At 39.3% G+C, this 466,728-nt stretch overlaps 2 protein-coding genes and 1 non-coding gene across 4 annotated transcripts; 2 read left to right on the top strand and 1 right to left on the bottom strand.

The window, feature by feature from the left end:
• Positions 1-18,100: 18,100 nt before the first annotated feature.
• On the top strand, positions 18,101-18,184 carry Trnap-ugg. The gene has a single exon. It is a non-coding gene; the product is annotated as a tRNA-Pro (tRNA).
• A 1,435-nt stretch (positions 18,185-19,619) lies between these two features.
• LOC124594095 lies at positions 19,620-69,687 on the top strand. Its single transcript, XM_047132446.1, has 4 exons — positions 19,620-19,884; positions 20,006-20,571; positions 21,322-21,523; positions 69,347-69,687. Exons 1-4 carry the CDS (start codon positions 19,620-19,622, stop codon positions 69,685-69,687), a joined length of 1,374 nt encoding a protein of 457 aa, XP_046988402.1.
• A 5,697-nt stretch (positions 69,688-75,384) lies between these two features.
• On the bottom strand, positions 75,385-270,305 carry LOC124594756 (arrestin domain-containing protein 17-like). 2 transcript variants are annotated; one of them, XM_047133140.1, is made up of 8 exons: positions 269,943-270,305; positions 231,892-232,029; positions 127,832-128,043; positions 108,517-108,699; positions 99,051-99,239; positions 98,278-98,632; positions 83,153-83,279; positions 75,385-77,606 (listed from the first exon to the last, which is right to left on the bottom strand). In XM_047133140.1, exons 1-8 carry the CDS (start codon positions 270,271-270,273, stop codon positions 77,591-77,593), a joined length of 1,551 nt encoding a protein of 516 aa, XP_046989096.1. In that variant the 5' UTR covers positions 270,274-270,305; the 3' UTR covers positions 75,385-77,590. The 2 variants fall into 2 exon arrangements, with proteins under 2 accessions (XP_046989096.1, XP_046989097.1); XM_047133141.1 differs by lacking the exon at positions 269,943-270,305 and adding an exon at positions 252,155-252,277.
• Positions 270,306-466,728: the final 196,423 nt, after the last annotated feature.

Here is a 466,728-nt window from a genome sequence, read left to right as displayed (position 1 = left end):
ACAAACCTTCACCGATTTTATTTATCTTTCGCACTATTATAGTACCGTACACACATACATCGAGGTGAACATCTACATCTATACTCTGCATCTATACTCGGCAAACGACTCCGAAGTGCATGGCTGATAGTACGTCTCATTGTACCAATTATTAGGTTTTGTTCCCGTTCGTTTCACGTGTGGAGTGCGGGAAGAATGATCGTTTAAATGCCTCACTGCGTGCTGTAATTAATCTATCTTGTCCTCACGATTCCTATGTGAGCAATACGCAGGGAGTACAGTTTAGGTCTGTCTTCGAGAGTCTGCCAGTTCAATTTATTCATCAAACAAACCTGCGACCATTCGTGCTGCTCTTCTCTGTATACGTTCAATATCCCCTGTTAGTTCTATTTGGTACGGGTTTGAGCAGTTTTCCAGAATGAGACGCACGATTGATTTCTAAGCGAGCTCCTCTGTGGACAGATTGCACTTCACCAGTATTCTAGCAATAAACTGAAGTCCACCACCCACTTTACACACGACTGAGCCTACGTGGTCATTCCACTTCATATCACTGCGAACTATTTCATCCAAGTATATATAATTTTTTCGTTTTGTGACATGTACAATTTACGTTCCTGATCATTTAGGGCAAGATGCCATTGTTTGCACCACTTTTAAATATTATCAAGATCTGAGCGCATACGCAGCTTCTTTCACACATGTAGATAACTGCATCATATGCAGAAAGTCTGAGTTACTGTTAATATTGTGCGCAAGGTCAGTAATACACTACTGGCCATTAAAATTACTACGCCACGAAGATGACGTGCTACAGACGCGAAATTTGACCGACAGGAAGAAGATGCTGTGACATGCAACAGAGCATTCACACAAGGTTGGCGCCGGTGGCGACATCTACAACGTGCTGCCATGAGGAAAGTTTCCAAGCGATTTCTCATATACAAACAGCAGTTGACCGGCGTTGCCTGGTGAAACGTTGTTGTGATTCCTCGTGTAAGGAGAAGAAATGCGTACCATCACGTTTCCGACTTTGATAAAGGTCAGATTGTAGCCTATCGCGATTGCGGTTTATCGTATCGCAACATAGCTGCTCGCGTTGCTCGAGATCCAATGACTGTTAGCAGAATATGGAATCGGTGGGTTCAGGAGGGTAATACGGAACGCCGTGCTGGATCCCAACGCCCTCGTATCACTAGCAGTCGAATGACAGGCATCTTATCCGCATGGCTGTAACGAATGGTGCAGCCACGTCTCGATCCATGAGTCGACAGATGGGGACATTTGCAAGACAACAACCATCTGCACGAACAGTTCGACGACGTTTGCAGCAGCATGGACTATCAGCTCGGAGACCATGGCTGCGGTTACCCTTGACGCTGCATCACAGATAGGAGCGCCTGCGATGGTGTACTCAACGACGAACCTGTGGGCACGAATGGCAAAACGTCATTTTTTAGATGAATCCAGGTTCTGTTTACAGCATTATGATGGTCGCATCCGTGTTTGGCGACATCGCGGTGAACACACATTGGAAGCGTGTATTCGTCATCGCCATACTGGCGTATCACCCGGCGTGATGGTATGGGGTGCCATTGGTTACACGTCTTGGTCACCTCTTGTTTGCATTGACGGCACTTTGAACACTGGACGTTACATTTCAGAAGTGTTACGACCCGTGGCTCTACCCTTCATTCCATCCCAGTAGTGTACATTGTGCTTAGTAGTGTACATTATGCTTAGAGATACAAGAACGAAAGCCACAAGCAATGCAGAAATGCAATGCCGCAGCACTGAGAAGGCAAGTTATACAAAGTAAATTAAATTATGGCTAGGTGACAAAATGAGATACAAGAAACATGTGTAACTGTTGACAGGCCTACAAAGTTTGAGTAAGTGTGATTATATTTTCGTATTGCTTAGGGATAACAGTAATACTGAAATAGTATATGCCGTTGAAGACATGTATAGTCTACTAAGAAATGTTGTGTTGTGCTTTGATAATCCTGGTTTGAAAAATAATCTTTCAAATTTAAGAAGTGAGTAAAAAAGGGGAATGAAAACTGTTGAGCACAGGAAATAATCTGGGGCATATTTAAATAATTTTCATATTTAAATAATTCTCTAGTCAACACTGGTTTCGACGGCCAGAGTGGCCGCGCGGTTCTAGGCGCTTCAGTCTGGAACCGCGCGACCGCTACGGTCGCAGGTTCGAATCCTGCTTCGGGCATGGATGTGTGTAATGTCCTTAGGTTAGTTAGGTTTAAGTAGTTCTAAGTTGTAGGGGACTTATGACCTCAGATCTTAAGTCTCATAGTGCTCCGATCCATTTGAACCATTTTCTTGAACACTGGTTTCTACAATTTAGGAAAAACCATAAAAATACAGCAATACCTTGGGTAAACATGAAGCTGTTGTAGAAACCTGAGTATGTAGTTGCGAATGTTGTACGGAGCAAAACTAGCATATGCTAATTAACGACGTTATAAAAAGCTTGCGTGTGTTACAGTCAGTGCTTAATTTCTAAACTTTTAAGTGCCGGAACACGCCCCCTTCTACCACTTTCCTCCCCCCTCCCTTCGCTCCCCCCCCCCCCTCCTCGCCGGCGACAGAGACAGACTTGTGATAGACTTACAATGAGAAATCATTTTTTAGAAAGTACTGTTCTGAAATTCAGGTTTTTAAACCATAATATCTTATAATCAAAATCATAACACCACAAGGTTCCAATATAAACAACAGCTGCCACTGCCTGCCGCCGTACCAGTATCACTTTACTCCATAGTTCTGCTTCATACGTATTGGCACAAGTCGGTAGTCTTCGTGACTGTGACATCATGTTTTCAAATGCTGCCAGCCGCAACGTTCGAACAGTTGCTTTGTAGCTGCTCTATGAACGTGTGTTCAGTATTAATCAACAAGGCATTTAGCGGTTTTTGACGACGAAGATATTCCTGCTCCATCTGGGTCTCGTAATTCCGATTTCCCACGACTCCAACGAAACGTTAATTCCGTGTGCATTTTGTACCATGGCAGCTGATCGTTGCGTCGCGCCTGAGTTGATCGTTGCGTGGCGCCTGAATTGATAACAATGCAAGATAGAGATAAACCATCCCGCCTCCCCCCTCCTCACCCTGAGGCTGTCATAATCTTCCTCCTCTCCTCCCCACATCATGTTACACTGCCATGGGGAAAGACTATATGGAATGTTCTTCAGTCAGATTTTGTCATTTGAAACTTTCACGATAGTGAGTGAAAAAGAAATCACAAGTTTTATTTATACAAGTAACAAAGAAATTCGTTTCTAAATGTAAAATGTAACTAATAGAATAAAAAATATCTATGACTTACTTTTAGGCTCGTAAAATAATTAAGTAGTATCTATGTTACTAGCCAAAGAGAGAGGTCTTTACCATTTAATTAACACGAGACTCTACGTGTACAGATTGAACTGAAAATAACCACTATTGTTGTTTGTAATTTTTGGCGGCCTTGACACAACTCTACTCCGTGGCGATGCTGACCGGGCCAAGCAGCTGGTCGCCGCATATGAACAGTCGGCACGTAACTTCAGCATAGTAGTAACAATGGCGGCAGCATCAAAGCTGGTCGCGGCGGCACTAAAACCGCTCACAGGAACAGCAGCAAATGTTGCCAGTGGTGGCATGCTGAAAAGAGCCTTTTGAATGCTCGGGCGCGCAGAGAACCGTTTCTCGGTGGTGTGTGGAGAGGCCTTTTTGCACTTACCTCACAACGTCAGTTCCGTCTTTTTCTTTCTGCATCTACTGATTATTTCTCTGTAATCAAACTAACCCTCAGACTTCAAGAAGAATATAATAGTTCCAATCCCAAAGAAAGCAGGTGTTGACAGATGTGAAAATTACCGAACTATCAGTTTAATAAGTCACAGCTGCAAAATACTAACGCTAATTCTTTACAGACGAATGGGAAAACTGATAGAAGCCGACCTTGGGGAAGATCAGTTTGGATTCCGTAGAAATGGAACACGTGAGGCAATACTGACCCTACGACTTATTTTAGAAGAAAGATTAAGGAAAGGCAAAACTACGTTTCTAGCATTTGTAGACTTAGAGAAAGCTTTTGACAATGTTGATTGGAATACTCTCTTTCAAATTCTGAAGGTAGCAGGGATAAAATACAGGGAGCGAAAGGCTATTTACAATTTGTACAGAAACCAGATGGCAGTTATAAGAGTCGAGGGGTATGAAAGGGAAGCAGTGGTTGGGAAGGGAGTGAGACAGGGTTGAAGCCTATCCCCGATGTTATTCAATCTGTATATTGAGCAAGCAATAAAGGAAACAAAAGAAAAGTTCGGAGTAGGTATTAAAATCCATGGAGAAGAAATAAAAAATTTGAGGTTGGCCGATGACATTGTAATTCTGTCAGAGACAGCAAAGGACTTGGAAGAGCAGTTGAACGGAATGGACAGTGTCTTGAAAGAAGGGTATAAGATGAACATCAACAAAAGCAAAACGAGGATAATGGAATGTAGTCGGATTAAATCAGGTGATGCTGAGGGAATTAGATTAGGAAATGAGACGCTTAAAGTAGTAAAGGAGTTTTGCTATTTGGGGAGCAAAATAACTGATGATGGTCGAAGTAGAGAGGATATAAAATGTAGACTGGCAATGGCAAGGAAAGCGTTTCTGAAGAACAAAAATTTGTTAACATCGAGTATCGATTTAAATGTCAGGAAGTCGTTTCTGAAAGTATTTGTATGGAGTGTAGCCATGTATGGAAGTGAAACGTGGACGATAAATAGTTTAGACAAGAAGAGAATAGAAGCTTTCGAAATGTGGTGCTACAGAAGAATGCTGAAGAGTAGATGGGTAGATCACATAACTAATGAGGAGATATTGAATAGAATTGGGGAGAAGAGGAGCTTGTGGCACAACTTGACTAGAAGAAGGGATCGGTTGGTAGAACATGTTCTGATGCATCAAGGGATCACCAGTTTAGTATTGGAGGGCAGCGTGGAGGGTAAAAAACGAAGAGGGAGACCAAGAGATGAATATACTAAGCAGATTCAGAAGGATGTAGGCTGCAGTAGGTACTGGGAGATGAAGATGCTTGCACAGGATAGAGTAGCATGGAGAGCTGCATCAAACCAGTCTCAGGACTGAAGACCACAACAACAACAATCAAACTAAAGCATGAAGCGCGCTCCGGTGCTGAACTGTTAAAGAAGAAAAAATAAAGGGTCTCTGGGAGGTGCCGGAACGCGTTCCAGCCGAAATTAAGTCCTGGTTACAATATGAGAATGAACTCTGAAAACCTGTTTGATCGAATTACATATAGCATCAGTTACCAATCGAAATGTAAGTGAGAGCAATTGACTGACTATTTGTCCATTTCATAATGATTGACCGCTGACTTCGAATTCATATTCTACTTAACATCACATAGCAGACGTCGAAGCTTTGTGCCTTGCCGGCATGGTGGAAAATTCTAATTTTAATTAGTGTGAGACTATTGCATTTTAGTTGTAAAGTCTCCGACATACGCGGTAATATTTAAAAGAAAGCATACTTTTTCTAGAATTTTTTGACGAGGGTCCACTTTGAAGAACCATAGAAGCCAGACTGTAATTAAGAGAAAAATTTCCCTTCGCCAAATTAAAGGTACAAAACCTTTTTCCTTTTGCAAGCGGATTTTCGTTATTTTCTGATTATTCTTTTCATCACTAGATTCTCAAACATGAGACGCTGTGATTGAGATTGTCGTTATAGCTATTATGGCGTAAAATGCACGAGTGTATAGCTTGAAAGTTTGTTGGTTACATCGCATGATTACAACCCGTGTTTGTCAGTCAAGGCTTTGTGAAGCAATTGCGTTAGTAGCTGCAGTCAGTGTAAGGCTGTGGCGATGCGTAGTTGTCATACGAGCGTGCTGACACTGTTGTGCGCGATAAGCTATCTGGAGAAGCGCCTAACGCTAGCGAAAATTGACAGCTTCGTAATTGCATTCCAGTACCACATAGCCGCGTTCAAAAATGGTTCAAATGGCTCTGCGCACTATGGGACTCAACTGCTGAGGTCATAAGTCCCCTAGAACTTAGAACTACTTAAACCTAACTAACCTAAGGACAACACACACATCGATGCCCGAGGCAGGATTCGAACCTGCGACCGTAGCGGTCGCACGGTTCCAGACTGTAGCGCCAGAACCGCTCGGCCACCAGCGGCCGGCTAGCCGCGTTCAGTTATTGTTCAATTCCGTGATACTAGATTTATGATCATGTGATATGAGGTTTGATCTATAATAATCGGAGATCTGTGGGGTAATTTTTCCAGAATGCTCATAAACCACTCTTCGTAGTGTCTGGCCTTCATCTCACAGTGATAGTCTGAACCGACTTTTTGCCCAATAAAACATAAGCCAGTATTTTCCACGAACTCATCTCTGTTCCCAGCGTGGCTCGTTGTGATGTGTTTCCCAGAATCTGGCGGTGCTTTGAACTGCTCCTTTTAGCTACTCCACTCTTCCACACTTCTTCCTCTGTCATGATCGTATACATTTTCTGATACATATGGTATTGTTTGTGCCTGCCATCCAGATTTTATGGAATTATTTGCACCACAATAAGTCACCGGTATAATAATTAGTCGATCCAGTGTTTCACAAGTGTCTTATTTCCCACAAGAACGCGTATCACTATCTTGCTATTAGGCTATTTTCCATAGTATGGGCTTTTGCTGAAGCCCAGTTTCCGAATAGCACGCATAAGTCGTGGATTTTCCTTATGATTCCATGCAAAATTCTATCACCTGCCAGAACTTTTTTTGTGAGACAAAACATGTAGTTTCTCTGTGTTCTTTCGAAATTCTATTCACTGTACAGTCACTAATACTGAGACATTCAGAAGTTCTTTCTACTGGCTGTGACATGGAACTTTCAGGACTCGCACCCGTAAATGATGCGTGGTTTCGCACAGTACAAGGCAGTTAATAACAACACGAGGACTGTCCCACTCGAGTACACAACTACGAATGACAATACGATTGTTTCCTGGCTGACAGGAAGCTCCGATGTAAACACCGCAACAACGAACAATTAAATGGAAATACTGTTCAGAAGTGCAGCAACACAGCATCCGCGAGGACGCGGTGCATTAAGACGCAAAAGCAAGTAAATTACACGCCTGCCATTAGCGCTTTTTGTAGATTTATATGCATCAAGACTTAACTGCTATAGAGGTGTGAATTCGCATTTTTCTTGTTCATGCGAATCACCACTAGTCGAATAGCTGCAATCTACGTCCTCCTTCATTACGACAAAACGACTAAACTGAAAACGAAAATCCGTCTGTAAGCAGAAACTGGTTGTATCTTTAAACGGTGCGAAGGAAATTGTGAACGTAAAAAGCTGACACTCGCCAAAAAATGCTAAAAGAAGCACGCTTATGTCCCCCCCCCCTTTTTAACTAACTTGAAATGTTCATAGATCAAATAAAAGTAGACATTTGAAGCATTCCTACGAGGTACAAACACATCAGTCTTCGTCATGCGATGTAGTAAGAACAGAAGCTGGAAGCGAAGGGGTAATTCTCGAAATGGATCAGCAGCTGCCTCAGACTGAGGCGAGGACGCGGTTTAATATTAATTTTTCTGTTGTTGATAGGGTGTGATAATGAGTGCTGACTCGCAGTTTACAAATAGTTTAACCTTATTCGTCCAATTGCTACAAACGCCATCGGCGATGGAAATCTGATGCTATGCTTTCGAAGAAATAGAATTATGACGATATTGGACTTGGTGCGCCTCGTCTACTGTCGCATATAGGAAATCAGCCGGGGCCACATAAAATTATCGCTGTACCCGGGTTTATCGTTGTATTGGTAATCGTTATACAGAGTTTGACTGTATGTGATGATAGATTTTTAGTGGATGAATAGATATTATGCAGAACTACATCCACTTGTACTGTAACTACGCAGGGCTACAGATACAATTATGTTTATACAGGGTGTTACAAAAAGGTACGGCCAAACTCTCAGGAAACATTCCTAACACACAAAGCAAGAAAATATGTTATGTGGACATGTGTCCGGAAACGCTTACTTTCCATGTTAGAGCTCATTTTATTACTTCTCTCCAAATCACATCAATCATGGAATGGAAACACACAGCAACAGAACGTACCAGCGCGACTTCAGTCACTTTGGTACAGGAAATGTTCAACATGTCCTCCGTTAGCGAGGATACATGCATCCACCCTACGTCGCATGGAATCCCTGATGCAGCCCTGGAGAATGGCGTATTGTTATCACAGCCGTCCACAATACGAGCACGAAGAGTCTACATTTGGTACCGGTGTTGCGTAGACAAGAGCTTTGAAATGCCCCCATAAATGAAAGTCAAGAGGGTTGAGGTCAGGAGAGGGTGGAGGCCATGGAATTGGTCCGCCTCTACCAATCCATCGGTCACCGAATCTGTTGTTGAGAAGCGTACGAACACTTCGACTGAAACGTGCAGGAGCTCCATCGTGCATGAACCACATGTTGTGTCGTACTTGTAAAGGCACATGTTCTAGCAGCACAGCTAGAGTATCCCGTGTGAAATCTTGATAACGTGCTCCATTGAGCGTAGGTGGAAAAACATGAGGCACAATCAAGACGTCACCAACAATGCCTGCCCAAACGTTCACAGAAAATCTGTGTTGATGACGTGATTGCACACTTGCGTGCGGATTCTCGTCAACCCACACATGTTGATTGTGAAAATTTACAATTTGATCACGTTGGAATGAAGCCTCATCCGTAAAGAGAACATTTGCACTGAAATGAGGATTGGCACATTGTTGGATGAACCATTCGCAGAAGTGTACCCGTGGAGGCCAATCAGTTGCTGATAGTGCCTGGACACGCTGTACATGGTACGGAAACAACTGGTTCTCCCGTAGCACTCTCCATACAGTGACGTGGTCAACGTTACCTTGTACAGCAGCAACTTCTCTGACGCTGACATTAGGGTTATCGTCAACTGCACGAAGAATTGCCTCGTCCATTGCAGGTGTCCTCGTCGTTCTAGGTCTTCCCCAGTCTCGAGTCATAGGCTGGAATGTTCCGTGCTCCCTAAGACGACGATCAATTGCTTCGAACGTCTTCCTGTCAGGACACCTTCGTTCTGGAAATCTGTCTCGATACAAACGTACCGCGCCACGGCTATTGCCCCGTGCTAATCCATACATCAAATGGGCATCTGCCAACTCCGCATTTGTAAACATCGCACTGACTGCAAAACCACGTTCGTGATGAACACTAACCTGTTGATGCTACGTACTGATGTGCTTGATGCTAGTACTATAGAGCAATGAGTCGCGTGTCAACACAAGCACCGAAGTCAACATTACCTTCCTTCAATTGGGCCAACTGGCGGTGAATCGAGGAAGTACAGTACATACTGAAGAAACTAAAATGAGCTCTAACATGGAAATTAAGCGTTTCCGGACACATGTCCACATAACATCTTTTCTTTATTTGTGTGTGAGGAATGTTTCCTGGAAGTTTGGCCGTCCATTCTTGTAACACCTTGTATAAACGTCACAGATGCTTGAGAGAAGGGTTGCTAAAGCAGCGTGGGAAATATCCCGACCGCACCATGCAACTTGTTGCAGTCATACTGGGAAACGCCTCGGCCTAATAACCGTGAGATTGTTTTTGTGAATCAAACCGTCTAGATCGCTATCAAACTTTTCTTTACTTATTACGATCTTTCGGCTACTGCCTTCATCAGATATCAAAGGGCTTACAACTTCCGGAGCAAGGTTCAGTGTCAGTATTTGATACTTATTCATAAAATATTTGCAATGATCACGGACTCGGAGAAAGTTCATTTCCTTTATTAATAATCGCCGAGATTGGGTACGCTGGAGAACTATGTCTATGGAACTGAAAACCCTTGTACAGTTGAAATCCTTATAGTCCGGAAGTTGTGTGAACGAAAAACAATCAGGAATGAGAACAGACTAAGCTGCTGTTGTATGGGAGGTGGCACTTGAGAACTTTTGTGACCACGTGAAACTACATTCGTTTTGCCCCAATTGTGGGTTCTTTCTTTGCTCTGAGAGAAGGCTCATCATGCTAGAACACATGACATATTAGTTCGCTATGTTACATAAAAGAATAAAAAGTTTGCTTAACTTTGATACATGCTTTTCTCAGGATTATCTGATAATTTACACCTGTCATGGACTAGGAATGTATTACTTGATACACTAATTAACAAACTCTTCTCTTGAGGTACAATAATCAACATTAAAAACACTACAAGTTCATCTGAAGCTTTAACGACTCGTTGGTCCTAAACGATCTAAACGATTATGTTGACTGCTGTAGCTGAGTGCCTGGAACCATACATTTTCAAATAAGAATCCACTCACTCTTAGGGCCCGAACGCTACATATTGCTTTGCAAGTTTCCTCGGAAATTTTATTGGAGATCTTTATAGTAATGGTCGCCAACCTCACTTTGTCCGGCGTTGAATAAGGATACATTCAATACTACTGCAAAGTTACTAATGTGTGCCGTTTAGAAATCGAACTACAAGTACTTCCAGAGGGATTCCATATCTAGCAATTGAACCGGTTGTTTCCTAGTACTGCTTATGTTCCTCGAATAACATCAATAATTACTTTTGAATAAAGAGATGAGTGCAGATCATTATCTAAGCTCTTCCGACCAAATTTAAATTCATTTGCTCTCTTGGCAACAGTTGAATATGTAGGAGCAGAGTCCCCCAGTGTATTCTGGAAACCGGCATGCATGTCCTTTGCTTTCATACCTTTCTTTACGAAGTACTTCATCACTGCTCGAACCTCTATTTTTTCCATCTTCGCAAATCACTACGTGGGAACAACAATAGAGCCACGACACCGGCACAGCTCTCTTCCAAGACCACTGACATAGCACGTGTTCACAGGTAACAATCCAGTGAATATCATGTGAACAACTCGTAGCGCTGACCTCTCATGGTGATTCCGAGAACTGTTCAAACCACCCTCGTAATAATTAGATTTTGGACCCAGCTCATGATTTTCTAACATAAAAAAATAAAAACTTGGTTTGGTATCCACGCCTCCCGATAATACCTTGGCAACGAAGGACGTGGAACCAACGATACCCGGCAACCAGCGAACTGCTCACTGCGGTCATCGATGGGGCACGCCCGTGTCATGTCTGTTGGAAAGGCTCATTTCACTTGTGTTTTCGCCAATTCCGAAGCCAGACCTGCGAACATTCTGCACACTTTGACGGTTTCTTGTTTAGGGGCGTATCTCTCTTTCGTTTTGCTCTCTTGTCGTATTAAGTATGCTGTTGACGTTCCTGGCTTGTGTACGGTTTCTTCGGACGTTAAAACACACGCTGTTGACAACTAGATAAGCCCCGGTCAGCGTGCGGTGTATTCCCCAGTTTGCGAGTGTATGCATTTAAACTCGTACAACGGGCACGAGATGTACAAGTGGGGTCGAGTCTGACTCACATGTGCATCGGTAGTGTTGCATAATCATGGGAAACCTGTTTGCGGAATTACGGCATCCGCGGCAGCTGCGAATACAGCAGCAGAAATAACATGCTGAGCTTCTTTCCAGAGCAAATGCAGCAACAGGTGCCATCGAGCTTCTTCTTAACAAAAAATTGTTAGTAAACACTAGAAGACCTGACCTTTAACAGAAATATGTTGTATATCTATCCAACAAAGGAGAGTTTTGTTTAACTTAGTATTAGGAAAACAGTCTTAATCGCGTTTATTTAATTATTTAGTGCCCACCGGTTTCAGCCCATCGCAGGGGCCATCTTCAGGGTGACCAGATTGTAATATTACAACATATATCTTAGACAAAAATACTGGCAACCATCTTATGAGAGTGGATTACGTAAATACACTCCTGGAAATGGAAAAAAGAACACATTGACACCGGTGTGTCAGACCCACCATACTTGCTCCGGACACTGCGAGAGGGCTGTACAAGCAATGATCACACGCACGGCACAGCGGACACACCAGGAACCGCGGTGTTGGCCGTCGAATGGCGCTAGCTGCGCAGCATTTGTGCACCGCCGCCGTCAGTGTCAGCCAGTTTGCCGTGGCATACGGAGCTCCATCGCAGTCTTTAACACTGGTAGCATGCCGCGACAGCGTGGACGTGAACCGTATGTGCAGTTGACGGACTTTGAGCGAGGGCGTGTAGTGGGCATGCGGGAGGCCGGGTGGACGTACCGCCGAATTGCTCAACACGTGGGGCGTGAGGTCTCCACAGTACATCGATGTTGTCGCCAGTGGTCGGCGGAAGGTGCACGTGCCCGTCGACCTGGGACCCGCAGCGACACACGGATGCACGCCAAGACCGTAGGATCCTACGCAGTGCCGTAGGGGGCCGCACCGCCACTTCCCAGCAAATTAGGGACACTGTTGCTCCTGGGGTATCGGCGAGGACCATTCGCAACCGTCTCCATGAAGCTGGGCTACGGTCCCGCACACCGTTAGGCCGTCTTCCGCTCACGCCCCAACATCGTGCAGCCCGCCTCCAGTGGTGTCGCGACAGGCGGGAATGGAGGGACGAATGGAGACGTGTCGTCTTCAGCGATGAGAGTCGCTTCTGCCTTGGTGCCAATGATGGTCGTATGCGTGTTTGGCGCCGTGCAGGTGAGCGCCACAATCAGGACTGCATACGACCGAGGCACACAGGGCCAACACCCGGCATCATGGTGTGGGGAGCGATCTCCTACACTGGCCGTACACCACTGCTGATCGTCGAGGGGACACTGAATAGTGCACGGTACATCCAAACCGTCATCGAACCCATCGTTCTACCATTCCTAGACCGGCAAGGGAACTTACTGTTCCAACAGGACAATGCACGTCCGCATGTATCCCGTGCCACCCAACGTGCTCTAGAAGGTGTAAGTCAACTACCCTGGCCAGCAAGATCTCCGGATCTGTCCCCCATTGAGCATGTTTGGGACTGGATGAAGCGTCGTCTCACGCGGTCTGCACGTCCAGCACGAACGCTGGTCCAACTGAGGCGCCAGGTGGAAATGGCATGGCAAGCCGTTCCACAGGACTACATCCAGCATCTCTACGATCGTCTCCATGGGAGAATAGCAGCCTGCATTGCTGCGAAAGGTGGATATACACTGTACTAGTGCCGACATTGTGCATGCTCTGTTGCTTGTGTCTATGTGCCTGTGGTTCTGTCAGTGTGATCATGTGATGTATCTGACCCCAGGAATGTGTCAATAAAGTTTCCCCTTCCTGGGACAATGAATTCACGGTGTTCTTATTTCAATTTCCAGGAGTGTATAATGTTTTACCCGCTGGTCGAATGCTGGTGGCGTCACGTCTACCAAGGTGTGGCAGGAGACTGTAAAGAATTTGCCTTATGCCTGGGTTTATACAGGGTGTTACAAAAAGGTACGGCCAAACTTTCAGGAAATATTCCTCACACACAAATAAAGAAAAGATGTTTTGTGGACATGTGTCCGGAAACGCTTAATTTCCATGTTAGAGCTCATTTTAGTTTCGTCAGTATGTACTGTACTTCCTCGATTCACCGCCAGTTGACCCAATTGAAGGAAGGTAATGTTGACTTCGGTGCTTGTGTTGACATACGACTCATTGCTCTATAGTACTAGCATCAAGCACATCATTACGTAGCATCAACAGGTTAGTGTTCATCACGAACGTGGTTTTGCAGTCAGTGCGATGTTTACAAATGCGGAGTTGGCAGATGCCCATTTGATGTATGGATTAGCACGGGGCAATAGCCGTGGCGCGGTACGTTTGTATCGAGACAGGTTTCCAGAACGAAGGTGTCCTGACAGGAAGACGTTCGAAGCAATTGATCGGCGTCTTAGGGAGCACGGAACATTCCACCCTATGACTCGAGACTGGTGAAGACCTAGAACGACGAGGACACCTGCAATGGACGAGGCAATTCTTCGTGCAGTTGACGATAACCCTGTCAGCGTCAGAGAAGTTGCTGCTGTACAAGGTAACGTTGACCACGTCACTGTATGGAGAGTGCTACGGGAGAACCAGTTGTTTCCGCACCATGTACAGCGTGTCCAGGCACTATCAGCAACTGATTGGCCTCCACGGGTACACTTCTGCGAATGGTTCATCCAATAATGTGTCAATCCTCATTTCAGTGCAAATGTTCTCTTTACGGATGAGGCTTCATTCCAACGTGATCAAATTGTAAATTTTCACAATCAACATGTGTGGGCTGACGAGAATCCGCACGCAAGTGTGCAATCACGTCATCAACACAGATTTTCTGTGAACGTTTGGGCAGGCATTGTTGGTGACGTATTGATTGGGCCCCATGTTTTTCCACCTACGCTCAATGGAGCACGTTACCAAGATTTCATACGGGATACTCTATCTGTGCTGCTAGAACATGTGCCTTTCTTTACAAGTACGACACAACATGTGGTTCATGCACGATGGAGCTCCTGCACGTTTCAGTCGAAGTGTTCGTACGCTTCTCAACAACAGATTCGATGACCGATGGATTGGTAGAGGCGGACCAATGCCATGGCCTCCACGCTCTCCTGACCTCAACCCTCTTGACTTTCATTTATGGGGGCATTTGAAAGGTCTTGTCTACGCAACCCCGGTACCAAAAGTAGAGACTCTTCGTGCTCGCATTGTGGACAGCTGTGATACAATACGCCATTCTCCAGGGCTGCATCAGCGCATCAGGGATTCCATGCGACGTAGGGTGGATGCATGTATCCTCGCGAACGGAGGACATGTTGAACATTTCCTGTAACAAAGTGATTGAAGTCGCGCTGGTACGTTCTATTGCTGTGTGTTTCCATTCCATGATTAATTTGATTTGAAGAGAAGTAATAAAATGAGCTCTAACATGGAAAGTAAGCGTTTTCGGACATAACATAGTTTCTTTCTTTGTGTGTGAGGAATGTTTCCTGAAAGTTTGGCCGTACCTTTTTGTAACACCCTGTATACGCTATTGTGCTATACAATAGGTAAAGATATTATCGTATAAAGATATGCGCAAGAGCTCAGTCAAATGCGCCTCACGATATGCTCTAACTTGAAGTAATTGTACGGGGGGCGTTCAATATGTAATCCAGCTCTTTTTTTTTCCTCGGCCATTTTCGGTTAAAAATGTGTAACTTGTGGATTATCGTGGAATACTGCCGTCTCAACGCCTATAGTTTTATGAAGTTCCGATAAGTGGCGGTGCTATAAATAGCCTATAAAACGGCGCCTGTAATGGAGTTTCGTTCCTAGCAGAGAGTTGTCACTTTTTTTTTCGTAAAACCAGAGCAGCGTAGATATTCACAGGCGTTTGCAGAACGTCTGTGGGGGCCCGGCAGTGGACAAAAACACGGCCATTCGAGTGGACAAAAACACGGCCATTCGTTGGGTGAGGAGTCTGTCATCATCGCAACAAGGTCGCACAGACCTGTCCGGGGAACAATATGGCAATCCCTGGAATCGCGCATCACCTCTCCTCCGAAGAAGTTCGAAGCCGCTCCCTCATCCGGTAAAGTCACGGCGATGGACTTCTGTGACTCTGAAGTGGTTATTCTTTTTGATGTCGTCCGTCATGGTGCAACGGGCAATTCTGAAGTGTACTCTCAGGAAACTGATGAAATGAGTTTAGCGTATTCGTTGCCACAATAATGCAAAAGAACTTATCCTTCTCCATGACAAAGCAAGGCTTTCCGCAAGTATGAGCTCAGAGAACTTAATCGGACTGTTCTTCCTCATCCACCCTACAGCTCGGATATCGCGCCTTCCGACTTTCATCTGTTTGGCCCTACATGCTCCTGAAGACCATTCTCCCCGCCCCCCCCCCCCTCCCTCTCAGATACCGGTGCCCTCACGCTCAGGTCAATATAGCAAGACCTCTGACTACATTCTCAGCTACAGCAGTCAACACAATCGTTTAGGACCAACGAGTCGTTAAAGCATCAGGTAAACTTGTAGTGTTTTTAATGTTGATCATTGTACCTCAAGAGAAGAGTTTGTTAATTAGTGTATCAAGTAAAACATTCCTAGTCCATGACAGGTATAAATTATCCGATACTCCTGAGACAAAAATATGTATCAAAGTTAAGCAAATTTTTTATTCTTTTATGTAATATAGCGAACTAATATGTCACGTGCTCTAGCATGTTGGTCCTTCTCTCAGAGCAAAGAAAGAACCCACAATTGGGGCAAAACGAATGTATTTCACGTGGTCACAAAATTTCTCAAGTGCCACCTCCCAGCCGGCCGGTGTGGCCGAGTGCTTCTAGGCGCTTCAGTCTGGAATCACGTGACCGCTACGGTCGCAGGTTCGAATCCTGCCTCGGGCATGGAGGTGTGTGATGTCCCTAGGTTAGTTAGGTTTAAGTAGTTCTAAGTTCTAGGGGACTGATAACCTCAGATGTTCAGTCCCATAGTGCTCAGAGCCATTTGAACCATTTGAGCCACCTCCCATACAACAGCAGCTTAGTCTGTTCTCATTCCTGATTGTTTTTCGTTCACACAACTTCCGGACTATAAGGACTTCAACTGTACACTGGTTTTCAGTTCCATAGGCATAGTTTTCCAGCGTACCCAATTTCAGCGATTATTAATAAAGGAAATGAACTCTCTCTGAGTCCGTAATCATTGCGAATATTTTATGAATAAGTATCAAATACTGACACTGAACCTTGTTCCGCAAGTTGTAAGCCCTTTGATATCTGATGAAGGCAATAGCCGAAAGATCATAATAAGTAAAGAAAAGTTTGATAACGATCTAGACGGTTTTATTCACAAAAATAATCTCACGATTCTTAGGCCGAGGAATTTCCCAGTATGACTGCAGCGATTTGCATGGTGCGATCGGGATATTTCCCGCGCTCTTTAAGCAACCCTTCTTCCTGTTGGGCTGAACTTGGAGAGGCTGTACAGAGAATGTAGGATCTCTAGGCTGAACTGGAGAGGCTGAACTAGAGGCTGAACGCTCTCTGTGGGCCACCTGCCGGAAGACGTCTTAACGAGACAACTTCTGTTACATTGCAGTGCGTCTGAAACAGTTGGTCTGCAATAATGTGACCCAGCTTAACTACATCAGTGATTCACTTAGCACACACTTGTCTTTGGGTACATTGTTGTAATGGATGATCCACAATCCATTGACTGTTCATTGCAGCTGTAAAGCATAGAAATTGTGACAGCTAATTGGTGTTCGAAATTAAAAAAAAAAAAGTTAAATAATGCATATCCCAGGAAAACATTGATTCCTTTGTACCACTATAGAATACAATGACGGAAAAAAAATCGCAACACCAAGAAGGAGTTGTGCGGCATAAACTAAAGTCGGCAGGCGTGTTTTTACCCCTGAGAGATGATGCCTAATCAGATTTCGCACCAGGCGCATAAGAGGGCCGCTAGTAGCGCCCCTATGAGGATGCACATCAGGTTTGCTTTAAATACACGCTGTAACGGTCGTCACCGTTACTTACTTTTGAGATAAGACGAGGTGAGTTTGTTTACGATAAAATACATTTTGGTTCAAATACCTGCTTTTATCGCCTATTGATCTTCCTGAATTAGAAAAATCACAATTATAGCTTTGATTAATATCACTTTGTAAAAGAATGTCGATTGTTGATTCATTGACTCACCATTCTGAAGTATCACCACTAACGACGTTATTTCTTTTTGTAATGTCTGACTCGACGCTTAGTTTTTCGTGAAACTCGAAATCAGGAACAATTTGCTTTTATTCATTTTTTAACTTTTGTTTCATCTTTATTTACTTCTTTTACAATAGCTGCAGTGCCAGAAATATCATCTGTACTACTTGAACTCGAAGTCGAACCAGCAACATTGTATGCAAACAATTTATCTACTCTGCCAAGCGTTTTTAGAACATTGGCTTGTCGTTCTCGCCTTTCCTTCGATAATTTCATAAATGACGCCCCACTTAATTTTGCACGTTTGCTTTTTTCACTGTTATTCATGTTAAGGCACTTATGAAATTGTAAAAGGAAAGAAAGAAACTCTGTATCCAGTACCAGTCGTACTACACCGCACATAAGCTTTATACGTTAAACACGACACACGAGCCGGCCGAAGTGGCCGAGCGGTTAAAGGCGCTGCGGTCTGGAACCGCAAGACCGCTACGGTCGCAGGTTCGAATCCTGCCTCGGGCATGGATGTTTGTGATGTCCTTAGGTTAGTTAGGTTTAACTAGTTCTAAGTTCTAGGGGACTAATGACCTCAGCAGTTGAGTCCCATAGTGCTCAGAGCCACGACACACGACCACAAAGACTTTTCCTTTAAACACGGAGCGATGAACTGACCAACTCGGATTACTCGACGTAACTGTGCTATGAAAGAACTACAATGCAGAATAATTTAATTTCATTGTCGCCTGTTTCTCTGTTCAGTGAAAAGCAGAGGCACAACTGCCGGCTGGAATTCGTCTCGTAAAGAAAACGGGACAGTCCCCCCCGCCCCCTTTTGTTTCTTTTTTTTCCCACGTCGCCGGAATTTTAGCTGGAACGCAAATATGTTCTGAATATTCTTGACACTGTCTTTCTAATTTAAAAAGCAAATAATTTTTGCAATTTCTTGCAGTGAGGTGTGCTGGATCGACTCTTATCCCACATATTCTTATAACATTTTAGCGGTTTCTGTGGGCAGAGTAGACCGACCGCAAAGTTTAAGTAGTCTTGTTGGCAGTTGATATGGTGTGTTGTCATTTGTGTGAACACCACTGTTATGCTTACACGCAAATGCTCACTTTGTTCCAACATAAAATAAAAATGTTTTCTCGAAGATATTCGATTGCACAGGCTGCAGCGCAATGATTGAGACAAACGAAGGTTGGTTTTTTCTTCTTTTTTCGCCAAAAAACGGGGGAGTGTCTCCCGACAGTACGCACTTGGCTGTTTTGACGTTTACTGACCGGAAGTTGCTTTCACGTGACGAGGCATCCTGTTCGAAGACGCCATTCATGTTGATGTTTGCCTTGCGCTCCATTTAACTGCTTTCGTTGTTTGTTGCTGCTTCTTGTTATTTCGTTGCTGCTGTTCCGTTTTGTTATTGTTTCTTGTTATTGTTTAGTTTGTTTTAGCAAACATGAGTGACTCCCAAGAAACGCTCTATAAGTGTGAGGAATGCAGTTCAGAGTTTGAAATGCGAAAGAACCTCTACGCCCATATGAGGAAAGTTCATGAACTTCATATCCATGTGTCTAAAAAAGGAAAAGGCAGTGAATTGTGTCCCCAGTGCGGAATTGCATTTATGAGATGCAGTTCATTAAAACGTCATCAAATAACTGTGCATGGCATGAAGTCGGAGGAAAACAGTCGGAAATGCAGCATTATTTGCCCACAGTGCTCTCTCCCGTTTCTCACCTATGACACACTGAGAACACATGTTCAAGAGAACCATGACGTTAGTTTTGAGTGCCAGGAGATTTGGTTGTCTTGCAGATTTGTTTTTTATATTTATTGTGTTAGTCACGTTTTAGTAAATTTTGTTGATCCCAAGTACATGACTTAAAAATACTGCCTTAACATTTTTTCAGACTTTGAAGAGTGGAAAATTTCTTACGAAAAAGTAAACCATGTTCGTTATGTAATGAATTGTTCGGAGCAGGAGCGACTAGAAAAACGTGTTCGATATTACCACTGCCATCGCTCTTTCAATTTCAATTCTAAAGGAACAGGTGCCAGGCGTGTCAAAAGTATGGGCACGAATAAAATAGGCAGTACTTGTCCATCCAACATGCAAGTGACAATAACAGAGGACAAATGCTGCTTAAAATTTTTTCCAAAACATATGGGACACACCCAAGATGTTGGAAGAACATTTCTGCATGGGAACGAGAGGGCAGAGTTGGCAGGTAAAATGGATTATGTTACACTTATGTACATGAAACATGAAATTATCAAATTTATTTGTGTGAACAGACGTAGGGTCTATCAATGTGCTTCATTTTTATTTCCTTTTTTTTCTTTTTTCAGGACGGCTGTCACAGGGTGTTCCTGTTGGACGAGTCTTACAAGATGTCCGAAGTGCACCAATCGCTGCAAGTGTGGAGAGAATCCATCTCCTTGAGAAAAAAGATTTGCATAATATAAAAAGGGATTTTGATATTGGTTATGCAACGAAGAAGCATGAAAATGATGCAGTGAGTGTGAAATTGTGGGTTGAAGAAATGAAGAGACAAAGTGACAACCCAGTACTGTATTTCAAGCAGCAAAAACAAGTGGATCCTAATTTTCAAGATGAAGACTTCATTCTTATTATCATGACAGACTTTCAGGACGAACAACTTCTAAAGTATGGAGAAGATAAAATATGTGTGGATGGCTCTCATGGCATGACTGCATACGATTTTCAACTTTTTACTATTGTCGTTGTTGATAGGTATGGTGCTGGAATGCCAGTTGCATTTTGTTTTTCAAATAGGGGAGACATGTGCTTACTGTCTTTTTATTTCAAATGTGTGAGAGAAAGGGTGGGCACTGTAAAGACCAATGTGTTTATGTCTGACGATGCACCAGCATTTTATAATGCATGGTCAGCAGTAATGGGACCTGTGCCAAACCAGTTGCTGTGTTTCTTGGCATATACAACGGAACTGGTCTCAGAATTTAAGGAGAATTTCTGGGGGTAGTGAGAAAAAATCAGCAGTGTTTAGTTCACTAAAGCGACTTCAGACTGAACTGGATATAGATGTTTTTAGTTGTAGTCTGGAGAAAGTGGTGGAAGACTTATTGAATGATCCGGATACTGCAGAATTTGGCAGGTACTTTCTTAAGATGTACTGCCAGCGAGTGGAAAAGTGGGCGTATTGTTTTAGCCACCGATTGGGCATTAATACAAACAATTACTTGGAGTCCCTACATAAAGTTATTAAATACAGTTATCTAGAAGGGAAAAAGTGCAGAAGGCTGGATAAGTCATTAAATGCTTTGTTATGTTTAGTGAGAGACAAAGTATATGAGGGCTTAGTGAAGCTCTCAAAACGTAAACAGTGCTCTAGGGCGTCAAGAGTGAAAGCAAGCCACAACGATAGCTCAGCTATAACAAATGGGATGATTTTATGCAGGGGTGAAGGGTTGTGGGAAGTGCTTTCTTCCACTGGTTGTGAAGTGTATGTTGTTGTAAAAAATTCAGAACTGATATGCGAAAGAAAATGTTCACTTAAGTGCAATACCTGCAACATGTGTGTACATTCGTATAAATGCAGCTGTTTAGACAACATTTTAAATTTTAACATATGTAAGCATATACAGTACATGCATGTGCCAAATCATTGTCTGGTGCTGTCCAGGAGAGTGAACAGTGTTCCTTGCCCTCTAGTGCAGACAATGAATATGTGTCAGCATTGCTTTCTGGCAATTCAGAAAAATCTGCTGACACATTTGAACAGGATGTGATGTCTCACTGTGAAACTATAGTTGCACTCAGCAAAGGAACACAGTGTGGACAGGAGACTAAGGCCAAAGTATTGAAGGATCTGAAGAAGATCATTGGTAATCTTAATAAAGATTTTTCTTTCTCAGAAGAAAACACAGTAAATGTGAATGCCAAGATTGAATCTCAGGCTAGATTTTTTTCCACAAAGCAGAGAAGGATTTTGTGAGGGGTGATTAAGTGTTTAAAAAAAAAAAGTAAACTCCAGGTTGGAATATCAACAATATTAGGAAAAAAATAGTTTGCCACTCACTGTAAAGGTGACATGTTGAGTTGCAGACAGGCACAATGTAAAGAATGTTACACATTTAGTTTTTGGCCAAAGCCTTCTCCAGAAAACAAAACACAAACAGATTAACACTAGCAAGCACACATGACCAATATCTCCCACTGCAGATAGTGGAGATGTGTGCAGGGAGTGTGCTTGCGTGTGTAAATCTTTTTGTGTTTTCTTTTCTGAAGAAGTCTTTGGCCAAAAGCTAAATGTGTAACAGTCTTTACATTGTGTCTGTTTGCAACTCAACATGTCACCTTTACAGCGAATAGCAAACTATCCTTTTCCTAATATTGTTAATGCATATAAAGGTGGTCTTGTACATTTGTTAATGCACATAAAGGTGGTCTTGTACATTATGTCAATTTGTGTGTGTGTGTGTGTGTGTGTGTGTGTGTGAGAGAGAGAGAGAGAGAGAGAGAGAGAGAGAGAGAGAGAGAGAGAGAGATTCCATGTAGTTGAAGGTTAAAAATTTAAATTTACTTGTGCATTTTTTGAGTTTTGTTAATCATGGTATACTAAAATAATGCTGTCCCACCATCTTGGCTCATTCAAACTGTATTCTATAATTCAGTGATATCTAATTGTGTAAATAAAACTGAATTGCACAATGAAACATTATAATTGGTCTGTATCAGTGTTTGGTAAAGGATTTGAGATAACAAAAGACAACAAAGAAAGTAATGGAATTTGTCATGATTTTACTACTGTGTTTGAGCACAAAAATCAAGGATTTAGTGTCACGCTACAGCAAGTCTTAGTTTCTATGTAAAAGAAAACTGGCTGAAATTCTCAAAAGTGTTTAAATGTCATGTCTGTTATGACAAAATACTTTACCACACACAGAGTTTGCCTGTGTTGCGACATTTTTTGGTCTTCTGTGGATAGCTATAATCAAATTTGGTTTTGATGGTCTGAAATAACTCTTTAAATGCATTAATTACAGCCATTTCTTGTAATCCCACCTGTGAGTCTACTGCAGTTAGCGCTGTTTGAAAAGAGTTTAATGTTTCCTTGTTAATCATCCTTTTTGTGAATACATAATTAGAATGCTAGGAAACAGCTGGTTGATTATTAGTTCTCTTTGTATAAAGTCCCATGACTAGTGCTCTGTTGGCAGACGTCATTGGGTCAACTAAAGTCATCTCATAGTCCCATGTATTTAGATTTGGGATAACAGTGTCAAGGCAGGCATCACCTCTGGTTGGTAAATGACATGCTACAAATAGTCCATAAATTGTTAATAGATTCATAAATTTTCCTCCTTAGAACTCTCCTTGCAAAAGTGTACATTGAAATGAACACCCAGTGCAATTTCTGATTTCAAGTGCATAAAATAGCACAGCCAAGATTCTATTTAGATGAGAAAATTTTCAAAGTTGCCATCTGGAGAATGGTATACTAGACAACAATTATTATAATAAGATTTAATAAGTCCGAAGCAGCCAACTCAAAATCTAGGTCCACACAGTAGCTTTTTAAATCAATTTCTTTAACACTAGATTTTCTGTTGGTATATTTAGATACATCACCGAAGGAAGCAGGTGTTCTGCACCATGCACTTATTGAATTTAGGCATTCAATTCAGTTATACTACCCTGCTTTTTGTGCTGATAACCAATGTTTACATACACAGTAAAATTGGCTTCACTTCTATAAAAAGTGATAACACATTAAGTTTAGTTCTAAGATACAGGCATTATGGGAGTAACTTTCTGAGCACTATGTGACCCGTTTACACTTAATTCTTCTTTCTGTTTGTCACAGAAAAGATTATTTCACAGGAATATTGGCGACACTATAGAATAAAAAAAACGATACATCACAATATTTTTGGGCCATGTATCATTATCCATTACATTATATCTAAGATCAGGGTAAACACTTTCAAGATTTTCACCCCTTTTTTTTTTGCTGGAAGCTAAAGACGTTTTCTAGAGTTGTACAAATTATGACTCTGTTCAGGTCTAGCCATGATCTTTTTTCACCATACAGCATTCCTTATGCAGGTTTTCAACAGGGCTGGAACTATACTATGGCTACTTAAAAGCCGCTTTTCGTCGTCCAAAATATTAAAAATACTTCATATTCCCCGGTTTGGTCCCCCTACATGCGAATTCGAAATAAACCGAGGTAGCAGACTTATGAGCAGTATAGCCTTGTGTTAACCTTTTAACCACATTTATTTTCCATATTTTACGCACATTTCGTTATAACAACTAAGATCCACTGAAAGAAAGGGGGAAAAAAAACCTGACACTAATCGGCAGAATATTTCGGCGAATCTGTACGCACATATATCAATTACGTAAATTTCAGTATGGGCCTACTGCGGAAATTTTACACTATTCTGTTTATTGAAAATGAAGGACTAAATCATAAGATGGAAATTACTTCGTGCTTAACTAATTCCTACAGTATTCACGTGTGCAACTCAGTGATCTCCATACTGATGCAACTGCACTGCATGAAAACCGTCCTCGTAGCAAAGTGTTTAGTGAAGGGACAGTCACGCGACTTCCGGCAGCCAAACGTCAAAACAGCCAAGTGCGTACTGTCGGGAGACACTCCCACTGCACTGCATGAAAACCGTCCTCGTAGCAAAGTGTTTAGTGAATGAAAACCGTCCTCGTAGCAAAGTGTTTAGTGAAGGGACAGTCACGCGACTTCCGGCAGCCAAACGTCAAAACAGCCAAGTGCGTACTGTCGGGAGACACTCCCCAAAAAACGGTAACTAAGCAAATAAATAAATAAAATTTTTAAATTGTTGTGAAGTGTATTTCACACATTATTAGATATTCTGCTTGTGTTCTTTTCGTATAAACATGGGTTTAAAAATGTAAAAAATTCCAGTGTCAACATGTTTTGTTAAACGGGTGTCATTAAATCAAAGCTCAGATATTGAAAGCCACAGAGCTTTCACATTAATTACAGTAATAGAGTGTTGACTTTGCCCCGTAATTTTTACAAAAAATTTAAGCAGAGTCAGGTTTTACATACTGAGGCCCACACATGTTACAGTAATTAAGAAACTGCTGATTAGTTCATCACAGCTTTTCAGGGGTCCCGGTATTTTCACGGTGAAAATATGGTAGGGTTAAGTAGAAGCCGACATCATTTTCGGAATAACAACGTTTCAAAGATTGTATTGTAGATCATCATTCTCAGAGTAACAACGTTTCAAAGATTGTATTGTAGATCGCACGTCCTGACTGCTTACTTCACAATATTTTGAACAATCATGGATACCAGACAGAAACGCAATCTTAAATTTCCATTCAGTCACCATGTAAACTATGTATATTTACAAGCTTGTATTGTTGAATTTCGTTCTTAAGGCTTATTTAAACGAGCAAATTGTTTAACAATATTAAAATTTTTTGTCTATTGTAAGCGCAGTTATTTTAAAATGTAAAAGGTTAAAATGAGTACAAAATGCGGCACTCCCTTAAGGTGTCGCCCCTAGGGCTGTGCCTAGTGGGCCTATATGTAAATCCGCCACTAGTGGCCACTGTACACTGCTGGCAGCGATGGTCACGAGAATGTACTGTCGCAAGAAGACCGGGCTCCAGAGGGCCACGTGGCACTACAGAGAGGGAAGACCATCGTGTGTGGCGTACACCTCTGGCGCATCGTACTGTCTCTGTAGGAGCAATCTGAGGAGCAATTGGCACAGGGACACAACGAACTCTTACAAATCGGTAACTTCAGGGACAACTCTGAGCCAGACGCCCTGTAGCACGCATTCCACTGACGCCAAACCACCGCCATTTGCGACTTCAGTGGTGTCAAGCGAGAGCTCATTGGGATGCAGGGTGGAGATCTGTTATATTTTCTGATGATAGTTGGTTGTACCTCGGAACCACGATCCAGTATCTGCGAAGTTCCGTTAAACATTCTTAATGAATTTGGGATTGACCTTAATCAGCTAGCAAGAATTAGAGCCACCCTGAGGATACAAGATAAAGTTCCCACGATGCTTCTCAGATCCCTTTGAGATCAAAACAGGAGTCAATCAAGGCGACGAGCTCTCGCTGATGCTTTTCAACTGTGTTCTTGAAAAAATCATCACGATCTGGCGAACGAATACAGCCCGGTGAGACTTGGAATTAAATCCAAAGGTAATCACGGTAGACTGCCTAGCTTTTGCCTGTGATATCGCCATTCTGCCAAACGACGTATAAACTGCAAATCGAACTGTTAAAGAAAACCGCCAATCAAACTGACCTGCAGATAAGTGGTGACAAAACGGAAGCAATGACTAATATCAGAGATGCCCCCCCAAAACTCCAGGTGAAATATGAAGACATCAGCAGAGTACATGAAATAGCATACGGAGCGTCGCCCACGATCTACAACAGAAAATGCCTTTCACGAAACACTAAAACACTTCACAATAAACGGTTCTGAAACTAGTAGTTACGTATCCAAACGTCGTAAATGCAAGACAAAGGCTTCCTCGTAGAACTGGGGAATAGACAGCACAGAATCATTAGGACAATCACAAGAATGGCATCCTTCGGAAAAGATCCAACAAGGAAGTCTAGGGCAAAACACAAAAACAACAGACTCAATCCGCGAAAGACGTGTACGATTTTACGGTCACCTTAAATGGATGAACGGGAAGATCTTCCACTTCTATAATTGAAACTCCAGAATCGCGATGCCTTGGTTTGGAAATACGAAAGAAAACCACCAACTCACGCAAATCAAACCCAAAGACGTCTGTGACAGGGATCTCTCCCGTAAGACAACAGTGACGAACGGGCTGCACAGAGCTGAGAAACCAAAAAGAAGACATGGTCCCTTGGGCGGAGGAGCGTAAGCGAGCTCACTCACGAAGAATGAAGGAAATCTGGGCGCCAAAGAAAGCAAAGTTCGCTGCAAAATGTAACAAGACTTAAGGTGGTCCTAGATAGCCCCAGCGAAACAATAATAATAATAATCAGCAGAACAAACTTCTGGCACTTGCAAGATAGCAGGCCCTCTGGCCTCTTCATACACTTAATACGGGCCAACAAACTAGCCTTTCTTGCATTTCTAAAATATGAATTTGCATTCATGCAAATTAATTTCAGTTCGCTACCATATTATACTGTCATGCAAAGTAGGGAATCGGATGCTCTGTACTGGCATGTACATGACCATGAGTAGGATGCATACTTTTCATAATTCTGTGCACCTCTCGTAAGAGACGAGCGGGAACTTTTGGACTGGATGGCTGATGCCAACCGCTCACAGTAGCAGGAGGTGGGTGGACATTCGGTCTCTGGGAATTGCGGACAGAATCCCGACCCACGACTAGGCGGCTTTCTTTTTTGATGTCGGGTCTCAGGGGCCAGAGCGACGGACGCTCACTGTTTTTACCGTGGCTCGGGGCAGTTCGATGACATCTGGCCGAGTTGTTGCACAAGTATAGTTCTCGCTCTCTGGGCGCGGGGCAGAAGAGATCTGAGGGAGTTGGCTCCTGGCCGCTGCAGGAGTCGGTCCCATACTTTGCTGCCCTTGCTGCAGAATAATTTCATTCGCAGTTTCACTTGTCCACGGACCGGAACAAACACTCACTCTTTCCGCGCTCGCGCTTCGATCGGTCTTCAAGGCGGAGCCCATCTGCATGCAGCAGCCGACGACGAGTGGTGGGCGCCATCAGCACGCCTCCTTGCGCCGTATTGTCTGTAATATGCGCAGATCTCAGAGTTCGAAGTGATGTTTCTCAGCCGTGGCGTCCGTAGAGCCAGTTTGCTTCCTTAGGTGATTGCATCCTATTACTCACTTGTTTGTCGGTATTATACATGTCACCTGTTCTCTTTGCTCTCTCTTCTAGCAGTGTAGAAACACATTAGATTGCTTGCAGTGTCGTTTTTACTAGGTTGTTGTCGACACTTACATCAAGTGAGGCCTATTTATATGTTTGATTTACGTTAATATACATGATTTTCCTTGTATTGCTTGCAGTGTCGTTTGTACTAGGTTCTTGTCGACACTTCTGTCAGGTGAGGATTATTTATATGTTTGGTTTACGTTAATATACATGATTTTCCTTGTAGAAATTCTTGGTAGATTGTGTGTTCCATTTAAAGAAAATAAATGTAATTGTACATTTTTAGGACGGCATTTGTCAGTTAAATAGTCACAATCACCAGAATCCTTTCCCATCGTCATTTTTGGATGGGAACTTCAATCAATTAATTTAGGTAATAAATTATATGAGAGGCTATCCACCCCACATAGGATTTACGTCAGGACCATTATAAGATTGTGTTATACACCTTGTGCAGATTCAATATAAACCAACTTGGGTGTAATTTGCATAACATCGCAATTCTGTTCCTAGATTAATACCAGTTAAGGATCCCACGATAGCAAACAGATGGCTAGTTTCCATATTGGCGGCCCTTGCCTTAGGATTCGTACCCTACTTTAGTTTCTTTTCCTCTCCCTCATCAATTACCTGAAATTGTTTTTAGACCAGCGGTAGATCTCAGTTGGCGGCGCCTATGTGCTAATCCGCATGTTTTCTTTATCTTTTATTTAGCGAGTTACCGTCCTTAGTGACTCAAGGCTTTATGTTTCCTACAACACATTCATAATAACTGTCGCAAATCAGCATTCTGAACAGCGTCGTTAACTTGTATAAATTTTTTTGGGTATTTGTTATTTTTGGAATGGAAAAGTTATTTCGATTAATGTCTCCAGAGAAGAAAGGCACATTATTAGATCCTTTCTTTTTTCAATTACTGTCTTTGTTGTTATGTCATTCAGTTCTGAATGCGGACAAGGAGTAAGGCGAGGTTGTTAGGCTACGCGAATCGTACGAATTCTAATTACACGATGGAGTAATTTGACGGCAAGGACGGCGACTTTTCGGCGGACGAGATGGTGTTCGTGAAGACGGAGCAGGCAGGTCCAGATTCTAGCGTTTTTCAGCGCTTTGAGATTGATCCTGAACGAGGATCACACTCAATTCAGGATAATGCGGATTCCGTCGAGCCACTTCATAAGAAACTGTTGAAGCCATTGCAACAAACCAGAACACGTTGCGAAGAGACAACTCGTCAGTTAGTGGTTACCAGCATAACAGCGCGCGAGAATCCAGAGTAGTGTCCCCTGATATCAGCATGGCGTGTGAAACACCGAGGATCCTATTTTAGCTTTTCTTAGAGCGATGGAAAGAAAAAGAGAGCAAACAGATAAAAGAAGGTAGGAAGCAGGAAAAAGAGGTAAGAGAAGGCCGAAGAATTTCGAGAGGAAATTCTCAAGGCAGAGAAGAGGCGGCAGGAGGCTGAAAAGTGATGAGATGCAAATTTTAAAGAAGTTACGAAGCGAATTTCCGCTAAAATTAGTCAAATCGGGGAAGAGATGTTGAAATCAGCAAAATCGAGCGCAGAAGCGAAACAAATTGCAATGGGCGCAAAAAGAGACGCGCGATTAGCTAAATTTGATGCTGCAGGACCTAGAAGACAGCCATTACTGCAGCCAGGAGAGCTGTGCACGCGAATCAGACAGCGAATCGGAACACAAAGACCTTCACCAGCCGGCCGGAGTGGCCGAGCGGTTAAAGGCGCTGCAGTCTGGAACCGCAAGACCGCTACGGCGCAGGTTCGAATCCTGCCTCGGGCATGGATGTGTGTGATGTCCTTAGGTTAGTTAGGTTTGACTAGTTCTAAGTTCTAGGGGACTAATGACCTCAGCAGTTGAGTCCCATAGTGCTCAGAGCCATTTGAACCATTTTTTAGACCTTCACCAGTCGAGTAGAAGAAGATGAGATCATGGTCGAGCGTCACAAAAATAGATGATAGCGACTCACCCTAAGCAAGCGTTCAAAACAGGCGGTGCACGGGAAGACGTATAGGAGTCTGTACGGTTATGTGGGTCACCATCGGTTCAGTCTTTACCGACATGTTCCGGTTTGAGCGTCGGCCTGCATAATCGGAACAGAGACACGAACATTGTGCGCCCAGAGATCCATTCCGCGAGAAGCAACACCAGACACCGGTAACGGTAAATGAGGTCAGTACGAGGGCCGCTGTACACATGATTTAGCACATCATGTCGAACCTGTTCAGATATCGGAGTCGATGAGATGCTCAAGTGTGAAAGGAACACCGTTGTTCTATCACAAACATTTCCTGCCCGTCATGAAATTGCAGAAGCAAGATTTGCCTTGGACAATTTAGCGAGTCACTCCCCTCTTCGTGGCCAGTGAATGCGAAGCTGGAACTTATTTGTGCTCACATGAAAGGTGCCGCTGCGGAAAAAATGAGACGTTGCAGCACGCTGCAGTTCGTTCGGCGAATTTAGTGACGCGTTTCTCACCGCTTGCTGGTCGCGAGAAATGCAAGACCCCAGTAAGCAAGAAATAATGATGTGGCCAGATATAGAACCATCCAGATACAAAAGCCCTACGAAAATGCTGGACGCGCTGCTTAGGAAAAGTCAATTCCTAGACTCCCCATGTTCCCCATACAGCGCGTCTGAGATAATTCGGATTTGCTTCAGCAAAGTCCACACCCACTACCAGCAAGCGATAGTTGGAAAATGCGGTGACAAAACTGAATCGTTTAAATGTTCGCTGTTCAAACTGGAAATGGTGTTTGAAAAACAAAACGCCGGGGAAAGAAGGAGGGCAAACGAAGCGACTAATCAGCAGCCTCACATGAATAGCGAAAGGAGCAATGAGCAAAATGAACTGGTAGTTGTGCGACAAGAAGCAGTAGCACTTCCAGACCGTATCTGATAGCAAATGGTGCGAACAAGGGAGACAACAGACGGGGCAGACAGAACCATAATTATTACAATAGCGACAAAATCTAAATTAGAGGTTCGAGCCCGAACAATGGCAACAGAATGGGTATAGGTTAGGAACACGTGGATTCCTCGTGGAGAGGGGATGAATTGGGTCACGTTCCACACCCTAACCTCACCTGCAAGTCACGCATGAAAAATAAATCAGTAGTACAGCAGATACAAGAAAATGACGACAAACATCTGGTGTCTGTCTTGAAGATCTTGAACTCCCTAAGGATGCGTTTAGAATGCTGGAACGAACAAAAAATAACAAGGCAGTGAAGGGCTTTGCGATGTCGCTGTTCGGGACTGCTCTTCTGTCCACGTAATTTACCCTGGAAGAAACACACATCAAGGATTTAATGAATGGTTAATTTGGGTCTGGGAAATGATGACGAGGAGCCTCAGGCTGCAGAAGAAGAAAATGTGCATGATGAACTGCCACCAGTTGAAGGTGACAGTGAAGGTGCTACATGTGTGCTACTGCTAAAGACTGAGTATCATTCCTCATTCTATGAATGCTGTAATTTATGAGTGCAATTATCTGTCACCTTATTTATGTCATTTTATTGTAAGCTAGGCATTTTCGTTACTGTTTTTGTGGAATTAAAAAAAATGGGCTACAACAACGAACTGACAATCATAGCTGACGCCAGAAACGTGCGGGTGCGGTTCACAGTAACTCTGTATCAACTTTCGGTCAGAACCGCATAAATGTAAACGGTTATGAAGACATGCGTGAAGTGCTTATGGAAGAAAAAGAAGTGGTCAGCAGGGAGGACTTGCACCCAGTAATTACGGTTACAATATCGAATGACGAGCAGCGCGGGATTGTTGATACCGGGAGCAATATTACAGCCATCTCAGAAAATGCGTTCCGTCGATGTGCTGCACACAGGAACTGGCCGCAAATCTTGACCCGGGCAGAAGCCTGGTTACCCTTAATGAGGAAACCGAGATGAGTATAAAATCTGAGGAACAAGCCTCAGGCTAACCTACCGGCTGCGTCACACAAGTGGACAATAACAGATTCGATAGAGTGGTCATCCACTCTGAATATGTTCATGAGGAAGGAAAGGTCCGCATAGAATGACAAATTGAGGAGATCTTCAAGGAGAAAGTGGTCTCGGTCCTCAACGTAGGGGTTACGGAACAAAAAGAACTCCTAAGTGTGCTCATGGCAAACACTAAATTGTTTATGCCAAAGCCAAGAATAACCAAAAATTAAATTTTGTGTATGAATTCCAGGTCAAAATGCACACATAGTTCTTCGTTCCGTCTTACGCCATCCTGCAAGTGTATCGGAGTAACATTGCGTCTGAAATCTCAAAGATGTTGAAAGACGAGGTGTTAAAACCTGGGAGATCTACTTACAACAGCCCCATCAAGACAGTGAAAAAGAAAGACGGGTCGATTCGCCTTGTCAGCATGATGGTCGATAGTCTATGACCAGAGAGGCTGGAGGAACTGCTCGAGAACTTCCACAAACTGCTGCCTCAGTGGTTCCGACATTCTGCGGGGATGCAGCTGTTACCAGCCGCCCGGAGCGTGGCAAATCACTAAGGTTCACAAGGCCCTCTTGGAAGAATGCACGTCACCTAGAGACATTGTTACAGTCCATACAGTCGTCCCCATACACGCCACGCTTGTCCCTGTGAATTTCACTTGGGTTATAACTTTTGACCCACAAATATAGAACTACTCCTCGCTGTTCTTAAGAAGTTGAGGACGGCAATATGGCTGCCAGTTTTGTTTCGTAGTTCAGGCTTCTCTCGCTAGACTTGCACATGAAAACAAAATACGCTCTGTTGAGCAAACTTCAAACTATACCGTCGTGAAATTTCAACATTCCAGCTGAAATATCCGGGGAAAAAAATATTGTACATTACATTCCAATCCTCCATCGTACAGTGGGCCGTTTCATTTGTGGAGGATTGCTCACGCAAACTCGTCAGAGCTGCAGTCGTTAAGGTCGAAGAAGTCCACCTTGTGGGTCATGTCAAATCATTTAAAGAATAGGAACTTTGTCATTTGTTGTGTCTATTTCTTCATTAGTATTAGGTTTGATCCTCTGATTTTTGTGAATTTTTCTTCATTTGTTACTGCGTGGAATAGGGTTCAAAATGGTTCAAATGGCTCTGAGCACTATGGGACTCAACATCTTAGGTCATAAGTCCCCTAGAACTTAGAACTACTTAAACCTAACTAACCTAAGGACATCACACACACCCATGCCCGAGGCAGGATTCGAACCTGCGACCGTAGCAGTCCCGCGGTTCCAGACTGCAGCGCCAGAACCGCACGGCCACCGCGGCCGGCGAATAGGGTTCAAAATGGCTCTGAGCACTATGGGACTTAACATCTGTGGTCATCAGTCCCCTAGAACTTAGAACTACTTAAACCTAACTAACCTAAGGACATCACACACATCCATGCCCGAGGCAGCATTCGAACCTGCGACCGTAGCGGTCACGCGGTTCCAGACTGAAGCGCCTAGAACCACACGGCCACACCGGCCGGCGGAATAGGGCCTATATTAATCTCTAGAATATCTGTTTTTGTTGTTGTTTTGTTCGTTTCTCTAGGTCTCAATTGCTCGTTTTGTGGATGTAATCCAGTTCATATATCGGGTGATTATAATCAAAATGCAGCTACTTACAGAGGTCCAGTGTGGGCTGTAATTATCGTACGGCAGCGAAACTTGGTAGATATTCTAGTGAGGTAATGGGAAATCAATTTACGCTGGAAACAAATTAGTTCCAATTTTGGCCACCAGGAACAGTTGTGGCGCTGTGAATGCAAGAATGACGTATATAAATGTTTCCATATGTAATGGATTAGAAACGGGACGTGCGCAGAAAGAGTCAAACAAGCGAGAAGGGCAAAATGTTGATTTTATTATTAACCACCGCTTACACAATTTGTTCAATACGAGCATTGAAGACATCAACAAGTTGCTGCCTCTGTAAAACGACGTGATCAACAGTTGATCGCAGCAGTTCCAGTGGAATCTGAGCAGTCTGTTCCTGTATACGACCCTCAGATCAGCTGGAGACCGAACGTGTCCCTGGTAAAAGCGTTGTTTTAGATATCCTGAGAGCCAAAAGGGAGATGGATTCAGATCAGGTGATATTGCAGGCCATTCACCTGGGAGACCTCTGAAAATAACATGATCGTGGAAGGTTGCATTAAGCAGATCTTTCACTAGGCGATCGAAATGAGGTTTTGCCCTGTCTTGCAGGAAAACAGTGGTTTCCACATAGTTGCGCTGTTCCAAAGCAGGGATCACATGCTGTACAAGGGAGTCTCAATAACGTGCAGACGCCACGCTACACCTGATGGGCCCTCTGGGTGTACTCTCTTTAACAAGGAACTGACCTAGAACACCGTGCGTAAGTCAATGAACGGCGCATCAGCCTGGGTACCGGTATCTGCTACACTCTGCATCTCGTGCGCGAATAGAATGAGCGCGGTTTCACTCGATCGTCGTTTGAAGAATGTACGAGGGTCACTCCAAAAGAAATGCACACTATTTTTTTAAAAATCCATCTTTTATTCCACATGTTTGAAAGTTTTACAGTGTGTAGATACATCCTTTAGGAACAATATTTTCATTTCTCCACATAATTTCCATCCCTCTAAACTGCCTTACGCCATCTTTGAACCAGCGCCTGTATACCCGCACGGTAAAATTGTGGACCAACCTGTAGGAACCAGTGTTTGGCAGCGTGCACAAGGGAGTCATCAACTTCAAACCTTGTTCCACGAAGAGAGTCTCTCAGTTTCCCAAAGATATGATAGTCACATGGAGCCAGGTCAGGACTGTAAGGCGGGTGTTTCAGTGTTGTCCATCCGAGTTTTGTGATCGTTTCCATGGTTTTTTGACTGACATGTGGCCGTGCATTGTCGTACAACAGCCGATGTGGTCGAACACGACTCAGTCGAGCTTGAAGTTTCTTCAGTGTCGTCACATATGCATGGTTCCACTTGGCATGAAGCAAGAGTCCTTCGGAATCGAAAAACACCGTAGCCATAACTTTTCCGGCAGAAGGTGTGGTTCTGAATTTTTTTTTCCTTGGGTGAATTTGCATGATGCCACTCCATTGATTGCCTCTTCGTCTCTGGTGAAAAACGATGGAGCCATGTTTCATCACCTGTCACAATTCTTCCAAGAAATTCATCTCCACCATTCTCGTACTGTTCCAAAAGTTCGCTGCATACCGTTTTTCTTGTTTCTTTGTGAGCCGCTGTCAACATCCTGGGAACCCACCTGGCAAAAACCTTTTTTAACGCCAACACTTTCAGTATTCTGCAAACACTTCCTTCCCCTTTCCCAACGTAGCGTGACAATTCGTTCACTGTGATGCATCTGTCAGCAATCACCAATTCGTTAACTCTCTGCGCATTGTCTGGAGTGTGTGCAGTACGGTGCCTGCCACTGCGAGGACAATCCTCAACATTGCCGTGGCCGCTTTCATCACGTAACCTGCTTACCCACCGACTAACTGTACTGCGATCGACAGCAGCATCTCCATACACCTTTTTCAACCTCTTGTGGATGTTTCCTACTGTCTCGTTTTCACAGCACAGGAATTCTATGACAGCACGTTGCTCCTGACGAACGTCAAGTGTAGCAGCCATCTTGAAGACAAGCTGTGACGGCGTCACTCACGGGAACAGGTTGAACTAAGTTTGAAAACAATCGGGAAGGATGTATCTACACACTGTAAAACTTTCACACATGCAGAATGAAAACTGTATTTTTACAAAAATAGTGTGCATTTCTTTTCGAGTGACCCTCGTCTGTTGCTTCCTACAGAGGAAATGTCTTGATTGTCAAAGTTGTATTGTGCAATACTCTTGAACTTTATCAGTTTATTCCAACATTTTCATTCTCAGAGATGAATATTTGGTGTTGACTGTTGAAGTTATCTGGACTCTGTTTCTTTTCACACTCACTAAGCAGAAAGAAGCTTATTTACATTCCTACTATAGTCGGTGATGCTACAACGGTATTATAATCACTGATTCCCAACTAACATGTAATCGATCTACGGAACCTCATTTTTTTAACTATATCGTAGCGTATTGCTTCTCCAGAACCTATTGATTGCTGTTTTCAGATTTTCCTTCAACCGAGCAGACTTTATTGCTCGCTCTCCCAAGTGTTTCACCGTCTGTGAGCACATGACGCCCCTCGTGGAAATGTACTTCCTTCAGGAGCGTATTCTGACTATCAGTGATTCATCCGCTTCCTCGTGACGAGATGTTGCCTCGCGTCTGTCACGAACGCGCCTCTCGCTAACATCTTTCGCTAACACATGTGGCGTTGGTCGCGTGGGCAGCGTATTCGCACCTCATTTTAAACCTCTTCGCCCCTATTGTTTAGGACTGGTTCTATGGCAATACCCCGGAAAATTGACCCACAGATTGGCCTTGTGGGGGCATCCTTTACTTATTTTCTTGATAACCTTTTGTGTTCGCACTTGCCACGGAGCCACCCTATCTTTGCAGTATTCAAGTAAACTATTGTTTGGGACTGTTCGTGTCTGCGTCTCTCGTAGCCTTGCGAATAAGGCAGGCCACCAGAGATTGTCGAAAGCAGCGGCTGTGTCTGTTGCTGTTGCGTATTTTCCTTGTGTGTCCTGTATCATTTCCAGAGCGTGGTTAACTGCATCGTCTATTGAGCTTTTGGATCTAAAGCCATATTGATGTGGACTAAGGCCGAAGAGTCTTCTTTGTGACTGTAGTCGATTACAAAGGAACCTCTTCTGCAGCTTAGCCAAAGTGTTCAAGAGGTAGGTGAATTCCCTGATCTGGGTTGTAAGGAGGGGAAAAAAATAGTTCTCCAGAGAAGATTCTAGGAGCAGATGGACATTCTCCGAGAAAGTTCTCAATTCCGCATGAAAAAAAAAAAATGAATTCGAAGCATATTCTCTGTCGAGGTTCCTTCTTATTCTAATAATTTCCGGGTATGCAGCCGGATCCCGTCGACATTCTGCCACGATATTTCGGCCCAGACACGTCCGGCTATCATCAGGTGAGTACACAACTACTGTAGTCGATTACAAAGGAACCTCTTCTGCAGCTTAGCCAAAGTGTTCAAGAGGTAGGTGAATTCCCTGAACTGGCCGGACGTCTCTGGGCCGAAATATCGTGGCAGAATGTCGACGGGATCCGGCTGCATACCTAGAAATTATTAGAAGAAGAAATACGCTGGGAAAATTTCAGAAGTCACTTCCTTCTTATTACCTGTCTCGCTTTGTGTCGCCTGCCGTGTCCGGCGCAGAACATACAAGTAACGTTACATTCCATTTACCTCGCTCAGACAGCCGAAATGTTGAGGGTACAGATATGGAACTGGCGTCAGTGTTTTCTGGAAGAGTGCACTATTTTTCGATTTCACTCTTCTTTGCGGCTACAAATTATTAAAGACATTACGGATAGTTTACGAAAATGCATTTTCTTTCGATGTTACCGAATATTCGACATGCCGGAAACTTTCTTGTTGTTGGAGTTAGGTGAGCACATTACGCGAACGAAATCTTAAGATTACATGACATGTTCATCTGCTTGAAACCAGAACTCTGTCAGAGTTTTCTAACGCGAGATAATTTTGGTTAAATACGACGGATAATGGCCCGCTCGCGCGTCAAGTAGCAAGCGGTTGCCTATGCGGTGCGTTGCGAGAAACAGATCGCTAGATTTGTAATAAACCAGTTATTAATTTTTCTGATCCGTCTACGTATTTCTAACATATTTATGCTGTGAGAAAACCTGATGATGAACACTTGAAAATGTCAATGACACAGTCGTCTGGTGCATAGTCTTCTCGTACATCACTCTGAAAACTTGGGTCTGCTAAATAGCAACAAAAATGTTTTAATTTTCATTTCGTTTGAAAGCCCATCCCCTCTTCCTTCTTGATTTTTGGAAAGGAAGTTCGCCACGCACATAATGTTATTATTGTTAAATCTGTAGAAACTTCTAGTTTCTCTCTTCAGTATTTCTTCAAGTTATGTATTTATTTATTTTTTGCCTGCCAAGTAAAACAGATTCCACAAAAAATCGGTAACACTTAACCTCGACGAAACTTACTAAGCTCGAAGTGCGCTACAGAGCTCACTTCAGAAAACGGAGAACGTTCTCCGCTTGTGAGAAGTTCGTTTAGTTTTATTCATAAAAAATCACAGAATCTTCTTTGATGCGAGCAACTTCCCCCACCCTTTTTCTCACGCTGAGAACATTGTCGGGTGAAGTCTTCAACTCGCTTTATTCATGCGAAACTGAGAACGTGCTCCGAAATTTCGAGTATACAATATATCCTCAGTTTTATTCACGCGATCCATTGACTCCTCTCGAACAGACCTCCACTCCTTTTACCACATCACTCGCTTCCCCTATTACACGCGTTTTTCAACTTCCACTGACACTCGTCTCTTCTGCCTCCTCTCTCTCTCTCTCTCTCTCTCTCTCTCTCTCTCTCTCTCTCTCTCTCTCCCTCTCCGTCGGAACAAGTCTCGGAAGACGCTGTCGTCACCGGAGCCGCTACTTCTCAGTCAAGCAGCTCCTCAATTTGCCTCACAATTTTCCACCCCGCTTGCCCACAACGCGCAGCAGATTGGACGGTCACTCATCCAAGTTCTTTAGCCAAGCCTGACAGTGCTTAACTTCGGTGATTTGACGGAAACTGGTGTTACCACTGCGGCAAGGCCGTGGGCTCTCTATGCCCTACTAACTACCAATCCATATTGCAGCTTATCCTTTTACTCCCTTTTCAACCCTCAAAAGTTCCCTTCGCCATTATATACGATGAGTACTACATTTTATGCCGCTTCTTTATTTTCTGACACGACTTTTTACTTTCTTTGAAGACCTGGCAAGCACTGCAGCTCTATCCGCGAACACTTCGCTGCCGATAATCGCATGTAGCGACAGCCTACCGGTTACAAACACTTGGTACCCGAAGTTCTCTTTTGCCGCCACTCAGCGAAGTTAGTAACTGCCTACCGATTGTACTTCGACGCTCGCCGGACGCTGGCACCAGTATCACGCTCGCCAGAGATAACTTAAGCGGCTTCTTTTGTTCTTTTATTTCCTGTGAGAGACATGTCGACACGTTCGAAGCTGCTGACCTCAGTTTGCCGTCGACGGATACTTTGATGACGGTGCACTTGGACTCTAAACAAACAGAGCAGAGGGTGTTATAAATTTTCGCGTGACATCGTGTTGTGCGATAAACTGTCGGGTCCTGTCCTCTAGTTCCGTTATCTCTCGGTTAACTCCATGATACGTTTGGGTGTAAATAATGAATAGAATGGATCGCTGATCTACAAATCTTTCAAGAGCTGATAAGAATCTATCCATTGTTTCGTTGGTGGTTAATTCCAGACGGACAGCTCCACTGACTGCTAAAGTGAATGAGACAGTACAACGTTGGTTATGACACTGCCTATTTTTAAGTATAGGTATCCAGAAAAATCTGTTACAGAGACTTCAAACAGCTTGCGAGTCTTGACTCTATCGGCTGCCTGTTGTGCTTCTCTGTTGGCCAGCAATGCTGTGTGCAGTTTTGTAGGGAAGACAGCGTCATAAGACAGGTTTGATGACACGACGGGCGTTTAATATCCAGAAAGATCCTCTTAGTTGCAAAAGAACCACTCGCATTCCAAGATGATGTAGGTTCATATGAGTCTACACGATCAAGAATTTAACGAATTTAAGGATCCCTTCTAGAATAAAGGGGTGATATTCTTCATTAGACATCTGACCGTACTATAGGTGGCTTCCCAAATGTGGTTAACTTTAATCTCAGCAGTGGTTGTAGCAATTCATCTTCGACATGTTGTGTAGTTGTATGCGTTTGATTAAATGTTTGAATCCCGGGAAGAAGTATTCTTTCTGCCTGACCTTACTCAAACAGAAACTAGCCTCTGCTACATCTCCGACAAGGAATTCTCGGTGTGTAATAGTTTCCAGAAGAAGCTGAATCTGTTTACTCCTTTTTGCTGCTGTGGAGCCTGAATGACAATAGTCTCAGGAGAACTAAGTAGCCTGCTGGCTTCCGTGAAGGGAGAGGTATAATTGGGCGAGATCACTACTTGGCTGGAACTTACAATATTGCGAAACCGACGGCGGTCAGTTCCACAGCGAGTCGGATGTCCAGTCGAATGCGTCTGAGGCGTGACTCCGCTTGTCAGTGAATCCACAGGGTTGACTTTGTACAGACAGTACGTCCACTGAGACGGCGACGCGAATGATCGAATTTCTACAACCCTGTTGAACACAAGTTTCCAGGTTGCGGTATCGCCTTAGTTATCCACGGGCTACGGCATAACCAGTCCGTATTGTTGCCCGTCGAGGTAGGAGGTAGTGGCTTGCAGTTATTGCGTAGCGGTCTGACACCTGTAAATGCAGCTATCGATTCAAGTCAGGAGAGTGTAAGTCTCTTTGCGGGTGCTAAACATGTCTTGCTCCATATTACTTGTGGACTGTTTACCGCACCAGTTACGTATAAGGCAGCGAATTATTCTGACTGCGATGCATCACACAAAACATGAATATGGGAACTAGCTTCGGCCGAGCGCTTCTAGGCGCTACAGGCTGGAACCGCGCGACCGCTACGGTCGCAGGTTCGAATCCTGCCTCGGGCATGGATGTGTGTGATGTCCTTAGGTTAGTTAGATTTAAGTAGTTCTAAGTTCTAGGGGACTGATGACCTCAGCAGTTAAGTCCCATAGTGCTCAGTCATTTGAACTAGCTTCCACCGTTATTTGGGCGCACCTAGGAACAGTAACGTTAGTTAGCTTAGGAAAGGCTGACATCCAAGAGATTCAACTAACAGCTGGATTGCGGGCAGCAGCTCTTCCCATCCTGTGGCAGATTAAGAGGGGTCGGAGGGGGCGGACTGCCCCAAATCAAAATCACGAGGGCCTCGAGAGTTGGAGCCGCCCCCCCCCCCCCACCCTCTCCCCCCCACCCCCTCCGCCCTTCCGCCTAAGGACCAGACCATTGTCACGTGTAATCAGCTCCCAAACAAGGCCAAAATATGTTCAGTAAATAAGAGACAGTTGGGAGTCCGAGGTCCCACAAATGTACAAAATGTAAACATAGGTACCCTGTAAGTTATTATCGGGCCGTGGAAATTGTCGATGGGTGTGTGCAGAATTTTTGGAATTATTTTAGAACTTTGAATAAAATTTAAAAACTGTAGAATAACAACAAGCTGTCTGATAGACGCAATTATTCTACATGAAACGTATTTAGATTTCATGCCAGCTACGCAGGTGTACTACAAGTACAGTAAACAATACGTGCATAGGTACAATGAAGAGCTTACCAGCGATTTATTAATTTTCAGCTAAAGTATTACATTCCAAAAATTAATTTTCTAAAGGTAATGCATCATTATGATGTAGTTTGTTTTGGGTACAGTGAAGAACTTACCACCGATTTATTAATTTTTTAACTACAGTATTACATTAAAAACTTATTTTTTCAAAGATTCTACGTAATTATTATGTAGTTTGTTTTACGAATATGAAAATCCAACTAAATGAAGTAGAAGATATGTCAAAAGATATTCAACAGTAGTCGGAAAAAGATGGGCTGTATATTTCATTGTTCAGAGCTAGAGGTTATGACAATGCCAATGTCAGGTGTACGAGGAGGAATATAGTGAAAAATTCGAAAAGTCAAACCAAAGGCTCTATTCAGTCCTGTGCTGATCATGCCTTAAATCTTTATGGAGTTCATGCATTCTCATGAGCGGCACCTGTTTTGGAACTGTAGAGAATTTGTATTCATTCATCTCCTCTTAAGACATATAGACGAGAATTACTTGTAGATGGAACAGGAAAAAGCTTGAAACGGTTGTCTGATAGTCACTGAAGTGCTGATTACAGTTTACTTAGAGTCATAAAAGAAACGTGGAAGCACTTGTGAGCCCTTTGGAATATATAAAAGATTCATTCACGGGAAAACCTGACGTAAGACCTGCAGCAAGCTTGCTCCTTCCAGCTATATGTGACTTTATACTTATAATCTACGAGTACATCAGCTTTTGGCACACAATGCTGGAGGAAGTAAATTTTGTCCAACAGTATCTCCAAAAACGACTTTGCATAAAGGAGTAGCGAAATTAAAAACCCTGAATAAGGTTTTAGTGACGGAGCGAACTACAATTATAGACAATGCTGTTACTAAAAAATTCAATGATACGGACATTACCAGACCGACGAGGAAGAAGGGTAAATAAAGGAGGTTCGAGTCCTCCCCAGGGTTCTAGGCGCTACAGTCTGGAACCGCGTGACCGCTACAGTCGCAGGTTCGAATCCTGCCTTGGGCATGGATCTGTGTGATGTCCTTAGGTTAGTTAGGTTTAAGTAGTTCTAAGTTCTAGGGGTCCGCCGCTCGTGGTCTCGCGGTAGCGTTCTCGCTTCCGGAGCACGGGGTCCCGGGTTCGATTCCCGGCGGGGTCAGGGATTTTTCCTACCTCGAGATGACTGGGTGTTGTTGTGTTGTCTTCATCATCATCATTCATCCCCATTACGGTCGGAGGAAGGCAATGGCAAACCACCTCCACTAGGACCTTGCCTAGTGGAGGTGCGGGTCTCCCGCGTCGCTCCCCCACGCTCTGTAAAGAAGTATGGGACTCACATAAAGTTCTAGGGGACTGATGACCTTAGAAGTTAAGTCCCATAGTGCTCCGAGCCATTTTTTCGAACCTTCCCAGGGTATGGGTGTGTGTGTTGTCCATAGCGTAAAGTTAGTTTAAGTTAGATTAAGTAGTGTATAGGCTTAGGGACCGATGACCTCAGCAGTTTGGTCCCGTAAGACCTTACCACAAATTTCCATTTTAGAATTAGTAGCTAGTAGTGCACATGCATTATAAATAGATGATTTTTTGTCGGCCGTTACATCCATATCATTCATTTTTCAGAAAATGTGCATTACAAATATATTTATTTTGTAAGGGGACCGCGGGTCTCATTTAGTTTCGTAGTTCCGAGCCTCCGAGAGGCTTGTCCGCCACTGGTCCCACCTAAGCCCGAACAGCTAAGTGTCTTGAAATATGATTTTTTCTACACTAAATATTTATGTCAATAACCTACTGAGTCGTAAAGACCTGCAGTGGCTTGTAACAGACTGTTAGCCCCGGAATATACAGGGTTATTACAAATGATTGAAGCGATTTCACAGCTCTACAATAACTTTATTATTTGAGATATTTTCACAATGCTTTGCACACACATACAAAAACTCAAAAGGTTTTTGTAGGCATTCACAGATGTTCGATATGTGCCCCTTTAGTGATTCGGCATCAAGCCGATAATCAAGTTCCTCCCACACTCGGCGCAGCGTGTCCCCATCAATGAGTTCGAAAGCATCGTTGATGTGAGCTCGCAGTTCTGGCACGTTTCTTGGTAGAGGAGGTTTAAACACTGAATCTTTCACATAACCCCACAGAAAGAAATCGCATGGGGTTAAGTCGGGAGAGCGTGGAGGCCATGACATGAATTGCTGATCATGATCCCCACCACGACCGATCCATCGGTTTTCCAATCTCCTGTTTAAGAAATGCCGAACATCATGATGGAAGTGCGGTGGAGCACCATCCTGTTGAAAGTTGAAGTCGGCGCTGTCGGCCTCCAGTTGTGGCACGAGCCAATTTTCCAGCATGTCCAGATACACGTGTCCTGTAACGTTTTTTTCGCAGAAGAAAAAGGGGCCGTAAACTTTAAACCGTGAGATTGCACAAAACACGTTAACTTTTGGTGAATTGCGAATTTGCTGCACGAATGCGTGAGGATTCTCTAGCGCCCAGATTCGCACATTGTGTCTGTTCACTTCACCATTAAGAAAAAATGTTGCTTCGTCACTGAAAACAAGTTTCGCACTGAACGCATCCTCTTCCATGAGCTGTTGCAACCGCGCCGAAAATTGAAAGCGTTTGACTTTGTTATCGGGTGTCAGGGCTTGTAGCAATTGTAAACGGTAAGGCTTCTGCTTTAGCCTTTTCCGTAAGATTTTCCAAACCGTCGGCTGTGGTACGTTTAGCTCCCTGCTTGCTTTATTCGTCGACTTCCGCGGGCTACGCGTGAAACTTGCCCGCATGCGTTCAACCGTTTCTTCGCTCACTGCAGGCCGACCCGTTGATTTCCCCTTACAGAGGCATCCAGAAGCTTTAAACTGCGCATACCATCGCCGAGGTGGATCTTTGTTGAACTTCGTCCTGAAGTGTCGTTCCACTGTTATGACTGACTGATGTGAGTGCATTTCAAGCACGACATACGCTTTCTCGGCTCCTGTCGCCATTTTGTCTCTCTGCGCTTTCGAGCGCTCTGGCTGCAGAAACCTGAAGTGCGGCTTCAGCCGAACAAAACTTTATGAGTTTTTCTACGTATCTGTAGTGTGTCGTGACCATATGTCAATGAATGGAGCTACAGTGAATTTATGAAATCGCTTCAATCATTTGTAATAGCCCTGTAGTGGAGAGCGCAACTGAGCAGAGCGTGGCTCCATGTCGGGGAGCTGCCGCTGCGCTACTTAGCGCCCGGGTACACTGGGGAAGAGCGGCGCAGCAGCAAGCGGCTCGCTACAAAGTAGGACTACTGATACTTTTTAAAATATCGATAATCCGATATATCGATGTTTTATAATGTCATCAAAGGCTGTCGATATACAGGAAAAATTATCGATGAATATGTGGAAAAAATATCGGCTGCACACTGTAAACATATTGCGGCTTTTAGAGCTTATATTCAAATACTGATTTATTAGTAGATATTCTGTACATCAATCATGGTAACTGCATGAAGTGGCACAATATAAGATGTTCGATCGGTCCGTTGTTCGATTTCATCACATATCGGATTTGTCCGGAACACTTCACGTCGACTTACCTGTTCTTTTCATTTCTGCAAACGCCAGCCAACTAGCAATTGTAGTGTCAAAAGTTGCATGGTGAAGGTAAATATTGCAGTTGCTGTTCGTAGCACTAAGAGCTAATTACATCAGCATTCCCCCTCACGCGTCACCGCCTACCACGAAGACCAATCTTGTCACTTAAATTTTTATTCATTAGTTTGAGCAACTGTTTTTGAAGAATGCCAATGTGAAGAAACAGAACACTAATTGCATTAAAAATTGCGTTTTTAGGGAACTGGTGTACTATTTCTCCACACTGAAAATCTTGTTATTCGATTCATACCGCCGCCTCCCCACTGCTATCGGACTTCTTTGTGCCACCTATACATGGTTCACACAGTAAAAGAGAAAGAGTGGATGTGATGAAAGCTCAAAAAGTTGTAAGACTCCTTTAGACAATGAAAGCATAATTATATTCTCTACAATTTCAAGAGAACAATTCCAAGTATTTACCGAAAATTGCGAAAAAATATAATATAAAATAAAAATATCGTCACTCGATATTGCCATTTCGATAGACCAATGAAAATAAATGGCCGACGTATATTGGTGCTTTTGGAAAACTATCGAATTTAATCAAACAGCCCTACTTCGCAGCGTGGAGGGCAAACGCACAAGCCGGCCGATGCAGCCTTCCTCAAACGATTTTAAAGTAAGTACTTGGTAGAAAAAAATGATTCTCGTGCATCTTTTAACTTTATTCGACAGCTTCCTAATGAAATGCTTATTATTTCATTAATCGTAACAGTTATTGTGATATTTCAAAATTAAGCAGGTTTCTGCAAGAAAATCAAATAGTTTGCAAAGAAAAATACAGGTCGCTATGAATTTGTGTTTGGTGCATGTTAGGTAATATGTTACTGCGTACCAAATGTAGTTAACATATTGAACTATTCTTTAAGCTTGGTATACGACCTACAACTCTCTCATTTCTCGAGAAAATGGACCGTATAAAGCGCACCACATTCCACTCACGTGACCAGACTATAAAGCGAGAGAGAAGTATTCGTAACGCCCTCGTATCTAACAAATTATTTTAGATATCAAAACAAGACTTTGACAAATGATAGAAAGAAAGAGGAGAGTAGGTTGCTATACGGTTACTGTGCGAACTTCTTTATCTAGAGCGATGTACTGTTACCTAGTACGATGTACAAGTAACTTCCGGTTTTTTTCAACAGAAAAATGTAGTTTTTTAGGGTCCTCGACAACTGGGGAAACGAGAACTGTTGCAGATTCGTAGAAACAAGAAACTTTCCAGACATGAGACTGACATTCACAATAGATTCATAACCATTGTAACAATTGTGAAGTTAACTACCAAGGTGTTGTGGGACTGCATCCTGTCACAACACATGAGTGCCTTCTGAAGACGATTTTCTAAACACTGTAAATGATTTATACAACATACAGAACTTTCGAAATGTAGTCGATGAAGTTGACAGAAAAAACACATTCATCTAAAATGATCAGAAAATTCTGGTGCGAAGGCTACAACTATAAAACTTTCTCATTCAGTCATGCTGCAAGTAGTTGCAGACCCTCACAAAAAGTTCATTATAATCGCTGTAGGGTGATATGGAAAGGAAAGCAATAGTGGTAGATTTCATTCTTCTAGTGTATTTCGAATCATTCGGGAAGGGTGCTTCATATACCACCAGACACCTCACTACCAAAGACATCAGTTGTGTTACCTTTTGTGTTCATTGGAGATGAAGCATACACATTGTTAAGGCATTCAAATGGTTCAAATGGCTCTGAGCACTATGGGACTTAACATCTATGGTCATCAGTCCCCTAGAACTTAGAACTACTTAAACCTAACTAACCTAAGGACATCACACAACACCCAGCCATCACGAGGCAGAGAAAATCCCTGACCCCGCCGGGAATCGAACCCGGGAACCCGGGCGTGGGAAGCGAGAACGCTACCGCACGACCACGAGATGCGGGCGTTAAGGCATTTTACCAACTCTTACAGTCGATGAGTTTTAGATCCGGAGAAAGAATGTTTCACTTTTGCAGATCACGACGATTAATTGAATGTGCTTCAAGAATGATGAAGATTAAGTAGAGCATATTTGGAAGTCAATAAAAACCTCACCAGGATTTTCTGATGGTATTGTGAAATAACGATCCCTCAATGTCGATGAGCAACGTATAGTAGAAATGGAGCAATCTGAACAAGGCTTTTATCAGACAGGACGAATCTATAGACAGAGCCTCAGATCGAGCTTTCCAAATGAGATGGTTTTGAAAACATTTTTTCACACAATAAAACGTGATTGTGTTGTGTTTGTCAGCTATGCTACTGCACCTTCATGGGCGTACCCAGCTGCCGTCCCCTCCCCTAGAAAATATTCGCAGTTTTTTTTACTAGTTTACTGTTTTATTTAATAAGAAATGCTGCATGTTTCTCGGATTGTGCAAGTGCATTATTGTATTTAAAATGTTTATTAAAAGTAGTTTTTCACTGGTTTACTGTTTTGTTTAATAAGAAGTGCTGTATGTTGTCTCGAGTCCTTGTTTCCTGAGACTAGTATGAGCTGCCCCCCCCCCCCCCCCCCCCACTAGTTCAGATCCTGGGTACGCCCTTGTGCACCTTTATTAATCCCCTATCGTTTTCAGATTATGAAAGAAATAAGAGAATAAGGAAATGAATTCTGTCCTTGTAATTTCCGTGGTCCTATAGTGGCAGCTGAATAAAAAACAGCTGCTATTAAGGCGTCCGCCGATGCCACGTTTCCAACAGCAGAACAAAAGAAACAGAAGAGCCAGCAACGGTAATGACGCTGCTACCCGCAACATCCGCCGAATGCTGCCGGCGTTACCCGAACGCAGCCGGAATCACTCGTCCGCGCTAGTCAGTGCTCAGCGCCGGTCTTCCCCGCTGTGCTTCGCGCCCCTGTGCATGCAGCGCTACGGTAACCTCGTGCACTGAGCAGCACATGTTTGGTCCGCCACCGCTGCTGTGCTCTTAAAATGATGATGCTGATCATGTCCCATACTCCGAGGAGCGTAGGGGACGATGCGGGAGACCCGCACCGCTGTACTAGGCAAGGCCCTAGTGGAGGTGGTTTGCCATTGCCTTCCTCCGACCGTAATGGGGATGAATGATGATGAAGAAGACTACACAACACCCAGTGATCTCGAGGCAGGAATAATCCCTGACCCCGCGGGGAATCGAATCCGGGACCTCGTTCGCGGTAAGCGAGAATGCTACCGCAAGACCACGAGCTGCGGACCTTAAAAAGATAGGCAATAATAAAGTAGAAGTAGCATAGCTGACAAACGCATGAAAATCGCGTATTGTTATGTGATCTCACTAGGACAGTGTGATTTGAGCTCTGTTCAAGTTTCTTCCTGTCAAATAAGTGCCTTACATAGAATGTTCGATTTCTACTATACGTCGTTCATCGACACTGAGAGTTCCTTATAAGCCAATGACAGTGTTGTGGAGAACTTGTACATTTCACAATACCATCAGAAAATTCTGGTGAGGTTTTCATTCGCTTCCAAAATATTCTCCACTAAGCCCTCATTATCCCTAAAGCACATTCAGCTAATCGTCGTGATCTGCTAACAAAAATGTTCAAATGTGTGTGAAATCTTAAGGGACTTAACTGCTAAGGTCATCAGTCCATAAGCTTACACACAACTTAGCCTAAATTATCCTAAGGACAAACACGCACACCCATGCCCGAGGGAGGACTCGAACGAACCTCCGCCGGGACCAGATCTGCAAACCTGAAATATTGTTTCTCTGGATCTAAAACTCATCGACTGTGCCGGCCGAGGTGGCAGAGCGGTTCTAGGCACCACAGTCTGGAACCGCGTGACTGCTACGGTCGCAGGTTCGAATCCTTCCTCGGGTATGAATGTGCGTGATGTCCTTACGTTAGTTAGGTTTAAGTAGTTCTAAGTTCTAGGGGAGTGATGACCTCAGAAGTTAAGTTCCATAGTGCCCAGAGCCATTTGAACCATTTTCATCGACTGTAAGAGTTGATAAAATACCTTAACAGTTGGTATGCCTCATCTCCAATAAACACAAAAGGCAACACAACTGATGTCTTTTGTAGCGTAGTGTCTGGTGGTATATTAAGTTCTGCTTCCTGCATTAAACGAAATACAGTAGAAGAATTAAATATACCATTTTTGCTTTCCTTTCCATATTACCCTACACCGATTATAATGAACTACCTGTGACGATCTGCAACTGCTTGTAGCATGATTGAATGAAAATGTTTTATAGTCATAAACAATGCACCAGAATTTTCTGAGTGTTTTAGACGAATGTGTTGTTGCTGTCAACATCATCGGTTACATTTGGAAAATTTGGAAATTTAAGATCTTACGGACCAAACTGCTGAGGTCATCGGTCCCTAAGCTTACGCACTACTTAATCTAACTTTAACGTACGTTAAGGACAACACACGCACCCATGCCCGAGGGACGACTCGAACCTCCGACGGCGGGGAGCCGCGCGTACCGTGATAACACGCCCTAGACCGCGCGGCTACCCAGCGCGGCTCGATTACATTTCGAAAGTTCTATATGTTGCATAAATCATTTACAGTATGTAGAAAATCGTTTTCAGAAGGCACTCTGTGGTGTTGTGACAGGATGCAATCCCACAAGACTAATCAGATTTGCTACAATGCGTGTGAATCTGTTGTGAATGTGAGTCCCATGTTTCGAAAACTTCTTATTGTTTCTAGGAACCTGCAACAATTCTCGTTTCCCCAGCTGTCGAGGACCCTTAAAGAGTTACATTTTCCCATTGAAAAAATCTGTAGTTACTTGTTCATTGCACTAGATAAGGAAGTTCGCACAGTAAGTATATGGCAACCTCTCTCCTCTTTGCGTCTATCAATTGCCAAAGTCTTGTTTCGATATCTCAAACCGTTTACAAGAGTGTGTTATTCTCGCTTTATCATCTGGGCACGTGAGTGGAATGTAGTGCGGTACATACGATCAATTTTATCTAGAATGGAGAGAATTATAGATCCCATCTCAAGTTTAAAGAATACTTTAATGTGTTAACTATATTTGTTATCCAGCAACAGATGATCAAAGGTGCACCAAACGCAAGTTCATAACGACCTGTATTTTTCATTGCAAACTGCTTGATTTTCTTGCAGTACCTTGGAAGCTTCGCAGTAACTATGGCAATTAACGAAATGATGAGCAGTTCATCATGAAGCTGACGAATAAAGTTATAAGATGTGTGAGGATAATAATTTTTTCTAGTAGTTTGTTTAAAATCGTTTGACAAGAACTGCAGACCAGCCGACGTGCGCATTTGCCGTCCATGCCGTGGAGCAAGCCCGCCGCGCAGCCGCGCTCTGGTCTGTTGCCCCCTTCACCGCAATCCGGGAATTATTTATGACGCATGTGTTTATTGATCCTCGTTATCACGCGTTTCGGCCTCAGCCATGATCATATATAAGAAAAGAGCAAGACGTGTACAATGTTTCTCCTCAAAAATTGTACTGAACATCCGGTGGTTAAGTGCCACATTTGAGTTTTAATAGTAGTAAGGATTAATAAATACACAGGGTGCTACAAAAAGGTACGGCCAAACTTTCAGGAAACATTCCTCACACACGAAGAAAGAAAATATGTAATGTGGACATGTGTCCGGAAACGCTTACTATCCATGTTAGAGCTCATTTTATTACTTCTCTTCAAATCACATTAATCATGGAATGGAAACACACAGCAACAGAACGTACCAGCGTTACTTCAAACACTTTGTTACAGGAAATGTTCAAAATGTCCTCCGTTAGCGAGGATACATGCATCCACCCTCCGTCGCATGGAATCCCTGATGCGCTGATGCAGCCCTGGAGAATGGCGTATTGTATCACAGCCGTCCGCAATACGAGCACGAAGAGTCTCTACATTTGGTACCGGTGTTGCGTAGACAAGAGCTTTCAAATGCCCCCATAAATGAAAGTCAAGAGGGTTGAGGCCATGAGAGCGTGGAGGCCATGGAATTGGTCCGCCTCTACCAATCCATCGGTCATCGAATCTGTTGTTGAGAGGCGTACGAACACTTCTACTGAAATGTGCAGGAGCTCCATCGTGCATGAACCACATGTTGTGTCGTACTTGTAAAGGCACATGTTCTAGCAGCACAGGTAGAGTATCCCGTGTGAAATCATGATAACGTGCTGCATTGAGCGTAGGTGGACGAAACTAAAATGAGCTCTAACATGGAAATTAAGCGTTTCCGGACACATGTCCACATAACATCTTTTCTTTATTTGTGTGTGAGGAATGTTTCCTGAAAGTTTGGCCGTACCTTTTTGTAACACCCTGTATGGAGTCCAGGGCTTAATTTCGGACGGAACGTGCCGGGGCAGCCTTCCTACATCTCCACGGGATTATTATTACTATTATTATTGTTTTTTTTTCGCTGGAACAAGTCGACATCAGAGATTTAAAATAGTGTACTTGCATTAAATCGTAACGTAACTACGATTTGCCGCTGCGCTGGCACAAGTTGACAGTGTGTAACCAACGTGAAGCGATGGGAAGGGGCGCGGGGGCGAAGGTACTGTATGTATGTAGTGCACCCAAGCTAAGTTGAACTTATTTCCAAAGTTGTGATCGGTAATTGTCGGTAACCTTCGTGTCAACCGTCTTTTGAAATAAATGTCTCGAAGTCCGTCATAAGTTGCATCAAGAAGAATCCTTTATTTATTAGTTGTGGCAAGTTTTGGATATTATGCTTGGGAAAAGCCACAGCGGACAGTCCACAATGGCTCTACAGATAGTTCAACATACAATAAACAACTGTCTTTTGTTTACGACTGCCAGCAACCTCAAAAATCTGCAGTATACCGAAGATAAGCTGACCGTCAACAAAGCTCTTCTGGGTCTCTGACCGCATTGTCAGTGTGTAAAGCTTCCGACGTTTCGGCCACAATTGTAAGCGACCTTCCTCAGGGTATCTCCATCCGCTTTTTCCGCAGCTAGAGGAAAAAGACGCCCTGAAAAAAGCCACTTGCAGTAGAGGCCGAAACGTCGGAAGTTTTACACACTGACAGTGCGGTCACAGACCAAAAACAATTTTATTGACTGTGACAATAGTCGCGGAAGCCTATGCTTCCAAGATAAGCTGAACTTCGTTGTGAAGTTGTGATCAGTACATATCACCTTTTGTTTACGACTGCCAGCAACCTCAGCAGTCTAGTAGCATGCCGACAAGTCATGCTGTGAAATTAGAATTATATTAATACCTTCAGCTGCTGACGGGCGTTGTTATATATCAACGGGAACAGGTGAAAATGTGTGGCCCGACCGGGACTCGAACGCGGGATCTCCTGCTTACATGGCAGACGCTCTACCCATCTGTGCCACCGAGGGCACAGAGGACAGTGTGACTGCAGGGACTATCTTGCGCACGCCTCCCGCGAGACCCACATTCTCACCTTGTTCGTCTACACACTACATTCGTAGTGTCCCACCCCAACACACTCATTACTCGTGGAAGACATTCTTATCAAGTCCCGTAAGAGTTTGGGGAATATGGGTGCATCTGCACAGAAAAAGAAGGTCATGGCCGGTATTGCCAGAACTATGTACTTCCATGGTTATGATGTCTGTTATTTCGGACATGTCCCAAAGAACAGACACCATATCCATATATATATAAGTATCTCGTGTCGTGTGTCAATAAGAGATAAATAATGTAAGAAGTGAAATTTCCTGGCAGATTGAAACTGTGTGGCGGACCGAGACTCTAACTTGGGACCTTTGCCTTTCGCAGCCAAGTGCTCTACCATCTGAGCTACCCAAGCACGACTAACGACCTGCCCTCACAGCTCTACTTCCTCCAGTAGAGCTGGGTAGCTCAGATGGTAGAACACTTGCCCGCGAAAGGAAAAGGTCCCGAGTTCGAGTCCCGTTCCGCCACACAGTTTCAATCTGCGGACACTCCGCTGCAGAGTGAAAAAATCTCATTCTGGAAATGTAAGAAGTGTTCGAACACGAGCGTGTGTATAATGTGCTCTCACGAACTCTTTTGCGTCGTAATTTATGACATAGCTGCTGATCAACAGCGCGCACGGCCCACGCATGGTTAAAAGTTGCCAGCTTTTCGAGCTGATAGGTACCGTGCAGAACTAGGGACCAAAGTGACTTTCCTATGGGGACAGACAGGTAGCATCTCTTCCCTGAAAGAAATCTTGAGAATTTTTCGTTTTGATTATAAGAAAACTTTGAGGTTTCCTGATGGCATTGTATTTTTGTCAGAGACAGCAAGGGACTTGGAAGATCAGTTGAAGAGAGTGGATAGTGTCTTTACAGGAGGTTATAGGTTCAGGAAAATAACTGATGATGACCGAAGTAAAGAGAACTTAAAATGTAGACTGGTAATGGCAATAAAATCATTTCCAAATGAGAGAAATTTGTTAGCTTCGAATATAGATTTAAGTGTCAGGAAGTCTTTCCTGAAAATATTTGAGTGTAGTTTGAAAGTGTGGGGCGGGGAGATGGATGTCACGACGCCTCTGCTTGGGGACGAGTGCTGCATTGAGGTCTTTGCTATTAAAAGTACGTCGAAAGCATGTGTATGAATGAGCTACATCTGTCTCGAAAATAACGTGGAAAGTAGATTCGTGGTGACACTGAAAAGCAGGATTACAAACACTGCGCAACTTCAAATAAATTTAGCAGATCTGACATGTGCCAGTTCACCTTCAATGACCATCATTCAGCATGCTCGTGAAAGACAAACACAAATTTTAGAACTAGATACTCTCAACATCTAAAGCACTGAAAGCTGAAAAACATACAGCACTTTCGCAGACCACCTCATACAACAGAATCACCACCCTACATGCATAAAAACAACCGCAACTAATAACAATTCTTAGACAACTAACGCCCGCTTACCACAACGTAAAACGATCCACTGCAATAAAATGTGTCACCTTTTTCACTTGAACAAATTATTTTTTGAAATTATAATGAACACCTAAAATTTCCGACAAAGATTTTGCCTACTTCTTGTTTCCAATAGAGCTGTGATTTCAATCCATAGATTCCGAGCTATCGCAAGATTACGATATTTTTCAGCGTCAGGATGCCAAATACTCCTTTCTTGGACTAAACTTGCCAGTGTCTCACAGCCCATGTATCATGTCTGAGATGGTCGGCAGCTTCAACGGAAGAAAACAAACTGATTTGAATTTCACCAATGTTGTCCGAAGTCTATACATTCAGACGATAAGATCGGCTGCGTTGTGGCCGCTTACGTAATGGCGTACGGGCTTGAAAATTCTGGCCGTCTTTGGCCAATGACGGTTGATGGTAAAATGGACTGATTCCATACAATCGACTGGCACATACGCGTCACTTCACTGCCATGACTTACATTAGTGATGGAGGGTCACACGTTGGTCTGGTATCAGTACGGCACTATCTACAACACTCCCAAATGAGAAGGGTGCCCGTTTAATACGGTTTAAAATATTTTGTAGGGTGAACCTGTCGTACGAACGTACTTGTATTTTCAGAATGAGATTTTCACTCTGCAGCGGAGTGTGCACTGATATGAAACTTCCTTGCAGATTAAAGCTGTGTGCCAGACCGAGACTCGCACTCAGGACCTTTGCCTTTCACGGGCAAGTGCTCCACCAACTGAGCTACCCAAGCACGACTCATGCCCCGTCCTCAAAGCTTTACTTCTGCCAGTATCTCGTCTCCTACCTTCCAAACTTTACAGAAGCTCTCCTGCGAATCCTGCAGAACTAGCACTCCTGAAAGAAAGGAGAGGTGTGAGTTGTGCTTGGGTAGTACAGTTGGTAGAGCATTTGCCCGCGAAAGGCAAAGGTCCTGAGTTCGAGTCTCGGTCCGGCACACAGTTTTAATCTGCCAGGAAGTTTCGTATCAGCGCAAATTCCGCTCCAGAGTGAAAATCTCATTCTGGAGACATCCCCCAGGCTGTGGCTAAGCCATGTCTCCGCAATATCCTTTCTTTCAGGAGTGCTAGTTCTGCAGGGCTCGCAGGAGAGCTTCTGTAAAGTTTGGAAGGTAGGAGACGAGATACTGGCAGAAGTAAAGATGTGAGGACGGGGTGTGAGTCGTTCTTGGGTAGCTCAGTTGGTAGAGCACTTGCCTGCGAAAGGCAAAAGTCCCGAGTTCGAGTCTCACGCTTTTAATCTGCCAGGAAGTTTCGTACTTGTATTTTCTTTGCTAGTTGTCAGTTCGATTTGAATCAAAATACTTTAGGAAGACCAGAAACGCTGTATCCACCAAGTTATCGCCACAGTCATGTTAGACTGTGTTATCGCTTCCATGGCAATAAAAGATATTGAGCGTGAAGGGAGCGAGATGTGCTTCATTTTACCGCCATTTTCGGAGTCCATGCTAGTCTTCATGGAGGTTACTTTTTTCCAACTAGTTCATTATGTTTGAACTATGTCCCAGAATTCTGTAAGAATACAGAAGTGCTCTCCAACTGAGCTACCCAAGCACGACTCACGCCCCGTCCTCAAAGCTTTACTTCTGCCAGTATCTCGTCTCCTACCTTCCAAATTTTACAGAAGTATTATGGATCAGTTTTTCGGACTCTTCTTTTTTTATTTTTAGATGGGTGTAACATGTCCTCTCTTCGATTTTCAGGGAACAGTTCTCTGCTTTTGAAGTTTTCGTAAAGAATCGAGCCGAGTGGAGGTAGTTCACTCACAGATTCCTTATGGAACTCAACATGGTTGCCAAATGACCATGAGTGTTAGTGTATTTTAGGGGACATCCATTAATTATATGAGCTCAAAATGGGGAGTGCAAGCAAAAAGTTTATCATTTATGGAAGGCAGCTAAGATGAAGTTTACCGACAAGAATTTGCTTAGTGATCAGATTAAACAAGAGACTGGAAAGCTACGTAATCATACAGTTCACAGGAATGTATAAAAAATGTTGTCTTTCATCTATCAAAGTAAGTTTAGGTTCAGTGACATTTAATGTATATAATATACCAACAGAAAGGTCAATTTTTTACGGATGCTTGAAAGCGGTTAATACGACTTTCGTGGAACCTTTTTGTCTGTCTGTCTGTCAATACGAATACTACTCAGGGTTGGCAAGTTTAAAATGAAGTGTTCTTAATCCGTGTTAAAAACATTATTTAATACACTTTATCAATAAAACATTGTTTTAATGAAGTGTTTTATCAATGATTAAAACAAATGAAGAAGTTCACTTTTACCCGCCTATGGGGTAAACATCAAGTGGGGGGGAGGCGTGTGGGATCCCATCCCAGCTCACCAGATCTCACCAAAGGGGGTAGGGCGCCCTAAATTTTAAAGAAAACCCCTCACATAATTAATGCTCATCCATTTAGCGGTTCAACTGATTTGCGACAATGCCAGTACTGATTGCTACAGTATGTCATTCGTATTTGGAGATATAATCAAAAATTTCACTTTTTGATTTGGCTGCAATATATTACGGTCCTTATTCTGTCTAGTTTCTGGACACTCATTTTCGTGCCTTTGTCAGCTTTTGGCCTTGCTATGTGTCTAGTGCCGTAGCCGTTTCTTAAGAAGCTTACAGAAATTATTTTTATACCACGTGGGGAAGGATGCGGTTCTCTATCGTCTACAATATTTTTATACAATTTGATCGTCCATTCACTGGAGCCACAGACATTCCATATCTTCGCTGTGCGAATTAAATGATTCTAGACCTGAGAATTTTGTTAACTTCTTACGTAGCTGCCACTGTGTTTCACTGCACAAAGTATTGCCACTTACTTGGATGACACACACACCCAAATTCTTTTTTCTCCGTCATCGTCTTATTCATGTGCCATTTTTTGTCCTCTCAGCACATAGCTTAGTCACAAGAAAAGTCGTAGCATTCCTGAAAAGAGGCGCATCGCTACCAAGCCAGCAGTCTGACGTAAACACATACTTCCTGACCAGAACAAGGAAAACACCGATTCCACGAAGCTACTGTTAACAGTAAAAAACACTAAAGTGGAAATGTTACAGCAAACAGATACTACTTACATTCTAGTGAGAAAACAATTTTCCTAATATACAAACTGTCATTCTAGCAAATATTCAATATTAGAGCCACATTTTATGCCTAAATTTCTCAGGACTTCCAACCTTCTTATCACACCATCATTCAAACATATCACTGCATCTAGTACACCAACTATTAATGTATTTAGCCCTACAAAAACATTCTTGGGTAACCTTTCCCACATGCAATGGTTGAAACTTTCCTTTGTATTCTGAGTGCCCCCATGAGGACATTTACGAAGCGAAACAGGGTCACTCAGGTCTCTAAAAATTGGTTTTATTTCATTCATAACAGACTCAGGAAGAGAATGCATATGATGGTATATTTGACCACTTTCTTTTGCAACCATACCATGAATCTGCTCCTTTATGCTCCTTTAAGGCAAAGTCCTTGAACAGTGTGGTCATCTGTGGACAACATATGAAAGTACGTGGCCCATACAGCTTTTCTCATTGCTGTAACATCATTCAGAGGTGCAGTTCATCTAATGGCCAGTCTATAATAACTCTGAAGAAGGTCTATTTCAGTTGCTGTTAATCTGCCTCGACCAGACAGAGATTTTCCACCAGATAGCAACTTTCCTTTCATTTCTCCTCCTAGCTTCCCCAATCTAGCACCCAACCTCTTTTGCACATGTCCACAACACTCCAGTTTTGTTACCAAGGTATCACCATAAACATCTTTTTGAAATAAAACTGGTTTCTGTAACAGAAATAAAGGGGATATAGCATCATACATGACCATAACTTTAAAATTTGGTATATATATGTAATTTTTCATTTGGAACGCTATAATGTATATATCAGTGTATCAGGAAGTATCAGGAAAGACTATAGAATTTAATAAAGTCATAAAAAAATTTCCATTTTTCTACCACTTATAAGCACCCTGTATCCTTAAACTAGCTTTTATGTATCTCACAGTGTTATGCCAAACTTACAAGGTGTATTTTTTTAAACAAGGTGTAGGTTGCTACGTTTGTTGACTAGGACTCATGATTACAGCAGCTTACCTTTTGGTAATGCAAGTGAACCCATGATATTTAAATGCTATTTAGAGCAGCTGATATACAATACTCTCCAGTGTGCAAATTATATTGATGATATCATAGCGGGTTCAACTCATGGAAGCCATGTGATACCTCCCAATAGTATGTCAGACTTCCTTTTGCTAGGTGTAGTGCAGCAACATGACATGGCATAGACTCAACAAGTCGTTGGAAATGCCCTGCAGAATTATTAAGCCATGCTGCCCCTATCGCTACCCATAATTGCGAAAGTGTTACCGCTGCAGGATTCTGTGCACAAGCTCACTTCTCAATTGTTGTGTTATTGTTGTTGGTTGTTGATGTTGTGGTCTTCATTCCAGGAACAGGTTTGATGCAGCTCCCCTTGCTACTCTACCTTGTGCAACCCTCTTCATCTCTGAGTAACTACTGCAATTTGCATCCTTCTGAATCCGCTTACTGTATTCATCTCTTGGCCTGCCTCCACGATTTTTACCCCACACTCTTCTCTCCAGTACTAAATTGCTAATCCCTTGATACCTCGATTGTGTCCTACCAACCAATCCCTTCTTCTATTTAGGTTGTACCACAAATTTCTCTGCTCGCCAATTTTGTTCAACACCTCCTCATTAGTTACATGATCTACCCATCTAATCTTCAGCATTATTTTGTAGCACCACATTTCAAAAACATCTATTCTCTTCTTGTCTAAACTGTTTATCATCCATGTTTCACTTTCATGCATGGTTACACCCCATACAAATACTTTCAGAAAGGACTTCCTGATATTTAAATCTATATTCGATGCTAGAAATTTCTCTCCTTCAGAAACACTTTTCTTGCCATTGCCGGTCTACATTTTATATCCTCTGTACTTCGACCATCATCAGTTATTTTGCTGCCCAAATAGCAAAACTCATCTACTACTTTGAGTGTCTCATCTCCTAATCTAATTCCATCAGTAGCACCTGATTTCATTTAAATATGTTACATTATCCTTGTTTTGCTTTTGTTGCTGTTTGTCTTATATCCTGTGGTATTGATAGCAACGATGCTATGGAATAGTTTCTCAAGTAGGCACTATGAGAGACACAGATGACAGCGCCCTCTAGCCTGTGCTGTCGAGGTCTACGAGCTCCGCGACTGCTTCAGCCCATTTGATCAGGTGCAGCCAGCCAGAACACTTTGCTTCAGCATTGCACCTACGTACAAAGTTATGTAATCATTTATCACCTTGTTTTTCCACCAGTAAACCACGTTCTTACAGTACCGACTTGTATTACCTTTTTCCGTTCCTATCCACACGCCGCCTCTCAGGCAGGATACAAAATTTATTTAAATTTTTTAACCTACCTGCCCAATTACAGGATCCAATATTCCACTCTCTGATCCATAGAATGTCAGTTTTGTTTCTCTTGGTAATGACAAGCCTCCCGACCAACTGCAAGGTCCATGGTTAAATTATGTCCCATACATGTTCAATGGGATTCATGTTGAGCAATTTTGGCAGCTTAATCATCTGCTTGGCCAGAGATCCAAATGGGGGACTATTTTATCTTCGGAATATTTTACTCTAGAGGATGCGATCATTATTTAACCACACAGTAGAGCTGCATGCCCTCGGGAAAAATTACAGCTGTAGTTTCCCCTTGCTTTCAGCCATTTGGAGTACCGGCACAGTAAGGCCATTTTGGTTAGTGTTACAAGGCCAGATCAGTGGATCATTCAGACAGTAATCTGTAACTGCTGAGAAGGCTGCTGCCCCTCTTCAGGAACCACACGTTTGCCTGGTCTCACAACAGATACTCCTCCATTGTGGTTGCACCTATGATATGGCCAACTGTATTGCTGAGGCACACAAGACTCCCCACCAACAGCAAAGTCCATGGTTCAATTATGTCCCATAAATGCTCAATGGGATTCATGTTTATCAATTTGGGCAGCTAAATCATCTGCTTGAATTGTCCAGTATGTTCTTCAAACCAGTTGCAAACAGTTGTGGCCCAGCAGCATAGCACATTGTCATCATTATAAATTCCATTATTGCTTAGGAATGTGAAGTTCATGAATGTCTGCAAATGGTCTCTGTTGGCTCAGTTGGACCAGAGGACCCAGTCCAGCCCATTCCATGTAAATACAGCCAACATCGTTATGGAGCCACATTGCCTTGTTGACAACTTGAGTCAATGGCCTCATGGTGTCTGTGCCATACTCTAACCATACCATCAGCTATTACCAATAGAAATTGGGACTCATCTGAGCATACCACAGCTTTCCAGTTGTCTAAGGTCTAACTGATATGGTCACAAGCCCAGAAGAGGCACTATAGCAGTGTCATGCTGTTAGCAAAGATACTTATATTGATTAGAAGTAGGTTTACATTACATAATTGTGTACCTGTAATTATGAAGTGTTTATTCTTTGATAGTTAAGGTCATTGATTTATGATAGGAAATTAGAGTTCTGCAATGTATATATGGAAAAAGGTAAATGATTGTTTAAAATAATGAAATTTTATAATATGTGTATACTTTAAGAAAAACAATGTGTATTGGAAGCTGGTTCATGCTTGGGGCACTGTATTGTGAAATGTAAAAGATGTAGGGAGGTCCCTTCACAATGGAAGTGGCATTGCGTGATGTAAAAGGTGGTTTTGGTGGCTGAACTGGGTGGCTCCTTGGTTTGAACGGTACACAGTCAGTGACAAGTCGTTGCACGGTACACATTGTCGGTGCCAAGGGAGGCAATTGGAAACCACTTTGCAAGGAATTTTGCCTCGGATGTGGATTTGGCTGTTGCTTGGTATTCTTGGCAATAAGGAACAGCTCTAATAAATTAAAAATTCATTGCCAAGAAGAAATTCTATAGAGCATTCAAACATCAAGAAGCCGCCATGTCGCTTGCCACCACAACTTTGCCACTGCTCCACTAACTTCATGCATATAGTTATGTATCAGAGCATGGACCAGTTAATTTGTGTGAGTGATTTCAATAATAATTCAAATTCTATAAATCTGTGTTTGGTACCATATCTTCTAGCCTGATCACGAACCTATGCAGCGTCCACTCCTAAGTGTTTATAAAACTGAGTATCCTGTTTCAAATGGACTAGTGATTTATTTATGTTTGTCAAATGTGCAAGGATTAGCAAAAGTTGAAGTTAAAATCACAAAAGTGAAGTTAGTTAGAATTTTGCTAAAGTACTCTCAGTTTAGTGCAAAGTATCATTTTGCAAAAATACAGTGCAAGATTGTATAAATGTTACTGTCTAAAATACCTGCTTCACAGGTGATGGAAAAGGCAAATAAGTAAAACTCATTTGAAACATAATTTAGTGTTGATTACTATCATGAATGATTGTTTTTGAAGTTAATGCAGCTCAGTGTTGAATAATTTGTCTTGAAAAGTAAAATATAAAATATCCTAAGTGAATTTAAGAAGTGACTTTGTTTGAATTAATTTTTGCTACTGAAATGATCATAGAGCTTGAATAGTGATACTATATCAGTTTATGCCCCCCCCCCCCCAATATTCTTCTCATATTAGAAAGATAAATGGAATATTATTGCTATTAAGGAAATCTTATACATTTCTTTAAATGGGAATGTTAACAGTGTAATTGTGATACTCTTTGTTTTTTTTATTAGTGATTGTTACTTGTCAGTTAAGTCAGAGGCCCCATGCCTAAATCTAGTTCTGCACTTCTTGCAGTAACATTTCAGTACTGATTCAAGTAATGATCTTGAGTATAGCTGTTATTAGTATGGGTTTGGAGCATTTTTGCTTTCTATGATTACTGATTTTTGCATATTGGTAACTAATGCTACCCACAGCTCAGAGTGCCCTGTGCCAGTTTGTATCCTGTGTGCTATTCAAAGGGAAATATTAATGAAAGTAACTTCAACAACTAATATTCAATTTTCTTAAACATATATTTCCGAATTATTGTGCCTAATTGGGCTGGTGTCCGTTCATTTTTTCATTCTTATATGAATTTTACTACTTTCATGAACCCCAAAGTTAAAGTCTGTTTAGTTTTCTGTTAACTGCAATATATTCAATATTACAGTCTGACACCTTCATCCATTAGACCCACACATGGTCAAAATTCAAAATTATAAATCCTCTTAGAAGGTAACATTAGCTCCTGCCACGACAGGTTAGTGTTATACGTGGCTTTCCCCATGACAGGACTTAAGGTGAGGTTGTTAGGGAAGAGTGATGTGTAACAAGATAGTGTTATAGGTCGTTTGCTGCCATAGCCCATTAACAGCAGCTTTCACCACATTGTCCTAACGTGTCTGTGGTCATGAAAGAACAGAGTGAAGTTTCTCAATCTTAAGAGCAACATGCTATTTACAAGGAACTCATTGATCCTGTCGTAAATCTGATGCAATATTTCATATTTTTCTCATGTGGCAACATCATGGATCTTTATCGAACACTGACCAAAAGCCAAGGCCTCTATGGATTAATGAATGTGCAAAGTGACCTGGATTTCACCCAGTCAGCAATTGTGGAAAGGGTATAATACACGACCATAAGACATCTTCCATATCCCACAGTTGGTTGGTGTTAGTTATATACACCTATAGTCGTGTACATCAACTCAGCGACAGTTCTTCAACATGGAAACGTTTGCTTAATCAGTGAAGCTGACCCCGGGGGTCACAGGGTGACTTTGGTGCAGGATTGTGAGTAGCAGATGATTATGGCATTGATGCTGGACAGTGGTGGCCCAGAGAAACAGGGCCATTGAAATAAGAGCTTTATTTTAGTCAGACATTTGCATTTTGCTAATGTGGGGTAGCGACCACGCCCCTCTCCACACACGTCGGTGGTCATGTGGCTAGCAAGATGACAGCTATTGTCTGGGTGGCTGACTGTGACACTCACTCCTACCATTGCTGACACCACTGCCTAGTATGTGGCACATGGCCTGAATAAGTGAATTGTGCCACAAGCACATGGTATCAAAGGTGCTTGGCAACAGTCATAGTTCTTGCATCAGTATCCAGCTCCTCGGTAGATGGTGGGCAGGAGTCAGCCTCGCTGAGGGAATGGGTCTGTGACAGACCTGGTGCACTGTGGCACCAAGTCCAGAAGGTGTACTTAACATGGGGTGAACTTGTGGCTGCTGTTGACAACTCCATGTCATCCCCTCACCCAGTGTAGCATTCAACTCCCTTATAATATTACTGGGCTGTGAATGAATCTGACCCAAAATGACAACTATATGTACTGGATAGCAGTTGACCTTTTATGCAGTGTGCTGTTTCCAGACACATTCTTGACAACACCGTGAAGCTCACTGGTGGAAAAATCCCATTGCCTATACAGCAAGATTCATATATCACCGCTGTGTTGCCAGGTTTTGCAGAACCCCCATCTCACAGTTGATAAACAGCCCTGTTACAATAATTAAAACACCAACACCATACACTAACCAGCTGCCACAGCTCTTGCAATGCTTTTCCACCACACTCCCATATATTTGCCCCCAAAATAGTAATGGCCTTACAACAGTGTGTTGATCACGATTTATGCACCCAGTGCAGTGTCGTGATTCTATATTTCGTATTTCATGGATTGAACAATCATTCATACTGATGATCATCATTGTTAATTTAAACTGAAGGGTTAAAGGGGCACTTTCTACCAATTTATATGTCCCTTCCCCCTTTTATCTTCTTACCCTCTTTCTGTATCCCTGGGGCTATCCTTCATTTTTCCTTTTGCTGAAGAAAGGTCATTCACTGAACCCTTCCAGCAGTACCAGTTCAATATCTCATCCTCCCAGCCATTATTACCGAGGCACTGCACTTCCCTTCTTACAGCACTTGACTAGTGCCCTCTCTGAAGCTCTGTAGCTGGGGTGGAAATTTTCTTTTCATACATAACCAGTAGTCTTATCATTTTATATTGTGTTTACCTTGTGGTCAGATCCTTCTCATGTTTAAGACCCAGTGACCCATGAAATTAGACTATATTTATTGATTCTTGTACATTTTCTATTAACTGCCAACAGAAAATTGTCAAGTAAGATAATACATACTTATTTTATTTGTAAGACTTCATCTTTTTGTTCTGAACCTAAGCTCCCCTTACCTTATGATACATGATGGACTTTTCATTTTTCATTACAAGTTAACTTCCTTTATCCCATGAGCTAATTATGCAATATTTTATAGTAACAGGAAGTGATGTATTCAATGTAAGCTCAACCCCCTTACACTGGATTTATATGTGCATAAGATGCACTGTCATAGCTCCTGTAGTAATACCATTTCAAATTAAGTATGGTTACAGGACTTACATGAGTTTCAAGGTTCTGTACAATTCTCCAGAAGCACTGGAAAAGTTATATATGGTTAAGAAAAAGCTTTGATGTTTACATGTTGCTGTGTGACTGGTGTTGTTGAGTTGCATTTCATGTACAATCTGTCATCCAAATGTGTGTTTGTGAACGCTTTGCCTTATAAATAACTTGCACTCACTGTTCCTGAAGTTGATCACTTTTGTGGACCAGCTAGGCAGCACCACTAGACCATAATGTGTGTTTTATTCACCTTCTGCAGTGGGGTGGGTCCAGAAAGAGAGCTCTGATCCATTCAAGCTACTAAATGATAAACAGCTTTGCTGTAAATCTTCTTTATTTTAAACACAATGTTTTATATGAACAACTCCAATTACAACTATGGGTGAAGAGATCGCTCTACTTCGTAGCTCATAACAAATTACAACACATATTCATGTACTCCTTTTACCTTATAGGACAGCACATAAATGAATAACAATTTTTCAATGGTTTTTTGGCAATGACATTATCAGCAGTGTTTTTGATCCTTGGCTTTCAAGGCACCACCAAGCCACAATGCTGAAACATAAGCAGATCTCCACAACAGGTGGTCAGGTGGAGAAGCACATTCGCCGCCATGATTTGTCAGTATGCTGAGATGACTCCCTTTGTGTATTCCATAAACTGACTTGTTCAGCATCATTTCAATAGAGATGTCAAAGATGTTTTATGGAAAGGCTAGCAGACATACAAACTAGATAACTTAAAACATCTGAAAAACTGAAAAATATGAACTACATGGTGTTGTTGTTGTTGTTTTGTTGTGGTCTCCACTCTGAGGACTGGTTTGATGCAGCTCTCCGTGCTACTCTATCTAGTGCGAGTCCCTTTGTGTCCGAATAACTACTGAACCTACATCTTTCTGGATCTGTTTACTGAATTCTTCTCTCAGCCTCCCTCTATGAGTTTTACCACCCACACTTCCCTCCAATACAAAACTGGTGATCCCTTGATGTCTCAGAAAGTGTCCTATCAATCCATTCCTTTTTCTGGTCAGGTTGCACCACCACCAATGTTATTCAGTACCTCCTCATTAGGTATGTGATCGACCCATCTAATCTTCAGCATTCTTCTGTAGCACCACATTTTGAAATCTGCTTTTGTCTAAACAGTTTCTTGTCCACGTTTTACTTCCATACATGGCTACACTCCAGACAAATACCTCTAGAAAAGACTTCCTAACACCTAAATCTCTATTTGATGTTAACAAATTTCTCCTCTTCAGAAATGCTTTTCTTGCCATTGCCAATCTACATTTTATATCCTCTCCACTTTGGCCATCATGAGTTGTTTTGCTGTCCAAATAGCAAAACTAATCTACTACTTTCAGAGTCTTGTTTCCTAATCTAATTCCCTTAGTGTCACCTGATTTAATTTGACTACATTCCATTACCTTTGTTTTACTTTTGTTAATGTTCATCTTATATCTTCTCTTCAAGACACTGCCCATTCTGTTCACTGCTCTTCCAAGTCCTTTGCTGTCTCTGTCAGAATCACAATATTATCGGCAAACCTCAAAGTTTTTATTTCTTTTCACTGGACTTAAATTCCAACTCCGAATTTTTCTTTGGTTTCCTTTACAGCTTTTTCAATATACATGTTGAATAACATCAGGGATAGGCTACAACACTGTCTGACTCCCATCTCAACAACTGCTTCGATTTCATACCCCTCGACTACATGCTTACACAGTAAAAACAATAAAACAGATATCCACAGATGATAATTATGTGTGAAGAGATACCTGCTTACTCAAATCAAATCAAATCCTTGTTGGCACATAGCATGCTTCATGAAACCAAAGATTGTGACATCTATGACCTGTCAATTCTAAGAATATACAGGGTGATTATAATTAAACTTTGAAACTGCCGTATAAATAACAACACTGATGAGAATGACATCAAATTAGAACGGAATATTATCAGAGAAGGAGGAAAACATATCACAGAAGAAAAAAAAGTAGTGTGAAAATTGATCAAAAGATGGCACTGTATGTGTCAGAATATGTAAATGAAAACACCTGTCATGCACACGACCCATTGAAACTGGTATAAATATGCCACGTACACTGCTTTTCTGCCTTTCATGTCCGCAATGTTCATCATGACTGTCTCAATGCAGGATCATGCTGTGCTTGTAAATCTATATTACAAGAATGATGACTGTGCACATGTTGCTCTGCAGAAGTTCTGGACACTGAAGTGTTTGAGAAAAGGCGTTGATCCAATGACTGCCATGGGTCTGGAGAAAATTATTTGGAAATTGGTGAAGATGGGCTCTTTTGGTGTGCAGCCTGGTAGAGGGAGGAAATGAATTGATTCATCATAAGTGAAAGCAGTGGCCACAGCAATGCAGGAGAAGACGAGTGGTGGTGTGCAAATGTGTAGTGCACTGAGAATTGCCTGAAATTGGACATACCTGTGAGCACGGTGCATAAAATCTTATGAAACACCCTTCTTTGCTATCCGTTCAGAGTTACTCATGTGCATGAGTTGCTTCCTGTTGACATGCACGTGAGAGAGATCTCTGCTTTAGAATTTCTTGTTCGCATGGAAGTGGACAATGATTGGCCATGGAAGATTTTATGGACAGATGAAGCCCACTTCCATCTGATAGGATATGTCAATACACAGAATTGTCAAAAATGGGCAACGGAAAATCAACAAGCAAATCAACCAGTACCACTTCATCCTGAAAAGGTCACTGTCTGGTGCGGGTTTACGGCATCGGTTATCATAGGGTCACATTTTTTCGAAGAGACAGGTGCTTCTGGTCCTGAACCGTCACTGGTAAGTGCTACGAGTGTCTTTTGCGCAACCCTGTCATTACAGCTCTCCAACAGCATGGGTGTGTGGATGGGAACATTTTTATACAAGATGGCACACCTCCGCACATTGCAAATCCAGTTAAGCAGCTACTGAAGCACCATTTTGGAAATGCTAGAATTATCAGCCACCTTTTCCCTACAGCCTGGGCATCCCAAACACCTGTGTGACTTCTGACGGTGGGGCTATCTGAAAGATGTTGTGGCCAGTGTTCCAATTGCAAACTTAGCTGCATTGAAGGCACGCATTGCGCAGCACATTCTGAATGTGATCCCAGAAACACTTCAATCAGTTGTGGAACATGCTGTTTTTCGATTTCAACTTGTTGCAGAAAACTGTGGACAACATATTGAACATGTTTTGCCCCAGTCACATGGAAATTAGTAATCCAATTTGATTCTGATTGATGCATTTTTATGCAGTTTTTGGCCTCAGGACAATTAAAAGCCAATGTGATTGATGCTTTTTATGCAGTTTTTGGCGTCAGGACAGTTAAAAACTGATGTGATTGGTGCTTTTGACGGTTTTTGGACTCAGAACAATTAAAAAATGACTTTTCCCATCTGATGTGATATGACCTTGCCAAGATGAATCGAGTTAATAACTAACAGTATCACACCTGTACACCCATGCACACTGAGTAATACAGTTAGTTTAACATCAATTATACATCTTAGGCATTGTTGTATGATTTATTTGTGATCTGTAGCCGACCACTATTAAACTATGATGCTTACAGTGCCATCTATTGGTAAATCTTGTAACTATTTATGTTTCTTCTGTCATACGTCTCCCCACTTCTCCAATAATACTCCATTGCAATTTGCATTATTCTGACCAGTCGTGTTATTTCTACAGCAGTCTGAAAGTTTAACTTTAGTTATAATCACCCTGTGTACATATTAATAAAATTAATCTAATATTATAATACATATGGTATCATTTCTTCACCCATGTGCTATTTTACATGGTTATCATCAAAGAAATCTTCCTACAGTATAACAGCATTTACTTATCAGCTATTTCTAGGCTTCTTCAGCACTTTTAGATTTGAGTCACTCCTCCACTTCCTCATTTTATGTATAAAATTTCATGTCCTCGTAATGAGGAATTTTATCATATATTTTTAGTTTGTGGCTTGGTACATGTAAATTGCTCTATGTCTACTCTCATATTGATGCAAGGAGCAAATTCCCTCAAAAAGTTGTGGGTTTCTCTTGTGAAATTAGAGTTTCATATATATAACCTCCAAATTGCGGGCTCCTTTCAATAGCAGACATTTTAAAATTACACTGCAAAATATCACTATCGCTTATGGTTAAATTCTTCTGAGAACCAGACATTCTCAATAGCGCTTGCCAACCACTGCTTCCCCCAAACAACAATTAAGATGTACTAAGACTGGACATCGTGAAAGAAAAGGATGGTTGTAAATTAAATGGCAACAGTCGTTACCATGTATTTCAACATTATGTAAGTTAAAGAGCAAGCTGTCTTCAAGCAAGAGAGCTTACATATGTAATGATAGGATCTCTCAAAAATGGAAATGGTTAATCTGAATGGACAGGCCGATATCATCACTGTTTATGAAAAGGAAAAGCTTAGTGCCAGAGATATGGCCATGAGGTCTACTGTTGAAAACCACAGATCAGTGAAATTTTAAGAAAAAACAAGGACATTCTGAAATCGTGGACCGCAAATCAAAACTCTACTGATAAACATGCTTTTACCAGCACATCAGGCTTAGAAGTTGACAGTTTGACTTTTGGATGGTTTGCTATGCTCGCAGTAATAACTTGCTAGTTAGTTGATCTGTGATACATGAGAAAGTACTTGCAGTGACCAAGGAGATAGGACTTAATGATTTTAAATCATCTGTAAGGTTGGTTTGACAAACTGAGGCATAGATACAACATCTCCTTTCTAACGGTGAGTGGTAAGTCCAGTGCAGCAGACAAAAAACCTTATGTCAGACTGGCGAAAAAGTGTAACAGAAAATTTTGAGGGCTATGAAGAATGAAACATTTTAACTTTCTTCAGAAGTCTTTCCAGTGAAACAATGGTCTTGAAATGTGAAAACTGTTCAGGAGGCAAAATTTGAAAAGAATGACTCAATGTCCTACTGTGTGTCCTACTATGTGTTAATATGAAAGGTGAATTTCAAAAGCTTTTAATTATGGGTAAGGCTGCAATGCCTACATGTAATAAGGCTACTGACTTGAGTAAAGTAACATAGAATAGTGTGCTAATAAATGATCTTGGATGATGAGGGCAATAATGATTGAATGGTTGCTGGCATTTCATAGCATAATGGAAAGACAAAGGAGGAAATGATTTTGTTTATGGATAATGCTATTTCCCATTTTGATGGTACACTAAAAAATTTGAAAATAGTCTTTTTGCCACCAGATTCAGCTTCACATTGCCAGCCACTGGACAAGGGGATTATTCAAAATGTCCAATTCTTTTACAGGCAAAAAATGTTGAGACATATTTAGTCTTGAATGGGCAATGTTGAATCTGGATACAAACTCAGAAAATCTCTCAGTGTACTGGATGCAATTCTGTGGATTTCTTTAACTTTAAAACAAGTAAAATCCAGTAATCAGTAACTGTTTCAAGAAGGCAGGGTTCATTTTTTAATAACTGCGCTTCAGCAATTGATGATGGTGCTGAAGAAAATGGCTTCAAGGGATGTGAGCATGAGGGTTCATTTTTTAATAACTGCGCTTCAGCAATTGATGATGGTGCCGAAGAAAATGGCTTCAAGGGATGTGAGCATGAGGGTTCATTTTTTAATAACTGCGCTTCAGCAATTGATCATGGTGCCGAAGAAAATGGCTTCAAGGGATGTGAGCATGAACTTCAGACTTTAGTAGAGAAATTTAGTGGATCTGAGGGATATGTCAATATCAGTGATGCACTGTTCACAGAAAGTGCATCAACTAGCATAACTGAAGTCGAACAAGAGCTTCAGCAAGAAGGGCATCAAGAATAGACAACAGGATGAAGATGGAGATGGCATAACTGAACTGGACTTACTTAACATTCAAGTAAGCAGGCAGTTGCAAGGTAAGAAAAGTGAAACACTACTTTTAAGCAAAAAGGAATGAAGAGGGACTCAGCAGTTTAACATTAGAAGCTCAAACACATATTGACAAGACAAGTATAAATGACTTGGAAAAAAATACATGATTATTTCAAATGAAACTTGCAGAATGAAAGAAAATTTAATACTGTTTTATATTGGTGCATGGGGATTTGTTACTGTAGTACTGTACTTAAATTTCCATTACTTTACTTTTACAGTTTACAGTGGTATAATACTTTTCTATCTACAGTACTTTGTATGTACTGCATTGTGTAGTTATTATATTTTTATCTGTGTTTGAATTGTGGACACTTCTTAAAAGCAATAGATGTCTGTTATTCAGAAGTTTTACTGTTCATGCCTGGAGTAGACATTAGATCTAGCTTTTCAAATAAAGGTTTGCAATGTTGTTTCTCTTTAGTTCCCATCTTGGCCCAGATGACCTTTTTGTGTAATCTAAAAGCTTTATGTAGATTAGCTTTCTCAGACCCCCAAAAATTATAGTATACATAACAATTAAAACAAAATATGCATAACACATAGATGTTATACAGTTAAATTAGTGATATTATATAAGACTCCCATTATCAAGACATCTACTAACTTATGTGACCACTTTATTTCTTGCCTGAGATGTGCTGCAACCTTTTGTGAAACCATACTGATTGCATCACATACTGCTGTGGGATGAAATGCATTTTTCATTCTTAATGTCTCTGTAACAATAAGTAGGCTTATAGTTTCCCATTTCATATTGTTTGCATTTTTTATGAACAGGTTGATCTTTAGCATATTCCAGCCAATCTGGAAAACACCCTTATCAAAAGACTGGTTGATTACGAGGGATAATGGATGTGCAATACTACGACAGACTGTTTTTATTATTCTACTGGGAACCTCATCTCAGCCCAGTGATTTTAAATTTTTTTGGGACACAACATTGTAGTTCGAAACACGGAAAAACTTAAACCTGTGCAATTTCTCTCTGTCATACTAGGAATTTTACTCTGTGGTGAGTAGCCATCAATGTTATTACAGTTTCTGAAGAAGTCATTGAAGGTTTCACAATTGACGCTGGGATCCACAACAGCACCAACATTTATCACTAGTTTAGAGGGGCATTTTCTCACCATTGCACTGTCTACTTCACTTCTTATAATAGACAAAACTGCTTTTGATTTTTTTCCCATTTGAAATGAATCTGGTTTTTAAGTGCATTTTGTTAGTTTAACTACTTTGTGAAATGTTTATTTTTTTGTAATGGTCACATAAGGGCTAAGTATAGCTGAAAAAATAATCATGAGAAAATGTAATGACATGCACTGGATATGAATGGACAGTAATGTTCAAATGAAAAAGAAAGCTTTTTAGTTTACATATAAAAGGACAGATACTTTATATAAACTGCTGCAAACTAGTTATATATAACTGACTGGTACATGACAGTTCATAAATTCTCTGAACTGAGTGTTGTAGTTGTAATAAATATTTAGAAATAAAGCCCTTAGATGTCAAATTATTGGGAAATTTTGGACATTACTTTCATATATTTTTATCTTGTTACATATTAATGTGACGCTTTCATTTTTGTCTTCTCTATTAATTTACTATTAAAAATTGTGTTAATGTACCTGCCAACAGTGTGTTAGTAGGACGCTGTGGTGGAAATGAACAGCTATAATTACAGTTTGCAGACTGCCTTAAACTGTAAGACACATGCCATTAACACAGAAGCGATTAATACTGTCTTGATTATTAATCAGATGAGATATTGTATTACTGTTCAGGCTATCTGCAGTTAGTATAACAGACCTATATAACAATAAATTGTTCCACTATAGGACTCACTGTCACATCATTTTACAATGTCATGCATTTTGCACACAACTACATACAATGTATGACAATATGAGACAGCTGTTCAGAGTATCAACTATATGATAAAAATAGATGCAGAGAAGAATCCTTATGTATGAAAACAATTTCAGAAAAAAGCTATTGTTTTACTTGAGGTACAACTGTGACTATTATTAATATTTATTTCAACTCAGATATCCAAGTAGTCACAGAGTCACTGTGGTGTTTCTAGACATTTGTTTCAGTTGTCTAAAATTCAAAAGAAACTCATCATCATCATCATCATCATCATCATCATTTAAGACTGATTATGCCTTTCAGCGTTCAGTCTGGAGCAAAGCCCCCTTATAAAATTCCTCCATGATCCCCTATTCAGTGCTAACATTGGTGCCTCTTCTGATACTAAACCTATTACTTCAAAATCATTCTTAACCGAATCCAGGTACCTTCTCCTTGGTCTGCCCCGACTCCTCCTATCCTCTACTGCTGAACCCACGAGTCTCTTGGGTAACCTTGCTTCTCCCATGCATGTAACATGACCCCACCATCTAAGCCTGTTCGCCCTGACTGCTACATCTATAGAGTTTATTCCCAGTTTTTCTTGATTTCCTCATTGTAGACACCCTCCTGCCATTGTTCCAATCTACTAGTACCTGCAATCATCCTAGCTACTTTCATATCCATAACCTCAACGTTGTTGCTAAGGTAATCTGAATCCACCCAGCTTTCGCTCCCATAAAACAAAGTTGGTCGAAAGATTGAACGGTGCACAGATAACTTAGTCTTGGTACTGACTTCCTTCTTGCAGAAGGGAGTAGATCGTAGCTGAGCGCTCACTACATTAGCTTTGCTACACCTCGCTTCCATTTCTTTCACTATGTTGCCATCCTGTGAGAATATGCATCCTAAGTACTTGAAACTGTCCACCTGTTCTAACTTTGTTCCTCCTATTTGGCACTCAATCCGTTTATATTTCTTTCCAACTGACATTACTTTCGTTTTGGAGATGCTAATCTTCATACCATAGTCCTTACATTTCTGATCTAGCTCTGAAATATTACTTTGCAAACTTTCAATCGAATCTGCCATCACAACTAAGTCATCCGCATATGCAAGACTGCTTATTTTGTGTTCACATATCTTAATCTCACCCAGCCAGTCTATTGTTTTCAACATATGATCCATAAATAATATGAACAACAGTGGAGACAGGTTGCAGCCTTGTCTTGCCCCTGAAACTACTCTGAACCATGAATTCAATTTACCGTCAACTCTAACTGCTGCCTGACTATCCATGTAGAGACCTTTAATTGCTTGCAAAAATTTGCTTCCTATTCCATAATCTCGTAGAACAGACAATAACTTCCTCCTAGGGACCCCGTCATATGCCTTTTCTAGATCTATAAAGCATAGATACAATTTCCTGTTCCACTCATAACACTTCTCCATTATTTGCCGTAAGCTAAAGATCTGGTCCTGACAACCTCTAAGAGGCCTAAACCCACACTGATTTTCATCCAATTGGTCCTCAACTAATACTTGCACTTTCCTTTCAACAATACCTGAGAATATCATACCCACAACGCTGATTAAAGAGATGCCTCTGTAGTTGTTACAATCTTTTCTGTTTCCATGTTTAAAGATTGGTGTGATTACTGCTTTTGTCCAGTCTGATGGAACCTGTCCCGACTCCCAGGCCATTTCAATTATCTTGTGTAGCCATTTAAGACCTGACATTCCACTGTATATGATGAGTTCCGACTTAATTTCATCCACCTCAGCTGCTTTATTGCACTGCAATCTATTGACCATTTTCTCCACTTCCTCAAATGTGATCCTATTTCCATCATCATTCCTATCCCATTCTACCTCAAAATCTGAAACATTACTGATCGTATTTTCACCTACATTGAGCAACTCTTCAAAATATTCCCTCCATCTACCCAAGGCATCCACAGGATTCACCAGCAGTTTTCCTGACCTGTCCAAAATACTTGTCATTTCCTTCTTACCTCCCTTTCGAAGAGTGCTAATTACACTACAGAATGGTTTTCCAGCAGCTTGACCCATAGTCTCCAACCTGTTTCCAAAGTCTTCCCAAGATTTCTTCTTGGATGCTGCAATTATCTGTTTGGCTTTGTTTCTTTCTTCAACATAACTTTCTCTGTCTACCTGAGTTCTAGTATGTAGCCATTTTTGATACGCCTTCTTTTTCCTTTTACAGGCTGCCTTGACTGTGTCATTCCACCAAGCTGTTTGCTTCATCCTACTTTTACACACTACTGTTCCAAGACATTCTTTAGCCACTTCTAGTACTGTGTCCCTGTATCTTGTCCATTCCTTTTCCAATGACTGTAATTGACTACATTCAACTAACTGGTACCTTTCTGAGATCGCTGTTATGTACTTGTGCCTGATTTCCTTATCCTGAAGTTTCTCCACTCTTATCCTCCTACATATGGACCTGACCTCCTGCACTTTTGGCCTCACAATCCCAATTTCACTGCAGATTAAATAATGATCAGTGTCATCAAAGAATCCCCTGAATACATGTGTGTCCCTCACAGCCTTCCTGAATTCCTGATCTGTTATTATATAGTCAATGACAGATCTGGTTCCCCTGCCTTCCCAGGTATACCGGTGAATGTTCTTATGTTTAAAAAAGGAGTTTGTGATTACTAAGCCCATACTGGCACAGAAATCCAAGAGTTGTTTCCCGTTCCTGTTGGCCTCCATATCCTCTCCAAATTTACCCATAACCTTTTCATACCCTTCTGTTTGATTTCCAATCCTGGCATTAAAATCCCCCATGAGCAGAACACTGTCCTTGTCCTTTACTATAACAACTACATCACTGAGTGCCTCATAAAAACTATCCATCTTATCTTGATCTTTCCCTTCACAATGCGAATATACTGACACAATCCTAATTTTCTTGCTAGACACTGTCAAATCTATCCACATCAGTCGTTCATTTACATACCTTATTGCAACTACGCTGGGTTACATTTCTTTTCTGATGTAAAGCCCAACACCCCATTGTGTTATTCCTGCTTTGACTCCTGACAGGTAGACCTTGTATTCTCCCACTTCCTCTTCTTTCTCACCCCTTACCCGAATGTCACTAACAGCTAAAACATCCAGCCCCATCTTACTTGCAGCCTCTGCCAGTTCTACCTTCTTCCCAGAGTAGCCCCCATTGATATTAATAGCTCCCCATCTCATTACCATTTGTTTGCCAGGTTGTATCTTAGGAGTCCCTGGTTTGTCAGTTAGAGGTGGGACTCCGTCACCTCCAAAGGTCCGAGGCATTTTGCTCTGATTGTTGCCAGCATCATGCATCATATTTAAAGTACCAGGGAAGCAGGTTGCTAGCCTTACTTGCCCCGAGTCCCATTGAGTTTTACGCCTAACGGTTGAAGGAGGTGGATTTGGTAGTCTTTGCTGTATGAGCACAAAGGTGACCACGACTCAGAATATGTCCGAGATGCCCAGCCTTCTTCCAAAGTAACTGGTATCCCGACTGTCGGGACCACTTACTTGGCCACTCATATGTTGCCCGTGGTTCATGAACTAGGACATGACTACAGGAACCCACACCATGAACCACTCAAAAGAAACTAGGATGGAAAAAAATGATACACAAAATAAGTATGTAAATGTAACATCTTGCCATTTTGAAAAGTCCAGTGTGCATGTGTCCCCTCAATGTGGTAATCTCATTGGCAAAAATATAAAACCACTATCCAGAAAATTACTTCCTTCTTTATTTATATGAAGTACATATTCAGTATAAAAAATTCACAGGAAACTTTTACTCCATATAAAATATCCATAGTATAACAATACACACTATCAAAAATATAAATTCATACACAAGAAAACAGTATATTGTCACAGTGACGAACTTGTTTAGTATTGATACTGAGTGTAGATTTCATAAAATTTATTACATGCATAATACATATGTAAAAACAGATATTCTTGAATATTTATTTTTTCACACAATGCTAATACTACATACAATGCAACATATTATGATGAGGTTAGAAACAGTAACATAATAAGTAATTGAAAGAATAACAATTCTATATTATGCTCTTCATGGGCTTCACCTTGCTAAAGATGGGTATTTTTGTACTGTATCATATGTATATCTCTGGTTGTTAAATATGTTTGATGTGTGTTACTTCCAAGTGTGAACAAATTCAGTAGAGCTAAATTTCTGTGATGTATGTATCTGGTGCTTGGAAACATGATTTGCTACAAAGAATATCTATCATTAATAATATGTAACTCATGTGAAAAGTGCTCTTAATGAAATATGTAGCCTGGTGGTCCAAGAATGACTAGTCTCAGTATAAAATGTTACGGAATAAGATGAGGTAAGTGAAACAAAACTATTCCAGGAATGGCACTTTCTCAATGAGAAATGGGCAAATCTGAGAAAAGCAACCCAATTTAACCTTTAGACGGTGCTAAATTAAGGCAGTAGAAAATCTGTGTCACAGTGAGACATAAAACGTATGAACTCATACAGTTTCTGACTTTTTTTATTGTGCTTGTCTCTAGTGTCTCATGATGAGACTGCCTGTTTTTAGCATTAATTAACTTTACTAGAATTATTTTTTGATACGGTTAATGCAGATACTAAAACCTGTAGTACAAAATAAAATAAGTTGATTGTAATATGACAATATCTATCTTTACACTGAATGATATTGGATGAAACCATTACTCTAGAGTCTAGACAAAAGTTTACAACAATATCCCAGTACCAATGACTTTTTGTGCGAAAAAAGGTTAAAGACATCTACAAAAATGCATTTTTAATTACTTAAAATTGACTTCAATTTTTTTTTTTTTTTGTAATTATTCTTGTCCCATTTCTTATTCATTTATCTTGAGGGAATAAACAGAACAAGATTATGTGTGGGGATATTTCTTTTGAAAGCATTATAAAACTTAATGACCAGTCTAGTCATAAAATATAAGCAGTATATGATATTTGAGAAGTATTTTGTTACATGGAAATCTGAAATTACAGTGGTTAATGAACTGTAGTCAGAATGTTTCCTCTATAACCAGATACCAAAGAATGCCCTTGTTGAAAAATTTGCTTTATTAAGTACTAAAGTAGCCAACTTTTGTTTTATTATAGTTGTTAGGAATGCATCAGCATAAAAACACTCTATAGTAACAGTTTAGCAACACACTAAACTCATGTTATTGCATGGATCTAATTCAGTTGAGGGTTGTATACAGAAAATAGTGACAAACAGGAATCACTTAAATTATACAATTATTCATGATGTCATTTAATAATACACAGAAAGAGAGTGTGCAAAGTAATCAGCTACAGGCAAAGAGCTAACTGGTCAAATGGAAAGAAAATTAAAAAAGCTTGAAAACTGTTCACAGTTGTAAAGTTAGAGCTCACAAATTACAACAATGGTGCCCTTCTCTGTGTGAAGTCTGCCAACTAAATTTTCCCAGTCACATAACTGGAAATGTATTTGTTCCATTCATGCCCATAAATTCTTCAAGAAAAACTATACAGACAAAATACTATTGGGCTGATTTCAACAGTCACACCACAAAAATTAAAATGTGCCAGTATAGTCATTTACAATTATAATAAATGTTAACAACTTCTGTATAATTCAGTATAATACTGAACTTCCAATATTAGGCTGTAAATTAAATGAGTATAATTACATGAGAGAACAAGAACAACCATTGCCTTACCCTTGTAAAAAGCATGACAGACAAGCAGATACATGCTTTAGCCAAACAAGGAATGATATTTCATGGCCCTGTAGGATGGCTGCACCTCTATTGTGATCATAAATTGTAGTTTATAGGAAAATGCAGACATTCAGTATTTCTTTCCTCTAGAACATTAGTCCAGAAAGCCTTGCATCAAAAGCACAATATGATCAGAACCAAATTCTCATGATCCAGAGTACCTAAAAAATTAAAAAATTCTCAAGTTTTTCTCTGTAACACATAATATGCATGTTATGAAATTGGTTCTCTGTTTATATTTTATATTATAAAGTTTCAAAAAAATAACATGTGAATTAAGTATATTTCCAGATGAAAATTAAGTGCTGCCAACACGAGCTTCTCTACTATAACTGAGTTTAAGTCAACAATAATAAATCAAAACTTGCTGATAATTTCCTGTAGTACAGGTTTGGGAAGAGTAAAATTTGATTTTGAAAAGACTGTAAAAATCCAACCAATTTTTACTAATTGTATTTTTAGCACCATAAAGTACATAAAAAAAGCATTTAGAAGTAGCTCAGATTTAGAAATAACTCAAGTATGATGACATCCATTCAAATGTAGAACTCACTCTTTACTCTATCCCATCATGTATTTTGTAAATATAAATTCCATACATAAATCAAAAAAAGTCACTTAGAAAAATAAATATCTTAACATCCGATGACATTCATAGTCTCTGATTTTGTAATGCAAAATAGAAATAAGCACTTCAATGTTGGATCTTTAATAGGCATATTTAAAAAATACTGGTTATTACTATAAGTGTGTCAAGCCATTCCCAAAAGTCATCATCCTACTATGATTGTATTAATTCCAAAAAGAAAGAACAGAAAACTGAATGCAGTTTCAAATTCACAAACATCTGTCAGTAAACAGCAGGCTCAGTGATTTTTTGCAGTGGACTTGTAGTAGGAGGTAGTGAAAATGTGATTCATTAGTCTGAGGTAGTGAAAATGTGATTCATTAGTCTGATTACATACAGTGTACAGATCATTAGATCTGCTGTACAGGAGACATGCCAAGTTTGAAAAGAATATAATATCTTTTTACACTGTTTTGACAAAGTTACGTGTTACAGATGAACAGTTATGCATGTGCTTCTATATAATATTTGTTATACATTAATAGCTACAGATAACAGTCTACATCTTTCTATTGTTCCATGAATTCTCAATGGAATAGTAACTTTTACTGCTAAAATATTATGAAGTAGCCTTTTCAGAGAGTAAAGATCCATGTTTAATTTTTTTCTACCTTGTAGTTTGTTACATATTTTAGCCCCATGTACAGAGGTGTCTGAGGATAAAGCTTTAAGTGATGTGAGGAAAGTTTGAAGTTCTCCTTGTGATGAGTAACATAGCTGTGCTTAAAGTGGTATTTCAGTTTAAATTGGTTATTGTAAACAAAAATCAAAATTTCAAAAATGTACAATGAAGGATTGGTTAGTATTTTTAACTGTTTATATAATGATGACATAACTCATTTTTATGGACAGCATATGTGTTCGTAACAATATACTTCTTAAGAATTAATGGTCTTGTGATGCTTCTAGAATTTCCCCAGAAAATTATCTCATACTGAATAACTGGTGAGTATATAGGGCATCTCCTGTACCTGAGTTATCCATGGTATGCAGTGCTGGGAGCAAGAGTGTCATAGGGATTAACTTGGATATTGTGTAGGTTGGATGGTTGACAGTATATTGCTCTGGGGCATGAAGGTAAAATTGTGGTTGGGATATAAACCACCTTAGAGTGTGATCAAACAGTCCATGCATGTAATGCTGGTTCATGGTATCCAACAGGCACAATATTTCAGCAATTAAACATGTCGCCATCATCAGGTGCACTGATGAAATGAGCTCCAAGAGGTGTGTGACCAACTTATATCCTCTCCCCCTGCGAGCCATTCGCTGTACAGTCTGTGCCCAAGGGAGTGCATCGGCAGCTGCGGAGGTGATGGTGATGGAGTCCGTGGTAGCATTCCATTCATTCTGGCTGCCAGATCATTGTGTTTGCTACAGCCAGAGTCCCAGTTGATTAGATTATCCTTGGTGCAGATTTCAATAGTGTTTCTAATGGCAATGCCACATTATTTTGAAGTCTATATCAAAACCTTGGTATGTTTATATTCCACTGCATGATTCTCAAATAAACTGTGGTCTGTCACTGCCAACTTGGTGGGATACATTAATTGAGTACCTATGTCATTGGTTTTCTTGGCATCAATCTTTGATGCCGCATGCTATTTGTTCAATACTTGTCTTGCCACATCTACATAGATTCTGATATAACCTGGCCTACCACAAATGGAGATCATCTTTGACACCCAGCAATAATGCCCATGTTTTCTTGGGTGGGCAACATAAAGTTTATACTCAGTGTTTTTTCAGTATGTTTCTGATTTTTCCTGACAGAGCACTGGTGTACAATATAAAGGCACCGGCTACATCTTCCTCTGTGACTTCTTGAATCTCCATACCTTGTACTATGGTGGGGCAGAGAACATGTATAATATGCTATTCTGAGGAACCATTTTTTCGGAACACAGATCTGAAGTGTTCCAGATCCTGGGCAGTCTCTTTACATCTGGGATAGTGCAGGCTCTGTATGCAAGCATTTTCAGTACCCCATTCCTCTGCACAGGGTGGTGTCAGTGTCTGCATGCAAATACAGGTCAGTATGTCTTTTCTTCTGAGACACACAATGGCCCAGGATGTCATGAGCTCTTCTTTTGAGTATGGTGTTCAGGAATAGTAGTCTTTCTTCTGCTTCAGTTTCTGTAATGAATCTGAGGTTGAGATGTATGGAGTTCAGATGTACAAAGAAGTCAATGAGTTTGTCCCTTCCATGGGACAGGTGATGACTGTGCTATCTACATAAAGGAAAAAGCAATTAGGTTTCCTTTTGGATTATGTCAGGGCTTCTTCCATGAAGTGCTCCATATACAAATTCACAACCACAGGTGAGAATGGGCTGCCTATTGTGATTCCTTCCATTTGTTCATAGTATTCTCCATTAAAGCCAATGATCTTGCCACAGTGGTAGCACCGGTTCCCATCAGCTCACCGTAGTTAAGTGCTGGCGGGCAGCACTAGCACTTGGATGGGTGACCATCTGGTCTGCCAAGTGCTGTCGATAAGCAAGTTGCACTCAGCTCTTGTGAGGCAAACTGAGGAGCTACTTGATTGAGAAGTAGTGGCTCCAGTCTCATAAACTGACGTACGGCCAGGAGAGTGACGTGCTGACCACTTGTCCCTCCATATCCACATCCAGTGACACCTGTGGGCTGAGGATGACACACTGGCTGGTTGGTATGGTTGGGCCTTCATGGTCTGTTTAGGTGGAATTTAGTTTAGTTTTCATTTTATTCTCCATTAAACAGAAAATGTGTGGAGGTCAGAACATGTCTGAAAAGGATGGTGGTCTTACCATCAAATTTCTGACCAATAAGTTCTAGTGACTGTCGTAGTGGCACCATGGTGAATAATGAAATGAAGTCAAAGCTCATCAGGATATCTGAGTCCTTCAACCTGAAGCTGTTGAGGTGTTTCACAAAATCCACAGACTTGCAAAAGTGATGTGGGCATTTACCCGCAGAAGGGCTTAGTATTTCTGTCAGGGATTTTACCACCTAGTATCAAGGAGCCCTGATATTGCTGACAACAGGGCATAACAGTGCTCTATCCACAAAGTCTTCATTGTACAGTTCTATGTGGTAACATTTTTTGATGACCACCTTTGGTAAATCCAAGTTGTTGTTCTCCACCTTCTTGGTAGAATCAGTGTTGATCTTCCTGTAGGAATCATCATTTACCAGGATCAGTACCAGCAGCATATATTCGACTAATGTATTCCAACAATAGCAGTTGGAGAACACTGTGCAGTGAAGAATAATGTGATGGAATATGAACATACCAGGATTTTAGCACTGTCTCCAAAATACTGGAACAAGGAAAATGTCATTATAGAGGCCATCAAAATTCACACCAGGAACAATCTTATCAACTGGGGCTGCAGCTGTAGTCTCAGCAAGGCTTGGGAATTGGCACTGGGTTTAATTAAGCAGACACTCACTAAACACAATGATCTAGTGCCCAGGGAATATCGAGTAACTACACCTACTCCATGGCAGATGGTGAAACCATCCCCTCCATGGCTGTGAAAGTGTGACCTCAGGTGCGGATCATGTAGGGAACTGATCGTGGGTTGGAGGTGACATAAGTCAGCCATGCACCACTACAGCGTTCAGTTTGTAAGCACACCTGATGGTGGCTACATGTCTGATCATCAAAATATTGTGTCCACTGAACACTACGAACCAACAGTACACCCCTAGTCTGTTTAGACAACAAATATGCTGGGAGAAACTGAAAGATCACATCTTAGAGCTTGATGAGAATTACCTGGAGCGCTGACTAAGGTTGTGTCTTGTTTTATTTAGGCTTGGGTAATAAAGGTAGAGCTGCTCAACAGCCAGTTTGCAATTATCATCTACTTTTTGGTGATAAGTACTAATTGAAAGATTTTATCTTTCACTTAATTATTTTGTACTAGTTGAACAGGATATGGTCTTCCTTCAAAGGCTCTGACAGGTTTATTAGTATATTTAGATAACTCTTGTTTACCACTATAGCTGCAATATTTACTATGTCAAGACTTTAGGGAAGGAACAGGTCAACATGGAAATGTGCCAGATGCCATCCTGTCTCTGTTTCTATTTTTGTTTTCTTGCCTAGAGCTCATCATCCAGTCTTTGTTTCTTCTTGTTTTCATTTTTTGATACTTCTTTAACATACATGTTTCGTCATTGTATAAAGGATATCCACTGTCATGCAATTGGAATGCCTCAACCTTAACATAGGCCGTGGAGTGGCAGTTACTCATTGCTAGTGCTCATGTCACATCTTGTTAGTTTGTCTTCCTACATCTGAGACACTAATCATCTCCTCTGCTCCTTCCCTGAGGTACCTGCCCCTCTACCACCACCAGACTCCTTACTTGTCACTGTGGATGCCATATTCCTATACAACAACATAACCCATACCCATGCCATTATTGCTATGGAACATTTCTGTTTCCAGTGTCATCAAGACACCAATTCTATCTGCTCCAACCTAATCTCTTTGGACACCTCTTTTTCACCCACCTTTACATCTTTTCTGAAGGGCAAATACATGAACAAATCTGCAGGGCTGTTCAGGAGATTCATATAACACCTGCTGTATGGAAATCTAGATAATCTGTAATGCCACTCATTCCACAGTATCAGTCTCATCATCAATCAGATACGTGTGTGCTTATGTCTGTTTAATTTCCTTCACTGAAGAATGACAATGTAGTTTGAATCAAATAAGTGATTTGATGTACCTTTCCATGCTCATCTGTCCTGTGTGAGCCTCTTCAGCTTGAAACACACCAAGATGGGATAGCTCCACTTGGCACAATTCTATTCCTTAAATATTTCTTTTTTCCGTTAATGAATAAACCATAGTTACATAAACTAACTGAAACTGTAATGGAACTGTTCAACATAGCTCATTTTTATTGTAAAGTATTGGAGAATCTGATTCACTGTAATTGAAAACACACACCAAAGAGATGGAAACCACAAGTTGTATAATTTTCCAGACATTTGAGTAAATGTATGTTGTAGAAGCATTATTTTATGAGAAACAGAATTATTTTCATATTACTAATATACAGAATATAACAGTACTTACTTTTCAAAATGTAGATTGTATGTGGGATACCTTGGAACAAATCTGTTATCATCCTGATAATGTCTTGCATCTTCTTCGTCATCAATATTACTGGCTCCATACACACATTCTTCATAAGAAGGAGGCGCTGCAACGAAACACACATAAAGTAGTAACACAGAATATGGCGGCATATATGTTTCTTCTTCTTGCAATACAGAAATACAGTCTTCTTTGTGACAGATAAACCTAGGTATACTTTCTGCAAGTAGTCCTCAACAGCTCTTAAATGATTCTGGAAAGACATCATAAGGTGGACAACAGCTATCATTTTAATAATAATTAGTGTTACTTACTAATTACTAATTTCAGTCTTAAATCATCAGCACAATGCAGAATACTTAATAACATGCTGGATAGATTTTTTGACCATACTCCTAAAGAATGATAGAAAAATAGTAGTGATATTCTGGTTATTGGAAAACAAGTAATTCAAAGAGAATAATCAATTACATGTCATATTGAGAGAGAAAAGTAGATCAGCTAGATTAAGGGGCACAGAAACAAAATGTTAAAATGGGTTTAGTTAACTGCTGGAGCATGCACAGCAGTCTTTGTATTAGTCTCACTAAGGTTATATTTCACTCTTAGCACTAGGAACAGAAAGCTGGCTGAAACAAGAAGTGAATATGAGTGAAATCTTAAATTCACTTGGATAAGCCAGTTGCCATTTGTATGGTGTATTTCTGTATTTGCCTGAAGGTGAGCAATTTCTTTTGCATAGCCTACATACAATAATGCAGGTATCTCATTAAGGACAAGTTCTTTCCTTTATTGAGTAAATTATTTTATTTTCTATTCAATGAATACTTGTTTCAATATCTGTCCTTTTAGCATCATAGAATGAGTGAAAGGAGGAAGGATAACACAATCTTTCACAGTGAAACAATTTTGGAAGACAGAATTCAGTATTTTGTACCTTTCTAGCTCCTCATCCTCTGTATCACTCGTCAGCAAAATATTGCATTTGGCTAATTAATGTGTATTGCTCATCAATATGGAATGGGTAGGATTAACAGAGGAGATAGACGAAAACCAAAATACAACAGCTAATTTCATAATGGGTTTGTTAAGAAAGTGTGGAAATGTCTCAGAAATACTCATCCAACTTCATAGCTACTGTAAGTGAGGTATTGTGCATCACTGTTTAGTCTTAAAATCTTGAGAACACTTTTTGAAAAGAGTCAAGCAACATTTTACTTTCCTCCCAGGTATTTCTTGAGAAATGGCCGGGATGTAAAAATCAGAAAAAATTGAGCTCATACAGGGACTTACCAACAGTTATCTTCTGTGAATAGAAAATGTAAGTGGAAATGATAGTGGTATATGAAATATACTCCACCTAACACCCTAAGGCAGCATATGCAGTATAGTTGTGGATTATAATAAAATGGCTGGGACTATAATAATTCTAACAGCATATTCAGGGATATGAATTTAAAAATAAAAATGTAATAGTCTACTCAATTCTCAAACATATCTTTATCTTGAGAAAGCTAAAGAAAATATATTTAAAAATATGTAAGAGAAAGGAATGATGGTAAAGAGGGAAGCTCAGTCCAAACACAGATGAACAGAGTCATACAAGATCCAGGAAATTACAGGGAAGCAATGTGTAATTATTATGTAACTACAGAATATGCAAGTAACTGCCACTCAGAAATATTTCAATCTGGGATCAACATACATGACAAATGCTGAAGCATTGGGCTATCAAGACACTAGTGGTATCTGATGAAGAATTTAATGAAAATCAGTTTTTGTTATGTTGTAAATTGGATGAAATAATCACTAGAGCAGCTCAGATTTCACAGACTAATCAAAGACGGTAAGATGTTATTTAAATGATGAGTAACACACTTTTATAAGTTATGGATGCAGGACTTTAATATCTATATTTAACAAGGAAATTATAAAAGCTAAGTCAAAGTGAAATGGGCACTAACAGTTAATACAAAATTGGAATGAGACGCACCAAACTGTTAATAAGTCATTCCGTTTTGCAATAAGTTCTGCAACATAACAGCAGAGCCTCAGGTTATGTTGGTGATACAAGGTAGGGGCAAGTGTTTTGGGTGGACCTTAGGCTAGAGACCAGTTGTATACACAACAGAAGGGTCATATTTTTATTCAACAGGAGGAACATCTTAACTGTAGCTATCCTACACTACAGGATCAAAATTTGAATATTATACACTTCCTCCAGCTTAGGCAAATGAAATGGAGCAAATCAGTTGGTTCTTTCCACATAAGATCGAGTATATGATGTGCCTTAAGGGGCTTAATGAAGCACTATTTTGTTCATGGGTGGTTCCTGTCAGCAGCACATATCTAAATAACTAACTGCAGCATATTGCTCAATATTGTAAGTTAACACATTTATGGGTGTGCACATCCACAAAGGTGTTAACTTCAAAATTCACACCAAAAACATAGGACAATTTTGACATGCAAAAGCATACAGCACTGGAGCAAACCAATAATGGATACAAAATGAGGCCCCAGCAAAAATACAAAATGGAATGTGTACACCTGTCTGAAGATGGATTTGTAAAAAATCCAAAACCAGTCATGGTTTGATCCAAATAAACATTATTAAATTATACCTGTGGCTGGTTGCTTTTACAATTACAAAGCCTATAGTATTACAGCCACAACCTCAAAGTGCCAGTTTTCAACAAAATAGTTTCTATCAGAGGCATGCTCTTGTTTAAATGAGTATGACTGAACAGTGAGGTACCAGATGTCTCATACTACCTTCCTCAGCACCTCTAAAAATTTTCCCAGAAATTTTGGCATTCGAACATATTCACTCTGTTTATGCTGAGTAAATGGAGACAGTGGAAGTGGGAAAGGGACAGAAAAGTAATAAATACTGAAAGATAGAAGACAGTGCTTGTGGTACAGAAAGAGTGAGGGAGCCAATTGCAGTGTGAGAGAAAGACAGGGACACAGTGGCAGTGAACATAGTTGACAGAGACAGAACAGTGCTAAGAAAAGAGGGAAGGAGAGAGTGCCGGTGGGAGTGGAGTAAAGAGAAAGAGGAACTGGATGTGGGTGAGAGTCAGTGATAATAAGAGCAAGTCCATGAGAATGACAACAAGGAAGAGAGAGATAATGACAGTGAGAAGAGACAGCAGTAGTAGCAGAGAGCAAGAGGGAGACAGTAACAGTGAGAGGAGACAGTAGCAGTGGGACAGAACAAAGGAGACTGTGGCTGTCAGAAAGGAGACAGTGACAGTGACTCAGAGATAATGACAATGATTTGTAGTGAATGTGTGAGAAAGGGCAAGTGAGAGCGAATGGTTTTGGTGACTTAAAGCAATAGAATAGTGCATGTGAATGAGTTACAGTTAAGGGAGCTTGTGGCAGTTAGATGTGAGTTGCATGTTAAAAAGAGTGTGATATGTTTGCATGCTCAAATTTTTGGGAAAATTTTTAAAGATGCTGAGGGAGGTAGAATGAGGCAGCTAGTTCCCCACTTTTCAGCTGTCAGAGTGTTTTAAACGGGAGCATATTCACATTTTTGGGCTCCGATGGGACCATTTTTCCACTGGTACTTCATATGAACCTCTTTCACATACTTTCTTATTATTTTCTCTCTCTCTTTTCCTGTTATTACTTCTTCTGACTCATGAAAAAGAAAAAAAAATATTCTTGCTTTATTATGTGAGCTGTGCAACTATTTTTCCTACTGTCAGTGATTTATCTGATTACTCTATTTTCCAAAAAACTTTGGTATACAATCAAGTTGCATTAGGAAGTCTGCTTTATTTGCTAGTGGTGATTGGTTTCAGGCCTTCATCCATTTTCAAACAGAATACTGTAGTGTATGCATGTCTGAACAACCATAGCAAATAATCCAAATTGCAATACAAATACTTAAGCATACAGTAGACAAGAAACAAAGACTAGTGCAAAAAGAACTTCTGCTTTATGTATTGCTAATATTTGTGTCTTAATTTCATACTTTTAACTTTCAATTCACTGTGATGGTAATAGTACAAACTACCAAAATGTTCCTGAAGGTTGTGTTCATATATTTTGTACACCATAAAGAGTAAAATGACTGTTAATATTAATAAATTGAATCCATGTGAAATAAAATTGATACTGGAAATGTCTAATGGAAAGAAAAACTTATAAACAGGTCTGGCCCATATAATTGTGATTGTGTGATTGTGATTTTTAATGATCCCATAAATTACCTTTCGTACAGTTATTTACTTGTAACATAGCACAGATCATTAGACTTACAATCTAGATAATATGAAATATAAAAGTATATAAAATAGCTTACACATTAAATATGCATAAGAGCTTTCACAGTATATATATTGGAGGGGAGGCTTGCGTGCCTCAACAATACAGACAGCCGTACCATAGGTGCAACCACAATGGAGGGGTATCTGTTGAGAGGCCAGACAAACATGTGGTTCCTGAAGAGAGGCAGCAGCCTTTTCAGTAGTTGCCGAGGCAACAATCTGGATGATTGACTGATCTCGCCTTGTATCACTAACCAAAATGGCCTTGCTGTGCTGGTACTGTGAATGGCTGAAAGCAAGGGGAAACTACAGCCATAATATTTCCCAAGGGCATGCAGCTTTACTGTATGGTTAAATGATGATGGCATCTTCTTGGGTAAAATATTCCGGAGGTAAGATAGTCCCCCATTTGGATCTCTGGTCGGGGACTACTCAGGAGGACGTCGTTATAAGGAGAAAGAAATCTGGCGTTCTACGGGTCGGAGCATGGAATGTCAGATCCCTTAATCGGGCAGGTAGGTTAGAAAACTTAAAAAGGGAAATGGATAGGTTAAAGTTAGATATAGTGGATTAGTGAAGTTCGGTGGCAGGAGCAACAAGACTTCTGGTCAGGTGAATACAGGGTTATAAATACAAAATCAAGTAGGGGTAATGCAGGAGTAGGTTTAATAATGAATAAAAAAGTAGGAATGCGGGTAAGCTACTACAAACAGGATAGTGAACACATTATTATGACCAAGATAGATACAAAGCCCATACCTACCACAGTAGTACAAGTTTATATGCCAACTAGCTCCACAGATGATGAAGAGATTGAGGAAATGTATGATGAGACAAAAGAAATTATTCAGATAGTGAAGGGAGACGAAAATTTAATAGTCATGGGTGACTGGAATTTGATAGTAGGAAAAGGAAGAGAAGGAAACATAGTAGGTGAATCTGGAATGGGGGTAAGGAATGAAAGAGGAAGCCGCCTGGCAGAATTTTGCACAGATCATAACTTAATCATAGCTAACACTTAGTTCAAGAATCATAAAAGAAGGTTGTATACATGGAAGAAGCCTGGAGATACTGACAGGTTTCAGATAGATTATATAATGGTAAGACAGTTTTTTAGAAACCAGGTTTTAAATAGTAAGACATTTCCAGGGGCAGATATGGACTCTGGCAACAATCTATTGGTTATGAACTGTAGATTAAAACTAAAGAAACTGCAAAAAGGTGGGAATTTAAGGAGATGGAACCTTGATAAACTGACAGAACCAGAGGTTGTAGAGAGTTTCAGGGAGAGCATTAGGGAATGATTAACAAGAATGGGGAAAAGAAATACAGTAGAAGAAGAATGGGTAGCTTTGAGCGATGAAATAGTGAAGGCAGCAGAGGACGAAGTAGGTAAAAAGACGAGGGCTAATAGAAATCCTTGGGTAACAGAAGAGATACTGAATTCAACTGGTGAATGAAGAAAATACAAAAATGCAGTAAATGAAGCAGGCAAAAAGGAATACAAATGTCTCAAAAATGAGATCGACAGGAGGTGCAAAATGACTAAACAGGGATGGCTAGAGGACAAATGTAACGATGTAGAGGCTTATCTCACTAGGGGTAAGATAGATACTGTCTACAGGAAAATTAAAGAGACCTTTGGGGAAAAGAGAACCACTTGCATGAATATCAAGAGCTCAGATGACAAGGGAGATGTTCTTGAGGACAATATTATGGAAATGAAAGAGGATGTAGATGAAGATGAAATGGGAGATATGATACTGTGTGAAGAGTTTGACAGAGCACTGAAAGACCTAGGTCGAAACAAGGCCCCAGGAGTTGACAATATTCCATTAGAACTACTGATAGCCTTAGGAGAGCCAGTCCTGACAAAACTCTACCATCTGGTGAGCAAGATGTATGAGACAGGTGAAATACCCTCAGACTTCAAGAGGAATATAATAATTCCAATCCTAAAGAAAGCAGGGGATGACAGATGTGAAAATTACCGAACTATCAGTTTAATAAGCCACGGGTGCAAAATACTAACGTGAATTCTTTACAGATGAATGGAAAAATTGGTAGAAGCCGATCTCGGGGAAGATCAGTTTGGATTCTGTAGAAATATTGGAACATGTGAGGCAATACTGACCCTGTGACTTATCTTAGAAAATAGATAAAGGAAAGGCAAACCTATGTTTCTAGCATTTGTAGACTTAGAGAAAGCTTTTGACAATGTGGACTGGAATACTCTCTTTCAAATTGTGAAGGTGACAGGGGTAAAATATAGGGAGTGAAAGGCCATTTACAATTTGTACAGAAACCAGATGGCAGTTATAAGACGCGAGGGGCATGAAAGGGAAGCAGTGGTTGGGAAGGGAGTGAGACAGGGTTGTAGCCTATCCCCGATGTTATTCAATCTGTGTATTGAGCAAGCAGTAAAGGAAACAAAAGAAAAATTCAGAGTAGGAATTAAAGTCCATGGAGAAGAAATTAAAACTTTGAGGTTCACTGATGACATTGTGATTCTGTTAGAGACAGCAAAGGACTTGGAAGAGCAGCTGAACGGAATGGACAGTGTCTTGAAAGGAGGGTATAAGATGAACTTCAACAAAAGCAAAACAAGGATAATGGAATGTAGTTGCATTAAATCGGGTGATGCTGAGGGTATTAGATTAGGAAATGAGATGCTTAATGTAGTAAAGGAGTTTTGCTATTTGGGGAGCAAAATAACTAATGATGGTTGATGTAGAGAGGATATAAAATGTAGACTGGGAATGGCAAGGAAAGCGTTTCTGAAGAAGAGAAATATGTTAACATAGAGTATAGATTTAAGTGCCAGGAAGTCTTATCTGAAAGTATTTGTATGGAGTGTAGCCATGTATGGAAGTGAAACATGGACAATAAATAGGTTAGACAAAGAGAGAATAGAAGCTTTTGAATTGTGGTGCTTTAGAAGGATGCTGAAGATGGGTAGATTACATAACTAATGAGGAGGTACTAAATAGAATCAGGGAGAAGAGAAATTTGTGGCACAACTTGACTAGAAGAAGGGATCAATTGGTAGGACATATTCTGAGGCATCAAGGGATGACCAATTTAGTATTGGAGGGCAGCGTGGAGGGTAAAAATCGTAGAGGGAGACCAAGAGATGAATACACTAAACAGATTCAGAAGGATGTAGGTTGCTGTAGGTACTGGGAGATGAAGAAGCTTGCACAGGATGTAGTAGCATGGAGAGCTGCATCAAACCAGTCTCTGGATTGAAGACCACAACAACAACAGCAACGACATATTCACAATATTACACGGTACAAAATGACTTAAGATAATAATAATAATTTTGTGAGATCTAATTAGCTTATACTATACATCAGTGGTTCCTAATTATAGTTAATTTCTTTAACACCAATTTCTGTTGCCTGGTCTTTTTATGATGTGCGAGATTTATCACTCACAGGATGAACTCTTGATCACTGTTTGCCAATGTAGTCAGCTACACTATAAAATTCTCCTTGTGTTAGAAACTGTTTTAGAGTTGTGGGGAACGTTTTCTCAGTTTTGAGGTCTTGTAATTCCCTTGGCATTGCTTGTATTAACTTGCTGCCAGAGTATTTGGGTCCTTTTTCAAAAATCTTAAGTCTATGTGGAATGCACCGGAGTTGTTTTCTGTTCCTTGTGTTGTGTGTATGAACAGTCTCATTAGTCTCCAGTTTGGTGTGATCACGTAATGCACTCACAATGGTCTTGAATATATACAATGATGGAAACGTTAGAATGTTTAGTTCTTTGAAACAACTTTTACATGATTCTTTTTTTTTTTCTTTTCTTTTTTTTTTTTCTCAATATAATTCGAATGGGTTGCTTCTGTAAAGTGAATATTTTCTTAATTCCCGTGAAAGTTGATTTCCCACATACTGTGATTCCATATCACATGTATGGTTCAAAAAGTCCATGATAGACAATGCACTAGAAGTCTCACTGAGTATATTGAGCCAGTTGTTTCATTATAAATATCACTGAGTTTTACTTACTGGAAACAGTATTTATCTGCTGTTTCCAATTTAGCTCACTATCTATTGTAATTCCCAAAAACTTAACAGAGGCTACTTCTTCCAGTCCTTTTCCATCTAAGAAAACATCCATATGTTCTTCTTTCTGTTTATTATTGAAAACCATGTACATAGTTTCTTTTTTTCAGATTAATAATTAATTCCTTTTCAGAGAGCCATTGTGTTGTACTACTAACTGATATGAATGTATTTTGACCAAGTGCCTCCAAATTTTTGGAAACATTGTCTTGTCTTATCAACTACCTATATTTCTTCTGGTGCTGCCTGTAGGCTTCAATATTTATTCTCTGTTTCATTTCTCCTAAGGTAGCTCTCTGTTCTATTATTTCCTTCATGATCCACTGCTTATTTTCGAGATTTTTGTCATTTTGGAAATGCTAAATTGAAGTAATGTGTTACGGTGTCTTGGAAAGCATTGTATTTTTCTTCTGTTCCCTGGGCTTGAAGTGTGTCCATCCACTGTTCTTTTCTTAACATCACTTTGACAATGTTGATATTTTGATGACTGATAAGCGTAACATCTCTTTCTACACTTTTGTGTTCCTTTTGTGAGTTCAGATTTCCGTATAATTCACAAAGCTGTCCAAAATGATAAGAAATTCCTGTTAGCAGAACCTTTGTTGTATATGCTTCGCTATCTATATTAGTGATAATATTGTCAATAATTGAATCAGTTACCAAAGTCGCTCTTGTTGGTTCCATAACAGTTGCCTTCATGTTGTATTGTTGTAGCAGCTCCTCAGATTTTTGTTTCTCTGTCTCTCTTCCCAAATCAATGTTAAAATCACCACATATTACACAATCTTTCATTTTGTTTTTTTTTTCTACTAGAATTGGCATTTTTTTGAGGAAAGGATTTATTTTGCCACTTGGTGATCGGTACACACAGAATACTCTTAACTCATTGTAGACCATACCTGTAATTTCAAAATCTTTTTCTTTGCAATTTGGTAAGGTTTTGTAAGTAACTACTGGCCATTAAAATTGCTACACCGAAAAGAAATGCAGATTATATATGGGTATTCATTGGACAAATATATTATACTAGAACTGACATGTGATTACATTTTCATGCAATTTGAGTGCATAGATCCTGAGAAATCAGTACACAGAACGACCACCTCTGGCCATAATAGCGGCCTTGATACACCTGGGCACTGAGTCAAACAGAGCTTGGATGGCATGTACAGGTACAGCTGCCCATGCAGCTTCAACACGATACCACAGATAATCAAGAGAAGTGACTAGCGTACTGTGACAAGCCAGTTGCTCGGCACCATTTACCAGATGTTTTCAATTGGTGAGAGATCTGAAGAATGTGCTGGCCAGAGCAGCAGTCGAACATTTTCTGTATCCAGAAAGGCCCGTACAGGACCTGCAACATGCAGTTGTGCATTACCCTGCAGAAATGTAGGGTTTCGCAGGGATCGAATGAAGGGTCGAGCCACGGGTCGTAACACATCTGAAATGTAATGTTCACTGTTCAAAGTGCCGTCAGTGCGAACAAGAGGTGACCGAGACGTGTAACCAATTGCACCCCATACCATCACGCCAGGTGTTAACGCCAGTATGGCGATGACGGATACACGCTTCCAATGTGCGTTCACCACGATGTCGCCAAACACGGATGCGACCATCATGATGCTGTAAACAGAACCTGGATTCATCCGAAAAAATGACATTTTGCCATTCGTGCACCCAGGTTCATTTGAATACACCATCGCAGGCACTCCTGTCTGTGATGCAGCATCAAGAGTCACCGCAGCCATGGTCTCCGAGCTGATAGTCCATGCTGCTGCAAACGTCGTTGAACTGTTCGTGCAGATGGTTGTTGTCTTGCAAACGTCCCCAGCTGTTGACTCATGGATCGAGACGTGGCTGCACGATCCGTTACAGCCATGCGGATAAGACACCTATAATCTCGAATGCTAGTCATATGAGACCGTTGGGATCCAGCACGGCGTTCCGTATTACCCTCCTGAACCCACTGATTCCATATTCTGCTAACAATAATTGGATCTTGACCAACGCGAGCAGCAATGTCACGATACGATAAACCGCAATCGTGATAGGCTACAATCCAACCTTTATCAAAGTCGGAAATGTGATGGTACGCATTTCTCCTCCTTACACGAGGCATCACAACAACGTTTCACCAGGCAACGCTGGTCAACTGCTGTTTTTGTATGAGAAATCAGTTGGAAACTTTCCTCATGTCAGCACGTTGTAGGTGTTGCCACCGGCACTAACCTTGTGTGAATGCTCTGAAAAGTTACTCATTTGCATATCACAGCATCTTCTTCCTATTGGTTAAATTTTGCGGTTGTAGCACATCATCTTTGTGGTGTAGCAATTTTAATGGCCAGTAGTGCATGGGCATATTTCATTTGCCTGTAGTTCTACTTCTAGTTTTTTATTACTCATGTATTGCAGATTTTGATACAGAATTATGAGCTTAATTTCTTTTTGCTTACTAATAAAGTACTCAGTCTCTATTTGATTAGCATGTTCATGTTTCTTGCCATTAATATTTAACTTCCAGTTTTTTGCTTCCCTTGGCTGTACCATAAAAAATCGTCTCCCGAACATTGAGACATCATCTTTCTTCTTACTAAAGTTCTTGTGGGCACTGATTCACTAGGCTTTCTTTTTTTTCTTTGTGCAGCAGTTTGCTGCTGTTCTTCATCTTTATTACTTTTGCATTTTGGACTTAGTTCCAGTAATATATGCTCTTCTTCTGCAGTGTGTTTTGGGTTTTTATTTAGTGTCCTTGTTTCTCTTGTGGCTATGTTAAATTCAGCTCAGTCTCATTAGGCCTAGCTATTTTTTGTTGCTCTTCATCAATAGTTTTGCCTTTCAGATTAATTTGCAATGATATTGCTTTTTCTGGTGCTGGATATTTTGGATTTGGAATGGTTCTATCATTTCTACTATGGAGCTATCAAAATTCACCACTTTTTGGTTTTCAATTACTGTCTTCATTTCTACTGTGGATATGTTGCAATTCAGTCCAGTCTCATTAGACCTAATTATTTTTTGTTGCTCTTCATCACTGGTTTTGTCTTTTGGATTAATTTCCAGTGACATTATTTCTTCTTCTGCAGCTTATATTGCATTTTGATTTAGTTTCATGACTTCTTCTGTGGAGATTTCACAGTACAGCTCACTATTGTCAGATAAATTTTGGGTAACTGTTTTGGTTTCAATATATTGTTAGTTGCTGTTGAAGTATTCCTATTTGCCTCACTTATCACCTCTCTTTTCAATCTTTTACACAAAGCTGTTTTTACTGTCAACACTAAATGCAGCCCATGCCTTGTAGAATCATTTCTGCTCAGAAAGGTGTTAACATCAATTACTGTAACATGATCATGCTCAACTGCAGCTCTCATTGTTTGATGGTTTAATTTATAAAGTGAATTGTTTTTGCTGGGAATGTTGTACCTGTGTGGGATTGTACACAATATATGTAACAACATAACAGCAGTTGCATCCAGTTGCAGAACAGAAGTCTACATAATATTTGCAAGTTGCAGAAGCCATTACAAATTCACTGCCTAACAAAATAAGCAGAGCACCCAGAATACATGGTCACATGCCAGTGTAATTTTGGACAAGTACACACTATCAGCAGCTATGTAAATGATCTGAATCAATTCTCTGTGTGGAACAGCAACAACAGTGTATTAGTGTTGTTCATGTTTTGTGTTGCTGCTGGGTTTGGAAGGTTATATAGGGGGCATGAACAGCTTCAGATGTTCAGTGAACACTCTGAAGGTTAGAGCAATGCTGTGTATTCATTTTAAACACTGCTATCAGCATGTGGCACAGTTTGAAAGGGGCCTCACTATGGACCTCTATTGCATCACCCAGTTTAATTATCATAGAGATTTGTGGGGAATTTGGATGTGACAGTGGCCCAGTGTCGGTCTCCATGAGAATTTGAGGGTAGGCATACTTGTTGTCAAGCTCCCAGTTGACCCAGTCTATCCATCACAAGGGAGGGTCAACACTTGTGCACTGGCATGTAACAGCGCATGTTTCATACAACTTCAAAGCTAATTTGGATTGTATGGTTAACTGTTATGCCATTAAGTAGGCCCCATATAAATAATTTTGTCTTCTGAGCTGCATAAAATAATTTTCAACAACTTCCTGTCAAAAGATTCGCTAATATTACTTCCATCTGTTTGTAGAAACATGTATTATCAATTCATTTAATTGTAATTGAGTTACTAAAGAGATAGAAAATATATTGTAATTATAATGTTTCAAACCTGTAACAACTCTGTTTCTCATACTGTCAGCTTGCTATGCTATTGGTTAACATAACAAAGACTTATTACCTCATAATTATGGTAATTCATAAAATGAAACCAGATTAACAATATGAACAAAGTGTTTATTTGGTCTACTGTATTATATATTGAAATTCCATTCACACTAAAAAATGCACTCAGTTTTGAAACAGGAAACATGGGAGGAATACTTGGGATAATGCAGTTTCACTGTAATAAACAAAAATGTAATCATCATTTATTTGAATCATTTCACTTATTTTTCCATGGAAACAAGAGATATGTAATCATATTTTTATCAGTTTCATGCATTTCAATTGTAAACACTGTATGATGACATTTTTTTGTAATTATGAAGAACTTCTGTAATTGCAGTTAGTGAATTCACTATATGCAACAACACATCGAGTGTTAGCAAGAGATATAAGACCCACAAGAAATCATACAGGAAGCCCAGTATGGTGCAAGATCTTGAGCAGCACTTTATGATGTAATAAATTGTACACTCGAAACAATAACTGACTTTCCATGTCTTTTGAGAACCATGGTGTTCTCTGACCTGTTTTGACTTAAGAAACTTACAAGAAACATCAACTGCAATGAAGCAACCAAATGAAGATGAGTTCTGATCAATGTTTATTATTTTGAACAAGCCGAGTTATATCCCACAAGTTGTAAGAACATTTATTTCAACTGCCATCGACAAAATTAATATTTCGTGAAGATTTTTACTTTGAATTGATTTGTATTGAGAACATTTACCCCCAGCAAGGTGGTTACACATCATAACCTTTTCACATCTGTGCATGCCAAGCAAGAACAAGTGATGGACTCCCTGTAACACCCTGTGTCATCCTGGACCATTGGTCAGAGACTAGCAGCAGTCGGCTGAGGGAATTACTGCCCCAGGCATAGACTGCCATTAACACCACAATACAATGGCTGTGTTTGGAGTGATGCTATGCCTGGGAATCATGGACTGCTGTCGAATGCCATAACATTGTATTCAGTAATGAATTGTAGTTCTGCACTACCCCACATGACCATCGCCAGTGAGTATGTTGGTGTCCTGAGGAGAGGTCTCCCTCTTCTAATGTTTTCGAGAGGCACAGCAGTGTCACTCCGGGTGTCATGATGTGGGGAACCATTTGGTATGGTTTCAGGTCACAGTTGGTAAGGGAACTCTTGACAGCACAATGGTATGCATGGACATTCTGTGCCCTCATGTGTTATTTCTTAGGCAACAGTAGATGCACTTTTTCAATAGGGCAGTGTTCATCTACAAATGGAATGTGTCTACCAACAGGCCACCTGACGCTAAGCTACTCTCATGGCCAGAAAGGCAGCCATATCTGACCTCGATAGGACATCTGTGGGACCAGCTGAGGTGTAACTTCATCACAGTGCTTCCATCCAACCAGTGCATGCACTGAGGCCAGAGGAGGTGAATGTTTCTATATTCTGGTATATTCAATGTTGGTATAAAACAGCATTCTGGCTGCTGCTTGATATTTGTGTAAATTGCTGCACTCTCCATCCAGGAGTTCAGTTCTGCTCTGAATGTACATTAGGGTCAATAATAAAAATGCTTCCAGTTCTAAGTGTTTTACTTCAATGATGACCCTGCTTCAGATTTGGACTCAATTACATTTCCAGCCCAGACAATATTGTTTTTGAACATCTACGTATTTTGTGTTATTTTTATTCTCCAAGATGGGCCACAGAAATTAGAAGATAATACAGTTAAAATTATTATTGAGAACTATCATGTCCCTTCTTTACATTAGTTCCTAACTTTCATGTAATACAAACTGACAGCCCACTCCACTATCAGAAGAAAGAGTTGTTAATTTTGTAGAACCGGATTTAAATGATGTGGTGGGGTATACAGAAATGGTCTAGAGATGCTATAATTTTCATGAGAGAGTGATATTTATTACTAATAACAATGTTATTGTAATGTTCACCCAAACTACACTGCATACTTTTCATCCGTGAACATGACCAGAACATGCAGCCTTGACTTCTGACTTCTGTTTTTCATTCACGAAAATGAAAAACTTTTTTTGTTAATTTCTGATTTTACAAATCGGAGAACAAATATGGAATTGGTAATTAAAACTGAAACTAGAATCACACAGTATGAGAGTGAATAAGCTCTTCTTCCACGAGACAAATACGAACACATTTACAAACTACATAACAATATAAGTGATTTTTCCATCTCTGTAACTTTCCCAATTACCACCAAACACTCATCTGTATACTTTTTGTACCTGTTGCTTATACTTTTATTTTTTTGAAATAGCATTATTTTGGAAAGAGCATATTAAGCAAATTGCTAGTGTATATACAAAAAGTAGAAAACATCTTTCTAGTAATTTGTTGTCCCATCTGTACACACATAATTGTTTCGTACAGATTAAGTACAGGTTAAAAAGGAAACAAGAGAATATGAGAATACTTACGAACTTCTGGGTATGGCAGGGGTGGCGCAGATGGAACTATGTTTAACTCATTTGACAGTCCATCTGTCATACCCTGCTGACTTGTGCTGGGTGGCATGACAGCTGCAATATTGGAGGAACATGGTGCAGTAGAGTACTGTGTCTGAGGTGGTGGACATGGTGCCGAAGCTGCGGATGACTGTGGAAATTTGACAGGGGCATCTTGCAAGGAGGGGAGTTGAGGAATCTGAATGGTGGAGCTCATTATCTGTTTGGATAATGGAGGTGGTATGTAGCTCAAGAGTGGAATTGTTCCTAATTTTATTGGGATGTTTACATGTAAGTTTCTGTGGGGCCCATTGATAACAGCTTTAACCTGTTAACAGGAAAAATGAGAAGTAATTTCATATACAGTTTACAGATCATCAGGTTCTAACAAAATATGGCACAAATACTGTTAAAACATGACACTTCATAATTTATGATTATTGAATAAAAAATAACACGCAATTGTGATAAAAATTTAGTGTAACATTTATCTGCAACAAAGGAACACAAAGTCATAATTTACTGCACACACTTATCTCTATTTGAATGAAATTTTCTTGAAAAAATGTATCACTAATAATAGTGAGCTCCACATAAGTATTTCTTGATAAATGAAAAGCACCAGTTTACTTTTGTTAACAAACTGGTGCTTTTCATTTATTATAATGTTGTTCTACCATGAACCAATGGAAGATTCTGTTAACATAAGTATTTCTTCATTATGAAGTCAAACTTAGAATGCTTACATGCAAAAAGTAATCAAGATCAATGATACTGCAGTTATTCAAATTGGATGGAGGCAAACTAGGAATTTTCAACTTTCTGGTCCAAGTTCTAGATGCATTTGGCCCCACAGGTTCATACACAATAGTCTCCATTTTGTCTGTTATTCTCTTTGTTTCCTTACGAGGTGAATGGGCAGTGAAACACACATTCTGAAAAGAAAAAAATGTATTAATTATTATTTGCAACAATATTTATGAAAACCAAAGTAAAAATTCAAACAGTGTAAAGAGTAAATGTAGATGCACTTTGTGAACAAACCACTTCAGTCATTCAATCAGTAATATGAGTGTAATTGATAATTTAATACTGAGCATGAACTTGATGAGCAAACAGAATTTATTATAGAACCATGACTTTTTTAAAGGAATTCACATGAATGCCATACATGCTCTACAGTTCACTGTACTTTTCTTGTAAGTTTATCTGCTAAATAGTGGAAATAAATGACATCCATACAATGAAAATTTTCTTTCTTATGCGATTCTGTCACAACCTACTCACAAATCCATTCAAATTATAAAAGTGTGTGTATGTATGTTTCACATCTCCTTCTAAACCACTGGATCAATTTCAACCAAACCTGGTGTGCATATCATTTACTGTAACAAAAGAATAACTGTGTGTGTAAGAACCATCAACCTCTGAAAGGGGTGGGGCTGAAAAAGAAGCATAGTTTATGATACACAAATAGCCTGACTAAATTCATCCAGAATTCGAGAATGAGAGCACTTAGTGACTTGCAGCCAACTTAAGACATAATTTAAAATTTTTATAAGACATTTTCTTGCTGACAGCCCCCACAAAATGATGAAAGGAAAAAAGTTATTGGTTACTACATTTTTGTTGTTCATTTTGTAAAAGTGCTGCATCATGTGTGATGTTTTAGTTTACTACTTCTTTACTACTAACTCTATTCACCACACATTTTTCAGGCAGTACCCACAATTACCACTTGATACACATGCAAAATTACATCATTGTGTGACACATAGTTCAGGAGATATGACATCACAAACATTGAGCTGCATGAAAACAAAACTGCAGGGCTAGATTTGCTAGAGATGCAGATAAAATATGTGTATACAAACGTGACAAATACGTTAAATATATGTGACATGAGAGCGTATGGTACAGCCCTCCTAAAACATTGATTTCAACCAAACTTCATACACATATTACTTACTTTCTGGAAAGAAATACTGTGGGTGTAAAAAGCAGAAACCTCCTATTGAGGTGAAGGTGATAACATGGGGAAAGAAAAGAGGGTAGGTGGAGATGGACAGAGAGAGATGAGGAAGGAGGAGGTGCACACAGATAGGGGAGAGGAGGAGATGGACAGAGACAGGGGAAAGGAGGAGATGTGCTAATAGAAGATTAGACTAAGTACATACCCAAGCAATGTCAGTTACTCAGCTAGTAAACAATAAGTAGAGGTGTTAATTGTTTGCATTTCATTCGCATACCTTTTCTTTTAGCTTATCTTAGGACTTCCTATGCTTCACAAAAATGTATTCACTGTTTATTTTTTGCCTTCTTTTATGACTAAATAATAGTAAACGCACTCATAATTTTTTTCAGACTGAAATACAAACTTTCATATGTGTTCATGGAACAAGATGAAATGATTAGATGGAGCATTTTCTTTCTCCAGTCCAATTTAATATGTGTTTATCACAAGGATGGCTGTGACGATTATGTCAACAGAATTGGTCAACATTAACCATTTTCATCATTGTTCTTACACCATATTTCAGTAACTTAGCTCATAACCTTCATCAGGTGTGACCTGAGGCTGCTCCTTGAGTGGACCTGGTCCAGTATTTATGTCAGTGGCCTTCCCCTCCACTAGCGGTTGCAGGCGTTTCCTCTGCAGTCCGCACCCACTCGCTGCGACCTGCTGGAGAGCTGCTGTTCCGTTTTCTGTCAGCTGCAGTTCTGCACCCACCAGACTTGCTCCTGGGTGTTCCATCTTCTGCATGGCATGTTTGGAGTTCTATCTGGGTTGCCAGCCATTCTCCATGTGCTCTTCTCCCGCTCACTGCAATTTTCTGGAGCATCACCATTCCAGTTTCGGTCCGCTGTGGTTCTGAGTGTTCCTTCTGCGGTCCGTGCCTATCAGATCCACTCCTGGATGTTCTGTCTTTGGTCCGGAGAGCCTGGCACTCTGTTTGGGATTCGTTTTCTATATCTATGCCTTCAGTTCTTCTGTTCACGGAGTGCTGCAGCTGTCCCCGTTGCTCCTTTAACAATTCCAGAGCAGGATCCCGGGCTCTGCTTAGGTGGTAACCCAGGCTGCAGTTCATGAGATTGTCAGTTACTTTTATCTCTATCAGTTCCCTTATAACACTGTCCCAAAAGCTGGGTGTCTGTGCTAGAATCTTGGTTTCATCATAATTCATGGCATGTTCTAGTTCTAGACAGTGTTCAGCAATGGTTGATTTCGTCACCCGTCTTAATCGGGTGTGCCTTCGATGTTCCTTGCACCTGATATCCACTGTTCTTGTCATCTGTCCAATGTAGGACATGCCACATTGACAAGGTATATTGTAAATGCCTGGTTCCCATAACCCCAGCTCATCTTTAACATACCATCCCACCTGTCCCCCATTCTTGCTGGATGGACAGAAAATACACTTAATGTTGTGTCTATGGAGAATCCTACTGATTCTGGCAGAAATAGAACCAGCATAGGGCAGATATGCTACCTTCTTTGCTTCATCTTGCTCTGCTTCTGGAGCCTGTGGTGTAGTGGCTGGTTGGAGTGCCATCTCAATTTGTTTGGTAGTATATCTATTTTTGCAGAGACTGTTTTAAGATGCTCTATTTCCATTTGTAGACTCTCTTGGTCTGACAGGATATGTGCTTTATGGACCAATGTCTTAAGAACCCCGTTCTTCTGCACAGGGTGGTGACAGCTGCTGGCCTGCAGATATAAATCAGTGGGTGTGGGTTTTCAATACACTCTGTGACCAATGGATCCATCTGCTTTCCTTTTAACTAGTAAATCCAGAAACGGCAACTGGGCATTCTTCTCCAGTTCTATGGTAAACTTGAAATTTGTGTGGCAGAAGTTAAAATGTTCAAGCAACTCACTGAGTCTGTCCTTATCATGAAGCCAGATCACTAAGGTGTTGTCCACAATCATACTGCCCTTCTCTGTATATGTTCAATATCCCCTGCTAGTCCTATTTGATATGGGTCCCAAACACTTGAGCAGTAGTCTAGGATGGGTCACACAAGTGATTTGTAAGCAATCTCTTTTGTAGACTGATTCCACCTCCCCAGTATTCTGCCAATAAACCTAAGTCTACCACCTGCTTTACCACATTCCATTTCACACCCCTACAAAGCATGTGGGTCTATATACTGTTGTCTCTAATGCCCTCTCCTCAAATCTCTCCATAAACATGTTGGCAACCACAGGAGACAGTGGGCTGCCCATAGCTACACCTACAGTTTGCTCGTAATATTGGTTCCCATACAGGAAATATGTGTACACCTGAACAGGTCCAACAGAGCACTGTCAAATTATTCTGCAATCAGTTCTAGTGATTCTTTCAGTGGGACCCTAGTGAACAGAGATACCTGATCAAAACTAACCATGATGTCTGAATCTATGATGTATAGTTGCTTGAGGCATTGCAGGAAGTCTTCTGAGTTTTGGATGTGGTGAACACATTTCCCCAAATATGGAGAAAGCAGAGCTTTCAAATACTTGGCTGTTGCATATGTAGGTGCCCCAGTATTACTGACAATTGAGCATAAGAGCATGTCCTCCTTGTGCATTTTAGGCAAACCATTTAATCTAGGTGGTACTGGTGCTTTTTCCTGGAGTTGTCTGATTATCTTATCGGGCATCCCCATCTCCTTCAGAAGAGTCCTGGTCTTCTTGTCCACCTTGTCAGTGGGGTCACACTCCAAGGTTCTATATGCAGGGTCCCTCAGAAGTTGGCGTATTTTCTCATCGTAATCCACCCATTGCAGAATCACTGTAGAATTCCCTTTGTCTGGTGGCAGTACTACAATACTGTTGTCTTCCCAGAGCTTATTGAGTGCACGCCTCTCCTCAGTTGTGATGTTCGATTTTGGAGGCCTGGCATTGGTGAGAGCCCTGCAAGTCTCTTGGCGGACTTCCTCTGCCACATTAGGTGGAAGTGTGGGTGCAACTTGCTCTATTACACTGATGAAACCAGAGATGGGCACATTCCTAGCGGTTGTTGTGAAGTTGAGACCCTTGCTGAGTAACTTTAAGGTTGTGTTATCAAACTGTATGTCACTTAGGTTTGCCAGAGTGTGAATCTCCTCCATCTGCTGTGCTTTCTTGTTCATGCAGTCAAACTTTGCAGATTGGCAAGATGAAGCAGTCCTTCAGGCACACTCTGCTAAAGACCAGGAGGCATGGTCTACCCAGTTCCAGTATTCCTCTGTTAAGGAGGCTGTCAAGTACAGATGAAGATGTGACAGCTCCCTTGCTACAACATCTAATCTGTGGCTCATATCTCAGGTCCTCTCTCTCACCAGTGCCATGCTTGCTCTGCGTTTTACCTTGTTCACCACTCTGGAGTTGATGTGATGTTTTAATTTTGGGAAATACTGGTACCACTTTTCCATCTCGACATCTCAGCAAAAAACTGAGAGAATTCAGCATCCTCCCTTTCCTCTGTCGAAGCTTGTCCAGCTTCTTGAGATTCTGGTACATCTCCTCCCCATAGAGTCTTCTGATGTAACTCTTTGGGCTTTCCAGGTGATCTAATGACAGCTTGGGTTGTCGGATGTTCTACTGGATATCAGCATTGTTCTCACATGATATTTTGGTAATGTAACCTGTAACCTATATCAGGTGCTCCTCAAGTGGGCCTGGTCCAGTATTTATGTCTGTGGCCTTCCCTGCCCTGCCCTATGCTGGTTCTATTTCTGCCAGAATCAATAGCATCCTCCGTAAACACAACATCAACTGTGTTTTCTGTCTATCCAGCAAGATTGGGGGACGGGTGGGATGGTATGTTAAAGATGAGCTTTGTTACGGAAAACAGGCATTTACAACATGTCCGACATTGGCCAGACGACAAGAACAGTGGTTATCAGGTGCAAGGACTATCAAAGGCACACCTGATTAAGACAGGTGACTAAATCAGCCATAGCTGAACACTGTCTAGCAATAGATCATGCCATGAATTATGATGAAACAAAATTTCTAGCACAGACACCGAGATTTTGGGGCAGTGTTATAGAGATACAAGTAACTGATAATCTCATGAACTGTGACATGGGTTGCCAGCTAAGCAGAGCCTGGGATCCTGCTCTGGAATTGTTAAAGGAGCAACAGGGACAGCTGCAGCACTCCATGAATAGAAGAACTGAAGGCGCGGATATACTATATGAGCCTCAGACAGAGTGCCAGGCTCTCCAGACCAAAGATGGAATGTCCGGGAGGTGGTCTGAGGGGCATGCACCACAGAGAGAATACCCAGAACCACAGCAGACCAAAAATGGAATGGCAACACTCCAGAAGATCACAGTGAGCGAGAGAGGACCACATGGAGATCGCCTGGAAACACAGACAGAACTCCAACTGCACCAAGCAGATGATGAAACACAAAGGAGTGGGTCTGGTGGCCGCAGACAGAACTGCAGCGGACAGAAAACAGAACAGCAGCGCTCCAGCAGGTTGCAGTGAGCGGGCGCAGACCGCAGAGGGAACACCGGCAACCGCTGATGGAGGGGGAAGGCCACAGACATAAATACTGGACCAGGTCCACTCGAGGAACAGTGTCAGGTCCCACCTGATGAAGGGCACACACTGTGTTACCGAAATATTGTGCAAGAACAACGCTGATATCCGGCAGAACACCCGAGAACCCAAGATGTCATTAGATCTCTGGGAAAGCCTGAAGAGTTACATTAACTGGTTGGCTGCTACAGATATGCTGAGTAAGGTGTCATTACACCCTAAGCCCACTACCTACACCACGACATTTCCATTGGTGACAACTAAATGCCTGCTGTATTACCTGTGCTTGTCTCCTGGCCATGTGCTGAACATTTGTCATAGCTTGTGAGGTACACACTGTAGAATCCGTATGCCCACACACTGTAATTTATCTGTGCTCTTGGTGCATGCTAACACAATAATTCATTCAAAGGCAGTTTACAAAGGAAATAAATTCCTAATTGGAAAAACTTCTGTTGCATCTGTTTTAAATACAAATTCTTTCCTCTCTGTCAGAATAATTTCATCACATCATAAAGAGAAGAAGCTGCATGATTTTTTATTAACTGGTATTATGTGTGCTGTGTATTTACTTTGTGCTTTGAACAGATATTTTTGCATATGAAGACTCAGGTCCATCTGTTGCTAGCACACTGTTTCATCTGGAGAGATGGTTCAAACTTGAAACCTTTAAGTTTTTTAATTCCTTTTACAATGTGCAGTATGTTGTTTCAGCCCTTTTATATGTCCGTACAGTATGTTGTTTCAGCCCTTTTATATGTCCCTAGACAACATGGAGATGCAATAATCATGATACCCAAATATAATCATCTCTGTTAAGTGGTAATAATTTTAGTGTATCATTAGCAGATAGATACGTACAGTTTTTGTTTTACTACTGCAATGTATGCTGTGTAATTACCTCATGCACAGATACAGTGTAGCATCATCTGAAACAGCAAGCCTGTTTCTTGTGAGCACACTTCTTCATTTGGAGACACAAAGCCAAGTGAGGAAACTTAATTGCTTGAATACTTTTTACAATACTTCGCATGTCTTTCATCCTTCCTTATGTCCTTACATTGTACCCGAGTACAATTGTTTCTGCTGTGTTGCAATAAATTCATCAGATCATAAAGTAATGAATATGTGTAGTTTCAGTTTAACTGGCAAATTGAATCCTCTGTATTTATTTCATGTAAGGTATAGATACTGTAGCAACTGAAATATCATGTCTGTTTGTTGCAAGCATATTCTATTATCTGGAGAGGGATTTCAACCTCAGGGACTTGAAGCATTTGAATACTTGTTTCAATGTCAACTATATATTTTCAGTTTTGCTCTATGTCCCTGTGTTAATTTCAGCACCAAGTAACATCCAAATGCAGTTGCCTACATTACATGGTAATAATTTGGGCATGTTATAAGTAGATGTACATGTATGAGTTTCGTTTTACTATCACAATGTATGCTGTGAAATATCATTAGGTACAGAATATATATAGTAGCATCTGAAACACATGTCTGTTTGTCTACCAGTGAATGACTTCATTTGAAAGAACTGTTTGAATATTTTTTATACTCATCGTATCTATTTCCCATCCTTCTTTTTGATGCAGGCTTTGGTCTGACACTGACAAAATTAAAAATAGGGTTTTGTATTGTCTCTCTCTCTCTCTCTTTTAATAATTTTTTTAGAAGTGTCAAATAATTTCTATTATCAATTTTAGTTCCCACTAATTAGTAATGTTCCTTTGTGTGGCAAATCTTGAAACAAGGTACAAGATGTAATGGTCTGTCGCAAGTTTTGCATTAGTGTACAGTTCCTGGTGCACTTTCTGTTTTGTGGAAACCATACATTTGCAGATTAGCAAATTTTTCTTTAAATGTACACTCACAGTAACATCAAGGAAATGCCTATCTGTAAACATAGAGGATTCTTGCCATTTGATTGTTTTCTCTGCCAGATTTTCTCCAATCCATTACATATTTTTCTACAGTTTCTACAAGTGCCATTTTTCACCCAGTAACCAAACTGAGGAGAGCATGAGCATTTAAAATGCAGTAATCCAGAATGTGAAAAAATATTTCTTATACCATTTCCCAGTGTTACGCACCAATCTTACTGAGCTCAGTAGCATGTCGAAAATGCAAACTGCACTCAAACTTCAGTTTCAATTTGCAAAACATTGGGGTTTATTGCTTTTCTTGCCAGTACTTCCATTTCCCTTCTCCATTTCAACCTTTTGTGTTGTGTTATATGTGGTCAAACATCTGGGCTTCTGTTTTGTCACACTAATTGATAGCAATCCTTTCATCTGTAAAACTTCAACTCAGTTTCTCCTTGTTTCAGTTATCTCTGCACATTACACCTCTCATTATGAACAGCACCACATGATCGTTCAGTGGTTGTGAAGACAGGAATAGGTCTGGAGTGAAATACCATTATATGTCCCTGTTCCAAATAAGCTCTCATCAGTGTTCCCACTACATCCCTACTTTTCTCAACTGTGGAATGCAATTCCTGTTGTTGTGCCAGAATATACAATGAATTCCAAAATGTACCTAGTCTGACTGACGCAGCACCAATGTTTTTATTCTGAATTTATTTAATTTGGATGGAATATACTGTTTAAAAGATAATTGTCCTAGTGCAAAAGAGACTTTTATAAATGCAAAGTTTCTGATGTGGACTATATATGTCGAAAACATCAAACAAACAATATCAACACAATTTCTAATTTTAAGCAAACTGTTGCTTCCATTTTCTGCGCAGTTGTCACTAATCAATAGCATTTTCAAGAGAAAAATAAAACTGTCCTGGGGCACAATTTTGCTGAAAACTGGAATGCTAAAAGAAAGTCAACAGACCAAAAAAATCACTTATTTTCAACTTTTATCTTGAGCCATTAGAGGACAAATAGCAAAAGAAAACAATAAAATTTCTCAAAGCCAGTATAATTTCCCCTTGACCACTGAGAATGCACACTTTCAAGAGTATTTGCCATGGTGCATACGTAAAAGTGATTCATTTCATCAACTATAAAATAAAACATGTCTCCTGATGGGAATATCATAGCAAAAGGCAGAATGTGTGAGTCATTAATCAATTAACATTGATTCTCTGAAGTCAAATTATCAAACATATGCTTTAATAGTTAGAAATCCAATCAAAAGTGTCACTGTGGCGTGCTCTTTTTCAGAGGGTTTTGCTATCATTTTGTGATTCTTTGCATCCTGAATATCTCCAAATTTCAGCTATTATAGAAGCATTAAATTGGTGTGATGTACCAGCTGATGTATAGGGCTCAGGACTATTTTTGAGATTCCATTGAGGACTAACCACTGTTATGGAGATCAAAGAATTCGCACTCACTGTCACTCCTCATGAGTATCTGCATTATATCTGTGTTTGTGGAACTACGGTGATGTGAAATTTCTCTAGTACAACAGAAGACTACAAAGTTAATATTGACAAAATCATGCAAAGTGAGGTTGAAATCTGCAGTGACAGATCACATCGGCAAATGTGAAAATGTTACAGACCTAAATGTTTGAGACGATGCAGAGATGTTTAGTTTTTGGTCCAGTTTCTTTGTTTGGTTTTTATTCTTTGTTTATTTTATGAAATTTTGTGAGGTATATTCTTTTGCTCACATTAAAATTATTCAAAACTGAAATTTGCTGATTGGAAACAAGTTGTTATTGTATAATACCTTCTTTAGAGAACATGTAACAGCACTTATTGTTTCTTCAGTTGCATTATCAACCTCTACTGTCACAGGTATTTCTTGTCCAGAGACAAATCCTGTAGCTGGAACTTTAGCAACTAATGTTAAAGGGCCGGATCTGCACCAGCAGCAGCACAGAGTTTTCTCAGTGACTTGAGATACAGGTTCCTGAAACATTGTGGCACAAAATGTAGTATTCTGTGGACAAAAAATAGAAGCCACTGAATATGCTAATCTACATATGTAATAGCTGCTGTTATATGAAATTTAACATTGTAAAAAGCATGCAAAAGAGTTTTGATCCATATGGGCAAGTCATAGCTTGCTTCTACAGAAATTTAAATTGTACTTTTTAGCAGAAGCTTAAGCTCTTCCTTGCCTTTTTTCTGTATCTGTTTATTAACTAGTGATACTGTATGAAAAAATGGTGAGCCTTTTTCCAGTACAGATGACCATGGAAAAATGTTTCATGGATGTGCCTCCCACAACTGGATAACACATCCATACAGCTTTGTCATATTAAAATGAAGTTTAGTGTTTCTGAAGGTAATGACACCTTAAATGATGCTCTGTGCTTAGCTAGATATCATTCATTGGCCACTGAAGGCAATATTGCAGGAGTATAGGGAATAATGCAGCCAGAGTAATGTGACTGTCACACCACCAGACAGAATATTTTAGGCCTTTTTGTACCAGCAAATCCCAGCACCATTCAAGGTTGCAATAAACAAGAAGTTTAGTTTATTGTGGAAGCAACACACCTAGTGTGACAAAAAGATGGAACATCATGTCACTGTACAGACACTTGTTTAAAATCCCTCATGTGGTGCACCTCACAATTTGAGTATGCCTCTTTGATGCAATGAAACTTGATTTCATTGTTATAATGCTCTGACCATATTGCAAAACAAGTGGGTGTTCAAAGACAAAGATTATTTAAAAAAGACAAAATTATTTAAAATCATCTACTCAAAATATGCTTTTATAAAAATAACATTTCAGTGTATTAGCTGTAGTATGGTTGCAAAACATTGGATGCCTTTGATATAGCACTGGTATTACTCTATATGCACTTGTGTTACTATATGTGACTCTCAAAAATAAAGACCTGAGTATAAGGAGGGAACCTTGCCATGGTTAAAATACTTCTGTAGCCACAGGACAGTAACTATGCTCTGCTTTTAGAAGGTGAACATTAAAGAAAATGCGATTGGTTGAGGGTTTCTAGAGAATGAAGGCATACAGTTATTGGGCTGGAAATTATTTGGCGCAAAAATGAAATATATAAGGCTTTATTTCATACTTTTTCCATGACCATTTGTATTGATATTTAAACTTTATATTACCTATTATTAAGACCTCATACAAAAAATACACACATCTATTTGCATGGATTACAAACAAGAAATGCCTCCCCCTTCACCTCCATCACACACACACACACACACACACACACACACACACACACACACACACACAGAGAGAGAGAGAGAGAGAGAGAGAGAGAGAGAGAGAGAGAGAGAGAGAGAGAACATTTATGGAAAAGCTCATCTGCATTATTATCTAAATTCTCCTCCCCAACCATCCCTGCAGGAAAGGTACATGTCCAAACAAATGCAGCCAAATTATTATGTAAATACTTTAAAAGTAAAGGAGACCACTCACCAAATAGCAGAAGCATTGAGTCACTGATAGGTGCACACAAAAGAGACAGAGAGCTTACTAGTTTGTCAGTCTATAGCACAAATACATACACATATGTATATGGTCAAATCAAATCCTTGCTATAATACTATTAATATTTGCAGTTATCATTGCTCAGCTGCCTGTTTCATTTGTGTTTATCCTACAGATAAGAACCATACTGTCTTCAGCAACTGAATGTTTATTTTGTTTTTAACTAAACGTATTTTGCCCATTCATACTAGGCATCATCAGTGATCTATAATATAATGAATATTATTTAATGATTATTGATTGTAGATAATTTAAATGTCCTCCCAGGTGATGCAACAGATCTCATGACAAAATACAGGGGTCCAGAAAAACATGAAAATATCCCAACTACAACATATTACCATGCCTAATACATGCTGGCACTCAAAACAGCTTCCAGTCATCTCAGAATGGATAAATACAGGCCCTGTATGGTTTTCGTTGGAACCTTATACCAGTGTTCTTGCAAAATAGTGGCAAGTTCAGATAATGATGATGGATGTGAATAGTGATCATACATCCTTTCCTATGAAGCAGGCCACAAAGGTTCAGTAATACTGAGACTGGTGACTGTAGTGGCCAGGGAGATGTGACAATTCATCCTCATGCTCATAAAATCATCCTTATGCTCATAAAACCAGTCCTGGATGATATAAGGGGGCCTGTCATCTTGGAACAAACTATCAGCATGGGGAACAAACATTGTACCATGAGATGGACTTGATTAGCCAAAATGATCACATAATCCTTGGAAGTGATGTGATCTTACAGAGTAACCATGGGGCCCATGCAATACCACACAATGATTGCCAAAATCATCATTGAAGCCCCACCATGTTTCACTTTCAGCAGGAAGCAGTCTGCATCATATGCTTGGGACAGCATATGCTAGATATAAACTCAGCCAGAGGTTGTAAACAGTGTGAAAGAAGACTCTCCTGACCAAATGACTTACTTCCACTGATCCATAAACAAAACGTATATTTTCACATAATTTCAGGGCCTGTAGTCACAACAGCATATACCAAACACATCACATATTAGAGCTGAAATGGCCTATATATAGCCCACAGTAAACAATTCAAATCTTAATCTCACCAGTTCTTGTATTACGCAATTTCAAACAAGAAACAATGGCCTGATGGCATCAGAAATAGATATAAATGTTCATACACTAAATGATGTGCTATATGTAACATTCCTTTGTACATCAGCATTAAAATAAATCATTGTCATTGTGTTGACATGAAGCTTAGGGTGCTGGCTTAATTTGCAGCCATTTACTTGCTTTTTGTTTGTGGAATTATTTTGTGGAAGAACGTACCAAAATAAAGTATTCTTGCCGCAAAAATGAACAATAAAATCAAAATATATGTAAGATGATGACATGTCTTGCAGAGATCTCTAAAAGTGCCTTTGTAATCTTATATTCACTTAACAGTGTACTCTTATTTGCTATTTATTGATAATAAGAAAAACCATGTTTGAATGATCTATGATTCATTCATAATTAATTTTCTCATTCACATTACTCTTTTTTTCTATAACATTCTACGAGATTACAGACTACAACAAATGAAAGTGAAAATTTTACTTAATGGTCCTTAATTTATGAGGAATAAAAACTGAATTGCTGAGTGTTAATAACAGGGAAAAGATAAACAGTACCTAGACTACACAAATCTTTATTTATTTCTTGTTCACGATTTCAAAAAGCATCACATTTCCTGTACAAACTTCTTATGAAACCACTATACAAAGATTACACAGCCTGCTGAGATCTTCATAATTAAAACATAAATTGTACTTTAATTTGCCTCTCTTTCCTTTGTGGAATATTATCCATTGCTGTAATCACGTATGCTAAAATTTCTTGAGGTGGTGAACATTTGTCACATTGTACCAGCAGAAAATGATGACACGCCACATGCTGTGTAGGTAATGGGAACAACTTTCGTTCTAGAAAGCAAGTGTCTTTCACATTTCAATGGGAAGATGTTGAACTTCAAAAGCAACAAGTGCTCACTATACGTTTCAGTAAAGTGTACTTAGTTTTAATTTAAGTACATTACTAGATATTTATTTTATATGAAAAACAATGTTGAAAAATAGAAGAGTGTTCCACCAAATGACAGAGATTACAACAGCTGACTATTGTACCTACAATGTCTTATTTACTGACTACAGCTTCTTTACTGGCACCTCTAGTGAAATCTTATGTGACATACTTAAGTTAAAAAAGCAGCTCACAAATTTTCAATGTGTAATTCATCATTCCCTGCATCAGAATATGCTAATATTATTGGTATAGTATTTCTTTGCAATTATGGATAGTCAGTTTATTTTATGTTGAAATTCTTAATGTATAGTTTGATCACAGGAATTAAAATTTGAGCTCAAATCTAAAATTCAGCGCAGACTGTAACACACCTCTTCCAAATTTATGCAATAACTTCCTCATGGTATGGATGATAGTTATTTTTTAACTACATAGACAAGATGTGCACACTGTACTAAATTATTATATTTGTACTTAGATGACTGTCTTGAATTTGGCTCTGTTGTCTCTTCTCAGAGGTATAACAATGGTTACAGGTCCTATTTGTATGAAGAAATTATACTATTTTTGGGACTGTAACCTTTGAGGATACACTAACTACCATATAAAACCAGTTTACTCTTTCTATATTTTGTATTCTTAATTACTTAGTTGACTGGTTCACAAAATATATGAGCTATAAAGTTCTGATCATGTGTTACATCTGCCTAAAAGATATCTGCTCCTCACAAAAGATTTCACAAGACTGCCTTTCACAACTGCTTTCTGCGATAACTCAAAACATTACTAACTTTCCACAACATCTAAAATGGAACTGCCTCTTACAATAAGTCAGACATGACTACTCTTAGCAACTGGTTTTCCAACACTCCATCTTACAACTGCTCTTCCCACCAAGTGCAAGGGAGGTCAAAGATTACATATAAATTCAAAGAAATTAATTGTGTACAACTTTGATAACATCTTATTTAGCTCAACTGTTATATTTAACAAAACTCGGTGAAAATAAATTTACCTTTTTTCAAGTTAAAACTTCAAAATTATCTTAATAACATGAAATATAAAAAGGCAGGCATGAAATAATGTATTTTTGTAAACACAGGATTTATACAGAAGTCTTCACCTAGAAATGAAGGCAAAAAATTCACTGGTATTGTAGAATTAAAAATGTGTATCAAGCTTGATCACATCACAAGCTGATTTAAGAACACCCCTGAGACATGACCTAACATCTATTTTAGAGGTTATTAAACTGAAGAGACAAAAGTAATGGGATAGCATTATGCACATACACAGATGGTGCACACAAGGTATAAAAGGGCAGTGCACTGACAGAGCTGTCATTTGTCTCAGGTGATTCATGTGAAAAGGTTTCTGATGTGATTGTGCCCGCATGATAGGAATTAACAGACTGAACGTGGAATGGTAGTTGGAACTAGATGCATTGGACATTCAATTTCAGAAGTCATTAAAGAATTAAATGTTCTGAGATGCACAGTGTAAATAATGCGCCAAGAACATCAAATTTCAAGTGTTAAATCTCATAACAGAAAATGCAGTGCTAACAGACAAGCAATAAAGCATGAAATAATGGCAGAATACAATGTGGCACATACGACGAATGTATCCATTAGGACAGTGTGGCAAAATTTAGCATTAATGAGCTATGGCAGCAGATGACCAATGTGGGTACCTTTCCTAACAGCATACATCACATGCAGCACCTCTCCTGGGCTCATGACCAAATCAGACAGACCCTAGATGACTGGAAAATCATGGCCTAGTCAGATTAGTTCTAATTTCAGTTGCTAAGAGCTGATGGCAGGGTTCATGTGTGGCACAGACCCCACAGAGCCTTGAACCCATTATCAACAAGGCTCTGCGCAAGGTGTTACTGGTGGGTCCATAATGATATGGGCTGTGTTTACATGTAATGGAGTGAGTCCTCTGGTCCAACTGAACTGATCAGTGACTAGAAATGGTTATGTTTGGCTACTTGGAGATTATTTACAGCAAACAATGATGGAATTTTTATGGCTGACAATGTACCTTGTCACCATGTCACAACTGTCCACGATTGGTTTGAAGAAAACTCTAGACAATTCAAGCAAATGATCTGGCCACTCAGATTGCCTGACATGAATCCTATCAAACATTTATGGGACATAGTAGAGAGGTCAGTTCGTGCAAAAAATTCTGCACCAGCAACATTTTTGCAATTATGGGCAGCTATAGAGGCAGCACAGCTCAATATTTCTGCAGGGCACTTCCAATGACTTGTTGAGTCCATGCCACATCTTGCTGTTGCACTGCGCTGGGCGAAAGGAGGTCCGTAAAGATATTATGAGGTATCCATTACTTTTGTCACCTCTGTGTAATGATGCACGTGGATTCCACAAAAAGAATGTGACAATTAATTGTAAGTTTAGAAGTTAATATGTCATGCAAATACCATTGTATTCTCAGAGAGTATTTTTCTAAGACACACCAAATGAAAAAAAAGTTATTAAGTTAGGAAAAGCATCTTGTTACATTACATTATTTGTATTCTATGGGTCCTTAGGACATCCTGGAATTTTGAAAAAGTAATGATATACATTTATTTCTAACTTTACATCTCCATCCACACTTAACAAACCACTGTAAAGTGCATGGCGGAGGATACTTCGCATTGTACCAGTTATTAGGGCTTCTTCCCATTCCATTCACGTTTGGAGCATGTGATGAATGCCTGTTTAAATGCCTTTGCATACATGTTCAGTAATATAATCTTGTTCTTGCAGCCCTTATTGGAACAATTCATAAAGGATAGTATTATATTCCTACATTTATCATTTAAAGCTGTTTCTTGAAACTCTCTATGTAGGCATTCTTGGGATAGTTTGTGTCTATTTCCAAGTGGCTGCCAGTTCAGTTTCTTTAGCATCTGAGTGATGCTCTCCCACAGGTCAAACAAATCAGTAACCATTAATGCTGCCCTTCTCTGTGTATATTCAATATCTTCCAGTAGTCCTATTTCATACAGGTCCAGTATATCTCTGCAATATTCTAATGTGGGTTCCATATAATGATGAATGTTTTCGTAAGAAATTTCATTTGTAAACTGACTGCATTTCTCAAGTACTCTACCGAGGAATCGGACACTGAAAATAATCATTTTTTACAATATAATGTAATTGGATTGACAAAGAAATCTATTCACCAAATAGCGGCAGGAGAACAAACTTGAAAAAAGGTTTTAATTATGCAACCTTTGGAGCCAGTGGATCCTTCTTCTGGCAGAAGGGTTGAAGAAGAAGGAAGAGGGGTGAAGGAAAAGGATTGGAGAGGTTTAGGAAAAGAGGTAGAGATCTGAAAAGTCACACACAACCCTGGGTCAGGGGAGACTTACCGGATGGGATGAGGAGAAAAGACATCACCTTCTCATTCTGTCCAGTAAGTCTCCCCTGACCTTGTCCTGGGTGACTTTTCTGAACTCTACCCCTTTCCCTAAACCTCTCAAGTCCTTTTGCTTCAACCCTTTTCCTTCCCCTAGAATCCTTCTTTCCATTATAGATAACTGCATCATCTACAAAGAGACTAAGGTTACTATTAATATTATCTGCAGTCATTAATATGCAACATGAAAATCGACGGCCCCAACACGCTTCCCTGGGCACATCTTATGTTACTTCTGCACCTGTTTGTGACTTTACATCCAAGATAACATGCTGTGTAATCCCTACCAAGAAATTCTGATTGCCTTGATCCATGGCTTTCAGGGTATCATGTGAGAAAAGTGTGAGTCAGGTTTCACACAATCGATGTTTTCAGAATCCATGCTACTTGGCTTGGAGGAAGTGATTCTGTTCAGCATACCTCATTATAATTTCTCAGAATATGTATTAGGAGGATATTAGAGATTTGAAGGATATTGGAGAGTAGTTTTGTGGACCACTTCTGCTATCCTTTGTATAGATGGGTTTGACCTGTGATTTCTTCCAATTACTGGGCCTAGTTTTTCATTTGAGGGATTTTCAGTAGATTATAAGTAAAAGAGGGGCTAATTCAGCTGCAAATTCAGTATAATATCTGACAGGGATTCCATTGGGACCTAGGCATTTGTCCAATTTTAACAATTTTAGTTGTTTCTCAACACCTATGACACTAACGTCTATGCCACTTGTCTTTGGTGTCATGTGAGAATTAAATTAGGATAGTACTCCTGGGTTTTCATTCATAAAGGAAAATTTGAAAACAGAGCTCAGTTGAAGGTCTGGACATTAACTTTGGTATCACTAAGAATCTTTAAATACAGCCAGAATTTCTTAGGGTTTTTTGGGAGATCTTTAGATAATATTCTGCTGCAATAGTCAGCAGAGGTTGTTAACAGAAATTACGTCAGGGCTGTCAATGACTGCAACTTCTATGTTAGACATTGCAGGCATTATGCAAATGCTTGTTTGACAGTCAAACACATTTCAGTCAGCATCCTCCTATCTACAGCCCTATGCCATAGCTTTCTATATGATCCTCCGTGGAATGTTTCAAACTGCTTCTTTATCTAGTTTGCTGAACACACAAATACTTGTACTTTTTTTAGTTGCTCTTCATATGTTGGAAATCATTGTTAATACAGTTTTCACATGGACACTGATATCAATATCAAAGTAGATATCCTCAAAAAGGCCAGGTCTGTTTGTTGCTATTATATCCAGTACATTTCCATTATGACTGTATTTTTGAACAATCTGTTCTAAGTAGTTCTCAGAGAAGGCATTTAGTAACGTTTCACAGGGCATATTGTCACTCTCACCAGTTACAAACTGTAATTTTCTCTATTGATTGTTGAATGATTAATGTCTCCTTTGATGAAATTATGACTGAGGAACTTACATACTGGTGAATTTAAGATTTCTCTAAAGATTTTGGTTACATCTGAAGGCAAGCCTAGCAGCCCATGGAAAGATCCAGTTACAAGTTTATGCCCACCCTTGATACTGAGCTGTGCCCACAAAATGCAGTTTCAGTTTCTGCCACATTGGGTTTTAGTTTCTTATCTACAGTCACAAATGCACAATCTCCATTTATCATTACCCTACCCATTAGATACACACTCAGATTCTCCTGAAAAGTATCACTCCTGTCTCTTTCAGGTTTCAACCAACTTTCTGCACTTAACTATTTTCTGAGCTCCACTGCCTCTCAAGTGTGCCTCAAATTTTGGCACTTTGTTGTAAATGCTCCAACAGTCAATTGCAATTGTTTTCAGACTCTCAGCTTTAGTAGGCATTTCTTTGAATCTCATACTGAGACTTATGAGTCCCCTATAGTTATCATGATGGACTGGATGAAGAGTCATCTAATCTAAAATACCCTTTTCATGCTGAAACTAAGTATAAAAAATGATTATCATATAACAATGTTAATAGTGATAATAAAATAACCTAAAACATTTATTTAAAGAGTTTCTGTGAAGGTACTCTTCAGTGGTTTGGAATGAATTTTCCAACAGAAAGTTCTCTAATTCAGTCCTGAATTCCAGTACATTACCTACAACACATTTAGCTAATATGCTCCAAAAAGTTACTGAGCACATCTGAACCCATGTATCTCCCTCCCGTCTGTAATGTTATATAATAAGAGAAAGGCAACTACTCACCTATAGCAGATCAATGCTTGGAGCACAGAAACAAATAACAGGGAACAATAGTGTTCAAGAACTAGCTCTTTTACTAGCAGAAGTACACACATTCACAAGCAGAACCACACTGACACCCAAATATAAACTCCTGTGACCTCAACAAGACTGATAATTATTGATACTTCATTATTGAAAACAGTGCCTGAGCTGATGGAGATGGGGAGTCTGTAGGGAAGGGCACAAGCAGGGGTTAGTGAGAAAGAGGCAGGTCTTTGGATAGATGACTCTGCAACTGCACAGCAAGATGGAAAGAGTACAGAGGGTAGAGTAAAATGGAATATAGGAAGATGGAGGGGGAAGAGAGGGGGGAGGAGAGGGAAAGGTGAAGATGAAGAGGGAGAAATGGAGGTGAGAGAGAAAGGGGGGGGGGGGAAGAAAGAGGGTAGGAGAGGGCAGTTCATGATTTGGCCAGAGTAGAAGTGGTGCAGACAGAAGTGAGAAGGGAAAATATATGGTGAGGCAGTGGGAACAGGTTAATGAAGCCCGATGGCAGGGGGACTGTGAGAGTGCAGGGTATGTTGGAAAGACAATTCCTATCTGAGTAGTTCAGAGAAATTTTCACTGTAGCACAGTACTCAAAAGGCCTTGATAGTGAAGCAACTGTTGAAGTCATTTTTGTTGTGGTATGCAGCATGTTCAGTAACACAATGGACAAGTTTGAGGTTTGCCACAGTTTGGTGGTGGCCATTCATGTGAATAGACAGTTGTTTTACTGGTCATGTCCACATAAAATTGGGTACAGTAGTTGCAGCATAGCTTATATATAGGATGGCTGCTTTCACACATGGCCCTCCTGTTTATTGGGTAGGAAATGCCTGTGAGTGGACTAGAGCAGGAGTAGATGGGTGGGTGCACAGGATAGGTCTTTCATCTGGGCCAACCACAATGAAATGACCCATAGGGTGCACAATTGGGAGGTTTGGAACAAGGATGGATAAGGATATTTTGTAGGTTGTGTGGGTGGTAGAACACTACTTTGGGAGATGTGAGTAGGATTAAATCAGGATGTCCCTGATCCTAGGGCACTGCGAGATGTAGACAAAGCCCTGGTAGATGATGTGGTTGAGCTTTGCAAGGTCAGGATGATACTGGGTGATCAGAGAAGCGCTGGTGGTTAGCTGGTTAACAGGTTTACTGGTGTCAGAGGAGCAGATGGCATGGGAGACCTGTTAATGTATGAGCTGTATATGATATTGTGTGTCAATAACAGCTCCGGCAAGATTAATGGTATACTTTGACAACTCCTGCTTTCCACTGCATATGTGGCATATGGAGAAGGAGAGGCTGTAAGGAAGAGACTTTTTGACGTGGAACAGGTGACAGCTGTCAAAATGGAGGTATTTTTGGTGGTTGGTACACTTGTTGTAGATGGTGTTATTTATGGGGCCTTCTGAGAGGTGGAGATCAACATCTGGAAATGTGTCTTGATGAGTTGAGAAGGACTAGGTGAAGTGAATTTGAGAATAGGTATTGGGGTTAGGCAGGAAACAACAAAGGGTGTCATCATGGCAGTAAGTTTCACTTGCCCGCGAAAGGCAAAGGTCCCGAGTTCGAGTCTTGGTCTGGCACACAGTTTTAATCTGCCAGGGAGTTTCATATCAGTGCACACTCTGCTGCAGAGTGAAAATCTCATTCTGGAAACATCCCTCAGGCTGTGGCTAAGCCATGTCTCCGCAATATCCTTTCTTTCAGGAGTGCTAGTTCTGCAGGGTTCGCAGGAGAGCTTCTGTAAAGTTTGGAAGGTAGGAGGCGAGGTACTGGCAGAAGTAAAGCTGTGAGGACGGGGTGTGAGTCGTGCTTGGGTAGCTCAGTTGTTAGAGCACTTGCCCACGAAAGGGAAAGGTCTCGAGTTCGAGTCTCGGTCTGGCACACAGTTTTAATCTGCCAGGAAGTTTCAGTAAGTTTCAATGTTGTGACCTACCTGCAAATCAAATTATATTGTAATAACCAGAATCAAGTCAAAGTCCAAAAGCAGGGTTGTCCATGGGTACAAACAAGTAGCACTGAAAACATGTTCATTGTAAACATCAATGTACAAACAGATCAGAACAGACTGAACTCCTGCATGGAGAGTGCTGCTATTTCAAAAGTATTTTGTGAACCTTCTTGAAATTATAAATACTAAATAACAAATAAGTGGTTCTTGGGTTTCAACTGGTGACATGCAGCATGCCAGCCAATGACACTAATCACTATACCACACTACATCCACCACAGCCTGCAACATGTATTCCTCAGAAGTTCTCATTGGAGCTCACTACACCCTGGATCTAGATCTTGCCAATGATCCTCTGTGCAACAGTGTTGAAGGGTTCTTGCATTCTGGTTGTATAGTTACATACTCTTCACCATAAAAATAGCCTCTCCCATCAAAGTGCATGTTTGATGAGTGGATCTTTAATTTGCTTGAACCTTCCATTGTTGATCTATGCCTCTGGAATGTAGCAGGTTTTCATACGAAGGAAAGTATATACAAAGGAAAGTATAACAGCTCTGCTCTTTAGTCTTCTTGATGAAGCGTCATAATCCGCAACTCTATATGTGTTTAGAAAGGTTATGATATGACCAAAAGTAGCTCTTTACTAACTTTTCTGGCAGTCTCACTTTCTGCATAGGCTTAAAAATTGGTACAAAGTTTCCTGGGCTGTATCTTACTGGCCAATGCATGATGTTATAGTGCTTGCATTCTTTCTCCTGAGCATCCAAAGACTTTAGATGATTTAATTGTCTTGCTTATTAGACACAGGTGGTGATATTTTTCATGTAGTCATCCCGAGTATTGTCCAGTTGAAACAGGAACATTGTACACATTGTTGTTTTGGCCCCACAATCTTGGAGCAGAAGGAAAAGTGTGAAGCCTATAGTGTCTTACTTTGCTGTGTTTTATGTTAATGTCACAATGACAAGTATTGTAGGCCAATTTATCTGTTTGAAATCAGCATACATTGAAAGACATACTTGCCAATGTCTTATTAAAGTGTTCTGTGGAACTATTTATTTGTGGGTGGCTGGCAATTGTCACCCTGTGGGTGATTTCACAACTTAAAATTACCTTTGATATTAGTCTTGACTGCAAAACCTTTCCATGGTCAGATATCATCATACAGAATGCTGCTTCAAAATGATGTCTTCTACAAGGAGCCTTGGAATTTCTGGAGCTTTGGTGACAGTGTATCAGGTGAGGTGGACAGAGCAGACTGTTATCAATCAATTCTCATTTGTCAACTTTGGGAACATCCCCAAGAGGTCGATTCCAATTTGGAAGAGCAGTGTGCCAGAACTGGAATTGGTACCAGGTGTTCTGGAGGTAACTGCAGCACATACTTCTGCCACTGGCATTCCTCACTTACAGTGTAGTGGATTGGTAGGGCCACATTCAGTGATACTTGCATCTGAAGCTATCTAGAGTCTTCATGAATCCCAATTGATCACAAGTTTGAGTGCCATGGAAAAACTTCAGGATAACTGGACATAGATGAACTGGGATGGTGAGCTACCCTCTCCACCCCATTGGATCACATTTACTCATATACAATGTTCCATTTATTAACTGAAATTCTCCTTTTTCCATTCCTCATTCTTCAAGGCTACTATGGTTTTCAGCTATGCTTGATCTCTTCTCTATTCAGAAGTAATGCCATTTAATGCAGTGATGACTGAGATTTTGTCCACACTGCTATGTTCTTCAAAGGATTCCCTGATAGGCAGTTGACATACTTGTGTTTGTGTCCACTTTTGTGTACCACTGAGACATCATACATCTGAAGCCTCTGTGCCCATCTCACCAGTTGACCCAATGGATCTTTCAGGCTAATGAGCCAGCACAGAGAATGATGCTCTCTCACAGTGGTGAATGGTTTGCAGGAACTTGTTGATAGCCCAACAACTGCAAAGCACCCTTTCTCAGTTGTAAGGTCAAGTCAACACATCCAGAAGGTACCCCGGAAGCATAAGCTAACACACTTTCAGCACCATGCTGATTTTGTACTAGTACTGCACCTATCCCACAACTACAAGTGTCAGTGTGTAATTCTGTCTTGGCATTATTGTCATATGATGCTAGAACTGGAGAAAATCTCAGGACAAGGAAAAATCTTTCTTGCATTTCATTCCATGAAACTTTGGCATCCCACTGCAATAGTCCATGCAGGGGATGTGTCTTCGTACAGAATCTCTTGAGCTCTGATCTTCCACAGTTTATGATTGCTTGTGATGTCTGCAAGAAATCCCATCCAAGAATAACATTGTTATCACATTCTAATAAAATGAAAAATTTTAAGGGCTTTGTTCAATCATTTATAATTATTCTTCCAATATATGCTCCTGCTGGCTGGACAGATTTCCCATTTGAAACTTTCAGCACAATCAGTACCACATCCTTCTTTAGCTAGCAATGATAAGCATTTGATATTACAGAAAGAGAAGTCCCCAAGTCAACTATTTCTTGGACAGGTTGACTGTCGATGAGATTTCCTGACGTCTTGGTGACTACTGTTCATGAAATATTTTCACCTGTGATGGACTCACAGCCACAGATGGTCACCTCACTTAGTTTTCTTTAACTCAGTGGTTAGGTGTGGCTGATAACTCAGTAAAGTGATGGGGACTGGCTACGCCATGTTGGAGATTGACCTCATCCATGCTGTGGCTATGGGCTTCATCTGACACTACAGTTGACTGGCATGAATAGAATTGTTGTGATTGTTGATAATTAGAGTCATAGTAGTTGTCAAAAACTCATCATCTTTCTCTGGACAATGTGTCCAGGACGTCAACAGTGGATAGATACTGCCTTGTTGTCCTCTGTCCTCCAAATTTCCCTTCTTCTGCAGGGTATTGTAGTTGGCAGAGGAGCTGATGACACTTGAGATGATTGGGTGCTGGGTTGTCATCTGACAGCTGTGGCATAACTCCAAATTCTCAAAGTATTTTTCATTTGGCAGGTTTAACTGGTAGTGGAGATTTGTACTAAAGGGCAATAAATCCATCTTTTTCAAAATTCTCTATTATCTTCTGCCATGTGGGATCAATGTTTATGGCTGCTATCTCTTTCTTACTTAATCTGACTGTTCTGTCTGCCACAAAATGCTGTACTTCTTCTCTTACAACCCAGCTTAAGAAAGAGGTGAAGTCATGACAGACTTCCACAACTGCCATAGGGACCACATTTGAGGGTCATCCTCTTAGATCCAGTTCTTTTTCTGTTGCATTTTGTTGATGTACTGGCACTGCTTGATGAATTTATCTCTTGTTGTAACATCCTTTACCAGAAGAACTTGGTACATGTCTTCTGTGACTCCTTTCATAAAGTGTTAGATTTTATTGGCTTCTGTCATATTCAGGTTCTCACTGCGGCACAGGCCCAAAACATTCTGTAGGGCTGCAATGTTTCTCCATCACATTGGACCCTGTTCTTCAATTGTTCTTCTTCTCAGCAGACTTGCTGCTGATTGACATCAAACATTTTCTTCAGTTCTGCCTGGAATTTATTCCAGCTACTGAGCTTCTCTTTGTTGTTCTTGAACAACTGCCAGGCTGTGCCATCCAAGTTAAAGTACACATTTGGCAAACACGCCATGTCATCTCTCCTCCTGCATTTGGCAACTCAGTCAGTTCCTTAATTTATGAGTCTCCTGAATACACAGTCTCTGGTAAATGTAAAGGTCATGTGACTAGGGCCTCCCATTGGGTAGACCCTTCGCTGGGTGCAAGTCTTTCGATAAGACACCACTTTGGCGACTTGCGCGTCGATGGGGATGAAGTGATGATGATTGGGACAACATAACACCCAGTCCCTGAGCAGAGAAAATCTCTGACCCAGCAGGGAATTGAACCTGGGCCCTTAGGATTGACATTCTGTTGCTCTGACCATTCAGCTACCAGGGGTGGACACAGACTCTGGTAATGATGCACTACTTGTATCCTGGTTCCTCTCTGTGTAGCGATGGATTTTACATTGCCTAGTTGGAGCCATGGTGATACAGAAGGCTGAAAGCATCCAGCAGTTCCAACAAATAGTGTCATATCATAACCCCAATAAAGTCCAAATATGAAAGCACAGTTATTATGAAGTACAATACTTAGAACTGAAAGCACATTTATTGTGAATCCTAATGTCCAGCTGGAACAGATGGATGGAGAGTGCTGCTATTTATACAAACATCAAATAATACATAATATCCTAACATAATACCTCTCAGGAACCTTCCAGAAATTATAAATACTGATTAACAAATAATTGTTGGTGGTTGGGCTTGAACTGGCAACACTGTCCACTTTGCTGACTGCTATGCCACACCACATGCCCCACAGCTCATGGCAATATATATATGCCTTTTTCTATTTTGCTATTTTTCAGAGGATAATATGTATTAATAATTTTCATTATTCTGAGTGGAAGTGACATGCCTGGCATGAAATGGCAGTCATTGCAGTACAGATACTTAAAGTGTGAAATTTTCAATTAATATCACACTTAGAATGAGATTTTCACTCTGCGGCGGAGTGTGCGCTGATATGAAACTTCCTGGCAGATTAAAACTGTATGCCAGACCGAGACTCAAACTCGGGACATTTGCCTTTCGCTGTAGAGCACTTTCCCATGAAAGGCAAATGACCTAAGTTCGAGTCTCGGTCCGGCACACAGTTTTAATCTGCCAGGAAGTTTTAATATCACACTTACTTCTGCAACTGCACCAGAGCTGATATTTCGTATTGATTTGCTGTAAGTCTCACCCACTCAGTGACTTCATCTATTAGTCAACAACCAACAATAATATCAGCTGAATGAAACTTTTGATATCTACATTGTAAAAAAAGTCCTTCATTCCGTATTCACTGAAGCACCAAAGAAACTGGTATAGGCATGTGAATTCAAATACAGAGACATGTAAACAGGCAGAATGTGGTGCTGCAGTCAGTAATGTTGATATAAGACAAGTGTCTGGCACAGTTGTTAGATCGGTTACTGCTGCTACAATAGCAGTTTATCAAGATTTAAGTGAGTTTGAATGTGGTGTTATAGTTGGTGCACGAGCAATGGGACACATCATCTCTGAGGTAGTGATGAAACGGCGATTTTCCCGTATGAACAGTTCACAAGTGTACAGTGAATACCAGGAATTTGGTAAAATATCAAAGCTTCGACATCACTTTGGCCAGAAAAAGATCATGCAAAAATGGGACCAACGATGACTGAAGAGAATCATTTATCATGACAGATGTGCAACCATTCTGCACATTGCTGCAAATTTCAATGATGGGCCATCATCAAGTGTCAGCACACGAACCATTCAATGAAGCATCATCGATATGGGCTTTCAGAGCTGAAGGCTCACTCACCTTCCCTTGATGACTGCATGACCCAAAGCTTTATGCCTTGCCTGGGCCCATGAGGACTGACATTGAGCTGCTGATGACTGGAAACATGTTGCCTGATTAGACAAGTCTTGTTTCAAATTGTATTGAGCAGATTGATGTGTACGGGTATGGAGACAACCTCATGAGTCTGTGGACCCTTCATTTGAGCAGCAGACTCCTCGAGCTGGTGGAGGCTCTATAATGGTGTGGGGCATGTGCAGTTGGAGTGATATGGGACTCTTGATATGTCTACATACGACTCTGACAGGTGGCACATAAGTAAGCATCCTATCTGATCACCTGCATCCATTCATGTCCATTGTGCATTCCAATGGACTACAGCAATTCCAGCGGGACAATGCGATACCCCACACATCCAGAATTGCTATAAACATTTCCACTGGCCACCAAACTCCTCAGACATGAACATTGTTGAGCATATTTGGGATGCCTTGCAACATGCTGTTCAGGAGAGATCTCCCCCCACTCCCTACCCCTTCGTACTCTTATGGATTTATGGATAGCCCTACAGGATTCATGGTGTCAATTGCCTTCAGCACTACTTCAGACATAAGTTGAGTCCATGCTACATCGTGTTGTGGCACTTCTGCATGCTTGCTGGGGCCCTACACAATATTAGGCAGGTGTTCCAGTTTCTTTGGCTCTTCAGTGTATATTTTTGAGACTTAATGAGCAATTTTTTCCAAAATAGAAGGGCTCTTCTTCAGTCATCTGTAGATATATATTTCTGATTATTCCTCATTTTAAGCAAACTTGAGACCATTCATGCCATCCATATTTGAATACACTTGATAATTCACTTTACCTCAACCTCATATCAATCATACTGTAAATTGTTATTGAACAACATCTCAGAAAAAAATTCAATGAACAGTATCTTTCACTAAGAAACATCCCAGTAGTCTACCCATTAAACTGAGTGTACCATCTGGCTTTTCTACAGGAATTGTTGTTGTTGAAGAAAAACTTTCAAAACATAAAATGGTAGTTTGATAAGTTCTGTTGAACTAATTTCAAAAATTGTTCAGTTTATCTGAAGTTTGAACATGTTGAGTTTTTAGGTTGATGATTACAGTTCAGAAGTCGAGCTCAAACAACAAAACTGTTCCAGATTCATACAATGTACATTAAATTCATTATTTGTGAACAATCTAAATCATTGGATGAGATCCACAGGTGCATATACATTTGGCAAATCATTGTAAGGGATGTGAAGGATATTAGTTTTTACTGTAGGGTACCATATATAAGGATTCCTTTGTGTTCGACTCAGATGTGAGTGCAGGTTTACTAAATGTTCTTGTGTTTCTGTATAAGATGTTACTTGTCTGTTGATTTTCTTCATAGTTTAGTAGACACAGCAAGTATGAGCTGGAAGTAAATCAATTTCCATGGTGACAACCACATTTTCCTCTCTCCCATTTGTCAAATAGTACTGTGACTTGACACTCAGCTTCATTGTATACACACTTTCTGTCACTTGCTAGTATAGCCCAGTATGGCTCCTAAACACTTCTGCAATGAAATTCACAATATGGTCTTATAAGTAAATATCCTTTGTAAATGAAATCTAGTTTCCAAGCATTCTACAGATTAACAGTAGCCTGCTATTTGCTTTCACCAAAAAGGAAGTTATTTAAGCTTTACCCAAAAGTGAAGCTATGTAATCATTCTCTGTCATATATCCTTCCATTATTAGAGCCTTGTGTTACATGACAGATGTTTTTCAAAGTTTTCTGTCAATAAACTCAGAGTATCTTCTAAAATTCAGGAACAAACAGAATGACAGTAACAAGGACAAATTCTGCTGATCTCATACAAGTGTGTGATTCACACTCCTCCACAACACTAGAACTAGTTTACTGATTAAAGAATTTCTTGTAGATTATTGCCAAGAATGCTGTTGACTCTGCACCTAATTCTCTTCACACACTGAAGGCTGTAGACAGTTTTCGAAATTTTGAGTTTTCCATCATTTTAATCATCAGCCTTCGAATCTATACCATTCAGATTTGCAATCATATTAACGTTAAAATTCCATGTCAATGAAAAACTGTTAACGTAAGCAGACAGTTTGTTGACAGTTGTGTTATCATTTTTGAATCCTGGTGCATTACAATTCTCTTACCTTTTTTTTTCTAAGCAAAACTCAAATAACATTTTATAGTTAACAAAATGTCACAAAATGATTTCATTAACAGTCGGTGTAATGGATTACAAATAGACACAGAAATTAAAGAAAACATGAACAATGTAGATTGCTGCTTAGATAAGAAACTATCATTTTCATATGAAACTGGTCTTTAACTTGCATCTTTTATCATCATCATCATCACCACCACCATCAGTTGACATAGTGGAATATTCAAACACAGGTCATTCTTATATGCAGCACAATGGAATATTAGTAAATCAATGATACCATGTCCCTCTTATGTGTGCAATACTTCATAATAACATACCTTGACCAAAGGATCTGTATTCAGATCTAAATGTGATAACACAGTGTAGAAAGCTTTGACTTTTTCATCAAATGCCCATGGACGGTTCATTTTTGCTTTGATTGTGTAACGAATATGGCCGTATGTGCCTTCAAATGACGATGGTAAATTTTCTGGGAGTTTGACAGAAAAATTATATACATGCTCTCCTGGTGGAAGTATGAGCTCCTCAGCTGAAACAGACCATATTTTGAATAAATTTGTAAACCAAAATGGGTATACCTGCAAGTAAAGTAAGTACTTTATCAGTGGTTCATAACCTTTACAATATTTACATTTCTCCCAGAACCAGAACTGTAAAGAAAGTAATGTTCATCTGTAATTCATTTTGTGAAAATAATTTCTTGCTGATAGTCTAGAAAGTCCTGAGGTACCATGTCATGGGTCAAATTTCCCACTTCCTTCTTGATATTCACAAACAATTGCCATGCCTGTTACCTCATTATAAACTACGCAGACATTTCCTAGCACCTTTAATATTACATGGAAACCTAAATCTTGTGATACACTCATATACAGTAGAACATTAAAAACCATTCCGAACTCAAAGCTAATGAGGTATGTCTAACAGAATGACCTTGTCCATGAGACCAACATGGACTCTGAAAGCTATGCTCTTGTGAAACCCAACTCAAGCTTTTCCCACATGACATTCTGAAAGCCACATTCCTCAGCTAATGCCCATGCACTGCTATTACCTCTGAAGTAAGTAAAATAAGCACTTTATCAGAGGTTCATGACCTTTACAATATTTACATTTCTCCCAGAACCAGAACTGTAAAGTAGGTAATGTTCATCTGCAATTCATTTTGTGAAAATAATTTCTTGCTGCTAGTCTGGAGAGTCCTGAAGTACCATGTCATGGGTCCAATTAGCAGGTAGAGGGTTGCAGAAGCTGCAGATGGGTTCCCATGGAGGTGGAATGCATTCTCCCATTCACACCACTTCTGGTCCATTCAGAAATGCCACACCTAAAACCAGACTCTCTGGCATGTACGTCCGCCCTCCTTCTTCATTTGACAACAATCCAGAGCACAGTCAGGTCAGTTACGCACACTACGAACAGCCATAAGCAGATTTTTTGCAGATAAATTTATGAGATTGACAAGAGGAAGAGCTTCAGCATTTTCTAAAATGCAACACGGCACTGCATTATGCAAGGAAGTTTGTTCTAGTGGTGCCCAGGCGGAAAGCAGAATTGAAAGTGTCTCCAAATACTGGTGCACACAGCAAGGACACTAGATGAGTGAGAACTTGTGATTGTGAAGGGATGACAGGTACTTAATCTCTGATGTAATGTGCTGAGAAACATGCACTATGAGGAGCTGAAAACTATACAGACCATATGACAGTCACTTATCTGCCGCAACAATCCTGAAGCACTAACGTGATCAAATAGGCAGATGTTGCAGGTAGAATTAAACATGATTGATTCTACCTGGTCAGAATTCTCACTACGTTTGCTATGATGGATTGCATTGCAATAGTGGATGTTCACTAAAACAAATGACTGCCAAGTTTATCTTCTGCATCGTGTGAAAATATGTTTCAAAACTTCTGGAGGGTGTAGAGGCACAGAGAAACCTTTGTGAATGTGGTTGCAATAGGACATCATCCTCTAGCATTACTTTTCCTCAACCAGAAATATTTTTCAAATTTTGGACAGGTCAGTATTATATCAGCTGTTTTCCTGAAAAATTTCATATATAATTTTATACACCATACTGTGTATTCCAAGCTAAAATTTATGAATAGGAATTATTATTTTCGATGTTACAATCAGTAGTACTAACTCTGCATGTACAGTTAAATTAATTTTTTTACAAACATTTGATATTATGAATTATCCGGCACACTTAAAATTTCTATTATTAATTGCGCAATCTAGTACTGTTTATTATGTTTACTTCTGGATTTATTTATGAAATAATATTCAAAACTAATAGAAACTCATTTGTCAAGAAAAATTATAAACCCTTTGGAATACTGTTATTACCACAGAGTGAGGAGTAGTAAGCATGCCACTGATGTGATCGGACGTGTTTTTGTATTTTGGACAAACAATGTAATTTTGGCTTTGTTAATGTGAAAATTCAAAAGACTGTGTGATATACTAAAATATGACAAAATAAATTAATGTAAAAACAAAAATTCTGCAATGACAAACTTCGAAATAATTTAGATCAATTCAACCATGAGAACCTAAAATGTGAGAATTTCAGCTTCAAGAATCAAAACCCTAGACAAGAAGAACTGGAGCCAACTCTACAAGAAATGATAAGTAACCTAAAAAGTTGTAATCTTACTCGTGTCAAATCTTCAGAAAAGAAATTGCTCATTGTGCACCAGATGCAACCAGGAAGGAGGTAGATTACAAGTGAGGGCTAGTCCGGGATTAATTGAGTAATAATGAAGTTTTATCTGTTTCAGAAAGTGCTTGATTCTGTTAATTTTCAGAATTTATGTACAAATAAATTTTTGATCATGTGGAGCAAAAAATCAAAGACTGCCCAACAAAGCAAATCAGTCCAAGAGTGATGATGTACTACCACTAATGACAGTCCAGATCGAATGAAAGGAAAGAGGACTTTACAACTACAACCAGGAACATCAAAAAAGAAAGATAAGCAGAAACTATTTGTGAAGTTAATTTGTTTGTGGACTTGTGTGCTTGTTAACAAAATGAATAGGGACAAAAGCAAAAGTGAGGTAGAAACAAAAGTTCAGGGTCCAGTCAGGACATGTCTGAGCCAAGTGAAATCATAGTCAGTAAAGAAACTGTAAAAACTAATATTTTACAGTTAATTTGGGCAAAAATAGAGGAACTGAAGACAGATAAGAATAGCAAATTGAACAGAGTACAAGATCATATATCTAAAAACGAAGATGATGAGACTTACCAAACAAAAGTGCTGACAGGTCGATAGACACACAAACAAACACAAACATACACACAAAATTCAAGCTTTCGCAACAAACGGTTGCTTCATCAGGTAAGAGGGAAGGAGAGGGAAAGACGAAAAGATGTGGGTTTTAAGGGAGAGGGTAAGGAGTCATTCCAATCCCGGGAGCGGAAAGACTTACCTTAGGGGGAAAAAAGGACAGGTATACACTCACACACACACACACACATATCCATCCGCACATACACAGACACAAGCAGACATTTGTAAAGGCAAAGAGTTTGGACAGAGATGTCAGTTGAGGTGGAAGTACAGAGGCAAAGATGTTGAAAGACAGGTGAGGTATGAGCGGCGGCAAATTGATTGAGAAATTAGCAGAGATTGAGGCCTGGTGGATAACGAGAAGAGAGGATATGCTGAAGGGCAAGTTCCCATCTCCGGAGTTCTGACAGGTTGGTGTTAGTGGGAAGTATCCAGATAACCCGGACGGTGTAACACTGTGCCAAGATGTGCTGGCCGTGCACCAAGGCATGTTTAGCCACAGGGGGATCCTCATTACCAACAAACACTGTCTGCCTGTGTCCATTCATGTGAATGGACAGTTTGTTGCTGGTCATTCCCACATAGAAAGCTTCACAGTGTAGGCAGGTCAGTCGGTAAATCACGTGGGTGCTTTCACACATGGCTCTGTCTTTGATCGTGTACACCTTCCGGGTTACAGGAGTGGAGTAGGGGTGGTGGTGGGAGGGTGCATGGGACAGGTTTTACACCGGGGGCACTTACAAGGGTAGGAGCCAGAGGGTAGGGAAGGTGGTTTGGGGATTTCATAGGGATGAACTAAGAGGTTACGAAGGTTAGGTGGACGGCGGAAAGACACTCTTGGTGGAGTGGGGAGGATTTCATGAAGGATGGATCTCATTTCAGGCCTACACTGTGCAGCTTTCTATGTGGGAATGACCAGCAACAAACTGTCCATTCACATGAATGGACAAAAGCAGACAGTGTTTGTTGGTAATGAGGATCACCCTGTGGCTAAACGTGCCTTGGTGCACGGCCAGCACATCTTGGCACAGTGTTACACTGTCCGGGTTATCTGGATACTTCCCACTAACACCAGCCTGTCAGAACTCCGGAGATGGGAACTTGCCCTTCAGTATATCCTCTCTTCTCGTTACCCGCCAGGCCTCAACCTCCGCTAATTTCAAGTTGCCGCCGCTCATATCTCACCTGTCTTTCAACAACATCTTTGCCTCTTTACTTCCGCCTCGACTGACATCTCTGTCCAAACTCTTTGCCTTTACAAATGTCTGCTTGTGTCTGTGTATGTGCAGATGGATATATGTGTGTGTGTGCGAGTGTATACCTGTCCTTTTTTCCCCCTAAGGTAAATCTTTCCGCTCCCGGGATTGGAATGACTCCTTACCCTCTCCCTTAAAACCCACATCCTTTCGTCTTTCCCTCTCCTTCCCTTTTTCCTGATGAAGCAACTGTTTGTTGCGAAAGCTTGAATTTTGTGTATATGTTTGTGTTTGTTTGTGTGTCTATCGACCTGCCAGCGCTTTTGTTTGGTAAGTCTCATCATCTTTGTTTTTAGATATATTTTTCCCATGTGGAATGTTTCCCTCTATTATATTCATATCATTAGAGAGTACAAGATCAGATAGATCAACTTAGTAATCACGTTTCAGAGCTAAAAAATGGGTTGTCAGAGGGGTTAAAAAGTGTGAATGAAGAAGTTGATGTTTTAGAAAATAAATGAGTTTGTAGCTGAGTAAGCAAAACAATCAAATAATGTTGATGATATTAGACTTGAACAGAAGGCCATAGTGGAAAAACTATGTGGGTTGGGAGCCAGTTTAAACAAAAAAATTTTAAATGTAGAAAATAATATGCAAACTAATGTAACTGTTTTAGATCAAAAAATTTCAGAAGCTCAGGAAAGTTGTATTAACAAAAATCTGTTTGCAAACAGTGATACTGCATGGTCCAACACTCTTATCAAAAGTTTTCCATCAGATATTTTACATCCAGTGAACTTCTGCTCCACTGCAGAGATAACTTTGTGTCCGGCATGAATGGCAATACAAAATTAATTTTTTAAAAAGATTTATTGAAGGCAAAGCTCTGTCATTAGTAAATTTAAATTAAGTCAATAGCAAACATATCATAGTTCTGAGAAACCTTTTTTAAATAAATTTTGGTCAGAAGCAGAACAAGGGGGAATCAAAAGTGAATTTTTGAATGATTCTAATTACAGGAATAGGGATGCCACTCAGAAAGAGTTCTATAAGAACCAACATAAAAAATTGGCACATCTTGACAAACCATTTGACAAAATGACCTTGACTGATGCACTTAAAAGGAGATTACCAGAAAGATTGTAGTGGGATTTGGTACATGTACCTGATGATGTCTTGAACAGTTGTTATGAAATTGTGACAGACTGGACAGGGCAGTAGAAAGGAGTATGTACCAAAGTAATACGAATTATATAAATGACAATGGGAGCAATCACAGAAACAGAGATAACGGGAACTTCCATCAGGATCAAAGTGTCAGTTGAGACAGAAATTCTGAACAGCAGCAGGATAGGAATAATGGGTATAACCATGGGCATTTTAATAGAAGAAATAATCATAGAAGTAACTATTCAAAAAATGTCTGTTGGCCTCAATGAAGGTCCACAATTTTCGGCTGAGGAAACATAACAACCACAGGACTTCCATGTTACACTTGCAATTAGACAATAATAACAGTGTTAACTAGATAGCACATATATCTGAAACTGAACAAGAGGAATATTTCATTTATGTTTTGACCAAAAGTTTTCGGATACTGTGTTTAATTATGGTGATGTAAATGCTAATCACAAACCAAATTGTGAGAGTAGTGAGAATTTTGATGTAGTTGGAGGTTCAAGTCCTCCCTCGGGATGGGTGTTTGTGTTGTCCTTAGTGTAAGTTAGTTAAGTTAGATTAAGTAGTGTGTAAGCTTAGGAACTGATGACCTCAGCAGTTTCGTCCCTTAGAACTTACCACAAATTTCCAATTTTTCTTGGGTGGAAAACAGTGTTGTTGATGTATGTAAATCAGGTGATGACTGTATTGTATCTGAACTAGGTGGTATTTTTGATGTAGTGTGAATGTGAAGTAACTGAGGTTGGTAACTGTGAAGTAACTGAGCTATGAAGTAACAGGTTGATAAGTCTGAGACTGGTGGTGTATTGCAAATGAATGTAGGTGAGGAAAGTGACTTTATCGCAGATGAATGTAGGTGAGGAAAGAGACTTTGAAGGAGATGAGACTTGTATTGTTAGTGATGTTGTATGAAGTAATTTTGGAGGAATATGATGATTGAATCAGGTATTTGTGGAGTTTAAGAATAATATAAAGTTTCAGAGTTACTTGTAAATGATATCGACAAAACAGGTAAGGTAAGTGATGTATGTGATGTTGTAAGTGAGGGTCATGGAATGCCAGTGCAACCAAAACAGTTTTTCAGTAATGTCATGCAGCTTAATGAACCAAACAATAAAGGCGAGGTATCTGTGAGACTGGAGAATAAAGGTGAGAACATTTGAAGTTTGTTTGGAATCAGACTGATGATAACTTATATGAAGGTGCATTCTGGAATAAGTTAGCTGTGGTTAGTCAGAATTTGAATCGCAGTTGGTGGAATGAAGTGAAAGAGGATCTAAGCGGGAAGTGTAATTTTGACAGTAATGTGTTTTATGTACCTTCTGTAACAAGTGATGTTAGTTGTGTCATGAACTCTATTCATTGTGTTCAATCTTTATCTGACAACATGAGAAATCAAAGTAATGTTATGATACGTGTATAGTTGATTAAACCTTGCAAAGACAGTCTGGATAGAACATTTGATGAAATTGAAAGTGATCTTTTGCATGAAGTGTCTGACAACAGAGAGATTTTGGGTGCCCTTACATTAAAATTAGGACTGATCAGTGGGAAGGTAATTGTTTGATTGATACAGGTAGCCTGATTTGTGGTATATATGAACAATTTAGAGACAAGACCATGCGTAATAAGAATTTTGTGGAAATACCGATTGTAGGTGTAAAGATAAGAGGAGCTACAGGTAAGCAAAGCAAAATGGTAAAATCTCAGGTACGTACTTTTAACTTTCAGTATAGGAGACAAGACCTTTGAGCATGGATGCTTAGTGATCCCTAGTCCAGAAGAAAATATAATTCTCGGTATGGATCAGATAGTGAAAGTTGAGGCTTGTTTTGGATGGAGTGCTAAAGAATTGTTTATTTTGGAACCTAAAAGTAATACTTATGTGAAAACTAATTTCTTTATTTTAAACTGTGGGAAACTATTTGCAAAACATTGTGAACAAAGGTGAGTACCAGATGTTTGATGATGACATTAATTTTGATGAAACTGAGGATCAGGAATTTGAAAGTATGGTAGATTCTAAAGTGACCAACAAAAGGAACATCTTAAGAATTTGTTATTGGAGTTTAGAAATGTGTTCAGTAAAAGACCAGGGAAACTGAAAGGCTATTGGTGCATGTTTTACCTTATAGATTAACAGCCTTTCTTTCTCAACCCATATAGTATACCATTTCCAAAAAGGAAAGATGTTGAGAAAGAAATTCAGAAAACTGAAAGGGGGGGGGGGGGGAGGGGGGGTTAACTGGGAGAAGTGGGACTGCTTACAATAATTCTTTGGTTGTGGCAAGTAAGTGAAATGGTGGAGTGAGAATTGTTTTGATTCTAGACATTTTAGTAAGTTTCTTATCAGAGAGAATGACCACCCTGAGAACATGGATGAGCTGTTACACAAATCTGATTATGTAAAACTCATGAGTAGTTTGGGCTTGACATCTGGATTTCACAGATCCCACTTGAAATTAATTCTAGAAAGTATACAGCATTTTTGTATGGAGGTAAGTGTTTTAAATACTGTGGGCTAAATGTATCTGTAGCTGAATTCACAAGAGCTCTGGATTCTGTCTTGGGAAGTGAAGTGAGCTCAAAATTAATTGTGTGTGTTAATGACATTTTGATCACTGAAAAGGCTGGAGATAATATTTGAATCTGTTAAGGGATGTGTTTTCAAGATTGGAATCAGAACTTATGACTTTGAAAATCTGGTAAATTTGGCGTGGAAGAAGTTAAATTTTTTGGACACGTTACATCTGAGAAAGGAATTGTACCTGCTAAAAAGAAACTTTATGTTATTGCTAATTTTCCTACTCCTTGCAACAAAAATCAGTTTCAATAATTTTTTGGGTTAACTGGATCTTATAGAAAAATTTGTAGCAACCAAGCTTTGAATGCTTCATTCCTGTGTGAATATTTGAAAAAGATTACTGTTTGGGATTGGAATAAGGAATATCAAGCTGCTTTCGATGAGATCATAGGACAGTTTTGTAAATGCCAAATATTGTTCAGACCGGATTTGTCTCTTCCTTTTTGTATTATGACAGAAAGTAGTGTTGTTAGTTTGGGTGCTCATTTATTTCAGGAGGTTGAAGTTGAAGGTGTTACAGAACATAGATCTCTTGCATTTACTAGTAGAATTTTGCAGAAGCATGAAAAGATATACACTGTAACTGAAAAAGAACTTTTGGCTATACAGTGGACATTCTACAAGGTTAAAAGTTATTTACTAGGTCACAAAGTCATCATCTATACTGGTCACAAAGCACTATGTTATCTCCAGGTGTGTAAGCTGTACCATACAAGAATTCATTGGGCCTTGTTTTGACATCAGTTCAATTATGAAATCAGATACATTAAGGACACAGACAATGTAGTTGCTGATGCTTTGTCTAGGCTACCTTTAGGGAGTGAATCATCTAATCAGTTTGGAGAAGGAGAGATGGAGTTTAAAATTATGTACTTGAGAGGTGTAAAAGAGGAAAAAGAGATCTTGAAAATTTGCAAAAACATCCACAGGTATAAAAATCATGATCAAAATTTGAATTTGGTTAAGAGCACGTTGAGTAAGAAAGGAGGAGAAAAGATGGAACAATATTATAAGATACACAAGTGTATTTTATTCAGGAGACTTAAGACTGACTGAGATGATTGGAAACTATGTTGACTGGAACAGTGTATTTATAATTTAATTACCTATACACATGAAAGTTTTGGTCATTGTGGATCAACCAAATGTACACAAAAGATTCAGGAAAAAATCTATTTTTATAACATAGGAAGGAGAGTCAAGAAGAAGATTGCCAGCTGTGAGACACATGTCAAAGAGTAGATATGTAACCAAACAAGTAGAGTCCAAATACAAAACATACTGTGTAATAGTAACCTAGATCTCATGTCTGTGGATGGTTATGGATCTTTGCCTAAGTCTAAGAATGGATTTTATTATGTTTTTGTGGTGACTGATGTATTTTTGACATTCATGAAGCTGTTTCCTCTTAAGAAAGCTACCAGTAAGCAAATCATTTCCAAGTTTGAAAACACATAATTTCATCAGGTGGGTATTCCGAAAACAATTTTATCTGACAATGGTTTTCACTTGACATCACAGGCATATCGAAAGCAGCTTGATATTTCTGATTCCAATATGATTTTGTTGATCATGCAAAAATAAGGTGTATTCTAACTTCTGTGTATCATCCATCAAGTTATCCTGCAGAAAGATATATGAGAGAAATTGGAAGACTGTTTAGAACATATTATAGTAAGAATCATACCAGTTGGATAGATTTTGTCAGTGATTTTGAGGATATTATGAACAGCTTACAATATTCTTCAGCAGGTTTTTCACCATTTGAAATCACGTTTAATCACAAACAGCTAACTTTATTTCTGAGAATATTGAGTTTCCACCATGTAAAATTCTGTCACCGCAATAGAGACAAGAGTCTGTCAGTGAGATGATGAAAAAGCAGGGGGGGAGGAGAAAGCAGAGATATGATGGTAAAGGCAGATTTTCTAAGTTTCAGCAGAAGATCTAGTGTTGGTGAAAGCTAAAGAGGAATCTTAAGTGTTGACATCTGAAATAAAGAAATTTTTCGATATTTATATAGGACCATTTGAAATTCTTGAAAATCCACATCCCAATGCATACATACTTGTGTATCCTAAATCTAAGAAGTTCTATGGATTATGCAATATCCAAGAACTGACAGCTTTACAAATGATCCATAAGTGTCTAATTTTTTTTGTTTCCTTTTCTTTCTCCATCCACACTATATTTGCAGGTTCATACAATTATATAATTCTGTTTTGTAATAGATTTGTGGTTTAGAATTTGATACATATATGGCATGTGACTAAAGGAGCATATACTATGACAATTTTGAAGTGGAACAATGCCAATAAATATCTATCTTCTTATCATAGAATGCTATTAGTGATAAATATTATTATAATTTCTGTATACATTGCAGAAAATAATTAAATTTAATTGTCATGAACTCTTTTTGGTAGAGTCATGGGAGTTGTGGTAAATTGAGCAAAGACTTGTTTTATTCATATGTATGGTAAATATTAGGATTAGTGGCTTAAAGTTTCATATGTGAACAGTATTTAATCCATTCTGATGTAAAACCTGTATACTTATTTTTTTTAGTGTAGATAGGCAAAACGTATGCTATGTGTGGTGGGGAGGGGTGGGGGGGGGTGGGGGGGGTGGGGGGTATTCAACAGCATATTTAGTACACAAAACTGTGTTTCATGATTCAGTGTGAAAGCTAGATAGGAAATTACCAATCTGTTGGAACGCATGATGATAAATCTAGGGAGGAAACTGAAAGATGTGCATGGATCCACTCCCACACACCTTTATGGCCTCACTCTTGCTGGTCCAGTTGACCTACAAGAGCAGGTGCTGGGTAATGTATTCAAGCATCTGTCAGCTACATCAGTCTAGTGACAGAAATTGTTAGCCAAGAAATTATTCTATACGAAGAATTCGTGGAACTATTTGTTTAGAAAGGTAACCACTTCTATGAATAGTGTTATTCACAGAAATTTAAGTTCTTCAAGTAGGGGGATTAACTTCTCAATATGTTACATAACTTTAAATAATGGTGTGGAAGGCTGATGTTCAAAGACTGATGATTTATTATGTTCAATGCAGAAAGGTGAAAACTTAAAAAGTTCAAGAGTGCATTCTATGAACCACGTTGTAAATAATTATCAGAGTCTAATAAAATTAGGCATTGTTAGGTTAGTAGTCACACACGTCAATGAATTTTCTTATCTCAACACTCAGTATATATATTTTTTAATCAATTGTAAATGAATCTTCTAGACTTCTATGTACATATGTTAGTTTGTATGAACAATTAGGAAATTCTGTGGAAGACATTTACAATTTTGATCATAAATCAAGTATAGACTGTATAACAGGATTTATACATTTCTGATTTCACACACTGATTTTGGTCCTCAAGCTACTTAAATTTGTTATCATTCAAAGCTATTTATGACTCTATTTACAAATATTTATCCTCAGTACTGCATTATTGTGTCTCATTGGAACTTGAGTTGTGTGCAAACTCATGCTTAACTTTGTTTCGGCTACCCCTGGCCATCGCGACTGTGTGCGTGTACTAACGGAGAGTGTGCAATTATTGATTGATGCTAGATGCTTCCTCTAATTATTCTTTACATATGATTGCACTGATTGATATATGATTATGAATTTTATTCATTTTGCTGTGTCGAATCATGTCTGCTGGTGTGTACCCGATGTGGTTTGGATACATGAGTCGGTCCTCACATTGTAAGCATAGGACCTAACATTTTTTCATTATTTTCTGCTTTCACGAGTCAACATATCCTTACATGCTCTGGTTTATGTGGCTGATTGATTTTGTGCTATACTTGTACACTTCTTTTATTTATATTCGTTATGTTGTCCTTGGTGTCGATGTACTGCATTGTTACACTGGCTGAAAAATGGGGTTTGTAATTTGGACACTGACTACGGTAAATAATGTAGCCAACAGATGCATAGTTATATATCACAGTCTTTTACTTTTGCTGTTCACAACCCCCCCCTGTACACATTTATTATGGCCAGTGCACTATTGATGAACTTTCGATAATTCTCATTAATAGTTACAGGTGAACCACCACATACTGCTACAATAGTTTACTGTTGAACATCTATGAGCAGTAAAAACATATCCGCAAAGTTCACAGTTCTTGAAGAATAAAAAGGTACATATGGAGTAGACGCTGTCAGTGTTTTAACATGCAGTCTAATTGTTTAACACTTACTACACTGTTAAATTGATGCATTGTTGTCATTCTAAGCAACACAGATTCCTTGTCTGAAACTTGGCTCTGGACAGACTGTCTCATGACCAAAAATCAGGCTCTTGTATTTCATTACAATAATAGGTACTGAAACTACACATTGTTTGAAGTTAAATTTACAGAAATTACAATTAAAACTTAACTCTTAAATTAACTGAGTACATTGAAAAATTCGTTCCTTTTAACAGTTTGTTCTACTACAAGGTTTAGGCTGAATTATTTGTTTTAATCATGAAATTAACAAATACAGTTACACAAACAATACTTTTGACAAAACTGTTAATCACTTTGGAATTAGTTAAGGGCTGCCTTTGCACACGTTTTCGAATATAGCCAAATAAATCCTTTAACAATATTATTAGTTTTTCTGTCAAATGTTTACAATTATTACAGAATTTATATTTGTTTATATGTCAGCAATAGAATTTATGTTACGAAACAATTACTGATTTCACCCTATAACAAAAGATACTAGATAGGAATAGTTAAAATAAATAAGAAAATCAATTAAATACACAAAACTAAGCACAAAATTAGATCTGGTGTTATGTTCTTTAAAACTGAGGGCCAACCTTTCTCTTTGATGAAAATGCAGATTATACTCTCGTACGCTAATGGTAAATAGTTAAAAGTAACAACACGAATTTAACAAGGCAGATGGAAAAGCAAGAGGGGAAGAAAAATTATCCCAGCTTGCTTCATCACATCACCCCCTCATTGGAATGACCAGATAGATATTGCAAATAGCTAACAGGGTGATTCAATGACCACAAGTGAGCATAGTACAATAACACAAAATCTACTTTTCATTAATACTACATGTAATATGAGCATTCACTATGTCACTAATGTCACACATTAGCAACCAGTGACAATATTAATGTCCGTATTAATGACCTTCACAACAGAATATGTGGTGAGAGAGGTAGTTAACATACATGTGGTTACAGTATTGCCAGATTGCCACTCTTTACTGTCCTTTTTCTGCTGGATGTACTTGCCAGATGAAATTTCGTGACAGACATTTCTTTATCACTGGTATGTGAAGAGTCACACTGTGAAGCCCGAATGCACAAATCTGGGAGAGAGAGAGAGAGAGAGAGAGAGAGTAAAGAAAACTTATAAACTTATGTTAAACTTACATGTTCCAGATCAGTGTGAAAGGTTGTATTTATGATCTATGGAACAAGTATTAATGTAATGTAATGCTCGCGCATCAACTACTAATAGGGCTCATATAGTTTTGGCATGAGAAACAGATCACAAAAGGTTTGCTCTGTTATTAATTTTTCAGATCCACATACTTAATTCTAATGCAATCAAAAATAAGATTAATCTTGTTAATCACAGTGGAAAAACATATCTCATATAGGCCAACCTCTTTTGTTTAGAAAGAAAAAAAGTGATACCAATAACAGAGACTCTGTATTACAGCAATTATACTGTAAACAGTAACATTCATTTTGTGTGATGCATAGTGAATTACTGAGATGAACTTCCTTTGAAATTAGTTGCTATTAAGTTCTACTTGTTAAAATTTCAAAACTGATGATGATGTAATTTTGTTATAAAGGTACTTACAGATGTAAACTGTGCATGCTAAACATGTAATATTCATGCAAACAAAATTGACACTTGGCACGGGTGGCTGATGGGAGTGACTGTGAATGGGAAATGCCTTTACAGTCTCTCCCATCAGCCACCCGTGCCAAGTGTCAATTTTATTTGTGCATATAATATCTGGATCCACCTGTGCTCCATTTCTACAGGGATAATGCAAAAGCTCCAGTGATATCACTCTTTCAATATGACTTGTTCTTGAAGTGTCACTATCACTGTCACTGTTGTCATTTAATGAAATTATCATCTCCTCCACTGAATTTTCCAAAAGAGCTTCATCCTACCATCCTCTTTCCATGGTGCTCTGCATATGTTTGATAGCTTTCTTCCAGTCTTCTGTGGTGATGTTCCTGACATTTTCTCTGTTGAATGCTTAAAATGAGCAGAGAGGGTAAATTTATTATTATTTCTGGTGGCAACACAACCTTTAATTTGGGCCCGTATTAACTCTGTTGGGTTGAAATGACAGTGGTGAGGTGGAAGCCTAATGACTGCATGTCCATGCTTTTTTCGCCAGTTTGTCTGTTTTATATAGGGGGAGTTGTGGCTTATGAAGAGATATTTTTTTCCATAAGCTCCATCTTTTTAAGGTCATCGCTTATATCGACATTATGAAGCTGAAGCAAATCAACCATTTCCTCCTATCGGTTTGCCATTGTAACTGACTTGTAAACAAAAACTGAATGGTAAGGAGCATTATCTAGTACAACTGTTGACTGTTTTTCAAGATTTGGTATAAGTGAATTTTGAACCATTTGTAAATGTAACATGGTTCATTCGTTCATGATGTTTTCTTTTATTTAAAAAGCAGGAGACTGGGAGAAAACTCTGCAAGGTTCCTGCATGAATAAGAATAAGTCAGCACCCTTGCCAGAAAGCATTGCTACTGTTCCCTTAGCTGTGTCTCCTGTCCAGCCCTGCTCAACAACATGAGCAGCATTGACACACATTTCATCAAGCAACACCACCTCCGTCGATATTTATGGTACAGATGATCTTAAAAATTGGCATCACCATGCAGCTATATCCTCACTCTCCATCAACAACTTATGGCCACATCCAGTGAAATATGATCATTTTTTCTTGTTTAAAACTGCATAAAATAAGTGTTTGAGAGACTGTTAACTGTGTATCAGTTATAGGTCAATAGAGCTATTCAAGCTTTGCTTGGTAAGGTTGAGTATGGACCTTGAATTAGTATGCCAATGTCATCAGCAAACATTATTATTTTTTATGTAGTTTATAGTTTGTACAGATCATTTATGTAGATTAAGAACACAAGTCATGTGGCTCCCCACATGTTATGTTTCCCTAGTCCTAACCCTTTGCCAGAAGGTAACACTCTGACTCTCCATTTTCTGTTATGAAGGTAAGACTCCAGTCATGCAAGAAATATATCATTATAATCAAAAATTTAGTTTCCAATACTTTGCAGTGTAGAAATCAGTGGTCTACACATCAAAAGACTTTGGTAAGATCACAGAACCTACCTACAGGATACTGTGATGTTTAGTATGGCTTTCTTGGTTGAGAAATATTCTCTCTCTCTCCTTTAAATTTTTGTAAATAAAACCATCTAGCTCATATAATGCATGTATTTATTTATTACACTGCTTTGGCTATTGCCACCAACAGATATCTGCAATTAAGATTAAAGGAACGTACGAGGGGGGGACCCAAAAGTAACCGGAATCATAATGCTGCACATTCTGTACTTGTAGTAGCAGGTTACGCCACCAGAGGGTTGTAGTAGGAGCTCTTCTGAATCATTCTGCCATGCAGCATCACCCAACAGTGAGAAGTGTGGTTTCTTTGGCAGTTATTTGGGTGTGTGTACAGTGCGGATGTGACACAAAGAAATGGCTAGTTCTTACGAACAACATATGGCAGTGGAGTTTTGTTTCTTGCTCGGCAATAATGCAGCAGAAACTGTTGCGATGATTCAGACAGCCTACAAAGAACATGCTCTTAGTAAAATGCAAGTGTACAAATGGTTTTCTCGGTTTAAAAAGGGAGAAATGGTGGTTGAAGATCAGCCCCATTCCGGTCGACCTTCAACTGCTTGAAGCGAAGACAACATCAACAAAATCCATGATCTCATCAGTGAAGATTGACGCAGGACAATTGACCAACTCAAGAATTTGTCCGGGTTGTCCTGGAGCTCAATTCAGCGCATCTTGACCATTGATTTGGGGATGTGAAGAGCGGCAGCAAAATTTGTGCCGAAGCTTCTTACTGGAAATCAAAGAGATCGTCACATTCAAGCCTGTCTCGAAATGAAGGATACGTTCAAAGATGATCCACATTTTTTCAACAATATGATTACAGGTGACGAGTCATGGTGCTATGGGTACAATCCAGAAAGTAAACAACAGTCATCACAATGGAAGTCACCTGGCTCACCTCGACCAAAAAAAGCTCGACAAGTGAAATCGAATGTGAAAACGATGTTGAACTGTTTTTTTGACATCAAAGGGATTGTACACTCTGAATTTGTCCCTTAAAACCAGACAGTAAACCAACAACTCTATTTGGAGGTTATGAAATGGCCTCGCAGAAGTTTGTCGCGAAAACATCCGGCTTTGTGGGATTCTGGCGTGTGGTTCCTGCATCACAGCAATGCTCCCGCACACACAGCTCTCAGCGTTCACCAGTTTTTGGCCTCAACGAAGATGACTACCTTGACCCATGCGCCCTATTCACCAGATTTAGCAACCTCAGACTTCTTCCTATTCCCGAGGATGAAAAGAGACTTGAGAGGGAAGCGTTTTGCGGATGTGGAAGACGTAAAAACCAATGTCATGAAAGTGCTGGCAGATATCAAAGAGGATGAATTTAAAAGGTGCTTTGAACACTGGAATGAATGTTTGGACAAGTGTATTAATGCTAATGGAGAGTACTTTGAAGGATATTAAGGTTGTATTTGAAAACAATAAAGTATATGCTTTCTAGAAAGAAATTCCGGTTATTTTTGGGTCACCCCTCGTATAGCATCATAGATGTTTATTATACTCATCAAGCTACAAAAAACAAAGATTAAAAGGCAAAAAATATTTTAAGAAAGTTCACTCGCAAAAAATTTAGAACTTGCAAAAAATAGTCAATGTCAGTATTAAAAACCTATGCCTACTCAGGGTGTCAAGTATAAATAGGTTTAAAAATAAAAAGATATAAGTGCTAGCCAAAAGTTGGCACTAGTGTGGGAGACATTGCCTTCAAATTTTATTTTATTTTATTTTATTTATTTATTTATTTTTTGCTCTTCATACTTATAAAAAGACAGACATTGTTTAAGTTTACAAACACTGAAAGTCTAACCATAAGACACATTTAAATGAATATAGTTGCATACTCATAAAATTAGTTTTTCAGATGTCAGCAATTAGTCCAAGTGGAGTTCACCTAAACTTGACAATAGGTATTCATTGAATTCACTGTACAATAATATCTACAAAACTGCCACATGAACTTCAGAATTAATACATTTTGTTTTAACAAGATGTTGTGATTATAAAATGTATAATCATCTCTGCCCAATAAATAACACTGACTCTAGTAAATAACACTAACATTGAGCCTTGTTTCACAAGTTCTAAGTTTTATGGTGAGTTAACTTTAAAAACATATTTTTTAACTTTTTAATTTTCATCTCTTGTTGCTTGATGTTGCACATCAAATGTTTGTCACTCATTATGTTCCTATAATCTTAATTGCAGATATCTGATGTTGGCAGTAACTGAAACAGCTTTATACAGAAATTTATTAAGCAATCTAGACAGTTTTATTCACAATGTTTAGGCACTCATACAGGAAATTTATTTCATTTGTTATCTTGTGGAAGACTGGAAGGAGTGAAATTGGTTAGCAATTACAGCTTGTTTGCTTATATCTAGTTTTATAAATGGAAGTTACTGCCACTTACTTAATTCATTCAGGAAATATGCCCTGAGTCATTGACTCTTTACAAAGGTAGCTTTCTGGTGGACCTTTCAAATCTTTTAAAGGTTTTCATACTTTATTAGAAATACTATCATAGACAGTAGAATGCTGGAATAAGGGGAATTCCAACAACCACATTGCATGGGTTTATGAAATATGTATGCAGATGTACATGGAATATCAATATTTGACTACAGCCTGTGCTCTGAATGCTCTGAATTAGGAAGAACTCTCTGTCTCTACCACAAAATACTTCAAACATATGAATTATCCATCCCTAGGGAGAACTCTCCGATCCTTGCACAAAATACTTCAGTCATATGAGTTACCCATTCCTATCCTTACTTGTGTTAATTTTTTTCCCTGCTTTGTTTTTGTGGAAAACAAGACTCAAAATGCTACAAGAATATGTTTCAGAAAGGTCTAAATTTTCCATATATGCTGTTTGCTTGATGAATCTCTTCCTGAAGTTCTTCCAATATTTTTCTGTAAACAGTACTGTTAAGTTTATGATTCTGTAGTACAATAATTTTTGTTATAGTATTATATTGTCTTTCAGCTACTGCAAGTTAATTAGTCTAATAATATATTGTCAGTGACTGCTGCACTATTCCTTTAATCCTCATTAGAAACTTCACTGGAGGAAAATAACTGAAAGCTAGATATAAACAACAATAGTTTCCAAAAATCTGTAGCACCTGACAAACAATCAACATTAGAGTCTTCACAAAAAATAATTCTCCAATTAGTCTGCAAAATTTTATTGAAACTGTCTTTATTTGATTTATAAAACCTATGATATTCACTGGTAGTTTATAAATGGTTACTGCTTCCAGCTTGTGTGTTACCTGATCCTCTGTAATATACAGAATGCACCAGAAGGAACTGTCACTATGCAGGTGTAAGACAGTAATGAACATTTGGTGCAAAAAACATCATATGGACATATGGCCTATTCTGAATCATTTCTGAGATATAGCACATTTAATGTATATTGTTATTTATATACTTTATTATTGCTGTTCCTGCACAGGCTGTTGAAATACATGTTCAGAACAAAAATGGGAACTTGGAATAATACTGGTGACACACAAAATGGTTAAAACCCTTGTAAACACTCTACTATCAGGAATTCAAAGTGATGAAAAGTGTCAATGGTATTCTTTCATAGCAACAGGAACGCTAGAATCACAGAGGCCATGAATATACACCACATCTGCATACTCTTCATTATGTGTGGCATTTTAGCCAGCACTTAACAATCATAGTTAACTGATGCTTCTCACTGATAAGCTCACAGTCCCTTGCACTATTCAACTCACAACACACCATGGGCAACTGCACATTCAATGGGTTAGTTTAATGGTGAAAGACATTCCAAGTGACTATCATGAAAGCAACAAAGTATGTTGGGCTGGAATAAAATGTCAAAGATGTGGATGGTAAGACACAACTGTGTGCATCACTAACCCAAAAACAAATAAACATTAAATGTGTTCTACCTCAGAAACCATTTGGAATAGGACATATGTCCATATGAAGTATTTTGATTCAAATGAGCATTCCTGTCATATCCCTGAATACTAACCTCTTCTTGGGACACCTAGTATATAACTCCACTCACTTTTTTCCCTTACTGGCTGTACAGTAGTATGATACTAGATTTTTTTACGTTTTATCAATCTGTTTATTTTCACGTACTTCCATGTGATGTAGTGATAAGCACAACACACCTACTGGCATTCCATTGGCCCACTCATTTGCCTTTATAGGTGGTACAAGTTCATCTTTTTCATTAATAAGGCTCTGATGATTTGATGGAAGATACTAAATGACTGTTCTTTAAAATTCATGGATTTGTCAAAATTTCAGGCTTTTGTTTTGATAGAAGTTATTTTAATTTTAACTATACTTAGTCTACAGCTCTGTCTCTTGGATAAATTTATTTAAAAAAGCCTAGGGTAGCAGGGGAAATCACTGGAGTAGGAGAATATATTGGAAATCTGCATCTACATCTATACTCCATGGCAGAGAGTAAGTCCCATTGTACATTATTTGGGTTTCTTCCTGTTCCATGCATGTATGAAGTACAGGAAGAATGATTGTTTGAATTCCTCTGTGCATCAGTAATTATTCTAATCTTATCCTCACGATCCCTGTGTGAACAATATGTAGGGGGTTGTACTATATCCCTAGCGTAATCATTTAAAGCTGGTTCTTGAAACTTTGCCAACAGACTTCCTAGGAACAGTCTACATCTGTCTTCAACAGTCTGCCATTTCAGTTCCTTCAGTATCTCTGTGACACTCTACCAGGGTTTAAACAAACCTGTGACCATTCTTGCTGCCCTTATGTGTATATGTTCAATAGCCCCTGTTTCTCCTGTCAGGTGCAGGTCCCACACACTTGAGTAATATTCTAGGATGAATTGCACGAGTGATTTTTATGCAGTTTCTTTAGTAGACTGACTGCACTTCTCCAGTATTCTACCAATATACCGAAGTGTACCACCTGTTTTACCCACAACTGAATCTATGTGGTTATTCCATTTCATATCCCTACATAGTGTTACATCCAGGTATTTGTACGAGTTGGCCAATTCCAACAGTGACTCATTGATATTATAGTCACAGGATACTAAGTGTTTTTTTGTTTTGTGAAGTTCACAATTTTACATTTCCAAACATTTAGAGCAATCATATAGTATCAGTGGAATAGGATGAATTCTATTTTGATAAGACAAGATGCTTTTGGTAATTAGCTGCATAACTAGCCTCATATTAAAAGTACTCAGATGCAAACTATGCTGTGTGCGATATGACCCAGTGAGTGGTGATGCGTCAGTCACACCCATGTCTTGCATTAACACATTCCACAGAATGCTTCATGCAGAGTTTACCATACTATTCAGAGAGTGACACAGGCTCCACACTAATGTAACAAGCATTTTTAGTGATCTGCCAGTTGTCATGTTAAATTGTATAATTAATGTAGCAGTTGAGACTGTTGCCTGCATCCCTACAGCTTTTACATGATTTCTTAACAAAGATCCTGCCTTAAAGAATGTAAATCATGTATAACACTGCTGACTCCTGCACATGGCTTAGAAATGTACAGTACATTTCTAAATTCATGTTTCTAATTTTGATGCATTGGAGTTGCAAGGATGATATATTTGTGTGGAACGATTTTGGTTCACAGTTTACATATTGATCATGGGCAAGGGTTTCAAAATCCTGTTATTTTGTAATATCTGCTAATACTTTCTTTTTCACTATCAATATGTGGGAGCCAATGGCCTTGGTACAATGGCAACACCAGTTCCCATCAGCTCACTGAAGGTAAGAGCTATTGGATCTGGCTAGCACATGGATGGGTCACCCACCATCTGAGTCTGCCAAGTGCCGTTGGCAAGTGGGGTGCACTCAGCCCTTGTGAGGCCAATTGAGGAGCTACTTGATTGAGGACTAACAGCACTTGTCATGAAAATTGAAAGCTGTGTGCTGACCACATGCTGCTCTGTATCCATATCCGGTGATGCTGAATGGCTGAGGATGACATGGCAGCCGGTCTGCACCACTGGGGTCTTCAAACCCTGTTCAGACAGTGTTTGTTTGTATCAATATGTGGAATGTCTGTGATAAACTGCACAGCATAATTAATGTTTCTTAATTAATGTGCCAATCTTTCATCCAGTGTCTGGTGTAGGGTGAATATTAGTGGATTGTGATGTGCAAAAAATGCGAATTGTAAACTTTCAAGCACATGTGAAAAGCATTAGCTGAGTGCAGTCCACTGTGATACTATCTTACCACAAAAAATGGCAGTTCTTGCATTTCTAAAGTACCCTTTATCATGGCTAAGGACCTGAAAATATAGCATCTTTTATGGAAAAACTAACATTTGTTTTTACCAAAATTAGCATCTATTTTTTGTAAATGATTAGGTGTTCAGATTTAAAAGGCTGCCAAACTATGTGCCAGAAGATGAAACACCATATTATAAAATGGACTGAAAAAAGTGATGGGCTATAAAATAATAATAAAAGAAAATAAATAGTTTTTACTTTCTATAATAACGGCTTTCTGACTGGAATGTTTGTTTTTGCAGAAACGTCAACAGTTTTTTTTTTTGACATGGATTCTTGATTGTTTTCTTCTTTTGAGTCTGTAAAACTTTCAACATATGATTGTTCCTGTTGAGAAGCAGCAGCATTTTCTCAACAGTGTACAGAGTGCTTATCTTATTTAAGGTGTTTCTCAACACTGTCTCTCTTTTCCCACCCAGTTCAATAATTACAAAAATTGCAGAGCACTGATGTCAAATCTGTAGCACATAAGCTCTGATTAGCATATTGCAGGACTCTTTTGCGAGTGATCATAGCTGTGCAGCCTCTACTTGACAATGCTACAAATAGAACTGACAAGATTACTGGTACTTAAAGAGACTAGAATAAAAAATAACTACTTGTAATAATATTATGAAAAGGATAGTTGCTGTTCACCATATAGCAGAGATGCTGAGTCGCAGATAGGCATAACAAAACGACTGTCACAAAATAAACTTTCAGCCAACAAGGCCTTTGTCAAAAATAGACAACACACATACACATACACACACTCACACACACACACACACACACACACACACACACACACACACACACACACACACACACACAAATGCAACTCACACACACATGAGCACAGTATCTGGCAGCTGAAGCCATGGGTAGTCTGGCCTCAGATGCCAGAGACTGTGGTCATGAGTGTGTGATTTGCATTTGTGTGTGTGTGTGTGTGTGTGTGTGTGTGTGTGTTGTCTATTTTTGATCAGAGCCTTGTTGACCGAAAGATCATTTTGTGACAGTCTTTATGTTGTGCCGATCTGTGACTCAGCATCTCCGCTTTTTTGATGAGCAGCAACTACCATTTTCATAAATTGTTACATTCCATCCTGGATTTTCCATTGTTTAAATAACTTCTTGTGCTTTACAGGAAATTTTCTGTGTGGTCCAAATACGCTGACCAGTACTGCTTTCCAGTAGCCATAGCAAGAACACTGTAATATGATAGTTAGCCTTTCAATCAACTAGGGGCAAAAGGGGAATGGTGAAATGAAACTGCAACTCCCTCTTGCAGGGCAGCCAACCTACACCAGTGTTCTGTTTTCCTGCAAAAACAGCACTAACATATTTTCACAGGGATACCAAATCCTTTGTGCTCTTTTATGAGCCATACTTGAACCATAAGATGAACGAGAATTAGGTTCTTCACTCATTTCAAAATAACAACAGAAGGAAATGTACAACCCAAAGTAAAGCGGAGTGCACAAAGCCTTTGATTACTGTTACCACATAATTACTTTTTGAGGTTGGCAAAATCAAAATGAGTTAGTTCAGCAGTGTCTTATGCAACCACAGTTCAAAACTATCCTGCACTTAAAAATGGCATGTTTAAGTGCCCACACAACATACAGGTTTCTTTGATCTAAAATGTTAGGTCCCACAGGGTTGCCACATGTGGTGTTTATCTTATAGGGACCATTCTCAAAAGCCTGCAAATGCTGTGGCACCAGAGCACAGGTTATGAACACACTGATACAAAGTTGTATTCATACAAGAGTGAGCTCTTTAGTTGCAAATGCCTTCTTAGGTACATTTCATTTCCACATTACCCTTCACCAGATATTGTGTAACACCAATAACCAAAAATTGATTACTCTTTTAATATAAATAAGCAGAAAATAAGCTATTTAAAATTATCTCTGATAAAACAATTCATCTGATTACATGTCAAATTTGGGGCAAACGACACACTCTGTGCAGGGTTACATTACAGAACATCAGTGGCATACTTGCTTTCTCCAAGCAAATAAGTTCACTATCACTGAGCACTGTATTTCCACTGGCCATTCAGTGAAATATAATGAAACAAATATTGTGGCCCATACATTAAACTTCTGGGGCTCAGTCATCAATGAATTAGTAGAAATCTGAATCCCTTATAAACCAAATGATGGTTTCCAGTTAAATTGTGCAGCAGACCCAATTTCAGAAAAACTTTGTGCTCTGAATAATCTGCATCATCCTGAGATCTTACTGCATGAAGACAATCATTTTGATACCGAAGAGGCAAGCTTTCACCATGGAGGGCACACAGAACAGCACACAGACCTACTGCAGAAGTGCATGTACTTTAGCAACACATTCACAATTTCTAATTATGACACCATGCATGTGCAGGAGGGAACTTAAATAGGGGAGCTCATCATATTGTTTGTCAGTATTCACTTGAAGATGGCCAGAAGACTCTGCACTGAAATATCATACCAGTAAGGTACAGACATCCACAGGTTCTCCAAAAATTTCATAGCACATCTACATACAATTTGCAATGAAATGGCATTTATTAGGTAATTTCACATTTTTGCATTTTGAGGTGGAATTTGTGTCTATATATGGATTCATTGCATATGTAAATTTTGCAGGTCCCTGATCATGGCACATTAGAGTGTGATTTGCTTTCAACCTTCAACTATGTTCTTATGCTGTGACTAGTTTCATTAAAATTAAGCAACTCAGTGGCAGGAGACAAGGAATTAATTCCTCTTCTTGCAGCAACATTCATCATGGTATTATTATTGAAATAAAGTTCAGCTAGTGGTGGAAAAGTGATAAACATTTAGAACCAATCACCATGGTCGACAGCTTCTAAAGTAACAATGCAAACATTTGTATCAAATTCATCAATCAGATATTAACTGATTCTCAGAAACAATGCCACGCATAAGTGTTTCACCTTGTGGCATAGCAAGATGGATTCTTTCCATTAGTTGTCTTCTCACAAGTAACCAAATTTCTTCTGCTAATTTTTTGTCTTATTTTTAATACATTTACATACTGGCACGTGAAACTTACATAAAAATCTCAACTTCCCATAAGTACAAAATACAATTAACTGGTGTTGTACTATAGTTTGCGCCATGCAAAACCTTATGAGCTTATGGTAATCACAGTCCTAATGATGATACAGTAGATGATGGAAATCACTAACAACTGAACCACTATCAAAAATTTTAATGGAACATAAAAGCACAACACAAGTGAATAACTCATAGTGGTGTACAGGCATAAAAACAAAAAGAGCAGAGTTAAAGATCATAATATCAATCATGAACATTGGTGCTCTAGTGGACGATGGTCACCACAGAACAGCCCACAGACTTACAGCAGAAGCACATGCGCTCTAGCAATGCATGAGCAATTGCCAACTAAAGCACCATGCATGTGCTGATGGGATCTTAAATAGAGGACGTGCAAAGCATGAGGAAGGTGCAGAGCAGGTAATACAAATGTACAGGTGCTGACAGATTGAGTACGGGAGTCCTTTATTTTCAATAAAAGAAAAGGGAAATTTTTTTTTTAATGCGTGAGCTATGGATGGCAATGGATCTTCACAAAGCCATGCACGGGCCCTGGGTTGGTGACACATCTGATTTTTCCAGTATGTGCCGCTATCCCACGGCTTGTTCACATGCTCGATGAACAAACAACCTTTCTGCTGACGGGGTGACGCTTAGGGAAGCATTGCTTGCCTAGGCAGAGCTCCTACAGCAGCCAATCAGAAAGGTCCACTTTTCGAACAGATTGAGTACGGGAGTCCTTTATTTTCAATAAAAGAAAAGGGAAATTTTTTTTTAAATGTGTGAGCTATGGATGGCAATGGATCTTCACAAAGCCATGCACGGGCCCTGGGTTGGCGACACATCTGATTTTTCCAGTATGTGCCGCTATCCCACGGCTTGTTCACATGCTCGACGAACAAACAACCTTTCTGCTGACGGGGTGACGCTTAGGGAAGCATTTCTTGCCTAGGCAGAGCTCCTACAGCAGCCAATCAGAAAGGTCCACTTTTCGAACCCTGGCTCAATCTGTTTGTGCCTTAGGGCCGCTAAACTCACATAATGTACCCCGGCTAGGTCAATCAGTAAATGTTTTCTCAATAAACGGGAGGCAGTTTGTCGACTGGAGTTGAAAAATTAACAGTTGTTTTTTTTTAGACCCCACTTCCACCTCAGCCAAATCCTGACATGCACAACTGGTGTCAGAAGTGGGATCTGACCCACCATGCAGTCTAACAAGTATTGAAATTATGGCTAGACTCCGGGACATTTTCTTTGACCTGGGGGCCATGCAGTAAATTAACTTCTTGTGGTGCTGGAAGCACTGAAACTACACTGCATTATTACATGTCCCTGTCCCTGTTGCCGTCGCATCGGCCCTGGTGGCCCGTTTTATTTCAGCATTAACGCACGTGGTACAGCGACATCGGTGCGCGTTGACCATCACGCCACCACCTGAGCTGCAGTCAGCCGGATGACACTGTATCAGATGTTGCCGGGGCAGCACTTCTCACCACTGCTGTAGTGTCGCTGCACAGCCTGCAGTCAACACCCAGCTGCTGCTTCGTCTGCCTATTCCGCCTTCGCTGCCACCGCCAATGTCGCCGCCTCCAGCATAATGAAGTAGTGTAAGTCGTGAGCAATTGCAGTAGCCTGGCCTCGCTATCTTTGTAGCAATTCCTTGAGTTGTTTGTGAAGTCATTTAGTAAACATGCCTGACACCCGTTCAAATAAGCAAGCAGGAGCTGCTGCCGAAATTCCTGGTGCAGACCCCGTCACTATGTTAGAAGAACAGATAAGACAGTTAACTGTGCAAAAGATGGAATTGCAAGAGCAGTGCAATGCGCTTGCGTCGGAAAGCAATAAAAAAGTTACAATTGAACAAGCAGATGCAAGTGCTAGTCGCGCCTCTGCAGATAGTCCAGTTCCGCCTATGTCCACTCTTGTTGGCAGTTTCCCTGCCATAAATTTCATCCTGACTTTCGCGGGTAAAACTAACGAAAATGTAACGACATTTTTTCAGTGTGTCAATGATGTAGGTAGGACTTGTGGCTGGCCTGATAGTTTCCTTTTGAGTGTGCCGAAGCTGAAACTAGCAGGAGACGCTAGAACATATGTTGAGTCAGTCAATGCTCTGCGAGCTGCTATCACTTTTGAAGCCTTGGCTAAAGGTTTAGCAGAGCGCTATTCTGATAAGAGAGGTGTCAGTTATTATTGGGATTTGTTGTCTATCTTTCGACAGAAAACCAATGAAGATTTAGAAGTATTTGCTGACCGAACCCGCATGGTATTGTGTCACACTTATGTGCTTAGCAACTGCCAGGCCCATAATGAAGCTTTAATAGAGCAAGCAGAAGCAAGGGCTATAGACGTGTTCATTCGAGGGATTAACCCGCAAACAGGGACAGAAGTGAAAATGGCTTCCCCTACTACATTGCACAAAGCTGTGTGAATTGCACTGCTATGTGAGGAAGCAGGGAGATTTGTTTCTAACCCATCGCGAAGTAACGGGTCACGGCGCGTGTTTCTTAATGATGCAAAATGTTAGCACTGCGGTAAGTTTAATCATACTGCCACGCCCTGCCACACATTGTGTTGTGGCAGATGCCACAAGACTGGGCATACTAATGCCACATGCCCCCAAAACAATGTAACTAGACAAAGGCAGCAAAATGTTCCATAGACATACAGGCAACGGGGTAGTTACCAACAGGGAAATGGTAGGGGGGCAGGCTCAGCCACTGACCCTCACTCCTGATAAAAGTAATGAAACTGGTGTATAAAAAACAGCAGAAAGACAAGGTGGTAAATGTTTTGCTGGAGGATAAACTCAGGGGTAGAACAATTAGAGTGCTAGTAGATACGGGAGCACAAATTAGCATGCTGTTTGTCCCCTATCACGATAAGCAGAGGTTGAAACCACCCCGCTATCACATTGCTGGGTTGGGTGAGGGACTGATCATTCCTGCCAGGTCATCTTTCGTTAGTTTTCAGTTAAGTAAAAAAACATATGGTTTTAATATGGAGGTTATACAGAAACGTAGGAGGGACTTTGATATCATTCTAGGCAATGATTTCCTCAATGAGTACCAAGGGGTAATTGATTATAGGACGCACACCGTCCGATTTGGTGAGGAAACTCACTTTTTCGGTGGCATTCAGACCAAAAGTTCGCAAGGAAACTGAGGGATGGCCGCTCTCACAGGATCCGACAGAACCGTGTACATGGCCCATTAAATCGATGGCCCATTTAATCGTTATGCCCAGTTACCATTGAGAGTAGGACAGGCAAGGTTCTATGGATTGATATCAAAGCTCCATTGCCTACTAGTTCAATCGTTTTGGTGGATCTGCTGGACAGGTTACAAGTTCATGTGAAGCGAGGTTTATGTACTGTAAAGAGAAAAGGGAAGATGTTTTGTGTACCTGTATGTGTCGATAATTTTGGTTTGAGAAAGATAGAGATTCCACATGGAACAGTTTTAGCAAGTGGTCAGGAAATTGGAGATGATGATTTTTCAGTGATAAATGAAGGTAAGAGTCAAAATAGGAAGCAGTTCCCTATTATAAGTGTGCATACCCTGACACCCTCTTTGAAAAAGCAATTTAATGAAAAGTTAGAGCATTTGAGTAAAGCAGAGCAGAGGCTAATATGGCCTTTATTGGGAGAATTTGCGTGGTTGTTTGAGGAAAGGCAATATTTACCTGCTACTGACCTCATACAGCACGAGATTCCCACTGGGGATGCTAGACCTATATCTCAAAAGGCATATAGGATCCCTTATCATTTACAACCAATAGTGGAAGACACAGTTCAACAGCAGCTAGCAGCAGGGATTATTCAGCCCTCTGCCAGCCCCTGGTTGTCCCCAATCGTTCTGGTTCATAAGAAATCAATCAATGGCAAGAAGAGTTATAGGCTCTGTGTTGATATGAGAGTGTTGAATAAAATAACAACACCTGATACTTATCCTTTGCCTTGTATTGACGAAACCCTAAATCAATTAGGAAACTGAAAGTATTTCACCACTTTAGATACGCGATCAGGGTATCATCAGATTCCTATAGCTCCTAAGGACAGACCTAAAACCGCCTTTATTGTGCCTTCAGGTTTGTATGAGCTTTTACGCGCGCCATTTGGTCTCAGGAAGGCTCCTGCAACCTTTCAAACATTTGCTGATTTATTGTTACATGGTTTAAAGTCCACCACATGTTTAGTTTATTTAGACGATATTACTGTATTTTCTAGAACTATTGAAGAACATGCAGAAAGATTGAGTTGTGTTTGAAAGATAGAAAAATGTTCATTTGCACAGTCACAAGTCCAGTACTTGGGACATGTCATTAGTGCTGAAGGTGTCAAACCTGATCCTCGGTTAACTGAGGCTGTGAGAGATTTTCCCACCCCAACCAATGTAAAAGAGTTACAGTCACTGCTTGGCCTATATAATTACTATCGCCGGTTTGTGAAAGATTATGCCACCATAGCTAAGCCATTAACGAAGTTGTTGAAAAAAGTTGCAGTTTTTGAGTGGTCAGAAGAATGTGAAGTAGCTGTAAAGAAGATTAAAGAAGTACTAACAAGCTCACCTCTGTTAGTCTATCCAGATTTTGAAAAACCTTTTATTCTTGCAACCAATGCCTCAGATTTTGCTCTGGGTGCAGTCCTTAGCCAAGAATATAACGGAGAGGAAAGACCTGTTGGGTATGCCTCCTGCCAAATGAATCAGGCTGAAATAAATTATAGTACTACTTAAAAGGAATTGCTTGCACTTATGTTCAGGGTAAAGTACTTTAAATGTTATATGTATGGTAGAAAGTTCACCGTAATAACAGATCACACGGCATTAACTTGGATGTTGAATCTGAAAGATCCTAGAAGTCGTTTAACTAGATGGGCTTTAAAACTTGCCAAATATGACTACGAGGTTAAGCATAAACCTGGTAGACTGCATTCTAAAGCTGACTCCCTGAGTCATAAAGTAAGGGTAGTTCAAACAAATGATGATTTGATTGAGGAACTAAAAGAGGCGCAAAGCCGAGATGTTGAATGTCATATTTCATTACTGAAGATGGTAATTTATACCGAAAGACTCTGGGTGGTAATAGAGTTGTAATTCCTAAGGAATTGCAGTCCAGAATAATAGTTCAATGTCATGATAGTTTGCAAGCATGCCATAATGGGCAAAGAGCAACAAATGCAAGGATAGCTGCACGGTATTGGTGGAAAAACAGAAAGAAAGATGTTCAAAAGTGTATTCAAAATTGTTTACCTTGCTCTCAAAGAGCACCCCCTCCTAGGACCAAAATACCTTCACAAAGCCTTCCAGAGGCGACGAGAACATTCCAGAATATTGCCCTGGATATGGTCGGTCCTTTTCCACAAAGCAATCAAAACAATTAATATATCCTGTCCATTATGGACCACTTTTCTCGATACCTTGTTTTGGTACCTCTCGCTGATATGACAGCAGAGATAGTTGCTAGACAATTTGTCAATCACTTAGTTTTGCCTTTCGGCAGCCCTGGCGCTGTTCTAACAGACCAAGGTATGACCTTTATGGCTTTATTCGTTCAAGTGTGCAAGCTTCTAGGAATCAAAAAGTGGAAAATGACCCCCTTTCATCCAAAGGCAAATGGCCGCCTGGAATGCGTCCACAGGACAATTAAGAAAATGTTAAGTTACTATGTAAACAGAACGCATTCAGATTGGGACCGTTATATCAATATAGTCACTTCAGCCTATAATAGCCGTGTCCATGAGTCAACAGGCTATAGTCCTTATGACATAGTTTTTGGCAAACCTATGAACTCACCTTTTGAATTGGACAAATTGCCCCCAGGTGTGGACATAACTGAAGTCAAGAGGTTAGCTCGCCGTTTCAAGTCAATTTGGAAACAAGTTCAAACCAATAATTCCAAAGCCACCAAAAGAACAATTACAGTGGAGTAATAAGAATGCAGTAATGCCCCTTTACAAGCCTGGAGATTTAATCTTGTTGCATAACCCAACAGTAAGATGAGGAAGAACAAAGAAGTTTGCACCTCAATACGAGGGACTATACCCTATCATTTGGTTAACCTATCCAGTCAATGCTAAAAATCCAGAAATGCCAGATCAGTTAGTGATAGTACGTTTTGATCGTCTGAAAACCTTTTACGGAAAAGCACCTTCCATTCCGACAGTTTTGCCTAATCCATCGCCTAGTAGTGTATCAACTATGCCAGGACCTACAGTGACTAAAGTAAAGAAAAAGAAGGTAAAACCTTTACCTGTCAGCCTAGATATTCCTTAAGGAACAAGCATCCTTATGCATTGAGGTCAAGAGACTAAGTTTGTACTTTGTTTTGTAGTGTATCAAGCATAGCTGATAACTCATATTCATTTGAAGTTTCATGTAATACTTGTTCAGTTGCATGCGCTGCTGCAGCCTTAAGTGTAGCTTACTAATATGTAAGTGCAAAGTGTAGAGTAAGTAGCGAGCAAGCAAAGTGCTGGAAGTACGGGTTGGAACGGCAGTATAATTATATTCAATGAGGAGATATCTGCTCAAATAGTACGATAAGTTGTTGCAAGGGCTCCTAACCACTTCCTGAATGGAAAAGTAATTGACAAATAATACGAGACTATCATGATCCTACACTAACATGAGTTTAAAACTCAATCCTGGGATATTAGATCAGTTATAGCCACTGTTTGTATCTTCCATGTAATTAAATTCTCCAGAGCTTAAGATAACGGAACAATTACAGATGTCCACATTTTCTGCAGTTCCTGTGTATCACACTAGAGGATATCAGACCCAATGCTTGTAATCACTGGGTCACTCTCATACTAGCTTCATATGCCTCGTTGTAAATATCACACCACATCTCTCTCTCTGTTTCACACCCTGAGAGTACAAATCCACACTTGAACTATGGAGTGTATCCCAGAGTTTAATCTATGTATCAATAAGGTAACAGGATGAGAATAGTGAGGTTTCGGAATCATTAATTATCGAAAGAAATAATTACACAATACATACAACTCTAACATTCAGCCTGGAAGGACACAGCAATTTTAATGATATTTCTTTTCACACTGTCCATCTACACAGCATATCTATCCAAAATACCTATGACTATCAGTAACAAAATACACCTACTAGTGCCACTGTAATGAAAGAGAGCTGGTAGCTGCACCGAAGTTTTAGTGCATCATATGCCTACACTGAAATGCTGGAGAGTATGACAAAGAACGTTAAAAGGTAAGTGTTCTGTGAAGAGGAGTGATCTGTGCAATGATACCTGGTTATGGGAACTACACTTGTAGTATTTATGCCATTCATCCTCCATACGACAGTACTGGTAACTTCCCTTTTGAATATCGCTGCAATAGCTATTAACCACAAATCATTTTGTATAATGCTCAAATAAAGTACACCTTTTCATAACGATATCTGCCGATGTACACAACACAAATTGCTATCTTTTAAGAGGAACTTTTATTGATTGCCTAGCGGGAACTAGTGAAAACTTTTCCCAGATTACAAACCAAGTGAATATTCAATGTAATTTCTTCAATACTATGTGATGAAAAAGTAACTTATTTAGTCAAAGTTCACATAGAATGATCGTTGTCTATGCGCTGATGTATACTGCCACTACTACGTAATTGGTAGAGGACACAATCATTTCTAATGTAATGAATCTCGGTTCGTATAGCGCCCAATAATATTTTTCCGCTATCTTGGAAAACAGGGATTAAAAGTTTTTGTGTTTCACCATTAAAGAGACTATTGGTATTCGCGGTTGCAAATTAAAGGAAGTAGTGCTGCTCTTGGGCGTCTTTGGGTGTACTCCTTCGCCATACACATTCAGGAATTGGCGGATATACATAACTTAGTGTAGCCGGCCACTATGGTGTGCATTTCTGTTTCCAACCTGGCTATGTATGGAAGGGATCTGGGCTCAGAATCGTCCAATAGAGAGCACTACTTTAAGGAGAATAGAATCAGAATCGTAGTTAGAGTTGAAGTATTGAGTATCACAACTTCACTAGTTCGGCATAGTCAAACACTAGTGTACTAAAGTCATTCACCCACATAGTGACAAATAACAGGCCACACCATCGCAGACAAAAACAAAACATAACTAAGCGTACGAAGGTGAGCACAGCTGCCTGATAGAGCGTCCTTGCTGGAGGTGCCAGAGCAGCGCATTCTGTTAGATACGCAGCCGTACGCACACCCACACATCAGTACACACTCCATCAAATGAATCACTGCGCCACATTTTGTCATTTGTTACGTAATCTAATGAACCACACACGTCCTAGTTGATGAATTACACTACTACACGAAGTATCTTATACCTAACTAAACGTAAATTACATGAAACACACTAGTAAACGAAATTATTCCTACCTTATCTACAGCCTTGCAACTAATTCACACTCTTATGCTGTCTGAAATGCAACCTATGGCATTCAACAAGCACGTATGAGAATTACAGGATACACAACTGCCATGATACACCATGAAATGGGTTCTGCACTACTAGTGTAAATACATCTCACATATACGCATTTGCTGCCTTCTACAATGCAGATAATCATTTTCCTTAGCTAAAGAAGTATAGAACACTATTAGCTTTCATACAAGTGATCATTATAGAATGCTAACTCAGAGAATTATTCACTGTTTACATACGACACACCTATAAAATTATGTCCTGATCGCAACAGCGGCTCACCGAGCAGACGCCACAGGTAAGTCATGGATCGTCGAGTTGTCGCCGTGGTGCTACAGTACGTGCTCAGGTAAGTCTCCAGGATTAGGGAGATACATGATAGAAGGAGGATAGGGCATGACACACACCTACTGACAAAATAGAGGCAGAGTTAATGACAGCTGGTCTGCATAATTACTCATGCAAGTCTATACTTCGAGTCAAGCTCAATAGGATATTCTTTCTTCACTAACGTTTTCCAGTCTGTTCCTTTGGCAGTGGTCCCGCTAGATTGTGGATAAGAAGCGAGGATCTCGTCAATTCATTCATGCGCATCACTGATTAAATGACGAGACCCTCCCATATCCTCACAGCCGTCATTATTCAGCATGGAATAGCATAACTATAGATAAAATATGCATACTTTACCTTAACAGAGTAAGTGGATTTAAAGAAAGAACCATTTATTAGAGAGTGTGGCAGGGGTTATAGGTGGTACAAAACAAGTGAGAGAATCTCATCACTTCACTGCCACGATATTATTACAATTTAACACCTCAATGAATTACATTTGACTCACATCACCACAGTCCCACTCGCTCCTATTTGCTATTACCGTCATTTACGCACTTTGTACCAATCACACCACCTTGCATTACAAGTAATGTTTTCACACACCCAGTAGTGGATGTCCTTAGTATTCATAGCCATGAATCATGACAGTCTCCTTTCAAGTGATGTAATTTGTTCGGAATTAAATGTCTTAATGCCAACTCGTAGCAGATTGCACATCTATTAGTCCTGAGACAACTATACTGCCTTCCAGTCGCTTTGCAATGCTTGCTCACTGATCTAAGTCATTAGCTAATTTATGCTGTGTGTTTCATTTTTAATTGCATTATGCCTCATGTCAGTTTATTACGTTGTATGTGTGCATTTTTTTGTCATTTTATGTTGTATACTTTTAGTTTGTATACGCAAGGAACACGGGGCCATTCTCAACCCTCCCCCTCCCCTCACTGTATTAAGGGATAGTTACTTACTATTATCTTTCCTTTATGAATCAAATAGCACCTAAGCCATGCTAGTCATTCTGCTACCTTGCATAACAAGGAGCGGCTCCGCGATAAAAACTAAAACACCTGTTTGTCTGTGGGAATGTTTCGGTGCAGCAATGGAAGACTATCTGACACAGTCACTGACGTGTCAGTTTGATAGGTTGGACTCAGTAAATTATGGAAACTACTCAGGAATGGGCCCAAGCACCACGTAGTAATTGACCAAGGGTAAAGGAACCCCCGCTGAGTTGGCCTGAATCACTAAATGGCTAGTTCAGCGAGAGACAGACTCGCACTCACAATGGAGAATGAGTAATAGGGACAACTATTCCGTTGGCTCAGTTTTTTCATGCTACTGACAACACACGACATGCTGGTATCCGTGCTGCCGAATCAGTGGAGACCTGCAGTCGTCTGTGATTGCAGTTAATTTTTGAAGCCCTCCCCTTTTATTACTTACCCTACTGCCGAGCCCTCGGATCTATCCTGCCTTTCTTCTTTTGTTGATGAGTATGCAGTGGTACTGTAAATTACTCCAATACCAGTCCTATCTGTCTTTTCAGCCATTTTTCTCATCGAGGTATCCATGTTTAAGCTATTCTCCGACGATCTAATGCGAAGTGAGAATCGTGTCTCTGCTATCCAGCTAAGCGAAGAATCAGCATCCTTCAACAGTAGGCCAAAACCTGCATTGGAAATTTTAAAGACGTAACCATGGGCATTACTTGGTTGTTCCTAAGGAGAGCTTTGTCCCTCCCTTAAAGTACATAAATACAATCATCGTTTTCGCATTTTCACTTTTCCTTGCTGCTCGTGACTTTTCATGACACTAAACATAAGTGCGATGCGTAATTTGCATCGTAGCAATGATATGATACATACTTGGAAGAGCCACCACACAGTTCTTAGTGCCAACATAAATTATCTCTCAGTGTAACTCGCTAAACTAAGTACGCCAATACTCGGTCGTGTAAGAGGGAAGTTTTATTCCCCATGCATACTACTGTGAAGCAGTGCAGTGCGCAACACACATGTGCGTGCGGGCACAAGCTGCCTGATCAGCAGACACGTGTATCACATAATGCCGTAGTAACAACGGGCGGTGTGTGCAAAGGGCAGGGACGTAATCAACGTGAGCTGATGACTCACGCTTACTGGGAATTCCTCATTCATGGGGAACAATTGCAAGCCCAAATCCCTAGAACGAAGGAGGTTCAGCGGGTTACCCTGACCTTTTGGCCTAGGAAGACACACTGATTTCTTCAGCATAGCGTGCATGCGGCCCAGAACATCTAAGGGCATCACATACCTGTTATTGCTCAATCTCATGTGGCTAGTAGCCGTCTGTCCCTCTAAGAAGAAAAGTACAGCACGAAGGATGTCATGTGACTAGTTAACAGGCTAAGAACGGCCATGCACCACCACCCACCAAATCAAGAAAGAGCTATCAATCTGTCAATCCTTCCAGTGTCTGGGCCTGGTGAGGTTCCCTGCAGCCACATGTGTACGTATTGTAACCGGTAAACTTTATTGTTCAGCTATGCTTCACCTCTCAGAATCTTTATCCACAGAATGGGCAGTTAGTCACTCTGAGCTTTAAAATGCTATGCATTATTACAATGTTGATCTGCTTTTTCTTGTATTACAGTCATTACATATTGCATTATTTTGCTGTCTTCTTAGAACCCAAGTATTATGCCAGGTGTTGGCACATTTCTTCTCCAACAGTCATGTCAGCGAATCTCAAGTTTTCATAGGAGTAAAGAGCCGAAGTATCTGTCTTGTTAAGTTGCTGTTCCCAATTTGCCTGAAGCAATCGGGGTGTAGTAACCACTTCAGTTATGCTGTTAATTGCTTAATGCCTTGATATCATAACAAGTGTGGCCCTTGGTTGTTGCGAATGCTTCTCACGTAACCATCTCTCCACAAATGCTTGCCATTTCATTCTTTTCTGCCATGCTCTGCCTTATTTTTACCTGATGCCGGGAAACATTTTGTTATCCTCGTAAATATGCACTGGTTTGCTTAATCCACGAATCTCGACCACTCAATAATAGCAGTAGCAAGTCCTTCTTCAAGTTAGCTACTATTCAGCCCATCTGGCAATCGCAACCTTGTACACCAGAATCTCTTTCACGGCTGCTATCATCGGTTTTTCCTCTCAGTACCTCTGGTGCTTCTATGATGATGAAGTCCCATCTCGCTTTGGCAACTCATAGCGAAGAATAGCCACATATTGTCAGACATAGTGTATGAACTACATGTTATCGCTTCATGAACACCCGCACAATGTTCCTTACACATTCACAGACACCTCATCCACATGATACGTATACACAGTCATACTCACCCCACCCTGAAAGGGAGAGTATAAACTCTACTACAGGAGATGTATTAAAAGGGTTCAGCTGCACTTGTTTTGTTTGCATTGCTGGCAGTTAAACCCTCTATCTGGTTATTGCTTTTGCATCTACTCACTTTATTTGGGGAGAATTATTCATTAAATACTTCTCACTGGGAAAACCTGTTACAGTTCACACAGAAAACGCTTTTCAACATAGTGCGCAATGTGTTGTTTAGGGTAGCTGCAGCGATCTGAACAGTCACCCTGGAAATAAAAACTCCATGGATAAAGGGCCTACGGAACTTTCTGAAAATTGTTATCACTTACAAAATGTAATTACCGCCATTCTTTACCTGTGTGTCACCTTCTCTGTAAAGGAAAGAAGCAGTCATGTACTTTATCGCATGGTTAAGTGCTTCCATCAACACGCTTAACAGTTTATCTGCATCTAGCGGCTAAGAAACCTTCCACCTCAACAGATTGACTCTCATTGATATCGCACCAATATTCTGGGTGAAGACCCATAAATATCTATATACAAAACAAAAACACACACAAATAACATGTAGGCGCTGCTGATCCCCATTCAGTCACACTTCTTACATAGATGCGGGCTTATTCTGCCGACTAATTCACTCAGTCACATTGTGAAATTGTCGTGTCAGTCTTCTGCACGTGATCATTGACTATAGGTACTTGTCAGCAATGCTGACAACCCTCTTTTGGCTACTTGCTATTGTATAAAGACCCGTGACCGCTCACTTACTGGCCAGTTCAGTATTAACAGTGAAGTTGCATCCGCCTCATCGGAACATACTACTCTCCGACTCCGTTGCACGGTAAATATTAACGAAAAACTATTACGCACTGCTGAGATATATTTTGTAGTCATTACTACACACAGTCGCATAGAAATATTCTCACGCCTTCTCTCTCTTCTGAATGCAGGACACTACTACACTCTGTCCTTTCATCGGCCACTTCGGCGGTGTCACTCATAATCTATTGGAGTTGTTGAATAACTACCAGGAGAGTATCGACCAGACATTACACCATGAGATGCTGTGCTTTATTGATTCTTTTCACTGGAGCTGTCAGCCTCCCAACCTTTAGTAATCATCCATCATCGTCAGGCATCATGTTTGAACGTTTGAACAACTTGCTATATACCCCCCCCCCCCCCCCCCACCAAGTGGTAATACGTGCTGATATACACCTAATCTCCATTAAGGAAGAAGAGCTAGCTTAACAACAACTTATCAATCGGTTATTGGCCTATGAACCTTTACTTGAACAATCAGGGCAGACTTCCACCTTATTCACTCTGTGGGATTTAAAACAAGCACTGCTAAACACTCAAGAACAACTACGAAGCATCTTCGACACTGTGCCCCTAACTCGGGTTAAGAGAGCCTGGTTCAATGCCGGAGGTGCTATACTCAAAACTATATTTGGTACTCCCGACCATGCTGATGCTACCCGCTGGGACCAAACCCTTCGCCAAGTAACTTTTACTACTAACCAGACGTACTGGTCCACCAGCAATTACGCCCAGCCATATTGAAGACAGTTCATTAGCTGCTACTGGGCAATTTCATGTCGTGGCAACTGACCTTGTATGCCGGTACGAAACATTCAGGAATGTTATCTAACAGGACCTTGAGTTTTTACATCATACCATAACTAATGTGACCTACACTTTGGAGATAACGAGAGCGCTACAGATCTTACTATACAACACCCAGGCCATTCAGTTACATATTAACACCTTCCATACTATTACTCCGCTAGGAATACAGCATAAGCTTAGCCCTACGTTAATGCCTGCAGAAATGTTCCTGCAAACTCTGGCTAATGTTTCGTTTCATCTGGCATCGCCAATGCAAATGCTTTACCCCGTATGGGAATCTTCGCTACCCCATTATTATGCCGCAGCTACAGTACATCTTGTGCGAACTTCTCAAGGACTGTGCGCACAGATTTCTCTACCCATCACATGCGCCAACTGCGAGTTTGAATGCTACCGATTACACACCTTTCCGGTTACTTGGGTTGCCCTATGAAAGCAAGTGACTTGGCAAACTAATGATATCTTAGCTATTAGCAAAGATCACCAAAGACATTCTGTCATGCAGCTGACTGACCTCCATCAGTGCCTTCCCACTAATTACTATATGTGTTCAAACTTATCCATTCATACTGGAACTAAGGACTGAGAGGCGGCCTTGTTTTTAGAGGAAACAAACACCCCCCCCCCCCCCTCCCCCCTGTCCTCGTATGTTATCGACCTTGCGTGAGCCTTGCTTTAAACCAGTAGGGGATAGTTTATTCTATTTTGTACCTCAAACATCTAGAATTGCTTTAATATGCTATGACCATGTTTTTGTGTCTCGGACTTATCGTTTCGCTTTAGAAAACAGTGGATTACTGTTCAACATGTCCACATGTGATTTAATAACACCTACTGTCAAACTGTCAGCACACCTAACACAAGTGAAAAATTTGAGCCTCGGACCCCTTTTACTTTATTTACCTGAGGTACCCGTGGTACTACCATCACCCAATAGTGTACCCAGGCTACCCAACGAGTCCAATGCGCGATTACTTCAGTCAATTGACGAGTTACTAGCTCATGAAAAGGGCCAAATCACCCTGGATCGAGCTGTTGCTCACATAGCTACCTGGTGGACACAGAAACAATTGTATATGGTTACTCTGCCTAGTGCCCTGACTGTTCCAACCCTGATTGTCGCAGGAGACATTCTCTGGTGCCTGTATAAGAAAGGATATTGTAAACACATTAAGTCAACACAACCAATGGTCCCCGAGGCACAGCCCAACGGTGAATTTCGACAAGAGTAATGTCAGGCATGGTCTACCACAGTGAAATACACTCTTTAACTGAAATAAAGTTTGTATTGTCTAATGTTCATTTACTATTATTGTTATCATGGATCAATGTATCTAATCATGTGACCTATTGGGAAAGATAGCTACTGTTCTAGCATTGTTATCAGGGAGTAGTGTAATTATCTTTTGGGGTCTAATATTTTGGATAAAGATACTAAAGATGACCAATGAATGTAGGAAACCTTAATTTATTTGCTACTGAAGCCCACCCCTGCAAACTTTACTGATACAATCCCTGGGGGAGTGTTTCAGTACCTGCCTACACAATAAGCAGGTGCCACCATGTCACTCCTTCCCGCCATCCACACCTGAGGGAACGACAGTGTATCCAACGCTGCGCGGCGCCCTGCTTTGCCTCGCTCTCCGTCAGTGGCACATGGGCCATCCCATCACAGCGCCGCATCTGACCCAAAGATTCTCACTCTGTTTATTTTTCAATGATTGTCTATATTATATGTGGAAGATATACCATCAACAGTTAGAACTTTAACTCTATTGTGTTTAACCAACTGCAATCAGTGTCCCTACACAGAAGCAATGCCTTTTATGTTACATTATGAACATGTTTACACTTTCTATTATCTGTATATGAAGCAATTTTTTTTAGGTTGTTAGTGTTTCAATAAGCCTTTAATTATTATTTTGAACCTATTGACCATAGAAACTACCTCACAGTTTGAGAATTTCAATGTTTTATCTAATTATTTACTATCTTCATATTCTGTTTATGTTAACTATGTTTGTCAATTGAATATTTTTATTTTGTGGAATTAACTAATTTGTGACAATTACTACCTTCATATTTTAGTTTATATCCTGAAACTGATTCCAGAGTTTAACGTTTGCCAAACAACACAAACAATTACACATTTCTAGAGGTGCCTGTAACCTTCAAAAGATCAGTGCTGATTCAGTTCGGCCAGCATCTACACTTCTGCTACACCAAGTTTAGTGTTGCAAGTATATATGATTAACAGAATCTGTAATACTTCATTCCAATGTTTTTGTAAAACTTGGATTCACTCCACCCCCATGTTTGCAAATATTAGCACACCTGACCAAGGGAGCAAATTGTTTTCTTTTATCAATGAGCAACAACTAATTTTCACCATAAAACCTCACTCCCGCGGAAGGGGAAGGAGATGTACAGGTGCTGACAGATTGAGTACGGGAGTCCTTTATTTTCAATAAAAGAAAAGGGAAATTTTTTAAATGTGTGAGCTATGGATGGCAATGGATCTTCACAAAGCCGTGCACAGGCCCCTGGTTGGCGACACATCAGATTTTTCCAGTATGTGCCGCTATCCCGCAGCTTGTTCACGTGCTTGATGAACAAACAACCTTTCTGCTGATGGGGTGATGCTTCGGGATGCGTTGCTTGCCTAGGCAGAGCTCCTACCGTAGCCAATCAGAAAGGTCCAGGAGATCACGTGTGAGTGCCCACTGTGCTGAGCTGTGTGGACGAGGTGTGTGGATTGCGCTCTTTTACTGACAGGCCCCCGACGAGATGAGACACATTGGCCGGTTGCCTCCGTGCACTTTTCAAGCTCCGGCTTGATCTATTTGCACCTTAGGGCCGCTAAACTCACATAATGTACCCCAGATAGGTCAATCAGTAAATGTTTTCTCAATAAACGGGAGGCAGTTTGCCGACTGGAGTTGAAAAATTAACACTTGTTCTTTTTTAGACCCCACTTCCACCTCAGCCACATCCTGACATGCACACTCAATGACAAAATCTTGGATTCACTCAGGTGGATGTCCCACACAGGAGCAAGAGAACTCATTGGCAGGAACAATGTCCATGATCAGAGGTCAAATGGGGATGATGACAGAGAGTCAGCTGTAGGAGGAAATCTTTGCTAAAATAAGATCCTGGTCATTGTTGGGAGGAAGCTCAAAAGAGTTCGGGAGCTGCATGTGCATGGTGGAGGCATCATTTCAAGGTGGTGGTGAGATGACAAAGATGAAGGTTGTGCCATTCCTGGCCTCAACAGTGGGGTCATCAATGTTGACATCCCCAACATTGACAGTGAACACAGGGGGAGTTGGTTGTGCAGAGGTGGAGTAGGAGTTAGGTATGGTACTTCACTATCGTCAAATAAGTCACTCAAAACACTGGGTGTGAGGTGTGAACCCTTGAGAGGGAGCGACTCACAGTCAGTATACATATTGTATATTAGATTGATGAAAGATGAAGCTGAGGCCACAGAAGATGGGGAGGGGTCATAAGGTGGGTCCAAAGGGATGGTAGATGCAGCCTGAGTAAGGTGTCGCAGAGTGAGCAGGTGGATTTCAATCGATTCACTGAGGCTGTCTGGCATTTGTCACTAAGGTTGTTGTTGAAGGTTTTCTGGCCATGACTGAGGACTTTGTAAGGGCCTGAGTAAGGACACTGAAATGATGTGTGAACAAGGTTATTGTGAAACATCACATAATCACAAATAGCCAGTTCTTTGTGGACAAAAACATAGGGCAGAGAATGTGGCTGTGGAGATAATGCATCAAAGTTTGTGGTACCAACATTCCATAAGGCCACTGCTCTGTGTGTGGTAAACAGTGATGTGAAATTTGTCAATATTGCACAGCATGCAAAGTTTTGAGAAGAGTGAATACTAAAACTGGTGATCCTGATGGTTGTAACTGAACAGAGACAGCCAAAGTGGGCAATCCAAGAGTTAACAAAAGCGTATGCAACTATTTTGGCTGTAATATCAGAGAGGGGAACCAATCTCATGACTCGGTCAATGAGAGACAGAACGTAGTGTCAATAATGGCATGACACAGACAATCCTTGGGGATGTTAAATTTTCCAAGAGGGGCTGGACGTGCCATCCCACCATACTCCTCTGATGCGGCATACATACTAATGTCCAAGCATGACAATCGTTTTTGATCTCTGATGAAACAAAACGTTCAGTGATTAGTTTTAAGGTGGCCTTGATACCTGGGTGTGCTAGTCTGTGCAAGGATGCAAAGATCATCTGGCATCGAGGGGCACGCATGACTCAACGGAGCTTGCTTGTCAAGGTGTCTCACATGGTGGGTATAGGATACCCAGGAGGAGGTAACGTTCATGCATTAAAAAGTAGTTTTTGTCCACCAACATTTTGGCTAGCTCAGGATTACCTGTCTGTAAGCACAGCAATCCATTCATGTTCAGAATGAGTGAGCTTATGGGTGCTCAATGGAGAGGTTATCAGCAATGTTCAAGGGAATTGAAATAATTTTTTACTTGGGATGAACAGTCCACATCAATGTTATCGGGCCCACATAAATAGTATACATCCAAGGTATACTGTCAGATGAGGTTCCTGTGCTGGAGCCGTTGAGGCAGAATATCCTTTCCAGATTACGGACGATGTCAGCCAGTATGCAGTGGTCGTAAACATGGTGAATTTGTGTTCCTTAACATCATCGTGGAAATGTTTGATTGTCTCATTGACCATGAGAAGTTTGTGCTTGAACACTGGCCATTTGCACTGAGAGGACACAAGTTTCTTAGAAAAGAACCGACGAGGCTCGGCTGTGTCACTGATATGCTGTTGCAGTACTGCACCAATCGATGTGTCACTCATTCCCACGGTAACCAAGATGTGAGCATCAGGCACCGGGTGAGCCAGTGTGACTGTGTTCATGAGGGTGGACTTAAGTGACTCAAAAGTGGTAATCACATCTTTCATTCAAGGCACCTTCCTGCTGCCTGAATTGTTCTTACCAACAACTGTGCCTGCAAGCAGGATCCAGATAGAGGCAGTACGAGGGTGGTGGCTGCAGTAGAAATTTATGATGCTGTGGAATCTACATAGTTCACAGTAATCTGTAGTAATGGCAGGTTGTGAACAAACTCTACATGGTCAAATGTAGGTCAGATCTCGTCAGACAAAATGCTATAACCCAGGAAGATAACACTATAGCTGGTCAGTTGTGACTTTTCATAATAGATTTCAGCACTGTTGTGGTGCAGTGTCACCTGGAGCTGTGACAGGTGCTGTTCACATCCTTCAGTGGTAGATGAAAATATCAAAAGTCATCAAGATAAGCATATTCAGATGGCAGGTTGATCAAAAGACAGTTAATAAATCTTTGCCATGTTTGGGCTGCATTTTTGAGGCTGTAAGGTCTGAAGCAGTACTCATAAAGCATGAAGGGAGTAATCAGTGCAGATGTTGGAATTTTGTCAGAGAACAAAGGTATTTGGTGGTAAGCCTTGCAGCATGCCAAGACACTGAACACCTGTGCACCATTAAGCAATTGGGTAAAGTCTTGGATGTGAGGGATTGGGGGTTATCTATGATAATTTGAGAGTTCAGGACACAGTAATCCCCACATAGACGAAACGAGCCATCTTTCTTCTAGATAAAGTGTATGGGGGGAGACCAATTGCCATCTGATGGGGGAATGATTCCAGCATCAAGTAGTTCACTGATGGCTGACTTGGAATGTCATAACTTTTGGAGGTTATAACATCAGGTAACTTGCCTGAGGACCATCACTATCAGAATGCAGGTGGGGAGTACACTGGGATGTGATACCGGAGAGACAAATTTCACTGACCTTTGAGCCCTGAGACATTGGCAGCAGTGAAGGTAAAGCAGACTTGGTAGTAACCATGTCGCCTGGTTGTGAGGAAATTGTGTCATATTACATGAAGAGCCTGTGGCAGCCATGCAAATGCAGCATCGATCCGTTGAAATAGTGAGGTGTTGTGTGCTCGAAGAGCTTCAATTATGGAGCACTTGAGTGAAAGCTCAACCAGTGAAACAGTGAGCTGGGCCAATAACGTAGAGCAATGGGAGAGGGAGTTAGGATGGAGATTTTTATAAGCAGCATTGCACCAGATGCATGGTGTAGCACTGAAGCCAATTACATGTTGGGCGAAAGTCTGAAATGTCTATGGAAGACAATGCAGAACACATGTTCGTTGACAGCAGGGACGTGATGTTCAGTGGACCTGGAGATCTGCAGCACTGAGGTCTTTGATGTGGGAGATGTTCACTATGCGTGCCAGTTTGGTAGGGAATGTGCTGTAGGTATAACACTAGCTTCCGCACCAGTACCAATGAGGAATCAGTGGTCTGATGTGCAGTCTGTAACATAAAGATGATCACCAGAAGATGAGGATGTATTCACCAATAATTGTTTGGTAAGGCACAATGTAGGAGGTGCATGGGCTGGGATGCCTAAACAGGTCTGCATACAGAGCTTACAGTGTAGGATGGTGGCAATTCCCAGCAGCATCTCCAAAATTAGCATGGAACCAGAAGAAGGGGTACACAGAGTGAGGAGTAAGCTGTGCCATTCACATGCTATCTATTGGATTCTGTAGAGAGGGGTCCCTCTATTTGGCTACATCCTCAGAGGAGATCGGAAGTGATCAGAGAGGTGGTGTTGGCAATGCATGAAAGTTACTGCCTAATGATTGTGTGTCATCCCAGGCAACAGTGTGCACTCTTGCATGGCCTCTACCAGCTATTCAATGTGGAGTGGGGTGGAAGACTAGTCGTTTGTAGTGCCAGCATTATCATCTGAATTACTGTTCAGGCCAGCGAGAATGTGTCTGTGCCACAGGATGCTATATGCTTGATTCGTGATGCGTAATGTATTTTCCAGTGGATGAGTACCATATGACAACAACTGTAATTGCAATTCATAAGAGAATGTGACAAGCCATGGTATCCACAACCCAATGTTCGGCATGAATTTGACATCCACTGATGTGCAGCATTGCTGCCAAAGTTGGGATGGGGTCTGAGATGCTAAGACCTTGATATGTATAATATGGTGCACAACCTTGGAAGGACAGTGTGTCAAATGTTCAATAATAGTAGTTTTAGCCACATAGTATTTGCAGTGGGCCAGTACAGAGAGGACCAAGTCATTGATAAAGTCTATGTAGTCATGAAAACAGGGAAATGAAATGGGAGTCTTTGTCCATAATGCCATGGAGGTCGAGGATGTTATCTGCGAAAGTGAACCATGTATGTGGATTGTCCTTCAATAATGGAGACAATTTACAAAACCTGTAAGATAAAATTGTTTATCCAGGTGTTGGCTTAGGAGGTAGTACAGCATTGATTGAGCAGTTGTGGGTGCCGTAGTGAGACGCTGACCAAGGTCATCATGAGAGGGGGGAGGGGGGGGTTGGTGGTGGTGTTGGTGGGGGGGGGGGGGAGGTTGATGTGATATCTGCATGCAGCACATGATGCAGTAGGTATGACAGAGCACTGTAGGCCAGTGCGGTGGAGATGACCATGGTTGTCAAGATAGCATTACATGAACATGCAGAAGACAAACGTGATACAATGTGTCACCCAAGGCCCATGTGGGTGGGATGAGGATACACAATGCAGGAGGTGTGGAAGCACAGTTGACCATCGCAGGAGGTACAGCTGTAGCTACAGAATGTGGAAACAGAGGAGTCAGAACATCTGGAGCTAGAAAGTGGATGGTACCCATAAAAGGCAAGTAATCCAAAGATTCCAGGCTGCCGAGCAGCAGTGGTGGAGTATGTAACACAGTGGTTACACATTGAGAGGTAACATCAGGTCAAGAATGTACATTGTTAACATGATGCATGATGTGTGAAGTACTGAAACCAACATTTGAGTGTGAAAACACTGAAGTCAGTGCACTGTTTCCATGTCACTGTGCAGATGGTAAGGTTAGAGCATCTGTTTGAGTCACTTAGGCGTGGAATTGTTCGTGATCCAGATCAATGGTAAGATGTGGAGGATGACACAGTTGAGATTCATAGTCTTGTGGTACAATGTGATGGGGTAGCACAGTGTCCGACACATTGTATGTTCCAGGATTCATAGTTAGCAAAGTACACATGCAAAATTAGACAAATGACACAATAACGTTCAACAGAGCGTAGGCAAGTCCAGGCCTGCACACACTCAGGCCCAGAAAGTACACACTAATCACACTTCCAGTACACTGCCCTCAGATGCGGTGAGTTGTAAAACTGGTGAACGTAGAAGTTCAACAAAAAATAGCCACACCGTTAGTCCATGATAAAGTGCAAACCCGCATTGTAGGCACCAAAATGATGTTTGTGAGCATCATCAGGGTCACCAGTTGGGAACTCCAATCTTAACAATGATATGGTTGAGGATGGAAATCATGGACACATGATTTGTTATCAAAAAAATAGATGCACAATGCAAGTGACCAACTCATAATACCACACAGGCACAAAGACAAAGAGAGCAGAGTCAAAGCTCATAGCATTAAAGATGAATGACAGTGTTCTGGTGGTCGACGGTCACCACAAGCTAATCAGTATATTTGAGAAAGGTGACCCATACCAACAGAAACTCTGCCAGTCCCACTTTCCTGTAAAATGCTTTGAATTAGCAGAAACCAATTAATTGAAGAGATAATTAGCAATCAAGTTCATAAGCAGCTCCATTTTTCTTTGCAGATTTTGTCACAATGATTTTTAGATTCTGAACTTTGACTGCATACTTTTCGTGTTTTAACTTTTCTATACAAAATTACATACAGCATTGATTAGTTAACTCACTAATTAATAACGTCACATATTTACCCTAATATGCAATGTGGCACTCATACATGTTAACAAGGGGATTCACATCATGAAGAATAACAGTGTCCATATATTTTTCTAACTTTCTAATCATCAAAATTTTCTTTAAGACAAAATCACAGTAGTTCTTGTAGTTCATTAAAAACAGTAAAATCTGTGCTAATAAATTCTCAGAGCGTATTGTAATTTATGAAATAACAGTTTATTCTATCTTTAAGTTGTTGAACATCACCCAAAATTGGCAGTCTGCATTTTGAAAGCCAATGAGTAAGGCCTGTGTTAGATACATTCTCATTATTGATTCACGTCACAACTATGCAAATTGTGTAAGAAAAAATATGTGGACCAGTAACCACATAACTCAGTAATATCAATGTTTAAAGACTTTTGAGTGCTTACACTGCCTCAAATTAAGGAACATATTAATTGAACCGTGTCATGATTGATAGCAAGTTTGGAATGCTGTTGTCATCAACACAAGTGGTTATTTGCCATGATTATGCCTATTCTGGACTGATTAAATTGAATTACCACAGTGTATTTTTTTCTTTAATAAATTACTGCAGGAACTATGAGAATCTGATGTAAATGTGAAATTCGCCACTGGACTATAACTGTAAGGAATTGTAGGTGCTGATACTGTTCAGCACACTAATAAACTTTTGTAACTGACAAACAGGTTGTCATTATTAAGAATTGAACTTTGTAAGCAATAAATGTATGTCAGAGCAATTCAAATTATGGTGTTGTGTAGATTCTTGTGAAAACAGTATTCCGTACTCAATGAGACTTTCAGCTCTGAGGTGACCAGAAGTTTCTGCCACCAAGGAGAAGTTACGAAAAGTGGGTAAGTACCACTACAACCTGTAAACTAACTTCCTAGATGTTTGGATAGCTTTTCATGATACGTCTTTTCTCAATGTAACTAAAGCACTTAATCCACAGCTTGTGGCCTTTCTGATCCATCAATTTTCCAGATCCTTTCACTTGATTATTATGATCAACTTTAGCTTTTGTTGTCATTGTAGTCAAGCCAGCTTAAGAAGGTCCCCGAGAGTTTGTAGCACTGTTGCCAACTTTTGACTGTAAGTGCTAATGCTTGCAGGCGAAAGCAAAAGCAATAATTAGGCATGCCATAGAGACATTTACAAAATTACATTATGTTATTGTTTGAGGTAGGCATGTGAAGCTGCCACACCCAGCCATCTGCAATTAATGCTGACTCAACTACACTGTATACAACATATTATGAACTATGCTTACCTTTCAGTTGTCAGATGTTGAAACAGTTACATACACTACTGGCCATTAAAATTACTACATCACGAAGATGACGTGCTACAGACGTGAAATTTAACCGACAGGAAGAAGATGCTGTGGTATGCAAATGAGTAGCTTTTCAGAGCATTCACAGAAGGTGCGAAACCTACAACGTGCTGACATGAGGAAAGTTTCCAACCGATTTCTCATACACAAACAGCAGTTGACTGGCGTTGCCTGGTGAAACGTTGTTGTGATGCCTCGTGTAAGAAGGAGAAATGCGTACCATCATGTTTCCGACTTTGATAAAGGTCAGATTGTAGCCTGTCATGATTGTGGTTTATCATATCGTGACATTGCTGCTCGCATTGGTCAAGATCGAATGACTGTTAGCAGAATATGGAATCGGTGGGTTCAGGAGGGTAATACGGAATGCCATGCTGGATCCCAACAGCCTCGTATCACTAGCAGTCAGGACAACAGGCATCTTATCTGCATGGCTGTAACGGATTGTGTGGCCACGTCTCGATTCCTGAGTCAACAGATGGGGACGTTTGCAAGATAACAACCATCTACACAACAGTTCAACGATGTTTGCAGCAGCACGGACTATCAGCTCAGAGACCATGGTTGAGGTTACCCTTGACGCTGCATCACAGGCAGAAGCACCTGCGATGGTGTACTCTCAACGAACCTGGGTGCACGAATGGCAAAATGCCATTTTTTTTTATGAATCTAGTTCTGTTTACAGCATCATGATGGTCACATCCGTGTTTGGGGACATCACAGTGAACGCACATTGGAAGCATGTATTTGCCATCGCCATACTGGCATATAACCCGGCGTGATGGTATGAGGTGCCATTGGTTACACGTCTCGGTCACCTCTTGTTCACATTTACGGCACTTTGCACAGTGGACGTTACATTTCAGATGTGTTACGACCCATGGCTCTATCATTCATTCGATCCCTGCGAAACCCTACATTTCAGCAGGATAATGCACGACTGCATGTTGCAGGTCCTGTACTGGTCTTTCTGGATACAGAAAATGTTCAACTGCTGCCCAGATCTCTCATCAATTGAAAACATCTGGTCAATGGTCGCTGAGCAACTGGCTCATCACAATACGCCAGTCACTACTCTTGATGAACTGTGGTATCGTGTTGAAGCTGCATGGGCAGCTCAACCTGTACACACCAACCAAGCTCTCTTTGACTCAATGCCCAGGCGTATCACAGCCATTGTTATGGCCAGAGGTGGTTGTTCTGGGTACTGATCTCTCAGGATCTATGCATCCAAATTGCGTGAAAATATAATCACATGTCAGTTCTAGTATAATATATTTGTCCAATGAATACCCGTTTATCATCTGCATTTCATCGTGGTGTAGCAATTTTAATGGCCAGTAGTGTATATATTTTGTGTCTGTTGGTCTCTAGAAGTGCCTACCAATCCTGACAAAAACGTTTGTAGGCATCTGGAAATGTATCCAGAAACTTAACAATCAGTACTGAATTTTCTTGTTTAACTTCCAGGTATAAGCCTTTAAATTTGGCTCTGTTGCCATACTATCAGCCCAATTCATGTGAAAAGTAAAAATTTCCATTTGGAGAGCATGAATCAATTGATCTGTTGTTCAGAAATTCCATGTCCTTTTACAAACATCGGACCATTTCATTACTACTGTTTTAACAACAATCTGACATGTCCTTTCACAACCATCAGACCATTTCATTACTACTGTTTTAATAACAATCTGACTTGTCAACTGATTAGACTTGTACCATTCTTCTATTTTCAGATTGTTAAGTTAAGCATTCTATGGTTGCAACATTTGTCAATGGTCCCACTTTTACAATACTATTTATTTAAGCCCTATAACCTCTTTCTAAATTGTACTGAAAATTTTGAATAAAATACTTCTGCACATCAAACAATGGACAATCCAGGATGGAATATAACAATATTATGAAAAGGAATGTTCCCACTTACCATACAGTGGAGATGTTGAGTCGCAGATAGGCACAACACAAAGACTGTCACAAATAAAGGTTTCAGCCAGTAAGGCCTTTGACAAAAATAGACGGCGGATACACCCACGCACACACACACACACACACACACACACACACATACACACACACACACACACACACACACACACTAATGCAACTGCAACTCACACACACGACTGCAGTCGCACGCAACTGAAAACACACTGCTAGCAGCAGGACCAGTGCATGATGAGAATGCTGACTGGGTGAGGGTAAGGAGAAGGCTGGGGCGGGGAGGGGGAGGGATAGTAGGGTAGGGGTGGTGGTCAGGTGACCTCCATCTCAAAGATGGCTACACGATTATCTCTGTCCACATCAAACCTACTAACCACCAGCAATACCTCCACATTGACAGCTGCTACCCCTCCCATACCCAGAAGTCCCTTCCAAACAACCTAGTCACCCATGGTTGTCGTGTCTGCAGTGATGAGCAGTCCCTCTTGAAATATACAGAAGGTCTCACTGAAGCCCTTCACAGACCATAATTATCCTACCAATCTTGTACAAAAACAAATCTCCCATGCCTTATCTTTCCAGTCTCCCACTACCTCCCAAAGTCCCACTGTCCGGCCACAGAGGAACATTCCCTTCGTAACTCAGTATCACCCAGGACTGGAGAAACTGAATTATATTCTCTGCCAGGGTTTCAAGTACCTCTCATCATGCCCAGAAATGAGAAATGTCCTGCCCATTATCATTCCCACGTCCCCCACAATGGTATTCCGCCCTCCACTGAATCTGCGCAATATACTCATCCATTCCTACACAACACCTGTTTCCAACCCTTACCTCATGGCTCATACCCCTGTAGTAGACCTAGATGCAAGACCTGTCTCATACATCCTCCTACAATCACCTTCTCCAGTCCAGTCACAAACATCACCTATCCCATCAAAAACAGGGCTACCTGTGAAACCTGTCATGTGATGTACAAGCTAAGCTGCAACCACTGTGCTGCATTCTATGTGGGCATGACAAACAATAAGCTATCTGTCCGCATGAATGATCACTGACAAACTGTGGTCAAGAAACAAGTGGACCACCCTGTTGCTCAGCAAGCTGCCAAACATGACATCCTTCATTTCAGTGACTGCTTCACAGCCTGTGCCACATGGATCCTTCCCATCAACACCAGCTTTTCTGAATTGCACAGATGGGAACTTTCCCTGCAATACATCTGATGTTCCTGTAATGCTCCTGGCCTCAACTTTTGTTAGTCTCTGTCCTCACCCATCCAGCTCCTTCCCTGTTCCCATTCCAGGACTATACAGCCTTCATTCCATCATTGCACCCTATCCTTTTACTTCACTCCTTTTCTGTTATCCTCTCCCCCCCCCCCCCCCCCCCCCCCCCCCCCGACTTCCCCACTCACTACCTCTCCCCTGCACTCCACCTAACCTGCAGCATTTCACTGTCCCTTCCCTACCCTACTATCCCTCTCCCTCCCCTTCTCCCCTTCCCCGCCCCAGCCTCCTCCTTACCCCACCCAGTTGCCACTCCCATCATGCACTGGTGTTGCTGCTCGCAGTGTGGTTTCATTTGCCTGAGACTGCAGTCATCTGTGTGAGTTGCATTTGTGTGAGTGTGCATGTGTGTGTGTGTGTGTGTGTGTGTGTGTGTGTGTGTGTGTGTGTGTGTGTGAGGGTGGGTGGGTGGGTGGGTGGGTGTCTGTGGTCTATTTTGACGAACGCCTTACTGGCCGAAAGCTTTATTTCTGACAGCCTTTTTATTGCACCTATCTGCTTCTCAGCATCTGCGCTATATGGTGATTAGCAACTTTCCTTCTCATAGTGTTGATACTTCCACACATCGTAGTTCTTGGCACCTCAGAATTTCTCAACACCATGAACCTCCATGATTAACGCATTACAGAAAGCCCAGCCAGCAATGCAGATCTACAACTACGTATACATCTAAATCCATACTTTGCACAGCACTGTGAAGTGCATGACAGGGGTATTTCTTCCCATTCTATTCACATACTAAGCATGGGAAGAATAAGTGCTTAAATGCCTTTGTGTCTGCTGTAATTAGTCTAATTAGTACATTAGGTTCTAGTATATGCCTCAGTTAATACTCGTTCTCAATATTTAGTAGACTTTCATGGGATAGTTTGCATTTATCTTCAAGCATTTGCCAGTTAGGTTTCTTCATCATCTCCATGATGCTCTCCCATGGGTCAAACAAACCTGTGACCATTCTTGCTGCACTCTTTCTACATTTACATCTACATATATACTCTGCAAGCCATTGTATGATGCGTCTTGGAGGGTATTTACCAGTTATTTTCTTTCCTGTTCCACTTGCAAATATGGCAAGGGAAAAATGACTGTGTATATGTCTCCATACGAGCCCGAATTTCTCTTATTTTATCTTCATGGTCTTCATGTGAAGTATATTGTTGGTGGCAGTAAAAATGCTCTGTAGTCAGCTTCAGATGCCAGTTATCTAAATTTTCTCAATAATGTTCCAGGAAAATAATGTCATCTTCCCTCCAGGGATTCACATTTCACTTCATGAAGCAAATCCATAAAACTCATATGCTGATCGAACCTCCTGGTAACAAATCTAGCAGCATGCCTCCTAATTGTTTCCATTTCTTCCTTAAATCTGACCTGGTACTGACCCCAAATGTTTGAGCAGTATTCAAGAATTGGTTGCACTAATGTTCTACACTTGAACTACTTTACAGATGAACCACACCTTTCTAAAATTCTCCCAATTAACTGAATTCGACCATTCGCCTTCGCTACTACCATCCTTACTTGCCCGTTCCATTTAACATTGCTTTGTAAAGTTAAATCTACATATTTAATTGACATGACTGTGACAAGCACTTCATTACAGCTAAAATTTAGATCAGGGCCAGTGGCAGCCATAGAGTGGTAGATATCTACTACTCATAGGTTGGCAACATGTTAGTTTCATATAGTTTATGGGATGATTCTTTGATGTAACCAAGGAAAGGTGAGAACAGAGGCTATTTACTTCTAGCACTGAAACTGAAACCATTGTCTTGTTTGCTCTTTTTAGTGTATTGGTGAGTTTCAAGAGAACCATTTTGTGATTATGCCAGTGAGTGTTACAAAGTGACTGGTTTAATCCTAGAACAGTCGGGTTGGGTCTGTGAAACCCAATAGCTTTTATTTCATTGAATTTATGTTCTTAAAGTTGCTGATTTGACTGAAGCATTCTGCCAGCTTCCTGAAAGAGCTGAGAGAAATTGTTCACTTCGTGAATGAGTTTCCCTTTGTTTAGTCGTTGTTTGTCAGTGTTCCAAAAACCGCTTGGGTCTGTCAGACCCAGCCCAACCATTTACATTACTAGTTTCTGGCACTACAATCCCATTTTATTTATTTTTTGTTTAGGCCTATCATTCAGTTACTTTGCAAACAGTTTGTGATGTCCTAAAGGTGCCTTATAATTTTCAATAGTTCAAAATATAAAATGACATGAGAAAATCTTTCAGTGAAATTTATAGAATTTTATACAATCATGAGAGTGAAGTAGATGATTATGATGCAAACCCAGACTTTGAAATAAACAGTGATCATGAGAGTAATAGTGAAACAAGTGGTGGTGAGGAAGATGTTCAGACTTTTGTCAACACTGATGCACCTACTGTTGCTGATTCAAGTACTGCTCCTGCAACTGACTCAGGTACATTAAAAAAATTGAGCCTGAAATTCCAGTTGAGTTTTTACCCCAAAAATTTTTGAAAAAACGTACTCAACTATGTTTGGATTTCAGGAAGACATAACACTTCTTTCATATGCAAAAAAACAAAACAAATCAGTACCCCTTATTTCAGGACTGCAGCCGGTCTTTGCATACTTTGTGGAGTGAATTTTACAGTGACTGATTGCAATCCCAGAATCTCTTCAAACATTTAACTCACTGGGAAAATTTTAAATTTAACTGCTTGTTTTGTCAGTGCATCATGATGATGAAACTGACAGTGACAGCAGCAAAAGAAAAACCAATTATAATAACATACTACAACAAAACAAAGGATGGCACAGATCTCATTGATACTCTGTGTGTTGGATATACTGTTGCTAGAGAGACAGATGTTCTGTCTCTTCTTTCAGTTGTTGAACTTTGCAGCTCTCAATGGCTACATTGTATTCAAAGCAAACAAAAGCATTTCAGTTAGAAGAGAATACCTTAGAACCCAACACCATATTTGACAATGCATGCAACCCAGCCAGACCTAAAGCAGGAAGTTCTCAGGCTTACCTGTAATATCCCTACCTCCTAAGAACAAAGAATAGTTGAAGATCCACAATCAGGGAAAAGGGGGAGATACTACAAATGCAAAGAAAGCAAAACTAAGAGCTTTTGCAAAGTTTGCAAGGTGTGGTTATGCTTGGCGCTTGCTGAAATGTCTTGCGGTGACTGTTTTGAAAAATGATGATTTTAGAGGATAATATTTGACTAAGTATTTATTATATTCACAATTTCTATTTATATAATGAAAATTCTACATGTTTGCTTCTTAGTTCTATAATTTATTCTAATTTATATTCGCATTTCAATCATATTTCCTTGTATGAATTTGTCAAGATGGCGCCTACTGAAAAGTGCAGTGACACAACGCTCGTAAATAGGCAAAAGTTAAATGGTGCATCGTGTAAAAAGTGTCAGAAACGGGTTGTTAAAGGAATTCTGTGTGTGAAGTGCAACTTTTGGCTGCATGAAAGGTGTGCAAAAATTTGCCTGAAATTTATTAGCGACGATATTCACTGGTCATGCCTAGACTGTTTGCATGACGAAAACACGAAACTAGCTTCCACAGTTAGCTCACAGGAAGAAATTATTAAAGTGCTGCGTAGCGACATTGACACTTTAAGAGCAGAATTATCAGTGCAGAAGCAAGAAAATAGTGATCTGAAGCGCGGGAAAAAATGTTTTTGCAAAACAGTTGAGGCGATAGATGAAAATATCAAAAACAGGCGGAACGATACATCTGTTTGCTTAAACGACGATTCTGCTGCACCTACGGAAGAAACCCACGCGAAAATGTCAAAAACCGAAAACAAATATAAGTGGACAAGAGTAACGTACAGTAAAAAGAATTCGAAGCGCCTGAGTAACGAAAAACGAAACGAAACAAATGACTTCCTTGTTATTGTCGATTCTCTGCTCAAAAATGTGGTAGTGCCAAAATGCAAAGTAGACATTCGCCCCGGAATCAAGACTCACCAGTTGAACAAACACTTCAGCAACATACATAGGTCGCAGAATGGTCCAGCAGAGGCTTCTCGGAAGAATTATGAAGGAGTCTTCATTCACGTAGGTACAAATTCTCTTAGAAGCAACACTGAAGAGGAAATTGTAAGTGAAACAAAAAACTTAATTCGATCAGCCAGTAATCTCTACAAAACATCTAGATTTGTAGTGAGTGGTATTGTATACAGACGATCCATCAGTGATCAATACATAGACAGAATAAACCGTGATGTAAACGAAATCTGTAACAATCTAGGAGCTGTGTTTATAAATCCGAACAAGTTCTTAAACAATAAATGCTTGGGTAAAGACGGTCTTCATTTAAATAGGCTAGGATCCAGAATTCTCAGTAAAATGTTCGCTGATACATGTAAAATTCTGAATAATTAGGGAAACTTGTAAGTAATGATGGGGATGGGAAACAGTGTTTGCTAACAAAAACGGCGAGACCGAAATAGTACCCAAGAAACAATAGGCCTATGCCTGAACGCACAAATAAAAAAGAGTGCCCATGTATAATGCACTTGAATATAAATGGTCTCAGTGCCGACTTTTCAAATAAAAATCATAAACTTGATGACTTACAAATTATTCTTTCAGAATTTAAAAATATTAAAGTTATCTGTCTCAATGAACATTGGCTTACATGTGGTAATATTAAAATTCTTAATAAACTCGAAAATTTCGAATTAGCTAACAGTTTTTGTAGGCGAGAGAAATCACGTGGAAGTTCTTGCATACTTACTCATTCTGGCATGAAATTTGAAGTAAGGAACGATTTTAATCATTTGAATGAAGAATGTATATTTGAAAGCTGTTGTATCGAGTTAAGGGACCTAAATGTCTTAGGCTAGTAGTTTCTATTTACAGAGTACCAGACAAAACTACAATTGAAGCTTTCCTGCTCAAATTTAAGTGCCTTCTTGAGAATCTTAATAAAGAAAAAAGGAAAAATATTATAAGAGCTGCTGATTTCAATATTAATATCATAGCTCACAACAATGATGTGTCCAAATTCAATGACTTAATAAAAAACTTTGGATTCAAAGCAAACTTCATGCAACCCACTACAATAAATGCACAGTCACCAACCTGTATTGATAATATTTTAACAAATTATGTGTTTGAAGATGTTAATAAATTTTGCTTAGATTTAGGAATCTCTGACCACTCCGCATTATTCGTTGAACTACCAAAAACCTATAAAGAAATTTCAGGTAACAAAAGCCACATGAAAAGGAACTTCAATGAAAAAAACTATATTTAGCAATATGTTAAGAGAGGTTGAATGGCCTTATGACAGCTGTATCTCAAGTAGTACTAACTATAACAAATTTCATGGCAGCTTTCTTGAAATATTTAATGAAACTTTTCCAATTAAAGCCAAATGTAACACAACGACTAGGAAGATTAAATGGATAACTCAGGGTATAAAAATTTCTAGTGCCAGAAAGAGGCAACTACATTGTGGCAGTGATATTTTTCATGTCTGGTGCAAAGTGAGACCAAAAGTGCGCGAGAGTTTTTTTTGGTCATGTGTTGTTTTTTATCTTTGCCATAAAACTATAGGATCTCCTAGTTTTTGTTACTTCTCTGTTGTTTTTAGTTACTTCTCATTGTGAGTTTTCACGAATAAATATTTTTCGTTAACTCATTATACTGGACTGCTATGCAATTATTTGTTGTAGGCAAGTCGCCTACATAATTGGTGACCCCGACGTGATCACTGACTATCCGGAGAGAAAACCAAAATGTGCGGTTTCCAATGCCACCACACGACTGCCTATCACCCTGCCAGTAATGGTATGGTCGAACGATGGCACAGAACACTCAAAGCAGCATTGATGTGTCATCAAGAGAGATGGACGGAACCATTACCATTAGTGTTGTTAAGCCTGCGGACAGCTCACAAACCCGATATTGGTGCATCAGTTGCCGAGATGGTTTACAGCGAGCCGCTACGGATTCCTGCAGATTATTTAGTAGCATCCTTACTACGTGGATCAGAGGGCCTCACACACTGGGTGCAGCAGCTAAAACGTCACTGCACAAATATACGTTGCCTGCCACCTTCTCGCCATGGTAACCGCAAGGTGTTTGTACACAAAGTCAGAAGTTGATGTAGCAGGATATCAGAGTAAAGTAAATCCCTTTGGACTCGACGAAGAAGCTGAGTATCTCACAGATTTTAAAAAAGTCACAATAAAGGATGTAAAAAATGTTATATCGTCATTAAAAAATAAAAATTCTGCTGAGTGGGATGGGACACCAAGTAAAGTGATTAAAGCAGTATATGACCTAATAGCACCCCCGCTAGCTAAAATAATCAACCAATCTTTTGAACAGGGAAGCTTTCTGATGTGTTAAAATACGCCGAAGTGAGACCTCTGTTCAAGAAAGGGTCGAGGGAATATATGGGAAACTATCGCCCTATTTCTATTCTCCCAATCCTGTCAAAAGTGTTAGAGAAAGTAGCTGCAAATCAGATCAAAAATTTTATTGTAAAAAATGATATTATTGTAAATAACCAATTTGGATTCCAACAAGGAAAAAATACACTGGATGCAGTAAATAACTTTACTGAGAAGATATGCAAATCATTGGATCAGAGGAGTAAAGTTGCAGGTATCTTCTGCGATCTTTCAAAAGCATTTGACTCGGTGAACCATGACTTGCTTATCTACAAATTAAACAAATATGGGATTAAGGACAAAGCTCTGAAATGGCTCACATCATACTTGCACAACAGAAAGCAAAGGGTAAGTGTCACATCAAATGCAGTGAATTATTGTTCTAAATGGAGTACAGTATCACAAGGTGTGCCTCAAGGTTCCATTTTGGGACCAATCCTGTCCCTATTCTATGTAAATGACTTGCCCATAAATATAAATTCCCCGTCAGTTCTGTTTGCAGATGACACTTCTGTTTTAATTGAAGATGATGCAGAAAAAATTCAGAGCTCCATTGTGAGCACAATGGGTACTCTAGAAAACTGGTTCCAGTTAAATGGCTTGAAACTGAACATTGCAAAAACCAATATGGTACATTTCAAAACCAATCATTTGAAATGTGTGGATCTAAAAATACATCATCACAATCATCCTATGGAAGAAGTTAACACAGTCAAATTCCTAGGACTAAATGTGGACAACAATTTAAACTGGAGTACACATATTGAGTACCTATCAAATAAACTAAGCAGCTTTGCATTTGCAATGCAAATACTAGCAAACTCTACTGACATGAGTACACAAAAAATAGCATATCATAGTTATTTTGAATCTGTCATTAGGTATGGTATCATTTTTTGGGGAAATTCAAGTGGTGTATCTCGAATACTGAAACTGCAAAAGAAAATTATAAGATACATGTGTAGCGCACAACAAACAGAATCTTGTCGCCCATTATTTCGGAACCTGCAAATCCTAACAGTTCCCTCCACCTACATTTATGAAATTATAATCTTTGTACACAGCAGACAAAAATTACTTGAAGAAAATCACTTTAACCACACGTAAAACACAAGAAATAAAAATAATTTTATGTTACCCACACACCACCTGAAATTATATGCACGAACTCCACAGTATATGGGGATGAAAATATATAACAAGCTAATGGGCAAAAATATATTTAATATGAAGCCAGAGTGTCTAAAAATAAGGCTACAGCATATTCTGTGGGATAAATGCTACTATTCAGTAGAAGAATTCATAGAGGATGACATGACAATTTGAGCTAGGGGTAATTAATTGTTAGTCTTTTATTGTATGGGTAAAAAAATTGTATTATTATTATTATGGTACCATTTGTTAAAATCAGTTGTTGTAATTAATTGTTAGTTTTTTATTGTATGTGTATTTTTATATTGTATTATTGTTATGGTACCATTTGTTAAAATCAGGTGTTGTATGTATATGGTAAAACTTTACCAAAATTTTGATGTGTCTCCTGTACCTAAATCAAATGATTTAGATTATGTACATTATGAGACTAATAAACCACAATTCACAATGTATTTCCAGTTTTCTTTCTTTTAGTACTAGAAAGAAGTATGTTTTTCAGGTTTTTTTACAATTATTATATAATTTAAAAAGTTCAAATAATGTCACTATAGCATCCAAACAAATTAAAAATTCATCATTTTACTGTTTGTCACTTGTTATAAGTGTTTTATTTATTGGGTCCCACAAACCCAGCCAAACCATTCTTGAAACAATTTTTCACCCAAATGTTCTAGCATTAAGTGACTTAGTTCTGTATAGTGGTGTTGCCCATTGGTGCACATATCATGGTTTAATTGCAGAGACATGAAAATTAATCAAATATGGTGCTGAAATGACTCTTACAAGAGTCAAAAGTTTGTGTGGATGGGATCATGTGGAAGTGCAGCAAAAGCTACTACTTTGAGTAAGTGGATTAATGTTTTTCAATTCAGGCATGAGGCAAAGTGGGTGAATCAACATTTATTAATAATAGAGTCACACATTTGATATATTATTAAAAATTGATCCACAAACCTGCTCCCATGATTGATCCCCATAGTGTGCTTGCCCAGATCAACTGCATAGCAACACAAAACAGAGAAATATTTCACTGCTTTTTTAAATACGTAATGGGTTGCAATACTGTCCTTGGTGTGCTGACACGCTTTTCTTTGTCCCCATCATACCTCATCACAAGCACTGACAACATTCATGCACAAAGCATTCAAGTATGCCACTGGCCCTGTTCTAGACTTTTACCATGCAGCATTAATTGTATTTGAACATAAGGGGAATTGTTTTCCTCCTCATCTGGATTAACTTACATTTTTCTATGTTTATAGCAGACTGCCATTCATTACACCAACTGGAAATTTTGTTTAAGACACCTCATATCCTCCTGTAGTCATTCAACAATGACACCTTCCTGTATATCACGGCACCATCAGCAAACAGCTGCAGATTGCTGCTCATCCTGCTGCCACATCATTTATGTACATAGAGAATAAGAGTGCTCCTATTACACTTCACTGGGGCACTCCTGATGATGCCCTCGTATCTGATGTCAAGGACAGCATGCTGGATTATACTACTAAAGAAGTCCATGAGCCACTCACATATCTAGAAACATATTCTGTATGCTTGTACCTTCATTAGCAGTTCACAGTGGAGCAGTGTGTCAAATGCTTTCTGGAAATATAGGAATACAGGATCTTCCTGTTGCCCTTTGTCTATGGTTCACAGGACATCATGTGAGAAAAGGGCAAGCTGAGTTTCACAGGAGTAATACTATCTAAATCCATGCTGACTTGTGGACAGAATCTCTTCTATCTCAAGAAAATTTATTACATTCGAAGTGAGAATATGTTCAAGAAGTCTGTGGTAGATCGGTGTTAAGGATACTGGTTTGTTATTTTGTCAGGCCATTCCTTTACCCTTCTTATATATAGGAGTCGCCTGCACTTTTTTCTAGCTGCTTGGGATTATGCACTACATAAGATATTCATGATAAATGCAATCTAAGTAAGGGGACAATGGCTCTCTGTAAAACCAAATTAAGATTTCATCTGAACCTGGTCACTTATTTGTTTTCAAGTCTTTTAATTGCTTCTCTATGCCAGGGGTGCCTATGTATATGTGTATATTCAATGTTCTTTGTTAGTCCTATTTGGTTAGTGTCTCAAATACTACATCAATATTCTAGGATGAGTTGCACAAGTGCTTTGTAAGTAATCGCCTTTCTATACTGATTAAATTTCTTTAATGTTCTACCAATGAACCGAAGTTTGATACGTGTTTTACCCACAGCTGCCTCTATGTGGCTGTTCCATTTCATATCCCACAAATTATTACACTCAAATATTTGTATGAGTTGACTAATTCTTACAGTGACTCACTGATACTTCAGTCATAAGATACCACATTTTTTTCATTTTGTAAAATGCAAAATTTGACATTTATAAATGTTTACAGCAAGTTGTCAAGCTTTGTCCCACAATGAAACTTTATCAAGATCTAACAAAATATTTGTGCAGGTTTTTTCAGATATTACTTCATTATAGATAACGGCATCATTTGTGAAAAGTGTGATGTTATTAATAATATTGTCTGCAGGGTAATTAATATAAAACATGAACAGCAAGAGTCCCAACACACTTGCCTGGGGCACACCTGAAGTTATTGCTACATATATCCATGACTCTCCATCCAAGATAACATGCTGCATATTTCCTACCAAAAAATCCTCAACGCAGATAGAAATTTCACTAAGTACCCCGTATGTTGGTACTACTTTTAAACATGCAGGTGTTTGGTACTGAGTCAAACACTTTTTGACATCAGGAAATACTGCATCCACCTAAGTATGAGTTGTGTTCCACATGGCTGATGTTTTCAGAAGTCACACTGGTTATGATGGAAGAAATTATTCTGTTCAAGATATTTCATTACATTTGAGCTCAGAATATGTCCTAAGATTCTACAACAAATGGATAGCAAAGATACTGGATGACAGTTTTGTGGTTGACTTCAGTCATCATTCTAGCAGACATGTGTAGCCTGAACTTTTTTCCAACCACTGGAGATGATTTTTTGTTCAAGGTATATCATGATTACAAGGGGGACTAATCTAACCACAAATATCTGACAGTGATTCCATTGGGCTATGGAGCTTTGGCCAATTTTAATGATTTCAGCAGTTTTTCAATGCCACACACACTAATAACTACTTCATTAATTTCTGCAGTGGTGCAAGAAATGAATAGGGGAAATACTCCTGGATTTTCCTTGGTGAAGGAACATTTGAAAATGGTGTTCAGAATTTCTGCTTATGCTTCGTTACCCTCAGTTTCAGTTCCTGTCTCATCCATGAGTGTCTGCATACTAACCTTGGTGCCACTAACAGTCTATATACTCACATATATGACCTGAATTTCATTGGGTTATGTGTGAGGTATTTTGATAATATTCTGTCATGACAGACATTGAAGGCTTCATGCATTGGTCTCTTGACAGCATATTGCTTTCCATAGCCATAAGCTTTGTTTTACACCTATTATGCAATAGTCTTTGTTTCTTTACAATATTTCTCTTGGAGGGTCACTGTCCTACTGGGTACATATCTATCCAGTGCTGGTTAAATATTCTTTTAAACTTGAGCCACAGTTCTTCTACAACCAAGTGTTTCAAGTTCCTCATTGACATTTAACAACATTACTTCTTTATCTACTGTGCTAAACATATAAATCTATCTACTTGTTTTAGTTGCTCTTTGTAATCGATATTGCTGTAACTGTGTCATAGTCACTTATACTTGTATCATTGCGTAGATCCTCAAACAGGTCAGCTGTTTTTTGCCATAAGATCTAATATATTTGCATCATGAGTAGGTTCTGAACTATATGTTCTGCGTAGTTTTACAGAGAAAGCATTGAGCCGTGTTTCACAGGGTGTCTTGCGACACCCACCACTAGCAAACCTGTAATTATCACAATTGATTGTTGGATGACTAACGATTCCTCTGATGATTACGGTATGACTGGGGAACTTATGTACAAGTAGACTGAGGTAATGATTTTATAGACTTTCCCGGCGTAATAACTGCTGATATTCTTCATGGGCTTGCAGCCAGATCATGTCATCGTCCAGACACAATATTTCAGCGGACCAGCTGGCCACCATCTTCAGGTGAGTTAATGCTAGTACACTGCCTTGCTGGGACTGAATTCCAGCCACAGCGATGGAAACCTTTATACACCACGGACAGAGCACCGCCTGTGCGCAAGAAGATGGGCAGCGCCTCCTGGTGGCAAGTAGACATGCAGGGCGCTGGTGGCAGAAGATGGCAGAAATGATAAATTGCAACAGTACTAGTTGGAAGAATCCAATGATCAAAAAGAAGACCATTGTTGTTTGATGTTGGACAAAATTGAATTCCATATCTTACTTAAAGGAAAACCTTTATCCCTGTTAATAATATTACTTGATAATCTATTTCAGTGGATTCTTTAAGAACACATTCCCAATAGCGAGAAGCAGGAGAGATCAATTGTGTCTTGTCTTACATCTTCATGTGTCCTCCGTTAAGGCAGTGTTCCACCGCTGCCGACTTCTCAGGCTGGAACAACCGAGTGTGCTGATGATGTTCCACACACTGGTCCTGAATAGTTCGAATAGTTTGACCAATATACTTCTTTCCACAGTGACACAGAATTTCATAAACCCCAGGCTTCCTCATGCCCAAATTATCTTTAACTCAGCCAAGAAGGGCTCTAGTCTTGGCCACGGGCATAAAAACAGTTTTAATATGATATTTTCTTAAAATTCTTGAAATTTTGGATGATATACTTCCTGCAAAGGGTAAATAAGCAACAGCTTCAAAAGTATCCTTGTGGCCAAACCATATAAATGTCAACAATGTATCTCAAAAAACACTTAGGTTTAAGAAAAGAAGTTTTGAGTGCCATGTCCTCGAAGCCTTCCATAAAAAGATTGGTGACTATGGGCAAGAGTTGACTCCCCAAAGCCACTCCATCACTTTGCTCATAACTTGGTGGTTTCTTCATCTAATTTTTCACTGATTAGTAACAGGGACTCTTCAAGAGGAACCCAAGTAAAGAGAGAAATAACATCAAAGCTGACAAGCAAGCCAGAGGGACCACAGTACAAAGATTTTAATTGTCGAATAAAGTCAGACAAATTTGATATGTGATGTTCACAGTTTCCCACATTTGGCCTGAGGACTGAAGCTAAATATTTGACCAAATTATAGGTAGGGGCACCCAAGTTGCTGACAGTGCGACACAGAGGAATACCATTCTTATGAACACAGAGGAATACCATTCTTATGAACCATGGGTAAACCGTACAATGTCGAAGGAACTGCTGCACCGGGATGAAGTTTCTTGATGAGATCACTAGGTAGGAAGCTCTACCTTAAAAGTGAGAGAGTCTTTCATTTTATACAATCCGTAGGATCATTTTTGATTTTCTGATAGGCTGATTCCTCTAACAAAAGATCCATTTTGGCGACATAATCCTCAAGTGAAAGAATAACTGTGGCATTACCTTTATCAGCTGGAAGAATTCTCTCAGAGACCGAATAGCAGCCCTTTCACAAAATGGAATATTATTATGTGGAGCAGGAACTTGATGAATTTTATAGGCAAACTCCTGCCTGATCTCTTCTGCCCTGCTCTCAGGAAGGCGGGCCACGGCTTGTTCTACAGCACAAATAAAATCCATAATAGGAGTCCTCTTAGGAGTAGGTGCAAAATTTAAACCTTTTTCCAAAACAGATAATGTAGCATCATCAAATTCCTGATTCATAAGATTAATAACCACCTGTTGGCAGGTGTTGTCACCAGACATAATAGGAGAAACACAAAGATGTTGGAACTTAGATGACTGTTTACTAGTAGCAATTTTCTGCACTTATTCTGTAAAGGCCCATGAAGCACTATCCACCCATTCCCACGATTGGTCCATCATGTGAACCAATAGCAGATACTTTTGAAGCTGTTGCTTATTTACCCTTTGCGGGAAGTATATCATCCAAAATTTCAAGAATTTTAAGAAAATATCATATTAAAAGTGTTTTTACACCCCTGGCCAAGGCTAGAGCCCTTCTTGGCTCAGTTACAGATATTTTGGGCTTGAGGAAGCCTGGGGCTTATGAAATTCTGTGTCAGTGTGGAAAGAAGTATATTGGTCAAACTATTCAGGACCGGTGTGTGGAACATCATTAGCCCACTCGGTTGTTCCAGCCTGAGAAGTCAGTAGTGGCAGAACACTGCCTTAACGAAGGACACAGGAAGATGTAAGACAACACACAATATTGATCTCTCCTTAAAGAATCCATTGAATTACATTATCAAGTAATATTATTAACAGGGATAAGGATTTTCCTCTAAGTAAGATATGGAATCCGATTTTGTCTGAGATTAAACAACAACGGTCTTCTTTTCTATCATTGGATGCTTCCAACTAGTGCTGTTGCAGTTTATTGTTTCTGCTGTCTTCTCCCACTGGTGCACTGCATGTCTACTTTTCGCCAGGAGGTGCTGCCCATCTTCTCGCGCACGTGTGGTGCTCTGTCCGTGGTGTATAAGGGTTTCCGTCATTGTAACTGGAATTCAGTTCCGGCGAGGCAGTACATGAGCATTAACTCACCTGAAGATGGTGGCCAGCTGGTCCGCTGAAATATTGTGTCTGGATGATGACATGATCCGGCTGCAAACCCATGAAGAATATCAGCAATTATTATGCCGGGAAAGTCTACGAAATCACATCCACAGCCTCTGCGGGAGAAGATGGTGAGTTAGAAAGTTGGATAATATTTGCAAGAAGGAAGGGAAGTTACTGAGTGCACTTGTGTTTTTATTGAGATGTTGGGATAAGAGTATTATCCTTAAATTTTCCAGAATTAATCATTATATTGACACAAAAGCAGCCAATAAAATCAAGAAGCGAGCCAGTCTTGCAATGGTACAGGAACGTATTTGATTTACACAGTGACAATTGGATTCTGTATCCAAAGATTTATAATATTTGCATTTGGAAATTTCTTCAAGACTGTCTGCCACATCGTGGGAATGGGTGGATAGCACTTCATGGGCTTTTTCGGACTCAGTGCAGAAAATTGCTACTGGTAAACAATCATCTAAGTTCCAACATCTTTGTGTTTCTCCTATTCTGTCTGGTGACAACACCCGCCAAAGGGTGGTTATTAATCTTACGAATTAGGAATTTGATGATGCTACATTATCTGTTTTGGAAAAAGGTTTAAATTTTGCACCTACTCCTAAGAGGACTCCTATTATGGATTTTATTTGGGATCTAATGATTATTCCAGCTGATAAAGGTAATGCCACGGTTATTATCTCACTTGAGGATTATGTTGCCAAAATGGATCTTTTGTTAGAGGAATTGGCCTATCGGAAAATCATAAATGATCCCACGGATTGTATAAAACGGAAGACTCTCTCACTTTTAAAGAAGAGCTCCTTACCTAGTGATGCCATCAAGAAACTTCATCCTGGTGTGGTGGTTCCTCCGAGATTGTATGGTTTACCCAAGATTCATAAGAGTGGTATTCCTCTGTGTCCCATTGTCAGCAACTTGGGTGCCCCTACCTATACTTTGGCCAAATATTTAGCTTCAGTCCTCAGGCCATATGTGGGAAAATGTGAACATCACATATCAGATTTATCCGACTTTATGCGATGACAAAAATCTGTGTACTGTGGTCCCACTGACTTGCTCGCTTGCTCGTCAGCTTTGATGTTATTTCTCTCTTTACTCGAGTTCCTCTTGAAGAGTCCCTGTTACTAATCAATGAGAAATAAGATGAAGAAACCACCAAGTTATGACGTCATGTGTTGACTTCAATGTATTTTGTTTCCAATGATGTATATTTTGAGCAAACTGATAGAGTGGCTATGGGGAGTCCAGTCTCCCCTATAGTTGCCAACCTTTTTATGGAAGACTTTGAGGACATGGCACTCAAAACTTCGTTTCTTAAACCTAAGTGTTTTTCAAGATACGTTGATGACATTATTATGGTTTGGCCACATGGAATTGATGCTTTGAATCGCTTTTTAGATAATTTTAATTGTCTACATCCCAATATTCAATTTACTATGGAAATTGAAAGTGATACTAAATTTCCATTTCTTGATGTTTTAGTTCAAAGACAGGATGATGGGACTACTGGACACAGTGTGTATCGGAAACCTATTCATAGATCTTCATGTGACCAGCTGTCATTCACGACACCAATGTAGTGGAGTTTTGCCGACTCTGGTGAAAAGAGCTTATGCCATTTCTGATGAGGAACATTTGAAAGAAGAACTTGATCATTTGAAGATTGTTTTTAAACAGAATGGATGTACGGAACAGCAAATATGCTGGGCTCTTCAGTTTGGTCTGTCACATGGTCCAATAGAGGATACGTCTGAAGCTGTTGCTTATTTACCCTTTGTGGAAAGAATATCATCCAAAATTTTTAACAATCTTAAGAAAATATGATATTAAAAGTGTTTTTATGCCTGCGGCCCAGACTAGAGCCCTTCTTGGCTGAGTTAAACATAATTTGGGCTTGAGGAAGACCAAAGTTTATGAAATTCCATCTCACTGTGGAAAGAAGTATATTGGTCAAACTATTCAAACTATTCAGGACCGGTGTGTGACACATATCAACACACTTGGTTGTTCCAGCCTGAGAAGTTGGCAATGGTGAAACACTGCCTTAATGAAGGACACAGGATGATGTATGACAAGACACAATTGATCTCTCCTTCTTCTTGCTATTGGGAATGTGTTCTTACAGAATCCATTGAAATTGGATTATCAAGTAATATTATTAACAGGGATAAAGATTTTCCTCTAAGTAAGATATGGAATCTGATTTTGTCCGACATTAAACAACAACGGTCTTCTTTTCTATCATTGGATTCTTCCAACTAGTGCTGTTGCAGTTTATCATTTCTGCCGTCTTCTCCCACTGGGGCGCTGCATGTCTACTTGCTGCCATTAGGCACTGCCCAGCTTCTCCCGCACGCGTGTTGCTCTGTCCGTGGTGTATAAAGGTTCCTGTCATTGTGGCTGGAATGCAGTTCTGGTGAGGCAGTGCTTGAGCATTAACTCACCTGAAGATGGCAGCCAGCTGGTCCGCCAAAATATTGTGTCTGGAAGACGACATGATCCGGCTGCAAACCCGTGAAGAATATCAGACTGAGGATATGTCAAATTTTTTCAGTTACATCTGCAGATGAATTTGGTTGTCAATAGAGGTATCCAGTTACAAGTATAGTCCACCCATGATACTAAGTCTTGCATGAACCATCTCTCATGAAGCTTCAGTTTCAGTCTCAGTGAACTTGAGTATCTTGTCTACTGTGACAAAAACACCACCTCCATGTACCATTAGCCAGTTTTTTGATATGTGCTTAAATTTTGCCCAAAACCTTATGGCTGTCAGTTTTTGGTTTTAATCAACTTCCTGTACCTATGATTATGTATGTTCGACAGTATAATGTGGCAATTGAGGAAATGCTGTAGTGAAGTGATCAACACTGGGACAGATTAACATCCCGATACATGGGTTGTGAATAGAAAATATATTTTATAAATTACTGTTAATAATGAGATCATTAACTTTTTTTCAGCTGCTAGGGCCAAGTGTCCTGCCTGCCCAGCCAGTTAACGGGGATGAACGTATTGTGTGCATGGGCAGATCATACTTTGTATATATATATATATATATATATATATATATATATATATATATATATATATATATATATATATATATATATATATATATGCTGCAGTGTTCTCCTTTCAGAATATCTAATGTATACATTATGTAGAACAATTCATGTTCTTTCAGGCTATATTATGTTTGTATCATGTGTACTTTGCAGATTAGGAAGCCAAATTGGATTTGTTTGCCAGTGCATGCTGTATGCTGTGCCACTTGGCAGTGAGTGATGCTGAGAAACTAAACATGTTTTCAGAATGAAATTCTCACTCTGCATTAGAGTGTGCACTGATATGAAACTTCCTCCCAGATTAAAACTGTGTACCAGACCAAGACTCAAACTTGGGACCTTTGCCTTTAGTGGGCAAGTGGGCAACTGCTCTGCTGACTGAATTACATAAGCATAGCTCACAGCCCATCCTCACAGCCTTACCTCTGCCATCCCCTACCTTCCAAACTTCACAGAAGCTCTCATGCTAAACTTGCAAGAGAAGCATCCCTGGAAGTAAGGATACTGCAGAGACCTGGCTTAGCCACAGTGCAGCCGATCCTCTTCTTTGAGTTATCAGCTACGTTCCTCTCACTGTTTAATTCATCTCCAAAGACTTTATCAGGTTAAAGGGAATATTATTATCAACTCTACATTCTTGAAATAAATTATGTACTCATAGGATCTTGTCAGTTCAACAACAATATATTTTCAACTCTCATCCTCCTGCGCACACAGACATGTGTGGCACAGTAAAAAGGCTCTCTCACCCTCGTCATTAAAATATCGGTGTTCAAGATGGTGGAGAGCCAAGTGTTTCTAGAATTTACCCCAAAATTCTCGAAGCACTACACTATTTTGCTGCATGGTCTGTCTTTTGTGACATTTGATATGATGGTTCATTAGGATAATTCATGCCCTTCAGGTTATATATGTTTGTGTCTTTTGTCTTGATAAGCTAGGATATCAAATTGCATCTAAAAGATCAACTCATAAACTGAAAATGGTCAGGAGCAGGTAAAAGCTGTAGTGCTTTCTGAGAACAGCAAATAAAGACAGTGTTACAAGAATGTTGAAGTGTGGACAATAGGCCTTTCAACTTCCCAGGTGTAAATGAATGCCCATAGCCATATGGCTGTTCTCTCTGTTGGGCGTACTTGTGTGCCCATTGCCATCTGGGCATTCTATCTGGAGGACATACATGTATGCCCATAGAAAAGGGTTAATTTCCTTATTATATGAGTCGATATTTGTCGTTACACTCAAAAAAAGTTTTACTGCTGGGCATCAAATCATCATTATTTTATGTAAAACTAATTTCATAGGATTTCCTACAAAAATAATCACATTAACATCAATTCTTTTTATAGCTCTTCCAGATTGAATCTTTTGAGAACAACAGTTGCATGCTTTCAGTTATTGAAACAAGATTTTATAAGTATAATAGTGCAAAAAATTGTGCAGTAATTAAAATAGATATTACAACTTTCTAAATTGACTGTTTCAACGCTAATGATGGAGTCTTCGTTGACTGCACATGGAGAATTGTGCATAGCTCTCATCTATGCAGAAGAGACATTTAAACTAGCCACTGTCAGCCACAGCTACTGTGGGTTCACCTTACACCACACATTGCACTACACAAGCCACCAGAGGACGCTGAATTTGCATCACCTCACTGCCCGTAATTCTGATTGGTGTGCACATCTTTTTAAGGCAACACACTCACAGCTCCCCCTCAAACTATCCTCTGATTACTCTTAGATCATGCCAAGCTTACACAAGACTTGCAGTGTGACATTATGAACCTAGCATGATGTTATTGCTACTCTTACTGCTAGTGAATATTGTAATCAAGTACTAGTGGAAGAGGGAGAGACTTAAGGATAGAAAGTTATGTGTCCTTAATATTATATATATTGTAAATAAATACATTTATGGCTTAATCATTCTCTAGAGTTTGATGTGTTCTAGAGCAACATCCACCACATTACATTGACAAGCACAACAGATATTTCTCATGAGAAGTTTGTGATTAGTGACAGCTTGAAACCATGGAAGAAGATTTGGCATCTCTGCATGATAAACTAATCTATATTTCTTTCAGTGCTGGCAGATAAATTGAAATTTTTCTTTTATAGAGACAGTCAGGAGTTGAAAATGCCATGATGTCTTCAGTTTTGCATTATTCTTACAGTGTTACTTAAATTTGGTATATCTGTTCCTGGAGTGATTTAAATTTTATAACCAATATCAACTTCTGGAGAGAAACCATTCACTGCACTTATTCAGTTTCAGAACCAGCAAATCAGAACTTTGTTAACAAGCTTTACCACGCTGGTGGAAGCACAGCAAGCAAATATGACCCAAGCACAGAATGCTGGTGGGCCAAGTATCACCTTCTTCCTTCCTCTTTGTTGCTCTTTTGGTGAAAACCAAGAGGAATGAACAGAGTACTGTATGCAGCTTGAGCAGCACCTAGCAATTTACAAAATCAGGTGTAACTCACAACATTCTGTCTTTTTTGCTTTGGCAGGAGAGCATATTTTCATTTGTGTAGAAAAGTGTTCCCTAAAGTTGAACCCCAAACCCTAGCCTATGAAGATGTTGTTGACTGGGAACTGTAAATTTAACCACACTTGTGGAGCTTCTTTTTAAGACAAATTCACAGTCATCACAGGGCTCTAACATCAAAGAATAATGTTGGAACTATTGTTACACATTTGGAAGTGCTGAACAATGAACCTACAGGACCACTCCTAACAATGATGGAAGAAATTGAGATATTTACACACCAACTGCAACAGCCTGGCAACACATTAATTTAGCAGAATGATTAAGAATACATTTTTAGAAACTTTATAATGGAAGGAAACATTCCACGTGGGAAAAATTGTATATAAAAACAAAGATGAGGTGACTTACCGAACAAAAGCGCTGGCAGGTCGATAGACACACAAACAAACACAAACATACACACAAAATTCAAGCTTTCGCAACAAACTGTGCCTCATCAGGAAAGAGGGAAGGAGAGGGGAAGACGAAAGGAAGTGGGTTTTAAGGGAGAGGGTAAGGAGTCATTCCAATCCCGGGAGCGGAAAGACTTACCTTAGGGGGAAAAAAGGACAGGTATACACTCGCACACATGCACATATCCATCCACACATACAGACACAAGCAGACATATTTAAAGACAAAAAGTTTGGGCAGAGATGTCAGTCGAGGCAGAAGTGTAGAGGCAAAGAAGTTGTTGAAAGACAGGTGAGGTATGAGTGGCGGCAACTTGAAATTAGCGGAGATTGAGGCCTGGCAGATGACGAGAAGAGAGGATATACTGAAGGGAAAGTTCCCATCTCCGGAGTTCGGATAGGTTGGTGTTGGTGGGAAGTATCCAGATAACCCGGACGGTGTAACACTGTGCCAAGATGTGCTGGCTGTGCACCAAGGCATGTTTAGCCACAGGGTGATCCTCATTACCAACAAACACTGTCTGCCTGTGTCCATTCATGCGAATGGACAGTTTGTTGCTGGTCATTCCCACATAGAATGCATCACAGTGTAGGCAGGTCAGTTGGTAAATCACGTGGGTGCTTTCACACGTGGCTCTGCCTCTGATCGTGTACACCTTCCGGGTTACAGGACTGGAGTAGGTGGTGGTGGGAGGGTGCATGGGACAGGTTTTGCATCGGGGGCGGTTACAAGGATAGGAGCCAGAGGGTAGGGAAGGTGGTTTGGGGATTTCATAGGGATGAACTAACAGGTTACGAAGGTTAGGTGGACGGCGGAAAGACACTCTTGGCAGAGTGGGGAGGATTTCATGAAGGATGGATCTCATTTCAGGGCAGGATTTGAGGAAGTCGTATCCCTGCTGGAGAGCCACATTCAGAGTCTGGTCCAGTCCCGGAAAGTATCCTGTCACAAGTGGGGCACTTTTGTGGTTCTTCTGTGGGGGATTCTGGGTTTGAGGGGACGAGGAAGTGGCTCTGGTTATTTGCTTCTGTACCAGGTCGGGAGGGTAGTTGCGGGATGCGAAAGCTGTTTTCAGGTTGTTGGTGTAATGATTCAGGGATTCTGGACTGGAGCAGATTCGTTTGCCACGAAGACCTAGGCTGTAGGGAAGGGACCGTTTGATGTGGAATGGGTGGCAGCTGTCATAATGGAGGTACTGTTGCTTGTTGGTGGGTTTGATGTGGACGGATGTGTGAAGTTGGCCATTGGACAGGTGGAGGTCAACGTCAAGGAAAGTGGCATGGGATTTGGAGTAGGACCAGGTGAAACTGATGGAACCAAAGGAGTTGAGGTTGGAGAGGAAATTCTGGAGTTCTTCTTCACTGTGAGTCCAGATCATGAAGATGTCATCAATAAATCTGTACCAAACTTTGGGTTGGCAGACTTGGGTAACCAAGAAGGCTTCCTCTAAGCGACCCATGAATAGGTTGGCGTACGAGGGGGCCATCCTGGTGCCCATGGCTGTTCCCTTTAATTGTTGGTATGTCTGGCCCTCAAAAGTGAAGAAGTTGTGGGTCAGGATGAAGCTGGCTAAGGTGATGAGGAAAGAGGTTTTAGGTAAGGTGGCAGGTGATCGGCGTGAAAGGAAATACTCCATCGCAGCGAGGCCCTGGACGTGCGGAATATTTGTGTATAAGGACGTGGCATCAATGGTTACAAGGATGGTTTCCGGGGGGTAACAGATTGGGTAAGGATTCCAGGCGTTCAAGGAAGTGGTTGGCGTCCTTGATGAAGGATGGGAGACTGCAAGTAATGGGTTGAAGGTGTTGATCTACGTAGGCAGAGATACGTTCAGTGGGGGCTTGGTAACCAGCTACAATGGGGCGGCCGGGATGATTGGGTTTGTGGATTTTAGGAAGAAGGTAGAAGGTAGGGGTGCGGGGTGTCGGTGGGGTCAGGAGGTTGATGGAGTCAGGTGAAAGGTTTTGCAGGGGGCCTAAGGTTCTGAGGATTCCTTGAAGCTCCGCCTGGACATCGGGAATGGGGTTACCTTGGCAAACTTTGTATGTGGTGTTGTCTGAAAGCTGATGCAGTCCCTCAGCCACATACTCCCGACGATCAAGTACCACGGTCGTGGAACCCTTGTCCGCCGGAAGAATGACGATGGATCGGTCAGCCTTCAGATCACGGATAGCCTGGGCTTCAGCAGTGGTGATGTTGGGTGTAGGATTAAGGTTTTTTAAGAAGGATTGAGACGCAAGGCTGGAAGTCAGAAATTCCTGGAAAGTTTGGAGAGGGTTATTTTGAGGAAGAGGAGGTGGGTCCCGCTGTGACGGAGGACGGAACTGTTCCAGGCAGGGTTCAATTTGGATGGTGTCTTGAGGAGTCGGATCATTAGGAGTAGGATTAGGATCATTTTTCTTCGTGGCAAAGTGATACTTCCAGCAGAGAGTACGAGTGTAGGACAGTAAATCTTTGACGAGGGCTGTTTGGTTGAATCTGGGAGTGGGGCTGAAGGCGAGGCCTTTGGATAGGACAGAGGTTTCGGATTGGGAGAGAGGTTTGGAGGAAAGGTTAACTACTGAATTAGGGTGTTGTGGTTCCAGATTGTGTTGATCGGAATTTTGAGGATTTGGAGGGAGTGGAGCTGGAAGTGGGGGATTGAGTAGATGGGAGAGACTGGGTTTGTGTGCAATGAGAGGGGGTTGAGGTTTGCTGGAAAGGTTGTGAAGGGTGAGTGAGTTGCCTTTCCGGAGGTGGGAAACCAGGAGATTGGATAGTTTTTTGAGGTGGAGGGTGGCATGCTGTTCAAATTTATGGTTGGCCTGTAGGAGGATGCTCTGAACAGCCGGTGTGGATGTGGGAGAGGAAAGATTAAGGACTTTTATTAAGGATAGGAGTTGACAGGTGTGTTCATTGGCTGAGTTGATGTGTAGGTGAAGGATTAGGTGGGTGAGGGCAATGGATTGTTCAGTTTGGAACTGGTATAGGGACTGATGGAAGGAAGGGTTGCAGCCAGAGATGGGAACTTTGAGTGTGAGGCCTTTGGGGGTAATGCCAAATGTCAGACAAGCCTGAGAAAATAAAATATGCGAGCGTAATCTATCTAGGGCGAAGGCATGTTTGCGGAGGGAATGTAAATACAACTTAATGGGGTCATTGTCGGGGTGTTGTGAGGGTGACATGGTATTAGAAGGTGGAAAGGGTAACATGAGGTGAAATGAAAATGAAAATTAAAATATATGGGGAGAGATAAAGGTGAGCCGGAAAGAAACTGGAGATCTGCAATGAAAAAAGGCGAAAAGGTGTTGGTTGCAGCTGGGCTATGTTGGACTTGGGTTGGTAAACAACGATGTGCATAAAGGTTAGGTGGTTGTGTTGCCGCCAAAACACGTTAAAGGACGGAGAAATTCGGGAAAATTTCGAAAAAACTGCGTGTAGTATATTAAAAGGAGTGGTATTGTGGTGGCAGATTATGAAAATGAGGCTAACAATTGTCTGACGAAGAAATAATGGCGTTAAAACCTGTGGGAAGCGGCTAAAAATGATCAGTGATGTGGGAAAAACGGAAATGGAAATAAAGCGAAAGTTATTAGAACTGGCCGAAATGGTTGTTTAAAAGGTGAAAGGAGCTGTTTGTGAACTAGAAACGGTGGATATTATAGCGGCGGTAGTGCTGAAAGCGGCAAAAAAATATTTTTTTGGTTATGGTTTGGAAGTGGGAGGGCCAGACATACCAACAATTAAAGGGAACAGCCATGGGCACCAGGATGGCCCCCTCGTACGCCAACCTATTCATGGGTCGCTTAGAGGAAGCCTTCTTGGTTACCCAAGTCTGCCAACCCAATGTTTGGTACAGATTTATTGATGACATCTTCATGATCTGGACTCACAGTGAAGAAGAACTCCAGAATTTCCTCTCCAACCTCAACTCCTTTGGTTCCATCAGTTTCACCTGGTCCTACTCCAAATCCCATGCCACTTTCCTTGACGTTGACCTCCACCTGTCCAATGGCCAACTTCACACGTCCGTCCACATCAAACCCACCAACAAGCAACAGTACCTCCATTATGACAGCTGCCACCCATTCCACATCAAACGGTCCCTTCCCTACAGCCTAGGTCTTCGTGGCAAACGAATCTGCTCCAGTCCGGAATCCCAATGAACACACCCGTCAACTCCTATCCTTAATAAAAGTCCTTAATCTTTCCTCTCGCACATCCACACCGGCTGTTCAGAGCATCCTCCTACAGGCCAACCGTAAATTAGAACAGCATGCCACCCTCCACCTCAAAAAACTATCCAATCTCCTGGTTTCCCACCTCCGGAAAGGCAACTCACTCACCCTTCACAACCTTTCCAGCAAACCTCAACCCCCTCTCATTGCACACAAACCCAGTCTCTCCCATCTACTCAATCTCCCACTTCCAGCTCCACTCCCTCCAAAACCTCAAAATTCCGATCAACACAATCTGGAACCACAACACCCTAATTCAGTAGTTAACCTTTCCTCCAAACCTCTCTCCCAATCCGAAACCTCTGTCCTATCCAAAGGCCTCGCCTTCAGCCCCACTCCCAGATTCAACCAAACAGCCCTCGTCAAAGATTTACTGTCCTACACTCGTACTCTCTGCTGGAAGTATCACTTTGCCATGAAGAAAAATGATCCTAATCCTACTCCTAATGATCCGACTCCTCAAGACACCATCCAAATTGAACCCTGCCTGGAACAGTTCCGTCCTCCGTCACAGCGGGACCCACCTCCTCTTCCTCAAAATCACCCTCTCCAAACTTTCCAGGAATTTCTGACTTCCAGCCTTGCGTCTCAATCCTTCTTAAAAAACCTTAATCCTACACCCAACATCACCACTGCTGAAGCCCAGGCTATCCGTGATCTGAAGGCTGACCGATCCATCGTCATTCTTCCGGCGGACAAGGGTTCCACGACCGTGGTACTTGATCGTCGGGAGTATGTGGCTGAGGGACTGCGTCAGCTTTCAGACAACACCACATACAAAGTTTGCCAAGGTAACCCCATTCCCGATGTCCAGGCGGAGCTTCAAGGAATCCTCAGAACCTTAGGCCCCCTGCAAAACCTTTCACCTGACTCCATCAACCTCCTGACCCCACCGACACCCCGCACCCCTACCTTCTACCTTCTTCCTAAAATCCACAAACCCAATCATCCCGGCCGCCCCATTGTAGCTGGTTACCAAGCCCCCACTGAACGTATCTCTGCCTACGTAGATCAACACCTTCAACCCATTACATGCAGTCTCCCATCCTTCATCAAGGACACCAACCACTTCCTTGAACGCCTGGAATCCTTACCCAATCTGTTACCCCCGGAAACCATCCTTGTAACCATTGATGCCACGTCCTTATACACAAATATTCCGCACGTCCAGGGCCTCGCTGCGATGGAGTATTTCCTTTCACGCCGATCACCTGCCACCCTACCTAAAACCTCTTTCCTCATCACCTTAGCCAGCTTCATCCTGACCCACAACTTCTTCACTTTTGAGGGCCAGACATACCAACAATTAAAGGGAACTGCCATGGGCACCAGGATGGCCCCCTCGTACGCCAACCTATTCATGGGTCGCTTAGAGGAAGCCTTCTTGGTTACCCAAGTCTGCCAACCCAAAGTTTGGTACAGATTTATTGATGACATCTTCATGATCTGGACTCACAGTGAAGAAGAACTCCAGAATTTCCTCTCCAACCTCAACTCCTTTGGTTCCATCAGTTTCACCTGGTCCTACTCCAAATCCCATGCCACTTTCCTTGACGTTGACCTCCACCTGTCCAATGGCCAACTTCACACGTCCGTCCACATCAAACCCACCAACAAGCAACAGTACCTCCATTATGACAGCTGCCACCCATTCCACATCAAACGGTCCCTTCCCTACAGCCTAGGTCTTCGTGGCAAACGAATCTGCTCCAGTCCAGAATCCCTGAATCATTACACCAACAACCTGAAAACAGCTTTCGCATCCCGCAACTACCCTCCCGACCTGGTACAGAAGCAAATAACCAGAGCCACTTCCTCGTCCCCTCAAACCCAGAATCCCCCACAGAAGAACCACAAAAGTGCCCCACTTGTGACAGGATACTTTCCGGGACTGGACCAGACACTGAATGTGGCTCTCCAGCAGGGATACGACTTCCTCAAATCCTGCCCTGAAATGAGATCCATCCTTCATGAAATCCTCCCCACTCCGCCAAGAGTGTCTTTCCGCCGTCCACCTAACCTTCGTAACCTGTTAGTTCATCCCTATGAAATCCCCAAATCACCTTCCCTACCCTCTGGCTCCTATCCTTGTAACCGCCCCCGATGCAAAACCTGTCCCATGCACCCTCCCACCACCACCTACTCCAGTCCTGTAACCCGGAAGGTGTACACGATCAGAGGCAGAGCCACGTGTGAAAGCACCCACGTGATTTACCAACTGACCTGCCTACACTGTGATGCATTCTATGTGGGAATGACCAGCAACAAACTGTCCATTCGCATGAATGGACACAGGCAGACAGTGTTTGTTGGTAATGAGGATCACCCTGTGGCTAAACATGCCTTGGTGCACAGCCAGCACATCTTGGCACAGTGTTACACCGTCCGGGTTATCTGGATACTTCCCACCAACACCAACCTATCCGAACTCCGGAGATGGGAACTTTCCCTTCAGTATATCCTCTCTTCTCGTCATCCGCCAGGCCTCAATCTCCGCTAATTTCAAGTTGCCGCCACTCATACCTCACCTGTCTTTCAACAACTTCTTTGCCTCTACACTTCTGCCTCGACTGACATCTCTGCCCAAACTTTTTGTCTTTAAATATGTCTGCTTGTGTCTGTATGTGTGGATGGATATGTGCGTGTGTGCGAGTGTATATCTGTCCTTTTTTCCCCCTAAGGTAAGTCTTTCCGCTCCCGGGATTGGAATGACTCCTTACCCTCTCCCTTAAAACCCACTTCCTTTCGTCTTCCCCTCTCCTTCCCTCTTTCCTGATGAGGCACAGTTTGTTGCGAAAGCTTGAATTTTGTGTGTATGTTTGTGTTTGTTTGTGTGTCTATCGACCTGCCAGCGCTTTTGTTCGGTAAGTCACCTCATCTTTGTTTTTATATACAATTTTTCCCACGTGGAATGTTTCCTTCCATTATATTGATATCATTAATTTGAATCCAACAATTACGTTTGTTATTGTCACTGTTGCATTTCGAAATCTTTTCTGTCGTCTTATTTTCCTCTTTCTGTTTTTGCCAGTAGTTTCACTTTGTATCCACCTTCTCCTTTTTACCGTAATCTGCTATACTATTTTATCCCGCCTATATATATACTCAATAATACGTAACCCACTTCCAAACCATAACCAAAAAAATATTTTTTTGCCGCTTTCAGCACTGCCGCCGCTATAATATCCACCGTTTCTAGTTCACAAACAGCTCCTTTCACCTTTGAACAACCATTTCGGCCAGTTCTAATAACTTTCGCTTTATTTCCATTTCCGTTTTTCCCACATCACTGATCATTTTTAGCCGCTTCCCACAGGTTTTAACGCCATTATTTCTTCGTCAGACAATTGTTAGCCTCATTTTCATAATCTGCCACCACAATACCACTCCTTTTAATATACTACACGCAGTTTTTTCGAAATTTTCCCGAATTTCTCCGTCCTTTAACGTGTTTTGGCGGCAACACAACCACCTAACCTTTATGCAAATCATTGTTTACCAACCCAAGTCCAACATAGCCCAGCTGCAACCAACACCTTTTCGCCTTTTTTCATTGCAGATCTCCAGTTTCTTTCCGGCTCACCTTTATCTCTCCCCATATATTTTAATTTTCATTTTCATTTCACCTCATGTTACACTTTCCACCTTCTAATACCATGTCACCCTCACAACACGCCCACAATGACCCCATTAAGTTGTATTTACATTCCCTCCGCAAACATGCCTTCGCCTTAGCCAGATTACGCTTGCATATTTTATTTTCTCAGGCTTGTCTGACATTTGGCATTACCCCCAAAGGCCTCACACTCAAAGTTCCCATCTCTGGCTGCAACCCTTCCTTCCATCAGTCCCTATACCAGTTCCAAACTAAACAATCCATTGCCCTCACCCACCTAATCCTTCACCTACACATCAACTCAGCCAATGAACACACCCGTCAACTCCTATCCTTAATAAAAGTCCTTAATCTTTCCTCTCCCACATCCACACCGGCTGCTCAGAGCATCCTCCTACAGGCCAACCGTAAATTAGAACAGCATGCCACCCTCCACCTCAAAAAACTATCCAATCTCCTGGTTTCCCACCTCCGGAAAGGCAACTCACTCACCCTTCACAACCTTTCCAGCAAACCTCAACCCCCTCTCATTGCACACAAACCCAGTCTCTCCCATCTACTCAATCTCCCACTTCCAGCTCCACTCCCTCCAAAACCTCAAAATTCCGATCAACACAATCTGGAACCACAACACCCTAATTCAGTAGTTAACCTTTCCTCCAAACCTCTCTCCCAATCCGAAACCTCTGTCCTATCCAAAGGCCTCGCCTTCAGCCCCACTCCCAGATTCAACCAAACAGCCCTCGTCAAAGATTTACTGTCCTACACTCGTACTCTCTGCTGGAAGTATCACTTTGCCACGAAGAAAAATGATCCTAATCCTACTCCTAATGATCCGACTCCTCAAGACACCATCCAAATTGAACCCTGCCTGGAACAGTTCCGTCCTCCGTCACAGCGGGACCCACCTCCTCTTCCTCAAAATCACCCTCTCCAAACTTTCCAGGAATTTCTGACTTCCAGCCTTGCGTCTCAATCCTTCTTAAAAAACCTTAATCCTACACCCAACATCACCACTGCTGAAGCCCAGGCTATCCATGATCTGAAGGCTGACCGATCCATCGTCATTCTTCCGGCGGACAAGGGTTCCACGACCGTAGTACTTGATCGTCGGGAGTATGTGGCTGAGGGACTGCGTCAGCTTTCAGACAACACCACATACAAAGTTTGCCAAGGTAACCCCATTCCCGATGTCCAGGCGGAGCTTCAAGGAATCCTCAGAACCTTAGGCCCCCTGCAAAACCTTTCACCTGACTCCATCAACCTCCTGACCCCACCGACACCCCGCACCCCTACCTTCTACCTTCTTCCTAAAATCCACAAACCCAATCATCCCGGCCGCCCCATTGTAGCTGGTTACCAAGCCCCCACTGAAAGTATCTCTGCCTACGTAGATCAACACCTTCAACCCATTACATGCAGTCTCCCATCCTTCATCAAGGACACCAACCACTTCCTTGAACGCCTGGAATCCTTACCCAATCTGTTACCCCCGGAAACCATCCTTGTAACCATTGATGCCACGTCCTTATACACAAATATTCCGCACGTCCAGGGCCTCGCTGCGATGGAGTATTTCCTTTCACGCCGATCACCTGCCACCCTACCTAAAACCTCTTTCCTCATCACCTTAGCCAGCTTCATCCTGACCCACAACTTCTTCACTTTTGAGGGCCAGACATACCAACAATTAAAGGGAACAGCCATGGGCACCAGGATGGCCCCCTCGTACGCCAACCTATTCATGGGTCGCTTAGAGGAAGCCTTCTTGGTTACCCAAGTCTGCCAACCCAAAGTTTGGTACAGATTTATTGATGACATCTTCATGATCTGGACTCACAGTGAAGAAGAACTCCAGAATTTCCTCTCCAACCTCAACTCCTTTGGTTCCATCAGTTTCATCTGGTCCTACTCCAAATCCCATGCCACTTTCCTTGACGTTGACCTCCACCTGTCCAATGGCCAACTTCACACGTCCGTCCACATCAAACCCACCAACAAGCAACAGTACCTCCATTATGACAGCTGCCACCCATTCCACATCAAACGGTCCCTTCCCTACAGCCTAGGTCTTCGTGGCAAACGAATCTGCTCCAGTCCGGAATCCCTGAATCATTACACCAACAACCTGAAAACAGCTTTCGCATCCCGCAACTACCCTCCCGACCTGGTACAGAAGCAAATAACCAGAGCCACTTCCTCGTCCCCTCAAACCCAGAATCCCCCACAGAAGAACCACAAAAGTGCCCCACTTGTGACAGGATACTTTCCGGGACTGGACCAGACTCTGAATGTGGCTCTCCAGCAGGGATACGACTTCCTCAAATCCTGCCCTGAAATGAGATCCATCCTTCATGGAATCCTCCCCACTCCGCCAAGAGTGTCTTTCCGCCGTCCACCTAACCTTCGTAACCTGTTAGTTCATCCCTATGAAATCCCCAAACCACCTTCCCTACCCTCTGGCTCCTATCCTTGTAACCGCCCCCGATGCAAAACCTGTCCCATGCACCCTCCCACCACCACCTACTCCAGTCCTGTAACCCGGAAGGTGTACACGATCAGAGGCAGAGCCACGTGTGAAAGCACCCACGTGATTTACCAACTGACCTGCCTACACTGTGATGCATTCTATGTGGGAATGACCAGCAACAAACTGTCCATTCACATGAATGGACACAGGCAGACAGTGTTTGTTGGTAATGAGGATCACCCTGTGGCTAAACATGCCTTGGTGCACAGCCAGCACATCTTGGCACAGTGTTACACCATCCGGGTTATCTGGATACTTCCCACCAACACCAACCTATCCGAACTCCGGAGATGGGAACTTTCCCTTCAGTATATCCTCTCTTCTCGTCATCCGCCAGGCCTCAATCTCCGCTAATTTCAAGTTGCCGCCACTCATACCTCACCTGTCTTTCAACAACTTCTTTGCCTCTACACTTCTGCCTCGACTGACATCTCTGCCCAAACTCTTTGTCTTTAAATATGTCTGCTTGTGTCTGTATGTGTGGATGGATATGTGCGTGTGTGCGAGTGTATACCTGTCCTTTTTTCCCCCTAAGGTAAGTCTTTCCGCTCCCGAGATTGGAATGACTCCTTACCCTCTCCCTTAAAACCCACTTCCTTTCGTCTTCCCCTCTCCTTCCCTCTTTCCTGATGAGGCAACAGTTTGTTGCGAAAGCTTGAATTTTGTGTGTATGTTTGTGTTTGTTTGTGTGTCTATCGACCTGCCAGCGCTTTTGTTCGGTAAGTCACCTCATCTTTGTTTTTATATATAATTTTTAGAAACTTTGAAAGCCTCTTCCAATCATCTACCTCAGCACAGCCCCTGAATGATCAAACAGCCCCACTCACTGAGAAGAGACAGCAGCAGTGCATTGGCTCACACACCATCCTAGCAGCAGGCTTCTGTGCAGACTGGCTTCTGTACACATTGCAAAACTACACACCGTACAATGCCATTAAGTAGCAGGAAATGCAATCAACCATAACTGCCACCGCCTGCTCCCTATAACTTTAGTTGCTACACACAGTTTCACTTTTATAGTTTATTGTTTTATGTTTTTTACAGCTTTGTAGTTTCATTATTTTTTTTATTTTTTTTTATTTATTTATTTATTTTTTTTTTTTTTAATCATAATACACACATCAAAAAAAGTTTTGTGTCACTTCGGTTCAGAGAGTTCCGGAACCTGTACAGAAAATTGGATTAGAGATCAACATAAACATCATTTCTGCCCTTTTTATTGCTCATGAAAAGCACACATTTCATGTTGTACCACCATACAGCGAGACCTTCAGAGGTGGTCCACACTGCTGTACACACCGGTTCCTCAAATACCAAATAGCACATCCTCTTGCATTGATGCATGTCTGTATTCATCATGGCATACTATCCACAATTTCAACAAGGCACTGTTGGTCAATATTGTCCCACTCCTCAACAGCAATTTGGCGTAGATCCCTCAGAGTGGTCATCCATAAACAGCCCTTTTCAATCTGTCCCAGGCATGGTCAATAGGGTTCATATCTGGAGAACATGCTGGCCACTCTAGTCAAGCGATGTCATTATCCTGAAGAGGTGGCTACACAGGTAGTAGGGGCTGTGTGGTGTGGACTGCATGGTTTTTTAGGTTAGAGGGACTCGGGAAAACACAAGAAGGGCTTCAGTCACAAAGAGTGCAGGCTGAACACAGGAAGAACGTAGATACAGAAACCATCGGTACAACAGTTGTAAATTGTCATACCTGTGTTGGGAAAGTACCAGAGCTCCATGTGCTAATAGAAAGCACTGATGCTCAAATTGTTATAGGCACTGAAAGCTGGAGATAAGCTCAGCCAAAATTTTTATGAGGAACCTAACAGTGTTCTGAAAGGATAGGCTAAACACGGTTGGTGATGGCATGTTTGTTGCTGTTAGAAGTAGTTTTTCTTGTTGCAAAATTGAAGTATATAGTTCCTGTGAGTTAGTATGCACAGAGGTCATTGTTGGCAACTGGAATAAAATAATAATTGGATCCTTTTACCGACCTCCCAATTCAGATGATACAGTAGCTGAAAGGTTCAAAGAAAACTTGAGTTTGACTTTAAACACGTACCCGACTCATACAATTATAGTTGGTGGTGACTTTAATTTACCCTTGATCATCATTTAAGACTGATTATGCCTTTCAGCAGCTTATAAAATTCCTCCATGATCCCCTATTCAGTGCTAACATTGGTGCCTCTTCTGATGCTAAACCTATTACTTCAAAATCATTTTTAACCGAATCCAGGTACCTTCTCCTTGGTCTGCCTCGACTCCTCCTACCCTCTACTGCTGAACCCATGAGTCTCTTGGGTAACCTTGCTTCTCCCATGCGCGTAACATGACCCCATGTAATGGATCTGGGAGATGTTATTTTTTTTTACCGTATTTGTCGATACCGAATTGTAAATGTTTTCTTATATTTTTTGTCAGAATTTATTATAATTTGTCTTATTATATGTTAATTTACTTCTGTTTTTGAGAGTGAAAGCATATTGATTACTATTAGAAAATGTATCGAAGAATAGCAAAGAGACTGATTACAAGTGGAAGCTTGTGTGTTGTGTAAAATATCTTTGACGCTAGAGTCGTCTTTAACTATAGTCAGTCGGCTGTTAACTCTTGGTGTGTGTTGACAGAAGAAGAATGTGAAGGTTGCCGTCATAAATAATTTTGAATTATGTTACTATTTTTTTTTTTTGTATTAACCATAAAAAAAGAAACTACATTTGAAGAAATGATATTTGAAACACCAAAATGAGGCAAACACGTTGAACCACGTCTTTTCTGCAGCCGACAAAGATGCATACTTAGACAACTGAAGCCAAGACTAATATCGCCTTGCAAACGTCTAACGGAAAAGGTACTGTCACGAAATATGACAAATTTAAGTAAATAAAAAATAGTGACCATATTTTCAACTTGTGTCTTAGCCGGGATACTATATTTCAACTGTGTCTCAGCCGGGATGCAATATTTCAACAGGGGACTGTAGCCGGGATATTGTGTTCGCAAGATCTTCAACAGTGCTACGAGGAAGAAAATTTTTGTGTGTTAATACCAGTTTCTTCAGAATGTGTGTTACAGTATTTGTGTTCATCGGGAAGTAAAAGTTTTGGAGCAGAAATGTTTCGGCAAAAAATATAATTTTCGAAAGAAGAAAATACTTCAAGAATTTTGGTCAACAATCACATGGATGGAAAACGTGGTTTTGCAACAGTAGAAGAGTGTTCCAGAAAAGTCACGAAACCCTCGTATTTTGTTAAAACAATATTTTTATCTTGTTTTGTATTGTTGTGTATAAATTTTTGTTCTTCACAATGACTTATGAGATTTTCGAGGGTATTGGGCCTTAAGTAGAAAGTAGTAATTTAATAGACTTCGAAAATCAGGACAGGTCAAATGAAACAGAAAGAACCGATCAATTTGATTTAAAAAGTTTTCTTGTAAATTTCACGAAAGAAATTAAACAATCAGTTGACGACAATAAGACTTATTGGGATGAAAAAATTGATAACATTTTGTTGCAAGTCCAAGCAGTCAATACCCAAGTGGGTGATCTTTCGAACAGAGTTGCCAGTGTTGAGGAAAAAATTGAATCTGTGGAAGCAAACGTAAATGAAATTGATGCTAAATTGAGCAGTGAAATTAATACTGTAGAAAATGAGTTACTGGTAGATAGGGAAAGAAATTTAATTGAATTTAATGAGATAAAAGGGGAAATTAAAAATTTGGATGAGAATACAAAAGTTTTAGTTAAAAATGTACAACAAGGAACTGACAATCGTTTGGTTACTCTAGAAAAAAAAGTAGAGTGCAATGATTTAGAAAACAAAAAATCTGTCAGAGAACTTAGCGAAAAACTTGAAAGTTTTGACATTGAATTTCAAAGCAAAAATCACAATGTCAACACATGCAATCTTGTATCTAATATTCCAGTGAAGCACTTTTCGGTAGATGGACCCTTACATCCCATTGATTTTATACAGTATTGTAAGGATTGTTTTTTACCTCACTCACCAGATGATATGAAAATTAAATTTGTGAAAAAATTCTTGGAAGGGGAAGCTTTGACTTGGGCAAACCAGATTGTAACTTTGGGGATGACCTTTTCAGAATTTGAATCAAAATTTCTGGAAAAATTTTGGGATGATCTTAAACAAACTAGAATCAAAAGTGAATTTTTGAATGGGAGAAACTATAGAGAATCAGATGGGAGCATGAAACAATTTTGCAAAAGTGAACTTCAAAAACCTATTCATTTAAAAAAACCTTTGGATGACTTGATCAAAATTGATACCTTAAAGAGAAGATTGCCATCAGCAATGCAGTTGAGTTTAGTTCATTGTCCTGATAGTAATGTAGAGCAGTTTCTCAATTATATTGAAAAGTTGGATAGGGTAACAACAAGAACACATAGTGGGTTTACTCAGAAAGGTACTGGTCAAAATTGGGGAAATGACAACTTTCAAAAAAGGGACCAAAACAATTATCATGGTGTCAGTCAAAATTCAGGGGGATATAACAATTTTCAAAAGAAGGACCATAATTTTTATCCAAAACAAGAACAACATTTTCGCGGAAATAATCAACAAAATAGAGAACACTTTGGGGATCAAAATCACAGAAATTTTGTTAGAGATCAGTACAACAGAAACTACCAACAATCAGGTAATGTTTGGCATAGGAATGGGAACAGAAATGTTGATCAGAGACATTGGCAGAAGCACAATCAGCAGTTCAAACAGGAACCGGAAATAAAAAACGAGTAGACGCCCCCTTGAAGGTCCACAAGGTTGAGGCAGAAGGTGAGCATGATGAAAGGACCAATGGATGTGACTATCATAAACCCAAACATGACAGTTCCAAACCTAAGCTATCACATGAGGTCATTAGTTGTTACTTATTGAAGAAATTTCAAGAGGAAAATAATGATGATAAAGACAACATTTTCAGTACACAAGAACATACAGTAGATAAAAGTAATTGTGATTCATTTAATTTAACAGAGTTTTATACTTGGGCAGAAAAGAACAACACTTTGTCAGATGATGTAATTTGTAGTAGTTCAGAGATGTGTGTGAATGAAAGAGAGAATGCATGCTGTGAGAATGAAAATATTGGTGAAAGGGATCTGGTAACTTTAGAAAGGGGAAATAGTATTTTGGGGGATAATTTGAATGTGTATGACCTGAATATGTGTAATGATAATGATGTTGATGATAAAGTTGATAATGATGGTAATGGTATTGATGATGATGTTGAGGAAAGGTATTTCATTAGTTTAAATAGGGAGTTGGGTATACACATGGTTGAAAATGGATTAAATAGTGAGAATATTATAGAAATTCCCAGGGATGTTACCAGGATGAATAAGGCTCGCAAGCTGGATGTATGCGAAAGTGTGAATTTTGATGTTGTTGGTAAAGAATCTGACTACACAAATAACGATGACATATGTATAACTTCTAGCCTAAGTGAAACTTTTACAGATACTAATGACACACACACATTTCTTTTGAATTTATGGCTGAACAGTGAAACTATTTCTTTTGACAAGAACTTTAGAAAGATGCTTATTAATGTATGTGAAACTGTATGTCCTGAGTGGTGGAAAAAGATGAGATATTTTATTTTTGAAAAGCTGAAGGATAAGTACTTCAATAGTATACAATGTGATTTGAATGAAAATTCTTGGCTATTTGAGATAATAGAGAGTACTAATGACAATTTTGTATCTTGTGCAAATTTTATAATGTGACAAATAATACATGTAATGATATACCATATGATTCTGATAAGTATAGGTTCGGGGAAATTGAAAGTGATTTATTACATGAGGATACAGGTTCTGAGAAAAGCGATCAATTTTGCAGTCCTTATATAAAAGTTCAAATTGGGTCATGGATTGGTAAATGTTTAATTGATACAGGAAGTGAGGTCTCGGGAATATCTGAAAGGTTAAGCAAGAAATTGAAAGTGGGGAAAGATTATGTTGAAATGCCAGTTGTTGGGGTAAAGATAAAAGGTGCTACTGGGAAGAGCAGTAAATTGGTAAAAAGCCAGGCTTTAGTGACATTTTTAATTGAAGGCAAGTTGTTCACACATGGATGTTTTGTAATTCAGGAATTTAATGAGGATTTTCTTTTGGGTATGAATTGGATAGTAAAAGTAAATAAAGCATTTGATTGGGTTGGAAGAAAACTTTTGATAGAAACTAGTGAAAGGGAATACATTCAGACAAATTTTGTGAACACACTTGGTGATCAGAGTAATGGAAATTTTGACAGTATCAATTTACTAAAAGGAAATAGATTGGAGAATATTGAAACTCATAGATTTGATTCTGATGAAGTTGAATTTGGGAATTTAGTAGATTTGAAAATTTCAGAAACACAAAATTTATCTGGGGAGCAGAAACAACAGTTAGAAAATCTGCTGTGGGAATACAGTGATGTTTTCAGTGACATACCTGGTAGGGTAAGGGTTATCAGTGTGAGCTTCAGGTAAAACCTCATGAACCATTTTTCATAAAACCATACAGTATTGCAATATCAAAAAGACCTGCTGTTGAGAAAGAGCTGAAAAAGATGGAAGGATGTAATATAATAGAAAGGAGTATCAGTGCATATAATAATCCTCTAGCAGTGGTTTCGAAAAAAGATGGTGGAGTAAAAGTATATAAACAGAAATCATAATTTCAAAATTTAAATAACCTATTATCATCTAAATCAAAAGTCCTCCACTGGAATATGCTTGTTAGAACAAAACTACCTGTACAACCAAGTATGTATATTTGCATGTATAACCCACGCCCGGGTTCCCGGGTTCGATTCCCGGCGGGGTCAGGGATTTTCTCTGCCTCGTGATGGCTGGGTGTTGTGTGCTGTCCTTAGGTTAGTTAGGTTTAAGTAGTTCTAAGTCCTAGGGGACTTATGACCACAGCAGTTGAGTCCCATAGTGCTCAGAGCCATTTTTTTTTGCATGTATAAATTAATAATTTGAAGTCACATGTTAATTGAAACTGATGAAAAAAAACACTGTTGTAACAAAGAATGAGAGAAAGATTTATTTTTACTTCTTTACAAAAAAAAAGTCTCCATAGTGAGCATTTCTGAATTTTTCTAATTTTTGGAAGCTAAGTCTTCCCTGTGGGTGAAGGCATGCATGTGAGGACATGCATGCAAAGGTATAAGTTTCAAAACCAATTTTAGATAAAGCCTCATGATATATGAGCAGTTTATTGTTGTTTATACTGATGTTGTGGGGAGCAAAAGTACTCTTCACAAGAATGTGACTTGTAGTAATATTGTAGTAGAGGGGCAAGTGTACATAAATAATTGCAAAAAAAAAAGATGTATCTTTAGCTGTACTAAAAGAAGAAAATCATAAGCAAAAATTTAAATCTTATTCTAGGAAATGAGTTTTACCTTCCTATTATTTTCAATCTGTATGCTGTATGTAAGAATATTTCTCATGTATGTTTTATACCATGTATATTTGTCATGTCAAATAATTTCTGTACTTGAATTTTTTTGTGTATGAGATTGATGGGGAAGTATCATTGCAACAACAGCCAGTAACAAGTCCACAGATTCAAAGAGTCCAAATTTGGAAGAGGTTATCAGACTGCATCATTAATGTACTAATTGTGTAATACAGATCCATTACTGAGTGTGGTCGGGATTTTGTTGTATATGTCCATAACAACAAAAACCCTGGGGAGCAGTTGTAATGGACCTGGGAGATGTTATTTTTTTTCACCGTATTTGTCGATACCGAATTGTAAATGTTTTCTTATATTTTTTGTCAGAATTTATTATAATTTGTCTTATTATATGTTAATTTAATTCTGTTTTTGAGAATGAAAGCATATTGATTACTATTAGAAAATGTATCAAAGAATAGCAAAGAGACTGATTACAAGTGGAAGCTTGTGTGTTGTGTAAAATATCTTTGACGCTGGAGTCGTCTTTGACTATAGTCAGTCGGCTGTTAACTCTTGGTGTGTGTTGACGGAAGAAGAATGTGAAGGTCGCCGTCATAAATAATTTTGAATTATGTTACTAATTTTTTTTTGTATTAACCATAAAAAAAGAAACTACATTTGAAGAAATGATATTTGAAACACCAAAATGAGGCAAACACGTTGAACCACGTCTTTTCTGCAGCCGACAAAGATGCATTGTGGAATCGTACTTAGACAACTGAAGCCAAGACTAATATCGCCTTGCAAACGTCTAATGGAAAAGGTACTGTCACGAAATATGGCAAATTTAAGTAAATACACTCCTGGAAATGGAAAAAAGAACACATTGACACCGGTGTGTCAGACCCACCATACTTGCTCCGGACACTGCGAGAGGGCTGTACAAGCAATGATCACACGCACGGCACAGCGGACACACCAGGAACCGCGGTGTTGGCCGTCGAATGGCGCTAGCTGCGCAGCATTTGTGCACCGCCGCCATCAGTGTCAGGCAGTTTGCCATGGCATACGGAGCTCCATCGCAGTCTTTAACACTGGTAGCATGATGCGACAGCGTGGACGTGAACCGTATGTGCAGTTGACAGACTTTGAGCGAGGGCGTATAGTGGGCATGCGGGAGGCCGGGTGGACGTACCGCCAAATTGCTCAACACGTGGGGCGTGAGGTCTCCACAGTACATCGATGTTGTCGCCAGTGGTCGGCGGAAGGTGCACGTGCCCGTCGACCTGGGACCAGACCGCAGCGACGCACGGATGCACGCCAAGACCGTAGGATCCTACGCAGTGCCGTAGGGGACCGCACCGCCACTTCCCAGCAAATTAGGGACACTGTTGCTCCTGGGGTATCGGCGAGGACCATTCGCAACTGTCTCCATGAAGCTGGGCTATGGTCCCGCACACCGTTAGGCCATCTTCCGCTCACGCCCCAACATCGTGCAGCCCGCCTCCAGTGGTGTCGCGACAGGCGTGAATGGAGGGGCGAATGGAGACGTGTCGTCTTCAGCGATGAGAGTCGCTTCTGCCTTGGTGCCAATGATGGTCGTATGCGTGTTTGGCGCCGTGCAGGTGAGCGCCACAATCAGGACTGCATACGACCGAGGCACACAGGGCCAACACCCAGCACCATGGTGTGGGGAGCGATCTTCTACACTGGCCGTACACCACTGGTGATCATCGAGGGGACACTGAATAGTGCACGGTACATCCAAACCGTCGTCGAACCCATCGTTCTACCATTCCTAGACCGGCAAGGGAACTTGCTGTTCCAATAGGACAATGCACGTCCGCATGTATCCCGTGCCACCCAACGTGCTCTAGAAGGTGTAAGTCAACTACCCTGGCCAGCAAGATCTCCGGATCTGTCCCCCATTGAGCATGTTTGGGACTGGATGAAGCGTCGTCTCACGCGGTCTGCACGTCCAGCACGAACGCTGGTCCAACTGAGGCGCCAGGTGGAAATGGCATGGCAAGCCATTCCACAGGACTACATCCAGCATCTCTACGATCGTCTCCATGGGAGAATAGCAGCCTGCATTGCTGCGAAAGGTGGATATACACTGTACTAGTGCCGGCATTTTGCATGCTCTGTTGCCTGTGTCTATGTGCCTGTGGTTCTGTCAGTGTGATCATGTGATGTATCTGACCCCAGGAATGTGTCAATAAAGTTTCCCCTTCCTGGGACAATGAATTCATGGTGTTCTTATTTCAATTTCCAGGAGTGTAAAAAATAGTGACCATATTTTCAACTTTTGTCTTAGCCGGGATGCCATATTTCACCCACCATCTAAGCCTGTTCGCCCTGACTGCTACATCTATAGAGTTCATTCCCAGTTTTTCTTTGATTTCCTCATTGTGGACACCCTCCTGCCATTGTTCCCATCTACTAGTACCTGCAATCATCCTAGCTACTTTCATATCCGTAACCTCAACCTTGTTGATAAGGTAACCTGAATCCACCCAGCTTTCGCTCCCATACAACAAAATTGGTCGAAGTCTTGGTACTGACTTCCTTCTTGCAGAAGAGAGTAGATCGTAGCTGAGCGCTCACTGCATTAGCTTTGCTACACCTCGCTTCCAGTTCTTTCACTATGTTGACATCCTGTGAGAATGTGCATCCTAAGTACTTGAAACCGTCCACCTGTTCTAACTTTGTTTCTCCTATTTGGCACACAATCCGTTTATATTTCCTTCCCACTGACATTACTTTCGTTTCGGAGATGCTAATCTTCATACCATAGTCCTTACATTTCTGATCTACCTCTGAAATATTACTTTGCAAACTTTCAATTGAATCTGCCATCACAGCTAAGTCATCCGCATATGCAAGACTGCTTATTTTGTGTTCACATATCTTAACCTCACCCAGCCAGTCTACTGTTTTCAACATATGATCCATAAATAATATGAACAACAGTGGAGACAGGTTGCAGCCTTGTCTTGCCCCTGAAACTACTCTGAACCGTGAACTCAATTTACTGTCAACTCTAACTGCTGCCTGACTATCCATGTAAAGACCTTTAATTGCTTGCAAAAGTTTGCCTCTTATTCCATAATCTCGTAGAACAGACAATAACTTCCTCCTAGGAACTCGGTCATATGCCTTTTCTAGATCTATAAAGCATAGATACAATTCCCTGTTCCACTCATAACACTTCTCCATTATTTGCCGTAAGCTAAAGATCTGGTCCTGACAACTTCTAAGAGTCCTAAACCCACACTGATTTTCATCCAATTAGTCCTCAATTAATACTCGCACTTTCCTTTCAACAATACCTGAGAATATTTTACCCACAACGCTGATTAAAGAGATACCTCTGTAGTTGTTACAATCTTTTGTGTTTCCATGTTTAAAGATTGGTGTGATTACTGCTTTTGTCCAGTCTGATGGAACCTGTCCCGATCCCAGGCCATTTCAATTATCCTGTGAAGCCATTTAAGACCTGACATTCCACTGTATTTGATGAGTTACAACTTAATTTCATCCACCCCAGCTGCTTTATTGCACTACAATCTATTGACCATTTTCTCCACTTCCTCAAATGTGATCCTATTTCCATCATCATTCCTATACCATTCTACCTGGAAATTACCCTTGATAATTTGGTAAAAATACATGCTTAATTCCTGAGGTATGCACAAGACATCATCCGCATCTGTGCTAAATGCATTCTTCGAAAATTATTTTGAGCAGATTGTTCACGAGCCCACATGAATAGTAAATGGTTGTGAAAACACGGTTGACCTCTTAGCAACAAATAATCCTGAGTTAATAACAAGCATCAAAATGGATACAGGGATTAGTGAACACAGTTTTGTCATAGCAAGATTGAATATTGTGACCCCCCAAATCCTCCAAAAATAAATGAAAAATATATGTACTCAAAAAATCAGATAAAAATTCACTTGATACCTTCCTGAGAGACAATGTCCACTCCTTCCAAATTAACAATATAAGTGTAGACCAGGTGTGGCTTGAATTCAAAGAAATAGTATCAGCAGCAATTGAGAGATTTATAGGAAATAAATTAACAAACAACAGAGCTGATCCTCCTTGGTACACAAAATGGGTCAGAACACTGTTGCAGGAACAATGAAACAAACATGCCAAATTTAAATAGATGCAAAATCGCCAAGGTGGGCAATCTTTTACAGAAGCTCAAAATTTAGTGTGGACTTCAATGTGAGATGCTTATAACAGTTTCCACAATGAAACTTCATCTCGAAACCTGGCAGAAAATCCAACGATATTCTGGTCATTTGTGAAGCATGTTAATTGCAAGGAACAATCAATGCCTTTTCTGCATGATAGCAATGGAGATACTATCAAAAACGGTGCTGCCAAAGCAGAGTTACTAAACACAGCCTTCAGAAATGCCTTCACAAAAGAAGAAGAACTAAATATTCCAGTATTTGAATCAAGAACATGATGATGATGTTTGTTTTGTGGGGCACTCAGCTGCGTGGTTATCAGTGCCCATACAAATTCCCAACCTTTGCTCAGTCCAATCTCGCCATTGAATCAAGAACAGCTGCCAACATGAGTAACATAGAAGTAAATATCCTCAGAGTAGTGAAGCAACTTAAATTACTTAATAAAAGCAAGTCTTCTGGTCCAGGCTGTATACCAATTAGGTTCCTTTCAGACTATGCTGATGCATTAGCTCCATACTTAACAACTTAACAACCATATACAACCGTTTGGTCGACGAAAGATCCATACCCAAAGACTGCAAAGTTGCACAGGTCACACCAATATTCAAGAAAGGTAGTTGGAGTAATCCAATTAATTACAGGCCCATATCATTAATGTTGATATGCAGTAGGATTTTGGAACGTATATTATGTTTGAACATTATGAATTACCTCGAAGAAAATGGTCTATTGACACGGTATGCGGTTAGAAAACATCATTCTTTTGAAACACAACTAGCTCTTTATTCACAAGAAGTGTTGAGTGCTAGTGACAAGGGATTTCAGATTGATTCTGTATTTCTGGAAGGCTTTTGACACTGTACAACACCTCTTCTTGAAGCTGTGCATCATCATCAAGACGCTGCATAGCCAACCACTTCTTCATTGCTGGAAATAAGTGGAAGTCGCTTAAAAGATTCGAGAACTTCACGAGTGGCATTTGCCGTGTGGGCCCGGGTGTTGTCACGAATCAGCAAGATCTTTGAGCCCAACTTTCCCCTGCGCTTGTTTTGTATTGCTCTTCTGAGGTTGTGCAGAGTTTGGCAATACCTTTGAGAGTTTATTGTAGTGCCTCTTTCCAGGAAATCCACAAAAAAATCACACCTTTTCTGTCCCAAAAGAAGAGTTAACCACGTGGTTGAAGGCGCAGGCGGCCGAATTTTACAACGAAGGAATTTCCAAGCTCATCCATCGCTACAATAAGTGCCTTAATTTAAATGGCAACTATGTAGAAAAGTAGTATTTAAGTGTGGCTTTCATCTGTATACAATAAAAAAAATTTCCAATACTTTATTTATTTTTAATTCCAAAACGTAATGTACTTTGTGGATAGCCCTTGTACATTTATGTTTAAATCACCCTATAGTGTTTTATGTGCTCTAGAGGGTCATCCACCTAATTACACCAATTGACACACTGTTTCAAATAAGCGTTTTACTAAATTTCATATTGAACACTTGCATCTATCAAAATCTGGTTCATACAATTTTAGGAATGAAATTCTAGATATATTTAAATGCTTAAAGGGTTGCCAAAGTTACTTGTATTCATCAATCATGTTAATAATGCAACATGAAGACTGTAATTGTTACCTGTTATAAAAAACCAAGCTTCTGGGCCAAAGCAAGTTAGTATAGGATTTGGTTCAAGACAGTTCAGTTGAGTGTTTGAGCAGCATGCAGTGCAAATTTGTTTGGCAGAATTGATGTATCTGAGTAAAGTTATAATCCAGAACAAAAACTGATTAAAAATCAGTGTATATTTTTTAATTTAAGTGCATAGCTGACATGCAACATGCATGAACTAAGGTTACTTGAACTGCAGTGAAGCAAGTTTTAACAATCATGCCAGCAATGAAGAAAGAGACCAAGCTAAGTAACCATCTGCTACTAATTACATCAGGATTTGTAAAATTTTTCCTTAATTGTTTTGAAGAAAAACATAAAATTTACATTTAATCATAAACTTCTCCCATAAATCTTTTAGCAGATTGTTACAACTGTTTTTAGGGCCTTTCACCTCTGGCACCTTGTTGTAAATACTCCAGCAGTTAATCACTAGAAAGTTGATAATTTTAATACTCTTGCATGTGGAGGCATTTCTTAGAATCTTACACTGAAACTTCTTGGTCTCCCATAGCTACTGTCTACTGTTATGGGGACTGAATGACGAGTCACTTGATCTCAAAAAAACCTTGTGTGTGCACCACACACAGACCAGTTTCTGGGAAGCAGCCTCTGGTGTGTAGTGCACAACTGATCTACGAGGGTTGAATGAAAAATAATGTCTCCACCTTCGTTAATTGGGTTTGGATGGGAATATTTTAATAAATCAAATGCAGAAATAATCCTTAGAATGTGATATTTAATTACCAATATTTACTTTTCCACATAATCATCAGGCATTTGGATACATTTCTGCCAACAATGAACAAGTTTTCTGAAGCCATTACGGAAGAAGTCGACACTCTGTTTCCGCAACCACGGTCTCACAGTTCTCTCAATGTCTTCATCAGAAGCATGATGATGTTCTCGCAGATTGTCTTTCATTATCATAAACAGATGGAAATCAGATGGTGCTAAATCTGGACTGTATGGCTGATGCTGTATGGTGGTCTGTGCACTTTCATTCCAGGAGTCAGCATACGGGGTACCCATCGTGCACAGATCTTCCGATAGTCAAGCAAAGCAATAATGTGACCCACACATTCTTGTGAAATGCCGATTGTGCTTGCAGCTTCTCTCTGAGTGATATGACGATCATCCTGAATCAAGCCATCAACATTTTGTTTGTGAAACTCAGTGGTTATGGTCACAGGACATCCAACTCTTTGTTTGTCATGCAGGTTAGATGCTCCCACCTCAAAATCTTTAAACATATGCACCCAACAATGCACAGTGCTCACATCAACTCAATCACCATAAACTGCTTTCATTCTCTGATGAATCTCCTTTGGGGTGACACCTTCTGTTGTCAAGAATTCAATGACTGCACATTGCGTAAATAGCATTGACTGACCGTCTGCGTAGGGATCCATACTTTACACTGTAACAACACAACCATTCAATGTTAAGGCTTCCTGCCAACTGGAGCTGTACAGAAGAGGCTAAGTAACAAGCCAGTACCTGCAATACCAATGCTGCCAACTGTTGAAGAGTTACAAAGGTGGAGGCATTACTTTTCAGTCAACACTCATATTTAGGAAGACCCTACAGATCACAACACTATGGTGCAAGTGTTGGGAGTCACAGTCGAGCTTGTTACAGATCCTTCAAAGTTTCTGGTTCAAGTTTTACACTCCATTGACAATAGGAGGCCACAACCAGGTTTGCAGATAGTGAGCCTCATTGACACTCCAGAAACAAGGCTGATCTTGTCAGCCTTCTGTGGCTATCACCTAAATTATCCCAATATGATCTCAGAGCTCAGCTAACAGTCATCATTTGCTACTACATGCACCACATTCTCCATTTGGTTGCACCCCGTTTCCTCTACAGTTGCTGGAACAGCTCCTTCAACATACTGAAAGAGGCTCTCAAGCATGTACTGAATGCACTTGGTATTATTCCTTTCAATCTCTTATTGCCATTTTCCTAAGGGATACCATTATTCACCACAACTCTGAACTGTTGACAATTAATGGTGCCCTATGCTTTTGCACTTGCCTAATCCAGTTACAATAGGTGAAGTAAGTCTCAAAGGCTCAGTTATAGTTTCAGTGTGAAAATAGCCCCTTGAATTTGTTGGTTAGAATCCTGAGTCCTACCTGATCCAGACTTCCCCGTACAAGGCATGCAGACCAACCACTGACACACTACTCACAGCCAAGGGGACAAGTAGTGATAGATTCTGTAAACACCTCAAAGAAGACAGTATCTACAGTAGAGGATGGTATTCAAGGTAATATTGGTATCTCTGGTACATGGCTCTTAGTAGCCCTGCCAACACACCCATTCACAGAAGCTTCCAATGGCTTCATATCAACGCACACTCTGCTACAGAGTGAAAATCTCATTCTGGAAACATCCCCCAGGCTGTGGCTAAGCCATGTCTCCGCAATATCCTTTCTTTCAGGAGTGCTGGTTCTGCAAAGTTTGGAAGGTAGGAGACGAGGTACTGGCAGAAGTAAAGCTGTGAGTACCGGGCGTGAATCGTGCTTCAGTATCTCAGTTGGTAGAGCACTTGTTGATCCTCTTTTTAATTTATGGGGCTGATTTGCTATAGGTCTTACCAGTTGCTTTAAAAAGGAAGGAAGATTAAGGTTTAATGTCCTATCGACATTGAGGTCATTAGAGATGGACTGTTGCTTTAAGAACTGAAGTGATTAATAGGCAAAAAGAGATATCTATTGTGACAACAGAGAAACTCAGGATAAAATTTTCTGGTTTCATAAAACCTTTTTGGAACTATGATCACTAAATAACTTGAAAATAGCATTAATTTACAATAACTACACACAATATACACTCCTTTAAAAAAAAAAAAAAAAACTAAATGTGACATAGTATGTTAGTTACAATACATGCAGTAGTTACTGTAAATCACAAAAGCCAATTTGCTACAAAACATGTATGCACCAGACTTGTGATTTTCGAAAATGATCAAAAATATATGTTTATTCACTTAAGTATGCACTGAAATTTGGGGTTAAGATTCTCTCTGTCCCTCCCTCTCTTATCTTTGAAAGAGGATACTACTGCTAAAACTCTATAATGAACAAAGACAAGCATTGAAAATTTTTCAAAAATAAGCCTGTTTTTCTAATAAATATACAATGTAATTAGGGAATGATTGTTTTTGAATGAGGATATGTACTGTTGCTAAATGTGTCTAAAAAGCTCAAATTAAGTTTACAGCTGAGAATATAGTATGGAGTTTTCACAGCACTTGCAGATGACTAAAAATTTGCAATATATCATGATCAACACACGTCTTGGCACAATCAATGAAAGATCATGTGAAAAAAACACCAACAGAAATAATTTGAATCTGGAATTTTGAATCAGCCCTGCATGGTACACACAGTCTCATACATAGAAAAATTCAAAAATCAGCTTATATAATTAAATAAACATACAAAATGCATAAATTCTTACTTAGCTGAATTGTGGAGCACCATCAAAGTATGTGCTCCGTTTGGAATGACTAACAATGCAAGTACACAATTTAACATGTCAAGAACGACAAATGAAATTTAGTGTTGCAAAATTTGAGAAATGTTACTAGCAATAATGAAAAAAAGAAAAAAACCCTCACTGCCATGAATATACAACTATGTTGCATTTGTTATTTTGTATGTTTGTGTTCCACCAACATCAATTACAAATGACATCACAATAATGTATTTGTTAAATGTATAATGACATAGGTCAAAATAATAATTATGAAATCCCTCCCATGTGTAGCAGTAAAAAAATTGTGTTTATAGTTCATGTTAATATTAAATTAAAAAAACATATTCAAAAGCAAGAAAGGTGATGTTAAACAATTGTAAAAAGTTCAATTAGTTTTTTAAAATTGTGTAAGTGTCCAAAGGTGTTAAAATGCTGTTATGTAATATCAAATTTATGCCCACTACTACTCTACAAGAAAATGTGGTTTATTTGTCATTCCACATAAAATTTCACATATAGTTTCACATTTCCACATGAAAATCTCAGCAAATAAAAGATAGCACTCTTTCTGCCACACACATTGCAAAGAGCTTTATAGGTGTTAACTTAATCTATATCAGAAACAGTCTGAAGCAGTTAGCATCTGCCAACAATAATACATGATAAGCTGTTTTTCTCTCGAAGCTTCTAGAACTTTTGATAAGTCAGCACTATTTTAGTGTGATTTCGATTTTTAAATTATCATCAAATTTAGTTTATTGAATGTTTCTTGAGGACATGTAAAGATTTTCAGTAATATCAGCTGATACAAAGATTTAGACATTTGCAAATATTGCAACTGGAAACTTCCTGTACTGTTACAACATCAATTACATATTGATATAAGAAATATAAGAATATAAATGGCGACTGCAGTTGCAAAAGCCTGTTAAAACTGTTAATAAATAACATAGTTTTGTTTTAACAGGATTTCCTGTTGAATTTTTGTGAACTAATCTTCAAAGTGCTTTGTTGCATAAAGTGAACACATTGATGTACAGACATAAAATATATTTACAGTAAAATTTATAATAAGGGATTAGAAACACTCTTAACATCCACACTAATGGATTATATACTTCATAAACGAAAGCAATACAAAATCTATCCAGAAAGTGAAAGACAAAAACATAGAACATGTCTCAAATACTAAATTTCTGGGTATGTATATTGATGCTCAACTAAAATGGACTGAACATATTAATGCCCTTGGAAAGCGAACAGCATCAGCATGCTATGCCCTTAGAATGATAAAATCGGTGTGTAGTAACTCATCCACCAGAGCAACTTACTTTGCGTATGTGCACTCAATAATTTGTTACGGAATAATCTTCTGGGGAACAAATATTCAAAATATGCAAACAATCTTCAAACTACAAAAAGGAGCCATCCAAATTATGACAAATAGTAACAAGAGAATGCACGTAGCACCGAGTTGTTTAAATCTATGGGAATCTTGACTGTTCCCTGTGCACACATTTTTGAAACAGTGATTCACATAAAGAAAAACACCAATCAGTATCCAACAAACAGTTCCTACACGAACATGAAACCAGATCAAGTCACCACCTAAATCTGAACAGAAAAAACAAAACGAAAACACAGAATAGTGTACTATGCAATGGACTTAAACTATTCAACAAACTTCCACAGAAGATAGAAGCAAAATACATGCCTTCAGACATAGCCTGAAAAGTTAATTGTTACAAAAGTGTTTTTATTCTGTCGAAGATTACCTGGAAAGCAGGTAAAATTTCGTCAGCAATGTGACTGATTAAGTACTGTATTTAGGGGCTTTCTTTGATATGTTCAATAACAGAGTGGTACATCATGTATAATCATGAAACACAGTATGACAATTTATAGTACAATCATGAAACACAGTAAGACAATTAATTGTAGTTTATATTTAGGAAATGCAATTATACTTTTATGTGCTCTTGTGTCTGTACCATATATATATGTCCGCAGCTTGTGGTCATGCGGTAGCGTTCTCACTTCCCGCGCCCGGTTTCCCGGGTTCGATTCCCGGCAGGGTCAGGGATTTTCTCTGCCTCGTGATGACTGGGTGTTGTGTGATGTCCTTAGGTTAGTTAGGTTTAAGTAGTTCTAGGGGACTGATGGCCATAGATGTTAAATCCCATAGTGCTCAGAGCCAACCATATATATGTGTTTGTTGACAACATCCATACAATCTATATTGTCTACAGATGGATGGAAATAAATAAATAAATAAATTTAAGTGGTATCACATGTTTCTCTAGTTGGGAAAAAAGATTCATCAGACCCTGTTTTATTACACAATGAAACTTCTTTCAGATTTTATTATACACACATTTCAGTTAAATGCATCACAATCAAACTACCAGCTGATTTCTTCTATTCTGCTATTGTGGACATTTTTTGTAGCGGGAGAGGAAGATTTTGATTCCAATGTGTTTCACTTTTGTAAGCATAATTTTCACTAACACATGATTCCATCACGTATTTATCAAACTGGCTGTCTGTTATTGTGCACATTTTTTTAGTGGGAGAGGAAGAATTGAGGTTGATTCGAAAGTGTTTCACCTTTGTAATCATAATTTTCACTAACACACAATTCCATCATGAAATAGCAAAATAGTTGTTTACAAAGTGCGGTAATGACGAATGATAAATATAATTTAAATTACTCAGACATTTTTCAAAGTTAAACTGCTCAAGTGTGCTTTATTTCATTCTGTGTTGTGTGGTGGCTTGCATAGGTTGTGGAGCTGTTATTTATTATAAATACTGATTAGGAGGTATATGATTTGTACACATGTCCAGTTTTGACACAGCAAGGTGGGACTATCCAACTGGTTCTTATGTCACTTCTGATATCAATAGCTTTTTTCCTCCCTTTCTGTTCTTTTTTCATTTGTAGTGCATGTACCACAGTTACAGGAAATAAATTATTTGTTATTCAAACACGATTTCACTAAATTTTGTTGTTCACTGTTTAATCTACTGATTGCTGATGACAATGGTATATTTAGTTGATATGGAAACATTTTATTTTATTATATCTGCAACCATCTCAATGCCAAAATTCAGAACAGCTAAAAATTGATAATTTTGAGTTGAACTGGGTTATTTGAAAGTCCTCAGTCCCAAATTTCAACAAACATTTACTTTCACTAAAAACTTTATATTTAAAAAGTTATTCATACTTAAAATTTTCATGTTCCACAATATTCCATTCGTAAAATATCATTTCCAATTGTCAGGGCTGTCAGGCCCATAGTTTTGCAACCCCAATTTTTCTGTATCCAAAGACGTATACTGTAATCTTTTTTTTTTTTTTTTTTAAATAGCCTGTTAGCTGGTTAATTATTCCAATTAGAAAATTTCACTTCCTCAAAAGTTTTGTTGAACTTTGGGACACCCCATGCATATTAAGACTGCTTACCTATACAATAGTACCAATAATTTTGCCATTTTCTAATTATAAAAATCTTAGTTCTAACTTATTTCTCTGCCTATAGTATCTTCACTCCTGTTAATTTTCTTGTCTTTTATGTTAACATCTAAAAAGTAACAGCTTAATATTTTACCAATTTGTAACTTCAATAATACACACATCTATAGGTAGGCATTGTGGATAAACATAGAGCCTCCAGTTGGTATTCAGTTAATACAGTCACTATGTCATCCAGTCTGTACTCAGTTGTTAAAGTGTATTATTATGTACCAGAATGGTAAACTTCACAGCAAATCTTGCAATGTGTTCAGTTAATTTGCTGATTAATGCCACTTGTGGAATTACCAAACATTCTCTGAATTTCTGTAGCTTACTGACCTGTGTAAATATTTTGCTGTCATATAGTTTACAAAGGTGATCATCGAACTAAACTGTGTGTTAATAAATATAATGAGAAATCAAAACCAAATTCTATGGTGTTGTGTATATCATTTATTAAAAGTGCACCACCATCAATAACCACAGGAAGAATATTTAACAGAAATTTGATGAGGCAGAGACATGTGAACCAGGTTGATAAGTTATACAGTCTCTATATAAATTATATGAGTGGTCATAAGGATTGGCAATTTGTATAGCAGGACTTAATTTTCATACCAGTATCATTGTATTCAAGAAAATACACCTTGCACCAAAATATGATGCAATTTAGCTGGAACAGATATCTAAACTATTAGAATGAAGAAGGTCTTTCCTAGCTGGGTAGCACTATGTCACAACCTATTACAGTAGTTTGCAGCGAGATGCTTCACTTGTGCTCTGACTAGTGTTCTTATTAGCACTTATCTTGAATCACAGAAGTGAAATACATTTTTGGTACTTGCCATATCCAACTACATCCTATAGAAAACTAGTAAAAAAAACAAAATCTGTCACAAGTCAAAATAGATACACTTTTTTGAAATGCAGACTGATAACAAAGAGATGCAAGTTTTTAATAGAACTTCTTAAAAACATGATATAGTGAATAGAGGTTTTTTTAAACCAAATTAAATAAAATTCTGAGTAATAAAATATTTCATTTTGCTGATAGGAGAAACATATAAAGGAAATATCTACTGGACAAACGCATGATACTAACAACTGTATCTCAAAATTTAAAAATCTAGAGCTTCCATTTCACCAGCTTATTTGAGGTGAATCAAGTAAAATTTTATGTTACAGTTTCATCGGATAGGAGAGCAGCAACACATTTTCTTTTCAACAGTAAGCTTTCTTCTTGCCATACAAACTAATGATACCTTATTTGTGATCTGAGCATCTCTGAATTGGTAGAGAGCTCTACGAAAATTAAATACCCAGTATAAACAAATCTGATCAGAAAATAACTCAAAATAAATAAGAATAAATTAAACATACTTACATGGACCTCCAACAAAGTAATATTTTGTTTCAAAGTAGTTTTCGTGTGCTGAATATCTGATATGCTTGGTATGGCCTCTTCTTCTCACTCGTCTGGTCCACCTTACATTTGCTTCACCTCTACATTTTGCAGAAATATCTACATGAAAGATCGCAGATACAGAAAGATTAGCATTCATGAAATGTGTAAGTTATAACATCTAACAGTTATTCTACAATATCTGATTGTCCTTAATATGTAGGGAGAAGAGTGTGTGTGTGTGTGTGTGTGTGTGTGTGTGTGTGTGTGTGTGTGTGTGTGTGTGTGTGACTAATTCAAAAGCTTGCAAAGTTCTCAGTATTTATGAAAAATCACAAAAGTGTTACCTGTTTAATATTGTAAGGCTTGTTTATGTTCTTCTGATGATTTTGAGAATCTACACTTCAGGGAGTTGCTACCTTTACTCCTTAAATTAGTACAAGTTATGCAGTGACAATGAGGCTTGCTTAGGACAGACTAGCCTGTTGAGATAAATCAAAGCCAGTCTTTGGACTGGAGACAACAACAACAGCAATATTATAGCCTGAAGCCCTGGTGAAGAAAAAAAACACCATGGAACCGAGGTAAATGAAAGTGTGTTTCATATTAAATGCAAAAGCTAAGGTGAATAAAGACTGAATTACATAGAGTATGTCGCCAAGGTATTCATTCAACTTAATACAGGAACTCGAGAATGCAAAGACAAATATAACTGAAAGAACCAGTCACAGACTGCAACTTGTATTGCTATGGAAAGTTGTTCAAGAAAGTCATATAATATAAAATGCCTCTTCCCTTCAAATAATATAGCAGTAATATTGATGTACATCAAAATGTACACCAAGAAAGTTCAAAGAAGAGCAGCACATTTTCTATTGTCGAAAAATAGGGGAGAGAGTGTCACAGGCATGTTACAGGATTTGGGGTGGACATTATTAAAAAAAAAAGGCGGGGTCTTCTCACAAAATTTCAATCACCAACTGAACTACATAGGGAGAAACAATCATCATAATAAAATAATCGAAATCAGAGCTACTCAGAAAGATACAGATATTCATTTTTGCGACATGGTGTTCAAGAGAGGAATAATAGAGAATTATTTTAAAGGTGTTCAATGAACCGTTTGCCAGGCACTTACAGAGATGTGCAGAGTACTCAAGTAGATTTGGGTGTAGATGTAAGTATAAACAATTGTTTTATTTATTTTTGATCCAACATCAAATGATTACAAAAATAGGTTTTTTTTGTTGCAGTCTTCTGGATATGTCAGAGCCTTACTTACTCAAGTTACATATTACTGCCTGGAACTTTTATCTACACAACTTTTTCTAAATTTAGTTGAGAGAGCAATGTTACATATATGGACTATACATAAAAACAATTTGTTACTGCAATACTTAGATTAAGGAATCTACAGTTTGTGACACAGTATTCAGATATGAGATTCAAGGATTTACAGTTTGTGGCACAGTCTAAGATCTGAGATTACATATATTTTTAGATAGATGGTCTTCCATCATACAAGTGTACTACATCTAGAAACTCATCTACTGAATATACAGGATTGTTTAGGAGCCATAATTTTAATTTCTTTTTTAGTTTTGTAATGGGCAATTTGGAGATATTAGGATGGAAGCAATTCAGTAGTTTTATGCCTGCATAGTTCTATGAGAGATGATGTGGGGTCTCTCTCTACCTCTTGTGTTGTGATCGTGTATTTTTTTATTAAGTGTGTTGTTACTTTTTACTGCCATAATGATTATCTTCAGTACATACAGGTTATGAACGGTTAGTATTTTAAATTCTTTAAATAAATTTCTGCAAGACTCGCTGGTACATTTCTTTCCCATAATTCTAAGTGCCTTCTTTGGTAAGATAAGTACACTTTTCATATTACCTTTACTGCTGGATCCCCATACCTCTATCCCATAGCGCATTGGATGTTACAGAAAGTGTTTGAGAAGGAAATCATATAAATAATTTGAACAAAGAGAATACATAAAAGGTATATGTGAAGTCAGTTGACGTAATGGCATTATCCATGAGTTCATGAGTTTACAAATATGGTTTTGAGATGATACTCCGGGATGCTGCTCAAGTGGGAAGGTGTCACACTATGTGGGGAATACATTCTTCATCTAGTCATGGAAGGAAGGGAAAATAATATACGATGTCTCACAGAGTGTCATTAAAGTCATTACAGATGAAGCACTAAGTTGACTGGAGTACAATGAACGAAGCAGTGATCTCTGCCTGTTCACAGAATCATCCAAATAACGAAACATTTACTTCCTTACTTGTGTGGTTCACACCTCAGTGCAAGCCTTTTTACTTGATGCTACTTGTGCAGCTTGCACCTCATGTTTCTTAATTTTAACTTTCTCATTAATGTCATTGATGAGTATATATGTAGTACAGTGTCATGTTTTATTTTGGAGAACCACAGAAAACTCAATTTAAAATAATCATTCATGGATTTACACCCCACTCATACCAAATATGATTTCAGTGTTAAACATTGGACTATCTTTTGTATTCTTTGTCAAAGATACCACACTGCTCATGGATTCCACTGAAATGAATTAGAAATGGAGCTATGTTTAATTGAAACTGATTGCAGACAGTAAAATTGGCAGACCTATGCAAATTATAAAGCAGTCTAAGCAAAAAACAGTAATATCCAAGGAAGGACTGCAGCTGCATTTCCTACAAGTCATTAAGCAACAAGACAAATGCAAATTAAAAAGTGGTCAAATCCAAAGACACCAGAGCAAAGTTGGGAGAACATTTGAAACCAACAACTATCAACATACTGATCAGGCAATCGCAAATTACAAACTGGGTTTGGTTGATTGGAACAGAGGCAGAAGCAGTGCAACAAGAACCTCTACAAGTAAAGTCAGCAATGGTCGGCAACCTATGAGTGGGAATCACATGGAAGATTAGAATATTTAACTTCCTGTTAGCTAAGGAAAAGTGAGAAAATGTTTTCATTGAGAAAACTGTTGATGATATTAGGGTCATTCAAAATCAAACAGACAAATAGTGACACAGGAAAAATCGCCGTACACTGCATCAATTTTAGCCATACATGCCATGGAAAAATATTGAAAGAATTGTATCTCTCACTTAAATGTGTGAAATTTTTTACTTCCTGTTGCTGTATGGCAACATCATGGATTCAGACATAACTCACTCATCAACAGACAACACTTTTATAAGAGCACAACAAACAAAATCTTTGAACAAATACATTTTATGAATTAAACATTTTGTGAGATGTTAAGTATTGATTTAAAATTTGTGTTACTGATCTGCCATGCCTTTTAAAGCCAGATATTAGTTTGAAATAAATCAGAAAACATTAAAATTACTCTATATGATACTCAGTGTGTTCTTGTTAAGGCACAGTTCCATATTACATTTTTTGCATTTAACAATGGTATAACCTTTGAAATATAAATTTTTGCACCTCTGTTTTTTATCTAAATGAACAGGCCAGTGTCCAACCTGATCAAATTTGACATTTTTACTTGGGTGGTGTGAACCTGTCTTCTGCCTCTTTGCTGGTAGTTTATCCATATAACTTGATCTACCCCTCTTTGATGTAGTACTGAAGCCAATTTTGAGCAAAGTTTCAGTCAATTAAATTCAAAAAATTGCTAATTGGAACTGCTTTGCTGTAGACCCTGGAATGTGGATGCTGTCAACTCTGTGATACAGAATCCAGCTGTTAATTATACGTGTATCAACAAGATAATAAAATAATCTGAAGTACCAATTTTTACTCTGCATTATGATTCTGTACTGCCAGTGAGGCTGTCCAGAATGACCACTCCTCCCATATGCTTATTATAGATTTGTACAATCTTTAGACAATGTACAAAAATATGTTACTTCCTACTTCATCATATCTCTTTACATTGCATGCAGGGCCATTTCCTACAGCCAGGACGTTAACATGACTGTCTTGTCATCCTGTCAGAGTACATTTGACACCTCTGTTCATTCAGAACATCCAATGTACTCAAATATTGTATCTCTTTCTTGTACATTCAGGGACTTGTCATCTGGGAGTTTCTCATTGTGAACTCTCTCCCTTCTAACAGTCCCTAAAGATAAAATGCCTCTTCCCTTCAAATAATATAGCAGCAGTATTGATGTGCAATGATTATCAAAGTAAACTATGTGATTTACATTCTCAGGTACATTCTGGCATAATCTAACAACCATGTTGCTGCTGACTCAGATATTAGGCTCTGCATTATTCTTGTCCCACTCATGTTCATGTACTGTACATATTTCCATTTTGTCGGTGTACTCAGACACATCACATAACAAAAACAGTTTATAGCCATATTTATGTGGTTTACTGGCATATACATTTTAGATGGTGCCTGGCTTTAGCAGTAACACTGTCTTGTACAACAGATTGGCCAACAACAGTGTTCCAGTACATCCTCACATTCTTCAGTGTTACTACAGAAGAAACAATACAGACATCTAAAAACTGCCAAATATCTTCTGCAGCAATATTGCAGTGCTTAAACAAATCTGTGTAGATCTTCATGAAATCAACCCCAAAATATCTTGATAAAAATATGAAAAGAAGTCATATGGTGTTTCCTTTGCAAATATCTCATCTGCTAAAGCTTCTCTTCCAAGAAAAGATAGCTCTACATAATTCATCTCTGATTTTTTTCACAATACATTTCATATTTTCTTCATCTATACTGTAATTAAGTCTCACAACATTCCAGGAGAACAGCCACTTGAACTCACAGTTGAAGTTCCTGCTGTAACTACTGAAGTGTTTGCATTCATTGATTGCCCAGCACACTCAGATTCATTTGAAACCGCACCTAGACAGGAAGCACTCTCTTCATAAACAATAACATTAATGTTTTCATTCTGGTTTCTCATTTATTTCTTGCTACTGTCACAAATTTCATCTTCATCGGCACTTTCATATCCACTTTCAGTCAGAATTGGCATTGAGAATAAAATTTCCTCTGTCAACTCTTTTAACTGCCCACATCATCCACAAAATAAACTTCTACTCACGTTGTCTTGTTTGATTGCAGAAACATCAGAAAACCACTGAAACTGCACAAAATTCATGAGCAGTGAGCACGAGATAACTATACAAGTGCACGACAATGCTATGAATGAACACATGATGTTGCCAAATGGCAACAAATAATTTTATTTATGCTGAAACTTATTTATAGGGAAAATATTAACATCTACCTTGTTTTATATTCCTATTAGATGTATGCAGTGCTATAATATTTCTTTAATTCATAGAAGTCATATCAACACGTTTGTACATTATGAAATTTAATGCTCAATAGTGAGTAAAATTCATTTGCATGCTCTTTGTAGTATTTCTATGCAACTAATGACTGGGATGCTAACTTTGGAGGAAATTATCAACTAAATGCTCAGAACAGATTCCAGTATGTACTAGATGTATGGTGTTTCCATTTGGAAACAAAAAGTATGCCTACAAAACATAACAAATGTTAGTGTTGCAAAACTTACAACACTATGCAGTGTAGAGATAGTTTTTTAATGATTACAATGTTTTTGTCTGTTTTTGCACATAATCGACACCAACTCTCACACACTTGTACCTCCTCCTTACAAGTCTATTTGTTTCCTCAGTGAAGCATTCTTTGCCTTGATCTCAAAGTCAGTTTCGAATTTTTTTCTTTACCTTTTCACTGCAGCTGAACTTGATGCTATGGAAAGCTTCTTTCATCTGAGCAAAAATGAAAAATATCTGAAGGGGCAAGGTCAGTGCTGTAATAAAGGTGAGACAGGAGCTTCCAATGCAATTTTCCAATTTTTTTCATTGTCAGTTGTACCATATGAAGTCAAGTATTGCCTTGATGAAGAAACACATCTTTTCTCTGCCATTTCAGATATTTCTTCTTCATTGTGGGTTTGATATTGTTCTTAATCATGCCTCAGTAGTATAGGCTCCTCCTCCAAGAAATAAGAGGCAATTAGCTCATGATTACTTCAGAGGATAGAAGTATAGTTAATGTGGTCTTACCAATCAATGGTTGCATTTTGTATGTCTTACACAAAAGTGATTCAGGAAGTTTCCACTGCATACAGGTACTTCAACTCTGGCTGAAAATTATGTATCCAGTTATCTCCATTGGTTACAATGATGTCCAAAAATGCACCACTTTTGTACACAGTTTAAATTGGATGCCTATAAATTATGAAGTTTCCACCCTAGTTAAATATTTCCTCATCATGTGTTATTCTTATCATTGATGTAGTCTCTCTAGATGTGCTGAACTGAATATGTTGTGTCTTTCTAAAATTGAGAGTGAGATCATTATCAGAAAACACACATGCACCACTGACTACCAACTCTTTAGGAAACTACTGTAAAAAATGAAACAAACAGCAAGCAGCATGTTATAAACAAAACATTAAAACTAAACCTAAATGATGAAGTCACATCAGATCCCCAAAAAATAGTAAATGGTTTTAATGACTATTTTAGCAAAATAGCAGAAAACCTGATAAAGAACAACTGCCACAGACCAAATACTCAACACCAAACACTAATAGAAACCATACCAGTACAGGCATCAATGTTTCTTCACAAAGTCTCCAATACTGAAGTACTTACAGCTATAAAAGGACTAAAGAATAAGTACTCCAGTGGTAGTGACAACATTCCTGATTTAATTGCAAAGAAATGTGGAGAATCCATTGTAGAACCCCTAACCCACATAATAAATGCATCCTTTACAAATGGAGTTTTCCCTGACCTACTAAAGACTTCTAAAATTACCCCACTTCACAAAAAGGGCTCTAAAAATGATGTAGCCAGTTACAGGCCCATAGCACAACTCAGCTCATTCTCAAAAATATTTGAAAAATTATCTTACACCAGATTAGAAGACTTTACTAATAAACTATCCTTATTGACAAAACACCAGCATGGTTTTAGAAAGCAAAAGACGACTACCACAGCTATTTATGAGTATCTCAACAAAACCTTAAAAGCACTGGATAATAAGGAAATCACTACTGGTATCTTTTTAGATTTATCCAAAGCCTTTGATGTAATTGACCATACCATACTCCTTAAGAAGTTAGCAAATAAAGGTATAAGAGGAATTGCAAACAAATGGTTAGAATCTTACCTGTCAAACAGATTTCAAAAAGTTGAAATTAATTTTGAAAAAAAGAATACAACCACCCATCGATCTACTGTCCACTCCTCTGACACAATGCCCATTAGATATGGTGTGCCACAAGGCTTAATCCTGGGACTCATATTGTTTCTGCTATACATTGATGATATAAGCACGAAGCTTGCTACAGGACATACCACACTATTTGCCGATGACACAAGTATACTAATAACGGGTACTGATACAGAGGACCACAACCAAAAAATTAAACCGCTTATGTCGTCACTCAGCAAATGGTTCAACAAGAACAAACTGATTATAAACATACAGAAAACAATGTTCATCAACTTCAGACTCTCATCCCAAAAACAAGAAATGCCTGATGTGATTCTAAATAACCAAGAGCTTATGTGTGTGGACTCTGTCAAGTTTCTTGGCATATGGCTTGAAGGAAATCTTAAGTGGGAGACTCACACAAATTATATCTCAAAAAAGCTCTCAACTGTGTGTTACATTTTAAGGATACTCAAAAAATCAGTCACAAAATCTGTTCTCATACATGTACATTATGCTTACTTCCATTCTACATTACAGTATGGAATCATATTTTGGGGGAACTCACCTGGAGGTAGATATATTTTCAAAATGCAAAAAAAGGCAATACGCATAATATGTAATCTAAAACATAACGAATCATGCAGACAACATTTCAAAACAAATGGCATTATGACACTGCCCTCTGCTTACATTTATAATATCGTCTCATTTGTCAAGTCATACCTGTTAAACAATGACTGCACACTAAAATTCAATGGAGATGTTCATAACTATGCAACAAGGCAGCAATATGACCTACATATGATTCAGTCCAGAACTACCTGCGACCAAAAGAGTGTTTTAAATGTTGGGATACAAATGTATAATAATTTACCCAATGAAATCAAAGCAACAAAGAACCCAAGAGCCTTCACACATAAGTTAAAAAAATATCTCTTCTACCATTGCTTTTATGCAGTTGATCTTTTTTTGAAAGGGGTTAAAAATGTAAACAATATGATAAATGTTTAATTAGGTCTGAAAATTATATACTGTGCATGTCTATGAAATATACTGGATTATTATATACTGTGCATGTCTATGAAATACACTGGACTACTTTACTATTACATTTGTATTGGCTGTTTGTATTTTACCATACAACATTTGCATTTACTGTTTTGTTAAATATAGCTAACTTCTTCATTGCAAAATAATGTAAAATCAATTTATTAAATATTACTTGCAAATATGTTCCCTTGACCTGTCCAATATCGTATGTACAACCTTACAATTCTGTGATTTGTATTAACTGTTTTGTTTAAGATAGATAATTTCCTTGCTACAAAATAATATGAAAATCAATTTGTAAAAATTACTTGTAAATAGCTCTCTTGATCTATCCAATATCATATGTACAGCTGTACAATACTATGATTGCCTGGATCAATAAAAATACAATACAATACAATGCAATACTGCACTGTTCGTTTGATTCAGTAGTTGTTTGCCAATCAGTGTGATCAGATCACAATGGCCAGGACAACTGTAGATTCCACTAGTTGTGAAGTGTGTGGTGTGATTAGATTTTTGCACAAAAAGGATCTTCAACTGCTGAAATCCACCATGAGTTATGCCTAATGTATGTACATGAAATAATGAGTGACAAAGTTCAAAATTGGTGTAAAGAATTTCAAAATAGCTGCACAAATGCTCATAATGAATAGCGAAGTGGTAGGCCCAGTATTCGGGCCAATGCCATTGTTGATCAAGTGAACCAAAAACTTCAAAGTGATTGGCAATTGATGATTAGTGGTCTGGCTAATTCCAAAATGAATTCCAAAATGTTGCTCAAACCTCAATTTACAAGGACTGTCACCGGACAGCTTAGATATCACAAATTGTGTGTGTAAGATGTTGTTCACTAATCAACTCAAAGTGCAAAGAATGTGAAGTGCATGACAGTTTTTGGAGCACTATAGACAATATGGAGATGTTTTGTTTTCCCACATTCTTATGGGTGATATCACACACCAACACAGAACAGAAACAACAGTTAGTGCAGTGCTGCCATACAAGTTCATTCAAACCAAAAAGATTAAGCAATCTCCATTCTCAAATCAAAAAATGAATTCTACCATTTTTTGGGATGACAAGGGCGTTCTTTTGCTTGATTTTATGGACAATGTGTCAACAATTACAGTTGACATATACACTAACCAGATGAAATGTGCAATCAAAAATTGACGTTGTGGGAAACTGGCATCTGGCATAATTCTCCTTCAAAATGATGGATGCCCTCACATCTCTGCCAAAACCAACAAGAAGATTCAAGATTTTCATGGGAACTTTTTGATAACCCATATAGTTCCAAATTTACAACTATTTCTTCTTCTTGTGTTTGAAAAAGTGGCTAGATGGACAATGATTTCAAAATAATGATGAACTCAAGACTGGCATTAACGAGTGGTTCAATTGCAGTCAGCAGAGTTCTATGCAGAGGGTTAAAGAAAATGGTGAAATGTTACAGAAAGTGCATTTACCGAGGATACTATTATCACTCAGGTGGATTACTATTACAGGATAAATTACCTTTTCAAAAATTTGGAAAATGGTATGAGGAGGAAAATGGTATGAGGAGGAAAATGAGTCAGTAGCTGACTTCTCTCCTATCACCTTTCTTCATATTCAGGGTGTTTTGAAACTATTCATTCAAATTAATACAAGAGGTAGAGAATATCAAATCAAATACATTTCAATAAGAAACATATGGTCTCTGAATTTGACTTGTACTGTTAGGGAACATTTTATTAGTGGTGCTGGAGTAAGCCGTTGTGTCAGTGCTACTGACTGTGAATGTGTACTGACATTCAAATAACCACAATTCACATGTTATGGCACATGTGAATTTCAAGTTATCCAGCGTCAGTCTTATCGACAGTGAATCAGAATTAATATGTGGGCCACCATTCTTAGTGATAGGTTGACTGGACCTTACATTCTTTCATTTTGCCTTAATGGATGGAGACATCACATTTTTGTGGACAATGATTGCCAGAACTGCTGGAAGATGTACCTCTGAATCTGAATGTTAAATAAAGGATGTACATTCAGCATCATGGGGCTCAAGCCCATTTCAGCAACGCTGTGAGAAATCACCTAAGAGCCACCTTTGGCAGTTGATGGATCAGTTGATGTGGCCCTGTGAACTGGCCACTCAGATCACCTGACCTAAAATGTCTGGATTTCTACCTCTAGGTGCAATGAAATAGCTGGTGTATGAGACTGTTGTAGAAACAGTGGAAGATCTGCCATTGCTGCCCGTACTATTGTGGACATGCCAGCAATCTTCAAATGTACATGACAATGTCCCGTGGTGTACTGATGCATACAGGCAAATGGTCATGCATTTGAGCAGTTCCTATGAATTCCATTACTATAATTAGAATAATAAACTGCCTTCTGTGTAAATTGTCCTTAGCACCAGAAACCGCCATCAGGAACCATATGTGCAATAAATAAATATATTTGTTTTGATGTTTCTCCTGTATTAATTTGAATGAATAGACTTGGAAAATCCTGTAGAGAAGTTTAACAGTGGCATATTTCAATCTTCTGGAAAGAAACACCCTGAGTTAGTGACGCATTACATATTTCAGAAAAGACTCCACTTATTATATGGGAACAAGTCTTTTGTACTCTATTGAAAACAGCACAAATCCAGATGAACTTTTATTTTTGAGAGAATATATCATTTCATTAATTTCTGAAGGAGAAGTGGATGACAGGTCCATAAGACTGAATTTGATGTGGGTTGCATTTTCAAGATGCTGCTTCAACTTTTGTTTTGAACTAGTACACTTCAGAAATGATTATTAAACAAACCTGCTATCTGTGACTAAATCCAGACAGTTAAGACAACCATTCTAGAGAAGGGGAGCATCCAGGTTTAATTCCTAGTCCAGCACAAATTTTCAATTTTTGCTATTGCAATACTGCAATGCCCTGTGTGGTTGGGAGGCACGATTTCCCACAAATCCCTTTTCCTTTCTTCCCCCTTCCTCTATTTCAGAAAATAATGGTTGGTCTTACAAAAATGGAAATCTGTAAAAAGTGAGTCAATAAAATCATGGAGAGTGACAAGCAAGCAAATAAATTGGCATGAACATCATAAGAATAGTTCAAGATTTTACTCGTTTCCAAACAGTGAGACTGAGATTGGCATCTAGACATCAGATGAAGTGATGTGCTGTAACCTTTGCAACTTACACTGATGAGCCAAAACATTATGATCAGCTGCTTAACCACATGTTGGCCCATCTTTGGAATGTAATAAATCAGTGAGTCTGTGCGACAGCAATTCTGCCTGACATGGCTTTGATAAGTCCTGCTGACACCTCCTAGCATTCCAGCAGCATTTCAGAAAAATCATATTCAGTACATTTTGTGCACAACACATTCAGGTGAGTTCACTATCATGCACCTCAATCCCCTGTGGCATAATTGTGACATTATGATGTGGACATTTATCCTGCCAGAAGATGTCATCGTTGTCAGCAAAGACGTCAAGCATGAGTGGATGTAGGTGGTCCATAACTATGTTCCCAAAGTCCACAGCTGTCATATTGCCTTTGATTACTACCACAGACCCCACAGAAGTCCAAGTAACTGTTCCCCATAGCATAATAATGCCCCTCAGGCCTGCACCTGTTGCTTAGTGGATGTTTGGAGTAGCCATTTGACTGGATTATGACATACCCTGACACAATAATCAGTATGGTGTAACAAGAAACATGATTCATCTGAACAGGTTTCTATTCACCTGTAGTCCAATCTCTATGATCCCATGCCCACTGTGATCACAACTGATGATGGAATTGGGTTAACATGAGGACATTTTGGGGACATTTGCTGCAAAGTTCCTGTTCAACAACATATGCTGAATGATGTAATCCAAAACACTTGTGCCTTTGTCATCAGATCTTCCACAGATCACCACCTATCCTACTTTCCAGAGCTGCCAAGTACCTGACTTCACATACTGTGATAAGGTACGGGCGTCCAGCACACTGTCACATACTCATGGTTCGCCAGTCCTTCAACCACTTTCCAGAGATGCTAATGGCAATAACTTCTGAACACTGAACCAACTTTGTCATTTCCAAGAACTCATTCCCATGTTCCAGGCATAACAGTCTGCCCTTTGTCAAAGTCATTTATGTCACCGGATTTCTCCATTTGTATATCTGTCCTTTGAATCATTTTTGTACAAGACATGCACAGGGTGATGCCAAACATACAATTGATATTGGACAATTCATAGCAAGATATGATGGTTTGAAGACATGATGCGATATGATGGGAATGTACAAACAGAATTTTACATAGTTATTAATTATTCTAGTTCCATTTCTTTCTCACACATATACAAAACACATGCCTGGTTGGTATAGTTACAGAATTTGCTTATTTTTAGATGGTATAAACACAAAACTATTTTGCATTAATGTTTACTTCTCGTACAAAATCCATTCCTGCAATTGATTTCATATTTCTGTTCACACATATGGGCAAAAAATTCAGATACTGTGCAAAAGCAACCTATAAAAGGAAGCTTGACTATCATACATTAAAGAAAACCCTGGCACACATAAATTGGCATCAGGTAGACCTATATGAAATAAAAGATATTAATGAAAAGTGGGACAAATTTTATACAACATTAACCCATTGTCTTAATCAAGTGTCCCCAGTGGTCAAAATACTAAAGAAAACTGACAGTTCCAGGCATCAACAAAGCCTGTAGAAAACCTACAGAGAAGCACTTAAAACATTAAAAGTGCAGATGTATGCTGAACAGATGAGGAAATCTAGTAATGTTACCAAAACAATGTGGAGTATAGTAAATAAGGAAAGAGGAGAGAGTGGCAATGTAGTGTGCAATAACATAATAATATAATAAGTGACCATGAAAAATTGCTGAGTGACCCAAAGGAAGTATGTGAGAGATTCATAGACCAGTTTAGTAAGATGAGTAGGGAGGATGTGATCGACCCACCACAGATGCTAAATCCCAGTAATGTTCAGTGGCGTAGCGTGGGGGGAGACTTTGAGACTTAGTCTCCACTGTATTTCTGCTTAAAAAAAGATGCAATAGTAATTCACAACAAAAATATAAGTAACTTTCTACTAAGAGCTCTAAATGTGCGAAGACATCAGTTTTGTAGCCCGCACCGCACCCTGAGTATTGGTGTATTTGCCTGCTTGAGACTCGACTGCTCCCAGTCTCTGCCTCCCTTCGCTTACCTGGCTGTGTGCGTCTGCATGCTTTAGTGGCATTCTCGGCTCCCCTCCACTTTCCCTCTTCCACCAAGGCCGATGCGCTGCACTTATAGCACGTATCAAGACTAGTCTCTGCCGCTTCTTGCTGGCTTTTAACACAGAAGTGAACAGTGGCGCGGTTTGTGTTCATAGTCATTCTTGTGTGATTATAGCGCATATTTTTGCTGTGTCGCCAACATGAGTGAGCCAGCAACTGAACACCTTATAGAATTTTTATAAAAAATGCCTTTTTCTACATTAACAAATGCAAAAAGTGCGAATTGAAGGACAAATGACCTATTCCTATACTCAGTGTAGTTTTAACTGAAGCCAGATGTAGTTTTAACTGAAGCCAGACAAAAACGCACTTTTCAGACAGCCTGGTACAAAAGGTATACTTGGCTGATTGTGAATGCTGTTAATAACAGATTATATTGTTATATATGTCTTCTGTTCGGTGGTGAAAAGGAATGGTGAAGTGAGGGCATTTGTACAATAAAGAACTTTGACAGGAAAGCACAAAAGCATCAGATATCAAAACGTCACCTGCAGAACAAATAATCATTTCAGCTATTGGGCAAAAGCAGAATTGAGCACGCCCTTTCTGAAGCCGCTCGTCTGACGGCAACGAAATAAAATGAACAAGTTGCATCCAACAGGAGAGTGGCTCATCTTATTCAGGCAATTGAATTTATTTGTAAACAAGAACTAGCCTTTTGCGGCCATCGAGAAAACGAATCTTCTAGCAACTAGGGCAACTATCTGAAATTGTTGGATTTACTAGCTCAAGGAGAGCAGTTAATCCGAGACCATCTGTCATCATCTTCAACCTTTAAAGGAACTTCTCCAGATATACAGAATGATGTAATAGAAATGATAACTTTGGCAATTAATGAGAAAATAAAATTTGAAATTGAGAACTGCTATTTAATTTCGATTCAGGCTGATGAAACATTAGACACGTCATGCAAGAGTCAAATGATTATAATATTCAGGTACTGTATTGCAAATAAAATTGAGGAAAGATTCGTTGGATTTCACGATGTTTCTGGAGATAAAATTGCTGAAGGTTTGTCACACATTATTCATGCAGTACTGAAAGAGTGGAATGTGGAAAGAAAAGTGGTTAGTCAAACAGAGGATGGCGCTTCAGTAATGGAGGGCAGAGAAAGATGACTACAACAATCGGTGAGGCAGTTCTGTCTCCATGCGCTGGTTATTCACTGTTATGCACACCACCTGAATTTGGTACTGTTACATGCCTCCAAAATCATATGACAAGTGCACATGTTTGTAAGTGATAGTACTACATTCCATTCGTTTTTCAGCAAATCATCAAAATGAACTGTATTGCTAACTGAGAAAGGATTTAACCTGCCACAAGCAAGCAACACTGCTGAAACATTCGTTCTAGGGCAGTTTCAACAATATCTAGTCATTTCTCACTGTTATATGGTGCTTTTAATTATGTAATTGATGATACAGACTCTCAATGGTACCCAGAATCTTTGAGCTGTGCTCCGCCACACACCGTCAGGTGGCTTGCGGAGTATGGATGTAGATGGATGTAGGTAATGAAACGACAAATGGATGATCCTATGTTTGTCTACTTGCTTTGCTTCTACCGAGAGTGCATTGTTTATGTCGATCATCTCTTTAATGTTCTTCAGTCAAAATCTATCAGTGTAATTGCTTGCCACCACGAAATAAGAACTGTTTTTAGAAACTTATGACAATTAAGAATGCAAACATTCGTTTATGAATGCATTAAATGCAGCTTGTGTTTGAATGGCAACTTATCATCCTGTGACAGTCAAAAGACACCTCTCAGGGCAGATAATGAATTTGCAAATTTTTCAGATGGAAAGAAGATTTGAAGACTTTATCCCAAAAACAGTTTGTTGAACTTCTGAATGAAAAGTGTTTCCCAAACTATCCAAAAAAATTCCCAAAGTTGAACCTGCTTCAGTTATTAGACCAGTATCCTTTTTATGAACAAGAACAACTTGAGCGTGAACTGTGTAACATATACGCTGATGAGAAAAAACACTTATCTCCAAGAATCCTCTTAAAGTACATTGTCAACAATGATTTAAACTCTGTTTATGAAGAAACGACGAAGTTTCTGCTTTTGGTTTTGACCCTACCCGCAATTATAGCAAGCATAGAACGAAGCATGAGTACTCTTAAACGAGTGAAGAATTATTTAAGGAATTCTATGTCCAACACCTGGCTGTCTTGTTTGAGCATGTTACCAATAGAAAAGACACTACTTGGAGAGCTATCCAGTGATCAGATCTTTGTAGACCAAGTTATAGACTTATTCATGTAAGGAAAAGACAGGCGCATTGCACTTGTGTACAAGGAAATATAAGTGCTTCTTCTCTTCCTGCTGGAGCTCTACAAATTTGTCATCCTTTCTTGAACAAGTTAGTTATTATTACTATTATTATTATTATTATTATTATTAATATTATTATTATTAGTGGCGGTGGTAGTGGAAGTAGTAGTAGTAGTTGTTGTTGTTGTCATTTTATTTGATGCATTTTGTTTCATTTGTTTAAATTATTGTTTGTTGTACTATTTTGTCTCCCTGTAATAACTGTAGAGTCTCCCCAACTTTTACAACCACGCTACACCACTGGTAATGTTAGTAATTCATTCTTCCTGAGGTGTGTTACAGAACTGGAAATCCTGAAAACCATTTCCAACTTAAAGGCAAGTACATCCTGTGGCTGGGATGACATCTCAGTGAAATTTCTGAAAGAATGCAGTAATGAATTAATAAAGAAACTAAAGCATGTAATAAACAGCTCTTTCAGGCAGGGGTCATTTCCTGATCTCTTGAAAGTCACTGAAGTAAGACTGGTGCATAAAAAGGGAATAACTACAGACATACAAAATCATAGGCCTTAGTAAGCTGTTGGAAAGGCTACTTCTTGATCAACTTGAATCATTTTTTTGTAAGTACAATCTATTAAAAAACTGTCAGCGTGGTTTAGGAAGGGCTGGTCTACAATAACAGCTGTAGCTACATTTTTGCAAGTGGTACTGAATAAACTTGATGATGGAAGCAAAGTTATTGACACCTTTTTAGGCCTATCCAAGGCTTTTGACTCTGTAAATCATTCTGTCCTTCTACATAAATTAGAAACTTATGGAGTCAGAAGAGTAGCATTAGATTTGTTAAGATCCTACTTTGGTGACAGGAGACAATGTGTAAAGCTGTATTATTTATACAGCTGGGAGACATACGCAAACAGCAAAATCATTTTATAAAATTCTTAACTCTGGAGTCCCTCAGAAAAGCATTATCAGGCCTTGTTTGTTTATTGTGTACATCAGTTATATAATAATTCCAAAAAATTTAAACCTAGTAAATTATGCTGATGATACCTCCTTCATAAGTTGGGCTCTACAAAACAGTGAGCAGTGCAAAATAATGCAGAGAACACTAGCCTTGTCACAGAATATCTCACCAAAAACAAATTGACTCTAAATAAGGACAAGACAATCCTGATGGAGTTTCTGCTAAATTATAAATAAAGACAAGTGGATAAAGAACCAGAGCTATCAGTTGAAACAATTGATAAACATTAAATTCCTGGGTATTATAATACATGAACATATTACATGGAAGGACCACATCAGCTATATGTCTCAAAAAATCTCCTGTAACACCTCCCTGCTATAATGCCTTTCTAGAAGAATAGCGCAACCTGTTTTAAGACAAATCTATTTTGGAATTATACACTCCCACCTGCAATATGGTATCAAGATTTGGGGTGGGGTACCAACGGTATATATGGATAGGGCTTTCAGAGCTCAGAAAAGAGCAATAAGGATAATAGCTTACATTAGTAAGCATCAGTCCTGTAGAGAATATTTCATTAAGTATAATATACTAACAGTGTGTGGGTATTATGTGGTATAGATCCATAATAACTCACTTTTGCAGTTAAATGAGCATTTATTTTAATGCTGAACCAGGCAAGTACAAAAATCAGTGAACTGAAACCACATTCAGTTGTCCATTGAGTAGTATCAAGAAAGTATTAACTCCGCGGTGTAAGACACAGTGTGGACCAGAGTATGGTGGTTGCAGGGCCACCTGTACAGATCATCTCATAGCATGATGAATTCGCACGATACCTGGTCTTTGTGTACAGACACTGGTGGGATTGAATGAATGTGAGGCAGTGGCAGTGGTGCATGAAGGTGGATGACGTGCGCACGCACTCATTCTACAAGGGCTGGAAGGTTGATTGTGTCAGTCAGGGGTGTGCCCTGTACGAATTCGGCTGACAGGATGGGAGGTTCTCCATATAAGACCTCCGCCAGCTAAGCATTCAGGTCCTCCTTGTGGGTGGAGCGGATGCCGAGTGAGACCCAAGGAAGTGCCTCAGAACAAAGCCCATCATGGCACATGAGTGCAGCTTTTAGAATTCTGTGTCATCGCTCAAACGGGCTGTTAACCTGCATATGATAGGCCATTGTGTGGAATTTTGGTGTTCTGCACAGATCACACAGTCGAGCAAAAATTGTGGACTCGAATTGTCATTTCTGGTCCGTAGTAAGTGAAAGGGCAGCCAAATCTCGCCACCCACGCCAATAAGAAAGTGTGAGCTATAGTCTCTGCTGTAATAATTACCAGAGGAACTGCCTCAACCAAATGGGTTATGTGGTCGCTCATAGACAAAATGTATTTGTACCCCTTGGAAGGGGGGAGAGAACTGACCACGTCAATGTGTACTTACTGCAGGTGGCCCTTGGGGACGTTGAACTGTCCTGAAGGAGGCTGTGCACATTTGCCCACATTACTTCATTGGCAAGAAACACAAGCGTGTGTCCAGGAGCGGCAGTCATGCTGCACACCTGGCCAGATGAAACTTTCAGTGGCTAGTCTTGTTGTTGCCTGTGTTCTGGGTGGGCCAGGTTGTAAAGCATCGAAGATCCCGTGCCGAAGGGTGGACAGCACCAAGGGGTGGGAGCAACCAGTAGAAATGTCACAGAGGACAGGGTCGATGACCCATGCAGGGTAAGAGGTCTGATGGTGAACGAAGACTCATCATCTGAAACCAGTCGCTGTGTGTCTGCATCTTCAGTCTGAAGTTGTGCGAGTTCATCCAAGTTCAAGGGTGTGGAGATCACTGAGAAATGAGATAGATAGTCAGCTACAACATTTTCTGCACCACAGATGTAACAAGCATCCAAAGAATGTTGGCAAATAAAGTCCACGTGCTGGAAGTGGCGCAGCGGGAGATCCTTCACCGTGTTGCGTATTGCATCAATGAGAGATTTATGGTGCGAGTAGATGGTGAAAGGACACCCTTCCACATCACTCCTGAAGTGTTTTACTGCCTCATAAACTACAAGAAGCTCACTTTCAACGGCCAACCATTTACACTGTCTCCTGGTTTGTTTTTCAAAAAGAAACAGAACGACTGCATGGAGTCCGCAGTGTGCTGTTGTAAGACAACACCCACAGCTGTCTCACTAGCGTTGGTAATGGGCCTTGTAGTCAGGGTGGGCCAGAGAGACTGCTTTCGTGATGGCCAATTTCAGATTGTCGAAAGCATTGAGCATGGGCTTAGTCCAGTCCAACTTTTGCTTTCCCATGGTATTTTCATCTGAGAGGGCAAAAGTAAGGGTCGACTGGATGGAGGCAGCCTGGGGGATATGGCATCGATAAAAGTTTACCATATCCAGAAAATGCTGCAGTTGAGTGTAATCCTCAGGAAGAGGCACTGCGAGAACGGTTTCGACATGAGACTCTGTTGGTCGGAGGCTGTTGGCCGAGACCGTATGGCGAAGGAATGTAACTGATGTAGAACAGAGTTGAGATTTGTCATGGCTGATAACCACACAGCCGATCGCGGTGGCCACGCGGTTCTAGGCGCTGCAGTCCGGAACCATGCGACTGCTACGGTCGCAGGTTCGAATCCTGCCTTGGGCATGGATGTGTGTGATGTCCTTAGGTTAGTTAGGTTTAAGTAGTTCTAAGTTCTAAGGGACTAATGACCTCAGATGTTAAGTCCCACAGTGCCCAGAGCCATTTGAACCATTTGATAACCACACAATTGGCCGTGAAGGCCACATGAACTGCATCAACATGAAATTTGCGTTCCTTGGCAGATGAGGAAAAGATCAGGATGTCATCCAAATAGGCAAAAGCAAAGGCAGAGGTAGCAAAATGGAATCAATGAAATGTTTCCACATCTGTGGAGCGTTTTTCAAGCCGTAAGCCATGTAACAGTATTCGAATAGGCTGAAGGGTGCGATGATGGCCATCTTTGGAATACTTGGTGGGCGCATGGGAATTTGGTGGTATGCCTTCGAACAGTCTAAGACAGAGGAGAACTAATTGAGTGAAATCCTGGATACAAGGACTGGGATAGTTACCAATTATTGTCCTAGCATTAAGGGACCCATAGTCCCCACACATGCATAGCAAGCTGTCCTTCTTAGGCACAAGGTGGATAGGTAAGACCAATTGCTGTCCAATGGTCAGAGCATGCATGCCTGAAGCCAACAAATCCTGAACAATTTCTTTCACCTGCAGCAATCTGCAAGCATTAAGACGTCAAGCTTTGTGATGTACAGGTGGGCCATCTGTAGTGTGGATTCTGTGATGAGTGCTGTTGCGGATTGCTGAAACCCACAAAGGGAGGCAGGTGGGGGGGAGGTGGGAGGAGGGGCACAAGCAATGGTGGTTCACTGACCTTGCCGGGCTGGAATGGCGTGGGTGGTGAGTCGGCGGCAGACAACAACTGAGGGCGTGGCGTGGCAGCCAAGTGATGCGAGGATTCCGCAAATCGAGCACATGTGCATCTGTGCCGGGCCGGAGTGACGTGGGCGGGTTGATGGCAGCAGATGACGACGGAGGGTGTGGCACAGCAGCCATGCGGTGCAAGGGAACCCATGGAGTGGGAACATGAGTGTTCTGTAGATGCACCTGTGACGGCGTGGAACCGGCAGAAGGTGAAGGTAAGCTCAACCCAGGAGTGATGCAGAATGAAGATGCAGTAGAAGCAGCAATGGTTCTGGAAGAAATGGCTCTGCAGACAGATTGCAAATAGTACTCTGCACATGAATCAATTCAGCAGAGGTAGCAGCAATGTGGGTGCGTTAATCCTCATTATGTGTGCAGAGCCCAACTTCTCGTTTTGCGTGCGGAGCCTATCGATCTGCATGCGGACATCCACCAAGTCAGAGAGATGTGCAGTAATACCTTCAAGCAGAGATGCACATGTGAAAGCGTAGCCAAAGAGGCAGAGAGTGGAGTCATGCTGAACTCGTTCAAGCACAGAACGGTAGAACCAGACGCATGGCAGAGAGTTGCGGCCTGCAGCTCTGGTGAAAGTTCATAATAATGTAGAAAGTCCAACCTGATCACAAGCCCATCCATGTTGACGACATGGAAGGTCAAAGGAAAGGTCACAACTGGTGATAGGCGAAGCAACAGCTTAATGGAGCCATGGACCGTGATAGGAGAGTGATTTGCGGCTATCAAAGTGAGGTTAGCAGGATAAAGTGTGTTGCCCACTAGCTTGGCTGGTATAATGCTAACATCAGCGCCAATGTTGATGAGAAAGCGCTTGCCCAATAGCAGGTCCATGATGTAAAGGCACTGTGCTGCTGAAACAAGTGGTGCGGCGTCCGAAGGTAGGCACCGTTGACGATCGTGGCGGGATGTGATGCCTAAATGTGCCTGCCAGAATCATTTGGGTATGCACAAGGTGCGCAACAGTTCCGAGCGGCATCCCCATAGGTTGCATGGTACCAGCATAGTAGGTAAGCTTCGAGGCGAGGTGGTGCAGAGTGGGTGGGGGATGCAGCAGACTGGATCATTGCCTGAGACCACTCAGGCTGCTGCTCGGGCGAGGTCGGCTGCTGTTGGGAGGTTGCAGGCAGTACCTTCTGTAGGCCACCAGGAGGCATCTCCTGGCAGGCCGCTGAGCTGCTAAGGTGCACAAGCTGGCCCCTACCAGTAGGATGCAGAACTGAAGGTGCAGGCATGCCAACTGAAGGTGAAGGCGATGTCGTCTGTGACAGGCGATGCCAGTGACGAATGATTGCATAGGCCTGATCGGCCATGCATAGAAGGACATTGACAGTGTCCACTACGAGAGAAAGTAGATGAAGTTGTAGGTCCGATGGAAGCTTGACCATCCACAAGGTCCACAGCATGGCGTCTGGTAGAGCTTTGTTGTCAATTAATGCATGAAGGCACCGCCAAAGCTGCAAAGGGGTGCAGTCATCGAGGTGCTCATCAGGGGTGATTTGGTGGATATCTGCCCGGTACCACATGTTGAGCACTGGGAGGTGAAGATCTGTGTGAGCGGTGTAGGAAGCCCCCAATGCTGGGAGTGCAATAGTGGTGGATGATGTGTCATTCAAGGTGTGCGTGGGGGAGCGGCTGCAAGCAGCACATGGTGTGGAGGGAGCCTGTGCAACCGACGGTACGATGTGTCCGAACTGCAGGCCTGGAGGCGGACGTGTCGCGGGTGTAACAGCCAGTACTGTTGCAACAGCAAGTGGAAGGCAGTCACAATGCAGCCAAGGGAGGGCTGTTTCAGAAACCAGCATGGATGAAATAGATGGTGCCGTTATGAGAGCGGGCATAAAGCAGTTGTGGTGTGACCATAGAGCAATGGTCATGGAAACTGGTGCAGTTGAGGTGACTGGTGTCGCCGAGACAGAGTGCAGGGGGGAGGCGGGGGGGGGGGGGGGGGGGGGGGGGGGGGAGTGTAATGATGTCAAGCATATATGAATGTGCAGCCCCACGTGCATGAACATTCAAATTACAGTTCTTGAATTTTGTCGGCACATCAAACCAACCCGAAGGCGACTGCTTAGCTGAGGGGTGAAACACAACGTCCTTTACTCGATTACTGTTCACTAAACAGCGTGCACTGTCTGTGAAGCAGGCGTTGCTGCATAGTAGCATTCGACAGTGGCCATGGTGACCCAGTAATGATTAAGTAGCTGCCAGCATGGCTGTGGCCAGGTAATTGTACACTTTTAACCAAGTGTACATAAGGAACATTAGTAAAAACACAAGCACAGTTAATAAAGTGCGAGGCACTCGCACTAAAGGACATTGGTAGATCCATTGTCCCAAGGACAATGTGGACCAGCACATGAAGTCCGTTAATGATGAAAAGAAGCACAAAATAATTTCTGAACACACAACAATGATGTCGGGGTCACCACTGTGGGAATTAAGTGGCATAGATCCATAATAACACACTTTTGCAGTCAAATGAACATGTATTTTAACACTGAACAAGGTGAATACAAAAATGGCTGTCAAACACAGAGCACAGCGAGACATAGACAAAGCAAAGCAAAATAAAGTCAAAGAACATCAGCTCCAAAGACATGGTGCTTCATGCCAGAGGCATCACAGGTGTATTCATTGTATGTTCTCAGAACTATACTGTTTGTAAAAGAAAATACGGAGTATAGTTTAATCAATAGTGACATCTGTAATTATAATACAAGAAAAAGAGAGGATTACCATAAAATTCAGTAATAAAGGAGCTACAGATCATAGTTCATTTCCTACTGAAAGACATTTTTATAACACATTGCCAAATATTATAAAATTGTTTAAAGCAAACATATTTAAGGCAAAATTAAAGCAACTGTTAATTGATAAATGTTTGTACTCCATCAAAGATTTTTAATGTTATTGTCTGTAATCTATCTTTACTTCTAAAGCTTTTTTAATGTCCTTGTGTTTGTAAACTGACTATGACCACGACGGTTAAATTATTATGGACAAATAAACCATTTATTATTTATTTATTTATTAAGCAGAAAGATTTCAGAGTCTTATTGAACAAAGGCAGATACTTAGTGTTCCTTATTTCTTGTGAAGACTGTTGTATAGATGGATGCCTTGCCTAAATGGTGAGTTCTTGAAGGGGGAGGTACACATATTTTGAATATAGAGTTTTGTTTTTTGCCTTGTACCATGATCATGAACATTCACATTTTTGTTGAATGTAGTAATATTACTTTTTATAAATTTACATGTTTTTAATATGTAGAGACTGCCAAGAGGAAGAATAAGAGAACTTTGAAAGAAAGGTCTACAGCTGTCATTTGGCTTTGCCCTGCTCATTATTCTCACAGCTCTTTTCTGGGTGAGGTGAACGTCTTTACTATGTGTGGAGTCTCCCCAGAATATGATACCATACTGCATTACATGATGAAATTGCATACAGTAAACAGTTTCCCACTTTAAGTTGTTCTGGATACAAAGGCCTAAAAATCTTGTTTCTGATGTGGGGGGTATTGCAGAGCCACATAGTTCCACATCAGGCATAAATTTTGTGGTTCTCAGTTGGAAGTTTAGGAAGGTGGTTCGCTTTGTATTTACTATCAGATTTTTCTGTCAAACCAATCACCCATTTCATCTACACTTTCAGTTATAGCCTCTTGCATATCATGGTCATTTCTACTGGTAACAAGTACTCTGGCATCATCTGCAAGGAGTGTATTTGTAGTGGCACTGGTATTCAATGATAAGTTGTTAATATGAAGAAGGAACAGAATAGTCCAAATACTGAACCTTGGGGTACACCGTGTGTGACACTACCATAGAGTATAAGTTTCAATATGTCCATGACCATTGCACGTTACTCGTACTTTAGATTAGAGTAGATTAGATTAGTAATGATGTGGAATGTGTCAGGTTAATAAAAGGTGTCTATACAAGATATTACATTAGACAAAATATTACATGACACTCAATATTTATTTATTTATTTATTTTTTGGTGGAAGTTGGGAAATTACCCACTTACGACATCCAAAAATTAATCTAATGAGTAGAAGGAGTTGCCATTATGAAATTCTTTTAATTTCCTTTTAAATGCTATGTGGCTATCTGTCAGACTTTTGATGTTATTAGGTAAGTGACCAAAGACTTTTGTGGTAGCATAATTTACCCCCTTCTGAGCCAAAGTTAGATTTAACCTTGAGTAGTGAAGATCATCCTTTCTCCTAGTGCGGTAGCCATGCACACTGCTATTACTTTTGAATTCGTTCGGGTTGTTATTAACAAATTTCATAAGTGAAGATATATATTGTGAGGCTACAGTGAAGATTTATAGCTCTTTAAATAAGTGTCTGCAGGATGATCTTGGATGAGCTCCAGCAATTATTCTGATTACACGCTTTTTTTGCAATGAACACTCTTTTACTCAATGATGAGTTACCCCAGAATATGATGCCATATGAAAGCAGCTATTTACTCAGATGTATATCGCCAAAATTTGCAATGACCCTAATAGCATAAGTAGCTGAACTCAAATGTTTCAGAAGATCCTCAGCGTTTTTTTTTTTTTTTTTTTTTTTTCCCCAGTTCAATCCCTCATCAATGCATACACCTAGAAATTTTGAATATTCTACCTTAGCTACCAATTTCTGATCAGAGCCTATATTTATTAATGGGGTCATTCCATTTACTGTGTGGAACTGTATATACTGTGTTTTGTCAAAGTTTAATGAGAGCCCATTTGCAGAGAACCACTTAATGATTTTCTGAAAAACATCGTTTACAATTTCACCAGTTCATTCTTGTCTGTCGGGTGTGATAGCTATACTTGTATCATCGGCAAAAAGTAACAGCTTTGCATCTTAGTGAATATAGAATGGCAAGTCATTAATATATATTAAGAACAGCAGAGGACCCAAGACTGAACCTTGTGGCACCCCATTCTTGATTGTTCTCCAGTTTGAGAAATCACCAGTTTTTTTGCATATTATGTGAATTGTTTATTTCAACTTTCTGCACTCTTCCAGTTAGGTATGATTTAAACAATTCGAGCACTGTCCCATTCATACCACAGTACTTGAGCTTATCTAGAAGTATTCCATGGTTTACACAATCAAAAGCCTTTGATAGATCACAAAAAATCCCAACGGGTGACTTCCGGTTACTCAGAGCATTTAATATTTCATTAATGAAAGTATATATAGCATTTTCTGTTGAAAAACCCTTCTGGAAACCAAACTGACATTTTGTTAAAACTTTATTTTTACAAAGGTGTGAAGCTACTCTACAATACATTACTTTTTGAAGAATTTTGGATACGGCAGTCAGAAGAGAAATTGAGCGGTAGTTGTTGACATCAGACGTATCCCCTTTTTTATGCAGTGGTGTAACAATGGCATACTTCAGTCTGTCTGGGAAAATACCCTGCTTCAGAGAGCTATTACACATGTGGCTAAGAATCCCTTTCTTGGGAACAAGCTTTTATTATCCTGCTGGAAATGTCATCAATTCCATGTGAGTTTTTATTCTTGAGAGAGTTTATTATCTTCCTAATTTCCGATGGTGAGGTGGGTGGAATTTAAATTTTATCAAATGGTGTGGGTAAGGCCTCTTCCATTAACTGCCTTGCTCCTTCTAATGAACATTTAGATCCTATTTTTTCTACAACAGTTAAAAAATGATTATTCAAAATGTTTTTGACTTCCGGCTTGTTGTTTATCAAGCTTTCATTCACTTTGAAGGTGATGCTGTCATCCTGTACTCTCGGTATGTCCTGTCTCCCTTGTAATAATATTCCAAATTGTTTTGATTTTGTTATCAGAGGTATTAATCTCAGACATGATGTACATGCTTCTGGACTTTTTAATAACCTTTCTTAATGTAGCACAGTAGTTTTTATAATATTTGGCTGTTTCTGGGTCATTACTCTTTCTTGTTGTTAGATACAGTTCCCTTTTGTGGTTACAAGATAATTTTATTCCTTTAGTAAGCCAAGGTTTTTTGCATAGTTTCTTATAATTAGATTTAACTACTTTCTTGGGGAAACAGTTTTCAAATTCTCTTACAAGTGTATCATGAAATAAGTTATATTTTAAATAAGCATCGGGTTCCTTGTACACCTCATCCCAGTCTAACTGCTGAAGATTTTCTGTGAAATTTCTGGTTGTTGAGTCACTAATTGAACGCACAACTTTGGAGGGTAGTTTTGAATTACTGAATAGAGCTATATCATATACTGTAACTAGCTGAGCATCATGATCAGAAAGCCCATTCTCAACAGGACAAGAATTTATGTTTTTAAACCTATCTTGGTCTATGAAAGTGTTATCTATCAATGTGCTGCTGTCCTTTACTACCCGAGTAGGAAAATTAATGACGGATGTCAAATTGAAAGAACCGAGCAAGACTTCCAGGTCATTCTTCCTATTACACTCTTTCAGTGAATCAACATTGAAGTCCCCACAAATAATATTTTGCTTTCCCCTATCTGACAGATAGCACAACAAGGCATTCAAGTTTTCCAGGAATAAATGAAAGTTTCCTGAAGGGGGCCTATATACTGTTACAATTATAAAAGAGCCCTCCTTCAGTTTAAGTTGACAGGCACATGCTTCTATATGTTGCTCTAGACAAAACTTTTTTGTATCTAAGCTTTCTACACAGTGATAACTTTTGACATATGTGGCAACTCCTCCTCCCACCTTATTCTCTCTACTCATACGTGCAGCTAGTTTATAACCACTGATATTTACCTTTTTCATATCAGACACAATGTGATCCTCAGACAGGCATAGTATATCTATTACATTATCAGATTCAATGTCATCTAAACAAACCAGGAGCTCATCTACTTTATTCTCCAATCCTGGAATATTTTGGTGAAAAAGGGTAACATTATTTTTTACTTTACTATTGTGAGAATCTACTTTTTTCTTTAATCCATCAATATTTTGGTTAAATATGGTAACATTATTATTTACTTTCCTGTTGTGAGTTTTGGACCTCTTTAGCACCTGCCTGCCTGAAATTCTCATTGGACACTGATATTAGTCTAAAAAAAAGGTACATCCATGAGTACTAGTGTCCCCTCTTATGGATTTCACTAACAATCCTGCCAGTTTACCCTTCCCTTTCCTATTGAGATGTAGGACATGCTTTGTGAAATCCCCCCTATCAATAGCCTCGACAGAAACCAATCCAATGTCTGACAGAGTGGCCGCCCTACGCAACTGATCCAACTCCATATTTACCCTCCTGACAGAGCGGTTCAACTGGGGCTGATCATTCCACACGAAAGCAGGCAACATTGGTATGGGTTGTTGTCGAGGCTATTTTCACCAAGTCGCACTCAATGCTGTAGCCCTGATCCCTATCAATACTGTTTCCCACTCCACCCACTACCATCGTGTGATCCTGCCTTGTGAATCCCTTGCACAAGGAGCCTATATCCTCTACCACCTGGCTAAGACTTGCACTTGGCTTGAAAAAGTTTGTGACCTGGTACCTGTCACCTAATTTTTCCTGCAAAATCTGGCCCACACCTCTTCCATGGCTGCTAACTAGCAACAGAACTTTCCTCTTACTTTCTACTTTTTTTGAAACAGTTGCTTTCCTAGTGAAATTCTGTTGCATCTTAACTACATCTACTTCTACTGGAGCCTCTTCCTTACTTAACTGTGGTAGCAAGGCAAATTTGTTGGTTGTGCCAATTGGGAAACTGTCAGACACTGTCCTCTTTCTGCGGCCCCTGTTCCCAGCTACCACTTCCCATCGCTGTTTGCCCTCCTCCCCCTTAACCTCTTCAGTTCCTCCCTCGCTCTGTCCAAATCAGCCTGAAGGGCTCTAATTTTCTCCTCCTGTTCAGCTATAATCCTATCTCTTGAGCAAACCCTGCAAGAGAATGGAAGAGTCTCATTTGCTTCCCCAATTCCCATGCCGCTACAATTTCCCCAATGAAACCACCTGTCACAACAGCTGCAGAAAACCCCTGAACTAACTTTCCTACTACACACACTTAGTATCCATGGTAGTTTGGAAATTAGTTAAGAGATTTACTAAGTGATAACGATAATATATTAAATACAGATACTTTCTGTTACCTGTTTGAGATATATGATCTAAACCACTTCGGAGGGATGCCTTTGATGCCACATAACAGTCATTTGTCAAGTAGAATATTGTGGTCTATGATGTCAAATGCTTCTGACAAATCTTGGAAAATCACAATTACTTTTTGTTTTTTGTCAAGACCATCTATGGTGGAGTGTGTATACTCACATATACCAGTTGTTGGATTTATTTTTCCTGAAGCCATGCTGGGAAACTGAGAGGATTTGGTTCTTTTCAAGAAAGTTTATTAATTTTTGATAGATTAGTCTCTCCAGAAGTTTGATAAACATCTATAGCATTCCATGTTATTTTTCTCACCCTTTTTAAAGATTGGGATAACTCTGGCGACTTTCATGCAATCAGGAAATGAACCTGTCACCAACAATGAGCTGTACACATTAGAGAGAGGTACAGCTAATTTAGTTATGCAGTTCTTTAAGATCAAATCTGGAATGTCATCAATTCCAGATGATAGTTTGTTTTTAAGGCTCTTTGTGCTTAATATAATTTATCAGCTGTAGTTTCGCAGAAAAACACAGATGTTTATGGAAGTTTTTATTTTGTTTTGTCTATTGGGTGTGGGTATGGTTCTGCTCACACTTTGTAGTAGTTGCTTTACAATACTTTCACAGTAATTGTTGAAAATATTTTCAACCTCTTGTGGAATTGTTGTGGGTCAGTGTAGTATTTTCATGTTCATGAGGTATTTAATTTGTTTCATTTATTATGAAACTCCACATTGCCTTGGCTTTGATTGAGGACTTGCAGCTGCTACCATTGCAAGAATGATTCCTCATTCATCTCTGCTCTGCTTATATACTTCTTTTCTTATTGCATCATGTACCTGCAATACAACCAGGTAGCATACAGTCTCATGATGGGTTCATAAGTGCATATTTCGTATGTTCACCTGCCTTTTTTTTTTCTTCGTTGATAGTCCTCAGTGTCGATGTACTGCATTGTTATACTGGCTGAAAATGGGTGGGGGGGGGGAGGGGGGGGGGGGGGAGGTTGGGGGAGGTAGTTTAACACTGACTACAGTAAGTGATGTAGCCAACAGTTGCACAGTTATGTTTCACAGTTCTTTACTTTCACTGTTCACAACCCCCAATATTACACAGTTATATGGCCAGTTCACTATTGGTAAATGATAAGCCTCATTAATAGCTTGCAGGAAAAAGTCAGAATATTGCTACAATAGTTTGCTGTTGAACATCTATGAGCATAGATATGTAACCACACAGTTCACAGTTCTTGCAAACTAATAAGGTATGTGTGACACTATTTCTCAAAAAAAAAAAAAAAAATGAACAGACACTGTCATTGTTTTAACACATGGTCTATTTGTGTTACACTAATTCCACAGTTAAGTTGATGCATTGTTGTCACTTGAAACAGTACATAATTCCCCTCTGAAATTCGGCTGTGGGCTGACTGACTTGGGACCAAAAATAGGGCCTTTATATATTCTCACAATAATAGGTACTGAAACTATACATTGTACAGTGTTTAAATTACAGAAATTACAATTAACACAAAAATCATTCAGTTAAGTGAAAACATCAAAAAATTCCTACTTTTTAACGGTTCATTCTGTCACAAAGGTTAGGCCAAATTATTTGTTTAAATACTGATATTAACAGATATAGTTATACAAACAATGCTTTTGACAAATCTGGTAATTGTTTTGGAGTTAAATAAGGGCTGGCTTTGCCAACAAGTTTTCAAATAAATCCAAATAAATACTTAAAAATTTCTAGTACTTTTTCTTCCAAATGTTTATAATTATTACAGAATTTACATTTGTCTGTAAGTCAACTATAGAATCTAAATCACAAAACAATTACTTATTTCATCCTATAATAGAAGTATTAACTAGGAATGGTCAAAATAAGTTAATAAATTAATTACATACATAAAACTGAGCACAAAATTAGGCCTGGTGCTATTTTCTTTAAGACTAAGCGCAAGCCTTTCTCTTTTATGGAAATGCAGATTATACTCATATATTTTAATGGTGATTAGGCAAAAATGAAAATAAAATAAATTTAAGGAGGCAGATGGCAAAGCAGGAGAGAAAGTAAAGAAATCCCAGCTTGCTTCATCACAACTTCAGTAGTAAACATACTGTCTGTAAGGGGAATAGAGAAGGAAACAAAATGGCAACGTGATTCTGTAAGCATCAATTAGCTAATTTCCAGAAGCAACTGAAAAACTTGATAATATTATAATATTATAAATGGAGCATAGTGAATGACTGTGATACTGATTCTGTGGGGAAAATGGCTGATACTACTTGCACTTTGAATTTGCTCCTCCTATTTCCTTATGTAGGAGGTGCTATTTCTGATTAAGATAATAAGACTATCTTTATGCTGAAAGATCTACTTGTTATCACAATATCAAACGAATCTGCATTCTAGCCTTTTTGCCAATAAAATAACTGATTTGTCAAATATTATAACAGAAACTGAAGGAACGAATTGTTGTGCATAAATACTTGTAACAATATACCCAATGTTACCACAATTTTGGATTGGTGTTTGTACGGTTTTATGTTTATAAAAAGTAGAAAAAGAGCAGAAGATTGAAAATTATAATGTCTCTGTTCTGTCACATTCGTGGGCACTGCACATCAACTAGATGGATGTGCATGGTTGCCTTCCTCGTCTGTTTTATTGTTCTCTCAAACGTCTTCATATGCCACACAGTTTACTCATATCTGTAATCTTGCATGTACACCCTCACTGAAAAGCAAGCCATATAACTTGTAATGTAAAAAGACAATCTCTACCTAAGTAGCAGTTTATGACATTTCAACAAGAGAGTGCATTTATACAGCCCAAACCTCAAGTGATTTCCCTAAAGTGAATAACAGTTTGGTTTCATTGAGGAGGACACTACTGATTTCCCATCCCCACTTGGTTCAATTGAACCTTGTGATTCATCTTTAATGACCTGACTGTTGATGGGTTTTGTTAAAAAGGGGTTGGAAGGGTGTAGATGTAGAACACCCATACACTTTTTTGCTGTCTTTTGTTTCCCTATGCTCAACTGATAACAGTCCTAAAACATTAGGCCAGTGGCAACTCTGGACCAAATACACCATGTCTTCAGATTCGTATTACACCAGTGGGAAAATGCTCCTCTCAGAGCACAAAAAACGAGAATATGTCCCTCTTTAAAAAGGATCTGACAGATAAGTGTGGAACCAGATGCCTCAATCCTCATTCTGTCTTCCTCACCAAAAATTTTAGCTTGCAAATATATTTCCACTCTTTTAACACAGAACATTCTAAACCATTTTACCCAGTCTCTCTTTGCAGTTAAGCCTTCACACTCAGCATCTCCTTCTCACTGCCACTGTCCACCTCCCACTGCCTCTTTTTTCTCCCACTGACTTAAAGTGTATCCAACTGCCACTGTCTTCTCTCTCACTTACACTGTCTCCTTTTGACTTTCTTTCCCATTGCCACTGTCTCCACAATACCACAGCACCTCAAAAATTCTAGAAGGTCCAACTATTTTTTCCCTATACCCATGTGTTTAAAACTTCGGTCCAAAATGTGCCCTCACCTATATCCATGTGTTGATGTTCGCTGATCTGGGAGAGTCTAGACCCCCCCCCCCCCCCCCCCAAACCTATCTTTGGTCTCCAATCGCCTGTATTTTCTGTTTTTCTATGGTCTCCTCTCTAATTTGTTCCCCCTGCTTCTATCTCCATCCATCTCTCTTTCTCTTTTTCTGCCACTGTCTTTCACTGACCATTCTTGTTTCCTCTCTGTTTACCACTGTACTATTGTTTTCATCCAACACTTCTCCTCTTTCACTGCCACTTTCTCTCTCCCACTATCACTGCCTCCTCTATCTTTCTTTCCCACTGGCACTGTCTCTCCTCTCTCTTCCACCATCAGTGTCTCTCTGCTATTCTCTTTCAGCGCAAAACAGTCAAAATTTTTGGTGAGGATGGTGGAATGAGGATTGATGGAGCCTGCTTTGTGAGTTCCCTTCTTTTCACTTTTACAACTGGGTGTGCTGCTTATATAAAATGAGTTCTATAGGTCTGTAAGGTTTTGACATTTTTTATATACTTTGACACATTTACAAACATTGACGCAGGTAAATTACAAATAAATAAGTACACATGATATAAGGTTAACACAAAATTGTTTGCTTCACATTTTTTCTCAATACTTTGCTCATTGACCATAATTCATTGATATTCCTGGCTTGTTTTTTGTCTTAAAAAAGTAAAAATGTCATTAGAAATATTTTACTGAATTTGTAGTCTTTCCAATTTTACATAACTTTTTTGCAGTCATAGTAAGTTTTTTCATGAATGTTAAGACTCTTTTTAGCACTTTTTGTCATTGAAGTACCAATTTCGGTATATGTGTAAAGGCGTGAAGTGGCAATTATACAGAGACAGTTTGTCATAATGTTTTATTGGTGAAAAACTGTTGACTAAAAACATAGTTTGGTGACCTCAGAACTCTTTTGATGACTCCTTGTGGTGACAAACAAAAAATATTTCATTTTAATGACTGCTTCACAGCCTGTTCCATCTGGATCCCTCCTACCAACACCAGCTTTTCTGGATTGGGCAGGTGGGAACTCCCCCTGCAGTATATCCTATGTTCTCATAACCCTCCTGGCCTCAACCTTAGTTAGTCATTGCCCTACGCCCACGTATCCCCTCCCCTATTCCTACTTCAGCACTCACAGTCTTTTTACTTCCCCTCTTTTCTGCTGCCCCCCACCCATTCCATCTAACCTCCCTACCATACAGATCCAACATGCTTGAGCAGTCTTCTAGTATAGGTTGCATACGTGTCCTGTATGCAGCCTCTTTTGCAGACTGACTGCATTTCCCCAGCATTCTCCCAGTAAACCAAAGTCTACTATCCGCTTTATCTACAACTGAGCCTACGTGTGCATTCCATTTTGTATCTCTACAAAGTGTTACACTCAGGTATTTGCATGAGTTGACTGATTCCAGCTGTGACTCACTGATATTATAGTTGTAAGATACTACATGTTTTCCTTTTGTGAAGTGCACAGTTTTACATTTCTGAACATTTCTAGCAAGATGCCACGCTGTGCAAGCCTTTGAGGCCTTACCACAATCTGACTGAATATTTGCGGAGTTTCTTTTAGACAATACTTCATTATAGGTAATTGCATTGTTTGCAAAAAACCTGAGATTACTATTAGTAGTGCCCACGAGGTCGTTAATATACAGTATGAACAGCAAGGATCCCAACACACTTCCCTGGGGCACAGCACAAATTTCCTCTACATTTGTTGATGACTCCATCCAACCATAACCTGCCGCATCCTCCCTATCAAGAAATCCTCAATGCAGTCACAAAATTTTTTTGATAATAAGCATTGATGTGGTACTGACTCAAATGCTTTTGGGTATTTTAGAAATGTTGCATCTACCTGACTGCCTTGATCCATGGCTTCCAATGTGTCATGTGAGAAAATTGCAAGACGCATGTCACATGAGTTACGTTTTTAAATCCATGTTGGTTGACTTCAGACTGATAGTCCATTTGTGATACATAATTACGTCTGAGCTCAGAAAATGTTCTAATATTCTACATTAGGATGTCAAGGATACTGATGATAGTTCTGAGGATTACTTCTGCAGCCCTTCTTGCAATGAGTGTAACCTATGCTTTCTTCCAACTACTGGAGGCATCTGCTGTAGATTATAGTTCAAGGAGGGCTAAGTCAGCTTCAAATTCAGTATAGAATGTGATAGGGATCCCAATGGGCCCAGGAGCTCTGTTCAATTATATCAATTTCAACTATTTGTGAACACCACTGACACTAATATCTATTTCACTCATCTTTTCAGTGGTACAAGACTTACAATGGGGCAACACTCCTCGGTTTTGCTTTGTAAGGGCTCATATGTAAACAGAATTGAGCATTACTGCTTTTGCTTTAATGCTCTCAATTTCAGTTTCTGACTCGTCATTGAGTGACTGGATGCATACTTTGGTGCCACTAATAGTCTTTACATATGACCAGGATTTCTTCAGTTTCTGTGAAAAAACTTAAAACAACATTCTGCTACAGTAGTCACTGAGCGCTTTAGGCATTGCTTTCTTGACAGTAAAATGTGTTTCATTCAAGATATCTACCTATACTGCTCTGCTTTATTTTACACCTGTTATGCAGTAGTGTCTGTTTCTTTACAGTGACTATACAGGGTGTTACAAAAAGGTACGGCCAAACTTTCACGAAACATTCCTCACACACAAAGAAAGAAAATATGTTATGTGGACATGTGTCCGGAAACGCTTACTTTCCATGTTAGAGCTCATTTTATTACGTCTCTTCAAATCACATTAATCATGGAATGGAAACACACAGCAACAGAACGCACCAGCATGACTTCAAACACTTTGTTACAGGAAATGTTCAAAATGTCCTCCGTTAGCGAGGATACATGCATCCACCCTCCGTCACATGGAATCCCTGGTGCGCTGATGCAGCCCTGGAGAATGGCGTATTGTATCACAGCTATCTACCATACGAGCACGAAGAGTCTCTACATTTGGTACAAGGGTTGCGTAGACAAGAGCTTTCAAATGCCCCCATAAATGAAAGTCAAGAGGGTTGAGGTCAGGAAAGCGTGGAGGCCATGGAATTGGTCTGCCTCTACCAATCCATCGGTCACCGACTCTGTTGTTGAGAAGCGTACAAACACTTTGACTGAAATGTGCAGGAACTCCATTGTGCATGAACCACATGTTGTGTCGTACTTGTAAAGGCACATGTTCTAGCAGCACAGGTAGAGTATCTCATACGAAATCATGATAACGTGCTCCATTGAGCGTAGGTGGAAGAACATGGGGCCCAATCAAGACATCACCAACAATGCCTGCGCAAATGTTCACAGAAAATCTGTGTTGATGACGTGATTGCACAATTGCGTGCGGATTCTCGTCAGCCCACAAATGTTGATTGTGAAAATTTACAATTTGATCACGTTGGAATGAAGCCTCATCCGTGAAGAGAACATTTGCACTGAAATGAGGATTGACACATTGTTGGATGAACCATTCACAGAAGTGTACCCGTGGAGGCCAGTCAGCTGCTGATAGTGCCTACACACGTTGTACATGGTACGGAAACAACTGGTCCTCCTGTAGCACTCTCCATACAGTGACGTGGTCAACATTACCTTGTACAGCAGCAACTTCTCTGATGCTGACATTAGGGTTATCGTCAACTGCACGAAGAATTGCCTCATCCATTGCAGGTGTCCTCGTCGTTCGAGGTCTTCCCCAGTCTGGAGTCATAGGCTGGAATGTTCCGTGCTCCCTAAGACACCGATCAATTGCTTCGAACGTCTTCCTGTCGGGACATCTTCGTTCTGGAAATCTGTCTCGATACAAACGTACCGTGCCATGGCTATTGCCCCCTGCTAATCCATACATCAAATAGGCATCTGCCAACTCTGCATTTGTAAACATTGCACTGACTGCAAAACCATGTTCGCGATGAACACTAACCTGTTGATGCTACGTACTGATGTGCTTGATGCTAGTACTGTAGAGCAATGAGTCGCATTTCAACACAAGCACTGAAGTCAATATTACCTTCCTTCAATTGGGCCAACTGGCGGTGAATCGAGGAAGTACAGTACATACTGACGAAACTAAAATGAGCTCTAACATAGAAATTAAGCATTTCCAGACACATGTCCACATAACATCTTTTCTTTATTTGTGTGTGAGGAATGTTTCCTGAAAGTTTGGCCATACCTTTTTGTAACACCCTGTATACCATGGAGGTCCCTCCCACTAAGAAATGTTATATTGGGTACATATCTATTCATAACGAGGTCAACCATTCTTTTAAACTTGTCAACATCGTTCCTCTACAGGATTCTGTTCTGAACTAAAAGTTCCAAGTTTCTCATTCAGATGTGACACTACTGCTTCTTTATCTAATTTACTGAAGACATACATCTTTCTACTTGTTTTAGTTAGCTTTCATACTTTAGTGATCATTGTTGCTACAATTACCTCATCATCGATACCAGTTCTAATGTGGACATCCTCAAAGAGATCAGGTCTATTTGTTTCCATTACATCTAATACATCATCATTATAAGTGAGATGTCAAATCTGTTCTAGGTAGTTGTCAGAGAAGGCATGTGGTAACATTTCACATGATGCCTTGTCACAACCACAGTGTAGAAAACTGTGTTGATCTGCCCAGCTGTTAAGTATCAACTATTTCACAACCTCTCTCAGTAATAAAAAACTTTCATTGCAATGCTGGAATAATAGGTATGTAACATGCTTCTGGTATCCAGCGTAATTTTTGTTTTAGCTCAAGATGTTGTCAAACAGTAAGTGTGGGGTAGTTATAGCGATCAGTTGCAAGTTCTATCTGACACAATAATCCAATATCAAGAGCAACATTGTAGTCTTTTTCTTATATTATCAGTCATAATTTGGTGTCGTTAGCCCTTCCCTCTGGGCAACAAAAGCAGACCATGAGAATGCACAATCCAGAATATGGAACATTTCTGTATTTATTGTTGGCCTATTTCTAATTACGATGTGAATTAACTTATGTAGTGGAACAAAGCGTGAGATAAGAAAAACATAGAAGCATATTGCAAATAGTATTGCAGCCTGAAGTCTATAGTATTACTGAACGATGTTTCATAAATGGTCTATTTCCCGATAATTATTCAATTTTTGATTGGTATTAAGTTCCAGACAAAGATTAATGTTATCAAATCGTGACGCACTTGATTGAAAAACCGTGGATGGAAAGGGCGAATTTGGCAACAAGAAGAAATGCGCGCTATGTTGAAGTCACGAAGATAACTGCCGTAACGAGAGAAATAAATTTGTCGTATGATAGCTCAAAGTAATGTGACATGTACGTAATCTTTGACCGCTTACTGTTTTCTGAATAACTTTTGTAACTGCTCCATAAATGTAGCCGAGGTGTTTGTCATAACGTAACATTCATTGGTTTTACGAACTAACAGCCAATTTTCAACCGAGCTAGACAGCGAATTATGCTACAGACTAGAGTGTTACCACAACTTTCATGACAAACAGTTCGGAAAAAGAGTTTGTCGAAGCTGGGTAGCAAAAGTTTAAATTCATAAATGACATGGTAAAATCACCGAATTATATGAATTTTGGCGTTCAAAATACGCCGCCTCTTTTCTCACCTGTCATTGGTTACCTAAATCTATCCTTTCATTAGCCTGGAAAACAATGCCACCTGCTATAAAAGGACTCAAAATGACATGGCAAAAACACCGAATTATTTGAATTTCGGCGCCCAAAATACGTCGTCTCTTTTCTCACCTCTCATTGGTTATCTAAATCTATCCTTCCATTAGCCTGGAGAACGACGCCACCTGTCATAACTAGACTCAAGATGATAGCGTCAACTGCTTTTCAAAATCTTGTTTTCTGTGCGGTTAATATTTTCCTACTATCTACGTAGCCTTCCTGTAGGTAATTTACGATGTGAAATGAACATCACTGATAGGCAAGTCCTTACTGTGTAACCTATCAAATATATGCATATCGCAGAAAATTACTTCTTACTACTTACAGCGAATTTTTTCCTCTTCGTCTGTTTTGACAACTACTTTTCCCGTCACGGTATCGCCTCCGTAATACGTCGCTACAGGATTGTCGAGATATATACGAATTTGTCGGACCATTTTCTGTTGTTTCGCGTATGAACAGCTGACGCAGACAGCCTTCGCACAAGAGTAAAGAGATGCTCTAAAGGCCGCGTAGTAGAGCAGCCACACAAATTTCTGGATGTCTGTAAGTGAGTCGCCGCTGAAGGCCGATTTATGTGTGTACAGTATTGCGTCACGCGACAGACGCGTCAAAACAGTTTGTACTGAATTCTGGGCGGCAGTATTCGCAACCATTGCTGCCAGAAACGTTGAGTAGCGTGGCTGCCAGAGTTTGCGTAACTAACTAAAGTGAGCATCGCGTTGATTTAGAGAGATGAATGTTAGCAATATTTGAGCGTAATGATTTTATGTCGTGCGTGTCACTGTTGTCAACAGTTTTAGTTATTCCTCAGACTACCTTGCTTTTCAAAAAAAGGACAGCAGCTGGAGTCAGCATCCACATTCTACATCACATTTCAAGAATAATAAAAACTAACACGCGTGGTAACACCGTCAGTTACTAAACCGTTTATTTTTTTTATTTTTTTATCATTTGACAATATTCTACACATCATAATTATATGAATGTGCCACAAGGCCAATTCTCTTTTTGATTTTAACATGATCTGACGTTAAACATGCACTGCCACAAAAGTATTCAGTCTGAAGATGACACAAACACCTTAATTAGGTAAGATGGATAAAAACACTACAGAAGACACAAATTACTGTGGTATTCTACATTGGTTCGGCCATAGCAACCTGATAATTAATAAAAATAAAACAGTATCACTAATTTCCATAACATCAAGAGAAATTATGAAGAGGACATAAATATGCATACTAAGTCAGGTACGGATAGAGTAAATGTGGTCAGTACAAAATTCTGGTTGTCTGGCTCCAAGATAACCTGTGATAAAAGTATTCAACTCCAGAAGACACAAGCACCTTAATCAGTGGTAATGTGACAGAGAACACTGTAAGACTCACAGAGTAGTATTGCAAATTAGGTCAGCCATAGCAAGCTGATAATAAATAAAAATAAAACAGTACCAGCAGGACTAAATTTCCGTAACATCAAGGGGAATAACAAGGAGGAGTACCAGGCACAGGTATTATAAATGTGGTCAGTATAAAATTTCTGGAAGTCTGGCTCTAAGGTAACCTTAGTCAAGCAACACAGACCCACAGTTAATTTGAAAGAGTTAGTACCATGCGCTATTTAATGACAGTGCTAGAAAAATACTGCCATGTGGAATGCCTGATGACCATGTAGCCTATTATGTTAATGTACGTTCTGCCCTAAAATATGGGATCATTTTATTGGACAACTGATCATCTTACCACAAACTATTTATGATGCAAAGAACAATAGTGAGAATCATGAAATAAATAGAAATATCTAACCCTGCAGTCTGCTCCTTGACAGGATGGGAATTCTTTTTCTTTAAAGTATTTATGGATTTATCTTCTCGAACATGCATTTTTTTTAAAAAAAAGAAATGTACATAATATCTTCTAGTGTCCTTCTCAAAACTTAAAACATTCATAATCATAACATAAGGCAGAAAACAAACTTTCATATGCACCAAGTAAAAACAAGCCTTTGGCAAAAGACAACACTACACTGTAGTAAAATTATTTAGTATCTGATCGGGCACATTTTGAAAACACATGTATGAAAACAAGCAACTGGCAACACTTCACATCATTCAGAGCATCAGAAAGTACAGAGGAATGTGTATCACCTCATAGTACCATACCAGATTAGATTAATACTAGTTCCATGGATCATGAATACGATATTTTGTAATGATGTGGAACGAGTCAAATTTTCCAATACATGACATAATTAAGTTAATTTAACAACATAATTAAGTTAATAAAACAACTTTTTTAATTTTTTGTTCTTTTTTTGATTTTTTTTATAATTTTTTTTCTTTTTTTTTTTTTAATTTATATCTAAAAATTCCTCTATGGAGTAGAAGGAGTTGTCATTCAGAAATTCTTTTAATTTCTTCTTAAATACTTGTTGGTTATCTGTCAGACTTTTGATACTATTTGGTAAGTGACCAAAGACTTTAGTGGCAGTATAATTCACCCCTTTCTGTGCCAAAGTTAGATTTAATCTTGAATAGTGAAGATCATCCTTTCTCCTAGTATTGTAGTTATGCACACTGCTATTACTTTTGAATTGGGTTTGGTTGTTAATAACAAATTTCATAAGAGAGTATATATACTGAGAAGCTACTGTGAATATCCCTAGATCCTTAAATAAATGTCTGCAGGATGATCTTGGGTGGACTCCAGCTATTATTCTGATTACAAACTTTTGTGCAATAAATACTTTATTCCTCAGTGATGAATTACCCCAAAATATGATGCAATATGCAAGCAATGAGTGAAAATAGGCGTAGTAAGCTAATTTACTAAGATGTTTATCACCAAAATTTGCAATGACCCTTATTGCATAAGTAGCTGAACTCAAACGTTTCAGCAGATCATCAATGTGTTTCTTCCAATTTAATCTCTCATCAATGGACACACCTGTCATAGCTCACTGAGTAGACTTCTAGAACACCTAACCCGCATCCACCATGGAGCTACGGTTCGAATCCTCATAAAATTCGTTTTTCATTTTTTTAGATTTACATTCACTAGTTCTTGTTGTTGTTTATAAATATGTTATCATTTTTTTCACGTGACAGTAGCTCATCACCTGACAGTGGCATCCATTAAACTGCATGCAAGTGTACAAACCATGTAGTGCACAACCATAACTGCTCCAGTCAAGTTCATGTATCTACATCTCCATACGCACCTCATAAGCACCATATGGTATGTGGCAGTGGGTACCCTGTATTGCTACCAGTCACTTCTTTTCCTCTTCCAGTCTCAGGCAGAGCGAGGAAAATACAACTATCTACATGCAACCGTTTCAGCCCTTATCCACATGGTCCTTATGCGATATGTCTGTTGGCAGCAGTAGGACTGTTCTGCCGACAGCTTCAAATGCCAGTTCTCTAAATTTTTTTCAATAGTGTTTCTTGAAAAGAAGATCACCTTCCACTCAGGGATTTCTGTTTGAGTTCCTGAAGCATCTTTGTAATACTAACGTGTTGGCCGATCCTACCAGTGGCTTCCCGATGGAGTACACAAACAGTGAATATGTCGACAGACTTTTGTGCAAGGTGCATCTGATAATGAAGCTGCTGCTGCTGTTGCTTTTGTGTATACTGCGTGGTACCCCCAAAGGCACCATCCCAACAAGAATGTTTTTTACTACCTAAAAAAAAATGCCTGCAGGAAACCAGTAATCTTCATCCACAAGTAATGGACAGGACTAGACATGATTCTTGGAACTGTTCAGCAATCATCTCCTTGGAGTACCTGTGGTATTGCAAGGCAGCTCCAGATATCTCAGAGACTGACTGTTCAAGGGGTTGCACAACAAAGAACTGCATCCATATCATTATACCAGTTGCCGGAAGACTGCATTCAATGAGTACAATTTTGTGAATGGCTTTTGCACCAAGTGGAGAATAATGAACATTTTATATATGATATGGACTAATGAATCTAGTTTCACTTGTGAAGGTGTTTTGAATCTCTGCAACAGCCATTATTGGTCAGAACACAACCCACATGTCACCTGTGAACGTGGCTTTCAGACACAAATTGGCATAAAACCATGGGCCAGAATTGTGGGAGGAGTGCTTCTTGGCCCTTAAGTATTCCCAGACAAGTTGAATGTGCCCCTGTATTGTATGTTTCTTGTAATACTATTCCTGGTGGAAAAAAGCTCTACTTGGTGTTCAGCAGCAGCTATGGTTTCAACATGATTGTGCACCACCATACTTGGCAATGAATGTGCATGACTATTTAACTGAAGCATTTCCAGGAAAATGATTGGTCATGGAGGTCCAGTGTTCTGGTCTCCACATTCCCCAGATCTTAATTAACTAGATTTTTCCTTGTGGGGTACTTAAAGGAACAAGTATATTGTACTCCACCCATGGATGTACTTGACCTAACAGCTAGCGAACATGCCACTTTGGCAATGGTGGATGCAGGTATGTTGCATAGGGTGTTTGCAGATGCAAAGTAGTCACTTTGATCATCTTCTCCAAAGTGAATGTTGTTTCTTGTGTGCATACTGGCTCTGTGAAGATATGCTTGGATGTCAAACATACAGAATGGAATTATTGTGCACAGCATAATACGCAATTTAGTGTAGCCTAACTACCGTATTTTTTGTACCCCATTGGATACAGATGATCTTACTGTATCCACTGTTATTTTCTATTGGCTTATTTGTGTCAATGCATGAAACAAATTGGTTGTTTATACCTCTAAGAAGGTCATGTTATGTCTTAATGTTTAAATAAAATTAACAGAATCAGAAACATATACACAAGATACTGCATTGTGGAGGTGTAAAGTGGACTGAAAATAAAGCAAAAAGTTTGCCATGAATGTGACTTGAACATCAGCAAGTCTTCGAATCTGTTCATCACAGCATTGCCTCATGTCACTGAGCTAGTGGGACAGCTCTGACACAGAGCAGAGTTCATCCTACCTGTTCTTGGCGATGCTGCATGCAGTTACCGCATTACCAGTCTTGTTTCTACACACACACACACACACACACACACACACACACACACACACATGGTGAGTCAAAAATGGTGTTACAACTTTGGAATGACATAGAAATTTATTGAGATATCTTACAGAATTGGTTGATGTGTCTTTTTGTAGCAAACTACCTTAAATTTGATTTAAATAGTGCATCAGTAATTGCCTGAGAACTGTCATTTACAATTTTAACTACTATTTTACTTTGGGCTGATTTTTATGCTGTTTATGTTTTTTAAATTACATTTTAGCTCATCTTTTATTGGTTTATGTAGAATTTTAAACATCCTGCCTCTGGCTTTATGTAAAATAAGATAATGGCAACTACTCACCTACAGCGGACGAAACCATGGAGCACAAAAAAATGTAACAGGAAACAGCATTCACATTGTTATAACTGTGGAGGATGATACACAAGTGTTGTTATCCTCTGACTCTTCTGTACTTGCCAGCAAACTAAAGTTCAGGAAATAAACACCAGCTTTTTCTGCTAGGAATACTGTTGCCCACATTCTTTTCAACAGTGAAGACGTGTTTCCACCTTCAGTAAAGAGTGGAATTAATAGTATTTTCTGCAATTTGTGTGGATTATTATACATACATTGATCAGTTAATGTTAGTATATTGCATCAGAATATCAGGGGATTAAAAAGCAAAGTAGATAAGCTTCTTGTTTGTTCAGAAGATTCAGAAACTGAGGGTGGAATAGATGCACTATGCCTGTCTGACCATCATATAGTCATATATAAGGAAAAGTTAATGTAGGTGGATATAAGCTTTCAGCTCTTGAAGTATTACTTGATTCTTTCAGTCTGACATCAGTTATTGATTTTCCTACTTTGGTGGTACAGGAAAGCAGCACTCTGATAAATAATGTTTTCACAGACCAAGATAAATTTAATCAAATAACAACTTTTCTCATTAAGAATGGTCTGTCTTATCATGATGCACAGCTAGTTACAGTATATAACAGAGCTCTATACAGTAATGCAAAATAGTCCTCCAAAATAGCGCATTCAATTAATGATTTAACTATTGAAAATTTTAGGGAAAACTTGCAACAGTTAGACTGGGATGAGGTATACAGGGAACTTGATGCTTATTCAAAATTTGACCTATTTTATGATACCTTTGTGAGTATATTTGAAAATAGTTTCCATAACAAAACAGTGAAACATAATTCTAAGAAATCGTCCAAAAAACTATCGGTTACTAAAGGGATAAAAATCTCTCATAAACAGAAAAGAGAAATGTACCTTATAACTAGAAGGAGTAATGATCCAGAAATAGTGAAACATTATAAAAACTACTGGAATATGTTAAGAAAAGTAATTAAAAATTCCAGAAGTATGTGCATTATGTCTGAGATTAGCACCTCTGACAATAAAATTAAAACAATTTGGAATATTTTCAAAAGGGAAACGGCAACCAAGAGCACAGGAAGACTGTATTTCTATCAAATTCAATGTAAAGTGTGTTAACAAACAACCAGAAGTAGAAAACATTTTTAATAATCATTTTTTAAATGTTATAGAGAAAACAGAATCCAGCTAGTCATTAGAAAATGCAAGGTAGTATATGGAAGATGCAATACCTATGCAATTTGATAAAATTGAAATTTAACCCATTTTTCTTAGAGGAATTAGGAAAATAATAAAGTCACTCAAAAGTGAAAGCTCACATGGAATTGATAGCATTTCCGACAGAGTACTAAAAGCTTGTTCCCAACAAATAAGTAGGATTGTCAGCCACATATATAGTAGCTCACTGAAACAGTGCATTTTTCAGATAGACTGAAATATGCTATTGTTAAACCATTGCATAAAAAAGGGGATAGGTCTGTTTCCAAAATTCTTGAAAAAGTAATGTATTCAAGAGTAGCATCACATATTTGTAAAAATGAAGTACTGACAAAATGTCAGTTTGATTTTCACAAAGGCTTTTCAACAGAAAATGCTATATATGCTTTCACTGATCAAATATTAAATGCTCTGAATAGGTTAAAAATCGCCCATGGAGATATTTTGTGAGCTCTCAAAGGCTTTTGACTGTGTGAATGATGAAATTCTTCTAGATAAGCTTAAGCATTGTGGTATGAGTGAGACAGTGCACAAATGATTTGATTTATATTTAATTGGAAGAATGCAGAATGTTGAAATTAACAGTACAGATAGTCTGCAAAAATCATCAGAGTCCTCTAACTGTGAAGGTGTCAAGAATGGTGTCCCTTAGGGTTCAGTCTTTGGCTCCTTATTGTTCTTAAGCTATATTAATGACTTGCCACTCTATGCTCATGAAGACCCAAAACTAGTTCTTTTTGCTGATGATACAAATATAGTAACCACATGCAATTAACAAGAATCAGCTGAGGAAATTCTAAACAGTGTCTTTCAGAAAATTATTAAATGGTTCTCTGCAAATGGACTCTCAAAATTAGCTTACTGTGCCTATTTTCATTCAATGCTTGCATATGGCATAATATTTTGGGATAATTCATCATTAAAAGGAAAAGTATTCATTGCACAAAAGAATGTAATCAGAATAGTAGCTGGAGCCCACCAAAGATAGCCTTGCAGACATTTATTTAAGGAACTCTGGATATTCGCAGTACCTTTGCAATACATAAATTCACTTATGAAATTTGTTATTAATAACCCATCCCTAATTCAAAAATAATAGTGAAGTGCATAGCTACAAGACCAGAAGAAAGGATGATGTTCACTATTCTGGGTTAAATTATGGCACAGAAAGAGCTGAATTATGCTGCCACAAAAATCTTTGGTCATTTGCCAGATAGCATTAAAAGTCTGACAGATAGCCAACCAACATTTAAAAACAAATTAAATGAGTTTCCTAATGAGAACTTCTTCTACTAAATAGATGAATTTTTAGATATGAAGTAGTAAATGTAAAATAAATAAATAAATAAATTATATCTTGTAAGGAAAATCTATGTTGAACTGACATGTTCCACATCATTACAAAATGTCATATTCATGATCTATAGAACAAGTATTAATATAATGTAACCGTGAATATCAGGAATATGGTAAAACATCAAATGTCCAACATCGCTGCAGCCAGAAAAAGATCCTGCAAAAATGAGACCAACAATGACTGAAGAGAATCACTCATTGTTACGGAAGTGCAACCTTTTCTGCAGATTGTTTCAATTTCAGTGCTACGCCATCAACAAATGTCAGCATGCGAACTATTCAACGAAACATCATAGATATGGGCTTTTGGAGCTGAAGGCCCACTTGTGTACCCTTGACGACTGCATGATACAAAGTTTTATGCCTCACCTTGGCCTGTCAGTACTGACATTGGACTGTTGATGACTGGAAACATATTGCTAGGTCAGATGAGTCTCGTTCAAATTCTATCAAGTGGATGGACGTGTACAGCTATGGAGACAACCTCATGAATCCACAGTCCCTGCGTGTCAGCAGCGGACTGTTCAAGCTGGAGGTTCTGTAATGGTGTAGGGCGTGTGCAGTTGGAGACATTTAAATATGGCTCTGACAAGTGACACGTACATAAGCATCCTATCTGATCACTTGCATCCATTCATGTCTAGCGTGCATTCCAATGGACTTCAGCAATTCCAGCAGGACAACGTGATACCCCACATGTCCAGAACTGCTACAGAGTGTCTCCAAGAACATGCTCCTGAGTTTAAACACTACCACTAGCCACCAAACTTGCCAGACATGAATATTATTGAGCATATCTGCGATGCCTTGCAACATGCTGTTCAGAAGAGATCTCCACCCCCTCGTACTTTTATGGGTTTGTGGACAGCCCTGCAGACTCATGGTGTCAATTCCCTCCAGCACTACTTGAGATATTAGTCGAGTCCATGCCACATCGTGTCATGGCATTTCTGCATGCTGGCGGGGAGCCTAAACGCTATTAGGCAAGTGTACCAGTTTCTTTGGCCCTTCAGTGTATAAAATAAATATCATTGTGGAACATTAATATGCATGTTTAAGTTCATAGTACAATTTTTTCATTCATAATCTATAAAATATTCTACCAAGAACCTACAGAACTGTCATTTAATATAATTTTTTAATTTATGAGGGCTCATTTAATCTTTCGTTTGTACATTATCAGTGTAGAGCTTCTGTTTTTGTTTAGTATAATATAATGGCAAGCTTGATTTCTGTGCAATGAACTGGGTTTCAGCATATCTTTTTTGTGTCAAGAATTTCAAATACAACTACATAGGTTGAAAACAACACTGATTATTGTTAATTTATGACTTCAACGCAAACTCCATCTATTTCTAAAGTTTTGGCCCATCTTTTAACACGGGCATGTATTCCAGTGTGGTAAAATGTACAACCCTGTTTCCGATGCCATTCTTGGTATCCAGGTTGCACAAACAGTTGAGTTTCCATCACATTGCCTTTACTGAGGAAGGTAATGTAACAAAATCATTTGCAGTCACCCAGCAGTCACCGCAAATGATGTCATCAACTCATTGAATGTTGTGTTGAATCTCTGCATTCACTGGGCAGCTGCTCCACATTTTCTTAGCAAATGGTGCTTGCTCTTCAGGTTCATTACAGTGGCAAACCAATTGTTTAACAGTGCTGGTATCTATGATTGCATCACTGTACACATTTTTCAGTCTTTCATGAACACAAAAGGGCATTTCACCTATTGCATTCAAGAATTCCATCACAGAACACTGTCCAGTATGAACATCAATGTCGACCATTTTTCAAGCAACTGCAGTACTTGCATCTGTTGATGCAGAAAGTTACTACTACACTGGACTTGTGACGAAGCATTGTGGAACAGTGCCAAATTCAAATTTTTCACTTCATGAACTTTATGTAAGGATAAAAAAATAGGAGCCTTTACGTTTTGACTGATTCTTGTATAATTTTCTGTTTCTTTGATTAAGTTGTTGATTGCAGGATATAATTACTACACAAAAAAGTATTGCTCTACATGCATGCATGCAAACATGTGTTGACTTAGATTCAAGGGGAGCAAGGACTAAAAGGGTAAGACTCATGGAAAAGAGAAAAAATTAGCTTAATTGTGAAATAAAGGCACAACAGTAACCAAAATGAAGGCAGTCTGAAAGAAAATGGAAATCTGCAAAAGCAACTTACTTCCAGGTAGCATTCAAAGACAAAAGTTACAAAATCCCAACAAAAATTACAACATCCCAACACCAGCAACCACACAGAATTGAGCAGGTTTTTTCCATTATTTCTGAGTGCATGCTCTACTTTCAATTTTGTGGCAACACTTTAATATTAGATTCTATGAGCACTAAACCATTTCCTTTCCAGGAAGTGTTTTGATAGCAACCCAGGAGTATGTGGTGATATGCTTGTCTAAATTTGAACAAAGCAATGGCAAAGGCAAGCAGGAATTCCAAAATGTTAAAGTGCTGCCAGCACTCTCTCCTTGCATACAATCGGAAACTTGAAGCTTGTAACAACTGTATTCAACATCTGGAGTAGCACATCGTTGTGCATCACATATCAAGTAAGGTGGAACAAAAAGAATTTTTGCTAGCATATCCAGGCCTTCTGTATTTCAACTCCTCCAGAAACTCTCACCTACTTGTGAACCTGTGACTCTCTCCTTTCTGCCATCAAGGATATTACTGAGAAACATTATGACTCATTAGTCTGTGTTGCTGGTGCCAGGCACAGATTTTTTCAGTGTTTTAAGAAGTTAAATCAGAGCTATAAAGAGTAGATTACTAAATAACAGGGCTTAACAAGGCAGGGTAAATTTCATTTTGAAAATGGGCCATGTAAGAAATTTTATGCAGTTTCTCTAATTTAGGATATGCTTATCATGCACTCCCCTGAAAAAAATTAAAGACCTGCTTAGTCTAACAAGCCCCTCTTCAAAAGAATGTCTCCCATTAATTTGCACATACAAACAGGCACACGAATCTGCTGAAGTATCACAGAGCAAGGATGTGTTCATTATGCATCAACAACTGGGACTGCCTAGTGACTGGTGTGGCCAGACCTGAAAAACACAGGAAGATCATGCTACTGAACTTAGGCAGTAAGTAAACAAGTTCAGGAATGCTGAATTACAGTCTTACTCATGTTGTGCCATGAACCACAACAGAGACAATTGTTTCTATCAGAATGCATGTATTAATTATTGTAAAAAGACCAGACACAGGGTTGAGGTGCGCAAAGTGAAGCACAACCTACAGCAAAATAAAACACCCAAGCATACTGTTATGGTTAACAATGTAAAGTCAAGCGATGTTCGCAACAAACATGTGTAAATTCAGAATCTTTCATGGACAAATTATCACGTGAATGCTGTCTTTCCTGCCAATACCTAATCATTATCTGTAACTATTCAAGTTAACGAAGAGTCTAACTTTCAAACAGATAAAGGGTCACCAGTTTCAACTGTCAACCTACAAGCATATGGAAATTAGGATCACCAAAGTTAACAGACTTTCGGAGCTTGCTCTTCACTTACAGCAATCAGGAGATTCCAGTAAAAGGATAATTTTCAATGGGTATTACATGTAAACAATTAATGAAAGAGGCTTCATTCGTAGTTGCAAATTCAAGTAAAGCAATTTATTTACTTGGACTGGAACTCTCCAATGCTTTGGGCTTCCCATTCACAAAGGAGAGAATTAAATTCAAACTAACATTCTGAATGGAAAGTTAAAACAGCGGTTATAAAAATATGATGATATTTTTTCTGAAGCAACAATCAGTATTTTAGGTTACAGGGCACATTCAACTGAAGCCAAATACAGTGCAAAAATTTTGCAAAGTACACAATAGTCCCTTTACATTAAAAGATAAAGTAAAGCAGGACCCCAAGCACCATGGACAGAATGAAATTATAGTTCCATAACCAGCAATTGTACAGAAACTGAATGGCTCATTAGGCATCTGCAAAGATTTCAAAGTGATGGTTAGTGGTCAATCTATTATGACTCTTATCCAGTTCACAATCCAGAGAACCCAATGTCAAAATTAACTGATGGCATGTACTTTCACAAAATGGATCTTAAAGATATATATTTCGAAATCTATTTGGATGAAGACATACAGAGACTTATGGTGATAAATACTCCATTTGGTCTATACCATTACAAAAGACTATGCTTCGGAATAAGCAGTGCATTGAGTTTCTTCCAGTGGTATTTAGAAAATTTAGAAATCTCCAAATGCTGTGAACCATCAAAACAACTCCATAGGAACACATACTGAATTTGAAACCCGTTTTCAAAATTCTACAAGCAGCAAATCTGAAATGCAACAATGACAAGTACACCATATTTCAACATGAAGCGCAAAACTTCGGACACATACTGTCTGCACATGGCATCCAGCTGTTGCTGCAGCACATTGAACCCATTAAAAACCTTTCGGCTCCCAAGAATATCAAATAATATGACACATTAATACAAATAAATTATTATAGGAGGTTTACCACTCAAGCAGCTTCCATCAGTGAACCACTGCACAAGCTGTTACATAAAGGCACACAATGGAAATGCTACAGTGAATGCCAATGCATACCGGTACTTGACAAACTGAAATGATGTTGATGAATTCTTCTTGGGTTATCAGCTGAGTGGTGGCATCATTTTGTCATAACGTTTCAATGAGTTTCATACCCATAATCTTCTGGTGAAGTGTCGAGATGCTGTGTTCTGCATATCTATATAGCTGCTTGGCCGTTGTCCACTAGTGTAGGACGGTCAATCACGTCAAAGCTGACTAGTAGATTCTTCTTGTCCAGGCGTACTGTTAAGGTACTCCAAGGAGGGACGAGAAAAATCTACTAGTCAGCTTTGATGTATTTTCTCTTTTCACCTGGGCGCCGCTGTATGATTCCTTAGCTCTACCCAAAGATCACTTCGATGAGGACACACTCAGACTCTTTCGCCTCATGTTAACCACAACGTACTTCAAATGTGGTGGGAAATCCTGTGAACAAACAGATGGAGTCGCCATGGGTTCCCCCCTGGCTCCAGGTACTGCCAACTTCTACATGGAGCACTTTGAAGGTGTGGCACTGAACACTTCCTGCCATAAACCAAAGGTGTTCTACAGATATGTAGACAACACTTTTGTAGTGTGACCCCATGGCAAGGAAAAACTACAGGAGTCCCTATGCCATCTCAGTGGCATAGATGACAGCATCAAATTCACCATGGAGGTAGAAGAGAATGGCTGCCTTCCCTTCTTGGATATTTTGAGCAAGAAAAATCTGGACAGTACCTTGGGACACTCGGTCTACAGGAAGAAGACACACATGGACTTATATCTCAATGCTTGGAGCTGCCACCATCCAGCACAACATAACTCAGTACTGAGCACCTTAGTACAAAGAGCCAGGTCGATCTGTGACAGCAAGAGTTTGCTGTGTGAGTTAGCACATCTGCAGGAAACCTTCCATAAGAATGGATACACTGAGACACAAATAAGACACGCCTTGCATGCAGACAAGAGGCAAGAGGAGAAACCAGAAGAAGACAAAGCAAAATGTGTGGCGCTTCTGCTGTTTACTGGATCGCCAACAGCCAAGATCACAAGAATAGTAAAGAAGCATGAAATAACGACCATCTTTAATGTACTGAAAAAAAGTCAAAGATATACTTGGCTCAACCAAAGACCAGCTGGGGTTGCAGACGCCGGGCATTTACAGTATTGAGTGTGAATATGGCATGTAATATATCGGGCAGACACAACGATGTATCTTCCAGTGCTGTACTGAACACATCAGGAATGTACAACTAGGACAGACAAACAAGTCCGCGGTAGCAGAACATAGCATTATCAAGGGACGCTCCTTGGAAATAAAAAAAACGAAGAAGCTCTGCAGGGCCAACGGTTTCTGGGACTCGATCTCCAAAGAGGTAGTGGAGATACGTCTGCACAACAATTTAGTAAACAGGGATAAAGGTTTTCAGCTCAGTGCAGCGTGGAACCCACAATTGACAAAATACATCAGGAACTTTCCGATCTGAAGGCAGTGGCATCCGCAGACAGATTGGATAGCCACCGGGTCTGGACACCGGGCTGCAACGCATCTCTCCCTCCCCCCTCCCTACTGACACAGTATCCCCTTCCCGAGGAACGTGGAATGTGATTGGTCAGCCTACAGTAGCAGACAACAGCCAAGCAGCTATACAGATATGCAGAACACAGCATACCGACACTTCGCCAGAAGATGATGGGTACAAAACTCATTGAAATGTTGCGACAAGATGACGCCACCACTAGGCTGATAATCCAAGGAGAACTCATCAGTAGAATACGCCGAGAAAGACTGCAATTGAAATGATGTTTGCTTGATGCCAAATATTTTGTGTCATATGATCAAAGCAAAATGCTGACTGCTGCAGCAGATGCACTGGTGCTGTTTTGCCACATCAGAAACATGTTGTGAGTGGCCAATTGTGTTTGCCTCAGACTCTCATAGTGACACAAATAAGTTAACAGTCAAGAAGGAGCCTCTTATGATTGGTCAAGGTCAATAAATTTCATGACTGCATTTGAGGACATAAATTGATCCTCCTTACCAACCAAAAACCTTTTCTGGCTGTCTTTGGACCAAAAATTACTGTTTTTACAAGGGTAGCTTAATGTCTGTAGCACTGGCCGTTACTTCTGTCAAATTATGACTACTAAATTATATTCAGTTCCACAATACACCACATGAACACAGATTTGTTTTCTCTATTCCCCATGGGGTAAGACAAGAAGTTTGTCACCAGTTTATAATGTTTTTCAAATTTTCCCAGTAAACTATAATTTAATTACTGAGCTTGTACCTATAGGTCCTGGTTTGTCTAAGATCTAACAGTATATTCTGTGTGGTGGGCCATTTCTTTGGAGAAGTTTGGGTAGGGAATATAAATTTTTATTGTAAATGTTCAAGCAGACTCGATGCTGTAGTCAGAGCTGGCCACTCACAGGACAGTACCACAGCCTGTCCATTTGCTGTGCATGTAATTGCAGACCTCAGCATGGATCCCACAGCTGATAATTGCTGAATTAAAGATGCCTTCACTGGCATGAGATGAGACTGAAGTCCAATGAGATTGCTGGGAGGGATCACATGGGCTTCAGACATAGTTGACAGAGCAGTGAAACCAAGAGGCAATGCTCTCCCCTTTGCTGACTTCTGACCAGCTAAAACATCCTCCTTGCCACGCTGATGGTTTATTCTAACACTTAGACCATGAACAGTCTCTCCAAACACAAGGTGACTTCTGTCTGTGCGACAAGATGGCTTCTGTAAATGCAACATGGACACCCCTTCCCAAAATGGAGTCCATGTGTTTATTTTCCTGGAATCCTGGTCTGTTCTCATTTAACTGTTGGATGCCCACACATCTCCCATCTGCTACAGTCATCCTGTACAATTCAAGTGGAATGGAATGGAATGGAATGGAAATGTCATGTGGCTAGGGCCTCCCATCGGGTAGACCGTTCGCCTGGTGCAGATCTTTCGATTTGATGCCACTTCGGCGACCTGCGCGTCGATGGGGATGAAATGATGATGATTAGGACAACACAACACCCAGTTCCTGAGCGGAGAAAATTTCCGACCCAGCCGGGAATCGAACCCGGGCCCTTAGGATTGACAGCCTGTCACGCTGACCACTCAGCTACCGGGGCGGACATGGAATGGAATGATAAGAAGTTACTTAATCAGTCAGAGATTTAATTATATTGGAATATGAGGCATGTGCTTACAGTGTACAAAGGTACACTGGAACATGCAGGATCAGGCAAGACATGATTGGTTATTCCTTTGATGCTTAAATCTAAGGTATTACAGATGCTACCAAACACATTGCCAGAGATCATTGCTCCTGGGAAAATATTGATAAAGATATTGACACAATGCTGGCTAATGCCACTTCTGCCAAAAAATACCATTCAGCTGTGACTTAACAATATTTTCCATGGCCAAAGGCATCACAACCCTGATCACACCTGCATATTGATTTTGCAGGACCATTTCATGGAAGGTACTGGCTTATCCTCATCAATGCTTTCTCAAAATTTCTGTATGTTATATAGATGTCATTGATACCTTCAACAAAGACTATTTGGGCTTTTTCAGATCTGTTCTCTGTTGAAGGATTGCTGAAATCTATTGTCACTAATAATGGCACTCAATTTTCTTCTCAGGAATTTCAGTTATTTTATGAATCCAACGGGATTTCACACTTTAGTACTGCACTGCTTCATCCTGAGTTCAATGGTCTCACTGTAGGATTCACAAAAACTTCAAGTAACACATGATGAAATGTACAATAACAACAATGTTTTATTGATCTTCCTTTCAAAGTATAGAGCCTCTCCAAATGGGGCATACTCTCAAACTAAGAAACTACATGGAAGACTGCATCAAACATTAATGTCAATTTTAAAGCCACTTGTGCATCGACAAGCCAAGCTTGACAACAGCTGAAACAAAACTTTTTTAAACCAAATCATCCAGTACACAATGCAATGTCCAAATGAGGAAAAGACATTGGTGCCAGACATAGGCACAGAGCAGCTTGGTAATGTATTGCCCCAAGTTATATATTTGCTAGAAGTTGCAGTGGACCACAAAAATCAAATCACACCACACTCTACTCATAACAAGATCCGTATGCATCGCAGCCATCTGGGGAACTTTCAGATGCAGCTAGCAGCCTCCGAACCCACCTCCTCCACCCCACATGAACTGATGGAAGTTGACCTTGTGCCTCACACCTCAGAGACAGCCAATGCACATTGAAATGGAAAATGCAGCAACTCCCTCATCATGACTTTGAGTAGGTTTCCCAAGCTGCCACGGGCAAATGACAGGGCGAGCATTATGAGTGCAGCACTAAATTTGCACACCGACAAGTGCAGAAGCAGGACGCTGATGAGGCCCGCTCCCTGGGGAGGCATACTGTGTTCAACATAGCTCAAAATGTTCACAGACTAAAACATGAGACTGCTGCCACTGTGCTGCTTCTGCGGTGGGTCACAACCATCTGCCAACATGTTGCGAGGTGTGATGTTAACTGCAACGTTAGGGACAAAAGAATGTTGTACCAAAAAGATGACCAATGACCTCAGCAGTTTTGTCCCTTAGGAATTCACACACACACCAAAAATAATTAAAAGTTAATCATCATTTCATAATGTTAATGGTAGCTTTAACTAAAGTTCTTGTAATCTGCTGTGTGTAACTCCGTAAATTCAGAGTAATAATTAACGTTATCCACTTATCTTGCTCTTGATGCTTCACTGCAGATGCTATTTCCTGGAAGTTTGTTAAGTGCAAACAGGCTGGAAAACTGCATGGTTCTCAATAATGGTGTAAAAACAGTTGCTGTTTCATGTGTACAATTTATTATGTCACAGAGTCCTCATCAAAATCTTATGTCATATTGGCTGTCTCATGCAGTTTCTCATGGGTCTTATATACATTTCCTGACAGTTGGACATTGTTACATACAATAATTTATTAATTACAATAACATGAGTAATTCAAAATTACAGAAAATGTTACCTACATCTACATTTATACATCCCACACTGATGAGCAATACTCAAGTATAGGTCGAACGAGTGTTTTTTAAGCCACCTCCTTTGCTGATGGAGTACATTTTCTAAGGACTCTCCCAACAATGAATCTCAACCTGGCACCCACATTACCAACAATTAATTTTATGTGATCATTCCACTTCAAATCATTCCGCATGCATACTCCCAGATATTTTACAGAAGTAACTGCTACCAGTGTTTGTTCTCGCTATCATATAATCATACAATAAAGGATCCTTCTTTCTATGTATTTGTAATACATTACATTTATCTATGTTAAGGGTCAGTTGCCACTCCCTGCACCAAGTGCCTATCCACTGCAGATCTTCCTGCATTTTGCTACAATTTTCTAATGCTGCAACTTCTCTGTATACTACAGCATCATCCGCGAAAATCCGCATGGAATTTCTGACACTATCTACTAGGTCATTTATAAACAGGGTGATTCAAAAAGAATACCACAACTTTAAAAATGTGTATTTAATGAAAGAAACATAATATAACCTTCTGTTATACATCATTACAAAGAGTATTTAAAAAGGTTTTTTTTCACTCAAAAACAAGTTCAGAGATGTTCAATACGGCCCCCTCCAGACACACGAGCAATATCAACCCGATACTCCAACTCGTTCCACACTCTCTGTAGCATATCAGGCGTAACAGTTTGGATAGCTGCTGTTATTTCTCGTTTCAAATCATCAATGGTGGCTGGGAGAGGTGGCCGAAACACCATATCCTTAACATACCCCCATAAGAAAAAATCGCAGGGGGTAAGATCAGGGCTTCTTGGAGGCCAGTGATGAAGTGCTCTGTCACGGGCTGCCTGGCGGCCGATCTATCGCCTCGGGTAGTTGACGTTCAGGTAGTTATGGGCAGATAAGTGCCAATGTGGTGGCGCTCCATCCCGCTGAAATATGAATTGTTGTGCTTCTTGTTCGAGCCGAGAGAACAGCCAATTCTCTAACATCTCCAGATACTGTAGTCCAGTTACAGTAGCACCTTCGAAGAAAAAGGGACCAAAAACTTTATTAGCTGAAATGGCGAACAAATGTACAACTAAATGAAACTTTATAGCTCCCTTAATTCACCGACAGATAGTGCTTAGCTCTACCTTTTGTCGTTGCAGAGTTTTAAATTCCTAAAGTTGTGGTATTCTTTTTGAATCACCCTGTATATTGTGGAAAGCAATGGTCCCATAACACTCCCCTGTGGCACGCCAGAGGTTACCTTAACGCCTGTAGACGTCTCTCCATTGATAACAACATGCTGTGCTCTGTTTGCTAAAAACTCGTCAATCCAGCCACACAGCTGGTCTGATATTCCGTAGGCCCTTACTTTGTTTATCAGGCGACAGTACGGAACTGTATCGAATGCCTTCCGGAAGTCAAGGAAAATAGCATCTATCAGTTGGTGGTTACAATTGGAATACATGCAAAATGATACAAGATCAAATACATATCTGTTGTTTTCATGGAAAAATAAGACAAATGATTCAAATAAACAATGCTGACTACATTTTTGCTAACTGCACAGAAACTATTCCATCCCAAATCTTCCTAATATGTACATTACTTTTTGGTGTGAACAGAATGTCAATTAATAGCCCAACTAATCACTTTGTTTACATTATTGCCAAGATTTCAGTTTCAGTAACTACTAAGTAAGTATTTTTATGATTAGCAGTTGCACAGTAACTAACAGTGTGTTAATCAGAGTTTGTACAAACAGTATTTTTGGTGCCTCTTTCATTAGTTGACTGTTCAAAACTCAATGGTTCCAGATGTAATAACACTAACTGCTTATAAATGTTCCTAGCAATGGAAGGATGTAATATTGTTGAGTACTTTGAAATAATGTTACTGAAAGTTACATTTAAGTGTTCAAAAGGTGAAATTACCTATAGTGGTCCTATCTAATCATACAACATTTAATAAAGCAACCTGAATTAACTTTGGTATCATGTGAAAGATAAGCTAAATTAGTTCTTGGATTCATATGAAGAATGAGCTGTAACATTTCACAGGCACCATTGAGAGTACTGTCAACCATGGACTACTTTGCTTCCATGAAGCATGGGTGTGGACAGAGCTCCAAAAAAGGCAATGTACCACTGACACATAGTCAGTTCCATCACAGCTCTGACACATTTCTGGCAATTTTACCATGCAGCTCAGTTCCAACATTTCCTTTCAGAAGTCAATACAGTTATGTTTCTTCTACAGAAAACCATGAAATTCTACAGTGAATATAGTTACAACATAGCAGTCGCTATTTATGCTACAATAGGACCATTAATGGAAAGTGTTTGCAAAGTAATTTCAGATGTAGTGAGTAAATCATGAACTGCCACGAGACAGCACAGTTATTTAGATTCCATTGTATTAGATATAGAACTTGAAGTGCCTCACATCAAGCTTCCAGACAGTTAAGTACATTTATTGTCACTATTCTGTGTTAATAAATGATAATTGTGCTTTTAAACTGTATGCCACATTTATGTTCTACTGCAACACTGTCACAACAGTGTATGTTTAGATATTGTTAGCATGCATGTACTGTTGTGTTATAGAGAACCATAGCAGAAACTTCATTTTCTGCTACCATAGATGTCTGGCTCTATTTATAGTGACATTCAGTTACAACATCCAAACAAAGATATTGATGGTTTGGATTTGTGTGGTGGGTGTACCAAGACATCCTGTGAAACAATACCAAAAGCTTTCTCTGAAAACTTCTCAGAGCAGATACTTGAGAAACACTCACAATAGAAATATATTTTGTCCAAGAGATATATCTGACATTGAAACTGGTATCAGTAACCATGAACAGTTGTAAAAACAATGATTACTGCAGCACAAAGCAAGATACAGGAGTACTGCCCCAGTTTAATTCTTGCACCACAACAGAACAGAGTGATACAGATCTTAGTACAAGTGGCATTTAAAGACAGCTAAAATTAATAAAATTGCATAAGTCCCCAGGGCATGATTCCAAGTTCAAACTTTATGAGGTGTCACAAACACAATTATCCCTTGTATGTTAACCAGCAATGGAAGAAAAAGAAAGGTAATTTGAAATTCAAGTCATGCTTTTCTTACGCAACATCCTGAAACTTATTCATCAAGGCAGTCTGTGGGAGGCTGTATTTATTGATTTGCAAGTTTCAATGGGCTTGGTACTACATCAATCCTTCTTAACAAAAGTATGATTGTTTGGTGTACCAAATGAAGCTGATGACTAAATTGAGGAATACTTTTTAGATAGGATGCACCATGTTTTCTTAGACTGAAAGACATTTATAGATGTGGAAGCAACTTTAGGCATGCCATAGGGAAGAATGTTGTGACATTTGCTGTTCAATGGGAACATCAAACTTTTTACAAATACTGAAGGTATCTATACTGAAGTACTATCTAAAAACCCTTCACGAATATACAAGTAACTTTTGACAAGATTCCAAATTAGTGCAAAAAATTGACAAGTTACTTCAATTAAAGTCATAAAGCTGTAAAGGGACACCCTCCTCTAACATAACAGTTATTCAACAGAAGTAATCAAAACCAAAATATTTTTTAATCTTGTGTAGGTTAATATTATCTCAGCTGTTTCCCTAAAGGAATTTCATATGATTTTGTATACGATGCATTATATTTCAGGCTAAAATGTATAAAGAAAAATTATTTTATTACTTTATTACAATCAATATGCATTACCTCTGTATCTACAGTTAAAATTACTCTTCTTTTGGAAACATTTGAAACTACAAAATACCTGGCATACTTAAAATTACTGTTATTAATTGCACAATGTAACACTAATTATTAAATTTATTTTTGGATTTATTTACAAAATAATGATATAATTTGGTGAAGATTCTTCTTCTGCCAACAAAGTTTGTAAACTCTGTGGAATATTGTTAGTACTGAAGAATGAGTAGTAGCAGGCATGCATCTGATGTGATCAGATGTGGTTTTATGTTTGGCAATAACAATGGAAATTTCGGTTTTAAAGTGGAAATTATTAAGACAGTGTGATATAGAAAAATTTGATAGAATAAAAAAAAAGTACAAAAATAGAAATTACGCAGCAGGCTTACTTCATCATTACCACGTCATTTGGAACCTACAAAGTCAAAAAATTTCAGTCTCAAGAATCAACCCCTAGACAAGACAAATTGTAGCCAATAATGAGAAAAGAAGATAAGTAAAAAGTTATTTGTAAATCTGACTCCTCTCAGAGCTTATTGAAAGATTTAATTTTTAAGACCGAAAATCAAGAAATGAGGGAGGGTAAGATTACAAAGTCTAAAATTGCTCACATCACAAAATGCAAGAATGTAGCATCTAGAACTGCAGTATCAAAGAATCATTACTGGAATCAATCAATTCTTACAAATACTTGGTTGTAAAATTTTGTGGGGATAGTAAATGGCATGATCACATAGGCTTAGTTGTAAGTCAACTATGGTGCATTCATAAGGTATTGGGTAATTGGAGCTAGTCTACAAACAAGACTGTGTACAAATTATCCATACATCCCATCTCAGAACACTGATGAAGTGTGCAGAGCCCACACCAAATAGGACTAACCAGTGGTACTGAATTAACAGAAGGAAGTGCAGTAGGAATGATAAGGGATTTGTTTGACTCAAGGGAAAATGTCATTAAAATGCTGAAAAACTGAACTGGAAGATCCTCAAAATTAGCCTGACTATTCATTAAAATTTACTTAACAAAGTTTAAAGAACCAGTATTAAGCAAGAAAACTCAGAATATACTACAGACCTCCACATGTCACTCCTTTAGGTACCTCAATACAAGGTTAGTTTAATTATAGTGCATGCAGAGGCATTTGAACAGCTATTAGCCCACCATGGGCAAGAAGTCAGACTATAAATATAAATAATTAATTTATATATAAAAACAAAGATGAGGTGACTTACCGAACAAAAGCGCTGGCAGGTCGATAGACACACAAACAAACACAAACATACACACAAAATTCAAGCTTTCGCAACAAACTGTTGCCTCATCAGGAAAGAGGGAAGGAGAGGGAAAGACGAAAGGAAGTGGGTTTTAAGGGAGAGGGTAAGGAGTCATTCCAATCCCGGGAGCGGAAAGACTTACCTTAGGGGGAAAAAAGGACAGGTATACACTCGCACACACGCACATATCCATCCACACATACAGACACAAGCAGACATATTTAAAGACCATACAAAAGACCATACAAAATATGTCTGCTTGTGTCTGTATGTGTGGATGGATATGTGCGTGTGTGCGAGTGTATACCTGTCCTTTTTTCCCCCTAAGGTAAGTCTTTCCGCTCCCGGGATTGGAATGACTCCTTACCCTCTCCCTTAAAACCCACTTCCTTTCGTCTTTCCCTCTCCTTCCCTCTTTCCTGATGAGGCAACAGTTTGTTGCGAAAGCTTGAATTTTGTGTGTATGTTTGTGTTTGTTTGTGTGTCTATTGACCTGCCAGCGCTTTTGTTCGGTAAGTCACCTCATCTTTGTTTTTACATATAATTTTTCCCACGTGGAATGTTTCCTTCCATTATATAAATAATTAATTTAAATGATTAATCGAAAATCTCATATAAAGGTGTGAAACAAATGCTAACAAAGAGATAGAGGGGCTGGCCAGTACTTACTTCAGCTCAGTACAGCCGATAGATACACAAAACAGAACAGAAAATTTACATTCCTAGCTTTCGGAACTTTGTTCCTTCATCAGGGAGGAGAGAGGGGAAAAAAGGGAAGAAGGGGAAGTGGATTCAGTTACTCCTTAGGTAATAAAAACAAAAAAAAGGAGAACTATTGTCAGACAGAAACAAAAATCCATAAGACTAGTTACTTTGATTTATGAAATGAATATTAATAGTTAAATCATTTGGATGATTCTAATATCTTGCTTAAAGCAATTCTGAAATACTGCATCAGTCCAGTGAATGAAAATAACATTTTAATTTAATCCTAATAATAGTTTTTCTCCTCTTTATGACACATCTAAGTTTGTCGTATTCAATCTATCATTTACATTATCGTGATTTTCTTAAATAAGTGGGTCTCCTGAGAGTTTGATAACAATCCATACATCATCTTCTATCTATCTTCTATTCTACACATTCATAAATTAAAAGTTCCCTTGCATGGTTTCTGTTCATATGTTTGGCCTAATCTTAGAAACAACTATAGGAGTTATGATACAGTTTTCTTTAATACATGAAATGACACATGAGGAAGGTTTGTAACATACAATTTTTAAATATTTTGTGCAAATTGACTGCACTATGAAGAATTAAAGTCCCCTGTGACTGTGAAACAAGCACTGCTGCCATCTAGCAGTTAACAGTAGAACTCTTTGGGAACATTCATATTGCCATAAGGCTGCCTGATTGTAGTGCTGACTGCCATATGAATGACATAGCAATGTTACATGGCAGTGGGTACTTTGCATGAATATTATGTGGTGAAGGAAGCTTTGTACGAGTGTTGCATGGCAGACAGTGACATGTGCCAATATTAAATGACGAAATGTGCTTCATACCAAGGTTGCATGGCAGAGGGTGCTTCATATCAATGTTATATGGCAGAAAGAGTTTCAGAACAATGTTATGTGGCATAGGGCGCTCTATACCAATGTGAGGCAAAAAGTGCATCCTACTGATGTTGTGTGACAGAGGGTGTTTTTTACCAATGGTATGTGCTTTGTACCAATGTTGCATGGTACAAGGTACTTTCAGAGAGTGTTTCTCACCAATATTGCATTGCAAAGGATGTTTCTTATATAATGTATGAAACAGTGCATGCTTTCTAATGATGTTTCATGGAAATGGTTCCTTCATACCAGTGCTGCATTGCAGAGAGTGCTGAGACTGACATTTCAAGGCATATGGTGCTCTGTACCAATGATATGTGGTGAAGGGTGCTTTGAGCCAGGTTACATAGACCTTCACCCGGCTGTGACCAGCCTGCTCTTTGGGCACTGACCACCACTGGGCAACAATACAGCTGCTGCATCTTTCTTTCAGAATAAAAGAATCTATGTTATTGCTATTTCTATGACTTACTGTCAGACCTCCACCTGGCTGCATGAACCTACCATCATGCTAATTGACACTAAATGTTTCACACTGTAATGGAGTGTCAGGATGGCAGATGAGGTCAGGTACCTCACTACAGCTTGCAATGGCATTGAGTGTCGATTAGCAGGGTGGTGGTTTCACAAAGCAAAGCATAGGTCTGATGGTAAAGCATGAAAACAGCAATTACACAGATCTGCAAGAAAGGTACAGTAGTTGTAGTGTTGACAGGCAGTGGTCAGAGTCCCAAGATGCAGGTTGGTCCTGACTGGGGAAAGGTGCTTAGCTCAATAAGCAGCCTCATGTAATGACTAGTACACATCTTCACCCCATCGAATAGGTGACTGCTGAGATCAATTACATTGTCAGCTCTCCAGCAGAGTAGCACATTATGATGTCCCATACAGGCAGGCACTACACCACTATGACAGACTCCAGAGGAATTTGTCACATTGACTGATGCAGATGGGTGACTCAGTGCTGCAAGCACTCAAGCACACAGAGTTGAACCAGGGTTCCAGCACAGGATGCAGTATCACTGCCCGGCAGGGGTAAGGCTGTAGTAGAATAGTGTGCATACATGATTCCCCAGGTAGGCACTCTGAAGTTGGTAGAAGTTGACCGGCAGGAAGGCATCAGTTCAACTCTTGGTGTCATCAGGACTAGGTATAGCTAGTAATTCTATTGGTAGGGAAGACAGCATCTAGTAGCAACAGCTAGTACCTCTTGTAGCTGACTTCAAGAAGTGACTAACATTATGAAGCTGAAATGTGCAGTATTTATGGTTGTTTGATCCACTACTGTTGTAAGTCATCACTTCTCTGTGCAGCCCATCAGTAGTCTAGTGAGGACTGGAAAATGTCATGGGCCTGAAATTTATATGTACTCAAGTTTAGAAAAAGAAATCATATCAGTTTATTTGCTTATGGGGGGGATTACATGGTGACATCTGTCTGGGGGACAAGAGAAGAGAAAATGACCCTGGTAGGCTCAGACCCATCATGGAGGAGAAGGGAAAATGCCAGGGTAAAGAAAGTAAGCCACTTAGTGTTTGCCCTAGGTGGCATTTCGTAACAGAAGAGAGATACATTTTTTGATTGCAGCTCCAAAAGCCTTCAGTCTTGCAAATCAGGTGATCCTTTGATGTGATTTGATTGATGAGACAGCTTTTCTGTCTATTCCAGCATGAATTGTTCTGTTGTTGTAGCATCAGCTGAAAGGCAATGGACAAAACAGGTAGTCTCTTTGCAAAATTTAAATAATAGAAATCACTCGTGTTCAGTCAGGGCCTCAATAATTAAAGAGGCAGATTGTAGTAGACAAGAATTGTGTATTTCTACAAATGAGATTTTAACTACTTCTCATCATAATCCTCACTGATATTAATATGCTTGTCCCATGGTGTACCAATTTCTTATACCTGATGCAAATAAGTCTTTGTCTCATTTTTTATCCACTTTCCCACAAATTCTTTGACCTTCTTGTTGCTGCTGAACTATTTTCCACATAACCTTGAGTGGACCAAAGCTTCATCACACATTAAAATATTTTTTAGAAACGGTACCTTCCCTACATAGTATACTTTCAAGTCTGTACATACCTTGAGCCTTGTTTCTTTGTGTTACTGCATTAATTCTTTTGAAACCCATCTTACACCTGTTTTGCTGTACTTGAGCTTGTTACTGATAATGAACTGTGCTAACACATAGTGTTGTTTTTTTATATGTTCAACTGTAATACACCAGTCTCCAAAAATACGGTCACCAGTGTGGGTTTCAAGTGAAAAAATTGTCACTTCAACTGGCTGGCCAGCAAACTGCTTACCAGTCACAGAGGTTAGACTGTGTCTGAACTGTTACACCCACTTACTACAATTTACACAATTCATATGATTTTCACCATATTGTAAAATCATTAGAGAAAAGATTTTAACCAGTTTTTCACCTTCATAAAGCAAAACACTGATCACTGAATGTTGTTGAACTAAAGTGGAAACTTCAAGCAGACTTGCCATCATTAAATGTACTATTGTGGTTATACACAAAATAATTTTTATCCATCCCTTGTTCTCACCTACATCTACATCTACATACATACTCCGCAATCCACAATACGGTGGGTGGCGGAGGGTATCTTGTACCACAACTAGAATCTTCTCTCCCTGTTCCACTCCCAAACAGAACTAGGGAAAAATGACTGCCTATATGCCTCTGTACGAGCCCTAATCTCTCTTATCTTATCTTTGTGGTCTTTCCGCGAAATGTAAGTTGGCGGCAGTAAAATTGTACTGCAGTCAGCCTCAAATGCTGGTTCTCTAAATTTCTTCAGTAGCGATTCATGAAAAGAATGCCTCCTTTCCTCTAGAGACTCCCACCCAAGTTCCTGAAGCATTTCCGTAACACTCGCGTGATGATCAAACCTACCAGTAACAAATCTAGCAGCCCGAATCTGAATTGCTTCTATGTCCTCCCTCAATCCGACGTGATAGGGATCCCAAACGCTTGAGCAGTACTCAAGAATAGGTTGTATTAGTGTTTTATAAGCGGTCCCCTCCACAGATGAACCACATCTTCCCAAAATTCTACCAACGAACCGAAGACAACTATCTGCCTTCCCCACAACTGCCATTACATGCTTGTCCCACTTCATATCGCTCTGCAATGTTACACCCAAATACTTAATCGACTTGACTGTGTCAAGCACTACAATGCTAATGGAGTATTCAAACACTACAGGATTCTTTTTCCTATTCATCTGCATTAATTTACATTTATCTATATTTACAGTTAGCTGCCATTCTTTACACCAATCACAAATCCTGTCCACGTAATCTTGTATCCTCCTACAGTCACTCAATGACGACACTTTCCTGTACACCACAGCATCATCAGCAAACAGCCGCACATTGCTATCCACTCTATCCAAAATATCATTTATGTAGATAGAAAACAACAGCTGACCTACCACACTTCCCTGGGGCACTCCAGATTATACCCTCACCTCCGATGAACACTCACCATGGAGGAAAACATACTGGGTTCTATTACTTAAGAAGTCTTTGAGCCACTCGCATACTTGGGAACCAATCCCATATGCTCGTGCCTTAGTTAGGAATCTGCAGTGGGGCACCGAGTCAAACGCTTTCCGAAAGTCAAGGAATATGGCATCCATCTGATACCCTTCATCCATGGTTCGCAAGATATCAAGTGAAAAAAGGGCGAGTTGTGTTTTGCAGGAGCGATGCTTTCTAAAGCCATGCTGATGCATGGAAAGCAACTTCTCTGTCTCTAGGAAATTCATTATATTCGATCTGAGAATATGTTTGAGAATTCTGCAACAAACCAATGTTAAGGATATAGGTCTGTAATTTTGAGGATCTGTCCTTCTACCCTTCTTATATACAGGAGTCACCTGCGCTTTTTTCCAGTCGCTCGGGACTTTACGTTGGGCAACAGATTCGCGATAAATGCAAGCTAAGTAAGGAGCCAATGCAGTAGAGTACTCTCTGTAAAACCGAATTCGAATCCCATCAGGACCTGGCGATTTATTTATTTTCAACCCATTCAGCTGCTTCACAACCCCAGTGATGTCTATCACTATGTCCTCCATTCGGGAATCTGTATGAGACTCAAACGGCGGTATGTTTGTACGATCCTCCTGCGTGAAAGATTCCTCAACTGTTAAATTTAAAATTCCAGCTTTCATTTTGGTGTCTTCTGTTCCCAGGCCAGACTGATCAGTGAGTGACTGGATGGAAATCTTCGACCCGCTTACCGATTTTACGTAAGACGAGAATTTCCTTGGGTTTTCAGCAAGATCTTTTGCTAAGGTATGATGGTGGTAGTGGTTAAATGCTTCGCGCATCGCTCTTTTTAAAGCAGCATGAATCTCTACTAACTTTTGCCTGTCCTCATTCTCCCAATCTTTCTTGTACCGCGAGTGCAACTGCCTTTGCTTCCTGAGCATTCTCCAAATTGCGCTGTTAAACCACGGTGGGTCTTTTCCGTCCATAACCCACTTTTTTGGCACATACTTCTCCAATGCGTGATTTACAATGTGTTTAAAATTTGCCCATAATTCTTCCATGTCCATCGTACCGGAAGTAAATGTAGTTGATTCATTTACTAAGTGGGATGCTAACAACTGCTTATCTGCTCTTTCTAGTAAAAATACTCTCCTAGCTTTCTTGACCAATTTTTTAACTTTCATAACCATAGTTATAATGACAACATCATGATCACTAATCCCTGTCTCAACACTGACACCATCGATGAGGTCTGGTCTGTTCGTGGGTACCAGATCTAAAATATTTCCATTACGCGTTGGCTGTTGATTTAGCTGCTCAAGACAGTTTTAGATAATATTTTCAAAAGTAATTCACACGACGGCTTGTCTGTACCACCTGTACAGAATTCATAGACATCCCAGTCTATACTAGGTAGGTTGAAGTCGCCTCTGACTAATATAGCATGATCCGGGTACTTCTGTGATACAGAATGTAGACTCCCTTTGAATGATTCTAGAACTGTCACGGTCGAACCTGGTGGCCAGTAATAACAGCCCAAAATTAACTTTATTTCCCCTAACCCTGTTAAATGTGTCCAGATAACTTCACAATCAGGTCTTCCCAGTGAAGCCAACCTAAAATCATGAGGGTATGAATCTCCTCCTACAAACTGTTTCGTTTCTACATCAAATAGTCTCTTAAATTATTGAATGTCTCTTGTATCATTGCATGTGCTACCATGTTAGCCAGTTGATTAGGAATAATGATCATTGCCACAAAGCAAGAAAAGTGGTCTATAATAGTCAGAACATAGTAGCTCTGCACTGGTGTCTGGCTAAAATTTTCCATCATATACATTCTGATCATCTCAAAATGCTTAGTAGCTTCTGGCTATGACTTACACACATGACATACAATCGCTTCTTTTTGTAGTATGGCAGGCACTACCATGTGAGGTCCAGGCCTTAATGTCCTACACAATATCCCATTGTGAACAGCAAAATGCGAATAGCTTGCGATCTCTGCCAGCAGCTTGTGCTCTCCTTCACTTCATAACACTATAAGCTAGTGTCTATATCACATCTATTTTACTGGTAAGCCCATCCACATTACTGTGTTTCTTGCCAGACATGCGAATTACTTTGAAGTGAAATTCACTCAATTTTACTTACCATTGTGTAAGACTATTTGGCACATCCTTCAGTCCCAACAACAATTTAAATTCTATGCAACCCGTCAATACATTAAATTTTTCCCATATCATTAGCAGATAATGCCATATATTACACTTAACACCTCTTTCTTGAAGATAGAATAATTTTCTCTGTCATTATTCAACTGCCATGATACCTAAGTGACTGGATCATCCACTTCCTGACTTAAAACACCACCAAATACATGTTCATCAGTATCACATGGTAAAATGAATTCCTTTTCGTAATCTGGAAATATCAACACAGAACTAGTTGCTAACAACTCTTACAGTTTTTCAAACACAGTTTCACACCCTAGTGTCCTCTGTAGCTTCACACCCTTTTATAACAAATTTGTAACTAGTCGTGCTAAATCTGCATAATTCCATTATTAATTTCCTATAGTAATCAGCCTTTACCAAAAACAACTGTAAACCCTTGGCACTGGAAAACTTTGTACAGCATTCACGAACCATGGGCCATTCTTGCTCCATGCTGGGTAATTCATTTCCTTCTGTGCAAAGTGACACTAGTCCATGCTAAGAATCAAAAGTCTTTGACACAGTCTTTTAAAAACTTCTCTCAACCCTTGCACATATTCCTCCACATCCTTTGCAATAAAATGCAACATCAAGTTACACAAAACACTCTTATAGTGTTAATCCTCTCAAAACTCCATTCAACAACAGCTGAAATGTGGCTGGTGCAGTTTTCAAACCAAACAGTGTTCACTGATACTCGTAATGACACCAAGGAACCATATGTGCAATATTTGTTCCATCCATAGGTACCTGCTTCCAATTGATGTTACCCACTTCTTAGGTCTATTGTGGAAAAATATCTACATTAGTTCAGGTTGTCCAGGTTTTCTGTGATATTCAGTACTGGCCATACAGGCATTCGCATACCTGCAATCACAACAGAATTCATCCTCAAGAAATTTTTTTTAGGTACACAGGTGCACCCATGGGCTAGTACTTTCCACAATTATGGCATCAATTAATTGCTGGTTGACAAATTCTTGCATTGCCAGTTGTATATGGTGGGGCACGCTATGTGGCTTACAGTGACCCAGTGACTGATCCCCATTCTCACTCAGATTGCTGCCAATGGGCCACGAGGATTAAATAGGTCCCCGAATTCCAATAATAATTCCTCCATTACTACTTTTTCTCCTTCTAAATATTCCACCTTTGCACATAATGCAGTTACACTGGCAGCCTGCACATGGCCAGTTGCAAATATGTCGTGTTTAGATCATCCTCATCTAGAACACCTAAATTGACGTGGGCACTACTCATTCACTGTTTACTTCTTACATGTATACAAAACTTCTGTGCAAAAAACATTTTACTTACGTAATTTGTTATTTTCTTTCAGTAGTTATAACACATAAACACATTTACAGGTATTCCTGTTGTGGCAGAGCGGGTTGATGTCTCACTATCCTTTAAACAATCAGTCCACCTGCATGGATAGGTTTCAGTTTGTCTGACTCTTTACTCTGCAATGGAAGATACTAGTTTAGCCAACAAAAGCAGCATTGATTAAAATTTGACTAAATACCTACCACGCAAAGGCCACATGGCCAAATGGCTACCAAGTCTGTATTTAATATGCTGACATCAATTATGTAATGTTACTGACTGTCTCTGTTACAAGTTCACACCCAAAAGCAGCCAGAAGATATTTAGTCCGACCTGATATTTTGAATGTCCTAAACAGCCAATTAACCATAGATACTTGCAAGTTAACACATTCAGTCGTTCAGCAGGCTACCTGTAAGGAAGTGCTCACCTTAATGATTCGCAATCTGCGTGAAACACACCACATGGAGTGTATGAATGGCCCAAAGCAGTATCCCTGTTTCTTATGGTACCTTATCATACAGACTGAGCCTTTATGACTTTTCATGCAGCTTAATAAACTGTCTTTCATGATGGATGAACCTAACAGCAATAAACTATAGACTAAAGTTTCCCTGGTTGAAGAACGATCCCCCAAGTTCTATCATTTGTTTCTAAGGTCAACTTTACCATGATGTTCATACATTAAATCTAACCTTTGGATTGTGCAGTATAATTAATCTATATAAGGCAAGACCTCCATACTTCCATAATGATGTTTATACAATAAATCTAATCTTTGGACTGTGCAGTACACTTAATCTACGCGTGACAAAACCTCCATATTTCCATAATTGCAGAATTCCTTAAAATTGTAGAATTCCTTAACCAACAATTGAATGATGGGATTATTATGGAGTGTGCTAGTCCATGGGTGCACCTGTGTTTCAAAAAAAAATTCAGGTTGGATGAATAATAAGATTCTGTTTCGATTACAGATATCTCGATGCATGTACTATTATGACTGCATATCTAACGCCTAATATGGTGGAAACCCTGGACAATTTAGGATAATGTACACACTTTTCCATGAGCAATGAGTGGGTATCATCAACTGGATGCATTACCAGAGGACCAAACAAAAACTGTATTTGTGTTTTCTTAGGACCATTATGAATTTCAGCAAATGCCATTTGGTGTGAAAAAGACACTGGCCACATGTCAGCAGTTGTTGTATGGAGTTTTAAGAGGCTTAATACTGAAATAGTGTATGGTGTACCTTGAGGATGCATATGATTGCAAAGGATATGGATGAACATGTGCAATGCTTGAGAGAAGCGTCTGAAAGACTGCATCAGCACTCTTGATCCTTAACATAGAGAAATATCATCTTGCTCTGAAGGAAGTGATTTAGCCACGCTGAAGTAAGAATGGTCCAGTGTTAGTGAGAACTGTACAAAGCTTTCCAACACCTCAAATGAGTAATCAATTACAGTCATTTTTGGGACTGGCTGATTACTATAAGAAATTCACAATGGATTTTACAGATGCAGCATGACCACTCATGCATTTGTTGAAAAAGAGCATGAAGTTTCAGAGAACACTAGAGTGCAAAAACATGTTTAAAAATTAAAAGAATTATTAACAACTAGACTATGTTGATCTTTCCACAATGCAAAAAGAAATTCATGATAATAAGATACTTTCAGAAAATAGTTATAGTTTTGGAAGTTTTGTTCTGTGATTGATTTTTAGACTTCATGTCTCATCTTCAGATGTACCTTAGTATACATCTACAGCTACATAATCCCACACTTCCATATTAATTTCCCATATAACAGCAGGTTGTCAAACAAAAGACAGGTGGACACACCCTATGCATGCAAAACCATGTGAAGTGACACAACATCGATGGGCAACGGACTCAACTTTAGTAGTGTGTGGATAAGTCAAGAACTTGGGTCTGACGGAAAGTGTGTTAGGGTAGTTGCTGCAGTTGCGAAGACCACTGTGTCCAGATGGCTCAGTGGTCAGAACATCTGCCTAGTGAGCAGAAGACCTGGGTTTGAATCCTTGTCCAGCACAAATTTTCAGCTTTCCCCATTGATTACAACCAACACTCACTCACAGCCAATATCTGTAATTTATTTATTTATTTATTTGCTGTTTTGTGTGACCAAATTAAGGAGAAGTCTCCATGGTCATGGAACGAGTCAATACATGAAATTATAACACGATAGTAGAAACAGGTAAAATGAAATACAAGAAACGTATTCAGGTGACAATTCGTAAGTTTAAATAAAGAAAATCAACACTGTAACACTGGAATTTGCTTAATTTTTCAGCTCTTCCAGGAACTCCTCGACAGAATAGAAGGAGTGAGCCATGAGGAAACCCTTCAGTTTAGACTTAAAAGCATTTGGGCTACTGCTAAGATTTTTGAGTTCTTGTGGTAGCTTATTGAAAATGGATGTAGGAGAATAGTACATGCCTTTCTGCACAAGAGTCAAGGAAGTGCATTCTACATGCAGATTTGATTTCTGCTGGTATTAACTGAGTGAAAGCTGCTAACTTTGGGGATAGGCTAATATTGCAAACAACAAACGACATTAAAGAAAATGTATACTGTGAGGGCAATGTCAGAATTCCCAGACTATTGAATAGGGGTCGACAAGAGGTTCTCGAACTTACACCACATATAGCTCGAGCAGCCTGTTTTTGAGCCAAAAATACCCTTTTTGAATCAGAAGAATTACTCCAAAAAACAATACCATATGACATAAGCGTCTGATAATATGCAAAGTAGACTACTTTTCGTGTTGAACTGTCACTTATTTCAGATACTGTTCTAATGGTAAATAAAGCAACATTTAGTTTCTGAACAAGATCCTGAAGCTGGGCTTTCCACAACAGCTTACTATCTATCTGAACGCCTAGGAACTTGAACTGTTCCGTCTTGCTTATAATATGCCCATTCTGTCTGATCGAAATATCAGTTCTTGTTGAATTGTGAGTTAGAAACTGTAAAAACTGAGTCTTACTGTGATTTAGCATCAAATTATTTTCCACAAGCCATGAACTTATTTCATGAACTACATTATTTGATAATGTTTCAATATTACACACTAGATCCTTCACTAACAAGCTGGTGTCATCAGCAAACAGAAATATTTTTGAATCACCTGTAATACTAGAAGGCATATCATTTATATAAATAAGAAACAGCAGTGGCCCCAGCACCAACCCTTGGGGAACACCCCACTTGACAGTGCCCCATTGGGACTGAACATCACTACCACTCTCAATATTGAGGAGAATTACCTTCTGCTTTCTGTTCTTAAGGTAAGAGGCGAAACAATTGTAAGTTATTCCCCTTACTCCATAATGGTCCAACTTCTGCAGTAATATTTTGTGGTCAACACAGTCAAAAGCCTTCGTTAAATCAAAGAAAACACCTAGCGTTCGCAACCTTTTATTTAATCCATCCAAAACCTCACAGAGAAAAGAGAATATAGCATTTTCAGTTGTTAAACCATTTCTAAAACCAAACTGTACATTTGACAGCAAATTATGTGAATTTAAATGCTCCAGTAACCTTGTATATACAACCATCTCGATAACTTTAGCAAACACCGATGACATAGAAATAGGTCTGTAATTGTCAACATTATCCCTGTCTCCCTTTTTATAAAGTGGCTTCACTACCGAGTACTTTAATCGGTCAGGAATCCAACCACTCCTAAAGGAAAAGTTACAGATATGGCTAAGTACTGAGCTAACATACATAGAACAATACTTCATTATTCTGCTAGATACCCCATCATTTCCATGAGAGTTCTTGGTCTTTAGTGATTTAATTATTAACTCAATCTCCCTCTTGTCAGTATCATGGAGGAGCATTTCAGGTAACAGTCCCGGAACACGTTTTTCTACGAGCGCTATATGATTCCCTGTTGGGACTAGGTTTCTATTTAGTTTACCTGCTTATTAAATACTGTACATATATGTGACTTATCAGTAACACGGACATTCGCACTATGCACTGATTCTATATCCTCGACCTGTCTCTGCAGACCAGCCACTCCTTTACAACTGACCATATGGTTTTAATTTTATCCTGAGACTTAGCTATTCTATCGGCATACCACATACTTTTTGCCTTCCTAATTAATTTTTTAAGCACCTTACAATACTGTTTGTAATGGGCTGCTGCATTTAGATTTTGACTGTTTCTAACATTTTGATATAATTGCCACTTTGTTCTACAAGATATTCTTATCCCTCTAGTCAGCCACCCAGGCTGCCTGTTTGTGCTAGTACCCTGTTTTGAACGTTCTTATGGAAAGCAACTTTCAAAGAGCATGTGAAAAGTCTTGAGGAAAGCATTATATTTATCATCTACTGTATCAGCACTATAAACATCTTGCCACTCTTGTTCCTTGATAAGGTTTACAAAGGTCTCTACAGCAACTGATCAGCTTTCCTAAAAAGTTGATAACTATATTTAACATGTGTTGCAGCACAAAAATCTTTTAGAGTTAAAACTTGTGCATCATGATCTGAAAGGCCATTCACTTTTTTGCTAACAGAATGCCCTTCTAGTAACGAGGAATGAACAAAAATGTTGTCTATGGTTGTTCTACTGTTCCCTTGAACTCTCGTTGGAAAGAATACGGTTTGCATAAGATTATATGAATTAAGGAGGTCTACCAGCATGCTTTTCCTTGCACAATCACTTATACAATTAATATTGAAGTCACCACATATAACTAACTTCTTGTATTTCCTATAAAGTGAACCAAGAACCTCCTCTAGCTTTAGCAAAAATGTTGCGAAATCGAAGTCTGGGGATCTATAAATAACAACAGTTAGAAGTTTGACTCCACTAAATTTAACCACACCTGCACAATATTCACACACCTTTTCAGGGCAGTACTTTGAAATATCAATTGACTGAAATGGGATACCGTTTTTCACATACATGGCTACTCCCCCACACCGCAAAGAGCTCCTAGAAAAGCTGCCAGCCAACTTGTATCCTGGTAAAGGAATCCTCTGAATTATCTCCTTATTTAAGAAGTGTTCAGATATACCAATAATTTCAGAGTCAACATCTATAAGCGATTCACTAACTTTATCTCTAATACCTTGTACATTTTGATGAAATATACTAATTCCCTCATTATTCGGATACTTAAGCTTTGTCAAAAGTGGTTTCTTTGTTAGAGAGACTTCCCTTAAGCAGGAATACCTATCAGCTGACTTCAATCTAAAAAAGGTGCAGCTCTAACACCCACTAGTACAGGAATTTTCCCATGAGTGATCCCACCACCCCCACATATGCTGTCACCTATAAGCTTTGCCAACCTCCCCTTTCCATACCTGTTTAGGTGCAGGCCATGTCTAGTGAAACACGTCCTGCTGATAGACTCCACTGACACCACTGAAATGTGACTCATACCTTCTGTCATCAGCGCATCCCCAAGTCTCATGTTATTACACTTGACGGCTGTATTAAGATGAGGCTGATCGTGACGCTGAAGCAGTTCCACGAAATGCACATTCGTGTTGCCAGTCTGAGTGGCTATCTTTTCCAGGTCATCATCTATGTCATACTCCCCATCCCTATCAATACTATTACCAGCCCCACCCACAATCACCACCTGATTCTCTTTAGTAAAATCCCTACATAACCCCCCCCCTATGTTAACAGTCACCTGAGCCAATCCTGCATTAGGCTTCACAATGCTGGTGACCTGGTACTCACTCTCCTACACTTCCTGCAGCTGCTGGCCTACACCTCTACCATGAGAACTACCTAACAGCAGAACCTTCTTCTTTCTCTTAGACTTTGCAACTGTCCTAGCCATCGTAACTGCTGAGGTCTGCTGCATACTTCCTATATCTACAGCTACTAGAGATTCCTCTCCACTAGACTCTGACAGTTGGTCATATCTATTGCAAACACCAATAGTAAAACTATCTGAAAATCTCCTTCTCCTAGTATATCTCTTGCCAACAGCCAGCTCCCATTCCCCAACCCCCTTCTCCCTCCTCATCCTATCTAGCTCCTCCTGTGCGTTTTTCAACTGCACCTGAAGGACCGAGATCTTACGCTCCTTCTCCTCTATCAACTTACTCTTGCTACATAACCTGCAGTTCCAGGAGAGGATCTCACCAGAATTCCTTTGTTTCTTAGATAGTATTTTGCATTATTATCATTCAAGTAATTTTTTGCACTAAGTAGCAATTACTTTTCAGGTATTTTTCAGGTCTCCCTCAGTATTTTTTTGGAATTGGTTTGCACCTCCAGATTTTATTTGTAAATTTCAGACAATTTTGAGAAACTTTGTAACAATGATAGATCTATAATTTTCCAATTTATCCTGTCTGCCCTTTTTATGGATTGGGCGAACTTAGGCACCCTAAAAACATTCTTCATCAAAGGACTGGTTGATTATGAGAGAAAGTACATGTCCAATTCTATGACGTACTACTTTCATTTTACTAGGCAGAACCTTATCCCAATTCAATTCACCAAGTTTAAATGTTCTTTTGTGACATTACTTTTCATAATGTCATAGCCTGAAAGTTGGGAGAACTTAAAACCTGTGCAAATTTTGTCTGTCTTTTTACAATTTGTACTTGTTGGTGAGCAGCGACTAATGTTATTACAGCTTATAAGGAAGTCACTGAAGGATTCACATTTGGCACCGGGGTCAATAACAGGTCCACCACTGATCACAAGTTTAAAGAGGCACTTTTCCTCCATTGTACTATCTACTTCACTTCTTATAATAGATTAAACTTTTCCCTTTTTATATAAATCTGTTGCTTGCAGTATGCTTTGTTAATTTAAGTATTCTGCCAATTTTTATATGTGATTACACATTTAAAAAACTCAAGGTTTTGATTGATTTTTGTCTCCATATGCAGTTTACTTTTTTTACTGCTAAACAATCTAATTCCTTTTGTTACGCCTGATCTATTTTTATGAGAAGTATTCATTGAGCATTTATGAGAAGAATTTATTGAATATATTCATGAATTCAGTTAAAACGTTATGAAAGTTGTCATTTTGTTAAAGTGTGTTTGCTGAGTGACCACACGGTCAAATAAAAGTAGCAATAATTTCATGTGGCTCACTGGCCTGGTGCAATTTGACATCACATTGGTGACTCTATTAACAAATAAGGCTGAACACAGATGAGCAACAGAGAATAGAATAACTTACAGACTTGATTTGAAAGGTCAATAACATTCAAATGAAAAAGAAAGCTTTTCAGAGTACCCATTAAAATGAAAGATACGAGGGCCGTTCAGAAAGTAACCTCCGGTTGATTTAAAAAAATACACCAAGTTAAATAAAAATATTTTAATATATACATCTTACAACTACATCTTTGCACTATTTTTCTACATAGTCTCCATAGCGATTGAGGCACTTATCGTATCTCTTCACAAGCTTTGAAATTCCTTCTGCATAAAAATCACCCGCTTGTGCCTGGAGCCAGCCTGTGACCGCATCTTTGAGCTCTTCGTCGTCATCAAACCGCTGTGACCCGAGCCATTTCTTCAAATGCATGAAGAGGTGATAATCACTTGGCGCCAGGTCTGGGCTGTAAGGTGGATGGTTGATAACGTCCCACTTGAAGGACTCAAGAAGGGTCGTTGTTCTGCGAGCAGAGTGAGGACGGGCGTTATCGTGCAAAAAAAGGATACCGGAAGTCAGCATACCACGGCGTTTGTTCTGTATAGCCCGTCGTAACTATTTTATTGTTTCACAGTACACGTCTTGATTAATGGTTGTACCACGTTCCATGAATTCAACCAACAACACCTCTTTGGCATCCCAAAACACCGTTGCCATCAGTTTTCTGGCAGAAAAATCTTGCGAGGCTTTTCTTGGTTTGGTAGGCGAATTTGAATGTGCCCACATCTTTGATTGTTCTTTTGTCTCAGGGTTCACGTACTTAATCCAGGTTTCGTCACCGGTCACGATTCTGTTTAACAATGGTTCTCCTTCGTCCTCATAACGTGACAGAAAGTCTAATGCAGAGGCCATTCTTTGAGTTTTGTGGTGGTCGTTAAGAATTTTGGGCACCCATCGTGCACAGAACTTACGGTAACCCAATCTTGCTGCCACTATCTCGTACAAGAGAGTCTTAGAAATCTGTGGAAAACCAGTAGACAACTCCGACATTGAGAAACGTCGATTTTCACGAACTTTTGCATCAACTGTCTGAACGAGTTCGTCAGTCAGCAATGATGGTCTACCACTCCTCTCCTCATCATGAACGTTTTCTCGTCCACTTTTAAATAAACGTACCCATTCATGGACAACTCCTTCACTCATAACTCTTGGTCCGTACACGGCACAAAGCTCACGATGAATAGCTGCTGCAGAATATCCTTTGGCTGTAAAAAACCTTATGACAGCACGCACTTCACATTTGGCGGGGTTTTCTATTGCAGCACACATTTCAAACTGCCACAAAAACTAAACTAGCGCAGGTACGACGTTCACTCGACCACGGCTTGATGCTGACTGACCTGTTGAGTGCGTGAACGCACAGATGGCGCCGCTACTCCCCCAACAACCCGCACTGTGACCAATTGGAGGTTACTTTCTGAACCGCCCTCGTATTTTACATGTACTGCTGCAAACTAGTTATTTATATTGAATGTCAGAAGACAGCTTACAAATTGTGTGAACTATGTGTAATAGTTATTGTTAGTATTCAGGAATAATTAGAGGTGAATTATTTGAAAATGTTGTAAATTACCTTAATTTTTTGAAGGTTTCATAACTAATTTATTATTATTATTATATTATTATTACACACTAATGAGATAAGTTTTCATTTCTGTCTTCACTGTACATTTCTTACTAACAAAAATTGTTCTGTACCTGATACTAGCATGACAGTGGGCTTACAACCTCTTTGTTGAGGTTACGAAGGCCGAAGGGATGTTGACCAGCTGCCAAGTCACCCCTATCTTGTGGTGTAATTCAGGTACAAAATAAAAGGGCATGTGATCAGCTGCTCTCCCAGCCATTTTGTCGACTTTCCAGAATGTGTAGCTGCTACTTGTAATTCAAGCAATGCCTCATTTAGCATCACAAGACTGAGTGCACCCTGTACCAATTCTCCATCAACAAAAAATCCTTGGCAATACCAGAAATTGAACCTATGTCCTTGTGGCAGCCATCTACACTGACCACTCAGCTACAGAGGTGGACTGTTAGCAGGCTTCTACTATGGAAATGAAGTTATAATGAAGATTTGCACTTAAATTATGCAGGTAAACGCTATTTGTGTGAAAAATTAAATTTAATCATAAAGGAAAGAATCGAACTGAAAAACTTAATATATAAAAACAGTTTGTTCACAACTGAAAGAAGTCTGACAGAACCTTTTTTAGACTAACTCACCCTTCACCATACATACGTGAAGGTGAAGTACTTGACAACATCGCAAATCACAGTAAAATCAAAACAATATCGCAAAATGTCTAATATATTACCAATAAAATTGAACAAATTGGCGAATTTCTAAGTGTTAGTAGCCCTCATATTTATCTTGTGAATGAACTAGGAGGCAAAACTAAAGAATTATGCAGCATTAATTTAAGTAATTATAAAATTGTCAGTGTCTATTGTAGGGAACAACATAAAGGTAGTGGTGCTGGTATTTATGTCAAAAATAATGTCCAGTGCGAAAAAATTGATTGGATAGATAAATTTGCATGTGAGATGGTCTTTGAAATAGCTGCCATAAGAATAAAGCTCAGATATAGCAGTTTAATAATAGCTAGCCTGTACAGATCCCCTAACAGTAACATGGAAGAATTCTTTTGCCATTTAGAGGAACTTCTTGATAACCTCTCACCTCATAAAAAGCAGACTATAATAGTAGGGGATGTGAACATTGACTCCTTAACTAATAGTGTAAGTTACCTTAGATATATTGATATATTACAGTCCTATAATCATAACCACGTGAATTCAACACCAACAAGAATTACAGGTGACTCTCAGACATGTATTGACCATGTTATTACAAACTTAAGTAAGGAGGACCTTGTAGTTGGAACTGTTGAGAACCACACTTCAGATCATAGTGCATTAGTCCTAGAGCTTCACACTGCCAAAGAAATAGTATCTCATAAGGAACAATTTACTTATAAAAGAAAGTTTGACTGTCATGCATTAAAGGAAAAACTGGCACACATAAACTAGTATCAGGTAGGCCTATATGCAACAGAAGACATTAATGAAAAGTGGGAAATATTTTATACAACATTAACCCATTGTCTAAATCAAGTGTGCCCAAGGGTCAAAATACTAAAGAAAACTGACAATTCCGGGAATCTTAAACTCCCTCCTAATGTGATGAAATTAAAGAATGACATGAATGATCTATATATTGTTTTTAAAGACACCAAACTGCAGTACTTTCAGTCTAAATACAAAGCCTGTAGAAAAACCTATATGGAAGCACTTAAGACATTAAAGGCACAGAAGTATGTAGAACAGATGAGTCAGTCCTGTAATGTTAGCAAAACAGTGTGGAACGTAGTAAAAAAGGAAAGTGGGGGGAATGACAAGGCATTGTGTAACTACATAATAATAAGGGGCAATGAAAAATTGGTTAGTGACCCAAAAGAAGTATGGGAGAGTTTCATAGGTCAATTTAATAAGATGAGTAAAAAGGATGTGATCAACCCACCGTAGGTGCTAAATCCCAGTAATGTCAGTAATTCGTTCTTCCTGAGGTGTGTTACAGAACAGGAAATCCTGAGAACCATTTCCAACTTAAAAGCAAGTACATCCAGTGGCTGGGATGACATCCCAGCCAAATTTCTGAAAGAATGCAGTAATGAGTTAATAAAGCCACTGCAACATTTAATAAACAGCTCATTCAGACAGGGGTCATTTCCTGACTTGTTAAAAGTCACTGAAGTAAGACCAGTGCATAAAAAGGGAAAAACTACTTATGTACAAAATTATAGGCCTATTTCTTTGACATCAGAACTTAGTAAGTGGTTGGAAAGGCTATTTCTTGATCAAATGGAATCATTTTTCTCTAAGTATAACATATTAAAAAGTTCTCAACACGGTTTCAGGAAGGGCAAGTCTACAATAACAGCCATAGCCACATTCATTCAAGCAGTATTGAATAAACTTGATGATGGAAACAAAGTTATTGGCACCTTTCTAGACCTATGTAAGGCTTTTGATACTGTAAATCACTCCATTCTTCTACATAAGTTAGAAAGTTATGCGCTCAGTGGAGTGGCATTAGATTTGTTAAGATCGTACCTTGCTGACAGGAGACAATGTGTTAAGTTGTATCATACAACCGGGGCACTTATACAAACATTAAAATCATCTCATAAAATTCTTAACTGTGGAGTCCCTCAGGGAAGTATTATTGGGCCTTTTCTGTTCACTGTGTACATCAATGATATAATAATTCCCAAAAAATGCAGACCTTGTGAATTATGCCAACGACACCTCCTTCACAAGTTGGGGCCCTACAAAACAGCTAGCAGTGCCAAATAATATGAAGAACACTAGCCTTATCACAGAATATATGACTAAAAATAAATTGGCATTAAATAAGGAAAAGACAATTCTAATGGAGTTTATGCTAAATTACAAATCAAGACAAGTGGATACTGAGCCAGAGTTATCAATTGAAACAATTGATAAACATAAATTCCTTGGTATTATAGTTGCTGAACATCTTACATGGAAGGAGCACATCAGCTAAATGTGTAAAAAAAATCTCGTGTAATACCTACCTGCTAAAACGCCTTTCTAGCATAATAGCGTCACCAGTCTTAAGACAAATCTATTTTGGTATTATACACTCCCACCTACAATACAGTATTGAGATTTGGGGCGGGGCACCAACGGTATACATGGTTGGGCTTTTAGAGCCTAGAAGAGAGCAATTAGGATAATAGCGAATATTAGTAAATGTCAATCCTGTAGAGAATACTTCATTAACTATAATATACTAACAGCGTATTCATTATATGTTCTAAGGACTATACTGTTTGTAAAAGAAAATATGGAGCACAGTATAATAAATAGTGATATCCACAGTCATAATACAAAGAAGAAAGAGGATCACTACATAAAATTCGGAAATAAAAAAGCAACCGATCATAATCCATATTCCGCTGGAAGATTTTTTTACAACAGACTGCCAAATACCATAAAAATGTTAAAAGGAAACATATTTAAAATAAAATTAAAGCAGCTGTTAATTGCTAAATGCTTGTTCTCCATCAAGGATTTTTAATGTTGTATGTACTTTATTTCTACTACTAAATTATTATTATTGTTCATGTATGTACTGACTGACTATGTCCACGACTGTAAAAGTTATTATGGACAAATAAACCATTATTATTATTATTATTATTATTATTATTTGTAGACTGCCATAAATTGTAAGACACAAGCCATAAACACAGGAGTGATGAACATTATCTTGATTATTAACTAAATGAGATATTTTATTACTGTTTGGTCTATCTGCAGATAGTGTAACAGAAATATATAATAATGTATTGTTTAACTATAGGGCTCACAGTCTATACAATAATGTGTTATTCAACTGTAGGTATCACTGTAGCATTATTTTACAATATCATACTTTTTGCTAACAAAACTATTCCCTGCCCCCTCCCCATGCCTCCTTCTTACATGCACCACCCACCCTGGCAGACTGGTGTTGATGTGAGATGCAGTCACAGTCAGTCTCCAGCACCTGGAGATAGTGGCCATGTGTGTGATTTGTGTTTGTGAGAATGTGTGCATGTTTATTATTCCAGAAGAAAGACAGTCTGAAAGCTTAATATTTCAGCAGTTTTTTTCATTATGCCTGTCTGTGACTGAACGCCTCTTCTATGTGATGAGTTGCAATCCATCCTTCCCTGTTGTTGTTTTTGCATACAACTATGTACAATGTGTGGCACTATAATGTTATAATGTAGCTATTCAGTACATCTACACAACAAAAATAGGAAGAATCCCTATGTGTGAAAATTCTCAACAGCTGTTTGAAAATGCTAACATTTTATATTAGGTACAACTATAACTATTATGAATTAATTCAAAACTCTCTCTCTCTCTCTCTCTCTCTCTCTCTCCCCCCCCCCCCCCCTCTCTTTGTGTGTGTGTGTGTGTGTGTGTGTGTGTGTGTGTGTGTGTGTGTGTGCATGCACACCTCACCTTCATGTGAGTGGTCCATGGAAATATTTCTTATAGAACTTAATTGCTTTATCCAAAAAATTATTTCAACCTTTATTCATCTTAAAAACATACATAGTACAAAAGTTTCATATAAAACTGTCACTATAAAGGTATTCACAATATAACAATATACACTATCAAAAATACAAATCCATGTACAAAAATAGTACATTCTCACAATGATGAACTTCTTTAGCATCAATACTGAGTGTAGATCTCTTAAAATTTATTACTTACGAAGTACATATGTAAACAGATATATTATTAAACACAGTTCTATATTCACACAAAATCTACTATTACATACAATAATGTAGAAAATAACTGAAGGAATAACAATTCTATATTACACTCTTCATGGTATTCATATTTGTTAGAGGATGGTGTTTTTGTGCTGTATCATATTTTTATCTCTGTTTGTTAAATGTGTCTGATGTGTGTTACTTCCAAGTGTGAACAAGTTCATTAGAATCAAGTTTCCTTGACACATGTATCTGATTTGTGCAAACTATAATCTGCTACCAGGAAGATCTGTCATTAATGACAAATTACGTGGAAAATAACTACAAGTGAAAAATACAGCAAAGAGGTTTGAGGAAAACTAGTCTCAATATAAAATCTTACTGAATAACATAATGAAAATGAACTACCACTATTCCATGCAATACAAACATTTAAAAACAAAATTACACTGGAACAAAGACAGAAATTTTTCTATTTACTAGACTGAAGAGGAGACAAGTCAAAGTGAACATCACAAGGACACTATGTTTCAAAAACAGTAGATTAATCATATGGCTGATGAAACAAAAGCACTGAAGGGCACAAGACCAATGAAAGAGCAATTACAGTGAAACCTCTATATAACGTTTTTCAAGGGACCACAAACTCTGAACACTGTATAAAGGAAAACACTATAAAGAGGAAGGCTTCCAAATAATAATTACAGGGCGTTCATGAAGATTTGGATACCATTAATCAGCTTTGACAAATGGTGCCATAGGTGACATTTTAAATTTTCACAACACTGTAATGTGATATTCATTGCAAATGATCAATGTATCAAATGATTTGTTTTTTGTAATTAAAACATGGGACCCAGTAGGTGGATGGGTGAAAGTAAATCGTGCCAAAAAGATTGCAAGCAGAATGTGCGTCACATGTCATGTGGCCAGGTTCTGCCACTGACATATGAAATACGCTGAGTGTGGGCTTTCCGAGCCGGTGCAAACTGTGAATCCACAGAACGGAAAACGATGCGTCTACATCCAGTCATTTAAACGTTATAAAGAGGTAAATAATTGACTAGGGTTCCAAAAATATGAGCGTTACATGGAGGAAATTGTAATATAGAGGAAACACAGTAAAGAGGAAAATTTAACATTATTTATATGGGCTTTTAGCCGGGACCGAAAAAAACAGATGTAACAAAGAGGAAAACATTATATGGAGGAACGTTATACAGAGGTTTCACTGTAGTAAACATTTTTCTGATTTTTTTTATTGTTCCTGTCTGTACTGTCTCTTAGCAGTTCTGCTCTCTGTTTTTGACTGCAAACTAATTTTTAGCATTAATTAACATTGCAGAGATTGAAAAATCACCCAATCAGTTGCAAATAAAGATATATTAGCCCTTTGACCTAGATTTCGATATTTGTAAAAATATTGTCTTCAGAAGTAGTGGGCCCTAAAAATGTATACAACCAGTTACAAACATAATAAAATATTAATAGAAAAATATTTATGAGGTAAGCATACACACTTGTCACATCACATGATGGTACATTAGAAGCTGAGCAGCTCTTGTCGTAAACAAAATTGACAAAACAAGAATTATCACAAGCCATGGCTTTAGATAGCAACCAGATTACATATATTGTACTTCAGGATGAATGCTCACTAGTAAATGCCTACAAATAGAGGCTCTTGTCAACATAAAATTGCAATAGATGATATTAATATAATAGAGGGAAACATTCCACGTGGGAAAAATATATCTAAAAACAAAGATGATGTGACTTACCAAACGAAAGCGCTGGCAGGTTGATAGACACACAAACAAACACAAACATACACACAAAATTCAAGCTTTCGCAACAAACTGTTGCCTCATCAGGAAATAGGGAAGGAGAGGGAAAGATGAAAGGATGTGGGTTTTAAGGGAGAGGGTAAGGAGTCATTCCAATCCCGGGAGCGGAAAGACTTACCTTAGGGGGAAAAAGGACGGGTATACACTCGCACACACACACATATCCATCCACACATATACAGACACAAGCAGACATATTTAAAGACAAAGAGTTTGGGCAGAGATGTCAGTCGAGGCGGAAGTGCAGAGGGAAAGATGTTGTTGAAAGACAGGTGAGGTATGAGTGGCGGCAACTTGAAATTAGCGGAGATTGAGGCCTGGTGGGTAACGGGAAGAGAGGATATATTGAAGAGCAAGTTCCCATCTCCGGAGTTCGGATAGGTTGGTGTTGGTGGGAAGTATCCAGATAACTCGGATGGTGTAACACTGTGCCAAGATGTGCTGGCCCTGCACCAAGGCATGTTTAGCCACAGGGTGATCCTCATTACCAACAAATACTGTCTGCCTGTGTCCATTCATGCGAATGGACAGTTTGTTGCTGGTCATTCCCACATAGAATGCATCACAGTGTAGGCAGGTCAGTTGGTAAATCACGTGGGTGCTTTCACACGTGGCTCTGCCTTTGATCGTGTACACCTTCCGGGTTACAGGACTGGAGTAGGTGGTGGTGGGAGGGTGCATGGGATAGGTTTTACACCGGGGGCGGTTACAAGGATAGGAGCCAGAGGGTAGGGAGGGTGGTTTGGGGATTTCATAGGGATGAACTAAGAGGTTACGAAGGTTAGGTGGATGGCGGAAAGACACTCTTGGTGGAGTGGGGAGGATTTCATGAAGGATGGATCTCATTTCAGGGCAGGATTTGAGGAAGTCGTATCCCTGCTGGAGAGCCACATTCAGAGTCTGGTCCAGTCCCGGAAAGTATCCTGTCACAAGTGGGGCACTTTTGTGGTTCTTCTGTGGGAGGTTCTGGGTTTGAGGGGATGAGGAAGTGGCTCTGGTTATTTGCTTCTGTACCAGGTCGGGAGGGTAGTTACGGGATGCGAAAGCTGTCGTCAGGTTGTTGGTGTAATGGTTCAGGGATTCCGGACTGGAGCAGATTCGTTTGCCACGAAGACCTAGGCTGTAGGGAAGGGACCGTTTGATGTGGAATGGGTGGCAGCTGTCATAATGGAGGTACTGTTGCTTGTTGGTGGGTTTGATGTGGATGGAGATGTGAAGCTGGCCATTGGACAGATGGAGATCAACGTCAAGTAAAGTGGCGTGGGATTTAGAGTAGGACCAGGTGAATCTGATGGAACCAAAGGAGATGAGGTTGGAGAGGAAATTCTTGAGTTCTTCTTCACTGTGAGTCCAGATCATGATCTGGATGGATATGTGTGTGTGTGCGAGTGTATACCCGTCCTTTTTCCCCCTAAGGTAAGTCTTTCCGCTCCCGGGATTGGAATGACTCCTTACCCTCTCCCTTAAAACCCACATCCTTTCGTCTTTCCCTCTCCTTCCCTCTTTCCTGATGAGGCAACAGTTTGTTGCGAAAGCTTGAATTTTGTGTGTGTGTTTGTGTTTGTTTGTGTGTCTATCGACCTGCCAGCGCTTTCGTTTGGTAAGTCACATCATCTTTGTTTTTAGATATAAAATTGCAATAGGCGTCACAGGATAATACATTTGGATAAGTTACGTATACGTCATGCCAGAGACTAAGAGACTAACAGGCACAAGCGACCAGGAAAAACTGGGCTGCAGAGGGTGCTAAATACATGCACTTGGTTGCTTAAGCTGGTATATTTGTAGCTGTTGTCCGTAGTCTCTTGCATAAGGTAAATGAAACTTATGCAAATATTTTATCTCCTGATGCCTATTATAATTTTATAACAAAGGTACAATTTAATTATTGAGAAAATTATTTAATTGGGTAGATAAAAAATCTACTCATCAAGCGGCAGCAGAACGCACACATAAAAGACAGTTGTAATGGGTAAGCTTTTGGAGCCAGGGGCTCCTTCTTCTGGCAGAAGGGTTGAAGGGGAAGAAAGAGGGGTGATGAAAAAGGACTGGAGAGGTCTACAAAAAGGGGTAGATTTTGGGAAAGTCACCCAGAAATGCAGGTCAGGGGAGATTTACCACACAGGATGAGAAGGAAAGACTGATTGTTGAGGATTGCATCAGACGAGATTTGAAAACCTGAGAGCTTAAAGGTGAAAGAGAAAGTAATATGCAGACAGAGATTGCTGATTAAACACCATGCATCAGTTAATAATAGTGAAAAGCTAAGTTCATTGTATGTAACAGGGATGGGAGGGGCAATGAAAACTGGACGGGTAAGACAACGAGAGGTGCAGAAAACTAAAATGGAGTGAAGCAAGGTGTAGTTACTGTGAAGAAATCCTGAGACAGAAAAAATTAACGTTATTTAAAGCCAAGAGGGTGGTGAGAACCAAGGACATGTTGTAGTGGTAGTTCCCATCTGTGGTGTTCTGAGAAACTGGTGTCTGAGGGAAGAATCCAGATGGTGCGTGTGCTTAAACAGGCACCGAGGTCACAACTGTCATGTTGTAGAGCACGCTCTGCAACAGGATATCGTGAGTTGCCAGTATACACCCTCTGCCAATGCCTCAATCTTAATCTTAATTGATAGTTTGGTGCTAGTCATGCTGATGTAGAAGGCCAAACAGCATTTATATAACACCTAGTATATGTGTCATTTCACAGGTGACTCTTCCTTTGATAGTATATGTTTTGGCAGTTACAGGGCTGTTATAGATGGTGGTAGGAGGATGCATAGGGCAAGTCTTGCAGCAGGGACAGTCGCAGGCATAGGTGCCATAGAGTAGGGGGATGGATGCTGAAGGAGCATAGGGTCTGGCAAAAATATTGTGGAAATTGGGAGGGGACTGGAAAGATATTCTAGGTGTGTTGGTCAAAATTTCAGCCAGAATGGGTCTCATTTCAGGGCATGATTTTAAGAAATAATGGCCCTGTCAGAGTAGCTGACTAACACATTCCAAATCAGGATAATACTGTGTCACCAGTGGTGTGCTCCGATGTTGCTTTTTGGAGGGATCAGCAGTACCAGGATTGGATGTGGTGGCCTGGGAAATCTGCTTTTTAACAGGCTGTGGGGTAATTACATGCAGTGAAGGCTGAGGTGAGAATGGTGGTGTATTGCTGTGAACAGTCTGAATCTGAACAAAAACATTTGTTTCGGTTGCCAAGGCCATATGGGAGGGAATGTTTGATGTGGGAAGGGTGGCAACTTTCAAAATGTAAGTACTGTTCCTTGTTGGTAGATTTAATGTGGACAGGGGTGTGTAGCCGGCCTGCGATGAGGATGAGACCAACATCAAAGAAAGTGGCGTGGGATTCAGAATAGGACCATGTGAAATTTAATTGGGAGAAAGTATTCAAAGATTCCAGGAATTTTAGCAGGTCAGCCTCACCATGAGTCCATATGGTAAAGATGTCAGCGACATATTTAAACCAAACCAGGGGCTGAAGACTTATGGATCCCCTGGAAAGCCCCCTCCAAGTGACCCATGGAAAGGTTGGCTTAGGAAGGAGCTACCCTGGTTCCCATGGACATACCCCTGATCTGTTTGTGTGCCTGCCCCTCAAAGGGGAAGGAGTTGTTAGTAAGTATAAAGGTGATTAAGTGAGAAGGAAGGATGTCATAGGTTTGGTATCAGGTGTGCACTGACTGAGGAAATGTTCAGCAGCAGACAGACCATGTACGTGGGGGATGTTGGAATAGAGGAAGGTGGCATCAATGGTGACAAGCATGTTTAGGAGTACCTTATGAGGAATGCAGTCAAACGTCTTACTAAGATCACAAAGTGCCAGTACTACAGATTCTTTGTTCTCAAAACATTGCTTTGTCCTAATAACCAGATCTAGAGCTACTGCTGTAAATTTGCTTTTCCAGAAATCATACTGTGCATCTGTGAAGAGTTCATTTGATATTTGATCTTTCATTACAGTCCCAATGACTTTAGTGAAGGCTGGGATGGTTGAGATTGGTCTGAAGCTTGCTACCATGTAGGGCATCCTTTTTATAAACTGGTAGTATCTCCATAAGTTTCAGAAAGCCTGGAAATACCCCAGCAGTAAAACGCTAGTTAATTACCAGTTAAAAGTTCAGCAATTTTATAGATCTTTTTCTCAGGGACCTTAGTAGACATTACTCATATATCTGGACTACCAGAAGGTTTATAAGATTTTACAATCTTTTATAATATCAGTTTTATGTAATTCCTTCCAGTTCATCATGGTGCATGTCTTGTCATTTATTACAGCAGCTGCTAAATTGAGGTCTGGGATTGTACTTACAGTGTTTTCCACAATGTCAATAAAATGACTATTGAAGTCATCTGGACTACACAAGCTTAATGGAGAGGTGGTTTTCTTTCTGTGTTCATTGATCAGATCCCTGGCTGTCTTGCATGAGTTGTGAGCTCCTCCTCTGAAACTATCATTGCTTTTCTTTTTGTCTTCTTTTACATTCTTTCTATAATGTCTTTTTGCTTGTAAATATCTGCTGTAGATCGCTTCCTTTGTACTGGCATCTGTTACTGAGTTGTAGTGATCATATAACAGCAGTACAATGCATTTTAATTTTTTCAATTCATCAGTATACCACGTTTTTTCTTTCATGCTGTAGCTGTGTTGTGACAAGCTTGCAAGGCATGTTTTGGTGTTCTGTGGTTGGATACAGTCAAATTTCATTTTGATGATCTGGAAAAACTCTTTAACTGCATCAGTTGCTGCCATTTCCTGCAAGCCAGGCTGCCACTTTAGAGCAGTTTCCTTATTTATGACCCTTTCTGTGAATACATAATTAGAATGCCATGTAACAGTTGGTCAACTTTTATCTCTTTTTGTATATAATTCATTAGCTACTGCACTGTGATCAGAGATCATTGGGTCAATTACACTCATCTCATAGCTCCAAGTATTTAGATTTGTGATCAGTGTCAAGGCAGGCATCACCTCTGGTTGGTGGATGGTATGGTACAAATATCCCATAACTAGCTACTAGGTACATAAATTCTCTCTCCTCAGTGCCCTCTTCACCAGAGTGACACATGTGTCATTACCTTTTAAATTGCATTGTTTTAATTTTTTCTACAATATTTAAGGTATATGTATGTGTACTTTAGATCTTAACCAGAAGTAGAAAAAAATTTCATAACACATATTAAGCTTTTTGTTCACGGAATTTCAAAAAGCAGTGATTGTTAAGTACACACAAATTTATATTTCACTTCTTGTACATGATTCTTGTGCATGAAGTACAACCTTCACAGCTACATTTAGAGGCATTCTTTGCCATTCTGCTGAGGAATATTCTCACAGCATTATAAACTGGCACTGCAAGCAAAATGTAATGTGATCTAGCAGGAAAGACTAAAACTATGCAACCTACACAAATGTGTGATACAGGTCATGGATTGGTAAAAAGGCTACTTATTAACTGTATAGGATTAATTGTTGGTAAGGCGGGTACCAGGTTGAGATTCATTGGGAGAGTGCTTAGAAAATGTAGTCCATCAACAAAGGAGGTGGCTTACAAAACACTCGTTCGACCAATACTTGAGTATTGCTCATCAGTGTGGGATCCGTACCAGATCGGTTTGACGGAGGAGATAGAGAAGATCCAAAGAAGAGCGGCGCGTTTCGTCACAGGGTTATTTGGTAACCGTGATAGCGTTACGGAGATGTTTAATAAACTCAACTGGCAGACTCTGCAAGAGAGGCGCTCTGCATCGCGGTGTAGCTTGCTCGCCAGGTTTCGAGAGGGTGCGTTTCTGGATGAGGTATCGAATATATTGCTTCCCCATACTTATACCTCCCGAGGAGATCACGAATGTAAAATTAGAGAGGTTAGAGCGCGCACGGAGGCTTTCAGACAGTCGTTCTTCCCGCGAACCATACGCAACTGGAACAGGAAAGGGAGGTAATGACAGTGGCACGTATAGTGCCCTCCGCCACACACCGTTGGGTGGCTTGCGGAGTATAAATGTAGATGTAGATGTAGATGAATTCTCGAAGTACACATATGTGTGCCCATGGACTGAAGACTAAAGTGATCACTCCTTTCTTGTATTATAGCTGTTAGTAATGTGTCACCATAAAAACACTATACAATAACAGCATAGCAACACACTGAGCTCATATTATTATATGGATCTAGTTCAATTAACTTCTTTAGTGAAGCTATAAACATGAATAAATTATACCATCATTCATTTCATTATTTAGTAACACAGGCAGTGCAAAATAATTCTCTACAGGCAAAGAGTTAAGTGGCCAAATGGAAAGAAGGTTAGAGATGGTTGAAAACTATTCACAGCTGTAAAGTCAGAGCTGACAAGGTACATCAATGATGATGTTGTTCTCTGTGAAATAAGGAAGATTGTGATTGTGATTTTTATCGGTCCCATTAATTACCTTTTGTACAGGTATGTACTTGTAACAGAGGACAGGTCATTAGGCATACAATCTAGATAATATGAAATACAAAAGTATATAAAATAGCTTACACATTAAATATACATAGGAGCTTTCACAGTATATATTTCAATAGTGGTACAAGTCCATTACCTCCACTTTTCTGTCTATAATGCTTCTGAAATTAATGAACCAAACAAACAGAAAGAAAGGTTCATCTCTAGCAAGAAGCCATATGCTTGAATATTTCTGGTATCTCAACTGCAGATTTTTCAGCACTCATTTAACTTTAGAACTCTGTATCTCAATATGAACAAAAATGGACTTGTACCACTATTGAAATAAGCCCTTCATATATAATATTACATAATACACAATGACTTATGATGCAGTATATTCATAATATTACATGGTACAAAATGTCTTATATACATGATGCATAAAATAATAATAATAATAGTAATAATAATAATAATAATAATTTTGTGAGATATAATTAGCTTATATCATACATCACAGGTTCCTAATTATAGTTAATTTCTTCAACACTTACTTCTGTTGCTAGTTCTTTTTATGATGCGTGAGATTTATCACTCACAGGATGAACTTTTGATCACTGTTTGCTAACATAGTCAGCAACTCTATAAAATTCTCCTTGTATAGGAAATTTTTTTATAGAGTTGTGGGGAACATTTTCTCAATTTTGAGGTCTTGTAATTCATTTGGCATTGCTTGTATGAACTTGATACCAGAGTATTTGGGTCCTTTTCCAAAAACTGTAAGTCTATGTGGAATACACCGCAGTTGTTTTCTGTTCCTTGTGTTGTGTGTATGAACAGTCTCATTAGTCTCAAGTTTTGTGTGGTCACATAATGCACTCATAATGGTCTTGAATATATACAATGATGGAAATGTTAGCAATGCCAACTAAAGTTTAAAAATCACATAATCAAAAATGTTTTACACTTCATGCCATGCTCATAAATCCTTCAAGAAACAAGACACAGTCAAACTATTATTGAACTGTCTTTAACAGTTGCACTATGAGAATGGAAAAGTGTCAGTGTAGTCATTTACAATTACAATAAATGTTAAGAATCTGTGTATAGCTCAATCTGATGTTTAAATTTCAATCCTAGTATGAACATTAAGTGAATATACTGAGAGAACAGAAACCATCATTGCTGATACCCTTGTAACAATACATGATTATCAAAACAAAAAGCAGATACATGGTTTACCCAGTCATGGAATGCGACCATAAATTGTAGTTTCTATGGAAATACAAACATCCACTATTTCTTGCATCTAGAATGTCAGTCCAGAGAGCTTTGTATCAGGAGCACAGCAGGATCAACGATCAGAACCACATTCTCATGACCCAGACTGCCTAAAAAAAAAATCCTTAAGTTTTTTTCTGTAAAACATAGTATGCACAGTATGAAATTTTGCATTTTACACATTTCTGAGCCATTTTGTAATCAGAAAAAAAAGATTATCTATTTGCATTTGATATTATAAAGCTTTAAAAAAATAAATGAATTACAGTGGATTTACAGTGTTATCACTATATTATTAATTATTTTTAAGACCTGTTGACCTAAAGCCATAAAAGAAAATAAGGCAGTTATCTGTAAACATGCTGTCACACCAGTCCACATGTGGTTAAACGTGCTGTGCTGGCTGGTCTCAGTTGTTTGATTATAAATCATCATACCAAACAAAAAGTTGTGATGCATGTAAATAAAATGTTTCAAGGTAAAGAATTAAAGCAGAGCATAAATTATGTTAGCTGAGCCCAAGAAAAACAGATGACTAAATTTCAAACTGTGTAGAGTGTTATCAAGACTGGAGCAAGCAGAAGTAAGATAAATAAAATGTTTTGTCTGTGATAGTTGCAGTATTGTGACAGATGGAGTTAATACCTGTTTTGCTAATGCTGGCAACACGAACCACTCTGCTAGAACTGTTGCAAAGAAAATTCAGTCATTTTTCCAAATTGTATTTTTATCACCTTAAATTACGTAAAAAGCATTTAAGAATTTAAACCATCTCCTGTCAGATCATTTCTTTAAGTACTTTATGACGAGTCATCGTGACACACACTACTCTTCATGTAAACTCACAGGAAAAAGTTGCATATTGTTAAATCAGGTGAAGGTCCCCATTTAAAGGGATCACTTGATTTGGAAATAAAGCATTAACTACGTTCTTACTTATTCTTGTCATGTGAGAGGTTGTTCTGTCTTATTGAAAAAATGTCTTCTCATTTATTTTGTACTGACAAAGTTGTAGAGTAAAAACATTTCCTAACTTGTCTTCACATCTATGAGAAGTTACTGTCACAGCACTGCCTTAATCACCTTTAAGAAAATAGGGCCATAAGAGCCCTGATGGAGACATAGCACACTACATAGTAACTACCATCTAGGATACATGTCACTGCAAAATTTATAGTTCTGCTTGTTAATGTAACTGGACAAATGGAAATGGGTCTCATCACTCATCCATATACTGCTTACAATGCCTTTGTCTTCACTAATTAAATTCCAAATTTCTTCACAGAACCACCTTCAGTCCATGTAAGCTGTTTCTTTATGAGCCTGAAAAGTTTGAATCTTGTAAGGATGATAGTGTGTATTGTTGTGTAAAGTCACACTAACCATTCTTGAAAATCCTATGTCGTGCCGTTCCAGCGATCTGAGCACTGCAGGTTTCTCTCAATTGTATTGATGTTTTCAGGAGTATGCACTGTCTTAGGTGTCCCTAGCTTCTTCATAAATGTTGAAAATTGTCTTCAATGTTCTAAACTACTTTTTAATTGCATGGGCAGGTGACACCAATCATTTATGATTAATTTGAAAATGAGTCGCAGATAGGTACAACGAAAAGACTGTCAAGCAGGTAAGCTTCTGGCCAAAAAGGGCTTCATTGGAATTGGACAAAACACACACACACACACACACACACACACACACACACACACACACACACACACACACACACACACACATTCATTGCACACATGCAAATGCAACTCACTTACTCACGACTGCAGTTTCTGGCTGCCAAGGGCAGACTTCGAGCGGCAGCACATTTCCCAATTTCCACAAGAGTTTTGACTACCTCTCATTGTGTCCTGAAATGAGGAATGTTCTACCCACTATCCTTCCAACATCTCCCACAGTTGTATTCTGCTGCCCACTGAACTTACACAATATCCTTGTCTATCCCTACACAACACTTCTCCCAACCCCTTGTCTGATGGCTTTTATCCCTGTAATAAACCTAGATGCAAGACCTATCGTATACATCCTCCCACTACTGCCAACTCAAGTCCAGACACAAGCATCACCTATCACATCAGAGGCAAGTGTGAACACTCATGTGATCTACAAGCTAAGCTGCAACCACTCTGCTGTGTCCTACTTGGGCAAGATAAACAACAAGCTGCCTGTCTGAATGAATGGCCACCGACAAACTACGGCCAAGAAACAGCGGGACCACCCAGTTGCTGAGCATGCTGCCCAATACAGTGTTCTTCGTTTTAATGACTGCTTCACACCTTGTGCCATCTGATCCTTAAATACCAACACCAGCTTTTCTTAACTGTGGGGGTGGGAACTCTCCCAAAACCCTCCTGGCCTCAGCCTTCGTTAGCCATTGTGCTACACTCACCTATCCCCTTCGCTTTTCCCACTGCAGCACTACACAGCCTTCTTTTCCAACAATGCACACACAGTCTTTTTACTTTTCTCCTCTTCTACTACCCCCCCCCCCCCTCACCCCCGGCTTCTCCATCTAACCACCCAAATGTACCTACTGCTCCACCCTCTTCTCACCTCATCACTATATGCTTCCACAAGCAGCACTTTATCACCCCCCACCCCTTCCTTACTGTCACACACCCTCTCCACCCCAGCTTCCCCCTCTTACCCCCACCATCCAGAGGCTGTGATCATATGTGTGTGATTTATGAATGCAAGATTGTGTGCATGTATGTTGTCTAAGTCCAATGAAGGCCTTTCTTGCTGAAAGCTTACTTGTGTGGCAGTTTTTTGTTGTGCCTCTCTGCAACTCAGTAACTCCACTATACTGAGAGTAGCAATATATCTTTGCCATAATTACCATTATTCTATCCTAGATTTTCCATTGTTTAGTTTGAAAATGAGTGTGAAAAGCATGACATGCCTGCACATAATATCTACCATTTTGGTAAAAGACTTGGCCAGTGCATACATGATACTGAGATGTCCACTGCTACTGAATGCTAACGTGTTAGGGATGTGGCTGACTGCATCCCCACAACAATCAATCAGCTGAACACGATTTCTGCACTTTTTAAAATCACAAATAAGTTACTACGAAAAATAAATATCTTAAAATGAGAAGACATTTATGGTCTCTAATTTTGTAATACAAAATGGAGGTATGTACTGAAAGGTTGGATTTTTAATAGTTGTATTATCTGACATATTTAGAAATGACTAATTTCTCCTGAATACAAAGATGTAACAAGTCATTCCCAAATAACCACCATCAAATTCCTCTCATATTTATTCAACAAAGAAGTGAAAGAAAACTCCTAAGTGTTTACACATTCTCAGTAAACAGCATGTTTTGTGCTTCTTGCAATGGACTGATGCTTACTTTATCGCTGCTGTAAAAGGCAGTGGATGAGTTATAGAGTAGTTCTTGCACCTGTTGTATCCACAGGAAAATGATCATCTAGTGCAGTATTGGGAACAGGACTAGCAAGGAATGAACTTGGATACTGGGTAGGTAGGATGGTTTACGATATATTGACTGAGGCATGGAGGTAGCATTTTGTATGGGATATAAACCATCTTCCCCCCCATGAACCATGGACCTTGCCGTTGGTGGGGAGGCTTGCGTGCCTCAGCGATACAGATAGCCGTACCGTAGGTGCAACCACAACGGAGGGGTATCTGTTGAGAGGCCAGACAAACGTGTGGTTCCTGAAGAGGGGCAGCAGCCTTTTCAGTAGTTGCAAGGGCAACAGTCTGGATGATTGACTGATCTGGCCTTGTAACAATAACCAAAACGGCCTTGCCGTGCCGGTACTGCGAACGGCTGAAAGCAAGGGGAAACTACAGCCGTAATTTTTCCCGAGGGCATGCAGCTTTACTGTATGATTACATGATGATGGCGTCCTCTTGGGTAAAATATTCCGGAGGTAAAATAGTCCCCCATTCGGATCTCCGGGCGGGGACTACTCAAGAGGATGTCGTTATCAGGAGAAAGAAAACTGGCGTTCTACGGATCGGAGCGTGGAATGTCAGATCCCTTAATCGGGCAGGTAGGTTAGAAAATTTAAAAAGGGAAATGGATAGGTTGAAGTTAGATATAGTGGGAATTAGTGAAGTTCGGTGGCAGGAGGAACAAGACTTCTGGTCAGGTGACTACAGGGTTATAAACACAAAATCAAATAGGGGTAATGCAGGAGTAGGTTTAATAATGAATAGGAAAATAGGAATGCGGGTAAGCTACTACAAACAGCATAGTGAACGCATTATTGTGGCCAAGATAGATACGAAGCCCACACCTACTACAGTAGTACAAGTTTATATGCCAACTAGCTCTGCAGATGACGAAGAAATTGAAGAAATGTATGACGAATTAAAAGAAATTATTCAGATTGTGAAGGGAGACGAAAATTTAATAAATGGGTGACTGGAATTCGAGTGTAGGAAAAGGAAGAGAAGGAAACATAGTAGGTGAATATGGATTGGGGGACAGAAATGAAAGAGGAAGCCGCCTGGTAGAATTTTGCACAGAGCACAACATAATCATAACTAACACTTGGTTTAAGAATCATGAAAGAAGGTTGTATACATGGAAGAACCCTGGAGATACTAAAAGGTATCAGATAGATTATATAATGGTAAGACAGAGATTTAGGAACCAGGTTTTAAATTGTAAGACATTTCCAGGGGCAGATGTGGACTCTGACCACAATCTATTGGTTATGACCTGTAGATTAAAACTGAAGAAACTGCAAAAAGGTGGGAATTTAAGGAGATGGGACCTGGATAAACTAAAAGAACCAGAGGTTGTACAGAGATTCAGGGAGAGCATAAGGGAGCAATTGACAGGAATGGGGGAAAGAAATACAGTAGAAGAAGAATGGGTAGCTTTGAGGGATGAAGTAGTGAAGGCAGCAGAGGATCAAGTAGGTAAAAAGACGAGGGCCAGTAGAAATCCTTGGGTAACAGAAGAAATATTGAATTTAATTGATGAAAGGAGAAAATATAAAAATGCAGTAAGTGAAACAGGCAAAAAGGAATACAAACGTCTCAAAAATGAGATCGACAGGAAGTGCAAAATGGCTAAGCAGGGATGGCTAGAGGACAAATGTAAGGATGTAGAGTCCTATCTCACTGGGGGTAAGATAGATACCGCCTACAGGAAAATTAAAGAGACCTTTGGAGATAAGAGAACGACTTGTATGAATATCAGGAGCTCAGATGGAAACCCAGTTCTAAGCAACGAAGGGAAAGCAGAAAGGTGGAAGGAGTATATAGAGGGTCTATACAAGGGCGATGTACTTGAGGACAATATTATGGAAATGGAAGAGGATGTAGATGAAGATGAAATGGGAGATATGATACTGCGTGAAGAGTTTGACAGAGCACTGAAAGACCTGAGTCGAAACAAAGCCCCCGGAGTAGACAATATTCCATTGGAACTACTGACGGCCATGGGAGAGCCAGTCCTGACAAAACTCTACCATCTGGTGAGGAAGAAGTATGAGACAGGCGAAATACCCTCAGACTTCAAGAAGAATATAATAATTCCAATCCCAAAGAAAGCAGGTGTTGACAGATGTGAAAATTACCGAACTATCAGCTTAATAAGTCACAGCTGCAAAATACTAACACGAATTCTTTATAGACGAATGGAAAAACTAGTAGAAGCCAACCTCGGGGAAGATCAGTTTGGATTCCGTAGAAACACTGGAACACGTGAGGCAATACTGACCTTACGACTTATCTTAGAAGAAAGATTAAGGAAAGGCAAACCTACGTTTCTAGCATTTGTAGACTTAGAGAAAGCTTTTGACAATGTTGACTGGAATACTCTCTTTCAAATTCTGAAGGTGGCAGGGGTAAAATACAGGGAGCGAAAGGCTATTTACAATTTGTACAGAAACCAGATGGCAGTTATAAGAGTCGAGGGACATGAAAGGGAAGCAGTGGTTGGGAAGGGAGTAAGACAGGGTTGTAGCCTCTCCCCGATGTTGTTCAATCTGTATATTGAGCAAGCAGTAAAGGAAACAAAAGAAAAATTCGGAGTAGGTATTAAAATTCATGGAGAAGAAATAAAAACTTTGAGGTTCGCCGATGACATTGTAATTCTGTCAGAGACAGCAAAGGACTTGGAAGAGCAGTTGAATGGAATGGACAGTGTCTTGAAAGGAGGATATAAGATGAACATCAACAAAAGCAAAACAAGGATAATGGAATGTAGTCTAATTAAGTCGGGTGATGCTGAGGGAATTAGATTAGGAAATGAGGCACTTAAAGTAGTAAAGGAGTTTTGCTATTTGGGGAGCAAAATAACTGATGATGGTCGAAGTAGAGAGGATATAAAATGTAGGCTGGCAATGGCAAGGAAAGCGTTTCTGAAGAAGAGAAATTTGTTAACATCCAGTATTGATTTAAGTGTCAGGAAGTCATTTCTGAAAGTGTTCGTATGGAGTGTAGCCATGTATGGAAGTGAAACATGGACGATAAATAGTTTGGACAAGAAGAGAATAGAAGCTTTCGAAATGTGGTGCTACAGAAGAATGCTGAAGATTAGATGGGTAGATCACATAACTAATGAGGAAGTATTGAATAGGATTGGGGAGAAGAGAAGTTTGTGGCACAACTTGACCAGAAGAAGGGATCGGTTGGTAGGACATGTTGTGAGGCATCAAGGGATCACCAAATTAGTATTGGAGGGCAGCGTGGAGGGTAAAAATCGTAGAGGGAGACCAAGAGATGAATACACTAAGCAGATTCAGAAGGATGTAGGTTGCAGTAGGTACTGGGAGATGAAAAAGCTTGCACAGGATAGAGTAGCATGGAGAGCTGCATCAAACCAGTCTCAGGACTGAAGACCACAACAACAACAACATAAACCATCTTAGGGCATGATGAGAGCTATCTCATGCCTTGACTAAGGTTGTGGTTTGTTTTTCCTGGGCTTGGGTAATAATGGTAGTGCTGGTCTGTAGTTGGTTTGCTGTTGTCGCATTTTTTTCAGGGAGAAATGTTGATGTAAACATTTTATCTTTCATTTATTTATTTTTTACTAGTTGAGCAGGATATGGTATGTCTGTAAAGGCACCGACAAATTTATTAGCATACTTGGATATCAGTAACTCATTTACAACTACTGATGCTATATTTATACATGTCAAGGCTTTAGTGAAGGGACTTGTTGACATGGAACTGCATCAGATGTCATCGTACCTTTGTTCCTATCTTACATTTTTTGCCTAGAGCTCATTTACCCATTTCTTAATACTTCTTTAATATGCATGCTTCATCAATGTATAATTGGTACACTTTGTTGTGCAGTTTTAATGCCTACAACCTTAACACCCACTCATGAAGGCTACCACTATGCTGAAACCCAGTTGCTCTCTAGGTTACAGCATTTATTTCAATCCTGGGTTTTGTTTCTTCTATAAATAATCATTCTGTTAGTGTTTATATTTAATATTTTACTTACTTCTGTAAATACATGCCATAGATACTAAACTGTGCTCCTTTCTAAGTGATCATTATCTCTTCTTTTTTTATTATTTACTTTTTATGCAGCCCTCCCTGTTTTATAACAATCTGAATTCTTTTTCTGTTTATTCTCATTTAATCACTTCTCTAAAAGTGATTTCTGTCAATGGTTTTTTTTATGTGTATGACACTCTTCCTTCCACAAAGACATTCATATTCCTTAATTCATCAGTCACTAATCCACATCACTCTGCTCCTATGTAATTACACAAACAAACACAAACCTTCCTTAACCACCTCTGCTCTTTTCACAAAGTCTTCTAACTCTGTAAAACATTCCTGTGTTCTGTTTCACTCCAACTGCAGGAATCAGAGGCCCAATATAATCTAAGCAAGTTATTTAAGCTACTTATTCCATACTCTCAACTTGGAATACTATAACCCATCAAACAATTCATCACTCTATTGAGACAGCCCATTAATGCCTCTTAGCTCCCTGACAGTTTTATTGACATATTCTGCTTCCCACATTCCTGTAACTTCATTCACACTCCATACAAAATCCTACTTTGAATTTACACTCCCACTAGTGATGACAATGTACTTTCTGAAAAACTATCAGCAGTAGAAATCTCAGCCCTCTCAAAATGCTCCACCTTCGGCCTCAAACAGAATCATCTACACTGGGCTTGTGATCAACCTACTTTCCTTTATTATTCTCTTCACTTGAAGCATTTCTTTAGCACCCATCCTATTGACTACAGCCCGTCTGAAGTGCTCACTGAACCTTGTTTTATTCTGATCCAACCTACTTCCAACCATTGTCATATTCTCCATTTTAGCCATTCCCTGTTAACCTTCCTGCAATTCATTACGTCTTGGCTTCACCTTCTTCTTCTAAATACTTTTGCACTGAATGCTACATCACAATTATGAATTAAACAGCTACTTATTACCCAAAAATTAATCCTGATCTCGCCATTTTCCCTATTGACAAGGACCTCACCACTGTGGACATGAACCAAAGTGACTATATGAGTGGAAGTCTCCACCAGCTTTCTGAGTCTCAACTTACAATCCTCATCACTTTATTTGCATTCCAAAAGTCCAGCATGACAGCCAACAATAGGGTCAATCCCAAACCAGTCACCTCTTCACACAGTAATACTCCTCCCCACACACCAACCAGTTCTCTGCTCTCAAATTTCTAAAAATTCATCTCGACTGACATCCCTCCCAGTAACCTCATTGTGCCTAGTTACAGTGCTCCCACACGAAGATCCTCTGTCTTGGTCGAATAGCATCTCTAACCAATTATTGTTAGTTTCACTTTCTATATTTGAGACAGTACTCACCTCATTCACTTCTTTACTGAGGTAACTGTTCCACCACCACCAGGTCTCTTGCCCAGTACTGTGGATGCTATAAGTCTGCACACTAACATCACCCATACCCAAGACCCTATTGCTATGGAACATTTCTGTTTCCTGTGTACTCAACATACCAATCCTATCACCTCCAACCTAACTTTTTTGTACACCACATTTTCACCCACCCTTAAGTCTTTTCTGAGGGACAAATTTATGAACAAATCTGCAGAGCTATCAAGGAGACTTACATAGTGCCTCATAAACTTCACATTCAAAATTTTCATGCTCTAGATGTTTCAATCTCAAAAGGTAAGTCTTTCCAAATTCCAGTATTATAGATTAGTAGGATTTTTCTGTCTCTGAAAATGAGTGCCTGCACTAGCACAACATTTTAGTTTGTTAATTGTCTGTCTCCATAGCTGAGTGGTCAGTGTGGCTGACTGCCACTTGTGGGATCTGGGTTCAAATTCTGTTACTGCCAGGGATTTTTCCTTGATGGGAGAGCCGGTACAGGGTGTGGTCAGCCACATGATGCCAGTTGAGTAGCTGTTTGATCAATTAGTAGCAGTTCCAATTTCAAGAAACCTGATTATGGCCATGAGAGTGTGTGGTGACCACATGCCATTGGCAGAGGATGACACAGCAGTCAGTCAGGACCCATTTACCCATCTAGGGCCAGAATGCAGAAATTTACCTATCTTAGTTTTTTTAATTAATCAGATTAGAAAATCTCAATTTATCAAAAAATCTTGGTGAGTTTTGGGAGTCCCCACATTCTTTGAAACTTCTGCCTATAATTTTGTTGTTTTATAGTTATCAAGCTTTTTGGTAAGAAAATGTACTTTTCTGCCTGTTCAGTCTTTGTATCTTACACCAGCTTTGTCTTTTATGTTATCAACTAAGATGTAATAATCCTGTATTTTACCAATACATAATTTCTGTAATGTGTCTATAAATAGGTGTCACTTGAATGGTCTGAGTCAGTCTGTAACATCTATTTTTGACCTATTTTGTATCTGTATTGATATGTCTGTGTCATTTTGTAGTGTTGCTGATATAAAATGTTGTAGCTGTTATGGAAACTCTTTGGCTATGTATACATGTTTCAGTTATATGAAAGTTTTGAACAATGTTGTTTAAATTATGCTTGTGGATTTAAATAACTAATGGAATGATTGTTATGTAATGTACTGTAAATGACTTGGTCCATAGCTAGGGAACATAGGATTAAATGTAAAAGATGTGGGTAAGCCCCACAGCTATGGAAGTAGACTGGCTGAATGGAAAACGTATCGTTGGCACACAAGTGGCAACTTGTCCTTTGTGACGAGTAAGGAGTCTGGGCTGAGAAGTGCTGTGGTTAACACATCACTAGCAGTAGTGGATCATTGTGGCTCATATTCCTGCAGTTTTGAGGCCAGAAGAGATTAAGGGCGGTATTTATGGGCCTCAGATGCTGCATTTGGTGATACCATTATCGTGGCTTGGTTTTTGGCCCTATAAATAAAATTTCAATGCCAAGAAGATACGTAACAAGGCGAGGCCAACAGTACTGCCATGAATGTATTGCCACCAGGTTAATAGCCACTGCAAATTGTGCCACCAGTCTTCCATTAAATTGTATATATTTGGCATTCTGTAAATGGACCAGATATTTGTGAAATTTGGATGATTTTAATAATAATTGTGGTGTTGCTAAAAACTCTATCTTACACCCTTGGTTATCCCAAATCACAAACCTGGACAGAAATCCTATCCTAGTGAATTTAATTCCAAGTGTCCTAATTTATTATGAGAAAGGGTTGAATCTGAATTTAATGTTGTGTTGTCCATTGCACAGCCAATTATATTTTTGATTAGGTCAAAAGACTGCTTATGAAAGCACATTTGTTATTTAAAGAGTTATAGTTTTTTGTGTTTTACCTGATCAATATAATCAATAGTTAATGATAAGAATACTTACCATTTCTCATATATATTGGTGTAGTGTTGTTAATGAGCATGGTTCTTTAACCTATGAATTTTTAAGAGTCCACATGTACTAGGCTAGTTAGTTAATGAAGCAATGCAAAAGCTCCTTCAGAGCCAGTGTACTTAGATTTTAATTCTGTTTAGTTGCTTCAAACCGAGTTTAAGTAAGTACTGTTTACTGTGTTATGTATTCTAATACATGTTGATTAATGCACAGGCATAGAGGCCCTGTACTAGCAATGAAGTTATAGATTAGAATCATTAGCAGACCCCCTGATTTAAATTTAAAATCATTTCTTACCTGTTCAGTATTGCTACTAGTTTCATGTATGTCGGTAATTGGTTTTATAAACTGTTACACCTAGTTTATTTAAGGTACGTGTTGTTGAGAGGCATATGTTATTGTTCCCTATCTCATTGACCATTTATTTTGTTAGTAACACATTTATCTGCAAGGTTAAGTTACTGTGTTGTAGTATGAACAGATAAAAGGAAAGACTTTAGTGTGTGTGTGTGTCAAGGAAGGTTAGGTTAGCCTTAGCAATACCTTCCACTTTATCATTTTGCTTGACACAAGAATACGTAATTAGACTGGCAACTGGTTTTAATATGTATGTTACAACATACTTTTGTGCTGGGAGAACATCTGTTCCTGCCCCACCATTTACTGTTGATTATACTCTGCTGGGGTGCTTCGGAAATAAATCCCAGTTTCATTGTTCTGGTTCCATTAGGTTATCTCATGGTCACATCTCAAAAATTCCTCACAGAGGTATAATGCTAGCATCGATTGGCATTTTAAAGGTGGTCAGTGGTAACATTACAAGTATTATCAGACAATGGAAAATTCAGGATGGAATGTGTAACAATATTTTGAAAAGGAAAGCTGTCACTCACCATATAGCAGAGGTGCTGGGTCAGATAGGCCACTGTAGCCAGTGGCTACAGTTCCCTTAGTCTGCGGTCATGTGTGTGTGAGAGTTGTGTTTGTGTGTGTGTGTGTGTGTGTGTGTGTGTGTGTGTGTGTGTGTGTGTGTGTGATCTATTTTTGGCATAGGCCTTACGAGCTGAAAGCTTTATTTGGAACAGTCTTTTTGCTGTGCCAATCGGCATCTTAGCATCTTTGCTATATGGTGAGTAGCAACTTTCCTTTTCATAATACTGAGTCAGTCCTAGCTGGACAGTTAAAAGAGTACAGGTACTATGTGTCAATCAGTCCATTCCCAGTAACTGAAACCCAAATGTTGTGTCAGTCAGTTAATGCTGATCCATGACAATCATTGCATACATGAACTTTCTGAGACTTCTGCTGAATGTCATAGTTTATATACCGTGACTTATTGGTCTGTGTTAAAACACTGAGGCTACTAAATTGTGAAAAACTGATTACTGAAATGGAACTTGGCATCAATAAATATAAAGAGACTGAAAAGTAATGTCCGCAGTGTTATGTGCATTATTTAGGAACTGTTCACCAAATCCAGTAATCATAGGATGTAGTAACACATACAGAAGTCACTTGCAAATTATGTTTATTGCATGTCTAGATTTCGGTCACTGTTTCCATCCTCAAGAATATCATGGCAAAAACAGTATCTCTGGACTTTTGGCAGTGTGTTCTGAGATACCAAATGTTTACGTTGTATCTGTCTATATAATGTGTAAATAAATAATTTGTATGTGAATTGGTAATATTGACAGTCATTACACCTCATGAACATCATGTTCCATTACCCAAATCCTGCATTATCTTCGGCACAGTAAAAATGGCCATGCAGTGACCAAAATCTACATATGCAATAAACACCACTTGTGACTGATTGATGTACCACTTAGTACTTGAAATTAATATTGTCACTGGCCACAACTGTTTTCCTAAGGAACCAATACTGATAATTTCAGGATGGCCATATAATAAATTCCATGAGACTTGTGAGATAAGCAGTAATGCTACAAACTATTCATAACTACAGCAACCTACATCCAAATGAACCTCCTTACAGCCACACACACACACACGCACACATTTCATCCCCAAAACCAAAATGACTATATTTCTGGGAGTGTCTTCTGAACCGATCTCTTCTTTAGTCAATCAAGCATTCTATTAAATTCTTTTCTCCTAGTCGGATTCAGTACCTCTTCATTCACTGAAGAATAAGAACTCAAAATGTTAAACAAGCAGTCATCTCTCTCTCTCTCTCTCTCTCTCACACACACACACACACACACACACACACACACACACACTTTGGCGACTTGGGCATTAATGGGGATGAAATGATGATGAGTAGGACAACACAACATCCAGTCCCTGAGAGGAGAAAATCTCCAACCCAGCCGCCAATCGAACCTGGGCCCTTAGGATTGACATTCTGTCGCGCTGACCACTCAGCTACCAGGGGCAGACTACATGAATATGAAAAGAGGAAACAGAGAAATACTTTTTTATAAAATACCCAAAATTTAAGTCAGCCTTGTGAAGTCAAATTTTGTTAATTAGTGTGTTCATGTGATGCTCTTATACAAATTTGGAATGCAACAGCAGCACTTCCACATACAATAAGAAAAGTCATACACTATATACAGTACATTTGTGTGTGTGCACTTGTGCATTCTAGTGTTGTGTTTTATGAATGAATGCAGAAACAAAATTAAGGGGAAGACTGACACACACAAAGCACATTATTATTATTATTATTATTATTATTATTATTATTAACCTGGACCCAACACTGTGAAACTAGCTCTCCTTGTCACAAACCAGGATAAAGAGTGAGCAATAGAGGAGTAATACTTCTTGAAAAACTTTGGTCGAGCTGGCCTGACTGGTTGTACCTTGGAAGAATCTTTTGACAGTGTTACAGGCGAAGATAATCAACTGTTCTGAAGGTGGAAGAAGACCTTGCATCCCAATGAGGATAAAGTGGAAGAATTACCTCGGACCCACCAGGTAGCATCTGTTCCCAGGTTAGAGGTGACTACCAACAGCGTCAATTCCCTATGTTAAGAGTGGATGGAATAACCTATAAGGCTGGTCCAGAAGCTATAAGGTGGCAGACCCATCACTGGACCTGCTTCCTGTGAGCCAGCAACCAATTGGATGGACATAACTTCATGCTTTGAAGGTTCAAATAATTGGTGTGACCACCATGTTTGATGACTCAGCCTCAGAAAAGGATAATGCGAGGAAAAAGTGGTATACTCTAAATACTGAGAGAAAAACTTTCAGAAACAGCAAAGGACTTGGAAGAGCAGTTGAACAGAATGGACAGTGTCTTGGAAGGAGGGTATAAGATGAACATCAACAAAAGCAAAACAAGGATAATTGAATGTAGTCGAATTGCTGAAGGCCTAAAACAATCCCCACTATACTTGGTCCAAGAATTCTTTGACTGTGCAGAAAGTGAATGGACACAGTGAACATGACATAGTCTATATACATTACCTGTATAAAGTTTAGAAGTTATTCTGTAATTCATTACATTGTAAATCACTTGATTGTGATTTTGACACAGTCTGTCCAGCCATGGCTGGTGAACGATGAAGACCTGGTAATAAATGGTAATATGGTCACTAAATGCTGTTTTTATTATTCCTGCCTTGTAGTTGCTTTTTCCGCATTTCTGAACGTTTGGTCAATAAAGGTACATGTAGTTTTGGTAATTCTAGGGGGAGAGTTTATAGTGGCCTGTAACTTACATGCTGCAAGGATGGTTACGAGATTTTGTTTTTCATTTGAGTTTTTCTGGAAATTTATTTTGAAGTCACCACATACTATTAGTTTTTTCTTGTTAGCTATACGTTTGCTGAGTGCACTGTCTAGTTTCTGTAGGAAAACATATGAGTCCATATCTAGGCTCCTGTAGAGCCAAATTATTGTTGTTTTTAATGATTTTATTTCTGTAGCTGAAATTTCAAAGTCTTTCTCTTTTCCCAGTGTCTCTAAGGATTTTAAGCAGTGGTGTTTGGTGTTTCTTCTAACACAAACGCATATCCCACCATCAGCAGAGGATGTCCTACAGAATAATGAGAATAAATCTTGGTAATTTTGTGGCTGTTAACATATCATTACTCAACCAATGTTCACTTAAACATATAACAGAAGCTTCCTTGAGATCACCTGACAAGAGTATTTTGAATTCATCGATTTTATTTGGAAAAGATTGAACATTCTGATGAAAGAGCATAAATTTTGTACTTCTGTCAAGTTCAGGCTTATGTATTGACCCCTTACCTTCTTTCCTGTTCATTTTCACAACTGGTGTCTGCTTGGTCATAAAAAAAATCCTTATTTCATGTTGGTGGACTTGTTTTTTGGTTGTTTTCTTTTCTGTCTGTGGATGACTGCTTTCCTGTAGCTGTGGTTGTATTTTTAGACATTTTTGTTTTTTGCCTATAGGTGTCTCTTTTCTGCGTTTTTTCATAGTTGTACAAGTTTGATCACAAACCACTCTTAAATTAGATGTTTTGGGTTTGCTTGAACAGTTACTCAGAAAGGCTTTTGTAGAGACTGGTTCTACAATAATTGGTGTTCTTGTAATAAGGTCAACATTCTGTATTAATTTTGCTAGCATTTTACCAATGAGCAGCTGGCTGGAATTGTTGTAGTGTTGTTCATGTTTCATAAACAGTTCTCCTGATATGGGAAGCTCCATAATGTCACATTATAATCGGCCTTGCACATTTTTGGAACAATTTGTTTATTTTTTCAAGTTTCAGATTTATCATTGAGTTATCCTGCAGGTTGTATCTATGTGGCATGCTTGTAACTATGGTGCTGGGCACTTTGAGATCATTAAGTGTAGTTTTTAAGTACTGTGTAGCATGTTTACCTTCATTTTGGTAAACATCATTGCTTCCACCCATGATTATGGGGTATCATTCTTAGACATTTAGTGATAAATTGTTCAGTATTTAAATTGTAATTTTTTAGCATCTTAGCTGTGTTCATGGACTGTTCAGTCAAAGGTGCATTTGGTTTTGTCACTCCTGTTGCTGTAGGTGAATAACGTACTATAATTATTTATTTTTTCAGCAGTTCTCCTGGCATGGCTGTCACCAAGCATCACAACTCGTTTTTTTAACTTCACTTATTTATTACTTGCCAACATTATGTCGGCCATGTGCATTCAGGCAGCTGTGTTTGTGTATTTTACAGATGAGGTTAGGTTGTTTTTTGAAAAGTTTATTTTTTGGGTGTCAGTTTCTTCTTTAACTAATACACTGTTATTTTTTCCAGTCACAACTGTTGATGATAGATTGTCCATGTTAAATTCTGTTTGCTTACTAGTAATTGTTTTCATGGGCCTACTGAAAGCTTTATGTCTTTCTTCTATCATGTTCATATTTTCTTTTTCTCATGCAACGCACACACTTTTGTTGTTACTATGTGTATTTGTTCTTAATAGTTTTAGTTTGTCTTTTAGTCACAAGATATAATTTATTAGTATTTCCATGATAAATTGTTCAGTATTTAAATTGTAATTTTTTAGAATCTTAGCTGTGTTCATGGACTGTTCATTATCAGAGTAACATAACAAATGTTTTGTATTGAGTCACTGGATGCAGAAAGAATGAATCAGTAATTGAGTTTCAGCACAAATTCAGAAACCTTTTATCACTGTTTCTAAAAACACCCACATGTTTGTTCTTAGAATGGGAGCCTGTACAACAAACACTCTGACATGACAATACATTTGAGCTATTATTTAAACTTCGAGACAACATTGTGGTCACCAACTAAGAACCACTGGCACTTAGGTAGCTGAATGCACTAGTGTTTTTATTGAACACTGTCTTATTCGCTACAAATCAACTCTTAATTAGGAGCCACATTATGGTATCTCTAATATATAAGCCATTGTGCAAAATATGTCAGCAAGGAAACAGGGAGACGATATCATAGGAAAAGAGCAAGCATTAAAAGAGAATTATATAGAAAACACTGGTAGAGCTGGGAAGAATTTATGGTCCAATCAGAACTTGATATTCACATACACTAGCCACAGTTGTTCAAAATTATTACAAAGCTAAACAGTGAGGTAAAGTGGAACTGAATCCCATTCCTTTGCATAAATGGTTGTAGTCCTTTCAGAATCTGTGGTCTCAGCATCAGAGTCTCTTACAATCCAACTCTCAAGGAACTATTCAAAAGAAACCATTTGTTAGAGTGAACTTTAACAAAATAAAAAAATGATAAAGCCACAGAAAAAGATTCAATCAATCCAGGGCTGTTTAAATGTGCAAGGAAATTATTTATAGACAGGTTCCTAAACTTCTTAAACATGATCTGGCCAGAAGAGCTGGACCAAATGAATTTGCTTTCCTATCTTCAAAAAAGGAGACCTGAAGAATTGTGATAACTACTGAGGAACAAGGTTATTGAAGTTAACATACAAAATTTTCGCCAAAATTGTCAAAAATAAATTGTACAGAGGTCATAAACCCATCAAAAATAAGAAGCAAAAAGGCTTTCTAAAAGTAAGATCATGCTGTGGCAGTTATTTTTCATTGAAATTCCTATTAGGAAAACACAGTATTTAACCTAGAAGTGCATATTGCTTGCATCAGCTTCCAAAAAGCTCTTGATAAAACCAAAAGAAACAAATTATTAGAGATTCTGGCAGATGATAATGTTCCCTAGCCACTTTTCAATGATATATACAAAATTTATGGAACATGTTTAATCTGTGTCAAGAAAGAGGACAATTACCAGAGTGGGGCAGAATAATTACAGGATTATGACAAGGATGAGGCCTTTCACCATGCTTGTTTATTATGTATAGGAATAAAATCATCAAAAATTCCAATCAACAAAAGCACAAAGCTAGATATAATTACTTTCTGCAGATGATTTAGTGCTTGTAGCATCTTGATAGCATGAACTGCACCATTCTGAAATCTTCTGTAGTCTTGTAGAAGCACATCAGATTACACCATTACAAGACCTTAGCAAGATCTATGCTATGCTAAGGCACCACAGCCTGTACAATAAAAGCAAAAGATGCAAAAAGATTAACAGCTTGTGAAATGAAATTCTTCAGACAAACAGTTGGTGTTGGTTATACCAAATGGGATCACAAAAGGAATGAAGATGCATTGGAGGAACTTAAAATGGAATTAATCACATATTATATTCAGAACAACCAGAACAACTACAGAAAACATCTACAATGAATGAACTCAAACAGGATCCCAAAATCCATGCTACACTACCACCCTAACGGTATTATATTACCAGGTCGACCAATAAAAAAATTGCATGAGAAATTCCTGATGAGACCATAACAGATCATGGGGCTTAACACATTGAAAGAAGATTATTATTATTGTAGTTATTATTATTATTGTATATTTACTTATAGATGAATTTAATTTTGAGATCAGCCGAGTTATTGGTAAAATGAATTATGAGTTATGCAACACATAATATGAAATTAAAAACTTTAGGAGCTGTAATGACAATAATGGCAAATTAATTTATTTTCTAGAAGCTATAGAAAGAGTAGAGGGAAGAATCTTAGTGACTGTTATCAATAGGTGACTGAACAGGTACGAGTTGATGAAACTTAAATGAATACCCTCCCTAGCAACTAGTAGGTGTTGGCCTCAGGCAAGACATTTTTCTTGACTTACAAGGTTAGACCAGAAAATGCAATGGGCAATTTTGAGAAATTACAATAAATTAGACAACAGCACCTCAAAAGTAGCAGCCACTACACTTCTGTTTTCGAAAAAGTCAAGATCAAAGGCCATAAACAGCATCTGAAAAAATCCTAAATTTTATTTAGAAATGTAGGGCTGCATGAGTAGTTTCAGTGAAACATAACAATTAGTGATTTTTGATCTGTTGCAGATATACATGAGGAGGAAACCTCTTCCAATCTAGGAGAGTGACCAAGCGGTACAAGGGCCACACTCAAATGACAGTCAACTATGTGTTCCTGTCAACTATGAGTTCAGACCACTCTCTAGCAAGAGAAAGGAGGGGATGAGAGAGAGAGAGAGAGAGAGAGAGAGAGAGAGAGAGAGAGAGAGACAGACAGACAGAACCAGCAATAATTCAATAACAACTTGAGAGAGAGAGAGAACCAACAATAATTGAGTAACACTTCTTGTCACCTTTTCATATTCACAGCCTCTGGAAGAGAGGAATACATTCTGTCAGGATGACAAAATATAAATTATACGCCAAGGATTAAATACATGCAGTCAAAGTTTGTAAGCATGTATTCTGATCATCATTTTCCCATATTCACAATATTCACAATAAAATTTATTTTATGTAAAAATAACAAATAAACTCTCACTAAAGCAGTGTCAAAAATAAAATTTATGGGTGAGATATCGGAACCCTTTACAATCAGAACAGGCACAAGACAAGGAGATGGACTATCCTCATTCCTTTTCAACTGTGTCTTCGAAAAGGTCATTTGAGAGTGGAGAAAGTTGTTAGCCCAAGAAGAAACAAATGGAGAGCAGTTCAGACTTGGTCCTAAGAACAAAGGGGCATACACTGACTGCTTGGCCTTTCCGGATAACCTGGCCATTTTTGCTAACAAGACAGTGTCAGCAGTCAACAAGATCAATAGGCTGTCAGAAATTGCTGAAAAAGTTGGATTCCAGATCTCTATTCAAAGGACATATGATGAACGTCTGTGATGGATCTGATTGGATGATCACCAATCTGTGAAAAATCGGATGAGTTAAGAATTTCAGGTATCTCACTAAAGTCATCCAGGAGAATGGATTAGAAGCAGAAGCAATTAAAGTCAGGATGAGGAGATTAGACCATTCATACCAACTGAGAAAGAATAACTATAGCAAAAAGTCTATGAGCATAGGGGCCAAGTTCTGACATAATACAGTTGAAAAACCTGAGGGCTAATATGTGTCGGAAACTTTGACCATGAATAGACAAGGTCAGGCAGAGACGCTGGAAAAGCGAGAGCGTATGATATTAAGCAAAATCCTACGTAATAGATGGGCTGATGGACAATGGAAAATGAGAGCAAATGAGGACTTGTACAGCAAAACAAAACCTATCACAGCATCGATTAAGAAGAGATGATTGTTATTTTATGATCATCTCATGAGGATGGATGGTGACCAACTAACAAAGAGAATATGGAGTTTCATCCAATCTAAGAAAACAAGGCCAAGATGGTTCAAATAATGTGAAGAAGATCTTAGACATATGGGTATCTCAGAGAGAGAAATTCCTGACAGGAACAAATTCAGAAGATTGGTGAACAACTACCAAGGTTTTAAAAGACATCCACGTCCAAAAGACAGAGAGGACCATTAACTGAAGAGCATAACCAGGCACCAGGCACATCTTGGTGGGCTCATATATATATATAAAAAATAGAGGGAAACATTCCACACAGGAAAAATATATTTAAAAACAAAGATGATGTGACTTACCATACGAAAGTGCTGGCAGGTCGATAGAAACACAAACAGACACATACATACACACAAAATTCAAGCTTTCGCAACAAACTGTTGCCTCATCAGGAAAGAGGGAAGGAGAGAGAAAGACAAAAGGAAGTGGGTTTTAAGGGAGAGGGTAAGGAGTCATTCCAATCCCGGGAGCGGAAAGTCTTACCTTAGGGGGAAAAAAGGACGGGTATACACTCGCACACACACACATATCCATCCACACATATACAGACACAAGCAGACATATTTAAAGACAAAGAGTTTGGGCAGAGATCTCTGTGTGCGAGTGTATAACCGTCCTTTTTTCCCCCTAAGGTAAGTCTTTCCGCTCCCGGGATTGGAATGACTCCTTACCCTCTCCCTTAAAACCCACATCCTTTCGTCTTTCCCTCTCCCTCCCTCTTTCCTGATGAGGCAACAGTTTGTTGCGAAAGCTTGAATTTTGTGTGTATGTTTGTGTTTGTTTGTGTGTCTATCGACCTGCCAGCGCTTTTGTTCGGTAAGTCATATCATCTTTGTTTTTAGATATATTTTTCCCACGTGGAATGTTTCCCTCTATTATTTTAACCAAAGGTTGCTTCATCAGGAAAGACGGAAGAAGAGGGAAAGACGAAAGGATGTGGACACACACACATATCCATCCGCACATACACAGACACAAGCAGACATGCGTTTGGTAAGTCACATCATCTTTGTTTTTATATATATATATATATAAACAAAGATGAGGTGACTCACTGAACGAAAGTGCTGGCAGGTCGATAGACACACAAACAAACACAAACATACACACAAAATTCAAGCTTTCGCAACAAACTGTTGCCTCATCAGGAAAGAGGGAAGCAGAGGGAAAGACGAAAGAAAGTGGGTTTTAAGGGTGAGGGTAAGGAGTCATTCCAATCCCGGGAGCGGAAAGACTTACCTTAGGGCGAAAAAAGGACAGGTATACACTTGTACACACACACATATCCATCCACACATACAGACAAAGAGTTTGGGCAGAGATCTCTGTGTGCGAGTGTATACCCGTCCTTTTTTCCCCCTAAGGTAAGTCTTTCCGCTCCCGGGATTGGAATGTGTATGTGTATGTATGTGTGGATGGATATGTGTGTGTGTGCGAGTGTATACCTGTCCTTTTTCCCCCTAAGGTAAGTCTTTCCGCTCCCGGGGTTGGAATGACTCCTTACCCTCACCCTTAAAACCCACTTCCTTTCGTCTTTCCCTCTCCTTCCATCTTTCCTGATGAGGCAACAGTTTGTTGCGAAAGCTTGAATTTTGTGTGTATGTTTGTGTTTGTTTGTGTGTCTATCGACCTGCCAGCGCTTTCGTTCGGTAAGTCACCTCATCTTTGTTTTTATATATAATTTTTCCCACGTGGAATGTTTCTCTCTATTATATATATATATATATATATATATATATATATATATATATATATATATATATATATATATATATATATATATATATATATAGGGGGAAACATTCCACGTGGGACAGCATGCCACCCTCCACCTCAAAAAACTATCCAATCTCCTGGTTTCCCACCTCCGGAAAGGCAACTCACTCACCCTTCACAACCTTTCCAGCAAACCTCAACCTCCTCTCATTGCACACAGACCCAGTCTCTCCCATCTACTCAATCTCCCACTTCCAGCTCCACTCCCCCCAAAACCTCGAAATTCCAATCAACACAATCTGGAACCACAACACCCTAATTCAGTAGTTAACCTTCCCTCCAAACCTCTCTCCCAATCCGAAACCTCTGTCCTATCCAAAGGCCTCACCTTCAGCCCCACTCCCAGATTCAACCAAACAGCCCTTGTCAAAGATTTACTGTCCTACACCCGTCCTCTCTGCTGGAAATATCACTTTGCCATGAAGAAAAATGATCCTAATCCTACTCCTAATGATCCAACTCCCCAAGACACTATCCAAATTGATCCCTGCCTGGAATAGTTCCGTCCTCCGTCACAGCGGGACCCACCTCCTCTTCCTCAAAATCACCCTCTCCAAACTTTCCAGGAATTTCTGACTTCCAGCCTTGTCTCTCAATCCTTCTTAAAAAACCTTAATCCTACTCCCAACATCACCACTGCTGAAGCCCAGGCTATCCATGATCTGAAGGCTGACCGATCCATCGTCATCCTTCCGGCGGACAAGGGTTCCACGACCGTGGTACTTGATCGTCGGGAGTATGTGGCTGAGGGACTGCGTCAGCTTTCAGACAACACTACTTACAAAGTTTGCCAAGGTAATCCCATTCCTGATGTCCAGGCGGAGCTTCAAGGAATCCTCAGAACCTTAGGCCCCCTACAAAACCTTTCACCTGACTCCAACAACCTCCTGACCCCACCAACACTCCGCACCCCTACCTTCTACCTTCTTCCTAAAATTCACAAACCCAATCATCCCGGCCGTCCCGTTGTAGCTGGTTACCAAGCCCCCACAGAACATATCTCTGCCTACGTAGATCAACACCTTCAACCCATTCATGCAGTCTCCCATCCTTCATCAAAGACACCAACCACTTTCTCAAACGCCTGGGATCCTTACCCAGTCTGTTACCCCTGGAAACCATCCTTGTAACCATTGATACCACTTACTTATACACAAATATTCCACACGTCCAGGGCCTTGCTGCGATGGAGCACTTCCTTTCACGCCGATCACCTGCCACCCTACCTAAAACCTCTTTCCTCATTACCTTAGCCAGCTTCATCCTGACCCACAACTTCTTCACTTTCGAAGGCCAGACATACCAACAATTAAAGGGAACAGCCATGGATACCAGTATGGCCCCCTCATACGCCAACCTATTCATGGGTCACTTAGAGGAAGCCTTCTTGGTTATCCAGGCCTGCCAACCCAAAGTTTGGTACAGATTTATTGATGAAATTTTCATGATCTGGACTCACAGTGAAGAAGAACTCCAGAATTTCCTCTCCAACCTCAACTCCTTTGGTTCCATCAAATTCACCTGGTCCTACTCCAAATCCCATGCCATTTTCCTTGATGTTGATCTCCCCGTGTCCAATGGCCAGCTTCACACATCCGTCCACATAAAATCCACCAACAAGCAACAGTACCTCCATTATGACAGCTGCCACCCAATCCACATCAAACGGTCCCTTCCCTACAGGCTAGGTCTTCGTGGCAAACGAATCTGCTCCAGTCCGGAATCCCTGAACCATTACACCAACAACCTGACGACAGCTTTCGCATCCCGTAACTACCCTCCCGACCTGGTACAGAAGCAAATAACCAGAGCCACTTCCTCATCCCCTCAAACCCAGAACCTCCCACAGAAGAACCACAAAAGTGCCCCACTTGTGACAGGATACTTTCCGGGACTGGGCCAGACTCTGAATGTGGCTCTCCAGCAGGGATATGACTTCCTCAAATCCTGCCCTGAAATGAGATCCATCCTTCATGAAATCCTCCCCACTCCACCAAGAGTGTCTTTCCGCCGTCCACCTAACCTTCGTAACCTGTTAGTTCATCCCTATGAAATCCCCAAACCACCTTCCCTACCCTTTGGCTCCTACCCTTGTAACCGCCCCCGGTGTAAAACCTGTCCCATGCACCCTCTCACCACCACCTATTCCAGTCCTGTAACCCGGAAGGTGTACACGATCAAAGGCAGAGCCATGTATGAAAGCACCCACATGATTTACCAACTGACCTGCCTACACTGTGAAGCTTTCTATGTGGGAATGACCAGCAACAAACTGTCCATTCACATGAATGGACACAGGCAGACAGTGTTTGTTGGTAATGAGGATCCCCCTGTGGCTAAACATGCCTTGGTGCATGGCCAGCACATCTTGGCACAGTGTTACACCATCCGGGTTATCTGGATACTTCCCACTAACACCAACCTGTCAGAACTCCGGAGATGGGAACTTGCCCTTCAGCATATCCTCTCTTCTCGTTATCCACCAGGTCTCAATCTCCGCTAATTTCTCATTTCAATTTGCCGCCGCTCATACCTCACCTGTCTTTCAACATCTTTGCCTCTGTACTTCTACCTCAACTGACATCTCTGCCCAAACTCTTTGCCTTGACAAAAGTCTGCTTGTGTCTGTGTATGTGCGGATGGATAAGTGTATACCTGTCCTTTTTTCCCCCTAAGGTAAGTCTTTCCGCTCCCGGGATTGGAATGACTCCTTACCCTCTCCCTTAAAACCCACATCCTTTCGTCTTTCTCTCTCCTTCCCTCTTCCCTGACGAAGCAACCGTTGGTTGCGAAAGCTTGAATACACACAAAATTCAAGCTTTTGCAACAAACTGTTGCCTCATCAGGAAAGAGGGAAGGAGAGGGAAAGACGAAAGGATGTGGGTTTTAAGGGAGAGGGTAAGGAGTCATTCCAATCCCGGGAGCGGAAAGACTTACCTTAGGGGGAAAAAAGGGGTATACACTCGCACACACACACACACACACACACACACACACACACACACACACACACACACACACACACTACTGGGCAATGCCAAGCATACTGTCTGCAGATGTATTCATGACTATTTAAATGTACCAAGAACTGTGGGTTCAACATCTATCCCACGCCTCACCCACTGGACAAGGGCACAAGACTTCCATAGTAAACTGTTTACAACAATATAAGGAAAACATAGACTGCTACTCACTATAAAGACAACATGCTGATTTGCAGACAGGCACAACAAAAAGAAACTTAAACATTACCTTTCGGCCAAAACATTCCACTCCAGCATGCTGGACATTGTGGTCATGTGTTAATGAAGTGAACTTGCTTGTGAGAATGAATGTGTGTGTTTTCTTTTTTGCAGAAGACTTTGGCCAAAAGCTAATGTGTAAGTGTTTCTACACTGTGCCTGTCTGCAACTCAATGTGCACCATTACAGTGAGTAGGAATTTATCTTTTCCTTATATTGCTGATATTCTAACCTGGAGTTTCCACTGCTTGTACTAAACTGTTGTAAATAAATAAACACATCAATTGTCCCTATGTTGAACGTGACTCAAACTGTCTCACCCAGCCTCTTCATCTCAGAATATCACTTGCACTCAGTGTCCTCAATTATTTGCTGGATCAGTTCCAATCTCTGTCTTCCTCTCCCCTGCCTCCATAGGAGGTAGGATAATTTATCTGTGCTCTTGAGAAAGGTGGAAGGGAAGCAGAGTTAAACAACTGTATAACTGCAGGTAAGATGTTTGCAGTGTGATGGACAAGGCTAAAATTGGATTTCTTTGCCGGATGTGAGACACTACTGTGAAATGACAATAAGCAGTTTGCTAAGGGAAAGAATGCGTGCTGTGAATGTCTTTTAGTGACTGCGTGTGCTCTCCTGCCAAGAGGAGTGTGGGAAACAACAATCTAAAATGGAAGATTTTTGGCAGTGGCAGTGGGTGAATATGACAGATGGAGGTGACACAAAACAAAAGAATTTGATTGATTGGAGAAGAATATAAGATGTAGAAACCTACATTCTGTGTACTTAATCACTACTGTGAAAATATGTAACGCCAATATCTTCTGTAATGATAGTTGAGCAGTCCAATGCCTGATATTCATGAAAGTGTATAAGGTGATGGATTCTAGCACATGATTGTTTGTTTGGTTTGTGGGGTGCTCAACAGCATGGTCATTAGTGCTGCATGTGAAATTGTCAACAGAATTGGGATATGATGGCGCAATGAAGGTCATGTATATTTGTGTTGTGAAAGAAAATGGACATTAGCGCAAGGAATTTTACTCACAGTTGCACTACTTTGTCTGTTTGGCAGTAAAATGACAATTTTCATGTGTCCATCAGAAGAAATAGATGGCAAAGTGTGAATCTGTTTGAAACCTACTTCAATTTTGTTACATCAATTTAATTTCAAAAAAGAACTATATTATTTAGTGATATGCATTTTCTTTACTATTTAAAGATTGTACACTTTACTCCTTGTATAGGTTCATATTAATAGATAAAAAATTTTGTTTACAAACCACACTCATTTTCATAGAGGATTTTGTATTTGGACATGGATTTTTCAGAAAATATTTTGTTCTTTATCCCAATTTGAACATTGGACTTTTGCTCACATGGAATGTGGGAAAATTTCTTGGGAAGTTATTGTAATGAAACTGATCAATACTACACTCTTGGAGCTTACAGACACTCAGTCTCATGTTATCAGTGGAAACTACACTCTCATTGCCTACTAAACAACATGATACATCATCAGAGTAAACAACATCAAATGCCATAGTACTTAACAAAACAATATGTCATTACAATAAAGTAACATTATATTAATATTACATAGAAAGTTCTTTAAATCTATATTTATAATTTGCAAGTCATTTAAACCAAGTACACATAAATACCAACATGAAGTGTGATTGTAAATTGTGATTGTGACTCCACTCAAATGATATTAAATCAAGAACACTGTGCATGATATGTCATTTCTGTATATGTTTTGTTCTTTCAAAAGTCTGCATTATCAAAATATATTATTATTATTATTATTATTATTATTATTATTATTATTACTGATTTCTGAAACATTTGGAAGAGAAAAGAAAAATATGTAACTTAAGTCAATACCTTTTGTTTCTGTCAAAGGATAGAATTTCTATATATTTTTTGTATAAACATATTCCTTGAGTTGTACCATAACAGTAAATAATATGTACAAAAGTGCTAGAATTGTATGTGTTATATCAAAATATCAACTGTGTATTCCATGTAAAAAGTCTTTCTCATACATCAATTTAAATAATCAAAGTTGTACATGCTATTTCAATGTGGTCTGATGTTATGTAGTCTACTATGCACATCTGTATTTTGTATAGTATTGTTCACCCTATATGTGTATATATATACTATGTATTTTTTGACGAAATCCATGCAATGTAAATTGTCTCTGGATGAATAAACTACTACTACTACTACTACTACTACTACTACTACTACTACAGCACAGCTGTGATGTAAGTTGGACCTTGTGTTGTTTGAATGTAATTGAAAAGTAATGCAATAATGTTAAAACACCAAATAAAAATGTGGTTCTTCATTAAATGGTGTATATGAAATAAATGATAACCTTCAAATCCTTTTTGCAAGTGGGAACCATACAGACAACTGTACCAACAACAAAGATGACTACTAATTAGCAACCAATGAAAGATAAGTAAAAGCTCATTTGTTATAATGATGATTTAAACACACGGAGAATCCAAATTTTCCTATTTTGTGGCAGACAGACACTCACATTAGAAAACAGTATTCACACTAGCTCTTGAGCTTATGTTCTTTTTAGTGAAAGTACACAGTAAGATGGCGGTGAAAAAAGGTTCACGAAAATCGAGTTCCGCAAAAAACGTAAAAAAGAATGAGTCTTTATGTATTCAGTGCAAAAAAAGTATCGTTGTTTGACCTGGAAAATGTTACTGCTGCAAAGTTAAAGCAAAAAATGCAAATGAAATCATTACAAGATCAAAATCTAGTGAAAAAACCGTAGCAAATGCATATTCAGTGAGATCGACATATAAACATTGTGATGATTTTCGTCTCGTTTTAACTGCAAAAAACAGTGAAGTCAGTGAACTTAAAAGGACTGTAGCCTTATTGGAGAAACAGCTGCAACATCTTGGCTGTAAAACTCAACAAACAGAGCATCGTCTGAACCTGGAAGAAATATCGGCTACAAGTGATGTAATCAAAGGAAGAACTACTGTGGAAACCAGTACAAAACTTAGAAATAATAAAGTAAGTGCATCAAATAGTTATAATGACAAATGTGATTCCACAAACAATGCCAATCAGGAACATATGAGTCCAGATAATAATTACAAACAACAACAGCCGTGCACTGTAAATTTTTTGCGCATGTCGCATCCTAAACAAAGAAATGTGATTAAAACATCAGTCGACTGGCTTCAAGTGTGCAAAAAAGAACAAAAAGTGTTGATTTTTGCTGATAATCATGGACGTCAGATAGCAGAAAAGGTAGCAGATACACAAACTAATGCAAGTGTCCAAGCCTTTGTCAAATCAGGAGCAAGCATTGCAGAAGTGACAAAAACAGTGGTAAAATGATGTGAAAACCTTAACCCAAAAGACTGTGTCATAATTTTTGCAGGTGCGAATGATGTTGCCAGAGATAAAGGTAGTGAACTCATCACTGTTCTTGAAAGTGTGCTACCCAAATTAGGCAACACAAATCTAGCTGTTGTAAATCAACCACACAGATACGACCTTCCTCCTTGGTCATGTGTAAATAAGTTAATAGAAAGAGTAAACAAAGAGATAGATACTGTATGCAAAAAGTTTCTGCATGTGAACTTAATAAATGTAAGCACGTTAGACAGGTCCATGCACACCAGCCATGGCCTTCATTTAAATCACAGTGGGAAACAATTTTTGGTTGAAGAAATCTGTCATCTAGCACATTGGAATCACAATACGCCTAATATAGAAGCAGTCCAAAGTAATTTGGACAAATGGGTCATAGAGAAAGATGCAATGTCTTATAAAAAGGGTGAAAGACATTTTTAGGGAAGTATACTGTATCACAAAAAAATGTGATGCAGAATTAAATTGCAAATATAGACTGAAGATTGTACACCAGAATGTACAGTCATTAACAAACAAAGTTGATGAAATAAATATACTCCTCAATAGTGAATGGAAAGATGTTTCAGTGTTATGTTTTTGTAAGCATTGGTTACAAAATGAGTATTTTCAGTACTTAAAAATATTACATTTTAACCTTGCAAATTGCTTTTGTAGAATGGAATCAAAACATGGGGAAACTTGTATATATGTAAAAGAAAATGTAGATTATAAGAATATAACATCTGTTTGCAAACTTGGTTGTGAAAGAGACTTTGAAATCTCAGCTGTAGAGTTAATGTCTGAAAACACTATTATTTTATGTGTGTATAGATCTCCTGTTAGCAACATAAGTGTTTTTTTTTTTTCAAAAAATTGGACCTTGCTTTAGGCAAACTTAAGACAACTGGGAAAACAGAGGTACTATGTGGTGATTTTAATATTGACTTTCTGAGCCATAGCCCTCACAGGGAAACGTTTTTAAATATTATAAAAGCCTACAATCTTTGTCTTACTGTTAGCTCTCCAAAACATGTAACCAAAACTAGTGTCACTCTCCTTGATCAGGTATGTGTAAACATGGACAAGTGCACATCAGAAAACTTTGATACCGGCTACAGTGACCACCTTTTGCAATTACTGACCATACCTGTAAATCACATTTCGACCAGTATAGAAAATGTTATCCATGAAAGGATTTATAGTGGGAAAAATATTGAATGCTTCCAGTACCTAACCAATGAACAATCTTGGAGAGAAGTATATGATATCTCCAATATTAATGAAAAGATGGAACATTTTTTGAACATTTTCAAGCATAATTTTGACATAGTTTTTCCACAAAGGAAAGTTATTTCCAAGAGCACAGATAGGTTCAGAAACTGGATTGCAGCAGGCATCAGAGTATCTTGTAAAAGGAAGCAGGAACTTTTTCTGCAGTCAAAAAATAACAGCAGTCCAGAATTTATTAATTATTTCAAAAAATACAACCTAGTTTTGAAACGCATCACAAAGGAGGCAAAAATTAAGGAAAATGACAAATATATTATGAAGTCATCCAATAAAACTAAGTCCATGTGGAAAGCTGTGCAGGATCTTACTGGGAAGAAGACAACTCACAAAAATATTGTGATTCACATGATGGCAAGAATGTCACTGACCCTAGGGAAGTTGCAAATAGTTTCAATTCTTACTATGCAACTGTTTCTGGGAAATTAGTGAAGGAAAATTTTGGAAATCCACCTAATACAACATGGAAAGAGCTTTCATCTACTGAAATAAATAATATATCCATGTTTCTCAGTCCAGTAAGCCCAACAGAGCTCCTAAATTCCATTAATTCACTGAAGAGTAAGTATTCAACTGGTATTGATGATATTCCAGATTATATTATAAAAATAACAGCAAGACAAATTCTTTCACCTTTATTAGACATATGCAATTCCTCCTTATCATGTGGTGTCTTCCCTCAGCAACTGAAAATGGCAAAAGTAATACCCCTATATGAAAAAGGTGATCATCAATGTATGGGTAACTATAGGCCTGTGTCTCTATTGTCAGGGTTTTCGAAAATTATTGAAAAAGTGTTCCTTTCAAAACTAATTACATTCTTCGACAAGAATAATATTATTTCTGGATGTCAACAGGGCTTCAGACCACAGAGATCAATTGAAACTGCCACTTTCAATCTGATTAACCATGTCTTAAATGCAGTGGACAACCACAGAAATATCTCAGGTTTATTCTTGGACCTAACAAAAGCTTTTGATGTGATTGATAATTCTATACTCCTGAGGAAGTTCGAATGCTATGGTGTAAGAGGTGTGCCAAATCAGTGGATCAAATCATATTTGGAATATCGTTCTCAGGTAACTGAAATTAAGTACACAGAAGGAAATGAACTCCAGGTACACGTTTCAGAAGCATGTGGACTAACTCATGGTGTTCCACAGGGCTCCATTTTAGGTCCCTTTCTTTTTTTGGTCTACATTAATGATTTCCCATCACACGCTAAGGATTCTGAACCAGTACTGTTTGCAGATGACACCAGTCTATTGATTGAAGGGAATAATGAAGAAAATCTTACTGCATCTGCAAAAGATATTACAAAAGGAGTGTCTGAATGGTTTACCAGAAACAGGCTAATAGTTAATCCCCAAAAAACGGTACTCATGAATTTCCACACTGATCAAAATAAAAATCCGGCACAACTTGTAATATGTATAGATAACCAAAACATTAGTTCTGTCAATGAAACTAAATTTCTTGGGATTCATATCCAGGAAAATCTTAAATGGAACACTCATATCACAGCCCTAAATTCAAAACTAGCGAAAATGAGCTATGTGGAAAGAATTCTCTGCAACAGTACTAGTGCAGAAACAGTTAGGGCTGTATACTTTGCTCGTGTACATTCAATACTGAAGTACGGTATCATTTTCTGGGGAAATGTACATCAGGCCATAACAGTTTTCAGGAAACAAAAGGCAATTATAAGAATAATGAAACAAGTGAGCAGCAGAAAATCATGCAAACCTTTCTTTAAAGATCTAAAGATCCTACATTTATATACTGCATTTATATACTGGAAATAGTCACGCATGTCAAAAAAAGCATACTGAGAAAAGAAAACCTTTTTCCTCAAAACAAAAGTGTCCATGATTACAGTACCAAGTCAGACAGTGACATACTTGTCAATCATTGTAACACCACATTATGCCAAAAAGGTGTATATCATGCAGGAACAAAACTTTACAACAGACTACCAAGACATATAAAATCTCTTACTGAACTACAAAGCTTTAAAAAGTCTGTCCTACCTTCTGAAAAACTGCTACTATTCAGTCTCACAGTATCTTATGCAAGAAAAAATGTAATTTGTATCTTTAATTGTAGAAATACGTTATAAATATACAGTATTTCAAAAATTTGTGATTATTAACTGTATAGATCCAATTTGTCATAAAAAATTATAAAATTTATGTTTGATATTTGAAAATCCAATAGCTAAAAAGGTTTTCTGTCCAATATCCTGTGTACAATATGTGTACTTAAAAAGAGATTTATATGGACAAATAAATAAATAAATAAAAATACATTCACACACACAACCACACAGACAACAAAACACACTGTCCAATGGCTGCAGCTAGACTGTTAATGATTACCTGTTTTTGATAGCAGTTGCCTGGGCAGATGGAGGTGGGGAGGGTGTAGGGAAGGACTCACAAGGCGAGGAGGGGTTAACAGAATATTTTGAGGTGGCTCTTTTGCCAGACGGCTCAGCAGCTGCACAACAAGGGAGTATAGCATATAAGAGATACACAGAAATGGAGAGGGGAAGTGGAAGGGAGGGAGAAAAGGAGAGGAAGGTGGAGATGAAGAGGGAGACATGGAGGGGAGAGACAAAGAGAGATGGGAAGGCTTCTAGTATGGTCAATGGATTACTGTTCTCACTTATTTGACTGAACACTTCTTACACTTTCACTGTCATTTATATCAACCAGCTGGAAATTTCATTTGTATCATTACAAATTTTTGCCTGGATATATCTCAGATATATGCAACCTAATGTTGGCTGTTCCCTGATGTATATGTTGCAGCTGAAGACCATGTATCTGTGCTTCCTTATTCTCTGCAGGGGCATGCTCCTCTCTGACAGAGCTTCTTACACTCTAAATTTGTATGAGTAGCACAGTATATCATTAGGAGTGGGCTCCCTGCCACCGTTGGATAAGCAGCAGCCAGCAGCAAGTCATACTGTTAGCTCACTTATTTGTTTCATAGTTTAATTCTTCATTCCTTTGCACGTTTTTGCATACTTGCATAGTTTAATTCACAAATTTTGGGTGTATTATAGTACTTGAGAGTTGTAGCATCGTGTTTTAGTACGTGATTAGTGTAAATTCACTTAGTCGTCAGTCATCTGTTTTTGTTTTGAAGAGCCAGTGTCCGTTGGTCACAGCCAGTGAGCTCCCTGCCGCCATTGGATAAGCAGCAGCCAGCAGCAAGTCACACTCTTAGCTCAATTATTTGTTTTATAGTTTAATTCTTAATTTCTTTGCATGTTTTTGGCTACTTGCATAGTTTAATTCACAAATTTTGGGCATATTATAGTATTTGAGAGTTGTAGCATCTCGTTTTGGTACCCGTATAGTGTAAATTCGCCTAGTCATCAGTCATCTGTTTGTTTTGAATGGCTTGTGAAATAAAAGAGGGGGGGAGAAAATTGTTAGGGATGGATAGGGACTGCACCTGTTGTGTAGGGATTCAGGGGGAATTGACCACCATCTGTAAACAGCTGGAAGCTGTGTTGGCTGTGGTCGACAGTCTCCAGGCTGTTGCCCTGGGCCACAGTGATATTGGGACACCCAAGGTGAGCGCTTTGGCGCCTCTGGAACCTCGAGCATCACCTGGGTTCGCTGATGCCACTGCCCCCTCGGATTCTGACGTCCCTGCCGGTCGACACTTGCCTGACGGTGACTGGCAAACTGTGGCGGGGTTGCGAATCCCTGGGCGAAAGGTGAAAGTTGGTGCTGGCCGCAAGGCTGTACCCTTACACCTCTGTAACAGGTTTGAGGTACTGCCCACTGCTGAAAGTATCTCTTAGCCAGCAAGGGTGACCTCGCCTGTTGCGGCAGTGGCTGGTCTTCCTGAGAGGTCCAGACAAGTGCAGATGGTGTTATTGGTAGCTCCAATGTTAGGCGGGTGATGGAGCCTCTTAGGGATATGCAGCTAAAGACGGGAAGAAAGCCAATGTGCACCCATGTGCATACCGGGGGAATCATCCAAGATGTGGAAACGGTTCTTCCAGATACCATGAAGGGTACAGGGTGCAGCCAACTGCAGGTGGTGGCTCATGTCAGCACTAATGACATGTGTCGCTATGGATAGGAAGAGATTCTCTCTGGTTTCCGGCAGCTATCTGAGTTGGTGAAGACTGCCAGTCTTGCTAGTGAGATGAAGGCAGACCTCACCATCTGCAGCATCATCGACAGGACCGATTCTGGACCTTTGGTACAGAGCTGAGTGGAGGGTCTGAATCAGAGGCTCAAACAGTTCTGTGACCATGTAGGCTGCAGATACCTTGACTTGCGCCATAGGGTGGTGGGGTTTCAGGTTCCGCTAAATAGGTCAGGTGTCCACTACACACAGGAGGCAGCTGTGTGGTGTGGACTAGGCAGTTTTTTAGGATAGACAGTTTCGGGAAAGATAAAAAAGGACTCCAGTCTCAAAGGGTACAGGGCAAAGAAACGACAAGAATTGACCAAGCAACAGTCGGTACTGTAGTTGTAAATTGACGTAGTTGTGTTGGAAAACTACCAGAGCTTCAAGCACTGATGGAAAGCACTGAAGCTGAAATCGTTATAGGAACAGAAAGATGGCTATAGCCGCAGATAAATTCTGCCAAAATTTTTACAGAGGTGCAAACTATATTCAGAAAGGGTAGATTAAATAAAGCAGGTGGTGGTGTTTGCATCTGTTTATAGTAGTTTATCTTGTAGTGAAGTTGAAATAGATGGTTCCTGAAAATTACTATGGGTAGAGGTTATACTCAACAGCCGTACCAAGATAATAATTGGCTCCTACTACCGACCCCCCGACTCAGATAATATAATAGCTGAACAGTTCAAAGAAAACTTGAATCTCATTACAAATAAGTACCCCACTCATACAGTTATAATTGGTGGAGACTTCAATCTACCCTCAATTTGTTGGCAAAAATACATGTTCAAAGCCGGTGGTAGACAGAAAACATCTTCGAAATTGTACTAAATACCTTCTCTGAGAATTACTTTGAACAATTAGTTCAAGAGCCCACACAAATTGTAAATGGTTGCGAAAACATACTTGACCTCTTAGCCACAAATAATCCTGATCCAATAGAGAGTGTCATGACAGATACAGGGATTAGTGAACACCAGGTCATTGTAGTGAGGCTCAAAACCATATCAACCAAAACCACTAAAAATAAATGCAAAATATATCTATTTAAAACAGCAGATAAAAATTCACTTGATACCTTCCTAAGATAGAGTATCCGTTCCTTCCAAGCTAATTATGTAAGTGTAGGCCAGATATGGCTCAAATTCAAAGATACAGTATCGACAGCAATAGATAGATTCATACCGCTTAAGTTAATAAGAGGCGGGACTGATCCACCATGGTACACAAAACATGTCAGAACACTGTTGCAGAAGCAACAAAAAAAGCATGCCAAATTCAGAAGAACGCAAAATTCCCAAGACTGGCTGAGTCTCACAGAAGCTTGAAATTTAGTGTGGACATCAATGCGAGATGCTTTTAATAGTTTCCACAATGAAACACTGTCTCAAAATACAGTAGAAAACACAAAGAGTTTCTAGTCATATGTAAAGTGCACCAGTGGCAAAAAACAGTCAACATCATCACTGTGCAATAGCGATGGAAATGTTACTGATGATGGTGCCACTAAAGTGGAGTTACTAAATACAGTTTTCCATAATTCCTTCACAAAAGAAGATGAAGTAAATATTCCAGAATTTGAAACCAGAACAGCTGTTAGCATGACTGATATAAAAGTAGATATCTTAGGTGTCGTGAAACAACTGAAATCACTTAAGAAAGGCAAGTCTTCCGGTCCTGATGGTATACCAGTCAGGTTCCTTTCAGAGAACACACACACAATAGCGCCTTTCTTAGGAATCATATACAACCGCTCACTTGACGAAAGGTCTGTTCCTAAAGACTGGAAAGTAGTACAGGTCACACCAATATTCGAGAAAGGAAACAGGAGTAGCCCATTGAATTACAGACCCATATCACTGACCTCAATTTGCAGTAGGATTTTGGAGCATATACTGTACTCGTACATTATGAATCACCTTGAAGAAAATGACTTATTGATACATAACCAACACGGATTCAGGAAATATTGTCCTTGTGCAACACAGCTAGCTCTTTATTCCCATGAAGTAATGAGTGCTGTTGATAAGGGATCTCAGACCGATTCCATATTCCTAGATTTCCAGAGGGCTTTTGATACCATTCCTCACAAGCGACTATTAATCAAATTGCATGCATATGGAGTATCGTCTCAGTTGTGACTGGATTTGTGATTTCCTCTCAGAGTGGTCACAGAGCGTAGTGATGGATGGTAAATCATCGAGTAGAACAGAAGTGATATCTGGCGTTCTGCAAAGTAGTGTCACAGGCCCTCTGCTGTTCCTGATTTACATAAATGATCTAGGTGATAATCTGAGCAGCCCCCTTAGATTGTTTGCAGATGACGCTGTAATTTACCATCTAGTGAAATCATGAGATGATCAATTCCAATTACAAAATGTTCTAGAGAGAATTTCAGTATGGTGGGAAAAGTGGCAACTGGCACTAAACAAAGAAAAGTGCAAGGTCATCCACATGGGTACTAAAAGAAATCTGATAAATTTTGGATGTATGGTAAATCACATCAATCTAAGGGCTGTCAATTCGACTAAATACCTAGGAATTTCAATTACAAGCAACTTAAATTGGAAAGACCACATAGATAATATTGTGGGGAAGGTGGAACAAAAACTGCACTTTGTTGGCAGAACACTTAGATGATGTGACAAACCCACTAAAGAGACAGCCTACTTTACACTTGTCAATCCTCTGCTTGAATATTGCTGCACTGTGTGGGATCCTTACCAGGAAGGATTCACGGAGGACATAGAAAAAGTGCAAAGAAGGGCAGCTCATTTCATGTTATCACGCAATAGGGGTGAGAGTGTCACTTATATGATACGTGAGTTGGGGTAGCAGTCACTGATACAAAGGTGGTTTTCCATGTAGTGAGATCTATTTACAAAATTCCAATCACCAACTTTCTCTTCAGAAGGCAAAAAGATTTTGTTGACACCCACCTATGCTGGGAGAAAAGATCATCATAATAAAATAAGAGAAATCAGAGATCAAACGGAAAGATTTAGGTGTTCTTTTTTCCCACGCGCCATTCGAGAGTGGTGTAGTAGAGAAGTAGTATGAAAATGGTTCGATGAACGCTCTGCCAGGCACTTAAGTGTGAATTGCAGAGTAATCATGTAGATTTAGATGTAGTTGTAGATGTTCCATGCAAGACAGAGCATGGCTTAAGCCATTCTTAATCACTGTCTGGTGTTGAGAGATAACGAGGATACTTTTTGTCCATAATCACACTCTCTCATCTCTCACACTCTGCATCCACTCTTCAGTCTGTAATTTGGAGCTTGTTATTTATATCTGATTTAATGGTGCTTTGAACGTTGTCTAGCTTGTCCATCTTCAACCAGGACGGTGCAGCTCTGCTCCTTGTTGTAAGGCTTAACAGGTATATTCCAAGTGATTCCATTGGTGATGTACAGAATTCCCCAGATAGTTGAAGAAGTGTACCTCCTTGTTTCCACTTTTCAGTTATTGCATTCTGTGAAATGTAAAAGTAGTGTTCCCAATGTGCTGGGTGTCAAGCAGATTATAATATCAATGATTGTAGTATGGTATGCTATCATTTCAAAAACTGGAATTTGAAACTGATGTATCCTAATAGGTCAAATCAGTGGATTATTTCATTTGCTACCTTCTGCATGTACACCTTATTACCTACCTACAATTTTATTGTCTTGTGGTTGAGATGACTACCAATGGATCATGCACATATGATTTGACAATTCTGTTATTTCTTTTCCTGCACCCATTAAGTAAGTTGACAAGAGGTTATATGGCTACATCTCAGAACATGAGTCCTCAGCACTTATTCTACATCACTTGGTGTCCTGCATGGCTTTGAAAGAGTTGTGGAAGTTATTGTAGAATACATTGGGTATATGGATAATCCTTTTGTGTCAATATCAAAGGAAGGCCACCATAAGCTGTCTAAGGCAACTGCACTGCCTCATTACTGCAATTACATAATCCTGGTGGGTATTATCGATGATTGTCTGGATAGTAGCATAATCAATAGACTCAAACTGGCTGAAGTAAAATTGGGATGGGCCAAGACTGTAGAATTTAGAGTGCTCTCCAAAATGGTTGCACAGAAGATTTTCCTGAGCTGTATCTAGTTTACTGATAAGAAAGATAGGATCTATATATTTTAGAACCTAGAAGGTTTCTATGTCTGTCCTGAGGAGTTCGAGCAGTTCATTGGCAGGGTGGAGTTTGTTGGAGAGATATTCTGCTATTGGTTTCCTTTCCTGAGATATTTTAACAAATCTAGACCGATATGGGCAAAGTCACTGGGATCTTAGTGTGCTCACTCATGAACTTGTATGGTATTCCCCATATGTTACACTGTAATTTAATTGTTAGATACTGCTCTCACTAATTCATTCTTGTATCTTTGGCAGTCTCTGTGCCTTTGCATATATTATCTTTCTTGATCTCTAGCTCTTTGTGAACATTGATAGAGGCTTTTGGCTACACATGCCTTATGTTTCAGGTTCTATTGTTCTTTGATCCATTGGATAACATTTATGCTCTGACACAAGGTGGGTATGGCCTTTAAATAAAATTTTAGATTAAATAAGTGAGGGATTATACTTTATAGTCTATGCTTCTCTGTGTTGTGCTAAGTGAGAAATATTTTACAACTTAATTTGGATTTAAGTATGTTAAATTGGGAGAGGCTAATCTATATCTTCCTCTGTCATTTTACATTCATGGCCCTACTTCTACATAAATGCCATTCCAAATATTAACTCTTCATAACTGCGTGATGCTACCAAGCATATTGTCTTTTCTGCAGATCACTTGCAACCGTCAGGCATGCTGCCACTCCACAAGGCAAGGAGGGGAGCTTTAGGAAATAATCCATGAATTGAACACCACCAACTCATCAGAGCACTTGCATTAACTATTTAACACATCATATCTTTACATACATGGTATTTAATGTTTGCAGTAATACATATTTCTCTGTATATAATCACATTTATGTGTCAACATGCTGTAAATCTATCATAAAGTTGACAGATGCTATTATTATTTACAGTAAAAATATATTTTTGTCATTAAGAATGCTCATCAGATGAAAATTTGTGGGATGATGTCAATGGAACAAGGCTGCAGATTCAAACATTTTGGGCTTGATCCTCATTTGGTCACAGGGTATTTTTTTATTTATTTATCTTTTTTGGAGTTTAGTGTAACTGTTCTGGTGACTATATCCTTCTTTGGATGTGAAAATTAATTAGTAGAAAAAAATATGTCATGACATAGCTAAAAATATTTGTGCCATAATTGATTAACAAAAGTATAAGCTCATCTTTGATTCCATCCAGAAATCAACAAAATCTAATTCCACTTACTTTCCAAAATGTAGGTTGTATGTAGGATACCTAGGAATAAATCTGTCTCCTTCCTGAACATGGCTTGAATCTTCTTCAACATCAATATTACTGGCACCATACACACATTCTTCATAAGAAGGAGGTGCTGCAATGAAAAACATAAATAGTACTGATATTAATGGTGGCTGCACACAAATTCCCTCAACATGTAATATAGTAAAAGATAAGATTCACATAAATTATCATAAAACTGTCAAAAACAGACATTTTATTAATTATTATTATTTTCAACCAATTTCAATCTTAAAACAATAGCAGACTCATGCATGATGCAGAGAAACACGTAACAGAAAACCGTACACACACTAGCTTTCAAATTCTTACTCTTTTCTACTAAAAGTACACACATTCACACACACAATCACATAAATACCCAAACACTAGCTTCTGCAGTTGGGGCTAAGCTGAGTATTTAATAATAATTTGATAACAATTAGTCTCGAAGTGACCCCGGGAGTGTGCATTTTGGAATCTGTGTGGTTGTGTGTGTGACTGTGTGTACTTTTACTGGAGAAAGAGCTTGGAAGCTAGTGTGAATACCCTATTCTGTTTTGTGTTTCTGTGCACCATGCATCAGTCTGCCATAGGCGTATGGTTGCCTTTTCATTATTTTATGTAATTTCAACCTTAAATCATCATCATCTGTATTTCAAAATACTTAATAACATGCTACATAGAGCTTTTGGCCAGAGACCTCAAGAATGACAGAGAAAGAATCATTACATGCTGACTGTTGGAAAACGAATATCTTGAAGAGAATGGTCATTACACGTCATACTGAGAGAGATAAGTAGATCACCTAGATTAGAGGCAGGAAAAGAAAATGTTAAAATGTATTTAGTTATGTGCTAGAGCATGTAGAGCAATGTCCTGGAATTTCACTTATTAACACACTGACTGCCACATGAGCCAATGATGGCTCACAGTTACACAGTTTGTGATGCCACGAGAGCCATATTTGGATCACATATAAATTGTACTGTGGGACACGTGAGCCGTAATTGGCTCACAGGCAGAGTTGCATTTAGGGGGCTTGTAAGCCTCATAGGGCTCACAGATAATGCATTTCAAGTATGGGTTTAAAAGTGGTGACTCCACTGAACACACACATGTTCATAGCACTCAACATTTTTGCAATTGATTCCTAATTTCAGCATACAGATAAATGGTACAGAAAGATCGTTTTTGAAATCCTTTTTGGAACATCTGATCTAAATGGTCAAGTGCCGTACAACTTGGCAAACAAAGAATCCAAGTCTCGCATACAAATAATTCCTTTCAGGGAGCCCTTGACTCTACTGCTATTCAATGCCATAGATCCACAACTATGAGCAACACTACAACCGTTCCATGAAGATAACACCCATCGCCTTGAGAAAGTAGAGGGTCCAAAGCAGAGCAGTCGAAGAAGATGTTCAGGCAGTTATAAGCACCTGTGAAGAACAGAAGAACGAAAGGATGCTCCTAAGAAAGTGAAGCGGGTGTGCACTAAATGCAATAAATGTGACAGTTTTATGTGCAACGAGTGTTTTAGTGACATGCACAATGCTGTGTTGAAGAAGCAGAATATTCTAAAATCTTATCCATGAACATTGTCAGACCAAGTAAAAAATTGTAAATAATATTATACAGGGTGGTCCATTGATCATGACCAGGCCAAATATCTCACGAAATAAGAGTCAAATGAAAAAACTACAAAGAACTAAACTTGTCTAGCTTGAAGGGGGAAGCCAGATGGCGCTATGGGTGCCCTGCTAGACGGCACTGTCATAGGTCAAACAGATATCAACTGCATTTTTTAAAATATGAACCCCCATTTTTTATTACATATTTGTGTAGTACGTAAAGAAATATGAGTGTTTTAGTTGGACCACTTTTTTTGCTTTGTGATAGATGGCGCTGTAATAGTCACAAACATATGGCTCACAATTTTAGATGAACAGTTGGTAAAAGGTAGGTTTTTTAAATTAAAATACAGAACATAGGTACATTTGAACACTTTATTTCGGTTGTTCCAATGTGATACATGTACCTTTGCAAACTTATCATTTCTGAGAATGCATGCTGTTACAGCGTGGTTACCTGTAAATGCCACATTAATGCAATAAATGCTCAAAATGATGTCCATCAACCTCAACGCATTTGGCAATACATTTAACGACGTTCCTCTCAACAGCGAGTAGTTCGCCTTCTGTAATGTTTGCACGTGCATTGACAATGCACTGACACATGTTGTCAGGTGCTGTCGTTGGATCATGATAGCAAATATACTTCAGCTTTCCCAACAGAGGGAAATCCAGGGACATCAGATCTGGTGAACGTGTGGGTCATGGTATGGTGCTTCGACGACCAATCCACCTGTCATGAAATATGCTATTCAATACCGCTTCAACCACACGTGAGCTATGTGCCGGACATCCATCATGTTGGAACTACATCGCCATTCTGTCATGCAGTGAAACATCTATTAATAACATCAGTAGAACATTACGTAGGAAATCAGCATACATTGCACAATTTAGATTGCCATCGATAAAATGGGAGCCAATTATCATTCCTCCCATAATGCCGTACCATACATTAACCCACCAAGGTCGCTGACGTTCCACTTATTGCAGCCACCGTGGATTTTCTGTTGCCCAATAGTGCATATTATGCCGGTTTACGTTACCTGTGTTGGTGAATGACGCTTCGTCGCTAAATAGAACGCGTGTTAAAAATCTGTCATTGTCCCATAATTTCTCTTGTGCCCAGTGGCAGAACTGTACATGACATTCAAAGTCATCACCATGCAATTTCTGGTGCATAGAAATATGGTACGTGTGCTATCGATGTTGATGTAGCATTGTCAACACCGAAGTTTTTGAGATTCCCAATTCTCATGCAATTTGCCTACTACTGATGTGCAGATTAGCTGCGACAGCAGCTAAAACACCTACTTGGGCACCATCATTTGTTGCAGGCTGTGTTTGATGTTTCACATGTGGCTGTACACTTCCTGTTTCCTTAAATAATGTAACTATCTGGCGAATGGTCCAGAGACTTGGATGATGTCATCCAGGATACCGAGCACCATGCATAGCACACGTCCATTGGGCATTTTGATCACAATAGCCATACATCAACATGATATTGACCTTTTCCGCAAGTGGTAAATAGTCCATTTTAACACGGGTAATGTATCACGAAGCAAATACCATCCGCACTGGCGTAATGTTATGTGATACCATGTACTTATACGTTTGTGACTATTACAGCACCATCTATCACAAAGTGAAAAAAGTGGTCCAACTAAAACATTCGTATTTCTTTACATACTACACAAATATATAATAAAATATGGGGGGTTCCTATTTAACAATTGCAGTTGATATTCGTTTGACCTATGGCAGCGCCATCTAGCGGGCCAACCATAGCGCCATCTGGTTTCCCCCTTCAAGCTAGATGAGTTTCGTTCTTTCTAGTTTTTTTCATTTGATGCTTGTTTCGTGAGATATTTGGCCCAGTGACTATCAATCGACCACCCTGTATATAACTAAATAATATTATGTATAGCTAATATAATCAAATAAACTAAGTGTTTGAATTCATTTCTTGAAAAGTGTTTTTATTTATTTTTACACCTATTGTGGTTTTAAATCATGTGAGCCACATGTGGCTAAAGATCATAATTGTGTTAAAATGTTGTTGTTGGGCCATGTGAGCCATATTTGGCTCACACTTGTTATCGGTCCAGATCAGTCATAAAATGTCATTTTGTCAAGTAACTTAATTCTACATGTTCAAAAGACGACATCTGATGCAAAAAATCAACTTGGCTTCAGAGGTAATATTTGTGATTTAAATGTGGCATAGCAATGCATGGTCAAAATTTCATCATGGCAGTCAGTGTGTTACAGTAGTATTGTCCATGTACCGCTAAGAACAGAGCGCTGGCTATAACAAGCTAGGACACGCTAGGTGCCAATTGTAGTGGTGTATTTATATATTTGCTTGGCGGAAAGCAATTTATTTTGCATAACCTATATAAAACAATGTCAGTATCTCATTATATAAAGGTTCTTTCCTTTATTAAATGAATTATTTGATTTCTATTCAATTTATCACTTATTTCAATATCAATTTCTTTGGCATCATACAGCCTTTGGAAGGAGGAAGCATACTACTCTCTTTCACAATGAAATGATTTTGAAAGACAGAAGTCAGTATTACATACTTCTCTAGGTCCACCTGTTCCACATCACTGGTCAGTTAGATATTACTCCCATCTTAACTTAACACTTCTCACAAGCAATAAATATTCAATGAACTACAAAATATGTACCTACGAATGTGCCAAAAATTCTAAGACTTTTGTTTTTATGTAAGGAAAGCAAATGGAAACAAGTCCTTTATACAGTTTCTCTGTTATCATATGGCATCCAAATGGAGGGTGACACTGAGAAGGACAAGGTACTGAATTCTGTCTTCCAAAAGTGTTTCACTTAGGAACATCTTACTATGGTTCCTCCTTTCAGTCACTGCACATATCCCAAAATGACAGATACAAAGATAAGTGACAGTGAAATAGAATATCATCTAAACTTCTTCAACAGAGGAAAAGTGACTGGATATGACTGGATATCTATAAGATTTTATGTCACTCAAGCAGAAACTTACAGTATGTTATTGGAGCAATGAAACATTCCAAGTGAATGTCAAAAGTTGCAGATTATATCCATTTCAAAGGATAGTTGTCAGACTAATGTACATTACTATAAGCATATATCACTGATGTCAGTCTATTGAAGAGTTGGATATCAAAAAAATCTCTGGAGGAATCAGCATGTATCCCACAAACAGTGGTATTTTGAAACTCAGCCTGACTTTGTTTGTGCATAACGTTCAGGAAACAATAGATAGTAGTGTTCATATGGCCACCATTTTTCTTTATTTTTGGAAGATATTCAACACAGTGCAGAACTGCTTTCTGGTGCTCAAAATATGAGCATACAGAATAGTGGACTAGCTTTGTGGCTGGATTCAAGATTTCTTACAAGACAGAATCCATTACAACATTCTTAATAAGATGAAATTATATAGTGTAAAAGCAGCTTCAGGTTTACGATAAGGAAGTATCACTGGGCTGTTTGCTGTTCCCATATGATTATGATGCTGTTATAGACAGAGAAGTCACAGTTTTACAAAATTGTGCCAAACTGCAGGAATATATGCAAAGGAGCAACACCTTGTGAAAGGTCTAGCAGTTTACAAAAGCATAAGCAAATTTAAAATACTGCATGTAAACAGGAAGAGAGCTCCATTATTGTTTGATAACTCAGGTGGTAATGAGTCACTGGAAACATTTCAACTACAAAACATGTAAGAGGGGAACGACCACATAAAATTAGTTGGAGAAAAGGCAAATGCCAAACAGAGATACATTTCCTAGTGTTCTTCCAATGAAATGAAAGAAAATATTCTTCAAAGCCAACATTTGACAAATTGCTGTATTTTGCTCATTAACATGGAACAAGGAGGGTTCATAAGGGAAGATAAAATTTAAAGTACAACAGCTAATTTCATGATGGGTTTGTTAAGAAAGTGTGAGAGTGTCTCAGATATCCTCATTTAACTCCATTGTTACACACTGTAAATGAGGTACTGTGCATCTCTGTTTCCTCTTAAAATTCTGAGAAGACACATTTCAAGGAGAGTCAAGCAACATATTACTTTCTCTCAGGTACTTATTGAGTGATGACCAGGTTGGAAAAATCAGAAAAAATAGAGCTTACACAGGGGTTTATGAACACTTGTTCTTTTGTGAATGGAAAATGAAAGAGGAACTGATAGTGGTACATGAAGTATATCTACCACACACTGAGCAGTAGCATATGCAGTACAGTTGTGCATTATAATAAAAAGTCTGACAGTGTGCTAATGCAAAATAACAGTAAGAATTAAATAACTGCAATATTTGTGACAGTTAAAGTGTGCTTATTAAAAACATATTTAGACATATGAACTGAAAAACATTTATCGGTATTTATCAAGAGAAAAGCAAAGGATAAATATTAAAAAAATGAAAAGACATAGGGATGACGGAAAAGAAAAACACTCAGTCCAACCATAGATGAACAGAGTTATACAATATGCTGTAAATTATCTGGAAGTAACAATGTAATTACTATGCAACAACAGAATATGCAAGTGAGTGCTATTCACAATTATTTCAAACCAGGATTGTCATATGTGATAGCTGCAGGCACATTGGGCTGTCAAAACACTAACAACATCTAATGAAGGATTTCAAGGAAATTAGTTTATGTTACATTTGAAATTGCATGGAATAATCCCTAGAGCAGCTGAGATTTCATGGAGTGATCAAAGAAGACAAAATGTTGGTTAAATGATGACTACCACACTTGTATGAATCTGAGATACATGACCTAATACTAGTATTTAACAAGGAAACAATAACAGCTAAGTCAAAGTGAAATGAGTACTAACAGTTCACATGAAACTGGAATGACATGTGTCAAATGTTTAATGTTAACATTGATTCTGTTTCGCAATATGCTCTGCAACTTAACAGCAGACGCTGGTAATAGTTTCACTGAATGTTTGCACACAGTCTGATTCTCCATATGATTTAACAAATGCCTGAATCTCATTGTGGTTATACCACAGTTTCAGTCTTGTCATTGTATTACAGTGGTACTTTGAACTACCTACTCATTTTCATGTGACCCTCTTTTGAACACTTTCTCATTATTTTCTCTCTCTCTTTTCCTGTCATTACTTTTTGTGAGAGAAGAAGAAGATTTTTTCTTTCCTTATTCTGTGAGTTGGCCATCTGCTTTTTTCTTTTTTTTTCATTGCCTTCTGTTTTCTGTAATGTTTATACTTATATCTTCATTACATACTTTTAATTTTGGATTCATTATCACAATAACAGTATAAAATACTAAAATGTTCCTGAAGGTTATATCCACATTTTTTTGTCAATCTTGAGGTTTAAAATAACTGCTAATGGAAATTAATTGGATCTAAATGAAATGAAATCAATACTGAGAATATCTCATGGAAAAAAATCATTTTAAAAGTTGTCACAAATAGACTGCCAGACAGTATAAACGAAACACTGAGAAGGGATGGTCATTGTCAATGTCACTTCATACATGTACATAACATTAGCAGGTGCACAAATGACCAGAGTTGCAAATCCTCTGTGGCATGTACAACAGCAACCAAAGCACATTAGTGTTGCACACATTCGGTGTGTTATCAGGACTGTTATGGTGTATAATGGGTATGAACAGTGTCAGATGTTGAGTGACCACTGCGAAGGACAAGTAGATGCTGCATATTTATCTAAGACAGTGTTATCAGTGCCTAACAGAGTTTGAAAAAGGTCTCATTGTGGATCTCCATTTGGAAAGTCACCTAAATCATGCAGTATCAACATTTGTGGGGAATTCACATGTGACAGTGAACCAATGGGCTGGATGGAAATGACAGCAGGCATATTTGTTACAATGGTCCAGTCAACCATGTCTGACCACCACAAGGGAAGATTGCTGTATTGTGCAACAAGCACTTCATAGCCCCTTGACATCTCCACCTGCCATCTGAGAACAAGTAATGGACTCCCTGCAACTTTCAGAGACTAGAAGCAGCCAGACTAGGGAGTTAACATCCTATGTAGAGGTAGCAATTGACACCGCAACACATACAGCAGCAGTCAGAATGGAGCAATCACTGGAAAGCATGGACTGCTGATGAATGGCATTGCATGGTGTTCGACAATGAAATGCAGTTGTTTGGTAATGAATTGCAGTTCTGCACTATTCCACATGACCATTCTCAGTGAGTATTGTGATGATCTGAAGAGATGTGTCATTCTACGTCTGCATCATGATGTGCAGAGTTACAGGGTATGATTTCAGGTAATAACTGGTAGTCATTAAGGGAACTCTAATGGCACAGTGGTATGTTATGGAGATCCTGCATTCTCAAGTGCCACCTCTCATGCCACAATGGTGTGGTGAAATTTTTCAACAGGACAATACTTGTCCACATGTCACATGTCTCTATGGACTGTCTGCATGATGTTAAGGTACTCACATTGCCAGCAAGATTCCCAGATATGGACCTCATATAACATGTGTGGGATCAGCTTGGATGTCAACTCCATCCCAGTGATAGTATCCAGGATATCAAGGACCAGTTACAACAACCTTCCCAACTGAATCAGTGGATGCATCCAGGCCAGAGGGGGTGCAGCATCACACTGATTAGTAGGCTCCCAAGTTTTTTGTCAGTTTGACTTGCTTTTGTAATCACAGCAGTAACACGCATATCCTCTCAACCCTTGAAATTTCATTTCCATTAGTCTTCCCCTTCTAGGTGCTTCCCTTTTTTTGTCAGTAAGTGTCTGTTACTTGTTGGACTTCAAATCACTAAAGATGAGATTACCAAATGGTTGATCTTTACACATCTCAGAAAGCTTGAATAAACCAGAGTATGAGATTATGATGGAGAGAGAGGGATGAGTAGCCAATATATTGAGTAAGATTGCTGTGAGCTGTGGTGCATCCAGTATGGCATAAGAGTATAGGAGTTAGCATCACTGGCTGGTGTGCTGTGGCTCACTAATTCAAACCTGACCACCAGCAGTTATTTGTTACTTGATATTTATCATTTCTGAAAGGTTATTGAAATATTTTACATTTGTAATGTTTATATAGTCTGGAGTATTCGACACAGTATACTTCCAGTTATTCGACATAACGTGGGAAGATGCACGAATAGTCATGAATGTGTTTTCAGTTCTAAGTGGTGTACTTTACTGAGGACCCTGCCTTTCGATTTGGACTTTATTGTGGTCCTGATTTTTGGTGGGGATGCAATGTATTTCAAAACATCTACAGCACTTTGACTCCGATCAGGCAGCACAAAATATGTCACCTGCACAGATATGAACCGGAATATAAGCAGTTCATTGTTCCTAGGATACACATACATTTAGGAGGCAGATGGATTCCAAAACAGCAGTAAGCCAGCTGCACATCACGCATCCATCAGTCTTTGCTGAAGACGCTGGTCAGGGCCTGATGAAATGGCTAAGAGAATTCGACTGAGTTGCCAAATGCAATAGGTGGGATGACATGAGGCGTTTGGTAAGTGATTACTTTTTCTAGGATGGCACAGCCCAGTAAGCTTTGGGGTAATGAAAATAAGCTCAATAGCTGGGACAAATTCCAGGCCGATCAGAAGAAAAAATTTGATAGAATCAGAAAAAATGCCACATAACAGAAAAATGATTGAAGAACAGGGCCCAACATCATCAGGAAACAAGGCAGAACGTTTTCGGAGTTGAACGAAAGATGCATGACCAACTATCATATGTGATCCCTATCACAGTTGTGGAAGACCTTTCGGACCTCATCTCTTGCATATGCCAGATAGTATGAGAAGAGACACAGCACTTCATGGCAACCAGAAATTTCAGACCAAGTACAGAAGATACAGTCACCATGAGTGTTGGTCCCGTACATTAGCAGGTAATAAAGAATACCGAAAAAGAGGAGTATTAATCTTTTCATCAATCTCTGTCACTAATCAAACATGCTAGGATGACACACAGTGCTTGAGGTGTGCTTGCTTATGTGTGTGAATGGTGTGTGTTTCTCTTTTGCTGATGAAGGCTGTGGCCAAAAGCTTTATGTAAGTGTCTTTCAATTGTGCCTGTCTGCAACTTAATGTGTCTTCTTTACAGTCTTTTCCTACATTGTTGACATTTGTAATGTTTGTATATTCTGGAATATTCAATGTCTGTATAGGTATCACCATTCTGGAATATTCCATTTTTGTAAATAGTTGAACCCTCTGTCTAGGAGCCTGTTCTGCTCTGAGTGTACTCCGGTGTCAGCAATAAATACACTTCCAGTTCTGCATATTGTACTTCACTGATGATCTTGCCTTTGGATTTGGACTCGATTGTGTTTTTGATGCAACAGTATTGCTTTGGAACAACCACATAGTTCGTTTTTTGTTATTTTTATTCTCCTCAGTGGGCCACAGAAATTAGAAGAAATACTTATAAAACTATTATTTTGAGCTATTTGGAAATTGTCACACATCTTGTTTGCTTTCATGTAGCATAAACTCAAGCCCATTCCCACCAGTAGAAGTCAGAATTGTTATTTTGTGTAACCAAAAGTATTTGGTGTGGTAGGAGTGTATAGAAAATGGTCTAGTGTTGCTACAATTTCCATGAGAAATCAATATTTACAACTGATAACATTGTTAGTGTAATGTTGATCCAAACTAATTTCCAAACTTTTCAATGAGCTTATGTATGTTTCTCAAACATATGATTAGAATCCAACCGGAAAGTTATCTTTTTAATTTCAAATTTTACAAAAGTACAGATATTGAATTGGTGATTAAAGCTGAAATTAGAACAGAATGTATGACAATGAATGAGTTGTTCTTACACATGTCTAAATGATAATTAACTAAAAATAGATTTTTCAAAAATATTTAATTGCATGTACAAACAACATAACTATATAAGTGAGTTTTCTATCTCTGTAACTTGCCCAGTGAACACCAAACATTCAGCTGTATACTTTTCTATATTTGTTGCAGTGTTGTTTTGGAAAGAGCATATTAAGCAAATTGCTAGTGTACATATCAAAAGCGGAAAACTATCTTCTAGTAACTTGTTTTATCATCTGTACCCCCACAATCATACAGATTAAATATGGGCAGAAGCAAGACAATATGAGAATACTTACGAACTTCTGGGTATGGAAGGGGTGGTGCAGATGGAATTATGTTCAACTGATTTGGCAGTCCATTTGTAATATCCTGCTGACTTGTGCTGGGCGCCATGATATCTGCAATATTTGAGGAATATGGTGCAGTAGGGTACTGTGTATGCGGTTGTGGATATGGTGCCAAAGTTATGGATGGATGTGGAAATTTTTCAGGAGCATCTTTCAAAGGAGGAAGCTGAGGAGTATGAATGGTGGAGTCCAATAGCTGTTTGGATAATTCAGGTGGTATGTAGCTTAACAGTGGAATTGTTCCTAATTTTATTGGGATGTTTACATGTAAGTTTGTGTGGGGCCCATTGATAACTGCTTTGACCTGGTAACAGGAAAAATGAGAATAAATATCATGTATAATATTCAGATCATTAGTTTCTAACAACATATGGCACAAATACCATTAAAAACATGACATTTCATAATCCATTATTAATGAATAAAAAACAATACACAATTCTGCTAACAATTTAATATAACATATATCTGCAAACACATACCTATCTCTATTGTCTTAAAAATGTATCACTAATAATACAGAACTCTATAAAAGTAATTCTTCTTTATGGAGTGTAGCGGAGAATGCTTACATGTAAAAAGTAATCAAGATCAATGATATTGCAGTTATTCAAATTGGATGGAGGCAAACTTGGAATTTTCAAATTTTTAGTCCAAATTTTAGATGTATTTGGGCCCACAGGTTCATATGTGATGGTCTCAATTTTGTCTCTTACTATCTTTGTTTTCTTACGAGGTGTATGGGATGTGAAACATACATTCTGAAAAACACACAATTTATTTATTATTATTTGTAACAATATTTATGAAAACCAAAAAAAATTAAAACAAGGCAAAAGCTTCAAATTAACCATAACATTAAAGTAAATATACACACCCAATAGGAATAAACCAGATTAATTATTCAGCCCGTAACAGGAGTGTAACTGATAATGAAATACGAAGCACAAACTTGATGAGGAAACAAAATTTATTATAAAAACATTATTTGGAAAAAAAATGGTGAGTGTCATACATGCTCTACTTTTCAGTATATTTTTCTTTTAAATTTATCTCCTAAAAATTTACAATAAATTACATTCTTACAAACAACATTTTCTTTCTCACATTATTCCCTAGCTATCTATACAAAAATAAACAGTAAGTCAAGAATTCAGCTCTTTGCATTTTAGTGACATATATTAGAACTTATTATCCTTTGCAAAAACATATCTAGGGTACCATATTAAGGCTTCTTTTATGCCCACATAATAGTAAATCCCCCCCCCATGAACCATGGACCTTGCCGTTGGTGGGGAGGCTTGCGTGCCTCAGCGATACAGATAGCCGTACCGTAGGTGCAACCACAACGGAGGGGTATCTGTTGAGAGGCCAGACAAACGTGTGGTTCCTGAAGAGGGGCAGCAGCCTTTTCAGTAGTTGCAAGGGCAACAGTCTGGATGATTGACTGATCTGGTCTTGTAACAATAACCAAAACGGCATTGCCGTGCCGGTACTGCGAACGGCTGAAAGCAAGGGGAAACTACAGCCGTAATTTTTCCCGAGGGCATGCAGCTTTACTGTATGATTACATGATGATGGCGTCCTCTTGGGTAAAATATTCCGGAGGTAAAATAGTCCCCCATTCGGATCTCCAGGCGGGGACTACTCAAGAGGATGTCATTATCAGGAGAAAGAAAACTGGCGTTCTACGGATCGGAGCGTGGAATGTCAGGTCCCTTAATCGGGCAGGTAGGTTAGAAAATTTAAAAAGGGAAATGGATAGGTAGAAGTTAGATATAGTGGGAATTAGTGAAGTTCGGTGGCAGGAGGAACAAGACTTCTGGTCAGGTGACTACAGGGTTATAAACACAAAATCAAATAGGGGTAATGCAGGAGTAGGTTTAATAATGAATAGGAAAATAGGAATGCGGGTAAGCTACTACAAACAGCATAGTGAACGCATTATTGTGGCCAAGATAGATACGAAGCCCACACCTACTACAGTAGTACAAGTTTATATGCCAACTAGCTCTGCAGATGACGAAGAAATTGAAGAAATGTATGATGAAATAAAAGAAATTATTCAGATTGTGAAGGGAGACGAAAATTTAATAGTCATGGGTGACTGGAATTCGAGTGTAGGAAAAGGGAGAGAAGGAAACATAGTAGGTGAATATGGACTGGGGGACAGAAATGAAAGAGGAAGCCGCCTGGTAGAATTTTGCACAGAGCACAACATAATCATAACTAACACTTGGTTTAAGAATCATGAAAGAAGGTTGTATACATGGAAGAACCCTGGAGATACTAAAAGGTATCAGATAGATTATATAATGGTAAGACAGAGATTTAGGAACCAGGTTTTAAATTGTAAGACATTTCCAGGGGCAGATGTGGACTCTGACCACAATCTATTGGTTATGACCTGTAGATTAAAACTGAAGAAACTGCAAAAAGGTGGGAATTTAAGGAGATGGGACCTGGATAAACTAAAAGAACCAGAGGTTGTACAGAGATTCAGGGAGAGCATAAGGGAGCAACTGACAGGAATGGGGGAAATAAATACAGTAGAAGAAGAATGGGTAGCTTTGAGGGATGAAGTAGTGAAGGCAGCAGAGGATCAAGTAGGTAAAAAGACGAGGGCCAGTAGAAATCCTTGGGTAACAGAAGAAATATTGAATTTAATTGATGAAAGGAGAAAATATAAAAATGCAGTAAGTGAAACAGGCAAAAAGGAATACAAACGTCTCAAAAATGAGATCGACAGGAAGTGCAAAATGGCTAAGCAGGGATGGCTAGAGGACAAATGTAAGGATGTAGAGTCCTATCTCACTGGGGGTAAGATAGATACCGCCTACAGGAAAATTAAAGAGACCTTTGGAGATAAGAGAACGACTTGTATGAATATCAGGAGCTCAGATGGAAACCCAGTTCTAAGCAACGAAGGGAAAGCAGAAAGGTGGAAGGAGTATATAGAGGGTCTATACAAGGGCGATGTACTTGAGGACAATATTATGGAAATGGAAGAGGATGTAGATGAAGATGAAATGGGAGATATGATACTGCGTGAAGAGTTTGACAGAGCACTGAAAGACCTGAGTCGAAACAAAGCCCCCGGAGTAGACAATATTCCATTGGAACTACTGACGGCCATGGGAGAGCCAGTCCTGACAAAACTCTACCATCTGGTGAGGAAGAAGTATGAGACAGGCGAAATACCCTCAGACTTCAAGAAGAATATAATAATTCCAATCCCAAAGAAAGCAGGTGTTGACAGATGTGAAAATTACCGAACTATCAGCTTAATAAGTCACAGCTGCAAAATACTAACACGAATTCTTTATAGACGAATGGAAAAACTAGTAGAAGCCAACCTCGGGGAAGATCAGTTTGGATTCCGTAGAAACACTGGAACACGTGAGGCAATACTGACCTTACGACTTATCTTAGAAGAAAGATTAAGGAAAGGCAAACCTACGTTTCTAGCATTTGTAGACTTAGAGAAAGCTTTTGACAATGTTGACTGGAATACTCTCTTTCAAATTCTGAAGGTGGCAGGGGTAAAATACAGGGAGCGAAAGGCTATTTACAATTTGTACAGAAACCAGATGGCAGTTATAAGAGTCGAGGGACATGAAAGGGAAGCAGTGGTTGGGAAGGGAGTAAGACAGGGTTGTAGCCTCTCCCCGATGTTGTTCAATCTGTATATTGAGCAAGCAGTAAAGGAAACAAAAGAAAAATTCGGAGTAGGTATTAAAATTCATGGAGAAGAAATAAAAACTTTGAGGTTCGCCGATGACATTGTAATTCTGTCAGAGACAGCAAAGGACTTGGAAGAGCAGTTGAATGGAATGGACAGTGTCTTGAAAGGAGGATATAAGATGAACATCAACAAAAGCAAAACAAGGATAATGGAATGTAGTCTAATTAAGTCGGGTGATGCTGAGGGAATTAGATTAGGAAATGAGGCACTTAAAGTAGTAAAGGAGTTTTGCTATTTGGGGAGCAAAATAACTGATGATGGTCGAAGTAGAGAGGATATAAAATGTAGGCTGGCAATGGCAAGGAAATCGTTTCTGAAGAAGAGAAATTTGTTAACATCGAGTATAGATTTAAGTGTCAGGAAGTCATTTCTGAAAGTATTTGTATGGAGTGTAGCCACGTATGGAAGTGAAACATGGACGATAAATAGTTTGGACAAGAAGAGAATAGAAGCTTTCGAAATGTGGTGCTACAGAAGAATGCTGAAGATTAGATGGGTAGATCACATAACTAATGAGGAAGTATTGAATAGGATTGGGGAGAAGAGAAGTTTGTGGCGCAACTTGACCAGAAGAAGGGATCGGTTGGTAGGACATGTTCTGAGGCATCAAGGGATCACCAATTTAGTATTGGAGGGCAGCGTGGAGGGTAAAAATCGTAGAGGGAGACCAAGAGATGAATACACTAAGCAGATTCAGAAGGATGTAGGTTGCAGTAGGTACTGGGAGATGAAAAAGCTTGCACAGGATAGAGTAGCATGGAGAGCTGCATCAAACCAGTCTCAGGACTGAAGACCACAACAACAACAACATAATAGTAAATGCACTCATTCATTTTTTCAGACTGAAATACAATCTTTCATGTTTGTTTGTTTGTGGGACATACTGATGTAATTAAGCAGTGCTTTTTCTTTCCCCAGTTTAATGTGAGATGTGTCCATCACAAGGATGTCTGTTATGATTATCTGACCATCATTGTGTTGTGACTGTGTTATAATGGATGATAATGAAACTAAAAGGGAGAGGGAGTTTGACACATGATGTCACTGAATAATGTATGTTTGTTCAACAGCACTGAAGAGACTGTTGAGTTTAACATTTCTGCCTAACAGACAAACATCTTCCAAAAAGCTACAGACCAGTCTTCATTGTCCCAATATTCTCAACAATATTTGAGGCACTGATACACACACAAATAAGCAGCTTCTTTGAAAAACATAATATCCTATGTAACAATCAGTTTGGTTTTCACAAAGGGAGAAACACAACAGGGGACATCTTGGAAACCATTGACCAAACCTCAACAGCTTTTGAAAACAATAACATGGTATCAGTGTTATTATGTGACCTAAGCAAAACTTTCAGTTGCATTCCTGTTTACATTCTACTGAGGAAACTAGAGTTTTATGCAGTGAGAGGGAGCACTTCCGCTGTGGTAAGTTCTTATTTAAGTAACAGAAAACAATTTGTCTCTGTCAAAATGTTCTTCCATAATGGAAATCAGCACAATTGTACCACAAGGGTCTATCTTTGCACCCTTCTTCTTTATTTACCTCTCAACGATTTACCTAATAACATAGCCCACCTTGTGTATGTAATGCTGATGATGCAACACTACTTATCACACATCGGAACACTTCCGATCTGAATAGCATAACAAAAGAAACACTTAATAAGGCCCTGGGCTGGTTTGCAGCCAATAAGCTCCTGTGAAATCCTGATAAAACCCAACAACTTTTAATGGGAATATCAAATGAAGTAGGCAGTAAGTCAATAAAACTCTTGGGTATTTACATTGACTCAAAATTCTATTGGGAGGAACATGTCAATCACGTATGTGAAAAAATATCCCAATGGCATACCTTATCTTGAAACAGTTGGGAGGCAGTGAGCCTGGAGTACCTTAGGGTGACATACATTGAGCTATTCCAGGCACATATTTCATATAGTCTGATTATATGGGGGCACTCCCCTCACATCAAGAACATTTTGAAATTACAAAAAAAAAGTTGTACGCATAATATGTAAAAGAGGTCATAGGGAGCATTGTCGTCCACTTTTCTCCAGATTCAGAACACTCACAATTATAAATTTATACATTTATGTGTCTGTACTCTATATTAAAAATAATATTTGAGAATTTGTTGCCAGAGAGGAAATACTTGAACACAACAACAGAGCGGAGGGTAAGTTAGACGTGCCACCAATTAGCAAGAACAGGAAATTTCCACAAATTAAACCAACTCAAAATGTTCAATAAACTGCTAATTCATGTTCAGTCAATGGATATAAAATTGTTTAAAATTAAGTGCTACAGCTGGCTGTCAGATCATCCATTTTATGACATTATTTGAGATGTTTGAGGAGGATAATCGCATTTAACAGTTTTCTGTATTGTCAATCCCAAGGACCCGGGTTCAATTCCGGCTGGGTTGGGGATTTTCTCTGCTCAGGGACTGGGAGTTGTGTTGCCTTAATCATCATCATTTGATCCCCATTGATGCGCAAGTTGCCGAAGTGGCGTCTAATCGAAAGACTTGCACCCGGTGAATGGTCTACCCAACAGAGGCCCTAGTCACAAGACATTTACATTTACATTCTTTTTTGGGTATATTACATTATATTACAGTACAGCTTATTCCATAACTTTTAGAAACTATCCTGGTGTAATCTGGTACACTGCCATGCTTAAAATGTGTGCTATAATGTACTGATAGTTTATTTTATTATTACGTATGTACAACTACATCCTGTATGACGAAGCCAAAATCATTGTAAAATGATCAATGGTGAATAAAATTCTTGATTCTTGATTATCATCACAAGTGTCACAGACCCAGACTCTATCAGATGGTGTGGCCTTATTTAGGATCTAGTCAAGACACTGACACTGTCGGGCAAGCAGGATATATATGCCTCTGCACTTACTGTCACACTAGCCAACTACTGGTGATGATAATTTCTTATCCCAGGTACATCTATGAAGAGCATCCCTGCAGTAGCAGTTACTACTACAAACTAAAAAATAAATAAGAGAAGAACCTCAAAAAATCAATGAGATGAGTTTTACATCTTTAAAAATGAAAACTAACATGCCTGATTTATTCATACTACTTTCTGTGAAATTTCTGTTCAGGTATTGGAGATTGAATTTGAGGAAACTCATTTGTTTTCATTACTAATGATGCCAAGTTTTAGTTAATGGTTCTACTTTGTTTCAGCTGTTCTTTAACTGATGTGGACTTGTTTCCTAGCATGTGATATGTTGTAAGACTATAAATGAGTACTTAAAAACACTATCACATGAAAAGGCTAAAATAAAACCCGTCAAAAAGAGTAGGTCTACCTTTTTATATTAATTATTAAATAATGTATGTGATGTTGAATAAATTCACTGTCCACAAAATTAACTGCAGTGTATTAATTTTGTTGCCTCTTGAATTCTTCACAATAAGTTAGGTATGCATGTAATTGAAACTTCCTGGCACATTAACACAGTGCACCAGACTTAGACTGTCACCTGGATCATGGTCTTTCTGGGCAGTGTCCACAGAAGGGGAGGTTCTGTCTCTGAGTCCCAGTCTGGCACACAGTTTTAATCTGCCAGGAAGTTTCAAAATGACAAACAGTCCACTGGAGAGTGAAAGGCTGATTCTGAACAAAAAAAATTGTCTCTGCATTTACAGTACTACACTTCATGAACAGTATTCTGTAGCCTGGATATAATGTTGAACACTACACTATTTATTAGAATTCATCTAGGAGATTCTCAAGTGATGGGTGAAAATGATAGGATCTCTCCATATATTCTACAGATGGTGAAATGTTAACACCTACAAGCAGTCATAGGTATAGCAAGGTTTTTGAAGGAGAAGTCAGGAATGGAGAAATGCTCAGAAAGAACAAAAAGCAAGAATGAATTTGGTGGCTGTGCTCCTGTTCACTGTTGTAACCTTAATGGTTAAAACAGATTTATGAAATAACAGTTACTGAGTTCATAATGTAATTGGATAGATAAAAAAATCTCCTTACCAAGCAGCAGCAGCAGGAGAACACAAACATAAAAACGTTTTACTTATGCAAGCTTTTGGAGCCAGTGGGTTCTTCTTCCGGCAGAAGAGTTAGAGAGGAAGGAAGAGGTGTGAAGGGAAAGCAACTGGAAAGGTTCAGGAAAAGAAGTAGATTTCAACGAAGTCACCCAGAACCCCAAGTTAGGGAAGACTTACTGGATGGGATGAGAAGGAAAGGCTGGTTGTTGGGGGCTGCACTGGATGGGGTTTGAAACCCTGTGAGCTTAAAGGTGGACAACAGGTAATATGCAAGACAAATATTATTGCTAAGACATTGTGCATGAGTCAATAAGAGTGAAAAGCTAAGTGAATTGTATGTAACAGATGTGGGAGGGGCATGGCAAGAAATAGACAGGTCAAAAAATGAAAGATACAGAAAACTAAAATGGAGCAAAGAAAGGAGTAGTTACTGTGAAGAAATGGTGAGACAGAAGGAATTTACGTAAACAAAGGCCAGGTGGGTGGCGAGAACCAAAGACACGTTATAGTGCTAGTTCCCACATGCAGATTCTGAGAACCAGGTGTCTGGGAAAGAATCCAGATGGTGCATGTCGTGAAACAGGCACCAAGGTCATGACTCATGTGTATTGGAGCACGCTCTGCAACAGGATATTATGCCCATTTGTCTTAATTGATAACTTTACGGTCGACATGCCAATGTAAAAGGCTGAACAATGTTTACATAACAGCTGGTATATAATGTGTCAATCCACAAGTGGCTCTCCCTTTCATAGTATACTTTTTGCCACTTACAGAACTGGTATAGTAGGACGCTTAGGGCAAGTCTTGCAGTCGGGACAGTCACAGGAGTAGGATCCATAGGGTAGTGAGATGGGTGCAGAAGGAGCATAGGGTCTGACAAGAATATTGTGGGGATTGGGAGGGCGAGTAGGATGCTTAGGGCAAGTCTTGCAGTGGGGACAGTCACAGGGGTAGGATCCATAGGGTAGTGAGATGGCAGCATAGGGTCTGACAAGAATATTGTGGGGATTGGGAGGGCGATGGAAAGCTAGGTGTGGTGGTCAAAATTTCAGACAGAATGGATCTCATTTCAGGGCACGATTTTTGGAACGTTTGACATGGAAAGAATGGCAGCTGTCAAAATGCAAGTACTGTTCCTTCTTAGTAGGTTTAATGTTGACAGATGTGTGTAGCTTGCCTTTGGTAGCAATGAGATCAACATCAAGAAAAGTGGTGTGGGATTCGGAATAGGGCCATGTGAAATTTAAATGGGAGAACATATTTAGAGATTCCAGGAATTTTAACAGGTCAGTCTCACCATGAGTCCATATGGCAAAGATATCATCAGTGTATTACCGTGCTTAATCCATTAAAGTCATTTACACTCATGAATATCTGCAGTTCCATTACAGCTTTGAAGTCAATAGACCACATTGCAACACCACTGCTTGGCCTAATGCGCTATCACTGATATCTGACTGTGTAATGTCGGTGTAAGTGTGTAAATAACCATGTATAATTACATTACATTAATACTTGTTCCACAGATATGTGAATATGACATTTCATAATGATGTAGAACTTGTCAATTTAACATTAGTTTTCATTACTTTTTTTACAGTTACTAGTTCATATCTAAAAATTCATCTATTCAGTAGAAGAAGTTGACATTCAGAAACTGTTTTAATTTGTTTTTAAATGTTGGTAGGCTATCTGTCAGACTTTTACTGCTATTTGGCAAATGATCAAGGATTTTTGTGGCTATTTAACAAATCAAAGTGCAGAAAAATTTATAGAACATGTGGCATTTAAAAAAATGAAATATCTCATCTTGAAATGCATTATAATAAAGGAAAACTAAAATTACCAGTGTCAGTATGATGTTTCAAGAATATTATCTGTGGCTAGAATGATTTTAAATTTCAATAAGCATGCACAAATTTTAAAAGAAATAATCCACATCATAAAACCAATTTCATATAAATCCAATACCACAGAATTTCTATTGAGCAAGGTTTGAAAATGCACAAATTAAATGAAGTAAGTTGACAGTGTCATATATCAGGCAACTAGAAAAACTCAATTATTCTGCAAGAGCATGAGGAAAAGTAATAAGATCATTGGAGGACAACACAAACATCTAAATGAACAATAATATATTAAGATATTAAACTGGAGCTCTTGATGTGGGTCAACATTCTGGTGCCAATGTTTTAAACGAGTCCCATGGTACACATGTCATGAAATGCTGAATTCCTATAAACTAAAAGAAAATTGAAAACATACCTTGTAATTACACCTAGAAATTTTCTAAATTCACAAATTAAGACCTCTGTCGGCAGTGTCACAAGCATCATAAAAAGGACTATTTTTACAACACAAAATTAACTTCTTGTAATGATAAATATGAATATGGTTGTGTAATATTCATCTAGCATGAGGGAATATACAGCAACAGTAATTTCAGTATGTTTATGAATAAGCACCATAGTTTAAAGCAGTTTAATGATAATTATTAATGCAGTTTCTTATAGTTATTTCAGTTTCTTAATGGATATCACAACCCATTCTGCATCCCCAAAGGCTCTACTTCACAAAGGAACTTGAAGAATAAATGAATGAATAAACAGACAGAATCAATGGGAAATGAACTGTAAACTGAACCATTCCTGCTGGGACACACTGCATAGCTAGCCAAAAGGATAAGTAAAAGGACATAATATGCTGAATGGGATATACTGCTCTGGGTATAATTGGTAAGCTATGAAACTACTGAAGTTCTGTGGATCCAAGCACTAATCGAGAATTTGGAGGTGGTGTTATATAGGGGTTATCTGACGCAAAAAACTTCATGTGGACACATGCCCTATTGTGAATGGTTTAAGAGACAGAACACAATTAATGTACATTGTTATTTATTTTCTGCATTATTCAATACATTGTCAGGTTTACACATGTACACATATAGGACAGTTAATAAATATTACAAAATATGTTTTACAAAGTACCAGTTGGAAAAGCATTGATAAACGCTCTATGATCAGGAATTCAATATGTCGAAAAGTGCATATTGTATTCTTCAGCAGCAGCTGGACCACTACTAATGCAGAAGCCATAAACATAGATCATACATGCATTAATGTAGATATATGGCATTTTAGCCAGCACTTGTACAAATACAGTTAATCAATGCTTCTGTCTGACATGCTCTCATTCCCTCGCACTGATTCACTCACAACACACCATGGACAACTGCGTGTTCAATAGGCTAGTTTAATGGCTCAAAGACAAGCAGAGATTGAAAGCAATGAGATATGTCTGGTTAGAATAAAACATCAAGGAGGGGGGTGGAAGACATGGATGTGCATGCCACTAGCCCAAAAAAAATGTACATTAAATATGTTCTATCTTGGTCATCATTTACAAGAAGGTACATGTCCATATGAAGTTTTTTGCTTCAAATGAGTGATCCATTCCTCAGAGATCCATGAATATTCACCATTCCTCCTGGGATGCACTGCATAGCATACCAAAAGGTTAAGTAAAAGGACACAATATGCTGAATGGGATATACTGTTCTGGGTATAATTGGTAAGCTATGGAACTGATGGAGTTCTGTGGATCCAAGCACTAATCAAGAATTTGGAGGTGTTGTTGTTGTAGCCTTAAATACAAAGACTGGTTTGATGTACGTACCCATACTAGTGTAGCAAGCTTCTTCATTCTGCATAAATACTGCAGCTTACCTCCATTGGAACCTACTAATGCAGTCAAGCTTTGGTTTCCCTTCACAGTCTTTATCCACACACTTCCCTCCATTATCCAACACAGGATTCACTGATTCCTCAGGATGTGTCCTCTCAACCAGGCTCTTCTGCTCATCAAGCTTTGGAAATAATAGCAAAGAAACAGAAATACTTTCCATACTGACATTGCATCCCTCTCTAGATTGAGAATGGATTTTTATATTCTGGTGCAAAAGTCTATAGCTGGTTGCTGGTGGGCATCAGGCATGAGATCTAACAACCCAGTCTTCAGTAACAATGTAAAAGAACACCTCTTTAGCCACTACTGCAATTTATCACAATACTTGGACTCAATAACTTAAATTCCTCATATTCATATTAGATAGAATAAGGCCTTGGCAGTATATAGCCAGCTGACAGTATCTACATCTACATCTACATTCATACTCCGCAAGCCACCTGACGGTGTGTGGCGGAGGGTACCTTGAGTACCTCTATCGGTTCTCCCTTCTATTCCATTCTCATATTGTTCAAGGAAAGAAGGATTGTCGGTATGCCTCTGTGTGGGCTCTAATCTCTCTGATTTTATCCTCATGGTCTCTTCGCGAGATATACGTAGGAGGGAGCAATATACTGCTTGACTCTTTGGTGAAGGTATGTTCTCGACACTTTGACAAAAGCCCGTACCGAGCTACTGAGTGTCTCTCCTGCAGAGTCTTCCACTGGAGTTTATCTATCATCTCCGTGAGGCTTTCGCGATTACTAAATGATCCTGTAACGAAGCGCGCTGCTCTCCGTTGGATCTTCTCTATATCTTCTATCAACCCTATCTGGTACGGATCCCACACTGTTGAGCAGTATTCAAGCAGTGGGCGAACAAGCGTACTGTAACCTACTTCCTTTGTTTTCGGATTGCATTTCCTTAGGATTCTTCTAATGAATCTCAGTCTGGCATCTGCTTTACCGACGATCAACATTCTATGATCATTCCATTTTAAATCACTCCTAATGCGTACTCCCAGATAATTTATGGTATTAACTGCTTCAATTTGCTGACCTGCTATTTTGTAGCTAAATGATAAAGGATCTATCTTTCCGTGTATTCGCAGCACATTACACTTGTCTACATTGAGATTCAATTGCAATTTCCCTGCACCATGTGTCAATTCGCTGCAGATCCTCCTGCATTTCAGTACAATTTTCCATTGTTACAACCTCTCGATACACCACAGCATCATCTGCAAAAAGCCTCAGTGAACTTCCGATGTCATCCACAAGGTCACTTATGTATATTGTGAATAGCAACGGTCCTATGACACTCCCCTGCGGCACACCTGAAATCACTCTTACTTCGGAAGACTTCTCTCCATTGAGAATGACATGCTGCGTCCTGTTATCTAGGAACTCCTCAATCCAATCACACAATTGGTCTGATAGTCCATATGCTCTTACTTTGTTCATTAAACGACTGTGGGGAACTGTATCGAACGCCTTGCAGAAGTCAAGAAACACGGCATCTACCTGTGAACCCGTATCTATGGCCCTCTGAGTCTCGTGGACGAATAGCGCGAGCTGGGTTTCACATGACCGTCTTTTTCGAAACCCATGCTGATTCCTACAGAGTAGATTTCTAGTCTCCAGAAAAGTCATTATACTCGAACACAATACGTGTTCCAAAATTCTACAACTGATCGACGTTAGAGATATAGGTCTATAGTTTTGCACATCTGCTCGACGTCCCTTCTTGAAAACGGGGATGACCTGTGCCCTTTTCCAATCCTTTGGAACGCTACGCTCTTCTAGAGACCTACGGTACACCGCTGCAAGAAGGGGGGCAAGTTCCTTCGCGTACTCTGTGTAAAATTGAACTGGTATCCCATCAGGTCCAGAGGCCTTTCCTCTTTTGAGCGATTTTAATTGTTTCTCTATCCCTCTGTCGTCTATTTCGATATCTACCATTTTGTCATCTGTGCGACAATCTAGAGAAGGAACTACAGTGCAATCTTCCTCTGTGAAACAACTTTGGAAAAAGACATTTAGTATTTCGGCCTTTAGTCTGTCATCCTCTGTTTCAGTACCATTTTGGTCACAGAGTGTCTGGACATTTTGTTTTGATCCACCTACCGCTTTGACATAAGACCAAAATTTCTTAGGATTTTCTGCCAAGTCAGTACATAGAACTTTACTTTCGAATTCATTGAACGCCTCTCGCATAGCCCTCCTCACACTACATTTCGCTTCGCGTAATTTTTGTTTGTCTGCAAGGCTTTGGCTATGTTTATGTTTGCTGTGAAGTTCCCTTTGCTTCCGCAGCAGTTTTCTGACTCGGTTGTTGTACCACGGTGGCTCTTTTCCATCTCTTACGATCTTGCTTGGCACATACTCATCTAACGCATTATGTACGACGGTTTTGAACTTTGTCCACTGATCCTCAACACTATCTGTACTTGAGACAAAACTTTTGTGTTGAGCCAACAGGTACTCTGAAATCTGCTTTTTGTCACTTTTTCTAAACAGAAAAATCTTCCTACCCTTTTTAATATTCCTATTTACGGCTGAAATAATCCATGCCGTAACCGCTTTATGATCGCTGATTCCCTGTTCTGCGTTAACTTTTTCAAATAGTTTGGGTCTGTTTGTCACCAGAAGGTCTAATATATTATCACCACGAGTTGGTTCTCTGTTTAACTGCTCAAGGTAGTTTTCAGATAAAGCACTTAAAAAAATTTCACTGGATTCTTTGTCCCTGCCACCCGTTATGAACGTCTGAGTCTCCCAGTCTATATCCGGCAAATTAAAATCTCCACCCAAAACTATAACATGGTGGGGAAATCTACTCGAAATATTTTTCAAATTATCCTTCAGGTGCTCAGCCACAACAGCTGCCGAGCCAGGGGGCCTATAGAGACATCCAATTACCATGTCTGAGCCTGCTTTAACCGTGACCTTCACCCAAATCATTTCACATTTCGGATCTCCGTCAATTTCCTTCGATACTATTGCACTTCTTATCGCTATAAACACGCCTCCCCCTTCATTGTCCAGCCTGTCTCTGCGGTATACATTCCAATCTGAGTTTAGGATTTCATTACTATTTACATCTGGTTTCAGCCAACTTTTTGTCCCTAGTACTATGTGGGCATTGTGACCGTTTATTAATGAGAGCAGTTCTGGGACCTTTCTGTAGACGCTCCTGCAGTTTACTATTAGCACATTAATATTGTTATTCCCTGTTGCATTTTGCCTACTCCTACCTTGCTGCGTCTCAGGAGGCGTCTTGTCAGGCCTAGGGAGGGGATTCTCTAACCTAAAAAACCCCCATGTGCACTCCACACGTACTCCGCTACCCTTGTAGCCGCTTCCGGCGTGTAGTGCACGCCTGACCTATTCACGGGGACCCTACATTTCTCCACCCGGTAGCGGAGGTCGAGAAATTTGCACCCCAGATCTCTGCAGAATTGTCTGAGCCTCTGGTTTAAGCCTTCCACTCGGCTCCAAACCAGAGGACCGCGATCGGTTCTGGGAACGATACTACAAATAGTTAGCTCTGATTTCACCCCGCGAGCGAGGCTTTCCGCCTTCACCAATTCCACCAACCGCCTGTACGAACTGAGGATGACCTCTGAACCCAGACGGCAGGAGTCATTGGTGCCGACATGAGCAACAATTTGCAGTCGGGTGCACCCAGTGCTCTCTATCGCCGCCGGCAGAGCCTCCTCCACATCTCGGATGAGACCCCCTGGCAAGCAGACAGAGTGAACACTGGCCTTCTTCCCCGACCTTCCCGCTATTTCCCTAAGGGGCTCCATCACCCGCCTAACGTTGGAGCTCCCAATAACTAATAAATCTCTCCCCCCGTGTGCCTGCTTGGACCTTGCTGAAGGAGCAGCCACATGTCCACTCACAGGCAGAGCGGGCGATGCCACACGGCCAGCCTCCACATTGACCCTCCAACCTGTTTAAAGTCACATAAACATTTTATTTGAAGTATTAAACTACAACAATAGCTGAGTGTTACAGGAGGAGGACTGGTGATTTTTTTTTCAAAGTAACTGTTTTTCTCGTGGCAAACATTCTATAGATATGAATATAGTAGAGGGGAACATTCCACGTGGGAAAAATATATCTAAAAACAAAGATGATGTAACTTACCAAACGAAAGCATTGGTATGTTGATAGACACACAAACAAACACACACACAAAATTCAAGCTTTCGCAACACATGGTTGCTTCATCAGGAAAGAGGGAAGGAGAGGGAAAGACGAAAGGATGTGGTTTTTAAGGGAGAGGGTAAGGAGTCATTCCAATCCCGGGAGCGGAAAGACTTACCTTAGGGGGAAAAAAGGACAGGTATACACTCGCACACACACACACATATCCATCCGCACATATACAGACACAAGCAGACATATGATATGTGTGTGTGTGCGAGTGTAAACCTGTCCTTTTTTCCTCCTAAAGTAAGTCTTTCCGCTCCCGGGATTGGAATGACTCCTTACCCTCTCCCTTAAAACCCACATCCTTTCGTCTTTCCCTCTCCTTCCCTCTTTCCTGACCGTGTGTTGCAAAAGCTTGAATTTTGTGTGTGTGTTTGTGTTTGTTTGTGTGTCTATCAACATACCAACGCTTTCGTTTGGTAAGTTACATCATCTTTGTTTTTAGATATATTCTATAGATATGGTTGTTTAGAAGAAACTGCCAAAATCATCACTTTGAATACATTACCACTAGTTACAAATTGTTGCTTATATACTTTATAGAAGTATCCAGCAGTTGTTACTACTGCTTGTTAATATTTAACTTGACTCGTTCCACATCCCTGAAGTCTCTCGTTCATGATGAAATTTATGGAATTTGATGTGTGAGTGAATGAATGAATGAATGTGTGCTGTTCCAATTTAATTCTGATACCACTGCAAAGATGATGAAGCACAAGTGGTACTGAGAACTGAAATTACTAAATTTCACAAGTCTCCAGAGCTTGACCGTATTCTTGCCAGATTCTGTACAGCATCTGCAGTTGAGGTAGGCCATCTCTTTTAATCATAATATGTAGAAGATCCTTTAAACAAATAACAACAATAGTTGAAAGAAAGCACAGGTCAAACCTGCATAAAAGAAGGTCATCACAAGTGATCCAGAAACCTACCATCCAATATTATTGACATTCATCTGTTGCAGAATCTTAGCATGTATTCTGAGCTCGAATCTAATTAGATATAGGAAACAGAATGACCTCTTGCATGACAACTAGCACGGATTCCAAAAACACAAGTCATGCAAAACTTATCTAACTCTCTTCTCACATGACATCCTGAAAGTCACGTTTCAAGGTAAACTCTTAAGACATACGAGAGTTACTGCTCAGTATCATACTTACACTTACTAACAAAAGTACAATCTTATAAGGTGTCAGACAAAATTAATGACTTAAATGAGCATTTCATGACAGGATTAGAGTCATCAAAATACATAGAAGTAACTTCAGCCACAACCCATGGAACTGTATTGGGATCCTTGCTGTTCATGTCATATCTTAATGATCTAGCAGTCAACATTAATAGTAACTTCAGACTGTTCGTAGATAATGCAGTTATCTACAATGAAGTACCATCTTAAAAAAGCTGCACAGATGTCCAGTCAGAGTATCATAAGATTTCAAAGTGGTGCAAAGAGTGGCAATTTACTTTAAATGTTAAGAAATGTAAAATTTTGCATTTCACAAAAACACAACAATATAGTATCCCACATGTACAATACTAATGAGTCACAGCTGGAACTAGTTGAATCATACAAATATCTGGGTGTAACACTTCATAGCAATACAGAATGAAATGATCATATAGCCTCAATGCTAGACCCTGCTGCTAGTGTGAGTCTGCCGAGTGTAGTGTCACCATGGGGGAGTACTTGTCTGTCAGCATGGACCGGCCACTAGATGCTGCCTGTAGGAAGTGTGCACACAGCACAGTCTCCACTGTGCCATCTACTGGCGACTCATAGCAATACACATGCAGAGCAGTGCTAACTCACTCCTCACTATGTTCTTTTAGTTTGTCTGCTCACACCAGTTGTTCTATGTATCACTTATGTTGCACCTTCTGTATGATTCTTTTGTCTTGTTATGTTGGACTAATGAGAGGCTTATTTCTGTTATTGTTCAGAGGTTTATGAATAAAGCCGTATTTGTGTTACTTGGATCAGTTTCACGAGACTGGTGAAGAGTTTGGAATATTTTACGTGTGAGCAGTCTTTAAGTGCAGTTTCATCAGATCAGTCATTATGGATGCCGTGCTACGAGCCTTTTACTGAACAGCTTGCTTTGGCAGTGATGACTTTGGTGGCTTCCATTAACATGACAGCGTATTGTTCCACTGGTCTGTCCACTTCCACTGGACCGTCCACCCACTTGTCCTCCTTATGATGATTCAGCTGAGGATTGGGAAATTCATGAAAAAAGACTCAGACAGCATTTTTTGGCTTTCGGTGTGACAGACATGAATTTGTTCAAAGCCTTATTCCTCTCATGGATTCCACCTAAGGTGTAGCAGTTAACATGTCAGCTTGCCCCTTTACGAGAACCAGCAGCTCTTACTGCAGCTTCTAGTCCAACTACCATCAGAAAAGAATACACGTCATAGTGTATCAAAAGTTGAATTTTACTGATGTACGACTGGTCTGGTTTAAACCAGTCACACAGGACCTGGACAGCTGAACTTCAATTCATCACTCATGCCCATAATGATTTATGCAGGATGTACTTTACATGATGCAGTTATCTGTTCAGCTCCGGACAAGGAAGTGCACCGGAAGGCTTTACTCTGTGAAAAACCACCACTGGTAAAAGTTTTGCAAATTGCACAATCTTCTGAAGTTTCTCAGGCAGTGGGTGATCAAACTAAAGCGTGGGGTGACATGGTAGTAGTGGCACAAGATGTGCTGACTAGGAAAACCGATAACTTTCATGAGAAAGCAGTAGTGGCATCGATCAAAATAAGGTCCTAATGCTGAGCAGACCAAGACTGGCCCAAGAAGCCAAAACCACCACAATGCCAGCATCTGCATTCTCTGTTTTTCTCTTGTCCTTTCTGTTTTGTCCAGGATGAACAGTCAGCATATCCTAAGCCCTGGGTTACTTGTAATGCTTGCCAGAAGAAAGGCTACATCACCTCCATGTGTCATACAGTGAACACTGCACAGGACATGGACATAGACATACACTGTGTGACTCCAACACTTATAACTTCTCCCCAGTTGTTTATTGAGATAAGTATTTTTCACCAATTGCTCTGGCTACAGGTTGACACAGGTGCTGCAGTAATGTTGTCGAATTCTCAAACCTGTGTGAGCTTAGGGTTGCTGCCATTGACACTGGTCACACAGAAACTTGACATTGGTCACACAGAAACTGGTCAGTTATAACAAACAGAGCATTGTGCTGTTGGGAAAATTTATGGCATCTGCTTCTCACAAGTCAGTGGTTCATTCCATTACATTTTTGATGGTTGCTGACATTGGTGTTGGAACTTGTTTGGGTTGGATGCACCATTTCAGGCATTTGGATTTTCTATCACCAATGCAGTTCACCTTGTGTCTGATCAGGTACAGTATTCTCAACTGGAAGCACTGTGTGAGGAGTTTTTGGACTTGTTTTCGGATTTCCTTGAAATCCACAGCTCGGCCTCACTTCATTTTTGTCGTATGTGTTGTAATCTTACTCTCCCATTAAAGTCACATTCCCTGCCACAAATTTTTGAAAAATATGACAGGAGTAAGATTACAAAAGAAGAGCTTTTTACTTATCTTGATTACCTCAAAGTCTTGTCTAGGAGTACATTCTTGCAGCTGAAGATTTCGATTTGTTACGTCTTTGCTGACAAAAATAACCGATGAAGAGTTGCCTGTTGCTAGGAATATCTTTTTATTTTATCCCATTCTTCTAAATCACACTGACTTTATAGTTTCCACTTTTAAAAAACTAATAATTACATTGTTGGTAACAAGTTTAGCAAAATGCATGTGTTTCCATCAGAGGCATGCCCACCACTGCTTACATTCTCCGATATTTACATTATTTCAAAGAGATTACAAAGCAAAAGAGTATACAAAACAAAATGAATCATAGCTATTAGAGATAATTTTTTCATAAATTAATCCAGAAATGAATGTAATAATTAGTGTTAGATTGTGCAATTAATAATATGAATTTTAAGTATGGCACAAACTTTGTACTTTCAAATATTTTTAAAAGAAGTGTGATTTTAACTGTAAGTTCATATTGACTGTAACACATTAATTTCTTTTTTTACATTTTAGCCTGAAACATAATATATCATATATAAAATTGTATTAATCCTTTTAATGAAACAGCTGAGATAATTTTAACCTACGCTAGATTCGAGATTATACACGGTATTGTATGTTAGAGGAGGATGATTCATTACATTGTCCTATTCCTGTCACTAAAAGATCAAGTGAAAGCAGAAACAGACAGACTTCAATCTGTAGGGGGGTGCAACGTGTTACTGCTAGTGAATGGTTATCTCCAATGGCTGAAGTTAAGAAACTATTGGGGAAACTTTTCCTCTGTGGCGACATTCGTATTACTGTCTACGTACAGTTGATTATGGATACGTATCCTCCCCCACATCAAGAGGAACTGTTGGCAAAAACGTTGGATGACCAGTACTTTTCTAAAACTGATTTGTCTAATGCATATCTGCAGGTTCCCATAAATGAAGAGTCTTGGTAAATTCTGGTTTTGAGTACACCTTTTGGTCTCGATCAATATTTGTGCCTTCCTTTTGGTGTGGCTAGGGCCCCTGCTATTTTCCAATGGTTTTTAGAGCAACTGACTATGCGTTAATTATCTTGATGATGTTGTCACAGGCTCCACCATGACCAATCACTTGAAAAATTTGTACACTTTGTTTTCTGTCTTACAGTCTGGCTTACAGCATAACCTGATGAAATCTCAGTTGTTTCAGCCTTCTATTGTTTATTTGGGATTCAAGGTCTTGTGGGATTGGGTTTGGCCTCTGCCAGACCAAATCTCCTCTATTACGTTTATGCCACGAAGGAGCTGCAGGCCTTCCTAGAGAAGACAGCCTACTACCATAAATTCCTGCTTGGGGCAGCTACATTGGTCCACCAGTTGCACACCTTGTTACACAAGAATGTACCTTTTTGCTGGAGCCCAGATTGCAAACATGCTTTGCTGCAATCCAAACTCCTTGTTTAGCTACTTCTCTATGTTCCAGCACATTGTTTCGACAACTGGCACCTACAGTATGGTTTCTGCATGGTCCTAGCACACCAACATGCTCCAACATGCTGACAGCTTTGAGCAACCTGTTGCTTTTGCCTCTAAATCTCTCACTCTGCCCCAGACGCATTACTCTAAAAAAAAAGGCTCTTGCCATATTCAATGCACTCTAGAAATTTCATGTTTTTTCATATGGCTCCAAGTTTCACCTTATAACTGACCATAAACACTTGGTTTCCTTGTTTAACCCTCACACTTCCTTGCTTAACAAAGCAGAACAACACCTGCAATGCTGGGCACTGTTCTTGTATTTCTACAATTACAAATCCATTTTTGACCTATTCTAAACATGCCAATGTGAACGTCTTGTCCCACCTTCCTGTGGGTCCTAATCCCAAGTTTGATGATGAAGAACTGCTTTTGCTTCACACTTGATATTGAAATGTAGAATACAGTCAAGGGAGTCCCAGTTATAAACTCATGCATACCAGCTGCCATTTCACCAATCCGATTCTCCAGCAGGTGGTTCAGTTTGTCCAACAAGGCTCACCAGATAAACTGCCAGAACAGGCTTCAGACCCCTGACAACAACTTTCCTTACAGCATCACCTCTCTGTATTTGACGGTGTTTTGCTGTTGTTCACAGAACACCTCTCTCGCCGAGTAGTCATACCCATCACGTTATCGCATGAGGTTCTACGACTCCTCCACCAGGGCCATTGGGGAGTTTTGCACACTAAACTATTAGCAAGGAGACATGTTTCTTGGCCAGAGACTGATGGAGAAATTGTACATTTTGTCATGGCTTGCGAGCTGTGTGTTTGACAACATGCAGCTCCCAGAGCACCTCTGTCCCCTGGCCTGATCCATGCCAGCCATGGGAATGCTTTAATGTAGATGTTGCAGGTCCCTTCTTGAATTCCTATTGTCTCTTGGTTGTGGGTGTATTGTCCCCTTTTCCTTACATTCTTGAGTGTACATTGATGTTGGCTTAAGTCACAATTCATACACATTTTAGAGTTTTTTCCTATCAAGGGGTTGCCTTGTACTTTAGTTTCTGATAACAGGTCCCAATTCACTTTTCACATCTTCCAATTGACAGCATTTGTCATGTTATAGCTCTGCCATTTGAACCTCAATCAAATGGTAAAGCAGAATGACTACTGCATACATTCAAGCCCCAAACAAAAAACTTTGTAGTGGATTCTTCACCAGACAACACCCTCCTCCTTTTTCTGAGAACCTATTGCTTCACACCTATGGGGGAATGGAGCCTGACAGTTAAGTTGCTTCAGGGTCGGCAGCCATGCACACTCCTCCATCTCTTGCACCCTGTACTACAAGTACCACAGTTGGGCTCACCAGCCACTTCATGCCGGGATCGCTGGTGTCAGTGCAAGTGTTTGATCACCAACCCAAGTGGATACCGGCCCCTATTGCCTGAAGCTGGGGCACCATCTTTGTGATGTCCATATGGCCAATGGGTTGGTGGTATGCCACTTTGATCAGTTGCGCTCCAACTCACTGATGAAATCTACCAATTCACAGATGCGGCTCCTGTCACCACTGCCCACCCCACCACCCTCCACCCCGACCCTGTCATCACCTGCTGTGAGGGCACCCCTGTCCCATGGTTGCCTCCTCCATGTGTGGTGCCCTGGGGTTCCAGCTTCCTAGCACTGAGTGCTGGTCCGTCTCTGGCCTCAGATCCATTACCACAGCCTGCTGTACTGGTCAGGCTGCCTCCACCAGCCTCCTTACCATCACTGCCTCAGTCACTGTTGCCAGTGGGTCCAGATCCATCTACTCTGCACTGGGACCTGTCTGCTGATGACAACACAGAGATGGTGATGGCACCCTCCTCTCTGGTACTGTTATCGGTTGCCAAATGGGCCCACTGCCCTCAGGTGTGTGTGCATAACCATGTGTTCTGGTCCTATGTTCTGATGCTGACCAGCACATCGTCCCAGCTCCACCATCATCAGCAGCTGCTGCCACTCTGGATCTGATGGATGCCTCTCTCACCAGGCCACCAGTATCTCCTCTGTTGCCAAGGCAAGTGTTCTGTATTCTGCTACTGAGTGCGCTGAGGGTAGTGTCACTGTGAGGGTGTACTTCGATCAACCACCAACTGTATCAGCATGGACCAGCCACTAGAGGCCACCTGTAGAAAGCGTGCACATGGTACAGTGTCTGCCATGGTGTCTCACGGTGACTCGCAGCTAAATACATGTGGAGCAATGGTAATTCACTCTCACTATGTTCTTTTAGTTTCTCCCACTCTGTTGTTCTGTGCATCACTTATGTCATTTGTCTTGTTACATGTGGAGTCACAACAGGCTTACTTCTGTTTTTGTTCAGAGGTTTATGAATAAAGTCTTGTTTGTGTTACTTGGATCGATTTTGTATATTACTTGGTCAATACACTTGATAATGGGTAAAGCAGGTGGTAGACTTTGATTCATAGTTACAATTCTGGGAAAATGCAATCAGTCTACAAAAGAGAGTACTTACAAAACCATTGTGTGACCCATCCTAGAATATTGCTCAAGTATGTGAGATCCATATGAAATAGGACCAATGGGGTATACAGCTTGCTTACAAAGAAGGCAGCAACAATAATCTCAGGTTTGTTTGATTCATCAAAGAACATCACGGAAATGCTGAGTAGTCTCAGTTGGCAGATGCTTGAAGATAGGTGTCAGCTACCCTAGTACATGACATGTTTTAAGAACCAGTATTAACTGAGGAATCTGGGAATATCGTGTAGCCTGTTTGTATATCGCTCCCATAGGGATTGCATAGTCAAGATCCAACTAATTACAGTGCACACAGAGAAATGTAAGCCGTCATTCTTCTCATATTCTGGAAGTGAACTGAATCAAAAGGAACTCTAATATGTTGTACAATAGGAAGTACCCCATGCTACACTTGACAATGATCTAAATAGTATGTATGAAGATACTAATCAGTTTCATACCACTATCAATTTTTTTATTGCTTCTAATTTCCTTTGCAGAGAAACTACTATATATTTTCTTTTTAACAATGTGACATTCTCAAATATAACATTTTAGGGATCACATTTGACCACTGGAATAGTGATGCCAAGTGGCTCTTACTACAGTAGAAAGAGAGCAGCAAGTAGTGTTGTTAAGGCAACAAAAGTGAGTATTTTCTTTGAAATTGTGAGTCATTTAGGGTTTGTATGTAAAATGGAAATGGAATGACAATGATAATGAATCCTTAAGGTTTACAAATGACAGATGAAATCAAGTTGACTAAGAGGCTGACAGTTGCCCATCTTCTATAAAACATATATAATCAAAATAACCAAAAGATAATAAATATCAATTTTCGAGAAATTATGAACAATGTTTACAGGATATACATGTGAAAGAGGAACAGCAAATAATGGAATAGACAAGCTACTCATTTGGAATCTGGAGTTTAGAGAAACAAGTTAGAAGCAACAGGTATATATTGAAATCAAATGGCAGTAACAGAAGTCATCAGAATTCTTAACACATTCACATTCCTTGCTCCTATTTACATAAATTTACAGCAAAAAGACTGCCAGTTCTGAAATATAAATTTGTCTACATTATTTTGTTGCACTTTTCACTCAACTTCCATGTATTTTCAGCTTCTGTTGTTCCTGTTTATTAGTACAGAAATCATTGTAATGGGATATTTTCAATGTTATTGTAAGTTTCTACGTTCCTTTACTTACTCTGAGGGAAAAATTTTGTACTAAAAAAATCCTGAGGAAATGTAGAGGATCTTTCTACACACAACAAATTTACATTTATTGATGATGGACACCCTTGTCATATAATTTTCAATATGCTAGATTTCTTTCATTCTTTGATTATTTTACAAAAAATTGTGAGCAATATTCTTCCACTCACATTAAATTTTTTTCAAGACTGAAATTAGTTTATTGGAAACGAACTGTTACTGTACAATACCTTCTTCAGGGAGCATGTAACAGCACTTATTGTTTCCTCAGTTGCATTATCAACCCCTACGGTAATAGGTATCTCTTGACCAGAGACAAATCCTGTAGCTGGAATGTTAGCAACTAATGTCAAAGGGCCAGAACGGCAACAGCAGCAGCACAGAGTTTTCTCGGTGACTTGCAATACAGGTTCCTGTAACAATAAGGTAAAGATAGCAGTATTGTGAGAAAAATAAAAGACATCACATATGCTAATCGATTTGTATAATAGCTATTGTTCTACAAAATTTAACAGTGTACAAAAGCACGCAAGAAAAGTGTTGCTCCATGTGAGCAGGCCACAGATTGCTTTCACAAAAATTTAAACTGTGCTCCATAGACTATAATGTTTTAGGTGGAGAACTGATCATTTCAGTAAGGATCCCAGTCAGGTATTGAATAGTGCATTACCTCTTACTGTGGATCAGGTTCTTCACCAGTATTTTCCACACTCTGTTGTCAGCACACAAAACTCATATTTCGAATAACAAACTTGACAACACTATCTGTGTGACTTATACCAACACAATTTCATAATATTCAGCTTATATTCTAGCAATTAGCAATGAAAAGATTGTTAATGAGTCATGATTACAACCATATTTGCAATATGCAAATTTTCAAAACAAATAGACTGTGAAGCAGTTTAAATATGAATAACATTCATTTTTGTTTCATAATTGTTATATTTGTAGAGGACTGGAAGGCTGTGTGAAGTGATATAGGATATTAATGAAACTTAATCATGCAAAACAGATAACTTGAAAATTTGCTTATTTGCAAAAAGTAATTACCTCGAGAAATTATAACTAATCAGGAAGCTTACAAGAATCATTACCTGAAATACACTTTACACCTTGCCAATCCTGCTGAGCAGAATCGTTATTCAAAATGTGAAATAATTAAATTGCATGAACTGCAATTTGTATCAGGGAGGGAGATGTACTAGGGTAATCCATGCAGCTGTGGTAGCTGCAATGTGACGCAGCACTTAGCTCATCCACCTAGTAAGCAGGAGCCCATGTTTGAATCCTGGGGCTAGCACAAATTTTAATTTATTGCTTCAGCCTAGATCATTGTCCTAATTATATTGTAGCAAGTAACAGAATTTCAAAACATTACTGTGTTACTGTTATCTTTGTTGCTAAATGCAAGAACTATAAATTGTATTTCCACAATTAATGATGACTACACACATATAGAATTAGTACATTAAAATCACCAATATTTGTTTAAGTTTTGTCATACACATTGTCTGATAATTATCGCCTACATAAATAGGTTAAAATGTAATTGCTTATTTGATTTTTGAGTAAATTCATCAAGAAGGTTTCTGTATGTCAAAGAAATCAGATGTTCTTTTGTAGTGCTCACCTATGTCAAGTATTATGCAGTTAGGGCACTTATTGTAAAATGTTTTATTACACTGAGTTAGACCGAGTCTACTGGTGTACTAAATGGAACTCTTCAACTGAATTATACAGCCAGTGTTTTATTTATAACAACATTGAATCCATTATCACAAAATTGCACACAAGAGTACATGATTCTCGAGCAGACAACTATGCAGTTTCAGCCCTGGCAAAAACATCATAAACTGAGGTAAGTAATTTTGAAGTACTTAGTTTTCTCACAAAGTCAGAGTTTGTGGTGCTGACCCAGTGTAATGCGGATGTGACACTGATTCCAGATGAGATTTCCAAGAGCCCTTTTTACCAGTGCCCTGCTGCAGGATTCAGTTGTGCCCTATATAATGCATTGAATTGTCTATTGTAGAGTATTTTAGGAAGTTTTCATGTGAACCAGAGCAATATTAAATGTTATCAGAACTGACGGTAACTTTGAAAGTAGGTTGCATAAGTGGAAGCCTGAATTCTGGACTTCTGTTTATATGTGGCACTAGATAAGAACATTCCTACAGTTCATTTACATTTGAATTTTGTGTTTTGCTATGTGAAAGTGTGGAAGATACTGCTAACAGCTTTATACATTTATGTCATACTTTTTCTGCTAATGAAGTTAGTCAAATATTTCAACATGACTAATAGACCATTGAAAAAAAAATAAGAAAAGAAAAAAGAAAAAAAAAAAAGAAAAGAAACCAGAGGTTGTATGCGAGACAGAATTAGTTTAATCAACCATAGAAACGGTAGCATTAGACTAATCAGGGCTAGATCATGTGGTTCTGGAACAGTGGTTGCCAACATGGGGGAAATACCTCCAAGGGGTGAACTGTAACTTTTTAATCAGAAGGGTTCAGTTGTGTGTAAGTCACAAAACTGAATTATTTTTGAATGATTATTGCTACTATTACGTTTTCATAAGACTGTAATACTGATTACATATGTTACCAATAATTACATTTCCTTTATCAGATGCTAATGATAACAGTGACATTATGACATTATGTGGTGGAGGATACAGCTTGTGAAATGAACGTATGAACATCTTCCTGGAATAGTCCACAAACTACACACATACTTTGTAGTTTTACCATGCCTCTAAGACAGTAAAACTGTGACTTATACATCACATATGCTGAAATACCTCATGAAAATGCCTTGTCCAAGTTGTAGGTAGTTCCCACAGTAGATGAACAATTATTTTGTTATTAACAGCTGTGGCATCACCTGGAAGCCTGTCTAATGTATGACATGATTTATTCAACCGATATGAAGGTAATGCAGAATAAGAAAGTAATATCTGTAATATTATAAGTCATTTTGTCAAGTCTGATAATATCTTGTGACAAATATTGTATATATTTTCTATTAAAAGATACTGTATTTCAATAAGTTCCAAGTATGTCGAAGTACAGCTACAGAAACCAACTGTCATGAAATGAAGGTAAACAAGTAGGGTAACAATGTAAACAAATGGTTACCAAAAACTGTTAGTATAGTGTTGCTTTCTGACAGCCACGGCAGAGGAATAGCAGAAATTCTTCGTTACCCACAAGACCTCAATGCTACAAGTGTGGTGAAACCTGGAGCAGGATTACAGGAAATACAGAAGGACCATAAAAACAGTAATTGTGTGTTGCAAAACCAGTGTACCACAATAGTAGGCAATGCAAATGATGTACATAGAAATAAACTGAAAGTAGCAACAAGAGTATTAAGAGAGACACTCTGTACATTTGGGGATCAGAAAATAATTGTGCTAGGCACACCATATAGGCATTACCTTACTGAATTGTCGTGTGTAAACAAGGACATCCTCAAAGCAAACAGGGCCTATAAAAAGGTGTGTCAATTCACTTTTAAATGCTGTTTTTCTCACCCTAAATGACCTGGAAAGAAAGCACTTTACGAGACACAGAATGCATCTAAATAAGTGGGTCAAATCTTTAATCTGCCAGAGGATCAAAATGTTTGTGACAAGTGTTTTCTCCATAAGTGATGAATATGAGAGAATTGCACTGCCAACAGCAAAAGAGGACTGCAAAGTATCTTGCACAAGCAAGGCTATCAATGACATGGAGATCCCTGCCTGCATAATGAATCCAGCTGTAGTAGTGCTTAACATAGAGAAGGATCAGATATGGAAGTAAGTGTCAACAGGAAAGCATTTTTTTAACAATACCAGCAACAGTAGCAATAAAAGACCTAGGACCAATGTCTACACAGGCAAAGGAAATGGTCACAACATTAACATCTACACAACCAACAACAACAGCAATAGATGACTCAGCAGCAACTCCACCAGAAGAAAAGGAAAGAACAGCAAGAGAAATGCACAGTGTAGCAAGCAGGAGAAAAACACTGCCTCCAACCATCACAAAGATTTTTAACATCAAGCACAAAGAGGAGGAGGCAACCACGATAAGTACAACTAAATGTTTAACACTACTTCACCAGAATATAAATCCATAAAAAGCAGTCTTCAGCAAATAGAAGTAAATCTACAAACATTATACAGTTAAGTTGTGTGTCTTACAGAACACTGCTGCAAAGGGATTGAAATCTCATATTTAGCCTTAGCCTCATATGAAGTTGCTTGTTTCTACAGTAGACTCTCCATGAAAGGTGGGGGTTTGTGTATTTATGAGAATAAAGGTATATTTAAACAAAGAAATGACCTTACCGCATTAAGTGTTGGTAAACAATTTGAACTCTCAGCTACTAAAGTAACAAAACACAACATGTCAAAAAATTAATGGTAATTTGTGTGTACCAATCACTGAGTGCTGATGTGGATATTTTTTTCTCAAAACTAAATCAGACACTAGCTAAGGTATCTTGTTCAAAAACAAGCATAATCGTCTGTGGGGATCTCACTATCAATGAAATGAAGTCAGATGATGTCAGTCATGCCTATTTAAATGTTTTCTACAGTTATGGCATGACTTCATTTGTAAGCTGTCCCACTAGAATAACTAAACAATCTTCTACATTGATAGACCGTGTAGCAACAGACATAGACAGGAAAAAACGCTACATACATGTTCAAGATCTAGGCTTATTAGATCATTTGTGTCAGACATTAAAAGTAAAGTTTTGTGTGGGAAAGCCCACTAAATTAAAAGTTTACAAAAGGCTCTTCTTAAAGTCAAACCTGCATGAATTTTCATCCCAGATACAATATGAATGGTGGGAGGAAGTCCATGTGGAAATGAATGTGAACAAAATGTATAAGTGTTTCATGTCCATTTTTAAACTAAAATTTGAGGAAGCATTCCCCAAAACTTTGCATACCATTGCAACTTCAGAGAAAAATATATGGATAACCAGATGTATCAAAAAATCCACTTAAATTCATAGGTATCTTGCTTCAATCAAAAATAGACAGACTGACCCAGCCTTTTTGCAATTTTATAAAAACTACAAGAGAATCTATAGAAAGGTACTACTAGATGCTAAAAAACTCACAAACCATAAAATACTATTGCAGGTAGAAAACAAAAGCAAAGCAGCCTGGAATATTATCAAATGGGAAACAGCACACAGGGCAAAAACTTTTGAATTCACAAATTTAGAACAAACATAGACAAATGAACCTCCCAAAAGAAATAGTTAACTTTGTAAATGTGTACTTCAACAGCATTGCTAAGAAATTACAACAGAACTTACCTGACATGTATGTCTTACTCAACAAAAACCATCCACCAAACCCAATGGCACTCTAACCGGCAACTGAGAAAAAGGTTGCACAAGTTATACATCAATTAAAAAATACAAAATCAACTGGTCTAGGTGAAATACCAGCTTGAGTCCTTCAAGAATGTGCAAATTTCATAAAAGCTCCATTAACAAAAATAATCAATGAATCATTCAAATCTGGCTGTTTTCCCAAGAACCTAAAACAAGCAAAAGTAATGCCCATACTTAAAAATGGTGATGCAGAAAATGTAGAAAACTACAGACCAACCTCCTTACTGTCCACCGTTTCCAAAATTATTGAAAAAGTAATGAAAAATGGATTAACGCAGTATCTAAATCAGTTTAACCTTCTTTGCAAAGAACAACATGGTTTCAGACCCAAAAGAGGTACAAAATCAGCTGTTGCACAGCTTACAAAGATCATTCTTGAGGCACTGGAATTTTCTTGGTCTTATCAAAGGCATTTGATACAGTGGACCACATAATTTTATTACATAAATTTGAGTTACTAGGAATAGGAGGTGTTCTTAAGAAGTGGCTTAAATCATACCTAGGAAACCGGATGTAGCATTTTAAGATTTCATAAACTTCAGAAGGATTTCTAGTAAGACTTATCAGATCCAAAAAATATTTATACAGGGGTCCCACAAGGTAGTATATTAGTCCCAATCCTTTTTCTTATTTACATTAATGATTTTCCACAGAGTATCAGATGTGGGGAAAAAATACTATTTTCTGATGACAGCAACATAGTGCTTAGAGTCAAAACTCCAACACAGTTGACAGAGAAGGCTAATGAAGCCCTCAAAGATGTTCTCAAGTGGTCACTGAAAAATAAAGTAACTTTAAATGTAAATAAAACTAATTGTATATAATTCCGGTTGAATAAAAGACACAATGATGATAAATTAACAATTAATGATGATGTAATAGAATGTTTAATGGATACCAAATTTATGGGGTTGAAGGTAGATTGGCAGTTAAAATGGATAGAATGTGTAAAAGATTTAACAAAGAGACTATCCACAGCATGTTATGCTCTACAAATACTTGCACCAGTGTGCAATATTTCATGCCTCAAAATAACATGTTTTGGATACATACACTCAGTTCTCAGTTATGGAATCATGTTTTGGTGAACAAGTGATGGGAATATTCAGTCTGTCTTCAAGGTACAGAAAATAGCTGTACGGATAATGACAAATAGCAACAATATGGCCCATTAGATTGATTTATTCAAAAAACTAGAAATTCTGAATGTCCCATGTGAATCATTTTTCCATACTGTAATGTAAGTAAGGAAAGCTATTCATCTACATGTTATAAACAACTCAATACATGACCATGAAACTAGATCCAGCTACTACTTATACCTAAACAGGAGAAACAAGTCCAAAACACAGAACAGTATGCTATATAATGGCCTAAAACTGTACAACAGACTGCCACAGTAAATACTAGGTATAAATGAACTTCATATCTTTAGCCAAAAGCTAAAGACTTATTTATTAAGCATAAGTTGTGACAAGGTAAATGAATATTTAGAATAATTGTAGATAGCTATTTAGTACACACAAATACAACATAGGCCTCTATAGAGTGACAGCATATGGCATAATTATAAATATTGTAAGAAATGACCTGTAAAAATTGTAAGAATTGAATTGGAAACATTGTAGCAACCTATGTATGTTTTAATTCATAAGATACAATTGATGATGTCCATACAATTTGTATTGGTATATGGATGAATAAACATATCAATCAATCAATCAATGAAACCATGAAACTTCAAGTGTAATCTATATACACAAGAGCCATGTTTGTTCTGAAGGTATTTTATGTTTCCTTTCAAAAATACCTCTCCTTCCATGTAAAATTTATTTAAAGACAATAATAATATTGCTGTCAGTTACCCATCTGGCTTCGATTATTTTGGTGGCACTGGGCCTGCTATTACATGTACTAAAAATATTTCAGTGTATGCGAGCATCACTAGCAAAGGAAAATAATTCTCACATCTACATCTACATCTACATTGATACTCCGCAAGCCACCCAACGGTGTGTGGCGGAGGGCACTTTACGTGCCACTGTCATTACCTCCCTTTCCTGTTCCAGTCGCGTATGGTTCGCGGGAAGAACGACTGTCTGAAAGCCTCCGTGCGCGCTCTAATCTCTCTAATTTTACATTCATGATCTCCTCGGGAGGTATAAGTAGGGGGAAGCAATATATTCGATACCTCATCCAGAAACGCACCCTCTCGAAACCTGGCGAGCAAGCTACAACGCGATGCAGAGCGCCTCTCTTGCAGAGTCTGCCACTTGAGTTTATTAAACATCTCCGTAACGCTATCACGGTTACCAAATAACCCGGTGACGAAACGCGCCGCTCTTCTTTGGATCTTCTCTATCTCCTCCGTCAACCCGACCTGGTACGGATCCCACACTGATGAGCAATACTCAAGTATAGGTCGAACGAGTGTTTTGTAAGCCACCTCCTTTGTTGATGGACTACATTTTCTAAGCACTCTCCCAATGAATCTCAAGCTGGTACCCGCCTTACCAACAATTAATTTTATATGATCATTCCACTTCAAATCGTTCCGTACGCATACTCCCAGATATTTTACAGAAGTAACTGCTACCAGTGTTTGTTCCGCTATCATATAATCATACAATAAAGGATCCTTCTTTCTATGTATTCGCAATACATTACATTTGTCTATGTTAAGGGTCAGTTGCCACTCCCTGCACCAAGTGCCTATCCGATGCAGATCTTCCTGTATTTCGCCACAATTTTCTAATGCAGCAACTTCTCTGTATACTACAGCATCATCCGCGAAAAGCCGCATGGAACTTCCGACACTATCTACTAAGTCATTTATATATATTGTGAAAAGCAATGGTCCCATAACACTCCCCTGTGGCATGCCAGAGGTTACTTTAACGTCTGTAGATGTCTCTCCATTGATAACAACATGCTGTGTTCTGTTTGCTAAAAACTCTTCAATCCAGCCACACAGCTGGTCTGATATTCCGTAGGCTCTTACTTTGTTTATCAGGCGACAGTGCGGAACTGTATCGAACGCCTTCCGGAAGTCAAGAAAAATAGCATCTACCTGGGAGCCTGTATCTAATATTTTCTGGGTCTCATGAACAAATAAGGCGAGTTGGGTCTCACACGATCGCTGTTTCCTGAATCCATGTTGATTCCTACATAGTAGATGCTGGGTTTCCAGAAATGACATGATACGCGAGCAAAAAACATGTTCTAAAATTCTACAAGAGATCGACGTAAGAGATATAGGTCTATAGTTTTGCGCATCTGCTCGACGACCCTTCTTGAAGACTGGGACTATCTGTGCTCTTTTCCAATCATTTGGAACCCTCCGTTCCTCTAGAGACTTGCGGTACACGGCTGTTAGAAGGGGGGCAAGTTCTTTCGTGTACTCTGTGTAGAATCGAATTGGTATCCCGTCAGGTCCAGTGGACTTTCCTCTATTGAGTGATTCCAGTTGCTTTTCTATTCCTTGGACACTTATTTCTAAGTGCTTTAATGATTTTTTACAGTCAGTTTTCAATATTAAAGTTAGTTAATATTTTTTATTATGAAACTTATTCAGATATTTAACACCGCAAGTCTAACATGATGCTTCACCCCTGCTATAAGATATTTTCAGTTAATTGAAAGGATTAAAAGTTAACTCGATGCTTAAAGAGATAATTGCAAAGAAATTCTTTGCAATTATCTTAATAATACGCAGGTGTTTGTACCATTCTTTCTTTCTGTGTAACATTAGATTAATTTGCTGGGAAAAGAAATCATTTCATGCTCTATATTATCGCTGGGTTAGTTGCTGGTTACATTACATTGTCATTCATTGAAACAAAGTGTAACATTTCCATTAATAATAAATAACTTTTTGCCTGCATATTGAGATTAAGTACACTACATATATTGAAGATGCATTTACTCATGCTCAAAATATACGTGGCATTCCCAAAAACAATATTCAGAATTTAAACTGCTATGTCACATTACCATCACGGTAGGTTGCGACTGATGCCTGGGTGCATATTTCAAACCACATGTAGCACTCTACACTGACTTATATGGAATAACTAAATTAATTCAACATCACAACAATTACTCAGAGAGGTTGTAATGGTAATCAGCAGCACAAAACACAGTAACTATACAACAGCTGCCACACTCTTGTAGGATACACAGTATTATTATTATTATTATCATCATTATTGTTAGTGGCAGAGATCAGACACAAAGAACTGGCAGTCTGAAGTCTTCCAAGCTCTGTTAGATCATAAGCAAGAAGTCCAGAAATCAAGTGATTTTTAAACCATAAGTATATTGAACACATTTTAACTTGGCTGATTTTAAATGGGGCTGCAGGGTGCGAGTGAAACAAGTGCCACTAGAGATGGGAGTGGTGCAGAGAAAGCATGTTTTGTAGCAAGTGTTTATCCTCAGTATGAGTAGTTGGTTTCCTTTCCTGTGAAGGAGCTGCACATAGTGCTCGTAATACATTGAGAACTGCTTCATCACACAATAAAAAATGCTGTTAGAAACAAGCAGTACAAATTGTCTCATTAGTTATTGGTATAATAAACACCTACATAAACTAAACATCATTTATCCTTGTTCATTTTAAAAATGAAAATGTTCAAAGAAAAATCTTTTTCATCATAAAGTTTAGTTAGGTACTAATGTTGATGATGGATGGGAGAGTGTTAGTAGTTGCTAATATTTGGTCTCAGAAAGTTTGACAAACACTGGTCTAGAACAAGCAGGCCTGGATCAGAGTGAAAGCAGTACTTTACCAGATTTTCAAAGTGTATTAGAACAGGTGCTCAAAAACATTAACATGATTTCAGAAACAAATAGCAGAATTTCTGAAGAAACTAACCAGGTGGGTAATAAACATTCAAAAGAGCTGTGGGAAATAGAAAACAAGATTTCATATTTAGAGAAAGAAGTGTAGAGTCAGACAAGAGGATTTTAGGTGAACCTAGTAATATCAATGTCAAGGTTTCAGAAACAAAAAAGGAACTAAGTGCTCAAATACAATACAGAATTTCAGAAACAAATACGTAAATTTTAACAATGACACGTGAAACAGTCAAGAAACTGAGCAATCAGATTGATGAAGTCAGAAGTGAACCAGGTGGCCAAGTAATGGCTACATGTGAGAAAGTAGAAAAGTTCAGCAAAAGAGTGGATAAGGTAGACAACAGGATGACTCACACATTAAGCAAAAATGTGAAATTGAAACTGTCAATAGCCAAACTATTGTTCATCTTAATACTTTAAATGATAAAACAGTAAAAGTGGAAAAAGTTGTAACTGATAATGAAGAGTCAACTTTGAAGCAAAATCTTGTTACATTAGAGAAGATAAGCTTCTTTTTGAGGAATGCTAATAGTAACATTAACTTTCAATAATTGGTTATGGTAGACAATATTACCAGCTTCAGATATTGATAGACAGGTTTTTACATATTTCTTAAAACAGCAATAAAAGTACTCTTTCCCATGAACTAGTAATTGCATAAAAGACTAGAAAACTGATGCATTGGCATCAAGATTAAAACAGCTATATATACAGTTTGATTTAACCAAATCTGACATGTTGATGTATCAGTCTTTTAGTATGTTAGATACCTACCAAATCATGAGAAAGAGTACTCTTACTGCTGTTTTAAGAAATATCCAATAACATGTCTGCTGAGATCTGAAGATGGTAACACTTGACTGCCAAAAATGGTTATCAAGAACAAAGATTATTATTAGCAGTCTTGGTAAAGAAGTTTATCTTCTCTAATCTATTAGCACAGATTGCCAGTTGCAGCTCAAAATGTGTAAACCAAATAAAAATTTATTAATGTTCAAAACTAAGTGCAGTAATTGCTCAGAAAGATTCTTTAATGCTGGGTACAATACCTAGTCTACTATGCCCATGAGAAGTTTCCCTAGGGATCAGAAGTTCCAGCCCATGGATTTTATGCAATGCTGCAAAGATAATTTACTTCCTGAAAAACTAAATGATTTAAAAATTGAATTTGTAAAAAGATTCTTTAATGGAGAAGCATTATCTCGGTTGAATGACTCAACAGCCAGAATTTGACGTTTAATGAGTCTGAGTAGTCTTTCAAAAAGTTTTGATCCAAATGAGAGGAGGTTAGAATCAAGGGTCAATTTTTAAATGGGCCACACTACAGAAAACAGAGGGCGGAGCATGAAATAGTTTTTCAAAGCTCACTTGAAAGATACTTTATTTCATCCAGCAGTTTGATGAGTTGAAACAGATAAAAGAATTAAAGAGGAAGCTGCCAGAAAGAATGCAGTGGGGGACCATATATGGACCTGATGACTCTACAGCTATGTCTACATATACATCTACAGCTGTACTGTGCCAATCACCATGAGATGCATGGCAGAGAGTATCTTCCATTGTACCAGTCATTAGGGTTTCTTCCTGTTCCATTCACATATGGAGTGTAGGAAGAATGATGGCTTTAATGTCTCTATGCTTGTAGTAATTATATTAATCTTATCTTCACTATCCCTAGGCAAACGATACGTAGGGGCTTGTAGTATATTCCTAGAGTCATCATTTAAAGCCAGTTCTTAAAACGTTGTTAACAGACATTGTTGGGATAGTTTACATCTACCTTTAAGGGTCTTCCAGTTCATTTCTTTCAGTATCTCGGCAACACTCTCCCATGGATTAAACAAACCTGTGACCATTTGTGCTGTGCTCCTCTGTATGTATTCAACATCCCTGTTAGTCCTCTCTGGTAAAGATTCCACACACTTGAGTAATATTCTAAAACCAGTCACACAAGTGATTTTTAAGCAGTCTCCTTTTTTTGATTGCACTTCTCCAGTATTCTACCAATAAACCAAATTCTTCAACCTGCTTTACCCATGACTGAACCTATGTGATCACACGATTTCATATCCCTACAAAGTGTTACACACAGCTGTTTGTGTGAGTCAGTCGATTCCAACAGTGACTCATTGATATTATAATCATAGGAAACTATACGGTATTTTTTTCATTTTGTGAAGTGCAAAAGTTTACATTTCTAAAAATTTAAAGCAAGTTGCCAATCTCTGTACCACTTTGCAATCTTATCAAGATCTGACTGAATATTTATGCAGCTTCTTGCAAGCAGTAATTCATTACAGGTAACTGCATCATATGCATAAACCTGGTTTCACTACTAATATTGTCTGCAAGGTCGTTAATACAAAATATGAACAGCAAGGGTCCAAACGCACTTCTCTGGGGCACACCCTGAGTTAATTCTGCATCTGACAATGACTGTCCATGCAAGACAGCTTGCATCCTCCCTACCAAAAGTCCTCAAGCCAGTCACAAACTTTGCTTGATGCCCCATATGATCATACTTTTAACAATAAGCATAGGTGTAGTACTAAGTCAAATGCTTTTCAGAACTTGTGAAATACAGCATCTACCTGTCTGCCTTGACCCAAGATTTCAGTATGTCATGTGAGAAAAGTGCAAGTTGGATTTCACATGATCAGTTTTCAGAATCCATCCCAGCTGGCATTGAGGAGGTCATTCTGTTCAAGATACCCCTTTATAATATGTTCTAAGATTCCTACAACAAATCAGTGTCAAGGATATTGGACAGTAGTTTTGTGGATCATTTCTACCACCCTTTAGCCAGCTGATCTGCACCTTCTTCCAACAACTGGGCATGATTTTTTGTTCAAGGGATCTCTGATAGATTATAGTTAGAAGAGGGGTTAACACAGCCATAAATTTAGTATAGAATCTGACAGAGATTCCATCAAGCACTGGAGATTTGTTCAGTTTTAAAAATTTCGGCTGTTTATCAACACCACTGACACTAATACTTACTTAATTCACAGAGGCCAGTTGCTAGGACATTTTTGTTTATGCTAAGATCATTAGACCTCTACTGTACAAATAACTGTGCCACATGTAAGAATGCCTGCATAGACAATATTGTTGTGAATTTCCATAGGGAAGATTTTACAGTCAGACTTGCAGGAAGTGGACTTGCACATCATGAGCCACTACTCCTTACACTCTGTAAGAGGCAGCCAGTTAAAACTGAAGAACCTAAAGTAGTAATGGTATGAGGACAAAAGGAAGAAAACATGTTTGTTGATAGATTACGAAGTGCAGATTGGGACTTTATATATAATTGTCAATCTGGAGAAAGGAAAGCTGAAATTACCTTTGATAACTTCTTTAAAAAGTACACAGATTTATGGTATTCTTGCGCATCAGTAAAAAAATTAGATATCCAAGTGAAATGAAAAAGAAAAGTTAGAATTGGTTTACAGAAGAACTAGCAGAAAACATGCATATGCTGTACCAGATGCATAGGCAAGCCGCTAACCAAGGAGCAGAACAGAGTGTGAACATTTGTAGGTCATATCTGAAATCCAAAAAATACTACAGAACTAAACTTCTTCTGGCAAAAAAAGCAAGCAGTGGAAAACTGTATAGAAAGGGTTCCCAACAAATGCAAGGCAGCATGGCAAATAATAAAACAAGAGAATACACCAAAACGCACAGAAACAGCTCTGCTTGAACCTTAGGAATTAAATCAGTACTTTTTAAACTCATTTAAACAAATAAGTAACAGTATTAAATCAAGAAATTCATCTGCAATGGACCTTGTTAGAACACCACTGCCTGTTAACCTGGTATTTCAATGGAGGGCTGTTACACCTGCTGATGTTTTAGCTGTATCCAAATTTTCAGGTTCTAAAAGTATGGACTGTTATTGGTTATCAATAACGTAATTAAAAAGACAATACACTCAATTGCCAAACCATTAGCTTTTATTTTTAATACATATGTAGAATTTGGAGTTTTCCAGATGCACTTAAGGTATCAAAAGCTGTCCCAGTTTTTAAAAAAGGGGACAAACATCTTCCCCAAAGCTACAGAACAGTCTGCATTGTTCCAATATTCTCAAAGATATTTGAAGCACTGATACACACACAAATAAGCACCTTCTTTGGAAAACACAATATCCTATGTAGCAATCAGTTTGGTTTTTGCAAAGGGAAAAACACAACAGGAGCCATCTTGGAAATCACTGACCAAACCTTAACAGCTTTTGAAAACAGTAACATGGTATCACTGGTATTTTGTGACCTAGGCAAAGCTTTCAATTGCATTCCTGTTGATGTACTACTGGGGAAACTAGAGTTTTATGGGGTGAGAGGGAGCACTTTAGCTATGATAAATTCTTATTTAAGTATCCGGAAACAATTCGTTTCAGTCAGAAATGTAAATTCTTGAGTAATGGAAATCAGCACAGGTGTACCACAAGGGTCTATCCTTGGACCCTTCTTCTTCATCGTAGCTATTAATGATTTACCTAAAAACGTAGCCCACCCTGTCGTGTGTTATGCTGACAATACAACATTACTTACCACGCATGAGAACATTTCAGATCTGAATAAACTAATAAAAGAAACACTTGATAAGGCCCTGGACTGATTTGCACCCAATAAGCTCCTGTGCAAAACTTTATTGGGAGGAACATGTCAATTACGCATGTGAAAAAATATCTCAGGTGGCATACCTTAACTTGAAACTAAGGGAGGTAGTGAGCTTGGAGTACCTTAGGGTGACATACTTTGGGCTATTCCAGTCACATATTTCATGTTGTTGTTGTTGTTGTTGTTGTTGTTGTGGTCTTCAGTCCTGAGACTGGTTTGATGCAGCTCTCCATGCTACTCTATCCTGTGCAAGCTTCTTCATCTCCCAGTACCTACTGCAACCTACATCCTTCTGAATCTGCTTAGTGTATTCATCTCTTGGTCTCCCCCTATGATTTTTACCCTCCACGCTGCCCTCCAATACTAAATTGGTGATCCCTTGATGCCTCAGAACATGTCCTTCTATTCTCTTCTTGTCCAAACTATTTACCGTCTATGTTTCACTTCCATACATGGCTACACTCCATACAAATACTTTCAGAAATAACTTCCTGACACTTAAATCTATACTCGATGTTAACAAATTTCTCTTCTTCAGAAACGCTTTCCTTGCCATTGCCAGTCTACATTTTATATCCTCTCTACTTCGTCCATCATCAGTTATTTTGCTTCCCAAATAGCAAAACTCCTTTACTACTTTAAGTGTCTCATTTCCTAATCTAACACCCTCAGCATCACCCGACTTAACTCGACTACATTCCATTATCCTCGTTTTGCTTTTGTTGATGTTCATCTTATATCCTCCCTTCAAGACACCATCCATTCCGTTCAACTGCTCTTCCAAGTCCTTTGCTGTCTCTGACAGAATTACAATGTCATCGGCGAACCTCAAGGTTTTTATTTCTTCTCCATGGATTTTAATACCTACTCCAAATTTTTCTTTTGTTTCCTTTACTGCTTGCTCAATATAGAGATTGAATAACATCGGGGAGAGGCTACAACCCTGTCTTACTCCCTTCCCAACCACTGCTTCCCTTTCATGTCCCTCAACTCTTATAACTGCCATCTGGTTTCTGTACAAGTTGTAAATAGCCTTTCGCTCCCTGTATTTTACCCCTGCCACCTTTAGAATTTGAAAGAGAGTATTCCAGTCAACATTGTCAAAAGCTTTCTCTAAGTCTACAAATGCTAGAAACATAGGTTTGCCTTTCCTTAATCTTTCTTCTAAGATAAGTCATAAGGTCAGTATTGCCTCAAGTGTTCCAGTATTTCTACGGTCATATGGTCTGGTTATATGGTACTCCCCTCACATCAAGAATATCTTGAAATTACAAAAAAAAGTCTTACACATAATATGTAAAAGAGGTCATAGGGAGCACTGTCGCCCTCTTTTTTCCAGACTCAGAATACACACAGTTATAAATTTATACATCTATGTGTCTGTATTCTATATTAAAAATAATATTTCAGAATTTATTGCCAGAGGGGAAATACATGAACACAATACCAGCGCTAAGGGTAATTTAGATATACCGTGCCACAGATTAGCAAGAACAGGAAATTCTCACAAAGTAAACCCACTCAAAATGTTCAATAAACTACCAATTCATGTTCAGTCTATGGATATAATTTTCTTTTTAAATTAAGTGGTACAGCTGGCTGTCAGATCATCCATTCTATGACATTAAAGAATTCTTTGAGATGCCTGAGGAGGATATTAGCATTTAAAAGTTGTCTGCAGTTAAAGATATTATTGTGTGCTGTGGTTAATTGTGTGTAATTACATAGTGTATACAATAAACAATACAATACTAGATTATATTAGATTATAGTATAGCTTACTGCATTAACTTTTAGAAGCTATCCTGGTGTAATTGGTACACTGCCATGCTTGAAACGTATTCCTGAATGTACTGACACTTGTTTATGTACTAGTACATCCTGTATGATGAAGCCAATATCATTGTAAAATGATCTATGGTGAATAAAATTCTTGCTTCTTTTCAGTGATCTGAGAATTAAATTGGGAAATTCCCCTGAGGTTTCCTTTGTGAAGGAACATTTGAAAACAAAGTATTTCAGTTTTTACTTTGCTACCTTCAATTTCTGTTCCTGTCTCAGTCACTAGGGACTGGACACCAACTTTGGTGCCATTAACAACCTTCACATATGACAAGAATTTCTTTGAGTTCTGAGAAAGACCAGTTGATATTACTCTGCTACAATAATTATTGAAGGCCTCAGTCATGGCTCTCTAGACAACCAAATGTGTTTCAGTCAGCATCTCTCTATCTATAGCCCTACACTTTGTTTTACACCTATTATGCAGTAATCCCTGTTTCTATAGAAGTTTATTTATAGCAACTGTATACCATGGAGGTTCTCTTCCAGTATCAACCTTTCTACTGGGTACAATGCATGGTCAATTATTCTTTTAAACTTGAGCCAGAGTGCTGAAAGTTTCTGTTTCCTCATTGAGATATGACACAACTGATTTTTTATCTAGTTTACTGAACATACATCTTTCTGATTCGTTTAGTTGTGATTTGTATTTTGGGAATCATTCTTGCCATAACAGTGTCATGGTCACTGAAACCAATTTTGATGTGGGCATTCTCAAAGAGTCTATTTGCTGCCATTAGATCCAATATAATTCCATCATGAGTGGGGTTCTTAACTATCTGCTCTATATAGCTTTCAGAGAAAGCATTTAGCAAAGTTTCACAGGATGTCTTATCATACCAACTACTAACAAAACTATAGTTTTCCCAATTAATTGTTGGATGATTAAAGTCTCCAACAATGATTACAGTATGATTGGGGGATTTAAGTACAAGTGAACAGAGGTTTTCTCAAAAGTTTTCCATTACATCAGGAGATGAGGCTGGTGGGTAATAGAAGGATCCAATCATCATCTTATACCCACTGTTGACACTGAGTCTTGCCCAAACAATCTCTCATGCTGCTTCAATTTGTACCTCAGTGGATAACAGTTTCTTGTCTACTGAGACAAATACATCACCTCCATTTTCAATTTTTCCATCCATTCAATACACAGTCAAATTTTCTCCAAAAATCTCATGGCCATCAATTTCAGGATTCAGCCCACTTTCTGTACATGTGAGATTCACAGCTTCTAATGAGCACTTTGAACTCTGGAACTTTGTTGCAAATGCTTTGGCATTTTACCATTAGGATTCTAATACTCTTACCAGTGGGAGGCATTTTTTTCAATCTTACACTGATACTTCCTACAGCTATCATTATATGGACTACATGGGAAGTCACCCAATCCAAAAAAACCTTGTATGCATCCCACACACAGTCAGCTACATGAATAGCAACCTCTGATGTGTAGTGCACACCTGACCATTTAGGGGGACCTTACGGTCCTCAAACCTATGGCACAAGTCCAGGAAGTCAGAGCTTAGCTTGGCACAAAACTTTTGAAGTCTCTGTTTCAGTCTTTCCACCTGACTCAGAACGAAAGAGCCATGATCAGTTCTGGGAACAATGCAGCAAATTGTGAGCTTCATTCACTGGTATCATTTCTTCCAATGTGTGCCAGTTTCAGTTTCAGTTTGTTGGTTAGGGGCATCAGTACAACACTCTGAGTCCTCCCTGGCCACTGTCCACCACACACAGGACACCTAAATCTAACACTGATGCACCACTCACAGTAAAGTGGATGGATATTGACAGATTGTGTACTTTCTGCAGAGGAGACAAGATCCACTGGACAGGATAGTACTTGAGGTACCTCTGGTACAGGTACACATTTCTCAGGAACTCTTCAAACACAACAATTCACAACTGCGGCCAATCATTTCACAGTAGTCATGGTGACTTCCAGCTGCTTATGAACATCACGGCTGCTGGTGCAATGTATGATAAGGCAATGAACAGATAACTTTAAATTAAGGCTGCTGATTATCTTTTAATCTGTTGACCTAAAAAGTTGCTAATTCCCAATAAGAAGTGAAGCAAATACACAAAACTGGATTGCTATTAATGCAACACAAAAACCTGTCATAAAAACTACTTCCTAAAACACTTTGATGTTAATTATAGTCATTTGCAAACTTGGAAACAGAGTTACTTTACATTAACGCAGATAAAATAGAGGGCTACTACTCTTTCAGGGAAAACTAAATGTAATGCAATATGTCACTTAGAAAATCTGCAACAGCAGCTAAATCACAAACACCAATTTGCTACAAATTGATTGTGAGTGCAAGGACAATGACAGCTTCTGAAAATGCTCAAAAATGCACACAGTCCACAATTTGAGAACTTATGATGATTTTTATGCTGGGGCCACTGATAAGATGAGTGTTTAATTTAGAATTGTGATGAAAATGATGACAGTATTTCGAATAAATAAAACTACCATTGAAAATGAAGTTTGGAGGGGAATTTTCAAGAAACACTTAGAAATCCAGTGTTTTAAAAGATCAGTCAGTAGTTATTTTCATTTGGAGAAATGGTATTTACTAGCACTGATCAGTCAGGACTTGGGTGGGATGAATCAGGAGGAAATAGGAATGAAGGCACTGGGGAAACAGAAGTACAGAAACAGAAGGATAAATTAAATAAATATGCGGATAAGTTGTGAAATAAAAAAAATTGATGAGAAGAAATGGGTTATTGTGTCAATTTAATTAAAGAAATATTGTTATGATAGCAAGAGAGTGAAGTCTCAGATATAGTGAGCTTAGTGATGCCTAGGGGCTGTTATGAAGAAAATGTGGGTTTAGACTTGTGTTGCAGATGCCAAATTATGGTCATGTTTCTAATGGTAACTGGACTGAAGATGATGTAAATTCTAAATAAAACTCACAATATGTCAAAGTAGATGTTAAAAAGTTATAAGTTTCTTTACAAAATTTTGATTAATTTCAGAAAATTTTCTTGTAACAATTCCTTTTAGTAAAAACTGGTAGTAATAAGTGCTCAGAGCAGTGGAAAAATTATCAGCATCTGCAATAAAGAAAGTTTAAGTAGTGCTGATGAAATTCAACAGATGTAGAGATTGTTTGTAAATGGAAGTGATGAGGCAAAAGATTACAATTCTTAAGTGACAATTAAATTACTTGAAATGTAAAACTCTGTTGAAAATGATTATGACAAGATGAAAGCTCACAATTCCAAACTGAGCATTAAATTAATTGAAAGAGTAACTGATGTTAGTAGTAGTGAAGATACTGAATTTGATGACGTTGTGAGAGACCTGTCAGAGGAGCCACACCCTGTAAGTTAATGGGAAGCTCTTTTATCAATATAAAAGTTGGAGCATTGGAAGGAAGGTACTTAATGGGCTCTAAATTAAAATAAACTCTGTCCGAACAGGCCTCTGAAGACCCAAGAGTACTAACTGAGCACAATGTCATTCTCAGCCTAAGGCATCACTGAATGCAGATAAGTGGCATATGATCAGAACACTGTTCTCCAGACCACTGTTAGTCTTCATGAATGGAGCACCTACTTCTGAGTCAAGTAGCTCCTCAATTGGCCTCACAAGGACTGAGTGGAGCCCACTTGTCAACAGCGCTCAGCAGACCTGGATGGTCACCCATCTGACAGTGCTTAACTTCAGTGATCTGAATGTGTTAACACTGTGGCAAGGCCAGTGAAGCTTAATGGACTAAGGCAAGGCCAGTGAAGCTTAATGGACTAAGGGAGTTAAATCTCTGGGATGTCAGAAGAACTCAGAAAAGAACTTGAGAAGGCAGTTAAATTACACTGAGATGCCAGTAGTTGGAGTGAAGGTCAGGGGGCCTACAGGTAGACAGCAAGAAAATCAAGAAGCAAGTTTAACATTTGATGTTAGTGAGGTAGTGTTCAGTATGGATATCTTCTAATACCTGATCTTAGTGAACATATCATTTTGGGTATTGACTATTTACAAGAAGCAAATGTGGTTGTGAAGTGGAAAGAAAAATCTTTGTACATTATGGGTCAAGGAGCTAAAGAAACACAGACAATAAAGTATATGCAGTGGGCAAAATTAATAATTTATCTTGTGCAAACAAAAAGGCTTGTAGTATAAGAGCTAATAAAAAAAGATAAGAGAAGATGATTTCATGAAATTAACTGAGGAGACAGTGTCTGATGCTAATAGGTTACAGGAGATGCAAAGAAAATCATTTATATGAGATTATAGGGATGTATTTAGTAATTTTTTGGAATTGTACAAAATTTTGCATGCATGTTAAAAACAAAACAGCATAAACAATTCTATATTAAGGAGATATGGACGTAATGAGGGTCTGAAAAATGATTAATTAATTTAATTAAATCCTGTGGTTCTTCCTGATCATAAAAATATGTACTTTATATATAGTACCTCATCATTTTTGTGTTAAAATGCCTTTCTAATGAGGTGCAGCTTCTGAATGCCTAATGGTCACACTACTGCCAAATACAAAACCTTGAACACAACGTCTCATTATTTAATTTTGGTGCTGCTATTTCCATAGCAACTCATTTGCGTAGTATCCCTGGTGAACATATTGACTGCACTATGAGCAGGGACTTATTGCAATCGATCTTTCTGTCAGTAAAGTAGATAACTCAACTTTACTTATGTTTTTCACATGCGTTCATGTTCTGAACTTGTTGTTGCACCTGCGTATTTCAACCATTTTACTAGTAAAATTCCAAAAATGAAGAAGTTTAATTGCAGTCATAGATCTTACACTAATCAATGCAAGCATGTTGTTGAAAATCATAAAAAATGAAGGCACTGAAGTGAGGCTAGCTTTAAAAGTTTGCCAGATAGCGCTTTAAAAGTCAAGATGAAAAATCATACTTAAAATGAACAAGGTGTTGATGCTGTAAATAGTGAAAAAATGATCACATTTTAATTAGTAAGTGGAAGACTTCAGAACTGCTTTTGCCTGTTGCTAAAAGTAAATACTTTAATAGTAAAAATCTCTTATGTTTAGTATGGGCATAAGGAAGAGAAGAGGCCTAGCAGGCAAAACTGAAGTGGAATGTAAAGTAATGAAATGTACAATGACATCTCCTATAACATGCATAAGCTATAGTAAAGGGAATATTTTCCTTACATATGCCATGAGGTATATTGGAAAGGGAAGAAAAGCAGCAGACATTCCGTGCAATGATGGACTTCCCACCACCACCTGTCAAATTTGATAGGTATTATAAAAATTTTCACAATCCCTTAACAGAAATCAGTGAAGAACCTGTGCAGTAGGCAGTGAAGGAAACTGTAGACATTTGTTAATCTATTGATATTTTTGCTGCATTTGATGGTGCCTGGCAAAACAGAGGCCATACATTACAGAATGGAGTTGTCACAGCTGCCTCTGTAGATACAGGCAAGATGCTGAATTTTGAATGTCTGACAGAACACTTGCTGAAGTTGTGCCAATAAAGTAAATGGACACAAATGTGACAAAATTTGTGAATGTTTCAGCATCAGTATGGAAAGCAAGGCAGAAGTCTCCATTTTAGTAGGTCAATTGCTAGACCTGCAATACACTCACTACCTTGGTGATGGTGACTCTAAAAGCTTCAATAGTGTTGTGGCTGCTCAACTATATGGTGAAACTCTGAATTTAAAAAGAATGGAATGTATACAATAAGTGCAGAAGAGAATGGGGGCAAGACTTAGTAAACTATGCAAGAACATAATAGTAAAAATTATCTGATGGAAAAACAATTGGTGGACAAGGCAGACTCACCAAATCAGAAATAGAAGACTTCAAAGAATATTATGCTCTAATCATCAGGAGGAACAGTGAAAATGTTAGTGAAATGAAACAAGCAACCTGGTTAACTCTATTTCACAGAATATCCACTGATGAGCATCCACATCATGACGTCAGCCCAAAATGAAATATCTCATGGTGCAAGTATTATAGATGTAAAGTAAACAGACAAAACATTCACATGCAGACCCCATGCCAGAAACTGTTGAGGCAGAACGAAAGCTAACACACAGAGATCTTTCAAAGTCTAAGCTCTGGGAAAAATGTTTACATGGCAAAATGCAGAATTCAAATCAAAGCTTCAGCACTTGCATTGGGGAACACTTGCCAGAAACTGTTTGCTGGCCGGAGTGGCCAAGTGGTTAAAGGCGCTACAATCTGGAACTGCGCGACTGTTACGGTCGCAGGTTCGAATCCTGCCTCGGGCATGGTTGTGTGTGCTGTCCTTAGGTTTGTTAGGTTTAAGTAGTTCTAAGTTCTAGGGGACTGATGACCTTACAAGTTAAGTCCCATAGTGCTCAGAGCCATTTGAACCATTTTGAACCAGAAACTGTTTTCATTGGCACATCACCTTTTCAGATTAGTGTGATGGATGCCATTATATCTTTTAATGATGAAGTAAGAAACAGATCAAAAATCAAGAGCAGAGTAGACATCAAAACTGAGGACAATATGAAAAGTGGACTGTCTAACGAAAAATGTTGAGGATTGCATGCTCAGTTGAGAAGTACTCCTCTTCATTGTGTTGAGTGTATTATGAAGAAAATATGCAGTAAAACTGATTATTTAAAAAAATGTCAGTGTCAATATATGTGTTCCTATTTTCCCTCACTAATATTTGGCAACCCTATATGTGTGAACCACACTTCTATTCATTACCAGGGCTATTTCTTGTAGATTATAGTCAATAATGGTGTTAACTCTGCACAAAATTCTTTAAGACTCTGGGTGCACTGACAAGTTTGGGTAACTTAAGTTTTGCATCTTTTTATATCACAACTCTTGGTACCTATACCATTCAGTTTTACACTCACACTAAAATTAAAATGACAAGTTGATGAAAAATGATGATATGGTGGCAGTTATGTTACCATATTTGAATCCTTTTAAATACTGGTGCATTCTTACTTCTTTTTTGAAGTTAAGCAAAACATGAATAACACTTGACAGTTAAAAAAGGTTGCAAAATGATTACTTTAAGTTGTGCCCAAAGATTTCATAAATAGCTTGTGTAGTGTGTGTCAAATACACACAAAACTTAAATAATATGCAAAAAAGGAGGATGAGGGTTTAGCATCCCATCAACAAATAATCTGTAAACAAGACATGTTGCTGTGTAGATGAGAAACAATTATAATCAAATGAAACTGGTCTATACCTTGTGTACTTTGTTATTATTATTATTATTATTATTATTACTATAGTTATAGTCATCATCATCATCAGTAAACATAGTGGAATATTCTAAAATGGAGCATTCTTATATACAGTATAACAGGATGTTAGAAAATTCATTATAATATCATGTCCTCATATTAATGCAGTACTTCATAATAACATACCTTGACCAAAGGATCCTTATTCAGATCTAGGTGTGATATCACAGTGTAGAAAGCTTTGACTTTTTCATCAAATGCCCATGGCCGGTTCATTTTTGCTTTGATTGTGTAACGAATACGACCATATGCGCCTTCAAATGACGATGGCAAATTTTCTGGGAGTTTGACAGAAAAATTATACACATGCTCTCCTGGTGGAAGTGTGAGCTCCTGAGCTGAAACAGCCAGTATTCCACATAATTTTGTAAACCAAAGTGGGTATAGTTGTAGGCAATATAAGCACATCATCAATGGTCAGTAACCTAAACAAGAACTGTACAGAAGATAATGTTCAGCTGTAATCCATTTCATGTAAATAATTTCTGGTTGATCATCTGGAGAGTCCTGCAATATGGATTCATGATTCAAGATATCCACTTCCCTCATTGATCTTCACAAACAATCACCATAAAATGAGGACTGGTTGACTATTTCCCTGTTTAGATTACTATTATCTATGCAGACATTTATCAGCAACATTAAGATCATATGGAAACCTTGATTCCTCAATAAGTTCATGCACTGTAGAATCTTAAAGGTATTTTGAGCTCACATGTGATGAAGTATTTTGAACAGAACAAACTACTTCACTCTAAACAGCATGGATTCGAAAATCATTGGTCTTGCAAAACACATTTCATGCTTTTTTCTCATGACATCCTCCCTCAGCCAATATCAATGCATTACTGTGACTCATGAAACCATCACTTGCTGCCACTACAGTGGCATGAGTGAGTGAGGTGGCGCATTAGTTAGCACACTCGACTTGCATCTGGAAGGACAACATTTCAAACCCCCATCTGCCCATTCTAATTTAGGTTTTCCATGATTTCCCAATATCGCTTCAGGCAAATGCTGGGATGGTTCCTGTAAAAGGGCACAGCTGACTTCCTTCCCCATCATTCCCAATATGAGGGGACAAATGACCTCACTGTTTGGTCCCATCCCCCAAATCAACCAACCAGAGGCAGAGGGTGCTAGAAGCTGCAGATGGGTCCCAATGCAGGTGAAATGTCACTACTGGGTCCATGCAGAAATGCCCCATCTCAAACCAGACCCTCTGGCAGGTATCCTAGTTCTCTTCCACCATGTGACACTAGCCCAGACCACAGCCAAATCATTTATGACCCTGTGGTGCACTTATAGATTTGACTGTAGAAATAGGTAGGATGAGCAGCTGGCTTTTGGGTATATAACTGATTGTGCAGAATAGACTCATCTGTTTGCGATATATGAAGCTATACTGTCAGATGTCATTATTGTTAATCATCATGACCCTGCTGTTAATTGGACTTAGTATAGACTGGTGGTTTGGACTGTATCATGTTTGCTCCCAACAATCTCGGCTCAGAAATTATTCCTGATACTTCCCCACCATTACAAACTTGACACAAACTGGATTTATGCATGACTGCAGTATAAGTTTTCTAGCCAGTTACTCACATAATAAACACTTGTGAGGGTATCTGTTGGGCTACCATATTAACTTCTATTGGTAGTTTAATATCTGCTTGATCGTGTTAGTACTTTTCAAAGGAAACAGTTACTAATATCTGCAATGACAAATGTCTCTTTACAGAGCACTAATAGCTTAAACAACTTTCAAATGAACACAACTAATTGCCATTTTACCATATAGCTAACAGGAATTTTCAATCCATCAATATAAATAATCAGATAATTTACAGAAGGAGTTGTTATTAACACTTTTTATGGGATTCCAGGTTTATTGGGTATATGTTAGATTATAACTCAAAGTTATTAGAATTACATAATGGTTGTTTAGACTGAAAAATAAAATTTATCAGTCAGTATTATTATATGACATTTATACTTGAGAAATTCATCAAATTATAATCTAATATTTTTAAAATGGTGACAATAATAAATTTAAATTATTTCAAAAGTTTCTTTTAAAACTGAAGTGAACTCAAGTTTCCACATGTTGAAATATGTTTTTATTTTACATTTTAGCATATTTCTACTTAAATGAAATAATGTTCTGTAATTTATTTAGGCATAACAAAGATAACCAAAATTTATATGATTTCTGAAGTATTTTTGTGTACCAAGTAATCTGATTTTCCAAGTTTATTGAGTACTCCAAGTAATTGTACATATTGAGTACTCTGATTGTCCATGTGTATTGTATGCTCCTGTTTGAGGTGAAAATGGGGTCACTGGGCTGGGTAGCAGCCTCTTATGTGCAGTGCACACCAGACCCATCAAGGGGGACACCATAGTTCTCAACACTATGGTGCAAGTGCAGGAAGTCACAGCCTGACTTGGTACAGAACCTTCAAAGTCTCGGTTCAGAATACGGAAGGCACAATCAGTTCTGTGGACAATGCTGAAGATTGTAACATTTGTTGAGACTCTGTGGGCAAGGCTGATCTTCTCAACCTTCTCTGCATATTCCTGGAATGATCCAAGAATTATCTCAAGTCCCAGATGACAGTCATTGTTTGTTCTAGCACACACCACTATCTGTAGTTGGTTGCACCCTGTTACCTCAATAGTAGCTGGTACAGCCTCTCCAGCATGTTGAATGAGGCCCCAGTTGTACACTGAGTGCACCTAGAATTCCTGCCTGACCCTTGCTGTCATTTCCTTAAGGAGTACCTTTATTCATGACAAGTTTGAATGGTCAAAAATCAAAAGGCCCTTACCTTTTTGCTCCTGCTTTTCCATGACACATGATACAGCATGTTTCCCAACAGGTTAAGTGAGTCTCACCGGTTCAGTAACAAGGTCAGTCGGAAATAGCACCTTGAACATGTTGGTTAGAATTGAGGATTCTCCCTGATCTCCATTTCCCCCATACATGGAACTTAGATTTATCATTGACACACCACTTGATTTATCATTGACACATCACTCACAGACAAATGGATGAGCAGCAACAGTGTCTGTACTTCCTGTAGCGAAGACATTATCCACTGGAGAGGATAGTATTTATGGTACATTTGGTGCCTTTCATACATGACTCTCAGGAGCCCTCCCAACACACCCATTTGCAGAAGCTTCCAAACACTTGACAGTTTGCTTACAAATGTCAATTAACTCATCCCATGATCAAGAATAGTATACACAGAGGAGCTGCACTGTGGTTAGTGTAATATTATATAGAACAATACACAATAACTTTAAGCTACACTTGTTGATCCCTTTTAGTTTACAGTACTGATATACTACAGTTGTGTCTACAACTAACATGACTAACAGCTAAAATGAGATGCCTATTATGGAAAGAGAAATATTTGGAATAAAATTTCCTTGTTCCCTGAAACATTTTTGAAGTTATGGTTACTAACAAACTCGAAAACAGCTTTAATTTACCAAAACTGCAGACAATATTTATGCCTGTTAAAAAACAAAACTAAATGTAACACAGTATGTTAGTTGTAAAATATTTGCAGTAAATGTAACTCACACATGCCAATTTACTATGAAATATGTCATGTACAACACTTGTGACTTCCGAAAATGTTCAAAAATATTTGTTTATTCACATATATATGTTCTGTAATTTAGGTTGATTAAGCTGTGTTTCATGACGAGAATACTGCTAAAATTGTGTAATGTACACACACTCACAAGCATCCAAAAATTCTCATAAATATACAATGAAATTAGGAATGATTGTATCTGAATGATGATAAGTAGGGTAGAACATTGTACCTTGGCACACATTAAGAATTTGCCTCTAGGCAGTCTCATAATAGAAGTTTCATATACAGGGTGTACATAAAGTCCGGGAACACTTTCAATTATTTATTACACAAGAACAAAACATTGTACATATATCGTACATATGTCATTTTGAAGAGAAACCCTGAAAGTTTTTTTTTCATGTATACCACCACAGTGTAGTTTGGTAATTTGTCGATGGTCAGCACTAGTTGCAAATATGGCGAGTTCAGGTGTGAAGTGAGCTTTCTGTGTGTTGGGTCACCAGATCTCACTCTGTGCAACTTTTTTCTGTGAGGACACATTAAAGATCCGGTGTATGTACTGCCTATAACACGTGATGTAGCAGAGCTCTGGGAGAGAATATGGGAAGTGACAGCCACAGTCGACAATGCCATGCTGGGACGGGTATGGCAAGAATTCAGTTACCATATTGACGTCTGCCAGGTCACTCATGGGTCACATATCGAATGTTTGTAAAAAAACTTTCAGAGTTTCTCTTCAAAATGCAATATGTATGACGTCTATACAATATTTAGTTCTTGTGCAATAAATAATTGAAAATGTTCCCAGACTTTATGTACACCCTGTATTTTCTTATTCCATTTTGAAAAGATAGTATTCACATTATGTGTGTTGCGGTCTTTTTCTGAAATTATAAAAATTACTCAGGAGAAGTAACATTTTTCCAAAAGTGAAAAACCGTTCCAAGGTGTAACACGCTCATATACCTAGGAACAAATATTCCATCCCAATTTAAAAGTACTGCAATTGAGAAAATCTTGTCAATGCTGTTTTTAATAGTCTAAGTGTTACATCATTACTCTACTACAGAACAACAACCAGCAAGTGAAATCAAATGAAGAAGAAGTAGCATCAAAAAGTATTTAGGAGTTAAAAACAATACTGAAACAGAAGGTATTGGCAACTGACACAGATTTCCATTTTCAACACAGGGAAACTTGTTAAAGACATTAAAGAAGCAGAGTTCATTTACAAATATCACATATTACATAGTAGAAGACCTTCTAGTTCAAGGTACAAGGTGGTGCATGACTGAGAATGTATGGCTTACACATCCACACATCATGTAGCCATGCGGGATTAAATACTGCTACAAACTGTTCATTTTAAATTTGAACTAGCTGATTTGAAATTCCTCATTCCTCAGTTTTCAACAAATTTTTACTTCTACCAAAAACTTTATATTCATACTAAAAATTTTATGTTCCTGAATTTTCCAATATTAAAACAATAATATTTTCCAAATTCAGGGCCATAATTTTGTAGGTACAATTTTTCTGTGTCCAAAAATGTATACTGTTATTAGAAGAATGTTTTACTTTGTTAATTATTCCAACTAGAAAATTTCACTTTTTTGAAACCTTTTTGTGAACTTCGGGAATCCCTGTGCACATTAAAATTGCTCTCCCATAAAATAGTACTGATAATTTGGAATTTTCTAACTATACGCCTCTTAGTTAAATAAACTTATTGCTCTGCCTATCATATCTATCTCCCTTTTAATTTTCCTGTCTTTTATGTCAATATCTGAAATGGAATAGCTTAGCATTTGATCAATTTGTAATTTCTATAATACATGCATCTACAAACAAGGATTTCAGACAAAGTCACCATCATCTGCAGTTGGTATTCAGTCAGTACAGTCACTATGTCAGTCAGTAACTACTCAGTAGTTTAAGTTTGTAGTTGCAGTGTGTCAGTTGGTAAAGCATGCAGTGAGTCTCAAAACATGTAAAGTTAATTTATTAATCGGTGCCACTTGTAAAATTGTTGAACATTCTCCAAGTCTGAATAGATATAAAAGTCATAAAACTGATTATCAATCTACAGTGTGTGTTAATAAAAATAAACAGTAATGGACACAAAACACTAAAATGTTGTGCATATCATTCAATAACAGTACACCATCATCAAAAATTGCAAGAAGAAGATTAACAGCTGAAAAATGCTACTGTCAGAGCATAAAAAAGGCAAATAAGCTCCTCTTTGAAAGATTCTGACAAAAAATGTGGAACTAGCTGCCTCAGTCCTCATTCTGCCTTCATCATCAAAAATTTTGCCATGCCAATATATTCAAGCTCTTTTAACACAGGAAATTCTATACATACATCTCTCTCCCACTGTCTTTTCTCCCACTGGCACTTTCTCCTATCTTTCTTTCCATCTATCACAGTCTTCATCCCTTTCTTTTGCTCTTCCTTACTACTGTCTCCTTCTTAACCACTTTCACTGCATCTCTGTCTCCCAGCTATTGCCTTTGTGTGATTATTTTTCTCTCCCATTGCTACTGTCCCTTTCTTTCTCACTCACAGTCTGCTGTCTTTCTCTTCAACCACCACTGTCTCCTCTATACGCATCCTTGGGGATGGTTTGCTCAGAATTTTGCCCTTAGACAGGGAAACTTTTAACATATGGGAATAGGGGATGTGGGAAAGTAGGCGAATTTTTCCTTTTTAAGTTCACCACTATGGGGGAGGGGGGTTCAGACCCTCGAGAAACCTATGTGTAACCTCCACTCGACTCTATTTTAAATTTCCATGGTCTCTGAGGATTTAACCATATTTTGGTGACCTCAGAACCCTTGCAATCATGCCAGAATCCTTTCCATGTATGAAGTATGGTAACTTTGAACCTCTCCATTTCAGTAATGGATAATGATATCAAGTGATTACTCGAGAACATCATCTTAAGAACATATGTAAATCTGGCATGAATAGAAATTATAGAAGTGGCCACCCCCACAATTGGTACTTGAAGTATCCTAAAATCATGGTTTTTTGGGTGCTTCTTGGTAACAGATAAAGATTTTCAAAAATGGGAAAATGGTGTTTCTAGATAAATGTCTAAAGAGTGTACAGCTTAGATCTGAGCCATTTTCTCACATTATTCTACTTAAGTACAGTAACCCCAAACCTGTAGACCTTGGTAAAGGATATTAAAATTGAAAAAAGTTCTAAGCTCCCTGAGAACTCCAACTTCAGAACATTTGGCTAAAATTTAGATGATTTGGCATGGATAGAAATTATAGAAGTGACCATTCCCACAACTGATACTTTTGGTACACAAAAAACGTTTTTTGGGGTTTCTCAGGAACTGTCCATGAACAAATAGTGCTTCCCTAAGCCATCTAAGGCCTAGCCTAGACTGCACCTAATGCAAAAGAACCAACCAATTTGCTCAAGTTCCCTGGGCTGGAGGAATTGTTTAATGTTTAAATTTTAATGACATACTGTGGGATAGCTACAGTATGCCTGTGCTTGTGATAGGTATACAAAAGGTTGCCAAACCAAGGGCTATCCAAAACACTTAACTCCTTATCTCTGTGATTAATAGAATCTGAGTTATGACTGCTTGAAAAATTGCAATTTCATGTGCATCTTTTTGGAACATATTGTACTATGTATTATTGTGCATGGTCCAATAAGAGAAATTCAACAAGACAGAGACATGTGAAAGAGGTTAGTAACTTACACAGTCTCTAAATAAATTATATGAGTATTGGCAATTTGCACAGTGGAATGCAATTTTCACACCGGTATTCTTGCATCCAAATTAAATATTCCTTGGACAAAACTATTGATGCATTCTGGATGAAGTGTTTAAATTATTGAAGAATTAAAGAATGTCTTCCCCCATCATGTAGGATTATGTCATGACCTGTTATAACAGTTCACAAACTTGATACTCCTCTTGTGCTGTGAATAGTGTTCTTATTAACATCTACCCTGAATCATAGAAGTGAAATATATTTATGATACTTGTCACATCTAATTAGTTCTAATAGAAAGCTAGTACAAATAACAATTTTTTTGCGAGATAAAACAGACACATTTTTTCTGAAATACAGACTGATAACAAAGGGATACAAATTTTTAACAAAACATCTTAAAAATATGATATAATGAATAGCAAGTTTGTTAAACTGAGTGGAATAAAATTCTGGATAGTAAAACATTCTCAGGTTGCTGATCATGTGATGTACAGATGGGAGAAACATACAATGGAAATATGTGTTACAGAAATGTATGTTTCCTTACAACAGCACCTCAGAATTCAAAATTAAAAACCTGGAGATTCCATTTAATTAGCTTATTTGACATGTACCATGCAAAATTTTATGTTACAGTTTCATCTGCTAGGAGGATAGCAACAGATTTCCCTTTTAATAATAATCATCTTTCATGTCATAGCAACTAATGATATGTTATTTGTGACCTGAGAGTCTCTGAAATGAGAGAGCTCTACAGAAATTAAACTATCTGGTATCAAGAAATTTTACCAAAAGTAATACAAAATAAATAGGAATAAATAAATGGAGTATACTTACAAGGACCTCCAACAAAGTAATATTTTGTTTCAAAGTACTTTTCATATGCTGAAAATGTAACACTCTTGGTTTCACGATTTCTTCTCACTTGTTCAGTCCACCTCACATTGGCTTCACCTCTGAATTTTGCAGAAATATCTGCATAAAAGATAATAAGTATAGAAAGGTTAAGTGTGTGGATGTGTGTGTGTAAATCGAAATCATTTACATCTGATCAATTTGTCACAAAGTAACATTTTTAGAATATTCAGAAGAGAGTACAAAGGTGCACATTTACATATAGATAATTTATGCTAAGAATTTTCTTTATCCATAAAAATTAATTCAAGAAGCTGCATGAAAGAATGATGGATACATTCCTGTTTATAAACATGATGGCACTTCTTACCTGTAGAACAAATTTCCATTACTGTGGAGGCAAACATCTGTCATACTTTGTATTTATCTAAAAGTCACCTTTTCATTTCCACAGAGGCATTATAAGGTTGTAACAAGGGGGTGCAGCTATAAGACACTGGATTCCTGTTCAGGGGTACATCAGTTCCAGTCTGATCCAGTCATTCAAAATTAGATTTTCTGTGATTTCCCTTAATCCTATAGCACATTCTTTGTTCCCATAATCCTTATAGTCTCAATATTTGCTAGCTCTATGCCCCACATCCACCCCAACCCCAGTCCCTGCCCCAAAACTCTACCTTTACTCATCATGCACTAGACTAGCATGGATAGGAGCATCAAACCAGTCTCTGGACTGAAGACTATAACAACAACATTACGGCCAGAAGCTTTGGGAAGAAAAGGACAACATTACGGCCAGAAGCTTTGGGAAGAAAAGGACACTTAACAATGAGAAACAACAGTCTTTTTCATTTAAAATGCAAAAATTAAGCTTAATACAGGTTCAGTTGTACATTATGACCACCTTTTTAATAGCCTGTTCGTCCGTCTTTGGAATAAAGCACACCATTGATTGCATGTATAAGGGGGCCAACGGTTTGTTGGTATGTTTGTAGAGGTATGCAGCATTAGATATCAATGCACGGGTCATGTAATTTATGTAAATAACGGGTGATTCATTTACGTATACAGTGATGGTGCCCAATAATGACACAGATGGGCTCCATAGGATTTACATTAGGCAAATTTGTTTGCTGAGACACAATGTAAGTTCACTATAATGCTCCTCAAACCACTGTAGCACATTTCTGACAATTATACTCTTGAAATATGATATCGCCTTTGGAGAAGATATCAAGAATGAAGGGATGCAGGTCGTTTGCAGCTGTCAGTGTGTCTTTGATTACTAGCACAGGTCCCATGCGAGCACAGGAGAATGAACCCATAACATACTACTGCTCCCACCAGCCTGTATCCATGACATGCTGCATGTTTCGAGCTACTGTTCATATTGGTCATGGTGTTTGTGGAGACAACTATCGACCTAGTATAGCAAAGATGTAATTCACCTGACGAGCTGACATGTTTACGAAGATGAACAGTTGAAGCATGATGGTCCCATACTCACTTCAATCATAACTGATGATGTCACTGGGTCAACAATGAACATGTAGAGGCGGTCTGCTGTGGAGCTCCATCTTAAATGAGGTATGATGAACAGCGTGCTCCAAAACACTTATGCGTGCACCAGTATTGTGCTCTATTGGCAGAGATGCCACAGGTCACCATATATCCTACATTACTGAGCAGACAAGCCTCTGAAATCCATGTTCTGTGAAGAGTCATGGATGTCCAACCATTAATTGCCTAGTGCTAGCTTCACTGTCCTACCTCTTTCCGTGGATTCTCATGACAGTAGCATGTGAACATTTGACCAGCTTCGGTGTTTTTGAGATGCTCATTCACAGACTATGAGTAATAATAATCTGCCCTTTGTCAAAGTTGGTTATCTCAATGGATTTCCCCATTTGCAGCCCATATCTCCACTAGGGTGATCCCTCTTAGGTGTCTGCTCCAGTTACTTTTGTTACCAAGTCATGTGCCTGAAATACCAGCAGGCAGCATACAGTGTCATGGTGGGCAGTGGTTATAATGTTTTGGCTTATCAATGTATACTGTATGTTATCAGAGTGTTCATTTAACTTAATACAGGAAGTGGAGAATGACAACAAAAACATATTTGGAATGACTGTTCACAGACTTCAGCTTTAACTGTCATGAAAAAAGTTGTTGAAGAAAGCCTTGAGTTTATAAACATGGTTTTCAGATGATGCCCCACAGTATTGCTCAAGTGGAAGGTGTCACACCATGTAGAGAATACTTTCTTCATTTAGTGATGGAAGCAAGCGAAACTAGTATGAAGTGTGTCATAGTGTCTGTTATTTAACAATATTATGAGAAAGAAAGTTGCCACTCACCATACAGCAGAGATGCCAATTCGCAGATAAGCCTGTCTGATTAGAGTCTGTTATTTATGTCATTAAAGACTGGACCTTAGATTGATTGGAGTAGGATGTAGGAAGGCATGGCCATGGTGTGATCACAGAACCATCCAAATAATCACTTACTTATTCATTTACTCATTTGCTTCATGGCCTGCTGCAAGCCTTTTTAATTTATGCTTTTTGCACAACTTTCATCTCAGGTTTCTTAGTTGTAATTGTCTTATTTAGATTGCTGATGAGTACATATGTGGCAACGTGTCATGTTTTATTTTGGAGAAACACAGGAAACCTAAATTAAAACTGCCAGTCAGGGATTTAAACCTCATTCATACCGAATATGATTTCAAAAAGGTATAAGCCAAATGAAAAATAAAAATTCCACTGGCGTGGATTATATGTCTAAGAAAGGACTGAAGCTCTACTGCTAATTTATTCTTAAAGTTCTCTGCCATGTATATAAGGAGTCTTTAAATCAAGGTACTGTCCATAATAGACTCAAATATGCAATTGTTAAACCACTGTTCAAAAAAGATGATAAAGCTGAAGTTTCAACTGCTGGCCAATTTCAGTGCTACCAAATCTTTCTAAAGTTCTAGAGAAACTTATTTTCAAGAACATCCTTTAAAAAATCAGTTTGAATTCCAAAAGCGTATTTCAACTAAACATACCATTTTCTCATTTCTCAACCAACTCCCCAAATCTATAAACAATTAAATGTCTCCAGTTGGAATCTTTTGTGAACTTTCTAAAGCATTCAGCAGTGTAGATCAGGAAGTTCTACTTGTGGAGACTGACCACTATGGCTTAAAAGGTAAAGAAGGGATGCGGCTCAAGTCATATCTAGATGACACAATGCAGAAGGTAGTACTGAATAATTCTGCAATGCCATCTGCCTGCTCTGGCTGGTGCACAGTGAAATGTGGAGTACTGCTGGGCTTGATGATTGGTCCTTACTTTTCCTAACCTGTATCAATGACCTGCCGTGCTGTAGGGAACAAAAAGCACACTTCATCCTAGCTGAAGGTAACACAACCAATACGACTGACAAAGTACCCAACTGCAGTCTAGAGAACATTGTGGTCAGTATATTTAGGGAAGCTCTAGATTGGTTCACTTCAAATGGCCTGTCCCTCAAAGATAACAAGACTGAGTTCATTTAGACTTGAACAGAAAACAGGAGTACATTGAAATAAAATATGGTGACAAAGAAATACTGAGAACTGACTCTCAGTAAAAGACTGCAAGAGTGATTCATCTGCACACACAGACAGTGATCACAACATGGTCTTGATAAAAAGATCATTCAAATTCAGGTGTTTGAAGAAAAGACAGTACAACAGGAATGGGAAAACAGAAAAACTGAAACTGAGAGACTGGCAAGGCATTGTGCACAATAAAATGACAACTTAGCTAAAAATTTCCAATATGTTGAAGTAAAAGAAAATTAGGAACAAATTAAATCTGGCATATACAAATCAGAAGAAAAAAATATCTGGGAAAACTAAATCCAAATACAAGAGGAAACAGCTTACAGCAGATGTTATTCAGCTTATTGAAAACAGAAGACTACACAAAAATGCAGCTGTTGAACAAGTAAAGTCTGAATATAGAAAATTAAGGAATTTGGTAAACAGAGAAGGTAGGAAAGCAAAAGAAAGTTTTCTTCAGGAAATGTGCAGAGAAGTTAAAGAAAATATGGAAAATGGAAGAGCTGACATAGCCAACAGAACAACAAATAAATTTTATAACAAACACAAAACAACAAACTTGGATGCCATAGCAGACAAAGAGGGAAAAATGCTGTTTGGTGCAGATTTGGTGGAGAGATGGAAAGAATACATTGAGAACTTGTATGATGGAACACTTTCACTGGGTGATGTAATAGGAAAGGAAGAGGATGTACACAAAGATGACAAAGGAGACAACATTCTGGAAGAATTTGATAAAGCCCGCCGATCGCGGTGGTCGTGCGGTTCTAGGCGCTCCAGTCCGGAGCCGTGCTGCTGCTACGGTTGCAGGTTCGAATCCTGCCTCAGGCATGGATGTGTGTGATGTCCTTAGGTTAGTTAGGTTTAATTAGTTCTAAGTTCTAGGGGACTGATGACCACAGCAGTTGAGTCCCATAGTGCTCAGAGCCATTTGAACCATTTTGATAAAGCCCTTAGAAAGCTACAGAACAAAGCCATGGGTACTGATGACATTCCAGCAGAACTAATCAAGAATGTTGGTGACAATATGGAAAAGATGCTGCTGAAAATGATTAAGTACATCTATAACACAAGAGCGATGTCAACCAACTTCCAGAAATATATCATCGTTCCTCTACCAAAGAAGGTGGAGCTACAAAATGTGAACAGTATCAAACCTTACGCCTAATATAACATGCATTAAAAACTCTTACAAAGATAATTTTGAGGAGAATTGAAGAGAAAGTGAAGGATATGGTGATTGAAGGTCAGCTAGGATTTAGTAGGGGATCAGTAACAAGAGAAGTGATTCTGGCACTGACTCTTCTTGCTGAAAAGCAAATACAGGCAATTAAACCAAGTGACATCGTCTTTGTAGGCCTGGAACAGGCATCTGATAATGTTATCTGGCAAAAGATGTTCAGAGTGTTGAAAAAAGCAGGTCTAAAACATAAAGGTGCGCAGGTGACACACAGCTTCTATAAGAATGGACAGGTAGTAAACATTAGGACAGACATGAGACAAAGATGTGCTCTTTCTCCTTTTATATTCAATGCTTATCCCCAGGAAGCTACAGACCAAATTCATAAAACTGCTGAGGTGGGGATCAAAATTAATGGGAAGAAGATAGACATGCTACATTACACATATGACATTGCTGTTATCACAGACATGAAATAGCTCTAGAGAAGGTCCTCATCACAATGGAAAGGATTTTCTGCAGTCAGTATGGTATGAAGATAAACAAGTGAAAAACTAAAGTATTAATGTGCAGTGCTGAAGAAGAGTATGGGGGTGGCAGAAGTCAGAAATGAATTGTAAGCAGAATACAGCATTCTAAATTTTCATTTAATTTGAGAATAACTTACTCACCAGTAAGAACATCAGTCTGGATACAAGGAAACAGGTCATGAGAGTATTTGTTTGGAGTGTGGCTCTATACAGATGTGAAACTCGGACAAAAGGAAAACAAGAGAGAAGACAGCTAGAAGCCCTGGAATTTGGTTTTACAGAAAGATGATGAAAATCAGCTGGAAAGACAGAGTTGCCAATGAAGAGGTACTGAGAAGAGTACAAGAACCTGATCTCTGTGGAGACACATCCAAATAAGAAGAGACAAACTCATAGTGCACATTTTGAGACACAATAATATCACTGAAACAATAGCAGGAGCTACTGATGGAAAGAATCACAAAAACAACCAATGATGTCATTATATGCACCAAATAATGAAGTACAGCAGATGTACTACATATGTGGAAATGAAGAGGAAGGCAGACAAAAGTGAGGAATGACATACTCAGGGTTGAATACAAAAAGAGAAACAGTCTTCCAAATTCCTGGGATTACATATTAACAACAACCTAAATTGGTCCATTTGCATCGACCTATGTAAAAGACTGTATTCAACAGCATTTACCATTCATTCAGTTGCATCTGTTAGTGATTTGGAAGCAATTGAATTTGTGTATCCTCAATATTTCCATTCACTTATGACATATGGCATCATATTTTTGGGAAACTAGTAATGGCCAAATAAAGTATTTATTGCACAGAAGAGAGTCATCAGAATTATGAGTGGAGGGCATAGGGCATCCTACATGCACTTGCAGAAATTTATTCAAATGGCTGGAGATCTTCACCATACCACGCCAGTACATTTTCTCACTGATGTGCTTTGTTAACAATAATATATAATTTACAAAAAAAAAAAAAAAAAGTGAGTATCATGATCATGAGACAAGATATGAACATGACTTTCACAATTATACAGGGTTATTACAAATGATTGAAGCGATTTCACAGATCTACAATAACTTTATTATTTGAGATACTTTCACAATGCTATGCACACACATACAAAAACTCAAAAAGTTTTTTTAGGCATTCACAAATGTTCAATATGTGCCCCTTTAGTGATTTGGCAGACATCAAGCTGATAATCAAGTTCCTCCCACACTCGGCACAGCATGTCCCCATCAATGAGTTCGAAAGCATCGTTGATGCGAGCTCGCAGTTCTGGCACATTTCTCGGTAGAGGAGGTTTAAACACTTAATCTTTCACATAACCCCACAGAACGAAATCGCATGGGGTTAAGTCGGGAGAGCGTGGGGGCCATGACATGAATTGCTGATCATGATCTCCACCACGACCAATCCATCGGTTTTCCAATCTCCTGTTTAAGAAATGCCGAACATCATGATGGAAGTGCGGTGGAGCACCATCCTGTTGGAAGATGAAGTCGGCGCTGTCAGTCTCCAGTTGTGGCATGAGCCAATTTTCCAGCATGTCCAGATACACGTGTCCTGTAACGTTTTTTGTCGCAGAAGAAAAAGGGGCCGTAAACTTTAAACCATGAGATTGCACAAAACACGTTAACTTTTGGTGAATTGCGAATTTGCTGCACGAATGCGTGAGGATTCTCTGCCACCCAGATTCGCACATTGTGTCTGTTCACTTCACCATTAAGAAAAAATGTTGCTTCATCACTGAAAACAAGTTTCGCACTGAACGCATCCTCTTCCATGAGCTGTTGCAACCGCGCCGAAAATTCAAAGCGTTTGACTTTGTCATCGGGTGTCAGGGCTTGTAGCAATTGTAAACAGTAAGGCTTCTGCTTTAGCCTTTTCCGTAAGATTTTCCAAACCGTCGGCTGTGGTATGTTTAGCTCCCTGCTTGCTTTATTTGTCGACTTCCACGGGCTACGCGTGAAACTTGCCCACATGCGTTCAACCATTTCTTCGCTCACTGCAGGCCAACCCGTTGATTTCCCCTTACAGAGGCATCCAGAAGCTTTAAACTGCGCATATCATCGCCGAATGGAATTAGCGGTTGGTGGATCTTTGTTGAACTTCGTCCTGAAGTGTAGTTGCACTGTTATGACTGACTGATGTGAGTGCATTTCAAACATGACATACGCTTTCTCGGCTCCTATCGCCATTTTGTCTCACTGCGCTCTCGAGCGCTCTGGCGGCAGAAACCTGAAGTGCGGCTTCAGCTGAACAAAACTTTATGAGTTTTTCTATGTATCTGTAGTGTGTCGTGACCATATGTCAATGAATGGAGCTACAGTGAATTTATGAAATCGCTTCAATCATTTGTAATAGCCCTGTATAAAAAGGCTCGGCATTGTACAGAAAGGAATATGTTGTCCAAGCATTAAAAAAACTAAAATATAATTTTTGCATAGCTCTTTCCTTTCTTCACAGGAATTTTCTGACTATGTGTAATAACTAGTGTTTAATTTTAAGCATTACTATAAGAACTAGTTATGCAGCACTGGTATATCAATTGTTGACAGAATGCTTCTTATATGAATTAGAGTGCAAGCCTCATAATTTGTTCATGTGACGATTATTACTGCTATAATCCACGTTATTATTTGAATATTTTGACTTAACTTTTCATGTATATGTTTACATATGATTTAAACTGTAAGCCTCATGACCGTATACATATCGCTATATGGTTATTACTGCAATAATCTGACACATTCTACACCCTATCATTACTGTAAGCTTTATAATTTGTTCTTGTGATAATTTTACTCCTATAATCCGTGTTGTTGCTTGAATACTTGGACCTTGCTTTTCATGTATGTGTTCACATATGATTTAAATGGTAAGCATCATGACCATTTACATATGGTTATTACTAAAATAATCTGACACGTTCTAGATTCTAGCAATACCCTCTTGTCAAGGATCTATAGAACTCAAATATAAATAAATAAAAATAAATAAACACGCAAACAGCAGCACAGAAACAATAGTTTATTAAGTCAATACAATTTTTTGTCTATTTTTGCATGTAATCGCCACCAAGTTTCATACACTTATCCCTTCTTCTCACAAGCCTTCTTATTCTCTCTGTGAATTCTGTACCCTGATCATTGACCTGGATTTGTGCTTTTTTCTTCACCTTTTCACTGCAGCTGAACCTGATGCCACACAAACCTTCTTTCATCAGAGCAAACATGAAAAATATCTGAAGGGGCAATGTCAGGGCTGTAGGGAGAATGAAGTAACACCTCCCAACCCACTTTGCCATTAATTTAGTGTCAGTTGTGTTATATGGGGCTGAGAGTTACCTTGAAGAAGAAGCAGCACTTCTTCCATCCACCACTCTGGACATTTCCTCTTTAGCATGTGTTATACTTTTTTCTCAGTCATGTCTAAGTAGTATAGGCTGTTGACAGCAGATAACTCCCTCAAAAAATCACGGACAAAATAAAGTTCTGTTTTGTATTTATTGTGGAGAGGTGATTTAGCATATTTCCATTGTGGTCTATGATGCCTTGACTCCATCTCAAAATAATCTATCCAGGTTTCACCATATGTTAAACTCCTGTCAAAGAATGCATCACTTTTATTACTGAAAACTTTTTTGAGCTTAGTGTTAATGCAAACTCTATGCTTATTGTGACAAGTAGTAAGCTCTCTGGGATCCCACATTGCACACGTCATACAGTTTGTCTTGAATGATGGAATGAGTTGTAACAACACTTACTCAACTTTTTGGCAGTTTGTTCAACTATAAGTTGTCAGTCTTCTTGGATAAGAGGATATTAAGGGGTTTGCAACACTGGAGCCAATACTGCTAATGAATGCCCAGCAGTGTGTTAATTGATTATGCTTTATTGCTCACTTTTAAACTTTTTCATCCACATGCAAAAACTTAAAAGGTTCATGTACTTACATCAGCATTGTTTGTTCATCTGAGAGAATATTTATGATGTAAAGAGTCTTCACAGGTGATGTTGTGCAAATCCCACAACGTCATCCGGCAGCACACCCGTGAAGACTATTTACAACATATCCACCGGGAAAGCCTGAAGAGTCACAATATTTATGATGTTTCTACAATTTCCAAAAGTAGCTATTGGACAACAGAAAACTGTTCTTTGAACGATTTGTGATGAAGCACAAGGAGAACAGTGTGATGTGGGAGAATGGACAACAGAGGAGTGATGTGATTGATAACAAAGTTGTAGAGGTTTAGTTTTTAAATGAACAGAAAGACTTAATGGGCACTGATCTGGAAGATGATAGTGCTTATAAAGCAGACATGAATGTAGCTTTGAATGATGGGAGTGAAAGTCATACTGTAGATGAGATGATAAAAGAGTCATCTACATTGAGTAGTGATGTGAGCAAAATGGACAAAAACAGTACTGAAGTGGGTGAAATCGTTAAGGCTAAGGAGGAAGAAGTTAGTAGCAAAAGTCAGCAGAGACGAAAGTTTATGGCAGGTGGAAAATTGGAAGTGATGTTAAGGCAAATTATGAGTAGTTTGAGTATGAAAGAAGACATTAGGAGGGTGGAAAATAAAACTAATAGGATTAAAACTGACATGGAGGAACTGAAGAAAGAAATTAAAAAGGAAATTAAGGTAGTCACATCTAATCTTTTAGAAGGTTGAGGAGGCAGTGAAAGACTGTGATGAAAAGATAAAGAAAGAAAGTAGTACAGAATACTAATGAGAAGTTAATATTAATGAGTAGTAAATGTGCAGAAGAGAGAAAGAAACTTTGTGATGACTATAGTAGGAGGGTGGAGGCTTCCGAGAAACAGTGTAAAGATGAAGTCAAACCAGACAGGAAATTTTGTGCTGAAAATAGGGTTAAACTTGAGAACCAAATCGATCAGATTAAAAAAGATTTAGAAACAGAGGTGGAAACCAAGTTTGCAGTAATGGTAGAGGAAAAACTGGTAAAAGTAAATAAAAATGTAGAGTAAAAACTGGCTGAAATGGAGAAAAAGGTGGAATAGGTACAAAAGCTAAAGGATAGAATGTGTAGTGAGCCAAACAGTCCTTCATTTGTTAGTTGTAAGAAATTTAAAAATATTTTGAGAAGGAAAGTTGCTACTCGCCATATAGTGGGATACTGAGTTGTAGACAGGCACAACAAATAGACTCTCACAATTAAAGCTTTTGGCCATTGGCCTTCATCAACAACAGACAATAGGCAATGTCTATTGTTGATGAAGGCCAATGGCCGAAAGCTTTAATTGTGAGAGTCTTTTTGTTGTGCCTATCTGCGACTCAAGCATCTCCGTTTTATGGTGAGTAACAACTTCCCTTCTCATAATATTGTTACACTCCAGCCTGCATTTTCTGTTGTAAGAACTTTAATAATTTTGAACCATATGGGGAAGTGCAGCCACTGGATTTCATTAGGGAATTTAATGATTTGACTGAAACATGGGATGACAAAGAGAAAATGACATTTGTGAGAGGTTTTTCGAAAGGGGGTGCTTATGGATGGGCAGCTCAGGTAGCTGATAGTTGTACTTTGTGGCATAGCTTTAGAAAGCAATTTTAGGTGAATATTGGTCCAAAGAGAAGCAGCAGATAATATTGAGTGAATTTTGGGGAGGAGAGAGATTTGACTCAAGGAAGGGTACTGTGAAAGGTTTCTGTCGGTTTTGGATAAGCCAACTGAAATATCTGGGCAAAGAGCTAGGTAGTGAGTCAATAATTAGAAACTAAGTTGCCTCATAAAGTTAGAGAATTGCTTGTACCTTCCCCTAGGGATAATATTAGTGATTTTTTGAATTATGTTGATAAAGTGGAGAGGGTGAAGCCCACAGTGGAAGATCATAGGAGGAATTTTGATGATAATAATCAATCAGGGAGAGAGTTTCAGGTAAATAGGATGAACAGAATTCTAGTAGAAATTCAAGGAATGACTGAGTGGAGGAGAGCCAGAGCAAGTAGGGAGTTCCACATTCTGTGCTGGATTCAATTGTGTGGCAGAAATGCTTATCCCAGCCATATATCTCATTTTTCCCTGAGGCAGTCAAACTCTTCTCCTATTCTGTCTGTACTTTATAAGTGAATCAGAAACATTCTATCTTTGACTTTCATGTGATTTTGCACAGCAGGATACTTTAGTATAGGAATATTCTAGAAAAGGTTCCTCCAGTGTTATCTATATATACTATGTTGTGTTAGTGATAAGTAATTGAATCATAAGAGGATGGAAGAAAAGGAAAAAAAAGTAATGAAAGTAAATTGGCATCATGGTTAAAGAATTTCTGTCAAGCAAAGAGGGAAGGTAAACAGAAAATGAAAGGTGTCAGCATATGTGGAGGAGGAGGTGCCAATTATCTGAAAACTATAATTGACATCTGATGCAATCAGATCACATGTTAAAATTAGTATACTTTGGTGCAGCAGCAAAGGCATTAGGCCCATGCAGTAAAAACCCTCTTGAATACTAGGTCTTAATATTAATTGTGGTATAATAGAAGTGTTTGTATTCAACACAATCAGCATATGGAGATAACTATCTACCTGTAGAATTGTGTCATGGTACAGATGCTTCTATTATTAAGGAAATAAATCTTTATACATAGTTGTTTGGAGTAATGCGTGTGGAAAGAATAAGAAAGATTTGTATGTACATCGCTTTTCAGGCTAGAATCTCAAGCAATTTTATGGAATACAGTGAAATAATAGTTTTTCTAAGAGATAATTTTGTCTGATCAGAAATGAGGGTTAAGTTTGCCTTAGCATAAGGATCTGTTACTGTGGAGTATTTTTCAGTAGAATTAATTTTGCATCGGGCATGTGTTTATTTAGTAGATAATGAAGCAATAATAAAATAATGAATAATGTTAGGATCTTAATGGTTAGGGAGCCAGTCTCTGCAGTAGGGATACTTTTTGAGAATGAACTCCACTAGCTAATGAGGTAAAAAAGGTAAGTAAAATAATGGAGCTGACAGACATGATTGAGTAATGAAAAAGTTAACTGTATACAAATGTGTGTGGTATAACTATACTGATGATCTATTTTTGAACTAGGCAACTTTGGGTACAGTGTATATTGTGCAATTCATGACACTACAGCTGGGAATGAGAGATTAACAGAAACAGCAATATTTTAGTGAGATACAAGTCATGTAACGCTGCATTATCAGATCTATAGGTTATCTAAAAACTTCTGTTTGTGTTCTGAGGAATTACGAGTATAAAGTGGGAATACTGGAATGAAGAAAAGTAATTTTGCTGATTAACTGATATCTGCGGTGCAAGAGTAATGTGAATATTCTGACAGGTCAACTATTTGGAAACATTTTGTGAGGATTTAATTTTCAGGTTGAATGAGAGTAGTATTCAGAGTTGAGTGGAGAAGCAGGGCAATGATTCGGTACAACTTCCATCTCCTTAATTTCAATTTGAATGGTAATTCAGATGGCAACTTTATTCTTTTTTCATAATGTAATGATTAGTAAATCTATGCTACTGCACATCTTGAATTTTTGCTAGAACTAAGCTACATATTTTGGACATTCAGGTGATATGAGTGCATAAATGGTGTGAATTTCAAACCAGGACTTGGCATTTTAGTGATTTTGGAAATGGAAAAGATACACAAATCTTTCAAGTCTAACCAGTTTGAGACAGAGTTATGAACTAGAGTAATGTTTTGTAGCATAATATGCACTTGATTTTACATTTTTACTAGTCCCTACCTTTTCGCTATAGTCAATTTTAGGTCTAATTATTGTGATGTTTTGAAAACTGTAATGTATTTATTAATGAAGTAATGACTATTATTTGCCATTAGTGTGAAACATTTTTTTCATTATACTTATTCTGAAGTAAAAGTGAGTGTTCTAAAGTAGTGTATTTTGTCTAATTTTTTTCATGTACTGTGGGGGAGGAGAACCACTTCCAAGGGAACTGACAGCAGTCCATTTCCTTACTAAATGCCACTTGTACCTGTTGAAGGTGTGGACAACTTGGTGAGAAAATGTGTTAAAGCTCATTAAAAGAGTGAAAGTGCTTGTGCAAAATACTAAGCATTGAAAAAGTGAAATTTTCTGTCTGAAAATGAACGGCAAGGCAGTGCAATTTAACTTTTTGCAACCCATGATCATTTATTCTTAGCAGCAAGACAGGACTTGCATAAAGTGATATGTACCTTAGAATGTAATCTTTGTTTATCCGAAAAAGGACATCACTTATGATGAAGATGCCTATTTTTATTAAAAATATAATTTGTGGATATTTTGTACCATTGTACAATACACTATGTGTAAATATTTTGTATGGGGATTTTCATATGACCAGTTCATATATGTAGAAATCTGAAAAATTTACATATTGTAGTTTTTGATAAGGAGATTTTTTATGGAATATTCTTTTGTGTGTAGAATGTTAAACCCACTTTCTGGGGTCACTTGTGATCACTGAATTGCCCAGTTAGCTATTTGTAATATCTACACTGTGTCATCAAAAGTATCAAGACAACACCAAAACCACATGTTTTTCATATTAGGTGCACTGTGCTGCCACCTACCACCAGGTATTCCATATCAGTGACCTCAGTACTCATTAGATATCATAAGACAGCAGAATAGGGCACTCCGTGGAACTCACGGACTTCGAACGTGGTCATGTGATTGGGTGTCACTTGTGTTATACGACTGTATGTGAGATTTTCACACTCCTAAACATTCCTAGGTCCCGGTCTTTGATGTAATAGTGAAGTGGAAACATGAAGGGTCACGTACAGCACAAAAGCATACAGGCTGACCTTGTCTGTTGACTGACATAGACTGTCAAAAAAAATGGTTCAAATGGCTCTGAGCACTATGGGACTCAACTGCTGTGGTCATAAGTCCCCTAGATCTTAGAACTACTTAAACCTAACTAACCTAAGGACATCACACACATCCATGCCCGAGGCAGGATTCGAACCTGCGACTGTAGCGGTTGTGCCGTTCCAGACTGTAGCGCCTTTAACCGCTCGGCCTCTTCGGCCGGCGACATAGACTGTCGACAACTGAAGAGGGTCATAATGTGTAATAGACAGACATATATCCAGAACATCACACAGGAATTCCAAACTGCATCAGGATCCACTGCAAGTACTGTGACAGTTGGGTGGGAGGTGAGAAAATTTGGATCTCATGGTCGAGCAGCTTGTTTGGTGTACAGAGCATAAACAATGGATGATTGAACAGTGGAAAAACATTGTGTGGAATGACAAATCATAGTACACAATGTGGCGATCTGATGGCGCGGTGTGGGTATGACGAATGCACTGTGATCATCATCTGCCAGCATGGGTAGTGCCAACAGTATAATTTGGAGGCAGTGGTGTTATGGTTTGGTTGTGTTCTTAATGGAAGGGGCTTACAGCCCTTGTTGTTTTGTGTGGCACTATCACATCACAGTCCTACGTTGATGTTTTAGCACCTTCTTGCTTCCCACTGTTGAAGAGCAATTCGGGGATGGCAATTGCATCTTTCACATGATTGAGCACCTCTCTATAATGCACGGCCTGTGGAGGACTGGTTACGCAACAATAACATCCCTGTAATGGACTGGCCTGCACAGAGTCCTGACCTGAATCCTACAGAACACCTCTGGGATGTTTTGGTACGCCGACGTTGTGGCAGGCCTCACCGACTGACAATCATACCTCTTCTCAGCACAGCTCTCCATGAAGAATGGACTGCCATTCCCCAAGAAACCCCAGCACCTGATTGAACATATGCCTGTGAGAGTGGAAGCTGTGAGCAAGGCTAAGGGTGGACCAGCACCATATTGAATTCCAGCCTTAACAATAGAGGGTCCCATGAACTTGTAAGTCATTTTCAGCCAGGTCTCCGGATAATTTTGATCACAAATAGTGTGTCAGGTCAGTCCAATGAGGAGGTAAAATGTGATGAAGCAAGCTGGGATCTCTTTACTTCCTCTCTTGTTTCGCCATCTGCCTCAAATTCATTTTATTTTCGTTTTTGCCTAATTACCATTAACATGCATGAGTATAACCTGCATTTCCATAAAAGAGAAAGGCTGGCCCTTAGTCTTAAGGTATACAGCACCAGGTCTAATTTTTTGCTTAATTTTGTGTATGTAATTATTTTCCTAATTTATTTTTACCATTCCTAGTTAAGATCTTTTGCTACAGACCATTATACGGTGAAATCAGTAATGTTTTTGTGACTTAGATTCTATTGTTGATTTATAAACAAACATAAATTCTGTACTAATTATAAACATTTGGAAGAAGAACTACTAGGATTCTTAAAGCATTTATTTGGCTCAATTCGAAAACATATTAGCAAAGCCAGCCTTTAACTGATTCCAAAATAATTATCAGGTTTGTCAAAAGTATTGTTTGTATAACTATATCTGTTAATTTCATTATTTAAACAAATAATTTGGCCTAACCTTTGTGGTAGAAGGAACTGTTAAAAAGAAGGAATTTTTCAATGTATTCACTTAATTGAGTAAGTCATGCTTTAATTGTAATTTCTGTAACTTAAACATCAATCAACGTATAGTTTCAGTGCTTATTATTGTGAGGATATATAAATGACCGATTTTGGGTCCCGAGTCAGTCCATGGCCAATTTTCAGATGAGAGACATGTATTGGTTAGATTAACAACAATGCATCAACTTAAAAGTGGAATAAGTGTAACACAAATAGGCCGTGTGTTTGAACAATTAACAAAAATGTCTGTTTATTTTATTTGAAAAATAGTGTCACATGTATCATTTTATTCTGCAAGAACTGAACTGTGTGTTTAGGTTTCTACTGCTCATAGATGTTCAACAGCAAACTATTGTAGCAGTACGTTGATGTTGCCTGCAACCTATTAATGAAGCTTATTAACATTTACCAATAGTGAATCAGTATAACAATGCAGTATGTCGACACTGAGGGCTATCAATGAAGAAATAAAGCAGGCGAACGTCACAAGTTGAACATGTCACTGTAACTAAGACTTCGGACATTTCAGGAAGTCCAAAGAAGAAAGGGAGGTGATAACACAGTTATGAATAAATGACAGAAGAAGTATAAACTTACTGCTGATGAGCCTATATACACTCCTGGAAATTGAAATAAGAATACCGTGAATTCATTGTCCCAGGAAGGGTAAACTTTATTGACACATTCCTGAGGTCAGATACATCACATGATCACACTGACAGAACCACAGGCACATAGACACAGGCAACAGAGCATGCACAATGTCGGCACTAGTACAGTGTATATCCACCTTTTGCAGCAATGCAGGCTGCTATTCTCCCATGGAGACGATCGTAGAGATGCTGGATGTAGTCCTGTGGAACGGCTTGCCATGCCATTTCCACCTGGCGCCTCAGTTGGACCAGCGTTCGTGCTGGACGTGCAGACCGCGTGAGACGATGCTTCATCCAGTCCCAAACATGCTCAATGGGGGACAGATCCGGAGATCTTGCTGTCCAGGGTAGTTGACTTACACCTTCTAGAGCACGTTGGGTGGCACGGGATACATGCGGACGTGTATTGTCCTGTTGGAACAGCAAGTTCCCTTGCCGGTCTAGGAATGGTAGAACGATGGGTTCGATGATGGTTTGGATGTACCGTGCACTATTCAGTGTCCCATCGATGATCACCAGTGGTGTACGGCCAGTGTAGGAGATCGCTCCCCACACCATGATGCCGGGTGTTGGCCCTGTGTGCCTCGGTCGTATGCAGTCCTGATTGTGGCGCTCACCTGCACGGCGCCAAACACGCATACGACCATCATTGGCACCAAGGCAGAAGCGACTCTCATCGCTGAAGACGACACGTCTCCATTCGTCCCTCCATTCACGCCTGTCGCGACACCACTGGAGGCGGGCTGCACGATGTTGGGGCGTGAGCAGAAGACGGCCTAACGGTGTGCGGGACCATAGCCCAGCTTCATGGAGACGGTTGCGAATGGTCCTCGCCGATGCCCCAGGAGCAACAGTGTCCCTAATTTGCTGGGAAGTGGCGGTGCGGTCCCCTACGGCACTGCGTAGGATCCTACGGTCTTGGTGTGCATCCGTGCGTCGCTGCGGTCCGGTCCCAGGTCGACGGGCACGTGCACCTTCCGCCGACCACTGGCGACAACATCGATGTACTGTGGAGACCTCACGCCCCACGTGTTGAGCAATTCGGCGGTACGTCCACCCAGCCTCCCGCATGCCCACTATACGCCCTCGCTCAAAGTCCGTCAACTGCACATACGGTTCACGTCCACGCTGTCGCGGCATGCTACCAGTGTTAAAGACTGCGATGGAGCTCCGTATGCCATGGCAAACTGGCTGACACTGACGGCGGCGGTGCACAAATGCTGCGCAGCTAGCGCCATTCGACGGCCAACACTGCGGTTCCTGGTGTGTCCGCTGTGCCGTGCGTGTGATCATTGCTTGTACAGCCCTCTCGCAGTGTCCGGAGCAAGTATGGTGGGTCTGACACACCGGTGTCAATGTGTTCTTTTTTCCATTTCCAGGAGTGTAGATGCAAGACATACTATGAACAAGTTTTTAAAGAAGAGCAATCCAAATTTCAAGATATATGCTTCTTTGTTGGCAACAAACATGACATAGAAACTCGGGAGAAAATGACAGCAGAGGTACCATAGGGAGTTAAACAATTAAAAAATAGCAAAGCTCCAAGAACTCTTTGTATAGAGTTGTTGAAGGCCAGGCCAAACATATTATTTGAACATCTCAAGAAGCTGTCTAATCTCTTAGTGGAGAGGAAATCCCTGTCAAGTTTAAAGAAGGGTACATTACAAATATATTTAAAAAGGAAAGAAAAGATTATTGCTCGAATTGAGGCATCACAGTTCTCTCTTCCATATTATGATCCTCAAAACTATAATTTAGAGAGAAACTGAGTGGCACCCAAGCAGACAGATCATGTATTGATAATATCTGCAGAATTAGACAGATGACTGACAAGAGTATGAACAATAACTTGGAGACACACGTGGTTTTTATACAGTGTCATCAGTCCTATGACCACTGAATTTTATCAGAAATCAGATCACTTTTACCAGGGAAATGTTAAGAAGATTTACAGAACAATTTTCACAGTGTAGTATGAAAAAAATTCACTTAACTGAATACTTTGTTGTTGGAGCTATAAGGAGGGATCTTGTTGTGGTTAATGATCTATAGTAAATTGTAGTCAGTCATATAAATATTTACAGACAATCATTTTGGACAACAGTAGAAGCAGTGAGGAAATAAAGCACAGAATAGGAAAGGGAAAAGTTGCCATTAAGCAACTACAGTCCACTATTTGGAATAGAAATACATCAAAAAATTTGAGGAGGAGGATATACAAAACTATACTTGAAAGTATTACTCTGTATGGTGATGAACTGTGGGAAGTCTCCAAGCTCAATGAGAATTTTATCTGGTTGACAATTATGTTATACTTTTACATTTTAGATTTTACTCCTAAGACATTTCTGTTTGACAAGAGCACTTTTGCCCAGACGTTTTAAACTATGGTGTGATTACAAGTATTTCATGTAGCTTTTTATTCTCATTGTAGACACAACTGAAAACAATGCTAGTATCATTGATGTGAAAGTAACTCTGCCTGTTACATTTTCACGAGCAACCCACTGAACTGATTTCGACAAAATTTGGTAGGATATTAAGCAAATTAGGGAAAATATTTACTCTTTGGAAAAGCTATTTTACTCTTTAACTTTGGTCTTTATCATATTTTGTAAAAACACTTTTATTGGTTAATATGTTCTATGTGATATAATTCAAAGTAATAAATACAATGCTTGTACAATTTCCAATGTGTTTAACCCATACTCCCATATTATTTGTTGCATAATGTACATGTTGTATAATGTAAAGCTACTTCTACAGCGCGATGCCTCACACACACTGCTGCCATGCCCTTCTGTATGCACAACTTGACAGCGATGCTGTGCACACCGACTGTCATACGTAGGGACAGCCTGAGAACGAGGAGAGTGTGGTGCATGTCACAAGCTATACCAATCTGAACAGGCAGACATGTGAGGGCATCTGATGCTATTGCATGTACAGTAGCTTACTTACTCACCATTACTCATCATAAGATAATTAATGACATCTGAGTGCAGTCACAGTTAACAGCTAGCGTGAAATATGGTAGGCCTACTGGAGACAGGAGACCTCCGTGACACAGAGAAAGAAGAAGATCTTAGCTACTGGAATTAGCTGATGGAACGAACAGGGTGTGTGATGCAGAACAAAGCCAAGGAAGAAGAGGACTGGAAAGAGGAAAGGAGATGGAAATTTGGATGCGAAAGATGCCACTTGGTATAGGAAATGGGCAGAAAGAAAAACAAATGACTACCATTCTTTGCAAGGTTGCCAGACTAGCACAAAAGCTTAAATTTTCAGTGCTGGGAGTTGCAATCCATATATGTGTTTGTTTCGTTACTGAATGCCCCTTGTATGTTGATGTTTCCAAAATGTCTTCCATTACTACTTTACTAAACTAAACTCTATACGACCGGGCCCCGGAAGGGGAACCGGTGTTACCACTGCATTAAAAGCATGTTCTCAGCACATAATAATACGACTGTCAAATATTTTCAACTTCTCATTTCAAACACATATTTTTCTCGAAGTTCTCAAAACAAAAAAGTCTCACTGCTCTTGAAAAATGGTTCTACCGACACAGTCTTCAGCTTCTGACCTATATCTCACTTAAATCTCTTTCAGAAGTGCTAAAAAAACATTTCTATGACAGACACATAAATTTTATAAATAAATATTCACCTCCCAAAGTATGGCTTCAGAAAGTCTATGTCCTCCAAACAGCAGGCTTTGAAACATGCTTTAAAATCTCCTGACTAACAACAAATCACTGGAAGGTTTTTTCTAGACCCTTCAAATGTCTGTTGTCTTGGATCACAAAATCCTACTTGAAAATTAAAAGTAGTACGGGGTACATGAGGTGTTGCACACAGTTCCTTGTGTTCACACCTAAGAATCCACTGACAAAAGGCACCACTTCAATGCAAGTCAGAAGTTCTGAATGAGATCATAAATAGCATTTCTTTCTCACGTGAGTTACCAATATATTTGGACTTTGTAAGGGTTCGATCTTGGGCCAATGACTTCCCAATTTACATGCATGACTTCCTTGAATATATTGTTGAGTGGTACTTAAGTAAATAAATTAGTGAAATCAAAGTGAAGTAGAAATTAGAATATAAATGAAAAACTTGGTTTAGTTTAGAGAGTTACATACTGGCAAACAGCGGGCAGAACAGCAGAGCAGAAGAGTCAATGACCATGAAGTCAGCAAGTTCCACATAAGAGGGCGCTGTCAATTCAGCCGTCAGGGCATCGCCCGACCGGCTCACGTGTTTCTCAGTTGTCACATGTGAGCAAAGGCCCTCGCCTACATTCCAAGAGCCAATGACCATCGTTAAGAAGATTCTTCGAGAAGCTTTTCAACGTGACACAAGAGACAATGACCAGCTCACGTGTTTCTCAGTCGTGACATGTGATCAAAGGCCCTCGCCTACATTCCAAGAGCCAATGACCGACGTTAAGAAGATTCTTCAAGAAGCTTCTCAACGTGACAGAAGAGGCAATGATCGTGAAGTCCTTCACCTCCAGTAAACTGAAGTGAATAAATACGTGAGACACAGTGGGCCCGACAGACGAGAGATGAAGAAGACGAAGGAAGTAGAGAAGAGTAGCAGTAGTGTTCAGTCAGTTTTGGTGCTGAAGACCATCATGCAAGAAGAGACTACATCATGCACAGACACACCAAGTCCGCCACTGTAATGGAATAGCAAGCAGCAGCCTCGGCGCCAGAAGACAGAAGTTAAAAGGTATTTGAAGTCTGATTTTTACGTACCTGGGTGACTCGTGAGGATGGGAAGAAGACGGTCTCACATCAGCAGTCACCTGTGAGCTGGGATGAAGATCTGACAGCCGAGGACTGGAAAGCGGGAGTCCGTTGTTCGAGTCCAGGACACTGGCCTTCCCCCGCCGCACCACTTCGCTGGCCGATGCACAACAAACACGGTCGCTTAGAGAAGAGAAACTCTGGGACGCCACATCCAAGGTATCACCATCCGATGCACAACTTCGCTCGCAATAATTTAATGGGCCACCTCGCGCTGCGTGTCTCCAGTCAGCTGGGCGAGACGGTGACACGAGATACACACTGCCATGAGTAATCAGACGCCGCTGCTGCCGCAGCAGAAGGCTACGCAAATGACACAGCTGCCGTTCTCCAAACCAGAACATCCAGTAAAATACAGTTGTACGAAACTTTCAATAAAATTTATCTTATATAAAAATGCTGTTTCATTCTACCTCATACCCGAGCCAAGGAAGAACCCACCCTGCCCACATGTTGTTAAGAGAGAAAAATTAATTTATTTAGTATTTTCACCCTGACATAATGCTTTAGAATTAAATGCCCATTGCAGTGATGCTCATCCTGTCAATTGACTAGCATCAAAAGAGAAAACCCAGTTACATTTAGTGACAGAAATGTTACATTTGGTGTCAGAGAAAAAACCCTTGGCTCAATATGAGGTGTGAATGACAGTCACTAAAGGTCCACAGTTAGTATCATTTAATGTGTGAAAGGATAGAGGTGTACATAGCAGTCGTAATATTTTCTTTATTGAGAAGTGTATTCTCTCTCATAATTTTAAGAGTTTGTCGAAAATATTTAAACGTCCTTTTCATTCAGTGTGGTAAGATTGTGTAACTAACAGTTTGTAAAATGATGACACGAAATCGTACAAAGTCAGAGTCAGCATCACAAGCGGTTTCTACTGATGAAGCTATTCAGATCTTAGTTAATCAGATAGAACAGCTTAAAAGTGATAATAATGCATTATTTAAACAGTTGAGTGAGGTTAGGCAAACCAGTTCAATCCCTCCCACCCTAGATTCCTCAGCAGCAGCCTTAGTAACTCCTTTTTCAGGTAAACCTGGCGAAGACATAACAGCCTTTTTTGATGATTTAGTAGCAGCTGCAAAGTTAGGATCATGGTCAGATGAACAGCTCTTACAAATGTCAAAGTTAAGATTGCTAGGAGAGGCTAAAGCACACGTATTATACCATGAAGAATTACGGAATGCTCCAACATTTGAGGAACTGAAGAAAGGATTGCTTAAACGTTTTCAAAAACAGAACAGCTGTAGATTTTATAGGGAAAAATTAAACACTATCACTCAGAGGCAAAACGAGTCGTTAGAAAGCTTTATAGATAGGATTAGAAAAGTTAATATTAATACTTATCAGTTGACAACTAGTGATGAAGCAAATAAAGTTATTTTACAAGAGGCAGAAGATAGAGCTCTGGATACATTTTCATGTGGTTTACCTCCTGAAACGTCCCGTCGTATCAGGGCAGAGTTTCCTAAAAAATTTAGCAGAAGCTGTATCTGTGACGACAGCTTTCGAAGAAATAGACATTGCCACCAGATACAAGGAGAAGCGAAATGTATTTTCAGCAGGAGTACGATGTTTTAGGTGCAATCGACAGGGACATATAGCAAAAAACTGCAGACAACCTAAATGCACTAATTGTCAAAGAACAGGTCACATATTCAAGGAATGCAGGTCTACGAAAGTTTTTGGAAATAGAAATCAGTTAACTCAAACGGGAATGTCGGAGCCGCCGCCAGGCGTTCCCAATAAAATTGCATGCCATTAAAGCGAATGTGAAGGCAGAATGCTGGTTATCTGCTACCATACAGGATAAAGAAGCAAGGATACTGGTGGATACAGGCGCAAACGTATCATTGAATGCATTGGAGAAAAGAAATATGGCCCTCCAAGGTATAGATTGAGTGGGGTAGGAGGAGGTACAGTGAAGTCATTAGGATGTACATCACTGATTTTCTATATTCAAGGTGTACAATTTCAAGAAGATGTAGAAGTGGTAACAAAGATAACTGACGGGTACGACGTGATCCTAGGACTGGATTTCCTGAATAAACATCACGCTAAAATCGACCTCAGACAGCAAACTGTAGAACTTAGCGGAATAGTGTTTCAGCTAGGTGACACCGCTGCAAAGGGACTGCTGCTGCAAGATTTCCCCAACCAGAAGGCGAAATCAACTACACTGAGCGCAACGTCCTTGAAGGTTGATTCGCGGGATCAGATACCATCTGGCTCAGGAAAACTTTTCTGGATGACCGTTGACCCCGAGGTTCCTACAAATACAGTGTGTCTAATAGAGCCATTAGAGGAAAATGAGGAATTAGATGTATCACATTGTTTTGTACGTAGAAGTGTTGTACGGGTTCAAGATGTTGAGGGAGAAAGAAAAGTACCGGTACATATTGACAATTTCTGAGTGGAGGACAAAGAGTTGCATAAGGGAATATTAGTAGCTACAATCAGTACTTTTGAAGAAGAAGATTTCATTTGGTCAGATATTAATCATGGTCAGAAGCCAGACGCCTATAAAGCCGCATTACGCCAGAAGGTTGAGCATTTGCAAGGAAAGGATAGAGACACGATAGAAGCAGTTTTAGTTGAGTTCCAAGATTTATTTAATGCAGAAGGTCCACTGCCAGCAACAGATATCACACAGCATAGGATCCCAACAGGAAATAGCCCCCCCCCCCCCAGTTTATATGAAGCCTTATAGAGTACCGCATCACTTACAGCCACTACTGGATGAATTTTTAGAACAGCATCTAAAAGATGGAATTATAGAATATTCTGATTCGACTTATGATTCAAATATCGTAATTATTCCAAAGAAGTCTCCCGACGGCACAAAACAATGAAGATTTTGTTGTGACTACAGACACCTTAACAAACAAACTATCTCAGATGTTTATCCTCTTCCAAGCATTACAGATATCATTGACAGTTTGGGTAACAGTAAATACTTTTCAACAATCGATCTACGTAGCGGATATCATCAATTGGGCGTTGCTCCTGAAGATAGGCATAAAACAGCATTTTCTACCCCTGGAGGCCACTGGAAATTTAAAAGAATGCCTTTCGGTTTGAAAAATGCACCAGCAACTTTTCAAAGACTACTCGATGGAGTATTGCGAGGACTCAAAACTCAGCAATGTTGTGTATATCTAGACGATATTATTGTATTCTCCAAAGACATTCATGAACATGCTGTGCATCTTCGTAATGTTTTTCAGAGACTTAGAAAAGCTAAATTAACATTAAATATGGAAAAATGTACTTTTGCATTGACAGAGGTTACATACCTAGGGCATGTCATTAGTGAAAAAGGAATTAAAACAGATCCTCGATTAATTTCGGCAGTTAAGGACTTCCCAACACCACAACGCGTTAAGGAAGTACAAAATTTCATTGGTCTCGCATCGTATTACCGAAAATATGTTCACAATTTTGCTGAAGTTGCCCGACCCTTAACCCAATTATTGAAAAAGGGTGCAAAATTTCATTGGTCTGGAGATTGTGAATCAGCATTTCAAACCCTTAAAGATAAGTTAACACACAGTCCAGTATTAGCCTACCCAGATTATAATAAAGAATTTATTTTGTCCTGTGACGCAAGTGGACATTCAGTAGGAGTTGTTTTGAGTCAGAATATTAATGGAGCGGAACACCCCATAGCCTACGATTCGAGACAATTAACAACGGCAGAAAGAAATTATTCCACAACGGAGAAAGAATTGCTAAGCGTTATTTATGGCATCAAATACTTTAAATGCTACTTGTATGGTAGGAAATTCAAGGTTATTACAGACCACGCAGCTTTAAAATGGTTGCTTGGGTTAAAGGATCCATCTAGTCGTCTCACCCGTTGGGCCCTATTTCTTTCCGAAATGGATTTCGAAGTTATCCATAAATCAGGCAAAAAACACACGAATGCAGATTGTCTAAGTTGGAAAATAGCACTTTTGGAAGCAACAGGCCGAGGTATTGAGGACTGGAGAAAGGCACAAGATGAGGATACAGAATGCAAAAAATACGCAACTCAAAAACAATTTTGCTTTGAAGATGGTGTATTATGCTGTAAAACGGAACTTGGACTGCGAATTGTTGTTCCCCAACACCTTAGACAAGAAATAAAGGCAGAGGCCCACGATCATATCCTTCCAGGACACGGTGGACAGCGGACAGCCGAAAGACGCGTAGCAGAGCGATTTTGGTGGCAAACCAGAAAGCAGGATGTTGCGCAGTACGTTCGTAATTGCATCGCGTGCGCACAACGAGCTGAACTTTCTCGTTCAAAAATACCCTTACAGAGGCTCCTTGAGGCTTCATGTCCATTTCAAATCTGTGGACTGGATCTCTACGGGCCATTTCATAAAACACCTGCTGGTAATAAGTATGTTCTTACAATTATAGATCACTTTTCACGGTATCTAGCTATGGTGAGTCTCCCAGATCAGCAAGCAAATACAGTTGCCCAAGCTTTAGTTAACAACTGGATACTTAAATTAGGCGTACCTGAAGCTATTATCACAGATCAGGGATCTAATTTTATGTCTGAATTAATGAAACAGCTCTGCCACTTACTAAAAATACGTAAATTACGCACAACTCCGTTACACCCTCAGTGCAACAGGCGCACAGAAAGAGTTCATCAGATAATTGACAAGAAGCTTAGTTATTATATTAATGAACAACATTCTAATTGGGATACGTATTTACCAATAATTGTGTCGGTATACAACGCCAAAACACATGAAGCAACTGGCATGTCACCTTATGAAGTGGTCTATGGGAGAAAAATGCCGTCCCCTTTTGATGTAATCAGGCAGAAAAACGGAAAATTTGGAGAAACAGTAAAAGATTTCGGTCGAGTGATGAAGGATATATGGAAAAAGGTTCAAAAATCTAATACAAAGGCTTTGGAACGATAGGAAAGATTAGGTAATGCCCAAGCTAATTATCCAAATTACAAAATCGGTCAGTGGGTGATGCTGTCAGCCCCATACATTGCGAAAGGAAAAACGAAGAATTTTGTAACAAACTTCAGAGGTCCTTATCAAATTATTGAGATCACGTCACCAGTCAACATTAAACTGCAACTGCCTACCCGAACTACAATTGTGCATGCAAGTCGTTTAAAACCTTTTAAGGGCACTCCAGATGTAATTCCTTCAACAATAGTGCCTGCTTTTCCGAAGGGTGGAGGAACTTCCCGAAAAGGAAAAAGAGTGGCCACACCACCACAACATACAGACATAGCACCATACAATCTTCGACCAAGGGAGCGAATGTCCTAGTTGAATCTTAGTAGACTGTGGGTAGTATACAAATATAAATAATTAATAAATGATAATGGTTTATTTTTTAAGAAAAAAAGTGAACATAGAAACATGTAGATCTTGTAGTTAACAATATATTCCTTCTTTTCTTTGTTTTTGTTTTTACTAGGTTGGTAGGTCAATAACCATGTTTGCTTTTTTCAGAAAACCCCATACAAGCATTTCCTTCACAAAACCTATCCTAACTCAATGACACCCTTGACAGTTCCCTTCTGAAGTCATTAGATATGTGCATAAACTCACAGCAAGGCAAAATTGATGCCAATGTTATGATGCAACATGTCTTAAAATTAAAAAGTGAACACAAAACTAAAATTATAATGCTAGGAACGGGTATATCTGGAACCTTTGTGTTGGTATTTCTGCTTTGTACAGTTTTGTTTTATTTAAGGCGAAAAAATAAGCCAAATCATAATATGACACTTCATCAAATCCCTGTTAACTGGATACCACACTCTTAACTAGTGTACTTCAGTGGTTACTTTTGCGCATTAGTGTATTAATTTTGTTTATCGTACTTCAATCTTTATTAAACAGTCTTATGTTAAAGTAAACAATACTGTAGAATAGATATTCTTGCATTAATATAGGGTAGATTAAACAGGTGTTGCTATGTAACTTTCTAAGTGAATAATCTATCTTTGTTTATTCATTGTCATCAAGATTTGTTACACTTATTATAACCATTTATGTGTGATCTATGTGATTCATGAGCGTACAGTGCTTTAGTAAAGTGATAGAGTATTTTCAACATACTTAATGTTAAGTGTGTGTAATCTTCTAAGTCGAGAGTTTTCATTGCTTGTGTTAGTGCTTTTGCTGTGTGAAGAGTGGAGGAATGTTGAGTGGTAAATTCGAGGTCGAATTTCTCCGAAGGGTGGAGGAATGTTGAGTGGTACTTAAGTAAATAAATTAGTGAAATCAAAGTGAAGTAGAAATTAGAATATAAATGAAAAACTTGGTTTAGTTTAGAGAGTTACATACTGGCAAACAGCGGGCAGAACAGCAGAGCAGAAGAGACAATGACCGTGAAGTCACCAAGTTCCACGTAAGTGGGCGCTGTCGATTCAGCCGTCAGGGGATCGCCCGACCGGCTCACGTGTTTCTCAGTTGTCACATGTGAGCAAAGGCCCTCGCCTACATTCCAAGAGCCAATGACCGTTGTTAAGAAGATTCTTCAAGAAGCTTTTCAATGTGACAGAAGAGGCAATGATCGGCTCACGTGTTTCTCAGTCGTCACATGTGATCAAAGGCCCTCGCCTACATTCCAAGAGCCAATGACCGACGTTAAGAAGATTCTTCAAGAAGATTCTCAACGTGACAGAAGAGGCAATGAGAGTGAAGTCGTTCACCTCCAGTAAACTGAAGTGAATAAATACGCGAGACGCAGTGGGACCGACAGACAAGAGACGAAGAAAACGAAGGAAGTAGAGAAGAGTAGCAGTAGTTTTCAGTCAGTTTCGGTGCTGAAGACCATCATGCAAGAAGAGACTACATCATGCACAGACACACCAAGTCCGCCGCTGTAATGGAATAGCAAGCAGCAGCCTCGGTGCCAGAAGACAGAAGTTAAAAGGTATTTGAAGTCTGATTTTTACGTACCCGGGTGACTCATGAGGATGGGAAGGAGACGGCCTCACATCAGCAGTCACCTGTGAGCTGGGATGAAGATCTGACAGCCGAGGACTGGCAAGCAGGAGTCCATTGTTCGAGTCCAGGACACTGGCCTTCCCCCGCCGCGCCGCTCCGCTGGCCGACGCACAACACACGCAGTCGCTTAGAGAAGAGAAACACTGGGATGCCACATCCAAGGTATCCAAGGTATCCGATGGACGACTTCGTTCGCAATAATTAAACGGGCCACCTCGCGCTGCGCGTCTCCAGTCAGCTGGGCGAGACGGCGACACGAGATACACACTGCCATGAGTAATCAGACGCCGCCGCTGCCGCAGCAGAAGGTTACGCAAACGACACAGCTGCCGTTCTCCGAACCAGAACATCCAGTAAGATACAGTTGTACGAAACTTTCAATAAAAGTTATCTTATGTAAAAATGCTGTTTCATTCTACCTCATACCCAAGCCAAGGAAGAACCCACCCTGCCCACATGTTGTTAAGAGAGAAAAATTAATTTATTTAGTATTTTCACCCTGACATAATGCTTTAGAATTAAATGCCCATTGCAGTGATGCTCATCCTGACAATTGACTAGCATCAAAAGAGAAAACCCAGTTACATTTAGTATCAGAACTGTTACAATATGCATTCCCAAAAATTTGCTGTATTTAATGATAATACTAGAACATTACTTTTTGTATCTAGCGTAGAGTGGTTGCAATTAACAGCACAAAACTCAGCCAAGACTTTTAGAGTAACAGAAAGCTCAGGGTTTTGAGTCAGGTGTCAGTGTTAATATACCACTATGTTTTGACATGTGTAATACTCATCATCTTGTCTCTAATTGTCAAAATATTGTAGCTGCCCCAGTATTTATACTATTGGTGTGCCCCTCCCACCTGGCTGTGGGTGGATACATCCTGTGTGGCCAATGGGTGCAGAGGAAAGTGTGTGTCCAATCGTGAGGGTGGTGAGTGGACTGTAGGCTGTGCTGAAACCTCTTCAGATCCATCTCTGTCAGTGCAATATTACTGATATTTGCTCATTTCCATCGTCAGCCCCATACACCAACAGACCGTCAACATCCGGAATAAGCAAGGAATGTGTCTATTGTATTCATTGTATTTCTAATTTCAGTGTGAATTGGATACGAAAAGAAAAACGCGGAAGGATGTTGCAAATAGCACCACAGCTCAAACAAAGGCTAAGGCAGATCTCTTTATTAATGCTGCTTCAACAGTGTTCTAGTTTCACAAGATGTCTTGTAGAATTTGTTAGATTTTTGACCGCACTATTAGGTTTGAATGGTTCTAAATATTTCTTTGAAACCGTGTTTTAGAAAGCAAGAAGGCAACTCTGTACTGTAAACCTATGTCATTCCACCCCTCAAAACCAGCGCGCTAATTGGACAACGTACACACGCCATGCACAAGCAACTCACACACACACCTCACAGTTCGTCTGCCGAGACCAGCGTGCGTGCTTGCATGTGTGTCTAATTCGGATGAAGGCCTTTTCGGCCGAAGGCTTACTTGTTTTTTGTTGCGCCTATCTGCAACACATCTCCGCTACATGATGAATAGCAATCTATCCTTTTCATAATATTGTGATTACTCCACCCTGTATTTTCCATTGTTTCATTCCCTGTCTTCGCCAGTTAACAATGAGTCATCTTTCAACCCACCCCAGACAATCCAGACTGTTACACAACGATCATTGGGACTAGTGTAGCAGGGGATACAACCCGTCGGCTTTGGACAATGACGTCACAAGTGGCCAATCGAGAAGCGATTCTTCTTAGTGTTGTAGCTCCCTTCAGTGGCTGATAAGTGTTTTTTGGTTTTAAAAAAAAAAAATCTCACGAGATAGAATAAACAGATCCACTTTATTAAGCAATCAGTAAAAAAACGAAACTGAAACATAACAGCAAAAGCGAAAATGGTAAACTGCTCTCTGGCGATTTGTGACGTCATTGTCCAAAGCCGACGGGTTGTATCCCCTGCTGCACTAGACCCCGATCATTACAGATACCGGTACCCTACTACGGAAATCATACCGGTGCCGTACGTCGGAACTGGATGGCAGAAGTTTAAAGCCTTAAATGACGTGGCAAGAACATCAACGAAAAGTATAATTTCGGCGCTCAAAGTAAATCGTCTATTGTATCTCCAATCATTGATAACCTACAAAAATTCTTTCATTAGCCTAGAGAAACACCGTCATCTGTCTTTATTAGACGCAGATGATAGCTCCAACTGCTCCTCAAGACCTTGTTTTCTGTGCGATTATGATTTTATACTACCTACATCGGATTAGCTAATATATTATATGAAATGAACGTCACAGATAACCAAGTCCTTATTCTAAACGAATTACATATCGCAAAAAATACTGTTGTTACTTACCGCGAATTTTTTCCTCTTCGTCTATTCTGACGACTACTCTTCCCGTTACGGTGTAGCCTCCGTAATACGTCGCAACAGGATTGTCGAGATATATTCGAATTTGTCGGACCATTCTCTGTAACTCACGGTCGAAAAGATTACGCAGAAAAAGCCTTCCCAAAAAAGTCAAGAGCGTGTAGTACAGTAACTAGAGTTTCTTGAGGTCTCAGGTCGGACGTGTCTGAATGCACTCAACGAGCGTGCAAGGTTGTGTCACGTGTCATAACGCGTCAAAACAATCTGCACTTTATATTTCCTGTGAGGTAGTACTCCCAATCACTGCTTCCACAATCGGGCAGTGGCAGTAGCCAACTAAAGCCAGCGCCATGTATAACTCAATAGGTCACTATCATGATGATAAGCCAAATGCGTCACCTGACCGTATCACCTGCTATTTTCGTCATTGCTCAGTCCACCTTGCTCTTCTAACAGGCACAGCTGCTGGAGTCACCATCCTCCTAGCACAAGACATTTCTGGAATAATAATACTAAGAGGAGATATACCAGTAAGAACCGTACTTACAGGAGTTTTATTTGTCATCTGATTGTATTTTACAATGATTTTCGACAAATCATGATAATAAAGATGCGCTACAAGGGTCGGTATTGAGGTCCATTCTACATTTGATTAATGTATATCATCTGATGTTGAGTATACACCGTCACAAAACACAATTCAGTTGCAGTTAACACACTCAGTAGTAAGTCGGAAGAAATACTTCAGTAAACACTATCGGAGACACAAAGTAGTACGGTATTGTAAACTGGGTCAGTCATAAAAAGCTGATTATAAATAAATAAAACAATAGCTCTAAATTTTGATAACATAAAACAAATAGTGAAGAGGACATAAAAATTCAGGTGTCATACACAGACGTGGCCAGTACAAAATTTCTGGGTGTCTGGCTTCAAGACAGCCTGAGATGGAATAAAAATATTGATAGTGTATTTATAAGATGTAGTAAAAAGTGATATTCAATGAGAGTACTAGAAAAACGTCGCCATAAGAACTCCGTAGGTCCAAGATGGCGCTGGGTTAGGAGCTTAGTATGTCCATAAATGTGGTTAATAATTCCGGAGAAAAGTGTCTTAAATACAGTGAAACGGAGTGTATTTCGCGTAAAACAATAACAAAAGTGGCGGAAGTAACAAACGCAAAACTGAAAATTATGTAAGTGAAGACTCGAGTGCTGCGACCACGTCATCTTACGACTTGGCTGCTCGCAAGAACGAGCGCCGACATTTGCTCCTGCGAAAACAGCCCATAGAAAGGTGTCATGTACGTAAAATGTAAGGCACACCATTATAGATGTGTTAATGGAAACATCAAGCGGAAAATCTGGGCGTGCAGTAAATGTAACGACTACAGAATAAGTTTCAAACTTGGCAACAAAGACTGCGCAAATGAGGTCGTCAGTCTGCTACTAAATGAGATTACAGAACTTAAACATAAATACGAGACAATGCTATAGCAAAAAACATAATGCGAACTTAAATTGCGAAATAAGTGTATAAAGCAAAGCAGCAGTGTATCCAGTGCATTTTGTAAAGGTACTGCCGATACTGTAGAAGATGGACTGTGTATGAAATTGCCAAAACAGTGAACAGTGAAAACTGGAATTAATTGTAAACACTGCGATAAACAGTTTCAGTTTCGGTATGGTAAACTGGATCCATCAGTGAGGGGAGATCAGAAACAAGCAATGGACTGGAAATGAAGCGAGTGTTAGGTCTAAATGACCGCCAATTCGGATCCCTTGCGGTAAAGAAAGAGCACACAAGTGCCCAGATCGATTGGCGAGAAGACTGAATCACTTACAGTTAGCAAAATAAAGGGTTCAGATGGTTCTGAGCACTATGGAACTTAACTTCTGAAGTCATCAGTCCCCTAGAACTACTTAAACCTAACTAACCCCAGGACATCACACACATCCATGCCCGAGGCAGGATTCGAACCTGCGACCTTAGCGGTCGCGCGGTTCCAGACTGTAGCGCCTAGAACCGCTCGGCCACCCTGGCCGGCTACAGTTAGCGATAAGAACAACAGATGCACAAAGAAGTTTTCACTGGCAATCCCCCAACGATAGCAAAGCTAAAAGCGTCCATGCATTGCAGCAGAAGTGCAATTTACAGAAGAAAACACACAAGGAAGCAGAGCAATTAAGTCTCTCTCCTACACCTGTGTTACCTAAGTATGCAGTCGAAGTTTCAGACTGCAAAACAAATGCTATCAGGGGCCAAATAATACCAAGAGGATCAATTGTAGTGTTCCATTCCACCCGTCAGCTTTGACCAATTATGTCCTGTGTAACGTCATTAGTTAACATCTACATCTACATTTACGTACATACCGTACTCCGCAAGCCACCGTACGGTGCCTGGCAGAGGGTACCATGTACCACTAAGTCATTTCCTTTCCTGTTCACTCGCAGGTAGAGTGGCAGAAAAACGACCGCTTTATGCCTCTGCATAAGCCTATTTCTCGTATCGTGGTTCTTAAGCGAAATGTATGTTGCCGGCAGTAGGATCGTTCCGCAGTCAGTTTCAGGCGCCATTTCTCTAAATTTTCCTCAATAGTGTTCCTCGAAAAGAACGTCGCCATTCGTCCATAGGTCCCCACCTGAGGTCCCGAAACGTCTGCATAACTCTTGTATGTTTTTCGAACCTATCGGTAACAAATCTAGCAGTCCGCCTCTGGACTGCTTCGATATATTCCTTCAATCCGCCCTGGTGCAGATCCTTGAGCAGTACTCAAGAAAAAATGACACCATCGTCCTACATGCGGACTCCTTTACAGATGAACCACTCTTTCCTAAAATTCTCACAGTAAACCAAAGTCTGCCATTCGTCTTCCCTCCCACAGTCCTCATATGCTCATTTCATATCTCTCTGCAACGTTACGCCCAGATATCTATACATCGTGACTGCGTCAAGCAAGAAACTACGAATGCTGTATCTAAACATTGCGTATTTGTTTTCCTACCATCCACATTAACTTACATTTTTGTACATTTCGAGCCAGCTGCCATTCACCACACCAACTAGAAATTTTGTCTAAATCATATTGTATCATCCTACAGTCGCTCATCTTCGACACGAAGGTTGCAAAACGGCCGTGGAGGTAAAAATAAGGAAGTTGTCATGACGTCAAGAACTTAATGCCGACTTCCATCTTAGTTACCCCAGAACATTAGCTTCAGGTGTTTTTATTCTATCTAGAACAGGAATCACTGAGTTCACGCACGCTGTCTGGCCAAATTTCCGAACCCAAATACTACAGCTTTATCAGGTGCTATTTGGAAAGTGTTTAGTCATAGGCACTCGCATAAAAAAAAAGATTTCCCAGAAGAAAGCACATGAATACTGAATGAATAAAATGATAGCAGCCTGTGATAATATGCTTCACTGGCTACAAAATGACGAAGTGTAAGATTCTTCTGAATATAACAGGTATAACTGTAAAGTATTCAGTTCTACGCTATCATGAATGCTATAATGTGATTTGAGGCCTCTCAGTGACAATATACGTTGATGGACTTTGGATACGGTTTCTCTTTTAAGTTTGTTTGGTCTAGTGTTAGGTTATCGAATGGTCTCTACATGTGCTTTTCCTGTTGTGGCCATCGCCTTTTTAAGAATAATAAGACGCCTGTTGTAGGCGCAATACACTCACAAGAAGGATTGTTGACAAAACCGAACGTCCTGTATTCGTCCACCTCTATTAACTAACAATTCATAGACATAGGAAAAATCATGACTTACAGGCTTCATGTGGACTTCTTCTCAGCATAGGATATACCCTGAGAAGTCCAGTCAGATGAGTTTTGTATATCATAGGAAGCTATTTGATTGAATTCCTTCATTAATCTATTCTGTTCTATAAACAGAACATTCAGAAAACGTCTCAATCGTAAGCACGTAACACTCGTCACCACTAACATTACTCATGGCCCATAAGATTTCTGAAGAATTAGAAATATGCTCCAACACTTTTCTTTTCCTTGTTCTTGTAGTCTATAGAAGACTGTAATATTCATCTTCATTCTCCGTCATTTCTGATGCTTTCATTTAACTTAAGACATTACTTTATGCACAGTTTCGGTAACAGTAAGAAATGAATGTTTCTGCGCAGCTTACTGAGAAAAACTTTTCCAGCCTACTTTTGATGCTCAATGTGACTGTTTTGTATAGGTCTTCGCTTTATTACCAAACAATGTCAGAGTTCGAACTTTGTTTACAATGTGTGAGTGACAAGTATTGTTGGAAAGCCAGTGATATGAAGCTACAACATTGTAGGATGAAACATAAGGGGAAAAGAAAATAGTCTCTGAGTAGAAAATGGATCTTGGTCGTTTTTCCTTAGCACCGAGTGGACCTTAATCGTTTCCCCGAGAACATTATAGCCTTAGCACAGATTTTCGAGTGTCTTCACCCTTTTTAGAAAAAACGGACCGTGCCACATTATAGTACTTCCATTCCTCTGTAAGATGGTACTACGAACTGTATTTTAAGCTTTGATGTCCCTTGGTCGTTAATCCCGTGTGCCTTTAATATGCACAATTACGTTCATGGTTGTATCAGATAAATACATTGAACCAAATTATCTTCTGTATGATGGGTAAATGAGTAAATAAAAGCAGTCGTTGTATGCTATCCTAGTATTATTATTGGTTTATAACTAAGCTTGATGCAGGCTTATGTCCAGTACTTTGGTAGCCTGAAACAGAATTTAAAAGTAAAACCACACAGGCTACCGCTAAAAAACTGACAGAGAGGTTCTGGCAAGAAATATTCTGTGTAATGAAGCAAACAGGCTACTGTTAAAAAGATACAATAATTTACTGTGACAACCAAGAGTGAACCTACATACTATTAATAAAATCTTTATTAAAATATACATGAAATTCCTGTTTAAGTAGCATTCACATGTTACAGTGGCTAGCCTATCATTGCTAAAAAATTAGTTACATAATTGCTGAAGCAAAATATCTATTTTACGGGCTCAAGGCTGCTGAGGCAACTCCTTTATTAACAGTGTGGGCCTTTGCATTAACATATATGGGAGGTATTAGTTTAAATGCCCATTAATACAAACAGAACTGTCTACTGGTGAGATTTGCTGAATTGCAAATTGTTGGAGCATGCTTTCAAATATGAATTTGTCATGTTTTGCTTTTATTGGCGACACACTGAAAGACACTTCATAGATAAGATTTCGAAGTAAGAAGATGTGTAATCTACAGTGACCCTTATGCACCAACAGTCTAATAAAAAAATAACACAGTTCTGCATAGAGATATATCTGCATGCTGTTCTTTTTCTTTGACA

Source organism: Schistocerca americana, chromosome 2 (assembly GCF_021461395.2).
Source record: "Schistocerca americana isolate TAMUIC-IGC-003095 chromosome 2, iqSchAmer2.1, whole genome shotgun sequence".
Lineage (NCBI taxonomy): Eukaryota > Metazoa > Arthropoda > Insecta > Orthoptera > Acrididae > Schistocerca > Schistocerca americana.
This window is presented reverse-complemented; position numbering and strand designations above follow the sequence as displayed.

Coding starts and splice junctions, on each gene's coding strand:
- LOC124594095 (XM_047132446.1), top strand. CDS start 19,620: ATGAATTGTTCGGAGCAGGAGCGACTAGAAAAACGTGTTCGATATTAC. Junction 19,885..20,005: donor CGAGAGGGCAGAGTTGGCAG/GTAAAATGGATT, acceptor TTCTTTTTTCAG/GACGGCTGTCACAGGGTGTT. Junction 21,524..69,346: donor GGATCTGAAGAAGATCATTG/GTAATCTTAATA, acceptor ACTGCGCTTCAG/CAATTGATGATGGTGCTGAA.
- LOC124594756 (XM_047133140.1), bottom strand. CDS start 270,273: ATGGTTGCGAATACTGCCGCCCAGAATTCAGTACAAACTGTTTTGACG. Junction 128,044..231,891: donor TTACTTTGTTGGAGGTCCAT/GTAAGTATGTTT, acceptor GGTCTGTTTCAG/CTGAGGAGCTCATACTTCCA. Junction 83,280..98,277: donor CCTGCCATACCCAGAAGTTC/GTAAGTATTCTC, acceptor GTTTCGTTGCAG/CGCCTCCTTCTTATGAAGAA.